This window comes from Pelodiscus sinensis, chromosome 5, assembly GCF_052426305.1.
Source record: "Pelodiscus sinensis isolate ZL-2025 chromosome 5, ASM5242630v1, whole genome shotgun sequence".
In the NCBI taxonomy this organism is placed as follows: Eukaryota; Metazoa; Chordata; order Testudines; family Trionychidae; genus Pelodiscus; species Pelodiscus sinensis.
Genome location: NC_143056.1, coordinates 114,990,674 through 115,482,574, shown reverse-complemented (window position 1 = coordinate 115,482,574; position 491,901 = coordinate 114,990,674). Strand labels below are relative to the sequence as shown.

The window sequence follows — 491,901 nt, the reverse complement described above, 5'->3', positions numbered from 1 at the left end:
ATGTGTCAGCCAGAGTAATGGCAGCCTGTGGACAAGTGTAGGATTATTACAAATTGTTTCCATGCACACCTGGCTGCACAAGCACAGACTGTACTTTCTTGGGAAACCCATGCCCAACACTCCACCCATCCCTTTCCTTCCATCTTTAAAACTCATCCTGATCAGAGGGTCTAGAGAGATCTGTGTTTGCCTCTAGGGTAACAAGAAAAGTGGCCAGTTTTGTTCAGAGATGTGCATGTTAAAGAAATGTTATGACAGTACAGTCGCTCTATTGTTAACTGTTACTTTTCTAGACCAGATCTTGAGAAGTCAGGCACGTTCAGCCGCAGACAGACTCTGTCAGTGAAGGAAAAAACCTTGGAGGACAAGAGAGAATCTGGTAAAGGATGTGTTGCATCATTCAACAATTCAGAGAAAAGGGAGTAAAGTAGAGCTATGGAGATGCAAGTCAGAACACAAACCACTGAGCGCATGCTAAAGCTCATGGAAGACCAAAGTGAGATGCTTAAAGTGTCTTATCAAGATGCAAAGCGAACAGAATCAAAGGCCTCACTGTCAGTAAATCTAGAACTATTTTCACAGCAACCCTCCATCTATGTGCACACGCTCATTTTAACAATCAAGTAATGGTTTTTTCCCATTACTGGCCTGGAAAAGTTCCTGTGAAAGCAGCTATGACTTTAACAGCAGGAAGTAAATACCATTGTGAGGTTTTCCAAGAGTCTTTACCATCCCTTACCAGTGAGCATCCTGATCGAAAGACATTAAAAAAGGACAAATGTGACGCAGGTTTCTATGAATTTATTTTGTGACACAACCCCCACTAATTGCTCTGGCCCACGTGGAAGCCTGAAATATCCTTGGGTTTCATGGGAATGCCTTGCTCAGTATGAGCAGTAGGATGAGGCAGGGAATGATCCCAAACACACACAGAAATGTCAGCACTCCTACAAGTGGTTCCCTATGCCTCCTTTGACAGCACAAGTATCTGGCTGTTCAAACTATGCACCCTGTTGCTGTGTCTCATTGTTCCACCCACAGGCAAATTGTGTAAGCAATAGCATGCGGCCACTACCTGGAGGGTATGATCACATTTCCCAAAGTCACAGTCCTACGCAGCAAAATGAGATTTGTTGCCCTGCACACTTGCATAAGTACTGCCCCGATGGTGGACTTCCCCACTCCAAAGTGATTGCTACCATTCAGCTTCCAATTGAGCATCACCAGCTTACACAGAGCAGTGGCCACACGCTTCTCTACCGAGAGAGCAGCTCTCATTTGGGTATCCTCGCACTGCAGTTCAGGGCCAGCTTAGCACCCAACTCCAGGGAGGTTGCTTAACACATCCCAAAGTTCTGTAGCCGCTGGTCTTCATCCCACACCTGCATGACAATGTGACCCCACCAGTGCTGGCTTCCCTCACCCAATAGCAACACTCTACTGCGTACAGCCGATCTGTGATGTTCCTGTTTGGTGCTGTCCCTGTCTCTCACATTGTTGTCTGCATCCAAGTCTTAGTCCTCTGCTATTAAGTGTGTAAGTCAATTACACACAGGCTACGTCTACACTGGCCCCTTTTCCGGAAGGGGCATGTAAATTTCACTAGTCGTCGTAGGGAAATCCGCGGGGGATTTAAACATCCCCCGCGGATTTCCCTACGACGACTAGTGAAATTTACATGCCCCTTCCGGAAAAGGGGCCAGTGTAGACGTAGCCACAATGTCCTCAACACTTACTTTGATCACTACATGGGAGAGAAATCTGGGCTCCATGATTTCTCACAGCAGATGCTGGAGTTTGCAGCCAGGACGGTCATTCAAGTGGTGCGAAAGTAAACTGGACGCCCCGAAAAGGCTGGGAAGCAAAGATGTGGCTGATGGGACGTGTTTCACATTCCCAAAATGCCTAGTGCTCTGTTGCGCATTCCCACAGTGTTTAGTGACTGAAGGTGGCGCCAGGCACTGTGGGCTACTTATCCACATTGCTTTGCTCTATCTGGCGACAGGTTGCTAGCAATGTGGCCATGAAATGTTGACAATGGGAGGCAGGTTTGACGAGTTTTCAGTTTTGGTGACTTTCGCATGTCCGACAGCACTTCCATTGCCAAACCTTCCCAGTGTAGACATAATCAAAGTGAAAGGCTCCTGCCTTGTCACAAGAATCAGGAACCATCCCGTCCCTGCTACCTCAGTGCATTTCCTGCCAATCCTGCTGTTGAGTTGAGGTTGAACATGCCTACAATGAACAATACCATAACAGGTCAAGATATAGGGTATGTCTAGACTACAGGGTTTTGGCGACAAACCTATACCTGCATCTACACTACCGCTGAGTAACGTCACCAGAACTTAGCAGTTTTGTCGACAAAAAGCGCATTCTACGAGGAATAACACCTTTTGTCAACAGAGTTCTGTCGACAGAAGGCGTTATTGCATCTACACTGTCCTTTGTGTCTACACTCTCATGTCGACAAAGCGGCTTGCTTTGTCGACAGAACTGGCTGTAGTCTAGACGCTCTTTGTCGACAGAAGCTTTTCCGGAAAATCATGCCAGTCTAGACGTAGCCCTAGAGCATTTATCCGGCGTAGCTCGGGTCCCTAACTCAATTACATTTGTGCACTTTCCCCTCACTCTGACAATGACACAAGGTAACAGCCAGCAATGTCCCTGTACAAATCTGGGGGGAGCTTCAGTCCCTCCTTACCCTCCCTAAAGGGCACATGGAGGGTGGGAGGCTTGTTTGGGGCTATGGCAGTCCCAGACAGAAGGGGGCGCACTCCCAGCAAGTGCCTTTCACCTGCCTGGTGATTCTGTCTCGTTTCTCTATGGTTTTATGAGAACCAATCCCATTCGGGGCACATCCCATTTTCCTGGCCCAATCAAACCCATATGTTGCTTTAGTAATGATAAGAGGATGCTGTGTACTGAATTTGGTGGTCCTAGCACCTACTATTTGGGAGACGTTCTTGAACAAACAGACAAACTCTCTAAAATATATAGTAGCTATACAGCTGAGATGTTCCTATGTGCCAGTGTCCCAGATGTATATAGAAAGTGTATAGATTTTTATTGCAGCCCTTTTCATTATTCTTCCACTAATATGTCTTTTTGCACCATAGTCCTGCAATGTCAAATGTAGCACAAACCTTTACATCTGTGCAAAGCCCCACTGATTTTAGTGGATTCTTCATAATCACATTCACGTCCGTTCTAGTGGCTGTCATTGCTGAATCAGCCTTAGACCATCTGCTGTTTGGCATGGGGACTGCCGCTTCCTGTGGGTTTGTACAAGACACTAATAATAATTAACAGACCCAGAGCAGAAAGATACTTCAATCTAAATACTAGGATCAGAGCAAAGAAAGCAGGTAGTTTCAATTTTTTTTAAATGTCATAAAGTACACTTTGTTCTTGCCTTCCAGCCCTATACAAACTGCCTTGATTCTACTGGTTAGGTATTTACGCCATGTGGACTGTTTCATATCCCTCCACCAACACCTTTAGGCTACATCTACACTAGCATGATTTTGCGCAAATACTGTTAACGCAAGAGTTTTTGCGTTAAAGTATTTGCGCAAGAGAGCATCTACATTGGCATGTGCCTTTGCGCAAGAGATGTGCTTTTGCGCAAAAGCATCTGTGCCAGTATAGATGCTCTCTTGCGCACGAAAGCTCCGATGGCCATTTTAGCCATCGGGCTTTCGTGCGCAAGAAATTAACGTTGCCTGTCTACACTGGCCTCTTGCGCAAGAACAGTTGCGCAAGAGGGCTTATTCCTGAGTGGGAGCATCATAGTTCTTGCACAAGAAGCCCTGATTTCACACATTAGAACATCAGTGCTCTTGCACAAGTACTCGCTGCCAGTGTAGACAGGTGGCAAGATTTTGCACAAAAGCAGTCACTTTTGCACAAAATCTTGCCAATGTAGACACAGCCTTACAGTTTAGTGTAGCAACACTGCTTAGACTACAGCATTCCCTGAAAGACTGAAAAGATCAGTCTTTTTCCCATGGTCTCAAGGAGAAGCAACCAGCTCCCTTCTTTGCGGTCTCCCTTCCCTGCCCCTCCCCCCACTGTAACCTGTTCCTGCTCCCTTTTATTCGTCCTCAGCTGATGGGCTAATTCGTGCACCCAGCCTGATTAGTGAATTGCATTCCATTCCCCAATCAAACCTCTCTGGGGAAACTAATTAGAGAGATCAAAGGCCTGGCTCATGAGGCTGGCTCCCTGCTCTCTGACAGTCTTGAGTTGAATATATTTGAAGTTGTAAAGTGAGCTATCAGTGTTTATTAGCCATGGATGAACTTCAAGGTAAGCGCTAAGATAAATGATTCAAAGCATAAGCACTTATCCAACCCCTTGGAGTCTAGGCTAGAAAGCTCACAGCATCGCCAGAATTTCCTGCTTCTGGTTAGAGAGAGCACTAGAAAAATCTCTTGAAATGGCTCCTTCCAGTTGGAGCCAGAACCTGGAAGTGCAGCATTATAGACGTTTCCTGTGCATGGACCAGATGTTGCAAGATATCAGGCTATGGGGATGGTACTTATTTCATTTTCATTACACTGCTATCACTGTCGCTCTCGTTTATGTATAGTTAATATTGGTGAGCTGTGTGTAAAGAGCATCAGATTTCTAATTCCTCTGTCCTCCTCTTCTCCAAAGTCTGATTGCTGTCATCTTACTTTTTACTGTAGAATTTTCATGCCCATTAGTTGGCTAGTTTCCAAGCTGCTTTAAGCAGCATATAATAGCTATAAAAATAGTCATTTTAAGTTAAAAAAGCCCAGCAAAGCAACTGAAGTGTCATTTGGTAGAAGGGACAAGCAGCTATAGATGCCAGTCAAACTAACAGGCATCATAAAGGAAATGATGGAGTGAAGTCGGTTGGGTCTCATCTCATGCTGGAGCACTCCACATAGTAGCAAATAGATCTATAATATCAATGGCTGTGGCAGAAAATATACATTTCAAACCAGAGTCTAAGAAATGACGTTATTTGAGGCCAGAGGAGAGGTACATGCAATTTTTTCCCATTTGTTTCGTCAATTTCCCCTTCTCTCCCCGATTTGGATTTTTTTCTCCCACTCAACAAAATAGGGTTAGCTTGAATTTAATAAATTGGAACAGTAGCTCTGGCAGCTGGCATTTACAAGGGCCAGGTGCCATATGATTGTTCCTAGCCGCTTGTCTTTTGTTTCAGACTATACTGACTGACTAGGTTTGGCTGCTTTGCATTTACTATGCTAATATTTACTGATGGGGTTAACTTGTTCGAGTTGCACTTTCTTTTTCCTAAGTCGGTAATTTTGATTCTTTCCGAACACCTGGCCCCACCTGGATAAGTAATACAAATAAGCCTCTCCAAACAGGTCTCTGGCTTACATTCTGCTGGGTGATCCTAATTGTTCTGATGTAATTGTTAGTAACTTTAAGGGCTGAAAAATGCACTAATCATCAGCGCTGAGGTTATTCACTTTCTCACAGTCCATGGGCTGTGTCACAGCAAGACTTTACTATATATGGGCTGAATCAGCGGAGGAGGGGGGCAGTGGGAACAAGTCATAAAAGGCAAAGATCACTTTTTTTTTTATAAGAAAGGGACAATAACAGAGGGCCATAGCAACTTGATGATTTAATGTGAGTGATGTGAGATCCAAAAATACATGGCTGGTACATGAAATGAATTACATGAAAAAAATCAAGACAGGCTCTCTAGCTGCGTAATAGTCCTGTAGCACCATCATGCTGCATTTAGAGACAAGCGTAATGCCAAACCCCAGACCAGACACCTCCCTGTTCCCTACTCTCAAAACAAATAGTAAAGAATTCAGCTCTGGATGCAAATGTGGTGGATGAGAGGCTGGCTCACCCCATCCCTAGGTTGGACCAAACGAACACCGCACACTCCTAAGATCTCATAAAGTTCTGGTCCAGATCAGAATGTTGTGGCTCTAGGGCCTTTCCTGTCTCCTTTGGGACTATACTGCTTGGGAAACAATGTGGTGCATAACCAGATGATTTCTCACGCTAGGAAAGTCTCAGCCTTGAAGGTCAGAAGGGACCATTGTGATCCTCTAGTCGGGTGGCGCTCAAAGACGCACATCCTTTCAAGCAAGATGTGGGGATGTGTCACGGGAGGCATGAGCATCTGTGCCAGTATAGATGCTCTTCTTGGGCTCGTACAGAAGGGCTGTGCACACCTGGAAGGCAGGAGCCCTACTACTCAGGCTCTCCTTCCTCCTGGCCCCCCACTCCCTCACCAGGAGGCAGCCTGAGATTGGGCTCTCCTTCCCTTCTGCCCCTCCCCCCACCCTCCCCGATCCCTCACCTGAAAGTGGGGGGCTCCAGTTTCAGCCCCAGGGTGGCAGCAGCAACAGCACAGAAGAAAGGGAGGCAACAGGGTGCTAAGTCTGCTGGGAGAAGCGGGCATGATGAGTGTCTGGTTTTGCATGCCACCCAGCCATACGTCTGTGCTGCTGCTGCCGGCTCCAGAGCTAGGAGCCACAGCTCTCCACGTCCCTTGGTACGTGTACCTGGGGGAGCTATAAACGACTACAGAGAACCACTGAGCTAATCTGACATCCCGTATCTCTCAGGAGGCCACAAAAGCTCCCCCCTCCCCCGTTATAATAGATCCCAGACCTCCATCTGAGTTCCTGAAGTCCTTTAACCATTATCTGGGGATTTAGGGCCATCCCTAAGGGGGCCAGGGACACAGGCTTCTGCTCTGCCTCATTGCCCAGAGCTTTCTCCTGAGTACTGCAGCCAGGGATTAACGGGGGAGGGGGGGGAGGAATGGTGCAGGACAGCAGCAGGCATCACCCCCCGCTGCATTCACCAGGGTGGGAGAAACTAGAATGCCCCACCAGCCTCTCCCAGCCTGCTGTGCTCTGGTTCATGGTGATGGCGGGATGCTCTGCTTCCTGTTGCCACAGAGAAGCAGACAGCAGCAGGCTAGAAGGGTGTGGCAGGCCAGGGCAGAGCGGAGCAGGCTGCTGAATTGCTCTGACTTCTGCTGCCATCATTAGTGGGAGGAGGGCAGTTTGGGGTGGCTACCCCAGACTCTATGCCAGGCCCTCCAGGAATCCTCTGGGATGGTTGAGGTGTCTGCCATGGGTCCCCCAAAGCATGGGGTCTGGGACAGCTACCCCAAACTGTTCTATGGATGGGGCAGCTCTGCTTAAAGTTACCAAGAATATACCATTTACACTTTCTTAACCTGGAAGAAAATCATGCCTCAGGCAGGAGAGGAAGGCCAAAAATTTCCAGGGTTTCTGTCAATCTGACATGGGCAATAAGTTAGATCCCAAGCACATGGGCAAGACCCACCAGCAGTCAAACACCTGGGTAAGTATTCTCTGAGACAGTGAGAAATGTCCCCAGGAAAAAAATCACCATGTAGTTAGGATATCTAGGAAATCTAGGCTGAGAGTATAAAGTCTGCAAGACATTTTTATGAATGGAAAAAGATTAAAGGACACAATCAGTGATAAAGCAGGAAGGCAATAAACATGGAGGAAATGGGCATGTTAGAAAACTAACCTTAGGTCAGGCTCTGCTCAGATACCCTGGCGTAAATCAACAGTAATCTCACTGAAGCCAGTGTACTTATTCCAGGTTTACTCTGCTATGATTGGCTTCAGAATCTGGCCCCCTATGTACTCGACTATTTAAGCTAAAGCCATTTTTCATTGTCCATCACTTAAGGTTGTGAGTGGGTGGGTTGCACGCACTAAACTGCTCAGTCTCAAGGTTATCTTTTTCTAGTTTAGAAGGTCACACTTAACATTAGCTGCAGCTTTATTGGTGAGTGATTTTTTTCTCACCAATTCTTCCCCTCTTTAGTAAAAAACCTCCTATCTCTGGCTGTATCATTGGGGCTGAGTTGTTAACAGCTTTTTCCTACAGAAAATTGTTTTTAGATTTAACCTATGTCAAACACCACTCATTTAAATCTGACTCTAATAGCTGTGTTTGTCCTAAAACCATGCAGCAGTTTGGCTTAGACAATATGAAAAAAATATTGCTTAGAGGTGACTGTTTGTAAGAAGGGGGGGAAGTGATTTTGTGGAACCAAAGTAATACTAATCAAGGACCCAACCCTTTGCTTTCAGATCTACTGATACTACTTGCACTCCATTGACTTCAGTGGAAGTTAGAAATGCAGGGTTGGGCCTCAAACCAATAAACCCATACAATGTACGCAATTGACCATTTTCTTCTAATTGATCTGATTGTAAATATCGATACAAAAATGTAAAGACATCCCCTTGCTCTTTAATCTATGACTATTTCAACAGTTTCCCCTTCATATCACAAAAGTACAGATTAATATCCAAAAAGCAATGGATTTTGTAAAACAAAACAACCCCCTCCCCGAGAACAAAATGAAAAAAGAGGAATAATGTACTTAGTCTTAAGCTCTGTGGAACAGAGCTGCCTTTTTGTTCCGTGTTTGTACAGTCCCTTGCACAAAAGAGCCCTGGTCCAGAACTAAGATGCTATGGGAACACCAATAATTATAATTTCTGTCACCGGTGACAACCTAATACAAAACTCTAAGCAGCAGCTACCTGATTATCCAAAGAAGGAGTAAGGGTTTTGTTGGAAAAACAGTAGCCAGGGAGGTTCTTTAACTTCCAACTATTTTTTATGCAGGTTCTTGTCCCATTGTGGATCTCTGAGGATCAGAAAGCATTGCTAAATGGCCCTTTGCTTTGCTGCTCTGTCGGCATTACTGGAGGGTGGAACAAAGAATCTTTAAGAAGAGCAGAATGAGTTAAGCACCTGTGGCATGTGACTAGAATGATTAAGTAGTATGCTCATTCAGTAATCCTTATTGTAAAAATGATCCATCATAAAACTGAAGGGACTGGCCACGTTGGGAAATACCTACGGGAAGCTAGTGACCTATACCTAAACCTGCTGTTCCAGAAGGAATTAAGGAAGCTGTGTGTTATGGGTGGGGTGGGTGTGAAGGCCGGTTGGAAGAGATACTGAGCCAGATAAGTAGGCTGGGTCCATGTGATTCAAGTGTTTCAGTGCGCAGGAAATGTCGAATCCTTTTGATCTTTGAGCAGCTTATGTGCCACTGGAAAGATGCAGCTTATTGAGAGGTAACTAATAATAGAGGACTATGCACTGGGGTGCATATATGTTCACACATTACTCTGCAAATTATTGGCCTCTCCCATGACCTTTGGCTAGTCAAGGTAAGTTGCACTATAGAGCCCAGCTTACCCTTCCTTGAGGCAATTTCACTATAGTTATATCAGCAATGCAGAACATGTGACAACGCCCACATGCTTTTCATGTGGCCGCACAGCTGCTTTATTGCCTGCAGTTTGTTTAACTACGAACTGGCTTGCAGCATAACTGGAAGTTCTCAGTGGGTGGTGGCTCAGGGAGATACCGGCAAAAAATGTCATTGAATGGATTGGAGAAGGCTAGACATGTAATATAGCTGTTGAAGGGGTCACCTTCAGGCGACTGAATACAGCTCTCCCCAGGCCTGATCGGAAGCCACTGAAATTATTGGGAGCCTTTTCATGTATTTCAATGGTGTTTGGCTCAATTCCCCACGGACCACATACCTGTGGAATTGTAAAGGCACCTCACATTGTGGACCTCACCTTCTTACATACCTTAGTACTATGCCAGCTGATAAGAGAATGATGCTGACCTCTTATCTCTGGTGACTCATTAATTCTGGTTCTCTTACAGTTTAAACTCAGGTTCCCCCAGGTTGTGTCCTCCATAGAACCCACTTCAATTCTTTTCAATGCTCTAAACAAGAAGGAAGATGGATAGTGGGGGTTCAGAACTCCCCTATGACCTTCCACAGCTCCACCCCCCTCAGAAATAAAGCAGGTCTCTCTTCAGCATACAAAAATCAGACTCTTTCAATGAGTTGCTTATTTATTCTGGACAGGTTCATGTCTCCCCAAGGAAGGCTTTGTCTGGAACATTTTACCGGTAATGCTGCTATAATTAGACAGATATATACAGGTCTCAGTATATCAGTATAACACCCTGTGTGGGCACTCTTATTTGGATATTAAAGTGACTGTTTGATTTAGCATAAAGTTAAGCCTCCTCCCCAAGTGATATAAGCTAAACTGGAAAACGGCTCCCTCATATCAGAATAAGAATACCCACTGGCAGATGGGAGGTGGGGAGGAGGAGAGCATTAAACAAGTTATTAAACTTATAGTGTATTGTTTGCCTACACTGGCATGTTTTGTCACCAAAAATTGCCTTTTGGTCACAATGTGACTTTTGTTGGGAAATAAAACTTCCATCTCTGCGAGATAATGTTGTCTTTTCCCTGCCCTTTACTGTCGACAAAGAGCCAGTGTGGATTCTGCAGTTTGTTTTGTCCAGAGAACTTGCTTCCACCAGTGTCCCACAATACCTGCCCTGATGGCTGTGCTCAGTGTTTTGTGATCTCTGCTGCCCTGCAGGCACGTGTCCCTCCCTTTTCAAAGTTCCAAGAAATATCTGACAGTTGAGCAAGCTGCTCCTTTTGGAGAACAAACACAAAACAAATCATTGCAATGCTCCTGTTCTGCTGCGGCAAAAGGAGGGTTGGAGACACTGCTGTGCAGCTTTGACTTTCCTCAGCACAGAGAGGGAATCCCAAGAAGCGGAAGGATCAGCTCTGCCATCTCACAGCTCTGCACTGAGGGACGCGTACCCACAGTGCTTTGCTCTATCTTTTGAGAGGGGATCTAGTAACGTGGCCATGAAAAGACAGCAATGGGAGGCAGAAAAACTGGTCTGACCGTTTTTTTACTTTTGGCAACTTTTGCACATCGGCAGCACTTTTGTCGCCAAACCTTCCCAATTGTATAGGAAGGTATTATAGCCAAGGCTTAAGGCTGCAGTTCCAATAATGCAAACTCAGAGGCCCATCCTCTTGCCTGAGGGACAGCCTGATGCATCACCATGAGGTGTCCAGAGGTCAGGGTGCTTCAACAGGGCCTGCCCGCCCCCCACTTTGCCCATAGCACTAGGAAATACCACCAGCTGCTGTGATTAGCAGGCAGGTTTTCCCCAGGCATTTATGCTTGTTCTCAACCAGGGTTGGCAGGGAGGGGGAAGGTGACAAAGAATGGAACAGATTGCGTTTCCTGTCAGTGGGAATAAGAAGGAAGAAATGCCCACCCCAGTGTAAATAGGGCTCTACTACCCTGTCTCCATGACAGATTAATCAAGTTTCTAGCAGCCAGATTTCGATGCCCTTGCAATGAGTACCATCTAATGCCACAGGTTGTCCCACAAAAGAAGGAGCCATGGTCATGCTGTTTGAAACACTCTTGGAAGTAGGGATGTGAAGGTTTATCCAGTTAACCAGTAAGCCTCACCTGTTAACTGGTGGGGCTGGAGCAGCTCTCCCCCTGCTGAGAACAGGCACGGTCTGTGTCTGTGAACTTACGGTACCTAGTACTATAGGAGACTGATGTTGGTTTGGGGTCTTTAGGCATTACCATAATATTAACAGGAATAATCAACAACATGCGAAATGGCAGCAGCAGGGCACTTTCAGGCCTAATGAGTATTTCCAGGTGTATTGAGGAAAATGCATCTTATGCTAGGGTCAACTATAGCCAAAAATCTGAAAAGAAAGATGGTTGCAAATCTGAAACTGATGAATATGTTGCTTTCCTGGAAGCTTTGCATACCACCTGTAACAATGGCATGTCCATCTAGAATTTACACACAGACCAAGTGACCCCATTCATCTATTACAAGCACCACCCCATCATCAAACTGTAAGGCTCACTTTAATACCTCAACTGCCTGAGTCTTTGAGGTAGAACAGTGCCAAAGTTTCCGTTCCATGCAAACCCAAATGACCTAAAATGGCTTTTCTTCAGCAACCAGAATTACTCTTCCTTAAAAGGAAAACAGTTTATCTGTTGCAATCTTGAGACTCAATGGGTCAAACATCCTCAGTTTGGTGTGTTGCTCTGTTGCTGAATGGAGCTCCAAGCCTAAGGTGAACATTTCCTGAAGTGAATTAGATGAGTTTTCTATAGGCATTTTTCTCATTCATCTCAGATTGTGTTGCTGACCGTAAACTCTTCTACCTCTCTCTCTCACACACACGCTCGTGCGCTCTCTCTCTCTCTCGCACGCGCATACACACACACACACACACACACACACACACACACACACACAGTCAAGTCTGTATCCTTGGGTGGAGAACAGAAAAATTCAGAAAGCAATACGCACACTGCTGCGTTGCCAAGGAGAGATCATACACACCCACACCAGAGAATGCCTGGTGAGTCACACCATTCCACAGCTGCTCACTGCAGTTCCTGCCCTTGGGCTAGAGGTTAGTCATGGAAAGCCACCAGAACTCCAGGAGATGTTCTCAAGGTTTTACCACTTACTGACACAGGCTGCAATTTTGCCAGGTGGCGACAATCCCTTTTGTTACAGGTGTCAGACCATCATGTAATTCCAGGAGCCAAGACGACTTTCCTTCCCAACTCACCAGGTATCTCACCTGCAGGAAGCAGTTGCTCTCCACAGCTCTCACCTGCCAAACAGCCATTAATGGGGGTAACTTCTGCAGAATGACCACAGTCGAGTCAATGCCAAGAATATTTCCTCCTCTCTTCTAAGACACCTGTTTGTTTTATAGATTAATTTACAAAGATCAATTTACACACACACACACACACAAAGGCTACACCAGCTGAGAACTTGTCTCCCTCCCCCAGCTCCATCAGTGCTGTACACACGGTTTTACGAAGCAACCACATAATCACCAATGCTGAAGAAACCGAAAGATAAACCGTCTTGCTGCATTCTCAAGATCATAGAGCAGCAATTAAACCATCGACAAACGGGGCACAAATCAAAAGCAAAACCAACCAAGATGGCTTCTGATTCCTGCATAGAATTGCTCCCCCTCCAGCAGATCACTTCCCCATCCCACCCCACAACATGCAAAACTACGATAGATGCTCCTCAAATGTGCGATCAGTGAGATCTCCATAAATAAGAGATGGAAATTGGGCAGAACAAAGCACAGTCCAAACCCAGAGAGAGGCAATGGAGACACTCATGTGATTTAGAACAACTTTATTCTGATAGCTTTTTCCTAATCCTTTGTCTATTTCCTCACCTTATCTTGAATTATCAAAGATATCTCAGCAAATCGCAATGAGGATATTCTTTAGCCTACCCTTGGGAGAAAGGAGAGCTATGACGACACCATGCTCTGTAGCAATCTGAAACTGGTTCAGTTCTGTATGGTGCTACTAAATGGACATGAGATCAAACTCCAAGCAGTAGGTAGCCCCATCCTGAGCAGATAGTACCTACTGCATGCTCATAGACACCCGAGGGGGCATTTTTAAGGGAACATATACATTGCATGCAATGCTGATCACGTCTCCTTGAACCGAGTTCATTGTTTCACCAGTATCTTCCCACTCATTCAGTCTTTCCCTGGCAGGCAACCAAGTGGAATCTGTTCGATATATGGGCAAATCCCTTCCAATACAATAATCCCACCTAGTGAAACTTTCATTGCAAACTCAGCCCTTGCTTTTCTCTGTCCATTAGTGCCATATAAAAAAAATCATATAGGTACCACCCTGCTTGTGTCAAACATTTTAAAATGAGAGATGGGCCTCAGCTATAGAGATAAGTCTCGGTGGGGCAGCTGTGTTAGTCTGTATCTGCAAAAATGAGGAGTTCTTTGGCCTCTTAGAGATGAACAGAGTTATTTGGGCATAAGCTTTCATGGGCAAAGATCCACTTCGTCAAATGCATTGAGCGGAAATTACAGAGACAGCCTAAATATCCTTGCACATGGAAGAAGGGAGTTATCTTATCAAGTAGAGGACCAGTACTAACTGGTCCAATTCAGTCAGGGTGGATGTGTCTACTCCCAACAGTTGATGAGAAGTGAATACCAAGAGCCAGGAAAACTGCTTTTGTAGTGAGCCAGCCATTCCCAGTCCCTATTCAAACCCAGATTAATGGTGTCAAGTTTGCCAATGAATTGTAGCTCTGCAGTATCTCTTTGAAGTCTGTTTTTGAAGTTGTTGTTGAAGGATGGCCACTTTTACACCTCTTACTGCAGTACTGGCTTGTGCGTTGCCATTATCCCTGTCTGATTTGTGTCCATTCTTTTGTGTAGAGACTGTCTGGTTTGGCCAATGTGCATGGCAAAGGGGCATGGCTGACACATCACATTAGTACACGTGCATGTGACTGAGCCCTTTGTGGTGTGGCTGATGGGGTTAGAGCCTATGATGATGTCATTTGAGTAGATTTGTGGGCAGAGTTGGAATAAGGTTTGTTGCAAGGATTGGTTCCTGGTGGGCTAATGTTTCTGGGGTGTGATTTGGAGGAATCATTTTCCAGGGTAGGATGTAGCTCAGTGACGGTGTGCTGGAGGGGTTTTAGCTGGGGGGCTGTAGGTGATGACCAGTGGTGTTTGTTATTTTCCTGGTTGAGCCTGTCCTATACTAGGTAGCATCTGGGTATCTGTATGGCTCTGTCAACTTGTTTCCTTACTTCCCCCAGTGGGTATTGTAGTTTTAGGAATGATTCATAAAGATCTTGTAGGTGTTTTGTCTTTGTCTGAAGGATTGGAACAAGTGTGGTTGTACCTTAAGGCGTGGTTGTGGACAATGGATCATGTGATGTGTCCTGAATGGAAGCTGGATGCATGCAGGTAAGCATAGTGGTCAGTAGGTTTCTGGTATAGGGTGCCGTTCATGACTATAAAGATCGGCTTCAGAGCCAAACTCTATCAAGGTTTATCAGTGCTCAGACTTTGTACAGCTTGACAGTTGTTTTAATTCAACCCATTATAGCTAGGGTTGAAGGCCTGGCCCTAGCAAAGAAAATGGGCATTTTGCTATTGACTTTAATCGGATGAGGATTTTAGGCAGGGACAGTTGCAAAGCTTGAAATGGGATCAAGACCCCAGAACTGAACTACCAGGTGGGGAGGCATTGGGATTTCAGTTCTTGCATCTGGCGCAGTTTGAATTTGCTTGCAATCAGATATGAAAAGCAGGTTGATTTTATGGTGGTTTAAAAGAAACGCTGCTCTTCCATCTGGCACAAAACTCAAAGTCCATGTGGCAGGATCTGTATGAATCAGCCCACCTACAGAGCAGCTTCTGATACTATTGGAGATGTGTTTGTATAGCATGTGAATCAGTTATTTCAAGCAAAGTACCTGATTTTTCTGCCTCTGCCCTACTGCTAATCTATGGCTCATATTGGCAATGGAATATACTTACTTGTTTTATGTGCATCCTGTTTCAAGGATGAGTTATTGAGAAACCATGATATACATCTGGATGAAGTGAGAATCAAACTACTCTCCTTACCTGACCACTCCTCCCCCCCCCCCCGGTCTTTTTTTCATGCAAATTCCCTTACCACTTATATTACAGTGGTGGCTTGGCAGCCCTGGTTCATCAGAGCTCCATTGTGCTAGGCACTGTACAAACATGTAAGAGACCATCCTTCTCCCAAAGAACTTACAGACTAGCTAGACCAGACAGACTAAAGGTAGAAGGGGAAACAGAAGCACACAAAGCCCAAGTGACTCCCTGAAGGTCACAGAACAGCTGAGTGGGAGACCTGGGAATAGAACTCAGAAACCCTGCATTCCCTCTGGTACCCTAGTCCCTGGATGCGAACACCTCTCAGATGGGGATTATGCTGTCAGACTCCCTTCAGGATCATAGAAGTTTTAAGTCAATGATTACAGTGATTTAAAAAAAAAAAAAAAGGTTTTCCTTGTAACTACAAACCACATTCTGCCTTGGGATAACGGCACAGTAAAGGAACTACACAGGGTGACCAAAGGTAGCACAATCTGGCTCTCTAGGAAGAGGTATTTTGGTACGATACAGGGAAGACATATTTCTGCTGCGGCATATTTTATATTCACGGCTGCTGCCAGGCCTGGGAAGCTTCATGGTCTAATAAATCCTGGAATGTCCAATGTAGCTCTGCTTTGTGCCCCATAATCCCACTGACGTTAAGGGAAAATTCACTCCTGGCTTCCAAGGGAGAAGACTTAGTCCTTGTGTAGTAGCTTCTGAGAGAGAACCGCCGTTGGCATGTTAAGGGCGAGGCATTCCAGCAAAGACTCGTTTTATTTCCAGCAGTAGGAAGTCATAAAGTGACTTCAGATTTAATAGCCATACTGGGTGGAGGAAAAATATCCCAGCTCAGGAGAACAGTTACGGGCTAAGTTCTGAGTGGATAAATGCAATTAATTGTAGCAAATTTATAACTAGGAGTTACCGCAATCAATGACTGATGGGATCGTTTTTCTACCAGCTGACTATATACTTTACCAGATAAAATAGTAACAGTGTCACTTAGCTTGCCAGAGGCAAACTACTCTGAGAGCTACGTGCTGGTCCAAAGATCCCCTGGGTAAATTATGCCAGTCAGGGATTGTGGAAGTGCCAGGGAGACGCTCCACTATGCCTCCGACACACCCACCAGGACTGAAGTGAGGGGGTGTTGCCCTGACAGACGTTCTAGCAGCAGAGGCTCACCATGTATTAGGAGACTCTTCAGGGCTGCACTGAGCTGATGGTACAGCACCAACAGTTGTCACGCAAGGGTCTAAGAGCCAAGTGGCTACATTTCAGGGATACACAAGCAAAGAACAGATTGGCAGCTGGGAGTACATTTCCCCCTCAGAACGTTTGGCAGGGCCATCCCTAGGCATATGCAAATTACATGACTGCATAAGGCACTCAAAAATTTTGGGCACCAAGTTTTCGGGTGCCCCAGCTCAGCTGAGTGTACTTGTATGCCTAGCGTACAGCCCTGTCCTTTTACTGACTGGTTCCTCTCTGGCCTCTCGTCCCAGCTGCTCTTTCCTGTCCACAGCAGCAGGGCTTTTCTCTGCCCCCCAGCTGCTAGCGGGGGCTAGGGCTCCATCCTGCCAGACTGGAGACAGAGAGGAGCTGGCCCCAACCTCTGCAGTGCCACTCTGCTCCCCAGGGAAGCCCCCAAACCGTAGGCAGAAGCCGCACACAGGGTGTGTGTGTGTGTGGGGGGGGGAAGCCCTGAGCCCCTGTAGAAGCCACAAGAAAGCTCCACACCCTTAAAAGCCATGTGGGGGAGGAAGCCCAGACTCCCCACCCCAGCAGAAGCCACATGGTGGCAGGTGGTAGCCTCTGCCTCAGCGCCCCATAAAGTGTCAGGAAAGCCCTGATGTTTGATCTTAACAAGCTAACATATTGTACCTGTGCTAGGGTCAGGATCAGCCAGGCCCAGGCCACACAAGGAAGAGCGCTTACCAGTTCTGCTGGTTTGATGTTACAGGACAAAATATTGGCTTTTAAAGCTATAGTTTTAAAAAATGTGCTAAGCATTTTTTTGGGGGAAAAAAAAAACCACCTTCAGACACTCAAAAAAGGCTTAATTAAAATTATGGAGCCATCTCCCGCTGTTCATCACTAGTTATCCCTTGCTAGGGGACACCACCTGGCTACAGGGGATCCAATAGCCATGTCGGGCCGTTGGGCAGGGTGGGGGACCAGCTCCGTGCTCCTGGAAGGGTCAGCCAGACGTCAGCACTGCCTGGAGCGTCACACTGGCTCACTGCCCCAGCCCTCAGCATGGCCTGGAGCGAATTGCAGGGCTCTGGAGGTGATTCAAAGGGCCTAAGCCACTAGGCACCCCCACTGCTGCCACAGTCCCTTTTGAATCACTGGGCCCCAGAGCAGGTGCCCTTTGCCCTCCCACAGCCCTAGCTCTCAGCAGGCCTGCCTGGGTATAACCTTCAGTTCTCCGTGGACAAGCTAGGCAAACCCCCCAGTCTAGGAGTTGTAGCTATAGTTACTTGCTGTACATTTTTCAGCCACTAGAGCTGTACTTGTAGAGCAGTGGGGCTCAAAGTGTGGGCTGCGGACTGCTCGTTGTCTCCGCCCCTCCTGCAGGTGGGCCATAGGCTCGGGGCTCACCCACTTTCCTTGAAGCGGGAAGCCTGAATGGGCGCTCCAGCCCAGTGACCCTACCCTGTGAGGTTGGAACATCTGCAGGGCGAGGCGAGGCGGGGGGGGGGGACTTTTGTGGGCTGGATCTGGCTTGCAGAAGAGGGAAGCGGCTCCATGTGTTGCGGCTCCTCCTCCCCCCCAGCTGGGGGAATGGCAGCTCAGGAAACTGCTCGCCTGGAGGCTTTCCCCACTGCTCCCATTGGCTGGAATCACGGCCAATGGGAGCAGCAGGGGGTGGTGCCTGGGATCAGCAGCAGGTATGGAACCAGGTAGATTCATGCCCATACTGCACCTCCATACCTCCTCCTTCCACTCAGATCCTGTACCCTCCCTCCCAGCCCAATCCTGGACTCAACCTCCCACAAAACCCCCCTACTTCAGTCCACTCCTGCACCCAATCTCCTGGCTAGACCCTGTACTCCCACCCCATCCTGCACCCATTTTGTGATATGGATGGTTGGCTGATGGTCCACACAGACAGGGACTGCGTTGAGCAGGGTGGGCTGCAGGCCAAAAGGTTTGAGCAACACTGTTGTAGAACATTCCAGCCAAGGTGTGGCAAGCAGGGAACCAGGGTGCTATGTGGAAACCTGTTTGTTTCCATTAATAAACACTTCCTTTTTAAGAAAGCCTGTGATAAAATATCATGACAGGGCTTGATTTGCCTTGCCTAAGTATGGCATAATTAGAACACCATGATTTTTTTCAAGTCACTAATTATTCCAAGTGACTATATTCACTGTGCAGAATGTTTTTGATGAATAGAGCTTGTTTTTCATTCATGGCCTGTCTGTCAGGCAAAAACAATTCTGAAATGTATGTTATTCCAGTGCCCTTTTACTTTTTATTTGTAAAATCATGTGCTGAACACAAATATTCAATTTCCTGTATCCTCACGACTGGTTGCAATTTTTCTTTTTTACTCTCTCTTCTTGGTAAAGCCTCATTTTAAGATATCTAGATGGAATCCTTTGACCATACTAAGTTATCAAACAGCTGCCTGATGTAGCCACTTGTAGCATAAAGCCTCATTCTGTGAATTTTGTAAACTGCTTCTTGGTGAACCTCCGTATGCTAAGGGACACAGATACACCATGTGACTTGCAGAGGTAGATAATTGTAAGCAGATGTGTGTGACCAGTGGCAGTACATTGCAATAGCGTGGGAAAAAAAAAAAGAGAAACTCTGCACATGTCACTGCTAGATTTTTTCCGCTTGTTGATTGCCAATGGTGAGTTTTGCAACTGCCTCATTCACCACATTATCGCTGTCAACTGGAGAACAAAGATTTCTCACAGGCTTAGGTTGCATTGATAAAACAGCAGCACAGATCACTTCTAAACAACTTAAATTTTTTGCCATCCCCTGGTTTTAATAAACGAAAAGTCCTGTGGCACCTTATAGATTAACAGATTTATTGGAGCATAAGATTTTGTGGGCAAAGATCCATTTCATCAGATGCATGTAGTGGAAATTACACTCAGGCGCACTGCCCCAATGGGACCAGAACCCAGGATCAATCTGTCTCTCAGTACATAAAGTTATTTGCCCCCTTTACCAATGAAAGAGCTTGCAAAGCTGTTCTCTTGTCCATGTAACAATCATTTACACTGGGTTTAATAAAAGTGATTTTCTCTCTACATTCAAAAAAAAATTTCCTGCAGGATAACAGAGTGACATCATCATGCCATCTGTGTCCCACTGCACCTCTGCCGCCTGACTCCCCCCTCCCTGGTGCTCTGGGGGGGGGCAGAAGCCGTGAGGCCTCCCCTCTGCCCCCTCCTCAGTGCTCCGAGGACATGGGAGCCATGAATTGAGAGCCATGGGGCCTCCCCACTCCCTATCCCCTCATACCCCCCCCTTGGTCAAGACCCCACGCCCCCAGCCCACTCACACACACACCCTCCACCAAGACCCTGCATCCTTACACCCCACCATAACCATGACGTTTTCTCACTTGAGCAATGGAGCAAAGCTGACTTATATGGGTGTATAGACACATCCTAAGAAAAAAGACCATGGCAGATCTGTGCAACTGGGGACACCATCAATACTGTACAGCTGCTGGCTTGTATCTGAGTCACCGGCACCAGCGTTACGACTAGTGAGATTGGAAAGATCTTGGCCTCAGTATTAGCCAGTGTGACTAATGGTCAGGCATGTCCAATTTGCCCCATCACTGAGGGGCCTGCTGAGCACCCACACTCTGAAATTAGGCCATTCTGGTGGCCACCCAAAATCACGAGTCACTTCTGACCAGTTTGTTTAATAGCAATGATACCAGTCTCTGTGCAGGGGGGAGGCTGTAAAGCTTGTGTCTTCCTAAAGGCGAACACCTCCCCCAGCTCCCAAAGGCCTGACCACTGTCTGGAGACCATCACCCTGCTGGGCTAGGAACACCGTTTAAAGGTGGGGCATCCCTCTCCTCTACCTTCATTACACAGGGAAGTTATGTCAGTGTCTTGAGTCATTAAAGCAAAATTGGAGTCAAGCTGACATGGGAAGAGGCAGCACCTTGTGCAACTTGCAGCGATGAGCACGCTCAGCACAATGAAGGTGTCTGTTTGCTTTAGTCTTGCTTTTAAATCAGCGTTGGCGTTGAAATTAGACTCCTGGTTAAATGTAGATTCCCGGTTTCTTGCTCTCAAGCAACACAACCTACTGGTTGAGCAGGGACAGCCATTTGCCACACTGTGGGAAAAGGGGACTGGTGCTGCCAGCCCCACCCACACGTCAGCTTTAGGCTAAGTTGCTCGTCTCCACTCATTAACCTTTCCACTGCCAAGGCAGAGGGGCCCCCACTTCCAAGGGCAGTGCTGCTGCTATTGGTGCAGGGCCCAGTCTAGTGCTCCGGGAAAACACAGGAAACAGCTGGGCTTCCAAAGGGTTTGGATGGCCTAGAGCCCAGCCCCAGCACGTTGCCAGCTCTGCTGGACACACAGCTAGGGTTACCAGTGTCGGGTATTCACCCGGACAGTCCGGTATTTTCTCCTCCTGTCCAGTAACAAAAAAACAAAAAAAAACAAAAATCAGAAAATACCAGATACCTAAAATGTCCAGTATTTTCTGATATTTTCCCGGCCAGGTGCTTACTTGGTTCTGCAGGGGAGCTGTCCAGTCCAGCACAGGGAGGCAAGATGGCAGACGGCTGCCAGCAGCCTGTTAGAGCCAAAAAAGCCTCAAAAGCATTTCTTAAAGAGGCCATGCATTTTTTTTGGCTCAACTTTGGTCTCCTCCCCCCACCCAACAGAATTTTTTCCCCTATGGTTTTTTTTGGGGGTGGGGCGGGGAGGTGGTGTTCAGTATTTTTGGTTAAACCATCTGGCAACCCTACACACAGAAGCAAGTTACTGTGTTTTGGTAGCTTTCCTCACTATAGTGGGCTGGTTGATTTAAAGGCACCTTCCCCCAGCCCTGCACTTTCCTTGCCCACATATGCAGGAATAAAGTAAGTGAGAATCAGGCTGATTTGTTCTGTAATTTCTAGGGCTATGAAGTGATTAAAAAATTTAATCACGAATAATTACATGATTAATTGCGTGCACCTCCCCTTTGAAATGCTGCAGCGGCGTTTCAATGAGGCAGCACTGCATGGAGCCCAGGGTCAGCTGGAGGCCCCAGCTGACTCTGGGGTCCATGCAGCACTGCCCTTTGGAAGCACCATGGCAGCGGTTCCAAGGAGCAGCCCTTTAGGAGCCTGGAATCAACAGGGATGCGAGCTGATCCCCAGCTCTGCTGTTGGAAAGTCCCTTTGAAATGCTGGAGTGGCACTTCAAAGGGGCTTTGCAATGTGTAGCCGGAGATCAGCTAGGCACTCCAGCTGATCCCTGGCTCCGCTTGCGCTGCCCCTTTGAAGTGCTGGAACAGCACTTCAAAGGGGCAGCGCAGCATTAACACCTGCAATTAACGTGTTAAAAAAATGAACGCGTTAACCCTGTCCCGAGTTAATCGACAGACCAAGTAATTTCATCTAACCCCAGTCACCTCATATGAGCCAGGCTCTCTGTATAAACCCAGCCCTGCCACCAAGGGAGGGCGGAGCAAAAGGTGCAGTTGCCCCGGGGCTCCTGGTCACCACCAGTGATACCGATGGTGGTGGCTGGAGCATCAGGCCCCTTTGAATTGCTATGGGAGCACCAGAGCGTTGCTCCGCATGCCTCTGAGTGCTGGAGAATGCCACAGCCTGTACAGTGGTAAGGGCCAACTGCCCTTGACCCCACCTCCTCTGAGCGAGGGCCCTTTCCACTTCTGGCTCTGAGGTCGGCAGTGGCTGTTGGCTCCACTGTACAACCACAACTGTAACTAAAAATACTAAGGGGCACGCACAATGAATTTCTTGACAGCCCCACATTTAATGGCTACTGCTCTCTTTTAGGGACCCAGGAAGTTAATATTTCAGGTACAATGAACCAGCTGCTAGGTTAAAAACACAAAACAAAACTGGCACATCCTTCCTAAAGAAAGCTCCTAGAATTTTATATCAGATGGAGTGGGGAATCTTGCTCCACCACTGACTTAATATGTGGCCTTGGGCTGCAACCCTGCTTCAGTTTCCCAATCAGTAAAATACAGATAATATTTAAAGGCTTCTGGTGAAGCTCTTAATTAATGTGTGCCATGTGATTTGCACTCAGATGAAAGCCACGACAGAAGGGAAAAGTAGTACCCATTTTTAATGGCGTCCACCTGCTGCAATTATCCACCTTAAATTTCCATTTCAGCATCCTAAAATAAGGGGTGTAACATTCTTGCTATTCCAATTCCTGAGCTAACTCAGCCACCCCAAGACTCTAAGGTTTGCATAGGCATCATCAATGGCTATGCTGTGAGCGCTTGCTACTGGCTCTGGGCTTGCGGGCTAGCCTGGCCCCAGGGAAGAGGTCAGGTAAAATGACCAGAACCTATTCTAACATCCCAAGAGTTTAGCAAGCTGAGAGTTCACCAAGCATAAATGACTGGCACCCCTTGTGTGAGCATGGCCGAGATCCCAGCCAGTCCTACACACCAGGCTTGTTTTGGTACGCTGATGTGGGCAGTTAAATGCAAACCACAGTGCAGAGGAGTTCCTTGTTTGATTGTGTGCAACAACCTCATTCTTACCCTTTCTGCTGGTAACAATTCCCTTGAGAATGGAATCACTGTAAGTCTTTGACACCACCATGAAGCAACGTACAGCATGAAATAATTCATAATCCTTTTCCTCCCTGCCTCTCACTGGGCCAGAAAGCCAGATCCCCAGCCTGTAAATGTCAACAGTATGAAAATCTGAACAGTTTTTGCATAACTTCAGCATGTCAGAGCCATCCGGCTGAGCAGTGGGCGCTGTCCAGGATTCTCAGTGTCCTGGACACTACTCAGTGTCCCTATCCGGTTCCCTTATTTTGAACCTTTAACCCACACACCCGGACCTTTTCTCATTATTTGTCCCCTGTGATCAGTTGAGCCTGGGTCTAGTCACCCCTCCCACAGGGCTGCGGGAGGGGCTTTGAGAAGTGGGCAGGCTAGTGCCCACCCACCCACCCCCATGGTTTTCAAATAGAAAAAAAAACAACCCCGGTGTACTTGTTTTACAGGGGTGGCAAAAGGCTTTGTTAGCGTGCTTGTAGAGCACCCTGAAGGCGTTGATTGCTAGTCAGTGGCTGAACTGAGTCAGGGAAATCACATTCACATACCAATGCTCCTTACCTGGGAAAAGGTGGATTCATGGGAGTAAGGCCCCAAATATCAGTCGGAGGGGGAGAACGGTACTTGCAGATCCTGTTTCATTGGGTTTCCAGCAATGTGTCGCTGCTTCCAAGTGCTAACCAGTTTTACATCACACAGAAAAGCCTTTGCCTGTGTTCCTTTGATTCCCCCACTACAGCCCCAAGTGTTAGCTGTTGGAACACACAAAACCATTAGCCACAAGTCCTGAAGTGTTTGGGGGCTGGGAGAGGAGGGGGGCATAGGGAGAACTCGCACATCGAAACATAGTGGCTGAGGGTTTCTAATAGAACAGCGGTGGGCCCGGTGCAGACTCCCTGCAGAGGGGTTATGACACCAGGCCTAACCTGCAATATGTTTTTAGCCAGGGGAATGGTTGCACTGATAGTGCAAACCTCCCCCCAGACACAATTTACTCTGGTGCGGCTGTAAAGTAAACCGTAGCAGTATAAATCACATCTAGCCTAGAGGTGCCAACACTCTGCCTGTGGCAACTCAAAACCCACTCAAATGCCCAGTCAGATGCCCGGCTCTGACACTCCCTGTGCTTTAACAAACTCACTTCTCCTTTCTGCTACTGATTCCTCATCTGACAATTACACCTGCCGCCCATTTCCCAGGGGAGGTATACTGGCTTAATGCATGTTTGCAAAGCATGATTGTGTGGGTGTGAAAAATCACCAGCATGCACGCACTACTTCCCAGTGATTTTAGGACTAGTCCCATTGCCTGGGCTTGTTCGTGCCTTCAAGTGCTTTCTGAAGAGCTGTGAGCATTAAGAGATTCTAGGAGTCAAAGCTACAGCATCCACTTCCCCTAAAGGTGGCTGGTGGTGGCTTATGAGGCCAGATACATTGTGGCAAAACTGTTGAGTTGGGTGCCCCGAAGGTTCATTGCACCAAGATTAACAAAATCTTAAGGGCATCCTGGGCACAGTGGTACGATCACAAGGTGAGTTTTACCTGGGAAGGAGTCCATGCTTCAGCCACAGCTGCTATAGCTGACACTGATCTTCATCATCTGTGTGCATCTGAAAGCTCGAAAAAGCTGTTTATGGCAAAGATCACTCGATTCCTGCAACACAACTGCCCTGCCCCTTCATTCTCAAAAAGTGAGATTCCTTGGGAAGTGTTAATTGCTTCATGAACCTGGAGGCATTTAAAGGAATTAAGAGACAAGGGATGACAGAATTCTGCATGGCATGGAACCTAGAACACCCGACGCCTCACCTCCTGGGAGCACAGAACTGGTCTTCCTCTCTGGCACTTAAAGGACCACATACTCTGGGAATCAGGGTTTAATGGTGTAATTCCTAACTCCATAGGCCCAGTTTGTGAGCGGTCACAAAGTATTCCACTGGAGGCCATGGGCACCATTCAGACAACCGCTCAGCAGTGGGAGAATGGGTCTTACGCGCAGGCCTAGAGGAGGAAGCCAAACTTAACCACTCAGCAGCTTTTTAGGGCTGTAGCCAAGTGCCGCTAAGAGCTACAGCTAAGGAAAACCCTCTCACATACTTAATTGGCTGGAGCAATAGCTATGGCCAGGGCTTAGCTCCATGCAGGCATACTTGGAATAGCTGTTTGCAAACAGGAGGAAACGTTTATCTTCTATTTATGGTGACTATGACTGGGGTGTGTCAGCCAGTGGTATGAGTAGCCATAGAGGGAAAGTCATGCAGCTGGGGAGTGTTCACATTTTGAAGCAAGTACAGGTTGCACTCTGAAAACCGGCACTCGAGTCTGGCAATGGTCCACGGACGCTCCTGGACCAGGGAGCCCCGGAGCCTAATGGCAGGAGGGTCATGGCCAGAGGAGCCCCACAGCAGTGCCAGGGCCAGGGATTGGAGAACTTTGACAGCCAGCAGCAGTGTGATGTCAGGGGCTGGGGAACCTCAGGTGCCTCCAGCAGCACAAGAGCAACAGCTGTAGAAGCCCAGGGGCGGGGTCAGGAATCAAGGAAGCCGGGTCACCTGTGGCAGCCTAGAGCTGGAGAACCCCGACAGCCAGCGACAGTGTGGGGCTGGTGGCTGGAGAAGTGTGGCCGCCTGTGGCAGCACAGGGCTGAGGAAATCTGGCTGCAGGCAGCAGCGTGAACCATGGCCACAGAGTGGGGGAGAGGGAGCCAGTCAGGGGACCAGCTGACTCTGGGACCATGACAGGGGACACCTCTCTGGTCCAGCAAATTCTGGCATTTGGGATTGGTCAGGTCCCAACTGTGCCAGACCAGGAAGGTCGAACTTGTAGAACTTATTTTAAATGCCAAGAAAAGCCAGTTCTCAAACAAATGAGCTAGGTCACATCTGTACTTTTGGGGGGGGGGGGGGGGAAGGGGGCTCCTCACCTCCCCATATAAATTCACTCAATTCAAAGGGTACATTCTTTCTATCATTAAGCTTTGTCAATTTTGATTAGCACTTCCACCTCTAGTTCTATGCACAGATTGATGGAGCAAGTAGACAATATGGAACTTTTCCCACTCAGAAGACTGAAGCACAGCCAAGGTAGAAGATAGAGTACTTCTATTGCTTATATCTTCTCCCGTCCTCCACAAGAGCTCCATTTTCAGTGCTTCCCTCCTGTCATATGGAACGGTTACAACCCACAAATGTACTGCTTCAACATAGTTTTATAAATTGAGATTGTTCATGACACTGAAATTAAGGAAAACATGTGGATTTAATTAAGGAAGAGCCTTTTTCTAGGCAACCAGAAACAAAAGATGCTGTGAACCAAACTCTTCATCCCATCTAGTAAACAAAGGGTGCAACATATAGAAACAAGCCATCTTTGCATAGAAATTGAATTATACATGTAAGTAATCACATGCAGCTATCCAGTTTTATAGGCAATTTCTTGTTTTGCAGCTGAGTATTTGTATCTAGATCCATTTTTAGAGGCTGCTGAATATTTGTTTCATAAATGAGTGTTTGGGTCTAACATCTTCCAAAGATAGCTCAAACACTACACAGCAGAACTGCATTTGCTCCATTTGTTTCCTCCACCTAAGAGTTTGACACAGCACACATTCCGTAACACGAAACCATCTGCTACTAAGCAAATAAGCCAAATGGCACAATCAATAAAGCTTAGTATTTTATGAAAGAGCATCTGTAGCCCTTTTGAGGCATCTGCCGTATTATTGTTAGCACAATTTAAGTGCAACAGTAATATTAGACTATAGTCTTTTGCAAAGGTAGTTCTTGCGTGATGCTCCTTCCTAGAGGTACCTTTCGGAAAGTTATGACAAGATTGGCCAAATGTTTTGATTTATGTTGCATAATCAAAACATCCCTCTCCCCAGATTAGCACCTTTGCTAGACTACAAGGAGAAGATGTTTCTGGATACCTTCCTTTATGCTTAACTTTTGTATAGCATTGGGAGCTTGGACAGGGTAAGACAAAGGATACAGTTGAGGATGGTGTATTTTAAGAAAGCGCATATTATTGTCGAGTTTTGCAGAGAAAAATATTTTCAGGTTGTAAGAACTAGTACATTACAAACAGTCAAGTTGACAATTGAAGGCCATGCTTGGTGTACTTTTATTAGTCTGGGTTTGGCATCATAAGCTGTACAGATTCCCACGGAAAAACTCCTAGAGTAATGTGAGTTGTGTAAGAGGTAAACAGGCTGTTGGGTGGAGAATAATTTTCTCATTTAGGAGAGAGGTGAACCAGTAGAGCAGAAAACTGGACTACAACCAAATCTGGCAGTCAATGAACAGCCCACTCTTTGCAAAAAGCGTCATTAACAAAGTTGTGGGGATCTTTTTGATGGCTTGGATAGCTGTCCTATGTGAGTGACTTACTATTTATTACTCAGAGCAGGAGGCTGATACCTCCCAGAAACGGGTGCTCTTTGGGAATAACTTTAGGATTCCTTCCATTGGTTTAGGAGGCGAGAACTATTTGGGATCACAGTATGAGCATATGACAATATCAGGCACAAAGAACTATTAGTTCACTATTAATGTTACAAAGATAAAGAGTCTCAGATGGCAAATGCTAAGTTCTTGAATTTATTTTAAAGGTAAGTACATGCCATTTTAATTTCTAGTAAAACTTACATGGCTGTGGAGTCTGAGGATCTGTCCTTCTCTACTGTCTGTTTACAAATGTGTAATTGTACATTGAATGTTTGCATTTAAACAGTTGATCTGAATATGCTATTCCATGGTTGTGGCCTCAGACAAAATGTCTAGGTTTTTAATATGCTCAGCCCAATGGGGCATTGAGGCAGATATTTGACTCCAACAAGAATAAAATAGATAAAGATACAGAACACTTAAGAGTTACATAACATACTGTGAGAAAATTCATCATAGCCTTAAGCAGTCAGTGCTCTGCTAATGTGCTGAAGTAATACTTATCGACTGAGCAATATAGCCAGCCAGAATCACTTGGTTCCTGGCAATCTACTGAAGCCTGACTCTCTACTGAGTACAGGTGCACTCTCAAGATGGAACTGGACTGAATTAGAATAATGCGCTCGCACAGGAGGAATGCCTATGGCAGACAGTGATGAGAACAGGTAACTGGTTTACCAGTTATCTGGTAAGCATCACCCTTCTGTGCAGGGAGCTGCTCAAGCCGGGCAGGAGCAGTCCCTGACCAGGCATCCCACTTAGGTATTCTAAGAGTTATTTAACATCATCAGGGGTCACAAGTCTTAGACAACTTTTAGGACTCTTGCATGCAAGTTTATAAGGTCCACAGATTTACATGACAAAAACCTCCTATGGTTCACAGTACAACACAACACAACAAATTCATCAAGAAAATCCCAACCCCACAAGGGACTTTTGTGTCTGCACAGTTGACAATCACAGTATAAATGAAAGTAGGTTTTTTGTCCAGTTTATTGAATTTCAGCATGTATCCCACAATACTTCATTTAGCCACTCTGGACATCATCTTGAACGCCATTGACCTTCAGCCACGTAACATTTACAGGTAAAGCAGAGGTTCCCCTTCCACCTGCAAACCCCAGGAACTTTAAATCCATGTCTGTGGCACATTGGGGCTACATCTAGACTGAAGTTTTGTTGGAAAAAAGATGCACAAATTGCAAAGTGCAATTTGCGAACCTTTTTCCACTCCCCCCCCCCGTTAGAGGCGCTCTCAAAAATTGGCCCATCTACATGGGGCCAAATTTCAGATGAACCTCCTCTTTCGGAACATCCCTTATTCTTCTAACCAAGAGGGATACAGGAATGCGGAAAGAACGCACCTGCTTTTTTGGAAACTGTTCCAAAAAAGCAGAGACATTCCCTGGATGCAGCAGAGCTTTTTTGGGATATCTCCAGCATCCTGGAAAAACTCTGAAGTATAGACATAGCCTGTGTGGTGGTCCTCATGGCATCTTTTCAAAGAAGAAGGGTCATGGCTATTGATTCAAAACCTCTCCTGCTTGGAGCAAGGCAGAGCTTTTGGTTCTATTCGGTATGTGGAGTGAAGAATCAGTGCAATCGTAGCTCTGAGTGATCTGTAGGAACTGGGACATGTAGGGTCGCATTTCTCGATCCTTGTGTGAGAAGGGATTATGAGACACCCTCAATGCAGAGCCAAGATCAAGGAACTCTGGGAGGTGTACCAGAAGGTGAAGGAGGCAAACAGACATTCAGGTGCTGCCCCCAAAACATGCATGTTTTATAAAGAACTGGATAGATCCTATGACCACACTCTGGAACACTGTGGATAGTCCTTAGAGAAGAGAGCCAGAAATACTTATCCTGGGTACACAGACACAGGTTGATGAATAGAATGAAGAGGGCTAGGAGGTGAGGGACAATCCAGTGATGATCTGTGCGCCAGACAGGAAGTGTTCTCAAAGTTCCAATGTTAGTAGCCCAGCAGCTCTAAGTGGAAGAGATACAGGATGTTGACGCAATGGAAGGGACACAAGGTACATGGCTGTGCAGGTGGGCAGAGTTGAAGGCTGAGACCTGGGTCATGCTGGGCAGGAAGTCGCTCTATGCAGCTGGTGGAGGGGGCGTGGCAGTACAGGACAACTGGAAGTTGTATTTTGATGAGCTGGCTAAATACTCCCTATGTCTGCATTATGGCCAAACGCTGCTCAGATGTACACTTGGATAACAATAGAATCTTCCTGGGAAATGTTGTTGGATTAACCAGATGTACTTATTTTGTCACGGAGATGCCATGGCAGGGCAGGACAGGGCTGCCGTTCCCACATCCCTGTGGTATTACACTTTCCCAAACCATTCCTCAATCTGTGCTGCCGGAACTAAAGCAGCACACAGTTTGGCTGTATAAGGACTGGGGAGTCCCACACTCGGCTCCAAAAGTGGAGCCCAAGTTTGCTTGTTAACCTCCAGCAGGGATATGTCAGCCAGTGTGACTTCAGCCTGTGGGATAATCACACTATGCTTTCTTTTACAACTGTTGCACAACCACAGTCTGTACTTTCTTGGTGAATTGTAAACAACCCACTCCCCCACCCCATCTTTAAAACTCAGCATGATCATAGTGACAAGAGAGATCTGTTTGTGCCTCTTGGCTAATCCAAAAAAGTGGAAGTTTTCTTCAGAGGCATGCACATTAGTGAAGTGTAACAATCAATCAAAAGTATGTGAAAAACAGTCTCTATTATTAACGGTTACTTTAGCAGTCCAGGCCTTGAGAAATCAGCCATGTCTACCAGCAGACTGTCAACTCATAAAAAACAAAAGATGTACGAGGAAGATTTGTTGTGTCACTCAAGTCAGAGAAAGGAGGCTAGAGACAAGTTAGGGACAGGCAATCCAGAAATGATACTGGTGAGCACGTGCTACAGCATATGTAAGACCAAAATGGTATCTTGAGAATCCAGATGAATAACAGTGGCCAGAACCAAAGGACTCCTATTCACCGCATGCAGAACTCTTCACAGTTATGATCACTCTTGCAATGCAGTTCAAGATCTAGCTCAGTTCATAGTTCCAGGAAAGTTGCTTTATGCATCCAAAAGTTCAGTAGCCACTCATTTTCATCCCTCACCTGCATGACAATGTGATCCCACTATTCAGTGTTGGTTTTCCTACCCCCAAAGTGAAGAGTCACTGTGCATACCAGGTCTGTTAAAGCCCAGTGGAAAAACAACAATTAGTTGTCCTCTGAATCTGATCAGTCATCGTCCTCTGCTAGTAGGTCTATAATTAGGTATGCTACTATGCGTGATGTTTTCTGCTCACGATACGGGCCAGAAGTCTGGGATCCATATTTTCTCGCCATGGCTGCTTAAATTGGTGTGAAAGTAAGCTGGAAGCCCAGGGACATCTGGGAAGAAAAGAGGTAGCTGATGGGATGTTTTTCACATTCCCAAAATGCCTACCACTAGGCTTAGTGAGTGAAGATGACAAGGCACTGTGGGATGCATATCCACAGTGCTTTATTCTTCGTTGAGGAGGGAACTACAGATGTGGCTATGAGTTGTCGAGAGTGGGTATCAGAAAAACCAGTTTGGTAAGTTTTCAGTTTTGGCAACTTTTACATGTCAACAGCACTTTCATCACCAAAATTGCCAGTATAGATATAGCCTGAGTACATTTTGTCAATAAGAGCAATTAAAAAAAAAACCCCACATACTTGCACTTAGCATGAGCAATTTTACCACTCCATCTACTAATGACCTAATCCATTGTTAGGATTCGTTTCCTAGCATATTTAAAAATATTAGAGGAAAAACATGGCTGGCAGAGATAAGGACAAAGTTTTTAATTTCCCTTTTCAACATTTCATAATTTTATACTGTTGTTTCCCATTTTGGCATATATTGCTTATTTTTAAAGGCAAAGTGAAGGTTTCCTTCAGAATAGGAGAACTTTGGATAAAAGCCTACCTGGATAGTAGAATCACTGATTTTTTGGGGGCCATCTAGTAAACCCTTCTCAAAAGAACTCCTTAGTCCCTCTCCCTCATTTCTAGCACAAATATACATTTCAACCATAATGAATAAGCAAGAAAAATGGTACAGCCTAGTTTCTTATTCATTTTCCCCTTATGTGTATCGAGCTTGATCAGTTTGCAAGTAAACACTCAATTGCTAGCCCAGTAGAACTTATCCTGGACTTGGATGGACTATCAAGATGGGTTTCTGTCTCATGCATCACTGGTAAGTTACTGTGGATGAAATGGTGTCATCTGGCACCCATGAATCCTCAGTCTATAATGGAACACACAGGTGATGTCGAGGAGATAACCTGCCATCCAGAGTCTTTACTGCTGCTGACCAGAGGAAAATATTCAGTTTGCATGCCAGAGCCCAAGATGAGAATTCTGGCAGATAAGAAAAAAAATGTGCAAACTGAGCAAGACAAAATAAAGAACCCCTCCTTATAGCAGCATTTTTACAAGGTCACTTTTGACAAAACTGAATTTCAAAAATAGGAGTTGAAATATATAGACTCAAATCTTAAAATGTCTGGATTTAGAATAAAAAGCTGAACTGTATGCTTGCAACAGGTGGTCAAATTTTCGGCTCTGTGGCACACATCTTTTCAGACTCCATACAAAAGAATGTACAATTGGAAATCAAATGGGTATTCAGTTAATACAGAAACATGAATTAGACAGCCATCATTTTCCATGTTTCACAACTTTAATAGAATATTTAACTATTCTGTACAAATTGAAAACACCGTATTAAGTTACAAATGTGTAAGGTAAGGCTGGAGCACTCTCTACATGCCTGGTCACAGTGTTGATACAGCTGCTATTCAACGGCTGCCAGAGGTTGGCATTGGATGCTTAAAACTAGAAATGTGCACCTGAAATTCTGCACAACATAAGGTAGCTTTGAAGACTTCAGAGTTTTAAACAAAACAAGAAACTGTGGAACAATATTTTGAGTGATGCAAGTAAAATAGAATTTAAGTTAATTTTGTTAATTTATATGTTCGGAATGAAAGGCCCTCCCTCCCCTTGTAGATATTAAACAATAAAACTATTGGAAATGTTCTAGTTCTTTGGCTGCAACCCATTTCCATCAACAGCAATAATTTGGCCTACATGTTATGATTTTCCCCAAAAGAGCTGTCACTTTGAAATATGTTAATTTCTTCTGTCTACTACCTCGAGAGAGACCAAGTCAAATTTTTCTTGTACAAGTACCCATATTTTATGCAATCAGGAAAAATATTTTCAAGTATATTAAAAACTATTTAAAAGCACTAATTCTGTCAAAGTACTTACAAACATGAATAAATAAATAGAAAGATGAACTACATAAATCTCAATTGATACCCCCTTTAATGAATTACTTCAGTTTAATTGGCTTTACTGAGATAATAAATATGACATTTGAAGCTGCTCAAGCACTCATCTGATTTGTAGGTAGAAAAAAAAAGTTTATATTAAAAAAGGAGAAGAACTAGCAAAAGGCAAGTCATATTGTATTTGTTTTAGCTATCACAAATTTAATTTGTTTAGTTTAGCTTCTCAGTATGTGCGACATTCCACAATTTCAATGTTTACCAAGAAAATGGATAGTCACTACTTTGTAGTTTGGACTAGTTCCCTACGAATAGGGCAAAAGGCTCATAAGCAAGCCTACAGACAATTATTTAGCTACAGTGTCCCAAAGGCTGTAGAGTGTGCTTTATTTAAACCTCATATTTCCCAAATGCAGTGAAGATGCCACTGTACAAGTTAAGCAAAAATAAGAAAAAAGAGTTAGTGAAAATCATGCACTTGAAAACAAATTAATTTTAAGCATTGTTAATAAGATTGTGCTGCAGCAATGGAATATCCTGAACTGCAGGCCAGGTATCCAAATATAATTGTTACAAGTTGCTCAAATATCACTCTGAAGTGGTATTTCCTTATTATTGTTGTTTGCACTCAGCAGGTTGGCTGGAATCTTTCTGTTTGGAGAGGAAAAAGAAAAAAGTTAAAGGAAGAAGCCTGCAATGGTAGTTCACTCAGTGCAATTTGGTCATGCATCCTTTATAGGCAACTATATAGGTTACCAGCACAAATATCTATTGGGGAGGAAAGCTACAGGTAAATATGGGCTAAATCCTGAGGTGCTATAACTGCAATTCCTATTGACTTACAGTTGCTCAGCACAACAGATGATTACTTGTATTCTCTCTACCATTTCCAACACAGAAGCTAACACTTGCAAAACATTCTCAAGACCACATTTAGCATCCTAAATAAGTAGCCCAGTTTTCAAAAGTGCTGGAGCAAAGGAATTCGTAGGGTACGCAGCACTTGTGAAAAAATATCAGTGCATTTATTTTTTTTCAAGTCTTGGGCTCCATGATGGAGATGATGGAAAGTATTTAATTAACAGGTTGTGTTCCCCTCCCCTCCAATGCTTTTCTACATCGCTAGTGAATAACTATTCAACTACTTAACACTCAAGACACTTCTTGACAAAATGTTAATCTGATCTATCAAAGCATTTAGAAAGCGCCTATAGCCCAATAGCACAAGGAGTGAAACAACTGTCCCCTGGGTGGGAAAAACCCCCACAAGAAAGATGCCTTGATTAAATGCTCCAACTGTTCAGCTTTACATTTACCACCACTACCACACAAGATAACTGGGTATTTGAATCTGAGCTCATACTTCCCTTTGTTTGTTTTATTACCCATGTCTACTATAGATATAGGGTTTGGGGGCTTTTTAAAAACATACACCTTTGTTGAATTCTACAGTAGGAAAGAAAATAGCTAGAAGACATTTTGAAAGAATGCACCAGTCTAGCTGTAAAATTATTTATAAGGTAATCTAAACATTTTGTATTGTTACACACAAATATGTTAAGTGAATAAATGTTATATTAATTATCAGGTACCAAAGTACTTTTTCTTAACTGGATTTCCAAAGGACACTGAAGTTAATCTGCACTGAAATAGCCCTAAGCAGCCAGTGCCTGCCTGTAAGAAGAAATCCTCATACATTCAAAGTAGCAGCAACAAAGAACTTATTTGTAATCACATACTACTACTGTTTGATTAGACGTGGATAAGAGGGGAAATCATGAACAGCTTCCTAGCCATCAAAAAAGCTTATACTTGACATAAAGAACAGTTCATGAACCAACTGCTTTGTAGAAAAGATAAGTATCAAGTCAACTGATATATTGGGAAGAAAAAACTAATAGTAGAAACATCAGTTAACAGCAAGGCAGCACGAATAACAGTGCTCTATCAGAACTGCAAAAATATGGCTAAATTTAATCCAAATATTTAACTGAGCAACAGATGAATTAAAGATTGCTTACAACATACAGTTTAGAAACTACATCTTTATCCTACATGATTAAAGGCTGTGTTACAGTAATATTAAAAATAGCTATTGATTGTTGTTACTGCTTCAGAGAGAAAAGACAGAAGGCAGTTTTGCTTCTGTCCTTTCAATGTAGGTGTGTGTATTCGCCACATGCACTGGTGCTAGACTATTTTTCCTTACCAGCACCCGTGGGAGAGCTGGCTCAGGTGCCCCCTGGAGTGGTGCACATATGCTGCCCTATATTGGGTGCCTCCACCCTCAATTCTTTCTTGCTAGACAACTCCGACAGTGGGGAATGAGGGTGGGATGTTGAAGGGACACGAACATCAGTTACGGAAACAGGTAACTGTTCCCTCCTTTGTGTGACTGCTCATGTCCATTCAACATAGGTGACTGCAAGCTGCATGCTCGAAGGTGGGAAGTTCACTGGTATGTTGAGTATAACAACTCTTCAGAAAGTATGGTCCCCTTGGGCTTGTTACAGCAGGATGTAATGCGCGGCAAAGCTGTGCACCAAAGACCACATTGCACCCTCACAAATGTCCAGAATAGGCCGCTAAAGAGGCATTCACTCTGGTCGAGTAGGCCCTGATGAGCAGGGCAGCAGAGTGCTCACCAGCCTATTGAATAACCTCCTGCATTTGGACATGCTATTAGAAATTTGCTGCAAGGATACCAGGAGCCCCTTCATCCGCTCAGCATAGGCCAGTCATTCTCAAAGTGCAGTATCCCTCTTGCACTGACTCAGAACACCCTCCCCGCCCCCAGTGGGGAGAGCCTGCACTGGCACTCCTCTCCCCACCACCAGGTTGGAGTGCCAGCACTGGCTTTCCGCTGTGGCGGGTTGGGGAAAAGCTCTGAGCCATGTGGGCCAGATCCAAATGAGCAGGGGGAGGGAGGGGAAGGGGAGAGGAGAGGGCACTCTATGCACTGCCCCTCCTCCAATAGGGGAATGTAGCACAGGGAAATGCTGCCTGAAGGCTTTCCCCACTGCTCCTACTGGCTGGAATTGCAGCCAATGGGAGCAGCATGAGGCATGAAGCCACGTGAATGTCCCCTCATGCCCAGACCCCATGCAGCCCCCTCCCCCCCCCCCCGAGATCCCCTACCCTCAACACCCTCCCTTTTGGCTCGACAACTCCCATCCTCATCCCTCTCCATTGCCCTACCTCCCACCCAGACCTCACATCCTCATCCCCTCCTACACACTCCGCCTCCCATCCAAATCCTACATTCCCCCATCCCTATCCCACTCCTTGATATCCACTCCTTAATGCTGAACCCTTCATTTTTGGACCCACTCCAGAACCTACAGTGGCCCACAAAATCTACTAACCTCAGGAACAGAGAAGAGTTAATCTGGCCTGTAGGAAGCCTTGAATTTCGGTTCTCTGTCCCCTGCGGGGCTGGAGTGCCAGGAGAGTGAGGTGTCTCAGTTGGGGCCCTCATCAGTGAGGGTTGACTTTTTTGGGGGTGTTCTTCTCACTTGTGTGACCTCAGACTGATTTTTCTGTGGATTAGTAGCCCCTGATCCCCCAAAAGTTCCCTACTTGTGCCGTAGGTAAAAACAATGTTAAAACCGTGTGTTGGACATTACGATTTTATTCAAAACAAAGCTTGGCAAACATGATAAAGTCAAAGCGCTTAATCCATTTAATGATTGATTCCTTTTCCTTTTTTTAAAACCGGTTATATATGCCCCTCTCAATGTTGTAGCTGCATATTTATGTTTTTGTGCTCCAGTAGCCTAATACAAATAATGTAGTATTTAAGATATTTAGAGATAGGTGGAGGCATTTTGTCATCAGGAGTGGACAGCTGGTGGTCCTCAAAAAGGTTTGCATTGAGAATGGGGGGGCTGCAGGCCAAAAAGAACTACTGGCAGAGGTAACAAACAGCTGTGGAAATTTGCAGAATGGCTTGGTTCTGTCAGTATAGAATGGGAGGGCCTGGCAAACATCCAGGGCATGCAGTCACTGCTTCTTGGTGGTCGCATGAAGCTTTGGGGAGGAAGATATCCTGACCCATATGGAAAGCAGACAACACCTTAGATATGAAAGCTGGGTTGGGTTGCAGCTGCACCGTGTCTTTATAGAAGACAGTGTATGGTGGCTCCGAAGTCAAGGCCTGCAACTGGGAGAGACTCCTAGTTGATGTAAAAGCCACGAGAAAAGTCACCTTCTAGGACATGCACAGAAGGAAACACATAGCCATTGGTTCAAAGAATGGCCCGGAAAGCCTGGAGAGGACTATATTAAGATCCTATTGCAGGAAGAGCCTCTCAAGGCCTTAGAGAAATCTCACCACCTTGTCATGGGAAAACATGGATTGGTGAGTGAAAAAGCCAAAATTGCTGCCAAGTGCATTCTGATGGATGACAGCACCAAGCCTTCTTTCTTCAAGTGAAGAAGATAATCTAGGCTGGTCTGGATGGGAGCCACAATAGGGGCAAGACCACGCTAGCGAGTTCACACCCAACACTGGGTCCACTTGACTACATAAGTCTGACCTGTTCAACAGCTTATGGCTTTCCAGCAAGACTTGCATCTCCGCCATCAGCTGAAGAGCAGCCATACTGTGAGGTGGAGCAATGGCAGGTCTGGGCGAAGGCGACCGCAGTCCTCAGAGAGCAGGTCCAGGAGCAGCAGCAATAGCCACGGGGGGCACACCATAAGGCTCTGCAGAGTGGCATACCAATACTGAGGCAACAATGATTCTGGTTCTGTCCAGTTTAACTTTCCCCAGGACTCTGGGAGGAGTGGGATCAGAGGATGGGGAGAACCCCACAGACCAGGGCACCCAACCACTGGATGAGAAAAGCATCCCCCAGGTACCCCGTGTCCACTCAGTATCTGGAGTAAAAGCTGTAACACTGCATTGTGCGCTGTAGCAAAAAGGTCCACCCAGGCAGTGCCCTACTTTCGGAAGAGGATGGCAGGGACTTGTAGATGAAGAGCCTATTTGTGGTGAGAGGACAACTGCCTGCTTAGCTGATCAGCCAAGAGGTTTCCTGTGCCCGGGAAGTGGTAGGTCTCCAGATGAATGCTGTGCAAGCTGCAGAAGTCCCAGAGGCAAATTGCTTCTTGGCAATGTGCAGCCCACCTTCCCCCTCCCCCCAAGCACTTGACACAAACCATTGTGGCTATGTTGTCCATAAAGATCTGAACCACCTTTCCCACCAGGTGAGGGAGGAAGACCTTGCATGCCCTGCAAACTGCCCATAGCTCTTTGATGTTTACGTGGAGGGGCGCTTCCTGTGCGGTCCATGTACCCTGGTCTGGGAATTGACGAGATGGGTTCTCCAGCCCAGGTCCGAGACCAGTTTGAGGGAAAGGGGAGAGGCTTGGAATGGTACTCCTGCCATAACAATGCAAAGGTCCAACCACCAGGCAAGACAGTCGAGGACCAGTGTGTCTGGAGAGGGTATAGGTGGATGCCATCCATTGCTGTAGGGAGCACATGCATCATATGGTGTATCTGACTATGTAAGTAGATGCTACCTTGTGCCTGAGTAGCTGAAGATACTTCGCCGTAGTGGTTGGCGAAGTACATGGGCAGGTCACAAGGTCTGAGAAAGCATGAAACCTGTCCGGAGGGAGGAAGGCCCAGGCCAGAGCGGAGTTCAGTGCTGCTCCTATAAACTCTATGCATTGAATCAGCACTGTGACTTGTCTGCATTTATCAACAGGCTGAGACAGTGGCTCAGATGAAGCAGAGGATCCACATGCATGTGAACACTGGAGTTGGAATCTTGCTTGACCAGCCAATCATACAGGTAAGTGCAGATCTGCATCCTTTGTCACCTGAGGTGGGCAGCCACTACCAACATACACTTGGTAAAAACCTGACCGGCTGTGACAAGGCCAAACAGGAGGACTGCAAACTGGTAGCTGTTTGGATCTACCACAAAGTGCAGGGAATATCTATGACCCTCAAAAATGGCAATGTGGAAGTAAGCATCCTTGAGATAGAGGGTGGGAATGAGGGAGACCAAGGAGACCATATAGAACTTGAGCCTCACCAGGTAACTTTTCAGTCCATGGAGGTCCAGAATGGGCATGGGTACATCGCCCCTGCCCTCCCCTAGCCTTTGGGATGAGAAAGTAGTGGGAATAAAACCCCTGGTTCCAATAGCACGGTGGAATCTCCTTCACCACTCCTAGCCCTGCTGATCGGCACTGATCCTGTAGCCACTCACAAGACAGCCACCATCGCCCATACCACAGAGTGGATGGTGCTTGCCATAGGACACACACATACAGGGCTCGACAAATAGTGTAATCTACTCGCCTGTGGCGAGTAGATTACACCCTGGAAGAACCACTGTAGAGCGATTTGCGCATGCGCAGAGTGCAGAACTGTGCGGCTGGCAAGCAGGGCTTGCTGCCGCTCGGTGAGCCCTGTACGCATGTATGCACACACGCACGCACACCCCCCTCTCATAGAACTGGAAGGGACCTTGAGGGGTCATCATGTCCAGTCCACTGTCCTCATGACAGGACCAAGTACCATCTGGGACAGATTTGCCCCAGATTCCTAAGTGGCCCCCTCAAGGACTAAACTCTCAACCCTGGGTTTAGCAGGCTAATGCTCAAACTGCTGAGCTATCCCTCCCCTGCATCGTGATACATGTGGTGAGTACACACACATTGAATAGACATAAGAAAAAAAATCACTATTTTATTTCAGTTTTATTCATGAAGGCAAAAGCCTTGAGTATTTCCTAATAAACTTAATTATCTGTGTTTTGTACGACGTTACAGCAATAAAGAAATCATTCAAAAAATTGAATTCTATTGCATAATTTCAACAAGATACATGAAATCACATACATAATGGTAAGCTCCCTCTGAAAAGTTTCACATGTTAAAACCTATATATTTTTCTAAATGCTGTTCCATCACACTGTAAATCTGTAGGGTAGTTTTATTTTTCAATATGCAGGAATACAGGGCTTTAGGTAATGTTGTGAAAAGCACCTACATCTGGACTTTCAATGAATTAGCTTATATAATGGTGTTTAAATCCCATTTTCAAAAATATATTTGGTACTTTTCAGAAACGTACCATTAAATACAACCAACATATACATTACCTAAAACCCAATATTTCACAGTAAATTGCTTTATTTGCCTGTCTCTCTAAATCTATACTGTTGCTAAGTACAGAAGGGGGAAAAAGTTATTTATATAGCACATTCAAGTTAGCAGATCCGGGTCTAAGTTTCAGAGGGTTAGCCATGTTTGTTTTAACTAGACTAAGGAAGTTCCAAGACAATGCACCTTTTCATAGAGCATATCCTGTCAGGAGGGCCCCACACGTCCTGTAGGAAAATGGGAGTTGGTTTAACTTGACCACCTTCACTCTCTACATCTTTGCAGTAACACAGGGAGCAAGGTGATGTCTCAGAACCAGGACCCAAAGTATTCAGCATTTCCTCCTTGAGCTCCACCAGTACAAATCAGTATGCACCAGTGGTTTTCTGTAGAGTTAAGGCTCCATATCACAAACTGACAGGAATATTCTTTTACCTTCCAAATGAAGCACCACACAAAGAACATTACCCCAGTCTAGCCTTGAAATCCAGAACAATGGATAGCATTAAACCATCCAAATTGCACTTGTCAGGTGCAGATGGAGAGATCTTCATTCAGTAGCTGCCTAGGAATCTAACAACGCCCTCAAATTGGGAAGTTGTTACAAACTGCAGAACTTGTCCCTGTTACTGCTTTGCCCATAACCTTCCTTCCCAGCCTGGAGCCGCTTACTTTCTGTATGGCCTCTACATGCAGGCAGGTTTGCTGTTCTGTAGCACCAGGAGGAATCATGGCTGGCAAATGCAGAGCACTGGTTACAGGCATGTTTGTGAGGCGGTAGTCAGGAGGTAAATCCCAGCACCTTCCTTTCAGGAAAGGTTGCTAATAAGTGGCACACTGTTGATAATATCCAAATTCCATTACTAAAGATATTAACGGATTGGATTGTTTTCCAGTAAAACACTGCAATTATAACAATAAACTGCTAATGTCAGATTTACCATTAAGCAGAATCAAGTTAGTTTAGAATCAGAGAATACTAGGACTGGAAGGGACCTCTAGAGGTCATCAAGTCCAGTCCCCTGCCCTCATGGCAGGACCAAGTACTGTCTAGACCATCCCTGATAGACATTTATCTAACCTCCTCTTAAGTATCTCCACAGATCGAGATTCCAAAACATCCCTGGGCAATTTATTCCAGTGTTTAACCACCCTGACAGTTAGGAAGTTTTTCCTAACTTCCAACCTAACCCTCCCTTGCTGCAGTTTAAGCCCATTGCTTCTTGCTTGGGGAAGCAGAATCAATTAAGCAGAATCAAGTTAGTTTAACAAAGGCACATAGGGGCACCTGACTATATACACTGTATACAGGGGTAGGGAACCTTTTTCTTATAAGAGTCACTGACACGGAGAAAAAAGGTCAGTTGTGGGCCAAATAGAGCCCTGTGGGGGAGGGCACAGAGGCTTGGGCCAAAAATAAGGAGTTCAGGGTGCGGCGCGGACTCCAGGTTGGGACAGAGGATTGGGGGTGTGTATAGGCTCTGGGATGGGGCTAGGGATGAGAGGTTGGGGGTACAGAAGAGGACTCCAGGTGGGAGTATACTGGGCCAGGCTAGGGTAAGGGAGAGGGGGAAGAGAAAGGGATATGGACTGAGGTTCAGGGCGTCTGGCCTGTGGTGTGGAGACTTGCCACAAGCCAGGCTAAATTAAGCTGGGGGCTGGATCTGGCCCTCTGGTTCTGGAGGTTCCCATACTTGACCTATAAATATCTACACAGGGACTAAGTGGCTCTTCAATCTAGTAGAAAAGAATAATCCAATCAAATAACTGGAATCTGAAGCTAGACCAATTCTGACTGGGAATAAGGCAAATATTTGCAAGTTAGGATGATTAACCACTGGAAAAATTGGTGACATTTTAAAATTAAGGCAGATGTTTACAAAAAGATATGCTTTTGGAATTATTCTGGGGAAGTTCTGTGGCTTATGTTCAACAGCAGGTTGGACTAGATCAGCGTTTCTCAACTAGCAGAACGAGTACCCTTAGGGGTTCTTGAGAGAAGTCTGGGGGGGTACGTCAACAACTGAAATTTGGAGAAAACTGAATTTGTTTCAAGTTTTACAGCACTTTATTATTTTTGTCCTTTTACACTCAAAAATTGCATCGCTCGCCCAGCTACGATTAAGTTGTTTAAACAAATTTGTTGCAATGGTAGAAAAAGATTGTGTGTGTTTGAAAACTGTAGGTGCTGGGTGTACTTTTTTTTTGGGGGGGGGGGGGAAGGGTACTTTATAAAAAACGGTTGAGAAACACTGGACTAGATGATCACAAGCATCACTTCTAGCCTTGGAATCCATGCGCTGTTCCTTCCACCTTATCACTTCTGTCTTGTCTGGACAGGCTCAGTTTAGTCAGCTAGCTCTGATCCAATTTTCAACTTCAGACAGACACTGGGTAATTTACTCCATCATGGCAAAGTTAGATTATGATAGGAGAACAGGCTAGCTGCATACTGAAACATTTCAGCACGTTACAAGGTGACGATATTATTAGAAAGTAATTTCAAAATAACAGCTGGAGAGAGAAGCTGGAGAACTTGCCTTTATTTACAAATTTGACACCATAAATCAAGGTTTGAACAAAGACCTGAACTGGATAGGCTACTACATTTAACACCCTAATGCAATCAAAAGCTAAGTTCCGGGCACTTACAGTCTGCTCTATTAGCCTCATTTAGCACGGACACCAATTGACAAGATTTTTTTTCCTTCTCTTTCCCTCCCCATCCCCTTTTTCTGCTATTTATTGTACCTCTGGACCCCTAACCCATTCACCTCCTCGCTCCCTGGACTGGGCAACACATGGAGCCATGAAATTGACAGAAATGACAGTCAAAGTAAGTAATGCAGTGTATGCATAGATGCTACGTCGCCCTAACTATACTGACATCATCTCCACAAGAGTCATGATGGTGCAGGAGACACTTACATTGGCAGGATCAAGGGTATAGCATCTACGCTGACATAGGTTGATCAGCTGCTTTAATGTTGACTTGTATATTGTAGACTCACTGAGCTCTATGTTCATGGAGAGATCCTCTGCTTTACTTGTACAAGTTTACAGCATGTTCTTTCCTCTCCTCCCCAACAAGACAGATCCAAGACACTGCTCATTCCATTTCCCTGGCTCCTGTACATTCTTCCAAAGCACGGCAGATTAGATGTTTTTAAAACTACAACCCTTTCCAAGCACTGTTGCTTTGAAACGCTGCGTGGAGCACAGGGCCAGCGGGGGACTGCTTGAGTCCCCCGCTGGCCCTGTGCTCCCTTGCAGTGCTTTCACCTTTTCACCGGGGCTGCTGCTACTCTTCAAAGGTGGAGATGCCCTTATCAACTAGTCGACGCAAACTGCACAGACTATTCGATTAACCAATTAATTGAAATTTTACATCCCAACCAGCAACTATGGTGGGATCAACAAAAGTTCACGAGCATTAAATACTTGTGAACAGAGTTAGGAACACCCAGAAGAAAAACAGGCATTTAATCAATAATTGGAAACTAGCTACCTACCCTCTGCCCCAACATTGAGGGTAACACCTCAAGAGGTCAAATCTTGGCTGATCCTATTATCCCCTCAGTGTGTTACCCAAATCACTATCCTAAGGAATGGAGGAAAAGCAAGCATATTTACAGCCTCAATCAATAAGCTGTAAAGTAAGGCTTCACAGTGAATATATGTAAAGGAATTGTGCCAAAGTAAGGGTCTGTCTACACTAGCCCCCTAGTTCGAACGAGGGAGGCTAATGTAGGCATTCGAAGTTGCAAATCAAGCCTGGGATTTAAATATCCCGTGCTTGATTTGCATCTTCCCGGCTGGTCGCCATTTTTTGAAATGTACAAGTCCGGACTAACTGCCTGCGTCTACACGTGGCAGGGACCCAGCATTTCAAATTAAAGCCCTAAATTGAACTACCTGGTATTCCTCCTGCAAGGAGGTTCTTGAAAGGTTTTCCGGTGTATATGGAAGACCACTTTCAAAGGCCATCAGAACAGTTTTGCCACTTAGAACTGGAGTTTTCTGCAAAGGTTGCTTTGAAGATCAAGCAAGTACTTCAAAGTGTCAACTATCATTCTCTCAAGTGAAAAGACTTCAGACCTGGAGTACTGACATAATTATGCTGGTTATCTGAATTAAACCAGTTACCTCGCCTTCCCTGTCAACATCATACTCCTTCAACCAGTAAGCTGACAAAGGTCCTCCGAGGCACGCAACGAATCAGTCATAAGACTCAACTACTTGGCTACTTATACAGCGTTTCTAAACCTAACATAACACCAACCCTTTGCACAATGCTTTACACAAGTTTAAAAGTGATATGATTCTGCCTGAACACTTTCCTATCAAAATAAGACAAACAGGACACGTGGGCAGAGAACAAAAAAAAGCAAATCAAAGCAAGAAAATCAAGCATGTTCTGATACTGATATAGCAAATAAGGTAAGACAAGAAGGGAGGAGTACACAGAACAAGAATGGAAGTCAGTGGACAATAAGGCACATTGGATTTAGAAGGAGAGAAAGGATTGTTGGTTCACAAAATCCTTTGCAGGCATAGGGAAGAGAGGGTGAATAAAAAGGAAGATGGCAAGAAGAGTTAGCCAAGTGAAGGGAATAAACTGGGAGAAATGAACATAAAAGACAGGACTGGAGCTTTGCCAATCAGGACAAAAAAGTTTTATTTTGGAAGATGGGGAGCCACTGACCGGGGAGAGGGGAGGAAGATAAGAGTTGGGGAGTCCAGATGAGCATGAGAGAATATGACCATTTTAGCAGTGGAGGTGAGGGATGATTTTCAAAATAATTAGATCTGTAGCGAACAAATCACAAGATAAGCTCAGCCTTGAGGTTGAGTGATAGGAAAGAATGAAATTATCAGTCATCAAATTCAGAGAGGTGGGGAGAAGGTTAGGAAAAAAAGGAGTTCAGTTTGTCATGTGTTATGAAAAACAGCATGACCATCATGAGCAGGGCTCAACAAATAATACAATCTACTCGCTCGCGGCGAGTAGATTTAACCCGAAAGAGCCGGATTCGGGCGATCTGCACATGCGCAGATCGCCAGACAGCACGGCTGGCGAGCAGGGCTCGCTGCGGTTCGGCGGGCCCTGATCATGAAGCAATTACAAAGGAACAAGCTGTAGGAAAAAGAGGGGAAACAGGCAGACTTAAGAAAATCTTATGTGAGCAGACAAGATCACTCAGGATGAGGGAGAAGGGAACAATGAAGAACAGGAGAAAAAGAATACAATGAAAGCCACACAGAAGAGGAGTAAGAATCACAGAAGCCCAAGGAAGAAGACGACCTCCTGGAGAAGTAAGTGGCTGACTCAGATAGCAAAGATCAATTACATATAAGAATTTGAATTATTCTGAATCTGTGATTCATGAGGAGAGTTTCAACCAGAGTGGAGAGAAGGAGCAAACTAAAGGAGAGAATTTGCAACTGTGTTGTAAACACAGATCAATGAAAAAAAAAAAGTCACATTAAAAAGAAGGACACAGTTTAAATCCAGATACAAGAAAAACCACCTTCGTGGCAAGTTTCAAAGATAACACGTTCTCTTACGACACAAATTATATACATTCAGTATATACTAATATCTTGGAGTGTTTTAATGTAATCATAATTTACAACAGAGAGGCAAGGAGATGCTCTAAATACAAATCCATTCTAATGATATGATTCATGGGTATCCGCCCACAGATATTCCTCTCTACACTTTCCTGAACTGCAATTGAGGGCTAAAACCTTAGTTTCCTCTATTTATTTATTTTTAATCAGAAAGGTAGCTATTAACAAACCACATTGCATGGGCTACACATTGGAAGCTTGGAAGTTAGGTATGAATGGAATTCCACCTTACCTAGAAATGTATGAATGATAAACAGACTTAAATTACACCTAAATGGAAAAAAATTGAAAGGAACTGTCAGCAAGAAAGAAAGGGAAATGTATAAAATTATACAGGAGTCAACAACCACAATGTTCCAATAGCTTAAGACATAGTTCTACAGAATACCACACTCCACAGGTCATGCTACTGAATACAGACCTACCTCACTGCAAATGTGTATGGCTACTGTAATTAAGAATACAGTAACTGGTATGATTTACTACATCCCTCCCATCAAGTATCTTTGACACCATTACTCCAGAACTAATATTATCTAATTCTCAGCTCACCCATCATTAGTCTCAAGCTACAACTACTCTATTTAGAAACAGACACGAAAAAAGCAAGTGTGAAATATTGTTTCTGCAAGTGCTACTCTTTCCCTGTTGAAACAAAGAATTTAATCAGGAATACAGATGTCTTAATACTTACTATTGCTTTTTACAAGAGACAGGATTGATTCCTGACATACAGACTAAAAGCATTTAATAGAATAATGTGCATATTATGAAATGTTGCAAGGCTTTGTGTATCAGTACCATGATCTTAAATTGCATGTACTGCAAATTTTATACACTTACAGCCATTAAAGAAATAGAAAGATGCTACCTTAATAGCAAAATGAATAGTACAGTCTCCTCCCCCTCTTCATTAACTTTAGTTCTAGAGATGGAATGATGGCTGAAAACTGATAGGGGGAGCAGTGCCCGTTTCTCACTGAATTTTAAACTAAGCTATATATTTTGTACTCTCATCTTTTTTTCTGGTTAAACACAATGACATGGCAGTATGTAGGATTCAGTAAGGCAACCACAAAGAAAGGAGTAGTATTACTACAGGAGACAAGTAGATAGAACTACCAAATAGACTTGTCAAACAGACATTAACACCTCATTACTTCAAGCTGGTATAAGATTTCTACCTACACAGCCTGTAAATTGGTTTATTTGCAAATATTTAAACATTCACCTTTAATTTTATATAGGGAAGTGGGAAACATATTGCTTCTGCTCCCCAGTGAAATAAAGTGAGAAAGTTAATTAATTACTTATGTGATTTATAATGTCAAGAAAATATTTAAGAAAACTGCAGTTCAGAAGTTAATTCTCTTCACAATATAAATTGTGAAATATTTGAGAAATACAAAGAACAAGAATGAAAAGAACAAGCATAACATAGTACCCAGATATGTTGTTCACAGTTACAGTTTGTACAATTCTAATGTACTACAGGTATATATATATACACCCAAACAAAACTAACCTTAGGATCACCTTCTGTATCATCCTCTTCCTCTCCCTCCTCTTCACCTTCCAATTCCTATGATAAAAAGAAGAGAAACTGACAAGAATTAAAATCAGTTAAAAGCAACCACTTACAGTGCACAAAACCAACTATACAGTCAGTATCTACTACTGCATTCCTACATGTTTTAACTGTCAAAATTCATCTACTTGGGTTAAACTAGACAACAGGTCATCTGGTCCAGAAAGTCTCAAACTGTCTATGTGGATCTGAATGTAACATCCCTATGGAACTTATGGCAATTACACAGAAAAAGCAATTTAAAAAGATGCATTGTAACACAATTCTGAGTTTTGTATTTCTGGAAAAAACAGAAAGTGGATCTGTTGCGCTTCCATTTCAATCCTTATCTCATTCATTTCTCTGAATAGTCCCATGCACATGCTTTTTTACTACATCTGGATACTTCGTTCCTCCTCTTGCACATGCTTGACTTTAAGTTATAGTGTCTTGATGTAGGCAGACAGAGCTAGCTCTCTCTCATTAAGGATGCGAACCTGTACTCATGTACACTGTTAACCAATGAGCAAGGGCTCATCGATTAATCCTCATGGTTACCTGCAGCCCCCCATCCTTACACTCTGCCTCTGTATCAGAGGCAGCAACACAGGAGAAGAGGTAGGAGCTGGTGCACATGGGGAACCAGCTTTTAAGCTGGCTCCCCATGCATGGCAGCTCCGGCAGTGTGGAAAGGAGGGAGGGGAGCAGGTGGGAGCTGCCCACGAGCACCAGCTCTGCCTCCATCACTACCACCACATGTAACCGCTGAAAATGTCAGTTACACATTTACAAAAATGCACGCATTTTAACATCCCCATCTCTCATTTGCCTTTACAAGAGTTAATGCTTTTCACTGCAAAAAACCTAGGACTCCAGTGAAAGCAAGTGAAAAGGAAGCATCATTATGTGACCTGCCAGATCAAAGGAGGTCACCAGTCTATGGAGATGTTCTGCATTCTAGTACTTGATTAGATAATATTACCATGGCATCTTGTTTGAAAATTATTTTCAAACGTGTCATAGTGAAAAAGACAACATTCAAATAGTCAATATCTATGAAAGGCATTGATTTGTCCCCAGTGTTGTTTTTATATTCATTTTAGCTCAGACATTTTGTATGGAGCTATCACTATGTTTGTGCTCCAGTAACAAAATTTTTCAGTGGTAGCCTTACTACAGAACTGTGAACCTAATTAAAACCTTTATAATAAATCCTGTTAAAAAGGGTGTATTTATTTTGAGAGGACCAGGCCTGTCCCCTAGAATAGTTAGTTCACTGATTCCATGTCACTCCAATACGTTACAGGTTGAACCTCTCTAGTTCAACACTCTTTGGTACAGCAACATCTGTGGTCAGGCATGATTTTAGTTAGCTGTATGTTCACTTATGGGTTTGACCAAGTTTCCCCGCAGTCCCATAAAGTTTGTTTACTGCCCCCAGTCTTGGCTCCCAGGGTTCTGTGCTGTTATTTAGCTCTAATTTACTCCTAAATGTCTTTCACTGCTTACTGGGCTATTAGGGCGTGTGTCTACACTGCACTGTAACTCGAAATAAGATATGTAATTTGAGCTATGCAAATTGCGTATTTTATTTTTTACGCTGTTTCGAAATAGCTTATTTAGTCATTTGGCAGTGTCTACACTGCCAAACATCCCTTACTCCTCGTAGAATGAGGTCGGAAGAGTGGGCCCAAAATAGTGGGCTCACTGTGAAGGTGTGGGATAGCTATTTCGGGATACTCCGGTATTCCAAAATAGCACTGCAGTGTAGATGTAACCTTAGAAGTGTTGGTAATGTTGCTAGACAATAATGACTTCCCATGATTTGGCAAACTCTCTGGTTCAGCTCCTGTCGGGTCCCAAGGGTGCCGGACTAAAGAGGTTCAACCTTTACTAGGATTGTATTTCTCTTTAGCCTTCCTTCCAGCTCAAGGTTTATCTTGGTAAACAGGCAGACAAAGTTTTTTTTAGAGTAATGCAATTTTTATATCTGCCCACAAAATAATTTCAACATTAAGTTATGGTTAAAAAATGGAAGCAACAATATATTACTACTTTGTTAGATATTAAAGAGTTGTAACTGTAGTTAGATAATACAGCTTTGAGTTCCTGTATGTAATTAGAATGTGTGCTTTTATAGAATATACTTATGGCAAAAATATAATCTATAGAGATTTAACAGCTGCTTAACATTAATACCCTGTAACTATTTTGTAGAGTACAAACATGGCACCATGAAATACAGACATCCCTAGTTTGTCTCTCATGGGGCTAGATACTTGTTTCAGAAAAGAGAATATGGATTAGTGATCTTCAATAGACATAATAGACATCTCACCTCCTCTTCTCCTTCCTCTCCTTCTTCAAACTAAAAAGAAAAGTAAAACCTTTAACTTTCAGAATGTTTTATGCAATTAGCTACAATAGGCATAACAAATTCAAGAATTTAAGAGTGCCCTTCAAATAATAAATGCTTAATTTACCTTCTAAAGAGTTAATGCCATATTCCTATGGATGGGGATACACAGAACTAAGTAAATTGCTTAAAGTCCTACAGAATTGGTGACAACATAATTCTATAACCAATGTCTCATAACTCCTAATTTATCCCATTCTCCCACACACTGAAACTTCTAAATAATTCTGCCTCCATGACCATAGCCATTTACTCTAATACCGAGAAAAAAAGATAACACCAAATCTAGAATATAGTTTAAGACATGTCACTACTATAGGTTGAACTTCTAGTCCAGCACATTCTGACCCAGCAACATTTGTGGGTCCCGTATTATTTTAATTAACAGGATGTCCACTTATCTTGGATGTGGTCCCATAAAGTTTGTTTACAACCATCAGTCCTGGCTCTCAGAGTTAAATAACAGCACAGAACACTAATTTACCCCAAATGTCTTCCAAGAGCACAGTAAGTAATGGAAGTCTTGGTAATGTTGCTAGACAATACTGACCTACAAGGGTTTGGCAAATTCTCTGGTTCGGCACCAATCAGGTCCTGAGTGTGCCAGACTAGAGAGGTTCAACCTGCAGTAAGATATGCAGTTTCACTCACAACTTGCCTCAAACTCAGCAGGACAATGATTGGGATATAATCATTAGAAACTACATTGACAGAGAAAATATAAGTTTAAGCAAAGGAAGAGCCACAAGACCTAAATTTTTAAATTACAAAGTAAACTCAAGAATAAATACATATTTGATTCCTGAAGAATGTACTTTTTAAAAAACAAACTTTGAACATTCAAGAAGCATTAAGGAGAAATTTAAAATCAAGAAATTTACAAATAAAGGACCCTATTACCATTTATACTAATGCAAGTTTAAGCAGTATACAGGTGCTCTTTTCTGCTGTAGTTATCCAACAGAAGTCTGATTTTGGCTTTGTTTGAAGACAAAAATTCTCATTTCAAAACAGTATTTAAAATTATTTACCTAAATCAGTGTTTCCCAAAGCAGGCCATGTTGCTTCCTGTGGTTCCTCTTGACTAGAAACTCTGAACCAGAGCCAATGGGAGCTATGAAGCTCTGCGACTAGGAGCCTTTAGGTAAACAAAGTGGCGTGGGCCCGCTAGCAGCTTTCCCAAAGCAGGTCTGTGTCCCACTTTGAGAAACACTGGCCTAAAAAACTAGTAAGGGCAATACAGTTTAGAAACACACATTCTGAAAAAGGACAATCCTTGGTCACTTAGGCCTCAATCTAGTATTTTAAATGCTACTTTAATATTGCCTGCTTCTTCCAAAAAATGTTGGAGAGTTGCCCACTCAAGGAAACTAAATTCTAGATGCTGTATTGCTTCAGAGGTCCAATCAAATGTACAACCATACTTTAGCAAGCACAGATATGGCCCAAAGTACTTCTGGATAAGATCTGTGGGCTACATTGAGGATATTGTGATTTAAATCAGATAAAGAAGGTTCTTTTGCACAGAATTCCCAGGCCGTCAACAAAAAGTTTAAGTCGGTCTAATGTGATCCTATTCAGCGAGTTCTGTGCATCTGATTGAGGAGTCATTTATTCCCACTCAAAGAAAAACCAATATTCTGTTTGTTTCACTTGGAAAAGTAATGGTATTTAATAGTTCAGTCACAAGTAGATAAAGACATACAAGGCAAGAAAGCAACATACATACGTTATCATCATCCTCTATTGCTTCACCAGTGAAATAAAGCACAGCACGAGGAACTATCCTTTCACGGAAGAAGTGCCCAATTTCAAAGTCTGTAGCTAAAGTAAACTCTGAATCTTCATCCTGTAAAGCAAGTTCATTTGATTTTAGAGAACAGCTCTGGAAGTTCAACACAATGCAGACATAGTGCTATTCATCATGGTTCAGAGATGTGCTGTGGCCAACTTGACCAAAAAAGGGCTGTTGTAATAGAAATAATGAGGATGATAAAGAACAGAGCTGTTGGGGAAAGCGCAGGGGGCAACGATGAAAGTACGTTAAAAAAAATCAAGCTGTAGCTCAATTTTTTGCTTACGAATCAGACCAATGGAGAAATCTGCACATAACTGATGTATTCATTTGAGTAAAACCCAAAAAGGGAACTTTTGGACAAATATAGTAAAAAGATTTCAAATTTTGTTAAGAGACTTACCAACGACTCTCCATCCCCAGACACTACAAATAGAAAGAGGAAAAAAATAATTTCATGTAGCACTTTGAAAAACTCAGCCCGTCTGGTTGTTCAAGCTTGCAAAATGTGCTATGAAGTGGTTTCTATTCATACAAGTGTTGTGTGGATTACTGTTTGTTACAATTCTACTGTAAGGCCTGCAAGTGCTAGGTACTGTTAGCCTTACTGAAAGGAAAAAAAATCCTTTTCAGTCTAAGACCTCATCTACACTAGAGTTTTGTCTACAAAACTTAGCTTTTGTCAACAAACGTGAAGATGTACACACTGCAATGCTCCTTCTGCTGACAGAACTCTGCTTTGCCAACAGATAAGGAAGCAAAAAAGGAAGAGCAAGGAACACATTTTCAGAGGTGCTCCAATTCTCAGAGGCCAAAAACCAAGAATGCAGGGCATGGAAAAAGACTTGAAAAATCCTAACAGGCAGGAGAAAAGGAGAGCTGAGAGTAAATTGTAATAGGTCAGGTTCAGATAACAGTGATAGAGGAGCTAACAGATGTTGAAGTCCCTAATCACACTAAAAGAATTCATGTGCTCTCAGCTCCTGCAGCAGCCTCCCTAACTCCTCCTACAAATTTCTTGCAATTTCTCCATCTCTCTTGGTACCCCATTCGCTCCACCCCTTTGGAGAGCTTCCAAAATGATAGCAGTCACACAAAGCCATAAGAACCTACACTGTTATCTTCCTTTCCACCCAGTCTTCTGTGCATGCATGCAATTGGATTTAATAAAAACACATGCTCTGAAAAATAACCAAATCTGTCTCCTACACAGTGGTTGCTGCTGGAATTAATACACAAGAGTATATGTGACTATTTGATGATTGGGTTAAGAATCGTCAACATTTTTATGCAAGGCAGCAAGTTAAAGCATGGCAGAGAGTTATACAGAAAGACATTGAACAGACAAATGGAGCTCATTGTCAAAATACTGCCTCAGCCTCATGGATTCAAATAGCCCCCCTGTTGTACCTCTCTATTAGGCCTGGTATCTGGCTACTCAAGATCAACCACCTCGCAATCCACATTGGTGCTCCCCACAGTTATGGAATACTACACAGGAAGCTATACTCCTGGGGAAATTCTGCACCAATAAATTAAAAATTCTGCCTATTCCGTCAAAACACACTATCATCAAACCAGCTTCAATCATTTTAATAATTTCAAAATACTTGTCAGCAAGTATGTCTGTAACAATACTGGCAACAAGAGATTCAGAAAACGTTTTCTCAGATTCTTTACATGCTAAGGATGTTACGAAGTGAGTAATTTACAAACTGTATCGACTACACATTTAGTTGATAAGGGGCCCTGCTGCGGCTCTGCAGTTTAAATGTAATAAGAACCGGATGCATAGGCAGCCCAGCTCCTACTACATTTAAACTGCGGAGCTGTAGCAAGGGTAGTTCCCAGCCCCAGCTCATGCCGGGTCCCTGACCGCTGCACCTCCCCCCGCCCCCCCAAACTGCAGATATGGCACTGGGGGCGGAGGAACAGGCTTTTAAGTCGGCTCCCCGCAGCACCAGTTCCTGTCCCCTCCACCCCACACCTCTGATATACAGGCAGCAAGGGAGGGAGGGGGAAAGCAAGTAGTCGACTCAACTACCCGATAAACCTATTAGGCTTATGGACTAATCAACTATTTTACAACCCTATACTAAGCACATTAATACAGAACTCTTAAGAGTTCATTTAAACTACAGAATTGTATTTCCCACACCTGTCAGAAGCAGTGTAAAGTCTTGGGGGAAGTCAGGGGTAGCAAAGGAGTTGAGAAAGTAAGAAGCAATTGCTGCGAAGCCGCCCGATAAGAAGTTGAAGGGTTGTTGGACATGAGTGTTAAAAGTACAGAACAGATTTTTGGGCGGCTGGGTTGGAATGGCCGCAATACAGAGCCTGGTTGAGCCCTAGCCTCTCCTATTCAGTCATGCATATTTGCTCCTGTCCCCATGTGTCCCTCCACCTGCACTCAGACACCCACTCCCCCCACTTCCATGTAGGCTATGCATCCCCTTCCCTATGGCCCTGCACCTCCCGCTCACGTTTAGCCCCTAACCCAATCTGTCCTTTCCCACTAGCCTTTATGAGTCCCTCTGATCCGCCCCCACCTCTCCAGCAGTCCCATGCTGTCTTGTCTGTCTCTCATATCTCCTGACCTGGCTCGATAGGTTGTGTGGAGAAAGCAGTCTCCTCTTCCCTATCAGAACCCGCTGGCCAGGAGCAGCTGCTGTGTTCTAATGCCACAGTGCCCTCTTATGGGCAAAAGGTAGAGCTGCAGAAACTTTTCAGCAAAAGCTATTTTGTGGTAAAATTTTGAAAAAAATATGCACAGCCTAGGACATATGCACACACACAGTGGTGCATAACTCCCCCAGGAGTAAGGCTGCTATGACCATAGGAATATTTTTCTCTCATATGTCTAGCCTGCCATAAAGGCAGCAGCAGCATGCTTTCAATCTCCAAAGGCACATTATACATTCATTCTTTACCTGATCAGCCCTACTGAAAGGCCTCTCCCATGATCACTACAGGCATTTAAACAGCCACTGCTGGGAATCTTCTAGTCTGGAAAGAAACTTCCTGTTTGCAGCTTTCTCTATCTAGGAACTAGGGTTCATGAAGATGCAGGAGATATGTACCTTCCTAAATTACCCTGTGTTGATGTCAGTTGATTGCCACGGCAATCCACAAGCACCTGCAATATCAGAGAAGCGCTCCTTTCCACAAAAGCTACTGTCACAAGATGATCAGGGCTAAAATTGGGATGTGTATGACATCTAACACTGTAATTAGTGAGTCCCATTGCTATAAACCCATCCACTATTTCTTGCACATCACCAAGAGTCATGATCCTTTGTAGCAGAATGCAATAACTCTCAAAGAAACTCAGCCCCAACAGACTGCTTCCTGAGACCAAATTGATTTGTGACCCATCAGTAGCAGTCTAGAATGGCCAGCTTACACACAGCAATTGATACGTACTTCTCCACCAAGACAACAGCTCTCATTTTGGTGCCTTGCTCTGCAGTGCTGGGGTGAGCTCTGCACACAGTTCCCTGGTCTACAGGTACTGCTCTTCATCCTAGACCTGCATAGCAATGCAATCTCATCACTCAGTGCTTGTTTTCCTGAGCCCAAAATCAACTGTCCACTATGATAGAAACTGTCTACCACATACAGTAGCTCTGTGAATGCCAAAAGTAATCTGTTGTTTTTTCCCCTCATGGCACATAATATGTAAAGTACCTCTGATTCTTGTTCCTATTTGGTTCTCATGATATACTGCATGACCAGCTGCAATGTATTCATAACATGACCACAAGAGTAGATAGTAGGATCCATCCTTTCAGACATGGTAAGCACACAGTAAACAGGAGCTGCTGAAAAATGCTGTGAAATGAAGTTGGAAGCCCACGGAATGATGGGACAGAAAAACTGCATCGTGGGATGTTGAGCCTGCCTCCAGGATGCACTGCGATCCATTCCTAGCTGCAGAAAGTGGCGAGCAGCACAGTGGAACAGCTATACTCATGCACTGCTCTCTGCTAATGCTAGAGCACCAAGAGAAGGAGCATTGTGTGAACATGCAGAAGCAATGTAGTTATACTGGTTTTTGATAGTCTGCGTAACTCATGTTGACAAAACTAGTATAGATAAGGCCTAAACTGAATCCAGGTTAAATTCGATTTGAAGGTCGCTACACACCACACTATAGGCTGCAATTCCTATGGTCTTTTGTAGATTAAAGGATAAAATACCATACTATAACGAAGATATACAATAATTAAATTTAAATTCCTCCACTGCCATTCTTACACGGTCACATCAAGATGTTTGCACAGAGAAGTGTCACCTTTGTAGAAAGAACATTGAGTATGTAGGCATATACAGAGCCAAGATATACACCTTTCAACTAACACCATCCATATTTTATCTCTGCAATCAAAATTGCCAAAGTAGAGGAGCTTAAATTTGTTACAGCAGTACTGGAAAAATCATGTTTTTCAAGTGCCTAGCAGATTTAGGGAAAGAGAAATATTATATACTGATATTAACTACAAATTAAGGCTGTAATACTACATTCATTAGAACCTCTCTGAAGGACAGCATGGATATGTCTAGACTACATGCCTCCGGCGACAGAGGCATGTAGATTAGGCTACCCGGCATAGGGAAATAAAGCAGCGATTTAAATAATTGCCGCTTCATTTAAATTTAAATGACTGCCGCGCTGTGCCGATCAGCTGACTGTCGGCTCAGCACACTAGTCTGGACGCTCCATGGTCGACATCAAGGCATTTGTCGACCTCCTCAGTAAACCTCATCCCACGAGGCATACCGGGGAGGTCGACAAATGCCTTTGATGTTGACCGCGGAGCATCCAGACTAGCACGCTTAGCCAACAAACAGCTGATTGGCACAGCGCAGCAGCCATTTAAATTGAAATGAAGCGGCAATTATTTAAATTGCTGCTTCATTTCCCTATGTTGGGTCGCCAGAGTCATGTAGTTTAGACATACCCTAAGAGTTCTCTGAAGAATCAGGGCATAAGGTGCCCGTGTTTCAGAAATGCAGAGACTGGTTATTTAATAGACTACACACAAAGAACAGATGATGCACTAGCTCACTTTCCCACTGAGTGACAACTTGATGCAAATCAATTCTCACTTGCATGTGGTGAGCACGCCAGCATACTGCTCTTTATCACAATCTAAACTTTTGTCACTAATGTCTTTGTTCATAATGACTTCAACAAACCAAGATGAAATCCTGTATGATGCAAGTAGTTAATCACCACTATATCTAAATTTATCTCTGCCTGGAAACATATTTACAGACATTCTGTATGCAAGCATTTTTTGCTCCAGAAACAAACTATCCATGTACCATCACCTTGAAATGGTGAAGCTTGCGTGTTCCAATGGCCCTGAGCGCGACCCTGCCTGGAGTCATGTATTCCCTTAGAGTCACCCATGGCAGAACAGTCCAAGGGTGAGGTTCCAGACAAAGCATGATCCAAGAAGTCCTCAACAGTAGAGTAGACATAGGATAACTGCATAATAAAGGTGAAACTGTTGTGTAATGTTACAATGGCTGTGAAGGCAGATGAAGGCTACAGCAGATAGATTTCCAATCATCGTGGTGTCCATGACATTGGTTTCAAGCCCTCTATCTGTCCAGGACAGCGTGGTGACTGTTGTGCACCAATATCCCCACTTTAGAAGAGATCCCGCACAGGCATCTTCCAGTTTTTGGGAAAACACTTGCCCAAGTTAAAAGTCCGGTGGTGACAGAATAGGACAGTGAGATTTGGAAGTTCCTAGTCACAGACTGAGACAGGCAATGGGTTTGCGATTCAGTCATCTTGCTCAAGGACGGAGGCAGATCGAGCATCTCGGCAGCTGCACCCAGTACTGAGCAATCCTCCTTAGGACTCACTCTGCTCACACCCTACAAGGAGGGGGCTAGAAAAGTTGCCCTTAAAATAGTCTTGCCTTTTTCCTATTGGCTGTATGCCGCATCCAGCGGAACCACCACCTCAGTGGTCAAAAACATAAAACTTTTCAACTTAAGAACCTAGAACATGCATATCCTGATGGACAACTCAAACAGTGACTGACCAGAGAAACGTACAGCTATCATTGCTTATGAGTGGAATCGGTTTAACATCGATTTTGCTGTCTTGTCTGAAACTAGAAGAGCTGAAGAAGGACAGGTGAAGGAGGAGAAAGGAAAATACACTTACTTCTGGAAGGGAAAATCTTTGGATGAACCTCAATTGTATGGAGTGGGGTTTGCTATGAAGAACAAGCTTGTAAAGTTCCTCTTCAAGGTGCCAGTTGAAGAGTGGCATTAATGAGTGGCTTGTAACACTCTGATTAAGGCTCACCAAAAACCAACACATAACTATTGAGTGCGCCTAAGCACCAACAATTGATGCCGATGAGGATGTAAAGGAAGATTTCTATTCTCAGCTGGAAACCATTTTAATCGGAGACCCCTAAAGAAGATAAGATCATTCTTCACGAGGATTTCAATGCACATGGTGGATGAGACAAACCTGTGGAAAGGAACAATCGGGAAAGAAAGAGCTAGCAAAAGCAACTCAAATGGAACCCTGCTTCTGACAAAGTGGGCACAACATGAACTTATCATGAACACACTCTAACGACAAAAGGACAAGTTCAAAACATCTTGGGAGACAACCACAGTCAAAGCACTGGCATTTTCTCGACTACATCATAGTTCACGATGTACTTCTCACAATAGTAATGACAAGTGCTGGTGACTGCTGTACTGATTATCAACTCATTTGATCCACAATAAAAATGGAGGCTGCGAAAGCAGCAGCTCAGGAATAATCGTTAAGCGTGATCACTTGTAAGCATTCTTAGAAGAAAAGCTTCCATCAGAGTTTCTGGAAAAAGCTGAGGAACACTGGAGCCAGCTGAAAGTAGCATTCATCAATGACTATGAGGAAACCATAGGCTACCAAACCAGAAAACATCAGGACTGGTTTGAGGAGAATGACATTGAAACTGAGCAACTCACCAATGAGAAGAGAATGACATTTTGTGCTTGGCAGAATGATATAAATTTCAATACAAAGAGAGAAGCCTATGCTAAAGCAAAGGCAGAAGTCCAATGTAAAAATAAAGAACTCACGAACAAATGGTGGACTGAGAGAAAGCAAGAACTCCAACATTTCACGGACATCTATAAAATATAGGCGGTTTCCTATGTGCCATTAAGGCTGTTTATGGACCAGCTTGTCATGACATGAACTCCCTTCAACTCTAAGGATGGAACCACACTTTTGAAGGACAACAAAGCCATTAATTTTTGTTGGAAAGAATGTTTTGAAGATCTTCTTAATCATAACTCCATGGTTACAGATGAAGTTCTTGAGGAAACCCCCCCAATGGCCTTCCAGTGATGAGCTAGGAGACACTCCCAATTTGCAAGAGGTATACTATACCATAAGCAGATGAAGGATAAGACAGCAGGCCCAGATGCGATCCCTGCTGAAATTTTTAAATACGGTGGACCAGAGTTAATTCGGCATCTTAGCCGGCTTATTCTTAAAATCTGGATAAAGGAGGAGATACCTAGTGAAATGAGGGACGCCTTGATTGTTAGCGTCTTCAAGAAATGGGATGAAGGAAACTGTGGAAACTATCATTGTATCTCTCTCCTTGCTGTTGCAGGCAAAGTTTTGGCACAGGTCCTTGCAATCCATCTTTTCCCCGTCAGAAGAAATTTTATTGGAGTCACAGAGTGGCTTCCAACCAGGTCACAGAACTGCGGATATGACTTTCATTGCATGGCAGCGGCAAGAAAAGTGTCGAGGGCCAAACTGACCACTGTATAAGGCTTTGCTGATCTAACTAAGGCCTTTGACTCAGTAAATCGCCATGCTCTTTGGACTGTACTTTCAAAGATTGGATGTCATGATAAATACATCAATGTCCTAAAGTTGCTTCATGACAACATGAAAGTAGCTATCCTGAGCAGCACTGGCTCCCAGAGTGAACCTTTCAAAGTACAAACAGGAGTCAAACAGGGCTGTATCACCACCCCAACCATGTTCACAGTCTTTATTCTCTCATTTTTACCTAATTGCTGGGAAGCTCCCAGTTGGCTTTTAAATCCTCTACAGAATGGATGGAAAACTGTTTAGCTTTCAGCCTGCTAAGCCTAAGAGTAAGATTTCCACCACATCTATCATGGAACTTCAGTATGCTGATGGCAATGCAGTTTTTGCCCACTCTGAGAAAGATCTTCAGACTATCTTGAATATGTGTGCTGATTAGACCAAAGTGCTCCATTGGCCCTTTCCAAATGAGGTACTATACATTCCACCTATTAAAATCAATGGAGAAGCATTGGAGAATGTCAATCATTTTCCCTACCTTGGAAGTTATCTTTCAGCCAAGGCAGATTTTGATGTAGAAATCCAACATCATCTGAGCTGTGTCAGTGCAGCCTTTGCTTGTTTATGGCACAGGGTTTTTGAAGATCACAACATCTGAACAGACATCAAGCTTTTTATCTATCAAGCCATCATTCTCCCAACACTATTAGGAGTCTGAAAACTGGACAACCTACAGACACCTCCCACAGACTTTCAAGTGATATCACCAATGCTGCCTCCGCAAGATCTTGAAGATTAAACTGGAAGACACTAACGCTAAAATTAGTGTTCTGGAAATGGGGAAGACCATGCTAGGATCGAGGCAATGACCATCTGTCAGCAACTTTGCTGGACTGGTCACGTTGTTCGGATGCCAGACCATCACCTTTCAAAACAGGTCCTGTTTTCTCATCTGAAAGAAGGATACCGTAACATGGAGGACAACGGAAGCATGCTAAAGGATAACTTGAAGTGTAACCTTGACACTGACATGTGGGAGTTGCTCACCCAGGATTGCTCAAAACAGAGAGAAGTCCTATGCAATGGCCCCCTGCATTTTGAATTTGCCCACCAACAAGCTGAGGAGGATAAGAGACACAAGAGGAAAGGGACTGTTTGCTAGTCATGGTCAATAGTTTCCTGCTGTACCTGAAAACATCTGTCCTCACTGTAATACAACTAGTGGTTCAAGGATTGGCCTTATCAGCCAACTGAGGGTCCTTAACTCCCATGGAACGTGATCATAATTGGCAAAGAGTGATCAGCCATCATTATGAATACACTGGGCAGAATTCAATTTTCTTTGTATAATTAAAAGTGTTTATTCTAAAGCTTCTCTCAAACTTCATCAATTTAGATTTTCAGTTACAAGATTACAGGGATCACCACCACATGTGAAAAATTTGTTTACTATGAATTCCACATACACCGACAAAAATCCAATCTTTTCAAGCCCAATTATGAAAGACTTCCAAAGACTATACAACAACATGTGCGGATGCTTCCGAAGGGATTAACCAGGTTGTTTACAAATGCAGACAGGTATACCAAATGCACAAAACACACACCACACTATGACCATTTTGATCAGTGCTTCATCTATGAAGTTTACATGATGAAATGCTTCACAACTCATATTTAAAGAGAAGTTTGAAGGCTGTCATCAGATTCTAATCTCTGATGGTTGGACTCTTGTTTACAATCTAGTTACGTACAGTTTAAATGATATTAAAGAGTCTACTTTTTTATATCTTCCAACTTTAGCAGCCTGTGGCATTAGGCTTCCTTTCTGAATTAATCATGTTGGCTTCCATGGTGAAAAGAACGTGAGAGAATTATGCACACACTGTACTAAGCAAAATACGTGCCATTTTCTTCGGACTCGTGGCTCATCAGTTTGTGAGAACCAAGATTTGAGAGGAACTTGAAGGAACCATCTATTTACTCCAGACAGAGTACAATTTCCAGAAGGAATTTCTCTATGCTGAACACAGTTCAAGCCACCCTGAATGACATATACAGGCAGTCCCCGAGTTACTCGGATCCGACTTATGTCGGATCCGCACTTACGAACGGAGCTTTTCTCGCACCGGATCTCGCGGGCGGTGGGACCACCCAGATGCGCAGTGGTCCCTCCACCGTGTCCTCCGGGGTGAGAAAAGCTGCTCCGGGTGTCCCTGGTCTACTGGGGACCCCACCCAGCAGACCAGGGACACCCCGAGCAGACCAGGGACACCCCGAGCAAAGCCACGGAGGCAGCGGGGTCCCGCGCCTCTGCGGCTTTGCTCCGGGTGTCCCTGGTCTGCTGGGGACCCCCCGCAGCGGACCAGGGACACCCCGAGCAAAGCCTTGGAGGCGCAGGACCCCGCCGCCTCCGCGGCTTTGCTCCGGGTCTCCCTGATCTGCTGGGGGGGGGGGGGCGCAGCTAGTGCGCCCCCCCCCCCCAGCAAACCAGGCTTTTGTTGTGGACGCCTGGGGTAGAGCAGCTGGGGTGCTGCCAGGTTGGTCCTGGGGGGACCTACCCGGCAGTGCCCCAGCTGTTCTGTCCCAGGCTCCAGATTCAGCCGCTGTTGAAACTGATCAGTGGCTGATTCCAGGAAGCTGGGGGCAGAGAAACTCTGCCTCGGGCTTCCTGTAGTCAGCCCCTGGTCAGTTTCAGCAGCAGCGGCTGAATCTGGAGCCAGTTCCGAGTTACGTACAATTTCAACTTAAGAACAAACCTATAGTCCCTATCTTGTACGTAACCCAGGGACTGCCTGTATAACATTATGAAATGGCCAAATCTGAAGGCCAAGCTAAATTCTCTTTGAATCATACTTTAAAGTGAGCCACTTTACTCTGGCAATACTCTATCATAGGGAAATCTCCTAGAGATAAAGCTTGCTAGCTCTAAACCAGTTGGTTCTTCTCCAGAGGCATGTTTGGGATATATGTGGTGGTGTATCTGGAGTGTTCCAGCAATCCTGGGGTCAGCAAAATTGTCTCTAAAGCACCATTACAGCCAGCATACATTTAGCATCACTGTGGCTTCTCTAAATTGCAATAGAAGCCAATGTTGTCTCCAGATACTCCTATGATCAAAGCAGAAAAGCAATGGCAAATCTGCACCTCTTTCCAGATTATGGAGCTCTAGCACACCAAAGAATCTAGCCTACTCTAGTTATGCGCCGCGCCCCCCCTCCCCAAATCCAGATACACCTCAGTCAACCTGTGATTTGTCTTGTTTCCAGAAACTGGACCTTTATACATAAGGAAAATATGCGTGGCATTTCTATATATATCCTACACAATATGATATGTGCTGATGAAAAGCTCCCTGTAAGAGCAAGGTATTACTCCAGACGTTCAAGGTATGCAAATAGGTATTCTAAAAAAATCAAATGGAGACCACAAAAGAATGGATACAGCTTATTACATAAAATTTCTTCAAAGATATGGCAGTCACACATATTTCCTCTCTATGGCAGGTAAAGCATAATTACAGAAAATCCCTGGAGGACTTAACTAGAAAAATGGGGAAAAAAAACAATACAAAATTTGAAATTGACAATTTTGCTTAGCTTGGATCAGATTAACACCTGGAAACAGCGATAGGCATTATAGCAAACCCCACGGACTTTGATTCTTACCTGCTTCCTTTTAACTACCCAATCTTCAGGTGCTCACGGATTCCCAGTTCTGCCTTTCCCTTTGATATTTCCATACCCTCTGCTCCTTATTTCCCATCCTTCCTCCTTTTTTTCCCCCTCCCCCGCCCTTCTCCCTATTTATTTTGAGTCTGCACATCCTAAACTCAAGACTCCGGTCATCTGAAGAAGTGGGCTGTGCCCACTAAAGCTCATACCACCATCTATAAAGTACTACCAGACCATTTGTTAGTTTTTAAGTTTATCCTAAGATAACTATATTGCATAGTTATATCCTGTTCACCCTGAAGGATTAAGTGAAGTCTTCATGTGTTACATCTGGAATGGAAACATGGAGCCACCTTGTGGTAAAAAGTTAAATAACCTTAAACTAGCAATATTAATAACATGGGTCAGTCATAGTATATTAACAAAAGGAGGAGGAGTCCTGTCTATACTGTTTTTCTTCTCATAGCTCCCTTTAGAGTTAATGCATTAGCTATAGTAACTCATTTTGCAGAGTTATATTCAAAGTAAATTCTGAGTTCAGTTATTAGCAGTTAACTGCTTTTCCATTCTGATAAGTTATTCAAGGTTCCAGATATTTACACCCTCAAACGTAGAACGTAGTCTGTTTCAGTAGTCAAACTCTCTCAGTAAGGGTCCTACTGCTTAGGATCAATTTAGAAACTCATTTCTAGATGTCTATATATTAAATCAGTCACATTTAATATAAAGTATTATATATACATATATATAAATATATATATAAAAATAAAATAAAATAAAATAAAAATATAAAAGCAGAATTACAGTATTCAGTATGGATAACAATTATAGCCAAGGTGAAAAAACTACTCATATAAAAAAACTGTTTTGGTAACTGAACAGCAAGAAAATGAGATTTTTGCATAAACAAGCTTACCTTTTATAGGGCTGAAGAAGTTAAAAAAAGAATCATTGGGTACTTGTTTGGTAATTGTTCGAACTGTGCCTCGACCCTTGTGTTTCTGCTTCTTCTTGATTGTTTTAACTGTAACATTCTTTCCTTTCTTCCACTCAATTGTGCACCTAAAAACACAACACAAGAAAGTATTTAGGGCAAAAAGACTTTTGGGGGGAAAAGGGGAAAAAAAGGCATTTAGTGCAATAAAAATTGAGGCAGGTTATTTCTAGTTCTAGATAACTGAGACAGGCTTAACATTTTGTAAAGCAATTTTGAACATAGTGTACTTGCAGTTACAAGGACTAACATTTAGTGTACAAGTCAACATTTTTTTCAATTCAGGGGCCAAATTACCTGTTCATACTCTTTTGCACAATTTTGTCAACAAAAAGAAGCTATAAAAACGTTTTGCATCTGGCCAGGGAAGTATTTCCTTTTTGTAAAGGAATCCCTGGGTGGGATAGCCAGGGTGCCACTATGCTTCTAGCACATCCTCTTTGAAAGACAGACCAATATCTGCTCATGCCAGGGATCAGAAGAACCCTACTGGCCTCAGTCAGGGAACTGTGAAGGAGACCGTCATCTTTACAATCCCCTGTACAGCACAGCTTGTACTAAATGACCAAGGAATTGAACTCCACATGTACTAAATGACAGACGGCTTACTGTTTAGGTCCTTGCTGTCAGAATGGCATCTGACTTGGTTCTCAATGCACCTCAAGTGAGAGACTATATATCTGGAGGATGAACTTCAGTAACGACTACTGATACCACCAAATAAGATGCAATGCAAGAAGTCTGGTCTGAACTGAAATAAACTCTTAATTAAAGGAGGCTGCTTGGCACATCCAGCCAACAGTTCAGTAGCCAAAACACATCTCGTTCCACAGATGGTGTCTCAGAACAATTTGGTAATTAGCTATTACATGAAGAGGGTCAGAGAACAATTGCTTTCTTACTCTACTGTTTTCAGTAGTTAAGGAATGTCCATTAATGTAGTAGGTGTCTAAATCCGCAGTTTGGGTGCTTAAGTCTCCAATTTCAGCATCCTCATTCCATTTTTGGCTCCACTGTGATCCACAACTCATTAAACTCCATAAGCCTGTATATTTTTTCCACAGTAAAAGTTCCCTACTGCATGTATTCCTGCCTCTGACCATGCAGTGCTAGCTTTCTTTAGATGACCAGACACCCTTCTCACTTCTAAACCCCAGAATGATTCACAGAGGAAGACCAGTATTCAGATGCTTATGCCATGTGTAGGGCCTGATCCAACAGGCATGCTCAGATGTTGCCTACCAGATTGGGCTCCATTCAAAATCCATCTGCAGGATGAGGAGATGGGGATGGTTACATCTTACAACTTTCTGTCCAACAGGTAGAGCATTCACCTGAGATGTGGGAGAACTAGTTCAATCGCTTACTTTCTACCAGAGTAGAAGAAAGGATTTGAATAGAGAGGCCCCCAACCTCTCACAAGAGTGCTCTGCACTGAACTGTGGAAACAAGTAGTCCTGTAGCACCTTAGAGATTAATAAAAATATACATAGGATCATGAGCTTTCATGGGTAAAACCCATTTCATAGATGAGTTGGACTATGGGATAATCCAATGAGACATTTGTGTTGAAGCTATTTCACTCTGAATAATAAAAGATTTGTTGAAGCAGGGACCTCAGACACAGGATCATCCAACTCCCATGTAGATTCCCCTCCCCCCAACCACAGGCAGAGTCACCAGGGAACATTGTGTCAATTGTTTCTGAATACAGTATTTGTTTGAAATATTCTGGATACTTGAGGCACGGTAGCAACTGTGCTGAAATCCAGGCACCCTGCCAACATACCTCTGCCAAAACTAGCACCTCTTCTGTCTTGCTGGGTGATGGCATACAATGTTGTGAACATGTACACCAAAGACATGTATACCAAAGACCTACAGATATCTTGGCTAGGGACATGTGTCAGAAACACTGCCAAGAATGCCTGAACTCCAGTCAATGGGCTGTCACTATTGGCAGTGGCTGGGCCTGTGCAAGCTTGTAGCAGATACATATGCAGGAGGAGGGATCCAATTTGAGATCCTCTGAAGAGACACTGGAAAGCCCTTGATCCTGTCTGCGGACACGATAAAGAGCTGGGTTGACCTGCAGAAGTGCTTGGTGTGCTCCAGGTAGAATGCCAGGGCATACTGAACATCCAAAGTGTGCAGCCATCTCTCCTTGTTGGAACTCTGGGAAGATATCCTGGTTGACATGAAAGAGGGACACTACTTTAGGCAAGAAGGCTGGATAGGGCCGCAGCTGGACCTGGTCATTACAGAATATCATATATGGATGCTATGTGAGGACTTTAGTCTCAGATACTTGCTTCACTGAGGTAATGGCTACAAGTAATACAATCTTCCACAACAGATGAAAGAGATAACTAGAAGCCATAGGATCAAAGGGTGGGCCTCTGAGCCTAAAGAGAATGAGGTTGAAGTCCCATTGGGGAACTAAGTATCAGAGGGGTAGCCGTGTAAGTCTGAAACTGCAAAAACAACGCGAAGTCCTGTGGCACCTTATAGGCTAACAGATTTATTGGAGCATAAACTTTCGTGGGCAAAGACCAACTTCGTCAGATGGATGGACTTCATCAGGACATGGGGAACTAAGTCCTGGACCAATGAGAAGAACCTCTCAAGGCCTTTTTGGAATCTGACTGACATGTCATATGGGAACACTCATGTTCCCTAGATGCAATGGTGGAAGGGATATGACTGATAAATGCACATGGATTGAAAAAAGAGAAAGGCCTTGGTGCTTCTAGTGGACCAAATAACCCAGGATGCACTGCACAGATGACAGGGTTAGAGATATGCTACACTCCGACACCTAACAGGAAAACCTCTTCCACTTTGCCAGGTAAGTTGCTCCGGTGGAGGGCTTTCTTCGCTCCAAGAAAATGTGCTGTACCTGATTAGAGCAGGTCTGTACTTCTGAGTTAGGCCATGCAGCAGCCAAGCCACAAGGTGAGCTTCAGCTGCAGGAACCAACTGTGGTCCTATGAGAGTAGGTCCAGGTGTGTGGGTAATGGCTACAGAGCAGCGACAGCTAGGATCCATGAGCAAACCACATCAGTGCTTGAGAGACCATGCTAGGCAATCATGACAACTCCTGCCCTATCCCTTTTGGTATTTGACAGAACTCTTTTCAAAAGTTGGATTAGCATACATCTGAATCTCCTGCATAGGCCTTAGAGCAGAACTGAGAAAACTTCCCATTCTCTGCGGTGGTGAACTGGTCCTCTCAGGGAACTCCCCACTTTTGGAAGAGCGTATAGACAACCTCCGAGTAGAGCAACCATTTGTGGTGAAAGAGAAAGGTCCTGTTTAGGTGATCTGCCAATATGTTTCAGACACCAAGGAGATATGAAGCTTCCAGGTGGATTGTATGTTGGAGGTAGAAGTCCCACATAGGGATGTAAGCAAACAGTAGACTACCCGATAAACCTAGGATTATCAGGTAGTCGAGTCAACTACTTGAATTTTCCCCCACCCCCAATGCCTTGCTGCCTCTAGGGGAAGCAGGAGCTGATTCTGTGGGGTGCTGGCTTAAAAGCTCGTTCTCCCCCAACACAGTCTCTGCCATGATGCCAAACCCCACTTCCCCAAAGCAGCCTCTGCCGCCGGCAGGCCCAGGCCAACATGGATAGGGGCTGCTGGACCCGGCACAGGCTGGGACTGAGCAAGCCTAGCTCAGTCCCAGCTCACGCTGGGTCTGGGACCTACCCCCTGCTGCAGCTCTACACTTTAAACGTACTAGAAGCAGGGTTAGGTCCCGGACCTAGCATGAGCTGGGACTGAATCTTCCCTTATCAACTAATCACGTGGTCAATACAAATTATATCAACTACATCAATGACGGGGAACCTCAGGCCTGAGGGCTGGATGTGACGCCTCGCTTTACTGGATCTAGACCCTGAGGTTCAGTATTGGGGAGCCTGAGCTGGAGGGCTGGAGCACAAAATCTACTAGCCAGGGCCCCCCTAGGTTCTTGTGTGCGAGGGGATGTGGAGTGCCTTTCTCCTTAGTCAGTAGCTTCTCACTTGTGTGCAGCCTCAACTGATTTTTCTGTGGGTCAGTGGCCTCCAACCCCAAAAAAGTTTCCCCACCGCTGAACTATATGATTAGCCAATTACCCACCTCTTAACATCCTTAGTCCCACAGGCAGATAGCTTCCTGAGAGTTCCTGAGCATACTCCTCCTTGCCTGTTGATACAGCAGGCTCCCCACAAGCACCAGCTCCCAGGGAGCTGCCTGCCCCTCCGTGCTGCTGCTGCCTCTGATACAGCGGTTACACTTTTACAAAAAGACCCACATTTTAACATCCTTACTTTCCTATCCCTTCATACACAAGGAGTGCCACTCTGGATAGGACCACCATGAACAAGATATCAAAGATGCCATCAGAGAGCTACACCAACTCATCTGCCTGTTACCCTAGGCTCACTATCATTATTCAGCAGCTCCTGATGTGCACTGCTATCATCCTGTGGTTCTATCTGTGATGGTCCCACCACTGCAAAGGCAGAAGCTGGGATAGGCACGACATCCTCCAGTTGGTGGGCCTCTGCCACAGCTGGCGGAGGCTTGTGGGCACACTGTTCTAGCTTTCTGTCCAAATCCAAGGGCAAGTGAGAATCAGTGGCCAATCTTCTCTTTGATGTCCCAATAGAAAGCTTTGGTTGAAGGTCCCTCGTACCTTTGTCATCCTGGGCTTGAAGATCTTACAAACTTATTACTGATATGAGCTTCTCCCCAAACTTTTTAAACCAACTTTTGAGATGCTGATAATCAGCAGCAGCTTCCAACAGCAATCACAAAGATTAAACCCTGGGGAGCGGAGCCCCATCCTTCAAAGCTATCTATAGCACCCAAAAATAACTATTAAGGACACAAAATAACTATTTATAACACTAAGAAAAACCACTGGGTAAATGAGTACTTCGAGGCAAGAAGAGGTTCCAGAACCATCACTGGCTGTATGAAGGAAGTGGGGAGCCTGCACTGCCCTTCATACTGCAGCATATGAACATCACTCCAGAGGGGGAAAAACTTTCAGTCTGAAGATGTTAAATTTCAATTAACTCCTCGACTATTCAATAAGAACTAGTGCATTCTGCCTTTGAAATATCACATGGAGCCAGGAGTCAGAGGGGGAATCCCCGCTGGCCCCGGGCTCCATGCAGCGTTCCAACTTCGCAATGTACAAGAGCCCCTGCTGGGGACTAAAAAGGGAACTGAATTGCTTTTTAGGCTGGTTCCCTCCAGCACCCCTTCCTCTATCCCCAATTTGAGGGGATGCAACTGGTCGACTAGTGTGTTGATTATCTTATAAGCTTTGGCTTACAGGGTAGTCGACTAGTAACTTATAACCCTATTCCAGACCTGGTGTATAAAATGGAATGGACGTGACCAAGCACTTAAAGAAGAATGCTAATGTAATGTCACTTGTGATAGTAGGGTATAAGAGGCAGGTAAATTCCCACTAAGGACCAGACTGAGACCAGCCATTAATTCTGAACCAAAACAACTTTTAGCTACTACCTAAACTGAATTTAAGCCAGTGATTTAAAGCTGAAAGACCTGTATCCTCACTACTAATCCCTTGAACTGCAGAGGTACAGTTTTAAATGCGTATTATATTCCAACATGATACTTGAGTGAAACTATTACAATTCACCACCTATACCACCAACTTCATGCTTTCACGTCCAAGATGTTTTTCTGGTATAAACCTTTACCAAGATAAAGAAAATAGAGTTCTGGAGAATGCAGACGAGAAAGCTCTAAAAATATTTTTTTTAAAACCCACAAATTTTTCCTTACCCCTCACAATCAACTATTTCAGGGCCTTCAAATGAAAAAGGATCGGTCTTGTCTGGCTCTGACTTCATCTTGTAGGTTTTTGTCAGCACTGAATTAGTAAAGTAGTCATTGGACTCGAAGTGGAACTCTAATGAGAAAGACTAAAAGAAAGTTCAATTATTGTTTTAAATTATACCTGATTTAAAAAAAAAAAAAAAAAAATCAGTACAACTACCAAATTCTTCATAAATACAGGTAGAAAACAATTGAAAGGGCAGACATTAAACACATAGCTACTAACTGCAGTAATTTTTAAAATTATAATTAATAAATAGGCTTGGATAATAGTCAAACATCATCAGACAAGATATAATTTAAGATTCTAAATTACAAGAACACGTAGGAAAACCTCAAAAAAAGTTAAATTTAATAGAGTACACTCTACCAAGGTCTTGATTCAGTCTTCTCTGATCATTCTGCAAGAGCTGGTCACTATACAAACTCATTAAGATTTTTAGATCTTAATGGCTTAGATCTAAAAAACGGAACTGAATTGCTTCTGTAACATTAGTTTCTCTCTCATGGCACCTAAAGATGTTTTTAGTTGAAATCTTCACTTTAGCATTTCTTAAGATTCTTATAACTTGTGTCAAAATAAAATTAAAAGCTAGAAATAGTGATTTTTTAATCTATATCTGAAAAATGACACAAGGTGCATTAAGTTACTGAAAATAACAGTTTCCATTGAAAATATGCAAGCCCCTGTACAAAATAAATTTTCAACTTACATAGCTTTCTAGAGCAAAATGCACAAGGCTCCACACATACACACACACACACACACACACACACACACACGATTAAACAAGCACCAATTTAGAAATTAAAAACAAAACAGTTTTAGTTATGCATAAGCAAAAAGGCATCTGAACCTTAATAGCTGTAGTTTCTTCCCCATATTCAGGTAACTTGGAAGAGCTAATGTAGTTTATACTTTATATAAAATTACCTCTGCAATTCCTCCTCCTGCACAGATGCTCTGGGGAAGGGCTATAAGACTGGCAGTTTTGGAGACAGGGGAGAGTGCTTTTGAGAAAGCTGAGCTCCATGCTCTGGATCAAACCCACGAGTGGATAGTTTACTTTCCATGGAAACTTTTCTTCCTCAACTATGTCACATTCAGATCAAGTTATAAACTTTTTCAGACAGCAAGAGAAGCAAGCTAGTATAATTCTTGGAAGACTTAAAAAGCCCTCTTTTCTCTCCCCACTCTAGCTTGTCTGCTGCTAAAAAGATGCATGATCCTTTTTATACACCCACTGGCTGGTTGTTCATTTGCCACTGTTGTTAAATACAACGGCTGCCTTGGGGGATAAATGCAGAAGCCTTGAAGCCCGGGAACAGGCAGGATGGGAAGGGGGACTAGAAACTAGACATAACTCGGCTGAAAAAACTTAACAGCGAATAGTCCTACAGCACCTTAAAGGACTAAAAAAATGTAGATGGTATCATGAGCTTTTGTGGGCACACCCCACTTCTTCAAATTAATCATGGGGGGAATGGGGAGGGAAAGAAAGGGAAAAAAGGAGAAAAATATTGTCAATTAGAGTGTCCATGCTAAATGAGGCTAACAGAGTGGGCTGTAAGTATTCTAAGTACCCGATGCTTGGCTTTTCATGTCAATAGTACAGACAAAAATAACCAGTGGAGTTATTTTTGTATTTAATGTGGTTATACTTTGATCCTCTTTTTATGGAGTGGCAACTTACTGAGTTTGTAAAACTAAAGAGGTGAGAGGGAGACTTGTAAATAATTCAGTGTGTCTATACTCAGCATGAGCCCTGAAAATCAATCTATACTTTATCAGTCACTGATGAGGTTGACTAGAGCTGGGCCAAAAGAAAAAAAAATAGTAAACTGCCACCTTCCCACCAGGCATTTTGTGTGGCAAGAGAAGCAATGAAACAAATCTCCAAGTTAGGGGTGAATTCAGTTAATAGTTATGGCTGAGGGGAAAAAGAAAAAAAGGGGGGGGGAGGAAGGAGTGGAACCTAAATAAATACAACAGAAAACTGTTTATTTTGAAATATTTTTGTATTTTATTTAGAAGTTTTAAAAATATCACAATAACCCCCCCCCCCCCCCAAATCAAAAAGATTTGGCACCAAATGAGAGGTTTTGTTCTGCCCAAAAATAAAATTTTCCCTTTTGTTTTGGTCATAAAACAATTCAGCTATGGTTTAAACCTCCCCAAGCCCCCCAAAAGAGGGGGGAATCAAGTATCTATACAATCTCAATGAATACTCATGTTACATAGTTTAACTGAGGGCCATCATTTGGCCAGCAGACTCTTTACTATGGGTTAGTTTGTGAAAACACTTGTAGAGCTGTTGTGCAAATAGAGTACATCTAATATGGAATTAGATAACTTTTTCCTCCACCCACAAAATTTTTCAGAAAACTAAAGAATTAAGGTAAGCAGATGCATTAAAAGCAAATACACAAGTCAGAAAAATATTCGAGCAATATTATTTTTAATGGCATCATTATAACTCTCTTCAGGATAATAGCTCAGAACAATATTCAATGCTTTTTGACTTGATTATAATTAATTTTTGTTTAGAAAACCACTTGTAGAAGGGATAGTCTGCAAGTGAATCACTGTTGCTTCAGAGCTTAGTACCTACCTACAGGATCTGGATAGCTAAGGGTATGTCTACACTACAAAGTTAGTTCGAACTAACAGACGTTAGTTTGAACTAACTTTCATAGGCGCTACACTAGCGCTCCGTTAGTTCGAATTTAATTCGAACTAACGGAGCGCTTAGTTCGAACTAGGTAATCCTCATTCCACGAGGATTAAGCCTAGTTCGAACTTACTAGTTCGAATTAAGGGCTGTGTAGCCCCTTAATTCGAACTAGTGGGAGGCTAGCCCTCCCCAGGTTTCCCTGGTGGCCACTCTGGCCAACACCAGGGAAACTCTATGCCCCCCTCCCGGCCCCAGACCGCTTAAAGGGGCACGGGCTGGCTATGGTGCCCGTGCCAGGTGCAAGCCTGCCAGCACCCAGCCAGCAGACCCTGCACCTGGCACGGATCAAGCCACCCACCCGATGTCCCCCAACCCTTCCCCTCTTCCCGGGACCAGGCTGGCGGCTCCCGGGAGCTTGCCCGGGACAGCAAGAGGCAGACACCCGCCTGGGCTAGTGCGGACATCGTGGACCTCGTCCACGATCTCCGCACTAGGCACAGGAACGTGGCCGGCTAGGGCAGGAGAGCTGCCAGCCTGGCCACCCAAGAGCAGGAGTGCATGAAAATCAAGGTGGTCCACTGAGACCCCCGACCCTGAGCTTACAATGGCTGTCCTGGGTCAGACCAAAGGTCCAGTAGCCTGTCTGCCGACAGCGGCCAACCCTAGGCACCCTGGAGGGGATGGACCGAAGACAGTGACCAAGCCATTTGTCTCGTGCCATCCCTCTCCAGCCTTCCACAAACCTTGGGCAGGGACACCACTACTACCCCCTGGCTAATACCACTCCATGGACCCAACCTCCATGACTTGATCTCACTTCCCTTTAAACTCTGTTCTAGTTGTAGCCTTCACAGCCTCTTGCAGCAAGGAGTTCCACAGGTTGACTCTGTGCTTTGTGAAGAACAACTTTCTGTTACTAGTTTGAAGCCTGTTACCCATTCCTTTCCTTTGGTGTCCTCTAGTCCTTCTTTATGGGAACTAATGAAGAACTTTACTGTATGCACCCTTTCCACCCAACTCCTGCTTTTAGAGACCTCTATCCTGTCCCCCCTCCGTCTCCTCTTTTCTAAGCTGAAAAGTCCCAGTGTCTTTAGCCTCTCTTCATCTGGGACTGCTCCCAACCCCTGATCATTTTAGTTGCCCTCCCCTCTCTCACCCTCTCTCTTCCCCTCTCCCACCTCCTTTTCCCAGTCTCCCCCAGTTTTGTTCAATAAAGACAGATTCCATTTTTTAACACAATTGTCCTTTATTTTGTACATCAAGAAGAGGGGCTAGGGAAGGGTAAGTGGAAGGAGGTGAGGGAGGAATGGGGTACGCGCCCCTGATGAGGAGGACTGGGCTGGCTCTGCGGGCTTTTGGGGTGGAACCTCTCCTGCAGCCCCCCGATTGCCCCCTCTCCCCAGATGGCAGCCTGCGGCAAGTGCAGCCGGTCTGATGGCCGAGTGCTGGGATGTGCCCAGTGTGGGTACTCCGGGCACTCCAAGCCAGGACTGCTTTGCAAGCGGGGCACCCCTGAGAACTGTCTGTCCGGGGTGGGGGTCGGGACCCTTTAAGCACAGCCCTCGGCTAGCCTGAGACAGCATCTCCACGCTCTAAGTCCTCCTCTGATGCCCTGCCGGCACTGCTTAAGCCCGGTTGAGGGTCCACTTAATGTGGACATGCTAGTTCGAATTAGCAAAACGCTAATTCTAACTAGTTTTTTAGTCTAGATCCGTTAGTTCGAATTAACGTTGTAGTGTAGACGTACCCTAAGACTGGAAGACCATCTCTCCTACAAACTGTGACTAATTCTGCTAAGTACTGAAGATTAAGATTTATGGATGTTATTTATGGGCAAGATGTATTGAACATATTTGAAAAACTGAACAGAGCAAATTACAATATGAACATGACCCCTCAAGTATCAAGATTTGATTATATTCCTTTAAACCAGTCCTTCTTGAACATAAGCAACGATGCTATAGTCATATTTGATTACAAACTAATATTCCATGCAATTCCATTAATTTATTAATTTGCAGCTATGCCTCTGAAGCAAACTGTTTTATTAGAACATGGTAATTCAGAACATAATTAGGCAGTAAGTACTTAAACAAAAGACAAAAAGAGAGAGTGCAAGTACTGAAGTTACACATACAATGCTGTTATTACAAACGGGAGAGTCATTTTTTCAGAAAAATCACTAATAGCCCAGAGAACAATTTTCCTAGAAAATGGGTAAGCGTTTCAGTGTCTTTTCATGAAGTTTGTTCCCAAATCTAGAAGAGACATAATTTGTCAGTCTTCTATTATTGGATTTAATGTAGCACTGGAATGGAACCCATTACCAGGAAGATACTGTCAACAGGTTACGAACAGTGCAAAAAGCAAGAAAAGAAATCCATTGTTAAATTCTGACCTGAAAACCACAGTATTACTGCAATTTTGTTTAGAATACTTTAAACCAGGAGTGGGGAATATCAGGCCCAGAGACTGCATCTGGCCCCTGGCTTCCCAGGATCTGGCCCCTGAGGCTCAGGCTCCCCACCCCAGCAGTGGGCAGCCTGCGCTGGTGCTCCAAGCTCCACCTCCCTGCTGCGGGGCTGGAGCACACAAAAGTCTACTAGGCTGGGCCCTCTCTTGGCTGTAGTATGGGAAGGGAATGTCTTTCTCCTCTGCCATGTCAGTGAGAGTTTGGATTTTTTTTGCACTTCTCACTTGTGTGGCCCCCAACTAGGCTAAGTGGAAGTATGACATTATTTGTAGAACAGAATGGTTTTTATTAGCATTCTCTCAACTAGGGATGTAAAATCCCGTTTAATTATTTAACCAGTTAAATTTTAGGTTTAACTCAATTAACTGATTAAACAGGGCCAGGAGGGGAGGGCATTCCAGCCAGGCTGCTTTCGACCCCCATGCTGGTAGTCCCTGCCCTCCCCCCTGCAATTTACAGCTCACACCGCTGGTGGAGAGCTATTCCCTAGTAACTCATTACCAGTTCACATCCCTACTCTGAACTATACTTTAAGAAGTTTCATTTGGATAAACAGATGAGAACCCTTTAAAACAATGGTTTTCAAACTTTTTGGCCCACAGTCCATGCCATTCAATGCAAACCTTTCTGCGGACCACCAGCTGGAGCCACTCATGATGACAAAATGCCTTTGCTTATCTCTAAAATACCTTAACTATTAAATTATTCACATTAGGCTACTGGTACATAAAAACAAACAAACAGTAATAACATAAGGGGGGGGGTGTATATAAGTGGCAGAAAAGGAATTAATCAAAATCATTAAACAGATTAAGCACTTTTACTTTATCTTGTTAGTTTACCAAACTTCATTCTGAATAAAAAAGGCTTTAACATTCTCTTTATTTATGGCAAGGGTGAGGAACCTTTGATATTTCTGTGTGTCAGTGGCTCGACACACCAATCAGGGCCACATTAAATTGAAAAGCAAAAAACAAAAGAAACCTGAGCCTTCACTGGTGGCCCCCAACTGAGACATCTCACTTACCTAGCACTCCAATTCCACAGAGGATGAGATGGCACAGGGAGGACCAAGGTACAGGGCTTCCCACAGGCCAGATTAACTTTTCAAGGATCCCGGGGTTAACAGATTTTTGTGGGCCCCTGTGGGCTATAAGGTGGGACCAAAAATGAAGGACTCAGTGTGTGGGAAGGGGCTACCAGGAAGTGGGATAAGGATCGGGGTAAGGATCTGGGCAGGAAGTGGGGTATAGGAGGAAAGTGAGGTCTAGGTGAGAGTAGTGAATGATTCTTTTTTATCACTAATTTGTCAGTATTAAACATGGCATAAGTAGCTATTTCTATTTTTCAATACAAAAAACTAGTTCATTTTTTAAGCCTAATTAAAGGAAGGGAACAAAAGGAAGTAGAGCAGAGATACAGTTAAGAGTGAGGATTAAAAAGATTAGTTAGAATACAAGAAGGTACAGGAGGAAAAAAAAACTACCCGTACTAAAAATCTATTCTTAAAACCTGAAACTAAGAATCTTTGCTCAGAACAGTACACCCCATCATATCTTAACACTGATAGCTGTAAAACAGGGAGGAATCAAAAACATATTGAAGTGCTGCCCATCACTACTGCAGGCTATAAAAATCTTAACAGTACTTACCATAGGCTGTCCAGGTTCAGAAAATTTCACTTTAATATCCTGCAGATGTTTTAAAATTGGCTCATCATATTCCTAATCAGATAGGAAAAAAGTATGAGTAGTCACCATTTTGAAAAGCAAATTTTTATCTAAACTTGCTCACTTCAGAGCAGTGAGCTATGCATAACCTAATAATTTTAATCACAAGTTTGTAATGTGTTTGAAATAAGGACGTTAAAATGCGATTATCTGGCTAATAGTACAGTTGATACAATTTGTTTAATCAATAAGCACTGCTGTTCAGGGCTGCAGTGGAGGTAGCTCCAGGAGCCAGCTCTGGAGCCACCCACGCTGCTGCTCTGTATTTTAAATGTAAAGAACCACTGGGATCATACTACATTTAGAATGCAGAGGCACAGCAATCAGCGCAAGCTGGGACTACTCAATTCCAGCTCGCACTGAGTGCAGCAGCCCCTGTTCGTGGTGGCCAGGGTTGGCCCAGAGACGGTGCTGGAGGGAACCAGTTTTTAAGTGGAGACTGTGTTCACCCCATGCTCTTGTACATTTCAAAAGCAGAAGCGCTGGCAGTGGGAACCGGCACCAGCAGGGACTGAAGCAGTCTCCATTCATGTTGTTTCCCCGCTGCACCTCTGCCACCCCAGCCCCCTTGGAGACGGTGCTGGGGGGCACTGGCTTAAAGCTGGTTTTGCTCAGCACCACCTCTTGATCCTCCCCCCCTTGCTGCCTCTCTGACAGAGGCAGCAAGCCAGGGTGTAGCGACTAGACAAGTGGCTACTCAGCTACCCAATAAGAATTTGCTTACTGAATAGTCGACTAGTCGCTAACATCCCTAGTTTCAAATTCAGATCCTAGTACTCTGAAATCACTTTAAAAAACTGTCATTTGCCAAATTTTCAGTTGTTGAAATCTGTCATCTTATCTTTGAAAGTTAAAGTTGCCATTTTCTGGGGTACCATGTAACTGAAGGTTTAACTTCTTGGGAGAAGAATGCTCCAATTACCAATTCTTAAACAGAGGCACAACATGACAGATGCACGAAAAGGACTAGTTTTAAGGGGATTATTCCAAAATATTAACAGAGTTAATAGATTAAATTGTATAAGGGAAGAATGCAACAAAATATAGCTAATATACAAGTCCAGTCTAACACAGGTATAGTCAGTTTAAGTACTTCCTCAAGATGTCATTAAATTATAAAAATACCTAAATCTGTACGAAATATTGTGGGAAAACTGCATGGGAATAATTGTTCTGTGAGTAGAATGTGAGCATATGCTCTAATGGATGCACAATTAATTGCAATACTAGTTCCCAAATAGCTTAGATATTAGTCATCAGAAACTTTCACTTCGTAACAAGCAAGCAAACTACAGATTATCTTTAAGTGTTTTATTCAACAAAAATAACGTAAAGGATTCTCAAGAACTGCACGCTCTGTTACTCACATCTTCCTCAAGTATAACTGGGGGAAAAAAATAGGTATAGCTTCTAACTGTTGCATAAAAATTAACTTTTTCAAAGGGAATTAGCTTACCTGTACTAATTCACTTAGCATATCTACATTTCTAAAGATTGTAAACCAGAAATCTGGAATTCCTTTGGGATTAGAATCTGCTGCTGCTGCTGCTGATTCTTTCTCTTCTATAACTACTTTGTTTTTGAGGTCTCCCTGTGAAGTAAACAGAATCATTTAAGAAAAGACACCTTCCATAGCTGAGACATAGTATAAGTACAGCAGAACCTCAGAGTTATGAATACCCACGTGGCAGTCTCATTTGTAACCAGCAGCAAGCTGTCCGGCAGTAGCAGAGGCAGACACACACAAAAAGCAGCAAATGCAGTAATGGTTTAAATGAACCACTAAAAAGTAAAGGGAAAGTAGCTTTTTTCTTCTGCACAGTAAAATTTCTAAGCTTTATTGTCAATGTTTAGCTGTAAACTTTTCAAAGAACTAAAGATTTTGTTCATAGTTATGAACATTTCAGTTACAAAACCTCCATTCCCAAGGTGTTCATATCTTAAGTTATACTGTAAATGCTTAAAATGCTGTCAGATTCCTGAAAATGGTGACGTGAAAGTTCATGCTTAAAGATAGTTTTAAACCATGATAATCAATTCCACTTACAAATTAAGTCAAAGAGACCTCAAGTTGATTTACAACTGTCTTTTTTTTTTATTTGTAAAATTTCAAATACTTTCACTGTTCATAGTTTGGCACTAGTTAAAGTGCTTTTAATTTACATGGAACTTTTGACTACAAGATACAAACATTAACTTTCCAACTTCAGTGGCTATACTCGGGGTTTTTTTAAAATGTATAGTACTAACTAATAAAGCTTGAAGACAGGTACATGCCTAAACTAAGTGTAGTGTTTTATATGGCAAAAAATTGACCAAATCCTCTGTTTCTCATTTTCACTGTGCTATTTAATATTTAAATTGATAGTTTGTGGAGCAGAGTTTCTCAGTCTTCTTGGAAACACCTGGCAAACTTATGGCAACTGTAAAAGTTAATCAATCATGATAGTTTAATAATCTAAAGTACCTACAGAATATGCTGCCCATGTTGTTCTTTTTGGGACACAACTCCACAGTATCTGAATATTTTAAAAGATGTATCATAGCTGCTTGTCGCAAGTTGAAAAAAAATTAATACAGAACTATAAATTCAGCATGGGATTTCCCCAATACATGCCCCAGCCACTATATCCTCACCTAACAGCAGCAAATCCAGTTCTTGATCCTGAAAAATTCTGCTGCTGCACACTCCCACCATCAGGTAGCATCACCACAAGCTCTCAAAATTGCCCCCAACAAGATATGTTATTTGAGTCATGAGTCAAGAACAGGGAACAGCAATTTATTATAGCTACCAGAGGATCATGTGTGGCCAATATTTACAGCAGTTTGTAATATTAACTGAACATATATATATATATATATATATATGCATGCATGCAAGAGTGCAAGAATAGGTAAACAGAAGTCTCAGACATAATGACACATTTTAATTGCAGATTACCGGAAATTACCAAGAAGTGGTTCTTAACATATGCCATTAACTTCATAAACTGTTGCCACTCATCCCATAGATTTAGAAGCCATGTCATTTGTACCTGTGGTAGCATTGTGGATTACCATCACATATTATAGCCAACAGATATAGAATGAAGGTAGTATTAATTTTGAAAAAAAGATAAGAATGACTGAAGAAAATTGAGAACGAGTCAGGAAGAAAGGAAAGGCTATGGAGGAGGAGGGAAAGAAGTGTTTTCCCCACAAAGATTTCAAACTTTGAGAGTCCCTAAAGCTCATTAAAATATAAATAAAATATGAAACATAGCAGACCCTTCTTAAAACTAAATAGTTTCTATTGCACACAGAATTTGTGAAGATCCAGCAGTTAGCATTGCTTTTTATTGGAATAAGACTTGCTTTGGTAAAATGTATTATAGAGTGTGAGATCTATTTGTCAAGTCTGTACTCAGAGCACTAAAAGCTAGTTATGTCCCCCAAAATAAAGAATAGCTAGTCAGCCAGCCAGCCAGCCTTCTATTACTTTGGTGATTTATGTAGCATTGGAATGGAACCCATTAGCAGGAAGATACTGTTAACAGGTTACGAACAATGCAAGTGATAAGGAATAACAGTCATTAAAAGTAGTGGTTGATAGAAATACACTGGAGCTAAAATAAGTTTCTGAAAATTAATTTTAAACAGACTTAGAGGCTAGAAGTGACCACCATCATCATTCAGCCTGACCTCCTATACATTGCAGCTACACAGCCTTATCCATCCACCCCTGTAGTGGGGCCCCAGCTTTTGGAAGAGTTACTGAAGTCCTCAAATCCTCATTTAAAGACTTCAGATTTACAGAGAACCCAACACTTATTCTAGTTCAAACCAACAATTGACCCATGCCTCAAAATACAAAGAGGCAGAAACCACCAGGGTCTCTTCCAGTGGGACCCAGGGAAAAATTCCTTCCCAAACTCAAATACGGCAATAAGTCACACCCTGAGCATGAGGATACAATCCAGGAGACACACATCTGGTAAAGTTATCTGTGGCAATTCACAGCCCTCCCCATCTAGCACCCTGTCTTAACTGTTGGAGACAGTCTTTGGTAGTACTTAGGGCAATCCATGCCTGCTATTAGTAATTACCAAATCCTACCCCAGACTTACCACATTCAGTCTTAAAAACAACAATAATATTTAGAAGGCTATTCCAGTACTTCACTCCTGTAATGGTTAGAAACTGATCTAATTTCAGGCCTGATCCTACTGATGGCCAGTTTATATCCATTTGTTCTTGTGCCAAAATTGGCCCTTAACCAGGAAGAGAGAGGAGTTAAGTATTCTTAGCTTAAATGAAAAATTAAAAGCAAACTGAATTATGATTTTAGAAGACTGAATGAAGTATGGGTTTGTCTACATAAACCTTTAATTCACCACAAGTCAGAATGTAAAGCTATGCCACACTAGCCTTCTATGGACCAACTATCTGCATGGATCCTGGTGACATGCATTAACAGTTGGATAATGTCTTGTCCTCTTTGAAAAAGGACAATATCAAAAAACATTAATACTGTTAATATAGGTCACAGTCCACACAATTAGTCCATGGTGGGCTAAATAGGGTAGATACAATTCACACTCCAACTTCCATGAACTGTTCATGAAGACAAGTCCAATATGCCATTGTGTTCAGTCCAGACTTATGCTTATTACAAGTTATATATGACATCTAGTTTTCTAAGAGATTAAAGATAGCATCTTTCAGGGGATATAAACAAAATTAGTACTTCATCACATTTCCAAACTATTCTTTAGCTTCTTTCTACTCACAGCTAGTTTTTCGTCGTCCTCATTTTCACTGTCCCAATTTGACTCTGCATCTGTAGGTTCAGTTTCACCAGTGACAAAGTTCCTTCTCTGCACAAGATAATTATATATTTAATGAAGAAAATATTAAAGCAGCTATTAAAGGCACTCTGAACAAGTTATCTGGGATGCTATAAAATCTGGGCAAAATTACTGCCTGTGGCAAAATGCAAAATAAATCATCTCACAATGATTCCCAAATTGAAAAACAAACCCCAAAGAAAAAAAAAAATCAAGGAACATAACTGATTCACCAATAGGATAAATAAGTATCCCTAATTATTAGGGTAAGAGCATGAAGGCAACAGATAAGTTAAGGAGGTTACAACATGTATTAAGTTCAGCACAAATTAATAGAACAGAACTAGTTATTTGTGTTTAAAATAAAAACAAAAAAATTGAAGTCACAAATGCCTGCTTTGACCTTATTATAATTTCAAATAGGAATCACTGAATATCAGTAAAAACACAAACAAACAAAAAAAACCCCTAACCTTTAAGCACACTCATTTTGGTTATAAAAAAGGTTCTGTTAAATACAGTTTCACTATTCCTAGTCTTGTTTAACCACCAGGACAGTCTGCCCATAAATCATTACAGCAACACAGCTGTGCTGCTACAACATTTCTGTGATACTACCCTAGACTGAGGAGGCAGCTTTCCTAGCACTGTCTATAGTGGTGTTAGGTTGGTTTAACTGCCTAGCCTAGAGGTGTGGAGTTTTCAAACCCCTAAGTCAGTATAACTATATCCCTCAACTTCCTAGTATAGACTGGGTATTAGCTGCACTTTTGCTAAAGAGACTTACACATAAGAGGGGGAAAAGAGAAAGGGTATTTTGTACAAAAGAGCCAAATTTTCAGCCACAGCAGAGGATTACAACACTGGAGAGGAAAGATGGAGCCTGCAAAGATTGTATAAAGTTCATTTTTTCACTTGCTCTGCACCAGACAAGTCCTCTACTTAACTTTGGAGCAGCTTAATGGCTATGTTATACAGGTTGCCACCACCACCACAACACTGAAAATGAAGCCAAAAATCAGCAGGGCTTAATAAAGCATCAGCCATGCCCACTTGGCCAGCAGAAAGGAGAGCTAGCTCTCTACCCACCAGAAGATTCCCCTACACTAGTATGAGCCTCCTTAGCTCAGATTCTGCCAATGCTCTAGAGCAGTGTTTCCCAAATGGTGTTTCACAAAGTGAAAATAAGGGTTCTACGCGAAATTTCTATTTCAATAACATATTACGATTTTAAAAAAGTTATATAATTAATATTTAAGCATTTATTAATTTTATTGAAAAAACCATTTTTATTTGTGTTTGCCATGATAAGTGTCCCTGTGTAATGCCAGCTTAGGCAGAGAGTGGAGACAATGTCACTACTCAGCACTGCACGCGCAGTCAGTCAGCGATGCAACTGGCTGTTATATACCACTGTTAATCCCCGTATTCAGCAATCTATTACCGCATTTACAGAAACGATGAGTGATTCCCCCCCAAGATAAGCAAGCACTGCCCGATTTCACTCAATTATCATCAAGTAATAAAAAACGCAAGTATGCCGAGGATTATTTGTCATTTGGATTCACAAGCAATGGAAATAAAAATGCTCCAGATCCCCCAGTGTGTACTATGCAACAAAATATTATCTAATAGTTCTTTAGCACCTGCTAAATTGCGAAGACATTTTGAAATACATCACTCGGAACAAAAAGATAAAGACGTTAGTTTTTAAAGCGGAAGCTTGAATCACTTGAAAAAAGTAAACTCTTCATGTTAAAAAATGGCCAAACAGATAACGAAAACGCAACAGAGGCGTCTTAAGTTAGCTATCGTATATCACTCGCTGGAGAAGTGCACACAGTTGGGGAATCACTCATAAAACCATGAGACAATATAATGCATATTAGTTTGAGCCTTATTTTTTGTACACATTAAATGTGATTTTTGTTTTTAAATATGTGCAATTAAACTAAATGTTGATCTCATGACCTTGTTTAGCATTTGTTTATTATCATCATCCTTACTTATTTGTGGTCTACTTTTTCAGCTCCATATATAAGACAGTTCTGCAAAATTCTTTCATGTTTAAAAGGGTTCTGTGACCAAATAAAATTGGGAAACACTGCTCTAAAGTAGGGAAGCTGGGCCCCAACTGAGAATCTGCCCCACTATCAGAAACTAGAGTGGTTTTTATCTTGTCCATGTCAGGAAATTCAATTTTAAGAGTTTGCAGTAATTCAAGTTTAGGAGTTTAGGCACAGGTATCAATTTTAGGAGTTTGCAGTAGATCACAAACACACTAGTCACATTTAAGAGAATATGTAATTATAAGTATACTCATTATACAGAAAATGCATTACTTGTGCAAAGAAAATGAAGACCTGAACAAAGAATGAAAGTGTCTCCAAAGAGTTAGACATAAGTAACAGGATGTTACTTATATTTGACCAAAAATTCTGTCAAAGCTATGATTTAATAAGAACCAACAATCGACATTAAGAACAAGACATCAGCTGTACTGAAGAATGTTCTCCCATCAATTAAAGGAATTATTTCAAAGAGAAAAATCTTTGCTTACTTTGTGTAGATGTCTACATTTGAGAACATGTACACCGCTCTCTATCCAGAGCCGTCCAGCCCATGGGATCGCTCGGGGCGGTCTCAACTGCCCTATAGATGGGATGGTCCCCCATACTGATGTTAGCTATGAGGCCCAGAGCGGCCTGGGGACTACATATGGGGACTGGGGCTGGCAGTGGTGGTGGGAAGCGGAGCAACACAGTAGCCTGCCCTACTCCATGGCCATCTCTCAGCCAAGTTGCTCCACTTCACTGTGGCAATGGGAAATTGAGTGCCCCAGCCTGCTCTGCTCCCCTCCTCAGAGTAGTTTTGAGAAGATCTTTATAGTATACCTACCTTATCAAAGAGAGGCTGATAAAGGGCTGCATATTTTCTCTCTAAATCATGAACTTCTTCATAAAATTTAGCTTCTATATGGGCACACTTCACCTGGAGTTGCTTCAAGGCATCAATTCTTCTTTTTACTGCTTTTGGTAAACTAGAAATAAACAGCTTGGTAAGTCTAAAAGATTAGCTTCTTCACATCTAGTGTTTACTGAGCATTATCCTGATATCCTCTATAGTCATAGGCAGGTTTGGTTTAGCCATAAACTACCGCCACATAAAACACAAACCTTTTAAAATAGGAATTTAAAAGCTTTATAATAATATTTTCTTATTCATGTTGTGTTACATCTCCTGGGCCATAAACCTCCCATTTCAGACAGCACAAAGTAACTTTAAGTACAAGTTTGTGAAATTACAATTATTTTGACTGTTCTATTGAAAAGAATTGTGTATTTCGCTGGATCTGACCCATGGCCACCTCGCTGGCAACCCCACTACACAGCAGCTGAGACTGTTTTAAGTAGCTGGGTGCTAACTACTCTGCAAGCTAGGGAGGGGCAGGAGAATGTGTGCGTTGTCTCCATCCCCAGAAAAATCCCTCATCTGCCTCTGGCCAGCTACCGGCCAATAGGAGCTGAGAAATTTTGCTGGCAGCAGGGGCAGGGTGAAGCCTCCTTCCTCCCCATCCTGGAGCAAAGCCACGTGGTGCAGCTGCTCAGCAGACAGGCATGGAGTCTGTTTCAGGTTCCTGCAAAGCTGCTGGCTAGGAGCTGCCTAAGTAAGTTCTGGCACCCTCTTCCCCCGCCTCCACCTTCACAAACTCACCATCCAAACCCTCTGTAGCCCCTCTCCCACCTCCTTCAGGTCACAACACCCTCTCAGACTCCCTTCTCCGCCCCACACTCCAGTCCTCTACCCCAAGCTCCCTTCTGCATCCCACCCAATGTCTCAGACCACATGCCCCCTCCACGCCCACATACCAAAATCTTGGGGTGGCCCTCCTTTAAAAATTACTGCCCACCCCTGTATTAGAATGAAATCTTAGTTTAGTAGTTTGTGGAACTGAGACAGAGGGTGATCCAAATTGCTCTAAAACAGGGCTACGCCCACAGGGTGGTTTGCGTTTACGTGGGGTTCAACATGCGGCCAGCGGGTAGGATCCTTTGAACATGGCCTCCACTAAGAACACACTCCATAATGGCAAGGTGTCTCCCAGGCAGGGTGAGCATTGCAAGACACAAGCAGACAGTATGTCAGCATTTCTAGCCCCCAGGGAGGAGGTGCTGGGAGCACCAGGGCATTGTGGGAAATGCTGGCTGCTTAGTCTTGTGGTTACAGCCTGAGAGGTGCTGACTGGCTCACACTGGCCACAGCTGAGTCCAGCACTGTGACTGGGAAGCCTGGCCTCCATCCTGCACAGAGTGACGGACTCCTGCATGGGGACGTCAGCCCTGCTGGGAATCCAGGACAGGGCTCCCGGGCACCTGTCCTTTTTTGCCTCTCGTATCCGGCCTGACTCACCCACCTCCCTGCCTGCTGCAGATTGGAGCACTCTGGCTTGGAAACTTTTATTTTAAAATCACTCCATGAAACACACAACCTAAAGCTTCAAGCTAAACATGCAAAACACTGGTATACAATTTTCTTTTTAATAAGCAGCATTAAAAATGGCAACATTGTTAAAATAGCAACGCCCCACTTAAGTTACAGCCTTCAGCATGAGCTGTATCATTGTGGCCCGGGGGGCTTCCAAAGTTGAGTTGCCCTACTCTAGAAGATGGTGGCCAGTTCACCATCTATTAAAGTGACAACACTTTTACTTTGCCATTTCTATTTCACAGTAACTGTGGTTTATTATTTTTTCAGTCTTGCTGAAAGTCTAACATGCATTGTACTTACGTTTCAATATAGCTTGAAGGAGTGTGAGATGAATTGTCAAGTCGCTCCTGCAGAGCTGCCAAAACTTGTGGATTTTGCATCACTTGATCTGCTAGCTTTTCTATACAAATAAAAATATTCTTAATATAAATCTGAATATATTTTGATTTAATATAGCACCAAATCATTTCGGAAGCGCCATTTAAGCAGTATTATCGAACCTGGTTACCCCCACTTGCTGCCTCCTACAAAGACAGTGGGGGGGGGGGGAGAGAAGAGAAGAGAGGCAGATAAGGAACCAGTGCTTGGGGGAGCCAGCTTTGCAGAGCCACCTGCCCCCCCATGCTACTGCCTCTGTCAGCAGTGTAAATGGGTGGGAGGGAGCAGGGAAGTCTGCTGTGAAACATCCTCTGTCCACGGTAGTCCCGGGATTGCCACAGAGAGAGGCTGCTTTGTGGCAGCAGCCCATGTCCATGGGGGGGGGGGGCTGTCTGAGCTCTCCATGAATAGAGACAGCTCCACATCCACACAGCAGCCCCTGTCCGCAGGGAGCTCGGAACCGCCCCTCCACCCCCGCCCAAGGACATGGGCTGCTACTGCCCTGTGCTGCTGCCACCCCACAGAGTGGGGCTGGAGTGCACTGGCTGCTGGCCCTGCTCCCCAGGACTTTCGAATAGTCATGTACCCACTAAAATGTTGATGCTCTTACACGACTGTTCAATTACACGCTAACATCCCTACCATGTACAAGGTGACACTCTCATCCCTCTGCTAGGTTATATTTTTGGCCAGAGTGCAAACTGGAGCTGCCCTTGAAAATAGTAAAGAGCTTTGAGTAATGTAGAATGTAAACAACCATCTTTTGAGATCGATAAGGTGTTATGAGCATTGTACTGACCATTATTCACTTCCAAATGCAATTCAAGATTTGGATTATAACCATGGCATCCAACACACTAGCCACATGTGTATTTGGTCAGTCAAGAGTGGCTAGTTTGCTATAGCAGTAGCCACTATACAGCCACCTCAGAACTGGTTGGACTTCATGGAGTTACAATTTACTGCACTCCTCACTAGGAGCACATTTACACTACATGGAAGAGCGACACTGTCACAGTGGATGTTCTGGGGTTCAATTTAGCAGGCGTAGTATAGATCTTCTAGATTAAACTCAAAGGGTGTCCCCTGTCGGCACCAGTATTCTTGCTCCTCACAAGGAGTAAGGAACAATAACTGTAGTGTTTGCTCTTGTCAGCCTCCTGCTGTGTTGACAGCACAGAACAATAATTTAAGTTATGCAATTCCATCTACGTAAATTACATAGCTGGAGTCGACATATCTTACTTGGATCTTCCCATGTTGTATAGACCAGGCCATGGTGTGTTACCCAAATACTTGTGAGATCCTGTTCTGTCATGTCTTACTGTGGAAGTTGAGATCTACTGCATAGCTCCCAAAGTTCAACTTTGCTATGGGAAGCAGCAGGTACCCTTAGTAGGAAAAAAAAAATCCATGTTTAACTCTTTCCCTCTAGAAGCCTGTTGAAAATTTAAAAAGCTTCAGAAGCCTTAGAAAAATGTCCAGTTCAATGTAATAGTAGGGATTGGAAGCCTAATATGAAGCATGTGGTTTTCTCTGCTGGCCTTAAGCATAAAAACTACTTTTTTCTACATAGCTTAGAAAATATTAATGTAACTTTATACAGTTACTTATTATTCATACTTACCTTTTTTATCACTTGCATGTTTAGCAGTTTCCACAGAATCTGAAGCAGTATCATCTGTTTTACTAAAAAAAGCCAACAAAGTTAGATTTACACATCAAAAAGTAATACCATCTGAGAATATTAAAAAATATTTGTCACATCTAATTACAAAATCACTAACAGTATTTTATTTTCTATTACATACAAAAGAAAACTATTTTAAAATTATAATGCCCAGCAGAAGTTTAAAACATGTAAATCCTGTTAAGAGACATCCGTTGTCATCGATAGCTTGTATTTAGATTGCTGAGAAATCAGAGTCTGGATAGCAAATTAATTGTTTTGTCCCATGGAAGTCAGAAGCAGTGTTTTGTTTCCCTACTCATACATATTAGGGTGATGCTTACTGGTTCCGGTTAACCAGTAGGGGCTGGAGCAGCTCCCTGCCTACCCCTGGGGGGAGGCTGCAAGCAGGGGCTGCTATGGGTAGCAGGTTTAAAACTAATAAAAGAAAGTTCTTCTTCACACAGCGTATAGTCAACCTGTGGAACTCCTTGCCAGAGGAGGCTGTGAAGGCTAGGACTATAATAGAGTTTAAAGAGAAGCCAGATAATTTCATGGAGGTTAGGTCCATAAAAGGCTATTAGCCAGGGGACAAAATGGTATCCTTGGCCTCTGTTTGTCAGAGGCTGGAGAGAGATGGCAGGAGACAAATCGCTTGATTATTGTCTTCGGTCCACCCTCTCTGGGGCACCTGGTGCTGGCCACTGTCGGCAGACAGGATACTGGGCTAGAAGGACCTTTGGTCTGACGGCCATTCTTATGTTATGTTCTTATGGCCTGCCGCAGGAGGCATGGGAAGATGGGCTGCTCCAGCCCCCCACCAAAATTGGTTAAATAGTTTAACTTCATGTTTAAACAGTTAACCAATTAAAATGGTATTTTACACCCCTAATAGATGTTGAATATACTTCTGAACCAAAAAAGCCCCCATAACCAGAATTAAAGAAATCTGAGAATCAGATTGGCCCCAGAGCAAGTTAGTTAAAGCTGAACCTTTGCTATCAATATACAAGTTCTCTTCTATGCAGCTTGTCCAGCTCTGTACAAAAATCAAGATAATAACATGTCCTTTTTCCCCTGAGGAGGTTAACATATAAGCAACATGTTATTAGTACAAAATAGAATAATTACACAGGGGACTCACGCCACCAACGGGAGCAAGTAACAATGTTGGGACTCTACAAAAGCATGAACTCCAGAAGAACAAAATATAGCACAGAGCCACAAAGCTGAGATTATTTCCCTATTTCTGTAAGACCTCAAAATCAAAAGGGATTTTTTCTGAGTCTACATCACATTACAGCCCAGAACGATGCTCTGAAATCCACTAACTGTCAGTCGATTTAGCAGGTAAACTTGTACCAGCCCTGTGCTCTTGGGAAGCCAGGGAGTGACACTCATGGAAAACCATCCCCCTCCCCCAGCCTCTGTAGAATCAAAGACAAAGCAATGAAATGGCTGGGGAAACACACACCTAAACTGCTTCAGACAAGGGTGACAGAATTAAGGAAACACCCCAGCCTCATCTGCATAGAAGACAGCACAGAAAGACATCTCCATTAGCATACAAAATGGAGACCAGCTCTTCCAAAGCAGGAACCGCACTGCTTTTGGTATCCCAGAGTTCAGAGAAGCACTGCCTGATGGGAAATCTCTGCTCCAGATGCTAATGAACTCATGCCTGCTCACACCCAAATTAGTCATTATCAGACCAATTCTTTAAAAAAAAAAAAAAAAAAAAAATACACACCCACATACACAAATGGTCTGGTAGCACTTTACAGACCAGGGTTTCCCAACCTATGGGTCGGGACCCAAACACTGGTTGCCATTACATTTCAAAAGGGTCGCCAAGTGTCTTCCCAGTTGGCTCTACCAGTCCTCCTCCCCCCGTTTTTGAATTGCCTTGGGTCACCAAGTTTTCCTGAATTGTCAAAATGGGTCCCCACCTGGAAAAGATTGGGAACCGCTGTTATAGACTTACAAAACATGTAGATGGTATCATGAGCTTTCGTGGACACAGCCCACTTCTTCAGATGACCCAAGTTATGAGTTTAGGATGTGCACAGTCAAAATAAAGAGGGTAGGAGAAGGTGAGGGGGAGGGAAGAAATAGGAAGAGGGGTAGGAGTCAGAGTCCATCCCAGACACATTTCTCAGTCTATTGTATACAGCCAAGCCCTCAGATACTACTGGATTTGCTCCAACCCCACAGACAGAGACAATCACCTACAGCAGTGGTCTCCAACCATTTGAAGCTGCCGAGTGCCAGGTGGCGTGGCCATTCACCTGCCGAGCGCCAGGGGGCGGGGACACTTGCGAACCCGGGGGCGAGGCCGCGCATACGCCATACCTCCATGAGCCACGTGCCTGGGGCCAGCAACCCTATGCGCCGCGTGGCCACCCATTTGCAGCAAGCCTGGGGCCAGCGTCATGCAGAGCTGCGCGCCCAAAACCAGCACCCCCGCGCCATGGGGCCAGGGCCACCAATTCGCCGTACGCCTGGGTACAGCGCTTCCCATGCGCCGCGCACCTGGGGAGCAGGCGGCCAATTCACCGTGCCCCCCATAGCCGCGCGCCTGGGGGCCAGAGCTCCCCATAGCCACACACCCAGGGTGGCCAATTCACCGTGCTCCTGGGGCCGGCGCCCCCCATGCACCATGCACCCGGAGCCGGCTCCGGCACCGCGCATGCACCACGCGCCCGGGACGGGGCCAACCCTGAGCACTTGGTGGGCGCACACAAATGCCATGGTGCCCACGGGCACTGTGTTGGGGACCACTGACCTGCAGGATCTTTACAGAGCATTTCTAAAACTGAAATACCCACCTGGAAAAGTGCAAAACAAACTGACAGAGCCAAAAAAGTACCCACACATGAACTACTTCAAGACAGCTCCAAGAGAAAACAACAGAACTCCTCTTGCTATTACCTATAGTCCACAACTCAGACTCCTCCAATGCATTATACACAATCTACAACCCATCTTGGAAAATGATCCCTCACACTCAGATGCCTTGGGAGAAAAGCCTATTATTGCTTACAGACAACCCCTAACCCGAAACAAATTCTGGTAACAATGTCACACAACCACATCATAAGCCTCCAGGAATCCAGCCTGCAACCAAAAATTATGCCAACTCTGCCCACATATCTATACTGGTGAATTCGTCACTGGAGCCAACAACATAAGCCACCAAATGAAAAGGTCATTTGACTGCACATTCAGTAATTTGATCTATGCCATCAAATGCCAGCAGTGCCCCACTGCTATATATATTGGACAAACTGGACAGTCTCTGCAGGAAAGAACCAAAGGACACAAATCAGATATACTTAAAGGAAACATATAGAAACCTATTGGGGAACACTTCAATCTTCCACATCACTCTTTAAAAGATCTCTGGGTAGCTGTTTTGTCACAAACCAGTTCTACAAGTCAGATCCACAAAGAAGCATTGGAATTACAGTTCACCCACAAATTCAATTCACATGCTAATGAACTCAATCATGATGAAAGTCGGTTGGGATACTACCAACTTAACAGCCATTGAAGGTGCAAACAGCTCAGAAGTATACTATTAATTATGATTCTTATCTGCTTCATTTTAACTATCCAATCTTCAGATACTTACTGATTCCCTCTGCTCTCTCACTCCCACCTCCCTTCCTTTTTCTTCCCTCCCCTTCCCCTCTCCTATTTATTTTGGGTGTGCACATCCTAAACTCATAACTCTGGTCATCTGAAGAAGTGGGTTCTGCCCACGAAAGCTCATGATACCATCTACATGTTTTGTTAGTCTATCAAGTGCTATCAGACCATTTGTTGTTTTCTTTCCTGTAACAGACTAACTTGGCTACCCCCTGAAGCTTCAGACCAGTGGTCCCCAACGTGGTGCCCGCCGGCACCATAGCACCCGCCAGGCGATTTTGTTCACCCGTCGAATAATCTAGGCTGGCTCCGCCCCTGTGCGCATGGCATATGCATGGAGCCGGCCCTGGGCACTTGGGGCATGGGCGGCCCCTGCCCCGGGGTCGCGGCACATGCCGGTGCCGGCCCCTGCCCCGGGGTCGCGGCCCCGCCTCCCGGGCGCACAGCAGCCCCAAAAGGTTGGGGACCACTGCTTCAGACCAATTCTAGTAATGGAGCCTATTGACATCCAAAATACTGAAACTGCCTAGTTGCATTGTGAGCTCCTCCAAGGAACATCACCCAAAACCAGGTGTGATCAGTCTCCATTGTCTCGCCTCTATTTATCCATAAACAAATCCAGTGTTTTCTTAGAACTATTGTCCTGTCCCTATAAAAACTCCTACCCTTGTCCAAGAAAAACTATTCTGATACCTCAATTTAAACTGCATCAGTTCCACTGAGACTTCTTCATCTCCCATATGATCAGGTTGGTGCCTCTGCTTGTTTCCTGCCTTCTGGACCCCCAGCTCCCATCACCATCTGGTCCCCTGATCAGCACAAGCTCCACAGAGTAGTGAGGTCTCTCTCTCGCCCCCTTTCCTTCCCCCCCCCCCAGCACAGCCTCCTGACTCTGCCCGATCTAAACTGTTAGATTGAATATTGTTACTGTTTTGTGTATATGCATGCATGCATGCATACATACATACCTCACTAACCAGAAATAAATAACGTTCATTATTAAGCTGGTTACTTCTCTCTCTTTCATTCACTCTTCCTCAAGAGGTGTTGTTTTGGCTTCCCCATTCACTCTGCAACAACGCTTCTTGTACCCAAGCTAAAGATCCCTGTAGTGCTCAGAATCCTATGTGGTTTGCTCATCGTGTGGTTTACCAGCGAATAACTGTGGTATGAAAATGGGAATAGGGAGGTGCTAAACCTGGGGGCATATGAGGATGGCAGCTTAAAGTGCTGTTAAATCCAGCTCACGGAGTCCAAAGGCACATGAGGGTGCAGTGTGGCACTGCTGTTAAACCCAGCCAGCTGAGTCTGGGACATATGAGGGGTCAGCTTGTGATTGATGATTACCCAGTCCTCTCAGAGGTGCTCAGTTAGTGGGTGTGAATGTCTGTGTGTGTATTGTTAAGGTGGGAAAAACCCCTTCCTGAAGAACTTAGTTCCTGCAGGAGAGCTCCAGTGGGAGGGGAAATTGGCAGCAGGGTGATTCAGCTCCATATGAGAGCCCAAGCAAGTGCAAGCAGCACACTGAGGGTACGTCTAGACTACATGCCTCTGGCGACATTGTCTCCCAGGTATGCCTGGGAGGTCAACAAATGCCTTTGATGTCGACCGCGGAGCATCCAGACTACTGCGCTGAGCCAACAAACAGCTGATTTGCTCAGCGTGGCAGCCATTTACATTTTAATGAAGCAGCAATTATTTAAATCACCACTTCCTTTTCCTATGCCAGGTAGTCTAATCTACATGCCTCTGTCGCCAGAGGCATGAAGTCTAGACATACCCTGATAGAATTGTTAACCTCCCCCAAGTGCCATAAAAGTAACCCTAATAAATGAGCATACCCCAGAGTCTTGGGCAAATCTAGTAACACAGGGCCACGAAGCTGAGATTGTTTCTCTATTCCTGTAAGACCTCAAAATCAAAAGGGATTTTTTTCTGAGTTTACATCTAGATTACAGCCCAGAACCATGTTCTGAGACCCATTAACTGTCAGTCAATTTAGGTCTAGGTAAGACCCACCTAATCGACTGCAGATCACTCTTCTGTCAACTCTGTTACTGTACCAAAACAAGAAGAGTAAGGTAAGTCAACTGAAGAGTTTCTCCCATCAGTCCCCTGCAGTAACTCAACTTAAGGTACACTGACTCCAGTTAGGTTAGCTATGCAACTCCAGCTACATGACTACATCCACTTTCAGGTTATATATATGCTACAATAGAATTACAGTAAAGGCAGTTACTTTTAACAAATTAAACAGTCTTAACTTCCTCATGCATCGATTCATTGTTCTTTTTTGCATTATGTTCTAGCTAACCTCTATTTTTGATTATCCAAGCTTCATGAGAGCCACTCACTAAGATACTGGTGAGCTGCAAACTATTTGTGTTTAGAACTAGGAATATAAGCAATTAATCAACTAGTCGACTATCTGATAAGCAAAAGCTTATTAGAGAGTCGACATATTAGTTGGCTAGTCACTTCCCCCCCTTGCTGCCTCAATCACAAGAGGCAGCAACAGATGGAAGGGGTGTGTGTGTGCGTGCGCGCGCCAAGGGTAGCCAGCTTGAAAGCCAGTTCCCCCCAGCTCTAGCTCCATGGCGCCATGCGGTGTTTCAATCTTTGAAATGTACACAAGCCCCTGCTCAGGCTCTTGTACATTTCAAAGGAGGATCACATGCTAGTCCTTATTGACTAATCAAATGCTTGATGGAAGCCCCATTGATAATTCAATTAGTTAATTAATTGATATTTAACATCTCCATTTAGAACAGATTTTGAGAGCATTCTCACTTACCTGTTATCTGCCATCTGTATTCTTGTACCCACCTACAAATTAAAAAAAAAAATGTTTAGAGGACAAAATACTGTTCAGATATAAAATTATCAAAATCTGATTAAAACCTAGTAATAATTACAGGAAACACCAAGAAACACTCAATATACTAATAGCCGTAAGCAGGATCTCATGGACTGTACATTTTCAAAGGACTACAATGACAGAGCCTCACATCTGAATGTAAATTTATGAACAGTTGTTCTCATCCAGGGATGGGCAAAATACAGCCCGCTAAATATTTTCCTCCAGGCCACCATGATGCTCTGGCATATTTTTAGAAAAACTTTCAATCATGATTTAACAATTGTTTGTGATGGAAAACCCACCACTTTCCTTGGTAAATTGTTCCAATGATTGGTTATCATCATTGTTAAAAAAATCTTATTTCCATTCTGAACTGATCTAGTTTCAAATTCTGGACATGGTATTATGTTATACCTTTCTTGGCTTTCAGTGGTTCTCAAATTTCATTGCACTGCAATTCCCTTCTGATAACAAAAATAACTGTATGACCCCAGCTGGCAGGACTGAATCCTGAGTTTGCTCAAGTCCCAATGCCCCAGGCGGTCAAGGGAGGTTTCCACAGCCAAAACCCAAGGGTTTCATTTCAGCCCCATGTGGGGGATCTGTAACCTAAGGCCCACCACCCAGGGCTCAAGCCTTTGGGCTTCAGCTCCAGGCCCCAGCAGCTCAAATACCAGTCCCACCAAAATGACGTCCCACAGTGGGTCATGACCCCAATCCACAGTTTGAGAACCACAATGCTAGACTGAAGAATCCATAATTAAAGATTTATTTTCTGTATTGATATTCACAGACTACTACCAAATAGCCCCTTAATTGTCTCTTTCTTAGGCTAAATAGATAGATTTGAAAGCCTGGTCACTATAAGGTAATTTCTAACCTATGAATCATTCTCAGGGCTCTTCTCTGAATTCTCTCCAGTTTATTAACTTCCTTCTTGTAGTGCAAGCACCAGAGCTGAATATGGCATTCCAGCAGCAGTTGTAGAAGTGCCAAAAAGACATAAAATGACCTCTTTATTTCTACTTTAGATTCCCATGTCTATGCATTGCAGTAGCTCTGTTGGCCAGTGCTACACTGGCAACTAGTGATGTTAAAATGTGTTCCATTAAGTAACCGTGTAACCACTGAAAATTTCAGCAGTTACACACAGGAAAGCTGAGTCCCCAGGGTCCAGCGCATGCAGGAAGACAGCTTTTAAACCAGGTTCCCACATGTTTCAGTAGCCTGCATGTAACTGTGAATGTTAACGTTGCCATTAAATTACTTTGCCTTCTGCTAATTCTTCATTAACTCAGTTTTATATTCAGCTTCACCATCATCTTCCTAGAGATCAACAGCAGACTGATCGATCTATAATTACCCACGTCACCCTGTTTACCTTTTTAAAAATCAGACACATTAGCTTTACTCTAGTCTTCTGGAACTTTACCCAAGCATTTCAATATTTATTGAAGGAAGTCTCAAACAGAGCTCTTCCAATCAGAGTACACTAAAGATGAGCACAGGACAACTTTTAAAACAAGTTCTCCCCACAGATCACGGAATTCCCTACTAATGTCTTTGGTGTCAGAAACAAATAATAAAAAATGTTCTGGAAGGTCAATAAGAAAGAGCCAGCTTCTTTTAAAATGCAACTCACAACCAGAGTGCTTTTTGATGAGAAATTAAGTGTTATCATGAGTCTTCATGTTTACTGCCATAATTATTTCCATGATAAGCAAGCTCAGTTTATAGTTTTGTAACTTTTGCACCTCAAATATTGGAGCTGAGAATCAAGAGACTTATTTCATTGGCATCAGCACCAATAAGCATTGTAAGACAAATTATGGTCATGGTTTGCTCGAGCAAACCATTATCTTCAAACTAGCAGATGTACCCAGAGTTTGGGTTTGTTTGGAAAATAAAAGGAAAGTGTATATGCTTCATGCAAATTGCTGTATTTTTCAAAATGAAGGAAAAAGAAGTTTGAATTAATAAAAGGAAAGCAATTCAAACATTAGATAGAGCTTGTTGGTAGACAATATTTGCAGTTTTTCTGTCTCACTAGACTAGTGTAATAATAAGAGAGTGTGCCCTCTAGGGGCATTCCCCAATCTCTAGCGGTTCCCCCTCCCTGCATCTGATGTGGGGGGCAGGGGAGGGGGGAGCTCTCAGGGCCAGCCCAGGACTCCAGTGCCCTGTCCCTGCCTGCAGTTGGTCAGGAAGGGAGTGGTTCCCAGCCTCTCCTCTGGAGTGGGGAGGGAAGGTTTCCTCTGGGGGGGGGGAGGGGGGAGAGCAGGCTGCCATTCCTGGCCCTAGTCTCTTTGGGGGAGGACCTCTCATGGTAGCAGGGTGGCCCAAGAGGTGCTCCCCCTCCAAGCACTCTTTGGGGCAGAGGATCACTCACCCAGTCTGGTGGCCAGCAGACAATAAAGTGAAGTTCTGCCCCCAGATGGCTACTCTCTTGCTGGTGCAGCTGCCCCGTGGTCACTTAGCAGTACTGCTGTCCTCTGATCAGTCCCCTCCCTTTCCATGTTGTTATGTAAAGAGTACCATTCCAGGCACTCCCCATTTTCCTGGCACAGCCAAACTCTGACCTTGGTTTAAATTATGATAACAGGAAGCTCCATACCAAATTTGGTGGTCCTAGCTCTTACTGTTTAGAAGTTCTTGAATGGACTTGCAGACAAACAAATGGACAGACTCACAAATGGAGCACAGATAAACGCACATACACACATATATATAGATTAAGCCATTAGTGACTGAATAGTAAAAGAACAAACAAAACCAAAAACAAAACAAAAAAAACCCACCTCACCAGTAATGGGAAACATTCTGCCATCAAAGTCTGTCTGATGCAAACCAGATACCATACAAGTTAGTTGAAGCAGAATAGGACTGGAAACAGTTGGGCTACGTCTACACTGGCCCCTTTTCCGGAAGGAGCATGTAAATTTCACTAGTCGTCGTAGGGAAATCCGCGGGGGATTTAAATATCCCCCGCGGCATTTAAATAAAAATGTCCGCCGCTTTTTTCCGGCTTTTAAAAAAGCCGGAAAAGAGCGTCTAGACTGGCCCCGATCCTCCGGAAAAAGTGCCCTTTTCCGGAGGCTCTTATTCCTACTTTGAAGTAGGAATAAGACCCTCCGGAAAAGGGCACTTTTTCCGGAGGATCGGGGCCAGTCTAGACGCTCTTTTCCGGCTTTTTTAAAAGCCGGAAAAAAGCGGCGGACATTTTTATTTAAATGCCGCGGGGGATATTTAAATCCCCCGTGGATTTCCCTACGACGACTGCTGAAATTTACATGCCCCTTCCGGAAGAGGGGCCAGTGTAGACGTAGCCTTGGGGGATAGGGAAGGGTCTCATTCAGCATAGTCCCAACAATAAAGGTTCAGTCCCAGAGGGGAGGGTTTGAATCACTTGTAATGGATGCAGCATCGAAAAAGGCCATCCATGCAAGTTTAACATCAGGAAGCACCATTTTACAAGACTGAATGTCACAAGAAATTGAGTTTACTGGTGCCAATCACAGAGTTGCCAAATTCCACTGGTTTCCGTTCCTTTTTTTTTTCCCCCCAACCAGTATTACTAAAGTGATATGAACGTAAAGCAAGAGCATGTGAAGCAAGATCTGTGCTGATTGCACACAATATTGACGGTGAGCACCACGCATTCCATCCCCATCTAATCAAAGTGCTACTACAATTCAGTCTAGGGATGTAACATTCAATTTAAGATGTTAACTGGTTAAACTGCCTGCTGTGTCGTGGGCAGAGGGCAGCTAAAGCAGCTCCTGCCTGTGGTGCAATGAGCCCGGACGGAGCAGCCCCTCATGCCATGTGCAGGCAGGCCACTCCAGCCAGGCCAGACACCAGTCAACCGGTTATGCCAGTAAGCACCCTGGTAAGTCAATGCTTACCAGGAAACCAGTTGCCCCTTTATATATCTAGTTCAGTCAGAAAAGCTTGCAAAATCTAAGTACAAAAACACATTTAGCAAAACTACCCTATACTGGAAGACTGTCCTGGAAATGACAATCTTGGGGCCCACTGAAATGAAGGAAGGCCACTCTCACGTCCCACTCACTAGCCTAAGGTTACTCATCACTGCCCTAGATCTAGAGTTGTGGAGCAGGAATCCTCCCACTCCAGGTGCACTAGAACCCAGTGTAGCTTCCCCTCTCCCACCTCACCTTGTGGGCTATAAAAAAGAGTCAGCCCCAGAGACTTCAACCAGTAGGGGCAGAAGTAGTCAAAAAGCCAAAACATACCTTTGGACCTTTGCACACTTAGAGAACTTTCTGTAGTTATGACTTGATATGTTTGCTGATTGGCTGTTCCAACCCTTCTAACAGTCCATTCTCACAGTCTTGTCTCCTACACCTCACCTCACACCTGCCTAATTTCTTACCATCTTCTCCCATCCAATTCCCTCCCTTCCCTTCTCTCTTCTTTCCATGTACTGTACTTATCCGTTCCTAAGCAAACATGTTAGGGCTGTAAAACCCATTAAAAATGTTAACTAGTTAAACTATGTTTAATCAGCCTGTATACCCAGCCCGGCAGAGCACACCACTCCGTGGGTAGGTGGGCTGCTCCAGCACCAGTTACCTCAGTAAGCATGCCAGTAAGGCAATGCTTACCAGGTAACCAGTTACGGCTTCCCATCCTTAAAACACGCAACCTCAAAAAGAATATAAACAAACAGCACAATTACTGTGTCTAATGCCACTACTCTGCTTGTGTCCCATGTGCATGCATATCTTGCCGAATTAGACCATAAACTCTTTTATTATCAGGGACCACCTACTATTTGTACAGCAACTATCTCAATAAGCCCCTTCTCCTGCTTGGCACTTAGACACTACAGGCGGTCCCCGAGTTACGCGGAGCCGACTTGTGTCGGATCTGCAGTTACAAATGGGGCTTTTCTCGCCCCGGAGGACGGGAGCGGCGGGACGCCCAGATGCGCCGCGGTCGGCCGCCCCCGTCCTCCGGGGCGAGAAAAGCTGCTCCCCGTCTCCCTGGTCTGCAGGGAGACGGGGAGCAAAGCCTTGGAGCACTCCCGCAGCGGGACAGCCTGGGCGCGCTTGGGCTGTCCCACTGCGGGCGTGCTCCGCAGCTTTGCTCCCCGTCTCCCTGGTCTGACCAGCAGACCAGGGAGATGGGGAGCAAAGCCTTGGATCATGTCAGCAGTGGGACAGCTGCGGCGCGCCTGGACTGTCCCGCTGCCCGCGTGCTCTGCGGCTTTGCTCCGGGTCTCCCAGGTCAGCAGACCAGGGAGACGGAGCAAAGCCATGGAGGACTTGGGCGTCCCACCACCTCTGTCTCCCTGGTCTGCTGGGGGAGGGGGTGCAGCAAGTGCCCCCCCCCCCAGCAGACCAGGCTTTTCTTGCCTACCCCTGGGGTAGAGCAGCTGGGGGCTGCCGGGTTGGTCCTGCAGCGCCGCTCCGGACCAACCCGGCAGCACCCCAGCTGCTCTGCCCCAGGCATTCTGATGCTGAAACTGACCAGCAGCGGCTGAATCAGAACGCCTGGGGCAGAGCAGCTGGGGTGCTGCTGGGTTGCTCCAGGAGCGCCAAGGACCCGCGCTACTGGAGCAACCCAGCAACACCCCAGCTGCTCTGCCCCAGGCATCCCCAAGTCAGCCGCTCCTGAAACTGACCAGCGGCTGACTACAGGAAGCCCGAGGCAGAGTTGCTCTGCCCCAGGCTTCCTGGAATCAGCCGCTGATCAGTTTCAGCAGTAGCTGACTTGGGGACGCCTGGGTTTCTTAAGTTGAATCTGTATGTAAGTCAGAACTGACGTCCAGATTCAGCCACGGTTGAAACTGATCAGTTTCAGCAGCGGCTGACGCCAGTTCCGACTTACATACAGATTCAACTTAAGAACAAACCTACAGTCCCTATCTTGTACGTAACCCGGGGACTGCCTGTACTTTGATAAAGTTGCTAAATACTAGTATTCTGAATCTAACAAGCGGAAAGATTGAATGCTGCCATTCCTCATAGCTAGGGCCCTACCAAATTCATGTTTTTCACAACCACATCAAGGACCCTGAAATATGGTTTATGTGAAATCTATTCTTATATGTACTTTTACCATACAATATACAGATTTCACAGAAAAGACCAGTTTCTCAAATTGAGGGATTCTGATACAAAAGGGCATTGCAGGAAGGGGAGGGCAAACGGTTGTTTTAGAGGAGATGATGGTATTGCCACTCTTATTTCTGAATTGCCTGCCAAGCTGGGTGATTGTGAATAGGGTGCCCAGTTTTACCAGCAGCAGCTCAGAAAGGTGTCAATACCATACCAATACTACCCTTCTGTGATGCTGCCTTCAGAGCAGAGTGGCAGCTGGTGGCTGAGGGCCCAGCTCTGCAGACAGCAGCCCAGAACTAAGGGTAACAATGCCATACCATAAGCTTCAGAGGGATAGCTGTACTAGTCTGTAACTGGAAAAAACTTAAAAAAACCCCAAAAAACCAACATGTAGTCTAGCAAAACCTTAAAGACTAACAAAACATGTGGATGGTATCATGAGCTTTTGTGGGCACAAACCACCTCTTCAGATGAATGGAGTTAATAAAGATCCAGTTCCAAAATAAAAAGGGTATGGAGAGTTGGGGAGAAGGAAAAAGGGGGAAAGAAATAGAGTGTTCATGCCACAAAGTGATAGAGAAGGTGCTAATTATTCTTAAATACCCATTGTTTGGTTTTTTAAGTCATTAGGATGTGGAATGTAGTGTGCTAGCCAAGAAATGTCTGTGTTCATACCTTTGTGATAGGTCCCAAACCTGTAAATGAAGTTAAGTTCCAAGCCTTCCCTGTGTATTTGGCTTGTGGAATTGGCCTGACACAACATGGTGACTGAGATCCATTATGGAGAGCTTGGGCAAGTTAAAATGTTCAACAGGTTTCTGTATGTTGCCTTTTTGGATATCTGATTTGCATCCATTAATTCTTTCCCGCAGAGACTGTCCAGTTTAGCCAATATACATGGCAGAGGGGCATTGCTAGCATAGATCACATTAGTGGATACACAATTAAATGAGCCTCTGATGTGGTTGGGTCCAGTGATGAAATTGCTTATGTAGATGTAAGGACAAAGTTTGCACAGGGGCTGATTGCAGGGGTAGGTTCTTGGATGATAATGAAGAAAGTGTGCTGCATGCTTACTGGAAAGAATTTGTTTGAGGTTAGGGGGTGGTCGGTAGGCGAGGATTGGCCTGTCCCTCAAGGCCCATGAGAGTGAGGGGTTCATTTTCCATGATAGGTTGTAGATTGTTGATAATGTGTTGGAGGGATTTAAGTTGTGCGCTATAGGTGATGGCAAGTGGTGTTCTCTTGTTTTCTCCTCTTGGCCTGTATTGAAGTAGTTCATGTCTGGGTACTCTTCTGGGTCCGTTGATCTGTTTTTTCCACTTCTCTGGGTGGATATTTCAGTTTTAAGAATGCTCTGTATAGATCCTTTAAGTGTTTGTCGCCGTCTGTGGGATTGGAGCAAATCCAGTTGCATTTTAGGGCTTGGCTGTAAACAATAGATTGAGAAATATGTCTTGGATGGAAACTAGAGGCATGAAGGTAAGTGTAATGGTCGGTAGGTTTCCGTATAAGGTGATGGAAATATGTTTGTCGTGTAATTGTACTGTAGTGTCAAGGAAGTGGATTTCACGTGTGGACTAATCCAGGCTGAGGTTGATGGTGGTGTGGAAATTGTTGAAATCCCTGTAAAATTCAGGGGTCTGTCTCCTGTGGGTCCATACAATAAAGATGTCATCAACGTAGTATAAGCAGAGTAAGGGTTCTAGAGGGCAAGAGCTGAGGAAATGTTGTTCAAGGCCATCCATAAAGATGTTGGCATGCTGAGGGACCATGCAGTTGCCCACAGCTATGCCACTGACTTGAGACACACGTCTCCAAATCAGAAAAAGTTGTGGGTGAAGACAGTTCTGTAACTAGGTGTGCAGTGGTGTCAAGGATGGTGCTCCCTAAAGTCTGTAAACCCGTATTCCCTATTTATTTTAGAACTGGACCTTTATTAACTTCATTCATCTGAAGAAGTAGGTAGTGCCCACAAAAGCTCATGCTACATCTACATGTTTTGTTAGTCTTTAAAGTGCTGCTAGACTATTTTTTTTTTTAAGTAATACCATACCCTGCCATCCTTACGTCTGCATTTAGAGCTGAGTTCCCTGCCAGCAACAGCCATTTTCCAGACGGCCAGATCTGAACACAGTGCCATGACCTGCACTAATGTAAAAGCATAGCAGCACCATTACCACTCCCTATAATAAGTTTGTCATCTTCTCACAACTCCTTTTTGGGTCAGGAGCTCCATAATTACTACACCATTATATTTCAAATTTAAATAAATAAAATCATGACATTGACAAGTAAAATTTTATGACCATGAAACTGTCCAAAATTAACCATTAATTTGGTAAGGCCCCCCACTCGGTAGATCAACCAAATCACAGAAAAGTTAAAACTTTCCACGTCAGGCCTGTTATATACAATTCTGTAAGCAGCAACTAACACATCGGCTTCATATTCCTACTGGGGGCAAGTAGGTCAAGATGACTGGTGTAATTTAGCTGTTTTCTTCTTCCACTAGTGTCTCTATACTGGGCCCCCCGGTCCTTCCGCTGTGAGCGCCCCGTAGGCACCAAACGCGACTGCAAACCGAGACGCTCGCACGCGCTCCGCACGCCTGGCGGGAGGCGGCAGCGGACAAGGGGGGAAGAAGAGTAGCAGTGACTGACCCCGCTCAGGGCACTCGGGGAAGAAAGGGGCTGGCCGAAGGGGGGGAGGAGGCGCGGTGGGGAGGGGGAGGCGCGCCCCGAGTCCCTGCCGGGGGTCAGAGCGGAGACACGCGGGGCCCGGGATCCCGCCCCAGGCCTACGATCGCGGAGGCGCCTCCCACATCCGCCCCGAGAAGTGGAACTTTTCCGACGTAGCCAAGGCTGCTCCGCGCAGCGGTGCCTACTCCGGACTGTGCCCAGCCCACGCCCGCGGGGCCTCCCACGCCGCGCCCGCAGCCCCAGCCCAGCCCCAGGAGTCGGCCCCCAAAGCCACTCCCAGGCAGGGGCCACCCCGGCCTAACGCGCCTCGCTGCCTCCCACCCAGCGACAGTCGGGTGAGGACAAGGAGCTGACCCCGGCCCGGCCCCACCGGCCCTCACCTGCCCGGGCCTCGCGTCGCCTCACGCCCCACCAGCGCTCAAGCTCCTCTCAGGGAGACTCACTCGGGCTGCGCCGCCGTCAAGAAAGCCGCTTCCCATTGGGCGACGCTCAGGCAGCGCGCGCAGTAAAACCCCCTTCCATTGGCCCGCCCGGAGCCGCGGCCACCGCTCCGCACGCGGGCCATGTTGACACTCCGGCGGAGCAGCGCTTGGCCAATCCGGGCGCGAGGGCGGCTCGGCGGGGGAGGGAGGAAAGAGGCCAGGAGGGGCGCGCCCGGCGGGAATAAGGGCGGGAGGGCGCAGACCCGGGGAGACCCGCTCGCCCCTGGCTCCTTAAAGGGACATACGCGAGGAAAGGGCGGGAGCGCTGTTGCTGCAGCTGGTGTTTGCCGGGGTTGCTCAAGCCCCTGGGGTCATGTGGGAGCTACTCCTGCCCTAGCACGTCCCTGTCCCTCCTGGCTGCAGGGAGAAGCCCGACAACGTGACCCTGAAGGGCCCCGGAGAAATAATCCCTCCCCCCACGTGCCATTTTTAACACCCTCTGCCATGTTTGTGGCCAGACCCTCTGTCTGGAACCCGCCCCTCAGACTTGACAGGCTAGGAGGTGATGTCTGATGCATCCGAGCAAGCACGTACCTAGCCCCTGGCTTGTCTATGGTAGGTGAGAGTGGCTGCCCCCATGCCGGTCCCAGAGGGCACCCTATACACAGCATGGTGCCCCTCTTCTATAGGCCTGCTGTGTCCGAAGCTGCCCTTGCTAGCAAAAATTAAGTAGTATAGTGACTCAGTAGGATTTCCTTACCATCTAACAGCTGCTGAGGTTGATCCTATAAGTTTTTACTCCAGCTAATGGTCCTGCCCTACATTATAAAATTCGGACAGGACTTCGTTTTAGTGCAATTTTAATGCATTTTAGTTGTCCACTATTCTGTTAAGCCAAGTGTTATGACGACTTTATATAAAGAAATACCAGCCTGTTGCTACAGCACCTGAATGGGTATGACCATAAAGCTAGACAGGAAGGATTATGGTTAAGGCAGGCGTTGTTGCAAACTTCCTGTGTGAGCATACAAAACTCACTGATATGCTAGGTTGACACTGCAGCAGTTTTTTGGAAGAGGAAATGCAAATGGAGTACTCAGTTGCACATTCTCTTCTGATCCTTTTTGCGGAAGAGGTTTTTGTGATAAAAAACCCTGTGTGGATGGGACCATTTGTCGGAAAAAAACTGTTTTGTGCAAGATCCTGTAAACCTCATTTTTTGAAGAATAAGGGATCTTACATAAAATGGGGTTTTTCCGACAAATGGCCCCATCTACACAGGGCTTTTTATCGCAAAAACCTCTTCCACAAAAAGGATCGGAAGAGAATATGCAAATGAGAGTGCAAGATTTGCAAATGAGTACTCCATTTGCATTTTCTCTTCCAAGAAACTGCTGCGGTGTAGATGTAGGCTAAGAGTATACCTATCAGAAGTACTGATCCACAGCATTAAATGAAGGAGAATAATATTGGAAATCAATGCACAAGGTCTGACTTTGGGCTCTAATTTGGAGTGTCAAATTTTGAACAGTTTGTATCTACTGTTTATAGGCTCCAAACACCACTATCTTCCACTAGCAGGTGTTGGTGATCATTATCTCTGATGATCAAGACCTGAGTCTAAAAATTAAATAGAAAAAGTAAAGGCAGGTAAAGCAACTTAAAACATCCTGCATGGGCTAACCCTAAGCTGAATTCCCAGTTTCTGAAAAGGAGCCTTCTTTAAGGTGTTTTAAGTTGGGCACCAAAATCAAGTCACTTTTGAAAATGTAGGCCTCAAGTTTTCTGCATCTCTCACTCTGTAAACACAGGTATGATTCTTTTCTGATGTGAAAATTAATCGGCTCCCATTTGTACAGTGTTTTGCAAGTAACACACGGAACAATGCAGTTTGGGCTTTATGGGAATAATTTAGAGCCATGGTGTCCAACATAATAGACCAGGGGTGGGGAACCTAAGGCTCAGGGGCCAGATGCAGCCCTCAGCTGGCCTGGATCTGCCCCCAAGACTCAGGCCTCTCACCCCACCCAGCATTGGGAAGCCCATACTAGCACTCCAGTCCCCTTGCTGCCCGAACAGAGGGCTAGAAAAATCTGCTAGCCTGAGCTAGGGATGTTAAATTTCAAGTAAATGACTAATCGAATAGTCAATGCATTTTGCATCGATTATTCAATTAGTCGATAGAGTGCGTCTGCCTTTGAAGTGTAGCAACAGCCCTGCTGTTGCTACACTTCAAAGGAAAAAGAGCAACGTAGAGTCCAGAGTCATCTGGGGACTCCTCCACTGACCCTGGGCTCCATGTGGCGCTGCACCTTTGAAATGCCTCGGGGAGCCCAGCATCAGGCTGCACATGGCATTTCAAAGAGGAAGCACCACGTAGAGCTTGGAGTCAGCTGGGGATTCCCTTGCTGACCCTGGGCTCCATGCGGCACTGCACCTTTGAAATGCCATGTGCACCCTGGGGACACCCCAGCTAGCCCTGAGCTGCACGCAGTGTTTCAAAGCAGCAGTGCCATGTGGAGCCCGGGACATGGCCCCAGGCTCCATTTGACACTGCTGATTTGAAGTACTCCCTAGAGGCAGCGGGGATGGGGGAAGCGACTAGTTGACTAGCCTCTGGACCAGTGTTTCCCAATTTTAAACTGGAAAGAATTTTGCGGAACCCCTAATAACAGTCTTATATATGGAACTGAAAAAGTAGACCACAAATAAGTAAGGATAATAAACAAATGCTAAACAAGGTCATAAGATCAACATTTAGTTTAATTGCACATATTTAAAAAAAAAACACATTTAACGTGTACAATTTTTTTTTTAAAATCATAAAATGTTATTGTAATGAAATTTTCTTGTGGAACCCTTATTTTCACTTTGCGGAACCCTGCGGTTCTGTGCAACACCATTTAGGAAACACTGCTCTAGTCAACTCGTCGTTCACATCCCTAGACCCAGCTCCCTTAGGCTTGCATTTTTGGTTTTTTGCTTCTCACTGATGTGCGGTCCTCAACTGATTTTTCTGTGGATCAGCAGCCCCCAACCTAAAACAGGTCATTGCCCCTGCACTAATTAGCTGATTGAGTCTGGTTAGTTCACTATAGTGGCTACTGCTTCAGAACTGGTTGGATACCATAGATTTAGAGTTTATAGTAGCCTTTTTGTGTGTGGCAAAAATAGTGAACATTTAAACATCTGTGGCCCTCTGACTGAGCGCTTTTATAGAAAGAACTAATTCATGCAATCTTCCTGATTAAACCTGAGGTTTTAGAAATTAATCTCCAGAGTCACTTACCATATAATATAATTACTGATTAGATAGGTATCTTGGATGAATTCAGTTACTCTAGGGATTTAAAGATACAGCAATAATTGATGAAACTACAGTTACATTAAGTATTAATACTGTAGTTAGATAACATGGCTAATGAGGACATTTAAATTAGAAGAGCTGAACTACTGTGTGTAGGCTTTGGTACACAAACAGGTTTAATAGGCTGCAGTAAAGATAATTCAGTTTAACACTGACCAAGTCAATAGGATGTATAGCTGTTACTTACATCTTTTTCTTCTTGCTCACCCATAGTGATCTCTTTCCAGTCACTGATAAATATATGTGCCTAATTCTGTTCTCGCTTTCACTAGTTTTACTCCAGGGTAATTCCATTCATGTCATTTGACATACTCTCAGTTCTGTAAGTAAAAACAGAATGAGGCCATATGCTTCTCTTACATCCTGCAAATCTCTAATGATATCATGCTATACAGAAAAAATCTGCAGAGGTCCCAGAAGGTGTTCAGGTCTATCTATTTGAAATTTCTGTTCAGTTGTTTTATGACTCAGCAATGTTTAGGATTCTTCTAAATTTTTATGACTGTTATTAATAAAAAGCCCCAGAGAAGTATCTGCAATACTCTGCTAAAATCATTTTTCAAATAAATGATTTTGGGCCAGAGCTTGTTCTCACAGAAGCCAACAGAAGTTTTTATCATGTAAGCTTTAGTGAGTGCAGAATCAGGCTGTTTATTTCTATTTTAATATGTCTTGCTATTATTCAGATTTTATTCTAATATTAGGGATGTTAAATATCAGTTAATTACATAGTCAATATACCTCATGAATTCTTAGTCGTTAGTTGACTATTCCATAGTCCCTGGGGGTGGGGCTGGCAGCCAGTGCAATCCAGCCCCACTCCCAGGGAGTCCCTTGCTACTCCGTGCTGTTCCGTCTGTATCAGGCCGCAGCGTGAGGTGCCAGGTGGGAGCGGGTCCGCGAGGGGAACCATTTTAAAAGCCAGTTTCTCTTGTGGACCGGCTGCCTGTCGTCCCATGTTGCCGCTTCTGATACAGAGGCAGTAGCACGGGGTGGCAGGAGCCCCTGTCCGGGGGTGGGGTCTGAGCTCCCATACCCAGTGTGAGCCAGAATTGAGCCAGGCTGCCTGCCCACCTGGCTCCTAATACTCCTTAAATGCAGAGCCATAGTGGGAGTAGGTCTAAGACTCAGTGCAAGCTGGGACAGAACCATGCCGCTGGCCAACCCACTAAAAAATTTACTGGCTAGGGGCAGAGGGGAAGTGTGTAGTCTATAGCATTAACCTATATGTTTTTGCTTTAGTTAATTGGTTAATTGACTATACTATTACATCCCTATCTAATATTGCACTCTTTGTGGAAAATTAATTTCTGTGCAAGAGTGTATTTAACAATAAATCTGTTACTCCTGTAAATGTTACTACCCCTCCTTCAAATTGCATTTTAGATTGGCTTTTATGTTTGGCCACAGCCTAAGTACAAAGGCTAGAATTTGTAATACTCTTTTCTGCAGATCTCTAGTACATTTCAAGTACTTTTATCTCATTGGGCTTTTTTTTGTTTGTTTTTGTTTTTAAAGTCCTCTCCCTCTAACTGAGACCCCATTATATATGAATTATTGTACTGGCAGTTGCCTAACTTTTGTAACATGTCACATTGTAAGACTCTGCATGGGGAAGCAGGGACCTTCCTTTGAGTGGCCCTGCATAAACATGTAGAGGTATTTTGCTGAGTCACCTTAGGAGTGGTACTTTAGGACTGGAACAGATGTATCCAATTCAGGCATATAAGAGGGTAGGAGCACTTAGATGCAGAAGGGAAAGTGGTCTTACAGGGAAACACTAGCAACAGCCAAGCTGAGAGAGAAGGCAGAGGCTAGTCTTGTTTTATTTCAACTATCAGTAAAGCCAAATTCTAAGAAGCCAGTAAGTTTGGATTTTGTATACAGTGTACGTATACTCTGGTTGGACAAATGTGAAAGCAGCTAGCGTTACTGCCAATCAGCTACATGGGTACATTTTGAAAGCAATATTGTTCAGGATATAGCAATAAACAAATAACATTTTACTTATATTTTTGTGTGTGCTTTGATTATCACTAAGTCAAGAGTCACGCTAATAAATGGTTAATATGCTTTAATGAGCCAGCTCTGTTAGGTTAATGTCATATAAGATGGAACACGGGACTGAAAGTAAACAATGAGTCTTTAAAGACTCAGTCATCTGTTCAGAATTTGCAGTGTTTAACAGTGTTAGTGAAAATGCCTCAACCACAAAAAGAATTCAAGTACAAAAAGAATAATTCTAAACTGAGTATTACTAGGAAGAACAGACAGCAAGAGAACAGGAATAAAGTTTTATTTCAGATAACCAACAAGAGTTCTGTCAATATAAAGTGTTAAAAATATTATCACAAATAGTGGCATCTAGACTATTATTTTCTTCTTAAACCTTTGAGAACACAGTGTTACTCGTCTATTGTGCCAGTATTTTTAAAACAGTTAGATAAATAAATAACATTTTTAATAGTTACTATAGAATTTGCTTAGTCCTTTTGAGTGAGAAAGGTGACCAAAAACATCTCAAAGCCAACTGCCAGATTTCTCTCTTCTGGTTCTGAGTCATTTTCACTAACAACTGCAGTAGAATCCACTTAAGTGATACCTCCATTGATTACCTGGGAATAAATTCTGTGTTATGCATTTCTGTTCACCTTATTTTGAGAAGCCTGGTTAAACAATATATTTGTAATCTTACTTTAAGCATTTGATGTTTGCTAACAAACTTCTCTTTTGCCACTTTCTTGCTGTTCATGTCACTGTTACCATTTTTTATCGTAGTTGCTTCTTGATTTTTGAATTATTTTGTAGTTTTGATTTATTGCAAAATTCATGACACAAAGAGGGCTAACAGCATAAACTAGCAACCTATCTCCATGAGTTTTTGCTAACCAAGGTGATTTGACACGTTTTCACTAGCAGACTTAGCTGGTATTGCCGGGGTCCTTCAAGCACAGGGCTGATGGTGTGAGGGGTGCAGGATTTAGGGCAGAGGTTTGGGGGGCAGAGTGCAGAGGGCTAGGGTTGGGGGGGGTGCAAGAGTGAGGGTTAGGGAGAGAAGAGGGGCTCAGAGTACGGGGTCCCAGCTGCCATAGGACTTTCCCCCCCCCCCCAGCCTCCTTCCTCAGTCACCAGGGGCCGTTTTTCTCTCCCAAGATTTCCCCCGGCTGCCAGGTTTTTTTTCTTCTTTTTAACCTCTCCCCTCAGTGTTGTGGCCAGGGGGAGGGGGGAGGGTTTGAGGTAGGGAGGCTACTTATTGGTAATGCTGGCAGGCAAGATGGCAGAGCCCCAGCCCTGCTGGCCACTCCATTGGTGGCACAATTGCCCCCAGTGGACAGTCTGCAGAATAGCTGTCTCCTGCAGGCTCACTGCTTGCAGTGGCCACTCTCATATTGCATCCCTCTGAACAGTCCCTCCCTTTGCATGTTATGGAAAACAGTTTTTTTCCCAGGGTTTCCAGTTGTCCTGGCAAAATCAAACCCTGAGCTTGCTTTAAGTTAGGAGAAAAAGCAGGTGTATACCAAATTTGGTGGCCCTAGATCTCACTGTTTGGGAGGAGTTTTTAAACAACCAGGCTTTCAGACAGACACAAAGACAGATGCACTTACGCACACACACTAAGAGGGTCCAATGATGTCATCCTTATTTGGCAAAGAAATCCTCTACTTCACAATATGAAAAAGTATTTCCTATTTAGAAATTAAAATACTTATGAATCAAAGCTAAAACTTTTAACTGCTATGTTGCAAAGAGTAGCTGCCAGCTGTGTGCATGTTTCATTAACTATAATTTTTAATAAAAACTACAGGAGCATCAACTTATTCATGCATTACAGAGTCAAAAACATGCCCTGTTCCAAAGTGTAAAAGGTTGTTCTGTGCCTAAAACAGACATGACCAAGACAAGAATGACCATGGGAAAACAGAGTTCAGGAGGCTGTGAGGCTGAGGCTTATTGATGCAGTGAACAAAGCAGGAGGCAGTTTTAAAAGAAATGGATTTGAAGGAAAGCCTGGGAAGGTGAGAAAATGAGATTGTTCCAAGCACAAGAAACAAAGAACAATGTAACAGAATAAAAGGTGATGGACTGAGAGGACTGGGATGCATAGCAGGAGAGTAAGGAAAAATGAGTAGAGATGTGGGGGAGAGAGAGATTACACAGGGAGATTGAATAGGATGAAGTTCTGAACCAGAAGCCAGTTAAGGAACAGATTTCCATGGAAAACTATGAAAGACACTCACTGACTTCCATGGACTTTGGATCCGGTCCTAACTAAGGTAATTTAGGAATACGAATTCTATTTTCACAGTGCTGGGAGAGCAATGTGATCACCATGAGCAGCATTTTGGAGATAGATGAGATGAAGCACGGATATCTGAGAGGAGAGCATCTGGAGTACTGTGGGAAACAACCAAAGGAGTTAATAACAAGGGAGGCTAAGGCCACTCAAAACAAAGGGAAGAGGACAGAGGGAGCCACTGATCAAAATGCTGAAGGAATCCTCAGAAAAATAGAATGAGAACCAGAAGAACAGAATTAGGGAAACTAGGAGAGATGGATGGGTAATAAACTAAAAAATGTGCTAATACAAATGAATACTATTAAATACTTACTTTTTATCCTCACCTTTCTATAGCTTTGCTTTTTTTTAAACATAAAGTGTTCAGAAATATTACATACATCTCTCTGGAATAGAAATGTAATAATTGGAAGACAGAAGAAAACCTTTTAAACCACATTCCATAAAGACAGCTGTTAAACAGAGTGCTAAACTTCACATTTTGTTTTGTGCAAAGAATGTGCACACCCCACTGCCATCAAAAATAAATATGGCTACCAAAAGTGGTACCGACACATATTGGACTGTCGAGGAGCCTGCTACCACAGTCTGAGAGAAAACCATGGGGGCCTGGAAGGCTTGCATGAACTCTGGTGCCAAGGCTACTGAGGTCGATCATGACCTGGCACCTTGCATAGTGCCCTTGTCCCGATGATAGGCCCACAGTGTCCAGAAGGGCCATTAGGGATTCTAGGTTGGCTGCTACTGCCCTGACGAGTGACACCGAGACTGTGACCTCGTGCTGCTGGAGCTGTGGGAGCAGTAGAAGTTTCTGTTGGATAATCTCTGAGGCCAATGACCAAGGTGGCGCTGTGCTGGACGGGGCAGTGGTACTCTGGAGACCTGTAAGACATGGTCTCATGTGTTCTGTGCAGCGGCGATGTCCCCTCTGGTAATGGAAACAGCATATGTGATAGCACTGGTTGTCAAGATGATAGCAGTGCCAGGTCCCTTTTTACTGGGTCTGGTGCCATCATTTGAATGAGTTCCTGAGCCACCTTAAAGGTTTCCAGGGTGGAATGGAGCTGTATGTTCCGGTCATGGCAGTCTGGGCTGTGACGGCTGACAGGAATTGACATGTCCCTGAGCCCAGGATTATCAGACTGTGCCTGTGATTGATGCTGGGAGGAGGTGGATTGTTTCCTCTGGGAGCTGGAGGATTGGCTTCTCCCCTTTTTTCGTTTTTTTCTGTGGAACTGGGGATATAGACTTACATCTACCACCCCTACAATCGGTATCATGATGATGCTGGTCCCTGCGTGGCACTGGATCCCACATTGATGGCACCAGAGTGCTCTGCACCAAGTACACAGTGCTGGCTGGCCCCAGATCAGACTGGGGTTGAAGGCGACCTCCATGAGGAGTCTGAGCCTCTGCTCTCTGTCTTTAAGTATCTGTGGATGAAAACTCGTAGGAGTGCTTGCTAAAGCAAGAGTGAAAAGTTCCAGTACTGTTACCGAACGGTAAGAAGGAACTGAAAGGTTGATGGCTCAGTCAGCTAGGCTATTTATTGAGCACCATATCAGCACCACTCCAGGGGGCACCCTAGGCTGACCCAACGATTGCTGCTAGGTACAGTCTTCCAGCATCTGTGCACACATGTGCATACACACCTGATTGGAATGCACATGAATAAGCACTCAAAGAAAAATGTAACTTTCACAATTTCTTCCTTGCATCCACCTTTGCTCAGAGGTTGTTGAAGTTGCTTTATCCTTTTATTTGGTGCACTTTTGTTTCTCTGAGGTGAAGGGGAGGGCCTTGTCCCAATCTCTGTTCCTGTCCATTCTTTTTCTACCCACAGCTTAGAATAGATGATTAGTCCCTGTACTTAGCTCCATGACTGAAGTCACAAGCTGAGATAGGCTCCTTCCTGTTTGGTCTTACTGCACTGTTTGACCAAGTGAGGATGGTGACAGTCAGTTCTATGAAAATAACTTTTAGCTTATTTTTGTATATTTGGGGTTTTGAATAACAGCAAGAGAAGCATCCTATTTGAATTACTTATGGTACTTCCCCTCTATGTAATGTTGTTGAAATCATCTGAGAAATACTTATGGTTCTTACTATGGAACAAATTGATCAGCTTCGTTGTAGGCATCAGTAAGTTCTACTTGTTGTGACATTAATTATTCCGAAGCACAGCTACACAGGATAAAGACTGGCATGCGTGAGAAATTACCCAGGGGCCTAAAGAGGTTAAAATGAGCAAGAAACACATGGATTTGCTGACTGAACAGTGTCTTCCCAAAGAGAGATGTTCAGTCTGGGTACGTCTAGACTACCGCGTTTTGTCGACGGAAGTTTTGTCGACAGATACTGTCGACAAAACTTCCGTCGACAAAGAGCGTCCAGACACATTGAGTTCTGTCGACAAAGCAAGCTGCTTTGTCGACAGAACTCCGTAGTCTGGACGCAATGTTACAGGCAATAACACCTTCTGTCGACAGAGTTCTGTCGACAGAAGGTGTTATGCCTCGTAAAATGAGGTATACCAGCGTCGACAAAACTGCTGAGTTCTGTCGACGTTATGTCGACAGAACTCAGCAGTAGTGTAGATGCTGGTATAGTTTTGTCGACAAAAGTCCACTTTTGTCGACAAAACTAGGTAGTCTAGACACACCCTCTATGATTGTGATACAAATGTCCTACATGGTCTTTTTATTTTTAATAACAACATTTTATTGACATTCTAAACTAGCTGATATATTAACCCACATAAACGAGTATTTTTAGCTTGTCCACAGTAGAACATGTAAACACAATACGAGCATCAATATATGCTCTTTACTGCTCCAGCTCTCGTCTTTATTTTAAAGATGACTGTCCTGGTTTTGCTCTCAATTAGCAGTTCCATTCTGAACCATTTGTAGATACTCTTTGTAAAGTTTTTCCTGTGCTTCATAAAGTTTCTTCAGTTTCTTCACTTGTCCTTTGCTGAGTTCTTTGCCTTCTGCATCATGGGTAGGAAATCCCTGGAATATTAAAAACACGAATATATTAGAAATTTTCAAAGAAATACTTTGTTTGTCTTTGGTCAATCTGATAATTTTGTGGCGAGATTTTATTACATCTTTCCACCAGACCTCATGCATTACTCATAGAAGGGAGTAAATAGCATAATTAATATAAAAATTCTAAATGAATGAAAACAGCACCGTAGTAGAGGGCTTGTATAAATCAGGAATTTTAAGCCACTATTCAAGACATATCAGGTTATTATTAAACCCCAAATCTGAAAGCAAAAGCAAGAAGAACATAAGAACGGCCATACTGGGTCAGACCAAAGCTGCATCTAGCCCAGTATCCTGTCTGTCGACAGTAGCCAATGCCAGATGCCTCAGAGGGAGGGATCACAACAGGTAATCCTCATGTGATCCCTCCCCTGTCTCCCACCTCTAGAGAAACAGAGGCTAAGACCACCATTCCAATAAAATATTCTATATCACATTGAGACTCATGTTAAGTTTCAGCCCAGACCTCATCTCCCACAGAGGTCATCTGTGCACTTATTCCCACTTCTACATGTCAGTGGACTCAGCTAGCTGCCTATACACCACCATTCCTGCTTGCCTGCAGAGGGCACTCAAGGGTTTAAGTTGGGAAACAAGACTGGGGGGCTATATATGTTGTCTCACCAATGGCCCTGTAGCTGCTACTCAGGGAAAAGGTAATACAGTTACCTTTCCCAGATAGCTCTAACTCTCATCCTCCAAGGAGCAGAGAATCCGTTACCATGGTCCAGTGAAGCCATGCCATCAGGCAGAGGCCCACAGTCTCCATGCAAATGATCCGGATCTCCAACAGATCCTCTGAATCTGTCAGGTTTAGGGGTGTGAGGAGGGGGGGAGGGAGACAGGGTGTGTGTGCAATCTTTGCCTCCCAACAGAAAGTTTCTGCAATGGAATTCTTGAGTTGATTTCTATACCAAAAGTCAGAGAAGCCTTGCCCAGTATAGGAATGGTCAGGAGTCACAGACATGTTAATAACTGCTCCCCCTGCAAATTATGTCTTTTACATACACCCTTACACATGACATCAATGTTATACAATGCAGTGAACACTTAAGAGCATGAACCTGCTTACATAAAATTAACTAGCAAATACTCTATTGGGGAAATGGTCAGGCACTTCAGTAAGTTTTGAAGTTCTTATTTTTCAATTGGAAAAAAAAAATCCCCATAATTCTTACATTTTCATCAAACTTGGAGTATTTTTCAAGCTCTGATTTAAATAGTGCTTGTGGTGGAATCTTCATCTTTGCTAGTTTTGCTGCCTGCAATATAAAATATGCATTACAACTTTACAGTTAATTAGCATCCTAATGAATTATAGTCACTTGTTCTTTTCTGGAAAGCTGTCCCTGAGTGTACATAAATTGATACACAGAACATCTAAATTGCAGATGAAGGAGACCCACAATCCACTTATCCATTATGCGGAGAGAAAGGAATTATCAGTGAGGGACAACTCTATATGAATCTTGAACACATCTGTCTGGGGAAGTAAGTAATTAACTTAGTAGTCTGTTGCAACAATTAATCAGGTAAGATCCAATTGAGACAAAAAAAAATCCCCCAAAGAAATGTGTTGTTTCTCCCTGCAACAGCTCAGAATAGTCAGCTTATATAGAGCAGATGCCACATGTATTTTTTTGTTTATTTGAGCCCTTGTTGTATTTAGGTACAAAAATTAAAAGTAAGCTATTTAGCAATGAGCTCATTGCAGATGTTTTTCTATGCCCAAGCAGAAATCCTGTGATTTGAATAAGGCTCCATGCAGGTGATAGCAGGGTCAGGGCCCAAAAACAACTGAACCATGTTAAAAGAAAATTCAACTTTAGTTTTATTGAAAATGGTAGCCTCTCTAGATCATTAAAAGCAATAAAGTCATGAAAAGGAAACATCTATTTACAGACAGTTCCCCCTGGATTTCATACTTTGAGGATTTACTTTCCTGTACTGCATTACTAGTGCCATTTGCATGGAAAAAAGAGCTTTGCTCTACAAGAGACCAACTGCTCTCAATGGTTATTCCTCACTTGAAGTCTTAAGCTTTTGTTTTAGTTACAATTAGATGCTACAGAGAAGAATTTGTCTTCACAAAGAATTAGACTTCAGGTGAAGCATAAATAGCAGGAACAGAGGAACTTTTAAGGAAAAAGATGCTGTTTTCATGCGTATCTCCAGAGTAATAAAAAAAGAAAGAAAATAGGGATAGCTCAGTGGTTTGAACTTTAGCCTGCTAAACCCAGGATTGTGAGTTCAATTCTTGAGGGGGCCATTTAGGGATTGGGGGCAAATCTGTCAGGGATGGTACTTGGCCCTGTTGTGAAAGCAGGGGACTGGACTGGATGACCTTTCAAGCTCTATGAGATAGATATAGCTCCATACAAATGCAGAAGCCTCTCTAAGTGAAATATTCCTTAATTACCAGAGCTCTGAAACTTGTACATGCTGTATCCTACTCACAGCTATGTACTACAAAGTATTTAAAGAATCTCCTATCTCTGTTCAGATTTTGTGGGATTTTTATGGTGCCATAAGAGACCTAAATATCTAGGGCCGTGGTCCCCAACACGGTGACCGCGGGCGCCATGGCGCCCGTGGGGGCATTTGCATGCCCCCGCCAGGTGCTCGGGGCTGGCCTGGCCCTGGGCGCGCGGCGCTTGGCGGGGGGAGCGCCAGCCCCGGGTGCGCGGCACTTGGCGGGGGGAGCGCCGGCCCCGGGCACACGGCGCTTGGCGGGGGGAGGGAGCGCTGGCCCCGGCCCCAGGCGCGCGGCGCTTGGCGGGGGGGGGGGGGGGCGCCGGACCCGCGCGGCGCTTGTCGGGGGGGGGGGGGCGCCGGGCACGCGGCGCTTGGGGGGGGGGGGGGCCGGCCCCGGCCCCAGGCGCGTGGCGCTTGGGGGGGGGGGTGAGGGAGCGCCGGCCCCAGCCCCGGGAGTGTGGCGCTTGGCGGGGGGAGCGCCGGCCCCAGGCGTGCGTGGCGCTTGGCGGGGGGAGCGCCGGCCCCAGGCGCGCGGCGTTTGAGGGTGGGGGCACCAGCCCCGGGCGCGTGGCCCTTGGAGGGGGCACCGGCCCCGGGTGCGTGGCTATGGGGGGGCCCCGCCCCCAGGCATGCAGTTATGGGGGGGCCCCGCCTCTTGGCATGCAGCTATGGGGGGGCCCCGCCCCCGGGCGTGCAAGTGTCCCCGCCCCCTGGCGGGCGAACGGCCACGCCCCCTGGCGCCCGACAACCTCAAAAGGTTGGGGAACACTGATCTAGGGGTATGTCTGCACTAGCTCCCTAATCTGAACTAGGGAGGCTAATGTAGGCATTCAAACTTGCAAATGAAGCCTGGGATTTAAATATCCTGGGCTTCATTTTCATGTTCCTGGGTGGGCGCCATTTTTAAATGCCCTGTAGTCCGAACTGACTGCCCGTAGCTACATGCGGCAGTCAGAAGTTAATCAGAACTAAGTCCTTAGTTCGGATTAACTGTTACACCTCATTGCATTTAAAAATGACGCCCACCCGGGAGCATGTAAATGAAGCCCAGGATATTTAAATCCCGGGCTTCATTTGCAAGTTCGAATGCCTACATTAGCCTCCCTAGTTCGGACGAGGGGGCTAGTGTAGACATACTCTAAGAAACCTAACTTGTAGGCACAAATAATTGTGAGCAAATTACCCCAAAATTAAACACCACTCCCAGACCCACTGATTGGGGGGAGGGGAGGAGACAAAGGGAGTAGTTGCCCCAATGCCCAGAAATTCAAAGGGGCTTGGGCTCACAGCTGCTGCCACCTCTACTGAGGTAGCAGTAAGAGCTGGAGCCCTAGGCCCTTTAAATTGCCACCTGATGCAACACGTTATGTGCAGCTCTGAGAGGTGGGGATGGTCAGGTGCAGAGGGCTAGCTACCCCGCCCCTGTGGCCCAAGGCCCTTTTGGGAGCATGGACCTATGCCCCCCAACCTTGATCAGGAGCCTGTGGAAGCTGTTGGCTCTTTGGACCACTCCATTAAATTTCAGTCTTAAAAAATAAAGAAGTAAAAGCGGGTCAGATGAGGCTGCACTGAAAATTCTGCCCATTGTATATGCTTGTCTGCATAAGAATATAGCCACTAAAACATCTTCAAAAACATAATGCCCACTTTTATTTGAGTATTTACCTCCTGTTCTTGTTTTTTCCTAGCTGCCTCTTCTTTCTTTCTTTTTTTCTCCTCTTCAATCTATAAAAAGTAAATTTGAAAAACAGCATTACTTAGATCAAAATTAAATCCATTGCATTAGGTTATTTCTTCCTACAGGTTGAACCTCTCCAGTGTAAGACTCTGATGTAGAAACATCCGTGTTCCAGAATCATCTGAGATCCTGTGGGTGCTCTGGGGTTGGAGCATTCTCAGGGAAAAACAAGTACAGCAGGACGGACCAGAGAGTTGGCCCAGCAGCTGGGAGCAGAGCTCAGTGGCAAGGGCTGGAGTCTGACAACAGAGTGGCCAGCATTGGCCTCCCTTTGTCTGGCAAACTCCCTGGTTCAGGACTGGTCAGGTCCCAAGGATTCTGGATCAGGAAAGCCTAAATTATAATGTAAGCTAAATAACTATACATTTTACATATCTGATCGTAGGTAAAACTGGTAACACCATCTATAATTATGGTTACTGAATGAGTCCATTAGAAGACCTCTGTTTTTAGTTACTTATATATTTACCAAACTAACTCTTCACACTCAATTTCTTCCTGCCTGCTGTCTGCCTGAGCTGGATATATTTTTAGGAAGTTTCAACAGAAGTATTTCAGCCATTGTTTGCCCACGTTAAATAAATCCTTACAATTGTGATTGAGAAACTCTAGTGCTGCACAATCCTCCATACTTTGAAAAAAGGGTTCAAAATTTGGGAGAGTTATTTTTATATTAGGAGTGAACCTTTTGCTATTTCTATAGAAAACTGTCCAAATTTGGCCAAGTTATGAATCTCTGAAAAATCTTATTTACATGTGCTTAGACATATTAGAGTCTGACTGCTAAATTCTCCAAAGATTCTTTTAGTAGTGAGTGTACTTCCGCAGTCAAGATGTAGTCTAGCCTGAGAGCCCTGCCCACAGAAAGAAGAAGAGGAGGGCACAAAAAGCACTTGAACTTTAATTCCCATGCAGCACTGATATTTCCTGATCAAAAGGTTCAGATTTTTTGCTAAAAACTTTCAGCTGATGATTTTTTGCCAGAGTCAAAATTTTTTCATCTGCAGGTGTCCAATATTGTCCAATTATATGGAAATATTTACCTTTACTTTACAAATATGACAGAATAATTTACTCACGGGCATTTTTCTACCATGGAGACAAAAGCATAAATAATCCATGCCCAGCACATCATAACTGCATAAAGACTTCTGAAACTTGAAAAAATATTTAAATTCCCTATAACATGCTTTCAAGCAGTTATCTTAAATTATTTTTCTCAAATGCCACTTGAGTTCTGCTATCTGTTTGGATATACTATTTCCCATTTTGTTTGTGTTAAAATTGCCATTTCTCTCACAAATCAGCGATGAAATATGTCCCGTCAATAATTATGTTTTACTTTACATATGCAAAATAATATAATACACAAACTAGTTTAATGTGAAAGAATTAAACTAATCAAAAACCTTTTTCTTTTCTTCTCTTTCTTTTAGTAAAGTTTCTCTGTCCACCAATTTGACCACAGTTGATAGCCCTGGCGAAACAAAGAAAAACAAACACAAACACTTACATGTCTGGTACCACGAATTTTTCTCAACACACATTCTGTAGTTTCTTTTCAAATTGTATTAAGAGTGGGCTTGTCTCCAACTATGCCAGGGATAACAGCAGGGGAATTCGCTCAAGTGGTAGAGCGCTCGCTTTGCATGCGAGAGGTAATGGGATCGATGCCCACATTCTCCAGTGTTGGGAGAAATCTCTGCTTTCCTTTGGAGGGGAAGGATAGCTCAGTGGTTTGAGCATTGGCCTGCTAAACCCAGGGTTATGAGTTCAATCCTTGTGGAGGCCATTTGGGGCAAAAATTTGTCAGGGATGGTACTTGGTCCTGCTGTGAAGGCAGGGGACTGGACTCCATGACCTTGCAAGGTCCCTTCCAGTTCTAAGTGATAGGTAATCTCCATTAATTTAATAATGCTGCAGCTATTGATCCACCGGCCATCACATCTGCTTAGATGTAATAAATTGTTCTCTAATCACTCTACTTTCATCACTGCCGGTACTCCACCAGGATGAAAAAAGTAGCTGGTGACAACAGGAGAGCAACCCATGATGACCTTACATGCTGCACTAAATACATTGAATTCAGCTATGCTATTTGCGTAGCTGAAGTCATCTGGTTTAGATAGATAGTAGGAGTTAGTGTAGACAAGGCATGATTCACGGTCTCCAAATGACCATTTAGAAATGACTAAAGAGCCATGCACCATACATAGAGATTCAAATGTACATTTTATCTGAATGCTTTAAACATTAAAAAAACTAAAACTGTGAAAGCTCTGTGCATTCAGTAAATTTGACAATGATTCCTAATTATTCTTGATCATACGGAAATTTTTCAATACCTTAAGAAAATAATTCACCAGATTTTAGCAATAGCTACAATTTACAATACAATTTGTTACCTTCATGATCTTCAAATCGAACTCCAAGCTCAGGAAGAATGTCATCTCGAAGTGCATCACTCAACTGCAGTGCTTCAGTTACTACAATGCACAGAAAAATTCAAAGTTCTGACAAATTTAAAATAAAAATGTACTTCTCTTCCATACTGCTATGTAGTTATTTAATGCAAGTAAGAAATTACTGTAGCTAGATCAGCTTTCTTTCTTGCTTTCTTTCAAAGTAAGAGATCAGAGGTGGGGAACCTTTTTTGGGTCAGAGGCTGCTGATCCACAGTAAAATCAGCTGGGGGCTGCATACAAGTGAGACGCCAAAACAAACAAACAAACCAACCACCCACTCCACACATCAAACTCTGAGGGTATGTCTACACTACCACCCTAGTTCGAACTAGGGTGGTTAATGTAGGCAACTGAAGTTGCAAATGAAGCCCGGGATTTGAATTTCCCGGACTTCATTTGCATCTTGCCGGGCGCCGACATTTTTAAATGTCCGCTAGTTCGGACTCCGTGCCCACGGCTACACGCGGCATGGACTAGGTAGTTCGGATTAGGCTTCCTATTCCGAACTACCGTTACTCCTCGTGGAACGACAAGTGTTGTGTTTGTCCCTGCTTTTGTAACACAACTGGACTGCAAAACAAAACAAAACAGATGTCCCAATGACACAAAGCTATCAAAAGATGCAATGTATCTAGAAATCTCCATCACTTGAAGTCTTTAAATCAAGACTGGCTATCTCTTTAAAAAGATAAAGAATAGCTCAAACAGAAGGTACAGGCTTGATGCAGAAACTGCTGGCTGGAACCCTATCCTGTGCTATGTAGAAGATTAAACTAAATCATTAGAATGATCCTTTCTGGCCTTAAATCCTGTGAACCCTGCCAGGGCATACAGGGAAGTGCCAATCCACCTACATGTTGCCTGAGGATTTCCAACAGGCAAAATCAGGAACCAAGTCCCTGCTGCATCACAACATCTATCCCACCTACACACAACCAAACAGTGGAGAAGCTGTGTGATATTGGAAAGATACATTCTCAAAACTATGCTAACTAAAAACATTGGCATTTGCCATTTCTATGGAAAAATCTTTCCCAACGTGCTGTTCTGTTCTTTATCCATTCAAGATAGTCACTTGCAGAAACATTGACAAATTTTAGGAGAATGTGATTTTACGGAATTGGTAATTGGCATAACTATCATTTTATTCTTGCTGATGTGATGTGCCATTGGCTGTCAATAGCCAGAAGTGATCAGGGTCTCAAGATTTATCACTCATGCAAAAATAGGTACTGTTCAAAGACATAAGCAAAGAGAGGAAAAAGCTACATGCATATACTGAGAAACAAAAGCAAGTGATGCAAGAGTCAATGGTGTTTGAAAACATTTGCATAAAATGTTTTGCTTCAGTAGAAAATTATTCTCTAGCACTAAGAACCCCTGTGTTAGATCAGCAAATCTGCAATAATGTGAATGGTGCAAGAGGCAGAAATACAGGAACTTTTGCGGTTGCACGAGTACTGAAATAAAACCTAAAGGTGCATGATATTAAGTTACCTGACACATTGACAAATTATAAAAAGCATTTTACTTAGAGTCATTTCTGCCCACTGTACACCTAGCAAACATCAGGGGTATTTTTCTTTCTTCATTTATCATCATCAATAGAAACATTCACAGGTTAATCAAGACTCCACTTAGAATGAATAATGCAGGCTTCAGATTCAGCTGTCCACTAGTCCCAAACATTATGTGAATAAAGACTTTTATTCGCATAATCGCTACGTCTACACTGGCATGATCTTGCATAAGAACTCTTTTGCGGAAGAGTTCTTGTGCAAAAACTCTTCCAGAAGAGAGCATCTACATTGGCATGTGCATTTGCACAAGAGATGTGCTTTTGCGCAAGAGCATCCATGCCAGTGTAGACGTTCTCTTGCGCAAGAAAGCTCTGATGGCCATTTTAACCATAGGGCTTTCTTGCGCAAGAAATTCATGTTGCCTGTCTACACTGGCCTCTTGTGCAAGAACAGTTGCACAAGAGGGCTTATTCCTGAGCGGGAGCATCATAGTTCTTGCGCAAGAAACACTGATTTCATACATTAGAATGTTAGTGTTCTTGCGCAAGAACTTGTGGCCAGTGTAGACAGGCAGCAAGTTTTTGCACAAAAGAAGCCGCTTTTGCACAAGATCGCGCCAATGTAGACACAGCCATAAGGTTTGAATGGCCTATGATTAGGCCATTTTGGTTGAAGACAGAGTTTATTCAATAATGTTTGAATACACACTTTGTTATAGCTCCATCTGGTCTTCTTAAAAGATTCCCAGATTACATGTGCTTGAGTTATGGAATGATTTGTGGATTGTGTTATTGGTAAAAAAGTTACCTTTAAAAGACTCATACCCATAGCATAAGTCTCTGGGGCCTTTAAAAATTAGAACACAATTATTTATATTTAACATTATCTTGCCAGCAATTGGCTATAAAAAAATTCCCTTAATTTACAACTACCTCAAATAAAAGCATAAATTTGGAGGCAATATTTCCAACCACTAATTTGAAGAGACGTATTTTCACACAGAAGTTCCCATACTTATATGGTACACAAATCTGAGTTCTGGTGGATCAGCAGAAAATTAAATGAGTTCCAGAACTGGGTTTCTTCTCCAGAAAATCTACTACTAGCAGCCCCTAAATATTCAAACTGTTCTCCTATTAATCAGATGACATTAACTGCAGAGATTTTTTGCATAAAGAAAAATAAATTTGATGTACGTTTTAAATAGTAAAAGGAACTCAAACTCACATTCTGAACTGAAGATCTACAACTTCAAAAAATTCAAAATTAAAACATATAACCTTTAAAATCATTAAGACTAAGATCAACTAGACCAACATAAGTTTGTTGATTATATCAGAATAATCACATTATTGGAAGCATTTTGTGCTTGTCAGATAGTTATTCTGTGTGTTCTGGCTAATATGTTCCAGTATGGTAACAATTACAGTTCAACTTCCTTGCTAGCTTTTATCAATCTACTCAATCCAAACCATTTTATTAAAAAAAACAATCAACATATTTCCCATTTTGTTTTCAAAGCTCGCTCTCAGTCATAAAATTAGTTTTAAGAAAATAGGTATCAAATATACATTGAAGATGCATAAAACCCTTGGGGAACAGTACACAGAATAACAAGAAATCCATTAGGACCTCATCAACATGTGAAAAGCAAAGAGAGATTAATAGACTAGCATTTATAACACAACACAGCTCAGAGGCCAACATAGAAAGAAGCAGCAAAGCTTCTAAAGAGAAGAAAAAAAAGTCTGCAACAACCTCCAGCAAACTCCCTTATGAATATGCCAAAGAAATACTATCTGGGGATTTGCAATCAAACTGTGGTATCTAACAACAAAGAAACAACTTAGCCTATTTGTAGTCAAACAGGTTGATAGTTCCAATAAAAGGAATAATTACTATTTTCACTTTTGAGAATGTACAAGCCCCCTGTAGGGCAGGAACTGCATCTTCTTTTACATTTGCCATCACTAGCGCATTGCAGGAAACAGAAAATTCATACTCCCTGTGCCTCCCCCCTTCCAATGATATGAAATTCTGAATACTTTTAACAACAGTTAACCTGACAAACTTCAGAAGCATCAGAAAAAGATAATCATAATTAAAAGGACACATGGTAAAGATTTAAAGATTCAAACTAACTTTGGTTTACTTTTGTATACATATGTTCAAATAAATATGACATTTTTACTTTAAAAGCAGACATGCTATTTATGTAAATCAGATACTAAAAAAGCTACATTAACCCTTACCTTTCTTTTCTCTGGCAATTTGTCGCACGCCTTCTCTGAAATCAGACAACACTTGTAGATATGGCATCACTGTAGTCTCAAGCTATAGAACAAAATATTTCTGTGATTAGTAAATTTAGACTGAAATCAATTAAAAGACTCCCAGTGACTTCAACAGGCTCCAAATAAAGTAACTAAGAACTTTCAGTTGGATAACTTTGCTAAAAAGAACAAAAAAAACTTGAGGTGCAACTGCCAAAAGATTCAAGGAAAGTAACTAATTTAAAGGAAGAGACTGTGAAAATCAAGTCAATAATATAATGGCTGCTGGAAATAAAAGTCTATTTCTTTACAAAATTAACTATAGACTTGTTCATGTGTGCTTGGCTGTGACATCATTTTTCATATTTAAAATCTCCAGAGTGCTTATTTACAAAAGAAGAGATAAGAAGAATTATGTGGATTTTACAAACAAATGTTAAAACTCCCTCCACGATCAGCTCATTTGATGCCTACTAACCTTGGCGGCATTACTTTAACATTGAAAGATTTTGTTTGTTGTTCCACACTAATGCCAGTCCTTCTGCAAGGCACATTTAGCTCTAATCATTGTGAGGACTGTTTAAAAAATAAGTAAGCCCATGAAAGATTAGTAACAAGGCCTGGCTTATCTGGTGTAATTTGAGATAACAGTGTTTGCTAATTCGGAACTAAATTAGAAGTCCAATATTTATGATTTTTGATACAGAATAGTACCATTTTCTTCAAACAGCTCTCTTGCCTCTACAGTCCAGAAAAAAGAGAAAAAAAGGTATAGAATGCCTAGTAAAAGCTTATTTAGTCCACTGCAATAATGGGCACCCAGTACTACACTAAATACCTAGATAGACAGAGACACAGTCTGGTTATTCATTCATCTGCCTCACCTCTAACAAAGGAAGTTTTTTTTCATGATAGGTTACATGGGCTGTGTAGTTTTGTTTTGCTATACTGTACACAGATTATTCTGTGAATGTTTTCATCACCATTCTTTGGGGGAAAACAGAAAATACCTTTCTAAATGTATTGCACTTAAATCTGAATGGTCTCATGTAACCATGTTTCCAAATTCTGGCATCAGATGTTGTGCTAAATTAAAAAAAAACAAACAAAAAAAACCACTTGAAAGAGTACCATTTAGCAGGTTAGACTTTGCTTCTGTACAGAGACCAAAATCATTGGCCTCCCCTCATTCCTGAGTGCTACCTTCCTATTCCCCTCCAAAGATTGCTCCTACATGACAGAACTTCAGAGTCCCCCAGGAGATGTGTCCTAATTGCTCTCTACAGAAATAGCTTATTGCAGTAGTACTATAGGTAGCATAGTTCTGTTCATCTAGCACAGTGGTTCCCAAACTTTTCGGCATCACGCCCCCTTTTTGATTTTTGAGAAACCCTCACGCTCCCTCCTCCCCCAAAAAATAGCAGCAAAGCAGAAACCAGATAAATATAGGTCCTTTAACTATCCATTAAATAACCATTACGGCTTACAAAGAAATCAGAAAGTGAGACTGAATTCAGAATCAATATCCATCCAATTGCCTTCCTGCTAGTTTAGGTGCACTTCAATGAGCCCTAATTCTGTAAAAATATTATCTATTTAGTAGTTGTAATGAGATAGTAGGTACGGTATGTAATCGGTGTTGTTTTCTCTTGCCTAACCTCATGACAAGATAAAGGTGTGTGGGAAGGAAGGGTAGGGTCTTAGGGATTTATTTATTTTTATAGTAGCAGCAGTATTTGACTGTCATTAAAATGAAGATGAAAATTCTGCCAAATTCTTCTCTCTTACACCTCAGTTAATCTGGAGTAACTCCATCCAAGTCAATAAAATTACTTCAGATTTACACCACTGTAACCAAGAACAGAATATGGCCCTATAACACTGTTTTTCTAAATCTAATCTTTCAAGGGGCTATAAACAGATACAGAATGAGTTAGTAGGATGCACTCAGTTTCCCACTTACATTTATGTTTTGGCCATTTCCTCCAACAGGGAATCCAATAGCTTCATCACTTTCTATGGCACCAAATATCTAGTGAAGGAAAAGAAAATTAAAGACACACTGATTCAACAGAAGATATCTGGAGGCTAACTAAAATCAGACATCCTGACATTTGAAGAGGCCACCCAGTTCATCTAGTAGTCAATATTCAAGCATCTTGCTAGGAGATTGTTCTTTATTTTTAAAGCATTCTAAATAGTTGACAGTCAAATGTTGCCTTAGTGATGTTGATTGCACAACTTTACTTTGTTCACTATATAATTTTCCATGTACGTTTTTTTTTCCTGCCATACACTAGGGATGTAAAATTTCAATTAGTTAGCTAATCGAATAATTGATCCTATTTGCACTGACTACTCAATTAGTCAATAAGGGCACTGCTGCCTTTGAAGTGTAGCAACAACCCCAGGGCTGTTGCCACACGTCCAAGGCAAAAGTGCTGTTGGGAGCACAGGGCCAGTGGGAAACTCAAGTAGTTCCCTAGTGGCCCTGTGTTCGCCACAGTGTTTCAAAGTGGCAGTGCCACGTGGCTCCATGGGGCTCCATGCAGCGCTGCCACTTTGAATCACTCTCTCTCCTTCCTCCCCACTTGCTGCCTCTTTCTGATAAAGAACTGTAGTTTTTTTACCCCCAATACACCAAATGTTATGATTTTGCTTTTAAGCAACTGGCTTTTTACAATCTTGCAATATCTAAAGAATAACTATACTGATGCATACATGTTTGGAAAACATTGCTGTAGTAGCTGGGTAGTGTTAGGATAAATATATTTTTTAATTTAATGTAAAATTTCATTATCACTTACCTTTAGCATCTGAGAGAGATAAGAGCTAATATTTTCTAGCAGCAATCTATTTGGCATTTGTCTGGCAGTTTTCTTAGCAGCAATATAGGAGTTACTCTGACTGACTAAAGATCGCATTTCTTCCAAGACAGTGCGAGTGTCAATGTTGTCACACAGCGCTTCATGAATTGCTGCCTTCTTGTCGTAAAAGCTAAATCAGGGAAAAGACAAGTTTACAATTTATATCCTCATCAGGGATGTAAAATTCTGTTTAACTAGTTAACTGGTTAAATATATTGTTTAACTGATGAATGGATTAAAGGGTGGATTAAAGGCGGACTAGCGGAGCTGGGGGTGCTCCAGCTCTGCTGCTTCCTGCCACTGGGCTCCCTGCCACTGCCCACCCGCCTGCCGCTGGACCCTAAGCTCTCTGTTCCAGCAACCTCTGTGGTCCTGCTGCCACGTTAGCTCATCCTCCTGACCCCCCAGATGCTCCAACCTTGGAGCACCCACAGGGTCCCCGAGGATGCCTGACCACGGATGTTGCTGGACCAAAGTCTCAGACTAGAGAAGTTCAACCTGTAGTTATCTTTACTTAAAAATCCAAAGGCCATAATATACTCCAGAGAGAAAGAAAAGGGAAAGGAGAAAGAAAAGAGGTGGAGGAAGCAAATACTCTCTTCTCCCATTACTTCTGTTTTTCCTATCCCTATCTTCTTTCTCCCTCCTGTGTGTCTTGTTCTTGACTTTCTCACTCTCCATTACTCATCATTTTCTGTTTTGACTTCCCCCCATTCATCAGTCAATTTACCCAGCTGCTACTGATAAAAAGGTACCCATCTTTCCAACACTGGGGACACAACGTAGCCAGGACTTATAAGATTCCAGGGGAGCTAGGAGAAAAATATTTTTATTACACAGTACAATGCCAAATGTATGCAACTGCAGATGGAAATTCAGTGCTGAAGATTCCAGTTCACTGTTATATGCTGACCTCATCAACTAGCAGGAAACCTTGCCTGCTGTAAACAGTAGTTTAATCCCTTCTCTGCATCACACTAAATGCCATCTCTGTTAGACTTTGGGAATTCCCAAAGACACACTTAACTATATGTTGCTTTGACTTTAAAAATGAAGAATCAAATCACACAGCATGTTTAAATTACCATGAGTAAACTGGGATTTCATTAAAATGTAGAGGATTAGCTGAAGGGAAAGAGACCATAATGCCAATATCTCTATTTTGTTTTTACTAGATTGAGGGTAAGGTTAAAAGTCTGAAACTTCTGAGTTCTGATCTTTATTCTCTCATTTTGGGCAAATCACTTAATTTTTATTTGTCTCAGTTTCCCACAGCACTTTACAATTTCAAAGTATTATGTTACTGATACAATTGAAACACCAGTGCAATACGCCCCTTTCAATATGTCAAGAGAAGTGATGTGTTAATTTCTGTATGATATGCTGAAAAATACCTCATATAGCTGTTGCAAGATTAAATTAATCAGCTTGTAAAGTAATCAATGGAAGGCACCATAGGAGTGTAAAATATTTTTCAAGAAAAGGAAATGCCAGTTAAGAAAAACATGAACCCAAAGTACGCACATATATAAATGGCTACTGATGCAGAAATTAAATGTATGTCACTCACCTTTTATTCAACTCTGTTTCCAGAAATTCCCATTTTTGAAACTGGTCTGTCAAATCAGTGGGAGTCCGAAGGATATCCTTTACATTTAAAAAGAACTCCTAAAAAGGAATGCAGTTTGAAATCAACATAACTCAGACACTGCCAAGGTTTACTATAACAAAGTAAGCTGTGCTTTGTCTTAGTCAGTGTTTATCAAAGTGCTAACTGGCCACTGCAGTTTGTTCATTTACTGGCTCCTCAGCCATGGACCCTGACAGCTCCCATTGGCTTTGGTTCGCCATTTGTGCCCAAGGGAAGCCACGCTGCTTCCTGCAGCTCCCCTTGGCTGCAAACAGCAAACTAGAGCCAATGGGAGTCACAAGGCTCCGTGGTTGCGGAGCTGGTAAATAAACAAACCGTAACGGACAGTTAGCAGACTTCTCAGAGTGGATCTGCAGACCACTTTGAGAAACACTGGTTTAGGTTGTGACCGAACACACCAACATGATATTAGACATTAACTAAGAACACTGCAATTTAATTTCTTTAAACTATGATCTTTTTACCTTGGAGTCCATGTAACAATCTTGTCAGTGTATTTCCCTACAATTCATTCTAGCATTGATGTAGTGGGTAAGGTGCATTGCTAAATGCTTTTCCTGTCACCACAATAAACTGACTGTCATTAGTAGAAATTGATAGACCAAATCTAATTGCACTCTTTAAAAAATGAAACAGTGTCAAGTTATCACTTGTGAAAAGCAGGACTTAACTGGAGTGATCTGAGTTGCACTCAGTGCACAGGTGTCATGGAGGTTTTTCCAGATAGCTCTGCAAATGCACCTCAGCCTTAACATACACCAATCTTTTTATTTCAGTAACAGGACTCACTTAAGACAACATTTCTGATGTGCAGAACTATGTGGAAATGTTGAGAGGTGAGTAAGTAGGGACAAAGAGCAGTTGTACTAAGTATTTATTTTAAATGAAAGATGCCACATATATTCAGCAAAACATGTGACTCTTGCACTACCTGGATGGCTAATGATCTCTTCACATATTTCCCACTACTTTAGGTATCGTGGGTGTAAAAGGAAACATGTCAAAATGTATGTAAAAAAGTAATAGCTAGTGTATTTCACTAAGATGACATTTCTGTTGGGTTAGTTTTGTGTGCCTGCCTGCATAATTATGAAGGATCTAAAATTGCTGCATGAATGATTTGTAACTTTAATGCAGTAACTCTGCATAATGGTGCTACCACCCTTAAAATCAATCTTTAGGTTTTACATAGCACATAAAAAAGCCACCTCATTCATCACAGTACAGGCAGTCCCCAGGTTACGTACAAGATAGGGACTGTAGGTTTGTTCTTAAGTTGAATCTGTATGTAAGTCGGAACTGGCATCAGCCGCTGCTGAAACTGATCAGTTTCAACCGCGGCTGAATCTGGACGCCAGTTCTGACTTACATACAGATTCAACTTAAGAAATCCAGGCGTCCCCAAGTCAGCTACTGCTGAAACTGATCAGCGGCTGATCCCAGGAAGCCTGGGGCAGAGCAACTCTGCCTCGGGCTTCCTGTAGTCAGCCGCTGGTCAGTTTCAGGAGCGGCTGACTTGGGGACACCTGGGGCAGAGCAGCTGGGGTGCTGCTGGGTTGCTCCAGTAGCGCGGCTCCTCGGCGCTACTGGAGCAACCCAGCAGCACCCCAGCTGCACTGCCCCAGGCGTCCTGATTCAGCCGCTGCTGAAACTGACCAGCAGTGGCTGAATCAGGACGCCTGGGGCAGAGCAGCTGGGGTGCTGCCGGGTTGGTCCGGAGCGGAGCGGAGCTGTGGGACCAACCCGGCAGCCCCCAGCTGCTCTACCCCAGGGGTAGGCAAGAAAAGCCTGGTCTGCTGGGGGGGGGGGCACTAGCTGCACAGCCCCCTCCAGAAGACCAGGGAGACAGGGGTGGCAGGACCGCCCAAGTCCTCCACGGCTTTGCTCCGTCTCCCTGGTCTGCTGACCTGGGAGACGCGGAGCAAAGCCGCAGAGCACGCAGACAGTGGGACAGTCCAGGCGCGCCGCGGCTGTCCCACTACTGGCGTGCTCCGAGGCTTTGCTCCCCATCTCCCTTGTCTGGGGTCAGACCAGGGAGATGGGGAGCAAAGCCGCGGAGCACGCCCGCAGCAGGACAGCCCAGATGCGCTTGAGCTGTCCCCCTGCGGGCGTGCTCCGAGGCTTTGCTCCCCGTCACCCTGGTCTGCAGGGAGACGGGGAGCAAAGCATTGGAGCACGCCCGCAGCGGGACAGCTCGGGCACGCTTGGGCTGTCCCCCTGCGGGCGTGCTCCACGGCTTTGCTCCCCGTCACCCTGGTCTGCTGCTCGGGAGACGGGGAGCAAAGCCTTGGAGCACGCCCGCAGGGGGACAGCCCAGGCGCGCCGCGGCTGTCCCACTGCGGGCGTGCTCCGAGGCTTTGCTCCCCATCTCCCTGGTCTGCTGCTCGGGAGACGGGGAGCAAAGCCGCGGAGCACGCCCGCAGGGGGACAGCTCAAGCGCGCCCGGGCTGTCCCGCTGCGGGCGTGCTCCAAGGCTTTGCTCTCCGTCTCCCTGGTCTGCTGGTCGGGAGACGGGGAGCAAAGCCGCGGAGCACGCCCGCAGGGGGACAGCTCAAGCGCGCCCAGGCTGTCCCGCTACGGGCGTGCTTCAAGGCTTTGCTCCCCGTCTCCCTGCAGACCAGAGAGATGGGGAGCAGCTTTTCTCGCCCTGGAGGACGGGGGCGGCGGACCACGGCGCATCTGGGCGTCCCGCCGCTCCCGTCCTCCGGGGCGAGAAAAGCCCCGTTCGTAACTGCGGATCCGACATAAGTCGGATCCGCGTAACTCGGGGACTGCCTGTAATACAAAAATGGGCTCTGTCGTGTAAGATACTGAATACAACCTGAGAAGTGTTAGGAACTCTCAGTTTCCACTGAATTCAAAGGAATTGAGTGTACTTAGCTCCTTTTGAGACTGGTTTGCATTATTGGGGTATCTAATAGCACAAAGTTTATAAAGTAAGGAAGATGAAAAAAAAAAACTTTGCTTACATTCAGGAACTTCTCATACTGAATAGCTGATTCCATGGTGTTGTTTGAATAATCCAGGGTATCCTTCCAAGAGTGCATCAGGAAAGCCAGCCGTAATTGTCGTGCTATTAGGAATTTTAAAATGAAGATGTGAAGTATACTACATTTATATGGTATACTTATATAAATATACTATAAGCAGAAATGTAGAAAAATATACTACATGTATATGGTCCCCAGAATGATAGTATCTTAGCACCTTGCTGTCTTTAATGTGCTTATTCTTACCAAATCACTGTGAGGTAGGGAAATACTACTGTTTCCACTTCACAGATGTAGAACTAAGGCACAGAGAATCTAAGGGCCGTATCTATAAAGGTATTCAGAAGCAGAAAGAAGTGGATAGGTGTCTAGTGGGATTTTCAAAGGCCTTTTAAAAATCCTACATTTTTAAGAGGTAAAACACATTGGAAAAATCTGGACATAAGAGACTTGCCCTAGATCACATGGGAATTACGAGGTGGAGTAGGGACTTGAATCCATGACTACCAATACCTAGACTATTTAATGTCTTAAATGCTGAACTAACCATCCTTTTACAAGCAAAATCAAGTGAGTATTCCAATGCTTTCCCCCATACATTACTATACTATATACTAAAAAAATACTGTAAAGCATAAATTCAATTACAAAAAGCCCCAGCAACAACTAACCTAAAATAACCCAAGTGTGTCAAATCTGATTTTTAATCAGGAAATGTACAAAAGAAATAACATTCAATTTATAACTTTTTTTAAATTGCTACTTTTCCTGACTTAATTGTCTTTAAAATATATTTTACAAACTTCATAAAAGAGTTTCTTCCATAAATAAGATTTTACCTGTATGTTTCTTCAGTGCATCTTTGATAGTAATGAAGTTTTTTAAAGATTTAGACATTTTACAGCCAGCAATCGTTAAATGACCAGTATGCAAAAAATATCGTACCCAGTGATCATTTTCAAAATATGCCTGCAGCAAAACCACAAACAGAAAGGGTCAGTTTTTGGATTTTTTTTTTAAACACATATGTGCACATACCACACACATTTTTTTTTCCTGTTCAGAAACCTATTCTCTGTAACAAAATCCAAGCAACTCTGCCTCGGGCTTCCTGTAGTCAGCCGCTGATCAGTTTAAGCAGCGGCTGACTTGGGGACACCTGGGGAAGAGCAGCTGGGGTGCTGCCCGGTTGGTCCAGTAGCGCCGAGGAGCAGCGCTGCAGGACCAACCCAGCAGCCTCAGCTGCTCTACCCCAGGCAAGAAAAGCCTGGTCTGCTGGGGGGCGCACTAGCTGTGCCCCCCAGCAGACCAGGGAAACCAGGACGGCGGGACAGCGGAGATGCGCTGCGGTCCCGCCCGCATCCTCCCCAGCTTTGCTCCGTGTCTCCCTGGTCTGCTGGGGGGTCTCCAGGAAGACGAGGAGCAAAACTGCGGAGGGGTTCGGGCAGCGGGGCAGCCCAGGCACTTCTGGGCTGTCCCGCTGCCGGCTTCCCCCGATGCTTTGCAAAGCCGCGGAGGGGCTCGGGCAGCCGGGCAGCCCAGGCGCGCCTGGGCTGTCCTGCTGCCAGCTTCCCCCAAGGCTTTGCAAAGCCGTGGAGGGGCTGGGGCAGCTCAGGCGTGCCTGGGCTGCCCTGCAGCCCCAGCCCCTCCGCGGCTTTGCAAAGCCTCGGGGGAAGCCGGCAGAGGGACAGCCCAGGCGCGCCTGGGCTGCCCCGCTGCCTGAGCCCTTCCGCGGCTTTGCTTCGCGTCTTCCTGGTCTGCAGACCAGGGAGACGCGGAGCAGCTTTTCTCGCCCCGGAGTACACGGGCGGTGGGACCGCGAGGTCCCGCAGTCCGTGTCCTCCGGGGCGAGAAAAGCCCCGTTCGTAACTGCGGATCCAACATAAGTCGGATCCGCGTAAGTCGGGGACTGCCTGTAGTTATAAATAATACCCAAGATTATAGTAATCAGAGAGAAAGTCAGAAAAAAATAAAAAAATTCTAGTAACTACTTTTTAAATTTGTGCCTTGAAGATCACTTTGTATATGATCAAATTAACTATTTTGTTGATAGTCACCAGCTAAGAGAATGGCATCTTAAGAGTTTGGTGTTAGTGGATTTTTTTTTTAAGTTTCAGTCAAATATAAAAACTCTTATGCAAGAGAAACTAAAGAAAGATGTTGATTACATCACTACCTCAGACTGTGCCAATTCATTATCATGATGTGGGAACCGAAGATCAAATCCCCCTCCATGAATGTCCATCGACTCTCCCAGAATGGATCCAGCCATAGCAGAACATTCAATGTGCCAACCTGGACGGCCCTGATTACAGATAAACAAGTTACTTCAATACAGGTTAAATATTTCGTGGATTTTTTGTTTGTTTTTTGATTTTAAAAGAAACCCTTCTAAATAGAAACTGCTTTCTGAATCATTCATTTGTCCACTAATAAATATAAATAAATTAAAATGACCCACAGATGTATGAGGAAGAATAGATTTTTAATTCTCATCCTTGGTAGGATACAAGAATAGTGTTGAATTTCAAGATCTCCCAAGCTGTAATAACTATGAGCAGATAGATACAGAACACAATCCTTCCCCTCTAATACTTTGAAAATTAAGTATGGCATTCAGGTAATGATATTGGAAAATATGCATTTATTCTAGGAGTTATAAGGCTTGGGACCCTTAAAGTTGTTTATACAAACTACTTTTAAATGAGTGCAACCTTCTCCCCATTCATTCCAACAGACATTTTAATTTGAACACTGAACAGAAACTTTAGGAGGTTAATAGTGAGAGAGATAATGGGAAAGTGGACATGACAGATCCCCATGTCTAGAATTACATTGATAATACTGATGTAATGGACAAAATCTTTGCACATAAACTTCTATTTGAGAAATGACTAACAACTGGATAACTACACTGTATAGCATTTTATTAAAAGAATGCTACTTTGCTATTTTGCTCAATGCCACTGAGCAAAATATTATTCCAATGAACATTTCCTTATATTCAAGATGAGGCTGTATCATTTGTTGTAAACATTAATACAGATGCTGTCCATAAATTGTAGAATGATTGGCTTATGTATTATGTTTGCAGTTGAAACACACAGATCTTTACCTTTCCCCAAGGAGAGTTCCAGGAGGGCTCTCCTGGTTTAGAGGATTTCCACAAAGCAAAATCATTTGGTGAACGTTTCTCACTCAAGCGTTCAGCCGAGATACTCAGGTCACCTGTCAATGGAGAAAACATTGTAAATATTTACACTTTCTTGAAACATTAGCTTTACCTACTCCTGGCTTTGATGTATTTCAATTAAAAAAAAAAATCTCACTAAAATTTACAACTGACAATTGTAATCCTTTGGTTCCTGACTAATCCTTAGTCTCTCCTGAGACTACCAACAAAGGTTAAAAAACAAATAGTCTTGCAGCACCTTAAATTAAATTAAATTATATGAGAAAGAATTAATGGACACAAATCAGATATCCGAAAACGCAACACACAGAAACCTGTTGGGGAACATTTTAACTTGCCTGGGCACTCATTAATGGATCTCACAGTCATCTTATTATTTCAAACCAATTTCAAAAGCCAGCTCGACAGGGAAGCTACAGAACTTAATTTCATTTGTAAGTTTGATTCCTACAATAGAAGTCTAAACAAAGACATTTGCTGGATGGTCTGCTACATTCCACATCCTAATGACATATAAAAACAAACAAAGGTACTTAAAGTGGGTACAGGACTACGTAGCACTTTAAAGACTAACAAGATGGTTTATTAGATGATGAGCTTTCGTGGGCCAGACCCACTTCCTCAGATCAAATAGTGGAAGAAAATAGTCACAACCATATATACCAAAGGATACAATTAAAAATTAATTTTTAATTGTATCCTTTGGTATATATGGTTGTGACTATTTTCTTCCACTATTTGATCTGAGGAAGTGGGTCTGGCCCACGAAAGCTCATCATCTAATAAACCATCTTGTTAGTCTTTCAAGTGCTACATAGTCCTGTATTTTGTTTCAGCTACACCAGACTAACACGGCTACATTTCTATCACTATTCTTAAGGTGGGTACTAAGTATTCTTATCAGCTTCATTTAGCATGGACACTCTAATTGACAATTTTCCCCTCTTTTCTTCTTTTTCCTCCTCTTCCCCCACATCCCCTCTCGGTGCTATTTAATTGAAAACTGGACCTGTTAAACTTATTCATCTGAAGAAGTGGGTTGTGCCCATGAAAGCACATGATACAACCTATATTTTTTGTTAGTCTCTAAGGTGCTGCAAGACTATTAGTTGGTTTTTAAGTTTTTCCAGTTACAGACTAACATGGCTACCCCTCTGAAATTTATCAACAAACGCGTCAGTTGTGAAGCTTCTTAAGGCCTGTAGTACGTGATTTGACTGACACACTCTCTCAGCATGCATAACTACAGACAGTCCCCGACTTACGCGGATCCGACTTATGTCGGATCCACACTTACGAACGGGGCTTTTCTCGCCTCGGAGCTCACGAGCGGTGGGTCGCCACCCATGTCCTCCGGGGCGAGAAAAGCTTCTCCCTGTCTCCCTGGTCTCCTGGGGGGGTCCAGCAAAGTCGCTGGACCCCCCAGCAGACCAGGGACACCCGAGCAAAGCCGCACAGGCGGCATCCTGCCGCCTGTGCGGCTTTGCTCGGGGGCAAAGGATCAAAGCCACATGGGCGGCAGGGTCCCTCCACCTGTGCGGCTTTGCTCGGGTCTCCCTGGTGTGCTGGGGGGAACTCCCCCCAGCACCCCAGGGAGACAGGAGCAAAGCCGCACGGGCAGCGGGGTCCCTCCGCCTGTGCGGCTTTGCTCCGGTCTCCCTAGTCTGCTGGGGGGGGGGGGCAGGGGGCGCAGCTAGTGTGTCCCCCTCCCCCCTCGAGCAGACCAGGCTTTTGTTGCGGGACGCCTCGGGTAGAGCAGCTGGGGTGCTGCCGGGTTGGTCCTGTGCTCCAGATTCAGCAGCTGTTGAAACTGATCAGGCTGATTCCAGGAAGCTGGGGGCAGAGCAACTCTGCCTCCGGCTTCCTGTAGTCAGCCCCTGGTCAGTTTCAGTGGCAGCAGCTGAATCTGGAGCCAGTTCCGACTTACATACAAATTCAACTTAAGAACAAACCTATAGTCCCTATCTTGTACGTAACCCGGGGACTGCCTGTACCTGGCACCGCTTTCTCTCCTCCCTGCCAAAAATGTTAAGATTACAAATGAATAAGTCAAAAGTTAAAAAGTGCCAGAATAAAGGTTGCCAGTACAACCTTAATTCAATGCTCTTTTGTGTATGCATTATAATCTGATATTCAATTACATGATTATATATTATTTTTTTCCACAGCAACTCTGTCTTATTCAGGAGAGAGCACAGGTGATGGGCTATAATCATTGAATAGACGGTTATTCAGTATTCCTTTTTATCCTTATTATTCAATGTGGGATCTCATATCCTAATTTTTGCACACCATTCAAACCTTGCATTGAATATAAAATTATTAAATTGCTCTTAGGTATCATGCTTTGTAGCAAATTTTAGCATCACCTTCCACCACAGGTTTAATTAAAAGAGAGCTGCACCTATTTAGAAAAGCACAGTAACACAAGTATTCATAAGGTAAATAACTGTTCTTGATACATAAAAGCAATTTACATTTGAAGCAATTTACATTTGAGGCAAGCTGTAACAAGAATTGATCCAACCCTATTGGAAAAAAGCTAATTTGCAGAGCTGATCAGGAATTGTTCAACTAAATGTGCTTATTTCAAAAAATGCTGATCATTTAAAAAAAAATTTTTTTTTGCAGGAAAGGGTCAATTTAGACAAATTTCTTAACTCAAAATTGTTGGATAAATGTTTAATAGTTATTGAGGAAACCTCACTGAAACATAGAATGAAAGATTCTGGGTTACCATTTCAAAATGACTTTTCAAAATGTAAGATAGAATAATTTTTTTTAATATAGAAAAAGCAGTTAAAATTGAAGTGTTTTGACTGATGCAAACTAGGGATGTAAATGGTTAACCAGTTAACCCTCAACAGATGGGGTTTACAGGTTCTGGTTAACTATTGGAGACTGATGCAGCTTCCCACCCACTATGGGCAGGAGGCTGCCCCAGCTCGGCGGGGCCCACCAAGGGTCAAGAGTGCTCCAGCCCAGCCAGAGCAGCCACTGTTTGGTGGTAGCCCTGGCCCAGCCATGCCGGAGCAGCCGCTGTCCATAGCACCGTGGGGGAAGGAGCCGGAGGAGGGGAAGGGTGCACTCTAGCACAGCCAGACTGGAGTGGCACCCTCATCAACCCCCTCTTTAATCGGTTAACCAGTTAAACACTGTGTTCAATCAGTTAGTCAATTAAACAGGATTTTACATCCCTAATGCAAACTGATTCTTCCCCTTCTCTTTCCCCTCAGATTTTTGATTCATAACATTTTTTGAGAGTGACTTCTTATCCGGACTTGGGACAGAAATTTGTTAAAAAAACAAAACAAAACCTCTACTCATTCGTAAATCCAAAAATAAAAGTGCACTGTGGAGACTATAAAGTTTCCACTTTGCTAATGGGCCTGTACCAAGTCAATGGGAATGACTGATGCTGTGTATGTTGACTACCTGAAGTGAATATTGATTTCATTACCTTCACCCTCCTGAAGAGCTTTCTGATCACCTACAGCTTCAGGAACCAACTTAGCATAGGAGTGTTTCTCAGTGGCATCAAACTTCATTGTATCAAAGTAGACAGACCCATTTGAAACATAACTAGAAGGTTTAAAAGAATTTAAGAAAATCTCTATCAATATAAAACTAAAACTCAGCAAAAAGTATCTCTATTACAGCCTATATAAAATCCTCAGCAGGACTACTTGAGGAGTATGGCAAATGTTCAACATAAGTAAGGATGCAGAATTTGGCGCTAAGTCGTTAAAGTGCACGGTAAAAAACTTTAAATAAAAACTATAAAAGAAAGCATAATTGTGTCATAGAAAAGCCAATTAAAATTAATTAATTAAATAAATATAATAGCAAGATATAAAAGGACACTATCAGGTATCTCTCCTTTGTAAATGTTCATGTTTCCTCCCAACTTTTGAGAACTGATAGGACGTAGCTAAGATTCCTTTTTTGGACCAAATTTAGTTGGTGGAAGACAGAGACAAACTTTCAAGCTACACTGAGCTCCCCGGGTCCATTACAAGATCTCTCACCTACCATATCTTTCTCGTTTATTTACCAATACATTTTGTCCCCCTCTATTTGGCCAATTAGTTTTGTCATGGCTTTAATGGGACTCAAGTTATCCTTGGGTCCCCCTTCCCCGCCACATACACACACTTCTTTGTTTCAAAAGTCACCAGAAGTGTTCAGCACTCAGAGCACAGGGCCCATTTTTCAGCAGATCTATGGCATGAGCGTAGGCACAAATGTAGGTTTTGAACATATGTATATTTGACACATGATGGCTGTTTGAACTAGGGATGTAAAATCCTGGTTTATCAGTTAACCAGTCGAATGTTAGGTGAGCCTAACGTTTAACCAGTTAACCAACTAAGCGGGATCAGGGCTGGAGACTGCTCCAATCTGGCTGGATCAGTCTCCAACTTGGGAGATGCCAGCTCTCAGACCTGTGCTGAGGCTCCCAGCCCCCCCGATTGTGGGGCATCTGGGCTCCCTGCAGACAGAGGCTACTCTGGAGCAGCCCCAGGACCTCCCCGCAGGGCTGAAACAGTTAACCAGAACTGCTAAGCATTACTCATTTAGGGTGACACCAGATAAAACTTTAAAAACAACAAATAGTCTTCTGTCATCCGAAGAAGTGGGTTGTGACCACAAAAGCTCATGATACCATCTACATGTTTTGTTAGTCTTTAAAGTGCTACCAGACTATTTGTTGATTTTTAAGTTTTTCCTGTTACAGACTAACTCATACCCATCTGAAACTTACCAGATTACCAGTTACCCTTTCACATCCCTGGTTTGAAATTTACCATAATGTATGAAATTTCCCTGCTATTCTAGAACAATTAAGCTTTTAAAACTCTTCTCAGCAAGATATTTTTGTGGTGAAAAACTGTCATACAATAAATATGTACCTGTTTAAGCTATATATCAGAAAAAGATTTTAAGTTAAGATGCCTGGATATTTAGGCACCCAGGTAGAAATGTCTTGATTTTCAAGGTACTAAGCAACAGCAAGTGTCTAAGAAGTCAGTAAGAGAAGCAGATCTGCACGTGAAAAAAATTAAGCAATTTCTACTTATGTGCCTAAATAAACATATAATGGCCAGTTTTCACTTCCATTTCTGAAAATAACTGTCCAACACTATGGGTAAAATCCTGGCCCTGTTAAAGTCAGAATTTTTCCACTGATTAAACGTGGCTGGAATTTCACCCTATATCTTTATTACCTGAACTCTCTGTTTGTAAAAGAGCATAAAAACCACAGTAACATTTTTATAAGGTTTGAGATTATTCCTTGAGTGTGAAGGAACAAGCTAATTATTTTTCCCCCAAAGAAACACTACTTGAATGCAGTCTCTGCTACTCTTGCTTATAGTAACATGGCTCCACTGTATATTTCAGAATTATTATTTCAGTATTAGAGCTTTACTTTGTTACACTATAATTGCAGAAATAATTCTGAAGTGTTGCACAGAACCCATAACAGCACTTACCCATAACCATTATCTACGATTTTTTGAACAAATTCCACAATTTCCGGTACATATTCACTGACCCTAGTTAAAACATCAGGAGGTAACACCTAAAAAGGAAAATGGGCATTTATATACAATCCATTTCATATAACTTTTCATGACAAAAATCTCAATTAAAACTCATCATCCTTGTGATGTAGGTAATAACGATTTATAAAAGAGAAAAACTAAGGCAGAGTTAAATGCCTTACTCTAAGGAACACAGCAAGTGGCAGTCAGAAGTAGAACTTACACGTTCTAATTCCTAGTTTCCCGAGTACTCTGGTACTTGAAAGAGCCATTGGAACTCTTTCCAAAACTTTTTATACCATCAGCCAAGTTACTAATGGTCTGACTGCTGGAGATGAAAGCTGTTCAATTTGTGGCATCTCTGGCTAGGCAGGGATTATTCCCCATCACATTTCAGACCTACTTGCCAGGTAGAATAGCAACATTCAGTTATTTGAACCTACATATAGACAATAACATTTAGCTATTAAAAAAAACATCTCAGGGCAGGCTTGTTTATTGTTACCATAGAGTTAGTTACAATTTCTTAGGCACCCAGAGATGGCAGACTATAAGAATATAAGACTGGCCATACTGGATCAAACCAAAGGTCCATCTAGCCCAGTATCCTGTCTTCCAACAGTGGCTAATGCCAGATGCCCAAGTGGGAGTGAACCAATCAAGCAATCCCTCTCCTGTCAACCATTTGACAAACAGAGGCTAGGGACACTATTCCTATCCATCATGACTAATAGCCTAACCTCCATGAATGTATCTAGTGCTTTTTTGAATCCTGTTAAAGTCCTGGTCTTCACAACATCCTCTGGCAAGGAGTTCCACAGACTGTGTTCTGTGTGAAGCAAAACTTCCTTTTGTTTGTTTTAAACCTGCTACCTATTAATTTAACTTGGTGACCCCTAGTTCTTTTGCTATGGGAACAAGTAAATAACGTTTCCTTATTCACTTTTTCTACATCAGTTATGATTTTATAAACATCTATCATGTCCTCCCTTAGGCTATGTCTAAACTACATCCCTCTTTCAAAAGAGGGATGTAAATTAAGCAGATCGAAAGCGCAAAAGAAGTGGGGATTTAAATATCCCGCACTTTATTTGCATAATCGTGTCACAGCATTCTTTCAAAAAAGGGTATTTCAAAAGTGAAACCGCTGCCTAGACATGGTTCTTTCAAAAAACCAAACAAACCCTTTTTCGAAAGATCCTGTACTCCTACGCTGTGACATGATTATGAAAATGAAGTGTGGGATATTTAAATCCTCACTTCATTTGCACTTTCAATCTGCCTAACGTACATCCCTCTTTCAAAAGATGGATGTAGTTTAGACATTCTCTTAGTTTCCTCTTTTCTAAACTGAAAAGTCCCAGGGTATGTCTACACTACCCCGCTAGTTCGAACTAGCGGGGTAATGTATGCATACCGCACTTGCTAATGAAGCCCGGGATTTGAATTTCCCGGGCTTCATTAGCATAAGCGGGGAGCCGCCATTTTTAAATCCCCGCTGCTTCGAACCCCGTGTAGCGCGGCTACACGGGGCTCGAACTAGGTAGTTCGGACTAGGGTCCTATTCCGAACTACCGTTACTCCTCGTGAAACGAGGTGTACCGGTAGTTCGGAATAGGCACCCTAGTCCGAACTACCTAGTTCGAGCCCCGTGTAGCCGCGCTACACGGGGTTCGAAGCAGCGGGGATTTAAAAATGGCGGCTCCCCGCTTATGCTAATGAAGCCCGGGAAATTCAAATCCCGGGCTTCATTAGCAAGTGCGGTATGCATACATTACCCCGCTAGTTCGAACTAGCGGGGTAGTGTAGACATACCCCCAGTCTTTTTAATCTCTCTTCATATAGGACGCATTCTAAACCCCTAATAATTTGTGTTGCCCTTTTCTGAGCCTTTTCCAATACCAATATATCTTTTTTGAGATGAAGCGACCACATCTGTATTCAGAGAAAGAGAAACTCTTGTTGTGCAGTTAGTGTCCCCAGCCATACATCTCAAATTCCAGACTGAGGTTGGGTGGTGAAAGGCACATGTTAGCAATGTCGGAAGAAGGAAAATAGACCTTATTAATGGGCAAAGGAATGAGACACCCACCCGATGAGTTTGCCCAGTTCATCTAAAGGGGAAGGAATGTAGTATAGACACGTACTACAAGTGCCTGATCATTAGATGGATAGAAAAGTTAACAATCAGTTGCAGGATTGCTACAATGAAGAAAAAAGGACAGCAGGGTCTTAGGGCATTGATTTAATAGCTACCAGTTCATTAAAGGTTAAAGATTATCAATAAGGTGGTGGGCTGAGGTCTTCTAGCATAATCAGTTTGTGTGAATTTTATTTCAGAGCTTTCTGAGGGTGCAGCCAGCAGTACACATGCCTACATCATACAAAGACCATACGAAAGAAAAGCTTGTTTACTTACATTGAGGGCTTCCATATCTTTATGATACTCCCTTTCCCAGAATTTGGGGAGGCTAGAAAATATGGAGTTGTCAGTCACCTGACTGCCAAACTTGATATCTAGCCACTCGGACAGCACATCTTTTGCTTCTTCCAAGCATTTCTATGGAAAGAAAATCATATAGATATAACAGTTCAGAGAAACACAAATCTAGAAAAAGTCTTATTTATGAGCCTAGACAGTAATGCTTTTTAATAGAAAAAAAAAGTTTTCGCACTGTTAATTCTCCGAGGCATGAATGTTCTCACTCCTATCATGCTTTGCAACCTTTTGTATGCTTGGAGAAAAGATAAGATGGGTACATAATTTACACCTGGAGAATCTTTATGATGTTCTGATAGAAGATACAGAGAAGTACTGAGGGAGTTGCATTTTGCTGAAGATCAAGAGAAATATCACTCAAATGAATAAAAGGTAATTCAGTAAACAAGTGTATCCTAAATATTATTCAGGATATTTTTTCAAATAACACACAGTATGCACTCTGAGGACATTTATAATCAACCTACAAAAAATACCTACTTTAGTGAGATAATAGATTTTTTGTAAAAACAAACACATTTACGAAAGCACTCGTTTCTGTAGCTGGAAGAACCATAAGTTGGGGCAAAAAGGGTGCATTTCACAAAAGCAAGGAGCACAATAGCTATTGCACCAAACAGCTTGAGAGAGTGGCAATATCATCCAGAACACTACTCACCAACAGACATTTGTTAAAATAGTTGTTATATTTACTGAAGCTTATCCAAAGCACAATTAAGTCAATAGGAATCTTTCCATTTATTTTAATAGGCTTTGGTTCAGGCCCTTATATAAGAGAACAGATATTTCCGAAGTAATTTGGAATCATCAGTTTGATGAACAAGAGGCATAAAATACTTGCATGGTACAGCAATGAAACGGTCAAAAATATTTGCATATGCACTGTGGACAGATCTCTATGTTCAACAATTGATGTCATAAATCCCTTCCCAAGACAGAAATTCTATGAAAGAAAGCTAAAGATATGAGTCTAATATTGCGGGGGAGAAAATATTTTACTAAAACCTGGAAATAACTGGAAAAAGCGGCTATTAAAAAAGAAGATCATGAGGAGGTTCTGCAGTGCCTGAGGCTAATTTGAGTGACATGAAAAGTATTTAACTGAACTCATGACACAGTTTTACCATGTTGATTGTTATGTATTTAGAAAGTCTCATTCCTTTCTCCATTACTGTTTTTAGTAAATACACATTTATAGAATGTATTTCAGAAAACTGTTAACAAACTGGTGCGATTTAAAACTCATTCATATTGACCTCAGTATATGTCTTGATTTCTTCTCCGGGAAGTTTCTTTTGCACAGCTTCTTCTAGATGATCCACAGCAGATTTCACTGAATTCTGAATTCTTTCCAGCATTTGCTTTTTATCTGGGTCAGTGGTGTCATTTAACTTAGCTGAAAAAGGCTACATTAAGAAATATTTATCAAATAATGTACAGTAAAAAAGAAAAAAAAAATCTATCGAAGAGGTTTAACTGGATGAACTATAGGCACTTTTTTCATGTTCTGGCGTGCTGTATGTGTAGCTCATTCAACAGTTGTATATTCCTCATGTAAAATATATTCTAAGTACTTGAGATGAGTAGAATGTTTTTCCACTAGCTGTCACATTGAAATCTATCAGACTACTCACAGAATAATATACTACTCAACATGAGCAAAGGAGGAATAAAGCCATCAGTTTTAACGGTCCAAAAGAATATTCGTATATAATTCCATTCACATTTGACTTAACAAGCTATATAACATTAAGGCTGTGTCTACATTGGCACCCTTTTTCGGAAAAGGTATGCTAATGAGACAAGTCAGAATTGCAAATGCCGCAGGGGATATTTAAATATTCCCCGCGGCATTTGCATGAACATGGCTGCCGCTTTTTTCTAGCTCGAGGCTTTGCCGGAGAACAGCGTCAGTCTAGACGGGATCTTTCGGAAAATAAAGCCTTTTCCGGAAGATCCCTTATTCCTGATTTTAAAAGGAATAAGGGATCTTCAGGAAAAGGCTTTATTTTCCGAAAGATTCCGTCTAGACTGGCGCTTTTCTCCGGCAAAGCCCCGAGCCGGAAAAAAGCAGCAGCCATGTTCATGCAAATGCCGCGGGGGATATTTAAATCCCCCACGGCATTTGCAATTCTGACTTGTCTCATTAGCATCCCTTTTCCGGAAAAGGTGCTAATGTAGACACAGCCTATGTGTTCCTCATAGATTGTTTTTAATCTTTAGAACATAGTAACTACTAAAATTTAGCACTTTCCTTTAATCTCAATGCTCTCTACAAAAGTAAGCAAAGCATCATTCCCCATTTTATAGACGGGATAAATTTAACCACAGAGAAATTAAGTGACAAGTCAGTGTCAGACCTAAAATGCAGATCTCCTAGCTCCCAGCTCTGTGCCTTAGTTCATAAGGTTGATAATCGCTAATCTTTTTTTCAATCCATGACCCACAAAAAGGCCAAAAAATCATCCTTTACCTACTACATCCCCTAAATTATAACACTCCTTGTTCAATGCTGCCAATGCCATTATAGGGAGTAGAAATGTAGCTGTGTTAGTCTGGTGTAGCTGAAGCAAAATACAGGACTATGTAGCACTTTAAAGACTAACAAGATGTTTTATTAGGAAGTGGGTCTGGCCCATGAAAGCTCGTCATCTAATAAACCATCTTGTTAGTCTTTAAAGTGCTACATAGTCCTGTACTATAGGGAGTGTCATTTATAATATAATAATAATAATAATAATATATGGAGATATACCTATCTCATAGAACTGAAAGGGACCTTGAGAGGTCATTGAGTCTACTCCCCTGCCCTCACGGCAGAACCAAGTACCATCTCTGACAGATTTGCCCCAAATCCCTAAATGGCCCCTTCAATGATTGAACTCATAACCCTGAGCTCAGCAGGCCAATGCTCAAACAACTGAGCTACCTCACCCCTCAAGGTTATATTCAAATCTATTGCATAAAGAAAGTCTACATATATACTTTTCATATGAGGACTTTACTTAAATTTGTGTTTTTAACTTGGCACACTCTCAAGTAATATTGCAGCAAAAACATGAATCTTTCTCAAATTACATACATATATGCAGATTACATGTCTGGGATCAAAATCAGGCATGCATTTTCTACATGCAATTTTATGCCTAATTTGAAAGAAATATTTGACACATATTTAATAAATGATCAAAAAAACTACAGATGTGAAGATGGCTGTTAATTTCCAATAATACAGCACCATACGTTTTCCTGGTGGATGGTCGTGATTCAGCAAGGTGCTCTAAGCAATTTTAATTTTAAGCCCAACTTTAGGCATACAAGCAGTCCTATATAAGTCATCAGAATTCCCCACATTCTTAAAGTACGTTGCTGAATCAGAGCCTTAAGTTTTCCTCTGCTAGTATCTATGAGCTCACCTCTGAAGCAATTTGAACATCCTCAAGTAGCTGGACTGCAGGTAGCTTCTTTTCTCTATACTGTTCATAAAGATAATTTTGTCTTGCTCTCTTGATTATCTATGAGGCAATAATATTGAAACATATTTCTAAAAAGGGCAAAGTCCAAAATACCAATGTATTTCCCTATTACATACTTAAGAAGGACCCCTAAATTCAACATGCTACAAGAATTATATAGCTAATTAACACCACTGAAGCGTATCAAATAAACAGCCATGAAATTAAAAGCCTTAATAACCAATAATGAAGCAGGCCGCTCAAATAAGTTACCTTTGAAAAAATACTGTTAATCTTCATTGTCAATAACTGCATTCACTTCTACATCATCTTGGACAGATTAGATTTTTAACTGGTAAATGTCTGTAAGGCTTGATTTCCTCATATACACACAAATTGTCAAAATATTTCCATCCATGATAACAGAAGTTTTTGAAAGATAGGCAAAGAAGGAAAAATACTAAGAACTTATTAAAGATTGATTTAAGAGAATTTACTTTATATATGTTGATATCTGAAGTTGACAGTTTTGGTTTTAATGACTATAAAGCATCAACTTTCTGAATTTCAACATTTACTGTCATTAAACACCACGTACTTGACCATAGCTCATTGTCTGGCTCATTCCCTCCCACAACTTATAATGAAAAAAATAAATTAAAAAATTAAAATACTTAAAACTTACAATTCTGAAAATTTAAAATTTGATAAAAAGGGAAAATGTTTAAAAAATAAACAGGATACTATTAACTGAAATTATAAACAAAAATTGAATTCTATAAAATGCTACTTATACACAAAAGCATTAGGAATATAAATTATTAAAGGCTTTGCTAATGTCTAGCCAGTGTAACTGAATTAGGTACAGTAACTGAAAATCAAGGTCTTTGTGACAGAGATTAGAATCAGGCTACAGGAGGTAATTAAAGTTACAAGTCTAGCCTTATCAAATGGATAACACACACTACACACATTAGGGATGTAAAATCCTGTTTAACCAGTTAACATATTAAATGGGGATGGGTGGGAGGGCCATTTCAGTCCAGAGGCTGTAGTCTCACCCGGGGCTGGAGCAGTTACTGTTCATATCCCTAAAAAACATGTATATTGACTCCCAATCCTTGGACTTGGTCAACCTATTGTATTTTAGAAGCACCTTTAAAGACACCTTACCTTATCATCAATATCTGTAATATTTATACAGTAGAACACATCATATTTAAAGTAATCCCTCAACACTCTTCTCAGGATATCAAATGAGATGTATGACCTACAAAAAATGTCAAAAGATAGAACTTATTTTTACCTATTGGACACCTCATATATACACATCTATTATATGCAAGAACAAGGTTAATGCAGTACTGAATGAGGTTTTAAATCCTGCTCCCCCAAAGTCATATTCCCCACTGAAGTTCCCTTAGCAACATTAACTTCCCCTCTACAACTAACAGGCATTCATTGAGTGATAACAAATATAAATGGTAATTTTATTTTACTACCGTAGAGTACTAGAGTTGTCATCTAGCAATTAGACATGTCTAATTCTCTGTACCTGGTTTGACATATTCCTAGGGATTATCAGCTTTATTTTGTAAGCAACTAAATAATCTCAGGACTCCTATGGCACCTTAGAGAGATTTATCAGGGCATAAGCTTTCATAGATAAATTCCACATCATCATCTTATTCCCTAATAAATCTAAAAAAACCAAATAGCCTGGTAGCACGTTATAGACTAACAAAACATGCAGATGGTCTCATGAGCTTTCGTGGGACACAGCCCATTTCTTCAGATGACGGGCCCACAAAAGCTCATGATCACATCTACATGTTTTGTTAGTCTATACATGTTTTGTTAGTCTATAAAGTGCTACCAGACCATTTGTTTTTTAGTTTATTCTGTACAGACTAACTCAGCTACTCCCTGAAGCTCCTAATAAACATGTTAGTCTCTAAGGTACAAAAGGACTCCTCATTGTTTTTGCAGATACAGACTAACATGGCTACACCTCTGAGACAAAATAAACTGTTAACTTTTTATCAAAGGAAGAAACTCTGTAGTACCTTGCATGTCCCATGTGAGAAGCATCATATACTGTTGGGCCACAGCAATACCATGTCACTTTTTTGCCATTTTGGGGCTGAAATACATCCTTAATTGGAAAGGAACATACAGTGAGCAGAAGAAATTGACACATGGTCTCAGCTCAGCAACTTCAGGCACACAGGCATATCAAGCTAATGTGATTATATGAACTTGCATTATAATACAACAATCACACTCAATTTTACTGTAAGAAAAGAATGCTTACTTTATGACACAAAACAGTTTAGCGTTTTTCATTAGCTGCAGCTGACAAAATGTGATATCAAAGTCTGGGCTTTTTCTACACTTAACAGTTTACAGCATAGCTGTGGCAGTGCTTTAATAATCAAACTGTGGCCATAGCATAAGCATTGGGAGAGAGGTCTCCCAGCACTTGATACAAACCACCTATATGAAAGAAATAGCTAACAGCACTGGGAGCTTTGCTCCCAGCGCTGTAGCATGGTTCACACTGGTACTTTACAGCACTGTAATTGCTGCGGTTGGTGGAGAGTGTTTTTTCACACCCCTAAACAAGAAAGTTACAGCGCTGTGACATGCCAGTGTATACTTGGCCCCAGACAGACAAATGAGTCAGATCTTCATTAAACCCTTAGCAGATGTTACACACACATGCAAAGGACAGCGCAAGGTCTAGTTTACATGGAGACTTTTTTCGGTATAACCCAAAGTGTGAATTTAAATCAATATAGTTACACCAGTATAACTCTCAGTTTGGATGTTGTTATTCCCATACAAGAGTCGCGCATTTTAAAAATTTAGCTTACTAAGAACATTTAGCTTAAAATCTAAAAGAAATAAGCTGTTGATTAGGGAGGTTAAATATCAATTAACTGAATAGTCAATTAACCTCATGAATTCTTATCGGTTACTCGACTATTCTATAGTTCCCAGCAATGGGGCCAGCAGCCAGTGTGCTCTGGCCCCACTCCTGAGGAGCCCCCTTCCACTCCATGCTGCTGCCTCTGTATCACTTCAGAACCCACCCCGACTCCCTACCTTCAGCAAGTCCCTTATCCTGCTTTCCTAATGCGGGAGGCTGCAGTGTGGGGTCCCAGGCGGGAGCTGGTCTGCAAGGGGAGTCAGTTTAAAAGCCAGTGGCAGCAGCCCCTGGCCAGGGATTGAGGTAGGAGGGGCTAAGCTCCTGGACCCAGCGCAAGATGGAACTGAACCGGGCTGCCTTCCCGCCTGGCTCTTAATACACTTATGCAGAGCCACAGCGGGGGTAGGTCCCAAATCTGGGGCGAGCAAGGACTGAGCTGGGCTGCTGGCCAGCCTGCTAACAAATTTACTGGAAGGTGGGGGTGGGAGGTAAATATGTGTAGTCTATAGCATTAACCTATAAGCTTTTGCTTATCAGTTAATCGACTACACTGTTACATTCCTACTATTGATATCAGAACAACAATGTCCACACAGGGCCGTTATATCAATACTGCTAAATCTTTCTCATCCAGAGAAGCCCTAAAAAGACAAATTCTAATTTGGTTAGATTTGTGTATGTTATCCACAGTAAATTCTTAGAACAGCAGCAGTATGAACGTTCCCTCCAAATGTGTGTGCTACTGGGCAGTCGAAGACTGCACTCAAATATTATACCTGGAATATCATAGTGCTGCTTATGCTTACAAACATATTTGACTAAGATAGGTATCTTTGGCACATATTTAATAAGATTCAGAAAAATACCACATCTATTTAATACGCTAAAGAAGCTTGTGAATAGATATGAAAATGATTTAAAAAAATTAATCTGTCCATTATATTTGCATCTTTACAGAAAACCCTGCAGTTCTTCACTCATTCACCTTGTTCCGAGTGAGGCTGTTGTAGAGGCAGAGTTTAGACTGTTTTGTTCCTTCTGGCAAAGACCAATGGGGCTGCGTACGTTTGCCTTTACCTGAAAAAGAATGTAAAGACAAACTCAAGAAACCTTAAAGAGTATCATAACAAATATAGGGATTTATAGTAAAGGATTTTCCATAAGTGACTGCCTTGAATTATTTCAAAAGGAAAAATAAAACATTTTTTTTTGAGTTGTACAGTAAAGGCTTTGTTCAAAATAGCCCAAACTAATTATATTAATTAGACCCTTTCCATCAAGTGGTAAAGGGATGTAATCATTTCCACACAAGTTGATTTTCTACTCTGATGCTTGTGATTAGTTTATATCCGTTTCCAAATTATAACTCTAAAACAAAAAATTGCAGTACAGTATGCATTAAAACACGTACTTTTTTTAAAATGTATTCAATCATTGAGGTAACTATGTTTTAAAAAAGATCTATAAATATTTATCTGTATAACACCACTGGCCTTAAGACTGAAAATCTTAAAACTCATACAATACTTAGAAACATTTTCACAAAATCTAGAACCAGTATTGACAGAACACATATATAGTAGGAGAAAGGAAAGGTGTGGGCTGAGTTTAGAAAGAGCTTCACCCTTTTACTCACACACTACTCTGCTTCTACACCATCATTTACTACAAACATACATCCAAGTGACACACATTCAGTAAAGGAAACAGTTAGGTCTTTAAGTAATTATTGCAGGAACCTGAATCATTATGGTAAAATAAGTATGATAAATTATGGGGTAAAATCCATTACAGGTTGAACCTCTCTAGTCTGGTGCACTCTGTAACAGCAACATCCATGATCCTAGCAAGCTGGATGTCCACTTATCATTAATGTAGCTAAGTTTCCCATGGTCCCATAAAGTTTGTTTACAGCCGCCAGTCCTGGCTTGCAGCACTCAATGATGTTATTTTGTTTCAATTTACCCCTATATATCTTCTAAAAGCCAGTAAGCAGTGGATGTGTTAGTAATGCTGCTAGACTATACCAACCTCCTGAGGTCTGGCAAATTCTCTGGTTCGGCACAGATCAGGTCCTGAAGGTGCCGTATTAGAGACGTTCAACCTGTACCTGAAGGTACTATGTTTTGAGGAAGGAACAAGGAGGAAGACGGGGCCAGAGAAAGGATGAAGACCAGTGTAATTCTAAAGTTCTAATATTGTGTGGAACTGGTCAGAAAATGGAATTTCCATACTGTGGAAATTTCCAACTTTTAATAATCTGTTTTCATTCCAGATCAGAATGAAAAAATTTCTACACATTAACAGTGCCCAATACAGTGGCCATCTTGAAACATTTCAATAATGTAAAAATACTAAATATTAAGAATAATATTCAAATATATAGAATAAATGTAAATACAAAAGTCAAAAGAAAATGAAACAAAAAAGTAGAAACGGAAAACCTCTAACTGAAATATTTAATGAAAACACGTCAATTTCAATTTCATTGAGCTTTTATTTTCCAGCTGAAAAATTCTGTAGACATTTTTCTGAGCATCTTTAATACAGAGCTATCCTACTTTTTGATAAAAGGACAGTTCAGAACAGAGCACTGTAATGCACTTTTACTCTCTGCACATGCTGGCTTCCATGGAGCAGCCTGTCCCCGCCCACCTCCCATAGAGACAATATTATGCGGAGGCAGGAAGGAGCCAGTACATGTGAGAAACGGCTTTCAGGCCATCTCCTTGTGCATATCAACTCCTGCAGAGCTGCCTGCCTCCTGCACTGCTGCAGGTGGGAGCTGGTGCTTGCGAAGAGCTGGCTTAAATAAGCTTAAAAGCCATCTCCTTGCGAGCACTGGCTCCCACCTTCTCCCTCCCCATGTAAACATGTAACCGCTAAAAAATCCAGCCCACAAATACCTGTGGTTAACATCCCTAATGCTCATCTTTCACTCAGTTTCACTGGAAGCATCTTTCTGCATGTACAACTGAGAACCACAATAATCAACTGCAAAAAGTTACTATATATATAATAAATGTGTAACTGCTGAAAATTTCAGCAGTTACATGGTTACATGTGGGGCAGGCAGGTAGCTTCCTAGGAGCCAGTGTGCACCAGCTCCCTACACATACCCCAGAGCCTGCATGTTAACCACGAAGGTTAACTGATAAGCACAGACTCATTGGTTAACCATGTACACGGTTACACTTTCACATCCCTATTGGATACATGAGCTTGATATATTTCCCACCACACATTTGAACAACTGGGTAACTAGAAGGGAGAGGCTTAATTTAATACCCTGTCCTGGACAAAAATACAATATTTAATCTGTGTATTGTACTAAGGATGTTAAATTTAGTTTAATCAATTAGTCAATGGAATTTCCATCGACTAATTGATTAGTCGATTGGTCCTGGGAACTAACCCCGCTGCATCTCTGCCTTTTAAATGATTAGGAGCTGGCAGGCTCTTAATACATTTAAAAGGCTGAAACTCAGTTTGGGAGACCTGGCGTGAGCCGAGACAGCTGATTCCTGGCTCATGCCAAGTCTCCCCACTGGGCACCAGCTTTTTTAACATATTAAGAGCCAGTAGGCTCTTAATACATTTAAAAAGCAGAGGCACAGCATCTGAGACTGGGTACGAGTTGGGAATCAGTTGATTCCTGGCTCACACCCAGTCCCCACTTCCTCTCTGCCTCTCCTGCCCCCCGTGGAGATCCAGCGTTAAAGCCAGCTTACCCCAGCACCAGCTCCTGCTTCCTCCTCTTGCTGCCTCAGAGAAACAGCAAGGCTGGGAGGGGGGAGAGAAGCAACTAGTTATTTACGTTCCTATATTGTACATTAAGATGTATTGTTAGTTCTACATATTTTATTGTAAATGAGATGTAAGTAAACACATAGCTCTAGTGCAAAACCAATCTATCCATTCCTGAGTCCAAATATCAGAATACAAATGTTTACTATTAGATTTACAATGGTTACAATGACATGCATTTGTGAAAGTGGAAAGAATGATATTGTAAGAGAAAGATGAATTATACTGTAATAATTGAATACTGTTTGTCTCTGAACAGGAAAGATATGATTATGTTTGTAGGTATGCAGCTCAGAATGAAGCTAGGTGTGCCTGGGATAACAGGAAAAGGAACATTAGGTGTTAGGCAGAAAGTAATTGAGGTAACCAGAGAGATATGAACAGGAGATTGCTGTGTGACTGATGCGGAAATAAAGATACTTGACCAGTCTCGTACTAATCATGTCAAGTTTTGCCACCTTTTAATCTTGGTAAGTTGGCTTTCTTTTGACTGTATAAATCTAAGGGGTTTGAGCCTTGTATGGTACTCACATTTTCTGGGTGTATTAGCAGAGCGGCTTTGCTAATAAACAGAGCGGTCTAACAAATCTGTGAGTCCTGTGTGTCTGACTTTGACGAATTACTGTGGTGAAGTTCACCACCAAAGTCCATTCACACTCCGTCCCCACTCCTCCACTTTCCTCTCAGAGCTTGAACCTCCCAAATCCCATCATTTTGTTCTTCTGTAGGTTGAGCCTAAGTTAGTTTGTTCTCATCGACATCCCTAGCTCTCTTAAATTCTAGGAAAATATAAACAGCAATATGCAACTTTCCACACCATCTGCATACTGAAAACTCAAGGACATAACAGCTCACTACCTTCACCACCTGTCAGACATACATGCTTGACAGGAGACCTGGTAAAATTACTTTGGGAGAAGGCAGATTCATTACCACCCTTTGAAATTTTTCAAACAGAAAGGTATAAACCTATTGAAAGGCTATTCTATCAGCACCTATAACACTCTTGTGAGTAAATCAACAAAGCCTTATATAGTTAGTGCTATCAAAGATTAATACTACAGCTAACAATTCAGCACGGGCACCTTCACTGTGTCCAGGGCTGAGGACAGACTTAACTAGGCTGGGCCTGAGGACAGAGAGCTCTGTGCCCCCAGAAAAAGCAGGGCCTCGCGTGGAAGGGGCAGCACTGGTGGTTAGCCTCCCCTAGTCAGCCTTTCAGCACCACTGGATGCGTGCTACTCAAAGTTCTGGTGACACTTAAAAGGTCACAGGCCCCTGGCCACTGCCATGGTAGTAGTAGCCAGGAGCCCCAGGCCCTTTTAAACCACTGGGTCCTAGGGCAATGGCCCTCTTTGTCCCTCCACTGTCGGTGGCATTGACTGTGTCTCATGACAGATGGAAATAAGCCAACAAAATGAAAATGGTCTGTGCCAGATTAACAACTAAAACCAGACTGATAGGGCTTCCTAACATCTAGGATGATATGATGTTCTTGGTATCAATTCAGCACCACCCTCCCAACTAGCTTGACCAAAACATACTGGGTGTTAACATTCACCTGTTTTTAAGCATGTACAGGAGGTAAGTACCATGAATAACGTAATAGCTATTACATGACTTCTTGAGCAGGAACCTCATTATAAAGCATTTATTTAAGAGCAACTGGTGTGAAGAAAAACATCAGAGAAGAATGACAAACTCCCACAAAGTTACACAATAGCCTAGATTAACCAGTTAGAATTTCCTCACACAAACAGTAATTGTTTAATTACCAAGGAAAAGCTACATTCTTTTCAGACATGATCATGTAGCTTGTTAATGATCTTAAAAAGGGTAGTATTCAGTTTAAATTATTATAAACTTATACACTATACAAAATCTGTATTTATTTAACCCATTGCAAAAACAAACAAAACCCCCCAAAAACCACACATACAACCAAAACTCAATGGCGCCAACTGGACCTCACATGGTCAAAACAAACATGGTATAGCTCTGTGACAGAATAGAATTTTTGGTAATATTGTAATGATTCCTATGGAAGCCTGTTTCCATTCTTAGTTTGCATTACTAGCCAGTGACGGGGAGTGGGAAGGAGAGGAGGGAAGGGAAAGAATTAAATTTACTCTCTTAAGGCAGACCAAAGGATGGTGTGGGCAGGAGGGGAATGCGTGGACAAGCTGTCTGGGTGGACTGAATGGATTATTACAAACCTTGGCCGACAGTGACCAAGTAATCGAAAAACCAGAGAAAACAATGGAAAACCCAACCATTGGACAATGACATCCAGCAACCAACCCCCGAGAGGAAAGAGGGTTTCCTCACTTCTCAGCAGGGAAGCTAAGCAGAGCCCCAGCTTAAGAACAAAGGACTGACTAAGAGGTGAGAGAGACAGGACAAGCATAGGCTCTGGAGAAAGCTTGGGGGTTTGCTCACAAGGGAAATCAGTGACACAAACAGAGCCTGAAAATGAAGTTCACTACAGCTTGACTGGTAAATTGCTCTGGGATGACCAGAATGGGTCATGGTTTTATCTTTAGACCTCTATGCTAAACTAAGGCCTTCCAGTGCAGTCTATCCAGCTGAGCACCATTTCAACCATTGTGAGAGGTGCATTAGTCCCTGAAGAGTGTACAAGTCACTAAACCGGAGTCCATCTCAGTTGAATTCACTCAGGGGGAATCATGATGTGATGCAAAAACAATGAAGCCCCAGCAATTCAGTCTCAGGATATGGTGACACTGCATGGCCTACCCTGAAAGAAGAGTAAGAATCCCCCTGGGGGGAAGGGGGGGAGGTCTAGCACACTGAAAAGGTTCCTCCAAGAGACTGGTCCAAAGCTGGAAGTGTAACACTGATGTTCTGAATCTATGATTTATACCTAATAGTTAGGGTTTTTTATTATTATTAAAACACTGAAATGGATTCTGTAGATAGAGAAACTATCAGGTAAAGCAAATAAAGAAATAGCTTCATTATTTCAAATATCTCTGGATCCATTATATTGCCACATAATTAATTCTGCTCAGTGTAGAACTTTGAGGTAATTTGCTAATGATGTAATTAGGAGTGTGTGTTACACTGCTAGCAACACAGCTACAATATCCTAGCAGGAACAAATGGGTCACTTTGGAGTACTTTTACTAATTTTAATTGAGAAGGACTCGGATGGTAGTGATCACAATTGTGAGCTCCAAGGGCCTTGGTGCACAAGGTGTTGAAGGTTCTATTGGATCCATTCTGTGCTCTCCTTTTATTCATGTCCAATAAGGTCACTAGAAGATTTCATAAGGAGCCAAATGCTCCATCTTCAGTATGGTAATAGCACACAGCTTTCAGTCCAACACATCTACAGGATAGGCTAGGATAAAAGTAGCTGTTTCTACCATAGACCTTTTTACAGTCTTTACCCATGTCTTTCCCACCTTGAAACTAGGTAACTGCAATACACTCTATATGGAGCTATATCTTAAGAACATTTGGAAACTTCAGCTAATGCAGAATTAACATGACATCTGTTTGAGTGAATCCTCATACCAGAAGCACACAGTACAATTCCAGTGATAACAGGTTCATTGGCTGTGGGTTTAAAGGTAGAATTTAGATGCTGCTCTTTCCTTTTAAACTCCTAATAAACTATGGGACCTACTTACTCAACAGACCACCTCTCTTTCCTTTGCTATACTGTCACAGTTGTGACAGGAGACAGACCTAACTTCCCTGGTATAAACGTGGAGGGAACTGTTCATAAGGTGCTCTCAACTATGGAATTTGTTTTCTCTTTTGGTCTGTTAGAGCCCAAATGGGTCATACTTCTGGATACTCTTCAAAGGCCATTCTTTTCTTCCTTGGACAGTTGAGGATGAAAGGAGGGAGGAGTTGAAAGGGTTTATTTTTATACTTGCTGGTAGGTTGATTATTAGAATGTCAGAAGCCTGTTATAAGAGATTTAAATTAGGGATGTAATAGTACGGTTGATTAACCGACAAGCAAAAGCTTACAGGTTAATGCTATAGACTACATGCATTTCCTTCCCCTACCTGCCAGTAAATTTTTTGCCAGGCTGGCTAGCAGTCTGGTTCAGTCATGGCTTGCGATGGATCCGGAACCTACCCCTGCTGCAGCTCTGCATTTCAAGTGTATTAGGAGCGAGGTGGGCAGACAGCACAGCTCAGTCCTGGCTCATGCTGGGTCTGGGACCTATCCTCCATTCAGCTCTGCATTTTAAGTGTATTAAGATTCAGGTGGGCAGGCAACCCAGCTCAGATCTGGCTCGCACCGGGTTCAGGAGCTCAGACTCACCCCCTCCTTTCCCCAGACAGGGATTGCTGCCACCCCACATTGCTGACTCTCTCTCAGAAGCAGCAGCATAGGTCAATAGGCAGCCAGTCTGCAAGATGAGCTGTTTTTTAAACTGGCTCCCTGCACAGACCAGCCCCCACCTGGCACCCTGCGCTGCTGCCTATGATATAGTGGAGGCCAACCCTGCCCCCAGGGACTATAGAATAGTCGACTAACTGATAAAATTTCACGAGGTTACTCGACTATTAAATTAACCGATATTTACCATCCCTAATTTAAATATTATTTTGATACTGTGGAATTTAAAATTATGTAATCACCCATAGCATGGGTGGGAAATTGATGAGGCTCTTTGCAATCATATTATATAATATGTCTACTATTTGTATACTGCCCATCAACTCCATGTCACTACTCACTTGTTTGAAGTTTACAAGATTCAATCTTTTCATTGCTGTCACCACAGATTGCTTCTATGTGCCTGTACCACCGAACAACATGGAAATGCTGGTCCATTGGTGGCCTCGAAAACTGTCTGAATACCTCCACATCTGCATGTGAAAATGTGAACCCCTGGATATAACTACGTGTGCTGAGGTACTTGTCCAAAGCCTTCAGCCTGTCTTCCTCTTCACTAATGCTCAGAATGAAACTGTAGTTGGAAGCTGCAAAGACAGAGGCACAGGACATACAGTCAGAATGAAATAAAAATAGATGCCAAAACGAGTAATGGAAATAATATAATTGAAACAAATGGGTGTGTATTAGAAATTGATAGCAAATCGAGGGAAAAAATATTTTGTCAAATGTCATGAACAATCATAAAAGGCTGTTATAAATAGTCTTCTATTTTAGGATTATTTTCTTTCATGGGAAATTTCAGGGAGAAATCATGGCTCAGAGACCCAGGCACAGACCCAGGCCTTTTGCATGAAAAAAAAAAATTATAAACAGAGAATCTTCCACACCTAATCAGTACTTCTCTCTGTCCACTAAAGACCTTGTTCCACAAAATGTAGATTAATTTTATGCACCATGCATAGCCATATTAGTTTTAACAAAATTACTCACAACATATAAGGTTTGTATTGAAATCGATAATAGTCTGTATAGTACAGTCCCTATCATCCGACGTAAATGGGACTGACACATGGTCGGATTACCGAATATGTCGGATGATAGGGACTGCTTCCGGGAAAGAAGTGGCCCCAGCAGGAGCCCCATCAGCTGCTCCTAGAGAGCATGGGGACAGCTGCTGCCACCGGGGCCGCTTCTTCCCCGGCAGCAGCAGCAGTCCCTATGCTCTCTAGGAACAGCTGATACGCTGCTGCCAGGGAAGACGCGGCCCAGCCAGGAGCCCCATCAGCTGCCCCTAGAGAGCACGGGACAGCTGCTGCTGCCGGGGTGGGAGAACGGCCCCACTCGCTGCCCCGTTGTCCCGGGCAGGAGCGGCAGCAGCTGCTCCAAGAGAGCAACAGGGCAGCAAGCGGGGCCGTTGTCCCTGCCTGCGTTGTATCCGATCCTGCAAAGTCCCTGAGAGCTGCAGGGCTGGATAAAGCAGAGTGTCAGATTACCAGGAGTTGGATAATCCAGACTCCACTGTACTTAAATTTTTGCAGGACTGGGGTCTAAGTACAGGGTCCTAATTTGATGCCCACTTTCCCCTACTTCTTCTCAATGACAAATGTTTGCAGAACATTAAATTACAGTCACTAGTGCAACTATCTGAATGTCCCCTGCATCAGTTTTTTTCCCCTCAAATGTATCTATAACATGAATCAAAATGAAAAGGAGTTACATTAATGGTCAGAAGAGATGTACACTAGCCCACATGTACACCCATTCTTTCCTATGACTTACACAGTTTATCTTGTATTCATGTAAATGTAAAGCAGACTTTGTTTTATAAAGTTTGTTCATTGTGCAGAGCACATTTACAAAGGGAGACGTTCTGTGGTTTTTGAGGCACACTCATAATAAAGCATTGTATAAAAAGTGTTTGTGATTTGCTCTTAGTGACAGTGATAGAATCTGTGCTACCACTCACATCAGTACACAAAGTCGTAAAACGTTCCCTAACAATTTAGTGCTTAAGTGCTTTCTATGGGCAATAATTTTTGATGGGGAGGGGACTATGCCGAGATTTTTGTAAGCAGTCAAGGGAAGCTCTTTTCTGTGGAGGATATGGGGGTCTGGGATGGAGGTTGGGTGCAGAAGGGAGCTGAGGGTAGGGGGCTGGAGTGCAGGAGAGGGTGTAGGGTCAGAGGGAGTTCAGGTGAAGGAGGGTGTTGATCTGGGGCAAAAGATTGGGGTGCAGGAGTGGATTTTCACCTGGGGGAGTGGTGGTGGAGGGAGTGCAGGGTCTGGGAGGAAGTTGTGACCTGAAGGAGTAGTGGTGTAGAGGGTTTGGGTGGTGACCTGGGACAAGAAGGGGTGGCAATCTAGGGTAAGGTGTTGCAGTATAGGAAGGGGTGGGTGCCAGAGAAAGGGGTAGAGTGCCTCAGGCAGGCCTTGGCTAGGAGTCATTTCCTTTACACAGCTCCGGGACAGCAGCCCAACAGGGACCCGAAGGCAGGTTCCCTTCCTGCCCAACCCCAGGCTACTCAAAATGGCTGTAGGCTCCTTCCATGTGCCACTTGGCGCCATGCGTCCCTGGAGGGGAAGGCTTCATACACCTATCCCCACGGCAATCATCGCAGTGCCCAGGGAGCTGCGATGACTGGCCTGGGCAGCAGACAAAGTCTCCACTAAGGGCTTTATATATCGACTAATTGACAAATCGCATAGTCAATGCATTTTGCATTGACTATTCACTTACTTGATAGGGCACCTCCACCTTTCAAGTGTAGCAACAGCCCAGTGGGGGACTGACCCTGGGCTCCGTGCAGCGCTGTCACTTTGAAATGCTCCATGCAGCCTGACGTCAGGCTCACCACTGGGTTTCAAAGTAGCAGCATCCCACGGAGCCCACAGTCAACTGGGAATTCCCCAGCTGATCCTGGGCTCCACGCAGCGCTGCCACTTTGAAGTGCCATGTGCAGCCCGGGGACACTCCAGCTGGCCTCGGGCTGCGCACGGCATTTCAAAGCGGCAGTGCTGTGTGGAGCCTGGGATCTGGCCCCAGGCTTCAAGTGGTGCTGCTGCTTTGAAGTACCCCCTCCTTTCCCACACCCCTTGCTGTCTCTTTCTGATAGAGGCAGCAAAATGGGGGAGCAACTAGTCAACTATCCTGTTGACTATCCGATAAGCATCTGCTTATCAGTAAACTAGTTGACTAGTCCTTCACATCCCTAGTCTCTACACGCACCCCCGCCCGCCAGAGACATGTGGCAACTAGAGGGAGCCACCAGCCATTTTGAACAGCCTTGGGCTGCAGCAAGCAGAGAGCCTGCCTCAGGGTCTCGGTGGGGTGGGTCAGATCAGAAGACTTGGCAGGCTGAATTCAGCCCACAGGCCTTTTCTTGCCTATCCCTGCCGTAGGAGAAAAATTCATATCACAAGATATAAGTCTCAAAAAACGTATAAGTTAATGCAAACGAAGCAATGCTCTCTTGTATGAGTATTATGGCACTCATGAGCTTTAACTAATTTAAGGATACTTTGTAAGCTTGAGTAATGATCTTTGCCCTCCACACCCTAAAATGAACTGGAAAGGAAGTGGTAAAGCATTCTGTGTCTCCTGTTTACACATACTCAGCTAACTGGAGTGATATAAAAACACGTGTCCTTCTGAATGCAAGTGAAACTAGATGTCTCAAGGGGTTCCTGGGGATTTACTGTTAAGTTACTGGCTCAAATTCAGCCAAAATTCAACAGTCATTATCAATTTTCCTTCCAATTTTTTCCAAGTCTGTGCAGAATAAATTGTTATGGGCACAGAAGCATGTGCAAATGTGCCCCACGAGTAGAAACACACACAGTTGGCTGTGGGTGTTCTGCTAATCAGCTGAGCCGCACGTGAATCTCTCCTGGATGGTCACCCAAGCACTCAGCTTATAAGAAACACTGGTCATTACCATCTATTGCTTGTTTGCTGACATGTAAAATACACTAACCTTCCTCCTGTTCATCCCGGTGGTCAATAGGGATGTTATATGGCGTGTAATTGAACAGTTATGTAACTGCATTAAATTTTAGCAGTTACAGACTATTCAATAGTCTCCAGAGGTGGAGCCGGCAGCCAATGAGATCTGGTCCCACTCCCAGAGAGCCCCTGCCACCCAGCACTGCTATCCCTGTAAAGAAGAGAGTACTCACACACAAATATATGGGGATACTCAGTGGGGTACCAGCTTTATTGGGCCCAGTGCATTCAATGACCATCCCTAACAATGTGAGTCATTTGCACAAGCCAAATGGATTCAGTTTCGGAATCTGTGCTGCAGAGAAGGTTGCTGTCTGCCAAGGCAATGAAGGCAAATGATTACAAATAGTCAAACAGATTCATAAAACTGTTACTCTAGATATAAAAGAGTCAGGTTCTCTTTTGCATTCTTTAGGGTGATTTGCAGCTTAAAAATAGAATCTATAATAGTATAATTTGCTTTATTATTAACATCACCTCAGATTACTTTTTCACCTGTTTACATTTTGCATATTATTCATCATGGTCACTGAAAACAGACTACAGGAGCCTTACACAAATTCTGCTCATCTGAGGCAGGTTATTCCCCCCACCTTGTACCTCAGACACAACACAAAAGTGGAGGAATAGATTAGGGATGTGAATGGGTAACTGGTTAACCGGCAGCCCACACCATGGTACTCGTGGGCCAGGCACTGGCAGGCCCACAACATGGAGTCTGCTCCGACTGGCCTAGGGCTTTTGACCACAGGATCCCGCTTAATCAGTTAACCGGTTAAACCTAACATTTATCTGGTTAACTGATTAAACAGGAATTATTAAATCAATTTTATTAAATTATTACATTTTCATGACAATTTTGCAACAAATGGATGAAAGAATGTACATAAACAGAATGGAAAGGCATAGAAATTCACTGAGTTAAATAGATGACATTTCAATACAAATGATGTATATTGGAGTCAAACCATTTTCTAGGAGTAGGGACTGTAAAATGGAAGGCTTGAATTAAGCAGGATCTACTGTAATCAGTTTCAGTTTTGTTCTTTAGTTTTTGTTTCAAATTCTCACAAACTAATACAAATGCTACCTCTACATTTCACACCGCTTACAGCAGCCTCCAGGGTATGTACAGTAACATGAACATATAAAAAGGAAGACTGTATCCACACTGCAGCGTGTGCACCGATGAAAGGCTCCGACAGAGGGGAAGCTGTGGAGAAAATCACCAGCAGCTTCTTACACCAGAAAATGGCTCCTGCAATGGGACGCTACACTACTAAAAATTGCCGCTACACTACTAAAAATTGCCCTATAAATAGAGAGGTACAACTTAGGCTGTAAAGGACTACGTAGGGATACAGCTGAATACATCACCACAGGTTTTGGAAATGCCTGCACTCTATTGGCAATGCCTCACCATCTATACTATTTATACCTGTGCTAGGGTATGTGTTCCACACACCTCCAAAATGTATTTACTGTGTAGAATGACCTAAAGCTACAATACTTTGGTGAAATAGTAGAGGACAATACTTAATTTAAAAAAAAAATCATGAAACAATGTTTAATATTAGACTATTAAAATATACATTAAGTAAACAACATTTATTTTTTCAACAATTCAACAACACCCTTATAAGTGATAAGTAATACTGCTAGTCCTTATAATAAACTTAAATAAGAATAATGGAAAATTTTTGGTTAAGTTGTTGAAAGTAAACCAGGAAAAGAAAAGGCATACTAGCAGTCACTTGATAAATATAAGACTATTACTACTTGATAAAACAGAACTATTAATAATATTTTCTAAATGTGAAGGGACCACCACTTTGGTTTATGCTTGTACAGACCCTTGCACAATGGGCCACACTACAGTATTTACAGTAATTAATAACTTACAAGCAAAAACCTCTAAATTTTTTTACAAAAAAACCCTGCCTTTTTTTTTTTTAAACTTGGTATTTTCAAAAGATTGGCAGGACAGCAGATGCTCCCTGAATAAAACATTGTCAATTACTCCAGGACAATTTGAGTTGCTGCTCCTACACTGATTAGACAAGACTTTTTGATGATGTTGGCTGAAAAAAAATGCAGACAGTCACTTCTTTGCTACCTATGACTATACACCACAATCATATCTGACAAGTTTGTTTCTTTGAAACAAACCCCACACCATACTGATTCTTATAACCTGTAGAGCCCATCATTAGAAGAGACTGTCATACAATAATATGAGTTCAAAAGAAGAAAAGCAATCATTAGAAGACAAAGGAGAAGGGACAACATAGGATTTCAAATACATTTAAGCTATATAACAGGGACTCCTAGACACTCACATATCAATAATGGTATTTCAGGCTTGTATTGCTGGTATTCCAAGTTTTGCCTCATAAAGAAGTAAGTGTCTCACTCTTCTACCACTGCTCAGTTTCTGTGAGAGCAGTCTACCCATCCCAATGGCATAGTTATACTGACTTAGCACAGACCAAATGTGGGTCAGATAGGCAGCTGTAGCTGTCTAGGAAGCATAGGATACATATGATTTGTTACACTCATAGTATCTACTCTAATCCTCCATGGTGTAGTTTCGAGGGCGCATAGTTTCGAGCAGCCACCTACAGCAGTTAGGTCCTTGAAAGCTCTTTAAATCCAAACTTCAAATATCTCAGTCTCAACAAGTGATGAGCCTTTGCCTCTCACTACTTCTTATCTATAAGGCAGGAAGACACCTCAGTGACATTCACATGAGCTAAACTAAGTCCCCCAGCTCTTGAAACAGCACAGAATTCATAGCGCCCCTTCCTAATGTACTAGAAAAAAGTAAACATCTGATGTCACACACCACGGCTAGAACACCTGCCACGGTCCGGGCATTTGCAGGCTCACCCCAGTTTCGCAACTGGATATTTCAGGTTCTGTTCGAGTAAGGGGTCAGCCCCGCAGCAGAGTTTTGACACAGCGCGGCGCTAACTAGCAAAGCCGGCACAACACGTGAAGGCAGCGCTACGCCCCGGGCTGGCCCGGAGCCGGGCACTGGTGGGGCACCACAACGCGGTGGCAGGGCACGACACCGCGGCACCAGGGTGCGGGGGCATCACGCCCCAGCGACAGGCGGCAATGACACCAAGAGCCCCGGTGACATCTCCCCCCCCCCCCAACCCTTGTACTAGGACACGGCTCCTGGATGCAATGACATCACGGCGCGGGGCAGGGTAACCGCCCAGCGGGTCGCTAGCTCGCCCCTGGCGCGGGGGGGGGCACGCGCCAGTGGCAGTGCGCGAGGACGCAGTGACCCGTTGCCATGGCACGGAATCTCTACCCCACGGATGCGACACCCCGCCCCTCCCCCATACTGCTGCCTTGCACCTCGAGCGGCCTTAAAGGGGCCGCGTCCGCCCGCGCCCGGGACCCGCCACTCACCGTGCTGCCTGCCGGCTGCCGCCATCCCGCTCCCTCCTCCTCCTCCGTCTGCCGCGTCCAGCCGCCTAGTTCTCTCACAGGCTGATGCAAGACCGCACCCGGATGGGAAACCATCGCTCCGCCTCTGGCCGACACTTCCGGTGACCACCGAGTAACTAAGCAACGAAGAAAAACGCACCTCCGCCGCAGCCGGTGTCACGTGACGGAGGCGGTCGAGCCGGCGCGACAAGAAGCTGGTGCGCGTGCGCGACTGGGAGGTGCCTTTCCAGTCTCTCTTTGCCTGCTAGCGGCCCCCCTCCCTCCCCGAGGCGGGGCCTGTGAATTCCATCCCTCCTCCACCCAGCTCTGGGAGGCGGGGCTTGTGAGGCTCCTCCCCCTCCATGAGCTTGGTCCCTGCAAAGAGAAAGGGACTGGTAGGGGGTACTGCGTTCCCTCCTCTGGGCAAGAATTAGGGCCTGGGGGTTCCCCCTGCCCTATTTACCCTCCTCAGGAGCCAATGGGGGAAAGACCTGCAGGGTTGTCAACTCTCCTGGGCCAGGCACCATTGTTACAAATGGCATCCGGTTTGTTTGAGTGGGCAACTCTGACACCATCATCTCTGCAGAGTGACCACTGGACAGTGCTGTCAGCCCTTATCACATTGAACATCATTGCTGTGTCTAGACTGGCAAGTTTTTCGGCAAAAACTGGCCAGCTGTCTATACTCGCTGCTTGAATTTCCGCAAGAACACTGACGATCTCATGTAAGATTGTCAGTATTCTTGCGGAAATACTATGCTGCTCCCGTTCGGGCAAAAGCCCTCTTGCACAAATGCTTTTGCGCAAGAGAGCCAGTGTAGACAACGCGGTATTGTTTTGCACAAGAAAACCCTGATCACGAAAATGACAATCGGGGCTTTCGTGCGCAAAACCCCGTCTAGATTGGCAAGGACGCTTTTCTGCAAAAAGTGATTTTGCGGAAGAGAGTCCATGCCAATCCAGGCGCTTTTTTCTGCAAATGCTTTTAATGGAAAAACTTTTCCGTTAAAAGCATTTGCAGAAAATCATGCCAGTCTAGACATAGCCAATGAGTGAGAGGCCTCTGCCCTCAAAACCTTTGATATTGGCATAGACATGATGAGTTGAAAATAATAAATTGTGGGATTTTCTGGCGCCTGAAGTCACACTTGTAGGCAATCTTCTCGCTGTAACCACAAAGGCTAGGGATGTGCATTTATTTTAAAAAGGAAATTGAAAGTCTCTCTGAATCAAATTACACCAAATGAAGGAGTCGGGGCTTTATAAAAAACACCAACTATCACGAGAGTTGGGATACAATCACATGAGTTGGCATTACAGAGAATGCTAAGTTCTATTCACCCATGCCACCATGGATGCTATAATAATGGCACAGCTGCCATCAAGAGGTTTAATGTAAGAGCAACTTGAGGCTGATTTGTAGAAGGCCTTTGACTGACTATAGTTAGTCTGTGCACAGTAGAGCAGAGTTATAGGCAGCCCTAGCCCTGAATACTTCAACTCTGCAGGTACAAGCTGAAATCTTGAGTTCATATTACATAGCTGTAAATTAATACAGAAAGCAAATGGAGAGATGCACCATAATATAGAGGTATTAGGTGCAGGAATATAGGGCGCTGCTCTGTTGGAGCATGGCAGGTTCCCCGGTTTTAAGGAAAAAGTTGATACAAATCAGAATTTGGACCCACTTCATCTTCCTTCTTCTTCCAACTCATCAAGAACATATGTACAACAAGAAATCTAGCTTCAGTTTTTAGTCAAGGTGAGGAGACTATTGTTTCAACAATGCTGATGTTATTCAGTTTCAGTTCTAGCCCAAGCATCACAATAAAGCTAGGGGGAGGAAGGTGCTTATGATCCTTTAAACCAGTGTTACTCTACCCATTTACCATTGTGGGCCACATGTGCAGCTCTCCATGGGTATATCTACACTGCACCTGGAGCTCAAAATGAACTACCCAATTTAAGCTACACAAACTACGTCTGAGTCAATTTCGAAATAGCTTATTTCAAAATTTGGCGCCATCTACACAGCACTTATTTTGAACTAAATCACTATTCTGAAATGTCCCTTACTCCTCGCGGAATGAGGTTCACAGGGAAGTTGGATAGCGAGCTTGTTATATTTTGAAATAACAGATACGTTCAAAGGACATGGAATAGCTATTTTGCAATACCTGTGGTATCCCAAAATAGTGCTGCAGTATAGAAGTAGCCTGTATGTTATGTGGGCTGCCTCCAAACTATACATTACCTGCAGGGCACTGAGGATGTCACATGGGACAAAACTACGCCGATAGGGCTGAAAACCACTGTTCTAAACAGAGGTTACCCACATCATTTGTGCTACCCCATCCCAGTGCAATATGCAAGAATGCAGAGACAGAATTAATGCAGATTTTTCTTGCTTTTTGCCTAACAATTTAGCCCTTTAATTGTCTAACAATTCTTCATTAGTATAACTTTTGCTTTGTGTAAATACTAAAACATGGATTGAAACAAAGTACATTCAATTCTGGTCTACCTGGTAATAAGCTTTCTCTTTGTAAGCAGAAAGATTCAAAAAGCATGAAGGAGCTTATTAAATCTTTTAGCATTAGGGTAAGAATCAATGTACTGGAGGCATAAAATATTAAAATACATATTTGAAAAAGTTATATTGTGTCAAATGTCACATGGATATTCACTAAAATTGTTGTAACCATAAGCAGTTGCTAGCTGTGTATTGTCCAGAGCAAAGCTTACATTTGCTCCTCTTCTCTGTCCAGTTTCCCCACTAGATCAGTAAAAGGTACATCACAATAATACCTTGTCTGCCCCTGCATTTTAACCACTAGTACAGCTGCATTTGTACAAACTCTTACCATGGACACATTGGTGCAATTTACGCCATATGATTTTACATCGTCACAGATTTGTAGAGCTATAACAGTGGCTAAAACCCTAATGGAGACAGGCCTCAAGAGAGGCCTTGGTAAAGTATTTGTGAATTTAATCAATGAAAATTATCACTAAAAGGTGTATAATATTACACACACAATCCCATAGTACCTATAAATAGCCACTAAAATTTTTAGTCCAAGGACAGGAGAAAGTAGAATATTAATCTTAAATGTATCCAGGCCAAAAAGTTAGAATTGTTGCAGAACTACTAATAGTATTATTTTTAAAAAGTCTCCAATTACTAAAATAAAACCTTCAAAATTAGAGACCAAATGAGACAGAATATTCATTTATAAAACAGCACATTTAAGAAAGTGGAAATCTTTTAATAGAAAAAAGATATAAAAGTACATATTCAACAAGCAGAAGTTTGAAGTAGAAATTCTATTTGCATAATTTCATTAGATTGGACAATAAAAACAATACAGTATTTAAATGGTTAAAACCAGATTTATAGATTGTTACATATACTGATTACATACTGTTTATTAGTAAACCAGGCCCATTCAAACAACTGCATTTTGCAAAGACAAATGCAATGTTATACATCTAGAAACAAGGAATACAGGCCATACGGACAGAAAGGAGAATAGGGAAATCAATGCCCATGGAAAAGATTTAAGGGCACAGTAAAAAAATAATTAAATAAATAAAAATCCCACACCAACATCTCTGTGTGATGCTGTAGCAGAAGGCTAATGTAATCTTTGTATACATAAACAGGTTAGTGAGGTAAGAAGTGATTTTATTTCTGTGGCACTGGGGAGATCAATAGCAGAATAATGCTTACAGTTTTGGTGTGCACATTTTAAAAAGGATGTTGAAAAATTGGAAAGTTACTGAGATGAGCTACAAAAATTATTCAAGCGCACGAGAAAATGCTTTATGTGGAAGACTTTCTTAGCTTATCAAAAAGATGAGGCACTGGATTCCAGTAAAGAAGCACTTTCTAGGGGAGAAAATACTGGGTACTACAGGGCTCTTTCATCTAGCAGAGAAAGGCAAAATAAGAATCATGTCTAGAAACTAAATCTAGATAAATTCAAATAAAAAATAAGGCAGAGAGTGCAATCAGCCTTTGGAACAAATTCTCAAGAGATATGGTGGATTCTTCATCTCCTGATGTCTTCATATTTTGATAGGATGCCTTTTTGGAAGATATTCTTTAGCCAAACACAAGTTATTGCCCTCAATACAAGGGTCACTGGGTGAAATTTTATGACCCGAGTAACACAAGAGACCAGACTAAATGGTATAATGGCCCATTCAGACCTTAAACTCTACGGATCTCTTCAAATTACAGTGTTCTCAAACATATTCTTCACTGCATATAAAAATAACTGAGGATTCTGGATGTTGTTTATTCCTGTTTATCAGTACAAATAATATGCTTCAAAATCGTCCATAACAAATGTCACTCCCTCCAATTACTATACAAATAACCTTACAGTTCTCATTTGGAAAGACATAACATTTAAAGTTTATTATATAGTTCAGTGTAAACCTATGTTCTTTCCTCAACCCAACATGAAAAGGGTACCTGAGTTTATTTAGTATATTACAATTCAGGACAAATTCTTAGTGAACTCAGCAACTTGAATGCTTGTCATGTTTAAGTAACGACAAATTGAGTACTGTAATTTTCATTTCTGAGACACAACAATTCTAGATGAAATGAGTTGCAGTGAAGAAATCAGAACTCATTTCTCTGTTTGTTTTACCAGTAGGTTTTATGTTGATATTTTCAGTTTTCTCAAACCAACAATTTAAAAAAATGGCAACATGCACTAAAGCAGGTCACAAACAGAAACATGTCTTTAGAATTTACAGATTCTTTTCGTTTTGGTTTTTTGTTGATAATAGTATACTCAATAGCCTTCAGCCTCTAGTATAGTTATAATATCCTTACTTATTAAATACTTTACTATGTTTTCATAGGCCCTTCTAAGTCCTATATTCCATAAACTATCTAATAATTTAATAATAGAAGCCTCATTTCCAAATTTGTTTCTCCAAATGATTAGCATCTGATAATATTGTTCTTCAATATTTTTCGGATGGTCAAAAACTGTTTTATGAATTTCATTATCTGTTAGATGAGTTCTCATAAACATGTTCCAGTTGCATGATGGTACTTCTTTTATAAAATAATAAAGAATGTCACTCAGTCCTAAGGGGGGAAAAAAACACATCACTAAATATTTTAAAATGACCTGTTCAATAGATGCATATTGTACACTTGTAGAAGTTCTGAGAAAAAAATTCAGTTCAATTGCCGTTCTACTACTTTTTCAATTTGTAGTTTTGCTTTTTCTGGCATATAATTTGATTTAAGGGCTTAAATAAACTCTTAAAAGGAGAGTATTCCAGCAATATATTCCATTTGTTCAACCAGGTACTGATAAATTGGGAATACAAATAAAGAGGCATGTTTTAGTTTGCATGGTAGCTATCTGTAGAAGATGAAATGTGCTGTGCAGGAAACATCTAAAGCTGAAACTTTATGTCATAATAGTATTATAACTAAGTTGTTCTAAATGGAACCCTCTTATTCCTTTAATATACAACAGATCTCGTTTACAAAGTGTGGTATTGTACAAGAACACGGTATGAATTTCTATGAGCACCAATGTACTGCATGCTAACTGGCCCATATAGATCCTGCTTGCATGCACTAAAAGTTCCTTAGTGTGGGTCAAATTGCACTACGTTAATGTGCACTAGAGACTTTTAGTTGGTGCCAGCAGGGTCTACATGGGCCAGTTAAAGTGCAACATGGTGCATTTTGGAGCTCACAGCTCTCTGATTAAGGTTGCCAGGTATCCAGTATTCTACCGGACAGTCCGGTATTTGCGCTCTTTGTCCAGTAAAAAAAAAGAAAAGAGAATACAGTACATGTGCAATGTCCGGTATTCTCTGATTTTTCCGGCTGCGCACCGGACGGAAGCCTGACGTGGGCAGGGGGAGCAGCTGGAAGGCGGGGCCATGATCGGCGCTAGGAGCCTGTGATTGCGCAGAAGCCTTGCTGGGGTGGGGGGAGTGGCTGGGAGTCCCTGCCATTCCCCCCACCCCCGCCAGTGTTCTGTGCAATCACAGGCTCCCAGCGCCGATGGTGGCCCCGCCTCCCAGCCTGGGAGTACCAGCTGGGAGGCGGAGCTGCAATCGCAGCTCTAAGTGCTTCAGAAGCCTTGCGGGGGCTGTGGGAGTGGCTGGGACTCTGAAGCTAGGCTTCTGAAGAGCCCAGAGCAGCAATCATGGCCCCGCCTCCCAGCTGGGGCTCCTGTGATTGCACAGAAGCCTGGCAGGGACGAGAGGAGTGGCTGGGAGTCCATCTGGCAACCCTACCTCTGATGCATATTGCTTCCATCTGTAACCAGGCCCCAACCATAGGACAGGAGCAGAGAGAAGTTTAAAATCAAGTTGTATCCAAAATCCCTCATCAGAGACCGGTCAGCAAGTCAACAAAAGTGGTGAAGCCTATCCTAAATCAACAATCAAGGCACAGCTACCAATTGCTTTCCTATTCAAAATAGTCCTTTAAAAAGGCCAAAGACAACATTATGTGTACTTCCAAGCAGTCTTTTAAAATGGGAGGTTGTCTACTGAAGATGGTCTTTGTACAGGTTTCACTGTAGTTTTAAGGTTCTTGTTTATTTTTTATGCCTTTCTGACCATTCTTAGCAATGATTTTTACCCATATATCTATACAACTATTAGTGTGTTATTGTCTGCCAAGGTAAGGCTAATGTCACCAGTACCTTCAGATCAGAACATGGTTTACCTCCATCAGTGCTACATAATATACCAATTCACAATTAGATTTACTAGTATCTGATACACTCTTGCCTTTTATGCATTTTAATGGACATTCTATAAGTAAAGCTGCTGTCCAAAAATAACCTCCATTTGGTTCACACTGCAGATTGCAGAGCTGGCACATAAATGAACTTATTACTGGAGTACGGCCACCTCTAAAAAGCGACTGTTTTTAAAGTTAACACACACTCTGAACAGTGATCTTTAACAACATGAATATATGAGGGGGAGGTTGTTTTTCCTAGCACAGAACTAAGATTATGTGACCCATAACATAATTCCTAGTGCTATGGCTTAGTGCTGCCTGACCACTCAAGGTTCCTTCCAATTCTATGATTCTACATCTCCTGTCCCTATCAATACATAGTGAAAGAACTGTATCCTTAGTAATAATTATTTGTAATGAAATGTGTGTGTGGAGGGGTTGTACAAAAACAATGAAAATACAGAAACAATCTGCAGTTAAGAAGTTCTAATGCTGAGAGCAGGACCAATGGTTTGTAAAAATTTAAACAAATATCTATTATTCATATAGACCATAATTATGTAAACTCAAAAGAGGAAGTCAGATCAGCCCAGTATTCTGCTGACTATTATCAATTTTAGATCCCTAATACGGTGGGGTACTTGAATTACTCACCTTCTTGGGAAAGGTCTTTAACTTCTATATGAGGCTTGGCTTCAGAATCCCCGACCTGTAATATAATAGAAATATTTATTTTTATTCAAACAGAACCAAACGTTCTTTGTTCATTTACAATCCTCATCCTTGTACCATCTGGTGATTTGATTTCACAGACTCTAAAATGGTGGGCATGAGAATTCATAGTCTTCACAGAATAAACTCAAAAAGCCAGCTCTGCCCTAAGAATTGAGACAACAGTATGATGGGAGCTACAGGTTACAGGGATATGCTGGCCACTGCTTCTTGTAACTCCCACTATCCAGGAACAGTAAACCATGGCCAAAGGGAGCTGTGGGTGGTGCTAGGCCTGCAGATGCTCATTGTAAACTACCTCATGGCTCACCAGCGAATTACCCTGACAGGCCATGTGCCAAAAGTAGCTCTAGATCAGTGGTCCCCAACCTTTTGAGGTTGTCGGGCGCCAGGGGGCGTGGCCGTTCGCCCGCCGGGCGCGGGGGGGGTGGGGACACTTGCGCGCCTGGGGGCGCCCCCCCCCATAGCCGCATGCCCGGGGCCCCCCCATAGCCACGCACCTGGGGGCCCCCCCCATAGCCACGCGCCCGGGGCCGTCGCTCTCCTCCCCCGCAAGCGCCGCGCGCCCGGGGCCAGGGCCAGGGCCGGCGCTTCACCCCCTTCCCCCCGCAAGCGCCACGCGCCCGGGGCTGGCGCTTCCCCCCCACAAGCGCCGCGCGCCCAGGGCCGACGCTCCCCGCAAGCGCCGCGCCATGTGCCTGGGGCCAGGCCAGCCCCGAGCACCTGGCGGGCGCATGGCGCCCGCGGGCACCGTGTTGGGGACCACGGCACTAGATGTTAAGAGAAGCTATTACATTGCTTCTGTGAGGTTATACTTACCAGCCGAGATATAGGTATCCCAACATTTGACATATTAGAGTATCCTGTGTGAAAGGCAAAATTAGGTTTCTCTGGAGGCTTCACTGGTGCTGAATATTCTGTAGTCCTGTGGGAAGGCCCTTCCCATGAGTTGTTTTCATCGTTTAGCAGTAGGCCACTTCTCTCAGAAAATACAACACAGTTATCCTCGGGCACTTCACTTTTTAGCGCAGAATCAGAACTATTAACTGGTGGACTCTGAACAGAGTCTTGGATCTCTGAAATGGGTGTATTAGCATTAGCATTCTTCTTCTCTGGTGCAAAGAACATTTCAGTGCTGTCCTGAGACTCCTGTAAGGAATGAGTGACTTATTAAAGAGTGCTATTCAAATTGCTTTATGAAAGCATACATTGCAGTGGAAGATTTTACACTTAGTGCCTCCTCACAAATGACACATCCCACATAACATTGTAGCGTCTGAATTTTTACTAAGTGACAAACAGCAAGCTTTAACCACTAGACCTTTGACAGAATAGCAAAGAAGTTACATGTGAGATTCTGTAGATAGACCAGAAAACATTTCACTACGATCATTTTGAGAGAGATATCTGCTTTGGGCCTGTGAGAAGACAAGCAGAATGCCTCCCCAGCTCTTACCACTACCCCAGTTTAACCCGATATTCTTTGCATCTTCAGTTTCTTGATTGTAACCTATTTCTTTGCTAAGCCTTTACAGCACACACAACCAACCACACCCCACAAGTTCAGAACAAAAACAATGACAAAACAGAGCAGGATGAGCCATTTACTATGGGCCTCAAGAGTCACACAAGTTTAAAGTGACCGACTTCCCTAAGGCATCTGGCAGAATTGAGATATTTTGTTTAAACTTTTCCTAGGGACAGCATTTAATGAAGGTCTTTCAACTGTCTCTCTCCCTTACTATTATTTAAGTAAACATCGCTATTAAATAGGTAACTGAGAAAGCCTTATCTGTGCCTACCAACGATATCTAGTATTAAACTTTAACCCAAATATATAAATAGGAGCGCCTTAAAACCTAATGGAGAAAATGCAGATTCTACAAAAATTCCCTCCAAATTACTATTTGCCTTAAGCAGGTTGAATTTAAGTAATATGTGCAGTTCTTGGCACCTCGATATCACAGTGACATTTACAACTGCATAGTTCCAAGGAGAGCAGCAAAAGTGATGGGGCTTTTATTTGTATTGCGACTGTGTGTCTCAACACCAAGCATGAATCATAGGCACTAACTTACGAGCAGAAGTCAGGACAAAAGTCAGGGTCACTTTATGACCTCTATCAACCTCATATGGAATTAAGATGTAAGCGGATCCATTTAGGACATTGCTAGGGGATGCAACTAGAAATAATGGTATTAAGTTAATGAAATGAATGAAAAAGTTAGGTAATAAAGGAAAGCTTTCTGACAGAGAATTATTAAGGATCTGAAATATTATTCCATGGAAAGTACCGGAGGCTCCATCATATCAGACATTTAAAACAAAACAAGACACTAAAGAATACGTTATATTGTAGAGAGTAATCCAATATTAACAGGAGGGTTAATCAGAGAACCAACAAGTTTTGTTTTTTTCTGCATGACATGAAGAAAAGTGTCCCAATTTTCGATGGCAATCAAGACAGACAAAGTGACTAAATGTGCATTATTTATAATTAAACAGATTGAAACTATTTGTTTAATTAAAAAGAACTTTTGTTCAATTAATATACAGGTAAAAGGGAAAAAATGGCATGTGTCCAAAGGAAAACTTACCACATCTTTTTCTGCATCTTTGTTTTCTGAAACATAAGAAGATGTATTAAAAACATGGGCTGTGGCCACAAAAGCTCATGATACCATCTACATGTTTTGTTAGTCTATAAAGTGCTACCAGACCAGTTTTTGTTTAAGTTTATCCTGTACAGACTAACTCAGCTACCTGCTGGAGCTTCATTCTCTACTAAGTTATTATATAGATGGAGAAATACCTCTCACAGAACTGGAAGGGACCTTGAGAAGTCACTGAGTCCAGTCCACTTCCCTCACGGCAAGACCAAGTACCATCCCTGACAGATTTGCCCCAGATCCCTAACTGGCCCCCTCAAGGGCTGAACTCACAACCCTGGATTTAACAGACCAATGTGCAAACCACTGAGCTATCCCTTCCCTCATAGACATTAATACACTAATCCAACTATATTTTAAAAATATATTAGTGTGAATTAGTGTAACCACTACATTGAGAAGCTGTGTAAGGGAGTTACTCAATCTTAACCACAACTTTCAATGTTGAGCAGGCTGTTCAACTAGAGCAGGCTGACATGTTCAAGGAACTGTAAGACTCCCTTCTGCCCAAATGGATGGGTCATACTGTACCTGCTACATAGATCCCAACTAGAATGCTTGATTAATATCTAATTCCTCTTAGTAATCCCAGCCAAATTCCACTTGTTCTGAACATGATCTTTTCCGTTAACTGTAGAATCTGAATAGTTTACTATAATTTTTAAGGCCTCAGTTCCAAAAGCTCGTCAGAGACATACTCACAGGGCTCGTCTAGACTATGCAGAAGATTCAAAAGATTCCGATCTCACTTTTGAAAGCAGAGCTTTCTAAAGTGAAAGTAGTCAGGATGCGGCTTTTTCGGCAATCCCTCCTCCCTTTTTTGAGCCACGTAAACCTCATTTTTGAGGAAAAGCGGCTTTTTGAAAAAGGGCGAGGGTTGCCTCTTTCAAATCTTCCGCATGCTCTAGATGAGCCCTTAGTTCCCTCTGAGACAAATTCTGATCAATTCTGCTTTTAACAGACGTAACAGAGAGCACATTTTGGCTCCCTTTTTGAGAATTCTGTACAGCTGAACTAAACTTCTAAATATGTGTATTTTTTTCCAACTACAGATTGAATCTCCCAAATCCTGGACTCTCTGGTCCAGCAACATCCGTGATCTAGCAGGGCCAGGGATGCTGCTGCACCAAAGAACCCCGAAGCAACGCAGTGGCTGCGAAAGCTGTGGCTGGGCTAGGCGGCGTCTGGGGAGCCCTGTCCTGGCCCGGAACCCCCATCATCAATGGGGCCAGGTGGTGGCCAGAGAGCCCCAGCCCAGGAACCCCGGCATCAATGGGGCCAGGCAGTAGCCCGGGAGCTCCTGCCTGGGCTGGTGAACCCCCGGCTGCAGCTGGGCTGCCTGTGGCCAGGCGGCCCTAGCCAGGAACCCTGAGAAACCCTGGTGGCAGCGGGGCTGGGATGACCAGGCAACCTCTGCTGGGGAACCCCCGGCTGAAGTGGGGCTGGTGGAGGCAGGTAGCCAGAATCCCCAGCAGCAGTGTGGGGTGGCCACGTGGTGGTGACTGGGGAAGCCCTGGTGGCAGCAGAGCCAGCTGTGGCGAACACCCTGTGGCAGAGACCAAGCAGTCCCCCCCCATGGACCCCAGGAGACCCTGGGACAGTGGGCAGGCAGCAAAGTGGGGAGCTGTGATGGGCCAACATTAGTGGGGCCAGCGGCAGGGCAGGGAGTCCCAGGGAGAGAAGCCCGGGAGCGGGGCAGCCAGCAGAGAAGCACTGACCTCCCCTGGTCTGGCAAACTCCCTGGTCCAGGTCAGCTCAGATCCCAAGGGTGCCGGACCAGGGAGGTCCAACCTGTAGTGTCATTTTATACGCAACAATGAAAAAACTAATACCCCTTTCTGCCTTTTTATTCTTATGTTTGAGAATAGGGTTATCTTCCAGGATTTGCAATAGGATTCTTAGAGGATTTAGCAACTTGAGCAGCTTCCACGTGTATAATGCTAAAGTGAAGCTAGTAAACTTTACACTCCAAATAAAAACATCATTGTATTAGAGAAACTGAGGGTACAATCTTGGTTACCACTTGCCACCCCCCACCTCTGAGCCCCTATACTAAGGTCATTCACACTCTCACCTACGGAAAGAGCTAATGCTGCTCTCCTTAAATGGTCAGGAGATTCTCACTAAACTAAACAGTTTTACAGACTATTTCCCACTGGAGACTGAAGCCCCGATTCAGCAAGATACTAATCAGATGCCTAACTTTAGGTATGTAAGTATTCCCACTGAAATCAAGGACTAACCAGGTACTTAGAGTAACACATATGCTTAAGAGTTCTGCTGAATCAGGGCCCAAGAGAGCAGGAGAACAGCTCTTAAAATGGACCCACTGCATGGGCAGCACAAGCGCCACAAGGACAACCTCAGTTCTTACTAGCTTTGGAAACTTGAGTCTCTGTGCATCTCAAGTTATCCATGGGAAAATTAATTACCTTTATTTGTTTTATTATATGATGTCCTTATCTTAAGTAAAACACATCCAACTACAAGGAGGAACATGAAGATGAAAATCCCAGCAACCCAAGCTGCAGAATTCTCAGTCCCTGGGGGGAAAAAAAACAAAAACAAACTTGAAATACTAAGTCAAGCATAAAACAGGATTTTTTTTCTTTTTCAGTGTAAGAACATAGATGTTCCAGATAAAAATAGAGACCAACATTTGTTGAAATATAGCAGTTTGTTACAGTGACAGCTCTAGTTTCTCCCCCAAGAAAGTCACCATCTCTCAGATATGAATACACCATCAGAATATCGATACTGGTGCGTGTTAGTGCAAATTAAAAGACAGAAAAAGGGAATCTATAAGCTCTGTGGGGAAAATAAATTCAATGTATTTTATATCCTTTCAGATGTATGTCACAATACAGGTACAGGCAATCCCCGGCTTACGTACAAGATAGGGACTGTAGGTTTGTTCTTAAGTTGAATCTGTATGTAAGTCGGAACTGGCGTCCAGATTCAGCCGCTGCTGAAACTGACCAGCGGCTGACTACAAGAAGCCCGAGGCAGAGTTGCTCTGCCCTGGGCTTCCTGGAATCAGCCGCTGATCAGTTTCAACAGCGGCTGAATCTGGACACCAGTTCCAACTTACATACAGATTCAACTTAAGAACCCCAGGCGTCCCCAAGTCAGCTGCTGCTGAAACTGATCAGCGGCTGATTCCAGGAAGCCCGGGGCAGAGCAACTCTGCCTCGGGTTTCCTGTAGTCAGCTGCTGGTCAGTTTCAGCAGCAGCTAACTTGGGGACGCCTGGGTCAGAGCAGCTGGGGTGCTGCTGGGTTGGTCCAGTAGCGCCAAGAGCAGCGCTGCGGGACCAACCGGCAGCGCCCCAGCTGCTCTGACCCAGGCGTCCCGAGAAAAGCCTGGTCTGCTCGGGGGGGGGGGGGGGGGGGGCACACTAGCTGCCTCCCCCAGCAGACCAGGGAGACGTGGGCGGCGGGACCGAGACACGCCGCGGTCCCCCCGCCTGGGTCCTCCGCGGCTTTGCTCCGCGTCTCCCTGGTCTGCTGGGGGGGGGGGGGGCGGAGGGCCCTCCCAGTAGACCAGGGAGACGCGGAGCAGCTTTTCTTGCCCCGGAGGACGCGGGCGGTGGGACCACGGGCGCGTCTGGGTGGTCCTGCCGCCCACGTCCTCCAGGGCAAGAAAAGCCCCGTTCGTAAGTGCGGATCCGACATAAGTCGGATCCGCGTAACCCGGGGACTGCCTGTATTTTGCAGGTTTTAATATTTAACTAAACTACCAATAGCTTTAAACTGTGTTAACATGACAGCTTGGAAAAGCATGTCTACTTTGTCATGCTTTCCACCAAGACAAGACACCTGTGCTAGTTTAAAAATCACCACAAGTATTGGCTGGTTACATAACCCATACTAGGAAAGTCTTTGTCTCAATTTAGTGGCTCCCAGTGTGCATAGCGTGGGATCATCAATCACTTAAAAGTAGCATTTCAAGTCTCACTTTCATAATCTGATTCTGAATTAACCATAATGGGTCAGAAACTCACATTACTCCTCTAAGCATAAATTATACTGTACCTTTGGGTGGATGGTCACACTCCAGGTCAACTGTTGCATTGCATTTCTGCACAGTTTCTTTCCCTTCTGGGCACCTAACATTTGTAACAAAAATATAATTATCAAGTCTGTACTTGTGCTCATCCCTGTTCTCATAGAAACAATATAGACATGTATTAAAAGTATAAATTTTGTAAAAGAAAAATTGTCCTTACCACTTACTAAGAAAGAGAACTTGAAATAACAGATGAAGAAAAAAAGAATTCTAAACATTTGTATGACAGTATAGCTAAAACACAAAAGCCCAAGGGGCGACATTTATGTGCACAAATATTTACTGAAAGAAAAAAATACTAACTTAAAGTATGAAATTAGTCTGCAGCAATAGTTGGCCCCATGCTATAAAATTCTAGGTATTCTACTGACATTAGCTGTCCTGAATGGTGTCCTGCAAAGCTTATTCAAATGTGGCAGGCGAAGGAATCAGAAAATATAGCAGGAACATTTGTGTACAGGCAAAGCATCAAGCAGGAGAGCAACTCTCACAGATACACAGTTCAGGCATGCATTTAACTTCAAACACATAAGCAGTCCCTTTGACTTCAATGAATTATTCATGTGTCTAAAGATAAATGTGAGTAAACGTTTAAAGAAGCTGAGTGCTACATTTTTACACACAATATAGAAGACTACTGCCAACATCAGCTACTGTACATACTTGGACTTGCATCTGTAACACATTTCACAGCCTTGAGTAGGGCAGAAATAGCCTGGCTTGCACTGACATTCAGTATCGCTCGTTGAAGTGCAGGTCCTCACAGTTACTTGATCTGAGAAAAATAAGTTAATCACAAAAGTTACAAATGTAATCAGGCTGAACTGGTGATCCCTCTTCTATCAAAAATAAGTTACACCCACACTATAAAAAAGAAGTTATTTTTAAAAAGCATAAGCATTCTTAAATCTATGAAAATAACAATAGGACTGAGGCAACAGACTTTTCTGAGGAACAAAGACTAATGATACTTTTCCCAAAACAAGCCAAATGTATTTATATATGAGACCACGCTTTGTACCTTCTTTGCACAGTTTACATGGCATGCATTCATCTAGGCCATTTGCATGAGCAGTGTAATCCTCCCCATCTCTGCAATGGCTACAAACGCCTTCAGTATGGGGAATCTTGCAGTGGTTAGCAACATAAGTGCCTGTAAGAAGGAAGAAGAAGAATTCAACATTATAGCTGTATACCTCAAGTAGTATTAGGATACAGTTAACTGTATTCAAGCATATTGCAATAAGTACTTTCTCTATTGTCTGCTTCAAAAGAACTCCTTTTGAATGGGATTAAATATAGGCAATAAATCCAGGAAGAACAAATGAGATATCAGTGGCCAGATAACATTAGAAAAATAAGTAAATAACTAATAATCAGAGGCCAACAGACTTGGAGTTTGTCTCCACTACAGAAAGAGGAAAAAAATATTTTACAGAAGTTTTCATCAATAATAGTTCCGTTTTTTGTTTTTTTTTACTTTTTGTTAAAAAGGACATTTTTCTGAAATACCAGGGGTGAGAAATAACCATCCCGCAGGCCAGGGTTAGCCCCTGGCAGTCTGCCATCACTGTGTTTACCTGCGGTTCCACAGATATGCATGCTTGCAGCTCCCAGTGGTTGAGAATGTCAATCCACAGCCAACGGGAGCTGCAAGCACCCAGAAGTATGGAAGCAAAGGTAAACAAAGAAGCAGCGGTGTGCCAGGGGCTAATCCTGGCAAACCACCTCTGTCTTCTTGTCCCCTGTGATGTACTCTACTTACAAAGGTGCCTGTATTTTTTAATGGAAGATTTTAACAACAAAGTAATTGTGTCAGTGTTTTCCCTAGTTCTATATGGACACACATTGCCTATTGACAAATAGGGATGTTAGTTTGTCATCGTTCAACACAACTATCAGTTTGTGTTCAGAACAGGCTCGGAATAGATTCATGAAAATGCTTCACGTGAGACTGATGTGACTGGGAGCGTGTTGGGGAGCTCAGACAGCTCTGGCTAACGCTCTTTCTCTGAAACCAGTGCCATTAGCTGCTCACTGAGTTAAATTCACCCTTGTGCAGAGAGCCCACACAAGACCTACCCTGAACTTACATCTTACCTATGGCTCTCCAGTCACGAGTTCATCCCATGTGAGTGAACTGTTGAGCCTGTGGAGAGGACTCAGGCTGCTGTGTCCCCTTGCTATCAACTGCACAATCAGGGTGGAATTCCTTGAAACAGGGCCCAAGTCACAGTAAAATAATGATGTGTGCTGTTCAAGGTCTCTGCGCCAGGGTGAATTTGACCCTTGAGTACTAAATTCACTCACAAGATTCAGAAAATCTACAGGGCAAGCCTCGTGTATAACAAATTGAGGTTAGCTTTGTCCAAGGAGCATTCTAAATGAAAGTGGCCCTATAAAGAACAAATAAATTTAACACACATCTACAAGAGGTATAGCCATATAGTTTACAAAATTAAGGAAGTTTTGCTCATAGATTTAATACACATCCAATATCTGCTATTGACACTGAGTGTTTGAGTCTGATAAGCATTATTACAATTAGGTAACGCTGGGGGATAAAACAATGACCGGGGCTTTGGTTCAGTTTTCAAGAGTTCAGACAAAGTTCTTCATCTCTGAACTGCTTCCTTCAGTATTGATGTAGACTCTGCCTTTTAGCACAGGCCCATGTTTCTTGACAGACTGCCAAGGTTACTCATGCCCAGCCTATTTCATGAAAGGGTGGATACCATTCTGAAGTGAGCTGCTGAATAAGAGGAGGGAACAGCATAAAATGGCTCTCGATGGCTTTTGCCAACATGTATTGTTCTTGTATACAGTTTTTAATCTTAAAGCTAAAAAACCCAACAGCACAAACATCTTCTCTGAGAAATGCTCCATTAGCCAAGGAAACTATAAATCATGAAGTGCTTACCAGCAGGACAGTATTTACAGCAGTAGTCATAATACAGATATTCTCCATCACCACAACTGTGGCTGCTGGGCTCTGCTCTTCGCTCAGATATTGCTGATGAATCAACCTACAGAAAATACACCCCCAATGTGTTGAATGAACAACTCCCCATCACTGTACATCCTCAGTGCGATGCCTTTGGACGTATTAGGTTATTCTAAGACTTCAACAAGAAAGAGGAAAAATTCTCTCTCGTTAAGTATAAAAGTTACAAGTAACTGCAGCCGAGTCTGTTATTTCCAGGACCAACTGTGCCAGCCCGTCACGCCAACCACCCAAATCACTCAAAATCTAGGGCTCAGAGTGGTTGCACTGTACTCTAGGGACAGCTCTGACTGCAGTAAGGACAAAACAGCATGATGGGGGCTTGAGCAAAGTAAACACATTTTAAAAAGCACTATCAAACCCATCACACTGTAATCTCAAGGTGGGCTTTGTTTTTGAAAGAATGCTTAAAGGTGATCTGCAAACATCATTCTTTTAAGATTAGGCCTTTGCCCTTTATTGCTCTTATATAAGGGGAGCCTGAAAGGCATTTCAGGTTTTAAGATTTCTTCCCCTCCCCCAACTCTGGGAGAGTCAGGGATTTTGAATTTGGTCTTTCTTGATTTTGCAAAATGACCACTGGGAAGGCCTGAGAGCAGGCCTACCAACAGAAGGGACAAAGGGGGCAATTGCCCTGGAGCCCAGCCATTCAAAGAGAACTTGAGCTCTCAGCCACCAACGCTGCTACTGTGGCACTGGCCTTCTGGATCCCTTTGAATTGCCACTGGAGCAGCAATGAGTCATGATTTTGTGATGGATGGTCCAAGACTTAGTGCTCTAGCCCAGGAGACATAGGTTCAATTCTCTGCTCCATCAGAGGCTTCCTGCGGCACACTGGGCTCTGTTTGCGTCTTGGGGCTTATCTACATGATAGTGTAGGTATCTCTTACTGCACCTCCTCAAGGGACAGTACGTAGTTCCAAGAAAAATTGTGTCTCCCCGTCACCTTGTGTCTCTCCATCTGTCTGTTGTACGCGTTTGTCTTTTGTCATATATTTCAATTGTAAGCTCTTTGGTGCACCAACCTTTCTTTTTTATGAGTATGCTATACAGAGTATAGCAAAAAGAGTTCCTTAGACTTACTTGGAGTCTCTCCAGCAAATACCAGCAGCATAGCAATGACTAACTAAATCATAGCATAGTGATAGAAAGGTAGCTGTGTTAGTCTGGTGTAGCTGAAACAAAATACAGGACTATGTAGCACTTTAAAGACTAACAAGATGGTTTATTAGATGATGAGCTTTCGTGGGCCACATCCACTTCCTCAGATCAAATTTTCTTCCACTATTTGATCTGAGGAAGTGGGTCTGGCCCATGAAAGCTCATCATCTAATAAACCATCTTGTTAGTCTTTAAAGTGCTACATAGTCCTGTATTTTAAATCATAGCAGGATCTTAAACATTGGAATTTAGGGAGTTGACATTTAAAACAAAAATCAGGGACCATCTGTCCCTGCCCCCTTCCACTAGTATCAAGTGGGGATGTAAAATACCATGTATTTGATTAACTGGCTAAACAATTAACATGAGGTTAACCAATTAAGGAGGAAACAACAAATGGTCTGGTAGCACTTTAAGAGACTAACAAAACATGTAGATGGTATCATGAGCTTTCGTGGGCACAGCTCACTTCTTCAGATGACTGGAGCTTTGAGTTTAGCATGTGCAGACTCAAAATAAATAGGAGAGAAGGGGAAGGGGGGAGGAAAAAAATTAGGGGAATCAGACAGGGAGCTAGAGGGAATTAGTAAATATCTGAAGATTGGGTAGTTAAAACTAAGCAGATAAGATTCAAAGTCAATTGACGGGAAGGAGACTATCAACTGACTGATTCTTATCTGCTTTGTTTTAACTACCCAATCTTCTTACGGATTCCCTCTAGCTCCCTGTCTCCCAACCCCCTCTTTTTTTTTCCTCCCCCACCCCTTCTCTCCTATTTATTTTGGGTCTGCACATCCTAAACTCAAAACTCCAGTCACCTGAAGAAGTAGGAGCTGCTTTACCCTGGTGTGAGCAGCCCCAACCTCTGGCCCCTTTGGGCCTGCCTGCAGCAGCCCTTGGCTCTGATGCACAGGACCTGAAGGAGACCCCATGGTAAGGATGTTAAATTTTGATTAATCAGCTAATCGAGTAATTGATGGAATTTCCAGAATGGAAACCCTGCGAACTGGGACTGCTTTGGTCCCACTCCCTCCGTATCCGTGCTGCGCCTCTGCCTTCTCTATCCCCTAGCAGAGATGGTGCTGGGGGAAGAATGGCGTTTAAGCTTTTAAGCCAGTTCCCCCCAGCACCAGCTCCTGCTCTGCTCCCCCCCTTGGTGCCTCTGATACAGTGACTAGTTGAGTAGCAACTAGTGACTCAACTACCCGATAAGCCAGTGTTTCCCAATTTATTTGGCCATGGAACCCCTAGAATTGCCTTTTAAAAAAAAAGGCCCCTGCCACATTTCGTTGATGGGAAAAAAAAAAAAAAAAAAAGCAAAAGCCCTTGCCATGGCGGGGGAGGGAGGGGGAAATGGCTGGTGGGAAGCAGAACTAGCCAGGAGGGGGTTGGGGGAGCGGGGCTGGCCGGGAGGGGGTCAGGGAGAGTGGGGCTGGCTGGAGGAGCAGTGGGAGGGGAGGAAACCGGCCAATGGGGAGCTGGGATGTCCCGGGCGCATGCAGATCCTGGGGCACATTGCGTGAGTCTGGCCCCAGGGATTCCACACCCCTCCCCAGCCCCTTTCCTCTCTACTGCGTAGATGTGTATTGCCTGGCTGGTAGACATGCTCACTCAGTGTGAGTGTGTCTACTTGCCAGGCAGTACACAACTCCGTACAGATACACATGATAATAATAAAGCTTTTAATTAGAAAATACCAGACATTTATATGTCCCGTATTTTCTCAATTTGTTTCGTGGAGAGAAAGCTCAAATACCTGACGGTCCGGTTCAAAACTGGACACCTGGCAACCCTACCTAGATGTGTCTGACCAGTGAAAAGGGAAAGGTCCGGATCTGGCCAGTTCCTGGTTGGGGGAGGAGGGGCGGAGGACAGGAATTGTGTCCTGGCAGGCCAGCACACATCACTGATGTCTTCGCCTGGGAAATGACAGGAGAATGCTCTGGATACTTGGCATGCAAGGCCAGGGTTCGGGGAAGCGAGTTTCTGCTTTGCTCTCCTCTGATTAGCAATCTAGCCACCTCCAGACGCCTTTGCGGCGACGCAGAGTCAGACGAAGGCTTTGATTTGTCTCTGCCGAGCTCCTCACTCAGGCTGCCAATCAATCAACACGCCAGGCTAGTCCCGCAGCCTCCGGGAATTCACCCTTCAGTAAATACAGGTGACGGAATCTCGTGACGGAATCTCCGGACGCAGCCCGAGCGGGCAACCCCTAAGGGCCACGGCGCAGCTGCAAGATCCCGGGAGCGAGCTCTCTACCAGTCCATAGTTGAGAGAAAAGTTTTTTTTCTTAAAAGCGGGGAGAACAGCCCCTCCCCCCCCCTTTGCCCCGGCAGCCAGAAACACCTGGCCCGCAGGGGATCTCCCCCCAAACCCTTTCCCCCAGCGGGCTCTCGCCCAGAACCGAAGGGAGCGACAGCTCCCCTGCCCTGCCCCCCATAGTTCAGCCGCCGGGCAGCCAGCGAGCGGGGCTGGGCGTTCCCCGGCGGAGCTCGGGTGCCCGGGATCGGCACGGCCCGCTGCGCCCACCCCCCAGGGACAAGGGCGTCGCCCCGCCCGCACTTACCCCCAGCAGCAAGAGCAGCAAGAGGAGCCCGGCGCCCATGGCGGAGCCCGGCGTAAACTGAAGAACCGGCTGCGGCCGCCCGGCTCCAACACTCACCAGCTCCTCTTGGGCGGAGCCTGCCGCCAGGGCGCTGAGCCACAGGGCGGGGGCGGAGCTCGCCTCTAGCCCCGGACACCCGAGCCCCCCTCCCCGCTTGCTGGTGTCTCCCTGACGTAGCTAAGAGTGTGGGGTGATTTCCTTTGTCGCTCTGCCCCGCTCCAGTCCTTCGTGAGTGCCTCGAACAGGCAAAGCGAAGGCTCCACTCGCCCCTCCCTGCCTTAGTTCATAGACAGCCCCTCTGCCTTACTCCTCACCTCCCTGAGAAGAGGCTCTTACGTTAAAATTGCCTTCCCCTGGGCATTAAAGTGTCTCAGTTACTCTGTGGCTTTAAAAGGACCAGCAGCCTTGTGCCACTAGGGCTGGTAGCCAGTAGTCCACTATCGGATAAGCATAAGCTTGTGGGGTAGTTGAGTGGAGTATGGACTACTTGCTTCCCCCAACCCTTGCTGGGGAGAGATCTCTCTGCAGTGCCACCTGCTCCCCCCCCCCATCACAGGCATAAGTATGGTTGCCAGATGATTTCAACAAAAATACCTGACACACTTAACATCACACTCTACATTACATTTTATTTATAAAATTCCAGACATTTCTATTTTCTCCATTTGTTTCCTAAACAGAAAACTCAAATAGTAGATGATCAGGGTCAAAACTGGACACCTGGCATAAGGCGGGGGATGGGGTGACTGCTATGGCTTCAGCCCTGTCCACAGGGCTCCCAGCCAAGCAGCTCTGTTCCAGGTGTCCAGGGCTGGCCGCAGGCAGGGGCTACTTACCACATTTAAAATGCAGAGGTGCAGTGCAACTGGCTCTGGGAGCTACCCCGGCTGTAGCTCTACAGAGTGGCCCTTATCGACTAATTATGTAGTCAGTACAAATTGTATCAACCACACAATTAGCCAGATAACGGCAATTTAACATCCTTTTGTGGCCCTTAGAAACTAACAAAAATATATAGAACCAGTGCTTTTTTTTGTGATGGTACTACACAGTACTGGTACCTGCAGTCAGAGCTCAACAACTTTTCCCCTGGAGTACCAGTACCTTTTTTGTGTTTAAAAAACCAACCAACCAAACAAAAAAGCACTGTATAGAATCATGAGCTTTTGTGGGTAAAACCCCATCTGAAGTGGATATCACCCGTGAAAGCTCACAACTCTATGTATATTAGTTAGTCTTTAAGGTGTCACAGGACTGCTCTTCTTTTCCAGTAGACACATCATGGTCGTAGTAAATTCCTGGAGTAAAAATGGCACCTAAAGCTTCTGCTACCAAGTACACAGGGTGCTGAGAACATTTTTTTTCTAACATCAGAAATGCTTCTTTAGATAAACAGACCAATGATCCCTCCTTTCTGCTGAAAAAAAAACTACCCAGCCTAAATGGCAACCGTGCTAAATACCGAATGTGTAGACAGATGCAGTCCTTGACTTAAAAGAATGACAATGGTAAAATATGATTTTTCTGTGGGTCAGTGGTCTCTGATCTGAAAAAGGTTCCCCACCCGTGCCCTAAATAAAGACAATGTTAAAACTTTTTGTAATGCCCATTAATATTTTACTTTATTTAAAACAAAGTTTGCTAAACTGACATGGTAAAGCACTTAGTCTGTTTAATCATTTTGACTTATATTTCCTTTTTTTACTGTTTATATATACTCCATTATGTTATAGTTGTTATGTTATAGTTGCGTATTTACCATTTTATGCTCCAGTAACCCAATATGAATAATTTAGTATTTACCTTAGAGATAAGCGAAGGCATTTTGTCTTCGTGGGTGGGTGGTTGGCTGGTGGTTTGCAGAAATGATTATTTTCAGTGGGGTGGGCCACAGGCCAAAAAGTTTGAGAACCACTGGTTTAGTGGGATCATGTCTGCTTCCAGTGACTGGACCCAGAAACTAACATCCTGAGATTTAAAGATATTTCTCTTCTGGTTTGTGTGGAAGGGGCTTGTACTTGTACCTACTGAAGGATCTGGGTTGGATTCTCTTGGATGACCATGACAAGTATTTTCTATCTATCTTCTTCACTGAAAACACGCACATGAATGTTCTCTTTCTGATTTACAACTACAGCAATTATTTGTTGATTTAATCCAGCTGCTGTTTTAGCAGGCTGTGTATATTAAGCAGGAACAGATGTTGGAGACTCCTCCCATCCTGCCACCTCTAATGTCAAATTGGTGTACTAAGGGAATGTTTCTATGTCTGCACTGAAAATCTCTAAGAACCTTAATATTACTGCTAATAGGACTAATACAATGAATAATGGGAACTAATGAAATTCCGTGAGGATGCATACGGTTTCTTAAAATGGAAGAGTTCCAACAACTTCAAGCATTTGCTCACTCAGCACCTGCCAATGGCATCCAAATCAGCATCCCCACTCTTTGGCCCAGACTATCTTTACAAACTTTTACATTCTTTTCCAAAATGTACATCAACCATACCCTGAAGACATAACATTCCTGCAATAGAGGATAGGTTTCTATATCAGCACATTGCTAGCTAGTCTAATGCAAGGTCTGGAAAGGAGATAAACACAAAAATATGAAAACATAAAGACAAGACACAGAAGCATTGACAGTTGAGAGAGGCCAGATAAGTACCAGCTGCTGAACACAAAGAACTTGGAGGCAAGTTGTTTGTAATAATCAACATTGTTTGAAAGCGGATGCAGGAACGAAGGCCAAGATTTTTCAAGGGTAACTACTGACCTTGGGTGTCCAGACTTAAACATTCAGAAGTGCTAGATTTTTAGACAGTCCTGAGTACCTGCCCATGCAAAGTTTGGCCCCACCATGAATATTAAGGAAAGAAGGGATCAGTCTAATCAACGAGTCTGACCTCTTGTATGTCACAAGCCAGAGAATTACAACTACTTACCCCTGTGTGGAGTAACACACAATAACTTGTGTTTGGCTAAAGCACACCCTCCAGAAAGACTCTAGTCTTGATTTGAAGACACAAGAAATTGAAAATCCATCACTTCCCTTAATAATTTACTCAATGTTAATCACGTTTAGAATTTGTGTATCATTTCTCATTTGAATTGGTGTGGTTGCAGCTGTAATCCTAGCTAGTTGGGAAGCTAAGGGTAGCAGATAATTTGAGCTCGGGGGTTCTGGGCTGTGGTGTTTAATGTATTATGCCAGTTGGGTGTCTGGCACCACTGATTAGCAAGTGGCAGCTAGAACAACATAGGTGGCATGTTGTGATCGGTGCTCTCCCTGTAAAGGGCTCATGGTGATAACGTGGTGGATCTGTACGGTGTTTCAGCAAGACAGACATCCAGAAATCACCTATCACTTTTGAAAAGCACGGCCTAGATTTGAGAGTTAAGCCACTGTTAGATCATTACATTTAGCCATTCCCATTCCATACACAAGACAGAGAACATCTACCAGACATTTCTTTGATCATCATCCATGAGCTGTTCCTCCTCCTTTCTGGAGGAAGACAAGTCATTGAGTCACTCAGAGCTAGCATGGAATGCTCCTCTCTTCTATAGACGTATGGTAGCCCGCTATACACCTATAACTGTATACTGTTTAGTGGGAAAGCATGACATAAAATTCATGTAATGTATGTAAACGGCTACAAAATGAGAAAAGTCCCAAACACAAATTGTCATGGAAAGTTCTGTGTAATTTTATTTCAACATATCAAGCACAAACAGGTTCCCTTAACTGGGGAACATGACAAGGAACGTAGTTAAAAATTTGGAAACATTTACATTTGAAGTTGGCCAGTCTGGCACCACCACTAAGTATTTTAAGGCTGTATATATAGCAGTACTTACCACTCAGAGCTACTTCAGGCCAGACAAGAAAGGCTTAGTACTGACTGCCGTCTATAGAGAATATTGCAAATTTTTTTTAAAAATGGTGTAAAATAGGAAGACTATTAACAGGGTTAACAATGCAGTGGCAAAGCCCTTACCCTTCCTGACCTTTACTGAGATGTGCCTACAATCAAATACACAAACTTGCTCCCTCATATGGGGCAATGGGCAATTTCAGAGGAATTCTATACAACTCTTGTGTTATTATAATATAAAAAACAGCCACATTGCCAAGAAAAAGTCACCAGGATTTATAAACAAGCATGTCTGACATTTGACTCAGTGGATCTAGTTCAGGACCTAATCAGCTCTGTGTACTGAATGATTCCCATTTCATAAGAGTGGCAACTCTAGGAAATTGTGCATATTTACAATCTGTGCAGTGTAGAGTGATGCACATTCTCAAGTCCATCTGTGTGTGTGTCAACAGCAAAATCCTAAGAGAAACGGTGACCGAAAACCAAGTGGCTGGAGTTTTGGACCATCGTCCGGGGGTCCCCTCGCATAACTGAATGAGACCAATAAACATCTTGAAAATTGACAGTAAGAATCCTTCCCACCTCCCCAACCTTTAGAGCTAGAAAACAATCCAATGGAACCATTCTAAAGCCATGTGGATGTTCATCATTATTGGGGCACCAATACTGCTTGGTAATTATTGATTGTATCAGAAAATGATGAGACATAGAAAATAAACTGCACAGTTAAAGCTACATTTGGCTTTAGCATTAAGGCCCGTACAGGTAAAGAGGTCCTTGAAGATGTACACGTAAAAAGGCAAATGACAATCTGAAGGAACTAAACAAGGTTGGTTCCCTGGGTCCCTTTTTAGCCCGTCTCTTTTGTCCATCTCTGCTGTGTTGGTTTTAAAGTGCTTGGTGCCTCAATGGGCTCCTTGCGCGAGTGTCCCCCTCCTGCAGCCAGTAACTTTTATTGCTGCCAAACGTAGTGCTTTTATTTGAAGACATAATTAATGAACAGCTGACACGTAAGAAAGACGCAAATGAGAAACCAACAGCGAGAGTCCAGGAGGAGGTTTTCAGAAGCGGTCCTCCTGTAGAAAGATTTTTTGTTCAGAGCAGTGAGGTTTCTGAAACAACAAGGAATAAAAGTCATTTGCATCTAGGAAAGAATTTTACAGATAGATATTCTTCTCCCTGTCCCTCCCGCCACCCACCCAGTCCCAGACACAGATAAACACACAGCTACCATTCCCAGTCCTGGAGATCCTACACAGATAAAACTCCCTGTGACTTAAATTTAGAAGCCTGTTTTGATGAGTACAAGATCAGGCCCACAAGTTTTTCTCTTTTAACCAGGGAATAATATAAATATGTCCTGTCTTTTATCCCTTGTCTACCTTTTATAAACTATAAAACCTTTGAGACAGATATTGCCTCACTATGTGTATGTGAAGAACCCAGAACAATGAAGCCCCGATATTGATTACTATGATTAGGGTCTCTTGGTGCTACTTGCAATACAAACAATTATTATAAAAGGGTTGATTTTCATGCAACAGAAACAGTAGGAATACAATTTTCAGAAGGCATTAGGACCTGGAAAATCCAGCTCTGATTGTAGGACAGCCCATGACTAGTTTGGGCACCCAAATAAATGTCTGGATTTTCAAGCCATTTCAGCGTGATGAGTGCAGGATTTTTCAGGAAATCTGGCCTTCTCACAGATCGGGGACTGCTGAGCCAGGGCTGGCTTTACCATGAGGCGAACTGAGGCGGTTGCCTCAGGTGCCAGACTGTGTGTGTGTGTGGGGGAGGTGCCACCAGGACCCAGAGTATCAAGACCTTTCAAAGTTTTGGCCCAAGCAAGGGAGCATGGGGGCATCATTTGAGCTCCCCTCCTCAGCTGCCAAAATGTTGTGGGCCGGCCCTGAGCTGAGCACTTCTGAAACTCAGTACCCTCATCTGTGGCCAAATTGCTTGAAAAATTTGTACTAGATGTCAGAAAGGCAGCATAGATCAGAGTGAAGTGCAAAATTCAGGAATTGCCAACTGACTGTAAGACAATAAATTCTGTGCACATGCCAGGATTTATTAATTCTAGGGAAGAACAGGTTTCTTGGCCTTATCTTCTGAAATAACAATCTGCTGCATTTTATTCAAGCCTAAACAAACTTGTTAGCTTTCCAAAGTCATCAGGAGGAATATTGCCATTGGAAAAATCTTTACTAGTCCTGTCAAACAGCCTACAATGGAATTAGCTTCCCAAAGAGTGCCTGCATTGCCACTAACCCTCACTCTTCTCCTAGGGTTGCCAGATACTTTCACCAAAAAAAATTGAGAGAAAAAAAAGAGTCATTGTGCCTTTAAATCCCATGCTCCCCACTCCCCCCCAGTTTTTTTTTTAAACTGGACAGGGGACACAAATACCCGACTGTCCGGGCAAAAACCAGACACCTGGCAACCCTAACTTCTCCCTCTGATCAGTACTGTTTAGAACCATTCTGATGGGACAGAATCAGCCTGCAAAGCCAGATTGAATGAGGCTCTGAAGGGCACAAGACATCTCCTCATTCTTGCATCGTCCTCTCCACCCTCCCTCCCCCTCCATACAGACACAATCACATTCCCTGGCCTCCCCTGAATGCAGGAGCTGGCTCCCTGACAGCATGTCAATAGGCACCACCCTCCATGACAACCATGTCATGGCCCCACCCAGAGGCACCAACTTCCCCAGTTCCTGAGGGGTGCTCACTCCCACTCCCCGACTCCTCCCAAGCTTCCACCTCCAACCAGCCTCTTCCCACCCTGCGCGGTTCCACCCCTCCCCCACCTCTTCCTAACCCTGCTCCTCCCCCTCCTTCCCAGCTTGTTCGGAATGCTGCTAAACAGCTGATCGCAGCAAGCAGGAGGCACTGATATAAAGTGCTTCCAGTGTGTGCCGAGCACCCACAAAGTTGGTGCCTATGACCCAACCCACTTTGCACTCATACTTGCCTGACCTAGCACTTGTCCCTGTCCCAATGAAGTCAATAGGAATTTTACAATGGATTTTATTGGTCAGAGGATCAATCCATGCCACACAGGAGAATGACCGGAGCTCCCACAGGGATTGCACTTTCTAATACTCCTGCAAGAATGGGGTGGCAACACTCTGACCCAAGAAGAGTCAGAGTAATGGACCCCTGCAGAGACTGCCACCATTTCAGAAGGTTCAGCTCCAGTTTGCCAGTGCAGGAACCAGGAGTGATTGCCAGACATGATATAAAATGGAGACTTTACTCAAGCATGAGCTGACTCTCCCAAGACTCAATTACAGGCCCTTGGGCCTCTGATTCTTTCTCCTGAAATGACCAAGGCTGTCAAACACTGAAAGCAAAAGCAGAGCATCTATGTGGCTTTATCCCTATCCAGAGGTGCAAGTCAGCTGTAGGCATGTTGAGTTCCTTGACAAATAGGGCCTTCTGTGGCCACCTAGCAATCCGATTTCTAGCCAGCATTCTGGCTAGCTTCCCAGATATCTGCACCCATGCTATAACTTTAAGAGCTGAAAGCTCTGTAATGCTCTCATAAGATACTCTCACTGTTTTATGTAAAGGCTTGTCAACCTTTTCTATATTTTAATACAATACTTATAGGGCTCGTCTACATTGGCCCCTTTTCCGGAAGGGGCATGGTAATTTTTGAAATCGCAATAGGGAAATGCGCGGGGGACTTAAATATCCCCCGCGGCATTTAAATAAAAATGTCCGCCGCTTTTTTCCGGCTTTTAGAAAAGCCGGAAAAGAGCATCTACACTGGCCCCGATCCTCCGGAAAAAGCGCCCTTTTCTGGAGGATCTTATTCCTACTTCACAGGAAAGCCGAAAAAAGCCGGAAAAAAGCGGCGGACATTTTTATTTAAATGCCGCGGGGGATATTTAAATCCCCCGCGCATTTCCCTATTGCGATTTCAAAAATTACCATGCCCCTTCCGGAAAAGGGGCCAATGTAGACGTAGCCATGTTGTACCTTGAAACTGCATCCCCCCTGACTTAATATGGCTCAGAGGAGTTAAATACTAGAGGTTATTTTTTGTCCTCTCGAGATCATGGTGCTAACAAATGCAAATCACTACCTGTGTATGTCCTGCTGGGCTCTCTGTAGGGATAAGACAGTCATGTGGATTTCCTTCAAGTGATTCATTTCCTTTCCACACCGAGTACATGGACTTTCAAAACCTGCAGCAAAACATTGAATGGTTTACCAGATTTACCACATATCTCTGGTGATGGTGAAGATCTGATACTTGCTGGAGGATTTTTTTTTTTGCATGTGAGCAGCTGTATGCAATGAAGCACTTAAAAACAAAAAAGGGCACCACTAACATGGAACTTAATGTGGAGTGGAATTTATCATGAAAACCAAGCCCAGGCATGAGGCTGATCTGAAATCAAATTGGTATCCTCTCCACATACAGAAGACCCCCTTTCCCCCCGCCAATATCCCCAGCTTCCTTCTTTTCAGGGTGAGCACAACTATATAGTGGTTTGCAACCCTCGTGCTCTTAAGGGTATGTCTATACTTGCACCCTCCTTTCAGAGAGGGATGAAAATGAAGACATTCAAAATTGCAAATGAAGCCAGGGTTTAAATAACCCGCACTTCATTTGCATATTTGCGCTTTATGGTGCTATTCGGAAATAGCACTATTTTGAAATAACAGACGCTGTTAAGACGCGGTTATTTCAAGAGAAAACCCTTCTCTCGAAACAACTGATAAACCTCATTGTATGAAGAATAAGGGTTATTTTGAGAAAAGGGTTTTCTTTTGGAATAACTGCGTCTAGATTGCGTTTCTTTTTTCAAAATAGCACTATTTCAAAATAGCGCCATAACGTGAATATGCAAATTAAGCACAGGATATTTAAATCCTGGCTTCATTTGCATCCCTCTCTCGAAAAAGGGTGCAAGTGTAGACATACCCTTACACATTCAAGGGTACCTTGCTATCCCCTTCAAGAAAACATATCAGTGGGGGATGTGCAGGGGAAAGTAGAGGAAAAGTTGGCCTGCTCTCTCTTTAAATTAAGTGCTATAGAACTGCCACAGTGCACATTTTTCCACAATGTTTCATGCTGGAAATGATGGATATTGCTAAGTCAGTCCTTGGGAAGCCCTCGGGGCAGTACAGCCTGTCATGGACATGTGTGATCCTAGTAACAGGGATGGAAAGAGAAGACACAAATGACGAGTGAGAAGTATTTTACAGTAGCAGTAAAACAGCATCAAAGGAAATCAATGAGCCATATTCCAACACCTGTAATCAGACTAGGAAGTAAGTTAGCTCCTCAAGCTACTTTAATGAAATCAACAAAGGAACAAGATGCTACATTTGAGCTAGGGTATTAAAATCTGGCACAATATTTGCCAAGTACTTGCCGTCATCGTCCGACAGCTCCTGCACCGACTCTGGTGTTGAACAGCTGCTCTCAGTGTTCTGGCTGTGGTTGGATGGTTGGTCACTGGTTTTGCGATGCCTGCAGTCTTGTGCAGATCTCTAAATAAATGGAAATCAATAAGAGGAACACTGTCAAAAACTTGATGTGCAAAAGTTTGATGAGTTGTTAGCCAGTCTGGTAGGGAAAGTCCTCTGGAACCTAAAGGATTGATCATGGGAGGGGGGGAAAAATGGCTGAACAGAACACCTGTTCAGCACCACTCCAAATCAGATTCTGAAGATCTGATTTAGACACCCCTGCCTCCCCCCCCCCCCCCCACAACAATGTTCAGAAGCTAAGATTTTTAAGCTAAGAACCATAAACTCCAGTGGGCTATAATCATCTCCCAGTAAAACTTCAACAGGCTCTTACCAGGGAAGAACTTGGCCTGCTAGATTTTGTGCTTCTCTTGGTGGCTCTGAATCATGCTTCTAGTGCATAATCCAGACAGATCCAGACCAACATCCTAGACCTACCTGGATCTGAATTTCAGGAGACAGATTTTCAAAGGCACCAAAGAGATTTTTCCCTACCAGACTCCATTAGGAGTCACAGATACTTGTGTTCTTATTTCCCTTATGCACTTTTGAAAATTCTTCCCCATTTCTCTAGACAGGGAGTACCAAAGCTATATATCCAAACAGCAGAGAAACTGGAGTTTGAAATCCAGATCCAAAGCTAAACTTCCCCAAACGTTCAGGATCAGGCCATTTTAAAAAGGTGTGTGTTGTGTATTCGGATCCAGGTTCAGGTTTTGGTGTGGGCTATTTCTAACTAGTATTTAGCCCTTCTATAAAGCGCTCCTCATTTCAGAAGCACTTTACGAAGCATAAATAACAAAAGCAGCAGACAGGTAGATATTGTGGAAAGTGGATCAGAAATGCCCAGAAGGAAGCAAATGACAGAATCAGGAATAGAATTTGTATACCTCTGCTCAAACCCCTAGATTACATCTAGCCTAATGACGTGCTTGATAAATATTGAGCAGTAAAGTTCAGCTCAACCCCTCTCACCATCACAACCCAACATAAGAATCAAAGAATGTAAAAAATTGTACAAGGGAAGATATTATCTAACAAAAAAATCACAGTGTTAATTAATCAAGGACTCTGATTTTATTTTAAGATTTAAATAAGTGTTGCTTATACAAAGCTCTAGGTGTCCTAGCACGTAATTAGTATTACAACAAATCTCAGCACAATTACAATGATCCTTCAAACAGGAACTCAGCCAGCCAGCCAGCCTCCTACCAAAAAAAATATTAGCAGATTAGTATCTGAAGTAGGCACCGGGGAAATATCAGAAGCAAAGTACACAACTAGAGAAATAACCCTCTAACATCAGCGGCAGCCCTTAGATTTTACTGTGTCTAAGAAAACATGGCAAATCAGAGCTTAGCACTTGATCAAAGACACATCTGAAGAAAGATGCTATGTAAAATACTTCTCAAAGAGAGGCTTTCTAGTAGAGTGCTGGTTACCTTGTGTCGTATAACTTGGTTGTTTATACACATGGTTTTGTGGGATGACATCCTTGTGGATAGGCATCTCTCCATGGTTTGAAGTACCCCATCTTTCTCAAACTGGGCAATGTCATTTAAAGGGTCCCAGGGCCTTAAACTTTGGAAGCAAAAAGAAAGTATAAAAACACAGACCCACAGCAGGTTATGCATGAATTCCAAACAGGAGCAAATAGTCAGCCACCGGCTTAACAGATGCACCCACAGAACCAAATAAGATTTTATGAACATAAATTACTTCCATTCTGGCCCACCTGAATGTCTCAAACCCTGAGCCAGAGAGAGAGGTAACAAACTGAGGGCAGGGAAGGCTTCAGGTTCTTAGCATCCTTGGTCTCTTTGCCAAGGATGCTCATGAAAAACTGCAGCAAAGGTTTTGCAATACAGATGGGTCTTCAGGAAACTGAGCTGAGACTGACAACTCAGTCAGATCACACAGGCTGCTGAACCTCCGCGTAACGCACCTTCTTGTCCCTACTGGTCTGGCCTTGATTTGTAAAAATACCCAGGAGATTCTCCTCTTGGTCTCCTCTTTTCATTTTAATGACTGCACATTCGAGTAAGCACCAGGGAGAATTCAGTGGGAGGGTTGCCTGGCCATAGTGCTGGGAAATTGCAGTCTGGTCAAGGACAGGTCAAGTGATCTCAGGCATCAATGCAACAGGTCAGTGTATGATGTACATACAAAGCACCTTGCATTTCTGCTGGAACCCAAGAGGCAGTATCTGTGCTTAACCAGTTATAGCCACACACATAGCCATACATGCTTCAAGTCACTCACTCTTCATATCTGTAGCGCCATTCGTTGGTAGCGGCATCGTGTCGGAAGAGCAGCGGCTTCCACTCCGTGCCATTCTCCTTCCGCTCCCGTGAAGTGTTCCTCTGCTCTTCTTCCAATAGAAATTTCTCCTGAGTGGCCTGGTGTTGATCTCCTTTGTTTATTGCACTTGTTACATGCTGCCAAAGTCTAGAAATAAACAGAATCAAATACAACTGCTTCAAAACCAGCACCATACTCAGATCGTTGGGGCCTTAGAAAATGTGTGTCTAGTTCACCGTGATGTACTAGGACAGCCATGGCCAACCCATGGCTCGCGAGCTGCATACAACTCGACCCCCAAAAGTGCGGCTTGCAAAGCCGCTCCTGCACCCCCCTAAATGGCTCCCTCTCCAACTTCCAGCTTCCCTGTGCTTACCAGGTCAGAGTTGTGGGGGTTTAAAAATGGTGCCCAAGATGGCGGCTATTTTAAAGGGGCAGCCTCCTTTAAAAAAATTTTGTTTTTATTTTTTTGTTTTTTCTTGACAATTCTGGTGCGGCTCTTCACATTTTTTCTGCCGCTATTTTGGCTCTCTCTGTTAAATGGGTTGGCCACCCCTGTACTAGGAGAATTATGATAGGTTTAGTCAGCCTGAGCTTTGGCTTTACATTGATTTTTATCAAGAGGATGAAGAAGAATCCAGTATATAATGATCATCTCAACAACTAGCCATCTTTGCAGGATTTGAAGTGCTCCTTATACTTCCCGTTGGAAGAGGAATAGCAAGACAATAGTACATAGCTGTCTGGGGCCAGTAGTAAGTTTAAATGGTGGTCAAAGGAAAGCCTTTGTTGATCTGGCCCTATTAACCATTTAAAGCCTAGGAGGTAGAGACTGGAGTCATAACCAGGGCTAAATTCTAGCAGTCCATTTGGGGAAAAATGCACGAAATACCTGCAGTTATATGTACAATTTGGGTATTTGCACATGAAAAAGGCTATTTAGATGGTCCAAATAATGAATTAAATATATCAGTAGGCTGATTTGCACTTGCATACACCATAGACTGAAGGCACAAATGTAGGCACCCAACTGCATGCATCCTGTGCTACAAGGCTTCTACTAAGATTTAACTCTTGATGCTTCATTGACTCCCCCCCCCCCACCTTTCCTTATTCCCTTCACCTTGGAAGCACTAGTCAAACTGGACTTTCCTTTCCACCAGAATCTAATAAATAATTATGCTGCACTGTAAGCTTTAAGCAAACATTAGTAAAGTGCTGAATAAGACTTAAAACACTCCTGAGAGACAGACTACAGTCTGGCCAATTTAGCCATCCAGAAATGGCAGGGAATAATCTAGTGATCAGCCTTTCATGATTTCCTCTGTATGTGGGTCTATCATATAGCATCTGGGGAGGGAAAGTTAAAAAAAAAAAAATCACATGCAAGAAAGTGATTCCACAACCACAAAAATTGGCCTTAGAGGATTCCAAAGTAAGTGCAATAGGTGAAGCTACCATTGTTCAGTGTGATTTTTATTAACACAAACTCTAGCCCTGAGTACATGCAACACCAGCAAAAGCAACCAACCATTCAAGCACGCTATCCTTTCAGCAGTGGTGGCAGCTGTAAGCTAGCAAAGAGCTGTCAGCAAACTTTCTAGTATAGACAGGGCCTCAAGTTCTGAAAGGAGTCTATTTGAAACTGAGGGAGTGCTATAATTTATGTTTGCAACCCCTCCTCCACACCCCCAAGATCCTCAAATGAAACTGCCTCTGTGCTACAGAACTGTCCTCAGGAACACAGATGTGATGGCACACTCAACACCTAAATCAGACAGCTCTGCAGAGCATTGAGTTTTCTGTTTGTTGCTTGATGTGCAGTTCACATGACCTTTTTCAGACAATCGAGCTATGTTTAGACTGCAGACTTCTTTCAGGAGAAGCTTATCTGGAAGAGATCTTCTGAAAACACTTCTTCCAAAAGAGCGCGTCCACACTGTGAAAGCACATCGAAAAAGTCATCTGCTTTTTCAAAAGATAGCATCCATTCAGTGTGGACGCTATCTCACATGTAAGCTGTAATTGGCCACCAGGGCACCTGTGCTTTTTCCTCTTTCCTCTTCTTGCAAAAGCACTCCCTCTTCCCCGTGCACACAAGCCTTTTTCCGAAAGAGCTCTTTCAGAAAAAGGCTTCTTCCTCGTAGAAAGAGGTTTACCAATGTTGGAAAAACCCCTCTGTTCTTTTGATTTTTTTCAAAAGAACGCAATTGCAGTGTGGACGTAAGTGAAGTTTTTCGGAAAAAAACCCATTTTTCTGAAAAAACTCTGCAGTGATGACATACCCTCAGAAGGAAGATGTGTGCACACTTTGTATGCAGTGGACAAGAGGGGGAAGACAAGGCAGACTACTTGGGATCTGAACCCTGAGGCTAGACCAGAGACAGCGCAACACACAGCGGCTGTCAGTTGTCTGTCTGCCAGAGGTAGCTGGATTCCAAGGGCCCTCCCAGGGGATTGATGGGTTTGCATCAGATTAGTTAAACTATAGCGAGAACAACAAACGCTCTCTGAGCGTCCTCAAGGTTTTGGTGCATCAGGGCTTTTGCTGGGGTCCTCTGTGAGCTCGGTGCTGTATACAACATTTAGGAAGAGACAGTACCTGTCCCACAGAGCTCAGTCTACGTGGACAAGACAAAGGGTTGGGGGCACAGCGAGGGAAAATGAATACAGGACTCCAATGTCCCAGCGTAGTGTTTCATCCATGGGACCCTTCTGCCTATCAGAGGCAACCCAGCACCTGGGTTTCACCCTCTGTAATCTAGTTTTCATTTGCCTCTGGCCAGGAAGAGGTGCTGGGGTGGGCTGCTCATTTGTACAGAACATTTGCACTGTAATTTTTCCAATGAGCCTAAAAGTGTTCCTCAGAGTAACCAGAAGCACAAGTTGCATTGCTCTTGCTGGGTTACACATCAAAAGCTCCTTGTATCCTAGGGTGCCCAGCAGCTGAGATGGGAAGATGGCATTTATTTTAGCACAAGGCCACCATTACCCTTGTCCCAGTAAGTCTGTGAGAAGAGGGACTAGCCTCCAGCTTTTTAGAACCTGCTACCGGGAAAACTGTCTATTCTTCTCACTTCAGAGTCGGAGCTGAACCAGGCAGAGAGATCACAGTAAGAATGGTGTTTAGAGCACAAAGAGCAGGGAATCACACCAGTGGAGAAGCGAGCAGCTGTACCATTTACCTTGTTTTTTTTGTTAGGGAGTCTATTTCAGTCATTGTAGAGAACTAGGGTTGCCAGGTGTCCGGTATTCAACGGACAGTCCAGTATTTGTGCTCTTTGTCCAGTATAAAAAAAATCAGAGCATACCGGACATGTGCACTGTCCGGTATTCTCTGATCTTTCTGGCTGCGCACCAGACAGAAGCCTGGCGTGGGCAGGGGGAGCAGCTGGAAGGCGGGGCCACGATCAGCGCTAGGAGCCTGTGATTGCGCAGAAGCCTGGCAGGGGCATGGAGAGTGGTGGGGGGGGGGTGGAGGGGGATTCTCAGCCACTCCCCCCACCCCTGCCATGCTTCTGCGCAATCACAGGCTCCCAGAACCCATCGTGGCCCCGCCTCCCCACCTGGGAATCCCAGCTGGGAGATGGGGTTGCGATTGCTGCTCTGGGGCTTATTATCCTTTTTTTTTTTTTTTGGCTCGACCAAAAAATACCGCGTGTCTGGAATTTTTTGGATGATCATCTGGCAACCCTATAGAAAACAGCAGGCAAAGGAAGGCAGCAGAGTCTAGTGGGTAGAGTACTGAGCTATGAGTGAGGAGATCGGGTTTTACTTCTGGTTCAGCTACTAAGCTGCTGTGCAACCTTGGGCAAATCATTTCACCTGTGACTTTTGTGGAGGACCCCTCTCACTCTGCATTTGTACAGGACAATGGGGCCTCTAGGCCCCACTAGAATATAAATAAACAATGAACAACAATAGATGGGATTAGTCTCAGCCTTTTGCTTTGTTGCAAAAATTAGTCTTTGGACCACTCCACTTTATCTCCACTCTGCCACACCAGCATCTTACTGGTGTAATGTAGTGAAGCGTTCGGCCCAGATTTGTAAAGCTATTTAGGCACCAGTGTGCTCAGCATTGCCTCACTGATTTGGGAGCCTCAGTCTCATTTTAGGAAGAGATATAGGCTCTTGGGAGTCTAACTTGCACTAACAGGCACAGCAACACCTAAATAGCTTTGCACAGCTGGGCCTTAGCACCTTTATTCTGATGCTCAGAAGCAGCAGGAAAAGCAAATAATGTGAGACAAGGCCAGTTTTCTTCATTCCCTCAGAGAGCTGTGCAGAATCTGCACAATCTGAAGCTTTTCATACTCCGCTGCACAACAGCACACGCTTCACGGTCTGCAACGCTTACTCATGGGCAGGTGATATTCAGGGCTGGGGGATTAATAGCTCTCTCAAAGTTAAACTGTAATTCGTTCATGCAGCCATTACCAATACCGCCATTTCTGCTGCCCCCAAATACAATGTGTTGTACAGATTAGCTTTTGGCATGCTGCAGGGAGTCAGCCAGGTAAGCAATTTCGGCGATAGCTTGATAAATAAAAAGTACAATCTATTTACCCCAAATTCTGAGATATTTTCTTTATTTTGGGGGGCAGGTCAATTATCTTTAACAATGATATTTTTTAAGGTGTATGTACTTTTGAGGTCAGCTTTATTTATTCAGTATTTATGGCACTACATATAGGCTGCACATGTGGACCTTATTTGTAAAGTAGTTTAATTCCACAGATATTCCATTGGAATGGAGGCCTAGATTTCCAGGTGGCATTTCCTGACTTTCCTGCAGTGTGTATAGGCGCATTCATTTGTATGTAGCCCCTATATTTATGTATGCAGAGGAATATTTGTATGTGTAATTTAGGTAGGCAGTTTCCTGATCAGCATGTAAAATGTTGGGTTTTTAATGTAAAAATGGTGCCCACATCAGTGGAGATCAATTGATGAATTTGGGGCTTAAGCTTCTTTTGTCTTTAAGATTTTCTAAGCCAGAAGGGGCCATTGTGATCCTGCCGTCTGGGCGAAATTCTATGGCTTGTGTTATGCAGGAGGCCAGCAATTCCTAGCTCTAGTTTAGCAATGTGCGGTTGAAGCACAGCACTTTTAAAAATAGATATTCAGACTTGATTAAAAGCACTTCAGATGAATAATCTATCATATCCCTGGGCACAGGATTTATGAGACGCTATACAATACTATGAAATTGGTGCCATTATGCCCGATGGCAGTCTGGGGGCATAGGGAGGAGGATATTTTAGAGATGTGATTTTATAATCTTCAGCAACACACAAATGAAATATTTTTGAAGCAGATTTTAAACAAAGGTCCTGTATACTGACACAGCACAGTCAGAAACTAACAATATTTACCTGGGATTGGCCAATGCCTGTTAAATAGATCTGGCAGGCTTTCACTTTTAAATTTGCTTCTTCCTGAAAGAATCTAGTAAAGTCACAGAACAGGGCCAACCTTACCCATGCCCAGTGGTGCCCCAAATTTTTGGATGCCCTAAACAGGTGCATATTCTGTGTATGGGCAAGGCTGGCCCTGCCTTGGTATTCAATTCCAGAGGTTAGAACAGATTTCTTTTCATGTTCTCTAGAGTCCTGGAAAGTGATCTTATTTTGCTTCACAAAAGAGCGGCCTCTGTCATTCCTGAAACCCAAAGTCTTGGTAGTGCTATCATTAATACACCTTGGAAATAATACATCATTGCTAATACACAAGGAACAAAAGACAACATGCACAGGTTAAGCAAGGCTACAATCCTTCCAGTATCATGCTGGGGTCTCAAGGCCCTCTGGAGTGTGTTTCTATTTAGTTCCAGCTGACTGAAGACTAGCAGGAAGCTCAGCTGGCTGGTTTCCAGCAACCTACCCACCTCTCCGATTCAAAGTCTGTTTGCTCTTCAAATAGCACAATGTGGCGTTTCAGTCTTTGCCGCCGCACTTCACTGGTTGGGTTCCAGAATATTTCAGTGTTCCCATTTTTCAGGTCAGTTATATTCACTTCCCCATCCTGAGAGAAAGAATGAAAGGCAAGATTCAGCGACTGCAGAAACACATGGAGAAACAACCCTGGGGAAACTCAGGCAGAAGCTTGGTGCCAGGCTAGGGAGCAGGAGTTAACTCAAAGGTCATTTCCCTCCCCATTTCCAGACAGTGCCACTAAGGCCATGTCTATACTAATCGCATCAGAGATCGATCTTCTGGTATTCGATTTAGCAGGTCTAGCAAGGACCTGCTAAATTGAACGCTGAGGGTGTCCCCAGTCGACACTGGTAGTTCTTGATTTGTGGGGATAAGGGAAGCTGATGGGAGTAAGGGAAATGGATGGGAGCGTTTGCTCCCATTGGCCTCCCACTGTGAAGATGGCGCCAAGCTCAGCTTAAGGTAAGCAGACTCCAGCTATGTATTTTATGTAGCGGGAGCTACATACTTTAACCCAGCCTACAGGGCCTAATGTAGACCTGGCCTAAATGCTTTCTGAAAATAATCCAAGAGGAGGAGGAAGCTCACTGAAAATAAACACTGGACAAGTTTATCAGAAGGCAAAAAAGAAGGAACTGCTGCTGTCTAGCTGCTGACCATGTGTTTCTCTGCACAAGACTATTTCAAGCACAACTACTGGAGCCAAAGCTCAACATTAAGTAACTTTGTCTCCCTTCTTACCAGCTCTTTCTCCTCCCATCCCCCACCATCACAGCTGAAACCCCAGGAACAGCAGAGACTACAAAACCTGACACTGCTATGTCCATAGAAATGGGAGATGTCCCATGGCAAAGGGGCACTCAGCTCCATCACATCAACATCTCAATGGATTTGGCAACTAACTACTCCCCTACTTAGTGCTACCAGACCATTTGTTGTTTTTTTCTGTAAGGGTATGTCTACACTACAAAGTTAATTCGAACTAACAGCCGTTAGTTCAAATTAACTTTAATAGGGGCTACACAGACAAACCGCTAGTTCGAATTGAAATCGAACTAGCGGAGCGCTTAATTCGAACTAGGTAAACCTCATTCTACGAGGAGTAACGCCTAGTTCGAATTAAGGGCTGTGTAGCCACTTAATTCAAACTAGTTGGAGGCTAGCCCTTCCCGGGTTGCCCTGGTGGCCACTCTGGGCCAAACCAAGGAAACTTTTCTGCTCCCCTCCCAGCCCCGGAGCCCTTAAAGCACCCAGCCAGCAGACCCTGCACCTGGCACGGCATGTGCCAGCCATCCATTGCCACCCAGCCCTCCGCCTCTTCCCAGGACCAGGCTGGTGGCTCCCAGGAGCCTGACTGGGGCCGCAAGAGGCAGGCGCCCGCCAGGTCTAGTGTGGAGATTGTGGACCTCATTGAGGTTTGGGGGGAGGCCTCCAATGTCCATGACCTCCGCACTAGGCACAGGAATGCAGCCGTCTAGGGCAGGATAGCTGCCAGCCTGGCCACCAAAGGCCACATGCGAACCCAGGAGCAGGTATGCATGAAAATCAAGCTGGTTCAGTGAGACCCCCGACCCTGAGTCCTGAGCTTAGAACATAAGAATGGCCGTACTGGGTCAGACCAAAGGTCCATCTAGCCCAGTAGCCTGTCTGCCAACAGCAGCCAGCACCAGGTACCCCAGAGGGGATGGACCGAAGACAATGACCAAGTGATTTGTCTCGTGCCATCCATCTCCAGCCTTCCACAAACAGAGGCCAGGGACACCGTTCCTACCCCCTGGCTAATAGCACTCTATGGACCCAACCTCCATGAACATATCTAACTTCTCTTTAAACTCTGTTATAGTTCTAGCCTTCACAGCCTTCTGTGGCAAGGAGTTCCACAGGTTGACTATGTGCTGTATGAAGAACAACTTTCTTTTATTAGTTTTAAACCTGCTGTCCATTCATTTCATTTGGTGTCCTCTAGTCCTCCTATTATGGAAACTAATGAAGAACTTTTCTTTATTCACCCCCTCCACACAACTCATGATTTTATAGACCTCTATCATATCCCCCCTCAGTCTCCTCTTTTCTAAACTGAAAAGTCCCAGTCTCTTTAGCCTCTCTTCATATGGGACCTGTTCCAAACCCCTGATCATTTTAGTTGCCCTTTTCTGAACCCTTTCCAAGGCCAAAATATCTTTTTTGAGGTGAGGAGACCAAATCTGTACACAGTACTGAAGATATGGCGTACCATAGTTTTATACTTCCCCTCCTACTTCTTCCCCTGGTTTCCCCCTCCCCTCTCCCACCTCCTTTTCCCAGTCTCCCCAGAGGTTAATCCCCCCCCCTCCAGTTTTGTTAAATAAAGAGAGTTTCTATTTTTGAACACACATGTCCTTTATTTTGTACATCAGGAAGGGGGGCTAGGGAGGAGCAAGTGGAAGGAGGTGAGGGAGGAATGGGGCACGAGCCCCCGATGGGGAGGACTGGGGTGACTCTGCAGGCTCCTCGGGGTGGAAGCTCTCCCACAGGGCCTCCTGGATCCTGACAGCCCCCCGATTGGCCTCCCTGGGTGGCAGCCTGTGGCAAGTGCAGCCGGGCTGATGGCTGAGTGCTGTGATGTACCGAGTGCGGGCACTCCAAGACAGGACTGCTTTGCTGTCCCTCATCAAGGTAGACAAGCAAGCGGGGAACCCTGAGAACTGTCTGTCCGGGGTGGGAGTCGGGTCCCTTTAAGCACAGACCTCAGCTAGCCTGAGACAGCAGCTCCACACCCTAAGTCCTAACCTGATGCCCTGCTGGCACTGGTTCCGGCCAGCCTTAACTTTGGTTCAGGGTCCACTCAATGTGGACATGCTATTTCGAATTAGCAAAACACTAATTCGAATTAATTTTTAGATCTAGATGCACTAATTCGAATTAGCTTATTTTGAATTAACTAATTCGAATTAAGTTAGTTTGAATTAGTGCTGTAGTGTAGACATACCCTAACAGACTAACTCTGCTACCCCCTGGAGCCGCTACTTAAAGGCTGATTAGGTGATGTCTTAGTCTCTCTGCCTAACAAAGTGACTTCATGGGCCTGCCTCCAGACAAAGCAACACTTCAAACCAAGAATCAGAGGGGTAGCCGTGTTAGTCTGAATCTGCATAAACAACGAGATGTCCCATGGCACCTCATAGACTAACAGATTTATTGGAGCATAAACTTTTGTGGGCATGTCAAACAAAATGACCCAGACTGGCAATTTACACAGCATATAGTGAACAGAGTGACATCCACCAGGCTGGAGTGAATTACATATTTATTGCATCTGCTGAACAGCATGAACGTGGTTGCCATTCAGCCATCAGCACATGGTGTATATATTGTCCAAACCACGTTCAGATCACGGATTGTTATTTCACCCATTACTGTCTGTCCACCTGCCTCCTTTCCACCTGCAGACTCCATCCCAGAGCCCTAACTCTTTCTACAACCCCGTCTCAGGTGAGAAAAGATCTCAGCGCAAGAGCCAGGTCTCTGGCTGGGGAAGAACAGAGGAGTTAGTCCAAAGGCAGGATAATAGATCCCCAAGGTACTCTCCAGCAGTAGAACCTGCCTCCTCCAAGCTCTGACAGTGTGAATGGCAAGTTCATAAGATGTATATCTACAAAACCATTAAAAACAGGCATGCACTTTATAACAGGTACACACAGAAGCCCTCAACATCATACCACAGAGTTGAGGGAAGCTTTGGGATTTACTTCTTGAGCTAGACCCAGCTTCCCTCCTCGTCCCCTGGGGATTGCGCTCCCTACGCATGGAATCAGCAGTAGTTTTTTTACATTAGGAGGTGAATAGACAAGGGACTGAGATTTTGCTTGATGCTGGAGGAAAGCAAGCAGAGCTCAGAGAACAGGCTGATAATTCTTACTTTCTGAACAACAGACCCCTCCTCTGTTCCCCCCTTCCCTTCAAAGCACACATTTCCCAAAACCAAAGAGCATCTTGCAGCTTTGCCCTTTTGAAGCAGTGGAGTTTATACCACACACTGTGCAAACTGTGCCTTGCAAAAGGCAAGTGAAGAGCAAATTGTTTCCTGGTTGATGAAACCCAGTGACAAATGCAGGAAGCCAAGCAGCATGCAACTGGACAGCATTAAGACTCAAGGGCGGCATGGCCGAATTATGTAATGTAATCTACAGCAGTCACAGAAAACAGCATGGAGAATGTCATCTATAATCCAGCATTATTCCAAATTGCAGAGGCGCACACAGGAGTGATTAGAGCTGGAATTGAACAAATTCATCCAACTCCATGGCAAAGGATGTTTACATTCTGACTACATTTCAAATACATATTCAGATTGCACCTAAGGGGAAAGACAGCCCAGAAGTTGGCAGGCTAGCTTAGGCCTCAGGAAACCTGCATTCACTTCCCTTACAGACTACAGCGTGGCCATTGCCAAGTCAGTGGCTGTGTTCCTCAGTTCCCCATCTGTGAAATGGGGATAACAGCACTGCTCTACCTCAGAGGGAGGTAGCGAAGATAAATGCATTAAAGATTGTGAGGCAGCCAGGCACTCTAGTAATGGAGGCCAGACAACCACCATGATTGGCGTAGGGCTGGCAATTTGCCAGCTCTTGTCTGATGCCATATCTCTGACCTGAGCTCAGGGTCCAAAGTGCACTGAAGTCACTGGAAAGACTCCAACTGGCTCCTAGAAATGCCAGTGGAGAGACAGGTACCTGCACTTAAGTCTGACTAGGATGCCAGAGCTGTAAAGGCCAGAAGCAGTGTTTTTATGTCCCATTGAACCCCATGTTAAAGGGTAAAGGAGAGTCAGGGAAGCGGGGCAAAAGGGGGCAATTGCCCTGGAGTCCGGCAACACGAAAGGGTCCGGAGCTCCCAGGTGCTGCTACTGCAGCAGTGACAGTAGCCAGAGCACGGGCCCTTTAAATCACTGCTGGAGCAGTGCGTGGCATGCTCTGGGGCAGCACTGGGGCTGGGCGGGAGGGGAGGTATGCCGTAGTCCAGGTGGCACTGAGGGCTAGCTGCCCACCCTGTCCCCGCCCCTTCCACCCAAGGACCCACCCCTTCTGGGGGCACAAAGCAGGGCCCCATGCCTTGCCCAGGGACCAGGTGAGACTGTTGGCACCACTGAGCAGAGATGTTAGATTGGAAACAGGTTCCATTTCAGATGAGAAGGTAACAAAACGCTCCCAGTTTTTAGGCTGTAACACTCCCCCTTTCCCATGACCCTGGTTTTTTTTTTTAAATATGTTAGCAGTGCAAATTAAGATTTGTTACCCAGTGTCCTTCAAGGCTTGCTAACACTTCTTCTCCTGATTTAATCTTCCCAGAGATTTGATTAATGCTTGTGCTGCCACCGAAGAAGGGCTGTTGAAGAAAAAATATAGATACATTATAAAATACAATCTGTCTGGAAAAAAATGGAGGAGAACCAACCAACAAACAGTACGTAAGAACAGAGCTGAAAACTTGCTAGCTCTCCAGTGTTATGGGGGAAAGGCAAGCATTTTGGTATTTATACCCTTTAGGAGTGTGCCCCATCCTATCCGCTTCTAAAACTGAAGTCTCTGCAGCAGACACAAGGGAACAGGGATAAACTTTCACCTATTTAACATTCAACAATGCAGTGTTGGTAATTTTCCCCAATTTTATCCATTGGTTTCTAGACACTGATTTAGCTTCACCAGTGCAAAGTCCTAGTGCAGACCGAGTGAATGCCTTCAAAAGTATGTTTGCAATAGTGAAGCTTAAGCTCGGTTTCTAGCAGATGTAAAACTGCAGCAATACAAACAGCAGTTTTGCCCATTTCTAGCAGAGGTTTGAACCACAACATGATACCAGTGTCTGGCCACCAACAGTTATAGTAGGAGCAAAATCTCAGTGTAGACAAGGCTTATGTGGGTATTACAAAAGGGTATTTCCAGAGATTATTAGAACAATAGGAAATTCCGTTCACCTTCCACACAGCTAACACAGGAAATGAAGGCAATAGATAGAACAGCTGCTCAAGTTCCATCACCAAGTGATATTTTTTCATCTGTTCTGACTGCTGCTTTTCAAAGCTGTTTGCAAGTTGGAGCTGCACAGGATTATTTTATACCTTAAACTGTTCTTTACTGCATCATCTATGAAAAAGGATTCTTTGGTAATTAGTAAGGCAGGAATGAACATATGTGATCCACCAGAAAACTGGCAAGCACCGAAATTAACAAGGCTACAGATCACATCTTTAATTGACCACAAGTTTATTGCAAATGTGGCTAAGGCTGTAAGAAATAGCCACAATATAGTATAGATAAAATATCTGACAAGCAAATCACAGTGACCTCCCCTAACCAGATCTGAGCCATGACAGATGGTTTTTAAGCCAGCGAAGGCAGCAGAGTCTACACGTGCACACTGACTCATTTCAGGGTCATAAGCATTAATTTATAGATGGCTCTTGGAATATAGTTTTATGTAGAGGTCTGATGCAAAGCCATCAAGCCCCATAGGAAGATTCATTTGAAACACAACGGCAGTCACACTGCTGAAAAGGTATTGGAGGAAGCAGTCGCGTTGCTTTGCCAATACAAGTTGCAAACAATAAAACATTGTCTTTCCCTGCAGAATCCTGCAGGGAGAATTTCTAAAGAATTCAAGTTCTCCGGAAATCTACAGCAATGCTCCAGCTCTGCCCAAGGGATCTACACCACCTTGCAGATTCTGTTGCCACCACAACTCTACAGAGTATTTACTTTGTAGCTAGGAAGAGATTGCTCATTAGGATAAGAGATGAATGGATGCTTATTAAAAAGGGATTGTAGTGTCCCCAAAAAGAGACAAGTCACTGCCATCTCCTTTAATCCTTCCTGAATGGCCACTTCTATTAGGATTCCTACAGAGTCCTCAGTGTTGCCTGCAAGCTGCACATTTTGATTTCACAGGTGACATAAACTGCAAACACAAATAAAAATAAGAGGCCAGGATCTGAAAATATGGCCCTACAGGTAAGTCTACACTGAAGTTGGGAGAGTACTTCCCAGCATGAGTAAATACACATGCACTAGATCTGCTTGAATGAACACTCAGAAACCAGTCACACTGCCATGGCAGCACAGATCAGCAGGTGGAGCTAGGCAGCTAGCCCGACCCATCATCCATGCTGCTGCTACTGCACAGCGACGGTTAGCACGTTGGGCCCACTGGCTCGGCTCTAGCAATCTAGTTGCACTGAGAAGCACAGACCTTGCTTCAGCATAAATGTACCCCAAGTACATTGGCCCAGATCACACAGTAAGGCAGTGATGGAGTTGGTTGAAAACCCAAGTCTCCTGACTGCTGGCCCTGAGGCTTAGTCACAAGGCTGTGCTTCCTTTCTCACTACGGACTTCCCATTATAAGATTCTTTGTGTGAATCCTGGATGTCTGGCACTGATAAGAAAGAACCGGAGGCTCTGAGACAGATCAAGGGCATTATATCTATTACCTTTAGCTTGAACTCCAGTTCTGCCCTGTGGTTGCTTTTCTCACATTCGATAGTAACCTTCCCTCCAAGCTCCATTGTCATGGTACCATATAAAATTCCTAAAATAAAAACAACAGGACATGGTGTTTGCAGAGGCAATGGGCTAGTTTCTAAATTCAGACATCCTTATAATTCCATAGCTCCAAGACCAGAAGGTATTCTCTCCACCCCTCCATTACACAGGCCGTAGAACGTCTCCCAAGTAATTCCTAGAGCAGATCTGTTAGAAAAACATCTAAGCTTGAATGTAAAATTGCAACTGCAACTCTTTGGTAAATTGTTCCAATTGTTAATTACTCTCTCTGTTAAAAATGTATGCCTCATTGCCAGTCTGAATGTATCTAGCTTCACCTCTGGCCATTGATGATGATATAGCTTTCTCTACTAGATGGAAGAGCCCTTTACTAGGGTTGCCAGGTGTCCGGTTTTGAACTGGACAGTCCAGTATTTGAGCTTTCTGTCTGGGAAACAAATTGAGAAAATACCAGACATATAAATGTCCAGTATTTTCGAATTAAGTAAGTTTTATTATTATCAGGAGTATCAGTACGTAGTTGTGTACTGCCTGGCTGGTAGACACACTCACACTGCATGAGCAGGTCTACCAGCCAGGCAGTACGCAACTACACCGTAGAGAGGAGGGAGGCAGGGCCGGGGTGGAATCCCCAGGGCCGGACTTGCCCATGCTCCCCGCTGGGACCATGTGCAGGATGGGCTGCACCCCAGGATCTGTGTGCACCTGGGCCAGCCCTGCTCCCTGCCAGCTGGCTCCCTCCCCCCCCAACCAGCTCTGCTCTCCCCAATCCCGTCCTGGACAGCCCTGCTTCCCACCGTCCAGTTCCTTATCCTGATCTCCTCTGGCCAGCTCCACTCTTCCTGACCCTCTCCTGGCCAGTCCTGCTCCCCGCTGGCCGGTTCCTCCTCCAGACAGCCCTGCTCCCCCCAATCCCCTCCCGGCCAGCCCTGTTTCCTGCTGGCTGTTCTCCCCTCCCCAATCTCCTCTGGCCAGCCCCGCTCCCCCTAACCTCCTCCCAGCCAGCCCTGCTCCCCTCCTGGCCGGTCCCCACCCCATCTGAGATCAAGTGTGTCTGGTATTTTTTTGAAATCATCTGGTAACCCTATCCTTTACTAAAGATTTGCTCTTCATGTAGATGCTTACAGACTGCAATCAAGTCACCCCTTCACCTTCTTTTTGTTAAGTTAAATGGCTGGAGCTCCTTGAGTGTCTCACTATAAAGTATGTTTTCTAATCCTTTAATCTTTCTTGCAGCTCTTCTGAGCCCTCTCTCCAATTCTTCAACATCCTTCTTGAACTGTGGGAACCACAATACTGTAGAATTCAAGCCTCTGACTAAACATCAAAGGCCTGGGATTTTTTTTTTAAACAAATTGGCCATGTAAACTAAACATAAAACATCCACTTCTCCTGTTCTACTTCTAAAGAGAACATATTGAAACCCCTCTGGAGGGTTTTGAGTGTGTGTGGGGAAGCAGATCAGTTACTCACAAGCAATGGTGCAACTCACATGTGATGATACTAGGCAGAGAAGGGATAGTCTGCAGGCCAAAATGTGAAGTTATAAAGGACAAATTCTTTATTTAGCTCCAATGTTGAGTCAGCAGTAGCTCTACTGACTACACCAGAATTACCAAATATTTGAACCAGTATAAACAGATTAGATTTTGATTCATACTATTTACACACAATATGGAATAGAACTTTCGGCTATTATTTTACTGTTCAATTCCAATTTCACAAACACGTACCTAAACAGAAATGGATTCAGGGTGAAATTATCCTTAAACCTTTTTTAAGAAGCCAGAGAAGCGACTTAAGATTTGTATTTTAACTTCAAAGTTGCAGTTACAAATACTCAAAAGCCAGGAAGCATAAAAAGAAAAAAAATGTTCATTGTCTCCTCACTCTCAATGCACATAACATATTGTGCATTACCAATTTCTAAATAGTATTGGCAACTTCAAATTACTCCTGTGAGAGTTGCCATACCTCTAAAGCAAACAAGTGCTGTTTAAACTTTAACACAGCAGTATAGGGCTTCTGGGTTATGACTATCAATGCATTTAGTGTCCACAGACTTTATATGAGATGCAAGAATGAGCAGAACTATTGCAGAACTGAATCCAGAGTCATTAAGATCCCATAACATTATTCTGCTTCTTTCTTTAGACATCCTACCTTTACAATGGGCATATGGCATAGTGATGATGTAGTCTTCACCCCTGTTTAGAAACGTAAGCTTCGCTTTTCCATCCAATAATGCAGAAAGTGAGTTACCTATAGATATAGGAGTACAGGTTAGTGTATGTGAATATTTGTAAAACAAATATCTAAGCTAATTCACTCATCTTCCAGTACTTAAAAATGAGACTTCAACTTAATGTAGAGTCACAAAATTAAATAAACAAGCCCTATTAATTCAGGGCACAAACCAGCACTAAGTAAATTGTGTGGAAACCTGTCTTGTGAGTAAGGTATTTTAAAATACTCCACTTTGAAACAACAGGCTCTAGTTACTGCCAGAGAGAAGACAGTGGACTCGGCAGACTATTGATCTGATGTATTAAGGTAATTCCTATGTTCTGATGTAATTTAGAGATCAATGGAGTTCCCCTTCCCCAGCCTCTGAAGTCTTTATTATGTAAATACCCCTAATTCTATATGAGCCTAAATAAACATGCCATACAAGGACAGCAGTGACTGATCATAAATTCCAGCCAGTCTAACTACATGGTGGATGTTGTGTCCAGTGGCAAACTAGTTTAAAGTATTACATGATCTTTAACCTGCAAAGTAGCAATACCCTTTTATATATAAAGAACTGCTGCTTTGTAGATTAGGGCTCCACTCTTAGAAAATTGAGATCAGAGGTAGACATGCACCTTACATGTTCTCATAAGCCAGGTATTGTGTGTGCACTAATGGGTATATGAGCTGCAATAATTGCACATGGAAAGCAGGCATACAACTGAGCACCCACAAATCCCTGAGAAATCCAGTTCTTACAGTGCTACAGCTCAATTTGAAAAATGTAGATGAGAAAAATCTCATTGAGATCCTGTGGCCAATCTCATCTTGAAGAATCCCGTGTTGTGAAATATTGTGTTACTAGCTACAGCCTTGCTGAAGCAAATAGGTTTGTCACATGTATAACAGAGTGGAATTTGGACCTCTATCTATTGCTCCCTGTGTGGGCAACACAACTGAAGTATTTGAAATTTTGCCAGGAGAAACCATAGACCACCTCTATTTTTGTAGAAGACAGTTTCTCCAACAAGTATTCAACTTGCCTTGCCTGGAGGAGGTAATTGGAAAATCCATGGGAGCTTACATGACATTTTAGGAGCTACTGCTGATATGGACTTTGGGCATTTTCTTTGCTCTTAATCTTCATCATATACTGGTATGAGTAAGAGAGAAAACAGAAGCAAGATATCCCAGCATGTAACCGAGAGGGCATTCAGGTTTGATACCTTACCATAAAACTTGGACTTGGCTAGAATGCTGCCAGTAATGCAGAACCCATCCTTCCTATTACTGACGTGAAAGGCTGACACTGGTGGGTGATGAGATACCTGCAAAGAAAAAGGGTAGTTGGGTGAAACTCTGAGCTTCCTCCATCATTAGCTTTGCCACTGGACACAACATCCACCATCATTAACTGAGTGCTCTGCATTCTTCTCAGTATGAAAGGTGTATATCCGGCCTCTAGTGGTGTATCCAGGCTCAAGTCATGTAATAGTTGCTAGGGAGTGTTTGCAGATGCAGGTTTTAAACCTGATGTATAGAACAAGCACATTCTTGGGACTCTGATCTGCCCTAGGGAAGAATTAGCATTCCTTTTCGGCCTGAGGTGAGGAACGTGAGGTTCCTACTCTATCATTCCCCTCCCACCACACCTAGCAAGTCTAAAGTAGCAATGAGCGACCCTCCATTTCAATGGGCCACAAAGGTGTCATAAGCAAGATGGTCTCCTGGGATAGGGTAGTTTTGCTAACTGCTTGCATACTTAGAATTTGTGGGATGTGCCAACTGAACAATAGCAGCGCTTTGACTGGTTGCAGAGGGAGCGCACGGCTCTTCCAGTCAATGTTGTGTGCAACCAGCACGCACCTCCACTTCATGTACCTTGGCTTTACGTATGTGTTACTTGAATAATACAGGTACAAGAAACAGACAGAAACCAGCAGAAGCTGGCAACCCTGTGCATGAGCAACGGTAAACAAAATGTCTTGTGGGCTGCACATAGAACCCGCACTCAGAACACAGAATGATGTGGCCCCCTGGTCATCTAAAGCAATGACAACCAAATTGTGGTTATAGAGCTACAAACAGTTCTTTAGGGATCTAAAAGAAGTTTTAGGTAGTTCATGTGTCTGAATGAAATGCTTCATGCACTATCTAGGGATATGTCTACACTACCCCGCTAGTTCGAACTAGCGGGGTAATGTAGGCATACCGCACTTGCAAATGAAGCCCGGGATTTGAATTTCCCGGGCTTCATTTGCATAAGCTCGGTGCCGCCATTTTTAAATCCCGGCTCGTTCGAACCCCGTGCCGTGCGGCTACACGGGGCACGAACTAGGTAGTTTGAACTAGGCTTCCTAGTTCGAACTACCGTTACTCCTCATTCCACGAGGAGTAACGGTAGTTCGAACTAGGGAACCTAGTTCGAACTACCTGGTTCATGCCGCGTGTAGCCGCGCGGCACGGGGTTCGAACCAGCCGGGATTTAAAAATGGCGGCGCCCGGCTTATGCAAATGAAGCCCGGGAAATTCAAATCCCGGGCTTCATTTGCAAGTGCGGTATGCCTACATTACCCTCCTAGTTCGAACTAGGAGGGTAGTGTAGACATACCCTAGATGATTAGTGGAGCAGCAATCCAGGTAATCCCAGGGATGACAATGTAAGCAGGATCTGAAGGAATGATTTTGCTACAGCTATCTGGAAGCAGGGGAGAGGGGAGAAGAGAGCCTAGGTGTGTCTATGCAAATACAGTTTGTTCCTGCTTAGCTTAGATCTGTGAAATATTCAGCTGATGGAGCAGTGATTTTCTCATTGTAGTCAACTTTGCTGGTGTTGGGTCACAAACTGTGTTTATACTAATGGCAATGTCTGTAATTATTGCGGGAATACAGAAAAAAAAAACCAGATTGTGTTTAACCTATTTCAAAGGAGGGAGACGCTGTCAGTTTAAAGAAACTCAGAAAGATAAGGGCTTCACTCCCAGAGTTCTGTGAAGTTAAGAGGGGAGGGCAGGACTCTCCATCAGCAGGCCACATGCCCTCAAGGTGTTGGCTATAAGACTGGTTCACCTTGTTTCTCCCCAATTTCTGAAAATTAGAGCTAAAATAGGGTCCCTAGCAAGTCCCTTTTATTATTTTAAATTCAGCATCCATTTGTGGCTGGACTCTGTATAGGCCAAAAGCTGAAATCACTTGTGGCAGGGCTGGGTTTCTGCATACAGACATATTGACTATGAGTAGGCAGCCATCCAGTGGGATAGCTGGTGGGAGCTACAAGTGAGCAGGTCACTGGTGGGAGCAGTGAGAGTGGTGGTATTGGCCCCCGTGCACAATAAGGGGAGACTTCATGCAGATGCACCTGTGAACTCTGATTTGCACTGACCAGATACAGCTGTGAGCGGGCTGCTGAAGCAAGGGGATGGCCCACTCAGTGCGTTGAGGTGTTGGACTCAAGAACTTGAAGCAAAGGATTGTGTCCAGTGGACTCTGGGAAGGGGGCCTTGCTGATGGGGTTTTCTTTGTTTATGGGTACTGCATGTGTTGTTTTCTTAGGTTAATGCAAGGTCACTTTTATTATTAAACAAACTATTTCTACTTCAGACTCTGCTGACAAGAAGGGAAGAAATGCCCCTGAAAGCGCCCGGTGGGCAGACTGAAATTTTCCCAGGTTTGGTTATCTTATTGAAAGAACCTCCTAGATTTTGAACCCGGCCCTTCCTGCTGTCAACTGTTACTGGCAGAAGGGTCACCACTACAAATGAGAGATGGGGTAAAATATTCCCTCCTCTCTTATTTTGCGTCTCTACTTTTTGTAGGAGAAATCATTTTGGGCCAGATTTTTAATGGGTGCAGTGCAAGGTATTTGCCAGAGAGCTCAGGACCCAGTAACTCCCATTGCAACACTCATCGATGGATTTTCAAAACACTTAGCATCCAAGGAGTGCTTTTGAAAATCTGGACCTGTGTGTCTACTAGTTTCTCCCAGTTTGTGCAAGTCTTTTTCATATCAACAGCAAAGAAGAAATATTTTAGAATAGGCAAGTATGATCATCAGACCACAAAATCTGGCAGGGGAACTCAGGGACAGATGTAGTACATGCCATTCCTTTAAATTGTAGATTTTAAAACCGATGCCCCCCTTCTCCAAAATGCCTAACAATAATGCTGTTTGCAGTTCTGTCACCATGTTGGTCCCAGGATATGAGAGAAGTAAGGCACGGAAGGTAATATTTATTGGACCAACTAATGTTGGTAGAAGGGACAAGCTTTTGAGCATCACAGAGCTTTTCCACAGTGTGGAGACGGGAACCAAAGCATCAAGCTAAATGCGAGACAGATTGTTAAGTGTAAAGGGTTTGCCCTTGTTGCAGGAGACTACTGAAAATGATGGGGGCAATTAGAAATCATGCAGCTATTGTCTGCAGCGCAATTCAGAATGTTGATTTTTTTCCCCCTATGTATTCATGGCACTGTCTAACTAAGTTCAGTAAAAAGCATGTAGTAGCAGAAAGGTTAGAAATTTGAATTTTGATTTAGTTCCTGCTTATGTGAAAAAGAAACTTAAAGCAAGTTAGGGGAGTCAGATGCCCAGTTCAACTGGGGATTCAAAACACTTTGGCAGTTAAAAGAAAAAAAAAATCAGCCTAGCAGCTTATGTCCTGAAGGACTAAATTACTCACTATCTTTCATCCACAAAGAGTAAAGGGCCAGTTCCCCCTATGATCTGCTGATGTCAGTGGGGTTGGATTGGTGTAAATCAAGACAGAATTTGATCCAATGTGTTTCATGCCCTGCATAAATACCAACTTGAAAAATATTCTGTAAGTTATAAGAGAGTGATGTGGCAGACTGGAAAAGAGGCTTTATTAAACAGCCCGAACGGCCAGCATTACATATTGAGCATTTGCTGTTTGAATAGCAGCAGACTGGCCTTGGTTTACGTTCCAAAGCTGCAAGTGCCATGAACCAGATCCCTCCTAGAACCTGTTCTTTTTCCAGTTTCACCCATGATATTGAGAAGTAGCATGGAAGGATTTAGCTATGAGACGCTCTTTAAAAGTGTGTACTGAAGCAAATGGCAAGCTAAAAGAAAAATCTGTGGGGGGGGGGAGGGGGAGAAAGACTAGTTTATGGCCATAATCCTGTGCAAAATTGCTGTATCAGAGAAAGAGCAAGAAACAGTTAATAGTTCTAGTGCTTACAAAAGTCTGGATCACAAACAAAATCATTTACCTGTTCCGCGATGTAAAATGTGTGACTGTTTGTCTGTGGGTGAAACCAACAGCAGCGAAAGGTCTCGCCCAAAATGGGGTTATATGGCTTTTTGATTCCCTGTACAATAAAAACAAAAAAGACATTTTGTTTTTTAAAACAACAACATAAACAGTGCTCGCAAACAGAGCTCTCACACACACAGCAATGGGAATGCTACCGTATGGAATGCATGTCTGAGAGTAGTATTCTTCTTGATATGGACATGGCCCCAGAGGCCAAAAATTACTACCATGAAAACTGATTATCCAATCTTACAAAAAGAGGGAATACAAAAATAGAGCCATCAGGTGACTTTCCCAAGATTCTACTGAAAATCAAAAGACAGAGTCCGGGATAGAACCCCAGAGTATCTGATTTTTACCCTCTACTCAAACCCCACTACCCCTTGACACGTCAGCCTGTCTGACACGAATATTGGAATTGACTGATGAAAAGAGTTGCATTGTTACTACGATACACAACAGGTACATTTTGATACAGAATCTTCAGAATATGTTGTTTTTAGAATCTGAGAGGAGAAAAACTCTTGATATTGCACCAGAACACGTGTTGACCCCATTTAACAATGAAATACAGCGTTCTCTGTGGCACACAACCAGCCCTAGCTTCCTTTGACCTGTGTAAGAGATGGGAGCCTATTTCTGATAACATGCTGCTGCTAACTTCCTGCCTCTCCCAGGTCCCATGTAAATTTGGTTTTAAATTAGTAAAACTGTAAGAACAAAAGAAGAAAATGAATTATCAAGAGAAAGATAAGAAAATAAATGCAGACTATACAAACAGCAGGTATTGAATATTGTAGCTACAAGGTTTACAAAACATCTTACCTTTGGCTTCTTATAGAAGCCTGACAAATACCATCTCAAAACTTGCTTGATTCGACTATATGGATCATCTTCGAGTGCAGCTCTGTGGGAGAAGGGACACAGGAGGTTTATTCAAAACACTTTTTGTACCATTTATGTATCTGACTCAGCACTAAGTGAATCCAGGCCAATGCCATTGATTTTCCAGCATTGCACCAGCATAAAACTGAAATAATGCAGTGATGAATCGGGCCTGTGTGTCTTGGCTAACAAATACAGCACCCAGTGGATATTGGTTTCTTAGCAGTGTACTCAAGTCTTGGAAGTGACTGGCAGGTACATGCCCTACTAAAAATCCCAATGCAATTATCTGAGTTTATTATCTGGCTTTAGGGTTAACTACTTGCTCTGAAATTGTGTAATAGTTTGTAACTTGTCCAGTCCTATCATGCAAAATCAGCCAACACCTCTAACTTCTTTAGCTCCTCCCGGAGCCCTTTAAATCTTCTCACTTTTAGATGGAGCAGTAAATGAACATGCGATGAAACCTTCCTCCATGAATTTCTATCTAGGGATGTTAATAGTGTGTAATTGAATAGCTGTGTAACGGTATCAAATCTTAGCAGTTACACAACTATTCGATAGTCCCGGGGGGGACTAGCAACTAGTGTACTCAGCCCTACTCCTAGGGAGCCAACTGCCGCTCCGGGCTGCTGCCTCTCCCCAGCACCATGTCCTGCCTGCTCCCCCCACTGTCTCTGTAGGAGGCAACAAGGTGGGAGCAGGCGGGTCCGGGGAGCCGGCTCTCCATGAGTATCGGCTCCTGCCTGCCCCCTCATTCTCTATGCTGTTGCCTCTCTATTAGGGGCAACAGTGGCGGGGAGACAGGCAGATCCAGTGCACGTGGGGAGAAAACCGGCTCCCCATGGGCACCGGCTCCCACCTCCCCCACAAAACTGGTCTACTGAGATAGCCCACTCTCGCCAAACACATTTAGAATAAATATCCAGACTTCAAAATGCTTTTCTGAATAGAACATTCAAGCTTCCGGAGAGTCACCCAGTGAGCAGTAATAGCCAGGGTAAACAGTGTCACCTAGCAAGCTGAACCTTACAAATTGTGTAACTTGACAAATACGTTTGAAAATGCCTGGAATTTTAAGAACAGCTTAAAGTAACAGAATAATAATAAAACACAAACTACCCATGTGAGGTTATGCACAAATATTACATAATTTCAGTTTGTTCGAATATACCAAGCCATACCCATTCAAGAGGGGAAATATTTAGCATTTTCCACTCTGCCCTCCAAAAAACTGCTCAGGTCAATGAAGATGAGCTTTCATTTATGTTTTAAGTGCCACTAATTATATCTGTTTCAGGCAGTGGCAGGTTTGCTTAAACGTATTCTCCTGTATGCTTTGTCTTACAAATCTCTTTCCACAAGTACATCAGAAGGTGGCGTAGTGCTGTTATCACAGGCTTATAATAAACAGCATCTCTGTCTATTCTAGCCTGTACTTGAGGGAAGGGTGCAGCAGGAGCTTTGTCTAGAGTTTCCCATTTTCCTCACTTACCTCACATCTCTGATTTCCACTGGGAACAGTCTGTTTTTAAAAGGTCACCAGAGTGGATTCCTGACCCACTTTACAGCCTCACAGGTCAAACTAGGAACTCATGCCTTTTTGGGGCAACTTCTCAAGCGTACAAATGGCCCTGCCAGAACCAAACTAATGCTCTCACACATTTGCACACAGCTGGGCAACAGACTCCTACTAAGTCTGCCGTAAGTGCTGCTTACTGGGAAAGTAGGTCAGCATGGTAGTAATAATCAGAGAGTTTGTTGAGGAAAGAGCGTGGCTCCAGGATGAAGGTGGGTAGCACCACTCGCGACAAGTCCATGCCAGGCCGCAGCTGCTTCAGCAGAATCCACATCAAGCTCTTGTTTTCTTCAGAGACCGTTTCTGTTTGAGAGCATTCACCCGTCTACATGAAAGGAAAAAACGTACATCAGCACAGTAGGTGATGATTAAAGCAAAGTGCATCTGCCTGGTTCACCCCAGAGGATTGAGAACGGTAAAATCTTCTACATCAGCAGTTCAAAACTGCCTTTGGTCAACAGAGAGTGAAAGTCATTAGAATATGGCAGATGCGTGGTGGGTTATGTAGAATGAGTGGCAGTCTCACTTAGTCTGGGCACAAAAAATATGACTGCAAACGCCATCATCTTGCTGACAATCTTAGTAGAGACCAGTCACTGAACAGACAATGGAGAGCGGAAGCAGCCCTTCAGACACATCCTTGCCAGAGGATGTTGCAAAGACTAGGACTTTAAGAGGGTTCAAAAAAGAACTAGAAACATTCATGGAGGTTGGATCCATCAATGGCTATTAGCCAGGATGGGTAGGAATGGTGTCCCTAGTCTCTGTCAGAAGCTGTGAAGGGGCAACAGGAGATGGATCAATAGATAGTTCCGACAGTGGCCAATGAACAGAAGGCAGGATACTGGGCTAAACAGGCCTTTGGTCTGACCCAGTACGACTGTTCTTATGTTCAGGGTTAAACATCCTAGTAAGCCAAAGTCATGTGTGACACCACAGCTTGTACTGCTGAGGCAGTCATGTGGAATGAAAAAAGAACTGTCACCTGCAGGATTCTCAATCCAGCACCTTTCACCAGCAGATAATGTGCTGCTTTAGGTTACTCTTAGGCACTTCCCTTGAATTCAAAGGAGCCACATGGGGTACCACTGAACAGAATGCATGGCTCCCCAAGCAGCAGGATTAAAAGTTTCACTGTGAAGTGTAACACTGATATTAGTTATCAGAGCTGGTATCAAAAGGCATTAGAGCTAAATGGAAAAAAAACAAAAACCCAACACTACATGCATGTGTTCCTTATCTCACGAGGACTTCTGCTTCTTTTAGTGCCCCAGGCAAAAGAGTGGGATAGAACCGTTTCTGAAAGTGCAATTTAGTTCTGAGTAACAATGTGTTTTTATACCCTGAAATGGCCAGATTCTCAGGTGGTGTTAGTAGCGCTAAAATATACCTGCCAAGAATCTGCTCCCATTCTTTTTGGATACCAGTCAGCCACTTATGCTGGCGTTTGCTTCTGGGTTGCTCCCTATTGCTATGCATTACCAAACTCTCCGTACTGAATGCTGCTATAGTCTATCGATCCCTCCTTCCTACATTCTATAGGCAGTAATTTACCCATCAGATCAAGCATCTGTTCTTTCCCAAAACCTGTCCCCCAAATTAGAGCTCAATACAGGGAAGCAGATGACATGTCTTGAGATGAGCTGATGAATGCCAAGAAAACAGAGAATTTTAGAATGCACACAACAGACCTGAGTGCAGCATCTCATACTAGCTATCTTTGTAACTTGTTATTTTAGTAAGTCACTTCATTTTCTGCATTAGAGCAAGGATTGGAAAAAGGGTAAGTAGTATTTTGGAAAACATGGGAATGATGAGGAACAGCAAAGCCCTTTTTAGTCCATCGAGTTTTGTGAGGTTACCATCCTTCCAATGACAGAGTCACACAACTTAAGAAACAGAAATCACTTGAGAACTTAGAGTAGTGCTAGCTGAAACATCATAATTCTGGGTCTGTCCGCTGGTTTTTTTTTAAATGTACCCAGATTTTCAGGTGTACACATCTTGGAAATACACATTAATTCCTGACTGGACTTGAGATGCAAGGACTTACACTGAGAATGAATCATTGGGGGGGAGGGGGGCGATGAGTGGGAGGGGACGAAGCTTTCATACTTCTGATCGCAAAGTTTTTCAAACAAAGTTGTTTTTCCCCTGTCAGTCCATCTTATGAAGATGTGTAATTTTTTATATTATGGGATAACTTTTGCAAGAATGGATTTATTCCTGCAATTGTTTTTAATACTGCAGATTTCTAGCACAAATATAGAAGCTTAAAGCTGAAAATTACATAGAAGTGCATGTACATACCCCTCAACTAAGCGTCCATAACTTTACTGAAGTTTTTTTTTAAATTCTATATATTTGGGCCATAATAGCAAATGTTTATACATCTTCTGTAGACTAGAAAACATACCTATGCTTTAGGATGATTGTGTTGTAAATTGGCTACTGCAGCTCAATCTCTCAGGCTCAGGCTCTCAGACCCATCCTCTACCAGTGTTAATAATGAAGTGCACTATTGAAGGGAGGGGTGTGATTTACTCATCAGTGATATCATCTGGTGGAGATATTACACCCACATCCTTCTCACCTGTCTCAGATGCAAGTCCAGATGAGAAAAAAGAAATCACGAACTCTCTCTGAACAGAAATATATATGAAAAGCCAGCACCAAAGCAAAGCAGCAAGTGAACTATTTGAGGGCCCCCTGGGTGTCAAATTTGCCTGCACAGTTGATCTGCTGCCAGTATTTATCTCACTTTAGGCTTCATTCAGCATGAAAGATGTCACTCCATAGAACCAAATTTTGTTCCATTTCACAGAGCTTGTGCTATCTATAGCTTTGAAAGACTCATTTAAAATGAAAAAGGGTGCCACACACTTTGGAGAGGCGCACTCTCCAATGTAGTCCATCAAAAGATCTGCAGCAGCAATCAGTCAGTCAGGTCTAAAATCCATTTCTTCAAGAAGTGCCAAATGATCTACCCTGCTGACACCTTCAGCACAGTCTATCATGTGACAAGTATTTAGATCACTTCTAAAACATATTTCCATGGACAGAGCTAATTTCACTTTGACCCTGCTGCATATTCCTAGTCTGAGTCATAATGCTATGTGTTGTAACTGCTTGCTGTACATTAGGATTTGAAGTGAGCGGAAGTAGTGACCAAGCAGAATAACCATTTATTCACAGTCATGCCTCCTTAGCCATAAAGATGGATGGGATGTCTCAAGCCATGAGACAGAGGCTACTAATGTAGCTGCACTGATGCAACTTACTAATATAGACAGGCAATCCCACTACTTGCACCAGTGTAGATATATATATATTGCAAAGATAAACAGAGTTAAACTGTACTCGGGCAAGTCACAGCTTATAGTATTTACCCCATCTCTGCAAAAGGTTTGTATTGTTGAAGCTACAGTGCTGTCTGAAGTCAAACTAAATCCCCAGGGCAGACATCTCTAGTAACGATGTTAAGGAGTGGGTAATATCGACAAATTGTGTACTTGATATAAATTGTATCAAGTACACAATTAGTTGGTGAGGGGCCTGGCTGTGGCTCTGCAGTTTAAATGCAGTAGGAGTCGGGCACACAGGCAGCCTGGCTCCTGCCACATTTAAACTGCAGAGCCACAGCAGAGGTAGGTCCCAGACCTGGCATGAGCCAGGTCTGCTGAGTCCCAGCTCACACCAGGTCCCTGACTGCTGCACCTCTGCCTCCCCTGTCCCGCACCGCAGAGACAGTGCTTGGGGGAAACCAGGTTTTAAGCCAGCTTCCCACAGCACCAACTCCTCCTCCCCCTTTGCTGCCTCTGATATAGAGGCAGTGGGGGAGCAAGTAGTCGACTCAACTACTCTTTTACATCCTTAATCGCTAGCACAAAATGCTTCTCCGTGATGCATCAACCAGAATGTAATTCCCTTGTTTAAACAGTGGGCCACATTTCCATCTCTGTGTCACTGCAGAAGAATAACCCCTCTGGCTGCCAGTCTCCTCTAGCCAATTCTTGTCCAGTGCTGTCAGCTCCACAAGCTGCTCTCACATTATCTTCATCAAAGAAGTCACAATGACATAAATCCAACAAAAGTCCTCGTGTCAGACATGAATGCATCCTAATGTTAAATGGTGTGAAAAATGGATTCCTAAATGGTTGTTTCATGTAGCAGACCAAGTGGCTCAGATGGTCATTAGAACATACAAAAAGTCCATTTTGTACAATGTGAATAAGAAAGCGCCATATTTTGCATCAGGCAGTAGACTGAAACATCCTAATTGGTCAGAATACAGGTTTGGAATGATAATTCCCCTCCTGCAGCATGATGGGCTGTGGAAATGCTACATAGCTCCGCAATGCAATGCCCCGTTGAAGTGCTCACTGATCCTGGAAACATGTCAAAGAGCAACAGAGGAGCTGCTGTTCCTAAACACACAATTACTAAATAAGGACAATTCAACAAAATTTGTCAGAACTCTCCACAGAGCATTACCTGGGAAACATCTGAACTCACTGAGCAGGTTTAGAATTTGCCTTGCATTCCAGAGGTTGAATACAATGGAGAGATGAACACTAGGAAGCCAGAGACATTTCAGTGGAATAGATAAGAGTTCAGAATGATATTTTACCTCACCAAATTCCTCATAGATCTGCTCCATATAGGTCGTCCCTTTCCTTTCCTGGGAGCTATCCCCATGGATTTCAGACTGGTCACTCTCGCTTTCATTCGTCTTCCGGCTGTTCTCGTGAGTTTCGTTCTCAGACTCCTCTATGTTGTCTCTCTCAGACTTGTCCGAAAAAGCATCATTTTCCATGTGGTGATTTTCCAAAGCTGATTCATTAAGACTGAAACACAAGGTCAGTTACATTGCCTCAGTTTGATTTATGAAGCCAGATTACAAAGAAGCATTTTAGCCAGTATGAAAAAAGCCCTCAGGACCCAAAATCAGAGACTTTTAACCTATGTTCCCTGTAATTGTTTCCATCCATGTACAGAATAAATTTTGTTATGTGCACTGAGGCATGTGTGGATGTGCACCACCAATAAGAACACATGCTGCCAGCTGTAGGTGCTCTGCTAATCACCTGAGCAGCACCTGAATCGCTCCTGGGTGGCCGCCCAAGTGCACAGCTTAGAGGGAACACTCCTTGTAACCAGAAGAGTGAAGGACAACAGCTTGTTCAGTGGTTGGGTCTATACCATTGTGGCGGTAAAAACATTTAGGTCACAATTCTCCTCTCCAGTCCTCCACTGCATATCTGCGTTTGCCCCCACATGAAACACCTATTGGCATCAGTCAAAACTTAAAATACAGAACGAATGCGGAATATGCAGCTGAGACTGGCTCTTCAGGCAGAGCTCTGCAGTGCATCTCAGAGAAGAGAGATTTTTACCTGCATAAGAACCAGCCAGTAGCACACAATATTTGTCAGAGGAAAAGGATGGCATAGAGCAATACATTCTTCTCATCATTACCACCACTGCCTTCGCCACTACTCTGTTTCAGTGGAGGAAGATAGTAATCCAAAACAATAAAGGTTAAGGGAACATTGATGGCAAACTTAATACTGATAAAGGTGAATAGTTTCTCCCTTCCATGATGTACAATTAACCTACAGAGCTCACTGACACAAAGTAATGTGGAGGCCAAGAACAGCCTTCAAAGCAAGGATTGGACATTTATGTGGCTCAGAAGAATACCCAAGAGTTTTAATAACGAACAAATCCCAAGAGTTGAAAGGGACACAAGCCATTATACTTCAGGGAACAGTCCAACCCCAAAATAAAGAGGGGTAGGAGGAAGGTTTTTGGGACAGGTTACCATATGAATTGTCAACTGCAGTGTTTCTTGCTCCTTCCTTTGAAAAAACGAATGCTGGTCAATGTCGGAAAGGATACTAGACTAGATGAGCCACTGGTCTGACCTGCAATGGCAGTTCCTATGTTTCAAAGTGTCTCGTGCTCAGTTATTTTTGATATAAATACTTAGTTTCTCATAAATGAAAAACAATGTGATTTTACGTTTAATGTAAAACCTAGTAAGAGAACAAATGCAGAATAAAGAATGCAAGTAAGGAAGGGGCCCACCACTCAGCAATCTTACCACACCTCAGTTTTATTTTCTGTTTATGAGCCCAATCCACTTCCTAGATGGATCACAGGATGGCAAGTCATATGTAGCAATGCAGATTTAGCTATGTTCCTTTCAGCGAAGTGTGATAGTTTAGGGCTCTGTGCAATTTAGAACACCAATACGACCCCTTCCCCAAGCGTACTGTTTTATTGGGATGTTTCTGTGACCAAATGCATCCTTGCATCCACATCCGACACAGTCACTCCTGTAATGCTCTTTCTACTCAATATGCCTTGTGAGGTATAAGTGGAAACCAGTAAGTCACTGGTCAATAATATCATGTATCTAGCAACATAGTAAAATGTATCGAATCCTTCCTGTATAATGTTCAAGAGACACAGTCAAACTCACGTAGCTAAAGGGACCTGTTCAATCTCAAGCCCCAATCAGGCACAAGTGATCAAACAGATTTCAAAACAAAAGGATGTTGGTGGTTACTTCAATTTGCATATAAACTATGAACTGTCTTCAGACAGCAAAGAAAAGAAAAACTGACATCTCGGCATACACAGGTGAAATAAAACAGCCTGAAGCATCTTTCCTCAACAGACATCTCCTTGCTCTCAACTGAAAAGAAAACTTGGGGGACTGAAGTATACAAATGAGGGCTAAACACCCCACATTACCTCGCGGCTCCCTCTCTGAAGTTATGACAAAAGAAACGGCTGCTAGACTTTGAGAGAGAGGTCCTGTCCTGAAAAGTTTGGTCGGCAATACAGTGGGAAGGATGTGGTAGGGACTGTGCTTTGAATCAAGCATAGTTTGTTAAGTTAGGCACTAGGAGGCATTTTATATTTATTTTTTCTTGTAACTGTTCGAACTTTTATGTATCATTACTTGTATATACCTAAAACCTCTCTTTGTAGTTTAACACATTTGTTTTATTCTTTAATTGAAAACACCAGGTTAGGTTAACTTGTCTGCATAACTCTGTTTAAGGTAACAAGCTGCTGTGTATTGTTCCCTTAAAGGGACACTGGACCTAGTACAGCTGGACTGTGCTGGAGAAGAGCTAGTTAGCACACATGGGGGGGGGGGGGAAATCTGGGACTGGGAGAATGTTGGGTCACTTTAGATTAGCCAAAGTTAGTAAAAAAGTGTAAACTGGGGCTGGCAGGCTGCAGTTACATCTGGCCAGACACTCAGGGTATGTCTAAACTACATGCCTCCATCGACGGAGCCATGTAGATTTGTTGTTTTGGCAAAGGCAAATGAAGCCGCAATTTAAATGATCGCAGCTTCATTTAAATTTACATGGCTGCCGCGCTGAGCCGACAAACAGCTGATCAGCTGTTTGTCCGCTCAGCGCGCTAGTCTGGACGCTCCCCTGCCGACATCAAAGCCTTTTGTTGGCAGCCCCGTTATTCCTCGTGGGATGAGGTTTACCGGGGCTGCCGACAAAGGGCTTTGATGTCGGCAGGGGAGCGTCCAGACTAGCGCGCTGAGCGGACAAACAGCTGATCAGCTGTTTGTCGGCTCAGCGCAGCAGCCATGTAAATTTAAATGAAGCCGCGATCATTTAAATCGCGGCTTCATTTGCCTTTGCCTATGTGTCTAATCTACATGCCTCTGATGACAGAGGCATGTAGTCTAGACACAGCCTCAGGGTGTGGCTTGCATGCCAGAAGACTGTTTGAGAGCAGTCCTAGGACAGAGCTATTGCTGTAAGGTACTGTACAGCACCAAGGCTACATGGGCAAAGGGGAGAGTCCCTCACCAGACTGGATTACACTCTGGAATGTGACAATCTCCTACTAAGCCTCCATGCAGTGTCTTGTTTTATATCCTTGGGAATTATCCCAGTGAGCAGTATCAATGACTGTCACTACATAGTACTGACGGTAGAGATGTTCTCTTGAACTACACAATTTTACTAGCACACACCAAGCTTTTTAGGTTTAGGATGATCAGAGGTTGCATTTTTAAAGGGACAGTCCATATTTAAGCTCTTCTATGAGTGCCCTTTTTCTTAAAAACAGGCAAATTGTCCAATATTTTCACTTGTGTCCCCCTCATCAGTCATGGCTCACCAGCCACCTGCCCACCAACGGTGAATGGGTGTGTGTGTCCTTGCCCACCCGTAGTCTAGATCATCCCTGATGGATGTCTATCCAACCTGCTCTTAAATATCTGCAGTGATGAAAATTCCACAACCTCCCTAGGGAATTTATCCCAGTGTTTAACCACCCTGACAGTTAGAAAGTTTCTCCCTCTTCCTTGTAACACCCTTTTAGATACTTGAAGACCACTATCATGTCCTCTCTCAGTCTTCTCTTTTTCAAACTAAACAAGTCCAATTCTTTCACTCTTCCCTCATAGGTCATGTTTTCAAATTTGTCAGTCTTCTGCATATGGTTGTTATGCTCCCTTCCCTTGTGAAAATCTTCTCCTTGGGATGCACGTGCTTGAGAGAAAGGTTCACAATACGGGCCAGTCTCAATGTTTGAAAAAAATAGCACATGCTTTAATAGCATTTGTAAAAAGACCAACTTCTGTTAATTACAATCTTCCCTTACATTCAGAGAGGATTTAAACTTCCTGTTGTGTAAGTCTTATTCCTTTTGTACTCCTGGTCTTTCATCATCATCTTTAAAATTCTGCAGAGACGTTTTTCTGATATTTCAGAATTATTCCAGACCAGTGCAACAGGCAGGAGTTAACTCATCTGAAATTCTCCAAATATTAACACTGTGCAGTAATTACCAAACTAGCCCTCTAGAGACCTCAGTAGACTAAGAGCTACAGAGCAGCTCTGGAGAGCACAAAGGAAGAGACAATCTATTCACTTTGAAGAGCAAACTTGATGGATGTAGAGAATGGAATGGAGCCAGGCCATTTCAAACAGGATCATTTAAAACAATCTGTAAATACATGCATTATAAACAAAAGCCAAATTATGGGCCTTGATTCAAATTCCTTTGAAATCAATGGAAAAAAGACTATCATTGGTTTTAACAGACTTTGGGTCAAATCCCAAAATGCAGAGCTGTAATAACAGCATTTAAAGCCAGCAGGAGACCTTCATTTACTCAAACAAGAGTAAACCCTTTGTTTCAGGGCTGCATTACTGCCAGCCGTCCACGTGTACTGTATCAGTATGTGCACCAGAGAAATATACGGTTGTTCAGGATTTCTACTTGGCCAGCACTTGGGAACCCCAAACAAGGATCAAAGCACTATTGTACATACATATAAAGTTGTGTCTAAACTACATCCCTTTTCGCGAAAAAGGGATGTAAATTAGACACTTCGAAATTGCAAACGAAGCCAGGATTTAAATTTCCCACGCTTCATTTCCATAATGGCAGCCATGGTTTTTTTTCAAAAAGGGGCTTTTTGAAAGAAAAACGGCTGTTTAGATGGGGATTGTTCAAAAAATAAAACCTTTTTTCGAAAGATCTTGTACTCCTCATTATGCGAATGAAGCACAGGAAATTTAAATCCCGGCTTCATTTGCAATTTCGAAGTGTCTCATTTACATCCCTTTTTCGAGAAAAGGGATGTGGTTTAGACACAGCCTTATAGAAAACAGTGCCCATCTCAGAGAATGTGCAAACAACATATCACATAGGAAGGACCCACAAGTAGACAAGGCACACAAATGGGGTGGAAGAAGCAACAATAAAATAGACCAGCTTAAGCATAAAAACAAAAGCTCTAGTCCCCTTAACACTTGTGCCTAACATCAAGATGACTAGCGGCAAAAACCCTGCCTGACTTTCCCATTTATTTCTAGGGCAGTTGAGAGGCTGCGACCCTGCAAAGTGCTTTGAAAGTTCACCCTCTTTCCAGTTATTAAACATGGCTATTGTTGTCGCCTCTATTTCTTTCCCACCAAGACAGGAACAAAACCAGTCAGTGGAAAAATTCAGCTCTGGCTCACAAGAGGATTTTCCCTGCAGACGGAAGGATGCTCCCAAATATACAACATCTGTCTCCATTTTATTTTTGAGCAGAGCATTTGATTAATTTGAAGATACAGTTAAATGTAATGAACTGGACCCCTAATAATAGCATGCCAACGTAATTGGGCAGGATTCCCTAAAGGGAAGGCATTTAATTAGAACGAATGCGTTCTTATGAGTAGAAAACCAAGAATCATCTCAACACTGGAGGTAGTTGGTTTTGCAATGACTCTTCTGTCCTCCTCCCCCCCATCTGCACATCTGCTAATGCTGCTTTGGGGGATTTGTACGCGACTTATGAAGCTGCCAAATTCTCCAAGGCTAAAAAACTTGAGAACACCTGAATTCTGTGGTAGAGCCACACACCACACCAGGAGTGGGAAAAGTCTACACTGCTGGCCAGACTCTGACAAGTGTTTTGCCCCACCCATGCTGACCAGTGTCTCCCTGGGGCTGAGCTCTTTTTGAAATTCTAGCCCCATGGGGAACCGTTGAGATCTATAATGCAGGAGGCCCAAGTAGGGCCCTTAAGATTCAATGAATGAACAAAGAATAAAATAGCTGTTGTAGACACAGAATGTATGTTTGAGTTAGAAGCTTCAAGTGTTCTCTTCTTTCCCCTGGATTTTCTATTCAGTGCAGCTATGGGTCTGAATGCACGTTCCCCATGGCACCATTCTCCTTTCTGATCCACAGCCAAGGATTTATGACAGACTAATGGTGCACCTCAACAGAAGGGGTGGCATGTGGACCGTGAACTATCCAGGGTGGGGGCAGTCTCTTTACTCATCTGTACAGCACCTAACACAATGGGACCCCAAACCCTGGTTGAAGCACCTAAGCCTACTGTTATACACACAAACACACCTCAGACAATATGACAGTAAGTGCCAACGGTATTTTCCTTACAAGCACCCTAGTATCTGATTTTACAGTCTTACAGAGGACGGGCATATGTATGTATCTGAAGAAAGTCACAAACTCTACCACAACATATACCTCCAGTAGCCCACTGGAGAGCTACTGATACAGCACTCACTGGGTCAGTACCAACTAAAGCAGGGGCGGGCAAAGGGGCCAAGCGGGTGGATCCAGCCCACGGATGCCCTGCCGCTCCCCTCTCCCCCAGTCAATCAGGGCCTGGGGGTAGGGAGAGCAAGCAAAGTCTCTTGTTCCCTGCCCCCACCCTGCTAGGAGCACACGGCACTTAGAAAGGACTGGTCCACTCTTGCTCCTTGCCCCCACCTGCAAGGGGCGTGCAGCGCTTCGAGTGGACCGGACCACTTTAAACGCCACACGCTCCTTGCAGGTAGGGGCAGGAAGCAAGAGAATTCCTGTGTTCCCCCTCCCCCCAAGGTCCCGACTGACCTGGGTGCAAGAGAGGGGGAGCACGTGAAGTCTCCTCCGCCTGCCAGGGGCGCGGGTGCCTAGAGGGAACTGCCAGCTGTTCTGAACAGCTGGCTGTTCTCTCTAGGTGGGGGAGAAGGGAAGGAGGGCAGGAACAAAAACTTCATGTGCTCCTCCACGCCCAGGCCAATCAGTGTCTATGGACAGTGGAGCACAGAAGTGTCCTGGCCCCGCCCCTTCCATCGAAAACTCCATCCGTTCTGGGGCGGCCCGGGGCCACTTCAAAAATTAATGAAGTGGGCCCCCCATCTACAATTATTGCCCACTCCTGAACTAAAGCTCTGTCTGCACTTCAAAGCTTAAAGTGCAGCTGTGGAAGCATTTTAATGCGGCAGCGTGGCCATGGCAGGCTTGCCTGGAGAGAGCTCTCCCAGCACTGTAGGTAAAATACCTCCAGGAGAGGCAGAGCCTGGCTCTGTTCTGCTCCCCACAAGTGATGCAGGGCTCAGGAAAGCAGACGGGACTGGGCTGGGCACTCGGTTTCCTGCCTCAGTGGTGAAGCAGAATGACCTGGCTGGGAGATGGTGGCGAGTGGCGTAAGCTGCTGGGTTGCTCTGCTTCCCACAGCTCCCATCGCAAGAGTAAGTGTGGCGGGTCTGTCCCTTCTGCCTCCCCACACCAGGTCCTCCAGTAATACTACAGGTCATGTATCTCAGTGGAGAGGCTTCAGGGAAGGGGTAAAATGAGTGGAGTAGAGGCAGAAAGAGGTGGGGTGGGCTTTGGGGCTGGGGATTGTCCCTGACCACGGGGTCCCCTAGGGACTGCACTGATGGGGTGGTGGGATAGCACTGGGAGTACAGCTCCCAGCACAGTAGCCTGGTTTACACTGGCACTTTCTAAGGCTGTAGCTTGATGAGCTCTGGGAGGTGGTGTTTTTCCATACCCCTGAGCCAGAATGTTGCAGTGCTGTAAAGTGCCATACTTAGCCTAAAAGGCTTCCAAAGCAGGCATTATTATTTGTATACGTGGTCTTAAAAAGCAAGGAGATCTGAGACAGCAACATCAAAAGGACAGACCCATAAAATAACACAATTAAATCTGCAAGCCCTAGTAACACAACCACTTTGCTGCTGCTCCGTCTTACCCCATGTTATACCTTGAAAGAACTAAAGAAAAAAAAAAAAGAGAGAGAGAGAGAGACACTTAGAACAAAGGCCATTGTTGATGGTACAAATTACAGCTAGATATCAAAGAAAGTTCCGCTCGGTACTGAAGAACAATGGCAAGTGTAAGAGCTGAAAATGCAACAGGCCTTCACCATAAGAGAACTGTGCATACAAACATTGATGCTCTATGTTACCCAACATTTGGCAAGTTTGTGTCCTGCCTTGGGATTAGCAAATATTTCACATTCTGAAAAGGACATGGATTCTCCTATTGTTACAATAGTCTTAGATTCATATTGTGGTATTGTCAACAGGAACAATGGAGAACAGGGTTTCATTGTGCTAGTTGCTATATGTACAAGAGACAATCCCTTCCCCAAAAAGCTTACAGTCTTAATGGAAGAGTGACAAATGGTGGGAACAAGACACACACAAAGAGGAAGGCAAAATGACCTGCCCAACACAGCAACTAAGAGACAGAAACAGGCCGGCTTCACATCCAGCCTCCTATATGCTGGAGCAGATGTATTTTTAAAGCAATTGATCTAGCTGTAGGGAGCAGAGAAAACCCCCATGTGTATGCCAGCAGTCTTCAGTGAAGTGCTAGGAGAGGCTGATGTAATATTAAGAGTGTGGCTAGGAAGATGGCTATAGTGAGACTTTTTAATGTAAGGTTTATTATATGCTGCATTTGAGGAAGAGGCAGAAAACTACAACCCCAGTAAGTGGGTGGACACCACAGTTATGTAGCCATACAGTACACATGCTTTCCTAATTATAGTGCTACTAACAGAGGTGTACTCTCAGTGCTATAAGAACAGACTAGCAGCTAAATCTACCAATTGGTGGCCAGACATGACAGAAGGTGTGTCCACAGAAATTTGACCCAACTAAGGCAACATAGATCCTTTATTATGCACATTCACATGATGAACACTAACCAAGCCTTTCATAGCCTGTAGGTCAACGCTTTAGGACTGCACCCAAAAGAGCTATTCCCTCCCTCCCGGAAGACACCCAGATGGGTATAATATAAGAACCAAGACAGACAGAGACAGACTTTGAGATAGGTTCAACTATATCCCTCTCACCAAGACAACTGTGGCCATTGTGTAATCTGGAAATATAACAAAACAAGTCTTGCACATGAACCCTCCAACACCTCTACATGTACAATAGCCGAAAGCATCATCTTACTGAAAGAGCTCCTGGTCAGAGACGGTGGCAGTGTGCAACAGGTTATACAGCCCAGCATGTGAAGAATCAGAAGAGCAGTTCAGGTCTCCATCCTTCCCCTGTTTGGAGGCGCTGAGTCGGAAAAGACTGGAGCAACGCAGGGCAAGTTCTAGGGCATCCAACCAACAGCGGCCTGGAGAACAACAGGATTTGTCTGAGTGTAGGAGATCAGAGAGGACAGCAAAAATGTTCACCTAAGGTTTCTCAACAGCTTCTCATTTGGGAGTCAAGAATATTAATTCATTTTCACAAATGGAGACATCAGAGTACTTTAAATGTTTAAATAGCCCAGAGATTCCACAGTTTGCCTAACAAAAGCAGAATAAAGTATTCAGGTTTATATCATTTGACATTCAGAGTTCTCGTATCCAGGGAGGGGCACAGTCCACCTTTCTAGACCCTGGTCTATCCTATGGAGTTATTGCAAAACAACCCCCTCTTATTTCAAAATAATAAGTGGAGCTTCCACATTAACCAAGCCCATTATTTTGAAATAAAGGAGGTTATTTATTTCAAAATCTGTACTCCTGTTTTTCTCGGGGAATAGTTATTTCAGGAATTATTATTTCAAAATAATAATTTCTCAGTGTAGACATGCCCAAGGTGTTGAGGTACCATTCTGCTCAGAATTTCCAGAATCCTGTTCAATTCCTCATGTGATCGCTGAAAAGTTATTAGCACCCAAAATCGTGATCAGGAATGGATACTGATATTGTCATTCACAATGAGATCCAAGACTCTGAATGTTAGCAAAACAACAAAGACAGATATGAAAGCACTCAGGGTCTGTTTATTTTCATTTTTCCATTATTGTTTCCCTTCTATCTCTTGGCCACTCTTCTACCACCTTTTTCTTTTCCTCATCCCTTTAAGTGTATAGGCTGCCCCCAACTTGCAACACGATTGGCCCTGGGGATAGCATTTATGATAGGTGTCATAAGCTGTTGTTAATGCAGAGCTAAGAACGTAAGTCGGGGGATTTCAGCCCCTTCCTCACTTACGGAAAAGTTCGGAAAAGTTTGTAACTGCGGGGGGTTGTAAAATGGGGCTGTTGTAAAGCAAAATTTGTATTTGGCAAAAATCCTGTATCTGGCAAAAATCAATAGTAGTAACGTTACCTATCTTTAAAAAAAACAAACAAAAAAACCCAATAGATATTAACAGTACCTATCCTAATCTGCATCTGTCATAAATTTACATTATGGGCCTAATTTAGGAACACAGGCCTGCAGGCCTCATACCTGCAGCTTTATAAGTGTGGTTCAGAGTGCTGCTCCTGTGCGTAGCTTCAATGACTCCAATAGACTCACATGGATCCAGCAGTCAGCCAGCAAACAAGTTGCAGGATGAGAAGTGTGGGGACCATGACCTCATCCAGACATCCAAGTCCACATGTAGTGATGGAAAATGAGTATTTAGATGCTCAGTGGTCGCCTGGAGCATCAAAATTCAGGATATGGATAGAGACAAGCAATTGGAGTCTTCAAACTTCATTTTGTTTGCTGTTAAACCATTACCCTAGTCTGCTTAGCAGAGACTGTCTATGTTCAACAGGAAGAATCAGACTCAGGGCACATTTAGATTACGCATGGCTTCTGAAAGAAGATATGCAAATTTGGCTCAAATTTGCATATCTTCTTACATTTTTCCCCCCCAGAAGAGGTTATTCCCAATATTGCCCCACCTACACGGGGCCAAATATCGGAAAACCCTCCTCTTTCGAAAGCCCCCTGGTAAACCTCCTTTTAGGAGGAATAAGGGGGCTTTTGAAAGAGTATCCAGACAGATTAAAGTGTTCTCCAACAGGTTTTTGTGTATTGCCTTTTCGAATATCTGATTTGTGTCCATTAATTCTTTCCCGTAGAGACTGTCCAGTTTGGCCAATATACATGACAGTGGGGCATTGTTGCCATTTGATGGCATGGATCACATTAGTGGATGTGCAGTTAAATGAGCTTCTGATTTGGTGGCTGACGTGGTTGGGTCCAGTAATGAAACTGCTGGTATAGATGTGACGGCAGAGTTGGATGGAGGTGTGATGATAGAGGTTATGATGGAGTTGTGTTGCGTGGTTACTAGAAATAATTTGTTTGAGGTTAGGGGGTTGTCAATAGGTAAGGATTGGCCTTTCCCCCCAAAGGCCTGTGAGTGATGGGTTGTAGATTGTTGATAATGCGTTGGAGGGGTTTAAACTGTGGACTGTAGGTGATAAGTGGAATTTTGTTGTTTTCTCTTTTGAGCCTATCTTGAAGTAGTTCGTGTCTGGGTACTCTTTTGGCTCTGTCGATCTGTTTTTTTCACTTCTCTGGGTGGGTATTTCAGTTTTAAGACTGCTCTATATAGATCCTGTAAGTGTTTGTCTCGGTCTGTGGGATTGGAGCAAATCCGATAGTATCTCCAAATCCCCATGTTGTGTCAGGCCAATTCCACAAGCCAAATACAAAGGGAAGGAATGGAACTTAACTTGAGTTACAAGTTTAATTCTCATGCAAATGGTATGAACAGGGACATTGGCTGGCTTGCGCGCTACTTTCCATGTCCTAATGCCTTAACCAACCAACCAAACAATAGAGATACTAATTGTTCTGATCAGCCTCTTATAACTACTTGAAACATCTACTCACGGTCTCTCTCTCTCTTTTTTTGCCTCCTTTTTTTTTTTTTTTTTCTTCTCCTACCCCCTTATTTATTCTTGGATCCAGACTTCCTAAACTCCAGTCATCTGAAGAAGTGGGTTTTGCCCACAAAAGATCATGATACCATCTACATGTTTTGTTAGTCTTCAAGGTGCTACTAGACTATTCGTTATTTTTTAAGTTTTTCCTGTTACAGACTAACTTGGCTATACCTCTGAAGCTATAGTTTTAGGACTTGAAGGCTAAATAAACCACCACATCCCAGGCTCCTGATTAGCTGGACAGACTGCACTCTCAGTGAGCACCGAGATTATATTGAGACCCCAAAAGGAACAGGAAGCTGTGTGAGCAATACATTGTTGCCTGTGGATTGCTGTTTAAACCATAGTGTCTTGTCACCTTCCCTATCCCCACCTCTCCAACCTGTCACAGCCTGTTGGATTGGATCTTCCAGCTACTAACCCTGCAAGAGCTCCAATCACCGCCTTGTACCGCCTGTAATACCCACTGATCTCCCAGCTACCTATCCACCTGCACACACTTCACTGCTCAGGACTCCCACCTGAATGCCTATATATTACACAACCAAAACCAATCCCCTACCTCCTGCCTTTTTTTGGGAGGAGGGGTGAATCAGGTGTGAATGAAGACAGCTATCATAGCTCCTTATGTACATTGCAGATAGAGCTGATCAAAAACACAAGCACAATTTCATGAATAATTTACCAGGTAAAAAATCTGCTGTAGCCCGAAAAGACCACTTTTCTCCTCCATCCACAAAATTTTGGACAGAGAATGGCCAGTCTGAATCCCTTTTCTCAATTTTATTTGGAAGTCCTATTCTAAATAGCCATACAAAACTCCAGACAGTGCACCATGCAGAGAATATCACATCTCTTAAGTGTTAAAGTCATCCAGTTTTTGGACTTGTTCCTCACACCTATTTGATATGCTTCTAACAATCAGCCAGCAACGTATTGTCATCTGACAAATGTATATTGTTTAAATAATCATAAATGAGGGGGAAGACCCTGATTTGGTTCTGTTGCTAAGTAGTTTAAAGAGTATGTTTTCTGTTGACTACCTCCCATTTTGTTCTACCCTTGTGGCTTCTGCAAACCTGATTTGCACGTACCAACCAGCCCCTTGGCCATCTAGAGAGTCATGAATTCCAAGGCCAAATGGGACCATTGTCACAATCTAGTCTGACCTCCTGTATCATACAGACCACAGAACTCTGCCCAGACAATTCCTTTTGAAGTAGAGCAGCTTCTTAAAACAAATCCAATCTTGATATAAAACTGCTAGACACACGGAGAATCTGCTACAATCCTGGGGTAAATTCTAATTGTTAAAAATTAACGCTTTATTGCCACTGTGGCTTTATATATCTTTAAGATGCCAGGATAGGATTCCTTTGTAAAATGTAGGTGCAGAAGTTGGACTGAAACCACTGCCACATCTTAACCTCTAGCAACGTGCTGTTTTGAACTATTCTTACAAGTTGCCTTTTCGGTGCCATGTGTGTTTTATTTCCTCTAACACCTCTGTACCAAACTGTGTAACCCATTTGGTCTTGCAACCTCCATCTTGGATTGTAACCTTCATCATGGCCATTTCATAGTGCAACTTCCAGCTTTTATTAGAACAGCCATTTGTATTAAATGTCTATAGACCGTCCTAGTTGAAGGTCCATAGCTGATCTATGATGGTTTCTCAGTCTAAGGCCACCACGGTGACGGTCTCAACTACCAGCCTATTACCCTGGGAAAATGGACTTTCTGCAGAGAAGTCTGACTGGAGGAAGGAGCTGGCCTTTTGCAGCTTGAGCGCATGGGCAAAACAAGGTTTGTTTGAACAAGGGGGCCATCCACTATCACACAGCAGAACACAAAGAGACAGCCTTTCCTGAAAGGCTGACCAGACCTCTCATTCAAAGAAGGGGTAAATTCAGACCAAGAGGAAAGTTGTCTCTTAGGAATAGGTTATTTGGAAAGATCTGCAACTCTCTTAAGAGTAAAAATGCTTGTGGTTAAGAAGTTCCTGGACTAATCCCATGTTTGGTCTGCCACATTGCCCCTGAAACGGTTAATTGAGACCCTGAGTTCTCAAAATGAATTGGAACTCTGAGGGAGCATGTATGAGCAGGCACTTGTTTTGAGGGGAAAAGCAGACACGCTGCAAAGCCCCACATCCCCAAGGAAGGGTGGCAGACACATGATCTGCACCTGGAAGTGTGCTCGTTAGACTCCAGAGTTTGGAACAGTGACCCGGCTCTACCCAGACCCAAGAGCCTCAGAGGGATGCAGGATTCACTGGCTGGGTCCACTCACAACAGTGTATACAGAGAAGGGGATTGGCTCATGGCATGACAACTTCTAACAATACAGCAAAGCCACTCACAAGAAGAAATCTTCACTGTGTATCTTATTTAGATAATGGCTGTCTCCAGAATAAAATTCTCTTCCATTTCCTGGAAACCAAAAACCCTATATTTGTAGAAGTGGAGCTGTGTGGGCTGCTTTGACCTTCCTTGAATTTCCAGATACAATCATGTGTGATAAAAAGCGGCAGCAAAGACTGCTCCTGGCTTTTATGGAATGTAAAATGTACTGTAGATTAGTGGCACTTCCATGGACTGTCCCTAAGCTAGGATCTTAAATCCCAACAACTGTCTGTCACAGATGGTGCAGCAGAAAAAAGGGTATTCTGTCACTGTAAAAGGGAAAACAAGCTGCTAATCATGGTACAGCCAAGTGTAAGGCCGGATTGTTTGCTGAACGTACTATGTAACTCAGCCCTGGACAAGCAGGAATTCCTCATGAATTACCATTAACCTTACCTGATGTGCTCACTAGTTATTAGCATAGGAAGCTGAGTGGAGGAGCACACAGTCAAGACTTGTGTGGAGGCGGATTCATGGAGGAAAGGATCCACGGACACACTGTAAACATATACTAGCATTATGCAATGGGAAAAAGGCCCTCTGGGTCTATTCATCTTCTCAGCTCATTTTGCTCTCTCTAAGTGCCTACCTTCCTTCCCACCTCTTTTTAAATGCATCTTGAAATGTTTATCCACATTACAAGGTGCAAGTCCCTGTGCTGCCTGACCCATTTTATTTAGGACTCTCTACATGCAACCATTCCCGTGACACTGACTGTACCAAGCCACCTGCCAATGTGAATAGTGTCATGTATGACATTTTCCAAATTATCAATACCGAGTATGGAACTCAACTGTGATGCCTTTGGCTATTTAGATATCACCCTCCCAATCCATATCCATCGATCACTGCTCTCAGCTCCCAAGCCAATATTTTATCCAGTTGAAATTTTCACAATCAATATCCTAGTCATTAATATTGCACGCTAACATCTTTTGGAGCAATACTGCATCAAAAGCCTCCATGAAAGCCAATGCCAAATAGATTATACCACTGGCTTCACCTCTATCAACTCTCACTGACGCCTCCTTGGTGAAGCTGATGGAGTTTGTTAGGCATGGCTTCCCTTCTCCAAAGCTGTGCTGACTGCACTTGACTATTCTTGTAGCCATACGAGAACATTCTCCTCTTTCATCCTTAATCATTGTTCCTAGACTCTCTGAATAGAGAGGTCACATTTCAGATCTCTAGGTTCTTGCTTTTTTCCCCTCCCATGTTTAAATAAGACATCACATGAACTGCTCTTCAGGCGGCATGCATCTGTTTCAAGTGAAGAGGCAAAATAAAATAAAAATTAAAAAAATTAAAAAATAAAATAATAATCTAACGTACTAGTTGTGATTTCACCTGAATGTTGTGGATCTTCTTCTTAATGGTCCTTCCTTCACTCCATACTTAAAAAGATATGCTCTAGTAACCTACTATTTTAATTCCTTGGTTATTACAAATCTATAATAATTCATTTGGCAGAAACTTCCAACAGGATTCTAAATACTCAGGGGCAGGGATTTGGACCCTTTTATCCCTCTGGCCTACAGTGTATTGAACATATTCTAGGTATACCAGAGACTCAGGGCATAACTGGAGTAGTGCTTCTGTCTGGACACTCCCCAAACCCCTGGGGGCCATTACTAGATAGGGTAGGGAAGAACAGTCCTGAATTTGCTCTTGCTTACTCATATAGCCCACAGCAGCCCTAGGGATTAAGGAGACCACAAAGATGGCATATAGCTACCACTCTTTAATCAAAGATGACAAACCTTTTTCTAGTATGACTTTTTCTTTTAGATGAGGACTGAAATGATAAGAGATAGTGCCCGTCTAACTGTGATTTTTCTTTAAACACAAGCACATGTTGCATTAACCACATTGCTTGCATTGCACATCTTCTAATTAAGTTAATGGAATGGCATGCAACATTGATTGCTAAGGAAATAACAGCTTTTAAGGCTTGGGTAGGTAGGCAGTTATTGAAGTTATTCAGTTGCCTCAAAAGCCTGAGGAATTACGTCTGTTTCTCTTTCAGATGGGCTGTCTGAGATTTGAAATGTTTGTATTTTTTGGCAAACCTATCTGAAAGCCATCTTTAAAAAAGGGTGTGCGTACTAGAAATCATCCTACATATTTCTGCACAGGAGATATTTAGTGAGAGATGAAATTCTGAAATTTTTCCCCAAATGAGATGTATGAGTGGTAGAATTCAGGGAGGAGAGTGTGTAACTAAGCACATTCAGAGGAAAGTCTGTACACTTTTGGTTTTATACAAGTTCCACCTAATTTCACTGCATTGAAAAAGTGCTTTTCCTCCTCAAAGATGCCCCTTCCTGGGGGAAGACAACAGCCTCACTGGGCCCCTGGCTGGGGGCAGCAGCTCCGCACACCCAGAAGGGGCAGGGCATGAGAATGGGTGGGATTGAGGGCAGCCAACCCTCAGCACCGCCTGGAGCATGGCATGCTCCTTCCAGCCCTCAGCACCGCCTGGACCATAGCATGCCCAGCCTCCCCAGGCAGTCGCGAAGCTGCCTTGTGCACACTGTGTGGCACTCCAGCAGTGATTTAAGAGGGCCTGAGATCTAGGCACTGCCCCAGGCTTTTCTGAATTGCCAGGCCCTGGGATAACTTCCCCCTTTGCCCCAGCCCATCAGCAGGCCTGCCTCCCCTCCCCCCCAACATGACCAATGGAAGAGATGATAGTAGTCACGGACCCAAAAGAAATAAAATAAGCCAGGCCTCTGGAATGCCTTCCCCTTTGGTTTGCTGGTGCACTTAACCACGTTCCAGGTTCCAAACCAGAAACGCATTCAGCAGCCTCAATGTTTCATTTGACACCTATTGGGTTGGGGGAGAGGAGGGGAGAACCTAACTGAAGCAAACCTTTAGCCAAAAGGATGGTTGATCCAAAGCCTGCTGAAATCAATGGAAAGGCATCCATTGACGTCAGAGATTTTTGAATCAGGCCCAAGGCCTATAAGGAGCAACATGGGTTAATTTCGACATGACCAAGAGCTACAGTACTTTGAAAGTCAACTGGAATGAAAACAGGATTTTAATCTTCTTATCTACTTATGAACCACTGCTTTTCTGTAGTCATTACAGAGTTAAGAGAGATTTTCACATAGCAAGCTGGCATGTTTATCATACATTGACCTAAATACACTGACCCTTCATTTTGTGGATTCTAGAATAAAGGCAGATGTGGATCCACTGGTGTCTATTTGCACTGATCATGTTTCTATCCCCACTTAGGGGGTGGAGAAAACGTCCTTCACCAACACATTGTCTCCTTTGCGCCCTTGGAAGGATCCAGACAGATTTCCTGCAAATTCAACTCTGTCATATTCCAAGAACTAGCCACAGAAAGGTTGAACCAAGTTTCCTGCACTCAGGAAATTTACCGTTTGGAGCAGAACCCCATGAAAATAACATATGTTTCTTCCCTTCTCAAAGTCTCAAGAGGTCTGCCAATCGTAGGCAGGGGATAATCTCTGGATTCCAAATCTGGTGATCATTTTTTCATCTTCTAGGCATCTCCCTTCCCTGGGTGCACCCTGTCCATGCTCCTTGCCTCTCCCAGCTAGCTTGCTGTGCAGCAGCTGATCCACAGTGGGCAGGAATTGCTGGGAGAAGGAGTTAATTGGCAGGTCTGCTGGTGATTGGTAGATGCTGGGGGCAGATCGGAAGAAGCTGGCTGCTGACAGGTGCTAAGCACCTGCTAATTTTTTTCAGCATCAATTGCCACCAGAAGTGTCTGGAGAACATCTGACTCAGCGGGACCTTTGGTGTGAAACACCCTCATGTTCACACCTATGTCTGGGGGTCCTAACACTCGGTCCATATACCTCAGGTTAGGGAACTGCAGTAGATTGTTCACTGGGATTTTCAAAGGTTGAAAGAGTCAAAGAGAGCTGAGCATTCAATTCCCTTAAGCATGTTTGACAAACCCCAGCCATAATTCTCAGCAGTATCTAGACTGGAGAAAGTTGCACCGTCACTCAAGTTACAATGTAGCATACAATGTCATATTTTTGTAGTGCAAATATCTCCCCACCTTCTATTCTGGGAACTGAAGAGGACACATCCAATATCTCATGATACTGAATGCTAGTAACTCAAACCTGTATCATGTGTGGATACAGATGGATTTATATTTCAGAAAATATTTCTAACTAAATTAGATGACTTGGTAGAACACAAAATGTGGAAGTCACATACTGAGAAGAGGCATAAATGCGCATGTGAATTAGGGTTGAAGCAGGATCCCTCAATGAATCAGTCATGTCAAATCTATTTTTCTTCCTTTAAACATTGCCTAGGCACATTATTTATATAAACATTGCCTAGGCACATTATTTATATAAACATTGCAGAGGCACATTATTTATTGTATAGAACCTAAAAAGCCCAGACAGTGAAAAGTGCTTAACACAAGGCACCAAAACACTGAGGGCTCGTCTACACTGGCCCCTTTTCCGGAAGGGGCATGTTAATTTCAGCTATCATAATAGGGAAATCCGCGGGGGATTTAAATATCCCCCGCGGCATTTAAATAAAAATGTCCGTCGCTTTTTTCCGGCTTTTCGCGTCTACACTGGCCCCGATCCTCCGGAAAAAGCGCTCTTTTCCGGAGGATCTTATTCCTACTTTGAAGGAAGGAAGAGCGCTTTTTCTGGAGGATCGGGGCCAGTGTAGACGCTCTTTTCCGGCTTTTCTAAAAGCCGGAAAAAAGCGGCGGACATTTTTATTTAAATGCTGCGGGGGATATTTAAATCCCCCACGGATTTCCCTATTACGATAGCTGAAATTAACATGCCCCTTCCGGAAAAGGGGCCAGTGTAGACGTAGCCATAGATTGTCTCTGCCTTACAGAGCTTACAATCCAAGTAGACAAGAAGAGAAGAAAAAGTATTATCCCCATTTCAGAGGCACAGAGTAAGTGACTTGCCTGAAGTCACATGGCGAGTATATGGCAGAATCAGGAACTGAACTTATGTCCCATCTCCTGCTCTGTTCTGCCCTGTTAAGTCCAAACCTAGTGTCTAAGCCATAAAACCTTAGCCCCACACATCCTTCCCCCAATGCATCACAATCTTTATTTTCCTGAATAGGAAAGGAACGTTGGAAAAGGCACGTCTCAGCTCCTAGTACCAAACCCTTATTTAGAGTGCACACCAAGCGTTTATAGCTGTGGGAAAAAAGTGAGGAGAGAGGAGAGGCCGGCCAGAACTCACCGTCTGATTCTGAGGCTGCTCTGAAGATCAAATAGCTGCTGGGAAGCGGCTGAGTGATGGAACCGACATTCTCTCCCTTTGGGCCCTAAAACAAACAAGAAGAAAGTAAGGCAACGAGGCAGTAATAGTTCTGTGAATTTTTCCCTTCCATTGGTTCAGCACACCAGCAGCTTTCTCCAGGCACTGCAAGAACAGCAGGTGGCACTCACACCTCAGGTGGTGGCATCAACTTTCTCCAGTAGGCTGGTGCCACGTACGCCAGCTTGCTCTTCAAATTATTTAGTGAGTCCTTCAAATGCCCCTTCCCTCTGTTGGCTTCTGAGTGCCTTCTGTCTCTCTCTCTCTCTCTGCCAGTGTTCCAGGTGGAGAAGCTGGAAAGCCAGCAGATGGGGATTGGGGCAGTCCAGCGAAGGTTCCTAATCTGGATCCTTCACTGGCTTCGTGTGGCTCATACAGAGCGATAAATCCTGGGGCATTTCAGTGGCAGCTTTTCTGAAAGGCCACAATTGCAGGGAGGGGGAGAGATGATGCTTTGGAAGGTGAGCTAGGAACGGTACTGCAGGCTTCACTGTAACTAAGGCTGTGTCCAGACTCCATGCCTCCGTCGACGGAGGCATGTAGATTAGCCAGCTCGGAAGAGGGAAATGAAGCCGCGATTAAAATAATCGCGGCTTCATTTAAATTTAAATGGCTGCCCCGATCTGCCGATCAGCTGTTTGTCGGCAGATCGGGAGAGTCTGGACGCGATGCCCCGACAAAGAAGCCTTTCTTCATCGACACAGGTAAGCCTCGTGAAACCAGGTTTACCTGTGTCGATGAAGAAAGGCTTCTTTGTCGGGGCATCGCGTCCAGACTCTCCCGATCTGCCGACAAACAGCTGATCGGCAGATCGGGGCAGCCATTTAAATTTAAATGAAGCCGCGATTATTTTAATCGCGGCTTCATTTCCCTCTTCCGAGCTGGCTAATCTACATGCCTCCGTCGACGGAGGCATGGAGTCTGGACACAGCCTAAGTGTTCTGTAGTGAAACCTCTTTCCCTTTGCCATACATCTCTGGCTAGAAACACCTACCCTAGGGTTCTAAGCAGACAATAAGGACACAGAGGAGGAGGCTTATTACATTGCCATAAATTCACAGTTTGCAGCGGGGGGCAGACACCGACCAGCACTGACCTTCCTTGGGAAGGTGCATGAAAAGCAGACGCTTTCTCAGGGTCCCCTGATTCAAAGGGACGAGTATATTCGCTGCTACCCACAGCCAGGGACCATGGCATTCGCTCATCGGCAACTCCCTCACTACATTCAAGGGCAACAATGATGCCTGACTGACACACAGGTGAACAAGGGGATAGCTACCCCAAGCCTACTTCTATGTGCAGCAGGGCACAACCTGGCTATGGAAAAGTGGGAGCCTCCCTCCTCCTGGTTTTCTGTTTCCAAAGTGACACCCTTTGTTCTCGGTTTTCTCCCTGCCCCATCAATGCACTGCAGGATAAATCATGTAGCAAAGAAACAACATAAGCAGAATTCCCTTTGAGTAGAAAGGATGACAAATAAATTAGTCATTGTGTAGTCAGAAACATCACTGACTTCTGCACGTATTTATTCCATCTTGCAGTTGGCCTAAAGCAGCTCTCTCCAAGGCCCCATTCAAATGTGTACTTCTAAATGCTAGAAAACAATGAACACAGCATTTGAAATATATTTTAGCACATGGATGCAAGGTAGCTTTTTCCATCTGTGCAAGCATCTCCTACCTGATGTAAGGCTTCATAGCCCTCCTCTACTACAAACAGTTTTCTGAGTTCCCCGTGCACCAATTTTTATTCCCAAAATTACATTCTGTGCAGTGGTCAGGGGTTTTGGCTTTTCCAGTGAGTTAAGGGGACTCCCCGCCCCCCACGAAGCTCCAAACTCATACTAGAATTCTCCATCATTACCTACTACTCTCAATGGGAGTAGAGAATGGGAAGAGGAAGTTGTCTGAGCAGGAGAGACATGCTTACAGGGACACGGATTTGACATCATGCCCAGTAGTTTACTTGCATTCTCTGACCCAGCTTCTAATCCCTGGGATTTCCAGGCTCTGCAAAGGCTTCAGTTACTGTCTTCCACTGCCAGATCCCTATCACTCAACAAAGCAGGAAGAGCCAAGGTAAACATTCCTTTCATGAGGGGCTTGAGATTTAGAAACCAAAAGCATCTGCATGGAGGTTTGATCTGCAGGACTGGCGAAGCTGGGAATTTGATCAATGAGCCGCAGCACAGCAGCTCGAGACATTACTATTGACATTAATGCAACCAGGCAGCATTCCTTGTGGCACTTTTCCTTCCAGGAGCTTTCAGCGGAATGAGACTGGAGAATTGTTGATAGCACCAGAGCATGGATTTTCAACGCACAGACTGAAATCTGTCTTCTAAGGGGAAGCCCACGAAAAGATGATGCTGGTCCATTGTATTAACATTAAAAAGGAGAGCAGATGGCATCAAGGGGCCTTTATGCAAGTGGAAAAGTATTAAAGTGACCAAATAACTGTCTATCAATCAGAGTCAGATTTAGTAGTCACACATGAAGGATCATGATTGCACACCGAGGCCATTTTTACATCCCACCCCCACCAACAATCCTACAGAGTAAGTGAAACATCCTATCTGTAAATCAGGGATAATGATCTCTTCTCCCACCCTTTTTCTGTCTTGCCTATTTAGGCTGTAAACACATCAGGGCAATGATGGTCTCTTGCCATTAATATACAATGCTTAGCACAATGGGCCCCAATTTCAGCTGCAGCCTCTAGCTACAGTAATACACACTAATACAGGGAAGTCTTTAGGTCGCTCTCATTTTCAGCATTCTAAAGTGCACCATCTGAAAAGGATATGTTTGTGGTTCTAAAAAAAGGGTTGGATTTACGTTGCCATATTGGAGAGTGAAGTGAGACTCTAAATTTTGGAAGAATCATGAAACACTAAAAAAGCAGTGACTCGATGCATATGTGGAAGCTACAGCCATTTAGTGTGTAGATTTTAATTTTGCTTTTATCACAGACAGGCATTAAAAATACTCCAGACAAGAATCATGCACATGGATGAAAAGGAGCAAAGCAGTTTGGGTTAGATATTAGAAAAGTGTTCCTCAACAGTATGATCTAAATTACATTAGCAGATTGTAAAAAGAGCTTCCCCAAAGGAAGTGATACATACTTATCACTACAATTATTATAAAAAAAATAAAAAAATCAAAGGTGGGGCAGGGTGCATTCAAAAAATACAGGTATATTTGTTATTTCTAGTTCACCAGCACTTACATTGTATTATTTAATGCCATATATCGGTGTCAGAGTAATTGAAATAAATATTCCTACACTGTGTTGTTCATCTAGTTAAGATAACAAATGATGATCCAATACATCACAAGAGGATGATCCAATACATCACCATAAGCCTAATCATCTGACAGTTATACACTGCCCTGTGCACACAACCCCAAAATCATCACCGCACTGGCTTTAACAGGTTCTCTGCAATAAGCCTGCACAGGCATGGACCTAAACTACATTCCCATTATAAAGGGGTTTCACGATATTGCCAGAATAATGTGGCAGAAGGTCTCTGCCACTGCATGTTGATAGAGAATGTAATGCTGTTAATTTAGCACCATTCAAAAGCATGACATAAAAATGCCCAATCGGTTTTCATTATGAAGCAAGAGTGATCACCTCCTAAACAAAAAGCTGCTAACTTTAGAGAAACTATTTAGGCTCACAAGCCTGGTGACCCATGCAAAATTAAGCAAACTCTCTATCTAGGCAAACAATTCTAATTAACAATGTGTAAGCTAGTCATTTTTATTGACAGGAGGTAAACGCTAATTAGCTGATGCTCTGGGGTTACATGCCTTGACAGTATTACTGAGGGTATTAAATTCAGTGGTCTTTCACCATGAATACACTAGTAATCAATTGACAGGCATCTGAGAGTGTGAGATTCTGTGTTTAAATTAAATGATTGTATATTAAACGGAATTGACCAACACGCGTGTAAATGCTAGTCTAGACAGCTCCATAAACATTTGTTCTAGGGCTTATGGCTAAGCCCTGCACTAAACCACAAATGTTTGTGTCTGAACAAACGTTTGTGGAACATCTGGACTAGCATTTACAATTGTGTTAACTGCCAATCAATTAATTAGCATTAAAACCCAATAACAAATTCTCATCTAGACAAGCCCCATGTTTCAGGATCGGTTGTCTTGTTTTAAGAGGCTGTGGGAATTCTTGGCCACATGCTGGTCTAGCATTCGAAGTAATAATTTGAACCTGTGCTGAAACAAAGAACACATCTATAATGCATGAGAAGCGGGCTTTTTGTGCCATTAGACAAGTGTACCGTTTACACTCGTAAATGCTCCACTGGTTGCCTTAAAAGTATGCAGTGAAGTGACATGAAACAAAACAGTATTTCTGGCAGCTTCAGCATTTGACAGCTGTCAGAGCGGATACAGCTCCTTTGACATCAAGCAGTTCATTAGAGGAGCCCTTTTACTGTTCTTTTGGTGTTCATCTTGTGGCCCAAAGTGGCTGTCACACACCACAATCCAACCTGAGGGGTTCCTAACACACTGTTCAAATGCAGCTTCCCAAGTATTCAGCTCAAGATATTTAGGTGAACTACTTGGATTTAAAAACCCAAATTAGGGATGCAAAAGTGCCTTTAAAAAGGTAACCAGGTAACCACTAAAATCTGAGCCGTGACATAGTGCAGGCTCTGCAGTATAACGCTTTTTTAAGCTTTCTATTGCAGAGCCCATAGCAAAGCCTTTCTGAGAGCGGAGCCACTAACTCCTGCCGGCTCTGTCCCAGGGAGGCTTCGCTGAGGGCTCTGCAGCCGGCGCCCAGGGAGCCAGCCTGTAACCTGTGAGGAGGGGCCGGTTACAGTGGAGGGCAGGCTGGGCCCACTACGGATAGTAGCTGGCCAAAGCAGTGGGTCGTGCGGGGCTGGGTGAGGTTTACTAGTTAACCCTAATCCAAATATCTCATTATTGTCTTGTTTTCCAGAATAGTGCTCAGGAAAATCCTTTTCTTTTTATATATGTATTTTATATTGGCTCCTTTCTTTTGGGTCAGTTCTACTGAAGGAAGAAGCATTCTGACACCACAGGATGCTCCCAAGTTCAAAACCTTACTACAGGTTGGAACTCCCTGGTCCGGCACCCTCGGGACCTGACCAGTCCTGGAGGAGGGATTTTGCTGGACTAGGGGAGGTCCTATCTGGCTCCCCTGCTACCGGCTCCTCCCAGCCCTGGACCAGCTGCCAGCCTCCTGATCAGTTCCCCCTTGTCACCAGCCTCACTGCCCTGCCAGTCCCCTCAGCTGCTTCTAAGCTATGCTGGGCAGCCCAGCTCCCTGTGTGCTGGGCTCCTGGCCCCACAAGCCAGCCCCACTGGGTTGTGCCTGGCTGCCCGGTTGTGGCATGCCAGGCAGCCCAGCAGTGGGGATCCCAGTCGCCAGCCCTCCACCGGGATGCTCTGGTCCTGGAACATCCGTGGTCCAGCAGGACCACGGATGTTGCTGGAACAAGGGGTCCCGGATTCCAGAGGTTCAAGCTACACTTTCTAATTGCTCATCCCAACTGCACTTTTCACACGAATTCAGTTGATCTCGTTCTGCTCACAAGGAATTGTTATAGTGCTGGGCAGCAAATGATGACTGTTTTCTGGGGGTCAGGATATGAATTGAACCAACAGAAACTTGAAGGCTGAACAAAAACCAAGTGGTAGCTGAATGATAAATCCTCATACACCTTTGGGACCTTAAAGGACACAGAAAAGCCTAAGGACACAGACTGGGGCTAGGCTAAAAACCTTATAAGAGAACAAAATACAGGACCATGTAGCACTTTAAAGACTAACAAGATGGTTTATTAGATGATGAGCTTTCGTGGGCCAGACCCACTTCCTCAGATCAAATAGTGGAAGAAAATAGTCACAACCATATATACCAAAGGATACAATTAAAAAAATGAACGCACATGAAAAGGACAAATCAAATTTCAGAACAGAAGACGGGTGCTGGGAGGGGAGGTAAATGTCTGTGAGCTAATGGTATTAGAGGTGATAATTGGGGAAGCTATCTTTGTAATGGGTAAGATAGCTAGAGTCTTTGTTGAGACCCACGCGTAGAGTGTCGATACTGTCTCAACGACTTAATTACCTGCATCCTGCTTCAGAAACCTTTTAAATCTGCACTTGAAAGGGAATCCTCTGAATTGTCATTCATGCTTAAATTCGACACTCTACGCGTGGGTCTCAACAAAGACCCTAACTATCTTACCCATTACAAAGATAGCTTCCCCAATTATCACCTCTAATACCATTAGCTCACAGACATTTACCTTACCCTCCCCCCCCCCGCATCCTCCTCCTGTTCTGAAATTTGATGTCCTTTTCATATGTGTTCAGTTTTTTTAAATTGTATCCTTTGGTATATATGGTTGTGACTATTTTCTTCCACTATTTGATCTGAGGAAGTGGGTCTGGCCCATGAAAGCTCATAATCTAATAAACCATCTTGTTAGTCTTTAAAGTGCTACATAGTCCTGCATTTTGCTTCAGCTACACCAGACTAACACGGCTACATTTCTATCATAAGAGAACAGTACCTCTTACTCTTGATTGTGGAGGTTCACTTAATTTGTAGCTGCATTCATATACTAGCTGCATTCATATACCCAATTTTAGTAGAACTTTATTTTACAAATGAAGTAGTTCCATTGACTTGAAAGGGACAACCCACGAAGCACAGCCTTTGGCATAATTTAATATGAGATGTAGCCTCCTACATCTGTGATCTGATCTTTGCCAGACCCTTTGGTGCCAGAGTAATGAATGCCATCAGTCTTGGCACATGAACCCTTCCAGGCATCTCTGCTATGCCAGCTTCCTTGCAGGAACACCAAAATCAACAATGCCTTGTTTAGGCTGGTAATATTTCTTAGGGAATTTATCTCTGTAATAACACTGCACCCATGCTATTTTAATAGTGGACCAGAATAGAGTCCAGAGTAGTGAAGTGCTTATTCTTCAGGGCATCAGACAAATGTTACTCTCAGATCCCATCCAGAGACAGCAGGGATATTCTCCTTAAATCACAGCAAATGGCAAATGCTGTTTCAGCCATCCTTAGAGAAATAAATACTTCTTTAACATTTTGGGTGAGTTATGAATATTGTGAGATTCCACAAATGCCACTCTGTGTATCACTCTGATGCCTATGACATCTGCACAGTCAGCAAGAAGTGATAGAAACAGCTTTAACCATGGTTGAGAGCTTTTTTTGTTCAGAATATCCCCAGACCAGATCATCATAGAGTTTTGCAGTCTGCTATTGTCCAGTATGTAGAAGTTCAGCGAGTTAGACTTAAGGAAACAGGTATGGCAAGACATGCATCTATGCTAATTCAAGAGTTCTAGATCACTGTGATATCATATGTAACTCAACCAATTACCACCCTTATACTACAGCTGATTTTCCATGTGACAGTTTCACTGGTTATATGAAAGGAACCAAACAGATGGTGGATTACTTGGTCCAATTGACATCCCATAAAAAACAAACCTCCCCACACAAACCCCCTTTGAAACAAATCAACACACAGGGCCCCTCAACATATCATGTATCCCTCATTCGCTGTGCACACACGTCTCCCAATACAAGGTATCTGCCAAGTCAATATGAAGTGATAGGAACAGCAATGAACATGGCTGAGAACTCTCTTTGTTTAGAGTATCAGCAGGTTCAGTTATCACCGTTGTTGTTCTTCTGTTACCATCCAGTTTAAGTTCTCAGCCATTTGTGGCTCTCAGCCTCCTCATGACTTTATGAATTATACCCGTGTGACAGCACAGGCTCTCAGCTACTAGTTTAAAAATATGAACGGCAGGATCTGTATTTGTCAGATGGATGGACTCCATGCCTGGTATCATAGTGGCACCTAGGAAACCCCAAGTGAGATCAAGACCCCTGTTGTACACTGTACACAGACCCAAAGAGCTTATTCTTTCAAACAGATAAAACAGACTAAGGGTGAGCGAAAGCGCATATCAACCCCATTTTACAGGTAGGCAACTGAGGCAGAGAAAGATTAAGGTCACACAAAAAACATTTGTGGAAGCCCCAGGGTTTAAACACAGATCTCCTAAGGCCCAATCCAATGACATAACCATAAGACCAGACTTCTTTTTCAACTCTTGTGGTCTGTGGTTGAGGAGATAAACCGGATCATTCATTCCACCCTGCTTTGCCAGGGCACACTCTCCCTTGTTTTGCACTGTATAGCACTTTGCTTGGTCTCGTTTCAGAAGCTGTAAGTAGCCCTCCGACATTTTCCATAGTCTAATGCATCGGACTGTCAAGGAACTTTCCCACATATTCAGATATTCATCTGTCAGGTATGGACCTATGTGCTATGCATTGCTCGTCTATACCTCACCTCACTGGCTTCAAACTCCTTTGCTCTCCTATTAAAATCAAATTGAATGGAGTCTGTAATTTGTCTGAAAGCCTTTAATCTGTTTTACCAGGATGTGACAAGGCCGCCCCTTACAGCCTCAGAAACCTACTGCCCTTCCCCTGAGCACTTCCCTCTCTGTCTCCAGGCATTTGGGGTGGGGTTGTTAAGCTCAGCACAGTTGTTACCTTTACAGCCCAGATGGACTGATCCAAGGGATGGAAGAGTTTAAAGCAGAAGCCATCCTTTTTGGAGGGTCTTTCAATCAGCTCGCAGGAATGGAGCAGGATGGTGCCCACCCACTGTCCGATCTTTGGTGTTTTATAAATCAGCAGCACTCCTGGTTTTAGAACACACCACAGCTTGGTCCAGCTTTTCAGAGTCCCACGGATCTGGGAGGGAAAGAAGCAGACAGTGTGTGGGGATGCGTGCGTTACGCCTTAAATAAAATATTTTAATCCAGTGCAACATTTTTAGCACATGCCTCTCTCTCAAAGACAGATTTTGATTTCTTTATACTGTCGACCACCGTGCACCTTTCAAGGTCTCATCAACTTCAGCAGATGTATTCGTGGAAGAAGCTATTCCACATGAGTCAAAATATTACCATCTAGCCCTTACTACTTTGAGAATTCACAGCTCCCTTTTATTACACACAGACACATTTTTGGGGGATGCTGACCAAATGAAAATGATTTGGTGGCAACCCTGGGGGACATTTCAATTAAGACAGTATTTAAAATTTAATATCTGGGCTAAGTGGCCTTAGAAATCATAATAGTCCACTGTGGGAAACCATAATTAAAAGGTTTATCAAATAACCTCATTTTTAAAGTACCTGGTTTACTCTTCAGTCATGAGCAGTGCAAGTTCTCTCTTGTAGGCAATACATTAAAGCTGATAGCATACACTGCAGGTCAACAAATTAGATTTAGTAGTTTTGAGGGCAGGAATGTCCCAGTAAGGTGACACTTAGTTTTTCTTGCCAACCAACACATGTGGGTTAAATCTCAGTGTGCAGCCCTTTTGCTAGTGTTGCAAAAATACGTGATAAACTGCTTGTGGCTAAGCTGAAGTGTTTTTTTTTTATTTTTAAAAACATCTTCAAGTTTAAAAAAAAGTTCATGATGAGCTTTTTTGCACCTAAAATACCTCTGTTGTACAAAGAGACCATTATTTTCGTTCTCCAGTAGGCTGTGCTGTTTCCAAGGCACCTAGAATCCACTACTGATCACAACCACCGGTGTTCACATTTGCAATGAATATATATAAATCCTCTCAAAATCCATAATTTAAGAAACAACAACTTCGTTTTATAAGTGTCTGAAATTGGGGGTACATCACAGAAAGGGCAGCTGACCATAAACTACAGTTTTCCGTGGAGGGAGAGAGAGAAAGAGCAGGAAGCTCACATCATCATCACAGGGACAAGAAGGCCAAACAAAACACTGTCTCCCAGCCTTTTGGCAAAGCACCACCTAGGGAACTGTAGTAGTCAGAAGGTTCAAAAAATGGAACACGCAGACACACTAGTGGGAATTACAGGAATCAGTGGTGTACCGAACAAGGGAAGTCTTCTATATTGTGACCAAAAAAACAAAACAAATAAAACAAAACAACCCCACTCCCAAAATTAAGGCAGGGAGGGTAAAAATGAACACACAGTTAAGGCTCTTTTTTACATAAGGTTTCCAGGCGTTTGGACATGTAAAATGTCTGGTATTTTCTGTTCTTCTTGGACGGAAGGCCCCTTTGGACATTCCCCCCTGCTGTGTCTGGTGGGGGGGCTCAACATCTTTGGTCCCCTCCTCCCCCCCACCACCAATGTTTTCCCACCATATTCAATATATATATATATATATTTAAGTATCTGGCAACACTATTCTTACATTAGCCACCAAGCACAGAGAGGCCACAATATCCAGCCAGGATATTAAAGCTGGCCAGAGTGTGATTGATGGACTTCTTGTCCTGAAACTCGTGCAATGAGTCAGGAAAAACACAGCCACACACCCCCACAGCAGGCATCCACCTTGGATACAACAACCCCTCTTTTACAGGAATATCAACAAAGCTGAGAATCAGGAAAGATTACCAAGAGGAAAATTCTGAAGCCAACGCATTGATGTTTTCCGATTGACATATTAAACCTCTGATTAAAGTGTGGCTCGTTGCCAGAAAGGGTTAGCCAGCTCATAGGCTGTGTGTCCCAGAGCCGACCTCTAAAGACTTGTTAGGGGGACAGATTAGAGCAGAACTTTAAAAATGCAAACAGGTATGATTACAGCACGAAAATGGTAGGTGTTTGCTAAGGTCTTGTGATGTGAACAAACAATTCTTGTTTATTATTACAGCCTTAATTCAAGATCAAAAGGAAGTATTAACATTTGTGATGAAAGTTTACTGAAATAGTATTATTGTCTTTACCAGAGTTTCCCAAACTTTTTTGGCCACAGAGTCACTACGTGGTCTTGAAAATTTGGCGGTGTTCTTAAAAAGATCATGATTTTTAATTCATGAGGTACCCAAATAGACATATGTTTGGCATTCTATTTTTATTTCTTGTATGTTTCTTATAATTATTTAAAGAAAACTATCAAAATTAGTAACAAAATAACAGGGTCATTATTACATGTATTCTCTTCTCCCTACCTTGGTTCAATGTGATTCCTATCTGCACATGGGAAAAATGAACATTTGATTTTCTTTTTCCACTGCATTACAGTTCTGTGCCTGTTTGGAAACCAACAAAATACCCCTCCTGGATTGAAAGAACTGCCAGAGAAGATGTGATTACTTTTTAACCTTCAATCCAGGACAGAACTAAGTGAAGCAATTACTTGAAACAGGATCTGAAATGTCTTTGTTCCAGTTTCAGGGGGGCTGATTGAGTGAAAGTGAGAAAGTCTTGTCCACTCACTTGAAGGATGATGCTACTGGTACTACTACATAAAACGTCAAAATGCTACAGGATTTTCTAATCCATTTATTTATCCCTACAGCCTTATAAGTGATGTTTTGCATTAAATACCTTCAACCAGTCTGCCATAATCACCACACTGGGATCCTTTAGAGCGCTGAAGAGTTGCTTGGTGGCTCTTTTCTTTTCCTGTCTGTAATTCTTCTTTTGTACCTGTTTCAGAATGGAAAAAAACTGCAGCGGTAAACCATGTCATTTACAGCATATTGTACTTGGAGAAGGAAAGAAACTCCCTGCATAATGTACTTAGAAAAGCAATTTATTGTGCAGATAGACCCTCATGAAACTTAGGAGCCTTCACATGAGTTCCTGCGGGCGGGGAAGGAGGGGAGACAGAGGAAGTAACAGAATTGTATGTTCTAGTAACAAAAGTACAAGAGAACATAAGACAGCAGCCAGGATATCAAGTATCTTCACTGACAGTAAAATTCTACAGGAGTTTTACTTCATTTAAGATTTTTCTCATTGAGCTTAGCTCTGTCATTTACAAAGGTTACACAAATCGGCCATCTCTCTGACTGCAGAGCAATGGAAGCACATTAAGGAATCCCCGTGAAAAGCTGTGCGAAAGCAGATTGGAACTGAAGCGTGTAATCATATTTTCACCTAGACTAAATCTCCTGGAAAGCCATCCCTTGTGTATACAATTTGAAACCTTTTGAATCACACCAAATATAAACACGGCCACTTGCTTTCAATCAACATGTCAGGCATATGGGGTACGACACGCCTGGGCAGTGGCAAGCAAATAGTGGTGTCATATCCATGTCAATATTAAAGGTTACTTTCCTTGTGTGGATCTCACAGGTTATGCCAGAGGGGCTGGCTCTACCATGTGGGCAAAACTGCCTGTGGCAGCTAAACATCTGTAACCTTTTCCATGATATGTGAATGTAGAGAACAAAGATATTTCCCAAAGGCACAAAAAGAGCCCTTCAGCTACTACAGACAACAACATCAACTTCTTATGCAAGACCAGTTTTGTGAACTGCCTTCCTTATCCCAAAGCAGCAGCTGAGCTATTGCTATGAGACGGTGATGACAGCTAACTGCATGACATTAGAGCACACACTGGGCACGTCTATACTGCACTGTTAATTTTGGAATAAGCTATTCCAGAAGAAATACTCCGAAGTAGCTTATTGAAATAGCGTGCCTACACAGCAAATGCCCATTGAAATAGCGCTGAGCTATTTTGAAATAGAGCATCCACACTCATTGGAAGCTGAATTGCATTTAAGGCCACCTGGAAGCACTTCAGGCAGGGCATCAGGACAGCAATTACTTCCTGGAGCTGCTGCCTGAGGCTCAAGTTTAAAAGGATTCCCCATAACAGCCGTGTCTCAGGCTCTTCTCCTTTGCCTACCTCATTGAGGGACAGCAAAGCCTTTTCTCTGCCTGCTCTGGTTGCCCTTGCAGACACCTCAGCTCTCTAGACATGGAGCCAGACCTGCCCAGTCAACGGCTCCTTCAGGTTGTGCTGCACCTCCTGCAGCCAGGGCCGGCCTTAGGCCGATTCACCAGATTCCCCTGAACGGGCCCTGCGCCTAAAGGGGCCCCACACCCTGAACCTGGAAGTGTGCCAGGCACCATGGGCGGCGAGTTAATATTCAGAGCCGGGGCCCTGCTCCAGCAATATGTGGAGCTGGGTCTTTCCCCAAGCTCTACTGGAGTGGGCCCTGGACCTCCCCTACCCCCCCGCCCCCGCGCTTCCTCCCATCCCACCCCCAGAGCATTCCCCTCGGCCCCAGAGCGTCCCTGCTGTGCGTAGCTCTCAGTGCGGCTCCCCCTCACCGGCGTGCACTGCTGCCACCATGCGCAGGGTTTGCAGGTGAGTGGGGAGGACACCTGGGCGTGACGTGACATCATGACCCAGGACTTTAAAACTCCTCGGAGGCACATTGTGTCACATGGCCTAGATCCGGGTTCAGAGCCCAGGGCCCGAGCACAGACTCCGGCCTCGCAAAGTGGAAGGCAGAAGGGAGGGAAGGGGAGGGGAAAACTAGGGGGAAGGGGGGAGGGAGGGACAGGAGATGGGAGAGAGGAAGAGGCTTGTGCGGAGGGGGAGGGGGAACAGGAAGGGGCTTGTGCGGAGCTGGGAGGGGGAAGAAAGAGGAAGGCACCAAGAGACAGGGTGGAGGAGACACAAATGCCAGGGGGCCAAGTGCAGACAATGAGGAAAAGGGCAGGAGAGGAGGTGTCAGTGGGAGGAGGGACAGGGTGATGCGAGGAGAGGGGAGGGGAGGGGAAGGGAAAGGCATTGGGGGCTGGAAAGGGAGGTGCTGGGAGAAAGCTTGGAAGAAGGGGTGGGCATGAGAAAGGTGGGGGTGGAGCAAGTGATGTGTGAGGGCACAGAGGGGCATGAGGGGAACGGGAGCAGAGGGTGGTGAGGGGGTGGGCATCAGGGAAAAAGAGGGCAAAGGGGGCAGGGGCAGTAAGGGAACGGGGAGGCACCAGGAGGGTGCAGGGCTAAGGGAAGGTGCAGGTGCCAGGGGATTCTGGGGTGAAACAGAAGGGCAGACACCTGCAGGGGAGGGACCAGCACCAGAGGGGAGAGGCAGGGCAGGTGTGTAGAGGGAGGTGTTGGAAGAGGGGATGAGGAGGGGTAGCTCACATGATCAGAGTGGGGCTACTGGAAGAGTGGGCACAGGGAGGAGAGAAGGGCTGGTGGAGGGGGGCAGGTCACAGGAGGGCTGAGGGCGGTGAGAAGGGCAGGAGTCAGGACAGCAGAGAAGGGTGAGGAGTTGGGGGGCAGCAGGCACCAGGGGAACTAATGGAGCAAGGGGAGAAGACATGGCAGCAGAGAGGAAAGGTAAAGGTTTATAAAATATTTATTAATATCTTCGGTGCCACAGTGGCACATCCAAACAAGCCACATGAACTCATTACAGGTGCACAACACAAAATCCATTCTGCTCATGGGAGGAAACTCTTAGGCTATGTTTACACTGGCGGCTTCTTGTGAAAGAACATCTTGTGCAAGGGTTCTTGTGCAAGAAGTCTTGCGCAAGAACACGTCCACACTGCCATGGGCGAGCTGTGCTTTTGCACAAGAGCACCCATGGCAGTGTGGACACTCTCTTGTGCAAGAAAGTTCCAGTGACCATTTTAGCCATAGGGGTTTCTTGCGCAAGAAATCCTTGCCGAGTGTCCACATTACCCTCTTGCACAAGAGAGCTTATACCTGTTAGAAAAGAGCGTAGCTCTTGCGCAAGACACCCTCTCTTACCACGCCATACTGTAAATTTCCTCACACAAGAGCAGGCGGGCAGTGTGGCTGCTCTGTGGGTTCTTGCACAAGAACGGCTGTACTTACGTAAGAAGCCGCGAGTGTAGACATAGCCTTAAAGGGAACACTTCCCCCAGTCTCTCTGCCCCCAAGTTAATGTCACACACATCGGGTTAATGCAATTGCAGGGTAGTTGCATGAGGGGGGTTTGGTGGGGGCCAAACTAATCCCTGTTGGTAGGAGGATGGTGGGAAAAGTCCTTTGAGAGGGGTGACAGGACACCTTTTACTTCTGGTCATGTGTCCATCTTGCCCCGAGCGTGTTACCTCCAGAGGCCTGGTTAACGGGAGCCAGGGGGCGTGGCTAATGGGGCACCACCAAAAATTACACACAGGTGTGAGTTTAGCGCAGGATTTTCCTGTGCCCCGGGTGTGTTTGTGTGTTGGCGGGGGATTTGTGTGTGCTGTGTGGTTTGTTTGTTTTTTTGGCACCCAACCAAAATTGCTGTGGGGGCCCCATCGAAAATTGTTTGAATTGGGCCCCTCACTTCCTAAAGCCGGCCCTGCCTGCAGCTCTTTCTGCGGGATGCCTTCCAGGCCCTGAAGGACCACAACCTTCGGCTCACCGTGGGGAAACTTCCTCCTCTCTCTGCAGACACTGCTCACACAGTACAACCCCACATGCCCTCCCTGGCACATGTTGCCAGAAGCAGCAGTGCACAAGGACTCCAGCTCCAATTGGTGGGACAGGATCATCCTGGAACTGTGGGATGACCAGCAGTGGCTCCAGAATTTCCGCATGTGGAAGGACACCTTTCTGGAACTGTGTGAGTGGCTCGCCCCTGCCCTCACAAGACGGAAGACCCACGTGCTTCCTTGACCACGGGGTGCTCTTCCAGGAAGGACTGCTTGGCAGAGATGGAGTTCACCTTTCCAGGAGCGGGAAGGCCTTGTTTGGACACAGACTGGCTAACCTTGTGAGGAGAGCTTTAAACTAGGTTCAACGGGGACAGGTGAGCAAAGCCCACAGGTAAGTGCTGAATGTGCGGGACTGGGAGATGGGTTGGAAATGGGGGGAACTACGGACTATAATGGCAAGGAGAAAGGAGAGTCAGGGCACAACAGGGAGGCAAGATCAAATCAGTATCTTAGATGCCTATATACAAATGCGAGAAGTATGGGTAATAAGCAGGAAGCACTGGAATTCCTAACAAATAAATACAACTATGACATCATTGGTATTACAGAAACCTGGTGGGATGGGACGCATGATTGGAATGTTGGTATGGAAGGGTACGGCTTGCTCAGGAAGGACAGACAGGAAAAAAAGGGAGGAGGGGTTGCCTTGTATATTAAAAATGTACACACTTGGACTGAAGTGGAGATGAACGTAGGAGATAGCTGTGTAGAGAGTCTCTGGGTTAAGCTAAAAGGGGTAAAAAATGAGGGTGATGTCATGCTAGGAGTCTACTACAGGCCACCTAGCCAGGTGGAAGAGGTGGATGAGGCCTTTTTTAAACAATTAACAATACTATCCAAAGCCCAAGATTTGGTGGTGATGGGGGACTTCAACTATTCAGACATACGTTGGGAAACTAACACAGCGGGGCACAGGCTATCCAATAAGTTTCTGGACTGCATTGGAGACAACTTTCTGTTTCAGAAGGTTGAAAAAGCTACCAGAGGAGAAGCTGTTCTGGATTTGATTTTAACAAATAGGGAGGAACTAGTTGAGAACTTGAAAGTGGAAGATAGTATGGGGGACAGTGATCATGAAACAATAGAGTTCATGATCTTAAGGAAAGGTAAAAGGGAGACCAGCACAAATGAGGTAATGGATTTCAGGAAGGCAGATTTTGATAAGCTCAGAGAACTTGTAGGTAAGGTCCCATGGGAAGCAAGAATGAAGGGAAAAACAACTGAGGAGAGTTGGAAGTATTTCAAAAGGACGTTGTTAAGGGCCCAAAAGCAAACAATTCCGCTGTGTAGGAAAGATAGAAAATATGGCAAAAGACCAGCTTGGCTTAACAAGGAGATCTTGCATGATCTCAAAATAAAAAAGGAGTCCTATAAAAAATGGAAACTAGGACAAATAACAAAGGATGAATATAGGCAAGCAACACGGGAATGCAGGGGCAAGATTAGAAAGGCAAAGGCACAAAATGAGATCAAACTAGCTACAGGCCTAAAGGGAAACAAGAAGACCTTTTATAAATACATTAGAAGCAAGAGGAAGACCAAGGACAGGGTAGGCCCACTGCTTAGTGAGGAGGAAGAAGCAGTAACAGGAAACTTGGAAATGGCGGAGATGCTCAATGACTTCTTTGTTTCGGTCTTCACTGAGAAGTCTGGAGGTGTGCCTAACGTAGTGAATGCAAGCAGAGAGAGGGTAAGTTTAGAAGATAGGATACACAAAGAACAAGTTAAAAATCACTTAGAAAAGTTAGATGTCAGCAAGTCACCAGGTCCTGATGAAATGCATCCCAGGATACTCAAGGAGCTGATAGAGGAGGTATCTGAGCCTTTAGCTATGATCTTTGAAAAATCATGGCAGACAGGGGAGATTCCAGAAGACTGGAAAAGGGCAAATATTGTGCCCATCTATAAAAAGGGGAATAAGAACAACCCAGGAAACCACAGACCGGTCAGTTTAACGTCTGTCCCAGGGAAGATAATGGAGCAGGTAATTAAGGAAATCATATGCAAACACTTGGAAGGTAATCAAGTGATAGGGAATAGCCAGCATGGGTTTGTGAAGAACAAGTCATGCCAAACTAATCGGATAGCTTTCTTTGATAGGATAACGAGCCTTGTGGATAAGGGAGAAGCGGTGGATGTCATATACCTAGACTTTAGTAAGGCATTTGATACGGTCTCGCATGATATTCTTATTGATAAACTAGGCAAATATAACTTAGATAGGGCCACGATAAGGTGGGTGCATAATTGGCTGGATAACCGTAGTCAGAGAGTTGTTGTTAACGGTGCTAAATCCTGCTGGAAAGGGATAACAAGTGGAGTTCCGCAAGGGTCTGTTTTGGGACCCATACTGTTTAATATCTTCATCAATGATGTAGATATTGGGATAGAGAGTACACTTATTAAGTTTGCAGATGATACCAAACTGGGTGGGGTTGCGACTTCTTTGGAGGATAGGGACATAATTCAAAATGACCTTAGCAAATTAGAGAAATGGTCAGAGGTAAACAGGATGAAGTTTAATAAAGAGAAATGCAAAGTGCTCCACTTAGGAAGGAACAATCAGTTCCATACATACAAGATGGGAAGCGACTGTCTAGGAAGGAGCATGGCAGAAAGGGATCTAGGGGTCATAGTGGACCACAAGTTGAATATGAGTCAACAGTGTGATGCTGTTGCAAAAAAAGCAACTATGATTCTAGGTTGTATCAACAGGTGTGTTGTAAGCAAAACTCGTGAAGTCATTCTGCCGCTCTACTCTGCGCTAGTTAGGCCTCAGCTGGAGTACTGTGTCCAGTTCTGGGCGCCACATTTCAAGAAAGATGTGGAGAAATTGGAAAGGGTACAGAGAAGAGCGACAAGAATGATTAAAGGTCTAGAGAACATGACCTATGAAGCCAGGCTTCATGAACTGGGCTTGTTTAGTTTGGAAAAGAGAAGATTAAGGGGGGACATGATAGCGATTTTCAAATATCTAAAAGGGTGTCACAAGGAGGAAGGAGAAAATTTGTTCCTCTTGGTTTCTGAGGACAGGACAAGGAGTAATGGGCTTAAAGTGCAGCAAGGGAGGTTTAGATTGGACATTAGGAAAAAATTCCTAACTGTCAGGGTGGTCAAATATTGGAATAAATTGCCAAGGGAGGTGGTGGAATCTCCCTCTCTGGAGATATTTAAGAACAGGTTAGATAGACATCTGTCAGGGATGGTGTAGACGGAGCTTGGTCCTGCCTTGAGGGCGGGGGGCTGGACTCGATGACCTCGTGAGGTCCCTTCCAGTCCTATGATTCTATGCAACCTGCCACTCCCCTCCAGAAGTGGGTTGCCATTGCCATCTGGAAGCTCCCCACACTGGACAGCTACTGATCTGTTGGGAATCAGCTTGGCACGGGGAGATCAACCGTTGGGGCCATGCCCATGCAGATGTCATACTCTCAGGCTATTGTCTCAGGAGAGGGGAGCACTGCTGGCATGGGGTTTCCTAAGGGAAGGGGCATGGTGATGGTGGAAGCCCCCTCCCTGGGAGGTTTTTCAGTCCCGCCTTCACAAAGCCCTGATGGAGTAAGTAGGAAGTTGCTCCTGGTGTGTGGAAGGTGGGGGTTGGCTCAGGGACCTCTCAAGGGCCCTTGCACCCCTGTGATTCTCCATTTGTCTGTCTCCTCCTACAAGTGGTGCAGACCATCCTACTGTGCAGGATCATCAACCTGGGTGACATGGATCCCATCAGCACCGCCTTTGCCACCATGTGCCTTCCTGATTGGGGCAAGGGGGCTATTGATGGCACCTACATTCCCATCCGGGCCCCCGACCACCAGGCAGCCAAATACATGAACCGCAAGGGGTCCTTTTCGATGATCCTGCAGGCCTTCATGGACCACTATGGCCAGTTCACCGACATCAGGTGCTCAGGGAAGGTGCACAACGCCCACATCTTCTGCAACTCCAGCCTCTTCCAGAAGCTGCACGCCGGCACCTTTTTCTCCCGACCATGTCATCAGGGTCAGGGGGCATGGACGTGCCAGTCTGTATTGTGGGGGACGTAGCCTACTCTCTACTTCCCTGGCTAATGAAGCCCTACACAGGACACCTGGAGCAAAGCAAGGGACGCTTCCATGGCAGGCTTTGGGCATCTAGAGGGGTGGTTCCGCTGCCTCCTCAGTCTCCTGGATGTCGGAGAACAAAACATCCCTCAAGTGGTGGTGGCGTGTGGTCTTCACATTATTTGTGAAAGCGGGGGGAGGGGGGGAGAGGGAATTGGGAGGGGGGGAACATTCCTCCCAGCGTTGGGGGCAGAGGCTGATGGATTGGCAGGGCCTTTGAGCAGCTGCCATGCAGCAGGCCCATCAGGAGAAGTAAAAGGAGAAGTACTTTACAATAGTGGTTTTTTTTTTAAGCCATCAATAGTTTCTGAAAGGAAATAGCTTGTTGACACCACAGCAAAACCACCCTTATTGTTTTGTACATACCTTCAATGTCTCCTTCTTAGTAAATTTGGCTGTGGGAGATACACACTCTTTATCAGACCCATTGCAAAGCTTATATTCAGTCTGAAAAAAAAAGAGAGGAGGAATGTGTTAATCTTGAGATGATTAAGTTAAATGCTTCAGTGAAAAGTTGATTATAATCCAACTTCAGTGGATTCCTGGAAATTGCAGACTTCATCAGTACAACATTAGACAGACCCACTAAGGAAGGGCACATTTATAGTGTAATCCATTAACTTCCTTTTACACTTACTTAGTACTCCCCCCCCCCCGCCTTGATATTTCTACACAACTTCCTACTGCAGATTCTGATCTGTAAACAATCCCATTATTCTCACTCATGTCTTTGAAAACAACTTGTCCCTTTTTGAATTACACATTTTAGAACATCTGACTTCCTGAAGTATACACTGGCATTTTCTGATGACCAATAATATCAACACTACATTTTCAATAGACTTTGTGTTCAGCAGAATTTCAGTCCTCGAGAAACATATTAGGTGTCTTCCAAGAGGATAGAAACTGCTTATTTAGAGTGCATCTACACAGCAGTGTTATTTTGGAATAAGAGCTGTTATTCCAAAATAACAACACAAGTGTCTATAATTTCAAAACGGTGGACGGCTTATTCTGACTTCTGTGAACCTCATTCCATGAGGAATTCCGCCTATGCTGAAATAGCTATTTCAGAATGGCAGTAGTGTGGACGCTCCACTGCTGCGGTTTTGAAATAGCTGCTCCTCAGGGCCATTTAAACTAATTACTCCCCAGTGCCTCCTGGGGCTTTAAATTGAGGTAGCATGTGCACATTAGCCTGCCTTGGACTAATTTTGAGGCTTCCCTGTAGATATGCTATTTCAAAATAAGCTATTTCAGAGTATTCTTCTGGAATAGCTTATTTCAAAATAAGCATGCAATGTTGATGTACCCTTAGAGACACAGGAGTGGTCTCTCCCTCAGGTTAGGATGGCATGCACCTACTCCTCTCCCATTCTCCACTGCATGAACACACTTCAGCAACGACAGCCCATCACTTACATTGAGAAGTAGCAGGAGGGAAAACCTTGACTTTTTATTGTTTCTTTTCCTGTCATTTAACTAATGCAACAAGAAGAGTGAGAGCCAGATCTAACTATCAGCCACTGGCAAATGGTCTGCAACTGCAGACTACATTTTGGGAACTGCTAGAGTAAGTAAAACATGAGGGGTTTGAAATGCAAATTCTTAACCAGTCACTACTTTGTATAGGGTGCGGAAAGTAAGTGGAAAAAATTGCAGTGTACAGTACAGAAAGGAAGACAGCATAGCCCATTGCATGTTCTTAAATACTTGTGGCTGGCATTCTTCCACTCAAAATATTACATTATTAATAACATAATACACATTGCACTTAGAAATGAAGACTCGAGTAGTACATAAAAAGACCATACCATAAATAAGTTTGATGAAAAATATTACAATAATTTTTATCAATAAATCTTGCTCAGAGGCAATTCCTGTATAATTTTCAGCTTCTGCTCCTCCCATCTATCTGGAGTTTTAATTTTAAGGAAGGCCATGTTCTTGTTCTCTAGCTACAATGAGGTCTCTTGCAGGTTCTAGATTGCCTCCACGCCTGTCACCTTCTGACTGACACAGGATTTAGAATAGAGACACATACTGCACCTAAGATAAATGTGCATAACCATATCATTCGAGGCTGTGAAAAGTGTCATGCCCGTGTGGATGGAATTACGCCAACCTGAGCCCTAGTGGAGACATTGCTCAGTCAATGGAAAAATTGACCCAGCTACTGCCCTTGGAGAGGAAGATTTTACTATAGTGAAGAAAGAGGTTCTTCTCTCCAGGTATGTCTATACTAGAGAGTTGTGTTGGAAAAACGGCCATTTTTCTGACAAAACCTGAGTCCACACTGCAATTGCATTCTTCTGAAAGTAAATCAAAAGAACAGAGGGGTTGTTCCAGTATTGGTAATCCTCTTTCTACGAGGAAGAAGCTCTTTTGGAAAGAGGTGTATGTGGATGGGGAAGAGGGAGTTCTTTTGAAAGAAGAGGAAAGAGGAAAAAGCACAGGTGCTCTGGTGGCCACTCTGTCCATAGTAATCACAGCTGAAATGTGAGATAGCATCCATTCAGTGTGGATGCTATCTTTCAAAAAAGCAGATCGCTTTTTCGATGTGCCTGTGTGTGTGTGTGCATGCTCTTTTGGAAGAAGTTTTACAGAAGATCTCTTCCAAAAAAAGGTTCTTCTGAAAGAAGCCTGCAGTCTAGACACAACCTCAATGTCTACATGATAGCAAGCAGTGATAGTATTTCTAAAGGGTCTGCATGCATACCCTTACAGAGAAACTTCTGCCCTTAGTCACATTTCACATGACAGAGCTGCACTATTCCTCATTTTTTAAGAACATAAGAACATAAGAACGGCTGTACTGGGTCAGACCAAAGGTCCATCTAGCCCAGTATCCTGTCTACCGACAGTGGCCAGCACCAGGTGCCCCAGAGAGGGTGGACCGAAGACAATGATCAAGCGATTTGTCTCCTGCCATCCCTCTCCAGCCTCTGAAACAGAGGCCAAGGACACCATTTTATCCCCTGGCTAATAGCCTTTTATGGACCTAACCTCCATGAATTTATCCAGCTTCTCTTTAAACTCTATTATAGTCCTAGCCTTCACAGCCTCCTCTGGCAAGGAGTTCCACAGGTTGACAACACGCTGTGTGAAGAAGAACTTCCTTTTATTAGTTTTAAACCTGCTACCCATTAATTTCATTTGGTGTCCTCTAGTTCTTCTATTATGGGAACTAATAAATAACTTTTCTTTATCAGCCCTCTCCACACCACTCATGATTTTAAAAAAGGAAGCTTCTCTAAGTGCCAGAAGACTTTTGGGGAGAGATTAATTATCTGCAGTTATAACATTCAGTTGTTCATAAACCCAGAGAATTAGTTTCTAAAATGTTTCAGAAGAATGTTATATATTTAGTTATTTATTTTGCACTGGTCAGCATGGAAAGTACCATGGCTTTGAAATGCAATTATGAGCCAAACACTGGGGGGAGGGGAGGGCGCAAGGGACTAAGTACAAAGAACACTTCAACGTGGTCTACCTGAGAAAATGAGGTCAGCATATCTATGTTGCTCAGGAGGGTGAAAATCCACACCCTAGAGAGGCATATTTAATGTAACCCAAGTCCCGGTGCAGGCGGTGCTAGGTCGATGGAAGAATTTTTCCATTGACATAACAGCTGCCTCATAGGGAAATGGATTACCTACACCAGCAGGAATAGCCCTCCTGTCAGTGAAGGTAGCATTTACACCGAAAGGGCCACTGTAGCATATTGATGAGCCTTTACTGTAGCTATTAGCTGCAGAACAGAAACAAATAGTCACTGTGGTTCATCAAGTTCTGGGAAAGCCGAGTCAAATAGGTATTTCTAAATACAATATCAGACATTCTTTGTAACCTGCTATCTGAACATTACAGGGTAAAGTCATCCCCGATATTAGTGCAATGATAGTCGATCACTTACACCAGGAATTCAGTTTGGTCCAGTAACTGCAGCTGGCCTGCATGACTTTGCTTGGAGAGAATTTAAGCAAAGCTACCAACATTCACCACAAATTCTGTGACCGTAGCCCTCATCTCCCTAGCACCAGGGATTATTGCCCATAGTTTTTTTTTTTTTAATGTTTAGACCACGGAACACTCATGCTCATGACGTGAATCTGGTTGTAATGAATATCAGAGAGAACTGAGGGGGGAGAGGTTTAAAAGGCCCAGCCACTAAAGTGACTTCAAATACAGGGTGTTTTAAAAGGGGGGGGGGGGGGAGATGGGCACAAGATGTCCATTTATTTCAGGGGATGTAAGTTCCTCAGTGCATAAGGGGTGGCCACACTTTTATTGATATAACCATAATTTTAAAGAAACAAATAAACTAAACACTGCGTGCAAGAGAGAAGGATGTGTTGCTCCAAGTATTGGCATGGAATTGTAAGGCAGAAGTGACTATGTTTAAGTAAAATCAAGTGATTAAATGCAAATGTAAGCTATCTAATGTAAATTCTTCTTGTGAATATTTGTACAGTGTATGGAACTGGTGTTGTGTGAATTAATATACTCTTTACTATGTAAAAAACATTATAATGGAGTTCTGCAATATCTCAAAATGGAGTCTGAAACTCCATTTTGAAACCTTAGAACTTTCTTTAGACTTCTATTTGAAATATACATTCTGTCACGTCCACAGGTAACTGTTAGATTTGAAAACAGCAATGGAGTTACCTGGCGAGATTTGAATAAACTATGAATATTCATTAGCTGTTGTGCCAGCCAATCAGCTTATAACACGCATCTTTCAGGAGCCAATCAATTTGAACCAGGCAATAAGAGCATTTCACCGACCAATCATTTTAAATCTCAAACCCTCATGCATATTCATGAGTGTTGAGTATAAAAGGGCTTTGCTACGTAGCAGTTGCTGCTGGCCCCTAGGCTTATCCTTGGGTCAGACAGCATCGGGTCGTCAGATATAGGTCTGAGAGAGAGAGAGTATAAAGTTCTAGATACTCTTGTCCTAGGTTGGATGAGTGAGGTCTTATACAGAGTTTCTCTCTTAGAAGGGACTGACAGAAAGTCATGCTCCCTCAATTTAGTCTAATTTAGTCTTTTACAGGGATAGGCTGACGGAAGGTCAAACCTACTCTGATTAGGTCAGGTATTTAGTTAGGTAGTGTTTAGTTAGGATAGCTCCAGTCATCGAGTTTCTACATCAGGCTGCGTCGGTCCACGCATGTCGGCCGTCGTCGTGTCTGTTTGTCAGGCACGTCAGGGTTTAGATAGGGATTTTATTTTTAGATTTAGTTAGGATAGATAGGAAGGAGTCTAGCTTCCATCATCTGATCCGGCTGCACCAAAGCGCAGAGAACAGTGAGGACCAGAGGGCTTCGCGGAAGGTGAACCTACCGTCTTTGTCCTCCATCCGTGCTTCAAGGGATCTCCTGGGCTGTTCCTCTCCCACGGCTTTAAATAGCCAGCGGATTGTAGGTCGCCTAGCGTTGAGATCAGCCGACGAGGGACGCCTAGCTGTCCTCCCTGAAGGCTTTCAACTAGCCCGAAGGTCGCAGGTCGCTAGCACTGCATCAACCGTCTATCGTCGTAGACTCTGTGTAGGTATAGGGGCCTGGAGGGACTTCCTCTCCTGGTCCATTTAGTGTAAAAAGGGGACTGCCCCCTCATCTGTTCATTTAAGGTACTGTTTGTTAAATTTGTTTGTTTTTAATAATATAGTCTTGTGGTTTCCAGTTAAATCCAAGTCTCCGGTTTTCATTTGTGCGCCATATAAATCTAAGATTGGCACTCCCGGTGATCAGATACGGATTTGAGAGTCACTACCTTATATACCATCCCTTGCGGATGAGCCGAGTTATTAGATAACTCTCGGGGAAGTTGTCCTTAAGACATCCTTCCTAATTCTGTCAAAGAGATACCGTAACAGAATCTTTAGGATTTTGCCTAATATTCAGAATACATACAATTAAATGTGTCTGATGTCATCATTCAAGGACAGTCACAACTGACTGTCTTACAGAGATGACTCCCGCCCTTTGTCGGTGGGCCTGAGAGAGAGAGAGTCTTTACTCACAGGGGTTTACAAATTTGATTCAGATACAGGTCTAACAGATGAGGAACACCGATCTGTGAAATAATGGTAGTCCACAAAGCAGTAGTCGCTCTCCTCCTTGTTTCCAAAGGAGAGAAAGAAATAGATGTGAGGGGACTTGAAATAAAGGGCAACAGCAACCTATCTGGTTATTTTTTCCATAAAGGATAAAATGCTGATCACAAAGACATTTAAACATTCAGAAAAACTTTCCAATATTTTCCCATGCATAAGCAGTTGCTGTAGTTGCCAAAGGGCTCTATTGCCATTGTAAAAAAAAAGGGGGGGGGGGGAAGGAGGCTTCCCCCCACAAGAGACAGCAGTACTTCAGAAGTGACCTACACTGAACTAGCTTGGGAACCCTTGATCTAATACGAGATGGAGGGCATCTCTTAGAAATCATAAGGAATAGCCACCTCATCCTCAACAGCATGTAATTTGTTTTGTTTTCCATTTACCTTGGTACTCTTTTATAGTAAGGCTATTTTAGGATTTCTTCAGTGGCCAGGAGTGCCTTTGGGCAACTCCATTTGATCTGCCAGCTGTGACCCTTACTGAACAAGCATGACTTGGCCACAGTGATCCATGCTCTTGTTACATCCTGACTGGATTACTGTAATGCACTTTATGTGGGGCTGCCTCTAAAGAGCCTTCGGAAACTTCAACTGGTCCAGAATGCGGCTGCTCGAGTTTTAACTAACACTAGTTATACAGAGCACATTATGCCAGAGCTTTGGCAGCTGCACTGGCTTCCGGTATGTTTCTGGGCACAGTTTAAGGTTTTAGTTATGACCTATAAAGCCTTAAATGAGTTGAGTCCAGGGTATCTGAAGGACCGTTTTCTCCCATATGCACCTGCCCGGGGATTGAAGTCAGCTGGGGAGGCTTTGCTTTGTGTTCTCCCACTTGTGGAGATAAGATTAACATCTATGTGGAACAGGGCATTCTCAGCTTTTGCTCCCAGGCTGTGGAATTCTCTTCCTCGGGATATTCGCATGGCGCCAATGCTAGCCTTGTTTCGGCATCAGGCCAAAGCCACCCTTTTTACTCATGTTTTATTAATGTTTGAGTCTGTATGTGTGTTCCTCCTCTCTATATGTTTTTAGCTGGTTATGTCACTCCGAGATCTCATCTTTTAAATTTGTATATATATATTTGGGTTTTTTTGTTTGTTTGTTCTTGTAAGCCGCCTTGAATATTTTAAATTGAAAGGCGGGGTAAAAATATTTAAATAAATAAATAAATAAAATCTTCCTCTGTGTCTTCAGATCCCTTCTGACTATTACAATCCAATGGCTTGCCAGAGGCCACACCTCCATATGTGCAGAGAGAAGCAGCTCACCTTCCCCGAGGGACAGAGAAGCACTGAACATGGAACTCCTCCTCAGAAACCTCCATTGGTTCTCCATTCATTTTTGGAACCTTCTCTAGACTTGCACCATCCCACCTCCTTCTTCGTGGTGCCCTCCCCTTGTCTAGCACCAGCTTAGCCTCTGCCCTCTACCACTTCTAGTGTGAACGTGTTCTCCTCCACAACTTCTGCCAGCTAGTATCCGTCTATCATTGCTCTTCTCAAATGGCATCTGAAAACCGTTCTCCTTTCTTGACTGAGTCTCCATCACCCCGCATGCTATTTATTATTCAATTCCGCAGCTGTCTCAGTCACACCATGAGAAAGATACTATACTGAGACTGAAGCTGGCATAGGAGCTGCAGGAGGGATTTAAGTATAGACTGATAGATGCAGAAGGCACCAGTGGACATTCTACACGACTGGACATTCTCAGCCTTGTGCCAATTGGCTCTTTGCTCCAATCTTCTTCCTCACGTTCTCAGCTCAGCCTCACTCTACACTTCCCCCTGATTTCAAATATCATCTCTCCCTTCCCTTGTTTTTTCATTTAGCTAATCCCCTCTCAACTCCACTCCTAATTTTGTTTTTAAATTGTGGCACTAGCATGATCTTCTCATTACTCACTCTGCTTATGTTACACCCTCCTTCCCTTTGCCCTGCATCTCTCTTGTTCATTCGGTCTGGAAGAGCTGCAAAGTAGGAACTGTCTATTATTTTGTGTTTGTACAGTGCATAGAAACAAAGGGAGCGGTGCCCAAGGCATTGCTGAAACAAAAATAATTAGGACTAATGTACAAGTGGAGCTGCATTGTATTCTAATTAGTTCAAGTAAAAAAATAAATAAAAGAACTCCTGGATGACTGTTACTTTAACAGGTACAATGAGCATGTTGCACTAAAATGTCACACACTGTGCTAGGTTGAAGGAGTAAGTAATTCCCCTCACATGAAAATTTCATGTGAAGGAGTAAAGCATATGGATGCTGGGGAGGAATAAAACTCAGTTTCTGCCCATGTTTCATTCAGCTCTCAGCCCGTCAGACTTCACGCCTGAAATATCTTGTCCAGGGAAGCAGACAGGATTGCGGGGCCCCTTGGCAAAGCGTGGGGCCCCTTGGCAAAGCGTGGGGCCCCCCATCTCTGTGCTCCCAGAAGGGGCAAGGCCTCAGGTAGAAGGGCAGGGCAGCTAGCCCCCAGCGCTGCCCAGCCAGTGCCTTCCCGCTCCCCACCCCACCAGCCCTCAGAGACTAGTACAGTGCCCCAGTGGCAATTCTAAAGGGCCCAGGGCTCTGGCCACTACCACAGTAGCAGCAGTCAGGAGTCCCAGGGCCTTTAGAATTGGTGGGCCCTGGGGCAATGACCCCTTTTCTCCTCCGCCCCATCCATGTGACTACCCACATGACTGGCATTACAGAGTTTCCTCCAGCATGAGCGGACTTCCTAAATTGCACAAGTGACTGGAGGGGCTCATTGTCATCTCCTACGGCAAAACACTGGGATGAAAGGGCAAAAGGAGATTCTCTCCTCAAATCTTGATGGAGGAAGGTATTCTATACAGTATCTCTAAAATGGTGCGCACACACAGCCCACTTTTATATGTGAACTATTGCAATACAACGTCAGACGGAACTGTGCACTGGCCATAGCAATGTTTGGATTCTTCTCTTTTAAACTCTGCTCCGTGAGCACAAAGAACGTTTTGTTCCGAGATCCCCATCTATCAGATCTTTCTGCCAGCTGAGTCTGGTCCTGATTTCTTGGTTCACAGGATAAATGGCAAAAACTTTGTAAGTTGCCAGACTTGTGTGACTGATCTTTTATAGCACTTTTAAAGCATCAACATGGCTTTAATTAACTCAGAAAGGTTAAAGGCACGCTGCCATTTGGAAGTCTAAAGATTCGTTTAAGACAACGTGGGATTTGTAGTGGCTCTATTAAAGCCAAATTGATATAACAAACTATAGGTAATTGCATCACAATTAAAATAAAGCCAGTGGAGGAGGTTTCTAGCAAAAAGTTTTGACTCATTTTTCTGAATACAAATCAAGCAATGAAATGAATACAAAACCTGGAATTCTAAACATACAAAATCCTCACTCCTGCTGAGCTGTCCTACCTAGCTTTGCTGGTAGCCCCTTTAATACACCATGGTACACATGAGATCTGATCTCATGTCTTGTATTAATTGTTGCTGTAATTATGACACCTGTATTGTGACTTCACAGGGACAGGAAGCTCGCATTGAAAACCCACTTCAAGATTTTATGGTTAGTCCCTTAGAAGGAGCACCATTTTAAGGTGTTTGCAAGTGAATCATGGGATTGCAACCGATTTTCGGATACTAAGTAATAGTAACCCTATCAATCAGCTGGAAGACAGGAAAAGAGATTAACCACTCAGCTATAGCATATATTACCTTGGAACCTGACATTAAAAGTACATTATCAGAGCCAGATGATGAGGAAAATAAATGAGAAATCCGAGTCTCACGTTTATCTAAATCATGAAAGTTTGCATTTACAGAAAGTTGAAGCTTAGTGGTGGTTTCACATTCCTGTCACTGCCAGTCATGAACATTCCCGATGCTCCTGGATTGTTTTGGAGTCTCCAGGAATGAAAGATTAATTGTTAATTAAAGATTAAGTCATGTGATGAAACCTCCAAGAACAGGTCCAGCCAAAACTGGACATTAGAGTTAAAGGGCCATAAGTGACGAGAGGAAATATGTGAATTGCTTTGAATAATTAAAATTAAGAGGAAAAAGATATCATGGGGGAAAATGTGGTACTTTTTTTTCCTGCTGTTATTGTTTATAATAGCGCACAGAGGCACCAGCTGAGATCAGGGCCTCACTGTGCTGAGCAGTGCACAAGATCTAGAAAGAAGCAGTTCCTGCCCCAAACAGACAGGAAAATGCATGTGAGAAATGTAGCATAACCTCCATTTACAGATGAAGAACTGAGCCCAAGCAATCCGCCCAAGGTCACAAAGGCCATTTATGGCAAAGCAGAGAACCAAAACCAGGCCTCCCAAGATCCAGTTAGTGTCCTAACCGCAAAGCCATCTTTCTTCTTCTTCACAAGAGCCAGTGAAAAGGTCAACAAGCTTTTAGTCTGTAAGGTGCCTCTAGACTACTTGCTTTTAAAAGTTACAGACTAACACAGCTACCCTCTGAGACAATAAGTACTCTTCTAAAGCTTAAGTCAGAGTAACTAAGCTGAAGATGCAAATATTTCTCATGAAGCCAGTTATACCTGCTGATGCAAAATAAAGCCCAAATATTCCCAAGTAAGCCCAAGCCTCGTGTTTTTTCCTGAGAGAGTGCTCAATAATGTCCTCTCTCCTGCATTGCTAATAAAAATACAAACAAGAACATACAAATGGCTGTACTGGGTCAGACCAAAGGTCCATCTACCCCAGTAGCCTGGCTGTCGACAGTGGCCAGCACCGGATGCCCCGGAGAGGATGGACTGCAGACAATGATCAAGCGATTTGTCTCGTGCCATCCGTTTCCAGCCTCTGACAAACAGAGGCCAGAGACACCATTCCTACCCCTTGGCTAATAGCCTTTTATGGACCTAACCTCCATGAATGTATCTAGCTTCTCTTTAAACTCTGTTATAGTTCTAGACTTCACAGCCTCCTCTGGCAAGGAGTTCCACAGGTTGACTATGTGCTGTGTGAAGAACTTTTGCTTATTAGTTTTAAACCTGCTACACCTTAATTTCATTTGGTGTCCTCTAGTCCTTATATGATGGGAACTAATGAAGAACTTTTCTTTATTCACCCACTCCATACCACTCATGATTTTATATACCTCTATCATATCCCCCCTCAGTCTCCTCTTTTCCAAACTGAAAAGTCCCAGTCGCTTTAGCCTCTCCTCATATGGGACCTGTTCCAAACCCCTGATCATTTTAGTTGCCCTTTTCCGAATCCTTTACAAGGCCAAAATATTTTTTTTGAGGTGAGGAGACCACATCTGTACACAGTACTCAAGATGTGTGCGTACCATAGTACCCAGTGTAAATAATTGTTTGGGGTGGGGGTGGGAATGGAGGACAGCTGTGTGTCTCTTTTATTGAACAAGTTATGAGCTTATGCTGTATAAACTGTATGCACAGGGTGACTGATTTGTCTGGGGTTATGACCCCACTGGGGCCATGCATCTGGGTACCGTGTCAAATCCCTTGGACTGAGCTTTCCCAGAGCTGATCTGATCTCAGTGTCTGTGTCATTGTGCTGTGGGTGGAGACACCAACTCTGCCTTTGCTGGGGGAGACCAGAAGTTCTGGCCCAGCAGGACAGGTACGTGGGCTCAGGGGTATCTTCAGCACATCAAGTGACAGTCTCTAGGGGAGTGCTGTGAGTGAACCCATCACAAGAGGTTCTCAACCTTTTTTCTTTCTAAGGCCCCTCTCCTGGCCCAACATGCCCTACAAACTCCACAGCCCAGCAGTGCCACAGCAAGTACTTTTCTGCATATCAGAGTGATGACCAGTGCTGGGGGTAGCCAAGAGAACTGCCTAGGACCCCATCTCATAGGGGGCACTGCAAAGCTAAGTTGCTCAGGCTTTGGCTTCGTCTTCAGCTCTAAGAGGTGGAGAGCAGGTCCCCCCTGCTGCAGTCCTATGCAAAGGGGCTTCGGCTTCTGCCCTGGGCCCTAGTGAATCTAACACCAGCCATAGTTAGTGGACCCCCTGAAACCTGCTCATGGCCCCCGGGGAACCTTGGTCCCCTGCTTGAGGGCCACTGTCCTAGAGAATGCCAGTGCAGAGAGGCACCACTGTGGGGCAGCTAGAGAAGTTTGCTTGCCCCTGTACCCATTCCATTGACCTGCCTACAATGCTGTCAGGCTGGCAGCAGGGAATTCACTTCAAATAAAAAGGAATGAACAGGCTCCTTCCTTGAGCTACTATGCCTCAGCTTGGGTGTGTGTGGGCATCATTCCAACACTGCGATACAACAACAGCCCCTTTCTACACCATGTCGCACACGTCTCTTATTCAGGAAAGCAGGTGAGCAGCCTTGGGGTGCCAGGCATTAGTTAGCCAGCAGGGCAACGTTAGTACAAAAAGGCGGGCAGGCTGCTGCTAAGAGCTATTCTTTGAGACCCAGTTGGGTTAGTCTGCAGACGTCTGTTTGTACCTCCAGCAAAGCTGTTTACAAGACAACCAACCACCCCAATTTTAACCTTATTCCTAAACTTCCTCAAACTTCTGTATCGTGGGATGTCTTGGGGAGAGCGGAGGAAGTTCTGAACAGCTGAGGACTGACGCTTCAGGTGCATATTGTAGCATGATTGCAATGGTCAGAAAACATCAGCACCTCTCACATCTATAAACATGGTTAAATTCACCCCCTCTGTCCAACAGGCTTACCAAGGGATACGGCTTATTGTTCCTCTTCTCTCATCCCTACTTCCCACTACTTGTGGGTATCTAATATAGTCACTTTAAATCCATGAAAAGTGCAATTTGGGTTCTAAAAAGTGTTTTCATCTCTCTCTAATGCCGATCCAAATATGACTTAATTCAATAAGCTTTGACTCACTGTAGGCGGAAGCATCATTTTAAAACAAATAGTAAAAAAGGATTCCCATTCCCAGCTCTAGGCACTGACAATTAAGAGTCACAATTCACTTGATACACCATTTCTAAAGAGCGCAACACAAACATCTTAGTAATGGATGTGGATGCAGTGTTTAATTAGTGCATGAAAATGATAAAAGACAAAAATATAACATCACAAGTAATCATTCTAAATCCAACCTATCAGTTCTCATCCGCAAAGGAAACCCACACAACAATTTAAAAAGACGAGCTTGCTTTGCTAGACACTATAAATTACGAAATGAATATAGTGAGGGAGAGTAGATTTATTGCTTATTAGAGCAATCTATAACCCAGTAACACCACCGCCAGCTGCCTTTCTCCCTTCTATGTCCCGAGTAGGGTTGCCAGTTTTGGTTGGATGTATTCCTAGAGTTTTCATCACAGGACATGATCTTTAATTAAAAATTAATCTTTAATTCCTGGAGACTCCAGGCTAATCCTGTAGGGTTGGCAACCCTAATCTAGAGGACTATTAACAAACCACTTCCCTTTGAAATACATGTTAACTAGTTATGTTAATCTGTTCCAAGTTGTATTTATCTGTGACAGTCTGTGTACATTTCCCAGACCTGTAGAAGAGCTCTGTGTAAATTCAAAAAGCTTGTCTCATTAACAGAAGTTGATCTAATAAAAAATATTATCTCCCCCACCTTGTGTCTCTTAGTAATGGACAGTCAGTCTGCTTACATCAATTAGGTAGGTAATGAAATAGGAAACTAACTGTACTTCAGTCACCAAGTTCCAATACTGAGGATGAACCGTGTGGCCAGGTTTTGATTTTTCACAAATCCTCAGTACTGTATTTAAATCATGGGGGCTCATATGCTCTTCAAAAAGAAGCTTCTCTGTTTGGGTGAAGGGGGTCCATCTTCATGCTTCTCAATGCAGGGTCAGGACCCTGGTCTGGCAAAAGCAGAACCAGGCCTGGGTCAGACCTAAGTTCCAGGTCATCTCAGCCACCAAAACTACAGGAAGGGGCTGAATAAAGTTTGAGTTTTGCCTCATCTCTATCTAATTATTAGGTGATAAATGCCTCTAAAGTATATAGAGGAGAATAACCAAAGGCCTGCCTGACAAGAAGTGAAAATCCTTCTGGGTTCCTGAAGTGAGCTGAATCCTTCACCCCTTACCTAGAAATACCAATAGGAGCATAAATCAGAAGTCAAGCATTCAACCTGGAAATCGACAGCAGGGCAACACTCAGATCCTGCAACATCAGCAAATGCATTCTAATGGGGAAAAGATATTTTCAGTAAGAATCAGACACATTCTGGGCAAAAAAGAAAAATTCACAGAAGCCATGACCTGTCCCTAACGTTGACTAAAAATATCCCTACAAAATGGGGATCTGCAGACCCCCATACTACGTAAAGTGGGGCAGCTGCAAGGACTAGGGGCAGCCTGTAGCAGCTGTGTGGTACTCATGAGTGATCCCTGCTTCCTGAGGAGCCTGAAAACTTTTGGGTTCCCTGCTACTTGCAGGAGCCAGGTGTTTAGGTTCCTCCACACCAGCCCAGAGCTGCCCACCACCCTCTGGCACCTGGGAGCTATGTGTGTGTGGATGGGAGGTGCTTCCTCACCATCTGTGGTGCCCAGGAGCTGCCAGAGATGGCAGGGATACCCCAGAACTTCCTGCCCCAGCAGGGGGACCCTGCAGCTCCCAACCACCACAAGCTGAAGTCAGAGAGGCCACTAGAAGTCACAGATTCCATGACTTTCACAACTAAATTTCAGCCTGACCCATTATCTGTAGACCAGTCCCTTGACTAGCCTGAGTGGTCTAACCAGGGATTTAAAAAAATAAAAATAAAAATAAAAATAAACATAGTCAAAGCCTCCCCTTCCTAAATCATTGATTCAATTTCTCACCATAGTCTAGTCTTCAAGATGACTAGGATTAAAGAGGGTCCCAGGTTCAGACCAGAGCTATCAAGGGACTGTGGACAAAACACTGAACCTTTTTTTCAGGACTATCAAGATACAGTATCTAGGAGCCTGGGTTCAAATTAGGAACTCAGCTGAGAAGAAGCGGCTGGACTGGATCCCCCCTTGTTTAATTACAGCAATCACATACTGTATATACATGCACACAAAGCTGTTTTGTATGAGCCGTTGGTCTCAGCGCTCTCCCAGAACAGCACTTCTCCCTGCTGCTTGTCTATCAGGATTCCACAGGCACAAGTGTTCACAATCTTCTACCCATACTTATGGGGCGGGGGTGTCACAAGCCCTGGACAAGCCATGCATTTCAAAGACACTAAACTGTGCTTTCTCTGACAGGAAATCACTTCAGCCTTCAGCCGTTCCCTTTGTGCTGTATTTCAGTGTCAGATGAAAACCATTCCCTCATTTTATAGCTTCATAGCTGAATATATTAAGTTAACACCAGTCAGATGCTTCTGTTGATATGTCTAAGTTACTCTTCAGAAACAAGAGATCTTGACCAAATCAAAATCCCACCCAGAAGCCACTGCTGGACACGTTGGCTGCTTTCAGGAGTGGCACAGTGCCCAGGTGAGTGTGAGCCTGTCTTCGCCTCACTGTGTCACCGCCCGGGGAAGCAGTGCCCAGTCGGAGCCCACATCCTGAACATCTGCCCCTGAAGCCCTTCCTGCACCCCACCCGCCTGTCCACGCCAGGTGATAGTGAGCAACAATGGGAGAAGGAGGGGGAATGGGGCCTCAGAGAAGAGGTGAGGCAGGGCAAGGGTATTTGGCTTTCAGGTAGATCAAAAAGTGATCTTGTGCTTAAAAAAGGTTGGAAACCACTGGTCTAGGGGATGCCTCTTGAATAGCAGCCTTAGAAGGACCATTAATATCTACATTATAGTTAGGGTGGCCATCAAGGTACCTCAAGAACAGAGGACAGTTGCATTTAGAGCAAGGGGCCCCAGGGCTGGGGCATGTGGGGGGTTCAGGAGTCATGGCTAAGAGTGGAGGGGCTCAGGGCTGAGAGGGGTAGGCATAAATGCAGGGGGGACAAGGACGCCATTTTGGGAGGTCAGGGTGTGGAGGGGCTGCAGCACACAGGGCACTGCTGCCCTTCTTCTTCTGATTCTCAGGGAGCAAGGGGAAAGTTCAGCTAGTAGCTGACAACAAGAGGAAGGCACAAGCTGAGCACTTTCCCCTCGCTCCCTGATAGTCAGGGGAAGAGGAAGAAGACTCAGTATGTGTGACTGCAGTCCCCGTCCTCCCAAAAATGGTGAGGGGTTGGGGCCACCCACGATTGAAGGGGGAGAGCTTTCACTTGTCTGGCTACCTTCTGTTTAGCAAAGTAGCCTGCAGGAGAGCCCCAGGAGTCCAGCCCAGAGTGCCACAAGGGCGTACTTTCACCTCTGGTCTCAAGAGAAAATAGAGGACATAAAGGCTTCCTGTTTCATATCCCTAGAGGATGGAGTAGCAAAAGACAGGACTGTACTCTATAAAAGAGGATAAATGGCCACCCTATGCCCCGTTGCCCTCCGAGACCCCAAACAATCACGTCCTTATTGTGTTAGGTGCTGTGCAGGCATTATTCACCTGTACCCTTCTAAGCATGCTCTTTTATATCAGACACACACCTACGCATACAACATTACAGTATGTACGGCCAAAGATGCTCTCTGAAGGAGTTTCAAAATGAAACAATGGATTAAGAACCCACACGAAGAAGAGATGTAAATGAGACTAAGAACAAGCCTCATAATCCCACAGTACCTTACTAATGGAGATAGGTGTCTGAGGAGCCTCATCCTTCAGCGCTGACAAGCTGTTTCCTTCCATGTCTTTTCCTGGAACAGAGCAAAGTAAACAAGAAACTGAGAATTTCTATGGAAAGTCATGGCTACTCCAAGCAATTACCTTGAAAAAAAAGACCACTGCTGACAAAGAGCAGAAATTGTGCTAAGTGATAGACATAGCAGGGCAGCTCCAGGAACGCAGTGCTGCTTTAAATAACCAAGTTCATATGCAAATTAAGTTCTGAAAACATGTTACACATGTGCTGTAAGGGTTTGAGAAACAAAGAGTACTAATATGCTTGGTCATTTCGGTTGTCACTATTTAAAAACAGCATCCAAACCACACACACATACAGTTATCATTGCAAAGTCAAGCACTCAGAGTAAAACAAAATGTCAGAATTCAGGCTGCGGTGCCTTCTTAATTTGACCCCCGATTCATGGGGCTATGGTCTTTAATTACTAGATTTCTGTTGGTCTTCTGCTTCACTTAGTGCACAAAATTAACGAGAAGCTATTCAATATTTTATTGTATCCTTCTTGCTCAAGGCATAACTGTACACTCCTTTTAACACACAGTAACCTTAATTATAAAATCTTATAAAAAAAGAGAACTGTATCTAGATAAAGTTAGATAATGAAAAAATAAAAGATTACAGATTTTCTGGAATCAAGAGTTTTTTTGATACAGTAAGAAATATTAACAATAGCTAGCATTTATGTAGGGCTTTATAGTTTCAAAGAGTACATATATTTCATATTAAAATTTCAACATGTTATAAAACATGTTTTATTCAGGACAATATAATGTCATTATCTACTCAAATTCTGTATTTTTTGTAAATTGTTATATATCCTTACACTAAAGGAAAACACAACCACTATTGAATATCCCTTTCTATTAGACTAGGTTTTTATTTGCATTGGCACTGTTCTTTCCAAAGCACAAAGTAAAATTGTTTTCAAAATTATTAGTGCTTAGGGATTCACAACATTTGATACAGTAAATAACCACTGAAACGGTTGGCCAAAACTCAGTGACAATGCATTATAATCAGAAGTATTAGTAGAGAGATTTCCAAATGCTACAACAGTGTAGACAAGCCTAAGACGTGAAAAACACAGGGGAAAGGCTGGTGCAGCACTACTGAAGTCAATGAGTTTTGCCACTAACTTCAATAGGACCAGAATTTCACGTAGAACGTTCAATGCTATGGACAAAGTCAAAACCTAAAGCTTTATTCTTGATTCTGTCACAAACTTCTGATATGACTCTAGGCAAGTCTTATCACCCCATGTGCCTCAAGTCCTCCATCTGTAAAATGTGCATATTACTTGCCTACCTGGGAGAGGTGCTGTGGATACATTAAGATTTAGGAGCGCTCAGATGCACTGGTGATGGAGAATCATAGAAACTGGACAAGTAGTGTTATATATAATACTGCTAGTATCATTCCCATCTTGGGCTAATATATGGCTGGGCAAAACATAGCCTGGGGCAGGATCTGGTCCAAGAGCCACTGGAGCCAGCCCACAGACCACCCTGTCAGGACCCTCAGGTGTGCAGCAACCGCTGATCTAAGTGCTTCTCTACTTTGGAGGGAGGGAGAGGCTTCCTCCTTTTCCCTTTCACCCAAGTCACAACACCTTCCCAGACTTTGCACTCCCTTCTAGAGCCCCTTCCCCAGACCAGAATTCTCTCCTGCACTTATACTCCTTCCCTGATCCTGAACCCCAAACCCAGATCACAACCGCCTCCTTCACCCAAGCTCCCCCTCAGACCTCACACCATCTCCTGCACTCCAGTCTCTTACCCCGAGCCCCCTTCTGCACTCAGCCTCCATCCTAGACCCTGCACCTCCTCCACAGAAAAGTGCAGCCCTGGACCACTTCCCAAAATCGTGCCCCCACTTCAAAAATTACTGCCCACCCCTGGGCTAATGAAACAAGTGAGATGTACTAAATATCTGTCCGACTGAATCAAGTACATACTCGTCATGTCAGTGAGAAGGCAAGTCTAAAATGTTTCTAGCGACCATTCAAGAAGCCACATACAATGAGAAAAGCAGACAGAAGCTTGTGGAGGAAATGAAGGTTATGACATGGTTTCTGTTCAACCTGCATTATAAAATGGGTGGGAGAACAATGCTGGATTGGCTGAGATGCAGTCACAAATAAGTAGAGTGGTGACTGTAAAGTGGATAGGTTTTCACTGGTCAGAACTGTTGTGGTTTTGTGGAGAAAACTGCTGATTACAGCTACCGAACACCCATGCAGAGCCTCCTTGCCTTACTCAGTAGTAAAAATGTTTCTCAATATTACTTTACAATTACCAATCCTCTGGTCTCAGGATAATGCTGAAATGAACACCTTGCAGCATGATGCGTAAGTGTCCCCGTGATTTCAGGCATGCGTTCTGATGCTCCTCCAGCTTTACACTGCAGAGGCATTGGCCTAAAATAGCAAATGTCACCAGGGAATGGAAAGGAGAGGTATGTACAGGCAGTCCCCGGGTTACGTACAAGATAGGGACTGTAGGTTTGTTCTTAAGTTGAATTTGTATGTAAGTCGGAACTGGTACATATTGTAGGGGAAACTCTAGCCAAACATTTCTCCAGAGCTCAGTTTTATTCTCCCACACCTCACTTCCCTCAGTCCTTTATTCTCAAGCTGAGGTGTCTGCTGAGAAAAGCCGCTCCACATTTCCCTGGTCTGCTGGGGGGGAGGGGGGCGCTAGCTTCGTGTCTCTCTGGTCTGCTGGGGAGAAGCAGCTAGTGCGGGGTTGCCTCACCCCGTTTGTAAGTAGGGATCCGATGTAAGTCGGATCCATGTAACCCGGGGACTGCCTGTATCTCCATTTTATACATGGGAAACTGAGACACAACGACATTAAATGACATACCCCAGGAAACTAGCCCAACGGCCATGAATCAAAGAGGTCTGAGCGTACCAATGAAATTCCTTAACCACAAATTCATCTTTCCTCTTAACAAGCCTCTTTTCTCTCCAGAAAGGGAAGCTGAAATAGCCAGTTCATTCTTTGATGGACCCAACTGCCTCGGTGCTTAGCTTGTCACATGCATCTCTCTCCTGTCATATACCTGTGAATTCAATATGCTTTCGAGCCTATCAAACCACGCACCATACCACAGATTACAATAATGCACCAAAATCAAAAACAGAGACATCACATGGAAGTTGGTTGCTTATTACCAGGTTTTGTTGTGATTACTTGCTCCTTATTTATAGTTCCTAATTCCTTCATAGAATCATAGAACACTACAACTGGAAGGGACCTCAAGAGCTCTTCAAGTCCAGTCCCCTGTCCTCACGACAAGACCGAACACCATCTAGACCATCCCTGACAGGATGTCTAACCTGCTCTTCAATATCTCCAGAGATGAAGAGTCTACAACCTCTCTAGGCAATTTATTCCAGTGTTTAACCACCGTGACAGGAAGTTTTTCCTCATGTCCAACCTAACCCTCCTTTGCTGCAGTTTAAGCCCATTGCTTCGTGTCCTATTGTCAGAGGCTAAGGAGAACAATTTCTCTCTCTCCTCCTTTAATACTCTTTTAGATACTTGAAAACTGCTATCATGTCCCTTCTCAGTCATTTATTTTCTAAGCTAAACAAGCCCAATTATTTCAGTCTTCCCTAATAGCTCATGTTTTCTATGCGTTTAATCATTCTTGTTGCTCTTCTCTGGACCTTCTCCGCCTATTCAAAGGCAGTATCATGCCAGGTCATATTTAGTCAGGCATACAAATTGTGCCCTTGCCTGCAAAATGGCATGCTCCACACAGTGTGTCCGCACACATACACTACATGATCTCACATGCAGTGCAGAGGACACCATGTTGTCCATCTAATTGGAGGCCGGCTGGCATTCCCCTTTGTGCAAAGCTGGTCCTGGGGCACGTGATGCATGCCTTGAAGATAGTGACTGCACATCACTGTACAAAAGGCCAAAACTGTTCTAAAATAAAGCACTGTGAGTAGGGTTGCTAGGTGTCCGGTATTGGCCTCTGTCTGGTAAAAAACACAGAAAATATTGGACATGTAAAATGTCCGGTATTTTCTGTTTTTCTTGAACAGAAGGCCGCTTGGGACGTTCTTCCTCTGTCACATCTGTCAGGAGCAGGGAGAACAGAGAGCACTGGGATTTAAAGCAGTGACTTTTTTTTTTGCTCCACAACTTTGGTCCCCTTATTTTTTTGCTCAACCGATTTCCTCTCCCCCCCCCCCCACCACCACCATATTTGGTATTTTTTGTGAAAGTATCTGGCAACCCTAACCATGAGACTAAGTTGTTATTAATTTGATAATTTCTGATTGGGATAAAAAAAAAGTTAAGTTACCAATTACTTAACTACATATTAAATAACCACATAAGGAACTGGAGTCTGACTAGTTGTTCATGACAAATTAAATCTCAGGTCACCTCAAGTGACAAATCCCTGCAACCATCAGCCTATTATGAAGTAGGGACGTCAGCAGATAGTCCAAGGGTGGGAAACCTCAGCTCCTGAGGATGGATGCAGCTCACGACTCATCTGGATCTGGTCCCCGAGGCTTAGGAGCCCCCCAGAATTGGGGAGCACACTCTGGCACTCCAATCCCCCCACTGCCCCACCACAGGACTGGATCACACAAAATCTACTAGTCTGGGTCCCCCAGGCTCTGATGTGAGAGCGGAATGTGGGTAGTGTCTCTCCTCCTCCTCAGTCAGGGGCCACATATCAGTGTGGGTTGGTCTGTTTGGGGTTTTTGTTTGTTTCTCACGTGTGTGGCCACCAACTAATCTTTTTGTGGGTTAGTGACACTGACCCAAAAAAGATTTTCCAGCCCTGATATAGTCGTTTAAACGATTAACCAATAAGCTTAGGGTTATCAGTTAATCTTAACTAAATGCACCCCCCCTTGCCGCCTCTGTATCAGATGCAGCATGTGGGGGGCATGGGAGCCAGCTTTTAAACCAGCTCCCTGTGAGTGCTGGTTTCCACAGAGCCACCTTCCTCCCTCTGCTCCGCAGCCTCTGATAGAGAGACTGCTGCGTGAAGGGCGAGGGGGGCAGGCGGGAGCCAGTCCATGCAGGAAGTCAGATTTCAAGCTGGCTCCCCACACGTATCGGTTCATGTAGGCAGCAGCATGGGGGAGGCTGTCTGAAAGGAGCTCGGGTCCCACCCCCCCACAGTCTGCAGAGGGCCTGGGCTTGTTGTGGGCTCTCAATCAGGGGTATGCATACTTCTGGGTACACAAAGGTCTTCCAGAGATCCATCAACTCAACATTCACCTCGTTTTACAACAGGCTACACAGAAGGCACCAGCGAAGTCAATTTGATAAAGACAATGGCTTGTTTATATGGTGCTATATATACGGTACACTGAAATGTCAGTACAATATTTATATTGTAGTGGGTTTATTTTATGATCAATGAGAAAGTAAGCAACACTTTTGGTTTTTTATGCCTGATTTGGTAAGCAAGTAGTTTTTAAGTGAGGTGAAACTAGGGGGAATAGAAGACAAAGCATACTTCTAAAAGAGGTATGGTAATCTTGAAAGGTTAAGAACCACTGATTTAAGAAATTGTCAAAGAAGGATATTTTCCTCCTATTCCCCCTAGTCCTCATCACATGATCTCCCAACATTTCTCTCTCATTCCCACCAACATTTCCACCCCAGTCACTTTCATAGCAAGCATGTGCTTGTGTAGATCTTCTTTAAAAATATACTTCCAGAGCCTTCAGAATACTCTGCTGTGTTCAGATTAAATTTTCCAAATCTAATAAAAAAGCCTTTGACAGAGGCAGACTGGGTTGGTACTAACGATAGCGCTCAGATTAGATGCATACTCTGGAAGCCCCACAGATCCTGTGATGCTGAAGTTATTTTACAAACAGATACCCTCTCTCCACACATGCGCAGTGTAATTCCACTAGGGGCGTGAGCCTTCTCAAGCACCTAAGTGGGGAAGAAACTCTTTTTCAAACATTTTCATTTGATTCCCCCAAAGGGCTGGTGGATGCCACGCATTCTTTTTTTTTGGGGGGGGGGTAACTCTTGAGCTCTGGGGATACTTTGCAATGATCTGAACCTTGGCTTGATCACTTATTGTGCCCAAATACACATTGCCAGAATGCATCAGCTTTAAGAAAAGTTGTCCCCCCTGCCAGATGCTGTATTTTGACAAACTGGTGGTCAGATGACCCCATGTTCAAATCACTAGCAGTCCCACAAGCCTCATGAGACATGTCAAATTTCAAAACAATTCATGTCACCATGCAGATTTCAGAGAAGTTAGGGTTGAGCTTTAAACAGACAACAGACCTTAATTTTAACAATAACAGAGCTATAGCTGTGCTAGGATTATATCCGTAACTTAAAAGTGCACCACCACTTTGCTGGGGGCCTCCATTCTACCTTCATGGACAATAACCCTGCTTCACTTAGTCACGCCTTTCTCACCTCTGAGCTGGACTTACAGACACATGATTAACTTGGGCATGAAGCCTTCAGTGTTTCGGGAGCTCCAGCTATTATAGAACGTCTCCTCAGCAACCTGAGCTACCACAGACACAAGACATCTACCTTCTGCTCTTTGCAGTGGCTTCTCATAGGACTTCTCAGGAATGTAAAGGTCGTGGCCCTTCTCTTCAAGGAGTTCAATGGCCTGGGTTCAAGTTACCTAGAAGACTGCGGAACAAAGACCACGGTCACCAGCTCTGCTCCTCGGGCACAATGTAACTCTTGACATTAAGGGAAACGCTTGTGTGTGCAGTAAGCAGAACTTTCTGGGGGCTGTTCCCAGACTGGCATGCATTCCACGGGGAACTCCGGACAATCCATCACAGACTTCACCATCTTGTGCTCCAACTGCACGGCTCATTTCTTTGACCTTGCCTTCTCTAAGACACACACACTAACATGTATATTTAAATAACAAAACAACCGCCTTAAAACCATGCAAAACCAAGACACTGCACTATAGTTGCCTCTATCCGTGGGGCTGCAGAGGAGTGGGGGCTGGGAGAACATACACCAAAAGACAGATGTGCAATGACCTTGCTTAATATACAACTGCAAGGTGCTCAAATACAGCAACCACAAATGTGCTCTAACAATCTCTCTGCAGAATAGATAGAATATACACAGACCGAGAGCTGCATGGAATTCTGCTTAAAGAGTGAATGCTATACAATACCCATAAAGCAATGGGTTTAAATGGATTAAAAGAGGGCTTACTGACAGGTCTCAAAAAGTGGTTGTCAATGTGGAGTCTCATTTGAATGGAGGTGTTTCTGGTGGTCTCTGAAGGCATCAGTGCTCGGCCCAACACAGTTAATATTTTCACCTAACAACCAGGAAGTATAAAGTAATTCACAATAAAGTTTGTGGGTGTCAGAAATTGACAGAATGACCAATGAGGAGGACAGAAGGATCCTACAGATTGACCTGGATTCAAGCAAAATCCATTTGAATTCATCTAGGGAATAAGGAATGCCAGCCATACCTAATCAAATGCAGGATTGCCTCCTAGAAAACGGTGACTGAAAAGAATCATAGAATAATAAGTCTGGAAGGGACTTTGAAAGGCCAGCTACTTCAGCGCTCCTGTTTCGAAGCTGAACCAAGTACATCTAGATCCTCCCTGACAAGTGTTCATCCAACCTGCTCTTAATCGCCAATGACAAGGATTCCCAAACTTATTCCAGTACTTAAGTATCCTTGCAGTTAGATTAGATATTAGAAAGAAAAAAAACCCTAAGTTTCCCTTGATGTAGATTAAGCCCACTACTTTTTGAGCTCCCTTTCTTGGGCCTGGTTGATTACCAGCCTCTTTATAAATAGCCCTTATCATATTGGAAGACTTGTTTGTCTTTTTGTCAACTTTATCGATGACTTGCCTAAATAACCAAATGTGAGCGCTCAGTGTGAGGCTGTGGAAGAAGGGTTAATGTGACCCTTGGATGTATAAACAGAAACAATGAGCAAGAGTAGGGAGATGACTTTCTCTCGGACTATGGCATTAGTGAGACCAGTACTGGAATACTGCATCCAGTTCTGGTGTCTGCATTTAAAAAGGATGTAAGAAAATTGGAGGGGGTTCAGAAAAGAGTACAAAATTATACAAGGGCTCAGTCTACCACAGTGTGGGAAGCTTCCTGTGAAGTTGCCACTTACCTCTCCCTGTGCAGACTGCTCCAAAACATCACACCCGCAGGCAACTCACACAGAGAAAAGCCACAGGGTTGTAGCCTATTGCAGCAGGGTTTCCAATCCAACTGTGCTACCAGGGCTGGGAGGAGGGGAATAAGATACTCAGAGCTCTACCATGCAAGCAGGAGCCTAAACTCTCACTAATGCTCAGCCCACGGTACCTTTGCTGGCACTTGCCTCCCCACATCCCTACAGGCCTCGCAGACTGGGTGGAAGGTAGAATGCACTCATGCATCTCTGCAGCTGCTATCCTTAGCTCATATGTTCTTTTCCATACAATGGGTTTTTTGCACAGGAAGATAACCTATAATCCACGAGCCCTATTAAAGTTAATTGGAGTCATAACACGCAACTGCTATTCGCTCCTATGGACAGCTATAAACAATATAATTTACACTTTCCCCTTGCATCTTGTTTCCTGAATAAAGGCATCATATCTAGTGGGTGTACATAGTAGAAAACTTGATTGTAGGGATTCTTTTTCTCCCCACTAGGTAAGTCCCATGGTTAAAGGGAGCTTGAGTGATTCAGGAATGTCCCTCTACCATTGTGCTATGCAGAATTTAATTCTCCCACAGCAGAGTATCTTCCTTATTCAACTACTAAGTAGCACTTATCAGCAAGTATTGATGCTTCTACGGATCAGTATCTAGGTTATATTGTACCGTTTACGCTCTTTGTTACATTGCACAGAACTTCACACAGGAAGACATCAGTTTCTCAGCTAACTTATCCGACTAGCTCAAGCAGGCTTCTTGTAACACTGCAGAGAGACAGAAAGAGTTCCTTTTGCTAGCAAGTAGAAAGGACTTGTAGAAATTTCCCTGTATCAAACACTGAAAGTGAAAAAAGCAGCAGACTCCAAAAGGTGAGATCTCCTCCACAGAAGAAAGCACCCTACCACCTCAGAAAAACAAACAGAAATGTAAGAAAAACCAAACACTTACCAACTTAAAAAAAGCAGCAGCTCCTTCCCCCCAAAACACACACAAAAATGACTATATTAGAACTACAGCTTATTTCCTTGCAGATTTAAAGGGCCAGCTACTAAGACAGACAGCATGCTGGGAAAAGCTCTTATAAAAAGGTAAAGCAAAGCTATAAGCTTGATAATAGCAATAGTTACTGGAGGAAGGTTAATTGCTCTTATGGAAAGAGCACTGAAGTTGCACTTTCCCCTTTTCTGGGTGCTAAGCACATCCTGGAGAAAGCCTGTGATTACATACAATATGTTATGCATTTGAGTTATTTGATACTTTGCTTGTTCTGCTCTATAGTTGCAATAAATAAATATCCTGATCTTTTCTGGGTAAATAACAGCTTTGGTAGCTTGAGGCTTACTATCAGGATTAACCCACAGGTTCAATTTATTTCTCCCTTAGTAAGTAAGTGATAATCTAATAAACATGACTGATAACTACTAGAGTCACGTTCTTTTAACATGAAGCTAAATAGTTAGGGGATATGGAGTGCACTGACAAGCTTAATACAATAGAATTCTGGGCAAAGGGCTGGGGTGTGGGGGATGTGAAGAGGGGCTCAGGGCAGAGGGTTAGGGTGTGGGGAGGGGTGCAAGACGATTGGGGGTGTGTGGGAGGGCTCAGGGCAGGGCATTGGAGGATGGGGGGAGTTCAGGAGGGCTGAAGCCCCCCTCCCTGAGATTTGTACTAGGAGGCTGCTTGCTGTTCCCCTTCCAGCACTCAAGGATCTAGAGGAAAACACAACATGTGGGTCACTCACTCCTCTACCCCCTCCCCATACCACCCACCTGGGAGAGGAACACACACCCTCTCTGACAGGAAGGGTAACAGCAAGCAGTGTCCCTGTATGAATCTTCAGGGGGGTGCAAAATCAGCCCTGGGAGTACCCCCCCACCAGCCTCTTTAACCAGCCTGCTGCTTAATGTGCCAACTTGCAGGAGAGCCCCAGAAGCTCAGCTGGGAGCATGCCCCGCCTCCTTCTGCAGCTAAGCACCCCAGCTAGCTGGGAGTGGTGCACTGCCTTACTCTCATCTCTGTTAACAGGAGAGTATAGAGTAGACCAAAACCTGCACTGACTCCTAACTAGAGTGATCACAATAAATTAAACTCCATGGCTGTGTCTAGACTGGCAAAATCAGCTGCTTTTGCGGAAAAACTTGCCAGCTGTCTACACTGGCCGCTTGAATTTCCGCAAGAACACAGACTTCCTACTGTAAGAAATCAGTGCTTCTTGCGGAAATACTATGCTGCTCCCGTTCGGGCAAAAGCCCTCTTGCGCAAATGATTTGCGCAAGAGGGCCAGTGTAGACAGGAGAGGACTGTTTTGCGCAAAAAAGCCCCGATGCCTAAAATGACAATTGGGGCTTTTTTGCGCAAAAGCGCGTCTAGATTGGCACAGATGCTTTTCCGCAAAAAGTGCTTTTGTGGAAAAGCGTCCATACAGAGATTGGGGCTGCGTCTAGACTGGCATGATTTTGCGGAAATACTTTTAACGGAAAAGTTTTTCCGTTAAAAGTATTTCTGCAAAAGAGCGTCTAGATTGGTATGGATGCTTTTGTGCAAGAGTGCTTTTACGCAAAAGCATCCGTGCCCAGTATAGACATGCTTTTGCGCAAGAAAGCTCCGATGGCCATTTTAGCCATCGGACTTTTTTGCGCAAAAATCAACATGCCTGTCTACACTGGCCCTCTTGCGCAAGTATTCTTGCGCAAGAGGGCTTATCCCTGAGTGGGAGCATCAAAGTATTTGCACAAGAAGCACTGAATTCTTACATTAGAACGTCAGTGTTCTTGTGCAATTTCAAGTGGCCAGTGTAGACAGCTGGCAAGTTTTTGTGCAAAAGCGGCCACTTTTCCACAAAATCTTGCCAGTCTAGACGCACCATAGGCACTTAATTCCTATCACAAGTCAATAGATGTTAAGCACCTACCCTACTCATCTATGCATCTTTAGGCCCTTTTACAGAAGTATTTATAAAGCCCTCATCCTAGTTCAGCAATTCCTATAGGCACACATGATTTATCTCCAGGGGAGACTTGTTTAAGTTGTACAAAGTTCATTTCATAGGCAATGCTGCTTCCACATTTCCGAGAGTAATAGCAGTGCCTATGCTAATCTTATTGTTCCCTTGTAAATTATATTTCAAAGTGCTCTGTAACAGGACAAAAAACCCATATCTGTGCTTTTTTGGGGATAGTTTGATGCCTGCCTCATATTTAAAGTCTGAAAAGTGTTCAGAGGCTTTAAAAAAATCTCTGTATCACATCTTGTTTTCTCTGATTCTACAGGAGAAATTCTTAGTGGTTTGGAGTGGGAGTTCTCTTAGCCTGTAATTGAGAGGGTGGGCGGGTGTGAATCAGAAAGATCTTTTCACCTAAGTGTTTGTCAGGTGTTTTTATTAAATAGGGGTTCACAAAATGGAAGGAAAAACTTTCTTAATTACTAACCTTCCATTGTTGATTGTGATGTCATCATCCCACTAGCCCTCCAGACCTCTCCAAACTGTTTTTTTTTAAATATGTGATCTATTTCCAAGCCTTCTTTGAACATCCCAAGAAAGTTAAAAAAGGGAAAAACACAATTTCCCTCTTTCTTCACCTTAAAGGAAACTTGGGATGCATTCATTTGAAAGGTGCAAGGTTCATTTCCTCTTTATGAAGATTTACTTAGGCAACACTCAAACTTTGGCTGTAACAGATACTATATACAGCAATAAACTTCCACTGTAAACTGAACCTGTGTTTTCTGGAGGAAAGTGTTATGCAGAATTCTGGCAATACCCAGAAAAGGACTATACTAATATGAACCTTTACCCTTTATACCTGCACATATGTGCTCTTAGGCAGGGCCCACTGCATTTGATCTAAGGAGGAGGAGGATCACTTGTGTTGGGGGGAACCTTTCGCTATGTCTACACTGGCAGATTCTTGCGCAAGAACCCGCAGAGTGTCCACACTACCCGACCGCACTTGCTCAAGAAGATTTACAGTATGGCGTCGGAAGAGAGGGCTTCTTGCACAAGAGCTACGCTTTTTTCTAACAAGTGTAAGCCCTCTTGAGCAATAGCTCTTGTGCAAGAGGGCAGTGTGGACACGCAGCAGGGGTTTCTTGTGCAAGAAAGCCCTATGGCTAAAATGACCATCAGAGTTTTCTTGCACAAGATAGCATCCACACTGCCATGGATGCTCTTGAGCAAAAGCACATGGCAGCGTGGATGTGTTCTTGCACAAGAACCCTTGCGCAAGATGTTCTTGCACAAGAACCCGCCAGAGTAGACATAGCCTTTGTGTGCCAAGGCTATTCTAAGCTCTGATTTAAAGAGAGAACTTCCATCTGCAGTGTGGCCAATTTAAAAAAAAAATGGTTGAAAGTGCCCCCCGGCTGCCAAATTCTGTGGTCTTCCAAACACATTGGCTATGTCTACACTGCGCATTGTTGCACAAGAAGATAAGCAAATGAGCCACAATGATGAATATTGCCATGCCTCATTTGCATACCTAATGAGCCACCATTTTTGCAGAAGGGGCTTTTGCACAAGAAGGAGTTGTCTACACTGTTCTTTCTTGTGCAAAAAAACCATCTCGTGCAGGAGCCATGCTGCCACTTATTTTCAGGAAGAACGGCTCCTGTGCAAGAGGTTTTTTTTGTTCAAGAAGGAGCTGTGTAGACAGCTCCTTCTTGCACAAATGCCTCTTCTGCAAAAATGGCAGCTTATTAGGTATGCAAAGGAAGCACGGTGATATTCATTGCTGCACCTCATTGGCATATCTTCTTGCGCAACAATGTGTAGTGTAGACGTAGCCATAGTGTTGCCTTTTAAAAAATGTTTTCTCTTCCTTATTGCTACGTGAGGAATAAGCAAAGAAAATTAATGACACTGACTCTCCAGTTTGTGGTGATTCTATAAACAGAGAAATGTACCTTCCTCTCTGTTTTTTCGAATAAGTAGATTTTCACCACAGAAGCTCATACTACATATATTTTTGTTAATCTCTAAGGCGCGCTAGGACTACTTGTTTTGAAAGTTACAGACTAATACGGTTACCCCTCTGAGTCTGTTTTTTCAGTTGTAGGAAGCAAAGGTGTCAAATGTAACAGTACTGTTACACAAAAGGCCAGAAGAGCAATTTCAGTTGATCTCCCTCAAAAAAACAAAACAAACCTCATTTTATTAGTTGCTTCACTTCAGAGAACCATGATAATGTGGTTTCACTGGGGTGTAACGTCTGTTGCTAACTTTTCACTATATTATTTATTTACATGCTGGAATTCCATTGGGGGCTAGTTTTAGGGCTTGTGAAACCTGTTGGCCCAGCTGCGACAAAGTAACCATGACTGACTTGTATCCTTTGGTATACAGGCAGTCCCCGGGTTACGTACAAGATAGGGACTGTAGGTTTGTTCTTAAGTTGAATTTGTATGTAAGTCGGAACTGGTACATATTGTAGGGGAAACTCTAGCCAAACATTTTTTTTAGTTTTGGATAGCATAGGGAAAGGTTAACTCCCCTCTAATGTTTGTTTTGCTGTCTGTTCCCCTGTTCAGAAGATTTCACATCTACTTCTGTCCCTGTGACAAACTCAGGACTAAAGGAGTAACTCATCAAATACCAAACAGCTCTGCACCATGCTTTGAGCTAATAGCTTTATTTCCACACACCACCCAGGGTTCTAGGAGGAGGGTCCTTTTTTTGCTAACACAATGAGGCCAGCACTTTGTTTGTTTTGGTGGAGTCTTTGTTTGCCCAGGGAGCCCAGCATGTATAGGGGGAGGAGGGGCGGAGAGGCTGCTTTTGTCTGCTGTTCGGCAGCCTGTTGCTCAGGGGAGGGGGCAGCCTGTTGCTGGCAGGGGGGGAGGGGGGAGGCGTGCAGGATGCGAGGCCGCAGGGGGGGGGGGCAGCGGGCGTGGGGAGGCACTTCTCCTCTGCCCTGCAGCTCTGCGGGATCCCTGTCCCTGTGGCCAGCTGCTGCAGGCAGAGGCCAGTTGGAGCCGGCCGAAGAGGAGGAGAAGGTGGATTCTAGGACCCAGGTGAGCGAGCCCCGGGGACGCTGCTGCGCTCCGGGAGCCCGGCATGTATAGAGGGGAGGAGGGGCAGAGAGGCTGCTTTTGTCTGTTCGGCAGCCTGTTGCTCAGGGGAGGGGGCAGCCTGTTGCTGGCAGGGGGGGGGGGGACAGCGGGCGTGGGGAGGCACTTTTCCTCTGCCCGGCAGCTCTGCGGGACCCCAGTCGGAGCCGGCCCGAGGAGGAGGAGGATCCTAGGACCCAGGTGAGCGAGCCCCGGGAATGCTGCTGCGCATGTGCGGGAGTTGCCTCACCCCGTTCGTATCTAGGGATCCGACGTAAGTCGGATCCACGTAAGTCGGGGACTGCCTGTATATGGTTGTGACTATTTTCTTCCACTATTTGATCTGAGGAAGTGGGTCTGGCCCACGAAAGCTCATCACCTAATAAATCATCTTGTTAGTCTTTAAAGTGCTACATGGTCCTGTATTTGACTTGTTTCTGTGTGAGAAATGAATGAACTCCTGTTAATGGTGCTATGCAGGCTCCTTCCCAGCCCACAATAGGGCTGTCTGCAACTTAACTTGGTTTCTTCTCTGAACTGACAAAACAGCAGCTGGACACAAACTTGGAGCCTGACAGGGGAGTGGAAGGGAGCAATCAGTGAAAAAGTGTATACAGCTAGGCTATGTCTATACTGCACCCTTCTTCTGCAAAAGTTTATGCAAATGAAGCATAAATTAGCATACCACCACACTTCATTTGCATAATTAATTAGGAGCCCTTTTTTGAGCAAGAGGTTTTTTGCACAAAAACCCCTCCTGTACGAGAGCCATTCTTCCTAATTTTTTCAGGAAGAATGGCTCTTGCGCAATAGTTTTTTTTTTTTTTAAACACACAAAAAGGAGCTATCTACATAGGTCCTTTTTGCGCAAAAGCCTCTTGCACAAAAGAGGTCCCTAATTAATTATGCAAATGAAACTTGGCAATATGCTAATCTGCACTTCATTTGTATAAGCTTTTGAAGAAGAAGGGTGTAGTATAGACATTGTCCATTGTGAAACTCCAGGGCTGAGAGAAGGAAACCCAGACCTCTTCACAACAATAGCAACATTCATCAGAACCCGGAGGAGGAGAAGTAAAGGGTGATTCCCAGTGAGGGTAGACACCATATTGACCCTTAGAGAGGAGACAGAATAAGATACAGTAGGAAAAAAGGACTAAAGATGCAGCTAAACACACCATGAGAGAAAGGCTGGGAACAGAGAATTAGAAGTGGGGAGAAAGCAAATATAAAAGATGAAGGAGGTGAGGCTTTCAAGGAAGTAAAAGAGCAAAACTTGAGAAGTACTGTGGAGATAGAATGAGCTGCAAGGCAAAATAAAAGGGATAAAAATCCAAAAAAGGAAAATAAAAGCAAGTTCCACTAACCCCCCTTCCCCCGCAAGCCACCCAGAACGCTTAGAATAGTGACTTGTATTTATTTGTAATTTTTAAAAATTGTATCTCTAGCCTCCACCCTCTTAAGTTGAATTTCTGATCATTTGTACCAATGTTGTAGGTTCCTTTGGCTAAGTAGAGAAAGGCAATAAAAGTTCTAATCCAGCATGCTAGACTTGTTATACACATACACTCGATAGATTTAGGCCAGGCAAATTTGACTCATTCATCTAGCATGAAGTTAGGAGAAACAGCATAGAAGACTGACAACCAAAGCCTGCAATAAGAGACGACTCACCCCCACAATGGACTGACAATCTGCTGCAAGCCTTCAACTCTCTTTGATTTAGGTGAGAGTTAAAGAGCACTCAGCACCTCACAGATGGAGCTGATAATTATTCTGCCTGGAGCCCATGACAAGCAGCTGATCTCCATTTACCCTCTTCCAGAAGAAGCTAATGACAGCAGGAAAAATCTTTGGCCATACTCTTCAAAATTTAAGTTTCCAAAGTATCCAAAAAGTTGATATATAGGCTTTCCAAACTCTAGAAGCTGGTGCAGTTCCTGGGTTGGTTCAGCAATGACAAAATAGGCTACTGCAAAGGCATTGTGCTCCTGCCACACGTCTATATGAATCTGCCGTTATCTGCAGTCAAACCTTTGAAAGTGGGCAAGCTTATTGTCTCAGTATTTAAGTGTTCAGCTTGAGATGTCTGTGGACTAATTTCCAACTGCTCAAAATCAGGCCCAAAGCTATCTCAAGCAGGATACCCAAAAGTCAAAGACTTCTTTAAATTATTAACTACAGTTGAATAGAAACTTGTTGTCAACACATTTTTTCAAGGGAAAATGCTAGTTTAATCAAAATCTAAATATTTTGGAAAGGACAGATTGATACAGAAAATTTGAAATGGAAAAAATTGTTTTAGAAGATTACTGTTTGGATTTTGCAATTTCATTTTGGTTTTTCATACAGACTGTTTATTCATTTTTATATTTTTACATATTTCATGGAATATGCTTTGTAGTACTGAATAACATGCTCTAGTACAACAGATGTTAGAATGATATGATAATTGAAATATCCTATTATTTTTGTTTAAACTCATTAAAGGCAGCTGCTAAAGTGTTTCATTACAACATAAACAGGAAACAATTTGATCTATATCATATAAGATGTTTCAATTGGTACAAAGTAGCAGTTGCCCTTAATTATTTTAAAACCAGAATATTATAGCATAATATGACATGTCAGTGGTACTACTACTAACAACCACACATAATACCATTAACTTAAATCTTAATGTACTCCTGACAGGTCAGAAAATAATGTAAAAATGAAAATGTAAGATAATAAAACTCATGAAATAAAATCTGAAATGAAATTTTGAAATTAGGAAACAGCATTCTAAAATCCTGAACAAATTTTCCAAAACTGATTTTTTGTTCAGGAAATTCCAATTTAAGAGATATTTTGGAAATAAATATTATATTTCTGTATTGTAATTCATTTTGTTGTTTAAAATGTTGAAATTTGCCCCAAACTAAAAAGTCAGAATTTCAGCCAGCCCTACAATTGAGCCTCACGTCTGAGCTTTTTGGTTCCACATCTGACCTTGTATTTGATGCATGAAGCACAGAGGGCCAGATGTACAAAGACGTTTCCATGGTGCCTGCTGCCCAGTAAATTCACAGCACTGAAGTTAGGTGCCCAGGCTCTCCATGGAGATAATTAGGTGCCTAAGAAAGAGGACCAGCTTAAGCTAGCCAGTGAACAATGCCACAGTGAAGGGCAGAGGTTAAGGAGTTGGGTGCCTAACTCTGGACCTCCCACTACTGGGGATTCTCAGGGATGAACCCTCACCAGATGCCTAAACCAGGCCAGCCACTTTAGGTAGCCTAAACAAGAGAAAGAGACACCCTATCCCTTAGCCAGGCCATTAGAGCCCTGTGGCCAGGAGAATGACCTGAGACATAAGGAGTCTGTTTTTCAAATCTCTGGTCTGTCTGATTTGGAACTTGAACATAGGTTTTCTGGTTCCAGGAGAGTTACAGAGTTACAGACTATTCCGGGCTGGGTCTCAATCTCCCCTATTGAAAATGTTCCACTTTGTATAAATAATTAAATATTCACTGGGCCAAAGATACAGGTTGGGTGAGACTGATTGTATATCCCAGGTGTCAGGGCATCCATTGGTGATGTAGGAGAATCAGGTTTGATCTCAGGATTTAGCATCTGCCCACTGGCAGAAATGTGGACCCCTATGGGCTATGTCTAGACTGGCATGATTTTCCGCAAATGCTTTTAACGGAAAAGTTTTCCGTTAAAAGCATTTGCGGAAAAGAGCGACTAGATTGGCACGGATGCTTTTCCACAAAAGCACTTTTTGCGGAAAAGCATCCATGCCAATCTAGACGCGCTTTTGCGCAAAAAAAGCCCCAATAGGCATTTTCACTATCGGGGCTTTTTTTGCGCAAAACAAATCTGAGCTGTCTACACTGGCCCTTTTGCGCAAAAGCTTTTGCGCAAAAGGAATTTTGCCCGAACAGGAGCAGCATAGTATTTCCGCAAGAAACACTGATTTCTTACATGAGATCATCAGTGTTCTTGCGGAAATTCAAGCAGCCAGTGTAGACAGCTGGCAAGTTTTTCCGCAAAAGCACCTGCTTTTGCAGAAAAACTTGCCAGTCTAGACACAGCCATGAAGTTTAGGCACTGACTGGGGAAAGCAGTAGCTGATCAGCTGTTTTGTGAATGTCAGTAGTGCCTAAATGTTAACTTGGGTGCCTAAAAAGGCAGTTAGGTAAACTCCTTTGTGGATCTAGCCCTAAGTATCTTTTGGGTACTATAGAATCATAGGGCTGGAAGAGACCTCAGGAGGTCATCCAGTCCAGTCCCCTGCCCAAAGCGGGACCAACCCCAACTAAATCATCCCAGCCACGGCTTTGTCAAGCCAAGACTTAAAAACCTCTAGGGATGGAGACTCCACCACCTCCCGAGGGAATCCATTCCAGTGCTTCACCAGCCTCCCAGTGAAATAGTTTTTCCTAATATCCAACCTAGACCCCCACCATTGTAACTTAAGACCATTGCTCCTTGTTCTGCCAGCTATATAAATACTAAATATTACCTGGCTTTTTGCTGGCCGTTTTCTCCTGAAATATTAGTGTGCTGACAACTTACTGCGGTGCTACTAGACCTGATTATTAAGTACAGAAATTATAACCACAAATTATGATTTTGCAAAAATATGGTTGCTCCCTCATCAAAGGTTAAAGCACATGTTTACAAACTGGAATCTAAAGCACCGTTTGCAGATTGCAATCAGAGAAACATTTTAATTGAGTATTTATTATGCACAGCAAATACCAAAACAATATCATGACTTTCATTTCCTGTAGAACAGGTGTTTACAATTTTAGACTAAACCTGAAGGAAGTTTTGTGAACTCTTGAATTCGGTGTCATACTTACTGCAGCTGAGCATACTGCAGGGGAAAATGCTGAAGATATTTATGCATCAGTGGTGAAAGAATTTGCCTTTGTAACATTTATAGTGCCCTTTTATGGTCAACTGACTTAGCAGTAGTAATCTCATTTTGCAAAAGGGGTTGGAAAATAATGGGATCCTCAATTTTTAAGAGCCTATATGTGATGCCTGAAAAGAGTCTGCTTTTTAGGGTGATCCAAACAGGGCACCCCAAAACAGAGATAACCCAAATCACACTAGCCACTGAGTGTTCAGCTAGTTCTGAGCCCCACAGCTGCAGCATGGATGGCCTTCTCTCCGACTTAAATCAATGGGAGGGGAAGGCCTGCAGCATTTGGCAGGAATCTCATTACCTCATAACATAAGAACAGCCATACTGGGTCAGACCAAAGGTCCATCTAATCTAGCATCCTGTCTTTAGATATTGATCAGTGTCAGGTGCCCCAGAGGTAATGAACAGAACAGAATATCATTAACCCTATCGTCCATTCCCAGTTTCTGACAAACAGAGGCTAGGGACACCATTCCTGTCTACCCTGGATAATCGCTATTGACGGAACATGAGTTTATCATGTTCTTTTTTGAACCTTGTTAAAATCTTGGCCTTAGCAACATCCTCTGGCAGGGAGTTCCACAGGTTGACAGTGTGTTGTGTGAAGAAATACTTCCTTTTATTTGTTTTAAATCTGCTACCTGATCATTTCATTTGGTGACCCCTAGTTCTTGTGTTGTGGAAAGGAGAAAATAACTCTTTTATAGAGCTCTGTCATGTCCCCCTCTTAGTCATCTCTTTTCCACGCTGAAGAGTCCCAGTCTTATTAATCCAGGGGTGGGCAAAAAGATGGTTGTGGTTCACCAAGACTAGCCCCTGGCAAGTTGCTGCCATTATATGTGCCTGTACCTCTGCAGGTATGGGTACTTGCAACTCCCATTGGTCCTGGCAAATGAGAGCTGTGAAAATCAGGCTAGGAATGGCAATCTGTAGCCAATGGAAGCTGCAATCTCCTGTACCTGTGGAGGTGTAGATAAATATAGTGGCGGCAGCCCACCAGGGACTAACCCTGGTGAACCAGATCCAGCCCACGGGCTGGTATTTCCCATCTCTGCATTAATCTCTCCTTATATGGCTGCTGTTCCATATCCCTGACCCTCTTTGTTGCACTTTTCTGAACCTCTTCCAATTCCACTAATTTTTTTTTCGATCAGGTGACCATATCTGAGCACAGCATACAAGATGTGGGTTTGTGAAGAGGCAGTAAGATGTTCTTGGTCTTATTCTCACTTCCTTTCTTAATGATTCCTGACATTCTGTTTGTTTTTCTGACGGCCGCTGCCCAGTGAGTGGATGAGTGGAGAGGATGAGGGGTTTTCAGTGCTGAACGAGTTTGATCTCCTGGTCATGCTTACATATATAAACCTGTTTCTCTTTGTTTCTTGCAGATGCTCTAACAAAACCCACTTACTTTCACACTCCGCCCCTCCCTTCCCAAGGATCAGTTCAGTCAGTGCAGCACAGTTTGTTCGTGCGTTTGAGCTGCACGGAGATTTGAGATAACTGATAACAGCATGTGGCACATTCTGAAGCCATGTAGAACACACTGACCTGGGCTGAGTGGGTAGATCTCATTATCAGCCCCGAAGAACAGATTCCGCGTCAGCTTGCGAGGGTCAATTTTCTGAGGAGTGGAAGAAGCAGGACAGAGAGAGAACCTGCGGCGAAGAAAATTCTCCTCCTTCATGGCATGAGCAGTAGGGGTTTTCTGAAAGAAAGGGTTAGAAATAACAGTAGTTAATGCCAAGGCACAAGAAACTAAAGTTTCACACCCATCTAACTCTGTTTCTTCAAAGCTATCTAAGCAGCGTGCCGATTCCATTTTTAGAATGCCAGAAGGCTAAGCAAACAAACTACCATATTAGCAGAAACAGCTAATGACTGTTTTGTAATCTCTTGCCCATTTGCAAACTGTGGAGAAGTGGAGTGACACTGCTACAAGGTCTCTTTCATGGATCCAGCCCTGAAATACTTCCTATATAATGCTGTGGCACCTAAGAGACTAACAAAAAATATGTAGTATGAGCTTTTGTGGGTAAAACCCTGCAAAAAACCCCAGTGCCAACTCTGTTCACATTTCTACACAAGCGACACCATTGAAGAACCTATCCACATAAGGCACAGCAACTGGGGCTCATCCATCTGCACATCATCTAATGTGATCTATGCCATTGAGTGCCAGCAATGCCCCTCTGCCATGTATATTGGCCAAACTGGACATTCTCTGAGACAAAGGATAAATGGATACAAATCAGACACAAATGGTAACACACATGAAGCTGTTGGGGAACATTTTAACCTACGTGGTCACTCCGTCCTGGATTTAAAAGAAGCCATTCTTCTACAAAGGAATTTCACCAGCCAGTTAGAGAGAGAGAGAGGGCAGAATTGGAATTCCTATACAAATTTGACATTACTTCCCTGGACTTGAACAGCCATTAACTGGATGTTGCAGTATAAAGCCAGTCTCCCTTGCCTTTAGCACTGCATTTTTAATCATCAAAAGTTAAGAATGGGACACTTCCAGCCCACTTAATTAGCCTCATTAGCACTGGTCCAATAATTGGAAGTTACCTTTTTTTCCTTTTCTATTATAAATAACTTGGTTTCTGTTATTTCCACCCCAGCTCATCAGCTGACAAAGTGAGTTTTACCCACAAAAGCTCACAACACGACATATTTTTTGTTAGTCTCTAAGGGTACATCTAGACTACACACTTCTTTGAAAAGAAACTTTTTCAAAAAGATCTTTTGAAAACGCTTCTTTCGAAAGAGTTCATCTAGACAGGCACAACTTTTTCGAAAAAGCGATTCGCTTTCTCGAAAGAGAGCACCCAGGCAATCTGAATACTCTCTTTCGAAAAAGCCCTGTTTGCAGTCAAGAACGCCTTTTTTCGAAAGAGCTCTTTCGAAAAAAGGCATTCTTCCTCGTAAAATGAGGTTTACCGCTGTTGAAAAAACTGCCATGTTCTTTCAATTTATTTTTGAAAGAACGCCAAGACAGTCTAGACGCAGATTTTTTTTGAAAAAAGGCCACTTTTTTCAGAAAAACCCTGTAGTCTAGACATAGCCTAAGGGTACAGAGCAGGGTAAAAGTCAAATTAAGAAATGCAACTTCAGCTATGTCAATTGTGTAGCTGAAGTCAAAATAGCTTACTTTGGCTTTTGGCACTGTCCACGCAGCAGCAAGTCAACAGAAGATCACTCTTCCTTCGACTTTCTTTACTCCTCATGAAATGAGGGTTACCATAGGTCAGAGTAAGAAGTCCTCCAGCTCGACATTATTTCGAAATAATGGCTTGCTGTGTAGACATACATTTTGTTATTTCGAAAGAACGCTGCTATGTAGATGTACCCTAAGGTGCCACAGGACTACTCATTGTTTTTATAGCTACAGACTAAAATGGCTACCTCTCTGAGACTCCTTAGGGAATGGTTACTTTCTGGAACTAGCAAGAGCACCAAATTGCTTTGTTCCCTTTAAAAAAATGGTTCTGGCATTAGGCTGCAGTCATTGCGATCAGAATCTAATCCAAGGTATAGAGAGGAAGGCCAGGTCCCAGAATCCTGATATGAGTGAGTCGAGCGGCATAGAGAACTAGCACTCCCAGCACCTTCCCCTCCCCCTCTAGCGCCCAATGCCCTTACCCTCTCCTCTCCCAGCATCACCCTGTCCCCCCTCCCACTGACACCTCCCCTCCTGCCCTTTTCCTCAGTCTCCATTTGGCCCCCTGGCATTTATCTCTCCTCCACCTTGTCCCTTGGTACCTTCCCCTTTCTTCTCCTGACCTGCCCTCAGCACAAGCCCTTTCCTCTCCCACCCCTTCCCCCTATTTTTCACCCTCCCCTCCCCACCCCACCCCATCTCACCCCACCCCATCCCACATTCTTCCTTCCAGTTTGAAGCACTGGAGTCTGTGATCGGGCCCCTGCTGCTTTTGGGGCTCCAGGTCATTTGCTGGGGCTGGAGCTGGGCGGTGTGGTTTTAAAGTCCCAGGCTGTGATGTCACGCCACGCCCGGGTGTCTCCCCTCTCAGCTGTTGCACGGTGTTTTAGTACGCTCCAAGGTCAGGGGGAGGATGCGCAGAGGGGTAGAGGATGGCAGGTGGGAGCTGGGGCCTACTTCAGGCAGGGCCGGGGGAGACACCCAGCTCCACATATTGGTGGAGCAGGGCCCCCGGCTCTGAATATTGCTGGAGCATGGGTACCACAAGCCCATATAACTCGCTGCCTATGCTATTATATGCATTTTTAAAGGCGTAAGGCCAGTGTCATACAGAAGAATGAACTCAGTCTGGGTCAGTGTTCCCTCTGAGCTGGGCGGCAACACAGCTTCACGGGTGATTAATCAGACCCACCCCTCCAGTCAAGGCTCAGGGCTCCATGCAGGGAGCTGACTGACTGGGTGGGGCTGATTAATCATGTATGAAGTTGTGAGGGAGGTCTTGGTCCTCAGTTCTAGTCCCAACTCTACCTCGGTCTCACTCTGTGACCTTGGTAGATCACTTCACCTTTCTTGCCTGTGGTTCCCCTGTGGCTACGTCTACACTGCAAGATCTTCCAGCAAAATATATGCTGATGAGGGACTCATTTGCATGAGTCACAATCACATTAGCATATTTTCAGCCATTTCTTTTTGCACAAAAAGAAGCAGTGTGGACGTGGTCCTTATGCCTCACCCATTCACACTGCTTCTTATTGCGCAAAAACTCCTTGCGCTAAAAGAAATGGAAGAAAATATGCTAATGAGATCACGACTCATGCAAATGAGTCCCTGTCATGATCATGAGGGTTAGCCAGCAGCCTGGAGACTAAGGGGTTAACTATGTCCCTTACCTAAGGTAGGTAGAGTCAGCCAATAGGAATACAGGTAGGAATTTCAAACTGGGACAAAGGAATTTTTAAGTTTTTTTTCTCTCCTTTGTCCCTGAGGAGTTTCTTTCCAGCTGCTGAGGGAGACAGACAGAATGTCTCCCTCCAAGAAAAGACTCTTCACTGTATGTAAGTAGGGTAAAGTTTGAATAAATCTGTTAGATTTTATTGTTTTATGGTTTGAGAAATGGGATCTGATGTCTGTGCATTTAGAAATGGATTTTCCTCTCCTTTGTAACTAAGCTCCTTGTTCATGTGGGGGTTCCTCCCCCCTCGATGAGTGTATTACTTTTTGACTTTTCCATCTAGTCATGATGCTTGCAACAGGAATATTGTGTTGATAATAAAAGTTCGTTCTCTTTTCTTTTTATTAACCTGGCATGGGTTAATTTTTGTGTCCTGGTTTTTACTTTAGGGGTGAGATTTCCCAAGTGATCTCCCCCCTGATTTTCTTATCCTTACTTGGGTGATGGCAGCGGATTTTATCTCCAAAATCTAGGGGGGAAGTTTTATACCAAAGCCTGGAAATATAAGGTTTTGGGGTACTTTTGTGGGCCCCACTTCTGCATTCATCATGCCAGAGTGTGGAAGAAGCCTTGACATGGTGGCTAGCAGTGGGATTATTTTGAGAACCCAGGATTCTTAAAAGGACACAGGTGTTTCTTTTGAGTTGCAAGCTTTGCAGTTTTTTTCTCTTGGTTTTTTTCCTTTTGTTTTGTTTTCTGTGCTGCCTAGGATAGAGGCAGATGGAAGACTAACCTTAAGCCAGACACAGACCATCCTACCCAAACAGTTTGGTTTTTTATACCTTTTGGGGCAACTGGATAGCTAAGCTAGTTAAGGCATGATGTCCAGTTCTAGGACAGATTCATACCCCAAGGAGGGGAGATGGGAACATGTCCCTGTGAGTCCCGGGGGAAGTAACCTTGAGAGGGCAGGAGCAATGTATAGCAGCCCTCCTCCCCCCTCACCACTGCCTTCTATGTGGGAAGCTGCCTGTAAGAAAGCTGGCAGACCTCTAACTGAGAAAGAAGTGGAGTTCTTACGACGACTGGAGCAAATACACACAAAATACTAGGAGAGGCTAACACAAATAGAAGCAGAAGCAGAGGCGAAGCGTGCCCAATGTGAAGCCGAGAAGCACGCCGAACAAGAACATCTGGAGAAGCTAGCAGCAATAGAGGCAAAGATAGCAGAAATAAAGGCAGAGACCAGGCGAATGGAAGCGGAAGCATAAGAGAGGATTGCTAAAGGGAAGGCCCCTCCAACTGAGCATCCTGCTCCCATGAATGCTGCAGTCACTGTTCAACATCCCAAAGAACTCCAGACCCAGAGAGTGGAAGAATAACAGAGACTGTATCCTCCCAGGAGTTCAGAGTCCAACTGGGTGGGTATGGAATGTGATTATAGCGTGGCTACTATGTGTAATTGGGCTGGTACCTTAACCCAGTCCCAGAACATGTATGAGGTTTGTGAAAGGGGTGAGTGTGATTCTGAGGAGTTGTCTGTGGCTAGTCAGTCCTATGGGGAGCAAGGTAAAAGTTTCTCTAAGGCTATGTCTACACTGGCGGCTTCTTGTGCAAGAACATCTTGTGCAAGGGTTCTTGTGCAAGAAGTCTTGCGCAAGAAAACATCCACACTGCCATGTGCAAGATGTGCTTTTGTGCAAGAGCGCCCATGGCAGTGTGGACACTCTCTTGTGCAAGAAAGCTCTGATGGCCATTTTAGCCATAGGGCTTTCTTGCACAAGAAATCCCTGCCAAGCATCCACACTGCCCTCTTGCGCAAGAGCTCCTGCGCCAAAGGGCTTACACCTGTTAAAAAAGAGCGTAGCTCTTGTGCAAGAATCCCTCTCTTACCACACCGTACTGTAAATTTCCTTGCACAAGAGCGGGCAGGCAGTGTGGACGCTCTGCGGATTCTTGCGCAAGAACAGCAATACTTGAACAAGAAACCGCGAGTGTAGACATAGCCTAAGTGTTTGTCTGAGGGAGATAGCTGTGTGTCTATGCAGGAGAACTATGTATCTGTGAGTGATGTTCCTGCTTGTCTGCCTGAAGCCTCAGAGGTGAGGCTGGAATCAGAAAGAGGGCAGGAAGAGCATAGTAATCAGGGAAGTGTTCCTCTGGAACAGTCTGGAATGTCTGGCCAGAGTGAAGTTTTAGCTGAGGGAAAAGATCAAGTTCTGGAGGTGGATGAGTTGTTGGCTGGTGAGGTTTATCATATCGAATCTGCACAAGCTAAAGGTGATTTACTTGAGGGAGTTCAGTGTGAGCAACCTCTGTGTGGCAGTTTGGCTGCTGGGAGGGACGGTATGCCTGTGGGGGAAGGGTTTCTTCCCAGGAGGTGCCTGTCAGCCAGGAATGGCTGAGAACAGGGCTGTGGGTCTAGATTTAGTTCTGGAGACAGCTGAAGCCCAGAAAGAGGAGGATCCTAGTTTGAGTCTGCTTGGGACAGTAGTGCTGTAACTGGGGTGGGCCCAGTCAGTATCATGTCAGAAACCCAGGAATCAGAGAAGTCTGGTGCTGGTGTTACCTGTTGCTGGGAGGGAGGAGAGTGACTCTGTGTGATCAGGGTACTACCCTATCCAGGACACCCGGGGAGCAGCAGGGTGTGCAAGTGTGGTACCTACAGACAGTATAGAAGTGTGTAGCAGTCTAGAAAGCTGCAAGGAGGAGGGAGATGGTTCTGACATCTTACCAGGGAAGTCTGTTTGTTTTCCTGAGAGGGGGTTGTGTGGTGCCCTGCCTGTTCAGAAGGTTAAGAGAACTCAGGAGTTGGTAGTGGCTCAGCAGGGAGATGCTACTGTAGGACCAGGGAAGGGTGAGCTTTTGCTCACAGAAGATCATAAGGAAGAGGAGGATCCTTATGGTGATGTTGGCCAGCAGTTTGCTGTGCCTGAAGGGGGTGAAGGTGACTTGGGCTTAGAAAGACCCAATGTGGACAGGGGTGAGGAAGTTGCAGAGGGATTGAGGGTGTTTCAGATGGAGTGGAAGCAACCAGGGAGATGAAACAGCCCTCTGGTGACCAAGTGCCTGTGTGCTTGCTGGGGAGTGTGTGTTGCTGAAGCATGAATGGTTCCAGTCTGGCTCTGTGAGTGGACAAGGAATCTGTAAGTCTATCAGGCTAGTTCACCTAGGCCCTGTTTCTGTGAGGCAGTGGCCCACTTGGAAAACTAGATGGAAAGCAGGTTATTGTCTGGACTTCTTGCTTCCTGATTAGCTATGGGGAGCAAGGGAATTCCATAGCCATTGTGAGCAGGGGAGACACACCCAGCCAGACCTTTGTCTTTGTTAAGATGGAGAATTCACAATTTAAGCCCACAGGGAAATGGGGGAGGGGCAAGACTTGTGTTTGCCCAGGAAGGCTGCAGTGTTTTAAATCTAAAAGGCCAGAATTGTCAATGTACGCTTGGGATGGATTTGTCCCTACTGCTTATGTTAACTTTCATAACCAATGTGTTGTTGTTGTTAAGAATTGTAACAATGTCCACTGTGCATGATTGTGAAAGGGCCCTGGAAACTGTTAAGAAATGTATCCAAGAACAACATATTGTATGTTCAAAAGCCTTGTGGCACTGGTATTTCACTGTTAATACTTGTAATTAGTGTTGGAGCTTCTCACCTGAGAAGGGGCATTCCAAAATTGGTGTGCTATATGAAAGGGGAAACTGAGGCACGGCAACATATCATTTTCATGGCTAAGTGCCAAAATGTCTACATTATGGGAAATGAGGATACATACACTGTATCAGTCTAGGCCATAACTGCTCCAAAAGTTTGAGAAGGTGCTGAGTCAATGTTTCAGTTTGGGGTCAATTTGGATTGAGTGAATAATTGTATGGAGGCTGGCAGATCCATTTGTTGTGTACATTTCTACATTATGACTATGGAGTATTTGGGGGAGTAACATTAAATTCAAAGTTAATGTAAATAAAAAGAAGAGAAAAAATGTGTCTATTCACTTACCTCATGGAAAAATATTTTAAAATAATACTGGCTTAAATCACTCTTTTTAGAATGCTCACAGTGAGTTATTTTCTGTCTCTATTCCCAGAATGCTTGTCTGAACTTTCCACCTTTTAAGTGGAAGAGCTTCTAAGATGCCATAAGCAAAAGTAGACGCTTGGCATTTTCTCCCCAAATAGCATTGACCCAGTCAGGCCAATTTTATCAAAGTTTGCTACAAGAAACCATTCAGAAAATGTCTACCCAAGGGAAAGAGAGACAGGGAATAAGTTAGAAGCTTTAACCCTATTTTCCATCTATCCCTTATCACTAGTATCAGTTTTCACTACAGAGTTTCTTTTTGATTTTTTAATAAAAAGCTGAGAACGTGTATCTCCCCTTTCAGCAATAACACAAGATACTCAGTTCCAGAGTTCTGGGTCTGTTCCCATTGAAATCAATGGCAAAACTCCCACAGACTCTAATAGGACCAGGACAGTGCTCTCTATTTGCGTAGGTCAGGCAGAATAAATTTATTTCCAAAATATCTATCTACTGCAGGGGTGGGCAATAATTTTTACTGGGGGCCACTTCAGAAATTTTTGAAGTGGCTCCGGGTCGCTCCAGAAGGGACGGGGCCTCAGGCGGAAAGGGTGGGGTCAGGATGCTTCCCTGCTTCCCCACCCACAGACCATGATTGGTCTGGCGGTGGGGGAGTACATGAAGTGTTTGCCCCCCCTCCCCCCGGAGGTTCTCCCTAAATGCCCATGCCCCTGGTGGTAGAAGGAGACTTTGGGTGCTCCCCTTCTGCCCCCAGGCCAATCAGAGCATGGGGGGGGGGAGGGGACATGCAAAGTCTCCTCCTGCCCTGCCAGGAGCACGTGGCGCTTCTGAGTACCATGCACTCCTTGCAGGGCGGGGGCAGGATGGGGAAAACTTTAAATATATTTTAAGAACTCCTTTTTATTGTCCTTTACTCTGCTAGCCATAGATTTCTTCTTGTGTCCTTTTGTTTTTTGTAGTGATTTTCTACAATTACTAACTTCTGCTATATTATAAGTTTTGTTTAAAAACTGACTTAGGTAGAGAGGAAGTAGCAACAAATGGAAGAAAGGGGACATTGACAGTACTTATAATATAGCAGAAGTTAGTAATTGTAGAAAATCACTACAGAAAACAAAGGGACACAAGAAGAAATCTATGGCCAGCAGAGTAAAGGAAAATAAAAAGGAGTTCTTAAAATATATTAGGAACAAAAAGAATCCTGAAAATTGCATTGTCCTTTACTCGCTAGGAATGGTAGAATTATCGATAATAATACAGAAAAGACAAAAGTGACCAATAAATATTTGTCCTGTATTTTGGGAAAAAAACAATGATATAGTCTTATCAGATGGTGGTGTCAACACTCTTTCCATACCACTAATATCTCTGGATGAAGCTACTAAAGTCAGAAGTTTTTTAATCAGTTGGTCCAGATAACTTGAACACAAGAGTTTTAAAAGAGATGGGTGAGGAGCTTTTGTACTGTTAATATTGATTTTCAGTAAGTCTTTGAGCACTGGGAAAATACCAGAAGACAAAAACAAACAAACAAACAAAAAAAACCCCACCACGAATGTTGTGCCAATTTTTTAAAGTGGTAAATTGAATAACCCAAGTAACTATGGACCTCTCAGATCAACATATCTCCTGAGCAAGTTAATTAGTCCTGAGGGAAATCTACAATTGTTGCATTTGGAGCCATAGTAAAATTGCAGGATTCTCCTCAGGGCTGGATAATGAAGCAACTGATATTGGAGTTGATTAATAATTAAAGGGGAGTACTGTGATTATGCAAGTCAGCATGGCTTATGAAAATAGATTCTGTAAATCTAACTTGATTTTTTTATGAGATTACAAATTTGGTTGATAAAGACAATACTGTAGACATAGTATGCGTAGATTTCTGTAAAGCATTTGACATAGTATCACACTTCATTGGATGAAAAAAGAAGAAAAATATAAAATTAATTTGGCCTACATTAAATGGGTTAAAAATTGTCTGACAAGCCTCAAAATGTAATTGTAAATGGAAAATCATTATCAAGCATGAATGTTTACAATGGGGATCAGTTGTTGGCCCTATGCTGTTCACCATTTTTTAATCAATGGCCTATAAAAACATAACATTACTGAGTGTTTGCAGATGACATGAAAGTTGGGAGAGAAATAAACAATAAAGCGAAGAAGTCACTGGTATAGAATGATCTGGATCTCCTGTTAAACTGCAAGCAACCAATGTGTGTTTTAATACAGCAAAATGTAAACGTGCACATCTAGGAACAAAGAATGTGGCCATGCTTACAGGGCGAGGGACTCTATCCTTGGAAACAGTGACTCTGGAAAAGATTTGTGGTCCATCAGATAGGATGTATACGTAGGGGGATCTCAAGGAAGAGCAGAGAGGGTATTTTACCTCGGTGGGAATACTGTGACCCGTTCTGGTGCCCACAATTCAAAAAAGATATTGATACGGTGCAAAAGGTTCCAAGAATCGCCACAAGAATGGTCACAGGATCAGAAAACACCTTAAAGCAGGGGTGGGCAAAAGGGCCTCCGTAGGCTGCTCAGCTGGTGGGTGACTCTAAGCATGGCACTACCTTGCAAGGCAGGGGTAGATTTTGCATGCTCCTCCTGTCCCGAGGCCCTGATTGACAGCAAGGGTAATTAGCTCGTGGGACAATTTACTAAGGGTCATGATAGATGCTCTATAACTGGCAACTTCCAAACTAAGATTAGATGTTTTTCTAAAAATACAATCTAGTAATTGCTTTGGGAAAGTTTTATAGTCTCTGTTATACAGAAGGCCAGACCAGATGATGATGATAGCTTCTGGCCTTGGAAGCTATGAATCTCCAGCTTTCCATCATGTTCTTGGCCATAAAGATGAGGGAAAAGAAATACAGAGACAGAACTGCTCCTAAAGAGAATAGTTGTCAAGGTTACCCTTTAGGTGTCGGTAGCTCTTTAGGAGTTGACATAAAATCTAATGGGAGTTGCATGCCTGCTTCCCAGTGTCCGCAACTTGAATGAGAGTACACATCCCAATCAGCAAACTGAACCAAACTATTATAAAAATGAAAGCTGTGAACATGACAGGACCTGGTGTGCCTGGTGCGGTAGTGGGTTCACTCTAAGTACAAACAGGGGAGCTGACAATCAAACTAGGTCCCTAGGAAAAGTGGAAGGAGCCAGGCTCTCGGCTCCTGGAAGGGGTAGGGTTTGGGAGGGGAAGGGACGGGGCCAGGGTCAGCCAGTTCTCAGCACTGTCCAGAACACAGCATGCCAGCCCCCCAACCCTTAGAGTTGCCTCACGGCGCAGTGCTTCAGTGGCAATTTAAAGGGGCCGAGGCTTCAGGCGCTGCCGCTACCTCAGTACATTGCTGGGCAGTTGCCCTCTTCGTCCCTCCTCATTGGTGGATCTGAGTGCAAACCAATAAAGAAGCAAAGAAGTAAGAATACTGTACAGGCTGTTCAAAAATGCTGAGTGCCCATAGCTTCCTTTGAACTGTACAGCAGTCCCATTTGGGGTGGTCATGATGATGGCGACATTTATAATAAACAAACAATGGCACACACATGTACAGTAAAGCCCTCCATGATGAATGTGGTGCCTTCTGCACCTGTGGAGGAAGACGGCAGAAGTTTTCAGCTTTTAATATCATGCTAGGAAGATCTGTCTTCATACCTTCTGATTGCTGAAATGGAATTACCAAGTAGCTAGACACTGCATGGACATTATGCTGTCTATATTTTGGGCTAAGTGATGGGTAGATTGATTTGTTTACTGTCACTTAGAGGGTTTAAAATAGATTGGAAATATGCACATCTCTATAAATAGTTAATTAAAGGTCTGGCATAGCCTTTCCTGACTGTGTTAGTGAAAGGGGAGTATTTGATTTTATTCAAGGTTTATTTCAAGCAACGGTCTCTTTTTCTGGTCATTAAATTTTCTCAGATATTAAATTAAACTATTTTATATTCACAGTAGTAACTCAATCTCTAGAATCTGCACTGAAAAGGAAGATGAAATATAAAGAAGATGACATTTCCTGATTCAATTAACTCTAGGAGACAAAATTTCCATGTTCAAAAAAGCAAGGCAGATGGTTAGCTTATGCATTTCTGCTATTATAGACCCAACAGAGCGAAGATTCAGAATATTCACAAACCAGAAAATAGGGCAATTTAGCCCTGGCTGGTGTAAATCTTTGTAGCTGTTATGACTTAAATGGTGCTTTGCAAATCTACATCAGCTGTAGCAGAGTGACCAATGTTAAATGTCCCTGAATTCCCCTTCAGGATGCTATTCCTAAAATATATGTCTAGCAACAGGAAAAAAAAACCCTGGGGAAATGCCCATCTAATCACAGCTCAATAAAAAGGAAGGTGCAGTAGCATGAATTTTGTCTTTGCAGGCAAACTCTCCTCAGTTAATTCACCAGTTGCATGGAAATATGACAAAGTACACCTCTGATAGAAAAAGAAAAACCCAGAATACTGCAGTTTACATGCATTGTTTTGTGATCCTGTACCATGCTTTGGAGATCTGAACAAATACTTTTACAAGTTCCAACAGAAGCAGCAGCAAGTTGGGTACAAGTCAGAACATGCCAGCTGGCCACCTAAGCTTGCCTACAGTATGACATGCATACTACCGAGATGAAACGTGTTTGATTTTTCAAGATTGGGATCCAGACTACTGCATGTATGTGAGATTTGCCTATTTGCTGTCATATGCCAACACCCTGGAATGTACAAGTAAAACTGGTTTCTCCCAGCTGGGAGTCCTTCCAACTGAGGAAAACTTACAAACAACCAAAGAAAAGGGAGTCTTTGAGAATGCACTCCTTTTCTAACAGCAATGGACTATTTTCCTCACAAATTATCACCATTTAGGAGTTCCGCTTAATACAAATTATACTATTAGAATACAGTAAATCAGACCCTCAGATGGTATCAATCCATTACAGCTGACCTCATCAGAGAATCTGGCCCATTGTCTTTACAATGAGATTATTTTCACGTACTGTATGTACTAAACTTTGCAGATATATGAATTTTAGCAAGATCACGGCGTAACTGTATTGCAAATACATTTGACCTACCGCTTCCATCTATAACAGACTATGTGTTATAACTAAGATTACGACAACAGTGACTCATTTTTAATACCTGTATAGCATTCCTCATCAGATAATTGGCTAGGGCCACTTGGAAACTGTTCATGTCTAGTATGGCTTGACCTTGAAGATCTTATGACTCATCTCTGGATTGGATAAACATTTACTATTAGTAGGTATTAAACTGACATCAAAGCAATATGAGACTTGGCTTTTGATGTCAGTACAGCTTTCCCTTACCTATGATTTAATTGTATCAGTCGTATTATTTCTGGTTTTGTGCTGAGAAATGTAGTGCTTGTTAAGCTTGTTTTCTGCTCAGACTTTTACTCTCTGCTTTAATGGCATGAAGCAGGAAGAGGAAGAAGAGGAGGATAGAAATAACCTTTTCATAATTGCTACTGTTACGACACTTGGTACCACCGACCTCCCTCGTCATCCTATGTAGAACAAAAATCTAAAAACTTGAAATACTGTTGTCAGGAAACATCTTTTGATGAAAACAGAATCGGGGTGACTCAGATGCACATTTATTTTTGACATGTTCCTAACTAGGCTAGGGCAGCCTAAGTCAATCAGTTTTCTGAATGTGATGAGAGAAATCTGGAAGAATCGGTCAAAAGTGAATTTCACTGAAGTCCTCTCATGTGGTATTCCATTATAATTGCAGTTTTCCTTAAAGTGTGTGGGAAGAAAGGGATGAAGAACGTCACAGCTTACCTTATTTTAAATGGATCTAATTGTTTACAGTAAATATTAACTAGATGATGATCCTTTGTTTTGCCTTGAATTGGTTGCCATTTCCCCAGTGAACATTACACTAGGAGGAAATGTTCGAGTTTTCTCGGCACAAAATATGCTAAAGGGAGTCATTTGCATGACTCGTGATATCGTTTGCATATTTTCTGCCGATCCATTTTTGCGTGAGGGTTTTTGCACAAAAACAAGCAGTGTGGACATTTTCTTTTTGCGCAAAAAAACTTTTTCCAGAAGATCGGTAAACCTCCTTTTTGGGGCATAAGGATCTTCCAGAAAAAGGGGGTTTTTGCACAAAAAGAAAATGTCCACACTGCTTGTTTTTGTGCAAAAACCCCAGTGCAAAAACAGATTGGCAGAAAACATACAAATGAGATCGCAACTCACGCAAATGAGTCCCTCATTAGCATTTTTTTTTGCCAAGAAAACTTTTAGTGTAGATGTAGCCTAGGAGTTAATTGCATATCCTCTCTAAGTAAGAATTACAGCAGGATTGGAGGGGGCATTGAAATAAGTGTGCAAGGGCTTTTACATCCACTTTTTCATTTCCCCTGACCTTTTCAACATGTAAATTGATTGTTGTGCAGAAGCCTATTAATTTAACAAATCACATTACATTTTCCACTTGCATTATGAGACGTATTCCTGACTGGTCATCCCCTTGCTTACTGCAGAAATCATACCTCACTTATCACAATTAAAGCTAATGTATTTGCATTAATCAGTTCTCCTCATAAAAGTATTCATCTGCAGAGTTCTGTCCTTTAGGATATCACTGGCAATACAGCCTAACAAATTACTCCAAAACAGTCAGGTGGTTAATACTGTTCACTTGATATTGGATTGGTAAGAACTTTCTCTATTATCTTTATTCTGCATTCTGTATTTTATTTTCAGTAAATTGAGCTTTTTATTAATCTCTTTGAGGCCCTGACTCAGAAAAGCATCCCTCTTCAAGAAAGCACTTCAGCATATTCTTAATTTTAAGTCCCAAAACCTACTTAATGTTAAGTATGTACTTAATTGCTTTCCTGAATGAGAGTCTTAGTTCTGTGAAATAATATACTGACCAGAAGACAATTAAGAAATTTGACAATCAAACTATTCTCAGCATAAATCAGGTATCTGAATATTTATTCATTCTACTCATCCCTTATACCTGCGTGGATACAAAATTTGTATCTGTAGCTACATCTTAATCTGCAGAAATGAACTGTGGGATATTCACATTGACATCTGTGGATGCGGATACTTATGGATATAAAGTGGATATCTGCGGATATCTACCCTTATTTATAGGCTACTGTTTTGCCCAAGTTAACCAATGATCTTAACTTGACTTTTATTTTAAATACATGCCATTTTAATATTAAAAAAGCAAAGTACAAATGCCCTCCACAGAAAAGGATATATAAACCACCAAAATAACACATATAACCAGGGCTCAACAAATAACCACAGGCGAGTAGATTGTAACCCGGAAGAGCCGGGTTCAGGAGATCTGCGTATGCGCAGAATGATCTGCGCATGCGCAGATCGCCAGACAGTGTGCATATAACCAAGAAAACCCATACTGATATTGGATGAATAATGCAAATGCAATTCCATGTGGTTTGCTACTTTACACATTTTTGTGGGTTCTTGAAAGTAGTTTCTAGTAATAAATTTATGCTAGGAAGTGTCAATAGGGCATAAATGTGTGGAGTCTTTTCTAACAGCTGTAAACTAATTCACTATTGCACTGCACTTAGTGTAGTTGTTTGCCCTAATGCAAAATAAGTGGGTGTAATGTGCTACAAATGAAGAATGGTAGAGTTTTACACCAGCATTGCATTCTTGTACATGACTATGCAAGGGGAAGGGCAACAGTGAATCATGGCAGATATATCCATTTCAGTCAAACATAGATTATCTAGACTCCAGTCAAATGGAAATTCTTGGCTACCCACTGGTCAGATAAGTCCCCCAAGGTTGAAGTATCTATCACTCTTGAGTAGGGTTCCCAGATGGTCTCCCAAAAAATACCGAACACGCAGGCTAAAAAGTTGTTGAGCAAAAAAACCCACTACCACGAACACACAAACTATGTTTAATACTTAACTTTACTATAAACAGTCTTCATCCTACACCTTCTCTATGTAAAGAGGCTTAGAAATAATTGTGCAAATGTGCATGTGTAATCACTACCAAAACAGATTTGAACCTGGGAAGCTGACTATAGGAGCCTCTACCCTCTGAGCTAAAAGCCAGCTGGCTCCCAGCCCATGCTGTAGAAGTCTCTTGATCTTAACTGTTGCAGTGGTCTAGATGCCACTTGCAGTACTCACACTAGGGGTATGTCTAAACTACATGCCTCTGTCGGCAGAGGCATGTAGATTTGTTTGTTTGGCAAAGGCAAATGAAGTCGCGATTTAAATGATCACGGCTTCATTTACATTTACATGGCTGCCGCGCTGAGCCGACAAACAGCTAATCAGTTGTTTGTCCGCTCAGCACACTAGTCTGGACGCTCCCCTGCCGACATCAAAGCCCTTTGTCGGCAGCCCCGGTAAACCTCATCCCACGAGGAATAACAGGGTTGCCGACAAAGGGCTTTGATGTCGGCAGGGGAGCGTCCAGACTAGCGCGCTGAGCGGACAAACAGCTGATCAGCTGTTTGTCGGCTCAGCGCGGCAGCCATGTAAATGTAAATGAAGCCACAATCATTTAAATCGTGGCTTCATTTGCCTATGTGTCTAATCTACATGCCTCTGACAACAGAGGCATGTAGTCTAGACACAGCCTAGGTGTGTGGGTTACATACTTCCCCTTGGTGAGGAAGCATGTCTCAAGCTTCCGAAACCCAGTTGAGAGATTGAGATCCCAGACAAACCCCCACTTATAAACCATCACCAACGTGGATTTGAATTTGGGACCTCAAGAGCTGACTTACAGGAGCCTCTACCCTCTGAGCTAAAAGCCAGCTAGCTCACAGCCCATGCTGTAGAGGTCTCTTGATCTTAACTGTTACAGTGGTCTACGTGCCACTTCCACTACTCAGTAACCACACTAGGGCTGTGTCTCGAGTGGCAAGTTTTTCCGCAAAATCATCTGCTTTTGCGGAAAAACTTGCCAGCTGTCTACACTGGCTGCTTGAATTTCCGGAAAAGCACTGACGATCTCATGTAAAATCATCAGTGCTTTTCCGGAAAAACTATGCTGCTCCCGTTCGGGCAAAAGTCTTTTTCTGAAAGACTTTTGCCCAAAAGGGCCAGTGTAGACAGCATAGTACTGTTTTCCGCAAAAAAGCCCCAATCCTGAAAAAGGCGATCGGGCTTTTTTGCGGAAAACCGCGTCTAGATTGGCCACGGACACTTTTCCGCAAAAAGTGCTTTTGCGGAAAAGCATCCTGCATCTAGACGCACTTTTCTGAAAATGCTTTTAACGGAAAACTTTTCCATTAAAAGCATTTTCAGAAATTCATGCCAGTGTAGACGTAGCCTAGGTGTGTGGGTTACACATGCTATTTTCATTGTTTTCTATTCCTCTAAAGCTAAGGCTATAGAAGAATTTAGAAGAACTCCTTTTAATCCTGCAGCTGAAATGATTGTAGAGAACTCCCAGTGCTGATCGCACCCCACCTCCCAGCCACACCCTCCGCCCTCGCTAGGCTTCTGATGTGCCCAGAGTGGCAATCGTGGCCCCGCCTCCTAGCTGGCACTCCCAGGTTTGGAGGCGGGGCTGCAATTGGCGCTGGGAGCGTATGATTGCACGGAAGCGTGGCGGTGGCAGGGGGAGTGGCTGGGAGTCCCAGCCACTTCCCCCACCCCCTCCAGTCTTCTGCGCAATCACAGGCTCTTAGCGCAGATCGTGGCCCCGCCTTCCAGCCGCTCCCCCTGCCCACGCCAAACTTCCATCCGGTGCGCAGCTGGAAAAATCAGAAAATACTGGACATTGCATGTGTCCGGTATTTTCTGTTTTTTTTAACTGGACAGAGAGCGCAAATACCGGACTGTCCAGTAGAATACCGGACACCTGGCAACCCTACTCTTGAGAAATCCTAAATTTCACAACAATGGAGTACAGAGCTAGCTGGCTTTGGGGGAAATCTGCTGTCTGACTATAACTGAATGAACACTATGATATGGGTTTTGGGTTGGGAGAAAGCAGGCACATGGATTTCACAGTTTGTTGGGCTTCAGTTATCTGAACCCCTGGGACTGTGAAAGTTATAGAAGTCCCATGAGACTTTTGGATAGTCAGACCTGCACTGTGTGGTATTTCAAACTAAGATGCCTGGAAAAAATAGATTTTATTTTTCAGAAGAATCTATTATATTGTATTAGGATATTGATCAATGTATTCACTTAAAAACCTAGCTGTACCTTGCAAAGCATTTGAGTTTATCAAAGGGTTAGAAAATATATATATGCTCTTGCTATCCTTGTTTTCTGCAATTCAATTTACTGGAACAAATATTCACAAAGGGATAATTCCAGTCCTGGTAAAGCTAGCTTCCAATCAAGGAACAGAAACCACACCATGTGACTTATGTAACCAGACACAACTGAACTATACATCTCAATGACAGTATGTTTATGATCCATCAAAAGAGTAATTTTTGCAAAGCTATTAATCAAATAAATTCAAATAATTAATATAGTTGAGAAAAATATTTTGCTTGTGGATATTGCGCAAACAAGAAAAAGAGATGAGTGTTTTACTGTGAGTTATTGCTCAGCTTTAAAAGAGATACAATAGATCTTATGGGACTCTGGGAAAGACACTGGACTCATTGCAAAATTCACCCCTTTTAAAAAATCCATTTGAAGAAACAGTCTTGAAAATGGCTTTAGATATATTTACACAGGCCAATGCAGTCAAGGAATGACTATATCAAATGGTCATGGCAAACCATTCTTGAGACTAGATAAGGATGACCTAATCTTGAGCATTTTCAGCAACAACTTTTTATAACATTACATCTAGGCACACCTATGCCTGTGTTTCCTGAAACTATTTTTCAGATGTGTTCTTGGGACTAGCTTAAGAACTCTACTAACTTATTAGGGCAGATGAGGCTAACGTGCCTGGAACCTCGATCTGTGCCATTTTAGTTGTGTTTGGCTAATGACATGTGCTTTGCTTTTTTATTTTCTTAGATTAAAACTTCGAAGAAATATAGCACAAGGGTTCATATGGATAGTGTGACTGATTTGAGGCAATTTGTTTGAAAAGGGATGTTGCATGTGCATTGCTATTATGCAAAATAGCCTGCTGTTTATTTTAGAATGAACGATGCTATTCTGAGTCACATGAAGTTAGATGGTCGATTCAGAACAATGCCTATAGGTCTTATCCTTCATCCTTTGAAGTAAATAGCAACACTCCCACTAACTTGAATGAGTGCAGGTTTCAGTCCCTTACTCACTTTCTGAAGTTAGTAATTAAATATAAAAATGGACTAAGAGTTGAATGGCTTGATCCTGCACCAATTAAATAAACAAGAACTTTGCTGCTGGCTTCCATGAGCACAGGATCAGGTTCAAAGAGCAAAGCACTGGATACATGACAAAAAGTGTTATTTCAAATGGAAAAAAAATATTTTGGCTTTATTTCATGTCAGTTCCATTACTGATAATTCATTCCACCAGGGAAAATATTATTTGTTTGAACAATGTATTGTAAATGTGACAATATATATTTAGTTCAGTGTTGCCCTTTTCATCTTGGGTGGATTTATTAGCAAGTCCCCAAAGATGACTAACAGTATTAATAAGCTTGATAGCTAGTAAACTACATCCACTTCTGATGCAATCGACCCTTCCAACAATTATCCACGATTCAATAGACAGTTCCATTGGCAACTACCTTTTTTTATAGTCCCCAATGCCCTGTATTCATTATACCCACTAACAATTATTAGTAGCATCCACTGTCTTTCAGCAGCAATCCTTTAAAGGAACAGTTGACGATATAAAAATGTGATTTTCCTACTGAACAGATCTTATTATTTGAATTAGAGTAGTACCTCAACTGAAATTTGGTCTCTGCTGGGCCAATTGTGTGAATATATATTAAGAGTCAGTCCCAAAGATCGTGTCATGTAAAGAAACGCTCTCTCGATGTCCCGCATGCTTCTTAATTTAGGGCGAGACCAGGCTACGTTTACTCATGCTGAGCAAGTACCTTACTCCACAAGTATTCCATTGACTTTAATGGTACAAGAAGCTACACAGATTAGAACTCAGGGTATGTCTACACTACAGCGCTAATTCGAACTAACTTAGTTCAAATTTGTTAATTCGAACTAAGCTAATTCGAACTAACGCATCCAGACTAAAAAACTAGTTCGAATTAGCGTTTTGCTAATTAGAACTAGCTTGTCCACACAGAGTGGACCCTGAACCGGGGTTAAGGATGGCCGTAAGCAGTGCCGGCAGGGCATCAGATGAGGACTTAGAGCGTGGAGCTTCTGTCTCAGGCTAGCCGAGGGCTGTGCTTAAAGGGACCCGACCCCCACCCTGGACAGACAGTTCTCACGGGTGCCCCACTTGCAAAACAGTCCTGGCTTGGATTGCCCGGAGTACCCACACTGGGCACATCACAGAACTCGGCCATCAGACCGGCTGCACTTGCCGCAGGCTGCCATCTGGGGAGAGGGAGCAATTGGGGGGCTGCAGGAGAGGTTCTACCCCCAGAAGCCCGCAGAGCCAGCCCAGTCCTCCCCATCGGGAGCTCGTGCCCCATTCCTCCCTCACCTCCTTCCACTTACCCCTCCCTAGCCCCCCTTCCTGATGTACAAAATAAAGGACAATTGTGTTCAAAAATAGAATCTCTCTTTATTGAACAAAACTGGGGGAGACTGGAAAAAGGAGGTGGGAGAGGGGAAGAGAGAGGGTGGGAGAGGGGAGGGCAACTACAATGATGAGGGGTTTGGAAGAGGTCCGATATGAAGAGAGGCTAAAGAGACTGGGACTTTTCAGTTTAGAAAAGAGGAGACGGAGGGGGGATATGATAGAGGTCTATAAAAGCATGAGTGGGGTGGAGAGGGTGCATACAGAAAAGTTCTTCATTAGTTCCCATAACAGAAGGACTAGATGACACCAAAGGAAAGGAATGGGTAGCAGGCTTCAAACTAGTAACAGAAAGTTGTTCTTCACAAAGCAAAGAGTCAACCTGTGGAACTCCTTGCTGCAGGAGGCTGTGAAGGCTAGAACTAGAACAGAGTTTAAAGAGAAGTGAGATAAAGTTATGGAGGTTGTGTCCATGGAGTGATATTAGCCAGGGGGTAGGAGTGGTGTCCCTGCCCAAGGTTTGTGGAAGGCTGGAGAGGGATGGCACAAGACAAATGACTTGGTCACTGTCTTCGGTCCATCCCCTCCAGGGTCCCTAGGGTTGGCCGCTGTCGGCAGACAGGCTACTGGGCTAGATGGACCTTTGGTCTGACCCAGTATGGCCATTGTAAGCTCAGGGTCGGGGGTCTCAGTGGACCACCTTGATTTTCATGCACACCTGCTCCTGGGTGGCCAGGCTGGCATCTCTCCTGCCCTAGACGGCCACTTTCCTGTGCCTAGTGCGGAGGTCATGGATGAGGTCCACGATGTCCGCACTAGACCAGGCGGGTGCCCGCCTCTTGTGGTCCCAGGCAAGCTCCCTGGAGCCGCCAGCCTGGTCCCGGGAAGAGGGGGAGGGCTGCGGGGCATCGGGTGGCTGGCTCGAGCCGTGCCAGGTGTAGGGTCTGCTGGCTGGGTGCTGGCAGGCTTGTACCTGGCACGGGCACCGTAGCCAGCCTGTGCCCCTTTAAGAGGTCCGGGGCCGGGAGGGGGGCAGAAGAGTTTCCCTGGTGTTGGCCAGAGTGGCCACCAGGGAAAGCTGGGGAGGGCTAGCCTCCCACTAGTTCGAATTAAGGGGCTACACACCCCTTAATTCGAACTAGTAAGTTCGAACTAGGCTTAGTCCTCGTGGAATGAGGTTTACCTAGTTCGAACTAAGCACTCCGCTAGTTCGAATTAAGTTCGAACTAGCGGAGCGCTAGTGTAGCGCCTATCAAAGTGAATTCGTACTAACGTCCGTTAGTTCGAATTAACTTTGTAGTGTAGACATACCCCTAGAGTGTATAATATATTATTCAGTGTGAGTGAAGATAACACCATCTAGCCCATAGTCAGGCCCAAAGGAGACATGTGCGCTGGGGCCCAGCCAGTGATTCAACAGAGACCTGGGCTCTTGGCTGCCTTTGCTACTACTGCAGCGGTGGTGGCTAGAACTGCCGTTGGCTGGCTACACCGCACGGCTCTGAGGGCTGGAGGTTAGGGGCATGCTGTGGTCTGGGCAGCACTGAAGGCTGACTGCACTGGCCCCGCCCCTTCCGCCTGAGGCCTTGCCCCTTCTGGTCATTTCTCAGATGAGAAAGGCATTTTAAATCTTGAGTGCAGTATTATTGCTCCTTTCAGAAAACATTTCATTTGTGGTTTTCCACAGATTTATTGACTGCCTTAGATATAGTCTATTAGCAGATGTATCCGGCATTGCTTACATCTTTACCTGAAGGGTTTTTTTGTTTTTTCTTTTAAATACATGAAAAATGTACATACTTTATTTCAATTATTGTAGTTTTTTTTTAAATGAAGGAAAATGAAGGCTGGAGTGCAGGCTGTCTGGGGCGGGTGGGGGGCAAGGCTTAGGGAGCTAGTCCCTCCTCCAGTCCCCCCACAAGTCCTGCAGGCTGTCTGGGGAGGGGTCAGTCTCTGGAAGCTGCTCCCTCCTCCAGCAGATCTCTCCCACACACAGATCCTGCAGGCTCTCCTGGGGAGGCGGGGCAGGCTCTGGGTCTGGGGCAGGAGGGCTCCTTCCCCAGTCTGAAGGCAGGCAAGATGGCGGAGCTCCAGCCCTGCTGGCTACTCTCTTTGTGTTACAGCTACCCCCAGTGGCCACTCTCAGAATCGTGTTCCTTTTCTCTGTGCCCCTCCCTTTTGTGTCGCTCCACTCTCTGCCCTCCCCCTTTCCATGTTATGGGAAATAGTACCATTCCTGGCACGTCCCATTTTCCAGGCACAACCAAACCCTGACCTTGGTTTAAGGTAGGGTAAGAGGATGCTGCCTGCCAAATTTGGTGGACCTTAAGAGTGGTGATTGGTACCTTCTTTTCATTGACTTTATTTTGAAATTTTCTCTCCATGGTCATAATCCTAGGTCAAAGACCACACACCAATGGGACTATATGAGCGAGTAAGAATTTGCTGGATCTGGCCTTCTGTTAGTAGCTCTTCAATTCTCACTGACTCCTGTGGAAGTTGAATGAGTAGAGCCCCAGTAGGCATGGGTTCCTGATTAATATTAAGTATTGGTCAAACACCAGCAGGGACATAGCAGATATATAAGTCATAAACATTTAAAAAAACCCACAAATGATAAATTAACAAAGTTGTTTTTATCTTAAATCCATTGAGTTCATAACTCTGTAAGGGTACATCTACACTAGCCCCCTAGATTGATCTAGGAAGGCTAATGAGGGCGACCGGAATTGCAAATCAAGCCCGGGATTTAAACAGGCTTCCAATTTAAAGCCCCTAATTCAAATTAGGTGGTAAACCTCATTGCAGGAGGAATACCACCTAATTCAATTTAGGGTTTTAAATCAGAATCCCATTTCACTGCCGCATGTAGACATGGGCAGTTACTTCGGGCTAGTCAATTTCTAAAATGGCGACTATCCGGGAACATGCAAATCAAGTGTGGGATATTTAAATCCCGGGCTTGATTTGCAATTCCGGTCACCCTCATTAGCCTCCCTAGATCGATCTAGGGGGCTAGTGTAGACGTACCCTAACAGAAATAACTTTTTTGGTCACACAGTTATAAATAAGAACTTAAGAATGGCCATACTGGGTCAGACCAAAGGGCCATCTAGCCAGTATCCTGTCTTCTGACAGTGGCCAATGCCAGGTGCCCAAGAGGGAAACAACAGAACACATAATCATCAAGGCTACGTCCATACTACACTGTTCTTCTGGAAAAAGCTACACAAATTGTGAACTGCAATTTGCGTAGCTTTTTCCGCTTCTTTTTTCAGGAGAAGCTTTTCCAACATTTGGCCCATCTACACTGGGCCAAATGTCAGAAAAAAACCCTTTTTCGGAACATCCCTTCTTCCTCATGAAATGAGGTTTACAGAGATGCCGAAAAAGCGCGTCTGATCATCCGAAAAAAATTCAGAGTTTTTCCAAGATCCCTCTGGGATCCTGGAAAAAACCCCCTGCAGTGTAGACATACCCCATGTGAGCTATCTCCTGCCACCCAATCCCAGTTTCTGAGAAACAGGCTAGGGACACCATCCCTGCCCACCAATCAATTCATTGATTGGCCTATCCTCCATGAATTTATCTAGCTTTTTTAAAAACTATGTTAAACTCTTGGCCTTCATAATATCTTCTGGCAGGGAGTTCCACAGGTTGACTGTGCATTGTGTAAAGACGTATTCCTTTTGTTTGTTTTAAACCTGTTACCTATTAATTTCATTTTGTGATCCTTAGTTCTTGTGTTATGAGGAGTAAATAACTCTTCTTTATTCACTTTCTCCATACCAGTCATGATTTTATAAACCTCTATCGTATTCCCCTGACTTGACTCTTTTCCAGTCTGAAAAGTCCTAGTCTTATTAATCTCTCCTCATATGGCAACAGTTCCATACCCCTAATCATTTTTGTTTCCATTATGTCATTTTTAAAGAGGCACAGCTTCAGGGTCATTTTTGTCTTGCATTTTTCTTTAAAAGAACATAGAAACAACATCATTACTACTACACATTGCTATATAAAAACAACCTAATAAGACATTATTCCCTCTTAAAGGAAGGACTCTATGCTCTAATGGCATTTAATGAAAGCAGAGTACTGCAAGCCTCACTGAGGGCTTTCTGCAATATCCATCTCTGCTTTCATATAATTAAATATAGGAGAGATTACACCTTGAATCTAGGCTCCCAGCACACCATTACTAGGAAATACCAATCTGATTTTAAGACCTGTTTACATGCTTAATAGTCTCTGTCTAGTTCTCTTCTAGTTGTTGTTTGTAAAGCACGCTTCCATTGTAACAAATTTATATTCAGAAATGGCCAAATGTGGACTGTCAAATCCTGCTAGCAGCTTTGGGATTTGAAGGCGTTCACAATTTGCAGGTTCAGGCCCAAAGGCCACAAGGCAGCAGTACAATGTCTGCAGCAGGAATGCTAAAAGTATCAGGGGAACAACTTTGAAAAAAAGAGAGCAAATGTCTTATGTAGCCTCACAAAAGTCTCCCAGGGCACAGATCAATTCAGGGCCAATCACAAAGACTTTGGCTTGATCTGAAAATATGGTAAGTTAGCTCTTACATATGCATTTTCCACAAGGTTTTCTTCATAGGAATTCCCTGCCATACCAAAGTCAAAGCAACTGAGACAACAGTAAAACATTTAATTATAAAGTTCCCATCAAAATAGTGCTACAACGCAGTCTATCTAAATGCCTGTATATTTCCTCCACACACCTCAGTTCATTTATGAGACGTTATTTAGCAGATTTCATGGCCAGAAGGGATCACTATGATCATCTCTAGTCTTTCATTATAATTTATTATTTATATTGCAGTAATTCCTAGAAGCCCCAGTCATGAATCAGACCTCATTATGCTAGGGGCTATACCCAGAACAAAAACATGGTCTCTGTCCCAAAGAGCATATAGCCTAAGTATAATCTGACATCCTGAGGAACACAGACCCTAGAATTTTTCCTAGTAGTTTCTATACCAAGCCAAATACATTTTAGTTGAACTAAAGTAACCCATTTAAGAAAGACGCCCAACCTTCATTTTAAACCAGAAATTCCAGGTAATAGAAAATCCACCAAGTCTCTTAGTAAGATGTTCCAACAGAGTGAAAATTCCAGTCTCTTGCTTTCTTGTCTCTTCTTACCCAAACAGACAATCTAAACATCAGGGCTGTGTCTAGACTGCATCCCTTTTCCGTAAAAGGGATGCAAATAAGACACATCGCAATTGCAAATGAAGCAGGGATTTAAATCCCCCTCGCTTCATTAGCATAAAAATGGCTGCCGCTTTTTTCCGGTTCGGAGCTTTGCCGGAAAAAAGCGCCAGTCTAGATGCAGATCTTTCGGAAAATAAAGCCTTTTCCGAAAGATCCCTTATCCCTTATTTTAGGATCTTTATAAGGGATCTTTCAGAAAAGGCATTATTTTCCGAAAGATCCGCGTCTAGACTGGCTCTTTTTTCTGGCAAAGCTCCGAGCTGGAAAAAAGCGGCAGCCATTTTTATGCAAATGAAGCGGGGGGGGGATTTAAATCCCCGCTTCATTTGCAATTGCGATGTGTCTGGAATCATAGAATCATAGAACCATAGAACTGGAAGAGACCTTAGAAGGTCATCAAGTCCAGCCCCCTGCTCTAGGCAGGACCAATTCCAACTAAATCAACCCGGCCAGGGCTTTTACGGAAAAGGGATGCAGTCTAGACACAGCCCAGAAGTCTAACAGGGAGGGTCAGGTAAGGTAGGCCAAAGATATCTTAAGGAAGTGCATCTATTTTTTAAAAGATCTTTGTAAGTCCCTAGTCTAATGTCTCAGATTTCTGGACACTGTTGTACATGAGCACCCCTTATGAAGTAGTAGTTTGTCTTGCATGTCAGTTACACTTCCTTTGAAATGGTGACCACCCCTAAGATTCAAATGGAAATTAATGCCCATTTTATGTGAGCTTTAATAACTGTATTCCTGAGAGAATGAAGTGTCACGTTTTTCCCTCCCAGTGGTTAAAGGCCAATCCTGCCGTTGTTTCAGTTCCGAATGTAAAATGACGTTTTCTAGGGGAGATAGGCAGTTATTCACTACAACCTGCAGCACACATCTAAGGTGGGATTCACCCTGTATTACCCAGAGCCAGAGGAACAGGGCTCTGTGCATGGAATTCTGCAGGGGCTGGAGGCTGGAATCCTCGCCCATTCTGGCACTTGCGCTGTGTTAGAGGCTGCAGCATGGATCTACATGAACTCGGATACACTGGCCTCTCCATGTGCCTGCTCAATCACTCCTTCCACACCAGCCTATTCACAGTAGATCCAAAGCCCAGTGATCAGAACTAGGGGAAGATTCCCTCCATGGTGATTTCTCACCTTAATACCCAGGGAGGGCTAAAAGGAGATTTCTAGCTACAGAGAGCCTTGCACAGGAGGGTGAGCCTCAGCTATAATGACCACAGCTCGTGCTCCAAGCGACTCTGCTGAGAGCACAGCAAATTTTCTAGCTATCCAAGGAGTTACTACAGCAGTGCTATTGCTGCCTCTTGGTGACTCCAGGAGAGCAGTCTGGGTATGTCTAAACTACATGGCTCCGTCGACGGAGCCATGTAGATTTGTTTTTTTGGCAAAGGCAAATGAAGCCGCGATTTAAATGATCGCGGCTTCATTTAAATTTACATGGCTGCCGCGCTGAGCCGACAAACAGCTGATCAGCTGTTTGTCCGCTTAGAGTGCTAGTCTGAACGCTCCCCTGCTGACATCAAAGCCCTTTGTCAGCAGCCCCGGTAAACCTCATCCCACGAGGAATAACAGGGCTGCCGACAAAGGGCTTTGATGTCGGCAGGGAAGCGTCCAGACTAGCGCGCTGAGCGGACAAACAGCTGATCAGCTGTTTGTCGGCTCAGCGCGACAGCCATGTAAATTTAAATGAAGCTGCGATCATTTAAATCGCGGCTTCATTTGCGTTTGCCTATGTGTCTAATCTACATGCCTCTGACGACAGAGGCATGTAGTCTAGACACAGCCTCTGTGAGCATGCATCCTTGGGTGACTGCTGCCAAGCTGCTACTAGCATGGTGCTGGATGAGATAACTCTTTGTGTCCCTTATCTACCATAAGCAAAAGCCTGGGAGAATGACAGAAAAAATGCAATTATCATGCACTGCACGTTTTGCTGCTGGATTCATTTAGATGAGAAAGGAAGGTCCTCAAGTGACTTAAATATGCAGCGCACAGATTACAAACTCTCTTGTTAACAGCATCCAATACATTTCAGTGGTTATTATCTGGAAACATCTGATGCCTTGGGCCTGGACTGGTCTCTCACTTACATCTCTCCTCTACTGGAATAACTCCATGGACTTCAGTGGAGTTACTACTGACACCAACATAGGCAAGAGCTGAATCTGGCCCTAAGACTCTAAAACTGACAATCGAGCTCTTTTAAAAAATACAAAACTGAGAGTAGACCTGGTGTTAGTGCTAGGATCTTTGCCATCACTTTAAAGCTCAGTGTGGAGCTATATTGGCCCAGGATTTTCCTGCGGGATGACAGAGTGACGTCATCACGTCTCTTGGCCTCCCGCCTGGCTCTTCCCTGTCTCCCTGCTCCCCCAGCTCGAGCCCGACCTCACAGCTTCCCCTCCCCACCTGGAATTGCTATTTTAAACCAAGCTCCTACTCTCCTTCTGGCACCTCCACCCCGCAGGGCTATCAAAACCAAGAAACGTGGCACAGTTGCCGGCAGACCCTAAATCGCAGCGGTGACAGCCCAGTGGCAGGGGAGGTACCGTAACAGGGGCTAGGAGCGGGGCTCCCAGCTGGGCTTATATGCCAGCAGCAGGCTCTTGGGGGCTCCCCCGCTGCCAGGCTCTTGGTACCTGACTGCATGGAGTCTGGCTGCCCCCGTGGAGACTCACCCCCTTCCCAGTGCCTGCATTTACCATGGCTGCCAGAGCACCCCCAAGCCACCTGGGGGAGTCACCACACCAACGTGGCAGGGCTAGGTGGCAGCCCTGGGCTCTGTGGGCAGGGCTAGGGTGGTGAGCAGTGCAGGTAGGATTGCACGGAGGAGAGGTTGGGGCAGCGGCCTCCCCCCATGCTGCTGCTTTCCCCACCTTAGCAGGCTGCAGTGCCCAGAGCACTACATGCACATGGTGCTACCTGCACCTCGCTGTGCCCCACACGGGGTGGGCAGGGACCCCTATGCCTCCCCAGCTACCGTGGTTAGAGCCAGGCCTGGCGTGCACTGCGGCTGAGGGAGAGGAGGGTTAGGGTTGTGGGAAGGAGGGGGGAGAGAGAAAGGATCTGGACTGGTGGCGGGGGAGGGTGAAGGGACTCTGTTTCGCAGGGGAGGGAGAGGGAGAAGAGACCCAGGTAGTTGGGAAGTGGAGGGAGAAGTGGCCTAGATCACAGCCCGGCCCTCCCTAGTGGCCAGGTGGGAGAACCAGGGTTGCCCTACTCCCTGTGAGAGGGGGGCTGGTGAGCACAGAGAGAAGGGGGCACAGCACCCTAGCGTAATTGAAAGTGAGATGTAAGCAAAAAAATGAATAGTGTCAAACTCTGCCAACCCTACCGCTTGGAATCTTGGGGCGTAGGGACCACAGAGCTGCCCCTATGCAGGCACTTCAGGATTTTCTGGGAGGAATGCCTGACTTAACCTGCATAGCGTGCGCTACGCTACACATGCCACTTCCCCAATCACAGGGGCTCATGCCAGTGGAGACAGAGAGGCCTGGGTCTACACTCCAGTGGAAGGTCAAAGTAAGATACACAGCTCCAGTTACTTTAATTATGTAGCCAGAGTTGACATCTTAAATTGTGTTTCTGTGCTGTCCATGCAGCGGGAGGCCAATGGGAGCAAACGTTCCCATCGGCTTCCTTTCCTCCTCGTGAGGAGCAGGAGCAGTGGCGCCGATAGCAGTGCCCTCTAAGTTTGATTTATCGGGGCTTCCCTAGACCCACTAAATCAAACCCCGTAAGACTGACTGTGCAGTGTCGATCTTCTGCATAGACGACATGGCCAGAATGTGGCTGGAGCATGCTGTGCTCCTACAATCCCCACAAGGCTTATGGGGACCACGGTAGCCAGTCATAATTTAGATCATAGCACTGATTAGTATCCATCCACTCCAAGCGTTGGAAAAAAGGCAAAGGTGGTTTTAAAAATTATCTCTGCCTCCCAACATTCCTCAGCTCGTGCTGAGCAAACTTTTGGCACATCCAAGGATCTGGGCCTGACCATTCAGATATCCTCTGGTTGAGAGGAAGCAAAACACAATGAAGAGTTACAGATTTCCTTTATCCCAGTGTAAGACCAGCTAACCAATGCTTTTCAATGCAGATCACAGCAATTTATCAAAAAGAGCTAACAGGAAACTTTTCCTTTATCTCCACTGTGAAGAGGAAGCCGTAGGGGAACTGGTGCAAGATGACAGACAGGTTGAAGTAGAGTCAGAGTACAGCCATTGTGCAGATTGCCTAACTAATCTTTTTTTCTGTTGCAGGGGAAGACATTAAGATTAAAAATTAGGGGAAGGTTGTTCCTTTCAGCAGGAACAAGCGCATCAAATGAATATAACAACAGGGATCTAACACTAGATCCTCCACTGGTATAAACTGGAATAGTTCCAAGAACTCGGATGCCAGGTCTACACTAGACCTAGAAGGTTGGCTTTTGGTAGCAGAATATGTAGCTGGAGATGGCTTAGCTTAAGATGAGCTTGGCAGTGTCCACATCGTGGGAGGTCAATGGGAGCCAATGCTTCTGTTGGCTTCCCTTAGTCCACGTGACTCTGATGAGTACAGGCACTAGCTGAAGCTGCCCTCAGGGTTAGATTTACGGGTCTACATCAACCCAGCTAAATCCAACACCAGAAAGTTGATCACCAGCCCAGTGAGTGAAGACATGCTCCAACAGAGCTCTGCTGATTTACATCAGCTGAGAATCTAGCCACTGCAGTCTAACTCAAACATGGTGACTAAAAGGGAATTCTACCAAAAGATCTATAATGTTCTAATGGGGGCAGAGAAGGGCAAAGCTGACCATTCATTCTGGGGACAATTGGGTCTATACTACCGAAGCAAACTAGAGAGATGCTGCTGTTTAACAGTCACAAACCCAGCACAATTTCAAGTTTGTATACACATAGTACAACCACATAAACGCATTTATAGGCACAAAACCCAAGAAAAGACTTGATGCGTTTTGGAGAGAAAAGGGAAGGAAGGAAAACCCTGCTTTGAGAGACTCCCCACAGACCATAATCACATTTAGAGTGGTAGTGGGTCTAACCCAGAGTCTGTGGGAACACAGGATTAAGCACCAGCACTCCATGGCAGGTGTATATACCATCTACTCTGCATTGGCATGGTGTAAACACAGACTTCTACTACCAGAGCTAAAAGAACCTCCCTTAATTTATCATTGCTATTGCAGCAGGTATAGAATTGATGTCTCCTGAATACTACTCCAGAGCTCTGTCCACTGTGATGCATCATGTGCCTCTAAGTATTGTTCTTGAAAAACCCGTAACAAAGAACTTTGTTTTAGCGATACCGCTAGACACTATATAAATACACAGCAAATAGCAGCCCCTGCCCTATAACTGGGGTTGCAATAGCAGGCCTGACTCCATTCTCCAGAGGGCAACATGCACACCAAAGAAGTGGGGAGTCCCCTTTGCTGTTAGCTTGGGGGAAGCCAGAGAAAGCTGAGCAATAAGATACTTAATGTCTTCCTTTAGATTACAGCTCTTCATTCAGTGTCTTCCTTAGCAAGAATGTAACAATGCAAGGTGCCTCTTATCCTTAAGGAAAGCGTTGGCTCTGTTGCAGCATGTATTGTAACCATAATGGCAGCACTTTGCACTAATAGGCCTTTCCTCTGAGGTTCGGAGTGTGCTTTTACAGGCATTAATGAGGGGATGTCGGTAAGTATTATTATGGGTATAATGTCTATTGTACAGATTGATAAACTGCAGCAATGAAGGCTTAAGAGTGGGATTTCCGTTGGCTCCAACTGATTTCAATGGAAGCAAGGCCAGGCCAACACTGCACTCTTGAAAATCCTATTTTATGGGTCCAGATTTTGACCCAACTACCTGTAAGGGGCAGACCAGGGAACAGAAGTCACTCCACATTGTCAGAAGCTGCAAAGAGGGAGAGCACCAGCTGTCAGAGCTACCCCTACCCTGAGCTGATGTGTGGGGAATAGGCAAGAAGGAGCAAGGGGTGGGCAGAACCATAGCTTCATCCCTCAACTGCAGCCAGTGCCGAGAGGAAGTTATCTCCACCAGCAAACAAGTTGCAACAGATCACTTCCCCCTGGACCATGGAGGAAGCAGCAGAGACCAGACTGTGGTGCATGGAGCCGGACTGCAGGGTTACAAACCAGCTACAGATGTCCTGCTTGAGGTCAATGACTTTGAGCAGTTCTGATTCCCAGCACCTTGCTCTATCAGACTGCACCTCTAGTAACAGCTGGCACAGCTATAATGTCTAGAAAATACCAACATCGCGAATCAACAGCAAAGATGATCTTTATTTGCGAAGAGCCAGGGTTGGAATATGCAAATGGAATATGAAAATGGGCACAAATATATATATATATATATTTTTAATTTCTGAATTTTTTAAATTTTTTAAATTTCAAGAAAACAGCTTGGTAAACAAATGTAAAGAAGTATTTCTAATGAGAGCGTGTAATACAGAGTGTGTGGCAAAGTAATCCATGTACTGTTTGGAAAGTGAAAACACATTGCTTAGCCATGACATTGGCTGTCAAGAGAGTTGAGAGAAATGTGGTAAGACAGGTCCAGAAAGGCGTCCTTGAAATGATAGTAATGATAAATGTGAATTAAACTGAACAAAGGTATCACTAATTCATAGGTGGAATCCTTTAGGTTCTGTAAATAGTATTTTCCTCACCAGCCACCCAATGTAATTATACCAATTAACCAATCAGCTGATCCCAGTACCATCAGCAGTACAGTAAAATGCATCCCCAAAAGGACAGTACTGTAGTCATCAAAATGCCTTGTCTTTTCATCTCCACTAACCACACCACAGCTTCCAAAATGAAATGAATGTAATGCAAGAAGAGGCACACATCGCTACTTCTCTATTTAAACTGTGGAGTAGGGAGAAGAAACTCCAGTTAAGCTCCCATAATTTTAATCACTATACAGCTATGTAAAGTGAAGACAAACAGTTCCCTCGCCTATCTACTCCTAAATATACATAATTTCCAACCTGGGTATAACTGTCCTCCCGGTCCAGATAGTTTGCATTAGCATCAGAAATGGGAAGATGCCACCAATGGACAGGACTGTGATTTCAGTTTTTAAAGGACATGATCAGGATTCAAACAGGTTCTCTCTGTACATATTTCCCATCAGTCACTCTTTTCTCTGTGAGAGAGAGATTCCCAATTTACCAAGGTGCGAGACAATGGTAGTTATTTACACCAGTGCAACACGAGTGTAAAATGCAAACAGATCAGAATGGTACGTGTTTCACATACATTGTGCGTTCACTTTGCACTGGTATAAATGACCACACCACACACAGCAACTAATTCTCATTTGCATTATGGCCGTGTCTACGTGGCAGCTGAGTGGGTGCCTCCCAGCATTGGTAAACATACATGTGCTAGATCTTCTCAAGCCAGCACAGTAACTGGCTGCGGTGATACAGGAGGCCAGTACAGGCTGGCCACCTGAGTACGTACTGGGGGGGGTCAGGTGGGATTGTATTTGGGTGTCTAGCCTGAGCTGCTGCCCATGCCATCATGGCCACACTAGCCTGAGAAGCTCGCACATAGGTGCTGGAACTAGCGGGTCTGGGAGGTACTGTCTGTCCATTACAGGTTTACAGATTATATAGTGGGGGTGCTGAGAGCCATTGAAGCAAACTGTTCCAACACCCATGCACTAGGGGGTGTCTACATGTGTTGGGAAGCACCCCCATAGTTGTTCTGTAGACATACCCTAAGGCACCTTTATTGCTCTCTGGGGGTATGTCTACACTACCACCCTAGTTCGAACTAGGGTGGTTAATGTAGTCATTTGAAGTTGCAAATGAAGCCCGGGATTTAAATATCCCAGGCTTCATTTGCATCTTGCCGGGCGCCGCCATTTTTAAATCCCCGTTAGTGCGGACTCCATGGCCGCAGCTACACACGGCACGGAGTAGGTAGTTTGAATTAGGCTTTCTAATTCGAACTACCGGTACACCTCGTGGAACGAGGTGTACCGGTAGTTGGAATTAGAAAGCCTAATTAGAAAGCCTAATTCAAACTACCTACTCCGTGCCGTGTGTAGCCGCGGCCATGGAGTCCGCACTAACGGGGATTTAAAAATGGCGGCGCCCGGCAAGATGCAAATGAAGCCCGGGATATTTAAATCCCGGGCTTCATTTGCAACTTCGAATGACTACATTAACCACCCTAGTTCGAACTAGGGTGGTAGTGTAGATATACCCTGGTGGTTTTAAGGGGCTTTAAAACAAGTGTAATTTGAATTTATATCCATTATAAGGCCTTTCCTCACTGCTAGAGTACTGCATAACAGTCTTAGTGCAAACGAAAATGAAAACCAAGGTGCAGGGCAATGGTGTATTAGACCTAGGCCTGATCATTTATTTAAAGCATATGGCGTGAATACTGTATACAGAGAGTAACTACACAAACAATAGACAGACAGACAATTCTCAGCTGTGTAATTGCTAAAATGTTATAGCTGGCAAAACAATGCCAAGTTCTTCCACTTTGCTTTTGCAACAAACTTACTGAAATCACTAAGGGTGAGTCTACACAGCACCCTTAACTCGAAATATCCTATGCAATTTATGCTACTCAAATTGCATTGCTTATTTTGATTGTATTTTGAAATAGCTTATTTTCTAGACAGCGCCAAATTTTGAAATAATGCGCTATTCCGAAATGCCCCTTAGCCCTCGTGGAATGAGGGTTACCAGGACATTGGAATAAACCACCCATTATTTCAAAATCTGCTTCAATAGACATGGAATAGCTATTTCGGGATATTTCCGGTATGCCGAAATAGCTCCGCAGTGTAGACCTACCCTCAGGCAGCATCGTACATGCATGCTATGTTCAAGAAAGGGCTGTTGAAGTCTGTTGGGATGACTTGCAGATGGGAGAGCTTTCTCCCATCATCAAAGAGTATCTTCACCAGACACGTTGTACATATGGATGTGCCTAAAACAGAATCTACATACAGTTTTTGTACCTGTTGGTTAGAGTGTGATTTTTTGATCAAATATAGTTATACTATTACAACCCCGAGTATGGATGTAGTTATGCTGATACAAAGGTAGCTTATTCCGGTTATCACGTATTCCTTCTTCCCATATGGGAATAAACTATGCCAGTAGAAGAACACTTATTGTGGTATAATTGCATCCACATTAGGGGGGTGGTTCTTATTAACTATAACTTTGAAGTTCAAGCAGTACACTTTTTTAATGTAGACAAGGTATCAGGTGTGGGCATATTGTAGGTCTGATTCTACTTTCCTTGAAGTCCTTGTGATAAGAATGGGGGCAGCTTATAGATTTAGGGAAGGACCAGGACAAGGGGACAGTGGAACTGTATGAGATTTTTGTCTTAAGTAAAAATCCCAGAATCAGGCTTATGTTACTTAAAAACCAAATGAACTCTTTATCCCATATGGACAACTGGAAGTTTACTGAAATTATTTACATGCAGAGGGCAGTAACAAAGCAAACCATTTTATAGCATATCAGCTTAACAACAGTATCAATTAACAAAGCTAATTACGATGTACAGCTGCTACTTGTTACAGAACTCTGTGATGGAACTGAGCTCCTTAGTCTTTGAGCAGCCAGTTAGAAATGCAAATAGGGTATTTATAAATCCCTCAGACACAGTATCTGCCAGTCAACAGTTCTCAAACTGAACATCAGATATAGTCAAAGAACCTGGCTTAATAGCATGATGCTGCAGCCAATTTTAAAGGGGAAGGAATGGAAGCAAAGAAAAGAAGGTGGGTGAGAAAGGATAACAGAAAATAAAAAGTATGGGGATGAGAGGGAAAGAAGAAAAGGGAAACAAGAAACTAGAATGGAATGAAGGACTGAAGAAAGCATGTAGTCTGAAAGGAGAATTGAAGACAAACACAGGAAAGGCTATGTGCGTGCAGTGGCTCTGGGGGCAAGAGAATTCACCTCAGAACATATCTTTCTGGCGCAGGTATGCCTCGTGAAACGAGGTTTACCTGCGCTGGTCGACAAAGGCTTCCTTGTCGACAGCGGCGCATCCAGACTGCCCCGATCTGCCAACAAACAGCTGATCATCAGCTGGTCGGCAGAGCACGGCAGCCATTTAAATTTAAATGAAGCCGCGATTATTTAAATCCCAGCTTCATTTCCCTCTGCCGATCAGCCTAATCTACATGGCTGCATCGACGGAGCCATGTAGTTCAGACACCCCCTTCCAGACCCTGTCCAGTTTGTTCGCGTTTTTCTTAGAGTGTGGCACCCACAACTGGACAATACTCCAGCTGAGCCTCATGAGTGCTGAGCAGAGCAGGACAGTTACCTCCCATGTCTTACATAAGACACTCCTGTCAGAATACTGGTCTTTCTGTTGCTGGAGCACACTGTTGGCTCAGATTCTATTTGTGACCCAGAAAAGACCTGTATGTGCAGAGCTCACACTGCAGGGTATGGTGCATAACATCCACCAGTTGCCATCATGTGTCTAAAATCTCAGCTTTCATTTAAAAAACAAACTGAATTTCTAGCCATTATGGCTTTGTCTACACTTGCAATTTATATCAGCATAGCTACATCTGTCATATGCATCCCTGGCTGAAATAGATGTGCCAACAAAATCCCCGCTGTAGACACAGCTTATCAACGGAAGGGTGCTTCTGTTGATGCAGTCAGCATCGTTCAGGGAGGTGGTGTTCCTACATACAGCCTATGACTCTATGGAGAGCATTAAGAGAGCGCAAACCAATGCTGTGACATCTGCCCGAGCTTGGTAAAAGTCCTGTAAGGGGTGAACTGCCACTGTTCATCTCAGTGAGTTTATAACTGTTATGCCCAGTGATGATAAACTGTCATCGCTGTTAACTATTTCACTGCAGATCAAACCATGAAAAGAAGAGAGGGTATCCTATGTCGAAGATCCGCACAATCCTCTGTGTGCCATCTCATTTTGGCAACTCTAAAAGAAACACTTGGTTCATAAGAGAAACACAGAACTATCACCCCTTTTTTCTCAACGATAACCCTCTGTACGAGTATGCATAAGAGCGGCCATACTGGGTCAGACCAAAGGTCCATCCAGCCCAGTATCCTGTCTGCCGACAGTGCCAATGCCAGGTATCCCAGAGGGAATGAACAGAACAGTCATCATCAAATGATCCATTCTTTATCGCTCATTCCCAGCAACTGTCCTCTCCTTTGGACATCAACAAAAGGCAAGACTAGGGTAATGAATCAATAAAGGTGGAATATGAACTTATAATTATTTCCAAAGTAAGCAAAAAGCTGTGGAGCAGCATGATGGCATAGGGAGCATTAAAAATAATAGAACCCCCTGAACTAACATTACAGCGAGTCAGCAAAAAATAACACTACATCTCTTTGCAGAATTCCGTTTTCCTCAGTTTTTGCCATTTACAGTAAATTGTTTAAAAACTAGTTTCTTGGCTTTGGGCAAACTACGGAAAAGTAGTTCATTCTGTAGCCAGATATATTATTTATATTATTGTACAGTTTGGAACACCCATGTGCCCAGTTGCAATACTTACACTCTAAGAATTTGTATGTACAGGCAGTCCCCGGGTTACATGGATCCGACTTACATCGATCCCTACTTACAAACGGGGTGAGGCAACCCCGCACTAGCTGCTTCCCCCCAGCAGACCAGGGAGATGCGAAGCTAGCGCCTCCCCCAGCAGACCAGGGAGATGCGGAGCGGCTTTTCTCAGCAGACACCTCAGCTTGAGAATAAAGGACTGAGGGAAGTGAGGTGTGGGAGAATAAAACTGAGCTCTGGAGAAATGTTTGGCTAGAGTTTCCCCTACAATATGTACCAGTTCCGACTTACATACAAATTCAACTTAAGAACAAACCTACAGTCCCTATCTTGTACGTAACCCGGGGACTGCCTGTATTTGCAAATAGTTGAACATATTTAGCACAAACAGTATAACTCAGCAAGACAGATAAAAATATTACAGAACATACATCTGCACCTCAAATATGCACACCATCCCTTGCAGAACAACCTGAAAAGTTAGACATCATCTTCCTCATCATCCATGCCTTTTCCCTCATTACCAGTGCAATCATTTTGGCACATCCCAATGACAACATCTTCTTCTCCTTCCTTTCCTAGGCTGGGATGCAACTTTTATAATATGTTTTATAATGCTGCCACTATCGGTACAGCTAGACTGCGCGGATCTATTGGAAAAGGATACACAAAATGTGCTCCGCATTTTGCATATCTTATTCTGATACTTTTGTATGGAAGAGGCTTTTCCGAAATTTGGCCCATCTAGACCGGGCCTAATTTAGGGAAAAAAAAACCTCTTTCGAAAGCGCCTTTCTTCCTCGGGGAACAAAGCATGCAGGGGCTTCTGAAAGAACACATTTTCTCTTCTGCAAAAAAAAGCAGAAGAGTAAATGCGTCCCCTGGATACGGCAGAGTTTAACCCTACCCTAAGTTTCCTTTTTCCTTATTTGTATTTCTTATCTTTCTAATGCTGGAGTGTTTTTCTTCTACAGGTTAATATACCGATGATTTCAACTTATTAATATATATGTCAATCTGTTACTATGCTCCTCTTGTGGATAGGTAGCTCATGAACCTGCTATAAATGTTACCATATTGCCATGACACTTTTGTCAGGTACCTGTGGTCAGAACTTTCCCTTAAACACTTTTGTTTCGGCTCTGCAATACTTGGGGTTTCTGTTGGCTGTTTATCTGTTTGAAGTTTATTTATTTAAAGGTCATAGGCCTCAAGCCTTATGCTATCTTGCTGAAGTGAATGAACCTACAGGCCTGTCGGTCTGTTACATTTCTGCAAAATAGAATGCAAAGCAGAATATAATACAAAACAGTAAATATAACAGCCTCATTATAAATTATTATTTTGGTTTATTGTGCTTTGTGTGGTGGGGGGATGTTGTATTTGTATTGCTGGGTCTTCAGTAAATACCTGCTGGCTTTTCCAGTTGTCATGCACCTGCCTATTTGCTTTTGCATAATATCAGGATTATACTGAGACAACTGGCATCACATGATTGGACACAATCTGATCAGAAAGAATATGAAAAACTCCCACTCATTGCACAGATTTATCATGAATAACCACTATTCAAAACTACGAGAGAGTAATAAATAAACAAGTAAATAAATAAATAATAAAAACAACAACAACAACATTAACCAGCTAGAATTCCTCTGATATTTTACATCTTTAGAGCAGAGTGCAATCAAGAAGTAAGGTGTGCATATAAACATCATCCCATATGCTTGTCAATACGTGATCTGATGAAACCATAGTACCTGTTGAGACAAGATGATCTTTCATCAGATCAGAAATTTCAGCAGAGACTCTTGCCTGGGGATGCTGCTGAAATCCACGTGGGAGCGTATATTCACATGGAATGCTGCACAAAAGATCATCTCCTAGGCTACATGTACACTGCAAGGTTTTTGTACAAAAACGGTCCGTTTTGCACAAAAACCTGCAACACGTCCACACCTCAAATGCTCTTTTGCGCAAGTAAATCAGAAGTAAAACGGCAGAACAGAGTGCTTTTTCCAGTGTAGGTAAACCTCCTTTTACAAGGCATAACTCCTTTTTGTGCTACAGCTATTGCTCAAAAAGGCAAGTGTGGACGCTCTACAGGGGTTTCTTGCACAAAAAGAGCCTATCGGAAAAAGCACAGGTGCTGTGAATGGCCATCAGAGCTTTCCTGTGCAAGAGCATCCATGCAGTGTGGACGCTTTCTTGCACAAATCGATGTGCTTTGAGGTGTGGATGTGTTCTTGTGCAAGACATTTTTGTGCAAAAACTCTTGCGCAAATGGTTTCTTGTGCAAGAAGCTGGCTGTGTAGACATAGCCCCAGGCTACGTCTACATTGGCAAGATTTTGCACAAAAGCAGCCGCTTTTGCACAAAATCTTGCCACCTGTCTACACGGCCACGAGTACTTGCACAAGAATACTGACATTTTAATGTATAAAATCAGTGGTTCTTGTGCAAATATTCTGATGCTCCCACTCAGGGATAAGCCCTCTTGCGCAACTGTTCTTGCGCAAGAGGCCAGTGTAGACAGGCAACATCAATTTCTTGCGCAAGAAAGCCCTATGGCTAAAATGGCCATCAGAGCTTTCTTGCACAAGAGAGTGTCTACACTGGCACAGATGTTTTTGTGCAAAAGCACATTTCTTGCGCAAAAGCACATGCCAGTGTAGACGCTCTCTTGCGCAAATACTTTTAATGCAAAAACTCTTGCGTTAAAAGTATTTGCGCAAAATCATGCCAGTGTAGACGTAGCCCCAGAGTCTAATGCCAGCCCCTTGACAGAAAACTACACAAACATGGAGTGTAGTGGCACTTTAAAGACTAACAAACGTATTAGCATAAGCTTTCGTGAGCTACAAACATGTATGACACTTAGTCCAGGGACTGAGAAGCTGTACCCAGTCGCTCAACAATAGACACAGAAGAGGGCATGTGAAGACTCAGGTATATTGATACTGTAATCTGAAGGGTGAGCGCAGTACTTGGAGATGTGTCCAAGTGAGTTTTGAGCTATCTAGTTCTAATAATAGTAGCAGTGAAGCAGGGATGACACAGTTGACTGCACAGGATAGATGCCTGAGCACATATCTGGGGTCCTGGGTGGGCTTGTACAGCTTGTGTGTCACATACTGCAGTCACACCTCTGCTAGCGTTATGGACGTACCCTCGGACTTTGGCAGATTATTGCCATGCTTATGCTTGGTTATTCATAGATTTTATAGTTACCCAAGGTTCAGAAAAGAAAAAGACACGATCCCCATCTGTTAAGTAGTTAGACTTACACAGTGCAGCTGGTAGCCACAGAAGCAACACACTCAAGAGCTAGATAGGACTTAATTTGCAGCCAGACTGTGGTCTGCCTCTGGTTATATAACATATATAAACCCCTCACTAGCTTTGAGGAGCTGCTTTGGGCTGGACTGGCCCTGCCCCTCCGCACCTGCCAATCATGGCAGGACTAGAGAAGGAGTTAACTTCTCTCAGACTTGGGGAATCTGAGAAAGGGAACGAGCTCTTGAGCCACTCCAGCCCTGAAGAGAGGGGTTGATAGACAGCAAAGCCCCGCCTCCCAGATACAGAGTGCAGGACTCCTGCGTTAAGGGTGAAAGAAGACTGATACTTAAACTGGAACCCGAGCGGCCTCTGAAGTGGACACTGATATTCCATGGGGTTCCCCCTTTTGCTTTCTTTTATTTCACCCCCATTTACTTACTGCAGACTGTTCTGTGGTTTTCCATGGGACCCTGAGAAGAGACCAGACTCCAGCAAGCAGCCCTGCCACTCAGATTCCATGTAGACATCACAAAACTGTCTAGTTTTAATTTTGTAGAGCTCAGTCTTGCTGTCCCCAGAAGCGGTGTTTACACCCACACAGTAGCTATGCCAGTGCTCACAGGAGCGGCACACGGCTCCTGGGCTCTGGGCAGCTGCCGATAAGACATTACTTATGAATGAATGACAGGTCCCAATCTTCTCCACAGGTCCCATACACCCTCTTCCCTCCCCACTGCAAGCCCTAGGAGCAAATGGGAGCAAGAAGCAGGAACCTATCATCGCTATTCCCCAGAAGTTAACAGATGGGAGAGCACCCTTCTCACATGCACAAGAACCCCATTTCCAGAGAACATCAGGGAAACAGCTTGGAGAATCTTAAGATGTTGATGGGAAATTCCTAATCAACTGTGGCGTGCTGTGCTGCTAGGTGGGTGGGATGCCTAGGGGGCCCTGGGATAACTCTGTGTGTGTGTGTGCGTGTGTGTGCACAAGTGCGTGCATGCACGAGATGCCTGAGACGCTGAGTGCACGTGTGATGAGATGGCTGGAGGATTCTGGGGCAACTTGCCGGGTTGAGCGCCTGGCAGGTGATGGGGTTGACACAGGCGATTTTGTCCTCACCTTCTGCCTGCTCTTTCCAGAAGCCCAGCTGCCACTCGCTGCTGGCTGTAAGTCACCAAGTAGAGCAGTGGGAGAGGAGGCAGAGAGGCCATCTGGTTCTGCAGCTCAGTAGTGGTTCCAGGAACCCAGAGGAATCACTGCTGTGTAAACTTTGCTTTTTTTAGCCCTGCTGGGTGCAAGAGAATCCACATGGGTCTCTAGGCACGAGTGTCATGGGAGAGGATTTTCTTAGGTTCTGAGGTCCCACAGCTCCAGTTTAACCAGTGGGAGCGATCAGTGCTCGGCCTCTAGGAAAATTAGTCTCCAGATGGTTATTGAAGATATTAGGGGTCTGTTTTTCTTCCTTTCGCAGCATGAGCAAAACCAAGCAGTTCCTTAGTGACTCCAGACTTTACACTTTCACTTTCTTGTGAAAAGGGGATGGATTTTTGGTTAGCTAAATGCAGGGGCAGCTCTATGGGTTGCCTGCCGTCAATCAAGTCATATAGGTGAGCCCCTGGCAGCCTGCAGGCACTCTCACAACAGTTTGGGAAGGTTCTGCTGATATAGACACCGACCAGTCCTGTCTTTATAATACATCTGGCGCTGGCTAAATGGGATACATTTCTAATCTGAAAAGGCGAACCCGGGGAGCTCATTAGCAAATGACGACATCCACCTCAGCCATCTCAAATATAATAAAATAAGAAGAAATCCTCCAATGTTAAGCTTATGGAGAAACATAGCAATTGGTAGTTAGAGGGGCTTCCTCTCCCCCACACAGCCTGGTTCAGGATTAACACCAAAACTGAAATAAACTTCAGATTAATCTTGCAAGTGTGATCCCCCTGCCTTATAACATTAGATTAAACTTCTGACTTTGAGTCCTTGATGATTTGCTTGGATCCAGTCTTAAACAATGATCTTGGAGATGCTAGAAAGTTACAGTCTACATACAGAATATTAAATTATTATTATTAATTTCATTTCTTAATTTGATTAGGGCCTTTTTCTGTAGAGTACCATCGTACCAACTTCTTTTATTCTAGAAGGGATCTCTGCATTCCTGTCATATGCATGTTTATATTGGATACTTTTCTTTATATGTTTTATTATATTGGTTGCCATTCCAAAAATTAAGAAACTGAGGGTATGTCTACACTACAGCGTTAATTCGAACTAACTTAGTTCGAATTAGTTAATTCGAACTAAGCTAATTCGAACTAACGCATCCAGACTAAAAAACTAGTTCGAATTAGCATTTTGCCAATTCGAACTAGCATGTCCACACAGAGTGGACCCTGAAGCGGGGTTAAGGATGGCCGGAAGCAGTGCCAGCAGGGCATCAGATGAGGACTTAGAGCGTGGAGCTGCTGTCTCAGGCTAGCTGAGGGCTGTGATTAAAGGGACCCAACCCCCACCCCGGACAGACAGTTCTCAGGGGTGCCCTGCTTGCAAAGCAGTTCTGGCTTGGATTGCCCAGAGTACCCACACTGGGCACATCACAGCACTCGGCCATCAGACCGGCTGCACTTGCCGCAGGCTGCCATCTGGGGAGAGGGGGCAATTGGGGGGCTGCAGGAGAGGTTCTACCCCCAGAAGCCCACAGAGCCAGCCCAGTCCTCCCCATCGGGGGCTCGTACCCCATTCCTCCCTCACCTCCTTCCACTTACCCCTCCCTAGCCCCCCTTCCTGATGTACAAAATAAAGAAAACGTGTGGTAAAAAATAGAACCTCTTTATTGAACAAAACTCGGGGAGACTGGGAAAAGGAGGTGGGATAGGGGAAGAGAGAGGGTGGGAGAGGGGAGGGCAACTACAACGATCAGAGGTTTGGAAGCGTTCCGATATGAAGAGAGGCTAAAGAGACTGGGACTTTTCAGTTTAGAAAAGAGGAGACGGAGGGGGGACAGGATAGAGGTCTCTAAAAGCAGGAGTTGGGTGGAGAGGGTGCATCAAGAAAAGTTCTTCATTAGTTCCCATAATAGAAGGACTAGAGGACACCAAAGGAAAGGAATGGGTAGCAGGCTTCAAACTAGTAACAGAAAGTTGTTCTTCACAAACCAAAGAGTCAACCTGTGGAACTCCTTGCTGCAGGAGGCTGTGAAGGCTAGAACTAGAACAGAGTTTAAAGAGAAGTGAGATCAAGTCATGGAGGTTGGGTCCATGGAGTGGTATTAGCCAGGGGTAGGAGTGGTGTCCCTGCCCAAAGTTTGTGGAAGGCTGGAGAGGGATGGCACGAGACAAATGGCTTGGTCACTGTCTTCGGTCCATCCCCTCTAGGGTCCCTAGGGTTGGCCGCTGTCGGCAGACAGGCTACTGGGCTAGATGACCTTTGTACGGCCATTATAAGCTCAGGGCTCAGGGTCGGGGGTCTCAGTGGATCACCTTAATTTTCATGCACACCTGCTCCTGGGTGGCCAGGCTGGCATCTCTCCTGCCCTAGACGGTCACTTTCCTGTGCCTAGTGCGGAGGTCGTGGATGAGGTCCACGATGTCCGCACTAGACCAGGCGGGTGCCCGCCTCTTGCGGTCCCGGGAAAGCTCCCGGGAGCCGCCAGCCTGGTCCCGGGAAGAGGGGGAGGGCTGGGGGGCATCGGGTGGCTGGCTCGAGCCGTGCGAGGTGCAGGGTCTGCTAGCTGGGTGCTGGCAGGCTTGCATCTGGCACGGGCATCGTAGCCAGCCCGTGCCCCTTTAAGGAGTCCGGGGCTGGGAGGGGGGCAGAAGAGTTTCCCTGGTGTTGGCCAGAGTGGCCACCAGGAAAAGCTACGGAGGGCTAGCCTCCCACTAGTTCGAATTAAGGGGCTACACACCCCTTAATTCGAACTAGTAAGTTCGAACTAGGCTTAGTCCTCGTAGAGAAATTAAGTTCGAACTAGCGGAGCGCTAGTGTAGTGCCTATCAAAGTTAATTCGAACTAACGTTCGTTAGTTCGAATTAACTTTGTAGTGTAGACATACCTAGATTGATTAAGGGCCTTATCCAAAGTCCTTCAAAGTAGTATTTTAATTAATTTAATCAAATCAATCTTCCCTCTCCCCCCCCCCGGAAAAAAAAAAGAACAGGGAAAATGACTCATGTTAAACACTGTTTTTATTAATATAAAACACTGGTTCAGTGAAACGTACAGAAGCACTGTGCATTTTTTGCTTATAAACTACATAATCAGCAAACTAAATGGAAACATATCTTCAGGTAGACTGACTTGATTGCAGGCCAGTAGGCCTTTTAGAAATTTATGACAGGAAAACAACTGTGTTTCAAATTTTGACTTATGTACCCTTATATTGTTCCCGTTCAGGCAAAAGTCCTTTTGCGCAAAACTTTTGCGCAAAAGGGCCAGTGTAGACAGCCCAGATTTGTTTTCCACAAAAAAGCCCCGATCGTGAAAATGGCAATCGGGGCTTTTTTGCGGAAAAGCACATCTAGATTGGCACAGACGCTTTTCCGCAAAAAGTGCTTTTGCGGAAAAGCATCCGTGCCAATCTAGACGCTCTGTTCCGAAAATGCTTTTAACGGAAAACTTCTCCGTTAAAGCATTTCCGGAAAATCATGCCAGTCTAGACGTAGCCCTAGACTCAATGCTGATGAACATACTTGCAAAGTCACCTGGACTGCCGTAAGGGAAAAAAAAGGGGGAATAGACACCATACAACGGTTCAAATTTGCTGATTCGTAAGCCCACACCCAATTTGATAACATCAACAGTTCTAGACCCAGTCCTGCACAATTTTTCTTCATGTGCACAGGCTCACAGTAGTCAGTAGAAGTACTTGCATCAATAAAGATTGATTCCACCAATAAAGGTTTGCAGAATTGGTCCCTCGAACCTTAAGTCTTCAGTTATACAAAGTCAATAGCATATTTTCAACTTTTAAAATAAGCAACTCTCTTCTAAATGGCATAACATAACATTCTTTTTAAATACTTCCAAGGCAAAAGTCACAGACACACACACAGAAATTCAACCCTGTTTTTCTACTGATTGAGAAGCAAGCAGATCTGGGCATAGCTGCTTTGCACTGTAACCCCCGCTGCATCTTACTGTGGCTTCTAAACTCTCCATTGACTGTACACATTTATGATGACAAACGAACCAGCAGCTCAACTGTTGGCTTAATGTACCATCTACCATCATAGTTACGATTAGAAAGGACTGCTCTTTATAATTACTGCTCTCAAGTACTCTCATAGTATTATTCTTTGAGCTGAAGCTTCTTGCACTATTCTCAGCCCAAAGTTGGATGAAAACAAAATCTGGCCAAACTTCATTGGGCTATTTTAAAAATTGCTTCCTTTAAGGACACTTACATTTTCTAGCCAGGGTCCAGCATATCCTATCATTCTGCCAAAAAGTTGTCTCAAATTTCATTCCTTTCCAGAGAACTGTGATTCAGAAACTAAGCTTGCATTTTTTTTAAAGGGCTTTTATCTGCAATAGTTTGGGACAACCTGCATAACTCTCTTGTTGACTTTGCTACTTGTGAAGAACACAGCTATTCTAGTCTTGTGCTGATAAATACCAGCATAAATTCCATATCGAATCTATCAGATGACTCTGCAGTTTGTTATTATATATGATACTGCTGTGTATTTGATATACAGCTCTGCACAGACAAGTTGAGTTGCAATATTGACCCCCACTGAAGTCAACTGGAGTTCTGGCACTGACTTCAGTGCAGCCAGAATTTCACCCTTGCAGTCCAGTTCCTCTGGATGGACATCAGTAATTATTAGGGGCCTGAATCTCCTCTCACACCAGTTTTGCAACAGTCTACCTCCACTGCCATCACAGGAGTAACTCCTGATTTTGACCAGACACAATGAGTTCAGAATTAGGACCTAGAAGTATTATAACACATTTCCACCCACTGGGATTGCTATTCATTACACTGTGCTTTGCCACCATGGATATATAGCCACAACAGTAATAATTCATAATAATAGGATCTTTGAAAAGAAGCTGAATGCTACATATGGAAAACCTTGCTGCTTCCTGAAGAAATAACACAGATGAGTGCAGGCAGCCTGGCAAAACGTCATCCTTTCATTATTATGCTAAACTTGGATGCTCAGTGTCCTACATGCTTCGAAAAATTAATTCCTTACCAATATTCCATTTTCTCATTTAGGAATGAATAGGGCCTTAGGAAGCAGGATATATATAATAGCGAGCCAGGCTTGCTGCTTGGCACAGAGTGCATCGCTAATGAAGATTTACAGTGTTCAGGTAAAGCTGTCTGTTAACAAGATAGCCTATGTTGAAAAAAGGAAACTTTCTAAACCAAGGTGATCTCCTTTGTCAACGATAATAAATAATAATAATATTTAAATCAGTGCCCCTTCTATCATCAGATCTGATACGACAATGGTACCCTGAGTGCCACAATTTCAATTCATAACGAGCATGGTCATTCAGCGCTGTGCTAATTTGTGTTGTCATGAGCTATTTCATAACACTGACAGTCTCCCCACTATGTGTTAATGCATGCGGCATATTTCCATTTCATTACATAGTCGATCTGTTGGAAGTGCCATATCCTACTAACCTTCAAAGGAGCTCCACTGCACATAAACAGAGAAGTACGGTGGTAACAGGATAAAGAAGTGATGATAATGACAGGTATATTGTGCAATTAGTGTAAAAATATCAGATTAGAATGGTGCAATTTGATGATGCCATAGATCAGGCCTGCACAACATACAGCCCACGGGCTGCAGGCGGCCTGAAGGGGCTCACTCTACGGCCTGCGACAACTTTCGGAAATAACTTTCGCTCCCCTCTGCCTCCCTCCCGCTCTCCTCTACTCCCCTTTTGAATGCAACGCTCTCTTGTGCCGGCGCCTCTCCCCCTGACGTCAGGGACGCACACACGATCTGGCCCTGCCCTACCTCTGTGTGCGGCCTCGCCCCCGCTTCCGGCTCCCATCCCAGGATTCAGTCCACCTGCATGCCACTCGGCTGGGCAGCCGCTTGTGTGGCGCAGACTGCTGTCAGAACACCGCGCTCCCCATGCAGCATGAGGGTTGGCATTGTTGGAGTGCGGGGCGGGTCGCCCTCGCCACCGCGGGGTGGCCCTACCCCGTCATAGCTCGCCACCTGGTAAAATCTACGCCCCGTCGATATTATAACTTGTATCAGTTATTTCTTCTCTTTGTGTGTGATTGTGAGTCTTTCCCTTGTGTGTGAATTTATTCAACAAAATCTTGACACGTGTTGGGTTTTTTTTGGCTCGACAAAAATGTTTCGCCCGCGTGTTCGGTATTTTTTGGGAGAGCATCTGGCAACCCTACTTGCGGCCCGCAGCTGTTTTCTTTGGAGTAATATGGCCCTCGCCACTTTCCAAGTTGTGCAGGCCTGCCATAGATAGATACTAAGAGACTGCATGAAAAATGAGGGAATTACAGCCAGTATATCTTGCAGTTCTGAGAGAAAAAGAACCCTGCAGCCATGCAGGAGTGTAAGGAGCACTAGTCTGAAAATAACAAGTTATCAGAAGGCAACAGAGAAGGGTCAGAGCCCAGAAGGGTATATTAGACAGTGATGGAGATGGATTCAGGAGAGTGGCCAAAGCATTTTCACTACCTTGTCTAAACACCTTGTTAAAGCCAATAAATCACTTATCTCTGGATGTGTCTGGCTTACTTATGGTCTAATCCCACAAACACTTTTTAACCAGCTTAGTGCTTACTACGGAGTATGGTTGTAAAAACTAAGCCCTTTAGTAAGTGTTTGCAGGATTTAGGCTCCAATTCAGGGGTGCATATCAGCAGCTGCATGAACTGATGGCTTTTAAAGAAAGCATTTCAGCACATGCATTTAAATCCCCCTGACATCAGTGTGACTTAGCATATGTCTGAAGTTATGCATATCCTTGAATGCTTTCAGCAATAGGCACTTGTTCCTGATTTGGAGCCTTAGTGAGGAAATACTGAATTGTGAAACATGGTTTATTACAGAGAAAAGCCCAAATTATATACTAAATGTCATTTAGAACATACTTTGGTACTGCCTCAGAGTGGGGGACCCAGAGTAGATGACCTCTTGCAGCCTCTTCCAGCCCTGCACATCTGTGGTCCTATTATTTATACTGAGAATGAATTGCTGTGGACTGACTCCACCGCCTTGAACCTTCCCTAAATTATTACATGCATCCAAAATGGATGTAAAATGATAGTCAATCTAAGAAGTAGTGTTTTACACTCACTTTTTGGTCACTCTACTTAGGTGTAAGTGACTTGGAAAGGGGAGAATCTGGCTCATTTTTCTACTAAACACAGACTACAAACAAAGTTTACCAACAGACTTTCTACAAATAAAGCATCAGGTGCTAAAGCATGCATTACAGAGTACAATGCAAAAGCAAACTCCAGGGAGAATCTAAGAGCTATTTTTACACGGTGACACCTTGGAATATTGTAGCTTTATTTTCTTGGCTCAAGAATAAAAAGCTTAGGATAATGTTTTCAAAAATGCTTCAGTGACTTAGGATGCTAAATGCCATTGTCAAAACTCAGGTAGGATCTTAGGAGCCTAAGCCTCATCGGAGATCAATGGGACTTAAGCTCCTTACTCTTAGCCATTTTTTAAAAAGTGATTTATTTAGCCTCCTAGTATACTTGAAAGATTTTTTGAAAATTGTACCCTTAGGTCTTATGCATGGCTATTTTCTCCAGCAACAAAAAAGGGAGCAAAAGCATTTTTGTTTCCTTTAATAAAAAAGTAAAACAAGCAACTTCTGACTTTCATTTGAGCTTCTATTTATGAAAAACCCCATTAATGATTGACTCTCTCTGGTGGCTGATTCAACAACAATTTCATCTGCAAAAAAAAATAAAAAATAAGAATATATAAATCCAGCCATGGACTAAAATCTAAAGATCAGGGAGAGCTGTGCTGCATAAGCAGAGCTTTTATCTTTGTGAAATCCCTTATCCAATTTTATTCCTAGGATTATTGGATGGTTATGAAAAGTTTGGTTAGTTGCTTTACATTTCTGCGTAATTCTGGACTTCAACCAGAAACAGAGCCATAAGAGGTGAAATACTGTCTATTTTGCTCAAGTTTTTTATTCTGTATTAGGCAGACTCCAGAGAATCAGTTAAGCATCAAGATTTTGAGCTACTTACCCAAACCCTTTGGAGGTTTATCCGTCAACATCCAAGACCTTATATTTTTTAAGCCAACACAGCGTGTATCAGTTATTTTGATGCTGATAGTTATATACATTTTAGAGTTTTTAAAAGGTGGGTCTTTAACAGATGACATTCATAAATTATTCTGTGGTCTGGGTTTTCAACCCACCCTGTGCTGACCTGATGAATGGAACAGGAGTTCATGTTACAGTGTTCTGCTTCTGAAATACAATGCTTAAAGATCACCATTCACTGAACTATCATTATTAAAACAGAAAGCAAGGAACTCCCATGAAAAGTAAACAGCTTTCTCTCGCCTAACACTCTTGGTTTTTTATCAAGCTATATGCTTGTTTACACAGACAAAAGCTGTGTAGAATGTTTTAAAATGATGCCAGCCACATAACAGACCAAATGCTAGATCTTTGGTACACCCGACAGGGAGTAATCAAAGCCAGAAGTTCTTTCATTTGTTTACTGTTAAACAAAGCACGTGGGTTTTATATATTTTCAGATCTACAATGCTTTTCTCTAAAAAAAATACCACCAACAAAAATAAGCTATTATAGATAAGTATTATATTAATGGAAAGTAATTCTATAATGGGACCATGGTTGAAGGAAGGTCATTGCTGAAAGCTACAAACCATGATAGTCATTACTGGAAAACAAAAAAAGCCACAAGGCATCTGGCGCACGCAAAATCAGTTGGTACACTGACTTGAATGGAACAACACCTATTTACATCAGCCTTGGATCTCTTCTTTTGTGCTTAGTAAAGAACTGTTTGATCTATTCTAAGAGAGAACTGATGATCTATTCTGTCTATGGAGGGTTTCTACATCGTCTGTTGCTACAGACAAATATCATCTGAGGCAGGGCTACTCAACTTTGGAAGCCCCGAGGGCCACAATGATACTCACAGCACATGAGGAGGGCCACAACTTAAGTGTGGTTGCATAAACATGCAAATATATATGCAAATATATGCAAATAGCTTCTTTCACACTGAGGGACATGAATACAAAGATTAAGGCAAGACTACACAACATGCAGGCCCCCATTTAAGTCAGTTCTGCTGATATTAATAAAAGGCAATATTTACCCAATTTCCACCCATATGACAGCACTTTTAATGAGCAATGATAATCCAGGGATTTAAATACTAAAACACATATCAACAGAAGACCATTATATTGACTATATTTTTGTTTTGGCTTCACAACAGTCCAGGGATTTAACTACTAAAACACATAGCAACCCAAACTGCACCGTGGGCTGCAAACAAACAGGCCATGGGCTGCATGAGGCCCATGGGCTGCGTGTTGAGTAGGCCTGATCTAAGGGAATATTCTTTTGGGTTTCAGGTTTTGTGACTAAAAAGCTGGAAAAGTCTGACATGTTCTGAAGGAGTAGAGCTCCAGTCTCTACGCCATATAGGCTAAACCCATGAATAAATATGTCATGGATTTGGGAAATAGCACATGGCAGCTACACTTGGGTATGACAGAGCAATAAAATGTCAGGGTTTGAAACTTCAGTTTAAAGAACAGCGACAGTTGCAAAAGGCTCCAGAGATGACATTTATATTCTATTTTTACAGTAAAAGTGAAGACCTTTAATAAGTTTCTACGGCCAATAGTCCATGTTTCAAGGAACAGGGTGCGTTTCTAATTCTAAACCAACCCTTTAAAAGAGAGAACATTTTTCATAAAACATGTCTTTTAAAAAATGCAACGCAGCATGTGTTACAAAGGATTATGCTCTACAGACATGCCTGCTATGAACTCTTCTGCCAAGAAATTCTTCCTATGAATCTGAAAAAATGACTCAGAGATACCAGAAAACTACTGAACTGACTCTGCTAGTGGTCCAATGGGACTGCCGTTGAAGAGCAACCATTGACTGCGCAGAACAATAAAAGCAGGTTAAATATACAGAATATTTGACTATTTGCTCCTGTATTAAACAGGTGAAACACATAAATTAATAGGAAGGTGGAATTTGGATGAGAATGCCATAGGTGGGTGGCCAGTGTAGGAATAAGGGCCAAGAACACAGCATTCATTTCCTTAATCACTTTGTTGTGAAAGGTGTAATTTTTCAGCTATGAATAGAGAGCATAGCAGTACAGTATTTTTAGATGTGCTGTTTTAGTATGTGCCTGCTCTTGCTTTGGCACTGTGCAAGCGTGGGCAGATTTTTAAACAGTGAGAGCCAAATACGTTTGCTTGAGGCTTATCCTCTTGCCAAACAGCTTGGGAGATCTTGATCATGGAAAAAAGAAAGCTTTCCACCTTTGCACCTTCAGCCAAAGCTGGGAGAACAGTGGCTGGTGAGAACCAATGAAGCCGCTCATCTGACTCCAGTGGCAGAGAAACTTCTAGGGAAGGTCAATGTGTAACCATCACTGGGCAGATTTGAACCTGGAACCTCTGGGAGCTAAGTATAGGAGCCTCTACCCTCTGAACTAAAAGCCAGCTGGTTCCCAACTCATGCTGTAGAGGTCTCTTAGTCTTAACTGTTGCTGTGGTCTAGGTACCACTTGCATTGCTGAGTAACCACACTAGGGCTATGTCTACACTGGCATGATCTTGCTCCAGAGATATGCAAATGACGCTAAGGGTGGAATATTGCCGAGCCTCATTTGCATATCTAATGAGCCGCCATTTTTGCGGAAGAGGCTCTTGCGCCAGAAGGAGCTGTCTATACTGCCCCTCCTTGGGCAAGAAAAACCCTCTTGCATAATGCCGCTATTCCCAAAAATAATCATTGTAGCGGCATTGCGCAAGAGGGTTTTTCTTGCGCAAGAAGGGGCAGTGTAGACAGCTCCTTCTGGCGCAAGAGCCTCTTCTGCAAAAATGGCAGCTCATCAGATATGCAAATGAGGCTCGGCGATATTCCACAGTTAGCCTCATTTGCATATCTCTGGCGCAACATTGGGCCAGTGTAGACATAGCCTAGGTGTGTGGGTTACAAATACACCAAGTTCCAAAGACTTTGCGGGCTTCTCAGTGTATGGGGGATGCACGCCTGTATTACAAACAGCTATACGCTGGCTGCTAATTGTCCACAGAGCAGTCCATTGCTGCAGTGGCAGTAGCCAGGAGCTCCATGCTCTTTTATATCACCAGGGCCCTGATCAACTGCCCCCTATATTCCCTGCACCTGCTGACAGGGATTGCTGGGGGCAAAGGACGCAGTTGATCAGGGCCCTGGTGATATAAAAGAACATGGAGCTCCTGGCTACTACCACTGCAGCAGTGGCCGAAGCCCTGGGCCCTTAATACTACTGCTAGACACACCATATGGCTGTGAAGGTTTTGGGCGGAGGAGGGGTGGGTGGGTGCCATCACATTCTGAAGCTGAGGAAGCTGCAGCAGGTAGGGTTGCCAGATGGTTTCAACAAAAATACTGGACATGCTTGACATTACATCACAATCTACATTCCATCTTATTTAGAAAACACCGGACATTTATATTTATTTATATTTTCTCAGTTTGTTTCCCTGAACAGAAAGCTCAAATACTGGACTGTCCAGTTCAAAACTTGACACCTGGCAACCCTGGTCGCAGGTGAAATAAGTAAGACCCATGTCACACAACCCTACTTCTTTTACGGAAAGTGTTAAAGTCACTAGAGGTGCTGAGGGGGGGAAATTTTGTTGAATCAAAAACTGATCCCCTCGCTGGACTGCTTTCCATCATGGGTCCTACCAAAGTCGCATAGATCTGTGAGGTTGATCTTGCTCATTTTTCTGAGGTTCAGTCCAGGGCAGGCCCTATTGGTGTCATGCTGACCACAGTGAAACTCCCTTCCCTGAGTGTGCTGACTGGATTTCCTTGTGTGTCTATTTTGAGAATTGAAGCCCTCATATGAATCATTTTGTTCATGACCACGTATCTTCTCTTGTTTCTGCCTAGTCTTCTACACTGACCGGAAAGGGAGGGGATATTTTACGATCAGAATCCTGTGACTACCGCTCAGCCCCATAGGGTTGGTGGTTAAGGGCTGCCACACGGTCCCATGCAGTGGGGATCTGGGCAGTGGGAACACAGGGCAGCTGCCTGGCCTCACAAGGTTAAAGGTCTGGGACTGCCACTCATCCCTGCAGGGTGTGTGGGGGGTCCAGAGTCAGGGTCTGCTGCTATGCCACCCAGCCCCTATGGCCCGGGTTACACATCGTGGGCATCCTATGCAGCCATAATGAAAAATATTTTGAGAACCACTATATTAGATCATCTCATCCTCCCCCTTCCAGAGTAACAGGGCTCCCTGGAGTATATTTTATAGTGCTTGTGCAGTCTAGTTGTAAGCATCCCATGTACTGGGGATTCTACCTATGCACTTAAGAGACAATTCCTCAGCCATACACATTTCACTGTTAGGAAGTTTTTCCTGAAATTCAGTCTAGAGATACCTTTTCTTAATTTCATCCTATTCCTAGTTATACCCTAGGCATCACTTTAAATAATTCTCTCCACCTATGGTGTTTATACCCATCCTATAATTGCAAGCCTCTCTTATGTTCTATGAATTATTTAACAAATGAACCACCACTCAGAAAAAGCAGTCTTGAAGTTTATTCCAATTTGACATATCATTGAAACTGGTGATTTCAAAATACAGGAGGCAGATTCCATTCCCATTTTAGTCAGTGGCAAAACTCTAAGGCTGGGTCTAGACTGGCAAGTTTTTCTGCAGAAGCACCTGCTTTTGCAGAAAAACTTGCCAGCTGTCTACACTGGCTGCTTGAATTTCCGCAAGAACACTGACGATCTCATGAAAGAAATCAGTGCTTCTTGCGGAAATACTATGCTGCTCCCGTTCGGGCAAAAGTCCTTTTGCGCAAAAGGGCCAGTGTAGACAGCTCAGATTTGTTTTGCGCAAAAAAGCCCCGATTGCGAAAATGGCGATCGGGGCTTTTTTGCGCAAAAGCACGTCTAGATTGGCACGGATGCTTTTCCGCAAAAAGTGCTTTTGCGGAAAAGCGTCCATGCCAATCTAGATGCTCTTTTCCGCAAATGCTTTTAACGGAAAACTTTTCCGTTAAAAGCATCTGCGGAAAATCATGCCAGTCTAGACGTAGCCTAAGGGTACATCTACACTAGCCCTCTAGTTCGAACTAGGGAGGCTAATGAGAGTGACTGAAATTGCAAATGAAGTGCGGGAATTAAATATCCCCGAGGAGTAACAGCTAATTCGAGCTAGGGGTTTACTTCGAACTCCTGTTTCACGGCCGCGTGCAGATGCGGGCAGTTATTCTGGGCTAGTCAGTTTCCAAAATGGCGACCGCCCGGGAACATGCTAATGAAGCGTGGGATATTTAAATCCCGCGCTTCATTTGCAATTTCGGTCGCCCTCATTAGCCTCCCTAGTTCAAACTAGGGGGCTAGTGTAGACGTACTCTAATTGACCTGAAAGAGAGCAAGATCCAGCCCAAAATAATCAAATCAGAGTGACGTATATTTCAATACACAGTGATACCTACCCAGTGTAAGACAGGAAATAATCCTATTCATGCAGTGCAGTCTTGCGGTGAGCAGACTTTACCACATGATAAGTACTCTCACTTTTAAATCAGCAAAGCCTTACTCACAGAAGTAGCCATCCTGCAATTAATAAAGTGACGTACTTGAGCAATGGTTTGCAGGACTGGATCTCTGCTCTGTATGTTCACATGCCAATACAGCTTTGTATAAAACTGATTTTAAAATGGCAAACAGAATTCATAGATAAGTTCCCGTTTGTTAGAAGAAAAAAACATTCTAAAGGGAAGAGCTGTGTGGTATTTTAGAACTTTCTATAACAAGATAAAAATATACAAGAATGGGAATGTTTGCCACTATAGTTCTACAAATATATAGTTTCATAAAACGCAAAATACTGGCTAGGTGGGAGGGGAGGTGTCTCCAGGTACGTCTAGACTACATCCCTCTGTCAAAAGAGGGATCTAAATTAGGCAAATCGAAAGTGCAAATGAAGCAGGAATTTAAATATCCCACGCTTCATTTGCATAATGGCGTCCGGGCACTTTTTCGAAAAGGGTTTATCGAAAGTGAAAGTGCCATCTAGACACGGTTCTTTAAAAAAACACCCTTTTTAAAAAGATCCCATAGTCCAATGGCACTTTCACTTTTGAAAAACCCTTTTTCGAAAAAAGCGCTCCGACACCATTATGCAAATGAAGCACAGGATATGTAAATCCCCGCTTCATTTTCACTTTCAATTTGACTAATTTACATCCCTCTTTTGATAGAGGGATGTAGTTTAGACATACCCTTCATGTCACAATTTTTCTTTTCTTATGCAGAAAGATTCGTCCAATGCTACAGAACATTCATCAGTTAGAAGAGGGTATGGTTTAGGTTATGAACATGTACAGTAGACTTCCAATAATCCGGAACCTATGGGACCTAGGTGGTGCCGGATTATCAGATATGATGGATTATCAGGAGGTACTATAAGATGGTTATATATATACTGTATACATTATATACTGTATATAAAGTGTTCTTAACTCTTTTTATTGTACATACTGTATACAGTATACTGTAATGTTTTAGTTTTTTAAAGACTTTTTTACCCTTTTTGTTCAGTTCAGCTGCTGCCGCTGTTACCTTGTGACTCCTTTTTTTCCGAAGCTCACTCACTAGGCTCTTGCCATTTTGATGCCGGACTATCAGGAGTGCCGGACTATTGGATGCCGGACTATTGGAGTTTTACTGTAATACGATTATTTTAGATACACTAGAGGTAAACAACAGACAAACCTTAGCTGAAAAATTTCTCCCTTGCAACTTCTTAATGTCCACAGGCAACTGTACTCTAGGAATCCATATGAGATAGACAATTACTCTGAGCCACTCCAGACGGAGGTGAACTATGGAGGAAAAATTGAAATCCTGGCTGGAAGTATTCAAATTCTTAGTACTCCCTCTAATTAGCCTCTCCATCCTGGCTTGTAGGTGAAAAACTCTCTGATGTGAACTGGCACAGAGAGTGAAGCTAATGTGTTTACTATCCCCTCTCCTTTACTGTTTAGCTCTGGCTGACACCTCATTTGCCTTTGACTTCAGTCATGGGAGTTTGAGCTGCTCAGCACCTCTTAAGAGTTAGTCCCCAATCCCAACTGTTGGTATTATGAAACACAGGACATCAGTGAAAGTTTTTTTTTATTCATTTCATAGGAATTGGGTTCAAAGAATTAAACCAATTATGTCTATGAAAAAATGCTCGCTGTACATTTTCCACAGAGAGAGCTACAATTCTATGATCCAACTCCTGCCAGCTCAAATAGCCTGCTACTCTTAATAACACTTTGGCTATGTATACACTACATGCTTCTTGTGCAAGAAGCCTTTTGCGCAAAAACGTCTTACACAAGAGCACATCCACACCTCAATGCACATCGCAAAAGCAATGCGCTTTTGCACAAAAGAGCGTCCACACTGCATGGACGCTCTTGCACAAGAAAGCACTGATTGCCTTTCACAGAATGGCCATCAGAGCACCTGTGCGTTTTGTGATAGGGAGCATCCACACTTGCCTTTTTGCGCAATAGCTATAGCGCAAAAAGGAGTTATGCCTCAAAAAAGGAGGTTTACCTATGCTGGAAAAAACCCTCTCTTCTGCTGCTTTACTGTTGATTTACTTGTGCAAAAGCACATTTGAGGTGTGGACGCTCCACAGGTTTTTGCGCAAAAACAGCTGTTTTTACGCAAAAACCTTGCAGTGTAGATGTAGCCTTTTGGTACGTCTACACAGCAGTGTTATTTTAGAATAACATCCGTTATTCCGAAATAACTATGTGAGCGTCTACACAGCTAGTCCGTTATTTTGAAATAATTTCAAAATAAGGGGAGGCTTATTTCAGTGTTTGTAAACCTCATTCCACGAGGAATAACGCCTCTTCCGAAATAACTATTTCCGAATAGCAGTAGTGTGGACACTCCACTGCTGCTATTTCGAAATAGCTCCTCCCCAAGGCCATTCAGAGTAATTACTCCCTAGTACTTGCGGAGGCTCTAAATTGAGGTAGCGTATCCACATTAGGGGAGCCTGCCTTGGACCAATTTCCAGGCTTCCCTGTAGTGCAGATGTGCTATTTTGAAATAAGATATTTTGGAATATTTCTTCCAGAATAGCTTATTCCGAAATAATTGTGCAGTGTAGACGTAGCCTTTCAGACAGAGATCAGGGTTTCAATAACACTTCTAATTACTGATCTGGCAAGGACTCCTCTTTGATCCTGAGACATCTGTGAGCTTTACTGAGTATCCGGTCCCAAGTAGGGATGTTAAATATTGGCTAATTAAATACCATGAATTCTTATCAGTTAGTGGACTATTCTATAGTATCAGAGGCAGCAGCGCGGGGTGCAAGGTGGGAGTTGGTCTGTGAGGGGAGACAGTTTAAAAACCAGCTCCCCTCACGGACTAGCTGCTTGTCGTACCACATGGCTGCTTCTGATACAGAGGCAGCAGCACAGAGTGGCTACAGTTCCTGTCCAGGGAGAAGGGGTGGGGAGCTTGAGCTCCTACACCTGGCACAGACCCGGCACACTGCCTGCCTACCTGGCTCCTAATACACTTTAAATGCAGAGCCACGGTGGGAGTAGGTCCCGGACCCGGCTTGAGCCAGACAGCTTGAGCAGGGCTGCCAGCCAGTCTGCTAAAAAATTAATTGGTTGGGGAGGGGAGGGAAATGCACGTAGTCCATAGCATTAACCTACAAGCTTTTGCGTATCGGTCAATAGACTGCACTCTTACATCTCTAGTCCCGAGCAAATCCATCCTAAGGAGACTTCCAAAATGAAAAAAAGGGCTTCCCACCTCTTCTCCCCCCTCACCTCACGGTCCTTGGATGACATTGATACAAATCAGGACTCTAACCTCAAAGTCACAGATCTTCCTGATGTTTTACTGAGTCAGCACACCAAGTTTGCTATGTGAATGGGGAGTATTCGTAAACAAGAGTAGCTTTGCTTGTAGAAAAAAAATCAAAATGTACAACAGTCAAATGTCATGGCAGCCGACTAAGTTGGGCCTGTTAAAGCAAATCAGGAAATAATTATAAAGACATGTCCACAGAGGACACAGTCTAAACTCAAATAACGTATTATTTGTGTAGTCTCAAGAGCTGAGCTTCAGCAGTCTGAATTTACTCTCATCGTAGGGGTGAGCCATTCCTCAGAGCCAAAGGACACTAGGAAGTGAGACTGTCAGGTGAACACATCTCGGCGTCTTTGCAAATGATCGTCAGAACTTCAGTTAATATAAGTTGTTGCTATGACAACGTATGTCAAAGAGGATAGGTCTCTTTCCCAACAATATTTAAATACACAGAGCTAAGTTAATAACATGGGGTCAGATCTTCAGCTGATGTAAACTAGCAAACCTTCATTAAAGTCAGTGTTGATTTACACCAGAAAACTTAAAGGATGTTTGGCTGACACTGACTGAACATGTCCTGTGATTCCACAAAAAACAGTAAAACCAATTATTTCATAAAATGAGCCCGATTATGCTAACCTCATTCACGTTCTCTATGAATACTCCATTGATACCAAGGAGAGTATATGACAAGTAAGGCCTTAGTTCTGCATTAACTCTTCCTTAATCTTTTAAAAAGTCATTAATTCTTAAAAAAGGGTAAATGAAAAGGACAATAGACCCCCTGAGAATACCTTGAACAGAGTGTAGGATGGAAACAGTTTTAAAAATGTATAAACAATAAAACCATCAGGCCTATTGATTTTACATTTACAATGTTTTGTAACACACAAGTTTTATATAGGAGATACCCCTATAAGTAGATAAAATCCATGGACATGAGGAAAAACTTCCTGTCAGGATGGTGAAATACTGGAGTAAATTGCCTAGGGAGGTTGTGAAATCTCCATCACTGGAGATTTTTAAGAACAGATTAGACAGACAACTGACAGGGATGGTCTAGCTGGTGCTTGTTCATGTCATGAGTGCAGGGGACCAGACTTGATGACCTCCCAACATTTGTTCCAGTTCTAGTATTCTATGTTTCTATGGTATGGCATAAAGGTTATCATTTAGTGACTCAGTTTGTTACATTAGCAAGTCTCAGTTGCCTAAACAAGGGCTGTCAATTCACATGCCTTAACGCCTGCAATTAACACAGGGCAGGATTAACGTGTTAATTTTTTAACACATTAATCACAGGCGTTAATGCTGCACTGCCCCTTTGAAGTACCACTCCAGTGCTTCAAAGGGGCAGTGCAACACGGAGCCTGGGATCAGCTGGGGAGTCCCCAACTAACCTCAGGCTCTACTGCCCCTTTGAAACACCCGGAGTCCCCAGCTGACCCTGCGCTCCAGGGAAGTGCACGTGAAACCGGGAACAGCTGGGGACTTCCCAGCTGATTCAGGGTTTGGGGGGAAATGCTGCGGGGAGCCTGGGATCAGCTGGGCAGTCTCCAGCTGCCCCTTTAAAACATCAGACGCAGCGTTTTAAAGGGGCAGCCACCGCACAGCTGATATGATCGGGGACTCCAGCTGATCCTGGGTTCCGCCTTGCACTGCCTCTTGGAAACACTGCTCCAGTGCTGTCTCTGGCGTTTCAAAGGAGCAGCTGCCGTGGAGCCCAGGGTCAGCTGGGGTCTGGTATAATTCTGGTATTATCCAAAGGCCATTTCAGCCCATGGCCCAGCTACAATATTTTCCATGGGACTGCATATCAACCAAGGATTACTGAATGCAATGTACTCTATCCATGCCCCATCCTTTCCCCATATGTTCCAGGCTTCTTTCTAGTGCGCCTCCTAGGAAAATCATTGGGGAGAGTGGTGCTGTAGTATGAGCTACACTCTTTAAGCAGCCTTTGCACCACCAGAGGGACATACAGAGGCAAAAGCAGGTTTCAGGACTGAGACAACTTTTTCCTCTCTAGGCTGGTCACAGTTCTTTGTGAAGGCTTCACATACAGATCTAACAGCTAGGGATGTGCTCAAGCCACAACCTCAGAGCCAGACATCCCCAACATCTGTGGTCTTTAAGATGCTAGTTCAAATCTTCCCTCTGAGCTAATCAATCCAAATTCTGCTCCTACATTCAAAGATATAAATCTGGAGTAACTCCTTTGATGCCACAGGAGTTACTTCTGTTTATATGCGTTTAAACCAAAAATAATACAACAATAATATATGGTGTCATGATTATGAGGGTTAGCCAGCAGCCTGGGGATTAAGGGGTTAACTACACCTAGCCAGGTGGAGTGACCAATAGGAATGTAGGTGGGATTTTTCAAACTGGGACAAAGGAATTTGGATTTTTTCTTTTCTTCCTTTTGTCTCTCTGGGAGAGTTCTCTGCAGCTACAGAGAGGGACAAGCATGTCTCTCTCTCTCCAAGACACCATTCTTCATTTTCTGTAAGTAGAGTAAAGTTTAGGTAGTTTCGTTAGGTTTTATTGTTTTAAGGATTGGGTATGGGATCTGAGATCTGGCACTGCTTAAAAGATGTTTTGGCTTTTCTTTGTAACTAAGTTCTAGGCCCATGGAGTTTCTCCATGAGTATATTTTGTTACCTTCCTCTCTAGTCATTATACTTGCAACCGGAATATTGTTGTAATAATAAAAGTTCTTTCTTTTCTTTTTATTAACCTGGCAGTGGTTAATGGTGTGCCCTGATTTTTGTTTTAGGGGTAAGATTTCCCAAATGATCTTTCCCCTGATTTCTTTATCAACATTTGGGTGGTGGCAGCGGAAGTTTTATTCCCAAAATCTAGGGTTTTAAGATCTTGGGGGGAAGTTTTATACCAAAGCCTGGTAGATAAGGCTTTGGGGTACACTTGCTGGCCCCCACTTCTGCATTTATCATGCCAGAGTGGGGAAGGAGCCATGACATATGGAAAGATACCATCTCATAGAACCAGAAAGGATCTTGAGTCCAGTCCCTGCCCTCACAGCAGGACCAATTACCATCCCTGACAGATTTGCCCCAGATCCCTAAATACAGTAAAACTCCAATAGTTCGGCATCGAATAGTCCGGCACTCCTGATAGTCCGGCATCAAAATGGCAAGAGCCTAGTGAGTGAGCTTCGGCAAAAAATGAGTCACAAGGTAACAGCAGCAGCAGCTGAATTGAGCAAAAAGGGTAAAAAAGGCTTAAAAAAACTAAAACATTACAGTATACTGTATACAGTATGTACAATAAAAAGGGTTAAGAACACTTTATATACAGTATACAGTATATATATAACCATCTTATAGTACCTCCTGATAGTCCGGCATATCTGATAATCCGGCACCACCTAGGTCCCATAGGTTCCGGATTATCGGAAGTCTACTGTAGTCCCCTCAAGGACTGAATGCACAACCCTAGGTTTAGCAGGCCAATGCTCAAACCACTGAGCTATCCCTCCCCCCTTAACTCTGCTGTTGGCTGTTCCACTACTCCCAGGTTTGGTGGGACTTGAACCCACCATCCTGCAATCCCCTAGGAAATCCCCTAGGCCACTCCTAAACCCACCCCTATATAGTACCCAAATAGGGTGGTAATTAACTGAGTGAGGCTCTACAATGCTCCAACAGCGTGTGGTTGTCTCATTGTAGAGCCTCACTCAGTTAATTACCACCCTATTTTTTTTCTGGGGAAAAAAATCCACCAGCAGATTATTTTGCAAACACAATGCTCCTAGGAGAATCCCGGCTGATTAGAATAGGAGAAGCATATAACACACACAAGCCAATGTGTTTCAGTGCTTCCTTGAAACATGGTGATGTCTGCTCTGTTCCCCAGTTCTTGCTGCTAGACAAACAGATGTCACCCAGTAATCTAAAAAGATACAGCAGTATTCATCTCTGGGTACAACCCTTTCTGTTTGTTTGTTTGTTTGACAATGATCTCTTCTCCTCCTCTTCCCAAATTACCCGAGCCCAATTTGTATTACTCCAGCACTGTTTTGTGGGCTGGCAGGGTCAGTTAACTGCATGAACATGATGGCTTTTTAATAAGAGGTTGTCCTTTGGTGCGGTAACACAAAACAGATTGCCATTTAAGGCAACACTAACTAGCTCAAGCTACAGTTGGGCATGCTGAGAAATGCACTCTTTTAGATCTATAAATACATTTATTGTGACAGTGTCTCAGACAGTGCTATGACAAGAGGTACTAGATGAATAAATGCATCAGTGTCCTCACAAAAACACCCCCATAATGGGTGCTTGTGATGGGGCATCTGCCCCACACTGGCCCTTTCAGGGTTAAAACGCAGCTTTGAGAGAGGCTCGAGCTGTGGAGCAAGCAGCTGAAGCAGATAGCAGTGAATTAGGGCCCAGCTGAGGGCAGTATAAATATGGGCTCCTGGCTAGGAGGAGACAAACTCACTCTTGTTCTAGCTGTGGAGCAGGAGGGACCTAGCTGCCAGGACAGCTTAGAGGCTTCCTGACTTAAAGCAGGGCTGGAGAAGCTCTGGCCAGGAAAGATCCCAGGCTGCAGGGCCTGAGAGTGCTATGGCTGATGGGGGCAGCCATGGTAGGCAAAGGCAACAGATCCGCACCCCCTTGCCAATGAGGAGCAGCCATTTCAGCCTGCAGTTTGCCCCTGTGGCAGGGGTGGGCAATAAAATGGCTGTGATTCACCTGAGTTAGTCCCTGGTGGGCCACTGCCACTGTGTATGTACCTTTCCTTCGCAGGTATCGGACGATCAGAACGCGACTCGCCGTTCACAGCCAATAAGAGCTGCAATTGTCCAATACCTGTGGTGGCACAGGTAAATACAGAGGTGGGGACCTGCCAGAGATTAACCCTGTGGACCGGATCTGGCCTGCAGGCTGGAATTTGACCACCTCTGGGCTAGATGAAGACTGTCAGTGGGTCACTGAGGCAAGATGGGCATAGGGGGCTGGAGGCCCCTAGAGGGGGAGGACCCCAGAGTGTGGGGGGTACTACAGCAGGGCAGTAGGCAGAGGATGCCATGGCCTGGGACGGAAGTGGTTCCTTACATGTAGGTGGAGGAAAAATAGGTAACAGCAGGGGAGACACCAGCCAAAAGGGGGTGTTCCAGAGCTGAAAAGCTAATTCCCAGAGTGACCAGCAGAGGTGCTGCAGCAGTGAGCTGTGCCATGTTAGTGCTATTTGGCACACTCATAGGCTCCTGTGAGAGGGAGGTTATCAGAGGAGTTGGTAGCACTGCCAGTTGCCCAGATCTTCCCAATCAAAGACCCTGTTTTCTGTTGTTTACATCTTGCCAAACTTGAACTACTTGCACTAAAGTTTTCCATGCTGGGAATCTGCTTCAGGCTGGATATTTTGGGAAAACTTTGACCAACATACACCAGCCATTTCCAAGAATTAAGCTGGGGAAAATATATTGTTCTGTCCTAGCTGCAAAATTCTGACGTTCCTCTGAAAAGCCTTCACACCCCCATGCTTTGGCATAGGGAATTGCTCAGTAGCCTCCTTAGATTTTACTAGCTAATGTTCCCCAAGATTCTGTTTGAACTCAACATGCTTCAGTCCACGGCTGAGCAGGACTTAATCTTGTGATTGCAGCTTTGGCTGCTGGGGGCTGTGCCAGGACCAGACACTGGAACTCAGAGCAGGGACCTGACTCTCCTGTGCACTCAGTGACTCCTTGTTGTGCCCGTATCAGTAGGAGGAGGACATTTCTTGATTTTAATGCAAAGGGACAACAGTTGGACCTGTGGGGAGAGTAGACTGGAGCAAGGAGCCTGGGACTGGAGGCCAGCAGGAGAAGGAAATGGAAACTAGGACTGGGAGTAGAGTGGGACAATGTAGACAAGGAGATTGTGATGAGGATCGAGGGAGGCAAACGGGGGAGCGAGGGGGGAAATGGGAGCCAGCAGATGGGTGGGGACTGAAATTGCATGAAGAGAAGGGGAAAAGGGAGGGAGTGAAAGAGACTGAAACTGGACTAACTCCACAAACAGATCTACCAATTCACAACCTAGAGCCTGATCCTACTCACACTGAGCTCAGTGGCAAAACTCCGAATAACCTCTGTCGAGCAGAAGCCAAGTCCTACAGCCTTAATAACAAATCCATGACCTGTGCGCTCATTCCTATGCTGATCCTTCCAGTACAAAGCCTGAGTTACAGTACAAAACTAGAAGCTACAGTATAAAACTAGGTCAGCATAACTACGTGGCTGAAGGGGTGTGAAAAATCCATGCCCCTGAGCAATGTAGTTATGTCAATCTAACTCCTGGGCTATGTCCAGACTGGCATGATTTTCCGCAAATGCTTTTAACGGAAAAGTTTTCAGTTAAAAGCATTTGTGGAAAAGAGCGTTGATTGGTATGGACGCTTTTCTGCAAAAGCACTTTTTGCAGAAAAGCGTCCGTGCCAATCTAGACGCGCTATTGTGCAAAAAAGCCCCAATCGCCATTTTCGCGATCGGGGCTTTTTTGCGCAAAACAAATCTGAGCTGTCTATACTGGCCCTTTTGCCCGAACGGGAGCAGCATAGTATTTCCACAAGAAGCACTGATTTTTTACATGAGATCATCAGTGTTCTTGTGGAAATTCAAGCGGCCAGTGTAGACAGCTGGCAAGCTTTTCCGCAAAAGCAGCTGCTTTTGCGGAAAAACTTGCCAGTCTAGACACAGCCATGGTGTAGATGGAAGAATTCTTCCATTGAGCTATTTACTGCCTCTCTCAGAGGTAGGCTCATTAGAGGGAGGGGAGAATTCCTCCCATTGGTGTAGGTAGCATCCAGGGCTGGCCCACAATATTTTGGCACTTGAAGCAGGGAGCTCAAATGACGCCCCCATGCTCCCTGGCTTGGGCCAAAAATTTTGAAAGGTCTCAATTCTGCCTTCTTCCTGTTCTACTCCTGTCCTGGTACTGTTCTGCTACCTACCTGTGCACCAGCAGCAGACACAGTTTTCTACACTCTGGGTCCTAGTGGCTCCCAACCCCCACAGTTTGGAACCTGAGGCGTCTGCCTCAGTTCACCTCATGGTAAGGCCAGCCCTGGTAGCATCTACATTGAAGTTCTGTAGCAGCACATCTGCCACTGTAGCATTTTATGTGTAGACAACCCTTGAGGCTTGTTAGCAAGGCAGGGTGTGGAAAAGCTTATTCTGCTGCTGCCAGTTCTGTACCCAGCGTGGCTGTGTCTAGACTGGCCAGTTTTTCTGGAAAATCAGCCGCTATTCCGGAAAAACTTGCCAGCTGTCTACACTGGCCACTTGAATTTCCGCAAAAGCACTGACGATCTCATGTAAGATTGTCGGTGTTCTTGCGGAAATACTATGCTGCTCCTGTTCGGGCAAAAGTCCTTTTGCACAAAACCTTTGCAAAAAAGGGCCAGTGTAGACAGCTCAGATTTGTTTTCCGCCAAAAAGCCCCGATCGCAAAAATGGTAATCAGAGCTTTTTTGCAGAAAAGCGCATCTAGATTGGCACGGACGCTTTGCCGCAAAAAGTGCTTTTGCGGAAAAGCATCCGTGCCAATCTAGACACTCTGTTCCAAAAATGCTTTTAACTGAAAACTTTTCCGTTAAAAGCATTTGCGGAAAATCATGCCAGTCTAGATGTAGCCCCTGTGAATAAATTGCAAACTCTGGTCCTGAGAACCACCAGTCAGCCCTTTTCATAGGCACTACAATTATTAAATTAATGATTCAATTAACCTGAAAGAATAAGGTACCACAACCCAGTTTTAAACCCAATTTCATGGCTACTAACATATTGCCTTCGGCCCAACTTTAATTACCTTCATCCCAGTGCTTTCCATCCTAATATACTGACAGAGATCTCATGGGTGTTGCGCTTAGAGAGTCATTAGGCACAAATGGCTAGCTTTTCACAGCAGTCCACTGAAGGCACATAAATCACATCCACACTTCTCAAAAGGACCATTTAGGAGGAAATTATCAATTTGTAACCATTAAGAGTGACTGGGAAACAAGCAAACAGAGCTAAAGCTTTGAAGTATCTACTAGTAACTTTCGTTAGTATTGGGAGGGGGGATGGCAAGCACTGAATGATAGTGTAATTAATAAAGATTATAACCCTTGCAGTGACTGGAATGAGCAGCAACAGAACTACATTAGATATGGATATACTAGTATATCTGTATCAAAGCATACATGTTACCTGTTCATATAAAAAGCATCCCAGATGATAACCTGCAAGATATATTCTGAAAAAAGCTACATCATTATCTACATTGGCAGCAGGGCAGTGTGCACTTAGGAATGTGATAGAAACATGAAGACATTTTAGGGATGGCATCTATAATGAGTTTACTAGACAGTGGAACTATACCTCTCAAAACCTTCTGGTTTTGTTACCCATGATTACCAAAGATTTACTCTTGCATTAAAACTCTTGAGTATCTCAATTCATTTGCTCCACTTAGGAAGGAACACATAGGCTGCGTCTAGACTGGCAAGTTTTTCCGCAAAAGCAGCCACTTTTGCAGAAAAACTTGCCAGCTGTCTACACTGGCCGCTTGAATTTGTGCAAGAACATTGACGATCTAATGTAAGAATGTCAGTGTTCTTGTGCAAATACTATGATGCTCCCTCTCAGGGATAAGCCCTCTTGCGCAAATGTATTTGCGCAAGAGGGCCAGTGTAGACAGGAGAGGACTGTTTTGCGCAAAAAAGCCCTGATGGCAAAAATGGCGATTGGGACTTTCTTGTGCAAAACCGTGCCTAGATTGGCACGGATGCTTTTCCGCAAAAAGTGCTTTTGCGCAAAAGCATCCGTGCCAATCTAGATGCTCTTTTCCGCAAATGCTTTTAACGGAAAAACTTTTCCATTAAAAGCATTTGCGGAAAATCATGCCAGTCTAGATGCAGCCATACAGAATGGGAAACGACTGTCTAGGAAAGAGTATGGCAGAAAGGGATCTAGGGTTATAGTGGACCACAAGCTAAATATGAGTCAACACTGTGATGCTGTTGCAAAAAACAAAGCAAACATGATTCCAGGATGCATTAACAGGAGCAAGACACAAGAAGTCATTCTTCCGCTCTATTCTGTGCTGATTAGGCCTCAATTGGAGTATTGTGTCCAGTTCTGGGCACCATGTTTCAAGAAAGATGTGGAGAAATTGGAGAAGGTCCAGAGAAGAGCAACAAGAATGATTAAAGGTCTAGAGAACATGACCTATGAAAAAAGACTGAAAGAATTGGGCTTGTTTATTTGGAAATGAGAAGATTGAGGGGGGACATGATAGCGCTTTTCAGGTATCTAAAAGCGCGTCACAAGGAGGAGGGAGAAAACTTGTTCTTCCTGACCTCTGAGGATAGAACAAGAAGCGATGGGCTTAAACTGCAGCAAGGGAGGTTTAGGTTGGACATTAGGAAAAAGTTCCTAACTATCAGGGTGGTTAAACTCTGGAATAAATTGTCTAGGGAGGTTGTGGAATCTCTATCAGTGGAGATATTTAAGAGCAGGTTAGACAGACAACAGGGATGATCTAGGCCAGTGGTCTCCAACCTTTTTTACCCAAGATCACTTTCTAAATCTCAGAACAAGCGAAGATCTACTTCCCCACCCTTCCCCCAAAACCCCACCCCTTCTTTGAAGCCCCGCCCTCTCTAGTCTCCTCCTCTCCATCACTTGCTCTTCCCAGCCCTTATACATTCTACACTGCCACTTTTTCCCCCAATTCTTATGTAAGAAGAGGTTTTTCCAACGTTTAGCCTGTCTAAACTGGACCAAATGTTAGAAAACCCCCTTCTTTTAGAATCCCCCTTATTCCTCGTGGAATGTGGAATATAGGGGTTACCGAAAGAGCATGTTTGCTCTTCAATGAAAAAAAGCAGAACAAATGCATCCCTGGATGCGGAAGAGTTTTTCCACGATATCTCTGGAATCCTGGAAAAAGTCCTGCAGTCTAGCCATACCCTCACTGGATTGAGACAGGATGTGTGGGCTCTGGGGTAGAAATGGGGGATTTGGGTGTGGAAAGGGGTGAGAGGTGCAAGCTCTGGGAGGAAATCTGGATGCAAGAGGAGGTGGAGAAGGGGATGCTGGCTCGGGGAGGGGGCTCCAGGGAATGTTGGAGTCTGATGGAGGGTTGCGGTACTAAGCAAGCCACAGGCTCGTGGCTGTGAGGATGCAGGAATTTGGGTTGGGGTATGTGAGGGCCTCAGGGCAGGGGGTTTCAGTGTATGATAGGCTCAGATCTAGGATCTGGGGGCATGCAGGAGTGTTATAATGCTGTGGCCAGATGGGGGCTTGGCCCCCAACTGGGGTTTTTTTTTGTTTTGGCTAGGCTTCATTTTTAAATAAAATACTATGTTAAACACAAAAAGTTTCTGCGTTGTCTTTATTTATGAGAAGGACAGGGAATCTGTTTTGAGTCAGGGGATCACTGACCCACAGAAAAGTCAGTTGGGGCTACACAAGGGAGATGCAAAACAAAAACAAAAACTCCTCCCAAAAAAACCCCAAGCCCCAACTGTGCTGGTGGGAGCAGGAGACATGGTACTGGGGAACGGTGCTAGTGGGTGCTGGGGCAGGGGACAGAGTGCCGGGGTGGGAGCAGGGTTCTGCAGCAGGGGACAGGGATGAGGGTGCTGGGATGGGGGCTGGGTTCTGCAGCAGGGGACAGGGTGCCAGTGGGGAACAGGAGTGAGGGGACAGGGTGCTGGGGGGAGGGGACAGGGTGCCAGTGGCGGCAGGGAGTCCCCTGCACCAGCCTCCTCCCAGGACTCCCCCCCACCCCGCCCCGCAGAGGAGGGAAGCCCCTGCGCGTGCCTCCTCTGGGGCCAACTCCCCCTCCCACGGTGCAGGGAAGCCCGCACGCATGATTCCTCTGGGGCCAACTTCCCCCTCCTGTGGCACAGGGAAGCCCCCACGTGTGCCTCCTCTGAGGCCAACTCACCCCTTCTGCAGTGCAAGGAAGCCTCCGCGCGCCTCCTCCAGGGCCAACTCACCCCTCCCACAGAGGAGGGAAGCCCCAGCGCGCGCCTCCTCTGGGGACTCCCCCCAGGCAAGTTCTCGGCACGCCAAAGAACTTAGGGAGGGGAGCAGCCTGCGCACTTCCAGAACACCCAGAAGTGGTGTGAAGCTGCAAGACTTCCATTCACACCACAGGAAGCCAGCACTACCTCCATTTTTGATGGAGGTAGGTAATGGAGCTTCTCAGAGGTGGGAGGGGGGCAAAGGGGAGCCTCAAACGCCTTGTGATCGACTGGTCGAGGCCTCTCAATCTACCAGTCGATCGCGATCGACCAGTTGGTTACCACGGATCTAGGCTGTGCTTGGTCCTGCCATGAAGGCAGAGGACTGGACTTGATGACCTTTTGAGGTCCCTTCCAGTCCTAGTTTTCTATGATTCTATGACTATTCACATTTATAAGACATAGCTCCTAAATTATTTTTGTAGAAAAGTGTCCCTATATATGAAGGGTGGGACTTTCAAAAGCATTCAGCATTAACCAAACTTCTCTCTCATTAAAGTCAATGGTAGTGATATCAAAGGACCTGATCCAATTCTACCAAAGCAATGGAGAGACTTTCTGGACTCACTACAATGACACTACATGGTTACTTAAAGTAAAGCACGTTTCCTTAATGTAAACATACACTCTTATTTAAAGTTAAAGGCTTTTCTGAGTCAGAGTCAATGTGCTCAGCCGCACTTTGGAGGATTAAGCCTAATGGGCCTAGTCACATAAATAAAGTTACAAGTGCGTGATTGCAAGATTGGGGCCAAAATCGATGGGAGCACCCTTCATGCCTCTGAGTGCAGCATTCAGCCCAATCAACATGCACACAGCACAATTCAGAATTATTTGAATATGTAAGGACTAAAATAGGCACAGCACTCTGCCTGGTAGAACACAATGGTTTTGTGGGAAATTATTGTGCTTGCAAAGTATGTATTTGTCAAACACTTCGCTAACATTTCTAAGCCAACTCTTTTCAGACAGGTCCTAGGCACTTGTTGTCATTGAAAAATAAAGCCGTATAACCTTTTGTATCACCAGAAACATCTGGGGAAATTCAGAACTGATAAAAGATAACATTTTTCACATTAAAAGCACAAAAGGGGCCAAACTGGGATTATGCCATTTTTGTTCCTCACACCCTAAGCTGTACATATTTGGGCTGTGAAAAAACATGAGAAATTCTGAAGCACTGGTCTTTTGGCTATGGTCAATACGACGTCAGTTTAACTTTGGAAACATCCTCTGCCACAATCTATTTTGCCCTTGTGAGGAGAGGGACTTCATGAGCTAATAGTCTGGTTGTACCATTGACTCTTCTGATGAACTCTCGCTCTTGCACTGTGTTACCCCTCGAGCCCTTGGTTTCACAAACAAGCAGCCCAGCAGTGTGAAACCACACGTATGCAAAGCAACAAAACCAAACCCACACCACTGTTTGCCACGGTAATTCCAAGATGAACAAAATGAGAACAACCCCCTTCTGTTTAAAAGGGGAAATGTAGTTTCTATCATAACAAGAAGTCTCCGTCGACCACAGATGTGTGTGCTTTACAGCAAAGCACTGCACTAATGCCGGATTTACAGAGCGCTTACACCAGACATGATTGTGACCCTACAAGCTTACCAGAGCTGCCCTGTTGGTTCAAGGCAGTTGCCCCAGGTCCCATGCTTTGGAGGGTCCCGTGGTGATCACCTCCACCATCCTATGGATGGGATCTGCGGGGCCTAGGTAATTAGCTAGGGGGCCTGAGCACAGGATAGAAGCAGGGATCGGGTCCCCCTGTGCTCACAGTGGGCTGAGAGGTGGGTAGCAGGGTGGAGCAGAGCAGGCTGCAGGTCACTGCAGTGAGTGTGTGTGGGGGGTGACCCCTGCTGCTGCCCTGTGCCAGGGTCCCTCCTCCCCATAATCTCCCTCCTTGCATTGCTCAGGGGAGGGGGCGAAGGGAAAAGGTTGCAATGGGGTTAGGAAACTGCAGAGCAGGGGTGGGAAGGGACAGGGTGGAGCAGGGTTGTGGCTTGGAGGAGGGGATGGCGTGGGGCAGGGCAGAGACAGAGCAGATTTGGGGGTGCAGGCGCGACCTGCAGCAGGAGTTACTCTAGGTCCCATGCCTGGGGACGGCCCTGATGCTCACTACATTATACAGCAAAAACAGCGCAACGCCTAAGTGAAATCCTTCTGAGGAATATCCATATAAAACACCCAAACTGGTGGGTATTTCCAAGCGCACGAGTGGTTGGGTACACATGACAGCGCTCAAATGAAAAGCCTGGCGTTTCAGACAGCGAGTGGCTATTCCCACAAGGACACTTGGCACAGAATGACTAATTCAAGCAAACAGCTGCTGTAATGGGTCAGATTTGGGAAAATCACAGTGAAGAGTGTTTCCATCTCACATATGAGGACTGCCCTGGAACAGTAACACGCGCACAGTTAAGAGTTTAAGCCTGATTTTTAAACGTGCCTCATGATCCAAACTGATGCCTGGCAACACGGTTGCACAGCTAAAGTGCAACTTAATATTTCACACCTCTGTTATGTAGGGTTATCGTGCTCCTTCAAAGCCCTCTTTACTATGTTGATAACTGGTCTGATCAGGAAAGAAAAACCACTGACACTAAAGCCACCTCTTTTATTGGCTCCAAGAAAATGATTCTGCATGACAGTATGCAAAATGGTGTTGCATATGGTTACTATTACCTTCATCTGCATGGCCTCTGCCAATTTGAGGACTGTAAATCTAGTCTGGAGCTATCCCATAATAATCCTAAGTAAAAAATGCCCAGAAGCTGGCATGCTCACTGAAGTCAACAGAAAGATTCCCATTGGGTTCAGTAGATTTTGAATCAGGCCACCAGGGCTGATGTTCATGGTCATTCCTACCATTGCATCTCTGACTGTTTGAACACAGCCAATTGGAGTCAGATACATGGCACGAAACTCTATCAGTAGATATTACACTGATAATTTTCTAACAGACAAAATTTGATAGGGTATCAATTGTTCTTTACAGAACTCTCAGGTACTGATATCTGTAAGGCAATGAGCAATAAAAGCTACCACACTAATTACTGTGCACTTAAACTTATGAAAGCATCAGGACAGACCTATTATCTATCCAAGTCCAAAATTGCCTGCTGCTGCTGCAGATAACTTTTTGTACTCCCACTGGCAAAATATGAAGATGATTAATTTAGACCTCTTTTGCTACCTTTCTTGCTTCGTGACTGCAAAGCACTTTCTTCCCGATTGATTATGTGGCTTTTTGGTTTTGTGTGGATGAAGTGTAAAAGGAAGGAGTCATTTCCTCTGAATAGCAGAATGCTTGCTTATTATGACTCATTCTGAACTCAAGAGATTTCAGCTTAATACAAATAGTACTGGTTAAATTCAGAGTTGAAACTCTAGTTATTAGAATCATCTCTTAAAAGAATTTGCTCCTTACGAAAGGATATTCTGGGAATATATGCAATTCCATGGGGAAGTTTAAGAAAGAAAGCTAAGGGCTACAAAATCATAATTTCAGTGGCCTCTCTCTCTGCAGCATGGCATTGGAGATTTGCTGCCACTCGGGCTCCTGGCTCCCAGTCTTCTAGTTGATAGAGATGTTGGTAATAAGAGTGTTTTCAGAAATTGAAAATATTGGGTATAATTCAAAAGCCCGTTCTCCAACAAACACAGTGATACCAAATATGACAAACTTAGAACACTTACAGAATAATTATGTAGATAAATATTAAATTGACACCAATGGGCCTGATTTGCTAGCCAGTTACATAAATTTTATGCCAGTTTATCTTCAGTAAATCCAAGAACAATGTGGGAAAATCTGGGTAGTAGAGTGAAACAGATTTTTCAAAGGCAAATTCAGGGAATAGAGCTTCATAAGATTCCAAATCTGAAGCATGATTTATGCTGTTTCACTTAAATACAAAGATGAAAATCAACAGCTTGTTAATGATTTAGGCCCTGATCCTGAAAAGATTTAGACACATCCTTAATGTTATATATGTGAGTAATCCCACTGAAGTAAATGGGAATACTCATGTGCATAAATTAAGCACATACACAGGAGTTTGCAGGAACACGACCCTACTACACATTTTGATGAAATACTACAAACCATAGCTGTGAAATCCAAAGTGACTGCCAATTAGAAGTCAAAGCAAAGTCATACCCACAGAGTGAGCTATTCATAGAGTATGTGATCAGAAATAGCATCCTTTTAAACCTCAAATATACTGTTGATATTTAACTCTTGCATAAGCTGTTTTTCTCAACCCACACAATATTTAAACGTAAAGAAGGATGCTTATCTCACTTAAGGTCATGTCAGCATGCTTTGAGAGATTGATTGAAGCAAAAAACCTCAAGATCCTTTACCTTTGTCTTGGTTATAACTATAAGCAACAGAATTAAAATCCTGGAAGGGCGGGGGCAGTCAAAACTAAATGGAATTGAATTTCTTAAGACATGTTAAGAGGAAGGGAGCAATCGGTGAACCAAGCAGCTGCAGAGCATCCTATGCATAATTTCCTTTTGGGAAATCAAAATAATTTTGAGTGGTTCCTCTTTGTAACACCATTTCTGTGGTTGCATGTGTGACTCCCAACTACGTCAATAGTATCCCCTCAGCCTACTGAAATGCCAAACCACAATATTCACAAATCCATAATTCAGACCCCAAAAGTTAGTACCATTGACTTAAAAAAAGAATCAAGGGATTTTTTTACAGTAATGTTTTTTGTTTTCTCATTTGCATTTTGATTTTTGAGCCTACTAGGGGGCTGTGCCCCCTGCTCGCTACGCTCACCAACCCCCCTCTCTCTGGGGATAAGTGTCTTTCAGGGAGGAGGGTGCAGGAGTGGGCTGGAGGCAGGGGGTCTGGCCAGGGGGCAGGTATGTGGCCAGGCAGAGGGGGCAGGAGCAAGCTGGAAGTGTGGGGTCTGGCTGGGATGGGTGAGTGAAGGGGCTGGAGGTGCGGGGTCTCGGTGGAAGGAGTGTGTGAGGGGCATAGAGACGTGGGGTCATGTGAGGGGCCTGGAGGTGCAAGATCTCGGCAGGGTGGTGATTATGGGAGTTATGGGTGTGGGGTCTCAGCCAGCCAGGCTGCAGCAGCCCTGACTCTCCCCCCAGCTGCCAGGGAAGGCTGAGGCCCTGGTGCACCAGCCCTGCTCCCAACCCACCAGTGGTCTGTCCGAGGCCACAGCAGCCCTGACTCTCTTCCCAGCCACTGGAGAGGGACGGGCCAAGGCTGCAGCACAGAAGACCCAGCTCTGTCCCCGGCTGCTGGGGAGGCCTGAGTCCATGCCACGGCAGCCCTGTCTCTCCCCCCTGACTTCTAGGGAAGGCTGAGGCCATGGTGCACCAGCCCCAGCTTTCCCCCCAGTTCAGCTACTGGGGAGGGGAGGGCTGAGCCAGGGCCACAAGGCATCAGCCCATGCTCTCCATGTGGCCTCAGAGGAGGACTGGGCTGGGAATAGGTGGGGCTTGGCTCCAGGGGTAGGGCTGGGGCTTGCCTTCCCCAGCTGGGCTTTCACTGCCAATGCCTACCCCCAGCCTGTGGATGCAGATGATGTGATGACATCATTCTGTTGTCCTGCAGGAGAAATTCTTTACATACAGAGAAAAATAAATATGTGAAAGTTTTCAGGATTTCAATGCAATCAGGAGTAACCCCATGACTCCTGAAGCTGGGGATTTAAACCAATCACCAAATATTTTGGGAATTTCCATAAAATTGCAAGAATTGGCAACATTATCCCCATCTGAGACATGAATTTGGGGCCTGCTCTTAGAAGATAAGAACATAAGAACGTCCGTACTGGGTCAGACCAAAGGTCCATCTAGCCCAGTAGCCTGTCTGCCGACAGTGGCCAGCACCAGGTGCCCCAGAGGGGGTGGACTGAAGACAATGATCAAGCGATTTGTCTCCTGCCAGCCTTCTCCAGCCTCTGACAAACAGAGGCCAGGGACACCATTTCTATCCCCTTTTATGGACCTAACCTCCATGAAATTATCTAGCTTCTCTTTAAACTCTGTTATAGTTCTAGCCTTCACAGCCTCCTCTGGCAAGGAGTTCCACAGGTTGACTACACGTTGTGTGAAGAACTTTCTTTTATTAGTTTAAACCTGCTACCCATTAGCTTCATTTGGTGTCCTCTAGTTCTTCTATTATGGGAATGAATAAATAACTTTTCTTTTTTCACCCTCTCCACACCACTCATGATTTTATGTACCTCTATCATATGCCCCCTCAGTCTCCTCTTTTCTAAACTGAAAAGTCCCAGTCGCTTTAACCTCTCTTCATATGGGACCCGTTCCAAACCCCTAATCATTTTAGTTGCCCTTTTCTGAACCCTTTCTAAGGCCAAAATATATTTTTTGAGGTGAGGAGACCACATCTGTACACAGTATTCAAGATGTGGCATACCATAGTTTTATACAGGGGCAGTAAGATGTTCTGTCTTATTTTCTATCCCTTTCTTAATAATTCCTAACATCCTATTTGCCTTTTTGACTGCCGCTGCACACTGTGTGGAAGTTTTCAGAGAACTATCCACGATAACTCCAAGATCTCTTTGTCATAGCCAAATTAGCCTCCATCATACTGTATGTATAGTTGGGGTTATTTTTTCCGATGTGCATTACTTTACACTTATCCACATGAAATTTCATTTGCCATTTTGTTGCCCAATCACTCAGTTTGGTGAGATCTTTTTGAAGTTCTTCAAAGTCCGCTTCTGTCTTGACTATCCTAAACAATTTAGTATCATCCGCAAACTTTACCACCTCACTGCTTACCCCTTTCTCCAGATAATTTATGAATAAGCTGAACAGGATTGGTCCCAGGACTGACCCTTGGGGGACACCACTAGTTACCCCTCTCCATTCTGAAAATTTACCATTTATTTCTACCCTTTGTTTCCTGTCTTTTAACTGGTTCTCAATCCATGAAAGGACTTTCCTTCTTATCCCATGGCCATGTAATTTACACAAGAGCCTTTCGTGAGGGACCTTGTCAAAGGCTTTCTGAAAATCTAGGTATACTATATCTACTGGATCCCCCTTGTCTGCATGTTTGTTAACCCCTTCAAAGAACTCTAATAAATTAGTAAAACACGATATCCCTTTACAGAAACCATGTTGACTTTTGTCCAACAAATTATGTTCGTCCACGTGCCTGACAATTTTATTCTTTACTATTGTTTCAACTAATTTGCCTGGTACTGAAGTTAGACTTACCGGTCTGTAATTGCCAGGATCACCTCTAGAGTCCTTTTTAATATTGGTGTCACTTTAGCTACCTTCCAGTCGCTAGATACGGAAGCCGATTTAAAGGCTAGGTTACAAACCACAGATAATAGTTCACCAATTTCCCATTTGAGTTCTTTTAGAATCCTTGGATGAATGCCATCCGGTCCCAGTGATTTGTTAACATTGGGTTTTCTATTTGTTCCAAAACATCCTCTAATGACACTTCAATCCAGGACAGCTCCTCAGATTCATCACCCACAAAGGACGGTGCACATTTGGGAATCTCCCTAACATCCTCAGCCGTGAAGATTGGAGCAAAGAAATAATTTAGTTTCTCCGCAATGGCTTTATCGTCCTTGAGTGCTCCTTTTCTATCTTGATCATCTAGGGGACACACTGGTTTTTTAGCAGGCTTCCTGCTTCTAATGTACTTAAAAAACATTTTGCTATTTCTTTTTGAGTTTTTGGCTAGCTGTTCCTCAAAATCTTTTTTTGCTTTTCTTATTACATGTTTACACTTGATTTGACAGTGTTTATGTTCCTTTCTATTTATCTCACTAGGACTGGACTTCTACTTTTTGTCCCTCACTGCTTCTTTTACATGGTGGTTAAGCCATGGTGACTCTTTTTTAGGTCTCTTACTATGTTTTTCAATTTGGGGTATACATTTAAGTTGGGCCTCTATTATGGTGTCTTTAAAAAATTTCTATGCAGCTTGCAGGGATTCGGCTCTAGTCACTGTGCCTTTTAATTTCTGGTTAACTAACCTCCTCATTTTTGTGTAATTCCCCTTTTTGAAATTAAATGCCAGAGCGCTGGCCTGGTGAGGTGTTCTTCCCACCACAGGAATGTGAAATGTCATTATATTATGGTCACTATTCCCAAGCGGTCCTGTAATGGTTATCTCCTGGACCTGATCCTGCACTCCACTCAGGACTAAATCAAGAATTGCCTCTCCCCTTGTGGCTTCCTGTACCAGCTGCTCCAAGAAGCTACTGAGAAATTTTATCTCTGCTTCTCTTCCTGAGGTGACATGTACCCAGTCAATATGGGAATAATTAAAATCCCTCATTATTATAGAGATCTTTATTTTGGTAGCCTCTCTAATCTCCCTCAGCATTTCAATATCAGTATGACTGTCCTGGTCAGGTGGTCGGTAATATATCCCTACTGCTAAATTCTTATTATTGGAGCATGGAATTACTATCCATAGCGATTCTATTGAACATGTTGATTAATTTAATATTTTTATTTAATTTGATTCTACATTATCTTTCACTTACAGTGCCACTCTGCCACCCACACGGCCTGCTCTATCCTTCGGATATATTTTATATCCCGGTATGATTGTGTCCCACAGATTTTCCTCGTTCCACCAGGTTTCAGTGATGCCTATTATGTCAATCTCCTCCTTTAATACAAGGTGCTCTAGTTCACCCATCTTATTAATCAGACTCCTAGCATTTGTGTAGAAGCGCTTTAAAAATTTGCCACTGTTTATTTGTCTACCCTTCCCTGATGCATTGGATTCCTTTATATGCGGTTGTTTGTCTGCTCTGGCCCATAGTTTGTCCTCTCCCCTTCTCTCTTTCTGACTACAGCTTAGAGAATCTCTATCAATGGATTCTCCTCTAAGAGAAGTCTCCATCCAATGTATGTATTTCTCTGCACCAATCAGCTTTCCCCAATCTCTTAGTTTAAAAACTGCTCTACGGCCTTTTTAATGTTTTGTGCCAGCAGTCTGGTTCCACCCTGGTTTAGGTGGAGCCCATCCTTCCTGTATAGGTTCCCCCTCTCCCAAAAGTGTCCCCAGTTCCTAATAAATCTAAACCCCTCTTCTCTACACCATCGTCTCATCTACGCATTGAAACTCTGAAGCTCTGCCTGCCTACCTGGCCCTGCGCATGGAACTGGAAGCATTTCCGAGAATGCCACCATAGAGGTCCTGGATTTCAGTCTCTTTCCTAGCAAGCTAAATTTGGCCTCCAGAACATCTCTCCTACCCTTCTCTACGTCATTGGTACCTACATGTACCATGACCACCGGCTCCTCCCCAGCACTGCACATAAGTCTATCTAGATGCCTCGAGAGATCAGGCAGGCAAGTGACCATACGGTTCTCCCGGTCATCACAAACCCAACTATCTATGGGTTAGTTCCCGTTTAAGTCGATTAGAGTCACACAGCGACTATAATTAGAGGCCTTTATCTATCATGCCAACATCAAATAGCAAATACAAATGTCCACAACTCTTTGTTTAGGTCTAAAGTAAAGACATATTTGTTGTCATGGGCTTCTGAAGGACTGCTGACTCTGCAGAATGTATTAACTTTAATTTTACTGCCAAATATCTCAAGATGTCTCTGTCCGATAAGGTGCTTCCGAAGTTTTCATTGTTTTGAGCCAAGTACAATTTAATAAATCTTTCATATTCTATTCTGGAAGGTGGGATCCTGAATTCTCAAACTCCTCTTTTCTGGAACAAAGGCGGGGAAAGCAAAAGGATAAAGCATCACTAGACATTCTTGTTAACAGTATGAAGTAACAGACCAGAAAAATAAACTGGAACAATATGATGGAGACTTTCAGGGCAAAAAAAGAGTCTTGCGTGTTACATTAGATAACGGAGGCAAGCAACGAATTTAATGCAAAGATGCTCAAACTGTGACATGTAGATCAACAGTGATCAGTGCAGTACTTAGGGCTTGTAAGGGTTTAGGTGGTCACATGGTGCTGGCTTCATCTTATTTTTAGAGGCTAAATCATGGTAAGAGAGTCTATAAACATATTTAGTAAACACTTTCCTATGTAAACAATTCAGATAATTGCCAATGGGATACAACATTGTCATGAATGGAATAAGAGGTGGAGTGTCCAACCACAAATGGGAGGGAAAGTGGTCCATGAGACAACCTTTGTGATTAAATGTGATCCATTCTATGACCATATCTGAGAATCGTTGATTTTTAAAAAGTACTACTAGCTTGGAGATCTCTACAACAGGCAAGAGGTATGGCTGCTGAATTTTGATTAATATCCAAATGTTTCACAAGTTCCTTAAGAAGACCCAGACAATTTTTAGGACTCAGAAAAGAACATCTGTGTGTATTTAGATCTCAAGAGAAAAAAAATCTCTGGGCCAGTGTCATTGCTGAAAATAAAGGGAATGTCATTGTTCAAAACAAAATGTTCTGAGCTGAAAATGAAAGGATTGTTGACCTCAGAGAAAGAGGGCAATCAAGAGAGATCAAAGCTTTTCATTAAGTCCCGCAAAATGTCTTTGAATTAAAAACTTAAAGAATTAACGTAGTACGAGGATAGTGTGATAGACAGTCTGTTAGCTTTAAATGTACCAGTGTAATTACTGACATAAAAAAAAAACAGGGAAGTTTCTTATTCCGAACTACTCATTGAAGCTGTTCTTAGGAAATGACCTAAGAAATTCTACGTAACTTGTCTGAGCCCACAGTTCAGCAAAATATTTAAATTTACATTCAAGTCTATGCATGTTCAGTAAAGCTCACAAGTGTGTGCTTAGTATTAGGTACATGGCATTATGGATAGTTGAATCGGAACCTAAAAAGATTAATCAGCTTAAAGTTCAGCTCCATCAAGGGCCAGTATCATGACAAGAGTGTTCAACCCTCCCCCCTCCTTCCCAACTCACTGATCTGCCACAGAAGCTTTTATTTACTTTTAGCCCCCTATATCTGATGTGTTATGATGAATAGTGTTGTACTGGCTGGAAAAATCTATGACTTTAATTATGCCTTATTATATTTCCCACCAGCTTGCAAATGCATCGCACAAAGCAGAGTGCCTACCTTTTAATTCTGGTGCTCCCTTCCACGTTTTGAAAACACATCATATAAATAAACTACTCCAGTTACCTCCTTTCGCCCAGTAAGCAACACAGATTATAACCACCAGCCAACAATGTATTTCCCATCTTAATGACTGATGTGGTTGAACACTGTAATAAAGTGAACTTTAAAAATAATGGGGACTAATGTAAATTTAAATATGATTTTCCTTTTTTATAATCTACTTAAGTCACCAAGAAAGAACTGTTTATGGGCACGATCCAAAAACTACTGAAGTCAATAAAAGTCTTTTCATTTATTTCACTGGTCTTTTGATCAGTCAGTAAATCAAAATCTACAGTAAAGGCCTGATCCTGGACCACTGAAGTCAAATCTGACGAAGTGGGTCTTTGCCCATGAAAGCTTATGCTCCAATAAATCTGTTAGCCTATAAGGTGCCACAGGACTTCTTGTGGTTTATTAAACCCAATAAGATTTTCAATATGGACTTCATAAACAGTGGGTGCAAGATTGAGTCTTTAATATAAACTTGAAGACTGTATTTTGTAAGGAAACTGGAATGGACAGATGCTACAGTCAAAATTGCAATGCTAGATGCTTCAGTTTAGGATTCTAAACCCATGCTTGGGCACCAAAAGTGGCCTCATTTTCAAAACTCCTATTGACTTCAATGGGAATTATGAGAGCTCAGCACTTCTGAAAATCTGGTTGCTTCTATTCCATGAAATATGGATGTTGGTCTGTGTTTAGGCACCCAGCTTTAAAAATCTAGTCTTGCATTCCTCCTGCTTAAAAGTATTCTGAGATTAGGGTTGCCAGGTGTCTGGTATTGACCCGGACAGTCCGGTATTTTTGCCTCCTGTGAGGTAAAAAAATGCAGAAAATTCCGTACACCTAAAATGTCCAGTATTTTCTGATATTTTCCCAGCCAGGAGGCGAAAATGCCAGGTGCTTACTGGGTTCTGCAGGAGAGTTGTCCGGCCCAGTGCAACAAGGCAAGATGGCGGGCGGCCGCCGGCTGCCTGTTAGGGCCAAAAAGCCTTAAAAGCGTTTCTTAAAGGGGCCAAGCTGGGTTTTTTTGTTGTCGATTTTTTTTGCTTAATAACTCTTGGGGTCCTCCTTTTAGTTCAGTATTTTTTCAGAAACCATCTGGCAACCCTATCTGACATTGGGGTGTTGAAATATAATGTAAGGGTCGTCACTATTATACCCTTACAGCATTGGTAATTCTCATGATTTTATGGGAGTGGCATGATATTTGACGTTTTTCTTAATGCCACAATTCCTGGAGTCCAGTGATCAGGTGAGAACCTCAGCTTTCAATTAAAAGAAAAAGTAAATGTATAGCCCTATCAGTTACACAGAAAAACCTGAAAATATGGAGGGGGTGAGCCCTAACGGCTCAGAAATCAGAAGGAAAATAAAGATTCTATTTTTAAAACACTCCCTGATTTTTATGACAATCTCATGATCGAGAATCCTTGGGGCTGACAGAATTGCCACGGTTGGGAGAGGGGACTAGCTCCACACTCCTCAGTGCTCTGAGGTGATTTAACAGACTCAGGGCAGTAGCAACAGTGGCAGATGGGAGCCCCAGGCCTTTTTGAATTGCTGGGCCCATGGACAATTGCCCCCTTTACTCCTCCCCCATTGACAGGCCCGCTCATGATATTTTGAATGTTTGGTGTTGGCAGTACAGTATTTTCTGAGAAAAGAGGAAGCAATCTTTGTATTTTAAAAGAAATTCAATTAACATGCTGTTGTGCTGGAAACAAATAGGCATGGGAGGAAATCCCCTATACAATGAAATATCATTGGGCCTTTCCACATGCTAATTGTGATCCTCAGGAGGAGACATTTGAGGAGAGGTAACATTTGGCTTGCTCTAAATGGAGGAGGAGAGAATTTAATTGCTCATAAAGCTCAAGACTTCAGTAGCTCCTACAAACTTGTTCAGGGAACAAGTCTGGCATTTGCAATCCTGGATACATCCAGCGGGAATAAAACATGCTGACAAGACTAAAGTGGCAAACAGAAATCACTGTGAAAAGCCTTAAGCCATCCCCAGTGCACCTGTATGAGCCATGGACCTGACAGCATAAAAATCAACCCCATAACCATAAAAGAAAGATAATCATATCAGATGACACTTGGTAAACGCAACAGAGAAACAAATCAGCTATGTGGGTTATTTTTAAATGCAAAAATGTCCCCGTTTTATTTTCTAAAGAAGGCTATTAACATATGGAGCAAGAGAGTAACTCTTTCATGAACTTTTTAAAAATTGTTCTCATCTTACATACAGCATAATAGCAATTATAATATTTTTTGCCTTAACAGATAAAGGAAATCTATGGGGTCTAATTCTCATTTACACTAATGATGTTTTATGCCACTCCGCCCATGCAAAGAGGACTTAAAGTGAGCATAAAAATAATTTACTCCCACCTTAAGATCCCTTTGCACTGCCAGAGCAGTACAAAGTGGTTTCATTGTAAGTGCAAATCAGACTCTCAATTTCAAAAGGGGACCGCCATGCCTATTTAATTAAATAGAATGGAGAGAGAGAAAAATAAAACTTTCTATTTATATTTTCAAAATCCTTTACAATAGCTAGTTAACAGGGAAAGCGATATATGATTACAAACAATGAGCAGAAAACATAAAAACATGTAGATTTAATTGCAGATTAGTTTGTCTTAAAAAACAAACCCTGTAGCACAAAAGGACTTCCTCTAGTTATCTGCTCAGTTTAGCATTCAGGATTCTGGGTTTTATCTGCCTCAAGCAGTCCTGGCAAAACAGCTCAGAGGGCTGCTATAATAATATGTATCCTAGCAAGGGAAAACAGATCTCTGCACGCAAGTCTCGATAGGTAAAATTCCCTTTATTTCACGTTTTTCCTTGTAGTACTTAAGGCCTTGAACCTACACCAACTCAGTGCAAAGACTCCCATAGACTCCAATGAGCCTGGGAACAGACCCTAAATTTTCATGTGTGTTTGGGTAGGCAGGGGTCGTGGCCTGTCCTGCACTCACTGCCTGCATCACAGGTAAAAATGCAAGAGGGAAAGCAGCCACTGCAAGGCTGCCCCTTCTCTCACACAGGTGAATAGGGACTGCGCACGGCTTTGGCTGTGGCTCCCTCCTCCCCCAAAAACATATCTGCTAACATGGCTGCTGAGACAGGGCACACAGGGCAAGGGATCTGCACCAGCTAGCGGTTTCCCTTTCCAGCACTCAAGAGGAAATCAGGGACTCCCAATTTGGTTCCAAGTCACAGAGGGGCAGCCGTGTTAGTCTGTATCTGCAAAAACCATGAGGAGTCCTGCAGCACCTTAAAGACGTAGGGTATATCGACACTACAGCGTTATTTCGAAATAAGCTATTTTGAAATAGTTAATTCGAAATAGCTTATTTTGAAATAACACGTCTACACACAAAATGCATTTTGGAATAGCATTCGAAATAGCACATCCCCACTGAGTGGATGCTGAATTGCATTTAAGGCCAGCCGGAACCAAATCCGGCAGGGCATCAGGTCAGGATTTACTTTGTGTGGCTGCTGCTGGAGGCTATCTGAAGACTGTGCTTAAGGGACCCCACCTGGACAGCCAGCTCTCAGGTTTCCCTGCTTGCTTGCCTACCTCGATGAGGGACAGCAAAGCATTTTGTCTCTGCATGCTCTGGTTACCCTCACTTGGGACACCACAGCACTCTGCAACATGGAGCCGGAGCTGCCCCTGGGCACTCTGATGCTTCTCATGGACATGTTGCTGTGAGCCTGGCTGCACTTTCTGCAGGCTGCCATCCGGGAGGTCCATCGGGGGGCTGTCAGTATCCAGGAGGCCCTGCAGGAGAGCTTACACCCTAGGAGCATTAACAGTCTCCCTGGTCTGCCCCACTGGGGGCTTGTTCCTCATTCCTCCCTCACATCCTTCCACTTACCCCTCTCTAACCCCCCTTCTTGATGTAAAATAAAATACACGTTTTTTCATAAACACAAACTGTCTTTATTTAACAAAACGGGGGGGGGGGTGGAGAATGAAACTCTGGTGAGACTGGGGAAAGGAGGTGGGAGAGGAAGGAGAGACGGTGGGAGAGGGGAGGGGGAACCTGGGAGGAGGGAGCTGGAAGGGAGAAACAAGGGGAAGAAGGGGGAGGGGAAGCTCAGGGCCCAGGGGTGGGGGTCTTGCCAGACCAACTTGATTTTCATGCAAACCTGCTCCTGGGTTCAAATGGCCAGCAGAGCGGCGCCAGAGAGCAGCGAGCAGGTGGATGGCAAACGACCAGTGGAGGAAGATGCCTCCTACCTCTCCCCCATTCAGGATGGGAGGTAAACTCTGCCGATGCATCTCTGAACTCTCGGTCTACCTGAACAAGGGCTGCGAGTGGGGTGCAGGGAAGGATTGGGCATGTGACAAGGACATTTATGCTGATTGATTTAGGAACCCGAAAGGAAAAGGACACTGCCCAACCTACCTGAGCTGGGACATTTACTCGTGGTTTTGGTTATGAACTCTATGGTGTTTTCGAAAATTAATGCCATGTTACTTCCTTCCCCTTCACTCTTTTACACTCAGACTCTGTGCTTGTGAGGGGGGAAGCATTGCCTCTCAGAGGCACCCCCGGGTGTTGTGTGAATTTCCCAGATTACTGGGTGGGGGCTTGAGCCAGTTCTGTGTTGGATGGATGGAGAGGAACCCCTAGATATTGAACCCGGCCCTGGCTGCTGGTGGTGCTACCTGGCAGAAGGGTTACACAGGGCATAAGCTTTTCTGGGCAAAGACCATCTTTGTCAGATGCACTGGAGTGGAAATTACAGAAGTCCAATGCATCTGATGAAGTGAGTCTCTGCCCACGAAAGCTTATGCACAAATAAATCTGTTAGTCTCCAAGGCCAGGGGACTACACTACACTGGAAGGTTGAGTTAAAGTACACAACTTGAGTTATGTAAACTAAGTAGCTGGAGTTGTCTTACGGTAAGCCGAATTTGGTACCGTTTTCACAAAGGGAGGCCAATGGGAGCAAAAGCTCTTGTCAGCTTCCCTTATTCCTTGCAACTGAGAGGAATACTGACGCTGACTTGAGCTGCCTTCAGTGTTCAATTTAGAAGGTCTTAACTAGACCCGCTAAATCTAATGCCAGAAGATCAATCGCTGGCATGGCAAGTGAAGACGTGGCCTAAGGTTCCACGGGACTCCTTGTTTTTTAATCTGGTTCCAGTCTGTTCTTGCACTGGTGCAACTACTCAGGGTTTGTAGCAGAATCATCATCTAGCCTTTCATGAGTTGAGATAGCAAACCATTTTCCTATTCACTGTTTCTTTTAAAACATACCCATTCTGGGAAATAGTCTGGCATTTCAGTGTTTGTTTACTGTATTGTATCTGGAAATATTCCTGATTCATCCCACTGCTACAGCAGGGAAAACACAGTTCATTCTATCCTGCTTATTTGAAATCTGCAGAAGGCACTTATCATAAATTCTGATCACATTTGCCCATCTATGTTTCAGACGCACTGCTGGTTTGCAAGCAGAAAGCGTATAAAACATGACTTGTAGGCCTAATAGTTAATTAATAGGACAATGAGAAAGGTCTGCATTAGATTAAAGCAGAAGGTGCTGCACTTAATTGCCTCATTTATGAAAGATATGTTCCTTTGGGAAGCATGGTAGAGAAACCCTGATAGTTATCACTAATTTGATAAGACATTTAAAACATCAATCCTTCTCTACACAGACAGCTTTTGCTGAAATTTATTGCTCTTTGAATTTTCTGATGAGCTTGTGCTCCTTGCTGAAATTTTGAAATAGACTACCACATTAACAGTAGCAGTGGAATTATAGAGGTGGTATTTAGGAGCCATCCAAAATGTTATCATTGATAGCTAAACTCCTCTTACAAAGAGGCTTATGTAAAATTAAGCATTACCAACAAAAACTGAAATCAGGATTTGTTTGCTTGCTTAACAAATGGCTAGGTTATTACAAATATTTGATAAGAGAAACCTCAATGAAACAAAAATGTGGTGAACTGTAGAAACATATATATTAACAGCATGCTAATGTCTAGCTTGATGCCTGCATTTCAATTTTTTGGTCAGTGAAAAATTCAGGAAGTTGGCAAGTTGATATACACCTGCTTGCTGGATAAAAATCTACCAGAAACTGACATTTTTCCTCCACATAGATATTTCTAAAACTCTTACTGACAGCCTCACACTATAGAATCAAGGTGCTGAGGTAGATAAATGCAAGTTCAGTACCTTACTGAGAGAGAAACATCCCCCGCCCCCTCCCCCAATTTTTTTTCAACTTTAATTGAAGTGAATGGATAAGTTTCTGGAACTGTACAATGTAAAGAACACCTAGAAAATGGAAACTTGAGTCCCTAGAGTTGAAAACTTGTCATGGTGGTTTTTCCTATGATTTATTCACAGTCCCCACAATTGACAGGACCAGACATTGGGACCGTAGGTATAAATACCTTGTTGTTTTTTTCACTCAGAAGTCCATTAACAATCTGCAGTTCTATGAGAGCGTATATGTACTAAGAGGGTATATGTACTAAGGCTAATGACTCTAAAGCTGCTGCAAGCAAAGAGAACAGAGACAATGAAGGAGCCAGAACTGAGAAATACTGAGACAGTCAACACCTGATGCTGAAGGATAAAGAAGCCTGACAGAGGTATTTGAGAGAACAGATTGGGAACTTAGAATTCCATTGGCTCTGCTGCTGAGGAGATACCACGTCCTCTCTTCTTCAGAAAACACTGCATCCCTGGATCCCTCAAGCCATCGATCCTGTGTTGTGTGTCTACTCTGCAGTCACTTCAGTGTTCCTGCATTCTGACAGCCACCATCTTCTTAAATAAATACATGGAGGCTCAAGTGACTGTCAAAATGAGTCTGTCTCCCTTCTGCTTTAGACCTGCAACAACCTCACTGCATAACCAAGATAAAACTTGTTGCATTTAAACAGTAAAAGCCCCAAAGCCCTGTGATAGTGAAACTGGAGTTAGAGAAGAATGAAAATATCAATTATTATTATTGCATGTTTATATTACAGTAGTAACTACAAGACCGCCAGGTCAAGGCTTGATTATAGCAGATGCTGTATAAATATACAGTCACTGACAGTCTGTGCACCAAAGACAGTCTGTGCACCAAAGAGATAAGTAGTTTCCAATTCCTGGCCGGATACAGCTACTGGAGTGTCTTTTTAACGTGTGAAGTCCCTCTGGAATCCACTCACCCCCTTCCTAAGGCCTGCCTTGCAGACCCTGTGTCACAAATTATCATGTTATGGGTGATGTTTGCCAACAACACAAATCAGTGCTAATTTTGCTGGTGGCCTGTGTGATGCGTATACTTGGCCTCTAGGCAGTAGACTGAGGATACCAGGCCATTGAATGCCGGCCAGCAAACAGCATGTTTCTTTATGGTCCCTACTAAACTGGGTTAGGATTTAAATTAGTGACCTAGATATTAAAGATATTTAGCAGCCTTCTGGCCCATCCTGTTCCCAGTCCAGTGACTCTTTTTATTCAGAATAGAAACCAATAAAATATGCCCCGACCAGTAAAAAAAATTAAAAAAGACAAAACTATTTCAATTCTAATCAGGGGCATCAGTGGGAATTTAAATTTTACCACGGGGCGGGGGGGGGGGGCAGAGGGAAGTGGCACATTAAGCACATATGTATTATACACATTCAGCCATATCAACACATGCACATATGCAAAGAAATAAATGGCCATATATTCACCATTTTAATGAATTGTGCCTTTAATCTACCTTGAATAGAGGCTCCTTAACCTTATGGGGGAACATATGCAAAGCAAGTAGGCACATGTGCATCTATAAGCTCATGTTAAGGGGATATGTGTATGACCTGAGTCTGTGCACTGCATGTTAGGGGGGAAAGGCAGGGGAGGGGGAGAAGGCAGAGAGCACTTCCTGACAGAGGGCCCGGGCACAAGGCCCAGAACTCTTCCCCGCTCAGGTCTGTAATAGGGAGAGTGAGCTCCTTCTGCACCGACGCCTTGGTGGGGGATGTGGAGCAAACTCCTCCAGCCTCAAGGCCCTGGCAAGAGGTACCTAACTCCTCCTATCCCTAGGCTGCAGTGGGAAAAGCGAGAGAGCGCCTCTCACCTCAGGCTATGGGCAGGGGAGGAAGAGAACATTCCCTGCCTCAGCCCCAGGGGTAGAGCAGTTCCACTCTTCCCTACCACAGTAGAGGGGCTGAAGGAGCTCTTTTACTTGCCCCTCCCCCTTACACATACCCCAATTCCAACAACCAGCTGTACCAGGCCATGTACAGTTCTAACCAGTGGGACAAAACAGCACTGAAAACATGCACCAGACAAGAGGAGACTGCATCTTTAAAGCCAAGTTTCAAATTGCTTCAGAATTTTATCTCCCTCCTACTCTTCTATGCATCCTTGAACAAGATTCCTTTCAGCGTCATTTCACTGTTCACATTCTCCATGAAACATGGCAATTACTGATGTTAGGTAACTAAAAAGAAACCTTATAAAGAAGAAAGAAGGAAGGCACAAAATGCAATAGCCTACTGTACTAACACAGGAGGTGCCAGCCACTCCAATGCAACCTGGGAAGCACTAGGTTAACAACCTGAAATTGTATAATGTTTCTGTGGCAGCAGCTCATTTTTCTGAAGTATAATTCCACCATAAAGTTGCATTTTGTGCTGGAAAGACCTCAAGAAGCTACTACCCTCTACTTCCCACAGACTCCTGACCCTCTGTGGAAAGCTCCACTTCATATTTCAATACTTTCTGGATATGCTTACGCATTAGAAAAGCCATATGAAAAACAAAGATGTGCACAAACATATGCATGATGCACAAGTCTGACACACACTAATTGTTTGTTACACTGCACTTGTCAGAATTTCTGACTCTCGCTGAGCTCAGTAATATACCATGTGATGGGGGTGAACTCCTCACAGTGGCCCCACAAGAGGGCCAAATCAGCCAATTATGCTGCAAATGTGAGAGATTTAGGCAGTCTAGGTGGGGCTAATTATGAGGAAATAAACAGGGCTTCTATAAAACCAGAAGACCAGCAACACCGTGGCTACGTCTAGACTGGAATGATTTTCCACAAATGCTTTTAACGGAAAAGTTTTCCATTAAAAGCATTTGAGGAAAAGAGCATCTAGATTGGCATGGACGCTTTTCCGCAAAAGCACTGTTTGTGGAAAAGCGTCCATGCCAATCTAGATGCTCTTTTCCGCAAAAAAGCCCCGATCGCCATTTTCGCGATCGGGGCTTTTTTACACAAAACAAATCTGAGCTGTCTACACTGGCGCTTTTGTGCAAAAGCTTTTCGCTAAAGGACTTTTGCCTGAACGGGAGCAGCATAGTATTTCCGCAAGAAGCACTGATTTCAGATAGTAGGAAGTCAGTGTTCTTGTGGAAATTCAAGCGGCCAGTGTAGACAGCTGGCAAGTTTTTCCGCAAAAGCAGCTGATTTTGCGGAAAAACTTGCCAGTCTAGACACAGTCTGTGGGAAGTAGCAGGGAAAAAGCCTATAGCTTTAAGCCAGGATGCAAGGGAGAAGGAAGGGGAGAAGAATACGACTGGAAGGAGCCCAAAGGGAAGAGCAGTAAGGCTGGAGTAGATGCAGCCCTTAACTGTTCACTCCAGGGCCCTAGACTGGGACCCAGAACAGAGGGTTCCTCTACCAACTACTCCAGAGTGGTCTTGTTACGGACAGTGGATAGAAAGACTGCTGGAGTTACTGCTGCAGCAATACAGTCAGGGCAGTGGGCATGGGGACTGCCTGATGCTGCTTGTGGAGAGTCATGGAAAGACCACCAGAGATGGAGAAACCACTTAGTGACCTGGCTGAATGGCCCATTCACAAAGAGGAAGCAGCAGCTCCTGGAGCAAGAGAGGTGCTGTAGACAGAGCTAATCCTCAAAACAGCCAGCAGGAAGTGCCAGTGAGCAGAGCACTATCACATACTTTGTCCATAAAACGTGAGAGAGAAACTGGGAGAGAGAGAGAGACTAGTGAGGGGGAAAGAGCTTAGCTAGCTAGCCATGAAACCACCCGACTGAGTTTCTACATCTGTAATATTGACAAAGAAGGTTCCAATTCTGAAAGTCTAGATAAGCTTCTACCTAGGCCAGACTTTCATTTTGTCAGCCACACAGCAGAGAAAGATTATCTGCAGGCATGCAGCACTCAGCCAGTTCTGCTGGAAACTGAGCGTTCAGCAAGGAGACAGGCAGTACTTGTACAAGACCCTGACAAACTTTAGAGATTGCTCAGAGGGGGAGCCGTGTTAGTCTGTAACTGGTAAAAAAAAAAACTCTTAAAAAACAATGAATGGTCCTGCAGCACCTCAAAGACTAACAAAAAATGTTGCTGGTATCATGAGCTTTCGTGGGCACAACCCACTTCCTCAGATAAATGAAGCAAGAGATCCAGAGGTACAAATAAATAGCAGAAAAAGAGGGGAGATGGTGAGGGGAAGGGAAAAAAATCTCTTGTTAAAGTTGAAGTGTCCGTGCTAAATGAGGCTAATAGAGTGGGCTGTAAGTGCCTGATACTTAGCTTTTGATGTCATTGATACCATCTAAATGTTTCGTTAATCTATAAAGTGCTGCCAGACCATTTGTTGTTTTTTTCTGTAACACACTAACACGGCTGCCTCCTGAAGCTCCATATAGTTGATGTCTTTGTTCAAACCCAGGTTATATGTGTCAAATCTGAGAAGGCTGTATTTTGTGAAATTACCTGACACCGAACCATTGAAGTCTATGGAAACCACACAAACAGGGCCTCTTGCAGTAGGAGATCAATGTACCTTATAGCAGCCCATGAAATGAAGTATATCTGCTAGATTTTAAAAAGGGCATTTTCCCTAACTTTTGTAACAATTTTCTTATTGTTGATAATATAGTCATCTTAGAAGTCAAAGCTTTTTACAGGGAATGGAGTTTAAGTATGTGGCACAGGATTTTTTTTTTTTTTTTTTTTTTGGAATTGGAAAGAACAGGTAAGCGAGGCACTGCTAATTTCTAGAGTATGACATGCTCAGGCAGCCTTACCAGTGATGCTCCCTGAGACTAATAAAAACGTCTCCATACCATCTACATTAAACACAACTTGCCTCTCTTTTGTTTGGTGACTGGCGAATAAGAACATCTTTAACATTCAAGGTTTCAAGCCTTTGGGTCCCATTGTTTAAGCAGGGAATCATATGGAATCCCAGAACCCTTAACATGTGACTTATCTACTAGAATTATATATAGACTCAAACGGGTCAAGAGATTTGGAGAACACAGGACTTAATGAAAGTGTAGCCACTAGATGCACATGGCAAGTAGTTGTTTATGCAAATTTTAAGAATCAAATTCCTTCATGAACCAAGAGAAAGAGGCACTGGATCTTAAATTAGGCAACTGATAAAAAAAAGCCCTGAAAACCTTATAAGCTATATAACACAAGGCAAACAAGTGATAGATAAAACACACCTAGAAACTCTCTTAGAGAGAGTGGAGGGATTGTTGGGATTCTTTGAGGAGCTAGGTTTTAAGGGGATATGAAGGAGAACAGAACAGAGGACCAGACTCTTCTACCACACACGGAGGCACCATCACAGAAGGCATGAAGCTGAGAGTATGAAAAGGAGATGAAGGGAGAATTTGGGCAAATGAACCAGGCAGAACATAAAAAAGTGAGCATGGCTGGGGTAAAGTCATGCAGAGTCTTGATGACCATGAAAGGTTTCACTTGCATGTTGTCCCTGACTGAAAGCTGCTGCTTTCTGCTTTCATTTGGACATCACCACAGATTAATTAAGGTCTGTGCCTCAGGCATTATCATAACCCATATTGATTACATTAGTAACAAAACAGTCAGCTGCCCGATATATTTAGGTCTATGGAAACAACAGTGACGCATATAGTGGCAGTAAGGTTTGTCATTGCCAGATGGTGTCTAGGTGGCCTAAAGGATGCCTCCTAGACCTTGTGCTCCATTTCAAGGCAGAGACCTAAATTCGGATCTGCCTGCTAAATCTGACACACCTCTGAAATGAAAACTCAACAGCAAAGACTACTTACTCATGGGTGCCAGCTGAATAACTAAACACAAAGTGCACCGTTCCAAGGTGAGAAAGAGGTTTGCTTTCAGGCTGGCTGGAAAAACACGCAGTCATGCCAAAAAGGCAGTGGAGGTTTTGGACACCTTCCTTCACATCAAGGCTGATTGTGCCAGCGCTGAGATTTTCTAACCAGCGTGAGAGTTGGACATCCAAATTCCATCTTAATTCACTTAGACTCCTTGGAAAATCCCAGCCCTACTACTTTTGGGGCCAAATTCTACTCTTGCTTTTTACACTAGAGAAAGGCCTCTGACTGTAATGGCATTCCTTTGGATTTTCAATGATGTAACAGCAGAATTTGGTCACACAGTACATTAAGCACTTTGAGTCTCTGAGAAACTGAACATAGTGCTCAGATATAGAATTTGTATTTTAATTTAAAATTCTAAAAATCAGCACCGGACATTTTCTTCTAAATAGGAATGAACTGATTTGTAACACTGATGGGCACAGAATCATGACTATAGGTCTACATCTACATTGCGCATTCAATTCAAAGGAATATAATTTTCTAGAGTTTATCATGCAAAATCCTTAAACAGCATTTCACAGCCAATTATAATCTAGGGGCACAGAGGCATCATGTTGCCACTGATTAGCAGAGTGTCTCTGGCCTTGCAAAAAATAGCTAAAAAGACTTTCTAAACTGAAAAAGCACTGGAAACATCTGCAGCAGTCATAAAATGGCAAACAGTCTGCTAGAAATAATCTGGAAGTCACAAGCCCTTTTCACTTTACAGATGGAGACCTCGTGTGCTGTGGCTGCTGCTTATTCTATTAAACATGGATGTTTCTGGGTAACCTTGTTCCTTTCTCCTCCCCACCCCCATTTGTTTGTGTTATTCACCTATTGCCTCTCATCTGCTAATATTAGGGATGTTAGATCTGATAGAGACGCAGCAGTGAGGGAAGGAGAAGGCGGCTCCATGTGAGCCACTATGCGTAGGGAGCTGGCTTGAAAGCTGGCTTATCACATGTACCAGCTCCTGCGTAATCCCCCTCACCCTCTGCGCTGCTGCATCTCTGTCAGAGGCAGCAGCACGGGAGTGTGGTGGGGCAGGTGGCTTATGGGGAGGCGGCTTAAAAGCTGGCTTCCCATGGGCATCTACTCCCGCCTGATATAGAGGCAACAAATTAGGGGAAGAGTTGCATGTGGTCATTAGGATTAACTGATAAGCCCAGGCTTATTGGTTAATCGTTTAAACAACTACACGCTAACATCCCTAGCTAATATTGTAAGCTCTCTGGAGCAAGTGCTGTCTTTTTTTTAAACAGGTGTGCACAGTACTTAGTACAATGAAGTTCTGATCTCAGAACAGGGCTTCTGGGCATTACCACAGTATGAATACATAACAGTAATTGTCCTGCATCCTAATAGTAATCTGTGCCAGTAGAGCTCTATCAACAGGCTGAAACTGACAACTACATGGCAGAAAATAAACAAATATATGGCATGACATTGAAAGGATTAGAATAATATTGTAAATTCCTCCTTGAATAGTTAATTAAAACTGACATAAAATTCAAAACTCTGATGCTTTTGTAAATCGTACTAATAGAATTTCTTCTTCTAATAACTGATTAAGTCATCCATCCTAAGAAGCTGTTGCAAAATGCTGTACCTGATCTTTGTCTCTTACCACACACAGATATTAGTATGTTTCTCTACAGTACAGTACGTATGCTTCCTTGCTGGATAAGTGAGCATAAAACAATAGGGAAAATAACTGAGCATGCAATGTTGTTGGTTTTTTTTTTAATCCGCAGCAGTTCCACAAACCAATAATAAGCATAAGACAAGTGAGAACTTTTATGGGCATATTGGTAAGCATCACTTAGCTATGCCAGGCCAGATCAAGTTAAAACTCAGAAAGCAGCGTAAAGCAAACTGTTTCAGAACATGGACAGCTCAAGTTCGCAGTGGCTCTCCTCTTAAAGCTAACAGCAGATTCCTATGAATCAGTACCTTTTTTTCTAGAAGCTATCCCCAAATGACGGCAATTACTTCCCCCTGTAAGAACCTAATCGTTACTAATACGTCCCCAGATAGTTTAGGAAAGATGCACAATAGTTTAAGAACTCTGGGCTCTATTGAGTCATTGATTTTAAGCCAAATTCTTCATGGATTTCTACTATGGGGATTTCAGTTTAAAAATTCCAATGGCACAATACTGACTACAGTCTGCAGAGCCACACTAATAAGGGTGAAGGGAGGAGACCAGGAGTGAGCTTGTGTGTTGATTTAAGAGGGAAAAGGGAGCATTATACTTCATCTGTGTAGGGATGTTATGACCAAGGGGCAGCTTTGAGTATGACTACAGCTGATGGGTGTGTGTATAAGAGAGAATTTTGATCAGGATCCAGAGGAATTTAGTAGAGCAAGATAGTCATTTTATGGTAAATTCAGAATCTGACTCTCCTTCAGCAAACTGTAAATCGGCCAGAATTGCGGTGAGTTGCCATTACCAGACAGATTCTTAGCATGGCATTCCTACACTATTAATGGGACATCCAGAACCAAAACACTTCACCCTTCTGCTGTTGATTCCAATGGGAATTTTGACCCCAGTTTCAATTTTTTTCAGACTGCCTAGGTTGAGTATCCAGGTTAACTTTTTAGGTTAACTTGGGGAAATTTGTCCAAACACAGCTTCTGTGTTCAGTGCTGATGTTTCATCCCAGAAATTTGTGAGCTTCCTTTGAGGTCTGCTCTTCCTCTCCCTCTGTACCCTGCGAATGCATACACACGCAAAGAAGAAACACTGATAAGACCTGAAGTAAAAACATTTTTATTTGATAAAATGCTATTCCTGAAAGAGGTTGGACTCAAGTCAAATGACCTCACTTTCCAAGTAAATGGCTCTGTCTTAAGGGCCATAGAAAAAGCTGTCTGTTTACCTAGAAATGCTAACCATCTCTTCTTGCAATCCATCCCCACCTTGCTCTTCGTCACTGTCTGGATTACCCAACCAAGGGTTATGTATGGAAATGAAGCACAAGAAATTAAAACAGTGGCCGACTGCTTTTCTTTATGCTAGTGAAAAAAAAAAAGAGTTTCCCCTTTACTTTGATAGATGAACTGTTTTGTTCAGCATTAGCCTTCTCAAAACCTCCTCTATTTACTTTGCTGTACAATCCAGACTACTGTTCTGTGGAGCCCCAATTGTGCAGTCCATCTCAACTTCTCAACTCATCCCTCTCAACTGTGCACCTTGGGTGGTGGGTGATGGTAGGGATGGAGGAAGCAAGCCCCCAGCTCTGCTCCTAGCCCCACCCCTTCTGTCCAGGACCCGCCTCCTATAGGAGCCAAGCCACACACACCCCATGACCACAGAGGGTGCTGCACAGAGGAGGGCATGCAGCCCCAGCCCTCCAAGCTCCAGAACATGGGGAGGGCGGGCGCTCAGGGGCAGCAACACTCCGTTCTGAAGTACAGCCACAGTAGGTGTTCTGGGGGCGGAGTATGGGCAGGGCCAGGCTGGCAGTTTGGGAAGGTGCCTTCCTCTGCCTAATGTAAGGGGACTGTTACCCCTTACTAAAACTCTGTGGGAGTTTTTTGGTTTGCCAGCTCCCACTTTCAGAAGGGGAAGGGTACATGAGACTGACAGACCCCAGAGACAATGGAAAGCAGCCAACACTCCAGCTCAGCCTGATTGACAGGTTGGACAGGCCAGTGAGGAAGGGGAGAGGCCAGGCCCCGTCCTCCCTGTGAGCTGGGATTGTTCTGGGTCTCTCTGAGCAAACAGAGAGCTGAGAGACAGCCCAAAGAGTGCAAGCTGTGTGCAGAAGAAGTTTTGCAGCTGCAGAGCCAGGTATACACGGCTCAAGGAGTGCAGACCCTGTGTTGAGCAGCAGACTGGCAGTGCTCAGAGAGCCAAAAGGAACAGAGAAACAACACAAGGATCTGAAGACTGGCCAAGCAGCACAGCCTGCAGCTGGATGTGGTGAGCAACTGGGACCTGCAAAGTGTGGGGAAAGGCTCTGGACTGGGAGAGGGGTCTGGCCACTTAGAGCTTGAGGCTGTGTGGTCACTGCCAGAGCAAGCGTGTCCAGCCTGCAGCCCCCTGCAGCACATCCAGGGCTTCTAAGGAAGAGACTGTGAACTGTCCTTACACTCTGCAGACTGCTGTTTTGATGTCCCTGTGCTACAGAGCAGGGCTGTGTGTTCTCATTTAACCATTCTCATTTTTTTCTTATTCTTTTCTTTTAATCAGTTGATGTTTAATAAATTGTATTTGCTTTGAACCTTATGAAGTGATCGCTGGGGCAAGAAGGCCTGCAGTGTAAAGAGAGCACCTCGGAGTGGGGACACCCTAACTCCTGCCCCTAGTGACTACAAGGTCGGGGATTAAGCCCCAGGAAGCCTTGTTGGGGTTTCGAGGGCTCTGCTACTCAGGAGAGTGGAGGGGGAGCCCTCAGGATCAGGGAGGCCGTGGGGTAAAGGAAGTGGGAGCGGGAACTCAGATCCTTTCGCTGGTTCATTTCACCGGGGTGGTATAGAAGCCAGGAAAGTTCCCCACAATAGCGGGACCATTCCCCCGCTTACACTAACATACTGGCCACCCATGTTGTACACCTTAGAATGGCAGTAAAATAGTTTGATTTTTAACCTCTACTCTCAAAGTCCTGTGCTGCAGCTACCATCTGAGAAAGCCTGAGGTCTGGTCTACACTACACAGTTAGGTTAATATAAGGTAGCTTACCTCAGCCTAATGAGGCTGTCTATACTACAGCCTTGTCCTGCTGAGGTAAACACCCTACTACACCAACATAATTCCACTTCCATGAGAGGTGTATTTAGGGTGAGGACGCAGTGTCTGCAGAGTTACTTCCATTGGCTGTTGGCTCTCATGTTAATTTCACGGCTCTGGCAGAGCATTAAATTGACAAGAAGGCTGGACAGCTAGAGGCCGGTTGCCCCCTGCTTTGCTGGAGAGCGGTGCGCCAGGACTCTCTTGGCAGGGAGCAGGAGTGAGAAGCTGGGGGAGAAACTGCCCACTGGGAGTCTGTAGGAAGCGAGGATCCCAGCCAGGATCCGAGTGAGTGGACTTTCAGCTTCCCACACTGTGCCGCCCAGGATGATGGAAGAAGCACTTGTGGTGGGAACACTTACCACTGACCCAAGTAATGGCTGCAGTGGCTGTAAGTCAACCTAATGTAGGTCAACTTAAGGGTTTGGTGTGGAAGTATCCCAAATGGGGACTCCTTCCAGTTAATTCTGATGCTTAATTAGGCAGAGGGATTAATACTAAGCCGTGCAGCATATCCTCTGTCCAATGTGTGCAGCAGTGGAACACACCAATCCCAGCCTCTGCTCTTTTAGGACACGGTTGTATAATACTTACTCTGGTGGGCAACTTGTTCCCATGAGTGGTTCCGTTAGCCACAAGGCTTACCATGAGTAAATATGCCTGAAAGAGTAAGGGTCACATGAACAGCTCTTGGAGAACAAAAGACAAAGGGTCCCTATTATCCTGGGACTTCATTTCCCCCTGAATAAGGCCTTGTCTTCTCCATCTCCTGCATTCTAACAAACTTACCTGCCTCCTGCTCAGCTGTGCTGTGGTCAGGGCTGGCCTTTCCATGAGGTGAAAGGAGGCGGCCGCCTCAGGTGCCAGACCGTGGGGAGGCACCACTAGGACCCAGAGTATAGAAAATTGTGTCTGCTGCTGGTGCAGCGATGGGGTATGGGGGGGGGCGTCATTTGAGCTCCCCACCTCAGGCGCCAAAATGTTGTGGGCCGGCTCTGGCCGTGGTGTCCAACCAGTTCTGAAGCAGAGGCTACTGCTACAGCCAACTAGCCACACTCAACCGGTCAAATAGCCACATGTGACTCGTGGCTAGCGTGTTGGACACCCCAGTACCAGGAAGGCATGGGGTGAGCGTTCTGCAAAATGGCCCCCACTCTAAGAAATGGAAAGGGACCCATCTGAAGTTTTGCTAGGTGCTGTCCCAATAGGAAATAGAAATCTAAACCTTAAAGTGCTTCTGGCAGCACCCACCAGGCTAGAAGCTTAAGCATTCCTGAACAAAATGAGGAGTATACAGGCAGGACATTCTAGTCTGGAACCACTTGGGCAGCTTGAACTTAATATGATGCCTGGCACCTGCGGATTATCAAAGATGTACATCCAAATCTCTCCACAGCAATATCAGGCTCCAAACACTTAAGTCCTACTTCTGAAGAGAGGGGGAGAAAATCTAAGTCTTTTTGATGCCACTGCTCAATGCATTTCAACATTTCTGAATCCGGTAAGTTTATTAAAGGACATCTCTTTTAACAAAGATGCTCCAGATATCAAGGGGGAAACCAGCAGTTCACCAGCTGTCTGGGTTTCCTTGATCCATCTTAAGGTAGCACAGCACTGAGAGCCGCAAATAAGGAAGCCGAAGACAGAGAGGGAAGCAGAGGCAGCAATGCTCTCTCAAAGTGTCCTCGTAGAGTATAGCTCTGTTGATGCCAGACCTTTCATCTCTCAGTACAGACAGGCTCAGCGGTATAGCTGTCAGATTTCCAAGGTTTCCATTAATCATTTCCCCAGGAGTTCCATTCCTGATAACTTCATATTTCATGTGTGCAGGGAATAGACAATTCAAGCTTTGCAATACATTTTCATATGGGCCCTCTTGCCGCCGATGTGTCAATACACACGTTAGTTGCTAATTAACCAGAGACCAGTCTGTGCCATAACTAAATGCCTTCAGCCTTCAGGGGCAGTTGATCGGTACTCAAACTTTGCAGCTCAAGCCTAAATAAGTTCTACAATTAACACAGTTGCAGTTTTAGCACAAGAGGTCAAATGTCCATCACCATAACATGAGAGTGCTCCAGTTTCAGAGGCAGGTAGCAGAAACAAATCAGCTCTCCTTCATTAGTACCTTAAGATCTACACAGTACTGTCATTCACTTAGCTCTCCTGTCCTGGAAGTGCCCAAATGTACTCTTCATTGTACAAACACATATATTAAATTGCAGTCTTTTTTCTTTTTATTAAATTTCTATGCCCTTACAAAAGCTTCAGAGGGGTAGCCGAGTTAGTGGGTTGTGCCCCCAAAAGCTCATGATACCATCTACATGTTTTGTTAGTCTTTAAGGTGCTACTAGACTGTTTGGTTTTTTATGCCCTTACAGTGCACTTGGTGCTATACAAGACACAAAATGAGGATAGGCCCTGTCCCAAAGAGCTTGCAGTCTAGAGAAAGCAGGTCCTGAGAAGCCCTAAGGAAGGAGCATTCTTGAGAAACAGCAGAGGGCTTTATTTGATAATGCAGCTCAAACACAGCTGATTTTACTCTTGACCAGATTTCAGTAATGCAGACCACAAGAAGAGATGTAAAATCCCGTTTAATTGGTTAACCAGTTCCAAATAATGTTTAACTGGTTAACCAATTAAAGGAGAGGAAGATGGGGGGATCACTCCAGGCTGGCTGGGCTGAAGCAACACCCCTCGGCCCGCCGTGGTCAGGCTAATGCAGCCCCTCTGCCACAGGGGCTGCTCCAGTCCAGCTGTTCCAGCCCCGTTTGGGGCTGCTGCTCCCAGTCCGTGTGTGTGGGCTACGGCTCCTGGATCATGTGCACAGCTCCTGGCTTATGTGGGCTGGGAGCCAGCAGCCCTGCACGGGGGCCCTCCACCTGTGGCAGGCTGGTTCAGGGGGCTGCTCCTGGGTACCAGCTAACCGTCACCCGTTCACATCCCTAACCACAAGAGGACCGCATTTATAGAGCAAACAAAAATATAATTATGTTGATGTCTGTGCATAAATAAAGTGATGAAAATATATTCATGGGCCTCCTTGCCCTCAAAGAGAATTAAATTCTCACCAGAATTCAGCTCCTTCTTAGGCACCTTAAGGAGGGCCAGATTTTCAAAAGTGCTCAGGGTCCTGCAGTTCTGGCAATGCTAATGGCTGATTTGCAAAAAGAGGACTCTCCATCCTGAGTTCATTTGAAAATCTTGCCCCTCCACATGGGCCATGGATGAAGTTTTCTGAAAATTGTAGCTGAGGAGATGCAAAAGTATCATACTCTAGGGACTATTTACAACGTCCTTGCCTTTAAACCAAATTTAGAGTCATGTTTTCAGTCAGTTTCTAACAGCGTCTGGCTGAACAGAGAGGCCCAAACTGCACAGCAAATGGCTCAGTTCCTTCACTCCGTCTGTGCCCCCATTGGGGATGGGGCAGCAAGCCAGATGGAGTGCAGTCATACATTTTCCTGGGTGATGTGCAAGGCTGAGTTGACAAGCAACAACTCAGACCACACCAGCCTGCTTCAGCCCTGCAGGACTGACTTTCTACTTGCTAATTGCAGAGATAAAAAAAGGAAACTATTTAGAACAAAATCAGCGCACATAAAAAAAAGATCAGAGTGTTTTTTTCCCAATAGTATGTTCAACTTATTGCTTCCAATCTAGGCAAGAGCATGATGGAGATGCTCCATCATTATTCATTAGCAGTTCAGTGAAAAACCTTGTCATTTGATTTAATTGGAAACCAGCTCACATTCCATCAGCAATGGGATGTTCTGATGTTATCAATCAATGTTCCTACATGTTCTAGTGGACTTTAAAATGTCAGCCTGACCTAAGAAAACTGAGGAAACTCAGGCTGTTGGTAGAACATTTTTTTTTCACATTACAATAGCACTGAGCTTTCCCTGATCTGTATGAGAACTTTGTCCTATGGATCCTATCGGCGACACATACAACCCCCTACCAGGTACTAGTCACATAGAATAAATGCATAATATTCTGCCACTGCTCCTAGGGTTGCCAGGTGTCCAGTTTTTGCCCGGACAATCCAGTAATTGCATCTTCTGTCCAGTAAAAAAAACAAAAACCAGAAAACACTGGACATGTGCAATGTCCAGTATTTTCTGTTTTTCTCGGAAGGAAGGCCGGTGGGGACATTTCTCCCCGCTGCGTCTGGTGGGAGCGAGGAGCACAGGAATTTAAAGGCACACTGACCTTTCATTTTGTTGGGGGGTTTCTTTTTGGTTCAACAAGTTTGGTCTCCCCCACTTTTCTTTTTTGCTCAACCAATTTTTTCCCTTGCCATGTTCGGGATTTTTTGTGAAGGTATCTGGCAACCCTAACTGCTCCTGACCACAATACACTGAAGCTGACTTGATGCAGCAGTATTTCCATTGACTTCAGTTTGCTTTGGGTCAAGCCCCAACTGTTGGCGGTATTTGCTCCTAGAGAATCTGCCAGAGGGTAGCCCTCACGTTTCCCAAAGTAATTTGTGAGGTGATCTGTTCCTGAATCGTAGCACAAAAGGAACACTTTCCCCAAAACTTTCTCTAACAACATCATATGCAAGGACCATCTTCCAGAAGAGCAGGCACTTATATACTGTGATGATGAGCAAACATACACACTGTGTCTGTGCAAGGTTTTAGAATGTGTAGCTCTGAGCTGCAGCAAATCAGGTGTGTCAGATGGCTAAAACTCTGCACAGCACTCAGAATGTATGACCAAGTGGCAAAGCAGAGAATTTCCATCTCAAAGCCAGGGTTAAGACAAAAATGTAAAAATTAAGGAGTTAGAAGTTACTGAATAGAAATATTAATTACCCCAAGTATGCTGGCTCTTTTCCCCAGAAACATGTTTGCAATATGTATTGAATTTTTCCTCACATTAACATAGGTCTTTTAATCTCTTAAATTCTGCTCATGCAAACTGATCCATCTGAATGGACCCTTTACACCTTACAACTGAATTCAATGGCATCTCTGCTCATTCAGATTGAATGGCAGGATTACATTTTAGACTGTAAACTAAGTGTTGTGTCTGCCTAACAGAACAGGACCCTGATTTCACAGACAGTTTCTGAGCATTAATACAACAGACATAATAAATATCTACATAGCCAATGAATTTATGTGAAATCAATGAAGTACTTCACTAATTAACACATATTGAAGGTACATGATGAAGGTACATCTAAATGTTGTTTTTATATTGTTTGCACATGGAGAAGGCCAGTCTCCTGCAAGCTCTATTAATTGTATTTTAACAGAAAAAGCTTCTTTTTGCAGGCCAACCAGAACTCAGAAAATCTCTCTGACATGATGCGGTTTTATTTAGCCTCTTCCCAGAAATATTCACCACACACACACCCCACTCTGAAAACAGAGCCCTTTGTTCAAATTCCAGTTACTGAAAACATATTCAGATATTTAAAATATGAACTTGAACAATGTTTCTGAAAATGACACTTCAAACTCATGTGAAGTGGCCTCTCTCACCCTCCCCTAGATGTCAGATACCCTGGCATTTAATTAAACACAGCTGCTTTATTCTGCTCAGTTGTTTAAAGAATAGCATAGAGGTAGTGTTCTGCCATCACCCAAAAGTCAGGAAATATTCCTGTTCAATGGCTGGCCATCCTTCCAAGGGAGTAACACACGGGTGAAAATTCATAGAGCTGGCCTGAAAGAGCAGAGGAAAGGAGAACAGAAAACCTTCCCTCCTGTCCCCGACCACTATCCTTAAATTAAATCAATGAACAAAATCTAGAAGATCACAAATCTTCAAAAGACACATATACAGTCACAGAAGAAGCACAAACATTGACACAAACAGTCTTGACAGGTGAAAAACTTTCCAGTTCACACAGTACATTTTCCATTCATCTGAAGAAGTGGGCTGTACCTATGAAAGCTCATGATACCGGCTATATGTTTTGTTAGTCTTTACAGTGCTGCTAGACTTTTTGTTGTTTAAGTTTTTCCAGAAGAAATGTGATAGAGACCTACAACTAAACTAACCCAGGGCAGACTGTGACCCCACTTATTGACTTTGGTGAGCAGTTTACTCCCACAAGTAATCCCACTTATATCCTCTATAAACAGTCTGTGAATGATTCCAGATTAAGAAATGAATTTACAGGACACAAGAGAGACATTTACACTATGCCATGGAAACCTCTTTGTCTTTACAGTCAATGTCTCCCCACTAGCGCTTCTTTTGCTGTGGTCTTGCTATTGCAATGACCTTGAAGCCCCTGCAGTCTCTGCTATCAATGCTGCATGGTCCATTCCAGATTTAATAGTGCAAGGACACAAAAGCCCCAGTTCAGCAAAGAATTTAGGCATGTCAGTTTTAGGCACCTGCTTAATTTCCATGGATAACAAGAACATGTTTAAGTGCTTCCCTAAATCTGGACTTTAACCCAGGATTCCTTCTTTCTTATAACACACATTGGGTACGTCTAGACTATAGGCTTTTGTCGACAGAGGCTTTGTCGACAGAGACTGTCGACAAAGCCTCCATCGACAAAGAGCATCTAGACTACATCCAGTTCTGTCAACAACGCAAGCTGCTTTGTCAGCATGAGAGTGTGGACGCAAAGGACAGTGTAGATGCAATAACGCCTTCTGTTGACAGAACTCTGTTGACAGAAGGTGTTATTCCTTGCAGAATGAGGTTTACCACCATCAACGAAACTGCAGAGTTCTGTCGACATTATGTCAACAGAAATCGGTGGTAGTGTAGACGCAGGTATAGTTTTGTTGACAAAAGTCCACTTTTGTTGACAAAACCCTATAGTCTAGACACACCCATTGACACCTCTCCCTCCCCACAAGCCAACGTGGTCCAGATCCAGAAACCGCTCACAGTCCCTGAACAGGGTTTGGAACTGAGGGCACCTGGAGAAGCTCAGCTCATGCTGATGTAGACCACACCCAGTTCTCCTGCAGAATCCAGATACATGTGGGCTATGCAGAGATTCCACTGCAAGAAGCAAACATCCACCCTACCATTCCAGTGAAGTAGACTAGCCCAGAGACTGCAGTACAGGTTGAACCTCCCTGGTCCAGCATCCTCAGGACCCAACCAGTCCTGAAAGAGTGAATTTGCCAGATCATAGGGTTGCCAGATGGTTTAACCAAAAATACCAACCCTCCCCGAAAAAAATGCGGGAAAAAATTGTTGAGAAAAAAAGAAGGACCCCAAGAGTTGTTAAGCTAAAAAAATAAAAATAAAAACCCCTCAGCGTGGCCTCCTTAAGAAATGTTTTTGAGGCTTTTTTGGCCCTAACGGGCTGCTGGAAGCCATCTGCCATCATATCTTCCTGCTCCGGGACAGATAGCTCCCCTGCGGAACTAGGTAAGCACCCAGTAATTTCGCCTCCTGGCCGGGAAAAAATCAGAAAATACCAGACATTTTAGGTTTCCGGTATTTTCAGATTTTTTTTTACCAGCTAGGAGGCGAAAATACCAGGCTGTCCGGGTCAATACCGGACACCTGGCAACCCTACCAGACCAGGGGAGGTCCCCTACCATGGCCTCTCAGCCGGACACTTCTCCCTGCAGCAGGCTCCTTCCACCCTGGCTGGGCTGCCTGCTGGCTCGCCCCAGCCCACCCCTTGCTCTGGCCCTGACTAGACTGCCCTGACCCCGCTGCTGGCTGTGCTGCCATGACTCCAGCCCTGCTGCCGGGTGGCACGCAGCCCTGGCTGGGCTGCCAGGCTGCCCTGGGCTCTGCTGGGCTGTTGTGGCCCTAGGAAAGCTGCCTTGGCCGGGCATCTACGGCTCGGCCCATTGCCAATCGGGCTGATGCAGCCCAAGCCCCACTGTCACCAGCCCCTGTATGCCTGTAGAGGCACAGCAGTACCTCCAACCCCTGCACCGCCACCATAAAGGGCTCTTAGGCTTGTGGAGCTGCATGGAGCAGAATTCCATCCCGGGCCAGGTGAGTGGAGCTCCCTCGGCATTGTCTCGGGGTATATCAACATAGCAGTTAAGCGCTCACTTCTGGCCTGTGTCAGCTGACACAACAGCGGTGCAGATATTCGGGCTTTGGCTGGAGCCTATGCACTGAGACTCTTCCCACCCTTGGGCTCTAGCTGGAGCCTGTACACCACCTACTCAGCAATTTTACAGCCCTGCAAGGCAGCTGTGGGTTTTTAACTGCAGTCTCGACATACCCCAGTGGCCCACCTCACCATAACAATCTGATTGCATTTAAGGCTTCTTTTGTCCACATGTGGGTGGGAGGAAGTATTTAGCCCTTACTGAGCCCAAGCCTGTGCGCTGGCTCCTTCCAGTTTCTTAACCACCCATCCTCTTGCCTCTGGTGGCAGTTACATTGTGTGTGTGTGTAGTAGTCATGGAAAAGAAGACAAAAAGCCTATTTTCGGCAACAAAGGCCTGACATTTCCAAATGAGGGATCTGTGGCCTTTGTAAGGAGCTAGCCTTGCTATTTCCAGCCCACATTATAGAGCTGTAGAATTATTCATACAGATTTATTTGCTAGATGTGGGATTGCATTTTTGTACTTGGCAGCTATGGAATATTCCAGGATTTCCCAAGGTGCTGAGTGGACACATTCTAGCCACACTTGGATTCCTTCAGGACTTGGGGATGTACAGGCGGTTACTCTTATGACCAGAAGCACATCAATGATCAGGCTCCTTTAAAAAAAAAGTCTATTCTCTTATGGAACAGATCACATCCACCAGGCCAGCCAAATGCAGGGAACAGCCCACTCTGCACTGCATGGTATTTGTAAAGAATTTGACATTTCCTCAAAGTATTTGTCTGTCTAAAGCATAAAGGCTGATTTATTTGAAGATATGCTTTATCCAGTTGGCACCGTCCTCCTTCGCGTGGCATCGGTCATTTCACCCAGGCCACGCCAGTCTGCCTGGACTGTGTACTCTCTAGGGAAGAGGGACTCAAGGAGCTTCCGTAGAGAGAAGGTGCATAAGAATCTCCCCTTCTCTCATGACCACACAGGCAGAGTTGTCCCATCCATAGGATGGCTTGGGGTGGCTGCCCCAATACTCATGCTTTGGGAACCCCTGCAGCAGCCACCTCAACCCTCCTATGGACGGGCCCAGCGACTTACAAGGGGATATGGTGGGGGGCGGAAGCAGGGGTCACCCCACCATGCCCTCACTGTGGCAGAGGGAGCTGGACCCAGCAGCCTGCTCTGCTCTGCCATCCTCTCCAAGCCTGCTGTGCTCAGCTTCACCGCAGCAGCAGGAAGCAGAGCGCCTCGGTCCCAGGGCGTGCCACTTCCCACTACGGCAGTGAAGCGGAGCCCAGTGAGCTGGGAGAGGGCAGTGGCGCAGGGCAGACTGCCAGGTGGTGTGTGTGTGTGGGGGCAATCCCTGTTGCTGCTCCACACCAGGCCCCCGGTAAAGCCTCAAGTTCCTCAAGAGAGAGGGTGAGCAGGTTTGGGAAGGGACAGGGTGGGGCAGGACTTGGGAGAAGGAGTAGAGTGGGGCAGAGCATGGGTGGAACAGAGACGGGGAGGGGGTAGAGCCTGAAGTGCCCAGTTGCCCAGGGGAGGATTTGTCCCAGGCCCTGCACCTCCCTAAGGATGGCCCTCCTCCCCTTTTATGATTGCAGAACATCCCTATAGCATAGAATAATAACAGGAAAACACTTAATGCACTTCAAATCTCTTTTATTGAGTAGCTGGAAACAAGGCACAGAGCTAACACAATGCAACTTGCAAGCTCTCTAGGAACCACCAGTAAATGCTCTGTCCCAGTGGTCCACAGACCAGAATTTAAGGACTTCTGATCTAGAGGTCAGGAGAAAAATGCATGCAAGGGTCCTCTTTAGAGGCACAGATGGACCAAACCACATCTCAAGATACAAACGATGCTTGTCTGTACAGAGGGCTGAGCTATCAGACCTAATATCAAACACCTCCACTTGTTGAGAAAAGTGGGATTTGAGACCAAACCTGGATTTGGCACATATCTACTCCATATACACAGATTGGGCACATATCTGACCCATATGGTACAGTTCAGACTCCCTCTCTTCTCCATACCTATTAGCCAAATGAGTCCCTAATCAGGAAGAGCAGGCCTTATTTTTCAAAATGATTTTTTTAATACACACTCTCTCCCAAGATTTTTTCTAGAGTAATGCATGTATTATCATATTTATATTCTATGGTGATTTTTGTAGAACTAGTATATATGAAAATCTGCCTGACTTAGCACAAGCAGCATCAGGTAGAGGGAGTTTAAGGCCCCTGCTGGTTAGGGGCCTCTTACCATCACATACGCTATAGAAGTGCAGGATATGGCATTATCTTCCGCAATATGCAATCCACAATGAGAGCACAATTTACAGCATTTTTTTAGGGCACAAAGCACATCATTGATTTTTCTCTACATCGTATGCACCAACAGGACAGGAAACATATAACCTAAATATGAAGTGAACTGAAAATGATTTCACAGGCCTGAAACAAAATGCCAAGGGGAGATGGTGTCTCGTCAGACAGAAAGAAGGCAAAGCTATAGAGCAGAATGACCTTGTTCTGCACACTAGAGTAATTTGTAGGGATGAATCAGAGCCCCCAAATTACAACTTACCAGGAAAAGAATGGTATTCTGAATGCAGCTCAGCCTTCAATATTACAGTGCTGAGTCAGTTCTATTTGTTCATGGGAAACCATGGATGCAAGAAAGCGAGCACTCTCCCTGAACTTAACCATTCTCCATAAATGAGAGGTGTGGAATACTCAGCAACAGCCCCTGGTGGTTTAAATCAACACAGCTCCACTGGAGTGACGGACGTACCCAAACGTATGTCAGCTGCAGCTCTGGCCCCACATACTCTTTTGGGGCAACGTTTCTCTGTAATTCTTATTTTCCAACAGCATCAACTGTATATCCCCAGGGAGCACTGTCACCTCTGGTGTGTGTGTGTGTGTGTGTGTGTGCGCGCGCCTGCCTGCATTCCAGGATATGAAAGGCAGAGTTCAGTCCCATCGCCGTACTGCCAAAGATGGAGAATTAGAGGCCCGTTAGTGGGCTGTTCCTTCGTATGGCAGAAAGGATGGAATCTGTTCCCATCTCCGTGACTGGAGTCTCCCCCAGTGGGTACAGAGCCAGAACAACCTAGGTCACCTTCCTTTACTGCTGCAGGGATATATTCAGGGTGAGGAGAGTCATGTCACTTGTGAGAATGAGATGCAGTGAGAGCGTCTTCCTCTCCTACTGGACAGTCCCTCGGAACCACTGCCAGCTGGCACAGATTAAGGCAACTCTCAGGCTACTCTCACCTGGACCTGAACCAAGCAGAGATTGAGGGAGCCTCTACCAGGCTTCTCTTCTATCTGCTGTCTCGTGTGGAAACAATGCAACCGACAGTCTGGCCCAGAAAGAAGGACACCTCCCATAATGCCACAGGAACCTGTCAGAGGAGAAGTTGCACTGGACAAGGGAAGAGGAGACTAAAATATTTTTGTAAAGTGTCACAGTTGCTCCAGCACATCCACTTGGATGTGAACTTGGCAGCAAGGCCGGTTTTAGGCCGATTCCCCCGAATCGGGCCCCGTGCCTAAGAGGGAGGGCCCCCTGTCTAAGAAGGCCCCGCCCCGGGCATGCGGCGCATGCACGGTACCGCCCTGGGCGCACGGTGCATGCACGGCCCAGCCCCCGCGAATCGGGCCTGGCACGTCCTAAAGCCAGCCCTGCTTGGCAGTCTCCTTCCTCAGCCCAGGGAACGATGATATAGTTACAAAAAGCTATAAAACGGGACCAGAGCGAGTCTTAGGGGTGGGCAAGCCTGGTGGTTGCCCAGGGTCACTATTTTCAAGAGGCCGCCAACAGAGCTGCTCTTACGGGAAGGCTGCAACCAAATCCTCCCCCCTGGTTACTCCCCAACCCCCCCCTTTTTTTTTTTCGCTTGACAAATTTTTGTCTGGTATTTTTTTTTTAATCATCTGGCAATCCTATGGGCGAGCCAGGCGGTTGCCCAGGGCCACCAATTGGTTAGGACGGGCCCTGAACGGGACATATAAAAGCAACCCAGCTAGCAGCAATGTAAATGACTGCTGCCTCTACAGATCCTTTTTCAATGCTGCTTCCCTGCCTGCCCCAGGTCTGCTGTGTCAAAGCAAACAACAAATAGTCTGGTAGCACTTTAAAGACTAACAAAACATATAGATGGTATCGTGAGCTTTTGTGGGCACAGCCCACTTCCAACACTCTAGTCATCTGAAGAAGTGGGCTGTGCCCACGAAAGCTCATGATACCATCTACATATTTTGTTAGTCTATAAAATGCTACCAGACTATTTGTTGTTTTTTCTGTTACCGACTAACTCGGCTATCCCTCTGAAACAAGCAAACAATCACAGCACAGGACAGTACCAAGCTGTTAGATGACTAAACATGCTTTCCCCTAAAAGCAGAGAAGGATATCTGTGAAAGGCTCATGAAATACAACAGCGGAAGTTGCCACTTCCCTGAATAAAATAACATGGGCCCAAAACTCACAGAAAATACTTTAACAAGACTTGAATCAAGGAAAGTGATGATACAATCAGGCAGACAATGAAAGTGCTTATCACTCATTCCAACTATTGCCAAATACATAGCAACTCATTCCTTTTTGAGTATGTCCCCCTCTTCCTCTTCCTCTCCCGTCCCCCACCCCCGCCTCTGTCCCTCCCCTTGGTCTGGCTGGATAAGAATGGCCAATAATTCATGAAATTATTATTATTGCTCTATATTGAGTGGTGCCCAGAAGTGCCTATCACTGATCAGGGCCCCATTGTGTTAGTCTCTCTATAAACTGGCCTGCAGAAAGCTCACAGTGGAGGACGATAAAAGGCAACAGCTGGACAAACAGACAAATTGGGTTGGATGGGATTGTTGATGTGATGTTGTAAGAGTACAATCAGGCACAACTGCTAGGGTTGACAACTCTCCCAGACTATTGCCACCAATGTCTGAGTAGTCAAAATGGCCTCAACAGGCCACCTGTTTAGCTATGGACGCCTCCTTTATTGTTATCAGAGCTGTCAGCCTCACCACTGTAGCCTGATTCAGCGAAGCGTTTAAGCATATGCATCACTTTGAATGTGTGGTTAAGTCCCATTGCAATCACTTCTTTAACAAACAGGAACAGGGTTACTCGTGAGCTTACAAATTAAGAACGTACAGAAGCATCTGTATTTTCCCTCCTCTCCTCCAAAAAAGGATTTAAATCTATTCAGCAGAAGTTAAATCTATTCAGATGCTTTCTATTAATTGGCTGGGATTTTTCACGAGAGCTTAAGTCAGGCACTCAAATCCCACTGATATTCACTGGTAGTGCCTAACTCCCTTTGGCTACTTTGAAAAACCCTAGCATAGAAAAATACCCCCAAAATTGTCTGGGGTTCAGAAACTTCCCCCTTTTCTTCCTACCCGCCTGCAACTCAAAAGGAAAATAAGTGACCTTTACTAATGCACATTAATGACTGGGAGACCGAGATCATGTTTGACGAGATGTTGCAAATCAAGGAATCTGAAAAGAAAAACAATTAAAACAACTTTGACAGGCCAATCACTTTTCTCAGGAGTTTCACACAAGAGTCTGTTCATGGCCTTCTCAGAGTCTTCCTCATTCCAGCGGGCCTTGGATAGGTTCTGGACATGCTGCAGCCTAAGGCACAAGATGGTTGCCATACTACATTGCTGCTGAACAGGCTCCACGCCGGGTTCCATGCTTGCCCTCCTATGGCGACTGCATCGATAACCAAGGAAAAAGGGGCATGAAAAGATTGTTTGCCATTGCTTTCAAGCAGGGGGGAAAGAGAGGAGGTAAGTGTATTATGGGATGCTGACAACATGTACCCAGAACCACCCGCTGCACTGCCTTTGTCCACTCAAGCAATGGGAACCTAACCCAGAATGCAAAGGGGCATCAGGAACCGTGGGATAGCTCTCCACAGTGAATTGCTGTGCAAGTCAATGGTAGCCCCCCTACTGGGGAAGCACTACATCAACTCTTGTGCACAGTGGGGACATGCACTTTCAACTTTACAAAATCGAGTGCTAAAAACCAGTGCCCAAAGCAACTTAAAATTTCTTAAAGATACTGTCCTACTGCAACCTGGGTCCCTGACAGCTCTTTCAATAGCTCCCTGCTGGCTTCTGCTGCAGCTCAGCCAGCTCTTGCCCGAGTTGTGCACCCGCTTACTTTCACCTCTACTAAAAACCAACCTTAATAAATTCAACTTTATCTCTTAGTGTAGATACAGCCCAGGTGTGCTCGTCTTTCTTACAGTGCTGCCTGCCTGCTGCTTTGCTTATGGCTAATGAAACTCCAGGATGTATTTTCTTTTCTTGCGAACATCTGCGGCTTGCTCCCTTCCTCTGTACAGACTTTGGATCCATAGCACTGCTTTTATCAGGTCTTGAAAAATGGGATACATTGTTGTGGGGACTACCACTGTCCAATTTTCCAAGCCCTCTGTGAGTTTTTCGTTGGTTCTTAATGTGTATGTGCTGAATTGTACACATGAAAGCAGTTACCAGGCACTCCTGCATTCCTAAATGTAGTCCAAGAAAATAACTCCTCCCGCCTTTTCTTATAAAAGCGCTCTCTTATCTGACACAATATTTAGATAGCCATGCAAACATCAGAGGCTGTTCTGACTGCCGCTGTAAAGGAGTTGAGAGTAGTGCTGTGACATTTAAAGTTTTTAAATTATTATTCTTTTCAATTCAGAAATATTTTAGCTAATGGTGATCCCCCCCCCCCCCATATGTTGATGTCTCTGAGTTGATGTTGATGTCTCCTCAACTGCCATGGTCAGCACCAATTTTGGAAAACCTGTCAGATAATACTGAATAAATTGTCAGTCCCAGTTTTACTGGAAAAAGAGCGGTTAATGAAACTTCAGGAACATATTGGTACCTATGCTCTGCTGTCATAAATCTGGATAAAAAGCACAGCTCGTTTTAATTGAGAATATTTTTAACTTTCAGCAAACCACAGCCGCTCACTCTTTTCCCACAAGTCTCTCTCTTTCTGTTGTCTCGAAACTTCCCACTCAGTAAGTGTTCTTATTGCCCACAATTCAGAGCTGTGTTTCTTAGGAGACTCTGCTTAAGTGTGTACAAAAGGAAGTGTTAAAGCCTTCACCGTTTTAATATTTGCAACATTCCACCCCGAGGTAGCTGACTGCAGTGGTGGGTTTATATGTAATTTGTTAGGTACTTTTGAATTCCTCAGGATGTAAGAGGCTGTCTTGCTTATCTGTCTGAAATTATCATGTGAATGACTGAGACAGTTGAAATATCTCTGATTCAAATTATGTAATAAAGCTGCTCTCCAGTAGGAAGCTTTAATCTGCAAGGCTGACCTGCATTCAGCAAGCAGAGTGCACAATACTGATCTTGGCACAATGCCACAGAGACGCTAGTTCTACGTGGATTAATTGCCATTGAACAATTTTTCCTATATAATATTCTCTCACTGTTTCTTCTTCTTTGTCCAAAAAGCACACGGTGTGCACTGGTGACTTCGGTTATTTCCATAGCAGTCAACAATTGTGTTACCCTCAGTGAATGCAGTTTAACTTTGCTGATTCTCAAACGTTGTAAGCTATATAATGATCTATGGGGTATCTTAGTTTTAATTGACCTATATGACCATTGCTCGACAATTAAGGCAATGTACTCGCCCGTGGCGAGTAGATTTTAGCCTGGCACGGCGCCGCAGCACAGTCTGCACATGCACAGCATGCCAAACCACGCGGCTGGCGAGCGGGGCTCGCCGCTGCTTGTCAAACCCTGTACATGACCTCCAGTAGCAAGGGCAGCGCCGCTGATTGCCACAGTTATTGAGAATATTTCAAGGACAGGACCCTTCTCTGTTTCTGCTTGACTTCCTGCCTATGCTAGAGATGTCTTCCCCGGCTTGCCTGGATCTGGTCCCCAAGACTCAGGGCCCTAACCCCCAGCATTGGGGAGCCTGTGCTGGTGATCCTGCCCCTTCCCCCCTACCGTGGGGCTGGAGCACACCAATTCTAGTATGCTGGGGCTCCTCCAGGCTCTGATGTGCAAGGGGAATGTGGGGAGTGTCTTCCTCAGTTAGGGGCCACGTCAATGAGGGTGGGGTTGGTTTTGTTTTGTTGGGTTTTTTTGTTTGTTTCTCACTTGTGTGCAGCCCTGTGGGTTAGCAGCCCCCAAAGACAAAAAAGATCCACCCCCCCCCCCCCCAGCCTATGCAATCATATCCCAAGGTGGCAATGCATTGTAAAATCTTCTTGGGTATTGTATTTTCTTGAGATGTCCATATAAATCCTTTGACCTTTAATGGGACATAGGCAGGGTACAGACTCTGCAACAGTACATATTAACCATCAAAGGGATTCATTATTATGATTCACAGTGCTTAGAGACCCCAAACACAGCCAACATTTTTCTAGGCACTGTACACACAAGTAATGCCCCATATAGGGTTGCCAGATGGTTTAACAAAAAATACCGAACACTGCCTCCCCCCCCAAAAAAAAAAAACACTGGGAAAAAATTCTGTCAAGGAAAAAAAAGGGGGGAGACCAAAGTTGTTAAGAAAAAAAAGCCCCCCAGAACTCCACAACAGAATTGTGGAGCAAAAAAAAAAAATTAAAAACAATTTTTTAAAAAGGAGGCTGCCCCAGTAAGACATCCGCCATCTTGTATGCCATTTTTAAAACCCCACAGCTCCATCTGGTGAGCACAGGGAAGCCAGGGGCCAGGGTGGAGCTGGCAGGAGCAATCGGGGGGGGGGGGGGAGGCACAGGAGTGGCTTCGCAAGCCACACTTTTGGGGGGCAAGAGCTGTGGGTTGGCCATGGCTGGTGTTGAGGGAGGCATCACGTGGCCAGCTCCCGGGTCTCTGCTGGTCACGTGGGCCAGAGCAGCGTGCGCTCCATTCCCACCCCAACCCAGTGCTCCTCTACTTCTGCACCGTCTCCTACCCAGACCTTGCAACCTCTCCCCCTTCTGCCCCCACCTCCCTCCCAGATCCTGCACCCTTCGCTACGACTCTGCTGCGCTCCTCACTCCCCGGCCCCCATCAGACACAGTAGGGGAAAGAAAATTGTCTCCATCGGGCTTCCGTCCGAGGGAAACAGGAAATACCGGCATTTCACATGTGTCTTTACTTTGTATTCAGTGCTCACTTTTCTGTCTTCACGCTCCAATCACATCTCCCGCAGCAGCATTTTCCTCCACTCAACCGCACCCTGTCAAAGCGGGCGCATTGCACTTGCTCATTGAACATGTCATCCCTACTACGCTTTCACCTTTGGGTCTGTAATAGCCGAACAGCTGGAGGAGCCGGATCTGGGGGACAGTGCAGCAGGCTCGCTGTTGCACCTGCTATAACAATAAATGAAGAGGCAGACTTTACAGTAGATGCATTGTGGAGTGTAGAACCTAATCTCTTAGCGTTGTCTGTACAAGATGTGTATAGGGATGTGTAATATATAAGGCCACTATGTGCCGCAGGTACACCATGGAGATATTAAGAGAGCAGCTGGACTCAGTTTGGTGGCAGGCATAGTAAGGGGCAGGATGGGGCATGAACTTCTGCTTCTGTTTTGAAAGCATGTGTGATGCAGTACTTGCAAACAGCAGCTCCTGCCACTAAGCAAGTGTCTGCATTTGCAAAAGGGATCCACAGTAGTATGGCAGCAGGACAGGGATTCAAGCAGTGACCATGTGTTAGGCACTCCCCCATTTACCAGGAGAATGCAACTTTCTCTTCCCACAGGAGCCTGCAGGCATGAGGGGGTGGGAGTCCAGGCAGGGCAGGGGGCTGACGCAGTGACCGTGTGTTTGGCACCCCCCATTTTCTGGGAGAGTGCAATTTTCCTTTCCCACAGATAGGGTTGCCAGATACTTTCACATAAAATCCCGAACATGGCGGGGAAAAAATTGGTTGAGAAAAAAAAAGAGGGACCAAAGTTGTTGAGAAAAAAAATGTTACTGTGCCTTTAAATTCCCCATGCTCCCCACTCTCCCCACCCCTGCCCCAGCTTGGCAGGGGATTTTCTGATTTTTTTCATGGACAGGGACCACAAATACTGGACTGTCCGGGTGAAAACTGGACACCTGGCAACCTTTCCGTACCCACAGAAGCCTGTGGGTGGGAAGGGGACAAGGGTCCGGGAGAGGTGAAAGAGCAGGTGCTCACATGGACACAGAGGAGCCTCCGGGTGGAAGGTGGAGGAGGTCTGAGCATGGCAGCAGGGGAGGGGCTCAAACAATGCTTTATTTGGGATGAACAAACAAACAGAGGTGTACTGCTGTGTTATCAGTTACAGAGCTTCACCTGCTTCATCTAGGATGCCATGCACAATATCAGTCTTCTTCAAATCACACACAGCTCTCGTTCTCTTCTTCCTCATCCACACTGTCCTCCATGTTGCTGCCCAGCACTGCCAGAGGAGGGTGTTGGGAGGCATCCATGGACTGGCTTAGGAAATTGGTCAGGTCCTCTCCCTGCAGCTGCTCAGAGAAGTGGCATGTTGCAGCACTGACCCAGACCATCCGCTTGCCTCCTTTGTCTTCTAGTACGCCTGCCTGGGCTTTTTTATTTTCATGCGGCACTGCAAGGCATATGCATTCTCCACCATGCCCTGTGCAATCTTGGCATAGATATCAGCGTTTCTTTTACTGCTTTGTAGTTCTGCCTGAACCTATTCCTCTGCCCACGCAGCAACGAGGTCCAGGATTGCCTGTATGCTCCAGGCTGATGCTGGTTTGTGAGCCTGGGCATTCGTGGTCAGGTGTGCTGCTAAGGTGTGCTGCCTTCTCTGAGGTGTGCTCACCACGCTGGCCACAAAGGAAATAAAATTCATGGTTTCCCGGGACTTTTTCTGTGCAGCTGGAGAACAGTGGAGTTGAAAGACCAGGCCAAAGCAGTCACTGCAGGGCACTGTGGGACACCTCCCGGAGGCTTTTCCCAGCACTGCAAATCCACTACCCTAAAGTCAACCATGCAAGCTCAAATTTACTCGTCAGGAAAAGCAAGAATACCAAAATCGATTTTAACAGTCCTTCAAGTCAGCGGGACTGGCTTGGTGGTGTGGACTTGTTGTTTACAAAAATTGACCTAATCTGGTAAAATTCGACCTAAACTCCTCGTGTAGATCAGGCCCTAGAGGCCAGTGTTACATGCAGAGAAACCAGCATTCATCCCACAGCATCCTGGCCACTAACCTGTATTCCTGAGCTCTAGGTGTCACTTACTGATTAGGTGCTCCTAAAACCAGAACCTCTTTCACCAGTGCTACTCATTCTACTGCATTTGTGTTTCTGGGGGCAGCTGTGGCTAGGGAGAAGATGAGGTAGCCCAGGCCTACTAAAGCAGTCTGATGAAAGATCAACTATATTTTGTGGTGAGCATCTTATTATGTGGTAGTGGAAACAGTACAATATAGGCCAGTCAAGGGGATCTGCTTACAGATTCCCTAATACAGGAGTCCCCTCAAACAGCGATTCTCCACCAGGGGTGTGCGTACCCCTAGGGATAGGCAGAGGTCTTCCATCAGCTCATCTAGATATTTCCCTCATTTCACAACAGGCTACATAAAAGATATTAGCAAGGTCAGTACAAACTAAAATTAGATAAGACAGTGATTTGTTTATACTGCTCTATATAATATACCCTGAAATGCAGATTGAATATTTATATGACAGTTGATTTATTTTATAATTCTATGGTAAAATGAGAAAGGAAACAATTGTTCAGTAACAGTGAGCTGTGACACTGTGGTATTATGATGTCTGACTTTGTAATCTAGCAGTTTTAAGTGAGTTGAAACTTGGGGGGTACTCAAGACAAATCCGACTTCTGAAAGGGGAACAATAGTCTGTGAAGCATTGCTCTAAAACCAACCTACTTTTAGAACAGGATGCTTTAAAAAACAAATACATAAACAAACATTTTTACATCAAGCCTTTATGCATTTTCCAGGAAGGCTCTGCACTGATCAGAAATTTGAGTAATGATGACTAATATGTTCATTTAATAAACACGCACGCGTGCACGCACACACACATAATTGGAAGCAGCAGGATAGACTTTTAAACAATTTAGGACTGGTAAAGCAGCTCTGAATGTGAATACTAGACCCGCCCTGAGGATGCCAAGACTCTGGGACTGCTTTTTGAAGCCTGACACATATGGTGCATCATTCTAACTACAATATATTTCATTTTTTTATAATCTAGCAGCTACTGCCAGAACTGGCAGGTGCAGAGACCAAGCACATATGATGCTACCGCCGAGAAAAAAATATCCACCGAGCTACCCGGGAGTGCTTTGGATAAAATCTTTAAAATAGCAAACTGGCACATTTTGAAAGCAATCCATTTTGAAAAGACCTGGCTTCCCTCCGATACCAATTAATAGTCACACAAAATTCTTGACTGCTAAAAGTGGAGATTCTCCCCATTGTACTTACATTTAATAACATCTCTCAAGGCTAAGCAATCTCTAGGAAAAAGGAACATGTATTTTGGGATTATGTATGCTGCTTCTCCCTTTGGAAAGAGCTTTTGCTAAGCTGAATTTTGAGGACTGTTTGGAACCACATACAATACCTACTTTCCCTTGTTTTCCCCCTTCCCACTGTGATGAATGTAGCTTTCTAACTGTTGTCATTTTATTTTCTGCGTACTGTACCTCTAAAGGCCTAGGAATCTTCTGTTGGCTGAGGCGGCTGCCATTTTGCAAGACAGCATGTTATAGAGATGACTGCTCTAAAGACTTTACTTTTGTTCTTTACCCTTAATGTAAAATAAAAGGAAACATATAGCTGCTTTTTTGTATAAGAAAACAGAACTCTCACTGTGTTCACTTCAATAGCATGTGTAAACCAGCCACAAACTATCCAAACCCGTCAAATCCAAAGTGAAACCACTCCCACATTTCACTGCCTCCAACTCACAGTCCAGCTTTTTGTCCCATCCTTTTGGACATAGTGCATATTATTATCTCCATCAATTCCTTTTCCATCTATTTTCAACTCTGTAAGCATAACTGGTGCTATAATTGAGCTATAACCCTGCCTCCAGTGCCATAATTTCTGTATCATTAAAGGCCATTTGGATTTGCAAGGAAAACATAACAGTAGTTTTAGACTCAGGCTTGCATATCTGCTAACATTGCAGAGCTATAAATAAGGATATTTGGAGAGAACAATAGGAATGCAGATTGAAATACTGCACTTTGGGAATAAGGGAGCTTTCTAGAAAGACAGGAAGGAAAATTAAGAATTCATGTCAACTAAAAACTAAAGAGAATACAGTTGATTGCAGGATTTTTTTAAAACCACCTCAAAGCTTTATTTTCCAAGCACAAACATGCTTGCTTCCTTTTTGTTATTGTTGTCTCTCCTCACTTATTTCTGCTGCCCACTTGCTACAGGGGATAAACACAAGAAGCAGACACCATTGTAGCAGATAAGTAAGAAACTACATAGGAAAACTGTTGCAAGTTTTGTCTTATTTGCATTTGCTTGAACCAGTTACCAGCCTTTTACCCAAGCTGCCCATGGTTGTACCTCCCTTGCAAGCAAGGTGTGTATGGGTTAAAAACAGAAGATTTGAATGCCACAATTTGTAGGAAAAAACTTTTCTCTTGATCTTTTTATTGCCTGAAGACTGCCAGCAGATAATTAAAGTGCAGAAAGAACAGTAAGTGAAAGAGAACACAGAAAATTAAATAAACGATTATTGCCTCAGAACAAACCAACTGCCAAAAATTCCCTTTCCAGGAAGGTGCATCAGTCCTCTGTGAAGGCTCTGACTTGTATCTCTTGGTAGATAAACAACCGATCTGGAGCTCCTAGTATGACAGCATGCATAGAACATAAGAACATAAGAGCACAGAAAGGTCTGACACAATCCTTAGGTGCACGTATGGGAGAACACTGAACAGGAACACAGAGATAAGATTACCTGGATATCTAACATGGACAAGACCATTGCCAAAATACCATGTAATGTTCATTCTTTAAAAGACAGGGTTGAGCAATAAGCGGCCCATAGACTGGATGCGGTTTCCCAGGGTTAGCCCCGGGCGGGCCACCCACTTTATTTATCTGCACATCCTCAGATACAGCCGCTTGCAGCTCCCATTGGTCATGTTTCACCATTTCCGGCCAATGGGAGCTGTGGAAAGCGTCTGCCTGGCGTAGCCCGAAGGTGGATGAATCAGCTTCAACGAGGAGAACTGAGCTTTCACTCACACCACACAACAAACCACTGAAAGTCAACAACCCAACAAAACATTTAAATAATTATATTTTTCCACATTACTTTTATATTGCAAATACCTCTCAACCAGTTTAGGGCAATACGGACCTCATAGTGAGAAGACATTTGTTGCTTAAACTTTTTTAGCCTGGGAACTGGAAGCTTAGCAGATTGGTAATGAACTTTTGAGCCTTTCACCTCTAGGTGACTGGTTCAATCCAGTTTGGCTGGCAGGCTGTGTGAAATAAGGGAGTGAGCTGTATACAATTCGTAGAAGGCTAGAATCCATATAATGGCAGAACATCCAATTAATGAGTGGACATGGAAAATACAGTAACAATGCAGAGACTAGATACTGTGATGATCTGCAAACTAGGAGCATCCAAGGTTGGTAGGCTGTCAGAAGAGCAGTCCATCTGCTTAAATACTAAAGCTCAAAAAAGGGCCGAATAAAATTTCTCCCCAAAGTATGATCATTTTTAACAACATAAAGAACTAGGCTGCATTCTCAGCAGATCTTAGATACAAAATCTCAGAACTGAGGTCCTGCCATTTATAACTAGGGTTACCAGATGGTTGAAACAAGAATACCGAACCCCACCTCACCCCCCAAAAAAAAAACACCAGGGAAAAAATCTGTTGAAAGTGGGGGGCCAGGAAGGGGGGGGCCTGAAAACAGCTAACGGGGGGGGGGGGGCAATGGGGGAGATGGGGGGCCAACGGGAAGCAGGGCTCTCCATGGGGCGGACGGAACGGGGCTGGCCATGGGATATCGGGGGAAGGGGGACCGGCCGGGAGAGGGCAGGGCTGGCTGGGAGTAAGGGGGGCCACAAGGGTGGCCAGGAGGAAAGGGAGGGCGGGAAACAGAGTTGGCGGGGGGTGGGAGGGTGCAGCGGCACTGGCCGGGGGAGATCAGGAAGAGGAACAGGCCAGCGGGAAGCAGAACTGGGAGGGGTACAGGGGGGCTAGCCGGGGAAGATCAGGAGGGGAAGTGGGGGAGAACCAGCCGGCCAGGTGGGGGGTTGAGCAAATTGGCCGGCGGGGAGCAGGATTGACCTGGGCACTTGTTCCCTGATCCACGAAGGCTCCCAGTGACACAGGAGCAAGGAGGAGGCTTCCTCTCCTCCTCACACTCAACTGACTGAAGGGTCCCGGCAGCAATCACGGCCCCACCTGCCAGCTAGGACTCCCAGCCAGTCCCCACACCCATGCCAGGCTTCCGTCCGGTGCACAGTCGGAAAAATCAGAAAATACCGGACATTACATATGTCTGGTATTTTCTGATTTTTTTTACCGGACAGAGCAAGCAAATACCGGATTGTCTGGTACAATACCGGACACCTGGCACCCCTAGCCACAAGAGCCAAGTAAGCCCCCAGCATAACCCCTACTCCACGTGGCAAAAGAGCAGGGGAACCTACAGAGAAACCCCAGCTAAGGGGAATCTGGACTCCTGGGGCTATGCCCCAAACTTAAGAAGTTGGGTAAGGAGCAGTCTGGGGCCCCTGAGCCAGGAATAAAGGAGGAAATGGGGGGGGGGGGGAAGTCTTTCCCATTTCCACTCCCACCTAATCAACAGTCTAGCCACAAGAACCCAACCACAGATCTAAACTGTGATTTGGGTTATGCATCCACACGTAGCTGGGGATGAAAGGGTGGGGAAATAAGTGGCAACCAAGGCTATTCCACCAGCTGTGTTGGATTAATGGTTCACTGCAGCTTCCCCTGGAGCAAACGGGAAGTAGGAAGGGAAGTAAGTGTCAGAGAGCTGTCTCTCTGAGAGGCAAAGTGCCTCCTGAAGCTATTCCTATGGTAGCCCTGCATTTGCCTCGCCCCTGCTTCCAGGCCATGCCAGAAGATAGCATCTAGCTCTTCAGATCTATTTCCAAGGCCATTTTCATTTTAAGAGCCTGTGATTTTCCTTTAAAAGCTGCTACATCCCTGGGGCACAGCACAAAGTGTTAAAAGCAAAAGCTGTGTGACATCTTTTGGGAATCTGTGCTGGAGTTTATTGATGGGGAAACTAAATTATTAAGTCCCACACTGGTCCAAATATACTTTCACAGCTGGAAAAAAGTACAGTGCTCGCCTTCCTTTTCCAGCTTTGGCTATAGCAATACAGCACAGCTATTCATTACCCTCATTATGCAAAAGACCCTCTCAATTTAGTACTTAATATAATTATGGCAAATTAAAAATGTTTTATAAAAGGAAACTCATTCCTTTCCAGAGCTTCTGTATTTCCTGTCACTTGGAAAAGGACCTAAGTATTTAAGTGTTCTTTCTTGTATCCTTTCAGTGAGTAGACAACTCACACATTAGCACGGAGGAGGTTTACATTCTATTTCTGAATTTAATGCTACATATCCAAGAGATAACTAGAGAACAGCAGCACAATGTTCCCGATATCTAGGTAAGAACTAAGGCTTCAGTTCCAACACTGAGTCAGCCATCAAGAGGCAATTTTCATCCCACCTGCATTTGCTCCCATTGGCCTTAGTTAAGTTTCCCCCTTTTTACATAAAGAAAAGATTCATATTTGGCTACAAATAAAAATGTGTGTGTGTTTGTGCAGTATGAGTGATTTCTGGTTAATCGTACGGTGTTAATGAGGTTTTCCTTCAAAACATACAGGGTGAAATCCTGGCTCCAGTGAAGTCATTGGCCAGGATTTTACCACAGTATCATTCAATGAAATACAGAAGCTAACACGCTAGTGTAGACAAGCCCCAAGAGGGGGATGTATGTTTGTATGCCAGTTAAGTGATGCTATTACACTTTAAGGGTTCAAAGGTCCTGCAAACCTTTACTCACATTTGTAGTCCCTCCTTAAGGAAGAAAGTCCATTACACAATAGAATCATAGGGCTGGAAGAGACCGCAGGAGGTCATTGAGTCCAGCTGTGTACTCAATCCCAACTAAATCATCTCAGCCAGGGCTTTGTCAAGCCAGGACTTAAAAACCTCTAGGGATGGAGATTCCACCACCTCCCTAGATAAGTCATTTCAGTGCTTCACCACCCTCCTAGTGAAATAGTTTTTCCTAATATCCAACCTCCCCCATTGTAACTTGAGACCATTGGTCCTTGTTCTGCCATCCATCACCACTGAGAACAGCCTCTCTCCATCCTCTTTGGAACTTCCCTTCAGGAAGTTGAAGGCTGCTCTCAAATACCCCTGCACTCTTCTCTTCTGCTGACTAAATAAGCCCAAATCCCTCAGCCGCTCCTCATAGGTCATATGCTCCAACCCCCTAATCATTTTGGTTTCCCTCCACTGGACCCTCTCCAATGCGTCCATCTTTTCTGTAGTGGGGGGCCCAGAACTGGATGCAGTACTCCAGATGTGGCCTCACCAGAGCTGAATAAAGGGGAATAATCACTTTTCTAGTCAATGAGACATTCCGTCTGAGTAGGTTTATAAGACTGGACTCCATGCAGGTTGGGGTTCCTGCACCACAGAAGGCTGTGAAAATCCCTAAACCCCAGCCCATCTTGGAAGCAACTAACTTTACATCACTATGGGAAAAAGTGATAATTTGTCTGAAAGCAACTATACAAGTGACATTCCAATACATGGTGGTTTGGTGTTTCCATAAATAAACAAAACATTGGCTTGTAATATTTGAGCTGTTATTGGATGCGTCATTTTTGACACAGTACAGTGATGCCTGCAATTAGGAATAAACTATTAAAGAGAAGATGTCCTTATTGCTACCATTGTTCAATAATTGATAGAACATTAGCAATAATTATCAGTGACTCTTTATTAACTGCATATTGTAGATAACAACCAAGCGCCTGTTAACACAATTAATTCACTCAAGGACAGTTGTATAGCACAGAAAAACATATTGTGCATTTCTGGGAAGGGAAATAAGGACTGCGGGGATTATTTTGGTTAAATTGCTTCTGAGTCACATGGTACGTTTGTTGTATATACAGTGTTGCTCACTTGTTTCTCATCTAGTCTCTACTTACTTTGCACTCCTTCATAAAAATGTATCTGGTCAAAGAAAGGGCAAAAGTGGAATAGTTGCACAGTTTCTCCTCTCGCCTTTTAATCATTATTCTGCATTTGACTAATATTACTGGATTATTTTTACGAATTTGTATTACAGAAGTACCTAAAGGCCTCGACTGATACTGAGGGCCCACTGTGCTAACTGCTGTACAGGCACACAGGAAGAGAAAGGCCAAGCCCCACAGAGCTTATGTCTAAAGAGACAGGACAGACAAAGGCTGGGAGGAGAAACAGAGGCATGAGAAGCGGAAGTGACATGCCTGAGAACACACAACTGCTCCGGGGCAGAGACAAGAACAGGATCCTAACTCCCTATCCACCACTATGCTACCTTTTCTATTTTTGAAAGGTTCTTCACACCAAGAGCCTCTTCAAATCACCACTCAGAAGACCAGGCCCAATACATTTACACTAGTGGTTTTCTCGTTAATCATCTATTTCCTCTTGTGAGTTACAGTCAAAACCTGAATAGTACTTCAAAACAAATTGTATTAGATGCACAATACAGCTTTGTTCTGGGTCTATACAGCACCTACCACAGACTCCTAGGTGCTACCAGAATATAAATAAATCATGACAATAGCACAATCAGAAGTCCTTTCTAGACTGTAGGGAGACTGTGTATGGTGATAGCAGGAATCATAAAATGTGCTTCTTTCATCTGGCAGCTAGAGAACCAGGAAGAACTACAGGGTCTGTATGAATGTCTAACCTGCCATGAAAAGCCCACAGCCTAATGTCTGAGCACTGGTCAAATGACTGAAGCTTGTGGGCTGGGGCTGCAGGTCTAAAATATCATTATTAATTATTATTATTATTTATTAAATACTGTTTTTTGTAGACCTGCAACCTACAGAGTGGGTCTCAGAGCCCAGGCCAACCCCAAATGTCGACACGGCTATTTGATGATAGCCCTGCAAGTCTGAATCAGCTGGCTCACGCTCAGACTCAGCACCATCAGCGTAGACATAGGCTCTGTGTTCTGCAAGCCTGAACAAACAACCCTCTTTTATATTAATTCCAATCCAATTCTGTCTCTTCTCCTTCATGAGGAGCACTATAAATAGTGTAAAAGAGATACACTGGTCCAAGTTCACTGGATTTACATCAGTTAGGAATAGGGTTGCCAGGTGTCCGGTTTTGAACCAGACAGTCCAGTATTTGAGCTTTCTGTTCGGGAAACAAATTGAGAAAATCTAAATGTCAAGTATTTTCTAAATGAGATGTAATGTAGATTGTGATGTAATGTCAAGTGTGTCCGGTAATTTTGTTGAAACCATCTGGCAATCCTAGTTAGGAAAACGGGTCCATTACACATATATCACAAACACACATGTTGTACTTTTCTGATCCCACACACCTATGTCCTTCTCTGGATTGACAATAGTAGAAATCTGTTTGGACTGCAGCTCCAATTATTGGCTTGGCCTGCTCATGCTCCAACCCCAGAATGAGATGAATTCAGTGTCTGGAGAAAGCCTTCATAATCCAAATAAAGATGTTCTCCTTCATGAGAATGTTTTAAAAAGCTGATATTGTTTAAAGCTGAATTGTGTTTGACCCACATATAAAAGAAAAAGGTCATAAATCAGAGGAACTCTTTTATCCAGACTTCCCCCCTACGCACACCCTTCACACAGTGTAAGAGCAGGAAAAAGGTTCTTAATATCAGTACCCACCAGACAGTGCGGGATTTCCTTTTAAAGAAAGGTGGCAAGAGAAAACTGAGAGATTCATCTTATAAAACATATAGCGGTTCTATTTGTGCTTGTGCCAGGACCTTATGAAAATGAACCCACTAGTAACTCCAGTGGTACTTTCACATCAGACTTCCAGGGAGTCCATGGATCATCCAGCAGCCTATCCTCAGTGAGCTGCAACATATTCACTAAGATGTTAGAAACCCGTGGACCCCTAGGGTCACACCCCACTTCCTCAGAAAAATGATTCAGGGGATGTGCCAGCCAATTTTCAAGACAGGCAGAAATTGTTCCTTCTATTTTGCCAAGAGTTCCCACAGTGACTAACAGCTAGCCGCACCATGCTGTACAGCAGAGTTCCTTAACTTTGGTGAATGAGATGTGTACATGGTTTACCGGAAGACTAGAAGCCTGTGTTGTTACAATCAATGAAAAGAGCAAATCAGCTGAACAGCTGCCACGCTGGCTTCTGATTTATTTATTTGGTGCATGCTTTTGTGGGGACTCACCTACAGGTAACAAAAATCACGATGCCTTTGTAGCACTGAAAAAAACCAACAGCGCAGCAGCTACCTCAGTTTTCATGGGTGCTGCGTTAGTGTGGGTGTAAACATATTTTTAGCGTAATCTTGACTTTCAGTTTGAAAACATAACCAGCTAGCAGTATTCTGATTGTTATCTCAGGATTGTGTTTGCATGCGTTCCTCAAAATCACACAGGCAAATAGCTGCTTTTATCTACGTTCTGAACCAAGGAATCCTCTGATGCAAAGTTGTCCAGACATTTACCACTTACTGTATCTTTATTCAGTACAGTGCTAGTTATAGGTAGTGCTAATTGAAGACGGATGGTCTTTGTGGTTAAGGTAACTCACTGGGACTCTGGAAATGGGAGGTCAGCTCCCAGTGTTGTACCATACTTCCTGTGTGACCTAGAGCAAGTCATGTAATTGCTCTGTGGCTCTGTTCCCCAAGCTTGTAAAATAATAATAACCCTTCCTTTTTGCTACCCTTAGTCTGTCTATTTAGACTGTATGCTGTTCAGTGCAAAGACTGTCTCTTAGGCTATCGCCACAGTAGAAAGCTTGAAGTGGCGTGGCTGCACCCATACAGTTTTATCACTCTACTCTAGAGCTGACTGAGTTAACCTACCCACAGTGATTGTCAGTAGGTAAATCAGTGTGAGAAGCTCTGCCACTAGCATAGCAAAATGGTGCTTACGTCAGCATCACATATGTCCCTCGGGCCGGTGGTTTATTCATACCCCGGAGTGACATAAGCTATACCAGCATAGATGGTAGTGTAGACATAGTCTTCCCATGTGTTAGGGATATTAAATATCGGTTAATTGAATAGTCGATTAACCTCGTGAATTTTTATCGGTTAGTTGACTGATCTATAGTCCCTGGAGATGATGTCGGCAGCCAATTCACTCCAGCCCCACTCCTGAGGAGCCTCCTGCCACTCCATGCTGCTGCCTCTGTATCAAAGGCAGTAGCGCGGGGTGCCAGGTGGGAGCTGGTCCATGAGGGGAGCCAGTTTAATAAAAGCCCCCCTCACGGACCAGCTGCCTGTCACACCACACTGCTGCACAGCATGAGGTGGCAGCAGCCCCTGTCTGGGGAGAGGCTCCCAGACCCCACACGAGCCAGAACTGAGCCGGGCTGCCTGCCCACCTGGCTCCTAATACATTTTAAATGCCGAACCTCAGCGGAGATAGGTCCTGGACCTGTTGCAAGCCAGGACTGAGTAGGGCTGCTGGCCAGCCTGCTAAAAAATGTACTGGCAAAGGGCAGGGGGAAGAAATGCGTGTAGCCTATAGCATTAACCTATAATGCTTTTGCTTATCAGTTAATTGACTATTACAGCCCTACCGTGTGTATCTACATCTCCTAGTACAACAAGTTTCAATTCTCAGTGTGGACTTCTAGACCAGTGGCGGGCAATCTGCCACTCGAGGGCCACCGGTGACCCATTGGGGTTCTGTGTGTAGCCCATGAGACATGTTGCCCACTCACCAGGTTGCCAGATTCTGCTGGTTTTCATCCACGTAGTCCCCTCTCCCTTTCCCCCCCCAGGTATTAAGTGACACGCACATAAAGGAAGGGCAAGTGAAGTGAGGTGTGTGCTGATTGCGCACACTGACTGTGAGAGCTGTGCACTTCCTCTGTATCCAATCAAAGTGCTGCTATGTTGGCACTCTCCTCTCTCCACCTGCAAATTCCAGGTTTGCAAGTGCAGTGAGCAAAACTACCCTATCCTGGGAGAGCATCTTGGTTAGAACAATCTTGCTACCCACTGAGATGAAGAAGGGCCACTCATGCGGCCTACTCACTAGCCTAGGTTGCCCATCGCTGTTCTAGACACTAAAAAGATACAAGTAACCTAATCACTATTATTTCCTTGGGCGAATTTTTATAGTAAACACATTTGATTCTTCCTGTTTACTGAACTCCGTAAGTGTACCAGTGATTTTCCATGCTCATCCAGATGAGGTAATTCTCCCATTCCAGGGCTCATTGCTGTTACTTTTATCCAGTAACACAGGCACTGTATCATTCAAATGGAAACTGAATTGTGGCAAAGCTGTCATTACACAAGAGTTGATTTACAAAGGGACACAGTTTGGTTCTGAATATAAAAGCATTAAGAAGGCTGCTTTAAGCACCAAGAAATAGATATTGTTGCGGCTCGTAGCAAAGATCACAAGAGATTCTCATTTCTTAGAGAGCAAAAAGCTTCCTCAGAACAACGTGCACCTGTCAAAGATGCTGTACCATGAACATCATAGTTTATAACTGGAAAAAATAGAATCCCAAGCTAAGACTTTGTATGTGTTCATTTTCAGCTCCGAGCAAAGTTTTGTCTGCATTTTACAAAGCCCACAAACCAAAGGGAGTATAATGGAAATATTGACACAACCTCTATTCTAGCTATATAAATATAACACAAATAATTGAGATTTCAGAGCATTCAAAGGGAACTCTCAGTTTCCAGAACAATGGATACTTTTTAGTTGATCTTTATCCAGGTTGCTAATTAAACAAGTAGCCCAGCAATTCTGGCTTGGAAAAATCCTCTTTCATTGGTTGTGAAGGCCTGAAGTCATAGAGAAACATCAACAAACATACCAGTCAGCTGCTACAAATTCTGCAGAATTTTCCTTTTAAATTACCCAGCTTCCTTATGCTACACAAATACCTAGACACACAGTATCAGGAGCCAAATACAGGGATATTTTTTTGCATGTTTTCTCACTTGAAAGCTGGGCAGAGAGGGAAAAAAATGTTGCCTTCCTGGATCTTTTTGACTCCTGCCATCTGCAAAGTGGCAGCTGACGGAAACGTTTGAAACAGCACTGTCAGAATGCTGGCTGGAAATGTATAGTATGATAAAATGTGTCAAATTAGCATCCCGGTGGCAGAATGTGGGTAATAACCTTTGCAGACAGGAAAACTGTGCTTCGAGGCACTGATTAAACACAGATTCAGAAGTGCAAAGTAGAGATGTTTCTAAAGTGGACCAAGATGGCAAAATCAAGGCAGCATGCATTTCAATTAGGGAACTTCGTTTTGGGGGCAAACCCTAGAGGAGCTCATCCTTTGCCACAACACACAGAATGTGAAAAGGTTTGGAAGAGTTAAGCACAGTTCCTTACGTGCTATAAGAACTTGAGTTCAACAGCAGCCCAGAGTGTGCTGAGCAGAGGGTGAAACTAGCTACACTTTTCTGAGTCAGAGTTATTGTCCTTTTACTCTCACACACCAATCCACAAGCGTGTGGAGGGACAAAGAAAGCATGTTGACAGGTGACGCTGGGTGAGGCAGCCAGAAGCCTGGTATTTAAGTGCAATCACATGCACACTAGTTAGGTGCACGGCACCCACATTGCTCCATAGAACTGCAGCAGATTGCTCAGTGTCAGGAGTCGCGGATTTTGGAAAGCACAATGCGAACAGCCGCAGCTTGAGACATGGTGGTAAAACAGGCCACTGTACTCTCTTTCCAATTGACATATTCAGATTAGGGGTGTTAAATATGTTAATTGAATAGTCGAGTAACCTCATGAATTCTTATCGGTTACTCAACTATTCTATAGTCCCCCAGGGGTGGGGCCGGCAACCAGTGCGCTCCCGCCCCACTCCCCAAGAGATCCCTGCCACTTCGTGCTGCTACATCTGAATCAGAGGCAGCAGTGCGGGGTGCCAGGTGGGCGCTGGACTGCAAGGGGAGCCAGTTTAAAAACCAGCTCCCCTTGCTAACCAGCTGCTTGTTGCCCCATGCTGCTGCCTCTAATACAGAGGCAGCAGCATGGGGTGGTAGCAGCCCCTGTCTGGGGGGTCAGAACTCCTGGACCTGGCGCGAGCTGGAAATGAGCCAGGCTGCCTGCCGGCCTGCCTGGCTCATAATACTCTTTAAATGTAGAGCCTCGGCAGGGGTAGGTCTGGACCAGGCACAAGCCAGGACTGAGCCGTGCTGCTGGCCAGCCTGCTAAAAAATTTACTAGTGGCAGGGATGGGCAGGGAAAGCGTGTAGTCTATAGCATTATATTAGACGCTTTTGCTTATCGGTTAATTGACCGCACTCTTACATCCCTAATTTAGATTGCCAACTGCCATTTCTTAAGATGAAGCTTGTTTTCCTTTAGTCTCCTTAGCAACCACTGCAGGAATATATGGACACCTGACGTGTCCTGCGTGAGACATCGCACCATGGACAGTGGAGTCCTGAAGATCAGCGGTTCTCACCGAGCAAGTCCTGTGGGAAAGCACACCAGGCAAAGAGGCAGCACAAAGAAAGAAACCCCAAGTTAGGCTTCTTGCCCTTTATCAAAGTGACGATACATTGCCAGTCTATACAGTTGCTGGAATAGCTTTCTACTGGATTAATGAGTCAGATGTCCAATATACTTGGTAGCTATTTAATTTGTGCTGTCTCCTGCATCTAGGGCTACATCTACACTGCGGGTGTTTTTCAGAAGAGGAAATGCAAATGGAATGCTCATTTGCATATCTCACGCTCTCATTTGCATATCTTCTTCCGATCCTTTTTGCGGAAGAGGTTTTTGAGATAAAAAGCCCTGTGCACATAGGGGCATTTTTGGGGGGAAAAAAACCCCTTCTGTGCAAGAGAGCTTATTCCTCAAAAAATGAGGTTTAAAGGCTCTTACGCAAACCGGGGGGGGGGGGGGGAAGTGGGGGTTCTGACAAATGGCCCCATCTAAGCAGGGCTTTTTATTGAAAAAACCTCTTCCACAAAAAGGATCGGAAGAAGATATGCAAATACACGATATGCAAATGAGCACTCCATTTGCATTTCTTCTTCCAAAAAACACCGGCAATGTAGACATAGCCTAGCTCCAGAGCTTGGCAGGATCTAGCTCTAAAAGAATGAGGGCCTGGTCCAATAGCCACTGAAGCCTATGGGAATCTTTCATTGACTTCAAGGGGCAACGTATGGATGACGTAGACACCAAGTCAAACTCTAAACCAGAGTGATCTCCCTGAATACTGAAGTAGTGGGTTTTGCCCACAAAAGCTCATGACACTGAAGATATTTGTTAGTCTCTAAGGTGCCACAGGACCGCTTGTTCTCACTAAATATTGTAACATAATATAAAATAATCAGGACCAAATTCTGCCCTGGAAGGCAGGTACTATTGATTTCTAAAGGATCCCCATGGATATATTCAGGGGCATAATGTGGCATTCGTCCGACAGTACTGCAGATTCCAAACCATGAAAGCTTTCTCAGGGCAACTCAGAAAGACTCATCCTTCCCTATGCTGTGTCTAGTAATGCACCATGTAAAACATACAGCTAAGTAACAGAAACTAAAATTCTGTCCCGTGCCACCCTCCCTCCCACGCAGCTTGTGATTCAATGTTGCAATAAAACACATGGAAATTAAACATAGGCACCATAAAAAAAATACAGAAGTAAACCTTTCCCTCACTAGATTTGTGCAACCCACACTGAATAAATCATTCCATAATCTCCGTACATAAACACAGGACTGAGATCTCCAGTTTCCAGGTGAAACCCAGATTAAGGTTGCCTGTTTACATCCTATTTTGCAGACAGAATTTATCCTTGCAGTCCAAGTTTTACCATTCTCGGGCAGAGAAACCACAGGGATGTAGCCTCAAGCCATCAAGAGGACACGCATCAGGAATATGGTGCAAATCCCACAGGTTTCTGATACAGTTCAGATATTCTCCTCTCCCTTCATCTTCATTCCAGGATCCCTCTTATTAATAGTGGCTGTGGTTGCTTGCCCACTCCCAGTGCAATCTGTGAACCACCAACTTGGACAAAGTTTCAACAAGCCTATAGGGAAGGCTAGTGCTGCTTTGGGCAGCATGAAGGGCTGCCAGTTTTGGTGAGAAAAAGCCAATTTGTGGAGAGTAAGGGCAACAAGCTACAAAGGGCAGCTCTCCCCAACCCTCCCCTTCATCATTACCTGGTCATGCCTTCTGCGAATCCTGTGTCAGGGAGAAAAATGGGGGAGGAGATGGGCGCCACCACAGAGAGAACAGTGACTAGATGAACCCTCTGCACCTTAATTCCTCTGCCCTGTGCATTGGGGTTAAGTATATGGGCCAGAGTTTAATTCAAGTTGGGTGACGTGAATGTGTTGATGATAAAGGTTAGGGATTCACTAGTCTCGCACTGACCTCAGATACTAATTCCAGCTTGTACAGCACTGTTAATCTTCAAAGCAATTGACAATACAAGTTCTGATCCTTCAAACAATTAAACACATGCTTAACTTTAAGACCATTTACTTCACTGGGACTAGTGATGGGTTTACACTTAAACACAGGCTTAAGTATCTGGATCAAAGCCATAATCTACCTAGCCTTCATGTTACAGGAAGAGCACTGAAAATGAGTCCCACTGCCCACACAATGCATTTTTAAACGAAAATATTTCACTTACAATAGCACTCAATGCTTTTTGCCAAAACTGATAAGTCTGTTCCAATCATCTACCTCTATCTCTAGTATAAAGGTGCTCAAAGTGCCCGATTGATTAGTTGTTGGGAGACAGAGGTGAACTATTCTGACATTTCACTGCTTCTCCTTCTAAATTCCAAGCTGCAAACAAATGCTCTTTAAAAAACAGTAATGTGCTCTGTGTGTGCTGGCCTTGGAGAGCCATTTCACAAGGCATTAGGAAATGTAGCCTCTACCCATTTGGATTTTTGATCATTTCACTAGTTGAGCATTCCAAGCTCTTCTAATGTATTTCATTTTGACTCCTCAGCTCTTGTTTACAGATATGGATGTAATTTTGTAGATGGCTAACCGGTGCTGCCAGAGGAAGAGGTATACACAACTTGGTTTTAAATAAAGAGCTATTGTAACAGTGGACCTTGAGGGTACACTCATACAGAAAGAAAACTATTTGCTTTTACATACAAAAGTGACAGCTAGAATGAGTACACATTTCACTTTTAGCACAAACATAGCCTTTCCTAGGATGTAACAAAACTGATCTGGATAAATAGGAAAACTCCGTGGTCTTGTGTTTACACAAATAGAGCCACCATGGAGTACTGATTCTAAGAACAACTCTATTATGTGCCATATGAATGAAAACAAAAGCAAATGCATATAATTGTGTAGTCAGACCAGCATTTAAAACAAAAAGAAAAGACTGAGTTATTCTGTAATTATGTTCTTCTTGACACAATGTCCAAGCTTTCAATGAGATTTTGATTTCTTTTTGTTTTCTGTACATCCTCACTCAGACAAAATTCCCAGTGATTGCAATAGGGATTTTTGCCTGAGTAAGGGATTACAATTAGTCTCCACAGGAAATGAAATCTCAGTTTCACTAAGTGTTTTCCTAGAAGTATGGCTTTTAATTGCAAGCTTGGAGCTATGGGATTTTTATTATTTAAAAGGCAGCAGTGATGCTATGTTGCTAGGAATAAGGGAAAAAATGTCACAAAGAACTAGTGCAGCATTTGTTAATGGTATCAAAGCAAAATCTGGTGTATTTCTTGTCTGATTCACTGAAGAATGGATTCAAGGTGCATGGTTTTTGGGTCTAAACAGATGCTCTTATTGTTGTCTATTAAATTTTTGTGACGTGCAACTTAAATATTTGTACCTGTGCCCCCTGCAAAGGATGGGTAGGTTTTTCAAAAGTAATGTATTATATAAATCACTATTCCTGAGGCTTCTTTGCAAATGTTTGTGTTCTACCTGAGGGGGATTCCTATCTTTTCAAAGCAAGATAATCCCCAGAAATGCTGAATGCTCCCTGGTGTGGCTGCTTTTCTAGACTGTGCTGTTGAGTCCACCAGGATTTCACTGCTCACACTGTCAAGATTTGAGTATTGCTGTTGCATTCATAAAAAGAGACAGTACAATTGAGCCTCCGGTAGCAAGAGGCATTGTGCGTGGGGGCAGGGAAAGGCTTCCCAGCTCACAAGGCACAAGAAATCTCAGCTATGTCAACTACACAGACTCGCACGCGTTTGCAGCCAGCAAGAAAGGCTGTCTTACCTTCTCGGTAACCACTGACAGCTCAGCCCGAGCGCCTGCCGGAGATCAGCGGGGCCAATTCCCCATGCCCTAGTCTTCACTGAGACTGCGTCCTCACCATCGTAAAAAGTTCCTCTGAAAACCTCTCCCCCGCGTGCCTGACATGATGCCCCGCTCAGGGGCGGCCGGTGGCCAGCCTCCCTCTCCTGCTCTCGGGTGTAAAGCGCCTTCTGCGGGCCAGACACGTTTCTCCTCCTCTTCCGAACTGTCACCGTCCCCTAGTCTCTCCCCTGCGCGGCTGGGCGCTCGCTAGGCTGGGCTGTGTCCGCGGCAAGCAGCCCCGGCTTTTTCCGAGCCGTTGCGGCTTCCCAGTCAAGCCAATCGGGCTAGTTGGGTGTCATGAGCCGGCCGCTGGAGCTGCCCCTTCTTGGTCCCACCTGGAAGGCGAGCAGCGGCGATTCGGAGCCAGGCGCGCACATTAGAACGCTGCTGTACAGCTGTTTGAGCGGGGCTGCAGCAGGAAATACCAGAAGACTTATCCAACCACATTAGAAAGGGAGGGGGGAGTATATAAAATCTGGGCAGGACCTTCCAGTGCTGGAGTGGATTTTCACAATCTCTTTGAACGCTTTTCTAATGGCAAGCAGGCGGGAGAAGGGAGTCATTGCTTAGGTGAAAAACAGAAAGCAGGAGGCGGGGCCCAAATAAATGGAGAGCAGAGACGTGTTTCCCCAGGAGTTGCCACAGACGTTATTACTCACAGAAGGCGAAGTTTTTGTGCACTCTGCTAAACCTTCCTCTGCTCTCCCTCGCCTCCCCCGGAGTTTGAGGCTTTCTTTCCCTTAGCTGTGGAAAGCCCGCTGCACAGAAAAAGGGAGCTGGCTTACGCAGACAAGGGACATGCTACCCCCTATTGGACAATCAATCTCCAAAAGATGCATTTAATTAAAATCTGAAACAATGAGGAAGGCAGAGGCCACAGTAAAAGGATGGCGAAGGTCTGAACAGGAGCAATAACTTACCTTTAATTTACACACAGCAACGCCGCTTTATGCTGTGAAACACGCCGGTTCAGTCGTGGAATAACCGAGATGTAGGCTGTGTGACAGGCACAGTGAGGAAGACACTGCTTCAAGCCAGGTGCATTGCACACAGAAGCCACACGCAGCCTGGTAGTATCCCCACTGAAAACCTGACTAATGACACTGTCTGCTGAGTGCTGTCCCACAGGGTTGCCTTGGGATACACAGTACATCACACTTTATACACACAGGCTGCATCTACACTGGCATGATTTTGCTGCCTATCTACACTGGCCATGAGTATTTGCACAAGAACACTGACTTTGGAATGTACAAAATCAGTGGTTCTTGTGCAAATATTCTGACGCTCCCGCTCAGGGATAAGCTCTCTTGCGCAAGTATTCTTGAGCAAGAGGGCCAGTGTAGACAGCCACGTTAATTTCTTGTGCAAGAAAGCCCGATGGCTAAAATGGCCATCGGAGCTTTCTTGCGCAAGAGAGTGTCTACACTGGCACAGATGCATTTGCGCAGTATAGACGCTCTCTTGCGCAAATACTTTTAACAGAAAAACATTTCCGTTAAAAGTATTTGTGCAAAATCATGCCAGTCTAGACGCAGCCACACAGACAGGGGTTGTATGGCCACTGTTATTCCATCCAACCTGAGGGCCTGGATTCAGCAAAGCACTTAAGCACATGCTTATGGTTAAGCATATGAGCAGCCCCACTGAAGTCAATGAGATTGCTTACATGTTTAGGTTAAGCACATTTGTATGTTTTGCTGAATTGGGGCCTAAATGCAGTAGGGCATCTCCAAGAACTACAAAAATCCTTTAAACTTAAAAAACAACAAATGGTCTGGTAGCACTTTATAGACTAACAAAACATATACAGTAGACTTCCGATAATCCGGCACCCTTGGGACCTAGGTGGTACCGGATTATCGGATATGCCGGACTATCAGGAGGTACTATAAGGGGGCATACTCCCAACCCAATCCCCTCCCCCGGTTCTAACCTAATTCTCAGGTCCTGGAGTCTCCGCTATAGCCATGCGTCTCCCTCCAGGAACTGGGGCATGTGCCCTGAGTGGCCGGCTTTGAGCATGAGCTGGCTGGGACGCCGTGTACAACCCAATCACCCTCCCTTTTCCTTCCCCAGAGCCAAACACCTCCCCTCCCTGCTGTAACCGAATCCCCCTCTGCCCCCAACCTTATGCTCGGGTCCCAGAGCCAGAGCCTCTGCGCCGCATCCAGGACGCCATGCACACCAGCCCCCCCTTCTCCAGAGCTCCCAACCTTATGTCCGGGTCCCAAAGTAGCTGCCTGTGCTCAGCAGCCAGCTGCTAGCACATGCAGGCTGGGATGCTGTGTGCGACCTGGCATGCACATGCAGGGTATGACGCAGTGCGCTGGGGGCCGTGAGCGTGCATGTGGCTCACAGCGGCCCGGCTTTGAGAGCGGCTGACCTGAGCGATCCCGGGTTCAGTCCCGGTTCTGTCAGGAGCCGCAATTCTTTTCCGTCAGGAGCTTTGGATTGGCCACCCCAGCACTAGACTCTTGCCATTTTGATGTCGGATTCTCTGGAGTGCTGGACAATTGGATGCCGGACTAGGAATTTTACTGTAGATGGTATCGCGAGCTTTCGAGGGCACAGCCTACTTCTTCAGATGTTCATGATCCCATCTACATGTTTTGTTAGTCTGAAGTGCTATCAGACCATTTGTTGATTTTTAAGTTTATCCTGTACAGACTAACTCGGCTACCTCCTTAAGCTTCCAAAAATCCTTTAAATATAGTTAGCTTGTGAGTCTACAGCCATACCAATAATGTACAGACTTCCAGACACAAACTATTCCTTAAGGATCTGATAGAGATATTGACTTATATAACAGAAAATCCCCTAAACTCATTGTCCCGGGAGGCCTCAGCATCCATGCTATGGTGCCTCTACTGCTATGGCCCAAAACCCTCTACTAGAATTCACTCTAGGTCTCTTACAAGTATTATGCAAATGTATGCAGCCTGACGGGTACACTCTATTCCCTAGTTAGATTTCCACCAAACACAGCAGACACAAAACCACTCCTCTGTCAAGAACTTATGTGCACCTAAGAAGTTAAGCTTTAGAGAAGGATGACAGAGCAACCATCCTGATCTACTACTCATAGATCCCATCCTCTCAATGAAATCTATTACTGACCAACTGGCCAAATGAGATATCTGGGGAAACCATAGAATTGTACATTGAACACAGATATAGTTACACAGACATCTAAACTAGGGATGTTAAATGTCGGTTAATTAAATAGTCAAGTAACCTCATGAATTCTTATTGGTTACTCAACTATTCTATAGTCCCTGGGTGTGGGGCCGGCAGCCAGTGTGCTCCAGCCCCACTCCCCAAGAGACCTCTGTCACTTCGTGCTGACTCCTCTAAATCAGAAGCAGCAGTGCAGGGTGCCAGATGGGAGCTGGACTGCAAGGGGAGTCAGTTTACAAACCAGCTCCCCTCACAGACCAGCTGCCTGTTGCCCTGTGCTGCTGCCTCTGATACAGAGGCAGCAACGTGGGGGAGGGAGGACAGCAGCCCCTGTCTGGGGGTTCAGAGCTTCTGGACCTGGCGTGAGCTGGAACAGAGACAGGCTGCCTGGCTCATAATACGCTTTAAATGCAGAGCCTCTGCGGGGTAGGTTCTGGACCAGGCACAAGCCAGGACTGAGCTGGGCTGCTGGCCAGCCTGCTAAAAAATGTACTGGTGGGCAGGGAAATGCATGTAGTCTATAGCATTATCTTATATGCTTTTACTTATCTGTTAATCGACTGTACTCTTACATCCCTAATTGTCGGTTAATTGAATAGTCGAGTAACCTCATGAATTCTTATTGGTTACTCGACTATTCTATAGTCCCCCAGGGGCCAGCAAGCTGGAACTGAGCTGGGTTGCCTGACTGACTGGCTCCTAATACTCTTTAAATGCAGAGCCTCAGCGGGGGTTGAACCTGGAACAGACACAAGCTGGGACTGAGCCGGGCTGCTAGCCAGCCTGCTAAAAAATTTACTGGGGGGGGGCAGGGAAAGCATGTAGTCTGTAGCATTAACCTATAAGCTTTTGCTTATCGGTTAATCGACAGTACTTTTACATCCCTATTCTAAACACCACTCCCCTTCCCATCAGCCCTGTAGATCACCAACGTTCTTTGATGATGAAGAAGGAGCAAAGGGAATTTCAGTGGTGGAAATCACAAGAAGAAATAGAATTCAGCTCAAGATTTGCCCACAGTCCTGCTCGAAGCAGAGATCGCTTTTCTCCTAAGCCATGAGGGTCTAAATCATGACCAACAGAACTTCATAAGTGGAGAATCATTTAATCAATCTGAATTACCATCTCATTAACTGGCAACCTTCACACTCTGAAGAGCTGCCAGCTGATTTCATGGAGAAGAACCAGACATCAGGAGACATAAACTAGAGCCAGAACTGTCCTTTCAGTATCCAATTTTTGGCCTATTCATACAATAACAAACCCTAGTACTACAGGCAATCAAAGCCACTCATGCAACCAGGTCCATGGCACTCATGCTAATAAAAGACACCTATGATCACCAGAGCCTTCTCTTGATAGAGCTGAGGAAATAACTGATTTTCTGCTTGAGAGCCAAGCAGAATTCTCCCACTATCCACCAAAAATGGTTTGGTTCAAACTTGAACTGAAGTATTTCAATTTTTCCCACCAAAATGAAAAGAATGTAAACCCAGAATGGGTTTTTTTTCAACTTCCAGTCATTTTGGAGGGTCTTTTAAAAATGTATCTGCATTTCTAAACAAAACACCATTTTAATAGGAAAAGTTGAAATGTTTGGATTTAGTTGCAAATTTTTTTCAGCCAAAATTTTTCACTGAATTTGACCCAGATTTGTAAATAATTATGATGCCCTGAAAAATGCATTTTTTCCAGCACATTTCCTATTCATGGAAAAAATATCAGCAAGCAATACTCCTGATAAAGGGCTAGATTGTGACTTGAACTATGTATACATGGTTACCATTTTTACCACTGTAGACCTACTTGGAAGTAATTATGAGATCAATGCTGCAAAATATAATTCTTACTACTTTGAATTGGGTGGTACTTTTTCACAGCAAGCATCTGCAAGATCAGGCACCCTGATAACAAGGGTGTGAAGAGGTGCACCCTTTGTAGGAGTTGGAGACAGTTCAGACTCTATTTTAACTCCTTCTTGGCAGTTGGAGTACAAGCCAGATCTGTCTTATGTGCACTGTACTCTATTCAGTGCAAAGCATAGCATCTTCCTGTTTGTCTGTACATTTGTGGACACTACTGCAAACAAACAAACAAAGAAACATAAGCATGCATGCAAACATGGCCTACTAATATAAGGCCTGTTTTACTGATTGGCGTCAATGGCAATATTCCCATTGACTTCAAAGGGGTCTGGATCAAGCCATGGGGCACAGATAGTAGTTTTTTTATAGGAAAAGCAGAGAACAAATCCAAAGCCTTAGAAGAAACATTAACAACAATCTTATGTGCTTATACTATCCCTTTCATTCAAGAAACTCAAATTGAGCTCTATACACTAATTAAATAAACCCCCCAACTTCTTCAAGGTATGTAATTATTATGATGCATGGCTATATTTACACTTGTATCTGTAAATAGTAATTTCAGTGAAGTTCTACAAGAGGAATCATGCAAGGGAAAATACCAAGAGGGCTCTGTATCATACAGTGAAGCTTCTCTTCCCTGGCCCCAACCCACTCACCCCCTAACCTCTTAATTCAGGAGGCCCCTTTTTTCCCATTGTTTGGAATGTCTTCTCTTTCCTCCTACATATCTCATCATGTTCTACAAAAAACAGACTGGGGGTGCTTTTCTGCCCCCACTGAAGTAAATGGGAGTTTTGACTTCAATTTCATCCTTAGCAGCTCAGAGAATGCAATGTTTGCCACTCAGCAAACAGTATCAAATTTAGTCTCATACCAGCTCTGGGAGGTGTGGTATTGTTCCCATTTTAAAGTTAGGGGAAACCAAGGCACGGATGCACATGGCCACATGCTTTAACAGATCACACACTTTTTTCAGTTCATCTGCTTACAATGTAATAAGATGCATGATTAAAACACTCTCCCTACAGGTTTACTTGCTGACCCCTGTATCTTTTGTCCTCATCTACCACCTCAGCTCCTTCCCTGCCACACAGAGACCCTGTATCTTGTTTTAGTGACATGTAAATATCCATCCATTTCCTATTGTACACAAGACTTGTATTTTATGATTTTTTGATCTCACAATGTACCCAATATGGAAGAATAAAAGAATAGTTGCGGGCACAGTCCTCATTTGTAAGCATGCTACAAGCTTCCATGTATAGGTATAAAGAGAATTAGCTACTGGAAAAGTAAGCACATGGAAATTATATTCCCTGTTAAAAGGGAATCTGAGAACAATAGCTCTGTTGCCATATTTCTATCACTATAATTAACACAGGGCCTCTGCAGTCATAACCATGTTAATTAGACACCACAGTGAAGCTTAGCAGAAATGAAAGTAATTTGTCCTAAAGTTTATAGCTGATCATGGATCCATAACAAGAGTCATGTAATCAGCTCACCACCCATAACTTTTAAACACACACATAAAAATAATGAAACAGAAAGATTATGATTTTACCTTTAAACGTTTCCTGATGCAGAATTCGTTGGCTAAAATATTTAATGCCATAGCTGGACAGAGAAGTCCTCATTAGCAAAGGGTATTGTGCCTCTTCAGAGCTCACTAGCAAATGTGAATGCTAGAATTAAAATATTTGCTCATTTTGGAAAACAATGATATTGCTAAATAGGGTTTTAATTGCCAGGTTGCTAGAGCTATTCTCTGGGGAGTTAGAAAAAACCCACAAACAACCCCCTGGAAGCCTCTCGAGACAGCGTGAGGCCGCTTGCGGCAATAGGTAGAGGAAAATTTTCACCAACTGAATGTTGATGAAAACTGGAGCTTTATTTAGCAAGCCACGCAGTAACTGACAAATATAGGGAATTCAGCTTTGCAGAGATTCTTGTCATATTGCACAGCCTAAATGCAGCATCGTGCAGACAGCACAGCAATCACAAAAACCCACAGAATCCCACAGTAACTTGTGTTTTGATAATAAAGATTGCTATGCTGACTACATTATGTCCCCCTCTATCTTGGTGTGTGTTTCCCTTTCAGATGACAGAGTCTGATGGAGCTTTCTCTGGCAAACACAAGTCATTTTTTATTGAGTGTTTCACTATTAAGACTTCTCTCAACTTGTGTGCTCACATAAATGGTACAACAAGGCAGTTCCTGCTTTTGTTTTCTTCTTACACTTGCACTTTGAGTTGTGTGTGTATGGGGGGGGTGACAATTTTAAAATCTAGTTTAAATGTCACTACAACATATCATCTATTTGTCTGGAGTCTCACACGTCTAGGTTTTGTACCTGTAATGTTACCTGAGTGACACGTGTTTGTGATGGCTTGGGTTCAGCTTAGAAAATAGTGTGCTGTAACTGATAGGCCTAGTCAATGTAGCCATTACTCATGGCTCCTGGTGTTTGATAGAGTAGTCCTGGACAAGGTGGATTATGCAAATAATCTAAGGGTCATTATAAACCTGTTATTTTTTATGTAGGAATTTAGGAATTGCCAGACTGAATCAGAGTCAAGATCTGTCTAGTCCAGTAGCCTGTCTCAGACACTGGTCAGCCCCAGATGTTTCAGAGAAAGATGTAAGAGGCCTACAGTAGGCAGTAGACAGTGGGAGGGGGAGGGCATCACACTGGATCTCAGCTGATCTCTAATGACAATATCTCTTGCGTTAGCAATAATTCTAATTCTGGATCCTCTTTTGCTATCATATAAATGTCCAACACCTTTCTGAATCTTGCTAAATTCTTGGCCTCAATGACTTCTTGGGGCGATGAGCTCCATAGACAAATCACATGGTGTGGGAACCAGTAGTTCCTTTTATCATTTTGAAAGTGTCGCCCTCTAATTTCATTGGATGGCCCCTTATTTGTGTGTTACAAAACTGAAAGAACTGACATTGTATGATCTAATTTCTCTATATCATTCATTAAATGGATTCATTATGTAGGGAAATTGGAGAAGGTCCAGAGAAGAGCAACAAAAAATGATTAAACATGAGCTATGAGGGAAGACTAAAATAATTGAGTTTGTTTAGTCTGGAAAACAGAAGACTGAGAGGAGACAGGATAGTGGTTTTCAAGTACCTAAAAGGGTGTTACAAGGAGAAGGCAGAAAAATTGTTCTCCTTGATGTCTGAGGATAGAAGAAGCAACGGGCTTAAACCACAGCAAGGGAAATTTAGGTTGAACATGAGGAAAAGTCAGGATGGTTAAACACTGGAATAAATTGCTTAGGGAGGTTATGGAATCTCCAACCCTAGAGATATTTAAGAGCAAGTTAGGTAGACATCTATCAAGGATGATCTAGATCAGGGGTGGGCAAAAGGGCCTCTGCGGGCTGGATCCAGCCTGCCAAGCAAGTGCATCCAGCCCCGCCACTCCTCTGCACCAGGCCAGTTAGGGTCTGGGGGCAGGGAGAAGTGCACAAAGTTTCTTCTGCCCTGCTAGGAGCACGCGGTGCTTAGAAGCACCAGGCACTTCTGGCAGGGCGGGAGGAAGCTTCACACGCTCCCCTGCCCCCAGGCCCTGATTGCCCTGAGGTCAGGGGAGTGCGGGTAGTCTCTCACGCCAGGGGCATGAGCACCTAGGAGGAACCTGGGGGGGGAGGCAAAGGCACTCTCCCACCTCCAGACCAATCATGATCTAGGGGTGGGGAACCCAGAAGTATGCTGGCCCCGCCCCTTCCAACTGAGGCTCCGCCCCTTCCGGTGTGGCCCCCGGCCAAAAAATTATTGCCTACCCCTTTTCTAGATGGTATTTGGTCCTGCCAGGTCCCTTCCAGTTCTAGTATTCTATGATTCTATGACTTTATATACCTGCCCACAAACCCTCTGTCTCAGGCCAGATTGCACTATTACTCTGGACCAGACTGGCCTGCAGGCCAGGAGTTTGAGACCCCTGGACCAAAGCTTCTCCCTGCATGGATTAGATTTCAACATCAAAATGAGCAGGGATAACTAAAATGCTCCTGAATGATCCTAAATTAGATATTTCCAAGTACAAAAGGTAAATCTCCACATGCAGCCAGATTTACAAGAGTCTTTTATTACCAGTCTATTTCCCCTCCTTATCCAGAAAAGTTTTAGAGCAGATGCTAACAAGATTAGTCTGTCTGAAGCAAGTACTATTGTAAGAGGCACCAACAGCTAAACGTACAATTTGAGACTGTCTTTATAAAATTACTTGATTAACAAACCACATATATAGTTTAGTTCTGATTTGTTATTCACTTTCCTGTCTTTTTAGACAAGCCTTTTGATTTTCAAACTATTGAATCTGGCTTCTGTCACCTAAGTGAATGTGATTGATAGGTCAGTCAGGTCCGAGAGTCACAAATCTGATCCATCTCTAGCTTTTCAACAGCACGAAGCCATATTTCTGTGTCTGCTGCTGGTTTCCTTTCATTATTAGATGTTTGTTCTTATTTTTTATTTATCTTTCCCGAATCTTTACTCAAACATGCTAAATTACAATAACCTCACACCTCTTGCTCTCAGAACTTAAATTCATCTTCTGCCTCCAGCAGAGATTAGGATAAGAATCTGCTTGACTGTTATAATTAATCTTGCGGCTGCTATATTATTGTAGGTGTCAGTCACGAAGAGAACACCTGCTATTGCCACAGCAGGATTCAGAAGAGCTCAAAAAGATAAAATGTTTCAATAATATTCTCTATAGCCAGGAAAACTGCTGAAGGGCAACTGGCTTTCTGGCCCATCTACCGCTGTGGGAGGCCTATATTATTTCTTAGGATTTATGAAGGGGCACCCATATAAGCTCCCTCTCACAAAATATTGCAGTGCTCATCCCCCAGTGAAGCACAAAATTCTCTTCCACAACACAGATCTTGCCCCATAAAAACCCATCCTCAGCCCAAATAGATATACCTTTTCATGTGCCATGAAGGTCAATAGAACAGGGCTGGTTTTCACCCATGGCTGGAGATTGACCAAATGGAAATCCATTTTGAACACCTTCACTGATTACATAACTGTGCAGTAGAGCACAGGTGGAGTGGCAGTTTCTTACATTGAAAGATCCCAAGCCACAGTTATCTGGGGATGGCTAGCGTTACCTAATACCTGATTCTGAAACTGGGTGGAATTTGATAGTAACTATAGAATCCCATAAATATTTTTCCCTTGCTTGGTAAACACAACTAATAATGTCCCAGCTGCCATTTGTTTTTTTTCTTGGTCCCTTGCAATAGTGCAACAGCGCTTGCTGTGTTGCACAACTCCCTGAGAAACTCAAATCTGGACCCATTCTAGTTTTCTCAGATGGAATGTTGATAAAACTAGGGAAAGAAAGGGATGAATGGGACGTGATTGGGGCCTGACTGAGGGATGGTAGGAGGGGAAATGGTGTTTGGATTTGAGTTGTCAAGCAAAGAATCTGTTTTACATATCTATAGTAAATTCTGGGGAACAGTCTTGTATATGTGTGTTTATTTCCTGGCTTTTTACCTGCTGAATGCTTTTTTTTATTTATTTCTTTGTGCTGTGCCCCGAGCATGGGATGAATGCTTAATAAACCCAGATAAATAAAATAAATATAGAAGGGACATGCACACCTTAGCTATCAGAAAGCTTACCTTTGAGGCCAATGGGCCTGATTCTCTACTGAATTACATTTACACCAATTCGTAAACAATTTAGAACCTGACTTTCATTAAATATAATGACTTTCCCCCGTGCCTTCCATGATAGAAGAACAGAGGTTTAAGTCAGATAGGTTACTAAGGGTATGTCTACACTACCCTCCTATTTCGAAATAGGAGGGTAATGTAGGCATACCGAAATTGCAAATGAAGCCCGGGATTTGAATTTCCCGGGCTTCATTTGCATAAGCCGGGCGCCGCCATTTTTAAATTCCGGCTGGTTCGAACCCCGTGCCGCGCGTGGAATGAGGAGTAACGGTAGTTCGAACTAGGAAGCCTAGTTCGAACTACCTAGTTCGTGCCGCGTGTAGCTGCGCGGCACGGGGTTCGAACCAGCCGGGATTTAAAAATGGCGGCGCCCGGCTTATGCAAATGAAGCCCGGGAAATTCAAATCCCGGGCTTCATTTGCAATTGCGGTATGCCTACATTACCCCGCTAGTTCGAACTAGCGGGGTAGTGTAGACATACCCTAAGAGGGGACACCTTCTGAGCAAAGATATATACAATAGGCTGATTTTCACCTGCAAGAAAATGTAAATGAGACATTTTAAGGACAGAACATGTTTGGATCTCCCAGAATGATTTCCACATACTAGATTGCTTGGCTCACAGCCTCATTTACAGTCATTCAGGCACTAGGGGAGCAAAGTTATCTAGCAAACTGTATATTTCCATTTAATTACTTTAACAGTTAAAAATCCCATTGTACCTTAAAAATGAATACAAACAAACTATCTCTTTTGAAGTTGGAGTACATTTTCTCTCTCTGGAGTTCCAGCATCTGGAGTATGTCTAGACTACATGCCTCTCCTGACAGAGGCATGTAAATTAGACTTACCAACATAGTCAATGAAGCGGGGATTTAAATATCCCCGCTTCATTAGAATAAAAATGGCCTCCGCATTGTGCTGGCTCAGCTGTTTGTTGGCTCAAAGTGTCAGTCAAGATGGGAGATCGGTCGACAAGGAAAGCCGCTGTCGACTGATCCCTTATGCCTTGTGAAACGAGGTTTACAGGATCGGTCAACAACGGCTTTCTTTGTCGACCAATCCCCATCTTGACTGCCGCTTTGAGCCAATAAATAGCTGAGCCGGCACAATGCGGAGGCCATTTTTATTCTAATGAAGCGGGGGATATTTAAATTTCCGCTTCATTGATTATGTCGGTATGTCTAATTTACATGCCTCTGTCGGCAGGGGCATGTAGTCTAGACATACCCCTGGTCTTGAGCAAAAGACTTGATCTTTTTATTCCTCTGTCACTGAAGCTTTAACTGTTGACAGAAGGACAGACCTAGTCCCCTGTCCTAGCCCATACAGTATACTACGTCTACACTGGCAGCTTATTGAGGAAGAACAGCCGTTCTTCCGCAAGAACTTGCCGGCTGTCTACACTGCACGAGCGTTCTTCCAGAAGTAAATTTACAGTATAGCATTGTAAAACAGAGCTTCTTCTGGAAGAGTTATTCCTTTCCCCATGAGGAATAAGCCCTCTTGCGCAAGAGCTCTTCCAGAAGAGGGCAGTGTAGACAGGCAACATGAATTTCTTGTGCAAGAAGCCCCTATGGTTAAAATGGCCATCAACACTTTCTTGCGCAGGAGAGCGTCCACACTGCCATGGATGCTCTTGTGCAAAAGCACATGGCAGTGTAGACGCTCTCTTGTGGAAGAGTTTTTGCACAAGTACTCTTCTGCGAAAGAGTTCTTGTGCAAGAAGCTGCCAGTGTAGACGTAGCCTATGTGCCCCTCCTTAAAAAAAAACCCAGCCTTTAAAAAGCATCTCTCCTAGGAATATACATGTCTCTCTGGAGAACCAGCATCTGGAACCTTGGGAGTCTGGTAAAAAGCCCAGAAAGCTAAGCACAAGCTGTCGCAACAGACATAACAAGCCTTTCCCAGAGATCATGGGAAGCAACAGATATTGGTGCAGGGTTCACACAGCGAATACCAAAGGGCCTGAAGGAGGTTGTCTGGAGCACAGAGCTAGTGGCTCTGAACGGAGCATTTACCATTAGCAAGTGGTGGCAGCCAACATGGCCCAGATGAGTATTAGCCTAAGGAACAGTTCAGTGGATCTGTCTGGGTGCTGGACTCTGTTAGATGAGCCATGGCACTGAACTCAAGCCAGAAGGGCCCGCAGGGAGGCGGGATGGCTAATGGCTTTTAATGGAGGAATGTACAAAAAGGGACCCAAAGAGCTTCAGCCCTCTTTTGGACACTTCTTAGAGGGGAGTGCATCAGATTTGTACCCAATTAAGCCTGACTGTAAGCCTCAATTACAAGGGATTAAGCCATTGGGCCTACGGTATTTGTGAACATCCCTGACAGCCTCAGGAAATTAGCCTTTCATTTCAGCAAAGCATCAGAGTGACCTAACCCCCTGGGCACAAGCACCTATAAGGCCTAGCATCTAGTCCTCTGTGAATCCCAATGGTAGCACTTTGTGAAGTGTGTTTACTTTTCTACCATCACATCTACAGGCAAATACCACACACATTTGCGAAGAACACAGGAGATGCTGGTGTTATTTTATGAATACTATGTGTACTTCTATCTAGTCGCTTGTCGTCATGCTGGTTTGCTACATGGGTTCAAAGGAGTCAACCCCTGCAGGAGCTCACAGCTCCATATAACCCAGTCACTGGCACCTCACAGACAATACATTTATCAATGCCTTTGAAGGTTAGCACTGATCACACTGGGCCAAACATCACTGGCATTGGGACAAGCGAGGAGGCCTTCAAGCAGGAAAACTAAAACAAAAAATTGCAGAGTAGATAAAAACCTGAGCTCAGACACAGTCAGCAGGGAAACAGACTGGACCCCAGTCCCTAATAGCAGGGGTACTTGGGATAAACAGGTCTACCTAAGTTTTGAGGTAAGTGCTAACCTTTAAGTAAGAAATGCATGTAGGTCTGTGATATACACAAGGTCAGACTAGATGATCTAATAGTCTCTCTGACATTAAACTCTGACTCCTATGAGATCTTTTATGATTTTAACCCTTTTTTCTCCCTGAATACTATGTTTCTATGAATAAATAAAATATTATGTTTTGACAAAGTTGTTCTGCGCCTCGGCATTTCACAACCAGTGAAGAGTCAAAGTGCAGCTTACCATGTAACAGTGACAACATTTAAAAAACAATTATTAAAATGCCAAGAGCAGAGTTCCCTGTAAGCTGTGCGCTTGGGCATGTGTTTCTAATGGTGGTGCACATCTGTGCATGCCTTGGTGCAAGTAACAAAATTTATTCTGCACACGATAGAAAAAATTAGAGGACACATTGGCCAGGACCCAGGGGCTGAATCCTGCATGTTTGTTTTTCACTTGACTGCTGCTTTCTGAGCCTTTAGAATGCTTGACCTTTGCTAGCTTTTCTCTCCAACCTTGAGGGATAGAAACATACTTTTTAAAGAAATGAAGAGAATTTCAAACAGACTCTTGAATTCAACACCAAATGTTCCCAAGACATGCAATAAAAAATCACAAGAGTTTGCAGAACTGCAGGAAGGTTGCACCACAGAGCACTCATGACCACTAACAACCAATACACACTCTCTGCTATCTTTGAATGTACAGCTTTTGTCTGACAGATCCATCTCCATTGCTGCATAGAACCCGGGATTGTACTTAATTGCTCAAGCACAAGAAGCATACAAGTTCAAAGTACTATTATTTGTATTTAAAACAAATGCAGGAGCACTAGAAAGTAGCTTTGGAGGATAGATCTCAGGCCCTTTATTGATTTCTAAACTGCCCAGAACAAGAGTCCCTGCAGGACTTCATTATATTAAGTTTGTCACAACGGCTGTTCTTTCTCACCTCCCACTACTCTCCCCTGGATCCCCTGTTTGTTAAATGATGCAAGGAACAGATCAGAATAAAATCTTTCCATTAAATTTTTTCAGAAGACAAATAATTACACTTAAATATGCAACCAAAACCTTACAGGACACCACAGAACCTTAAGTGACCTTGAGTAAGAGTGGTACACAAGTTTCATTACAAGAAACCAAATGAAGTTTACCTGGTCTGGGGTTTGGTCACAAGCTCAAAATTGATCCCATCTTCATGAAAAGGTTCTTTAAACTTTGCCAAGAGTCTGAGCACACTTGAGCCATTTTGTAGCAAAACCTGCAAAGCGCAGAACTTCATATAGTTTTGCTGCAAAACCAGGTGAAATACAAAGGTTTTTGAGTCGACCAAAAAGCTCTTTGGAAAAGTCACTGAATACAGGGTCTCAGTGACAGCTTTGCAATGTGGGTTCTGTAAAAGGCAGAGTAAAACTATAAATATATATTGGTCTCAAAAACTTCTATTCACCAAGGACATGAAATATTATTTGCAATGGGTAATTAAATGTACATCCACTATGCAAACAAAAATTATGCTGAAGTGGGTTTTGCCCACAAAAGCTCATGATACTATATATATTTTTGTTATTCTCTAAGGTGCCACATGTCTAATTGTCTGTAACTTACACCAGCTAACTCAGGTTAAAAATGGCAGTGAAGACATGGCATCTCATATTAGCTTAAATTCAACCCCACGCTCCTGATAGACTTTAACTTGAGCTGCTCACCTGAGTTACAAGCTGAGTTGTCATGTCCTCACTGCTGTTTTAAATGGAGTTGGATAATGTGGATTAGGAATACACCTTTTCTTTTCAGTGTAGACAGACTGTAAAATACCATTCAGCAGATCCTTAATTAATGGACCTGTGCCAATTTACAAACAGCTGAAGATTTGATGATTTTATCTTACTAAAATCATGGTTACATTCGATCTTGATTTAAATTAGATTTTGTGACTAGGTTGGTAAATTTTCATGACAATTTTGCAAAACAATATGCATTTTACATATTGTATCTAGATCTAAACCTAGATCCAGAATCAGTCTAAACATACTCATATATACTCTAATTCTTCCAAAACAAAGTCTTGCTTGTCATGCCTTATTTTCCATTTAATTTGCAATGCATCGTGTGCTCTACTTCTTCCTCGCATGAATCCCCATCAAATAAGGTTCATGCTATTAACATTAAAATTGTTCCAAAAAATTTATTCTGTGAGCATGTACAAGAACTCACAGCACATCAAAGAGGAAAAATGGTCTTATAAGTAAAGCAATGTGCTGAGATTCAGGAAATCTGGATTCAGTTCTATGTTCTTCTGCAGAATTTCTGTGTAAGGCATTTGACAGAGGTCTTACACTCCAGTGATCCCTTCCTGGCAAAGCACTGCATAGGGGCCAAAATGGAGATTTAGGGTGTGAAAAGATTCTGATTATAGATAGGACTCAGTTCATACAGGTTCAATTCCCAATTCTGCCACAGTCTGCCTATGTGAACCTGGGCAAGTAACTTAATATCAGTATGCTTCAAAGTTACTCATCTGTAAAATGAAGATAACAGTACTTCCTTCCTCACACCTTTTTCTCTCTTGTTTATTTAGATTGAGAATGCTTTAAATCAATGGTGTTTTCTTACTTGCAATACCAAGAACAATAGGACCACAATCGTAATTCAGGCCTCTGAGGAGCAGCTATTCTCATATAACTAATAATATGGAGTTTCAGTAAAAGGCCTTGTTTCCATCATTAATTGTAGATATTCTATTTTTTCCCTGTTTTTCAAATCTCTTTTGCAGGGTTGTCATTTTCCCCAAGTACTAAGAAGAACATATAAGTAATGCCCTGGTACAGCAGCCTCTGAAACCCAAAGAAGCTGCTGTTTGGAAGTGTTGTTTTTAGAGACAGAAAAAAACAGCTAGAGAAATTTGTTTCTAGAAAAAGAAACTGCTAGTGCCTTGCAATAATATATTATGTATATTGGCAGCGCCAGTCCTTGGGACACTGTGTGAGAGACAACCTTGATACAATTCAGCAGCAAAAAAAACCCACTAGGTCTGGAAATAGCAGCTGTACAATTTTCCTTTTTTTTTTTTTTTTATTAAACAAAAAGATAGGAGGATCAAGGTTGGTAGGAACCTTCAAAAAAAAAGAAAGAAGCAGGAGTGGTGGAAATTCTAGGTCAGTTTACTCAAAGTTTGAGGTAAACCCCTGTGGGGGGATGGGGCAGGAGTGCATGCACATATTTCTCAGTCATTCTCCAGAGTTTCAGATCTCATTCTTTAAAAAAAAACATAAAAAACCCAACAAGTCTTGACCTGTTATGGATGCAAAATTGCAAAGTAAACTTTCAAAATATAAAGCGAATATAACGGATACAGAGATGTCTACCTGAGGGCTTTTCTATACAGGAGATTTTCCAATTATGCTGGTCTAATTATACTGTTATGTTTATACTATTACAATTCCACATGTACACTCTTATTCTGGAATAAGAATAGTTTTTTCCCTGAGTTTGCAGAGAGTCTGAAACAAAACCCCATTCATTTGAAATGGTGCTAACTCAGAGGCCAACAATGATATTTTAAATGTCAATATTGTTAGTGATTTCACTACTAATCAAAACGTAAGAAAACTGAGAAAATACCATATTTTAAGGATGTGCAGCAGCATTTTATAGAATGAAGGAATAGCTTGGGTTGCAGAATATACATAAATTAAGATAGAGTGGTTTTAACAATGTATGGTAAAGTTGCAAGGTGATGAAAGTGATTTTATTTTCTGGGAGGTAGGGTTCAGCTTTTAAAAAGCGGGAAAACAATGTTCTAGGTAATCCTCACATCCTAGACTGGCACAGTGGCCTGGCAAAAGTGGATAATTAAAACCAGCAACAGCTATCTCCGGTAGTTGGAATGTGTTTAAAGCACAGAGAGGTTACTAATAAAGGCAACCTATGGAGGGAAGGAGCGATAACAAAAAAAGGAAGATGAATTGGACTGTCTGCTGAATGGATTGTGCTATGCCAAAATTATACACTGAGAAAAACATACAATCTTATGCTGATTAGAACACCTTTCAAGTGAATATAGCATGCAGTATTGACTGCTCTGGGGGATTTATGTTCTACTTTATTTGAGGACTTCTGTGAGCAACCTTCTCTGAGGTTTTAGGGACTAATTACTCCCATTTGTTTGTATGAGGATCACCTGACTTGAAGAGCTTGATTAGGAATCTCCATTTTGTTATCATGTAGTTTTGAAATAAGTGTACCTGGGTGAGCTGATTTTTGCCATTTTCTCAGCCTGCAAATATTCATAATCTCATAAAACAGACATGCCACAGAATGAATTCAGCAACATGAGTGACACATTGAGAGCACCATCTATCACCTCCCCGTCCCCAGGAAAATTAGGTCTATATTGTATCCCCACCCTTCAGGGTAAAACCTGAAGAAAGGGATTAGAAGGCCCAGAAAACTCTAGGAGAGAGTTTCTGATAGGGGAGGATGCAGCCTTACAAAGTCCTCATATGCATATGACCACTTACCCTCATGCAGCATTCTGTTGTGTTGGGGGCCTTCCAAAGCAGCGGTCAGGAATGTTGCTGTCAAACTGTACATTTAGGGTTACCATATTGAACTTTCAAAAAAGAGGACACTCCTGAGAGGGAGTGTATCTGTATGAGTATCTACCAACTCACATTGTATTAATGAGTTATATATAGTAACAGTATATATATATATATCTTCCGGATAAGCTTCTCACAGGTCAGGACAGAATGGAAACAGCTGTCTGTCCACTGGCTCTATTTAGCTCAGGCATAGCTGAATATCTATAGTTCTGTGAACCCCATAGAGTTGCAAAAGAAACACACATGAGCTTCACTGAACAAAAGGAGACAAACAGCTAGGCAATCACATGGTCCTAAAACTGCAAGGAAAATATTTTGATTCTTCTCTTTCCTCCTTTCTAGTACTGTATACTTTCTACCAGAGTGTAATTGGAGAATAAACATGCAAAAACTGAGAAACACAATCTTGACTAAATATTCATATGTAGACTGTTGTGAGGCACCAAAAATTAGGCTCCTGACCCTGGAAACCCCTAATCGTACAAATACTCTCATGGATCTCAGTAGAGATTTTTTTAAACCTAAATAATGATTATTCTCATGAGTGAAGGGTTGGCAGGATCAAACTATAGTCTCATGCTTGAGTAGTCTATTTGCTTTCCCTCCTGTTTTTAACACAAATTGCAACTCACTAACTACAAATTTACCTGCCTGTAAAAGAAGCACACTCTTTGGAAGGGCAAACTAGAATGAAGAATAATTAAAAAAAAAGAGAGAGAGACTAAAATGTACAAAATAAAATAAATCTGGGGTAAAGGCTAAAAAGTCTATCAATATTTCACTCCTGTTGCTCCTGATTACTGATTACTCCTTAGAATGTAAAAGTGGCTGTATTAAAGAAAATGTTCCTAGTCAGACTCCAAATGTCATGGAATTCTAGGATCCAAAATTGGAGATGAGAAAAAAAAAATCTATACATTCATACTCTTGTCCCTCACTCTGCTAGGGCAGGGTTGTTCCTTGAAGTATATTATCCAGTAGTTTATCTAGTCTTTGATAAATATACATCAGAACGCAAAAAGAGCCTAGTACATGCTACCCATTTGCAACATAGGACTTCAAACATTAGCGGTTCCAGTGGCAAACAGCTGACAGCCCCAGTAACAGAGCTCCTGATGGACCTTCTTAGATCCTCTAAGTCCCTCCAACTGCCTCAGACATTCTTCTTCCCTATCCATCTGTGGTCTGGTACTGCATCCCTAGCTTCAGGCTTTTTGAATGCCAGCTAACTTGTGAATGGCACAGTAGCTTTTGCATTCACTTGGCAGCTAGAAGGTGAGGGCTGTCATAGTGTGTGAAAGTGAGAGGCGGTAGTCACAGGTCAGGAGGGAGTTAGAAGGGGCCCCACATATCTTTCTTTACATAGAGCCTTGCAAATCCTTTGCCACATGCCAATTGCTTGCACATTTTCATTTTAATGGAGCAAGCAAAGCCATTGGACAGTACCAGGAGCACAGAATGTGCTAAGGGCACAAAGAGTCTGGAACAAGGAACTATTTTTTATACGCACTCCAGTAACCTAAACAAAACAAAAGACAACTTGTTTTTAAGGATCTTTTTTACGTGTAGAATTTTTTTATAGGGCAGTTATAATACACACTATAGGAAGGAGATATTTTGAATGGAAAATGTGATAGGCTTTCAACCTTAGCCATGGTTGCAAAACCTACTATATCACAGTGGAGCTTTCCATTTGGGCAAATCCTGAAAGACATTTTTCTGAGACTGTTGAGAATCAAATGTGCATTTAACTTTTCTTTCCATTTCACACTCCATTTGTAGTGATTAATGCTTTCATTCTAGATGGATCAAAACTGAAACAGATGTTATTCAGCCACAATAGCATTCCAATAACCCCAAGCTAAAGGCTGAAATCTACAATTGATTAGTGGCTGAAATAAAACAAAACAAATATAATGGAAGATACAAGCGCACATGCTCTTACAGGTTTTATTTCAGGGGATAACAATGCACAGGGGCTTCTCCTAGTGCTGATCTGGCAGAGTAAAGATAAAATGGCAACATTATAATACTCAGAATCGACAGCAGCCTGTCTTCTGGATGGCTGCATATTGCCACAAATCTTTTAACAGAAAGTCTCTTTATAGACTGTACAGTGTAGTTAAAACTGAATGACCTGGGTATTTAAAAATTAAAATGACAACAACAAAATGGCAAATGACAACAATAAAATTATATGCAGCTTTTTTGAATGCTTCTATCAAATTAGCCAGGAGATTTATATTTTTAGATGCATCTGACGAAGTGGGTCTTTGCCCACGAAAGCTTATGCTCCAATAAATCTGTTAGTCTATAAGGTGCCTTAAGACTCCTCATCACTCTCTACCTGGTGTATCTAAATTACAGTCTCCTGGCAGGTTTCAGGCTGTAAGCTCCTTGAGACAGGATCCATGGGTAAAAGCCTGGCGCTATTGAAACCAATTACAAAACTTTCACAGACATCATTTTACCCTGGCTTCGTCTTCACTGCCAGTTTTTTTTGGCAGAAATGAGCCCCTCATTAGCATTAGTTGTGATCTCATTAGCATATTTTCTGCCACTTTTTTTACACAAGGGGTTTTTATACAAAAAGAAGCAGTGTGGACATTTTTTATTTGCGCAAAAACCCCTTTTGCGCAAGATTCTTATGCCTGTCCAGGATAAAAAATGTCCACACTGCTTCTTTTTGGGCAAAAACCCCTTGCATAAAAAGAAAAGGCAGGAAATATGCTAATGAGATTGCGACGCATGCTAATGAGTCCCTCATTAGCATATTTTCTGCCGAAAAAGCTCTCAGTGAAGACATAGCCCCTGTCTTTTTCTGCGTTATGTTCCTCTTCCTGCTCACAACAACAGCACAGCAACCACAGACTAAGCTATAAGCTCTTTGTGTGCCAGTTTAACCAAATCAGTGCTGACAATCTTAAACTGATAAGAGTGGGCATTTGTGGAATTCGCCAGAAACTCCTGTGCAAAAGAACATTGTCCAGTGAGGCTAATCACATTTTCATATGAAACATCCTAGCTCTCTCTCATTTTCACACATGGGTGCTGGAACTAGGGACAAGGGAGGGGCTGCAGCACCCCCTGGTTTGAAGTGGTTTCCATTATATACAGTAGGGGTGGGCAAAAGGGTTGATCCGGCCCATGGAGGCCCTGCTGCTCTCCCACCCCCAGGCCAGTCAGGGCTTAGGGACGGAGGGAGCACGTGAAGTTTCCTCTGCCCTGCCCCCGCTGTGCAAGGAGCTCACAGTGTTTAGAAGCACCATGCACTCCTGGAAGGGCGGGAGGAGACTTCATGCACTTTCCTGCCCCCAAGCCCTGATTGGCCTGGGAGCAGAAGGGGGCGTGTGCAAAGTGTCCCACCGCCAAGGGCCTGGGCTCCTAGGGGGAACCTCTGGGGAGGGCAAAGTCTCTCCTCCCCCCTCAGACCAATCATGGTCTGTGGGCGGGGAAGCAGGGAAGTATCCTGGCCCCGCTCCTTCCTCTTGAGGCCTCACCCCTTCCAGTACAGCCCATGGCCACTTCAAAAATTTCTGACATGGCCCCTGGCAAAAAATTATTGCCCACTCCTGATATACAGGCTTTACAGTTTAGTTCAATGGCTCTCAGCACCCCCATTATGCACATTATTCCAGCACCTCTGCTTGTGGGCCTGCAGATCAGGTGTTGTATACAGTGAGATAGAAGGGAATAATATCTAAGAAGTAGCATTAGAGATAAGACATTTCTAAAAACAGAAGCCCCTTTCTGCAACCTCCCAAATTTCACTTAGATTTCTTAAGCAGCCCATAAAATGACTTAACTGAGGAAAAAAGCTAGTCTAAAAGACCAACCAAGCGATTAATTCCCTCAAAGAAAATGTCCAGATCTTCATACACCAGGTAGCTGCTAGAATATCCTGACACACTCATGCTTCTTAACTTTCCTCATATGTTTGCAGAGATTATAATTAGATTTCAGTACTAGCGAACATGTCTGGCCATGTCAAGGGTGCTAAGCGCCATAGGAAGGTACTGAGAGATAATGTCCAGGGTATTACGAAGCTAGCTATCCGCTGTTTGGCACGTCGTGGGGGTGTGAAGCGCATTTCAGGTCTCATTTACAAGGAGACTTGGAGAGTGCTCAAGGTGTTCCTAGCGAACGTGATCCAAGATGCCCTTACTTACACTGAGCACACGAAGCAGAAGACAGTGACTGCTATGGACGTAGTTTATGCACTGAAACGCCAAGGCCGTACTCTTTACGGATTTGGAGGCTAAGCCTGCCAGTAATTCTTAGAAACATATAGTTCATTATTAATTTTAACCTATTTCTTTGCCCTCTAGTGACACCTGCTGGGAGAAAATGAACCAAACAAATTCACTTACCGGTAGCTCCTGTTTCAAAAAAATGATAATAAGTGGACTATTTGGCATGGTTGTTCCCAAAAGGTACTCAGCCTATATAAAGCCCCACTTTTACTCCCACTTAAAATCCCATTAATAACAGCTGCATGATGCAGAAAGAATGTATTTCGTAAAGACTCAATAAACATTGATATTTTAAAATGTTCTGGTCACTTACAAATTGATTAAAATTGACAATTGGAAAAATCGAAGAAGTCATCCTAACTAATGAAACCAACAGAGAATATGGTGACATGTAATAACAAACAATAATACTTTCCACTCTTAAGGACTGTGGCCAAATGCTTGTCTTAGGAGCTGTCATAGAACTGCTTCTCTAACCTCAGCCATAAATTCCAATGTTTCTATGCCAATATATAGTAATTGAGGATCTGGCCTGAAAATATTAGAATTATCTAACTTTGCTACTTTCCTTTACATTTAATTTTTTTTTCCTGTCACCAAACCCCTGAACTTGTGGTCTATCAGCTACAAGTTCTACACTGTTTAGAATTTTCTGTTTGCCAGCTCTGGGATTCATTACACAAAAAACTTTCTAAATTTCAAACCAAGAGTCTAATTCACCACTGCCCTTTGCTTTGAGTAGCCATTTATATTAGTGCAAGATTAATGCAAAGTTTATATAAAATGCAACTATTCTGGCATGTTAGATTTTTACGTGCACTTCTCTACCCTCATTTTCCACATTGGTATAAATGACTATACAAGGAGCAAGGCAGTGGAGACCTAAACCCTAATTACAGGAGAGAAATGTGTATTGGTATAACAGTGGTATAGTTACACCGGAGCAGACCACTAATACAGAGGGACAGCGCCAATGCTGTCAGGACTCCACTGCTCTGCCTTATTCTAGTGACTTACTGAATTAAGTAACCCCAATGCAAACCTCTATAAGCACATCTACATTAGAGCCTGGCAGAGGTGTAACTTACACCAGTGACAATTTTACTACTGTAGCCAATGTCCAAGGATTTTGGAAATGGCAGGACAATTAGAAGATGAATATAGAAGGGCTTTCCTCATAGAAAAGATCTAGCTAGTGTTACGTGTCTGGAGCTTGGAGAGGTGTTAGTGATTAATCAAATACAGACGTGATAGATACAGAGAGAGTCTGATTGTTGATAATATTATACAATGCAATTTATGGTCATTTACAACCAGAGCAGAAAGCTGTCATTCAGAACACTTTATCTAAATTGATGTATTAATGGAATTCGTTTCATAGATGCAATGACTATAATGTAAACACAAGAAACTCATGAATCATGATCAGTTTAATCTCTATTAAAAAAAAACTTTCTGGATAAACACTTCTGCTATTAGCTCCCGCCATTTCTTCCCAGTAGCTGCCAACTGGCTGTCCTCTACATGAGGTAGCACTATTAAGTAGATGCACTGAACCTACAAAGTGCCAAGTAAACTGCAGAGATGTTGAAAAGAAATTTCTTTCTGTGAACGTTTGATTTTATGTATTTCAACAGCTGAGAAACATGCATCTTCACAGTGTTTCTTTATCAGTCAGATGCAGATCTCTGTATCAGGTCCCAAAATATAAAGAGGCATAGTCACAAAAGTGGTTTACTTTCCCAATCCTCAGTATGCATGGGGCTTCTGAATTGGAGAATTCTTGTTGAATAGATGGAGTCTGTTTACATCAGTGGAGGATCCAGTCCTGAGTTTTGCATTGTACAAAATGAAAGATTTCCTCTTAAAATTTCACTCCTGGCCTTTCAGACCAGAGGATTATCCATCTTCCAATAAGCCTGAATACCCAGTATGTATTCTGAGCCCAGTCCCAAAGTTACATTGTAAATTATTGGGCATTTTTCCTAGGTAAGAATTTAAGGTCTGAGTATATCGGAGCCTAACTGTTTTAATATCCAAGCACTGTTTGCCTGCCCTCCCTCCCCCCCCCAGTTCTTTAGGGGTTAAAAAGGAGTATTTAAAATTATGTTAGCCCCCAGCAAACCGCTCCTTTTGGCAAGATTACTGACAATACTATGGTACTTCGAGCTGGCGTGTAAACTGCAAGCATTTATAATATAATACATTTTCCTGCTATGCTATAGCCATGGGAGTTTAAAGGGGGGTGGCCACATGATTTTTTATTAACCATTGACATTGAAGCACCCAAAACTCATGTTTGGTACTGGACTGTGCTAGGCACTGGACACAGGACACAAGCTAAAGAATAAATGTAAAACCCATATTTGCCCTGTTTTACAGTTATGATCTGGTGAGAAATGTCCTCATAGGCATCTGCATATATTCTTTTTTAATCCCCTTTGTTCAGTTTTCCTGGGAATAAACTGATGAAGAGATCACTCCCTGACTGCTGTCCTGCCAGACTAAAAGTACTTGTCGCGCACACTGGAACCTGAGCTTTCAACTCTTTAAGGGCCAGATTATGCCTGCTTCCATTTGGGTGAGCTAGGGGGAGTACAAGATGCAAGGAACCTCCTTCCACTTACTTCCACACAGGAAATGAGTCACAATTTGCCTACAGCAGCTGGGAAATACAAGCAGGCATTCCAGAAAGAGCTGCCTGCAGCATTAATGGACCCACAGTAGATATTATGTGTTTGTGGGACAAATGCTATTTCCACCAGTTTCAGTGGAGAATCCTGATTTGGTCACACTTTACACCCACTTTGCACAAGTGGCAATGACTATACCAAGCACAAAGCCATGTAGAATCCAGATCACAGGCCCAGTCATTACCACAGCTGGCATGGAATCTCACTCATAGTAAGCTGCTTGCAGCAAAAATATAGACAACATCCCACGTGAAGCACCAATCCTAACAGTAAGGCTATGTCTAGACTGCAGGCTTCTTTCGGAAGAAGCTTTTCCAGAAGAGATCTTCTGAAAAAAGTCTTCCGAAAGAGAGCGTCCACACTGCAAAAGCGCATCGAAAAAGCCATCTGCTTTTTTGACAGTGTCCACACTGAATGGACACTATGTCGCATGTAAGCTGTAATTGGCCACCAGGTCTCCTGTGCTTTTTCCTCTTTCCTCATTTTGTGAAATAACTCCCTCTTCCCCGTCTACATGCACCTTTTTCCGAAAGAGTTCTTTTGGAAAAAGGCTTCTTCCCGATAGAAAGAGATTTACCAACATCAGAAAACCCCTCTGTTCTTACAATTTTCTTTTGAAAAAACACGATTGTAGTGTGGACGTAATTGCCGTTTTTTTGGAAAAAACACTGTTTGAAAAAACCCTCTGTAATTAGACATACCCTAAGAAGAAAACTTGGGAGTAGGGACTTGAATGTGGTTTTTCCAACCCAGGCAAATACCCTGACTACTGGCTTATGCTAGGGTCTCACTTGTTTTTCATGAAAACTTCAAAAGGTCTCTGTTTCATCCCACTGTGGAACAGGAAAAACTTTTGAAATTGCATAAACTTTTGTGGAATGGGAAAGTCATTACCTGCCCAGCTCTCTTTCCAATGCACGGCATGAAAAGCGTGGCTGTCACAATAAACTGAGTCCCTGTGGTGAGTGAATGGTCTGTCTAATGCAGGGATTCCAAATCACTGATCTGTGAGGCTGTAGATGGCTAGATTGTGAACAGTCACACTAGAGGTAGTAATCCGGTCACAGGGCCAGATTCCATCCTCTGCTACCCATCCTCCCTTCATACAGCCAGGACTCTAATTGAAGTCAGTGGGAGTTTGCCCACACACAGCAAACAAGGATTAGACTCTGTGCCATGAAAAACACTGAAGTAGTGGAAGACTAATAAAAACATTCTAATGTTGATGGTACTGTGAAACCCCACAGGTTTAATGCTTTTATTAGTACAAGTCACTAAAGCAGTCAAGCTGGCTGTACGCAGCCCCTGTGAAAAGACCTCATCTGGTTCACACATGTAGCAATCCTGCAGAAACTTTGCAACAAGACTAAGTGGCCCATCACCCCCCGTGATGACGATTGAAAACCTCTTCAAATGTTTAAAGCCTAGGTTTTTCTTTACTCATCAGTCTCTTCTTCATGCACATAGGAAAGAAGGCTAAAAGAAGATTTAGCACCCAAAAATGAATACTGACAGATACTGTAGGTCTGGAACAGTGTTTCCCGAATAGTGTTCCATAGAACCCCGGGGTTCCGTGAAGTGAAAATAAGAGTTCCGCAAGCAAATTATATTTCAATAATATTTTATGATTAAAAATAGAATTAATATTTAAGCATTTATGAATTTTATTGAAAACAATTTTTGTTTGTGTTTGCCATGATAAGTGTCCCTGTGTAATGCCAGCTTAGCCAGACAGTGGGGACGATGATGTCACTACTCAGTGCTGTGCGGGCAGTCAGTCAGTGGTGCAATTGGGTGATATATAGCACCGTTAATCCCCGTACTCAGCAATCGATTACCGCATATACGGAAACAATGAGTGATTCCCCCAAGATAAGCGAGCACCACCCGATTTCACTCAATTATCATCAAATAATAAGAAATGCAGGTATGCCGAGACTATTTGTCATTTGCATTCACAAGCAACGGAAATAAAGATGCTCCAGATCCCCAGTGTATACTATGTAACAAAATATTATCTAATAGTTCTTTAGTATCTGCTAAATTGCGAAGACATTTCAAAATAAATCACTCGGAATACAAAGATAAAGACGTTAGTTTTTTAAGGGGAAGCTTGAATCACTTGAAAAAAGTAAACTCTTCATGTCAAAAATTGCCCAAACAGATAACAAAAATGCAACAGAGGCAACTTACAAAGTTAGCTATCACTCGCTGGAGAAGTGCACACAATTGAGGAATCACTCATAAAACCATGCGCCAATATAATGCATATTAGTTTTTGAGCTTTTTTTTGTACACATTAAATGTGATTTTTATTTTTAAATATGTACAATTAAATTAAATGTTGATCTCCTGACCTTGTTTAGCATTTGTTTATTATTATCCTTACTTATTTGTGGTTAGGGTTGCCAGGTGTCTGGTTTTGAACTGGAAAGTCCAATATTTGAGCTTTCTGTTTGGGAAACAAATTGAGAAAATATAAATGTCTGGTATTTTCTAAATAAGATGTAATGTAGATTGTGATGTAATGTCAAGTGTGTCTGGTATTTTTGTTGAAACCATCTGGCAACCCTATTTGTGGTCTACTTTTTCAGTTCCATATACAAGACATTCCGCAAAATTCTTTCGAGTTTAAAAGGGTTCCATGGCCAAATAAAATTGGGAAACACTGGTCTGGAGAAATGGTTAGGGGAAGACAGGGATATTGATGAGAAATACGCTGTATTTATCCCATCCTTCAATCTTTGGAAATTTGTAAAAAAGTAGTGATATGACAGAGACAGAGAAAAAGAGTGTGCGCATGTGTAGAAAATGTATGATTAAAATAACTCAGCCTTATTCCAACCACACTCTGGGTCTGCTTCTCCTCTCATATGTACCAGTCAAAAGCCTTCATTCAGGAAAGCCCTGGAAGCAAAAAGTTAGCTTTAAGCACAGATTTAAATCCCACTGAAGTCAGTTGGCCTTAAAGTTAAACATGCGCCTCCGTGCTCCCTTAAATTTGAGTCAAAATCAAGACTAATGCTATTGAAGCCTATGTAGCTATGCTTGCGTAAAATCAGTGCAGGAGAAAAATCAGACTCTGTATGTTGAGAAACTGATTACTGCTTTGAAAACGTTATAGATCTCCAGAGTGGTCTGGATAAGCAGTGCCACCCTTTTCAAAATGTATTTCACCACACCTTTATGTAATGAATAGAAAGAGAATTTATTCATGGCCACATATTGCTTTGGATTCCCGTGTCTAACTCATAACAGCACCCTTAGGAGCTCTGTTGCAATCTGAGCCCAAATTCCAAACACAAAAGCTTAAGAGCAAAGTAATTTTTGCACGACATATTTTAAAAATAGGTAATGGAAGGTGGCTAAGTTGATTGCAACAGCCACACACGGCTTCTGGTAAATAATAGGAATTTAATCAGCTCATCTGAGATGTACAGTCTCCTTCAGGAAGCATCTGGCCCAAGACATCCCAACAGATGAAGGTGCGTGCAGAAATCTTAAACACCACAAATCAACATGGGCTTACTGCCCATTGCAATTAAGAAGCTCATGGCACTGATACTCAGCACCTTCCTGGATTAGGCCCTAGTACTCTTCTTCAATTAAGAAGAAAGTGGCACTTTCTGGCACTTACAAGACATTGGCATAACACCCAAGAAAAATGCAGAGGTTAAAAAAAATCACCAAATTACAATCCTGGATCACCGAAATACATTTGTCATTGCTTATATTTTCTAACATCGCTGCCAGTCGTATCTAGGGCATAGGCATGTACAAACATTATTTGATGGATGAATTATAAACTGAGACCTTTAAAAAACAGAATTAAGGTTTTCAAATGATTCCCCCATTGGAGTGCTTCTGGTGCTAGCATTGTGACTGAACACTAGGACCAGGTCCTGGCCTATGACTAGGGCTCCTATGTGCCACCACAATGCAAGTAAATACTGATAACATCCAAGACCTTCACACAGAAATGTAACATTACTCCTCCCCCCACAGGGTTTGCTCCTTACCGTGTGTTTTAGAACACGCGTAAGTATTGTGACGGTGAGCACATCCGAGTGAGGTGAAAGAATGTGTCTGTAAGGACAATAGCTATGCAAGGTAAGAGAGCGTACATGTGAGAGAATGATGCACGTGTGACAATTTAGAAATGTATGTCTGTGAGAAGAATGTGTCGGCATGAGGGAAGTAATTGCAGGTGCAGATGGTCATCTGAGTAGTATGAGTGAAGTGTGCATAGCCCAATGTTACAGTTAAAACAGAAAAAAAATCATATAGTAAGTCAGTCTGTTTGTATATGTAATTAACTCTGCCTGAATCTCCAGGGAGGAAGGGTGGCGGCACAGTCACAGCACTGTCTTAGCATTTAGAAAATCTGATTTCAGTTTCTGGCTCTACCATAGCAGGCCCACCAGTTTCTGGCTCTACCATATCAGGAGCAAAATGGGTCTATAGCAGTGAAGGCAGCTGGAGCTGCAGGCCCTTTAAATCACCACTGGTGTCCTGGGTGGTGCACTCCGGATGGCACTAAGGGCTGAGGGTAAGGCGGGACAGGGCGTGCTCCAGGTGGTGCTGAAGGCTAGCTGACCCAACCCCACCTCTTCTGCCTGGGGCTCCACCCCCTTCCAGAAGCACTGAGTCAGGCCCCCTGCCACCTTGTCCAGAGGCCCAGCAAGTCTGTTGGCTCCCCTGTACCGCAGCCTTCCTATGTGACGTGGGGAAAGTCAGTTAGGGCTCATCTAGACTATGCTAGAGTGTCGAAAGAGGAAAGAGCTTTCGAAAGTGAAAGTAGTCAAGATGTGGGATTTTTTTGCAAACCCCCCCCCCTTTTCAAAAAGCTGCTTTTCCTCAAAAAATTCCCATGGAATTTGCATATCCTCTTTTGACACTTTAGCATAGTCTAGAGGAGTCCTTACTCTCTCTGCTTCAGTTCCCATCTGTAAAATGGCAATAAACAATTCTCCTACCTACACCTTCCTTATCTATGATTGTCAGCTCTTTGAGGCAGGGAATATCTTCCAATATCTATAGTGCTACTCTTGCAAACATAACAACAGTGACCTTTTCAGACAGCACTTGATATTTATTATACAAGTCAGTTCTCAATGCTTGAACTTCAGTTGTGCTACCCCTCAGCACAACTCAGAGATGGAATGGTAAGAGCGGTGCTTTTGAACGGTTCAGACTGGCTTGAGACAGATACCTCGATTATCATCTGGATATTTGCTGTGATCTTCTTTTGCCCTTCTCGCAAACCTGACATTTACCTTCTAAAATTAGATCTAGTGCTGCGACAGTGCAGCTAAGTGTCAGAATCCGATTCTCGGTGAGATCAGCTATTCCCAGGGGAGGATGCTTCATTTCATGAAAAAGCACGTGGAGCCGACTATGGACTGGACAGCACAGATTGGAGGGGTGTGTGCGGGGTGGGGGATGAGAACTGCTTTATCAGGGACAGGCTGACCTTTCTTTCAAATCAGGAAGGCTGCTGCCTGGCACACAGACCTGGAAGGATCAGTCTGTCTCTCCTGAACAAGGGGAAAGGCAGTTATTGCTTAAAACTTTTATAGATTCCTTAATGCAGAAAGCAAAATGTAAGCTCGGGGTGGGCAATAATTTTTGACTGGGGACCATTTCAGAAATTTTTGAAGTGGCTCTGGGCTGCCCCACAAGGGGCAGTGCCTCAGGCAAAAGGGGTGGGGCCAGGACACTTCAATTTTCCTGCCCACAGACCGTGATTGGTCTGTGAGTGGGGAAGCGCATGAAGCCTTTGCCCCTGCCCCCCAGAGAGAACCACCAGTTGTTCTGAACAGTTGGCAGTTCCCTCTAGGTACCCACGCTCCTGGCGGTGGGAAGAGACTTTGCATGCTTCTCCCCACTGCCTCCAAGTCAATCAGCGCTTGGGAGCTGGGGGATTGCACAAAGTTTGCCCACGCCCTGCAAAGGAGACCGTGCTTAAGAGTCAGCCGCCAGTGGAGCAGCAGCTGGCAGTTCGCTCTAAGCACCGAGCCCCTTGCAGGATGGGAAGAGGCTTTGTGCATTCCCTCTGCCCCCAGGCCAATCAGGCCTTGGGGGCAAGGAGAGCGCGCAACGTCTCCTCCTGCCCTGCCCTCATCCTGCAAGGAGTGACCTGCAAGGAGCTTCTAAGCACCTCACGCTCCTTGCAGGCCAGGGGCACGGCCAGAGGAGACTTTGTGTGCTCTCCCCCCCCACCTTCAGGCCCTGATTGGCCTGGGGACAGGGGAGTGGCAGGACCTCTGTGGGCCAGATCAACCCGCTTGGTGGACCAGATCCAGCCCACAGAGGGCCTTTTGCCCACCCCTGATGTAAGCCATAGAGGACCTTGGAAATTATACAGACTCAGTGAAGCAAGAGCAATGTCTGACATCCAGGCAACACAGGACAGGATCAGCACTTCACATGAGACTGCACAGTGATTTTGTTCTCTGCAGGGATGTCCATGACAACCGGCTTCCTTTTCCTCCCATGAACACACACCTTGTAAGATGAGCAGCAAAATGCAAGTGCCTCCTACTTTAGGAACTCCTCTTAACTATCTCTGTACTGGAAAACACCCAGATCCTTCTTCCTACTTCCCCAAACCTTGCTGCATCCACACACAATGTAAGGTACTAGTGGCTGGCAGGCAGGAGTCTGGGATCCAAAACCAATAACAGGCCTCATGAAAGCCAATGAGTATATCAATCACCCTCCTTCAGCCTCTGGCCACAGGAGTAACCACACGCTTTTAAGAAGTAAGACAGCTGCAAACAATGGTGACTACTACCCAAAGACTAGGCCTCATGGCAGGTCACAGGTAGACTGGATGGATGGAGTAGTTTCTCTAGGTGCAAATGTGGTGGCTAGGATATCAGTCTGTAATCTGTGTGTGCTGGCAGCAGAAAAAGCCTGGCAGATTATAAGCATGGTTCTGAAATGAAGCTAAGAAACAAGGGAGAGCTTCTTGGGCATGGAGCTCACAGATAATGATAAATTCAGAGGATTTCTAGTGCTGTTTCTACTGAATTCAAAGAAGCTGCAGTTTGTGCACATTGCTGAGTAATTAAGATTAGACCAGGAATACACTTGGCTTGTGTCACTGAGTTCTCATCCTGACATCCTCTACCTGGCCCCATGCAGCGGTGGATTTAGAGCAGGGCGAGTGGGGTGGCTGCCCCGGACCCCGCGCTTCCCAAGGCCCCGCGCATGCACTGTGGTGCCACGGCGCATGCGCCATGTCAAAGGAGGGGCCCCGCAAAATTTCGCTGCTCGGGTCCCCACGGCACTCTCATCCGCCCCTGGCCCCACATATTGGCTAACTACTTCAATCAAGGGTACAACTTCTGCTGCTAAACAGTCCCATTCCCTAGATCTAGCTCTAGCAGGTCTGATGCAACCACAGACTTCGAAACCTAAGGCCAGCCCTGAGTAGAGATCTCTTCGGGCCAGGTCACTGGAAGAAAACTTTGTGGGTGGTGCAGAAGCTTCATGATGACAGTCTATTCATGTGTCCTTTTCTCCTCTCCCCAAAGGAGAGCAGGAGCATATTAGGGACAGAAAGGGTTTTCTTTTCCTCTTCTCTCTTTTGTCCAGTTCTTCACCTCCTTTGCAGTTTTGCTCACCTTCTGGGTCCCTGGGAAACAGGGGCGGCTATTGCTCAAAACACTCTCCTGCTTGGAGCAGAGAGAAGTTTTGGCTCTTCTCAGCATATGGAGTAAAGAATCAGTGTGATCACAGCTGCAAGTGGGACACATACAGTCAGATTTCTCGAGCCCTGTGTGAGAAGGGGTCTGACCAAGACACCCTACCATACAGAGCCAAGATAAAGGAACTCCGGCAGGCATACCAGAAGATGAAGGAAGCAAACAACCACTCTGGTGCTGCACCCACAACATATCATTTTTATAAAGAACTGGATGTAATCCTGGCTGGGGACCCAAGGACAAATGTGGGTATTTCCCGTAGCACAGACTCAGGAACAGGAGTTGACCCAGAGACAGATATTACTGAACAGATGGAAGCGGATGAAGATGTTAGGCTCAATCCAGTGACAACCTGTACATCAGGCAGCGAGGAATTGTTCCCAAGTCCCAATGTTTGTGAGGACTCTCAGCAACTCTACGTGGAATATGAAGGAAGGAAAGAGAGGCAGGGTCATGAAGCAAGGGAAGAGACTCAGGGTAAGTTAACAAGCAGGCAGGGGTGGGTGGAGTGGTTGACAACCACGTGGGGCAGTGAGGGTATGTCTACACTACCACCCTAGTTCGAACTAGGGTGGTAGTTTAGACATACCCTAAGTTATTCTAGTACAACCAAGGGAGGGCGGTGGCGGCCGTGCATGCTAGTGAGTTGTTCTAGTGCAACAGGAGAGAGGGGCCGCAGTGGAGTGGGAGCAGCAAGTTGTTGTATATTGCAGAAGCGGGGGGAGTGGTGTGAGAAGTTGCTCTTGCAGATGAGGTTGGGGGAGAGGGGCGCACAGGGCAACCCGAAGCTGTATTTCCTGGCTAAGCCCTGCCTGTATCTGTGTTATGTCCAAACAGAACCTCGATGTACACAGAGATATCAATAGAATCTTGCTGGGAGATGGGGTCCAAGCTTTGCCAGATGGAATTATTAATTTTCTCACTCAGATTCAATGGCATGGCTGTCATTTCCCCACCACTGCGGTACGACACTTTCCCAAACCATTCCTCAGACTGTCCTGTTGGTACCAAGTTGGCACAGAGTTTGGCTGCATAAAGAATGGGTCATCCCCCTCTCCTATCCAGAAGCACAGCCCAGGTTTGCCTGTTAACTTTCAGCTGGGATATGTCAGCCAGAGTAATCTTTATCAGGAACAGTACAGTTGCTCTATTGTTTATGGTTACTTTTCCAGACCAGACCTCGAAAAGTCAGGCACGTTCACCAGCGGACAGACTGTCAATTAAGAAAAAACCTTGGAAGACAAGGGAGGATCTGGTTAAGGATGTGTTGCGTCACTCAATGCTTCAAACAAAGACAAGGGAGCAAAGAAGAGCTATGGAGATGCAAGTCAGAAAAGAAGCCACTGAGCGCATGCTGAAGCTCATGGAAGATCAAAATGAGATGGTGAAGTGTCTTATCAAAATGCAGAGCACACAGAACCAAAGGCCTCATTGTCAACTTATGAGGAATTCTTTTCACAACAACCAGCCCTCCACACTTGCACATCAGCCTCTATGGCTGCACATATAAAATTCTTTATCCTTTATTCCCACACACTCATTTTCATAGTCTGGAAATGTTTTTTTTCCCTAGTACACTGCACTCCCCACGAAAGCAGCTGTAACTTTGACAGCTGGATTTTAACACAATTGTAAGAGTTATTGGAAATCCTCACAATCCCTTACCACCAAGCATCCTGATTGAAAATCATCAATAAAGACAAATGTGATGCAGGTGTTCATGAGTTAGTTTTGTGCAACGCAACCAACACCAATCACTCTTGCCTGCAGGGAAGCCTGAAATATCCCTTGGGTTTCGTGGGAATGCCTTGCTCAGGATGACCAGTGGGATGAGGCAGGGAAACAACCTCAAAACACAGAAATGTCACTACCCTTCATTGTCAAAGAGATTCCTCAGAGCCTCTCTGATATTGGGAGTCACCTTATGGGCTTCTCTTGCAGCATGAGTGTCTGCTGTTCAAATTGTGCATCCAGGCGCTGGGTCTTGTTGTTCTACCCACAGGCAAACACTTCACCCTTACTCACACAAATTATGTAAGCAACAGCAGGCAGCCACTACCTTGGGGATATGATCCTCCAAAAGGTCCAGCCTGCCCTAGAGACTCCTCCAGCTTCCTTTCAGTCTGTCAAAGGCACATTGAACAACCATGCAGCTTAACCTGTTGGTGAACTGCTCCTTACTGCTGTCCAGGTGCCCCATGTAAGGCTTCATGAACCAGAGCTGTAAGGGATAAGCCAGATTACCTAGGATCACTATGGGCATTTCCACATCCCCCACTGTAATTTTCTGGTCTGGAAAGAAAGTCCCAGCCTCCAGTTTTCTATACGGGCCACTGTTCCTGAAGATGGGTGCACCATTCACCTTTGCAGACCACCCCACATTTATGTCTGTGAAATACTCACAGTGATCCACAAGCGCCTGAAGCACCATGGAGAAGTGCCCCTTACAAATGGTGCACTCTGAGGGAAGGTGTGTGACATCGATTGCCCCGCCACAGTTTGGAAAGCCCATTTCAGCGAGGCCAGCCCCTATGTCACCCACATTTCCCAGAGTCACAGTCCTACGCAGCAAAATGTGATTTATTGCCCTGCCTAAGTGCGGATTTCATGCTGTTACATAAGTGCTGCCCCGATGGTAGACTTCCCCACTCTAAACTGACTGCAGCTGAACCGGAGCAATCGGGAGTCACCAGCTTCCACAAAGCAATGGCCACACGCTTATGTACTGAGAGAGCAGCTCTCCTTCGGGTGTCTGCGCACCGCAGTTGAGGGCCAACTCAGCACCCAGCTCCAGGGAGGTTGCTGTACACATCCCAAAGTTCTGTAGCCGCTGGCCTTCATCCCACACGCGCATGACAATGCAACCCCACCACTCAGTGCTGTGAACAGTTGAACTGTGACACCTCAGTGCTCTGCCCCTTCACTACTGTCCCTGTCATGCACATTGTTGTCTGCATGAGAGTCTTTGTCCTCTGCTGTTAAGTGCATAAGTAGTTCTGCTGCAATGCGCAATGTCCTAAGCACAATGAACACACATGGGAGAGAAGTCTGGGATCCATCATTTCACACAGCAGATGCTGGAGTTTGCAGCCAGGTCTGTCATTCAAGTGGCGTGAAATTAAGATGGAAGCCCAGGGAGGGCTGGGAAGCAAAGAGGTGGCTGATTTTTAAGTATTGCCGACTTTTGCATGTCAACAGCACTTTCGTCGCCAAACCTTCCCAGTGTAGACATAGTCTAAGTAATAGAAGCCAGGGGGGAGGTTTGTCTTATCCTGTCAGCTGGGGGCAATGCCAAAAATCAGGCATTGATCAGGTAACCCAATTTATTTAGCACCCAAGAATGCATGGGTTGAGTAATTAAATATTGATTTTTAAAATCCCTACCCGAAAGTGTGTATGCAGTGGAGTCCTTTTTTCTCCAATAACAATCACACCAGTGCAGTTAACTTACTAGATTGTAAACTCTATGGAGCACAGACATTGTTTTACCTGTCCGTGAACGAACCAATACTCTTTCACTGCAATAATAATAAAGTAAATAATAAAAAGAAATAATAATGAATTAATGAATAATAATAATAATGTATTGCCTATCTCCTAGGCAGCCCTAGCTCTCAGCTTCCTGCTTACCTCTGTGCTCCCTTTTTGGACTCTGAGCAATCATAGAACACATAGTTTAATCCCTGAAGTCCACACTATGCTATTGCTAGTTTTCAGTAAGACTCTCAATACATTGGTCTTCTGTAATGCTTCCCTACATTAATGCTCCTTCATGGCCATGCCCTGCCATCTTAAGGCCCTTTGCTAGCACATTGCTTTGCCCAGTTCTTACATATTCTCTATCCTTTACTGCATTTTAAAATACACTTAAATAACAGATACGTGAGTTCGCTGTGATCTTAGTGTCTGCTTTGAAAACTGAGAGACCCTGCTCTCCAGAATTCACAACTACTTTGAATTTAGTTTCACTTGTTTTGCAGCTAACTGAGGCTATGTCTAGACTGCAAGCTTCTTTCGAAAGAAGCTTTTTTCGGAAGAGATCGTCCACACTGCAAAAGTGCATAGAAAAAGATAATATCCAGACTAAATGGACACTCTCTTGCATGTAAGCTGTGATTGGTATGGATGGAGTGGCCACCAGGGCACCTGTGCTTTTTCCTCTTTCCTCTTCCTGAGAAAGAACTCCCTCTTCCTTGTCCACACACACCTTTTTGTGAAAGAGCTCTTTTGCAAAAAGGCTTCTTCCTTGTAGAATGAGGATTACCAAGCCCCTCTGTTCTTTCGATTTTCTTGTGGAAGAATGTGGATGTTCCTCAAGTTTTGTTGGAAAACCAGCCATTTTTCTGACAAAACTCTGTAGCGTAGACATACCCTGAATTGCCAGTATGCCATGGACAGAGCATTCACATTTACTCCTTGGCAGAACACATCGGCTGTGTCTACACTGCACCCCTTTTTCGGAATTGCAAATGCAGCGGGGGATTTAAATATCCCCCGCTGCATTTGCATGAACATGGCTGACGCTTTTTTCCGGCTCGGGGCTTTGCCGGAGAAAAGCACCAGTCTAGACGGGATCTTTCGGAAAATAAAGCCTTTTCAGAAAGGTCCCTTAGGGTACGTCTACACTACAGCGCTAATTCGAACCAACGCATCTAGAACTAAAAACTAGTTCGAATTAGCGTTTTGCTAATTAAGTGGACCCTGAACCAGGTTTAAGGATGGCCGGAAGCAGTGCCGGCAGGGCATCAGAGGAGGACTTAGAGCATGGAGATGCTGTCTCAGGCTAGCCAAGGGCTGTGCTTAAAGGGACACAACCCCCACCCCGGACAGACAGTTCTCAGGGTGCCCCACTTGCAAAGCAGTCCTGTCTTGGATTGCCCGGAGTACCCACACTGGGCACATCACAACACTCGGCCATCAGACCGGCTGCACTTGCCGCAGGCTGCCATCTGGGGAGAGGGGGCAATTGGGGGGCTGCAGGAGAGCTTCCACCCCCAGAAGCCCGCAGAGCCAGCCCAGTCCTCCCCATCGGGGGCGCGTACCCCATTCCTCCCTCACCTCCTTCCACTTACCCTTCCCTAGCCCCTCTTCTTGATGTACAAAATAAAGGACAATTGTGTTCAAAAATGGAATCTGTCTTTATTGAACAAAACTGGGGGAGACTGGGAAAAGGAGGTGGGAGAGGGGAAGAGAGAGGCTGGGAGAGGGGAGGGCAACTAAAATGATCAGGGGTTGGGAACAGGTCCCATATGAAGAGAGGCTAAAGAGACTGGGACTTTTCAGCTTAGAAAAGAGGAGACGGAGGGGGGACAGGATAGAGGTCTCTAAAAGCAGGAGTTGGGTGGAGAGGGTGCATACAGAAAAGTTCTTCATTAGTTCCCAGAAAGAATGACTAGAGGACACCAAAGGAAAGGAATGGGTAGCAGGCTTCAAACTAGTAACAGAAAGTTGTTCTTCACAAAGCAAAGAGTCAACCTGTGGAACTCCTTGCTGCAGGAGGCTGTGAAGGCTAGAACTAGAACAGAGTTTAAAGGGACATGAGATCAAGTCATGGAGGTTGGGTCCATGGAGTGGTATTAGCCAGGGGGTAGGAGTGGTGTCCCTGCCCAAGGTTTGTGGAAGGCTGGAGAGGGATGGCACGAGACAAATGGCTTGGTCACTGTCTTTGGTCCATCCCCTCCAGGGTCCCTAGGGTTGGCCACTGTCGGCAGACAGGCTACTGGGCTAGATGGACCTTTGGTCTGACCCAGGACGGCCATTGTAAGCTCAGGGTCGGGGGTCTCAGTGGACCACCTTGATTTTCATGCACACCTGCTCCTGGGTGGCCAGGCTGGCAGCTCTCCTGCCCTAGCCGGCCACTTTCCTGTGCCTAGTGCAGAGGTCGTGGACGAGGTCCACAATGTCCGCACTAGCCCAGACGGGTGCCCGCCTCTTGTGGACCCGGGCAAGCTCCCGGGAGCCGCCAGCCTGGTCCTGGGAAGAGGGGGAGGGCTGGGGGGCATCGGGTGGGTGGCTCGATCCATGCCAGGTGCAAGGTCTGCTGGCTGGGTGCTGGCAGACTTGCACCTGGCACGGGCACCGTAGCCAGCCCGTGCCCCTTTAAGGGGTCCGGGGCCAGGAGGGGGGCAGACAAGTTTCCCTGGTGTTAGCCAGAGTGGCCACCAGGGAAACCTGGGGAGGGCTAGCCTCCCACTAGTTCGAATTAAGGGTCTACACAGCCCTTAATTCGAACTAGTAAGTTCGAACTAGGCTTAATCCTCGTGGAATGAGGATTACCTAATTCGAACTAAGCGCTCCGTTAGTTCGAATTAAATTCGAACTAACGGAGCGCTAGTGTAGCGCCTATGAAAGTTAGTTCGAACTAACGTCCGTTAGTTCGAACTAACTTTGTAGTGTAGACATACCCTTATTCCTCTTAAAATCAGGAATAAGGGACCTTTCTGAAAAAGCCTTAATTTTCCGAAAGATCCCGTCTAGACTGGCGCTTTTCTCCAGCGAAGCCCCGGGACAGAAAAAAGCGGCAGCCATGTTCATGCAAATGCAGCGGGGGATATTTAAATCCCCCACTGCATTTGCAATTTCTGCTTGTCTAATCTGCATCCCTTTTCCGGATAAGGGGTGCAGTGTAGACACAGCCACCATGTACTGAAGTAGAAAGCATTTGATTTTGGCTGTCTTTTCTGGAAACAGCTGCGTGCTGAGGCTAGTGTACAGACGGGCGTGGAGGACACACATGTGCCAAAGATCTTAGGTCCATCATGCTGAATGTTTTTGGCACCTCTGATCCTGAACGAATGGTGCCATTTCAGAATAGAGTGGCTGAACATTTGTAAATCTTCCATTTCCAGGCTTAACCCTCATCTCAGAGTGGAGGATGATAATTCCATTTCATGGCAACCTTTGAGGTGTCAAAATGTGTTTTCATTCAGCATTTGGAAAAAGAAGAAAACCCCCCAAAAATGTTTCAAATATTTTAAAGAAGGGAGGATTGTGTTGTAAGAAGAGAAGGTCTACGAGAGTGATACTCTGTAGTACTGGTTTTGTAAAGGTGCTGCTCAGTTCAACAGAAAAAAAACCACTTCACTCATGGGACAGCAGGCTAGGAACTTGCTGTTTTATTTGACTGCATCACAACACAGTGGGGGGGGAAACTCAGTAAAATTTATTTTCATTATTTATTTATGGTGGCTGTTTCTTTAAGGCTCAAAAACTGCAGTGCGGCTTTGTCACTGTCTCCACTCTAACTAAAGCCAACTTTTGCAAAGGCAATCAATGATTTTCAGTGCCTTAATTTTAAACACCTGGGGCCTGATTTTCAAAGTTTCTGAGCACCCGCAATTCCTACCGATTTGTTGAAAGGCGGGTGCTGGGTGATGAAAGATAAATATCTCATCCTGCTTTATTATTTTGCATACATACCACTGCTTGTTTTCCTTGCAGGAAAATCTACTATGAACTCACTATAAGATAAAATTCACCCCTGTGCAGGGGACCAGGTCAAGTCCTATGCACCATTTAAGTTCCACTTTCACCCTCTTTTGAAAGCTAAAACAGAGAGTTTAAGAGATGCTTAAATGTCGTGCTGGCTTTCTGCACTGTGTTAAATTTAAATCCATAATACATAGCTCTCAAATACATAAAAACCTTAAGAAAGACCTTTCAGAGAGGGAGCACCTTATTATTCTAGTGTCAGATAGACTGACTAGTACAAATTAGGGCTAATGTAATTAAATCTTTGAAATACTAAGAGGATAAAACTGCACTGCAGTTCTAATAAAGATATAATTAGATGCTCTCATATGGGACTGCTAGAAACTTTTCAAAACAAATACTTGGGGTTTCAATAGATGTGCCTCTTCAATCGGGTAAATGTCTGCAACAAATCGATGGAGACCATAACATGTTCACTTAACATTCCCGATATCGATTCCATTTCATTAGCTGGCATGCATTTTATATGAGCCAATAAGTTTCATCCTCCTTTGGGCATTTAATTAACTGAGCCATCCATACAGATAATGGGAGTTGGGAGCCGGTTTCTAAGAGATTTATTTCGTGTAGTTCATTGGCAATATGTATTTTATAGATTTACCAGTAGGGAGAGAAGAATGGGACCACACTATTTTTAGACCCTCAAAGCATCTGGTTCTCAGTGTCAGTAACAGACACAAACATTCTGTTGTCAAAGAGAATGACAGCAAAAGCCATTAAGTTGGCCACCAAAATATTTACAGTCCAAAGAATGTCAGAACATGTGTAGCAATTAGAATAGAGAGGGAGACTTTTAGGTTTTGTTCCAAAGAGTCAGTAGTCTCAGATTTCTATTCTCTGTCCTGCTATTAACTTACTGCCTGACTGTGGTCAAGTGATGTATTGAAAAATGGCCTCTGATTTTGGACAGCCATGATGTTGAGACATGCTGCACCCCAGAGCCATCATTAACTTCTAGGATTGTGAGCAGAGGTACCCGTCCCTGCAGAAATCAGCCTCTGGTCACCCAGAAATGAAGACAGCCAAAACTAAAAGGCCATTTTTGAAAGTTTGGCCCTTGATCTCACCTCTTTGTGCCACCATCACCACACATGTAGAACCAGTATAATTCTCAGGTGTAGCACTGGGGAGTTGTAAAAATTACAAACAAATGATTCCACTGTAAGCTGTTCCTGTGCAAACTCACTGAAGTCTGCTTGTGGAAGCGAGAGCAGTATTTGGCCTTTCTTCATACAGTACTTATACTTTTTGGATGAATGGCAGTAATCTAGAAGATTAATAACCCATGACTAATGGTAAGGTATCTTACCTAAGTGTTTGGATTTACTAAATGGGCTTATAGAGCAGGCAAGAGGATATTAAAGTGGAAGAAGAAAATTTAGGATTTTGACTACAGGCAGTCCCCGGGTTACGTACAAGATAGGGACTGTAGGTTTGTTCTTAAGTTGAATTTGTATGTAAGTCGGAACTGGCGTCCAGATTCAGCCACTGTTGAAACTGACCAGCGGCTGACTACAGGAAGCCCGAGGCAGAGCTGCTCTGCCCTGGGCTTCCTGGAATCAGCCGCTGATGAGTTTCAACAGCGGCTGAATCTGGACGCCTGGGACAGAGCAGCTGGGGCGCTGCCGGGTAGGTCCCTGCAGCGCCACACCTCGGCGCTGCGGAGACCAACCCGGCAGCACCCCAGCTGCTCTACCCCAGGTGTTCCCAAGTCAGCTGCTGCTGAAACTGACCAGCGGCTGACTACAGGAAGCCCAAGGCAGAGCAGCTCTGCTTCGGGCATCCTGTAGTCAGCCGCTGGTCAGTTTCAGCAGCAGCTGACTTGGGAACACCTGGGGTAGAGCAGCTGAGGTGCTGCTGGGTTGGTCCAGTAGCGCCCAGGAGCGGCGCTGCAGGACCAAACTGGCAGCGCCTCAGCTGCTCTACCCCAGGCGTCGGCGAGAAAAACCGCTCCGCGTATCCCTGGTCTGCTGGGGGGGGGGGGCAGCAGACCAGGGAGACGCGGAGCAAAGCCGCAGAGGACGCGGGCGGCGGGACCGGCGCGTCTCGGTGGTCCCGCCGCCCGCATCTCCCTGGTCTGCTGGGGGGGGCGCAGCTAGTGCGCCCCCCCCCAGCAGGCCAGGCTTTTCTCGCACTAGCTGCGCCCCTTCCCCCCCCCAGCAGACGAGGGAGACGCGGAGCAGCTTTTCTCACTGCGGAGGACATGGGCGGCGGGACTGCGGCGCGTCTGGGTGGTCCCGCCGCCCCCGTCCTCCGCAGCGAGAAAAGCCCCGTTCGTATGTAGGGATCCGACATAAGTCGGATCCATGTAACTCGGGGACTGCCTGTATTTCATGGGTGGGGAGATGTAATATATTTTATGTAATATGGTACAGAACGGCTGTCATGTCAAACCATGATATTTAAAAAACTCCTTCTGAATGCCTTTAGGGTAGGTGGTAATGGAACCTATTGAAATTCTGATGGACACTTTTAATTAAGGAGTAAATGTGCATAAATGTAGCAACTGGAAAACAGAAAGGTCAATTACATTCTAATGCCATGTGAGATCTCAAAACACATTAGACATATCAATCAAGATTTGCAATAAATTTGTGAGATGGGGAAAGAGTATCACCTTCATTTAAAGATAGGAAAACTATGACACTGAACTAGAGTATACCATACAGCTACGCTGGATTCAGTTTACCTTATACAGAGCTGCCGCAGTGTCTACATTGCAGGAGTCTGATGGGAATATACGCTCATGTTGGCTTCCCTTACTCCTCACAGAATGACTACATCATAATGGCAGGGGCTGCCTTCAGCATTCAATTTAGGGGTCTACACTAGACCCACTAAATTGAACGCTAGAAGATTGACTTCCGGAGGGTTGATCTTCTCTATAGTGTAGACAAACCCTCACAGATTATTTGATTTGGCCTAAGTCATATAAGGGGCAGAACCAGGAGAAGATCACAAATGTCCTAAATCCCTTTTGATCACAGGAAAAAAAAAACTTTCTTCAAGGAATGAGCTAAAAGAAGGGAGGGGGAGATCAAATCAAGTGATTAGAGGAAACTGATGTTGTCCTTAGGTAAATTATAGCTAAGGAGGTCTGTTAAAAAAGAAACATACTAAGATTTCAAGACTGATCATGATAGGAAGAGAATTGTGGAATAAATAAGGGAAAATGCTTGTTTCTGCTGTTTGGTCACAGTAAAAGCTTGAAATACACATAAGTTAATGTTATTTCTTGGAATGGTTTTCCTTTCCAAACAAATAACGTACAACATGACACATAAGACTTCATATACTCCCATATTGTTGAAAGAAGCACAGAGATTCACTTCCATGGCTCACATTAGCATCAATAGAACTCACACAGCTACAGTGTAGTGCAAGTCTTTGAGACTGTGGTCTGCTAAATCTTAATCACCACAGTTTTGCCAGATCTGAGAGTCTTCTTGAGTCTTCTTGAGCAAGAAACCGTTGAGAAAAATATTCCCTGTTTTAATTAAATTCAGGGCTAATATGAACTGCAGCTATGTATTTTTGTTAACAAAAGACAGAATATGTTTAGCTTTAACATTTTTTTTAAAGGGCTAAGTGTAGACATTAAAGAGTAAACAATAAGTGTCTGAGTAAAATCACAAAGAACTCCTACAGATTTAAAATTCTACTGGTAGGATTTTCAGACAATCAGTATTAACCTAATTTTGCTTCTCATGAATATTTTTATTGGCTTCAATACTGTTAGATGAATGTTGAGTACTTTTGAAAATCTCACTCCACAACATTCCACATTAAATGTTAATTGCATGGGAGTTACTCCTGTTAGCTGACCAGCAAGTGTCAGAGTTCATGGGCCCAAATCCTCACCTGGTGTAAATCAGCAATCTACATTGATTTCCTTGGACCTATACCAAGTCACATCATAAGAGGATCTAGCTTATTCATAGTAACCCAGGGTTAAATCCAGACTCTAATAGCTTCCACAATGAGGGACTGTGGGAGGTTCCCTGGTCCATCCATGTTTTACATCTGCACAAGAAAGAATTTGAACTGAGAGCCAGATGGCACAGACACCACAAGGGTGGAGTCACAGAACCTAGGCTGGTGCACCAAGGGATGCTATTTGTGACAGCATTGAACACACTGATAGCCAACTGAAGAGAGAATGAACAGCCACAGCATAGCAAGAGGTCTGACTAAGTCAAAGTTTTCCTTCCCCTATTCCCAAAGCCAACAGAAAGGAGCTGGGGAGAGCTGATTCTAAATAATTTTAAAAATATGAAGAAATCAGCCCTCATCTCTTTGTTTCCCCTTGTGGAGACCCAGGCCATAGAACTCAGACAGGAGCCGTTCAATCAAAAAAAATCAGGCTCCTTCCATGGTAATATGAAGAGGAATAAGAAATTTCCAGTCAGCTCCTAAAATGTGTAATAGATTTTTTTCTTTCTGTTTCTCCATCTGCCCCACCCAGGAGCTGCATGAAGTTTACTACAGACCCTGTGGCTTTAGTAATGTGCTGCCCACAACAGAACTGAGAGAATGGTACCAGAGATGAGTAAGTCTACTTGGAGTGGGAAGGGAAAAAAAACCCATGACAGGAGGTCCTTTTCTCCATGAGCAGCTCCATGCCCCAGCCTCCACCTTAGATCCATTGCACACTGGGCCCAATCATCCTCAGGATGAGCCAGTACAGACTGCAAGAACTTAATAGACCCCACACCACCATATCAGATGGAATTAGAATTGGACCTTTTGTTTCAAAATGGAACTTTGTTACACATACTTATGAGGACTGAAATGTGGCTGAATTTAGCATAATAATGAAGTTTCTAGCATGAAGCTGTTGAGAGGGGAGACTTGCAAGTTTGACCACCAGGTGATTTGTTGCTCCATAAAGCAGAGGATGGAAACAGAGAAAACAAGTGTAATTTTAAACTAAGGATACTAGTGACATTGGGCCAGCGAGACACAATTACACCAGCTGAGGATCTGGCCTGTTAAGTTGATCACATCTGTGGCAAGGGAAGTTATGCTAAAACTGCTTTTGTGCATCTTATTGAAATCAGCAGCTATCAAAGTACAGCATCATCGTACTACCACTGCTCACCACAAGGAAATCAGGGGCTACGAGCTAACATGAAAACTGATGTTTAACACTCCTGGGCAAAGGTCCAGTTTAGCAAGGCATGGCATCACCTGCAAAGCTCAAGCACAAGCTGCTTCAGAGATACACTTCAAATGAATGTAAAAGGTTGCATAACTCTTCCCCTGAGAAATCAGTAACCTATTTCTCTCCATGGCTTCTGGCCATGCACAGATTTCTTTTAGTAATGAAGCAACCTACATAGCCACAAGGAATGCTGCACCTTAACTGCGAATTTTCAACCTCTAAAAAAAAGAGCTGAAAGTTTAAAAAAAATAAAAATCAGTTTTTAGAGTTATCAAGATAATTTCCTTAGGAATATACCAGCAGGCCCCAATTCGGGCAAGCATCTCTATTTAAGAATTAAGCCTCCTTTACTTCAAGGTGCTGTGATATTAAGTATGCACTTAATGCACTTAAAGCCCAGGTCTTACCTAAACAGGAAACTCCCTGAGGTGACACTATGACAGGACCAGCAACCTCCTCGCTGCCTGGGGTCGCTCTACTGCACCTGTTTCTCCATCTTCAGGGCCCATTAAAAACGGCATACCCCACAATATCTCAAACACAATTACCTCTTCTGGGTTGGGGTTGAGTCTGTTTAATCTTGCACAATTGTCAGTGGCCCTCTAAGCCCCCAAACCTTTCCTTTGTCACTAGGGAACCCAACAGCCCTTCCTCTTGGACTGTTTTCTCCCTGGTCACTTTGATTTGCCTTTCATCAGTTCCACTCAGGGTAGCAACAAAGTCTGTCATAAACAGAACTCCCTTAATAGCCCAGAATGAACACAAAGTTTTCACAACACTTACAAAGTAGGCCCAGCTTGGCCCTTCTTTCCCATCCTGAGGGGTCCACCTTGCCTCTTCTGATTCCCACCAAAGCTTTACCTAAACTAGAGCTCAGTCTTCCGATGCAAGCTTCCAAGTTCTCCTTACAATTTCCTAAGCTTCCTACTTGTTTTTCCAGGGAAATCACCTAATTTATCCCACCTGTGGTTCATTCAGTAACTGGGGAAGGGGGAAGGCTAGCCCAGCCTTTAAGGGGCAAGCCATCCTATTACAGACACATAGGGTATGTCTACATTTGCACCCTCTTTCAAGTGTAGGATGCAAATGAAGACATTCAAAATTGCAAATGAAGCCGGTGCAAATGTAGACATACCCTATGTGTCTGTAACATGCAAATGTCATGAAATGAGTATGCAAGCCGAAAATGAGGCCGTCAGGAGATTAGATTTTAATTTTATTCTATTCATGAAAGGGATACTATGGCTGGGAAGTGTAAAGAAGGTTGAAATTCAGATATGCTTCCCAACATTGACTGCATTGATTTATGGGCACCATTGATAAATTCGCTATGCTCAGACATGCAGATTTCAGAATGTCATGTGCTGCCATATATAACAGGGCTGCTTATGAAAGAGAAATATAGAGAAAAATGATGTGCATAAGACTGAAAGCTTTGTTGAGGAATTGGAGAAGTATAATGGTCAGCTTCCTCTGCAGTTTATTGAATGTATTTTTAGTAGGTTATGGAGTAGACATGGATTTTGAATCAGAGACCCTTATATGAACTCCTCCCTATGTTGGGATTGGATAAGTTTGTTCTGAATTCTCAATAAAAAAAACCCTGATCTTAAATTAACAGGTCTTTACAAAAAGTGTTGAATCAGAAACCCAAATCCAGACACTCCTGAACTCCCAGGTTGATCCAACATTTGGATGAATCTAAATCTGAATTTTATAACCAAAACCTACCTCAAAGAAAAAAAAAAGACAGAGATTGTTCCAACATAGATTCCTCACAAAGACAATTGGCTAAGTATTATAATTTCTTTTCTGGATTTGACACACTGGGGTCAGAAAATAGTCCATCACATCAAATATTATCTCTCCAAAAGTGGCCAGACCAATACTGGATCCCTGAGAGGAAGGTAAAGCTCTTTTCATGAGCCTGCATGACTGAAGGAGGAGGATAGAATTCCCTTCTGACAGGGAATGAGTGGAGCATTAAAAACAAACATCAGAAGGTGTTTAAGAGTTCTGGTGGCACTTTACAATGCAGTAGCATATAGGATGCAATCAGACCTGACTGCATGTGCTTTCTGTCAAAGGCTTAGGTAGATAATTGACTCAACTGTAAATATTTTCAGCACAACTAGTCAGCCAAACAGCCTTCTTTAAAACATTTGCTCCTTATTTCAGTGCTTAATTTGTGCCAATGCTGAGCCACAGCATTTTTTGGCTTCACAGTAGGGATATCAAAGTGTAACCGCGTACATGGTTAACCTATGAGCCTGGGATCATCAGTTCCTGCATCAGTTCTGAATGTGGGAAAAAAATCTCTTGGCCCCTCCTTCATTACAAAGTAAGCACTACCTTATTTCCCTGTGTCCTTAGCCTAATCCAGGGGTGTCCAAACTTTTTTCAAAGAGGGCCAGATTTGATGAAGTGAACATGCGTGAGGGCCGACCATTTTGCCTGACATTCTTTGAACCATTAAAATTAAATGCAAATTAACTATTTTATGCAAAGTTTATTGCAAACGGCAAACGACAGAACACCAACTATACATGTTGGGCTCGTCTACACTGGCCCCTTTTCCGGAAGGGGCATGTAAATTTCACCTATCGTAGTAGGGAAATCCGCGGGGGATTTAAATATCCCCTGCGGCATTTAAATAAAAATGTCTGCTGCTTTTTTCCGGCTTTTAAAAAAGCCGGAAAAGAGCGTCTACACTGGCCCCGATCCTCCGGAAAAAGCGCCCTTTTCCGGAGGCTCTTATTCCTACTTTAAATATCCCCCACGGATTTCCCTACTACGAAAGGTGAAATTTACATGCCCCTTCCGGAAAAGGGGCCAGTGTAGACGTAGCCGTTGTGTCCAAATATATTTATAACTGATTTAGACCAACTGACATTAACTGAGATTTTACAATGTATTCATCTCAATTGAAAAAAAAAACTTGCCTACACTAATGTGAAGGGTGAAACTGAGATCTGGACTGCAGCACATAGGCTAGGTCTGGTTCAAAGGCAGTCCCTGATCTCTGCAGCTGCGGAGTCCGTCCCTGATCTCAGCAGCTGCGGAGTCCGTCCCTGCACTCTCAGCCCCAAGGTAGAGGGCTTGCAGGGTCAGAGGCGGGCGGAGAGCGCAGGGCACGCTGGCCTGACGGCTGCCCGGGGGCAGGGCGAACCCGTAGCCAAGCGGGGGAGCGGGGCTGCGGACGTGCCCTACTTGGTGGACTTTAGGACCGCAGCGGCCGCCATGGACGGCGGCGGCACGGCCGGAAGCGGCGCCAGTCAGAGGAGCGCCGGGGAGCCAGGAGAGGGGGAGGAAGCGGGGGCTGTCCCTGCACTCTCAGCCCCAAAGCGGAGTGCAGGGGCAGGGTTTGGGACTGCAGCGGCGGCGGCGACCCGAAGCGGCGCGCTGAGCGCGCCGGTTAAAAAAAGCACCGGGGAGCCGGGAGAAGCGGGGGGCCGTATTAAATCCGACCGCGGGCCGCATTTGGCCCGCGGGCCGGACTTTGGACATGCCTGGCCTAATCCATTCTGTAATCAACAAGTGCTCTTCCCCAGTTGGAAAATAAAGAGTGGCTCATGGAGATTCACTATTAAAAGTCAGAAAAGTGAGGAAAAATTAGTTATTTTTAAACAAATCATGGGACTGAAATGGTCAATATTGCATGCTGGTTCCATTATAAAGCTCTATTTTAGCACACTACAACTTTGACTTGGAAAATTGATTTGGGTGCCAAATTGCCAGATTTATGCTACATGGGAAATAAGAAACTGTCTGCATAGTACGGATAGTCTATTTATGGGGACTTATATTTGACAGTGATCAATAAATGTCATTAATACATCTGTTTAGGGCCAGATACTCCACAGGTGTAACCTGGTATAGCTGCATTGACTCTAATGGAGTTATGTCATTTTACACCAGGTTAAATTCGGTTGAAAGAAGACTAAGCATTTTGGGTCAGACTTAAAAGTTGGCTTGTTGTGCTATAGTAAAATACAGATTCTTTATATTTGATCAGAAACATTGAAGATAGTGTTTAGTATAGGCTGTCCTTAACTAATCATTCCCAATTCACCTTAAAATTTCATTTTGACATTTTTGACATTCTGCTTGAAAAAAAAACCCTGCCTTTCACTCACTATTTACTCAAGCTTCCTGTGAAAAATCTCATCTATACACTTGAAAATTCACAAAGTGAAAATATAAAACTAGAGATAAAAACGGCAAAAGCAATGGACCGCCTTTGGATTAAGAGTCCAGGCCACAAAGTCACACTGTTATTTTTAGTATGCTAGCATATACCCTGCTAGAATGTGTCTGTCTTCCTGAGCTGGGAGGCTTGCTCCCACTGCAGTGTGAACCTATCCAATAAGGGGAACTTTTTGAAACTTATTAACTCAACCATGGTCTATACTAAGGAGTTATTTAAAAAACCTCAAACCCTTATTTTGAAATAAGTGGACCATCTACATTACCAAGCCTGTTATTTCAAAATAAGGGGCTGGTTATTTCAACATCTGTTCTCCTGCTTTACTCGGGGAGTAATGCTTATTTCAAAATAGCGTTAGTATGGCCACTCGACTGCTGCCATTTCAAAATAACTACTCCCCAGAGTAATTTGAAGTAATAACTCCCCAGTGTTTCCTGAGGCGCTAAGTCGAGATAACGTGTCCACAATAACTGAACCTGCCTTGGATTAATGTCGGGGATCTCCCATGGTGGGGACACACTATTACAATTTTACATTTATTAGAGAGCAAATAATTCTGTTGTCTGGTTCATCACATTTAAAATAATCTCTTCTTTTTTTGTCCTTACAGAAAGAGAAAAGTGTCTGGAGTCTGTTGAGTTTGATTTGCAAAGAGCCAAGTCACACATTGCTGATCTCATTGGCAGAAGGAGCAGAGATGAAGCGAAAGCAACCCACGCTGGCACTGCAGAGGATCCACTGTACAGTACAGTGCATAAGTTGAAAGAATAATTCCTGGCTTTCTTTTTCTTAAAGCATTTAGTAAAGCTTTGCACATTCTTTACCAAAACAAGCAAGGAAAATAAGGTTTTCTCCAAACTACTGGGAAGCTTGTTCCCCTTTTAGGCCCCACCTGAGGTACTCTACTGATGTGACAACCACAAAGAAGGCCACAAATATGTCTTCTTGGATCAAATTTTAATACCTGTCAAAGGCTTAATTCAAAAGTGCATTTAAATCATTGGAAGGTCTCCCATTGGATTTAGTGGATTTTTGATTGGCCTTGAAATGTGACTAATGAGGTGTCAGTTTAAAAAGGTCACCAAGAGGATTTTTTTTTGTCCACATAAATGGCATTCTTGACGGGTCCAATTTAAATTTAAAACATATACACAGATCCTGAAGGAATTTCAACTAATTGAAAATGAATGCACGACTCTGTTAGATGCACTTAAGCCATATGTGAAAAGCAACAGAATACACGGCAGGTCCCATGTATTAAAAATGGAAAACACACCATTTTTTAGGGTAGCTGACAAAACTAAAAAATGATATACCAGTTATTAATCTGGGCTTTTGGATCACACACAGTACACACACTCCATCTTTCTTAGTCTGGTTCCATGTTTTGTGTGTTATTCCTGAACTGTACTCACAACTCATCTGGATTGTGAATGAGTATTGATAGTACATGTTTCAGTTATAGCTCAATAATGTAACTAGTACAGATTCACAAACACACAACTTAACAGATCTTCTGTTGCACATATATTAATAGGATCATAATTTTAAATACAACAGATCCATAACTGAAGAATGAAAATCCTTAAAAAACAAGATTACTGCTGAGTTACTCTTTAAACATCAATATCTCCTTCGATCACTTTAAAGTTTCATTTTGATAAATACCAAAATAATTTGCAAGACAGCATTCTGAATTAACATATTACAAAGCAATATTAGATAAAAGCCTTTTTAAAGTTTCCAAAGCACAAAATGATGGGACCCTTCCCTGTCCCACTCAAGGTCAAAGTCGTTGTAAAAGGACTCTTTGTTTTCTTCTTTTGTTTAAACTGACCAATATTCACAATGCTGCAACATTTGTCTTAGGACTCATCTTCAGTATACTGTGCAGCCAGAAGATGCTAGGGAAGGACTGAGCTTTGGGAAAAGATGTGAGTGTGAAGAGGTGGGAAATGTGTTGACTTTTTGATGTTTTTGAACTTATTAGTTAACCGTAACCATTTCCTTTCCGATAGCCTATTTTACCACTCTTGATAAAATCCCCTTGGTTATGCTGTTATTTTGGGGTGCAAGTTTATTCCTTTTTTGGAGATTGTGGTAAGAAACTTTATCATTTCATATATTTTGGGTTTTAGACTCCTTGCTAGCAATAGCAATATTAATCATTTCCCCTTATATCCAGTGAAAAGTTATCTTGGGTGGAGGCACCAGCCCTCACAAAAAGATGCCTAAACCCAACTCATGTGAACAGAGGGTATTTGCTACTCGGAGTGGCTTCTCCCAAAGGGGAAGCTTAAGCCACATCGTAGGGGAAGAGTACCACTAATTGACACACAGCAATAAAACACTTTAAAATACACACACTTAAATCTCTCATAAAACCACCTTTTTAAAGGGCATGTTTACATTAGAACTTCTCCCCACAGCTTTAGCACTGTATTGTCAACTGAAAGAATTAATTTAAAAATCATGAGATTTAAAAATCATGTTTTGTTCTTTTTTTATTGCCTTCTGGTATTTGAGTCTTCAGTGTTCAGATTTCCAACATTTCTTCACAACCCAGGAATGCCAGAAAATTTTGGTTTAAAATGAAAGCTGAGATTCTGACGTTCACATGACTCCAGAAGCCGAGTCTTTAAAATAAAACCCCAAGTATCGCAAGGTGCATGATTAAACCACAACGCTACCTCTAGACTGGCCACAAATTCCGGAAAAGGGATGTAAATCAGGTAAGTCAGCATAGGGAAATCCGCGGGGGATTTAAATATCCCCCGCGGATTTAAATAAACATGTCCGCCGCTTTTTTTCCGGCTTGGGGAAAAGCCGGAAAAAAAGCGTCTAGACTGGCGCGATCCTCCGGAATAAAGCCCTTTTCCGGAGGATCTCTTATTCCTACCTGAAGGAAGATGGGGGGGGGGGGGGGGAATAAGGTAGGAATAAGAGATCCTCCGGAAAAGGGCTTTATTCCGGAGGATCGCGCCAGTCTAGACGCTTTTTTTCCGGCTTTTCCCCAAGCCGGAAAAAAAGCGGCGGACATGTTTATTTAAATCCGCGGGGGATATTTAAATCCCCCGCGGATTTCCCTATGCTGACTTACCTGATTTGCATCCCTTTTCCGGAATTTGTGGCCAGTCTAGACGTAGCCCAAGAGTTTGCAACAACACTGCTATCCTGTTTGTTATGCCTGTTGTACTTTTACTAGTTAGAGCTCAGGAGTAGAGAAGGGAGCTGAGGTCAGCTAGTCCAGCGATCTATGTAAAATAGGCCACCGGACTTTGCAGAATTAATTTCTGCTTGAACTAGAAAAATCTCTTTTAGCAAACTACCCAATCTTGATTTAAAAATTGCTAGTGACAAAAAATCCTGTACCAGAAACCACTGGCATTATAACCATTCTGCCATCTGGACCAATAGTGCTCCCAGTATTGCTACCATATAGTGGAGCTGCACCAGCAGCAGTGACAGTGGGGGAATCAAAGAGAAAATAGTCTAGTGTGGCTAGATGAAGAGAGGTGTCATCATTATCCTCTTATATGCCACATAACAGAAATGGCAGCCTGCTTACAGAGGTTTCTCATATGAAACTAGAGTTGGTCAAAATTATTTGTTCAAATCCATTTCTAAATGAAAAAATAGGCCTTTCCCCCCAAAATGAACAATTTCCTTTAATTTTTTTTCCAATTCATAGAATCATAGAATACTAGGACTGGAAGGGACTTCGAGAGGTCATCGAGTCCAGTCCCCTGCCCTCATGGCAGGACCAAGTATTGTCTAGATCATCCCTGATAGACATTTATCTAACCTACTCTTAAATATCTCCAGACATGGACATTCCACAACCTCCCTGGGCAATTTATTCCAGTGTTTAACCACCCTCACAGTTAGGAAATTTTTCCTAATGTCCAACCTAAACCTCCCTTGCTGCAGTTTAAGCCCATTGCTTATTGTTCTATCCTCAGAGGCCAAGATGAACAAGTTTTCTTCCTCCTTCTTATGACACCCTTTTAGATATCTGAAAACTGCTATCATGTCCCCACTCGGTCTTCTCTTTTCTAAACTAAACAAACCCAATTCTTTAAGCCTTCCTTCATAGGTCATGTTCTCTAGACCTTTAATCATTCTTGTTGCTCTTCTCTGGACCCTCTCCAGATTCTCCACATCTTTCTTGAAATGCGATACCCAGAACTGGACTCAATACTCCAACTGAGGCCTAACCAGTGCAGAGTAGAGCAGAAGAATGACTTCTCGTGTCTTGTTCACAACACACCTGTTAATGCATCCCAGAATCATGTTTGCTTTTTTTTTTTTCCTTTGGCAACAGCATCACACTGTTGACTCATATTTAGCTTGTGGTCCACTATAACCCCTAGATCACTTTCTGCTGTACTCCCTCCTAGACAGTCGCTTCCCATTCTGTATGTGTGAAACTGCTTGTTCCTTCCTAAGTGGAGCACTTTGCATTTGGCTTTATTAAACTTCATCCTGTTTACCTCAGACCATTTCTCCAATTTGTCCAGATCATTTTGAATTATGATCCTATCCTCCAAAGCAGTTGCAACCTCTCCCAGCATGGTATCATCTGCAAACTTAATAAGCAAACTTTCTATGCCAATATCTAAATAGTTGATGAACAGAGACAGTCCCAAAACAGACCCATGAGAAACCCCACTTGTAATACCTTTCCAGCAGGATTGAGAACCATTAATAACTACTCTGAGTATGGTTATCCAGTCAGTTATGGACCCACCTTATAGTAGCCCCATCTAAGTTGTATTTGCCTAGTTAATTGATAAGAATATCATGCAAGGCAGTATCAAATGCCTTACTAAAGTCTAGGTATACCATGTCCACCACTTCTCCCTTATCCACAAGACTCGTTATCCTATCAAAGAAAGCTATTAGATTGGTTTGACACGATTTGTTCTTTACAAATCCATACTGGCTGTTCCCTATCTCCTTACCACCTTCCAAGTGTTTGCAGATGATTTCCTTAATTACTTGCTCCATTATCTTCCCTGGCACAGAAGTTAAACTAACTGGTCTGTAGTTTCCTGGGTTGTTCTTGTTTCCCTTTTTATAGATGGGCACTATATTTGCCCTTTTCCAGTCTTCTGGAATCTCTCCAGACTCTCATGACTTTCCAAAGATGATAGAGGAGGTATCTGAGCCTCTAGCTATCAGCTCCTTGAGTATTCTAGGATGCATTTCATCAGGCCCTGGTGACTTGCAGGCATCTAACTTTTCTAAGTGATTTTTAACTTGTTCTTTTTTTATTTTATCTTCTAAACCTACTCCCTTCCCATTAGCATTCACTATGTTAGGCATTCCTTCATCAGACTTCTCGGTGAGGACCGAAACAAAGAAGTCATTAAGCATCTCTGCCATTTCCAAATTTCCTGTTACTGTTTCTCCCTCCTCACTGAGCAGTTGGCCTACA

At 44.0% G+C, this 491,901-nt stretch overlaps 5 protein-coding genes and 2 non-coding genes across 12 annotated transcripts; 1 reads left to right on the top strand and 6 right to left on the bottom strand.

Moving 5' to 3' along the window:
* Positions 1-32,292: 32,292 nt before the first annotated feature.
* Positions 32,293-103,863, bottom strand: NAP1L4 (nucleosome assembly protein 1 like 4). 3 transcript variants are annotated; one of them, XM_075928138.2, is made up of 15 exons: positions 103,738-103,863; positions 94,501-94,532; positions 88,014-88,075; positions 86,309-86,408; positions 84,419-84,560; positions 81,464-81,550; positions 78,148-78,282; positions 76,614-76,685; positions 69,760-69,899; positions 63,868-64,013; positions 51,868-51,890; positions 51,399-51,518; positions 49,592-49,621; positions 47,212-47,268; positions 32,293-33,578 (listed from the first exon to the last, which is right to left on the bottom strand). In XM_075928138.2, the coding sequence occupies exons 2-15, from the start codon at positions 94,512-94,514 to the stop codon at positions 33,540-33,542; spliced, it is 1,167 nt and encodes a 388-aa protein (XP_075784253.2). In that variant the 5' UTR covers positions 94,515-94,532; positions 103,738-103,863; the 3' UTR covers positions 32,293-33,539. The 3 variants fall into 3 exon arrangements, with proteins under 3 accessions (XP_075784253.2, XP_075784254.2, XP_089634793.1); XM_075928139.2 differs by lacking the exon at positions 103,738-103,863 and adding an exon at positions 101,331-102,277; XM_089778667.1 differs by lacking the exon at positions 103,738-103,863 and adding an exon at positions 45,919-45,956.
* LOC112547732 (small nucleolar RNA SNORA54) lies at positions 74,733-74,851 on the bottom strand. Its single transcript, XR_003091544.3, has one exon. It is a non-coding gene; the product is annotated as a small nucleolar RNA SNORA54 (small nucleolar RNA).
* Positions 80,117-80,246, bottom strand: LOC112547733 (small nucleolar RNA SNORA54). Its single transcript, XR_003091545.3, has one exon. It is a non-coding gene; the product is annotated as a small nucleolar RNA SNORA54 (small nucleolar RNA).
* Positions 103,864-109,426: 5,563 nt separating the features above from the next.
* On the bottom strand, positions 109,427-165,898 carry CARS1 (cysteinyl-tRNA synthetase 1). 4 transcript variants are annotated; one of them, XM_006134899.5, is made up of 23 exons: positions 165,721-165,897; positions 158,633-158,878; positions 151,087-151,178; positions 149,236-149,324; positions 148,343-148,439; positions 147,131-147,229; positions 144,971-145,120; positions 143,634-143,774; positions 141,164-141,252; positions 139,129-139,250; positions 135,591-135,703; positions 134,652-134,780; positions 133,315-133,444; positions 132,455-132,558; positions 129,405-129,502; positions 127,775-127,964; positions 126,931-126,999; positions 124,947-125,028; positions 121,115-121,195; positions 120,119-120,186; positions 118,637-118,696; positions 115,675-115,758; positions 109,427-114,457 (listed from the first exon to the last, which is right to left on the bottom strand). In XM_006134899.5, the coding sequence occupies exons 1-23, from the start codon at positions 165,743-165,745 to the stop codon at positions 114,323-114,325; spliced, it is 2,493 nt and encodes an 830-aa protein (XP_006134961.3). In that variant the 5' UTR covers positions 165,746-165,897; the 3' UTR covers positions 109,427-114,322. The 4 variants fall into 4 exon arrangements, with proteins under 4 accessions (XP_006134961.3, XP_025046382.2, XP_075784245.2 ...); XM_025190597.3 differs by lacking the exon at positions 165,721-165,897 and adding an exon at positions 164,637-165,428; XM_075928130.2 differs by lacking the exon at positions 165,721-165,897 and adding an exon at positions 162,471-162,651.
* A 3,860-nt stretch (positions 165,899-169,758) lies between these two features.
* LOC102462633 (tumor necrosis factor receptor superfamily member 10B-like) lies at positions 169,759-186,920 on the bottom strand. Its single transcript, XM_006134898.5, has 10 exons — positions 186,683-186,920; positions 182,872-182,977; positions 180,973-181,104; positions 180,615-180,726; positions 179,918-179,991; positions 178,317-178,427; positions 175,813-175,838; positions 174,035-174,364; positions 173,138-173,192; positions 169,759-170,851 (listed from the first exon to the last, which is right to left on the bottom strand). Exons 1-10 carry the CDS (start codon positions 186,719-186,721, stop codon positions 170,550-170,552), a joined length of 1,287 nt encoding a protein of 428 aa, XP_006134960.3. The 5' UTR covers positions 186,722-186,920; the 3' UTR covers positions 169,759-170,549.
* A 3,489-nt stretch (positions 186,921-190,409) lies between these two features.
* Positions 190,410-437,243, bottom strand: OSBPL5 (oxysterol binding protein like 5). The gene is made up of 22 exons (XM_075928129.2): positions 436,606-437,243; positions 302,934-303,090; positions 282,177-282,250; positions 265,831-265,911; positions 257,492-257,593; positions 254,649-254,852; positions 245,952-246,036; positions 235,603-235,774; positions 226,482-226,698; positions 221,992-222,176; positions 220,213-220,294; positions 219,344-219,442; positions 215,343-215,439; positions 214,043-214,141; positions 211,807-211,904; positions 209,616-209,705; positions 204,293-204,429; positions 198,365-198,550; positions 197,545-197,683; positions 196,006-196,123; positions 194,703-194,805; positions 190,410-191,716 (listed from the first exon to the last, which is right to left on the bottom strand). Exons 2-22 carry the CDS (start codon positions 303,067-303,069, stop codon positions 191,581-191,583), a joined length of 2,640 nt encoding a protein of 879 aa, XP_075784244.1. The 5' UTR covers positions 303,070-303,090; positions 436,606-437,243; the 3' UTR covers positions 190,410-191,580.
* Positions 437,244-458,915: 21,672 nt separating this feature from the next.
* Positions 458,916-459,203, top strand: LOC149524367 (histone H4-like). The gene has a single exon (XM_089778222.1). It carries the CDS (start codon positions 458,916-458,918, stop codon positions 459,201-459,203), a length of 288 nt encoding a protein of 95 aa, XP_089634348.1.
* The last annotated feature ends 32,698 nt before the right edge of the window (positions 459,204-491,901 follow it).

Excerpts from the sequence above, each read along its gene's own strand:
- OSBPL5 (XM_075928129.2), bottom strand. The coding sequence starts at position 303,069 with ATGAAGGAGGAGAATTTTCTTCGCCGCAGGTTCTCTCTCTGTCCTGCT. Across the intron at positions 214,142-215,342 it reads AGCCAAGTCCAAGTTTTATG|GTAACTCACTTTCTGCATTA; the intron begins GTAAGGTATCAA and ends CTATATCTATAG. Across the intron at positions 197,684-198,364 it reads TGGCGCTACAGATATGAAGA|TTTAAGGCCCTGGGACCCTT; the intron begins GTGAGTGACTTG and ends TTGCTTCCAAAG.
- LOC149524367 (XM_089778222.1), top strand. The coding sequence starts at position 458,916 with ATGTCTGGCCATGTCAAGGGTGCTAAGCGCCATAGGAAGGTACTGAGA.
- LOC102462633 (XM_006134898.5), bottom strand. The coding sequence starts at position 186,721 with ATGGGCGCCGGGCTCCTCTTGCTGCTCTTGCTGCTGGGG. Across the intron at positions 178,428-179,917 it reads GTGTGACCATCCACCCAAAG|GGACTGAGAATTCTGCAGCT; the intron begins GTACAGTATAAT and ends TTTTCCCCCCAG. Across the intron at positions 174,365-175,812 it reads AAGATGCAGAAAAAGATGTG|GAGTCTCAGGACAGCACTGA; the intron begins GTAAGTTTTCCT and ends CATTCCTTACAG.
- CARS1 (XM_025190597.3), bottom strand. The coding sequence starts at position 164,691 with ATGAGGCAAAACTTGGAATACCAGCAATACAAGCCTGAAATACCATTA. Across the intron at positions 135,704-139,128 it reads AGCTCTTCAGGAGGGTGAAG|GTGACCTGAGTATCTCGGCT; the intron begins GTAATGAAATCA and ends CTCCATTGACAG. Across the intron at positions 125,029-126,930 it reads GAAATGGCCAAAACATAAAT|CTTGAGACTACAGTGATGCC; the intron begins GTAAGTGGGAAA and ends TTTGTTCTATAG.
- NAP1L4 (XM_075928138.2), bottom strand. Across the intron at positions 51,891-63,867 it reads CTTCTTCAGCCCTATAAAAG|TGTCTGGGGATGGAGAGTCG; the intron begins GTAAGCTTGTTT and ends TTCTATTTGTAG. Across the intron at positions 49,622-51,398 it reads CAATAGAGGATGATGATAAC|TTTGAAGAAGGAGAGGAAGG; the intron begins GTATGTATGTTG and ends TTTTCTTTTTAG.